We start from the raw sequence: 544368 nt of genomic DNA, 5'->3' as shown, positions 1-544368 counted from the left end.
AGTAGATAGTGCCCTAGAAGGGCAAAAATTAGATCATCCGAGAACGTTGCTCTAATTAGAGACCAAGCACACTGTTACTTTTTCAAGACACTTCTGACCTCCAGTAAGCATCGTATTGGTCTGAGTTCATTGCTTACTCATCCCATACCCAACGCTGAAATTCATCGCAGAGAAAGACATTGTGTTGCCTAATTTTGTCCCTACTGTGGTCTGATACAATTAAAATAGAGCTGATTCAGTAAATTGTAGTAAGAGGTCCTAAATACTAAATTTCATCAAAGCAGTGAAAGAAAGTGTGGAATAATTTTTGTCTTTCTGAATCCGGTTTGCCAAATTTGGCCAATAAGAATAATTCGGTTGAAACCAAAAACTGAGCAGCCTTCAGAAATTTTACTAGTAGATCTCCTATATATTAATATTTTATACTCAACCAATTACAGAACATTTCAATGAAATCAGTCCAACTAGAGACTAGAAATTACGCGTTTCTCAGGCGAAAGGATAAAATGCATGTAATATTCGCTCATTTTGCAAAACGGACCTAATAAGGCACTTACAATAATCGTTTTTTGCTGCAACAAGTATTAAGGCACGTGGGTGATTAAGGTCCAGTTTAATTTAAATGAATATGATTGTCAGAGCTGACGACACAAGCGAAAGTGAATATATCAGTATTGTTTGATACCAGAAATAAATTGTTAATTAAATAGTGAAAAAATTATACTTTTCAAGTTAGTTGTAGACAAGGTTATTAAAATGAAATAAAATTCGCCAACGCCTTTTATTCCCTTTAGGTAAGGCCGTTTAATCCTTATCTAAAAACATCAGAATGAGGGCAGAGTTCAATCTCTAGGTAGCGAATTAGGGACAGCTGACCCAGGATTATTACTAATTATAAATGGAATCCGGCGAAGACGGGACGAAAAAACCCAAGATTCGGGAGGGGGGAGATCAATTGCCCATGCTTGAAGTAGGTTAACTCCGTAACTGGTGAAAAAAAATGGGATAGAAGAAGTTCCTCTTGGAGTTAGATTTACGTAGATTAAATTCTTTTTCCGTATCATAAATCGGTGCTTTAACAGAGTAAAACATCGTAAAGCGAGCTTCATACAGAATACTAATTCTGTTTTAAACATCCGTTAGTTCGAGAAAAGGAATGAAACGGACGGTGGCGCTGCCACTTGCTGTTCAAGGTGCTTCGGAATCTGAATAGCCGTACTACTAGCTTTCCACAAACAGTTTGGTTCTTAGAGGGTTAGGCTGGTCATAAAGTAGGTCATATGACAGGTATCCAGGACAAGGATTGCATAACAATGTTAAAAGAAAGAAAAAAAAAAGTTTTTTAAAAGAAGAAACATTGCTGGCTAAGAACGCATATAGCGAAGGAATAGCAACAGACATTATTTCCACTTCTTCATTCACACTTAAGACCTATTATTTCGCACTTGTATTTCTTCAATAAGTTGGTGAACAAGATGTATCCAGTTATGATAATCTTAATATAAAACATCTGTAATTGTGTTTTCTGATTGTCTCAACGAGTTAACAAACATTCCAAAGTGTCATGTGATCGGAGTCTAGCAGAAGTTACGATAAACACTGGATCTGTTGGTACAGGTAAGAAATCGAATATTTTCACGATCTAGCTTAAAAGCAGATAAAATTAAAAATGTCTTTTACTAGCAGATTCTTCTGCTATTTAAGTTTCATAATTGGGAACAAGGTGGTTTATTTTTTCTTGTTGTTGTTTTGTTTCATGCAATCGCTTTTCTCTGAATTTAGAAAAGATAACATTCATCTTTCAACAGCGTTTAATCGGCAGACGCAATTAAGGCAAAAATGGACAAACCCTTCGAAATTACATATTGAAATAACTTCACTTTAGTTGCATGAAACTGAATGATGTTTGTTATTTCAGATTCACATATAAATATTCAAACACGGATACACACTATTGGACGTAATTTTGTTTTGCCTAATTTTGCCATTAAAATGGGTCAAACTAGAACGAAGTGACATTTTATACAAATCTGAAAGAGAAGTTGTATTAAAATCCATCGAGTGAGAGAGAGAGAGAAATTCTCTATTAAAACATATTGCGCACGATTACTATTTATTAATATTTGAATGGAAGGCAAAATATCTGAAATGGAGGACAATAGAGGGCGTGTTTAGCGCATCACGTAATAAGATATAAAAATCATTTTATGTATTTATTTTAGTAAGCAGATTTCAAACAAGCATATTTAGATTCATATAACTGCTTAACATAACACAGTAGTACAAAAAAGTTAATGAGAAAAGCTATAAGTTATTATACATAAAATAAAATAATAAATAAATAAAAATTTTTATTATCGAAAAAAAATAAATTACGCTTTGCTTTAATGTGTACATATTATGTTTATTGGAGAAGCTATTAATTTTTTATTTTGTAATAAATATTGGTTGATCGTCGAGTATGAATAAAAATCTGCACAGATCATGTATTTTATATTGTGCAGAGTAAGTATTTTACCGTATTGAACTATCAGTTGGTTGCATTCTTTGGTCCACTGAATATCAATGAAAAGAATTCTTTTTTTCACATATTTATTCTGCACAGAAATGATGGATAAAAATACTGAAATTCCGAACAGCTACGTAAAGAAATTCTGCATAAAAAGAATTAAAAATGTTCAAATCTGGAGAACATTTTTTTTAAAGTACATGCACCATCTTATTTGTTGAGTCAGGAAGATAGGTACGAAGGAGATACTGGTGAACACCAGGTTTAAAGGATATTTGGAGCTTATCAGCTGGAACGTTATAAAAGAGTTCATGATCATGTAGTTAATCTGGTGTTTAAATTAATGAATCCGGATTCTGGACAATTAGATTATGGATACCTTGAAGAGACAAATCTCACTGTTCTGTTTTTATCGGATGGATAAAATAAAACAGATTTTAGCATACCAAAGGCTATGAGCATAGTTGCATTGTTCTGACTGAAAACATCATAATCGAAGTGTGATTTTTAAGAATACTATCATTAAAAATGTAGAGATGTACCTCCATGTAATGGAACGCTGTACTTCTTCAATTCTAAGATCAGAGATCGCTTTTTGCGGCAAGACAATACTTCTTGTCATATAGCAATATCTAATATGGCTCGGATCCCATACGAAGATAACAGGATTCTTCCAAACTTCAACTTCAAGAGATTTAGGTGAAGAAGCCAACTCACTTTTTTTTTTTTTTTGTATATTTTGTTGTTCATAGCCATCGGGTATTTGTTAATTATAACAGAAACTAATGGGTGGTTTTTCGATTTTTCATTTCTGTTCACATTTATCAATTATTTTTCCAATTGAATGATTTTTTGTCAATTTTAGCAATACGAAATTTCTAAAGAAAACTTAATAACTGACATTGTTATTTCATTTTTTTTATATGCGTGTTCTGGTCGAATACATTTAGTTACATGAATATTATAAATACCAAAGAACCCCCCCCCACACACACACACACATCTTTCATGAAATTTAGTACTCTCTGATGTTGCAATCTGAACTTGGATTATCAGTGGTGGTAATCAGAGCCGATGGGGAAATCCATTCACGTCGTATTTGGAAGGGCATTGGTGATTAGAGATGATAAATGAATTCTTGGAAAAATGTGAATTGCAACGTGTGCAGAAATAAACTATAATCGAAGTGTTTAGTGTAAAATGGGAAGCTTGACAGATGATCAATTATAAATATCATACATTATCATGAAATACTAGGGCTTGTCTAACATTACGTAACACCTTCTTGGGGCAGAAGTTTAATATTTGTTGCAATAGTGCAGCAGTCCATTATATATCGCACTCTATGAGAGCAGGAATGCCAAAAATGTGAAAAATAGTGTGGCGTAATATATGATGGAGTAGATCTTGCGTAAGAGATTCTAGAATGCATTATTTATTTTTATTTATATATTTTTTTCAAGAAGAGAGTTTTGTGAGCATGCGTAAAAAATAAATCTTCAAACCGGTAGAACACTGAAATCTACAGTGTGATACGCAACCTTGTGTCAATCATTTCAGAATGGTTAATTTCTCCATTTTCACTGAACATTCTGAGTATCAATGAACAAAGTAAAGGGCGATTGTGTTGATTAACATCCGGGACCAGTAGAATAATCAACAGAGATGACATTGGGATTGGTCACTTCAGATGTGCGAATTTATCAAATAAATCGATGAAACGATTTATTCGTAATTTAAAAATGCTTCCATTTGGAAAGTATTAATTTAAATTCGTTGGAACATGTGCTGATTTACAAAGATTGAATTAAAATCGGCGTCCATTTAAGGGGAAAAAATCAACTTATTTTCTGCCTGAGACATTAGATATCGTAGGACTCGTCTTCCTAACAAATAAAACCTATATTTGTATAACATATGCTTCGTCGTAGGTGTCTTAGTACTTTAGAGACAGCAGTGTAAGTTATTGTAGTTTTGATAGATACGCAAGTGAACATTGAAAATATTAAAATAATAATAAAGAATGATGATGACCTGCATGATTTCTTCTTTATTAACTGAATTTTCAGTGTAATAATCCTTAGTTCGATCCGTTATTTAGTTTATTCGCTTTTATGTTATTTCAAAAACATTATCCATATAAGAATCACGTTCAAATGAAAGAAATCAAGAATAGAAAATTAATTGGCATTTTTTCCTTGGTAAAATCGGTAAATTGACCTCTATTCAACTTAGGACTTAATCAAGTTTTTAAGAAAATTTTCGGTGAAGCTAGTTCACAGATAACGACTTGGCATTCCATTTAAAAGATAACATCAACCACCGTTTGTTTTCAAGTGCCTTTAGCAGAAGCCGATTCTTTGAGGTTGCCGTGTAAGATTATTTGTGGATGCAATTCGCGTTTTGCTCCAATTGTCACGTTTCAGAAAAGTCTTTTAAGGTGGTGATGACTCTCTTTATTACTTCCAACGTGTTTGTTTGTGCGAACTTGTTTTCAGAACATTTGACTTGACCTTGGAGATCGAGTAAGCTTGTGCTGCTTGTTCAAAGAGATAAGATACTTTAGTTTTTTTGTATGTGTGTGTGTTTTCTTCATCCCATTGACTATTTATCATTCTCTCAACACAGAACTCATTATAGCAAAGTAGATAGTTTTCAGCTAAACCGTAGTTCATTTGTTAATGCGCGTTTCAAGTAGGATGGATGTCTACGCATGGGAGAGTAGGTATTAAGACAATTGGTAATGCTGTCATCTGTCCTTCCGTTTCGAAATATTTCTTTCCATAATCTTATCCCAACCGTACATAAATCTATTTTCGTGAAAAAATAAAGTTTATGTATATATATTTATGTGTGTGTGTGTGTGTGTGTGTGTGTGTGTGTGTGTGTGTGTGTGTGTGTGTGTGTGTGTGTGTGTGTGTGTGTGTGTGTGTGTGTGTGTGTGTGTGTGTGTGTGTAGAAAGTTTTTTACCTTGGGTATAATATATGTTAAAGATACCAAGTTATTTTAAATATAAACCTGGTTTTTACTCCATTTCCCAAGTAAGCAAACAGACAAGTCAGTCAAGTTTGCGTCTGCAAGTGTTGCAAGTCTAGCTGACCCTGCACGTAGTGCAAGACGAAGGCAACTCGTGGTAAAGGTAGAATAAGCTCTGATCACTATTCTTAATATTTACCCTTAATGCAAAGTCCATCTCCTCCAGGAGATGGGCTTTGCATTAAGCCAGGAGACCAGACCTTACGTAATCTGGAAATGTCCCTCTAGTGACCAAACACGGAACCTTTGCACGTCACCTTAGGTTTCTAATAAGAGGGACAGTTGTTTCACACTGCGATGGTATAGACATCCCATCTAAAGACAATCAGAAATTGCCATCCTCGGCAGTCTGTTGGGAAGAATGGCTACTCGAACAGCTCGGTCAAAAAAAAAAATTAATTAACATTAGATTAAGATGGCGCTGATCAACAATTGGCTAGCAAAACAGCATCGGTATTTTCGAAGAACGTCAAAGTTGTCAGTTGAGACAGTCCTGTGTTGCCGGAACGTTTAATGCAAAGTTGATCATATTTGCTGCAAGTACCTTTAGTATACATAATAATTAGCATACAAAAGTTTGAGATACTACAATAAATGTATCACATTAAAGAGTAAAATATGTTTAGGATTGTAGCAAGTTTTTTTCGCTTGATTACAAAATAAATTACTCCTGATAAGAAATTATCTTCTTATTTTTATCCTTTACTCAAGTAAAGGATAAAACCATATCAAGGAGTGTATTTTACACAAATAAAACAGGCCCGAACAAAAGTCTACGGGTATCATGAACTTCGCGAGTACGTTGCTTTTATATGGACGCAGATAATTCATCCCAAATTGCCCTATATCACATTTTTATGGACGCAGATAATTCACCCCAAATTGCCCTATATCACATTTTTATGGACGCAGATAATTCACCCCAAATTGCCCTGTATCCCATAATACACACCATACTTCCTTGCGGACATGTATAATGGAATCTAGTTTCCCATAATAGAAATATCAGTTTATAAATTGTTAAAAAAAAAAAAAAAGAAACAGCTTAATTATTCATCGACCACAAAATTAGATACAACAAAATGAATATCTTAAAAAAAAAAATTCAAATGCTACTGCCACGGATAACTGAACCACTGCTGTCGGTGATTTTTAACCAGAATTTTGAACCAGGTGATAGTACGGCAGACAACTTCTGCCATTTTGTGATCCTTAACCTTAACTGTGATCGTATAAGTGTAAATAGTGTGAGTTTTATGATGCATTTGGCTGAGCTGTGTCTAAGTAAGCTTTTCTACTGAAAACCTTACTTAGACAGGAACATAGTGGGGGAAAAATGCTTCCAGGAGGAAGGTTGACTACTTACTGATTACCAAAGTTAGTTAAGACTAAAGAATTAGATTTACTCCATTTGAGAGATAACAGGCGATAGACAATTTATTTTATTTTATTTTATTCTTTATTCTGTGCGTGTGTGTGTCTAACTGCATGGGAAATAAAATTTCAATATTTCGATTTTGACATCAAAGACACATCACCTTTATACGACGTGACATACGAGTTTATTAAAATTATAATATTTATATGATAATTTTTCTCTAATAAAAAATAGTAATTGAAGTCATGCAAACTATTTCCCCCCCCCCTTCGCGTTCTTTGAGGTTAATCGGCTTATATAATAGCTTCTGTTCTTCTTGCGAAAGTGTCGGGAGATTACATTGTCCTCAAAACTTGAAACGTCTGGCGGGCATAATAAAATTCTGCTTCCTAATAACAACTAATGACATTGCAAGAGTCAACCGAACGGAGACCATTACAAACAGGAAAGTCCTCTCCTCCTCTTTCATTTAGCCTATCTCTATAGTGTGTAATAACCAAGAAAACACGGATCGTTTATATTAATCGCATTTCCATAAAGGAACTCATTAAGTGATGACGTTGCGACAAAAACGAAAAAAAGAACTGGTTTAATATCGAATAAAATTCTTGAAGAAATCTAAAGTCTATTAAAAGCATTTAATTGAATATCCAGTCGAATTTTTGTAATGTTTTCGTTACGTATCAGAATTTATTTTATGTTGTCGATTTGTTAATAAATTATATAGCCTTGTGTCTGTTGGCAAAATGCCAACTTTAACTGCATGCTATAAACAAAGCTAGAGTAATTATAGTTTAAATACATACTTGCTGTTGCTGGTTATTTATTTTTACGATTTTTATTCTAACATTTAACAGATGTATACTAATACTATTAATAAGAATACTATACTAATACTATTCTTATTAATAATATTAGTATACATCTGTTAACTTAATATTTCTAGATGGTATGCGTATTTAAAAGTTAGTGCTGTTCACTGACATTCGCAGTCTTTTGACGTTTTCAAATGTCTTTTAAATGCTTGCCTACCAACCGTATCTTAAGACAATGACATCTATTTCGGAGAATAAACGTAATAAAATGCAATTTCTTGTCAGGTCGGTCGCTCAAGTGTACACATCACATTCCTGCCTCAAATAATAGCGTAAAACAGCATTAGATTATAAAAAAAAAAAAAAAAAAAAAAACAGAGAGAAGACCATAACTCCCACTGCAATTTACTAACACATACAAACTTATGGCCCGCCTACCACCAATTTGATCCGCAGTCCAAGCCAATCAGGGAGAGCTTTGCTATCGCGCAATCTTTCCACAATATCCATAGATACTTTAAGCGGCTCAGGATAAAATATTCTCATATTACTGCATCTTTCCTCCATGGAAAGACAGGTGTAATACTAAACATGAACTTATCTTTGTGCAATTATGCATGATATGACACTTTTGGAATAAGGATAACCTAATAATCGAAGTAAGTAAATTTTAATTAGTTAGTTGGATTATCTTAGCAGAAATTCCTTACTTCGTATTAACCGTTTCTGCCTTTGCAATTTTAAATCAAGGGTTTAAAAAATAAAATTTAAAAAAAAATTTAAAAAACCATTGTAAAGAGAAACCCTTTAATTAGATGTTTATAAGAGATCATTTATATAAATATATTCCCAGTCCGATTTTTTTTACCACTTGCAAACGTATGTAAACAGAATTTTTGTTTTTAATACAGTCGGAAATGTAATTTATAATAACTCTAATTTCAGTAGAGGAATACATAATTCATCTCAACAAAAGCGAATCTCATTCATAATAAATAACGTAGTTGGTAAGATCATTAATAATCACTAGTAATCAGGTTTTTGTGCATTATTTATTACCTGTTATTTATTATGAAAAATAACTAAAACAAAGACTTGAAAAAATACGAAATCTTTCGTTTTGTAAAATACGATAAACTGGTCTATTTCTCTTAGTTCTTTTCTGTTTTTGTTAGCACTATAATATTCAGCTACTCGGAGTAGCTGAATTAAATCAGTCATATATTAATGTTTGCACGCTTTTCGTAGTGTTAATTACAGTGTAATTAAAAATGAAAAGAAAAATCCAATACTTTATAAAAATAGCCATATAATGATCTTGTTTAATAAAATAAAACAAAACAGATGATGATTAATAAGAAGATGATGGGGGGGGGGGGGAGAATTAAAAAACACTGTCTTTTGAGACATTACTATTCAGAAACGGATAGCTTACAATTGCAAAATAATAGTATTTCATCAACGAGGGCGCTGTTGTATTGTTTTCATAATAACGTGTTGATTTATTGATTGAAGTGGGAAAAAACGATCTTCCAACCACATATGTTTAATTTATTTTTTTATTTCATCAAAGAATTAAACTTTCACCTACAGTTAACTTAAACACTCTCCTCTTTGCAGACGACCAAATAATAATTACAAATTCTGAAGATAACTTACAGAAAGCTATTTTAAATCTAAATGAGATATCCAAAGATTATGGTTTGATAATATCAACGGAAAAATCAAAAACTATGGCCTTTAAAGGACAAGATCCAGCAAGAACTAAAATAGTATTAGATAACAAGATCTTAGAACAGGTGAATTCATTTAACTACCTAGGATGTATGATTACTTATGAAAATGAAAAAGATATAAACATAAAAATTGCAAAATATTTAAAAATAACAGGAGTAATTAACTCTATATTTAAACCAAACCTAGTTCAAAAACAAACCAGGCTAAAAGTATACAATACATTAGCCCTACCGGTCTTAATGTATGGAAGCGAAATCTGGACAATAAAACAAAATGACAAACGAAGATTAATAACAGCAGAAATGAAGTTTATGAGAAAAACTGCAAAGTATACCCTATTTGATCACAAAAGAAACGAAGAAATTATGAAAGAATTAAACCAAGAACCAGCAAGAGAAAAAATTAAAAAATATAAACATAAATGGATGGAACACGTTCAAAGAATGAAAATAGAAAGATTACCAAAACAAGCATTAAAGTACAAGCCATTAGGAAAAAGAAAACCAGGACGTCTTCTTAAACGATTCAACGATGACTTCTAAGGCCGGAACAGGCCATACTAGGCCTAAATCCTTGATACGTATGATGATGATGATGATGATTTTTTTTATTTAATCAGGAAACTGTTACGGATACCCAAAGTGGAACTGTTTCATACAACTTCAGGCCTCCAATATATGCACGGAGTTAGTCTCACATCGTGAGACTAACTCCGTGCATATATTGGAGGCTTACTTACGCAAAAATATATAAATAAATAATAAAAATGAAATAATCTACCACCTAATAACATTCCCCGTGTGGTTGCCGGGATAAGAATAGCACCAATGTAGCTCATGCATATCGTACGAGGCGACTAAAATGGGTACCCTGGGAGGGTAATGGATGGTAGTGCTGTAGCCAATGAAGTTTTAACTGAGGCTCGACTATTGCTGTTACCCTCCTGCCATGACCAGAGCTTTATATAGCCCAATAACACCTTATCCTTTCACTGTCCTCTACAGATAACGGGGAATATGAAAGCATTCTTGCTTCGCCCTTTTAATCCAGTCCTTTTAAGGACTTAAGGACCTAATAACATGATGGATTGGGTCCTCTTGGATTATACATAATGCGTGATTTTTAGAATTTTTTTTCAAGAGTCGGTGAAAATGTATCTAATGTGTAGTTCTGGTTACTCTAGGTAAGTACTTTAGTTCAGAAAACTGTAGTTGCAATGATTTACTAAGCCTATTTTTTGCTTCCGTTACATACTGTCTTTAGAATCGCGATTGTTGGCTTATATAACCGATTATTAACTATTGTAATGCAGTCATCACCATGAGCGAAGAGGATGATGACGCTTATATTGAATCGCTCAACAAAGGGCGGGTGCTCAGCATTCTCAAAAAGATTATTAGAAAAGTCGAACGCGAGTGGCCCGACATCCTTAATTTCTACGCCTTGCCTGGAGAAGCTGAGGAGGACGAAGACACTGCCCAGATGGAGGAGAAGCTGGATTTGGTGGTGTCCACTCCCCCAGAATTTGAAGAGGTCCGTGCGCGCAAGAAGCGCAAGACAACAACCACAGAGCCACCATGAAGATGGCCCCATCACGGATTCCTCTGCCTCTCTCACAGAAAAAGTACTCCGATCATTCTCCGTGAAAAGCGCAGATGGACGTCCGTAAGGTCCACCATGTCCGATCTGCAAATATCATACAAAACAGCCAAAAATATGGACTACGGCATAAAAATCCAGCCTACCACTGTAATGGACTACAGAAGATTGACCAAAGAGTTAGACTCATACGGTGCACAATATCACACCTTCTCCCTCAGGTCGGAGAAAAACCTGAAAGTGGTTCTTCGAGGTGTTTCTGAGGACATATCTACAGATGAAATCGCTGCTGATCTCTGCTATCAAGACCTACCACCCATCAAGGTCAGCAGAATGACAAGAGCTGATAAGAGCCCGATGCCTCTGGTCTTGGTCGAAATCCATCAGACCTACAAAAAACATCTATGACTTGAAATCGATCTGTGGATTTAAGATCAGTCCTGAACCCCTTAGGAAAAGGGCTTCAGCAAGACAGTGCCACATATGCCAGAAATGTGGCCATGTTCAGAAACTGTGCCGAGCAGAGTTCAGATGCCTTAAGTGCGGAGTGAACCATCCCACCAACACCTGCACAAGCCGTAAACCACCCCGGCTAAATGTGCCAACTGCGGTGGCCCTCACCCAGCCAATTATAACGGATGTACTCAACACCCGAAGAACAGACGGTGGAGACAGCTAAACAGTCTCCCTCCTCTAGTACACGAATACCAGAGGCCCCTGCATCACAGTCAGAGGCTCAGCAGCCACAATCAGAGGCCTTCAAGAATAGCGTATACCAACGGCAGACAAGAAGTTATGCAGATGTGACCCACTCAAACAAGTCAACACCAGAACAGAATCAGCCAACAGCACCTACAAACCTGACCGCTGTTATTACTGCTCTCTAGCAAACATGCTACAAGAATTCAACATGTCAAACTCTTCAACAACTTCCACTAAAATATTCCTACGTGAAGCACAAGCCGTCCTCACAGCACTTATAGATGAAGAGAAACAAACTAATTCCAGCCTCTCTTCAGATCATTGCACGGAATGCAAATGGCCTCAGAAACAAATTTTAGAGCTCCAAGACTTTACTCAGAGATATCAGCCAGATGTTGTTCTAATACGTGAGACACATCTAAGACCCTCAGAAACCTTAAAATAAGAGGATATCTCCTACACTGAACACACAGGAGTAAATAAACTATAGAAGCAGCAGCACTGCCATCTTCATTAAAAATTATATCAAACACCATTCTGTAAAAAACCCTCCAACCACTAACCTTGAAGTCACAGGCATGGAAGTATTCACCAGCTCTGCTGGCAGACTGAAAATCTGCTCAGCCTACAACCCACCCTTAAAAACTCTACTGCGTTCTGATCTAAATACCATCTTGGGCGTTAGAGAGTAAGATGGCATTTAGATCAGAACGATATTGCCGGAGACTTAAACTCCAAGCACCCTGCCTGGAATTATAGAACCACCAACAAGAATGGCTGCATCTTTTCCAACTATATAGGATCAAACTATGCTCTTGTGGCAGGGCCCCACCGAACCAACTCATCTCAGTACGTTTGGCACTGCTGACATCCTGGATATAGCTATTCTGCAAAATATTAAACTTCAATACAACTTAAAATCATTGAACGAGTTGTCATCTGATCATAACCTAATTTTGCTACATCTGGGAAAACAAAAATACCTGTCTCCTCCCTCTCACTCATTTATATCGTGGAAAAAATTGTCAAAAGTACTCCGGGATTACATTGGACCTGTTCCTCATATATAAGTTCAAAAGAAGATGTTGAAACCGCAGTCACAAGCCTCACCCAACATATTAACTCCGCTATAATGGCAGCCACCTCCTACAAATCTATCCCCAAGCCTGGTCGTCTGCCAGAAGACATTATGCATTTGATCAGAGAAAAAAAATAGAGCAAGGAAAAGATTTCACAATACCAGCGCGCCACAAGACAAAACAGTTCTTAAAAGACCAAATGGTGGAGTGAGAGATGCAAACAGAGATCAATTACGGGAAGAAAGGTTGGCTTCTATCTCACCTACTGATCACCCTATCTAGGGACTACTGAGGAATATCAGAAATAAAGGCAGATCCTTCTCCCTATACTTTCTGACCAGGGCCTTGTTCACACAGACGTAGAAAAGGCAGAAGCCATAGCAAAAAATTTGGAAGAGCAGTGCAAACCTTCATATGAAAACTTGGACTTCAATCACTTGTATAAAATTCACAGACAGGTCAGACACTCATTAAAATTCCCTAATACCGGTGCTGATCATATTGCACCCATATCACCTGCTGAAATATAGGATATCATAAAAAATTTAAAGCACAAAAAGGTCCTGGTCCAGATGGTATCACAAATAAAGTGATCAAGCTGCTGCCCCGAAAAGCTGTAGTGCACCTGACCATAATAATAATAAATGCAACCTTGAGGTTTCACTATTTTCCTCTCACCTGGAAACAGGCTGATGTAATCCCAATATATAAGCCAGGCAAGGACTCACACTGCCTCAAAATTATCATCCTATCAGTCTGTAAAATTGCAGAGAAAGTTATCCTCTCACGACTTCAAGCTTCAGTAAATGAACTAAACATCCTTCGTAAAGAACAATTTGGTTTTAGGCAAAACCGTAGTACTACCCAACAAATCCTCAGAATAGTTGAATATATTACAACCAGCTGCAACTGGCATCAATACACTGGAGCTGTTTTTCTTGATTTATCCAAAGCATTTGATAAACGTTGGCGCTTTGGATTGCTACATAAACTTATCTAAGCCGGTATCTCACTGAAAATGGTACACCTAGTTAGATCATATCAACAGAATAGAAGCATGTAAGTCAAGATCAATGGTACTACTTCATCCCAGCGCCATATCTTGGCCGGTGTACCTCAGGGATCCCTATTGGCTCCATTACTATATACATGTCAGACATTCCTCAACCCATTGTCATTTATCATGGCCCTATATGCGGATGATACAGCATTATTAGCCAGATCTCTTCGGCCATACCGTGTTACTAAAAAGCTTCAAAAAAACCTTCTAAAGTTAGAGAAATGGTTCTCCAAATGGAGACTACAAGTAAATCCCCAAAAGAGTTCAGCCATTCTCTTCACAAAATGATCGATATCTCCTGCAGGAGACGTCTTTCTATTCAATACTAATATTCCCTGGCAGACAGAAACAAAATACCTTGGTGTCGTGCTCTACAAAAAACTAACTTTTAACCAGCACATGAAGATTACGTGTGCAAAGGCATCTAAAGCCATCGCCTAGATCTACCCCCTAATTAACAGAAACAACAAACTAAACATCCGAATCAAATTGCTTTTATAACAGCTGATCATTCCTCCCATAGTCACTTACGCCTCTCCAGCCTAGAGCCATGCCTTCAATACTAATATTCTCAACCTACAACGTGTACAAAACAAGTGTTTGCGAATGATTCTAAACGCCCCATGGTTCATCAGAAACAATCAACTTCATCGAGATACAAATATTCCTTATATCCTCTCTTTCCTACAACCTTTAGCAACAAAAGTTTTCCTAAAAACGTCCATACACCTCAATGATCTAATTCTGCAAGCTGTAGCCTACGATGCAGCGGATATATTTAAACATAAAAGGCCAAAAGCCATTTTAAATTCCTGTAGCGATGCATAATCTCCATGCCCATTCAGAGCGAGTAAACTGCTCATAAAATTTTTCCCACACTGTAGCCCTAACAGATAGCGGGGAATATGAAAAGCATCTTGCTTCACCCCTAAAGCCATCAATGTCAATAGTCAAAGTCCTAATAACATACCCCGTGTGGTGGCCGGGATAAGAATAGCCCCATTGTAGCCCATGGATGTCGTCCGAGGCGACTAAAATGGGTACTCAGCAGGGGTGTAGTCGGTCCAGGGTGACGCCCTGGTACTTTTTAAAAGTATCAAAATTTTTAAATCATTATAATAAATTATAAGAATTATAATAATGAGACTTATAATCCATTTCCAGCTTTTGGTCAAAAAATAGCAGCTTGCCGCTCTTGTCATTTTCTTTTCAGAAAACAAGGCAATCTCTCTCTCTCTGCAATATGGCCGTCGCAATAATAATAATAATAATAATAATAATAATAATAATAATGCCGCACTTTGTGCTCTGGATTTTTGTTTCCAAGGTAGAGCCCTGACACTATTTCTTTCACGACTACACCCCTGGAACCCAGGGAGGGTAATGGATGGCAGTGCTGTAGCCAATGAAGTTTTAACTGAGGCTTGGCTATTGCTGTTACCGTCCTGCCATGATCATAGCTCATATTACCCCATCCATACATTTTCTTCTACAGATAACGGGGAATATGAAAAGCATTCTTGCTTCGCCCATCTAGCAAAAAAAAAAAAAAAACATTCACAAGCATAGATGTCTATGGAGTATTCAAACCCAAAGCAGACAGCAGCGACACTATATATAAATATACCTTCTAGTCTATTTGTTAACATTATTTCAATATTTTATACTGAATTTTTATATATTTAACTAATAACGTAAGGCAATATCAGTCTAATTTGTGTGTGTGTGGGGGGTTCAGTTGTAATACATGAATAATTCACTGTAAATAGTTCACTTTTTTTAAGTGAGAGATTTTCAACTCTATGGCGGTACCAAATAATATTTTTAAGTAACTGTAAAATTATTATTATTATTATTATTATTATTATTATTATTATTATTATTATTATTATTATTATTATTATTATTATTATTATTATTATTATTATTATTATTATTATTATTAATAAATTATATTAATTATTGTTGTAGCGAAATGAACTGATATTCCACAGTTGACATAAAAGATAATAAGAACGAGAAACACAACAGCTTTCAGAATCTAGTTCTTTTTTTTGTTTTTAATTAATTACTTAATCAATGTGGTATAATTAACATATGAAATGTTTAAAACAACTGCAGAGTTTAGTGGATAGGCGGAAATGAAATGAGATGATAGAGGAGTCTTAAGTTTGCAAAAAAAGCTTTTACAGGATTCATACAGAAGGGTGTAGGGAGACAGAAGAAGAGAGAGGTGGGGGGGAGAATGAGTGGGTCAGGTCACGAAGTGTAAAGGTTTAGTAACGAAGCAGGAAGTGAGGAGTAGATTTTTTTATATAGAGAATGGTGGGTGGATGAGTGGAACAAATCGCCAGAGCGTGTTGTGTATGGGGAGGGGGGGGGACTGTAAATGATTTCAACGTTTAATACGATAGACATGTATCACGCAGAGTAAGATCGCCCACAATGAGTTTGTTATTACTATTAGCTGGTTTTTCGCTGTTATCACTATTTGGAATGGGTGAATACAAAAAGTCGAACTTCAGAGATGCGATTTTCGGAATCTGTGAGTGGTAAATGCAGCAAATGAAGGTAACTGAAGGGGACAAAGAAACCTTAAACCAGAAAGTGTCAAAATCAGTGGATTCTAAATTTTGCATTGTGATATACAATTGTTGCATGGTTGCATTATAATGTATATGAATTGATTTAATTTGCATAACAGTTATTCTACAAATATGCGCTTACGATACGCGTAATTATTAATAAGTTTTCAGTATAACACTAATTATTCAATAAAATTGTCATCTGAATAAAAATATATTCTTCACTGGCTGGAAATGAAACTCGGATTTCTCTGCTGAACCATGGATGGTAATTTTTCTCTGATTATTTTATGTAATGAGAATCTAACAGTAACACCATGTTGAAAGACAATTTAAAAAGCCGATTATTACTATCATTATATAACACCTCCATGGAATCAACGAACTCATTGTGGAAGGTCTCACTTAACAAGCAACATATCAGTCATCGATAGGACCTTCAACTTATTCATATTCTCCGCATTCACAGCACATTCTGCTAATGTATTCCACTCACCCACCATTCTCCTTATAAAAAATCTGCTTCCCACTCTTTATTTCACCACACCTTTACACAACTTCCAGAGATGGCCACTCGTTCTTTCCTCACCTCTCTCTTTTTCCCCATCCACTACGTATATATATATATATATATAATTAAATTTATTCAAAACGCAACATGTTTCATCGGATTGTCCGACTTCTTCAGGCGTGGGAACATAGAAAGCCCATAAAAACTATAAGAAACATCGTATTCCTATACAAACGACTATTATAAAATTCAATTAGTTTTGAACTGTAGTTACAGTCCGTGTTGAAGTTCTGTTGTTAAGCAGCTGCGTGCGTCTGATTTCACGAGTGTGCCAGTTATCGGATAGCAGAGCTGAAAGAGTCCGGTAGATTATAGCTGAGGTTATTATTTATGTGATGAGGGTCCATAACCATTTCCTTAGACTCGACTATGCGGCGCTCCACCTCGTCACGGCATAAATGAAGGTTTGAGGTTGTTGTCCAGTTTATCTCATGTTGACGGCCTTCATCATTTGTGTTTACTGAAAACAGTACATGGCTTGGCAGGGCACTTGCTCTAGTTCTTTTGTAGGCAATGTCCCTCTGGTGTTCTTCCATATATATATATATTACTACGAAAATTTATTAATTATTATGTCATTAAGTGCAATATTTTGCATCATAAGTGTAATGTGAAATGAATAAATACTATTATGCACAAATTAATATGCATTAATATGCTTTAATTTGTGCATTAATATGCACAAATTAAAGTTTCTAAGATCTAAAAGTATTATTTTTACATCTCATAGTATAATGTAATACTTTCAGTTATTATTATTATTATTATTATTATTTGTTAATAATAATCATTTTTATAATATTAATAATCTTAATTGGTCTTTAAAAATAGTTACCAATATTACCAATAATAAAATCAAAGCATTAAGTATAACCATAACAATATTATTTCACAAATGCACATTTTCAAAATGTTCCGTGAAGAGATATTAAAATGAATGGCACATAACATTTGCGTTAATGTCGTTGTATTTTAACATTTCTACCGGAAATGAAATGAAATTTAACATGTTTTAAAAGCAGAATTTCGAGTTTTAATGATTGAAAAGATATTATCATACATTTACAGTATTTAATATATTTACATATATACAATTAACACGTGATATTTTCTGATTAGTAAAAACATACAGTATAAATCAACTTCAAACGAATTTAGGTAAATCTGCTAGCAACAGTAGTTAGTGGTATTAATATCAATAATTTATTATTTATAAAGTGAATAAAGAAAGGGAAATTATATATTTATGAGGTAAGTTGGATGCTAATAATCTGTAACCATTTAGATGGCAGGTTGTTGAGTAGTGTGGGTATGAGATACTCCCTCAAGGACACTCCATAGAAGTTGTTATAGTGTCTAGTTGTGTAATGCGATAGTTATTACATTACAGTTATTGCTTGCTGTGTATTGGGCCTTCAAAGCACAGTGAAAACAATTCTTCGGTGTTGAAGTTTTCCTAAATTTGATAAATGACTCTTTGCTGTATTTGCGCAGGCAATTATACCGCATCTTAATACTGTTTCACAAATTCCATGAAGTTTTTATATGTTAGTTGGCATGTAAAAGTTTTGCAGCAATAGTGCGCAGTCTGTTATCAAGGTATTTGATATGTTTAGTCCATTTCAGGTGGTTATCTATGTGTAGACAGAGATATTTAGCATGTGTAACGGGTTTAATTTCGGAACAGTGGCAGTTGCCTTGGTTAATGCGATGGTATGTGTGACTGAATAGCGACAGTGGTGTAGGGTGCATGATTCTTGGGTTCTTTATAATTAGCATTTGCGTTTAGGTGTTGTTTACTATAACTGAATTGCAATAGAAGTAGCCAGTTATTTTGTTTAGATCATGTTGTGCTTTGGAGAGTTAATATCTGTGGGGAAGTTTAGTAATACTGATCATCTGCGTACTGATAGATTTGACTTTATATGGCCAAGTTTTGAATGTCATTTATGTACAAGCTGAACAGAGTTGAGGATAATATTGTTCCTCGAGGGACTCCGTGCTGCATCTATATTCCCCGGCTATGATGTGCCCCTATTTTCTTTACTTGTGTTCTTTCTGTGAGAAAGTTCCGACTGAGTACAACTTGGTCAGCAGTATAGCAAATTTGTTTTATAACATATTCACAAGTACAGGATTTATTTGTTCGAAATATGTTAAGAGGTCTGTGAGTCTGATTTTATCAATTCCTGGACTGGTCTTTCGCTTGTGAGAGAGAGCATCTTTCAGTTCCAATTTGGATACTGGAAAAAATGCATAGTTTGCTGTTTACTTTGGGTTAATAGTTTTGTCTTAGGCCTAGTTGGAAAAGTATCTTTTATAATTGTTTGATGTTGTTTGTGAAGACATAGTTACTTTTTTATTATTATTATTATTAATGGTTCATTGAGTGTTGACTATGTTTGCACTGTATTCCACGAATTTCTGAAAGTAGTAGCAGTGCCTTTTTTACGTTGCTAATTGTGGTTGTTAGTTGGTTGCTTGTTTTTGTAGTGTTTGCAGGTGAGTATTATTGGGTGACTTTTTTACTCTCTTCCACAGAATGTCTTTTATTGCAATACTCTTAAGAATATCTTGATTTATCCACGGATTATTTAATGCTTTTCTCATGATTATTAACTGTTCTGTTGCCTTTCTGTATATTCCTGTAAAAAGGAATTGGAGGTTGTCGTATAAATTTATTGAATCATTTATGCTAAGTACTCTGGGTTCCAGTTTGTGATTTTTATAAGATTTCAACAACGCTTTTTACTGTGATAGTAGGGTTTTACGGGTTATGCGGTTTTATGGGGGGGGAAGCGTGTGGGGATCTAAAGGTGGTGGGGAATGAAGCTGCGATAAAGTAGTGGTCAGCGATTTTGGTGGTGATTGCAGATGATGCGTTGGTGTTAATAGTTGCCCGTATGTTGACGTGATCGATGCATGACTGTGTCAGTGAATCGGCAAGTATTTCTTCTCTTATTGGGTTCATGTTGTAGTGGCTTAATATGTCTATATATATGTTTTTTTTTTCCCTTTCTTTTGTCCTACAATTCTCCACGTGGAAGTATAGGTAAATTTGGTGACTGGTTCTTGAGACGATTATAAATGAGGTCTTATAGTTTGCAAACACCTGTGCATTCAATAAAATTTGGAAGTTACATGTCTATAAATGATGACTAACCAAACTTATGGGAATTAACACCTTACTAGTGAGGTGTAAATTCGACCTTACACCTTACAAATAGTTCCATAAATCATAAATCAGGATGCTGCTATAATTCTGAAAACGTAGTGTATGTTCTTCTACCCCAAGCACGCGATTTTCTTCTCATTCTTCAATGAGGTCTTGTGCTATCGATTGTCTTACTGCATATGTGGAGAATAAGTGAAGGCAGAGAATAGAAAAGTAATCATATTAACCATTATCCCACCCATACGCAGACACCACTATTCCATCCTTCATTTCAAAGGATTATTTTACACACACTTACATATACTTATCTGTAAACTTTTCCCGATTTCTTAACAAATTTAATCGTCCTAAATTCATTGGGCATATAATTACGTTTAGTTCATAAAACGTTAAACCAAAATATACATCTATTATTCATTACTATTAGTTTTTTTTTTTTTTTTTGGTTTTTAATAATACATATATTTGACTTTTTCCTTTTCGTGAGCTAAACGGAAATATGCCTGGTAAGCGATAAATTCTTGACAGGAGAGGAAGAAAAATTGAAGTATGGCAAGTTACGTTACGGAACAAACCAAAATTAAGAAAACGCAATTTTTTCTCCTTCGACTCTGCTAGGTTAGTGATGAAAAATGTCTTGAGTAGGTGATATGCTACTCTATATTTGGTAGGGTAAAATAAGTATAGGGATGTCCCACACACACACACACACACATCATAGTCTCTAAAATATAATCTTTCCCAAGCACCTTTCTGCAGTGCATCTAACAAGAACTGAAAGTTACTATATCATAACTCCACTTTTCGATCTTCATTCTGAAGTAGGCTGACCATATTTCTTTGAGACAAAAACGGGACATTGGGATGGCAAAAACGGGACGGGGGTTATGTAATATGCTGTATTCATGAAAAAGTAAGACTATATGAAAAATTTTATTACACTATTTTTTCAAAATCTTTTGCAACCACCAGAATTGGCGTTCGTGTTATCTGCACGCAAAGCAACAATTTTGTTTTGTAAGACAAATTTCTCACTTACTTCCTTCAACATAGCACGCTGTATGTCGCATGTTTCATTAGGTAAGGAAAATGAAAATAAAATGAAAAAAGTGAAAATAAAGTCTATAATTTTATCTTGAACACCACAATTTTCCAAAAAGTACAGCACAACAATTGGAAAAGGCTTGTCCTTTTTTGTTTGATGCATCTAAACTGATTGTAATGCTTTTTGTTTTATTCAAATCCTGTATTACTTCGCCCAATATGTATGGCGATAAAACGTTGGTAATTCTTGCTTTTAATTTGGTACGTGCTGAAGAAAATTTTGGTTCTTAAATTTTATTTATCAATGTCGACAAGCAAGGAACCTGTGTAGCTCAGTAGAAGTTGAGTTTGAACTCTACGACGCTTGACCGTATGAAGAAAGACATAAGTTCGATCTAGTCGCAGACTGGAGGAACATTTTCTAGGCCTTTTTTTTCTGGCCGGTTCCCGAGTTAGTCGATCTCTGGCACGGGCAAGCGAGTTTTCTCTCTCGGAAACTCGGGTTTTTGTTCCATAAACCCAAGAAAATCGGCCGTGAACCCGCACTATTTTCAGATATTAAAAATATTGTATTAGGGTTAGAGACCACGAGATGGTAGCACTTATTAGCCATCTTCTTCACTATCTGCGATTGACTACCAGTAGAGATTAAACTGCCCACTCAGTCTCCAAAAGTTAGATAGAACTTAAACAGCCTCGCCTACTCCCTATACGGGAACAAAAAGGTGTTAGCTGATTTTTTTTTTTTTTTTTTATGTTGACAAGCAGTCATTTGCGAGAAAACTTTGTCCCTGACAAAGTCGCTTCTGCTTCCATGAGCAAAGTAAAATAGACATTACAATGTTGGCATACCACTTTTGTCCCATCACTACAAAGCTTGTCCATTTTAATAAATTTGAATTCTTTCTGGAGATCGTCATTAAAACTGCAGTTCAGTTTCGCCTCATTGACATTGCAAGGATAGACTTAAAGCTTTAAAAAATAAGACTTCAAACTTTGAAAAATATGAAATTTAAACCACCGTCATTGAATAACAAAGTCCCCGGTTAGCATACAGGCAAAACACAAACTACCGCTACAGCAGAACATACGCTGCGTCTGAGACGCGCAAGTGTTGCCAACATGTATTTTTTATTTTCTCTGAATGATATTTAGTATCGAACAATACTATTCCAGTTATATAAATTACTGGTATCCATGATATTGATATAGGATTACAGGTTATGAATAATAATTTATGATTGACCAATATTAAAGTATATGTATAGTTTTTATTAAAAACGGGACAAAATTCGCATTTTTATTAAAACGACGGGACGGCCTGGAAATATGAAAAAAAAACGGTTCTGTCCGTTCAAAACGGTACGTCAGCCTATTCTGAAGGTATCATCAGGAATATGTACTAAGCTGAGCTAATTATAATAATAATTACATATAATTTAATAGTTTAGTAGCCAATATTGAATTAGCTGGTGTTTCTGTAAATTGTATATCATATAGAAGGTTGAATTTCAATTCAATCCAATAGTTTCCATATCTCTTAAAATATCTCCTAATAGTTTCCATATCTCAGAGCAGTTTTTTTTTTTAATTTCCATTAAAAACTCATTAATTATCTTGCAAAGTAGCTGATGGTAAATGTTAAATATACATTCAATTAAAAACATAATTTTTAAGTTTAAAAAAATAAATCCTCTAACGCCTTTTATTCCCCAAAGGGAGTAGACAAAACTCCTTTAGCTATTATTAACTTTTTTGAAGACAGTCAGACAGCCAGTTTGCATCCTTCGTTCTTCACTGATAGTGAGTTGAAACTATCATTGAATTAAGACTTTTAGGAGAAAACGGGAGAGTAGACAGTTGCTGCCATCTAGTGGCACTAAACATCAACACTCATATTCTTGTCTGTAATAGTGTCAGATCCGCTGTCATTTTTTTGAGATGTAGGTTAAAATTCCGAATTTCCGTGCAAAAAAAGTTACCAAGCCAAACATCGATTATTCTGTAAATAGCTGAAGAAAGATCAAAGAAAAGTTTTCCTCTAATTTGTGAAAGGAAGTACTGTTTAGACTTCAAACCTTGTGAACTAGAATCGAACCTATAACGGTCAACGGATTGCCCAGCATTATGGAATCAAATGATATTTCCACATGGCTGCATAGACCCTAATTTATAATTTTATAAAATTTCAAATTTTATAAACTATAAATATTGCTATAATATTTTAATTGTGAATAATTTATATGTATTAAATAGGATATTTATTTATTTATATTTAAAAAATAATAAACCCGCTAACAGTAGATATCTTCTGCAATATACTCTCCAGCTAAGATGCCTTTGGATATTGGATAGTCTTGGGACAGATATCAATGACTCTAAGGGTGGAGAATAAGTGGCCATCAATTTCCAAAGTTAGTTGGGGTTAAGGCCAGTTTAATCATACTTCTTTGGGAAATAAAAGACGTTAGCGAATTAAAAGTGTTTATATTTATATTAATTATAATTTTTTATATTTTTAAAGAGAATAGGAATACGAAAATTACTTGCTGCAGAAGTTAATTGTTTGTTTCCTTTTTTGTTAGTTAACACAGTTAATAACCAAAAATGAATTCTTAAACGAGTTACTTTATTTTCAGTGGGTACATTGAGATGGCACTCTGGGAATGCTGCAAGAGTTTGCATCTTCGACAACTTCGCAGATGCGGAAGATGGCCCGTGTTTCTAGTGCTTTGCATATTCGTCATCTTCATCTCTTTACGAAGCATCCGACATCAACTAGCCAGCGTTCTCATCCAAAAGGAGCACGAAAGGCTGGAAAGCACCCTACAGATGAACGAGTTCCGATCGCAATTTCACATCGCTCGTGGACAGATGACACTTCCTCCACATAACGAACTGTTGGACTTGAGACCATTCCGTTTCATCTACAAAGACGCGTGCAGTTCGACTACCCCCTTTTTGTTGCTACTGATCCATTCAGCATCTAACCACTTCCTTCATCGCAGTGTGGTTAGAAAAACGTGGGGATCCGTCAAAAGGTATTTCAACAAAACTCTCAAATTGGTGTTCCTTATGGGCGAAGCGGATCGTCGAATACAGCAACGAATTGATGGAGAAGTGTCGAAGTATGGCGACATCGTTCAGGGTACGTTTTGGGACTCCTATAGAAACCTCACTTACAAACACCTGATGGGCTACATGTGGACAACTCTGTACTGCCCAGGGGTTAGTATTGTCCTGAAAGCAGATGACGATGTATTCGTCGATACCTATCGTGTCTTGCATCTTATCACTGACTCATTCGGATCATCCCCATCAAATATCCTCGCGTGTTCAGTTATATCCGAAGGGTCTTTGCCGCAGAGAGAAAGTAAATGGGCTGTTACTGCAAAGGAGTATCCCTTTCACACCTACCCCGAATACTGTTCGGGAATGGGCTATTTAGTAACTCCAGACATTATCAGAGAGGTGTATATCGCTTCGAAACAAGTGCCATTCTTTTGGATCGATGATATTTATCTGACAGGTTGCGTAGTGGAAGCTTTGCGAATCAAAAGGTTGGGCTTGAATGCTTGGTTTACAAGCCAGCAGGAGAACTTAATGGAATGGTTAAAAGATGGAAGAAAACCTTGTCCTTGGATGGTGGGAGAAGTGAGTCCGCGTGATTGGATGTATACCATGGTTCGCCTGTGGAACAGGACTGAGGAATTATGGAGACAGACCGATGCTGGTTGATTACCCGTTCTGTTGGACACACACACACAATACGGAGAGAGAAATACAAACAAGTATCGATATAATCAGAACAAATAATAAAGAAAATAAGTTTGTGGCTAACTGTGATCTATTTCCAATGCCTCGGCATTCAGAAAGGCCTTAACATAAAATCATCCTGACAGAAAACGTCGCTTCGTGGAAGTACAAGTGACATCATAGAAGTCAAATATAGAAGTCAAATATTAATTGTTAAAGATATTTGATGCATGACGGTGCACAATAGATATCTTAGAGAAGTGAGGAATTATGCGATACTAATGGTGAACTAGTGTTGCTCCACTATCGTATGCAAAGGATGCAAATTACATATTAAAAAATACCAAGTAATTATCGCCATAATCCTACTTTATTTCAATAATGATCAATCAAATAGTTAAATAGCAGATACGAACTATTTTCTTCAGAACAGCGGTTGAGGACATTGAATAATTGGATACTTTGTCAATTGACTGACACAGGACATTATGGTTCCAATATCAACATCCCTCCAACTTAATCACCTATCTCCGTTTTCAGTTACCTTTTCTATATACATTTCATTGATTTTTCACTTTCACCGATTAACACACACGTCAGAGTACAGCGCTGCTGTCTTGCGGAGATATACGGCACTATCCGACAGTTTAACAAGGCAATTATGCCTCCTCTGGTCTTTCATCATAAGGACTAAAAAAATACTCAGTACTAATAAATCCTCCAGCACAGTTAGTATCGTCAGTTTTATTAAGAGCTTGTAATCTAGAACTAAAATTACGTATTATAAATTAATATGATTTTTTCATTTGTCACAAAAAATGTTTGGTTTTACTTAATATACATCTGAATTATTCTGACATGAAAACGTAATTGCGCAGTCGAGGCCAAAATTGCAAGTCGTGGGCCATAAGGATCCTCATGGGTTTACGACCTGCCTAAACTGGCTATCGTTATCATCAGTTTTAGGATAAGGTGTTTAGTCTTATGTTTAAAGAGATATACTTTGAAATCGCATCTATTCTCCTGGCTCGTTTGCCTCTCTACTGGATGAAAAAATCTGAGTTTATGAAGGAGAAATCTACCCACCTTCGCATGAGATCGGCTAACTCACCTTCAGATGAAAAGCCCTCAACAATGTTCTTCATATTCTAGACTGGATTCGAAAACAGATCTTTCCCAACAAAGGGCTTCGAAACCACACAGAAGTTTTTCAAGGTCAAACAAAACCTCACTTAAATTATATTAAAGTCAATATTTATGTAAGTATTCGGTAATGAGCCCATCAAAATATTTAAATAAATACTGTCTGACTTAACCTCTCACTGTTACATTTGAAAGGGAGAAAAAGAGATAGCGAGGTCATATACGAAGCAGAAAAACTCAACTGCTCAGCTCCATAAAGAACAGTTACCCCCCCCCCTCTTTCTGTCTTCTCTTTCATTGGAGAGAAAATGATAAAAAAAAACAGTCATTGGTCATAGTACGTCACTGCCATCAATTTCCAGACCCTATTATTGGATTGGTTCAGTTTGTCATCACTGATGACTGGGTTTCAAGTAGATTTATTACTTATGCTTGTGGTTGCATTTTTTGCCTTGAGTCGGTTGGTCGGTTTCGCAAAAAATGAAATAATAATACGGGTAACTCTCGTTATACACGATTTCGTTACCTCGTTTTCCTATATACGTGGTTTCATTATTGTGGTACATTATCGATGTTTCCTCTCCAAGGTGGAGAAGCTTCCGCGCAGGCGCCTTGTTTCCTACCTCTGTCCACTGTGCTCAGTGTCCACTTGGTGCCCTTACTGTCTTATTGCTCTTTGCACTATTATCGTTATCTGTAAATAACTTCTGTGCCCATTGAGCAAGATGTCTGCCAAGAGATAAACAAAAGAAACTAAGAGTGAAAAGTAGAATGTGAATAAAGACCAAGTGAAGAAACGGTCTTGGAAATTCCATCCTGTGGAGGTGAAATGGAAGTTTTAATTCGGTTTGATAGAAGTAAACGTAGCGTTGATATTCAAAGGGCCACGGGACTGAATCATTCTAAAGTGATAATGCTGATACATTTCGCATGAATTCTCAGTCGTCCACGAATCTCGATGTCACGCAATTGAGCAAATGGAAAGGATGCTGGCTATATGGATCCAGCAACCAGAAGACAATGCCTTTGTCTGGGGCGGTCATACAAGACAGTGCGAAATATTTGAATAAAGATCTCACGAAAGATGAAAGCAATGGACACCTTTTGCTGCAAGTTGTGGGTGGTTCGACTGCTATAAGAGTTGCTATACGTTCCATAATCCCAACAGGACTGAGGAGGCTGAAGCAGCAGATCACGTTACCACTGAAGAATTTCATGAATTTCTCTTCAAAGCAAAGATAGGAGGATATTACACACCTAGAGATTGTAATTAAAAGTGGAAAATTTAGGAGGCTTCAAGCCTTCAACCTCCTACGAGAGCAGCATAGTAAAGCGATACAACCTTGAAAAAATATCGATAAACGAAGTATCGAAAGAATTAAAACAAATAATTATGGTTTAAGCAAAAAAGATTATTCGCTATGAAAGCAGAATAAATCAATACAGGCAAAATATTCAGTTTAGAACTAACCAACAACAGTTTTACCAAAATATTTAAGGAAATGAGAACACAATGTTGAACTCCTAAACGCAGACGTAACACCCAAGTTCTGAAAACAGCTTTGGGATTACCAAAAGAACATAATAAAAACGATTAAAGATGTTGAAAAACAATTGACAAACACTCAGATGGAAGACCTTGTCTTAACCACAGAAATGATCCAAACACAAGCAAAGAAAATGAAGGACTGATGCACCAGGCAAAGATATGGTTGCCCAAATTGCAAATTCCCTTGGGAACATACGGTTCACAGAGTTGTTGAAAATGAAAGTGCCAAGATATTATGGAACTTTAAATATTTCCATCATTTCATTCTAAGATCTAATTTAGTTCTTGAAAGGAAATTCATAAAAATCCGAATTAAATCATAAATGTAAACATTTTAGAGTATCAAATTATAGCACTATTCAGACGTTTTCTTTTTTTTTTTTAAAAAAAAAATCGAGCCCATTGCTAATCTTTCTTGAAAATAATTCGTGGAGCTTCTGTATAAAATATTTTCTTTATATGGTGGAAAATACTGGTCCTATTTGCATAGGCTCTAGATCAGTCCCCAACAGTATCATAGCAAAGTTTTTGTGCACCCTTAAAAAATTCTTAGCTACGCAAGTTTTTTTTTTTTTTTGTGTGTGTGTGTGTGTGTGTGTGTGTGTGTGTGTGTGTGTGTGTGTGTGTGTGTGTGTGTGTGTGTGTGTGTGTGTGTGTGTGTGTGTGTGTGTGTGTGTGACAATCTTAATAATTGATGAAATATCCGGCCACTGACGCCCCTCTCTGACACTGCCACTCTAATGTCATAGCGTTCCTACGCCAATAGTCCTAATTCTTAGTTCACATGCAAGTCATTATGCCAATATTTTAAGTCCATTAATCTAGTTTTTAACATTTTTAGCGAATAGATCAAGTTCCAGATATTTCTTCAGCCTACCAGTCCATGTCACGCTTGAAGCATCAATTAGATCCAAGACTCCCTTCTCCCAGACTACACTTCACCAGCATCCTCGAAGTCTTTTGATCTCGATGTTTCCTCGTTGATTTTCTGACCAATTTGCATAAGAATAACTATATTTATAAATTTTTATCGACTATCTGTCACTGAAATACTGTCCAATTGGCTGAGTACGCAATTGGACAGTATTTCACCCAAGTCATGTTGACATATGTTTACAGTGTTCATTCTTCGTTGACAAATAATACTGCTTGATCATACAACATTGATGGATTTTTTTCCCCTGTAATCTTTTATGCTTTGTGTTATTAAAAAGTAATTTTTCAAGGAGCAGGGGTCAGTCAATCATGAATGCACCTAATAAAGTTATTGCGAAGTATTCATTAGTAATAATTCATGCATAAATGTAGACTTCGAATTCTTAATGAAAGATCTTTCTTAATGTATTATACAAATATCGCAAAGGGAAGACATATTGATCTTAAAAATATATCTAAATTCTGATACGTTCGTTAAATATCTGTTAAGTTTACTGTTTGAATTTAGCAGTATTTCTTCCTAATTTCTTACTCCAACATAAATGTTTACATGAATATTTGAACGTAGGAAGGTATAATAATAACAGACCAAATATCGCCCAGTATCAGGTGCGATCATTATTGCACCAAACATAATCATTGGAATTCCAGTATATCTCCTAAAGGTCGCTGTTGGCTGGAATATGTTGCGCCTCTAAGCGGCTGGCCTAAAATTAAACACGAAAAGCGATAAATTAAACCTGACTCCTTTTGTTGGCAGGTCCTTGACACCTGCCTTAAAATCATCCATCTACCACCTCACCCAAGGATTGTTGAATTCGCACGTGGCTTCGGTGAGAAAATACACCAGTCTTTCCATTCTTAGGTAAAGCAAGTATGCCCTACCTTGTGTGCCAAAAGGGTGGAACTACACAAGGAAAATAAAGTAATGAACACCCATTTACCCGAGGCACTATCTAGGGTCGTCGCCCAGCGGGGTGGAGCTTCTAGTGTGTAAAGAATTGGTCCATGCATAATTCACTATCTTATCACCTGACGTAGTGGGTGTAAGAATGCATTAAAAAATAAAATAAATAAAATAAACTGTTATTGGACATTTTGTTCCAATTTTCTCATTTATTTCTTTGGAAGTTTTCGTTTGGATGTTGGCGAGATTAATCGCCTTTCTTAAATGTTTATTCCCGAGTCAGATGTGCGTGATAACGTTCGCATTTATTGAACAAGCAATTTACTTGTAATCAGCAGATATCTGGAAACTACAAAGCAGTTGTTTGGCCATCACGCTAAGTTCATTCTCTGTACCTTACAGGATAAAATATCTTCGAGAATACTAGATAACTCATACTGTTATTATTATACTTAGAAGGAAATAGCTTGCTCTGCAAGTGCAAAAGTGTGTATAGCCGCTTTGTCAAAAGGTGATAAGCATTAAAGGGACATAACAAAGTGTATCACAGCACCCAGATATTGTGTGTAATACATCTTGGTAAATTGGCACGAGTTTGCTTTTTTAACATAATATAGAGATAGAGAACCACGCAAATCAAATCACGTGATAGCAACATATCGTTACCAATAGTTACATCCTGCTGACGTATTCGTTGTTATGGAAATAAATGCTTACGTAATTGTTCGTTTCACCGTTATCTCCATAGAAACGAATACGTTTGTACAAGTGGTTCGGAAATTTTAACAGCACAAGCAAAACAAAATATTTACACCTACGTCGTTTCTATGCTCCAAACTATCCAAAAGTTATAAGGAAGAATAACAATTTGAAATAGTAATACGTCTTCTTTACTGAGATTTCTGCGACATTCAAGATATTATTTTCTTTCGAAATCATTCAAGTGTGTATATGTTTTGTTTGTTTAAGTTACGCTTTTGTTCTAGGTGTTTAGAAATTTTAATTAAAGCTGAAGATGTTAATCGATGGCAGGAAGCCTCGCGAAGGTCACACTTACAAGAATACAACCTTCAAAGATTTATACGGCAAGGTACGCGAATATTGTCTCGTTTCACATATCAACTTGTCAAATCTCTTTGTTCATTGTGGAATATTTTTTCCCCTGATAATCGTGCGGACAGTAATGCATGGACTGCACGAAAGCTGTAAAACAACCTTGAATGCTTTCGGAGTAATAGAGATTGATTGCCTTGTTTGCCTGTATCAGTAGGATGCGTGTGCATAAAGGAGACCGTAAACAGACACATCGTTCGTGGTTACGCCTGAAGGGCTTTTAAATTTGATACAGATGATAATTTAGCGGCCATTTTTTTTTTATTTTATTCAGCAGATCACTGAACTATATCTCTTGTAATCGCATAGGTCAAGAACACCTATTCTGGGAAGTCCACCTCTTGATATCAAGCATCAATTTTTATTTGTAGTGGGTTGCTGCTGGGGGAAGACTCCGACAGGTGCTATAGCCAGTTTTAAACGAAGTTTTTTTTTTTTTTTTTTCCAAAAAAGTCATATATCAAGATTTTTTTTAAATATTTTTTTAATAAGCCCTGGACTCCCACATGTGTTCTTGATAAATCCAATTACTTCAACCAGACGTTTCAGGAATAATGAATGGAAAAACAAGCTTCAGTAACTTAAAAAAAAAAATAATAAAATTAAAAAATTAAAAAAAAACGGTGCACTGGCAGCGCAGGTTACGTCTATTGGAGGTAACTCATCCCATAGAAAGATGCTAATTAAGAAGACAAAGTCCGTGCGACTGATGACATTCGATAATATACCCATGGGTAAAGACTTATTTGAAAAAAAAAATAAATAAATAAAAACTAATTACTCTATTAACTTTCTTGATGACCGTATGTATAAAGAGATGAAAATATAAACTACTGAAATAAAAATTACGATACATTTAAATAATTCAATTTATATTATTATTATTATTATTATTATTATTATTATTATTATTATTATTATTAAGAGAGACCTCCAAGGGAGTCAGGAATTCATTGAGACCACATACTACACGCACCAGCTATCATACTTATTCTAGAATTCATTCACACTGCTTGCACTCACAACATCCAATGGCAATCCATTCCAATCACGCACCACCCTCTAAAAACATTCATTCTCAGCTTCCAAGGATGCCCTCTTGCCCTTCCCCACCCTCCATAAAATTAAAAATTCCATCAACTGAAATCCTCTGTGACCCTTTCAGAAGTTTGTAAGTCTCAATCATATCTCCCTTCTTTCTCCTGCTTGCTAGTATCTGCAGTCTACAAATTCTCAATTTGTCTTCATAATCAGTATCCACAATCCTGAAATCATTTTAACACTCTCCTTTGTATTTTTTTCTATTATATCAGAATCATAACGGAAACCCGGAGATCAGACTTGTGCAGAATAATCTGGTCTGAAAGAACATATATTATGTATTGAGTTGTATTTGCAATCTTTGCTACGTGGCCTTTGAACTTGCTATCTACTAACATTCCAAGATCCCTAGCTCTACTAACGCTCCAAGAAACTGATGAGATCCCTCATCAGTTTCAAGTATAATCCCACCAACACAATAGGACATTGGATATCTAATCACGCCGAAGTGCATGATTTTCATTTACTGACATCCATTTTCTCATGCCGACAATTCCAGCCTATTCAAATCATTCTGCAAGTTCTGCATATCAGCAGTATTCCTGATAACCCTACCTATATTTGCATCATCAACAAATTGCTGTATATCACCTGTCAAATCTTTCCCAATATCATTAATGTATAGATTGAATAACAGTGGACAGCACTGATCCTTGTGGCACACCACTGGTTATCTCAAATGTTGCAGATTCACATCCTCGGTATACCACTTTTTAATATCTGTCAGTCAGCCATCTTCTTATCAATCTAATATTCTATAATCCAAACCCATATTCTCCAATTTATGCAACAGTCTTCAGTGCTGCATTCTGTCAAAAGCATTAACAAAATCCAAAAGTGTCATGGTATATCCATTCCCCTTGTCTAGTTCAATGGTAACATTGTTATAGAATGTGAGCAAGTTGCTAAAACATGACATTGTCTTAGTAAACCAAAGCCGTTCATTGCAAAGTAGAGATTGACTGTCAAACCATTTCTGAATGCAAACCCTAACCAGAGTTAGGGCTCGCATTCAGAAAAGATACCAGGATTGAAGTAATGCAGGTATCTCTTCTGGGTCTGGTTCCCACTGATGGGACCTCAATGAAGGTCGAAACTGGTCTGAGTAGTGGCCTTTCCATAATGCATTGCACTGTACACATCTGAAACGGTGTGTGCTTTGCAATATGGGATACTAAGGCAATTGATGTGAAGTCATTAGTCTCTATATACAAGTAGCCCAGTCGTGAAGATATTTCACGTGCAAACATTGTTTCTTAATATTTGGATAAAGGTTTAAGTCAAGAATATAATTTCTTGGCATCTTTAATTTATTGTATAACCGTATAGGACAATGTCCTCTGGTAGTTATAGTGCAAGTTATTCTTGATTTTTCACCAAGAAATATGACACATAGTATTATAACATAAACGACCAAAACATTAAAAAAAAAAAAAAATCCTTGATAGAATAAACAACCTTTAAATATGTATATTTTCTTTTCTCTCCTACAGAGGAATAAAATACGCGATAAGATGGATACGAAGTTACATTTTTAAATGAATATAACTTCGTCTGCTCGGCTTGACTAAGGTTGTCACGTAAGTAGAATTAAAATCTCACTGTTTTTAAACAGCAGATTAGATTTCAATGATTTATGTGCATTTTTAACAACCTCTGAACCTTCCGAATTTTTAATAAATATAAAATTTAAAATGTTATATTTGTTGACAGATTACAAATAAGTTTCTAACAACTATTAACACCTTTAATGTCACTTTTAAGCTTAAAATTTACTGACATCAATGGCGAAGGTAGTTACAAAACGTTCGCATGCCTATAAAACCGCGCGTTTTCAAAGTACCGTGACATGATTGATAGTTTCATGGGATTACAAACTCGTATCACCTGAGATACAAATAGATCTTTCATTCTTAACGCGGTTTTAATCTTTCCGTGACAACTTTTAAACGCGCTTTCTTTGTGGTCTGCACGAAATGAGCAACGAAACGCTACTCACGTGTTGAGCAATTATAACTTCTGTTACTAGCGTAATATATCCAAACACGGTTTGCAGTCAAACGTAGTGCCATCTATCGAGAAAATATGAAACATTTTTAATGGCATGAAACTTGTCAATTTAATTTTATGATGAACAAATAAATTAATAACATGAAAACTATATTGCAATTTGCAAACGTATAAAAACACTATTATTACAAAAATATGAAAATATTTTCGTTATATGAATCCGTATAACTTAGAAAAATATAATTAAAAATCTGTAATAATTGCAGGCGTAGACTAATATGTAATAATTATTTATCAAGGTTATAACAAAGGAAAAAAATGTTGCAGTACCTATATGGCAATTATATAGATTTCTAAACTATCTATATTTACATCGATATATTTCTTGGAATTTAACTGAGGAAAGAAGATAATGTACTTTTGTATTTCACTCAGTAAAAATTATTGTAAAAAAGAGCTAACCATTTTAATTAACTTTTTCTATTTATAAATAATCACATTTTATTTTTATTCAAAAAATAGAATTTAAGAAAAAAAATCTTTCAAACGTGTGCTTGATGATTCTGAACGAACTTTGGTGCAAAAATTTGTTACAACTGAAAATGGTTTCCGTTTCCGCATCTGTTGGCTGAATCGTTAGCAAAGAATGGTATAATTTTTACAAGTTTTCTGGGGGGGGGGGGATCCTTGTATTTTTGAATAACACAAATTCTTGTTTCGAATTATAAAATTTAACTGTACGAGCGATAGTAGCTACGATGAAGATTTTTTTTTTCTGTTTCAAAATCTAAGATCGTTTTAGCGGTTCAACAACGTTAAAATATCTCAAAAAGATATTCGAAATCGAGATTTCTACGCTCTTTTACGAGAATTTTCACTTTATGTAACAATTCTTGAGCTGAGTTGCTAAACGTGTTATATGATAGAGGCATAAATGATACAAAACTGGTGATTTGTGATCATAACTGACCATGATGTCCGTACCATTTCCATGCATATTAACATTTAAATAGAGTTCGAAATTGTTAGGAAATTCGTTTTCTTGTATTTCGGTATCATTCTGCAAAATTGTGCCTCCTAGTGGTCAGCGTATCCGCTCTTCAGCCAAAAGGCTGCTGGTTCGAATCCCGCCGTGGGCATGGATGTTTGTGATTTTGTGTGAAAATACTAGTGGTGTGGTGGGACAGCACATGGCATTGATGATGATGATGATGATGATGGTAGTTGCGGTTCGCTGTAGTTGGTAGACGGAGAGTTGTAGAGTAGGTGCCCTCCCTGGATGAGTCTTTGGCCTTCTTGGAGGTGTTACGTATTAATAATAAAAAATAGTGCCATGAAGTGTCTTCATTTATATTTGATGAACGTTTAACGCAAGCGATTCTGAGTTTGTTACTGTCTTGAAAAATTCCCACATTTTTCATTTCTTTGGCATATTTTATTTTATTTTATTTTTTATCTGCTTATCCTTTTGAACTTGATAAATTAAGAAATTTTTCAAAGTTAAACTAATAATAGAAACTCACTATTATAAAAAAGTTAGCAGGTTCACGACCATCCGGTGCACATGTGCTAGCTTCGTTCTAAAACGGGCAGGCTGAAAAAAATAAATATTATAGTAGTGACATTCTCGCAATGCGAACCATGTGACAAGGGATATTATCTTAATAGAAGAGTCCACCGTCGGGCTATATTGGCAGCTTCTAGCGCAGTACCTGATTTGGGAAAGAAAAAAAAAAATCCTTCAAATAAGAATTAGCTGTTCATCGAACTCGTCCAGTTTTAGATCGGATATCGAGTCTGAGTAAAAATTAAAAGCTTAACCGAGTCCAGGTACTCAAATCCGAAAACCGGTCGACATTATTGAATCCTCTATCTTCACATTAGCTTGCCCTAATTTACACCCTATGACATCTACTACGAACTAATATAATTTCTTTTGTTGTTGTTAATTGCTTGAGCTTTTTGTACGATTTGTCTGTATGTAATATGTAGGATGAAACCCGGAAAAGTTTCGAGGAAAAAAGCCCTTCGCATGAACTTTGCTAACTTGCCTTCGGTTGAAAATGCCTCTGCAAAGATTCCTCTCTTCATGACGAGAACCGAAATCAATGATTTCCAGTTGAAGGGCTTAATATCCCATTATTCTATTATATGGGGTGCGGAGTTTTCTTGGCACATTTTCTATATAGATTCGAATAGTTCCAGGTACATTTAGATTATAATGTGGGTTTAGCAGTGGCGTAGCTAGAGCTGTTGCTGCCCGGGGCGATTCTTGAGTTCGCCGCCCCTCTAATACACACCAAAAATACTATAAAAAGTCAAAACGACGTATAGGAAAATAAATTAAAACACTATGTTTATTTTTGAAGTAAAACTTTAATTTCAACATTCTAAAATGTTATTTTTTTTGCTTTTCTCTTAGCAGAATCGTCGATGACATTGGCGAAATCTATTTCATAGTAATGTACGTAATTCTTAATTCAAATGTTATTTAGAAAAATTCCCCTCACAACTAGCAACCCTTACAGCAATTGTGAGGAAAATTCGCAGTAGCACTACAATATTTGGAAATGAGTTCTCGAAACTGTATTTTAGAATTAACTGCAAAAGTTCAAAAAGGTTCAAAGTGCCGCCCGGGATGGTACTTTGAACCTTTTGAGCCAATCTCCACTCCCCATCCCCATCGGCTCTCATTCAGTTTTTGAGATGCGTGGTTAAAAACCTCAGTTTCCAGGAGAGAAAAAATCTACTTACCTTTAAGATCGACTAAAGAAATAGATGGGGGAAAAATATAAAAAATATTGATGGACAGTCTTTTGTTGTTGTTGTTGTTGACTTACAAGAGCATAGCAATCAATGAAGTCTCCTCATCGATCACTGACGTTCGTATCATTTTGGCACATTCGAATCTCGAGCAAATCAACATTCTTCTACGTTCATTTAGGAAAGTAAGACAGTTCGAAGAATATTTGATACACTCTTATTGAATCTAGACACCTATACACAGAGTAATTATGAATAAATATTTAACGACTTAGTATGGGATGGAGAAATTGTCAAGCTGTCGCAAAAATAAATACATAAATAAATAAAAATGAAATCACTAAGTAAAAAAAAACTCTTCTGTACAAAAAAAAAAAAGTTTGACAGTTTTGATTCTGTTAATGCATATCTGTGAAGTTGACTAAATATATATAACAAAGACTAAAATATAATAAAAATAAATTTTAAAAAATTCAGTTTAATTATTGGTAGTTATAGATAATATATTTTCATTATTTCTAATATTTTCTAATAAATTGTTTTGTTAGAAAACTAAGAGTTAAATCACTGTGTACAATTTGCGAGTGAGTTCTTAATCTAGCTGGTCGTCTGGAGTGACTTCTATTTATCTGAGGCCTCCGCGTAGAATCAATAAAAGTGGCATTGACCGAACAAATGTGGACAATCGCATTAGTGCTGAAATGTTCTTTCATAGGCTAACATATAAGTGTTCTCTTCAACTCTACAAAGCACATAATTCTTTTTCTTTTTTTTCTTTTCTTTTTTCATCTTCGTTCATTCAGAATGATGATGCACTTCGCTATCGAAATGTGCAGTGTGTTGTTGTCCAGAAAGCCAGATTTACGAGTAATTTCTGTGAATGAATCAACTGGTTATCCTCCCTCTTTAAATAGGCCACTCATTCAAGATAATTACGATCTTTTTCATTTATTTATGGTCGAAATGTTAGAGATCTGCAAGTTATCTAACTGTATCACGCAGTCTACAGAAAACAGTATACAAAAAGGCATACCGATAATTTATTATGCATGTACAGGAAGGCCGAGAGTGTAAGAAATAACGGGGTAGAGTTTATTGCATTAGTTAATATGTTGGATCTCAGATTATAGGCATTCGTGAGACCTGGCTGTCAGATATACTAACTGGTATCGATTGTAAAGGGTACAGTGTTTTTTAAGAAGGATAGATAGGCTAAGAGAGGAGCGATGTGCTGTTAATGATATTGGATGACTTGAATCCAATCAGAGTTGAGACGTATGACTGCAATATCAGTTAACAAGATCAAATACGGAGTGGGATGTTGCAACAGACCTAGACGATCTGTTGCTAGTCACGAAGAAATGCATCACCAAATAAAGATGATGGGTGAGAAACAAGTAATCATAATGGGAAACTTTAATTATCAGGACATTAATTGGAGTAGCTGTGAAATCTCACGAGAAGATGAAATTGCATTGATTGAGCTGTTGCACGACAACGCTCTCAAGCAGCATGTGACAGAAGAAACTCGAGGTCAAAGAGTGTTAGATCTGATTATAGTATCGAGGGGATTTCAGTTAAAGTTAAATTTTTTTTGGAGTTAAAAAAAGTCATTTCTGGTTGGTGACATGATCATGCCGTACTCACTTGGGAAGTGACTAAGTTTATGAATGTTCCATTCATAAATTTAGTCACTGAGTATGAGAAGGAACTCGATCTCCAAGCTAAAGGCAAAACCAAAGAATTCTATCGTTATGGTCCAAGTAAGAAATCGAATAAATATTAAAGAAAAACTCTATACAATGCAGACGATATGCGTGTTGAACAAACAGATTGTTCAACTAATGCGTACCCATTTTGATAAAATCTTCCATCCTGGTGTATGCAACATTTTGCTTACTGCTACCTCTTAAGTGGACGAAGAAACTCAAGTGTATGAAGATGAAGTACTATAGCTGTTGCATAAACTGAGTAAGAATGCAGCAATATGGACTGATGGGATATCAACACAATACTAAAAGAGTGTTTAGCTGAACTGGCTGTTTCTTTCACCAGGCTTTATAATTTGAGTTCCCCCCAAACAGGGAAGATTCCACAGAAGTGGAAAGAACGTACGACAATTCCATTGCGCAAGGGGGGGGGGGGGGCGAACAAAGTGCGATGTTTCCAACTATCGACCAATCAGTATCTCTGTAGTGGTGGTGAAGAATATGGAAAAATTGGTCAGGGCTCGTATTCAGACATCGGTTGATAGACTTTGCAATGAACTACATGGCTTTACTAAGTGTAGGTCATGCTTGCGCATCTTGCTCACATTCTATAATGCTGCCGTTGAGTTAGACAAGGGGAATGAATACACCAAAATACTTTTGGATTTTGCTAAGGCATTTAAAAAAATACAGTATGTAAGACTGTTCCATAATTGGAGAATATGGGATTGGATTATAAAATATTTGCGTGGACAGCTGACTGACAAATATCAAAAAGTGGTCTACAGGAGATGTGAGTAGCAAGATTTATGGCAACTAGTGACGTACCACAAAAAGTCAGTCCTTGGTTCCTTGTTATTCAATCTATGTATGTACTAATGAGAAGGATTTGACAGGCGACATACAGCTATTTGCTAATGATGCGAAGATAGGCAGTGAAATCAGGAATGCGGTTGAAATGTAGTACTTGTAAAGTATTTGAAAAGGAAGAAATTTTGAGCATATGAAATTGCTAACATTCAATGTTAGTAAACCTAAAGCCATTCACTTTGGCTTGATTAGATGTCGTATTATATTGGTGTGATTATGCTAGAAGAAACTGATTTGGCTAGGAATCTTGGAGTAATAATGGTTTCAGAATCAGTAGAGAATTAGCAGATATGAAGTTAAAATTCAATGGTCATATAGCAAGATTGCAAATACGGCTCAAACAATAATTGCGATCATGAAACGAACTTTGACATACAAAGATAAGGAAGTTACGTTTCCTCTTTACAAGGATTTGCTAAGAACTCACTTGGATCACTGTGCACAAGCCTGGTCTCCTGATTTTGGTGGTTATTCTGATACAGTGCAGAGAGAGAGAGAGAGAGAGAGAGAGAGAGAGAGATGATATCAGAATTGTGATATCATCTGTCTTCATAATCAGTGTGAAACACTGATTATGAAGACAGATTGCGAATTTGTAGACTGCAGACACTAGCAATAGGAGAAAGAGGGGTGATATGATTGAGACTTCTGAAAGTCACACAGGATTTCAATTGATGGAATTTTTCAGTTTATGGAGTGGGGAAAGGACGAGAGGGCATCCTTGGAAGCTGAGAATGAATGCTGCTGAGAAGGGGGTGAGGGCTAGATATTTCTCTGAGAGGGTAGTGAATGATTGGAATGGATTGCCATTGGAGACGTTGCGAGTGCAAGCAGTATGGATGAATTCAAGAATAAGTATGACAGCTGGTGCGTGTAGTATGTGGCCTCCCTCGATGAATCCCTTACTCGCTGGAAACTGGAGGTCTCTTTTAATAATAATAATAATAATAATAATAATAATAATAATAATAATAATAATAATAATAATAATAATAATAATAATATATTTCTTTAAAAAAGAAAAAGAAACAAAGATTGTAATGAGCGTGTATTTTTTTGATCACAGAACTAATGTAAATAACCATTTGGGAACATCGATCAAGTGTAAACAGATAAGTATTTTAATACCGACTAGTTTCATCAAACTTAAGCTGTTGGCATCGTCAGGGTACAAGCCCTGAGGTTAAAACATATCACAAAATAGATCTTAACTGTAAATTCTAAAAATTATAGTTACAAACTAAAATAGCATTGAACGTGAATAATACACGTATCGCGTGTACATGATTTACTAGTTGTTGCTAAGGGACGTTCTATAGTTAGCATTAAAGTTCATTTCTTGTGTGTTTAATGATCTAATTAGGGTTTTCCATGTCTCTGGAAGTGTTAAGGTTATCTGTAGTGCGTGCCGCTGTAGCTGCTTCTTTAAACATTCGAGAGTGGTAGTCTTTTTCTATGTAAGGGGTACAACTTTTGTCCCACTCAATGAGATGGTTTGTTATGGAGAAATGTGATGACAGGCCTGATATGTCTTGTCTGTTATTTTTAACATAACCAATGTGTTCTTTCTGTCTAATCTCGAGGCTTCTCGAAGTCTGGCCGATGTAACTTGAATCACACGAGCGTGGAATATTGTAGACTCCAGCATACTTATAGAACGGATGGGTATCTTTTGGAGATCGTAGTAGTTTACGAATTGTTTCTATGGGTTTGAATGCCACTCTTATTTTGTGTGGTTTGAGGAGATTTGCGAGCTTGTTAGAGATACTGCTCACATAAGGAATGGCGATTGTTGTAATATATTGAGTGTCTTCTCGTTCTCTTTGCGGTGGCTCAGAGAAAAGGATTTTGTTGACAAGTCTCCGTGGGTAGCCATTCAAGGCGAGATTATTAGATATCAATGTTAATTCATCTTGGAGGTCCCTTTTCATCTGTTGTAATGCGGACAGCTCTTTTCTTTAGTATGTGTACTATGCTGAGTTTGTGAGAAAGGTGGTGTGAGGAGCTTGAAATGTAGATAACGTCCTGTATTCGTAGGTTTCCTGTAGACTTATAGGTTCATAAGGCCATTAACTCGCTTCTTAATTAAGATGTCTAAGAACGGTAATTGTTTGTCTTTTTCAAGTTCTAGAGTAAATTTAATAGAATGGTGAAAGGAATTGATTTTATTGAGAAAATCAATTAAGTCATCTTTCTTGTAGTTCCATACAATGAAGATATCATCTACATATCTCCACCAAATTATTGGTTTAAGATTTATTTGAGATAGAATTTTATTTTCGAGATCCTCCATAAAAACGAAGATTGTATTTTGAGCTTTCCATGGGTATTGTCTTGTAGTATGCGAATGTAAAAATTTGTGAATACTCCAACAATTATCCAACAATAGACAGCGGGAACAGAAATGTACCACGAAAACACCTAATATTATGACGTTGCATACGTGGAATTCTACTACACGAAATTTACAAAAAAAAACAAAAACAAAAACAAAAAAAACAGGAAGTTAATTAAGTCTGCATTTACAAGAATGAAAATAAATTACAACACTTTAATTAAAAGAGTGATACGCTTTAAAAGAAATGCAAACAGTCTTTATAGTTGATTACTAAGATGAATTTACTGCACGCCACCTAGAAAAACAGAAATATTTTATGCTAATAGTTCTTTATAGGAGAATAAATAATTAAATACTGATAGACTTGATTGGTGGAAATACTAATGATGATTTTTTTCAAAACACAGAGAACCCGACTATCTGTTATCTTTCCTTATCGTATAAGATGGAAGGAAATCATTTCGTAACTGATTTTTTTTTAGTTTAATTTAAAAAGTATTGGAAACACCGCCAGGAATCGCCGGTGTCGTCATTCCTAAAACGGGGTCGGTTTGTAGCTGACAGCGGAGGTTATGTTGAGCAATGACATTTGTGTTAAGTTCAACACAGAAAAGCCATTCGCTATACAAATTGCTATTACAATTACCTACGACCGTTTCTACATTCATTCATGAAACACTTTTTTATTTTATTTTATTCTTATACCCGAATGCAAACCGACAATAAAGGGGGGGGGGAGGCTTCACCTTCCACATTTCCACTAATTAAAACAAAGGAAAGAACTCGTTTTATCTGCATTTTTATCCAGCAATATTCGGAATGCAAAATACACACATTTTCTTCACTTTCACACTTTATTCGGTTGAAAACAATTGCTCAAATCGACGTACGTTCAGCATGCCGAAGGACTCATGGGAGTTATCACAGAACAATGGGCGAACCTGTTATCGGCTTTGCCATGCATGTAGTAGAAAAACAACAGATGTTGAAATGGAATTGTAAATTCAATTGTTCCTAACACAAACCTCGATATTTATATTTATAATTATTCTTTTATTAAATCTTACTCTCTAAATAGCATGACCACTTTCGTCTTCTTTGAGGACTTCATCAGGTGCATAAAGACAGAAGAGAAATATACTAAACATTACAAGAATATAACTGTCGCTAAATTAAAAATGGATTGCTTTCCTTTGAAGTATTATAATTCCGCATGGAATGGTACTGTTGAGTGCGTGAACGTGATGGTGGTCTCGCGTTTGCCATAGTTGAACAGCAGTATAGTAACAATCTAATAAGTTGTAGCTGAGATTAATATAAAGGTAAACAGGATTGAGAATAAGTTTTGCATATTCCAATCTTTCTCTCAAGATCATCATAATATCTCTGATATATTCCCTTTTTTACTATATCTCTGTCTATTTAGAATCGAATATTTAGAAATCGAAATATCTATAATACATACTATTGTCGTTGGATGCAGCAGGCACACCTTGGTACTGTCGTGTTTTGGTTTTTACTGAAGGACGTAGTTTGGTGAGAAGTTAGAATTTTATGTTGTTAAGAAGTTTTGATAAACTGGTAGAAATGGAGCTAATATATGGCAGAGAAAGATAACTTGACATTTCAATGTTATTCATAACGTGGATTATTGGTGAATTAGACAGACGTTTTGAAACATTTTGTGAGAATCGTTTTTCTGAAAAATTATAAAAGAAAAAAGCAAAGAAAAGAAAAACTTTAGTGCTTTAGTAAAATATATGAATATATCTATTGGTGTGTGTGTGTGTGTGTGTGTGGTCCAGATACACTCGAAGAGTGTGTCTGGACTTATAAGAAAAGGCTTCTGAGTTTTGGAAAGGTATTTGACTTGCCTCACACCAAGTTGTTATCTATGTTGCAACGTAATCTTTTCTATGTCTGGTTAGTGGGGTGAATCGAGAATTGGCTATTTGATATCTTGGGAAAAGCAAAAGAAAGGGAGGGGGGGGGTCATAGGATTCCTTCCCGGAACTATTGTTCTACTCAAGTTTATATCAAAGATACTGTCACCTGGACTGCAGGGAGATACTGAGCTGTTTGCGGATGGAGTGAAGCTAACGATATTATTAGGTGTAATGCTGATGTTCCAGCCTTCAGGAAGTTATCTAAATAGACTGTTTAGAAAGAAGTCAATGTACACCATAGTGTGAGGAACAAACAGCCATGGCGACCACCTTAATAAGATGTAGGAACATTTTATTAAGGTTCTCATTCTTGTAGAACATATCCTATGGGCATATGTTCTACAAGGTTTCGATAGCGATCAAAGGGAATTAATCACTATCAATTCCTGCGTCCACAAACTACGCAGTTTACAGCAGCAGCAGCCTTATGGCACAGCGCATTGTCTTGCTGAAAGAGACAATGGTCAGTTCCGTAGAAACATTAAAAAATAGGAAGCATTGCATTGTCCAGATACCTCTTGAAATTCAATGTTCGTGACCATAAACAGAAGCCCAACCAGGAAAAGCAGGACCATACCATCGCATCGCCACCTCCGAATTTCATAGTTGGGATTACGCACTCTAGTAAGAGACGTTCGCAGGGCATCCACCACACCCGTCTATGTTCCCAGTAGAGGGCGCACCGCGATTCGTCACCCCATAATCTAGCTTTCCAAACTTTCACATTCTACTGTACATGCTCTTCGCACTAATGAAGTCGATGCTGCATGTTGATTTGGGTAATGTGGGGCTTGCATGATGCAGTCCTACCATGGAAATCCATGGTGGGAGGCCTTCGTTCTGATTGTTTTTGTGCAGATTCGTGTTCCAGCCGATACCTGTAACTCCGCATTCAACGTGTCGTTCTACGAATGGCGGTTTTTCCATACTGTCCTTCGTCACTTTCGGTGAATGTGGTGGGTCGTCCACTGCGGATAGCATTTGCAGGTTGACTCCCAGCGCTTCCATTTCAGTATGGTATCACTGATTACTGACCTCGGATGGCTTAATTTGTTAACAATTTGCCGAACAGATAGCCTGCAACATGGCATCCAATCACAACGCTTCTTTCAAATTTCGTCAGTTCCCTTCTCGCAGCCATTTCATCCAGACACAGTTTGGGAGCATCATATTCCTCCAATTTATACCAACTACAAACCCCGACTGGTTATATTGCACGATGACCCTTGCCCATGGAGGCGTCCGTTGTCTTCCTCCCAAGATATGTAAGCTGGAAAGGTGAGTATATAATTGGGGAATACCAGTATAATGTCACAAAGTGTGAAGATTTGAACTTGGTATCCAAAGATAAGAGATCATATACGCTTTGTGAAACCATTCTGGAGAAAGTGGAAGAAATGTGGAATCTTGATGTGATGGTGAAGATTAATTGAAAATTCAAGAGACATATTGCAAAGATAGTAAAAACAAATTAGAAGGATGCTGCAATGCTCAGAGCAGAGATAAAATGGAAGTGATTATATAAGGTCCGGATCAGACCATATCTGGACTATGGTTCTCAGAGCTAACTCGCATCATCTCCTTCAAATCGCTAGGATTTGGAGAGAATGCAAATATGGCTGACAAATCTCATGAGTGTGGTATCTTAACTGTGAGGATAGACAGAAGGCATGCAATTTGCAATTTGGTAGATAGAAAACAAAGGAGTGATATGACTGAGACGTTTAAGAAGGTACAGGTAATTATCGGATGGATATAACCGAAATATTTCAATTGGCAGAACTGAGGAATGGGAGAAGGCTAGGATCATTTGCCGGAATTAAGTAAGCAGAAGAATGGTGAATAAGTGTGACAAGGTTTTATTATTATTATTTCATGTTTATTTTCCGCCATAGCCAAGTTAGCCGGTCTTGGGCGTGGACAGCAGGGTTTTTTTTCCTGCAGTTAATCGTAGAGGTTTTCATCCCGCAAAATAGGCAAACCGGCCTTTAGAACTCCACACTATGGACATAGGATACACCGGGGCGTAGGCTGACCACCTTATCCTGTGAACGGTTTAGGTCCGATGATTAATAAACCCTCGACACCACAAGGAAAAAGAGGGGAAAAGGAAGATGAGATGAGATGAGTTTATTTTTAATTTGATGATGATTGAGTGGGATTCATGTCTGAATATACATTGTGTGAATGAATTTAAAAGCCATTATGACATATGTTGAAAGACGAGTAGAAAAAAATAAATAAATACAATAATAATAATAATAATAATAATAATAATAATTATTATTATTATTATTATTATTATTATTATTATTATTATTATTATTATTATTATTATTATTACAGTAATTGAGTGCTAATTTTGTTCAATATGCATTGAAATCTTTTGACAATTACTGCAATATTTAAAGTTGAAATAATTGTTTTCGAGATTGTGAGATTTTATCTAGCCATAACATAACAGCGTGTTGTTGTTATTTATTTTCGATTTAATAAATTAATAACAAAAATCATCCTCTAAATTAATAACAATAAATACAATAGTTTTGAAGCTTGAAGCAAAATATCATGGATTTAGCGTATCACATTATTTAAGTCATTAAGTACTGTATTCTTATCTCTCGAGATCTAAGATGCATTAATGTTGAAAGATACAATAAGTAACAGTGACGGAAATGATTTATATACACTTGTAAACAATTTATGACAAGTTTGCAAAACTTAACCTTGCTTAAAAGTGTTCTTTCTGCCATCTAGTGGGAATGTAATGAACTGAATGCCAAAAAACGAAACTAGCAACTTCCAGTGACATCACACTTTAGTATATGATAAAAGGTTGTCTTCAGAAATGTAATTTCATTTAAAAAAAAAAAAAAAAGATTAAAGTAATCAAAACATAATGAATCATTTTAAATATTTTTAGATTAAAAGTAAATAATAATAAATAAAGAAATTCAGACTAAAACAGAAAACTAGTTTTTAAATTATATAAAAATAATTAAATATTGCAGTGATTAGAGAAACTGCTTTTTAAATATTATTTATATTTTTATGAATCTGTAGGTTGCATACTCGTCTTCATATTTTATTAATAGCCACAAATAAATGTAAACTTGAAATTGATTTTGATTTCTGGCTCTTTTTTTTTTTTTTTACATTAAAGTGTTATTTATTTCAATTCACTGCGAAAGATGCCTATATCGATTACCGAATTCCATAAACGCACACCCACATACATACATGCAGTTTACCTTGGAGACATGCAGTCTTCAAGATGAATTGCCTCAGCAGTGCCCGGCAACAATCTTTTCTTATAGTTTGACTTCAAATAAATTTCACAATTCCCAGAAGGGTCTGAAGAAAACCAATTCCGGGATTTCAAAAAAAAAAAAAAAAAAAAATTATAACCGCACACCTTTCATGAACTGCATGTAAACAGAAGCTTGCATATATTATATTTATTCGTTTACAAATATAATGTTACTTATTGAAAAATATTATTGTAAATATTGTAGTGTAAAAATCTTTTTTAATATAATTTAATTTTCACTTTTCGAAATTCAGCTCTGACAGTCTTTTTGTTGAGGATTCTTATATATTTCTCCTACTTTTTTTCTTTTTCTTTTTTTTCTTTTTTTTTTTTTTTTTTTTGGTGCAATTTTTACAGTGACTTGAAAGTTAGATGGCGGTGCTGGGCACTGCATGAAGGTGAGAATTGTAAAACAACTTAAAAGGTTGTCACAGCGCTTGTGTCAAAAGAAAGAAGGATGACATATCGATACGGTACGCTGATTTTAGATACGCAGTCTAGAGTTTGTGAACGTATTCACAAATAAACACATCCTTGTCAGACACTGTTATCGACAATAGAAAACTGGAACACGGCCTTTACATGCACATGCAGAAGTTAAATCGTTCAGAACATCCTGTAGATGGCCTACTTCTTTTTATGCATTTTTTTTTTTTTTACCAAAGAAAATTTTTGTAAGAAAATCTCAAACTGATTGGTAGACTCATATTTTGGGTAAGAAACTGTATATCTTTGAAGGAGTTTTATCACGCTTCTACCAAAGCTTTTTCAAGCTTCTTCTTCTTCTTTTTTTTTAACAATATATCAATTTACAAAATTAAGGAAGAAACGTTTCTGTCTTCTCAACCCCTTTCTGAAATGCATTCAGCCAAAGAAAAAGATTCTTTCCTTCGAACGCTGTCTTGAAAGCATTACTTAAAACACTCCCCGCGATGGCACGTATGATCGACATGAAAATTTTATCAGATCACTAAGAACGCTTGAAATTTGATTGGTGTTATATGAAACATGTTGGTTGTCACGCGACTGGGAAGGCAAACGAAATCTTGCACGCACTAGAAACAACTGCGGCGTCTGCAGGGGAAATGAGAACTACCGATACATTACGGATATGGCAAATTATTATCCTTTTTTTTTTCCCTTCCAATTCAATCGGAAACTAACTTTAATCGATATATATGACAGATAGTAGTAGGAACATTTGTAATATTTTAGCGATTTTTATCGTTAATGACATTTAAAAAAAAAAAAAACATGTTTCTGTAATATTTGTTGAATCATGACCAGTTGAATTCTGTGCCAAAAGATAATGCCTGCTATTTTTCAATTTTGGCGCGCTCTTTACTTGGAATTTGTTTTGATTTGAAATTCACTCCCGCGAATGTTCACATAATAAAAATTGCCTGCCTACAAATAGGAAATACTGTATTTTTTCATTAAAAATGAACCTTCTTTTTTTTTTAACGTAATCTCGAAAGAATCTAAGGAAAAAATCTTTTAACGAAATTTGTGTTCTTTTATTAAAATGAATAATTATAATCAGTATTGAATTTTAAAAAATAAATGAATTATTATTATTATTATTATTATTATTAGACTTAACAGGTTACAATGGTTGCAAGATAAAATGGTAAAACTCATCTTCTGGGAACAACCCACACTTATGCAGGAAGCACGGACAAAACACAAAATATTTAAGGTGAAACACTTATGCCACTACACAGTCATGTTAAAACATTACTACAGCCTAACCTATAGAGTAACCAGAACAACATATCAAATAACAAGACCACAGTCAACAAACTGCATAACATATAAGTACAACAATCACTACAGCAAAGCCACCCGAAACTTCTACGTACCTGACATGATAAACAAACTGCCGTTCGACGACAGAAACCTTGGGACATACAGAGAGCTGAAACAGGCGCTATATAAATATTATAGCGAGAATGAAAATTAGAGCAATTCCTGTTTCGCTTTCTCTCTTCCCCGCTCTCTCTCTCTCTCTCTCTCTCTCTCTCACACACACACACACACACGCACGCACGCACACATACGCACATAACCAATGACAAACCCCCTCTCAAAAACCATCACTACAAGAACAAACACACTACAAGAACAAACAAACAAACACACTATGACTAAATCCAACCCTACTTGCAAAAAAAAAAGAAATAAAAAAGAAGTTAAACTGTAATAGCAGTTGAAGTCTTCCAAGCACGTACCAACAAACAGTAAAATCAACACCTGGTTTGCGACCAGTATAGAAACATAACCATGAAACCACCGCCATCTATTATCTTCCTCAGATAAGCTCTGCTAAGCTTCGAGAAAGAAATCAGAAATGCCTCCCAAAGAAAGAATATAATACATTATACAGGAAAAAAAAAAAAAACTGTTGTAAATATGTAATATTATGTGTTGTAAATATGCAATCAGAATATACAATCATAATTTCAATAATAATAATAACAATAATAAATTTTTAAAAAGGATTGAATTTAAAAAAAGTATTATTTTAAAATATTATTACCTTGCAAGTATCTGTTATTCACAATTGTAATGTGTTATAAATATTATATATATATACACACGTGTATATATAATTATTATTGTATCTATGTATGCAATTTATCTAAGATTATTATTATTATTTAAAAATATTATTAACTTGCAAGTATCTATTATTCACAATTGTAATGTATTATATATATATATATATATATATAATTATTATTGTATCTATGTATGTAATTTATCCAAGACATAATAATAAAAAAACAATAAAATAAAATAAATAAAAATGATATTCAGCCCATACATGAGAGGTTGGTAGATCAACCTATAGTACATTAGTATACCGTGTATGGGTTGGGAAAGAAGGTACTTGTTCACACGTTATAGATAGATTAGATTTGAATGACTGTAGATTGTATTTACTAGGGAACACATCAAGGGGAAGACTGTTCCATAATATAGCGGTTGCATGGACAAAGGAGGAGGAGAAGAAACTTGTTCTGTGGGTTTCAAGGTGCACTGTGTAGGGATGTTGAGCAGCAGCTGCACGTGCTCCAATGAGCTTAGTACTAAGCGGGGGAATTATTGATGCTATTTCGGATGAACATTTTCCATGGAAATATTTGTAGAAAACACGCAGTGCAAAGACCGATCGTCTGTATGAAAGTCGGGGAGTGAGTTGGTAAGAGATGGGTCATTAATAAGTCTGATTGCTCTCCTCTGTATGGAGTCAAGCAATTTGAGGGCTTTGGCGGAGCCCCACCCCATATGTGGGAGCAGTATTCGATAGTTGGAGGGATTTGTGATTTGTATAAGGCTAATAGCTGTTCAGGGGTGAAGTAACGTCTGGAGCGAAAGAGAAATCCTAGTTGTTTAGAAGCTGAGGATGCAATGGTTGCTATGTGTTTATGCCAGGAGAGGCATAAAGGGTCAGGGTAATTCCAAGAAGAGAAATCTCAGATTGTCTGGAAATTTGGGTGTTGTCAAAAATAATACTGGGAGAAACTGGTTCTTTTTTTATGAGAAATGAGACAGAACTGGGTTTTATTTGCATGGAAATTGACTAGGTAATCTGAACCTGATTGGAGGATGTCTTGGAGGTCTGAATTGAGGGCAGTGGTAGTTGCTGTTCTGTAGGTTGAGGTGAGTTGTGTGGAGTAAGATTTATCAAAAGAAAGGGAGGAGTGCAATGTGCTGTCGTCTGCAAAACTGTATATTGGATTGGCGGTAAGCTGAAGTAGGTCATTGATATATATAGTAGGAAGAGGGTTGGTGAGAGGACAGAACCTCGAGGAACCCCAGCATTAGTTGAATGGTGAGAGGATAAGGAACAATCCATCACTACCACACATAGTGAGCATCGAGACAGAAAGCTGGCAATCCAACTACAGCGGTCTTGAGATAGACCAAACGATGGCAGCTTGCTTAGTAAGCCCTTGTGCAGACCCGGTCAAACGCCCTGAAAATATCAAGTCCAACCGCTTGAGATTCACCGAACTTCTCCATGGCATTTGACGAGATGGGGGTGGTAATTGGACGGCAGTGACTTGTCGCCTCTTTTTGGGAATGGGTTAAATGTAGGCCAATTTCCAGGCTATGGGACAGATACCAGTGGAGTAAGACAGTATGTATAAGCGACATAGGACAGGAGACAGTCCAGGTGCGCAAACCTTCAGGACAATTGGAGGAACGCCATCAGGGCCAGGATTATTTTGCTGATCTCTTTCTGGCAAAAGGATATGGCAAAATTATAAGCTCGATTATTTTTTTTAAACAAATAAATATAATCAGTATTGAATTTTAAAAGTAAATGAATAATTATAAACTCCATTAATTTTGAAAAGAAATAAATATAATCAGTATTAATTTTTAAACAAAAAAATTAATTAATATAACCACTATTATTTAATTTTTTTCCGAGATTTAACAAATCTGAGTTTCTAGGTATAAAAAGCCTGACACATCCATATGAGAATGAATAACTCACCTTCAGTTGAAAAGTCCTCAAAAAGATTCTCTATATCCTAGACGAAATTCGAAACAGTTAAAAACAGATTTGTTAACATAATTTTTTTTTAAGGCAACGCTGATATTTCATCTGAGTGTCACAGTCATCATCAAAGTGAAAATTAAGGAATGTTCATAGAGAAGGATATTCTTTAACGTAGATTTGTAGATTTCATCCAATTAAGTTTTCTGTAAAACAGCTTTAAGTATTTTTTGATCACCTTCAGGAGAATGATCTGAAAGGATATTAAGATGGGAGATTTGTTCTTGCAATATCGTATATTGTACACAGCCGAAACCACATTTTGGATTTGTTTTGTCTATTCGTATGTAAGTTATACCAATACGTTTGAGGAATAATTTCATTGAAATTCGCACAGAAATTTGTGAAGGTCTCCGAATTGTTTCAGTTGGTTGATTTTCAGGGATACGAAGAGGAAAGGCATGTAGAAATTCAGTCTTGCAAGAATGTAATTTGGTTGGATGAAAGTTAATTTAATTATTGAGAAATGCAAAGAAATATGCAGCGGTTCGATTCGGGTTTTAATCGAATCATTTATTGACAAATTGATCGTAAAGAATATCAATAATTCCGCATAGGGTGGATGAAATTTAATGAATTTGGTATTTAGAATCTGTATTTAAAGTCTTCCCAGTGGAGAAACATCACGCAGGGATGTCCGCTTTCACCATATTTGTTTAACCTGTGCATGGAAGAACTACACATACCGGCCACTGAGTTACAAACCTTTATGAAGATGTACACAAATCACTTACGCAGTGTATATGCAGAATACTTGAACACGTGTATCACCACGTGTTCGAGGACTATCTGAGAATGCTGCTGTTGGTGGTGGTCAGTAATATTGATCACAATGAGAAAAACAAAGGATCTTTTCGGAGTTCGATAAAGGGCTTATGGTAGCGGCTCATCTGGCTGGAGCCACGAGTTTGAAAATAGCAAAGCTGACTGTTGTTTTCAAAAGATGAGATATTCCTGATGTTTAATCAGTTGAAAAATAACCTCAATGTCTAAGAGGCGTAACTGCGGTCCCAAAATGGTCTGTGAGGAGCGAGATCGCCGTCGCCTGAGTAGGATTGTACGGGCGAACAGAATTTCCTGTGTGCAGCAATTGACCGAAGCACTTAATGAAGGCTGTTCCCGACCCACATCTCAACGAAGCATGCATAGAGAATTGAAAAGGATCGATATTGGCAGTCGCATGCCTGTCTGGAAACCGAAAATATACGGACAGTTTCAGTGGCAGGTATGTGTAGTAAAAGAGTCTATTCCAGAAAACATGGGAATAATTGTCGTGTGACGTGAGTAATTTCGATTCCCGTCAGTGACGTGAGTAACCTTTATCTGGTCTCTTTCGACTAAAGGTGACTCGTTATCCGGTCTCATACGGAGGTAGAGGGTTTTCACCCGGAAACTCGGGTTTTTCGTCCCTCAGAACAGGCAAACCGACCCCGTGAACACACCCATCTACAGACATAGGACACTCAGGGAATAAGGATTGATCAACCTATTCCGTAGGATTTCGGCTTTCGAATCGTAACAGGTCACTAGGCCTAATACCTAAAAGGAAGAAGAAGAGGCAATATTATTCACAGATAATAAAGAAAACTTACATGATTGTAAACCTACATAAAAGCAGTAAAGCTTATGCGATGCAGATAAATTTTAGTAAACCCAAACAGTGGCAGAAACGGAGAAGACGTAACTTAGAAGTGGAAGGAAATAAACTGGAACAGGTCCAAAAATTCAATTACTTAGACACATTGATCACAGACAAGCTAAATAATTATGAAAAATTGACAAACACAGAAGACATCTAGGGTAGTCTACTACAACCAAACTTAAAAATATATGAAAAAATACACATATCTCCAAAGAACTTAAAATGAAAGTACATAGTCCGCTGGTGTCCCCTCCCCACAAAAATTGATAGATTTTGAAAACAAGAGTTGGAGAAAAATAAATAAAACATCATGGACTGAAATGAAAACTAATCAGGAAATCAGAGAATAATCAAATTACGATATTTCAAATAATAAGAAGTAGAGAAAAAACAGTTACAGTGGTATGGACATGGGTACGGAATGTGTACTAACAGGTTTTCCCAAATTCTCCAGAATGGAAGAGCAGTAGAAGGAAATAAACCATCAGGAAGACCTAGAAGGAAATGGATAGAAAACATGAAGAGTATAACTTGGTTGCCAGTAGACTGGACACGAAAGTTATTGTTCATGGTGACCTCAACCTGCCTTAGGCAGTGAGGAAGATGATGATTAAAAGTCCTCTACTCATTTCGGTTTTTAGTTTCTATTGAATCTTTTAACATGAAAAATTGGACTTTCTAGGCAAAATAGAAACGACTCTTCATTCAGTTGTGATAACAAATTAATTGATTTCTGAATGCAATTACTAACTGCAACAATTTTCTGTCACTGGAAAATGGTTAGAAAAGTTCGTATCCAAGGCAGAATTTGCTTCCAGGGATCTTTACAGCTGAAAGGAAATGTAGCTTTGTTCTTCCGATTGCATTGCACAATTATCTACCTTTCATACAATGACTGTCGATGTGAAAAAGCCCACAGAAGTACCACCTGGATCCAAGATCAGATTAAATTCCAAGGACAGCGATAGTGATATTCTTACATTCAAAAGTAATAGCATTCCTATCATATACGGATATTTACAAGTTATCATTACTTCGCAATTTTTCTAATGGAAAATGGAATTCAGACTTATGTGACTTCTCATATGACACCTATCGAGTAATATGGCTTCTTTGAAGTAACTTGCAGATAATTTTGTCACATCGAGTACGTTTGTTTATTTAGTGTTCGACATGAAGACGCTTGCGTCTTTAGGTGAACATATCTTTAAGCTATTCTATCCATTCCATAAAACTCTCTCTCTCTCTCTCTCTCTCTCTCTCTCTCTCTCTCTCTCTCTCTCTCTCTCTCTCTCTATATATATATATATATATATATATATATATATATATATATATATATATATATATATATATATATATATATATATATATATATATATATATATATATATATATATATATATATTATTAATCCTGGAATCAGTAAGACCTTCTTAGGGTAGGTAGACACTATTTGTCTCAATTATTTTATGTTACTTTCAGAGTATCCTTTTTTTCTTTTAATTCAGAGAATGAAACCCAGTTTTTATTTATTGCTGAAAATGACACTGTTGGTTTCTAGTCGTATTTTTTTTTAATTTTTATTGATTTACTTTATTGATTATGAATTTCTGATTCGGGATTGATCCTCCTTAGCTCAGTCGGTATAGAGGAAGCCCTTTGGTAGGAAAGACCTGGGTTCGATTCCCGTCCATGAAGTGAAGCACCTTTCTCTGGTCACTTTCGAAGAAATGTTAGCCTGTGTGATACGATGCTAGAGGATTTTTTCACTCGAAAAAACCCTCTACCTGCATATGAGGGACGTAAAATCCCGAAAACTTGGGTTTTTCGTCCCTCAGAACAGGCAAACCGGCCCGTGAACAAACACGGATTTATAGTCAGAAAATACGTACTTAATCACTTACTAAGAGGGCTTAACCTGTTTTATATATATACCAAGTAATTTTATAAACTTGGTTTTTTTTTTTTTTTTTACTACTTCTCCCAAGTAAGCAAAACAGTTAAGTTTGCGCCTGAACGTTGTTCAAGTCTAAAAGGTAGTGCAACACCAGGGCAACGCGTTGTAAAGGTAGGTAAAGTTCTGATCACCATTCTTAGTATTTCCCATAATGTAAAACACATCTCACCAGAAGATGTATACTGTTATACATTATGGGTGGGGGTCACTGCCCAGACCGGTTTATATATATATATATATATATATATATATATTTCTTATATTTCTTTATATATATATATATATAAAGAAATATAAGAAATATAAGAAATAAAGCAAGAAATTTAAAAGATGATAAAAATTTTCGAAGATTTTGCAAAACAAAAAAGCAAGAAAAATTTCTTTATAATTATTCATTTTGTAAAGGTATAATCAATAAATATATTATTAATTTTTAATATTGGTTTAGCATATATTATGGATATCTAGTTATCTTAATTTCGAGGCCCAACAAAATGATCTCAATTTTCTACGGTCAGAACTGTTTATAGTTTTTGCTGAAGGCATTTATAACAAATAAAAATGCTACAGTTGTCTTCTAGAGAACGTGCAGTAGGTTGGAGTTATTGTAGAAGAAATAATGCAATGTAACAGTATATTATATATGTTAACTGCATCTATTCTCTGGTGGTTCACCTCCATATGAGTGAATCGAGCAACTCTCCTTAAATGCAATTCGACACTTCTGCGCATGTTAAAAGAAGGAGAATCCATTCCGATAATAGAGTAATCAATCCATATTGTGCGATGAGTGTTTATTATTACACGTCGGAAAATTAACTTCTCTTTTATGATCATTGTAGTTTTTAAAGTGGTAACTATTTTGCTTGTATAACAGTTGGAAAATTTTACGTATAAAGCCAATGATTTCGCGTGTTGGTGACCACTCGTACATCGTCTTATTTCTTTCTCCCCTTCAACAAGAATTGACTTTTCTTGGCAGTCTGCCAACGACAGCTCTCGCTTATTGTGGTCGGATTTTATCATTGTTGTATAAGTTCCGTTTTGTATCCAATTATATTTTACTTGTTAAACTCACCATGGTAGCGCTGAAAATCTAAAAACTTGGTCAATGAAACTTCGTCGAAAATAATGCTAAAATAAATATTTTATGAGTCACATCAGTCAAAAAATTAAATATCATTAATTTTATCACGCAGTGAACCAAGAGGGCGAATGCCCTTTTGAAGCACAGTGAAATCAGAATCCCATCTTTTTCTTCTTGCTTTAACCAAACTGGAAAATAGCATTAATATATCGATGTTTTAAAACAAAAAGAATAAGATCCTGTTTAATATGATAATTACATCACTTTTTGAAGCCAAATTAATCAATTACACAGCAGCACGCTCTCTTGTACTGTTAGTTCTTAGAACGTAATTTTCTCGTCAATTGCGTGAGCTGTTTAGGGTCTCCGAGTTATTCCATTCCAGTTATTGCTCAACCAATGTGCATATTGCACGCATTTAGATTGTGCGTCATTAATTAGGTTGAGATCACGTTGTTCGCGTAATTTTTATACCAACATTAATTATGCGTCTGTTATCGATTAGTAACTTTCTAAATCAGGTTAGTCTTTCAGCAGGGGAATATCGTGAGCTTTCTTTCATCAAACATTTGATTACGAGTTGCTGGTGAAAGATTTTTCTCCACAGCACATCAAGTGTATTTTGAAGCATGTAAATATGAAATTGCTATGTAAAAAGTGAGGATACAAAAGGTTTCGATTCGCAATGACATCCTTGAGAAGCTGCACCAATCATCATCGTAAACAAGTGAATCGGGGGATGAATTCTGGGCATCGATGTATTTATTCGTGTTTATTTATCCTTTATGATAACCTCCATCGACAAAAGATTGCCAACTCGACCGTGGACTTAGTCCATCCACGATTATAATTACAATCGTGGATGGATTAAGGGTTCACATAATCTGGGAACCCTCCTCTTCAGACCAAATACGATACTTTTTCATTTTACTTCAAGACATTCACAAACATCCTACCACAGTGACGAGTCGAATCCACAGATTGAGGGCTGGAAAAAAGAAACTTCTCTCAACTCTTCAACCACGCTTGTATTATATGTCCTGTTTTGAATTACGAGGCATGTAAATTTATGAAGTCAATGTATCATATCTGTTAATCGCGTGTTCTTTTTTGCCTGTTATGCTGTTTGAAAACCGGCGAACTCACTTTCATTTGAATAGCGTGTAGGTACTGCAAACAGAATTTGGTTTTTGCTTCATTTTTCCATTACAATCTACTGAAACCAGCATTAAAACAATTCCAAATTTCCAGACAAACTATATTATAACGAAATTGCAAAATGTTTAACAGGATGACTCCATACTTGCCTGCATTGACCCCACAATTTGTATAATCATACACTAACAATAAGAACTCCAAATATTAATATAGATTCTAAATATGCAATCTTATCAGTCTTCATGCGAGAGCGAAATTATTATCTTTGCGAATCGTATGGCGAATAAAATCTGGTGTACTTGGTAAACAATGTTAATCAAAGAGTAAATACTACTTCACCACCACGTATGCATATTGATGTTAGGAGTTGAATTTCAACTATCTACTAAAAATGGTCGGGTAAAAAAAAATCGGATTTTTAATAGAGATCCTAAATATAAAATTTTATTAAATTATATTTCTCCAGTGCAGAAACATTAGCAACCGTTTGAATCGATTTGACAATTAAAATAATCACACACACACACACACACACACACACACACACACACACACACACACACACACACACACACACACACACACACACACACACACACACACACACACACACACACACACACACACACACACACACACACCTACCCACCCACCCCCACACACACACCAAATACCAGTTTCGTGTCTTTCTATCAAAAGCTTCATCAGGTGGCTAACCCATTCGATATATATAGTAACTGTCATTGCCATTGTTTGAAACAATTCTGCGCATATTGGCATTGCGGAATTCGTGTGCGTGGGCTCGTCTAAGCTGAATAACAGTCTGAATAAACTGTAGCTAAGATTTATATTCAGTGGGCTAGGGTTGACCATAATTTCTTTGGAATTCTATTGTCCTTATTTAGATCTCGTGACAGCATCGGTGTAAGATCGCCAATGCGTTCCACTTCACTTCTTGCCTTATAGTTATTGGTTATCGTTTGATTTTCAGAAGTTAGTACACGACTAGTAAGTCTGATATCTTCCATATGTAATGTTTCTGCATGTTCTTCTATAGATTTTCTGTTTGTCAGTAATATAATATATTGCAATCGCACCAAAGGAGGTAAAAATACTTCGCGCTGCTGTTTTAGTTTCACTGGTCAAAATGAGATAGCGGAGTTTTGTTTCTGATGTCGTACATCTCCTACAACCATAAATTAAATTCAGCCAGGGTTATCTGGGGCCCGGCAACAGAACTTTTTTATGCACCGGGCCTGAACCCGGGACATTTTTGTGTTGTGACTTTTCTCCCTTTATGGTAATTAAGCTTAACGCGAAACAGAACAGAGATGGCAGGTTATCAAGACGTGCATATGATTCGCTCGGTATTAGCAAAAGATGACACGCCCGAAAGATAAAAACAAGCAGACAATTGAGTTGAAATGCTAACTCTCTTCAACGGAATACCATAATATGTGAAACTGCCATAATAATATTCAATATATATATATATATATATATATATATATATATATTTCTTAGTTTTTGTTTTAATATGTTTACGAATTTTAACACGTTCAGTTGAATTTTATTGCTGCTTTGTGGCAGGCGAACTCACATCTAATTAATAGCAATAGTTTTTAGTTAGATACTGTTTGACAGTGCAGCATATGGTTTTGCTTGAGTCTATACAGCATAGTTTCTGTATGAGGGGACATGTAATTCACTAATTAGTGTCATTTTTATCCCAGTTGTCTCTAATTGCATTATTTGTTGAGAAATTACACAGTGTTGTACTTTATTCACTGACATAATAAAAGTAATTGTTTTTCTTGCCTCTGCAGTATAGTTCTTGGGGAGGGCATGTTGTTTACCCCGGGAGCAAGTTACTATTGCCCCCGACCTGAACGTGTTTAAGCTTTTTTTCATGTGTGAGGTAAATGCGAAACTTTTTAATTTCTTTTTTCGAAAAGTAAAATCAGGGGTGCAAGGTATATGCGAGGGCAAGTTATATTTGAGTAAACACGATATTTCAACTATGGATAAGTACATTGGTACCTTCTTTAAACGGAAAAATAGCTCGGATGACAGTGATAATACAAAACGAGTTTGTAATAACAGTTAGTGTGTAGTTTCTGAAGAGAAAGAGGTCTGTAACGAATCCACAGAAACACAGAATTCCCATCAGTTGCAATGCGATAATATTAATACGTAGAAGGAAACGAAAGATTTGCTGACTTGCTGGACACTCGACCAGTGGATCGCATTCCAAGGTAAATACAATTGGTTAGTTTGTAGGAACATTTTTCTGTTTTGTGACGTTTCTCCCTTTACGGTAATTATGCCTACATTATTGTGTTATTATTCAGCAATTGTTTACGGTTTTAATATGTATATAAATCAATATCAACAGTCGCCTAATTACTAAAGTGTGCTAAAAGGGATGGGGAGGTTTGGAGATTCCCCGGATAGAATCCAAAGATACATACAATTGGTTATTTTGTATAGGGCCCGGAACTTATTCGTTTAGAATTTAACCACTGCCTACAACGAATCTCCTGAAAGTTTGCGAGAATTACGGAAAATGATTCGGTAATTCTTCCAAACTTTCTTGTAAAAATTCTTGCAAAAAAAAAAAAAAACATATTCACAGCTGTAGCTAAATTACAACTGTTGTTTCGGCTAGTGAAACAGAAACCCCGTCTGAAGTATTAAAATACTTTGGTTTGTTTGCAATATACCATATCACAGCCAAATAGAAAAATCCATAAAACAATGTAGAGAAAAACATGTCTTCGTCAATACGGGCAATCCAGATCCTGAGCTCTATCCATTTATGTACCATTTTCTGCAGATCGAAATGATAACCAAGCTACAAAACACGAATGCATCGGAAGAGCAGTCAGCAAAATATTACCATCTTGTCAATAGGTTTCTTCTTTCTCAGCCCCTTATCTGCACCTCACACATGGCACTAATGTGCTATAGGTTCTTGTACCTCTTGTGTGTGGGATAAATGCACTGCTTGGAAAGAGGTCAACAGACCATAGTGTGAGGAACAAACAGCCATGGCGCCTACCTTAATAAGATGTAGGACTTCCTTTCACTACGATGACTTCAGCAATAATACTGGGCATACTTTCCACAAGTGTACAATAGTGATCAGTGAACATTTTGGACCATTCTACTTGTATGCATGTAATGAGGTCCTGGACTGTTGTGCGGTAGACACCCCTTAGCCTCACCCTACGCTCCAGTCCATCTCACAGATGTTCAATAGGGTTGAAATCAAGTTTCTGTAGAGGCCAGTGAAGTATGGTGATGTTCATGTCCCAAACCACGCAGTTACAGTAGCACCCTTATGACATGGTGCATTGTCTTGCTGAAAGAGGCAATGGTCAGTTCCGTAGAAACTCCAGAAAGTAGGAAGCATTGCATTATCTAGAATGTTCAGATACTCTCAGAGTTCAATGTTCGTGGCACCACAAGCAGAGGTCTGAGGCCAAAACTAGGAAAAAAAGGACCATACTATCACATTGCCAGCTCCAAATTTCATAGTTGGGATTACACACTCTGGTAAGAGATCTTCATCAGGCATCCACTACACCCACACCCGTCCATCTGCTTGGTAATGGGTATAGTATGATTTATCGCTAAAGGACACAGTTTTTCAAGATTCCATGTCTTACTCTTTTTTTTCTTTTTTTTTTTTTGTACCACTTTGTAGTTTTTGCACTGAAGACGATGTTGTGTGTGTTGGTTTGGGTAATGTGGGGCTTGTATATTGCAGTTCTACTATGGAAACCCATGTCGTGAGTCTCAGTTCTGAATGTCTTTGTGTATATTTTTGTTTCAGTCGATGCCCGGAACTTCGCATTCAACGATTCAACGTGTTTGTCGAAGAATAGCGATTTTTACATATTTTCCTTCGTAGCAACTTACAGTCAATTTCGGTGATGTGTCATTCACTGCGGGTAGCATTTACAGTTTACTCTCTGCACGTCCATCTCACTACGCTATACTGATTGTTGACCTACGATGGCCCAATTTGTCAACAATTTGCCGAACAGATAGGATATACCTCTGAGCTGTAACTTACCAGAATGTTATTCTGCTATAACTGAACTGCGTAAACGAGTCCATGCACACACACTTAACAGTGCCAATACATAAGAGCAAAAACTTAATGGAGCTTAGTTCTTTTTTTTTTTATTTATTTATTTTTACTGTCATCTAAGCACACGACAAATCTGAAATGTGTTCGCAAGTGATTAGAGAAAAGAAATGGATCTAATGTGTTCATTGAAGAAAACGGTACGGAGAAATTGTTCGAAAGTAAATAAGTATGATGAACGAAGCAAGAGAATGAGAATTTGGTTCGATGAGTATTATATCGAACCGTGTGTAGATGTTGACCAGCAGCTGCCAGTGTTCATACATGATTTGAGGAAAGTGGGCATAGTGTTGTCTAGTTCAGTAAGAAGCGTCCTTGGAAACATCTTTAGAAAAGACACAGAAATACTGGTAATATGGGTAAACAGTTACGAGTCATTAAAATCAGCGTCATCTATTAAGGAATAACTTATTTCTGGATGCAGTCCAGCATTCTGAGAGAGGTTCTTGGAGTTTCACACCAGATGTGATAGCAGTATTCTAAAGTTGGATAGATTTTGGATGTTTGGTCTTAGGGGTTGAGCAGAAGAAAAGCAATATTTAGAACGAAAAATAATACCAAGTTTTTTGGAGATTAAAGAAGATATGGAATGTGATATGTTTTTGCCGGGATAGGACATATGAACGTCTTCCAGAAGAAAAAAAAAACGGATCCACATTGGTGAGCAGAATGTTATGAAAAATGAGAAACAGTCACTAATGTTCTTTCTTCAGGGAAGTAAGACACTCTTGTGTTCTGGTAGCTACATTTCTGCTGTGTTCCTTTTACTTTAGACCACCAGAAGAAATTCCATTACAGGTTCATTTCAACTGTAGTAGCCGACTGGATGAAATTTTTCGGGCCTTACATCATATTCCTCATTTAGTTGTTCTTTGCCATAAGCAAGTACAATTCATCCTTTCGAAACTCCAGTTTTGCAACCCACATCTCAGCGAAATCGACTGATTACTAACGTGTAATGAAAGGAACACTTCGTGTAGAATCACGAAGGTAGCTGTGTGCTATACCTTCGCCCCGATGGTTTAAAAATCATCGTTACCTACGGCCTTAGCTATAAGTAACAGCTAAGGATAGAGTTGGCTACATCCTTCCAAAAGCTAGTTAGGCTTACGGAGTTCCGCTCACTCCCTTTTGGTGAACACGTAGGCCTTAGATAATAAATGATAATAATAAAAATGTAATTATTTATTTTTATGCATGTAATCCCCCCACCCCATTTGAAACGTTTTTCCCCTTTTATGTCTAAAAAAGGATCCCATTGATACAAAAATTATTGAGATTGCTCTACAAATTTTCTAGGACTGGAGAAAAATAATAAACTTCAACATAATTCGTCTCCACCCATAAATTCCTCAATGACTTGTAAGTGGACCAATGAATGAAACGAATCTCTGATACATATTTATGTATTTTACGAAACGTATGTACCTCAACATGACTTTTAAAACAAATATTTTCGTACAAAGTTGATCTCGAAAAATGATTTGCTTGGCTACAAGAACAGGTGCAAATATTTATACCATAGAACACTACAGAATATCGTATTGAAGGAAATGTTCAAGGTAACGCCTGACACTATTGAACAGCTACACATTGTTCAGTCAAAAATCCCGGTAACGTGCCTTTAATTACAAGAAAATAGATGTGATCTCATCATAATTTGCAAATTTTGCGGAAATGATCTGTTAAAGAGATCAACGGTTTCATATCGAAATTTGTGGGAGGAGGTTATTGCACCAGTTGAGTATTGCGGCGTACAATTGACAAAATGCCGTAAAAATGGAAATCTACAAGAGATAAGAGCCCAAGATATGACTAGGTCGGCGTAAAGTGATGACCGGTAGGAGCCGATGTTCCTAGAAAAGGGTGAATTGCTATTGGCCAAGGTACACAGAAGTACGATCAAGCACTGAAATGTGCATTCACGCTACACGATTTCCTAGTCTGAAGGATATATTTGAATATAGAAGATGCCTAGGAAATGTTTTTACTGAAGTGGTGGTCCGGACGAAGTTTGGAGGTGGCAGTATAATTATTTGGAATTAATTCTTGGTGTGGATTAGGTCCAATAGTCGTTTCATGGAATCGCAGATTCAGGATAATGGTGCATGTCTTACATTTCGGCAGTTTTATTGTGCTAGCCTATCTTCCAACAGAAAGTATATAGGCCAGAAGAAAATGACAGAAACATTGAAGCAGACAACATGGATTTCTGGCTTGAACTCAAAACAACATTTGTGAGATGAAGATGAACACTGACTTAGGAGAACGATCAAGATGGCTCTCTTCTTTGGTGGAATTTACTAGTGCTTTTAAAACAGGTTCTCCTTTAAGAAGCAAGGGAATATGACTCAACCAACTTTGCACTAAGAATTAGTTTAGTCTTTCCTGGTATATTAAGTAGTAAATATATACACTTTGGTTAGTGAAGCAGTTGTATATACTCATCCATTTGAGCACTAAAGCAATATGTCACCATACTTCCATCCCCAAAACAGCGTCGATGGATATATACGTTCGTCGATTTTAACTATTGTGATAAAGCAGTAAATTTACTTCGACTTTTGAGTTTTTGCAAAGAAGCAACCTTCCCTTTATGTTTCTTTTCTTTTCTTTCTTTCTTTTTTTTTCCCCTATTTATACGCCATAGAGGGTATTCATTTTTAACTTACCGCTCAAAGGATTAAATTAATTCATTCCAGTGGCAAAGGTAAAAAATGCTTTATTAATTTCTGTCGATAAAGGCATGTTTTGTTTTTATATGCGTACCATGAACTAATAACCTTTTATAACCTATAAAAAAAAAAAAAAAAAAAATCAGCTAACGCCTTTTTATTCCCGTATATACGGGAGTAGGCGAGGCCATTTAGCCCTATCTAACTTTTGGAGACTGAGTGGGCAGTTCAATCTCCACTGGTACCCAATCAGAGACAGATGGCCCAAGGCTATCACTAATTAAGCGGTACGCAGTGAAGAGAGACGGCTCAAATGTGCCGCCATCTCGTGGTCTCTAACCCTAACACAATATATTTAATGTCTGAAATAATGTGGGTTCTACGGTCGATTTTCTTGAGTTTACAGGACGAAAAACCCGAGTTTCCGGGAGGAAAAACCTGCTTGCCCGTGCCAGAGATCGACTAACTCGGGAACCGGTCGAAAAAAGGCTTAGAAAAATTTCCTCTAGTCGCCGACTAGACTCGAAACCAAGACTTCCTTCGTGCGGCCTAGCGCGATGGTGTGCAAACGCCACATCCACTGAGCTACACAGGCTCTATCATAACCTGGTGATTAGAATTCACCAGTATTAAAAGTAACTTTGTCGAAAATGATAATTAAATATAAATACATTTCATTCAGACCGAATTCGAAATCACTTAATTGAACTTCGGCGGATTTTGACAAAGTTCAGATTGTAAGTGTATCCAATCGGCACTGAGGCCTACATCGTTTAAGGAATATTAATCTGTTAATGCATTTGGACTTCTTTACCAATACTTTACCGATCTAGCAGATTGTTTGGAAATAAACTCTCCGTGAAGTCTAGCAATAAGTTTTAAAAGAGGTATACCGTGAGTAGACATATCGATACAAAATAAATAACGGAAAAAACTCACGTAGAAAGATTATTTAATAGTATAATTTTCGCCTGTGTGTCACAGGCATCTTCAGTACATTAAGTTCAAAATTAAACACTAACTGACAATTCCAAAAAGCGCCACCTAAGTAGCTGGTGTAAGATAACTAAAATGGTCAATAACTTTCCTAAAAAAAAAAAATATGAATACAATAAAAAGTTAGGAAAGATTAGCTGATTTGTAAAGTACTATCTCCCATAAAGGGGATAGACGTAAGCCGTCTGATCTGTTTAAGTTAGGAGAATGAAGTAGAGTTTCACATGTTTCTTTATAAAGAATGGCTCTTCTGATGAACTTCAACAATTTCTCACTAAGTTAAACGCATTTCATCCTAGGATCAAGTTTACCCTAGAAGTAGAATCAAATAAGCAGTTAGCCTTTTTAGATCTTCTAATTCTTCGCCACCCAGATGGTAACCTACATTTCTCAGTTTATAGAAAGAAGACTCATACAGGCCATTATATCCATGCGGAATCTCATCACCATCCCAGTCAAAAGGCAGGAACTATTAAAACACTGGTTCATCGGGTCCCACTCCTTTTTTTCTTCAGACGATCTTTTACAGAAAGAACTACAATATATAACTTCTTCCTTTCTATCTAATGGTTATAAGAATTGCTTCATTAAAAGAACTTTGAGTAGTTTTAATATGTCTTCCTCTTCAGACACAGAGGAAATAACGCGCATTACTATCCCTTATGTACAAGGCATCAGTGAACGTATAGCAAAAGTTTTAAAAGCACTGAATATTTTTGTTGCCTTTCGACCGTTTAGAAAAATCTCCACCTCTCTCACTTCTCCTAAGGACAAGCTTCCACATCTTAATCATCCAGGTGTCTACCAGATTCCGTGCTCTTGTGGATTATCTTATTTCGGACAAACGGGAAGATCTGCCTCTATTCGGCTAGAACACCAATCTTATATTGAATACTTTAAACCTGAAAAGTCTGGACTTTCTGAACATGCCATGTTCACTAGACACAGAGTTCACTGGAGCAAGACAAGAGTTCTTCACAAAAGTCAGTTTCTCATGGAACGCCTTTATAAAGAAACATGTGAAACTCTACTTCATTCTCCTAACTTAAACAGATCAGAGCTTACGTCTATCTCCTTTATGGGAGATAGTACTTTGCAAATCAGCTAATCTTTCCTAACTTTTTATTGTATTAATATTTTTTTTTATTTTTAGGAATGTTATCGACCTTTTTAGTTATCTTACACCAGCTACTTAGGTGGCGCTTTTTGGAATTGTCAGTTAGTGTTTAATTTTGAGCTTAATGTACTGAAGATGCCTGTGACACACAGGCGAAAATTATACTAATAAATAATCTTTCTACGTGAGTTTTTTCCGTTATTTATTTTGTATCGATATGTCTACTCACGGTATACCTCTTTTAAAACTCTTCATTAGCTATTTTATCTGTCCATTTGATTTTTTCCATCCTTCTCCAAATCCACATCTCAAAGCTTTCCGAAATCTTAATTTCTTCTTTCTTCAATGTCCAAGTTTCAGATGTATAGAGGGCAACGCTCCACACATAACATTTTATTAGTCTTTTCTTAAGGTTTCTATCCATTTCACTTCTGAATAAATTCCATTTTCTATTAAAGGCATCTCTTCCCATCGCTATTCTTGCTTTTATATCACTTTTACATCTTCCATCACTGCTAATAACACTTCCTAGATATTTAAATGTCTTTACTTGATTCAATTTTCCCCTATTTATTCAGATATCCATATTGGCCTCTTTCCTTGCTATTTTAATCACCTTCGTTTTTCTGGTGTTAATTTTCATTCCGTAATTGATACAGGATTCCAGTAATCTGTTCAACAGATGTGGTAGTTCTGTTTCAGTGTTTGATAGTAATGCCTTGTCATCTGCGTATCTTATTGCAAATATCTGTCTACCTCCAATCTTTATTTCTTCTTCCGAATTCTCCAGTGCTTCTTTAGCATTGCTTCGGAATACGTGTTGAACAAAATTGGTGACAGAGAACAGCCTTGTCTTACTCCTCGTCCAATGATACCTGGTTCTGTTGTACCATATATGTCTCTTACCATGGCAGCTTGTCCCATATATAGTGAGATAATTAGCCTTCTGTCTTTCCAATCTATACCAATCTTTTCCATTATTTTCACCATCTTTCATAATCAAAAGCTTTCTCAAAATCTATATAACAGATGTTAACTTATTTATTCACTTCTTTCACTTACTATTCTTAACAGTTCAATAGCAACTCTTGTTCCCCTACCCTTTCTGAAACCAAACTGATCTTCTCCAAGAAATTCTTCCACTTTAGATGCAATTCTTCGTGTTAAGATTCTCATAAGTATTTCTGATGTATGGGAAATGAAGCTTATTGTTTTAAAATCATTGCAGTTCACTGCATTACCTTTCTTTGGTATAGGTATAAATATAAAGGCTATAAAATCTTTTGGTAGTTCTCCTTCGTTATAAATTAAATTTATTATTTTGGTTATTTCTTCAGTTCCTTTCTTCTGAAGTTGTTTCAGGAATTTTGCAGGTATTTCATCTATTTCTTCTGCCTTTCCACATTTTAGTTCTTTAATGGCCATTTCTACTTCTGTCTTCAAAATCTCTGGGCCTAGATCATCTTAATTTACCTTCTTTATATCTTCTAATGGCAATTCATTGGGTCTATTTTCCTTGTCATATAGATCTTCAATGTATTTCTTCCATCTCATTAAGATTTTATCTTCTTCAGTTATGATTTTCCCATTCTTATTTTCTATGCCTCTAGCTCGAATTCCATTTCTCTTGTGAGAAATGACCATATAATCATTTCTCAGACGATCCTTTCTGGTCACACCGCACATCCACCTAAGCATTCTCATCCCTGCTACCTCCATCCTGCTGATGTATATAAAATTATATATATATATATGTATAATTTTAATTTTAATTAAACCCTAATTTTATCATATAATCTTATAATAACGATAAAAAGAAATAGAACATTACAATAACTACATTTATTTTTTTTGGGGGGGGGGGAATAATAATGTTTTTCTAGCTTTTACAGTTAATTCTGTAATTATGTCATTGAATCATATTTTTCTGAATCATTTTCTTCCAATTAAAACATAAAGCATAAAGACGAGGATTTAACATTGATGATTTAAGATTTTTTTTTTATTCGAGCATAGTTTTTAAAAGTTTTAATTTCATTTGCTCAGTTTCCTAATTTTGTGGCTTTCAACAGCAGAAATCGTGGCATATCTACCATTGGATTTACCCCCCCACACACACACACACTCCTTTGAAAAAGGCAACGCAGTTTGAATAAATGTTGTTCATTTTGTAGGATTTTCCTATTTTCATATTTAAAGTGGGGTTGCTGTTAATGATGAGTCTCCTCCACATCCTCCTGTCTTGGGCTGTCATCACATCCGCATTCTTCATCCTCAAGTCCTCTTCTACCAGCTCCTTCCATCTCTTCTTTGGCCGCCCACGCTTCCTCCTTCCTTGCACATCCATCTGCATGACCTTTCTTCCCACATATTCGTTCTCCCTCCTCATCACATGACCAAACCATCTGAACCTTGCCTCCTGTATCTTCGCTCCTAAGTTCGTAACTTTCACTGTTCCCCCTCACATAGTCATTTCTCAGACGATCCTTTCTGGTAACACCACACATCCACCTAAGCATTCTCATCTCTTCTACCTCCATCCTGCTGATGTTATTTTTCCTCAGGGCCACAGTTTCCATAGCATACGTCATAGCTGGCTTCACTACTGTCCTATAGATTTTGCCTTTCAGATTGATCGGCACCCACTTATCGCAAAGCACTCCACCCATCTCTCTGCAGTTCCTCCAACCCGCTTGTATCTTGCATCCCACTTCCTTCTCAGAGCCTCAATCTTCTTCCACTGTTGAACCTAACTATCTAAAGTCCCATACCTTTCTGATGACATTTTCTGCCAGCTCCCGATCTGTCTCCTGGCCGCCGTCCACTTTACAACACATACACTCTGTCTTACTTCTGCTCAGTCTCATACCTCTCTCTTCCAGTACGTTCCTCCATCTTTCCAGTTTAGCTGCCACTTCTTCTCTTGAATCTGCACACAGCAAGATGTCATCTGCATACAACATTGTCCAAGGCGCATCTTCTCTCACCTACTCCATCACAATAATAAACAGAAACGGACTTAATGCTGACCCTTGATGCAAGCCAACTTTACTTGAAAACTTTCTGTCTCTCCCAGACAGGTCCGACTTCTTGTCTTCACATTTCTGTACATCTCCTGCACCAACCTGACATATTTCTCCAGTACCTTCTTCTCCCTCAGACACCTCGAGACTTATTGCCTTGGCACTCTATCGTATGCCTTCTCCAGATCAATAAACACCAGATGTAGCTCCCGTTGTTTCTCTCGAAACATTTCCATCATATGCCGTAACCCAAAGATACCATCTAACGTTGATCTACCAAGCATGAAGCCAAATTGTTCCTTTGCAATCTCCACCTCCTTCCTCAATCTTCCATCAAGAACCCTTTCTAGGATTTTCATTGTGCGGGACATCAATTTTATTCCTCTGTAATTCTTACAGTCTTATGCGTCCCTTTTACCCTTGTAGATGGGAACAAGAGTACTTTCCCTCCATTCCTCGGGTATATTTTCCTTTGACAAACTTTCATGAACAGGTCCCACAGCAGGTCAATTCCCTCTTCCCCTAGTGCCTTCCATTCCTCCACTGGAATCCTGTCTGGGCTCACTGATTTTCCATTCTTCATCCCACGCATGCTTCCCTCTACTGATGTTCTGCACCATCCCCTCAGAAGGCTGCCCATCTTCTCTGTGAGTCGTCGCATTTTCATCATTCAGAAGTCCCTCAAAGTATATTCTCCATCTCTTTCTTATGTCCGCATCCCTCCATAATACTCTTCCTTTAGCGTCTTTGATCTGCCTCAGATGTAAGATGTCCTTTGCTGCTTTATTTCTACATTTTGCTAGTTGGTAAATTTTTCTCTGTCCTTCCTTTTTTTCTAATTGATCATACAGATCTTGATATGCCATGGCCTTCGCCTGTGCCACAACTCTCTTGGCTTCCTGCTTTCTTTCTCTCTCTCTCTCTCTCTCTCTCTCTCTATGTACACCTCTCTGTCCTCTTCCACTCTTGACTCATACAACTTCTGCTTTGCCTTCCTTTTAACTGTCACTGCTTCCTGTACATTATTATTCCACCACTAACCCTCCTTCTGCTCTCTACTCTTTCCAGATGTCTCACCAAGCACCCCGATTGCACAGCTCAGGATTACATTTGAATTATGTTTCCACCAATCATGTACACATTCCGGTCCATCTGAAATTCCCTCTAACACCCTCTCCCTAAAACGATTCCACACACTCTCTTCTTTTAAGTGAAACCACTTAATTGCCTTCATCCCATGGCTTCCAGAGGTTCTTATCTTCGATCTCATTTTAAAGTCTGTGCACAGCAGTCGGTGTTGCTGTGCCACTTGATCTGTTGGAATTACCTTACAATTTGTCACAACCTTAAGATGTTTTCTTCTAGTCAAAATGTAGTCAATTTGTGAACTGTTGTTACCACTTCTAAATGTTATCAAATGTTCTTCCCTCTTGTAGAAAAACGAGTTCACAATTGCCAGATCAAACGATACGGCAAAATCCACAATCTTCTCTACTTCCTGGTTCATCATTCCCACTCCATGGCCACCATGCACCCTTTCACAGTCTCTATTCTGTCTCCCTATGTGTCCGTTCAAGTCTCCTCCGACAATCACCATCTCGTTTTCTTCCAGTTCCCTCATTTCTTCATCTCACACATTCCAGAACTCATCTTTCTCCTCTGCTGTACAGCCATCTTGTGGGGCGTACACACTTAAGACGACCACTTGCTCTGCTCCAAGACCCCATTTCATTCGCATCATCCTGTCGTTCCTTCTACTCACTTCCAGTATTTCGCCCTCTATTCTGCCACACACCACAATTCCGACATTTCTTCCCTCTTTATTCGCTCCAGAGTAGAACAATTTATATCCATCTCCCAGTTCCTTCGCCTTTATCCTTTCCACCTTGTTTCCTGCACACATAAAATGTCCAACTTCCTCTTCCTCATCATGTTTGCCACCTCTCTTCCCCTTCCAGTCATGCTTCCAACATTCAGTGTTCCCATTCACAACATCATCTCCACCTGCTGGGCTCGCTTCTTTGACCGCACCCGCCCTTCATGCGGTAGCCCTCGTCCACTTCTCGTAGCTGTAAGGCGATGTGGCTGCCCGTCGCTTAATGGGTACGCTCTAGCCCTTATATCACTTTCTCTTTGACTCATTAGATCATAGCTAGAGCTGGCAGTGAAGTTTTACGACAAGATGCCCTTCCTGACGTCAACCCTCGCCATTATTATTCCCAGTAGTATGGGAATAATAATTCTTTAATATATTTTAAATAGGTGTTCTTATAAAACAATGGCTTTCATTTAGAACTCGCCTTTTTTTTTTTTTTATTTTATTTTATTTATTTATTTTTGATCCTATGTCTGAATCCGAAGGAGATAAAAGTGGGCTCAGAGTATATATAAATTGGCTATTGCTGTTTTATATAAATATGCCTCCTTGCTTTTTAACTATTATTATTATTATTATTATTATTATTATTATTATTATTATTATTATTATTATAACTGAAACGATAAAAGTCAGCTTTGTTTGCGAGCCCATATACCTTAAACAGTTGGCAAGCAACTTTAATCAGCACTTCGCGAACTCTGTCCAAAAACTGCAGGAAAACATTCTTTCCTAACACAAAGAAATATTCTCCACTGGACCACGGCAATCTAGTCAATGGGGTTTCTAACAGTGATAAAGGAAAAACTGTCACTTGCAATTCATCAAATTAACCTAAATAAAGGGTCAGATATACACAGAATCAGACCAAAAGACATCAAAAGACACTCAACCACCCTATGTCCAGTTATACCAAAACTATTAAATAAAGCCTTCGAAAAGGGGTACATACCTGAAACATTAAAGACTGCATTAATCATCTCCATACATAAACACGGAAAAAGAAAATTCTAAGTAACTAGACCATCGCCATATTATCGGTAATGAATCAAATTATGAAGGGTGTAATATCTTCCAAAAATATTTTCATTCATAACGACACAAACACACCTTACACAAATATGCAAGAAGACATCAATCTGATCACTAACGGGAAGACATCAATTTATATATATATATATGCAAAGTTTTTTACCTTGAGTATAATTTATGTTAAAGATACCAAGCTATTTAAAATATAAACCTGTTTTTTTTTTACTCCATTTTCCAAGTAAGCAAACAGACAAGTCAGTCAAGTTTACACCTGCAAGTGTTGCAAGTCTAGCTGACCCTTCACGCAGTGCAAGTCAAGGCAACTCGTCGTATAGGTAGCATAAGCTCTGATCACTAATCTTAATATTTACCGTTAATGCAAAGCACATCTCCTGGAGGAGATGTATGATGCTATGTATTAAAGGCAAGAGGCCACTACCCATATCGGTTTCAACCTTTATTGAGGTATCGTCAGTGGGAGCCAGACTAAGAAATACTAAGTTTTAAGTAATACAGAGCTTATAAATATTTTACCAAAACAAGTTACCATAAGGTGCTTTGACCTTATTAAATAAAAATCTCAGGATGAGAGATAGATGTAGAAAGTTTTTTTACCTTGGATATAATATATGTTTAAGATACCAAGCAATTTTAAATATAAACTTTTTTTTTTTTTTTTTTGCAGGCGCAACTTGACTGACTTGTCTGTTTGCTTACTTGGGAAATGGAGTAAAAAAAAAACAACGGTATATATTTAAAATAGCTTGGTATCTTTAACATATATTACACCCAAGGTAAAAAACTTTCTAGATCTATCTCTCATCCTGAGATTTTTATTTAATAAGGTCAAAGCACCTTATGGTAACTTGTTTTGGTAAAATATTTATAAGCTCTGTATTACTTAAAACTGAGTATTTCTTAGTCTGGCTCCCACTGACGATACCCCAATAAAGGTCGAAACCGATATGGGTAGTGGCCTCTTGCCTTTAATACATAGCATCATACATCTCCTCCAGGAAATGTGCTTTGCATTAAGGGTAAATATTAAGAATAGTGATCAGAGCTTATTCTACCTTTATGACGAGTTGCCTTGACTTGCACTGCGTGCAGGGTTAGCTAGACTTGCAACACTTGCAGGCGCAAACTTGACTGACTTGTCTGTTTGCTTAGTTGGGAAATGGAATAAAAAAAAAAAAAAAAAAATTTTTTTATATAAAATAGCTTGGTATCTTTAACATATATATATATATATATATATATATATATATATATATATATATATATATACCGGGTGATTATAAAATAACCTCAAGTGTTCAGAGCCCTCTAGCGAGTAATCTATTGGACGAAACACACCAATATTCGGTAGACGTACACAGTGGAACATGGGGTTTCGATTTAACGAAAAAAAAAAAAGTACAAAAAGTCGCCAACAGGGGAAATTTTGGTGCTGTTTACCGAGTAAAATGCATTAATTTGCATTATCGCGTTTCTTGTGAGCGATCATGCAATAAAAGGAAAACCTGTGAGATTTGTTTTCATTCGTAGACGAACTGCTTTTCGATGCCTCTTACCTTACTTGAGCGTGCTTTGTTAATCAAACTCTATTATCAGCAGAACAATAATGCCAGTGCCTGTCTTCGTGATTTTCGGAGTATGAAAAATTTACGAAAAGGACCGATTAGCGTAACAAACTTACGAAAACTGATTCGGCGATTTCAAACTACTCGAACTCTAGCAGGCAGGTAGGCAGGGGATGCAAACCAATCAATCACCAACAAGTTGAACAAGTTGCAACTGCTATTGTGGAATAGAAGATGACGAATGTGCAGGGTACCAGCAGTGCACGAGAAATATCCTGGCAAACGGATATCGCATACACAACGGTGTGGAAAATCCTACATCAGATGTTGAAGTTTTACCCCTAGAAAATCAGTCATGTTCAAGAATTGCGTCCTGGTGATGCGACCACACGAATCGACTTATCATAGATTCTTAGGGCGCATGGAAGTGGATGATGCATGGCCCTGGCAGATTTTATGAAGTGATGAAGCGCACTTTCTTCGTAACCGTATGGTCCATACGTTTACGAGGAAAATCGCAATAATGGACCAGCGACCTGTTCCGTCAATGCTAACAGGTATGCCAATATGCTACAGAACTTTGCCGTTCCACAACTGTAGCAAAGAGGATGTCTCGATTCGACCATTTTCATGTAGGATGGTGCACCACCCCACATCTAACTTCAGTTGCTTTTGTGTATCAGGTACACAATGCTTTTGTGTACCTGATACACAAAAGCATTGTGTATCAGGTACAGCGTGTTTTGCGACAACATTTCTCTGACAAAAGAATAATTAGTCGTGCATTTCCCACGGCATGGCCATCGAGATCGCCTGATCTCAATCCTTGTGACTTTTGGCTGAGGGGATTTCTTAAAAGCATTGTGTATCAAGGACATGTACCCGATATTCCAACTTTGAAAGATCGAATAACGTTACACATGAGACAAATCAATTCCGATATGTTGCGAGCCATTGTGGAAAATGTCGTGCACCATATGCAGTTCCTGGAACATCAGAATGGTGGTCATATTGAACCTCATTTGTAATTAACAATAAACGTCATGAAATTGATGTGTGCTGTCTCTCATTTGCCATTTAGTTATTCATTAGTCACACCTACTAAAATTAATTTCGCAGCGCCAACACATCCCCTGTTGGCGACTTTTGGTACTATTTTTTTAAGTTAATTCGTATCCCCATGTTCCACTGTGTACGTCTACCGAATATCGGTGTTTCGTCTAATACATTACTTGCTAGAGGACTCTGAACACTTGACATTATTTTATAATCACCCGTTATATAAACCCTGGGAAAACAAAGCTAATGATATTCAAAAACCCCAAACCCCACACATAGAAACTATATATCTCACTATCCAACATCCATCATACTCTACACAAAGCGCTGATCCTAAAACCACAACTGCCACATAAGTGAAATCAACACGTTATCTTGGACTTTAGTTCGATGCTGATTTAAGTTGAAATAGTCATTCAAAATATTTACACCACAAACTCAGAACAATAGCAAGCAAACTATACCGATTACAAGACATTTCTCCTACATACATAAAAATACTAAGGCATTATGTGAAAACATTTTAAGATATGCAATCATTCTGCACAAACTACTAAATTAACAGATTACAATCATTGCAAAATAAAAATATAAAACTGATATTCTGGGAACAAAGAGAAGATCCCTCATTCATATAGGCCTCAATGACAGAACACAGAATATTTAAGTTAAAACACTTATGCCACTACAAAGTCATGCTACAACATTACTTCAATCCAACCAGAACAATATCAGATAACAAGACCACAGTCAACAAACTACATTGCCTATTAGTATAATAATCACTACTGAAAGTTTGTATGTATGGTTAGCCAAGTGGTTATGCGCTCTGCAACCATATGCCTGGGAAAGGTGTCCTGAGTAGTAGTAGGGGTCCCACTTCTGACCAGATCAAGATCAAGATAAGATAAGGAAAGTGGGCGTGGCTTCCTGACGTCATTGTGAGTGACGTCATGAGTTTGGAATTTCCATGTGAGCAAGTGTGTGAATGGCTTCAGTTCTTGTGTTTTGGTTCGCGTATGGGATTATGGGGGATTTTTTCGGTTCGCCTATGGAATTATGGGTGATGGTAGAGATAAGGATTCGTGTTGTGATTGGTGGGACAGTTTAAACCAAATGCTTCCGGTGTGCGTGGCTTCATGAGTTTGGAATGTTTGGAATTTCCATGTGGGCAAGTGTGGGAATGGCTTCAGTTCTTGTGTTTTGGTTCGCGTATGGAATTATGGGAGATGGTAGAGATAAGGATTCGTGTTGTGGGTGTGTGTTGTTTTCAGATGTAGATACGTGACGTCATTTGTTATTTGTAAATAAATGTCGTCATTTGTTATTTGTAAATAAGTGACGTTGTTGTTTTGAATGGAAAGGATGATATTAGTGGATAAGAAATCGTGTCGTGATTGGTGGGACACTTCTGACCAGATCAAGATCAAGATAAGATAAGGAATCGTGACGCGAATGTTTGTTGTTATTGAGTTTGGAATTTCGCTGGGCCCCCCTTCTGTCAGAAATATCACGTGGTGTGATGATAAGATATCTTTGAATTTTCCCAGGGTGGCACACATCCGTCATTGTCGTCTATGGGAATTCTTAGAGTATGTCGTGATGGCGGGTGTGATTAGATTTTTCTGAATAATTAATTATATACTAGTGTCACTCAAACATACGTTTTTTTTTTTTTTTTTTTTCCATACCTCATCTGTATTTTCTTCTATATACATATTCTAATCAAGTTCATATTTTATTCATAATTCATCCGGATATTTTGATTTGTCTAAAAGTAAGATAAGGAATCGTGACGCGAATGTTTGTTATGAGATGTAGATAAGGGACGTCATTTGTTAGTTGTAAATAAGTGACGTTATTGTTTTGAATGGAAAGGGAAATATATTAGTGTATAAGAAATCGTGACAAACATACAGTTTTTTTTTTTTCTTCTCTAGATGGTTGTACTAATTTTCCAATACATTTTGGTTATTTCTTTCCTATTAAAGTGTGGGAATTCTTAGAGAAAGTCGTGATGGCTCTCGTGTTTCGATCTTTTCTGAATAATTAATTATATACTTAAAGTACCTGTCCTTAAACACACACACACACACACACATACACATTAGACATAAAAAATCGCTAATGTGTCCATGTTGATACTCTAATATATAACCTATGATTATTCTTATGGAAAAAAAAAAAAAACTATTCAGTATTAGAATTACGCTTACCAAACAACATGCGATCAGTTATGTTTAAGTTAAAAAGTACTTACAGCTTTCCAGATGACTCTTCGAAATTCGATTATTCCAAAATAGTTCAATTTTATATCCACAACACAACACGAACACAAAAACCAGAAAGAATGAAATTTCTGTAAATACTGTAACCTGAAATAGTTACTTCGTCCTTTAGATTACGGAACGTATATGGTGAGGTTTCGTCATTGCCATATCCCCCAGCGAGCGTTTTTCTTCAAAGGGGATGACATGAGTCACAACCGTAAATTGTGAATTTATTTTCCAACACTGAATATTTCTCATTAAGTCTTTTACAGTATCAAGTTCATATTTTATTCATAATTCATCCGGATATTTTGATTTGTCTAAAAGTAAGATCTTAAAGTTCAATAAATAAATAAATAAATATTACTTTCCCACACTGTTAATTTTCATTAAGCTAGTTTGTAGATAACTGAGTGACTCATTTCCGGTCAGCCAGTCATCGTTCTTTTCATAGCCGTATATAGCGCATACTTCAAAGGTAAAATATTTCCAGGGTAGTGTATTAGTCAAGCTTTCATGTGAGTAATGTTTACAATAGTGTTAGGTAGCAAAGATTTGTAAATGACCTCATGTGATCTTTGAGACCCAACTTGTTCGCATCCCTTCCTATCCTACACATATTGCACTCAAGCTTAATGTTGTGACTAAGAGTTTTCGAGGTGTTACTCTACTGATGGGTAGCAAAGGTTCGTAATTTGACCTTGTCTGATCGATGAGAACTAAATTATTCATTGTCACATGTTGTGATTATTGGTTTTCCATTGGTTCTGATTTTTCCCACACTGTTAGTTTTCATTCATTAACTTTGTTTCTAGATAACGAACAAATAAGACTTTTACTTCAATGAATCAAAAAAAAAAAAATTCTCTGGTTACTTTGTGGCATGAAATTTCACAAGAAAAAAAAAAAAAAAAAAAAAAAATGTTATCTTCTTTCTTAATTTGTATAACACATCTACGACACCCAATTTGTTCATTTAATTTACACATTTTATTGAATGAAATATTATTTACAAATTGTATTTACTGAATCTAACAATACAGAAAATAAATAAATTGAAAAATACATCAAAGGTTCTTCCATGGTTGTGGAATTACCATCGTATGGTTTTGACAATGTGATTCTCATCTGAAAGTTAATTTTCATTTGGTGGTTGTTTGTTGGGAATTTATTACTGTAGTAGTAAAATTAAGGGTTGCATATTTATATTTTCGAATCCAATACGCATACTTCAGAGAATTATTAAAAGCACAGAATCTTTCGTTATGTTTCCAAAAGCATTTATAAGTACACATTATGTTTTCACGTTTTGGGCATCCAATTTCATTTAAATCAAGAACAGGCCTCCCTATTAACTTCGTTAATGTTTTTGATTTTTCTCTTCCTTTGGCAAGTAATATATGATATTTGCATGTTGATTCTATCATCCAATCTCTTAGTTTGTCCAAAGCTAGTGAACCAATTTCCCACTTCAGCTGATGATTATATTTTATTAACCAAGAATTCTGTTTTTTAACTCTTTCAGGTAATTCTTTCCAACTACAAGGTGATTTTGTCACTGCATATCTTACACTAAATCCATCAGAAATACAAATTTCTTTAGGAAATAAATTTGAACTGCTATTCAACAAAAATTGTACATCAATTATCCCAATGATAAGTGAAAATTCGTATTTTTCACCCACTGTCGATTTTTCATAATCGTTTTCCTTCATTCTTCTTCTTCGATTACTTCATATGGCACCACAAATAAATAGTTATTTATTATTATTTCACTGATTATTAGCTCTGATCGTATACTTTATGGTAACTTTCGTTTACAAAATTCTAAACAATTAGAACTTTTCACAAAGAAACTTTCAATGAATTTGTGGCTCACCCATTATTTTTGCATTACCAAACACAAATCACAAAACAGCAGCTGCAGTGGATGAACGATTACCTTAAGTCTAAACTCACTCGACTCTCTGGTATTTCCTTATAGTACTGTTTACACTTACCATCCCCTACCCTGACCGTTCCTTCAAAAATGAACCTTTGCGCAGATGACTCAACGACATGTTTTCACATGCTGTTGGATATACTGTTGGTGTGTTTTTATCTTACTTTGTGTAGGGAAATGTAAAATTTTGTATATGTGTTATCTGTAGAGTACTAACATTTTCTCTATGCCAAACTTTAAAGAAGTGTTAAAGTCACGTTTTGTTGGTTTAATTAGATGCTTCTCTCTTTCTCTCTCTGTAAAATAACCAAATTCTAACAGTTTGGATTTTCGATTATGTGAACGATTTGTTTTCAGATAACTCAAATAATGTCAATAGATAGCATTAGACAATTTCTAAAATAATCAATACATGGATTTTCGTTTTCAACACTTTTTTTTTTCCTGTCCTGGCATTAATTTCACAGTTGTGATTTTTTAAAATAATTAAACAGAATTGCATTAAGATATAAAGTTGTGGATTTAAATATCAAGATCTAATCAGAATAACTGAGTAAAAATTCACTGTGGAAAAACACAACAACAAAAACACATCTTTGTTCATTTAAGTTTACAAATGCACATTTTATTTTGCTGAAATACTATTTACAAGTATATTCACTGAGAAAAATTCGAAACATGTAATTACCTAAAATATTTCACAATATTTAGTTAGACTCTTAACATTTTCCAAAGAGTTCAATGAATAAAAGTTTTGTTACTCACTGTTTCTTGGTTACATTACATCAAAATAGCTGGTCACGCAAAAGAATTTTTAAATCAGATACCATGGTAACCACACTTCCATACGTTTGATATTGTGTCAGTCTGGAAATGACACCATGCCTCGCTAAACATTCTGTGTATTCTTTTGTCAGCAAATATACACAAACAGTTTTTGTAAAATGTTCGTAAATGTCCCAAAATAAAGAATCTTTATCGAATTGGATAAAATCTTGAAAATCTAATTTTACCATTGATGAATTTAAATGTTGAGCGATAATTTTTCCCATTAATCTGATAGATGGTAATTCAGTTTCCAAAAATAGTAAATGATTATCAATGTCGTACATTTTTGTTGAAAATCTCTCAGCTTCTTCACAACTAATAGAAAAAACCTTACTTCCATCAGCTCCTGTATCATCAAGTATTAGTTCCCCATCTTGGCATTTCAGAATATAACAATCACCGAGGTCCATTTCGTAGTCAACTCTTCTTTGCAAGTAGCCGAGGATATCAGACCACTTCCTGCGTAATTTTTCCCAAGTGGTCCGGGATAAATACATCACAATGTACGTGTCTTCTAAAATAATAATCGGTTTCCATCCTTTTAGAGCTAGGTGAAGAGTTTTGTCTCGTGCTATTTTCCTGAAGAAAGAAAATTTCAATGACTTTTGTGGCTCACCCATTATTTTACTTTACTTTACTTTCCTGGATACCAATCACCACAACACAATACGATAACTTCACAGGATGAACGAATTGTCGTAACTGCAAAGACACTTGACTCGTTTATTTTTCCTTATAGTACTGTTTACCTGACCCTTAACCCTGACTGTTCCTTCCAAAATGAAACTTTTGCGCAGATGATTCACGGACATGTTTCTACATGGTGTTGGATAAACCATGACGACAATGACGGATGTGTGTCACCCTGGGAAAATTCCAAGATATCTTATCTCAAAAACATCACCCACAATTCCATAGCCAAACAAAACATGACAACAATGTCGTTATGTGTTTGGATATTTCTGGGGAACATATGTCTCTCATACTGTGATATCACAGAGGGTGACAGATGTCTTCCCTGCAAAGCTCCCCCAACCTAACCCCATCAACCTAGTCTCACACCATCCCCTCTCCTCCAGAAGATGTCTGCTCAGCCTAGTGGAGATGAGTGAGCTCATCGTTTGCAGATATCTTTTAGTGATGTCACCTCTAATTGATACTGATAACTTTTTTGGGAAAAAAAAAATTAAAAAACTGGTTTTTTATGATAACTTTTTAGGAAAAAAACTTTTTTGGAAAAAAAATAAAAAAACGCGTTTTTTAAATTTTTTTTTTTTCCCAAAAAAGTTATCAGTTTATTTTAGAAATTGTCTAATGCTATCTATTGACATTATTTGAGTTATCTGAAAACAAATCGTTCACATAATCGAAAATCCAAACTGTTAGAATTTGGTTATTTTACAGAGAGAGAAAGAGAGAAGCATCTAATTAAACCAACAAAACGTGACTTTAACACTTCTTTAAAGTTTGGCATAGAGAAAATGTTAGTACTCTACAGATAACACATATACAAAATTTTACATTTCCCTACACAAAGTAAGATAAAAACACACCAACAGTATATCCAACAGCATGTGAAAACATGTCGTTGAGTCATCTGCGCAAAGGTTCATTTTTGAAGGAACGGTCAGGGTAGGGGATGGTAAGTGTAAACAGTACTATAAGGAAATACCAGAGAGTCGAGTGAGTTTAGACTTAAGGTAATCGTTCATCCACTGCAGCTGCTGTTTTGTGATTTGTGTTTGGTAATGCAAAAATAATGGGTGAGCCACAAATTCATTGAAAGTTTCTTTGTGAAAAGTTCTAATTGTTTAGAATTTTGTAAACGAAAGTTACCATAAAGTATACGATCAGAGCTAATAATCAGTGAAATAATAATAAATAACTATTTATTTGTGGTGCCATATGAAGTAATCGAAGAAGAAGAATGAAGGAAAACGATTATGAAAAATCGACAGTGGGTGAAAAATACGAATTTTCACTTATCATTGGGATAATTGATGTACAATTTTTGTTGAATAGCAGTTCAAATTTATTTCCTAAAGAAATTTGTATTTCTGATGGATTTAGTGTAAGATATGCAGTGACAAAATCACCTTGTAGTTGGAAAGAATTACCTGAAAGAGTTAAAAAACAGAATTCTTGGTTAATAAAATATAATCATCAGCTGAAGTGGGAAATTGGTTCACTAGCTTTGGACAAACTAAGAGATTGGATGATAGAATCAACATGCAAATATCATATATTACTTGCCAAAGGAAGAGAAAAATCAAAAACATTAACGAAGTTAATAGGGAGGCCTGTTCTTGATTTAAATGAAATTGGATGCCCAAAACGTGAAAACATAATGTGTACTTATAAATGCTTTTGGAAACATAACGAAAGATTCTGTGCTTTTAATAATTCTCTGAAGTATGCGTATTGGATTCGAAAATATAAATATGCAACCCTTAATTTTACTACTACAGTAATAAATTCCCAACAAACAACCACCAAATGAAAATTAACTTTCAGATGAGAATCACATTGTCAAAACCATACGATGGTAATTCCACAACCATGGAAGAACCTTTGATGTATTTTTCAATTTATTTATTTTCTGTATTGTTAGATTCAGTAAATACAATTTGTAAATAATATTTCATTCAATAAAATGTGTAAATTAAATGAACAAATTGGGTGTCGTAGATGTGTTATACAAATTAAGAAAGAAGATAACATTTTTTTTTTTTTTTTTTTTTTTTCTTGTGAAATTTCATGCCACAAAGTAACCAGAGAATTTTTTTTTTTTGATTCATTGAAGTAAAAGTCTTATTTGTTCGTTATCTAGAAACAAAGTTAATGAATGAAAACTAACAGTGTGGGAAAAATCAGAACCAATGGAAAACCAATAATCACAACATGTGACAATGAATAATTTAGTTCTCATCGATCAGACAAGGTCAAATTACGAACCTTTGCTACCCATCAGTAGAGTAACACCTCGAAAACTCTTAGTCACAACATTAAGCTTGAGTGCAATATGTGTAGGATAGGAAGGGATGCGAACAAGTTGGGTCTCAAAGATCACATGAGGTCATTTACAAATCTTTGCTACCTAACACTATTGTAAACATTACTCACATGAAAGCTTGACTAATACACTACCCTGGAAATATTTTACCTTTGAAGTATGCGCTATATACGGCTATGAAAAGAACGATGACTGGCTGACCGGAAATGAGTCACTCAGTTATCTACAAACTAGCTTAATGAAAATTAACAGTGTGGGAAAGTAATATTTATTTATTTATTTATTGAACTTTAAGATCTTACTTTTAGACAAATCAAAATATCCGGATGAATTATGAATAAAATATGAACTTGATACTGTAAAAGACTTAATGAGAAATATTCAGTGTTGGAAAATAAATTCACAATTTACGGTTGTGACTCATGTCATCCCCTTTGAAGAAAAACGCTCGCTGGGGGATATGGCAATGACGAAACCTCACCATATACGTTCCGTAATCTAAAGGACGAAGTAACTATTTCAGGTTACAGTATTTACAGAAATTTCATTCTTTCTGGTTTTTGTGTTCGTGTTGTGTTGTGGATATAAAATTGAACTATTTTGGAATAATCGAATTTCGAAGAGTCATCTGGAAAGCTGTAAGTACTTTTTAACTTAAACATAACTGATCGCATGTTGTTTGGTAAGCGTAATTCTAATACTGAATAGTTTTTTTTTTCCATAAGAATAATCATAGGTTATATATTAGAGTATCAACATGGACACATTAGCGATTTTTTATGTCTAATGTGTATGTGTGTGTGTGTGTGTGTGTTTAAGGACAGGTACTTTAAGTATATAATTAATTATTCAGAAAAGATCGAAACACGAGAGCCATCACGACTTTCTCTAAGAATTCCCACACTTTAATAGGAAAGAAATAACCAAAATGTATTGGAAAATTAGTACAACCATCTAGAGAAGAAAAAAAAAAAACTGTATGTTTGTCACGATTTCTTATACACTAATATATTTCCCTTTCCATTCAAAACAATAACGTCACTTATTTACAACTAACAAATGACGTCCCTTATCTACATCTCATAACAAACATTCGCGTCACGATTCCTTATCTTACTTTTAGACAAATCAAAATATCCGGATGAATTATGAATAAAATATGAACTTGATTAGAATATGTATATAGAAGAAAATACAGATGAGGTATGGAAAAAAAAAAAAAAAAAACGTATGTTTGAGTGACACTAGTATATAATTAATTATTCAGAAAAATCTAATCACACCCGCCATCACGACATACTCTAAGAATTCCCATAGACGACAATGACGGATGTGTGCCACCCTGGGAAAATTCAAAGATGTCTTATCATCACACCACGTGATATTTCTGACAGAAGGGGGGCCCAGCGAAATTCCAAACTCAATAACAACAAACATTCGCGTCACGATTCCTTATCTTATCTTGATCTTGATCTGGTCAGAAGTGTCCCACCAATCACGACACGATTTCTTATCCACTAATATCATCCTTTCCATTCAAAACAACAACGTCACTTATTTACAAATAACAAATGACGACATTTATTTACAAATAACAAATGACGTCACGTATCTACATCTGAAAACAACACACACCCACAACACGAATCCTTATCTCTACCATCTCCCATAATTCCATACGCGAACCAAAACACAAGAACTGAAGCCATTCCCACACTTGCCCACATGGAAATTCCAAACATTCCAAACTCATGAAGCCACGCACACCGGAAGCATTTGGTTTAAACTGTCCCACCAATCACAACACGAATCCTTATCTCTACCATCACCCATAATTCCATAGGCGAACCGAAAAAATCCCCCATAATCCCATACGCGAACCAAAACACAAGAACTGAAGCCATTCACACACTTGCTCACATGGAAATTCCAAACTCATGACGTCACTCACAATGACGTCAGGAAGCCACGCCCACTTTCCTTATCTTATCTTGATCTTGATCTGGTCAGAAGTGGGACCCCTACTACTGTCCTGCATTCGATTCTCGTCGCTGACGTGAGGAGCTAAGGATCTTTCTCAGATAGCCAAGATAGCCGTTCTTGGGCGTGGACGGCAGGGTTTTTCTCCACAGTTCATCTGGGGTTTTTCCTCCTGAAAAAGCAGGCAAACCAGTCTTAAGAACACAACGTCTCACAGAGAAGTGGGAATCCAAGGCCCTACATGAGACTGTAGTAGCAAAGAAGAAGAAGAAGAACCACTATAGAAAGAAACCTGGAGCTTCTACATACTTGACATGGTCAACAAACTGCCATGAGGTGTCCTTCCTCGATGAGTCTTTGGTTTGATGAGTCTTGGAGGTGTCACGAAATAATAATAATAATAATAATAATAGGAACCTTGGGACCTACAAAGAGCTGAAACTGGTGCTATATACATATTATAGGGAGATGTAAAATTAGAGGGAAATTACTCAAAAAAACCTAGCGAATTCCTCTCAAACACCAATAGGAGTTTGAGAGGAATTTGAAGAGGAAAACACCAATATATATGTGTGTGTGTGTGTGTGTGTGTGTGTGTGTGTGTGTGTGTGTGTGTGTGTGTGTGTGTGTGTGTGTGTGTGTGTGTGTGTGTGTGTGTGTGTGTGTGTGTGTGTGTGTGTGTGTAAAAAGTATTTTACCTTGGGTATAATAAAAGTTAAAGATGCCAAGCTATTTTAAACTTGGTTTTACTCCATTTCCCAAGTAAGCAAACAGACAAATAAGTCAAGTTTGCGCCTGCACCTATTGCGAGTCTAGCTGACCCTCAAGGTAGTGCAAGTCAAGGCAACACATGGTAAAAGTAGAATAAGCTTTGATCACTATTCTTAATATTTACCCTTAATGCACAGCCCATCTCCTTGAAGAGATGTATGCTGCTATGTATTAAAGGCAAGGGGCCACTACCCAGACTAGTTTCGACCTTTATTGAGATCTCATCAGTGGGAGCCAGGCTAGAAATACCAAGATTTTAGTAATACAGAGCTTATAAGTATTTTACCAGAATAAGTTACCATAAGGTGTTTTAACCTTATTAAATAAAAATCTCAGGATGAGATATAAATGTAGAAAGTATAAGTTTAAAATAGCTTGGCATCTTTAACATTTATTATACCCAAGGTAAAATACTTTCTACATTTATATCTCATCCTGAGATTTTTATTTAATAAGGTTAAAACACCTTATGGTAACTTATTCTGGTAAAAATACTTATAAGCTCTGTATTACTAAAATCTTGGTATTTCTAGCCTGGCTCCCACTGATGAGATCTCAATAAAGGTCGAAACTGGTCTGGGTAGTGACCCCTTGCCTTTAATACATAGCATCATGCATCTCCTCAAGGAGAATGGGCTGTGGATTAAGGGTAAATATTAAGAACAGTGATCAAAACTTATTCTACTTTTACCATGAGTTGCCTTGACTTACACTACTTTGAGGGTCAGTTAGACTCGCAATACGTGCAGGTGCAAACTTGACTTATTTGTCTGTTTGCTTACTTGGGAAATGGAGTAAAACAAGTTTAAAATAGCTTGGCATCTTTAACATTTATTATACCCAAGGTAAAATACTTTATATATATATATATATATATATATATATATAAAATGATAAATAAAATGATAAATGACTCACTGAAACAAAGCCACGAAACAAAACCACGAAGACACCACCATCTAATACCTGCCAGAGATAAGCTCAGCATCAACTTCGAGGAAGACAGCAGAAATGCCACCGAACAAACAAACAAGCAAAAAAATTTCTCAATATTTTAAATGCTCAATTTTATAGTGATAAAAATGTAATAATAATATTTTAATTGTATATAAAGTATGTGAATACGCTGTATGATAATAAACTATGATACTGTTATTGAAAAACAAATGATGTATATTTATATTTTAAAAAAATAATGTACTCTACATTTTATACTGAATCTTTGTACTGAACAAGAAAATATAATAATGTTTGAATTGTACATACAGTATGTAAATACTCTGTATGATAAAAAAAATTAAAAGAATTAATCCTTCTGCTTCTTTAAGCCTTTTCACATTCGTATTTTGCAGCTGATCTTGGTTCGATTTCATAATCTGTACTTTGTTGAAGGTCGTCCTATCTCTGATATCCTACCTCAATAAAGATGCTATTCGCTGACATCGATCACACAACATTTTTAAATGATTATCAAAGAGAGAAAAAGGAATATCTCAGAAAACGAAGATTCATTGCGTGCATTTTCGATTAATAATAAAAACAATAAAACAACAACAAATAAAATAACAAAAAAAAAAATGAGAGAGCACGATCTCCAATAACATCAGAACATTTTGCGATAGAGTATATAACCTTTCTTGGATGGGATTATCATAATATAAGTGTAAGTGTAAGAACGATATCACTATTCTTATATTACATTACACGCAAATTGAATTTCAAGTGTTCGATGAAAGCGCTGTTTAGATAAATTATAGATTATCTTCTTTGCCAGTAAAGCTTCGAATTAAAGTAGCAGAGCGTTTAGCTAAACGTCGATATCATCAGCTTCTGCAATCAGAACTTAATACGAGAGCGGTAAAGGAAATTTTATCTTATCAGAAAAAAACTGGGCCATTCATCGGATAAATCAGCAACGCTAACGAACAACTCAAGATAAGACAAAAACTAACCATAACAACAGTGTTGTTGTTAGCAATATTTTCGACTATTTAGATACGATTTCAGTATTTTATCCTTTATTATTATTATTATAATCACCACATTACGCAGATAATTATGCAATTTTCGAAATGGAAAACAATAATAAAGTTTTTATTTATTTTTTATGCATATTGTGTTATCGGTTACGTCATAACACTTCAGTAGCAGAAGTGATAAGCAAAATTAACCTTCTGTTGGCGCCACCTGTACAACGTGTCCAGTACACAAATTAAATATCAAACGCGTGATAAACTTCTGTTACGAATTCGTTTGCTAGCACATACGTAGTATGATGGAATTATTTATATTTATTACGTTATCATAGCAGTAAGTACATTGATAGATTAACGGAGTTTAACTTGCAGTTTTATCTGCCTACATCGCTGAATAGATATTTGATCATAATTATTTGGATAAGTCGTAATGTTAAACAATTTTTATCAGGTATATGGGTTTAATGTACTTTATTAAAATAGTGTATGATTTAAAAATACGGCAACATTTTTGCATTTAAAAAAACCAAGTATCTAAAAATAGGTCAGTATCTGTTCTCAGAAATCCAGTGAGAGATAAAAATGCCCCTCATTCTTAGGAGAAAAAAAATGCATGACGTCTACCGCTTTCCTGGTTACCGATGTCTGTCATTTTGTTTTTCTCGCCATCATTGAAGGAAATTACTACATGCAGAGTACGGAAAGCGTGCCGATTGTTAACATCGCTGACACGCAAAGTGGACACGATCGATATCGGCGGTGACAAGTAGCGGGATTGATATTTTAAAAAGCTAACAGTCCGAAGTCACTGGCGATAGAAATGAAACAACTTGCAGTTCGTGCTCGAAGGCATAACAGTTATGTGTTGGTGCTCGAGATTGCGGAAAAGAACATTCTTCTTAAGTACAGAATGGATGTGTGTTAGAAGCCAGGGACATTGTCAGTTCCTTTTTTTGTTTTTAAATGAAGAAAAAATTTAGTCGATTCTCTTTTATATTGGGGCCTTTTGTTTTGGTGCACAGCAAATAAGAAAATAAATAAAGTATAGACGTATAGGAGTATATATGGCTTATTTATTTATTTTAGGAAACGACATGTATATAAAAATTTTCGTTATTATTTGCATTTAGTAAATTGTAGCACCCATTGTATTTTTTTCAATTTGTCCATCTGTACGCATATTCACAAGTCTTTGAGAAGTGACAGCTCGTTCTAGAGAGAGAGAGAAAGAAAAAAAAAGTCCACTTATGAAGATATAAAAAAAAGACTCTCACATACACCTGAACATTGTTTCGGCTTAATATTAATTAAATATATTGGAAAATATTTGTGAGGTTTGCGACAATTCGAAAAAACTCGCAGACGAACCGCGTAGCTTGGAAATATATATATATATATAAATTCCAAGCTACGTTCCAAATAATCGTATCGATCGCACATTCTTTAATTAATTTTTAAAGCAATCATATTGCTCCTTCTTCCTTATCAATGCATGAATCGTTATACCTGTAAATAAATATGAATAATTTCTTTTTCACATTATCTTTTCATTCTTGATATCTAGTATTTGTAATACGTATAACATCTGCAGTGTTTTGTATCATATAATACAATATTGATGTGAGTACTGAGAGAAATACGATTCATCATGTAAACAGACGACGTAAACTTACGGTATCGATAAATACAGCACAGTACTGTAAATGTATTTTCACTTCCTTATGATTTTTTTTTAAATAACATTCTCTTTTACTAGCTTACTTTATTGTAAGAATACAGTGCATAATACATATAACATACAAAATATGTGTTAATCGATTGTTTATGTTATCGGTAAGGCTTCCGGTCAACAGTAGGCTATTAGTAATTAATTTTTTGGGGAGTCAAAAGTTATACGCGGATTTTCGAACAACGCTGAGGATCGATGCCCGCAACTCCCGCGTTGTTCAAGGGTCAACTGTATTAAATGTTGAGGGTAATAACACCTGCACGCAGTAAATATAAATAGTTTGTATTGAAATTAATAGCATATATTTCTTACTAAAAATTACAGTACATCAGTACTGTTAAAACACAAGCAATTCTAATACAAGGCAAAATGCAACAATCAGTTGACAGATAAAAGCATGTCGCGCGCCTTTTGTTCAATGTCAACATCATGTTATGTGACTCCCGGCTTGCGTGATATACGTTAGTGGGTATAACACTGATGTTCACTGAATGTAATACAGATAACATTCTCATGAAATCTATGATAATCGCCAACTAAACAGAGGGGAAGAGAAATTTTATCCTCAGTGGTGTGTAGGAAGCCAGATTTGTTGGCAGGAATAAATGTTAGTTTACGGTGATACTTCAAACTTTGATAGAGTATGGATTCATCTGAAGTGATAGGTTATGGATTCATCTGAAGTGATAGGTTATGGATTCATCTAAAATGTAAGAGGTAGGAACTCTACAGTTTATCGTTGTAAGCTGAAGTACAATACCACAAGAATCAAGGATCAATACTGAATTTTTAGAGAATTATAATCATTTGTCTGCGGATCAAATTCGCTAGTAAAACCGCATTTTTTTCAAAAAATTCACTGATGATGCTCTGTTACTTTCAGTGAACTATATGTTACTTAATTTCAGTAAATCTATTTACACTTACTCTCTTGACAATGTCACAGATCCGTTTAAAAGTGTAAACATTAAATATTTTAATGTTTTCGACTTAAGTAACAAGTTAGTTATTTATCAATTACGTTATATCATTTATTATCTTTTCCTCGGTTAGAAAGCTTTGTCTTTGAAATGCGTGCGAATTTTTGCGACTCATCGAAACTCTGAGTTTGATTACCTCACTTGCTTATATATGAGGTCAGAAGTGAAGGAGTAGGGGAAAAGAGTAATAGGTATAGTAATTAATTCAGTGAGTCAGCAGGTCAGCCCCGCCGGTGTCGTAAAGAGAACTCGCTTATGCAATTTCATGTATATCGTTGTGCCATATTTGTAACTGTGAAAGCAGGGAGATGAACAACTTCAACGTGTATGCTTTCCAAATATTGGTTGCCTTTCTCGGGAAGATATTAATGACCGGAAGCTTTCTTTAAAGAACTCAAATTAAATGTTCAGATACGAAACGAAAATCTGAATATGAAACATTAATTTTTTTAATTGAGTATGCAATGTGCTAGTAAGAAATAAATTCTGAACTAATTTTAGCATACTTCTTTTAGAGAAACAACAACAACAAAAAAAATATAACAATAAAAATTGAGGACACGTGATAAGGCTAAAGCATATGTACTACAAATAATGTGTGTGATTTTTCTATTCAGTTAGGATTTCAGCCTTGATCACTGCAGTTCTGCATTGCACACAATTTGAGTTTTTTTTTTTTTTTTTTTGGAATGGCATGAATACTGATATTTTCCAATCTCTAGGTCAGTATACTTTCTTCCAGACCTGTTCAAATTTCAGTTAACATGTTCACCGTTTCTGATAATTCCACTGACACTCCATCAACTCTAGAAGCTTTTCCTTTTGGCGGCTGTTTTATTTGTTCTTCTCTTCCGTCTAAGACGGGTTGAGTCTTCTCTTGAGCAGGATCTTCCAGTCCTCTCTATTCCTTGCTGTTCGAAAAAGTTCCTTATATGTTCTGCATCCTGAGATGTTCTTTATTAATTTCAGCCAGGTAATTCTTGGTCTTCCAGGTCTTCTTTTTTCAGTTGGAAAAGTATTGATTAGGACGTCAGGAAGTCTGTCTGCATCCATGCGTACAGTGTGTCCAAACCATCTCAGTTGTTGTTTTCTAATTTTTTTTATTATTGTCTTTTTATACCATAGTTCTTGTCTGACTGTGATATTTGTTTTTGTTTCTATCCAACTTGTTCTATTTATTTTTCTTAAGCATTTCATTTCAAATGCCAGCAGTTTTTTCTCCTCTCTTTTTTTAACTGTCCACGCTTCTGCTCCATAGATGACTGTTGGTATAATTATTGCTTCATATAATTTGATTTTGGCTTGTTTAGATATCTTGTTTGTTTTCCAGATTTCATGTAATTTTCCCATGGTGGTCCATCCTATCGCTATTCTGTGTTTGATTGTTTTGAGTTCATCTATTGTTTCTGTTAGTTTTGATCCAAGGTATATGAAGTTGTCTACTTGTTCTATTTGTTCTCCGTTTAGGGTGGCTGAGATGGTAGTTTTGTTCCTCCCTATTTTCATCACTTTTGTCTTTTGTATATTTATTGTCATGTCATATGTTTTACAGGTTTCGTTTAGCTTGTTGATCGGCTTTTCATTTGGGGTTCTTGCAAGAAGGACGAGATCATCTGCATATTTGATATTATGTATGTTTAAACCATTGACATTGATTCCAGGCTCATTGTCTATTGCTTTCTTTACAACTTCTTCTAGATATATGTTGAATAGGCATGGAGATAATGGGCATCCTTGCATTACTCCTTTTTGGATCTCTATGGGTTCTGTTGTGTGTCCTTTTTAATTATTGCATTCGTCTTAGAGAAATATTTTATCAGAAACTGTATTATATATTTGTCTATTGCTTTTTCTAGTAGAATTTTAAGAAGGATTTCTCTGTTGATGTTATCGAAAGCTTGTTTAAAGTCCACAAAACAACAATATAGTTCTTTATGGTCTTCCCAGCTGAGCTCTGCTAGTTGGTGCAATGTGAAAATTTGGTCTATTGTTGAATAGTTTCCTCGGAAACCAGCTTGTTCTATGCCTATCATGTCTTCGTAGGTGTTTTTTAATCTATTTTGTATAATTCTTATGAATATTTTATAAGTGTGAGAGAGTAAATTGATTGGTCTGTAATTTCTGCAGTCTCTTTTGTCTCCTTTCCTGTATATTGGGATGATCTTTCCAGTTCTCCAGTCATCTGGGATCTCTCCTGTTTGTAGTATTTTATTGAATAGGGTTGTTAACTATTCTATTGATGTACTGTCTCCATATGACCACAGTTCAGTAGGGATAGTATCAATGCCTGGTGCTTTATTGTTTTTCATCTGTTTTATTGCGTATCTAACTTCTTGTAAAATTTTTGGGTGATCATTATTTTCTTCTATTGTTGGCATTGTAGTTTTGTTTCCTTGGTGGAAGATAGTCTTAAAATGGTTTGACCAGATTTTTCTTATATGTTCAATATTCCCGGTTTCAGTCATCTTGTTGTTTATCATTGTTACTGCTTTTGCTGAGAATTCCTTTGTAATTTCTCTTACAGTATCATGGAAGACTTTTAGTTGTTTTGTTGGCATGCTTCTTGGCATTTCTTAGCTTTTTCTTCTAACCATTTTTCTTTGGCTTTTTTGCATAGGTCGTCAACTTTATTTTTTAGTGCTCTGTATTTTTCTCTATTCTCTTCATTGTTTTGTTGGTTTACAAGTATCTTGGCCTCTTTTTTCTCTTCTATGGTAACTATGATTTCTTGGGTTATCCACTGTTTCTTTATTTTGGGTTTGGAACCTAGAGTGTCTTTTGCGATTGATAACACTGTTTCTTTTCCTTCTTCCCAGTATTTTCCGCTGTTCTGTAAGATGGAGGGTTTTAATTTCAAGCACATCTATTCTAAAAATCGACTTCTGATTAAGCTATCTTTTAGTTTTGATAGGTTGATGATTTCTTCTTTTCTGATATTATTTTTCCTGTTGAATTTTATATTTAATTTACTTTAGATATCTTGTTTGTTTTCCAGATTTTCTGTAATTTTCCCATGGTGGTCCATCCTATCGCTATTCTGTGTTTGATTGTTTTGAGTTCATCTATTGTTTCTGTTAGTTTTGATCCAAGGTATATGAATTTGTTCTTCACATTTCATTATTAGATTCTTCAACAAATTCTCGTTTTGCAAATTGCTCAATATTAATAATGCATTTCTTGTACAAATCCCCTACATATTTTTCCATCTTCCCCCTCCCCGCTTCTTCCATCAACTTTTCCCGAATTACTTTTTTACTACTCCTAATCTAGGAATAAACTTCCCTGTAACTCCATTTCTGTTTCTAAACAGATCTCTTTTTCAACATGCAATATTGCTTTCTTCAGTTTCCCTGCACCTTTTCTTTAGATTTCCTTCTTAATCTTTCCTAGTACGTCTCTGAAAATCGGCATTCAACTGTCTAATCCTTGGTTTCACTGAGGTTTCATTTTTCTCTTTTCTTCTGCTGTTTCAATAGCCTCTTCTGCTAGCTATTTACAATCTTTCTTTCTTGTTGATTTGATAAGATACTTCTTAGCTTCTATTAATGCACGGTTATAGCTCTTTATTAATTCAAACGTAAATTAAATTGTTCAGTATTATAGCGACTGGGTCGATTCTACTTGCGGATTAGAGAAACTTTAGTTACGCCTTTTTTCATCCGGTTCCAGAAAAACCAAACATAGGATTCATGCTATTTCGGACATTAATAGTAGTTAGAGTTTATAGAATGTGAAATAGTGGCAGTTTTCTGTCGTATTCACCCGAAGTCTTGAAATCTTCGATATCCTCTACTTGAATACAGTGATGACAAGATAGTGGTGAGTATGTTGCATACTGTTTCTAAAAGTGAGCTAGGGCTAAACGAAATCTGCCTTCTTCCTTTAGGAACTAAAAGACATTGGAGAATTTTTAACGTTTATTTATTTTATTTTAATATAATTTTAATTTCATTAAGTATTTTTAATCCTTTACTTGGATATTTAATTTTATTTATTTTAATATGATTTATTTTTCAGATATATTTTTTATGATGACGTATAAGCATCTAATTTAATTTGGGCCATCCATCCATGTACACTGTTCTTGTTGGTGATGGAAGTTAATGATATTTATTGTATAAGATTCTACTAAAAGTTGTGAAGTTATCAAGTTTGGTTTTAATTAGACCATTTTTAGTGGAAAAGAAAAAAAAAATCCTAAATGGAATAAAAATACAAATATTACAAATGACAAATTTGACAAAAACAGCTTTGGACTCAATTCTTCTGATAATTAATGATGTTACTTGCATGAAATAAGAATATTTATTTCATTATACCGCCACATACATTGCTGGATTATAGGAATTTTCACTGCACGTAAAAGGATATGTTAATCTAGAAATCAATATTATTTGAACTAATTTTGGTTTAGTCTATGCCTAGTATTATTACTGATCGACAACGGCTAGGTAATTTTTAAGATGATCCCTAATACAAAAAGGCTATTGTGTCCAGCAGATTGAAATTTGGAAGATCAATGCTCATAGGAATATTCTATTTAAGGGCATACAAAAGGAGAAACTGGGTGTGGTTAGTCGCATTATTCGAAAAACAAATAGATTTTCAGTGGTTGCCTTGGATTACCAAAGCAATTACGAGTATTACCTGCATAAGTTCCGCCTAAAGTGTTTGGGTGTAGCAAGAATGAAGAGTTAACTAATATCAATTTGAAAGAAGCTTAAAAATACTTCCTGACGTCCTTGACTCATCGTAACTTAGTTTTTTCTCAGGTCAGAGGTATGCATCCTATCTCCCACTCAACAGTTATTAACTGGAAAGGATTCATTCATAAACATGAGTACTCTCTTCACAAAATTGAGAAATTTCAGTGAATAAGCATTTCCTTATTGGAAGGATTTGAAATATGTGTGGAATAAAGGATTATTGATTGTTCTTTAGTAACACAGCACTTGGAGTTTGAAAGTCAAAGACAAAAACTCAGTAGCATTATTGTGTATAGAGAGCGAAGTATTATCAAAGAGAGTAAGAGAAAAGAATATTTGCTACAAAGAAAAGAGGACTAATTTTTATTAGGCAATAAAACTTAATATACTTCTCATTGGGTCGGAATACCAACATAAAGAGTTGAAGGTATGTTGTAGTTGAAATTTTATTGATATAATTTAGTTTTCAGACTTCATTTATATGTGTTCTCCTAACGTCGAGAAATACTAAGTACTTCCCCTGATTATGAATAATTTTCCAAACAATGATGCTATGCAGTTTATAGACAAAATATTATGCAACAGGACTTACCATTTTACCCAACTAAATTAAGGTGGAAGTTAAGGGTACCTGGCCGGCTATGGGCCTTAAAAGCCCGGAAAGGACTGAAGAAGACTCCATATTTGTTCAGGAGTTTATTCATCTATGAAGAAGTACTGAAAAACCAATTATGTTGGGGGGAGGGGGACGGTACGCAACTGTATGGCGTACCGGCACCTCTATTAAACAGTGACGTGTGACATACTGATGTGTTATATTTAGAAATTTGTAATATTCGGTAATTTTTTCACGCATTTATCTAAAATTTAAATAAGTTTAGTTATTTAATAAAATTTGCGTTTTTACTACGCCTATTGTTAAGATTTGCCATACCTATTTTTAGAATTGTAAATTACTTTCATTCTTATATTATTAACACGTTTATGATAGATTTTGTCTCGCGCCAGTTCTGCCCCAAGCGGAACTGTACTGTACTGTATGTTATTGCTACAATAAAACTTTTACTTTAGCTTGCGACTACGGCTGTATGGAGTTCGTTCAAGTTGTTTCAAACTACACTAAATACCTCTAATTACCCGAGTTTTCGCTAAATACAGTATAATTAACTATGTCTGTGTGCATTTTCAGACTTTTGTTTTTCTTGCATCTGTGTATTATGGTGCTTTCATGTGTGTTTGTGGGTGGGGGGGTGTTCACGATATACGGTCATTTTCTTTCTAGTACTAAACTACCAGTACAGTATATACCGGATACGTAAATAGAAAGCACTGAACAAATTCTGGTGTCCCTCCTGAAGGTCAAGTACGACAGAAGTCGATTTATCTCCTCGCCTCGCGAACGTGTTAAGTAAATAATTGTACTAGGTTTTATCCGACTTGAGAAAATGTCCTGTTCCTAGTTTCTTTTCACCTTCCACAGTTAACAAATTAAAAACAAGTGAGAAAATTAGTGAAGAGTTAACTACAGAGACTGTCAAAGACTATTTTTGCTTTTGAATGCTATCGGCGTCCAACAGCAAGGAATGCCTGGCCAAGTTGCTGGACTGTTGATAAAAAAAAGGGAAAAAAATGACTTCTTTGCGAAGTATAACTGACTAAATTACCAAACTAAGAAACTTGGATACAGGACCGTTAGGGTACATGCTGCCCATGAATTAAAAAAAAAAATGTACATTTTTGAGCGTTGAGATACAATTTTGCCCCCTTAAAAGCCTTCTCCTAAGTATTGCCTTAATTGATCAGTGGCTTTCAACGATCCTGCTTGGATGTGCATAATGTAAACAAATGGAAAGAACTCTTAGATTGGAGAAGAAGATGGCATGAAGATTTCTAAGGAATGCACAAACAATGAATTTGTCTATTTTAGCGATAGTTGACAGTAACTGCTACTATATTTTAAAAAGACAACATTATCACACTATATAACAATGTAGGTAAATGTTTTTTTTAAGTTTTCTTTTCATATCCTTTAAATCTTTGATTTTTTCCTGCTAGCAAAGAATGAGTACCAGCACCTAAAAACAGTTGAATATATTAAGTGGGACCATAAAACAAATGAAGAAATTTTACAATCCCTGAATATAAAACAAGCTAACTAAAATGACAAATATAAGTAAATACAAACAAAAATGGTCTGCGCATCTAAATTGGATGCACAATAGCAGACGGCTAAAAATACTATACGGATATCAAATAAATAGAAAAAGTGGAAGACCAAAAAAAAGCGATGGCATGTGACAGGTAACTTGGCTTAAAATCCATGATGGGAAGAAGAAGAAGACACAATAATTTATCGAGATAATCTCCTCTGCACCATCCCTTTACGCTCGACGTAGATGCACGAGTCCATCAAAGCTGGTAAAACTGCAATCATTTCTTTACCTACGTAAAGCTTCTCTGACAGGACAAAGTCTTCGTATTCGTGACTTCATTTGCTATGCTTCAATGTAACCTTTAATGGTGATGCTGGCATCAGTTGGTATGCCTTCTGAATGTTCTACAACATTCAAGTTCCAGAGAGCAATGATAAGTTTACATCGCTCATTCTACAGCCCACAGTTTATATGTATTGACGTCGTCTAAACACTCATTCTCAATAAATAACGTTCAGTCCAGAAACCTTTTTTGGCATTCAGAAACTCAATTCTGCGATGTAATTTATTATTATTATTATTATTATTCCTGATACCTCCAAGGAGTCCGAAGACTCATCGCGGGAGGACATCTACAACTGTCTCTACACCTAACCGCTACTACGAATCATCTCCATCAACGCCATCTACCGCCCACCTCCAACACCACCACAACTAGTAATTTTTGTCTGTAAATTGCGTGTGTTCTGAAGGGCCGATTTGTATGTATGCGGGATGAAAAACCCGAGTTTCCGGGAGAAAAAACCCTGCTACTGTCGTCTCTTTGGATAATTTTGCTATTATAATACTGAAGTTTCAAGTGACAGAAATGTGAAACAAAAGTAGAAACCACAAACCAACTAATACAGGTCATCGATTAAATATTGAACACCAAACCGCGTGTTTAAACTTAATCATCTATTTTCTGAAATGCAAACAATGGTACCCTATTAACTAGACGCCATTTGTAATAATCACTTTAAAAAATTAAACCGATATTCAGCTATTCAGCTTCAGAATCACAGAAATAAATTTGGAAAACAGGCTGAACTGCCCACTGATTATTCGAGTTGTTTAAAGAGCCAGGAATAATAAAAAAATATTAAAAAAAATCGAAAAGGAAATGCTACTTACATGCTTGAAAAACATTATATTCTAATTTGCCATAACAGCAGCGCTACCTGCCATCAATATTTTAATACTTTGCTATTATACTCTGATATGCATTTATTTGTCTATAATTTAATCAAATTGTAGGGAGTACTGAATTACATTGGTGATTACTTTGGAACGTTCCTACAGCACAAAATATATTATAAAGAAGTTAAAAGATGAAAAAAAAAAAAAGAGTTTTATATATAATTTGATTTGTTATTTGATATATTAAACACTGATGTGTTACTGTTACAAAATTATACAACTGTATCGCAAAATATGTTTTCTTAATCCACTAATCATACCAAGTACATAACCTACCGATATTTAGCTAACAGTTTAACGTTACCTTGGAGACGAGACAATGTATTGGCAGAGTCTTTTCTACAACACTCACTGTCTAGTGAAGCTGAAATATATCAAAGTGGTCAGAATGATTACCATCAATTGGCTATGCCGAATTAATTTAAAAGTAGTTGAATGCTTCTAAAAAGTAGAATCATGACCACTAGTGTTTATTCCAGTTTTTTATTCGCGAAAATAAGAGTATTAAAATATGTTTCACTTAGAGAAAACATAACATGATATTTTTAGAACCTGTATAGCCAAAACTATGTTCACAGAAACCACTCTATTAGAACTAGGAAAAATAAATAAAATAAAATAATAATAATAATTGGGTTTCCTGGACTTTTATAGCTCCTTTCTTATGTACGTAATTTAAATAATGATCGTTTCACTGGTGGATAACTGGCAGTTTCAATTGTTAATGCGTTTGCTAAACAGCGTTCATGTTTGCAATGCTATGAGCTGTTGAGTGTATTGAGGGGGGGGGGAACTCTTTTCTAAATCAGTGATTCTCAAAGTATGATCCGCGAACCCTTCAGGGTCCCCGATGCCCTTTCAGGAGTGTTCCGCGAGGTTAAAACTACTTTTATAATAATGCTAAAACCTTATTTGCCTAACCAAAACAAACGCGCAGACTGGATGCAGAAACAGATATGAGAATACAGATGTCTTCTGACATTAAAGACATTTGCAAAAATGTAAAACAATGCTACCCTTCTCACAATCTTATTTTTTTTGTTTGGAAAATATAGTTATTTTTCATTAAAAAATGGTGAGAAAGTTGGCAATTTTTTAAGATATGACCCACATAAACAAATGCTTTTTAGGGCCCAAAGAGTTTTTGTTTATGTGACACTTTTATACGTCCCATTGTAGACTTAGTTAACTACGAGTTAAGTAAGCCTACAATATTTCAATTAGTTTTTTTTTTTTTTTTAATTTTCACTCGGTGCAGCTAATAAGTGAAGAAATTACACAATTTTAATTCTGTTCCTTTCTTTAAAGAAAAAAAAAATAATATTTCCATAGAAGTAAAACACATTTCCAGATATAATTTTTGCAATCCACATAGAAGTACAATAAACGAATGACACAGATGACGCACCCATGACACATATTCTATAACAGCGACACCCTTTGTTCATAAACATAAAATTCAAATTATTATTAGTACTACAGGCAAATGTTATAAAAATAAAAAAATAAAAATAAATAAAAGAAAGAAGTTATACCTGACTTTGGTAATTAGACATTATTTCACTTAATTTAGTTCATTTATTTTTCATTTCTTTTTTTTTATATATATTTCGAAGCTCATCGAAGCTTTTACTTCTTTAAAAGTACGGAAGGTAGTCTTTGAATGGAGCACAATTTCGTAGTTAACAAATTTATGGATTTATTTACCTAAATTAAAAACACAAGATTTGAAAAATAAATAAATAAATCTGATAACTTTATTTAAATCCCCATAGGAAATAAGAGGTCATTTAGCTGCAAATAACTTTCGAAGATAAATAGTTAATAATATATGTTCAAAGCCATTATAGACAGCTGGCTCAATTCTGTTAATGGTTTTAGCAGAAATCCAAGAAGGATAATATGTTGGACAACTTCCGCTATCTCGCGGGTCTTAATGTTATACATTAATGTCTGATATAGTATGATGTCAGACATTAATATACTCGTATAGTATTAAAATTTTTCAAATATTCTCCCAGCGTAACGAAGTGTAAATTTTTAATTGAGCTAAAATTTTAATTAGCTGGATTAAACCTACGGTTTTAAGAAGCTTTACAATGGCTTTTCATTTGAAAGTGTGCTGGTCTCATGTGGATGGTAGTAGAACAGTTTTTCTTCTGGGAAACTCTTGTAAAGCATTGCACTGTCCAGAACTGCTGTATATTCGTCTAAGTTCATCACTCTAAGCATTATAAGGCAAGTCTGAGTCCATACCAGAGGGAATATCTCCAATATTTCGTTGTATGGTCTTACATTCGCGCAATCACTGTCGTCCATCCGATTGGGAGAGGGTTTAATATGATTCGGCACTCCATATCACAAACCTGCAATGCTTTACAAACCAATACCGATGTTGTTACAGTCGTGTAGTGTGGACTATTAATTTTCTTGTTGACATTTGTCTTACATGCAGCTGTGCTTCTATAAGATTGTAACTCTTCACGTAGTATTTAACTGCTGACATGAACTGCTCTAAACATCGAACTTCTAGGTGATTATTTCCTCATCATACAGCAGCAGAGATTTCTATACCTCTCTACCGAGCATCTTAGATCTTGGTGTTAAGCTTCCTGAAGATTCCTATGTATGTGTTGCAAAATGGGAACCCTTCTCTTTCAACAGGCTTCTAATGTTGCTAACTTTTCATTAGCAGTAAATGAAAATGTGACATCCCCATGATAACACCTCCAATACACTTACCGGTCACATTAGAAACGTTTATGTAATTCCATCTTGGACCTCATTTAGTTTGAATTACAACACAAACGGGATTTCGTATAGATTCTGCAAGTGGTTGAATTGCATTTATGTCTACAACATACCAGCCGTTGACCAGACAGTCCTTTAACTGGCTCAGATTTGACGGAAGAGGATTTTGCTCTAGGTTCTGTTTTTGTAACATATCCAATCTTCTCAAAGGGGTTCAGATCCGGGCTTCGTGGTGGAAGTTGCTGTCATGTTCGCTGAACCATTGCTGAATGGTTCTTGAGAGGTAGACGTAGCATTATCGTCCATGAAACAATCGTCACCTGCTGGATAAAAAGGAATATTGCAGGATGGACTTAATTGGCAACAATTTTCAGATATTTTTATAGAGCAACCGACCTTTCAGGATTATCATGGGTCTGTTCTGTACCAACAGAATATTCCCTACACCATGACACCACCTTCAGACTTTTGAGTTGTGTTTACAAGGCAAGCTGCGTTCATTGCTTCATGGGGCTCCTGATAAACTCTGTGTCCTACAGTCGGTACCGAACAAGTTGTAGCGTGACTCGTTGAACATATGACTTTTTTCAAGTCTAGTCACAGTGTTCATGACACCACTGTAGACTAAGTTTCCAGTTCTTCGCAGAAACCAGAGGTTTCCGTATAGGTATGCGACTGATCCTCTTCAATTCCTTGTTCATAATTCGGTGAGATTTAGGTCTGACACAGCCTTCATTAAATGGTTCAGTTAATTGGTGCACACTGGAAGTTGTGTTGTCCATCTCAGACGACGGCGATCTCGTTCCTAACAAACTATCTTAGGACCACAGTTGTGCCTCTTAGACAAGCAAATGAGTTATTTTTACACTGATTAAACACCCAGGATATCTCACATTTTGAGAAACCAGTCAGCGCTGCTGTTTTCAAAATCGTGGCTCCAACCAGACGAGCATCTGCAATAAACTCTTTATTGAAGTCCGAAAAGATCCTTTGTTATTCCCATTGCGATCAACGCTATTGACGATTACTGATCAGCAGCATTCGTAAATAGTTGTCTAGAACATGTGATGACGCACGTGACCAAGTATTTGATCACGTGCGTTTCTAATTAATTGGCAAGTATTTGTATAACACCACTAATATGACATCCTATGATAACTTGTCTTGTGAAGTTTGTATATTTTTTCCAAATACCATTGCCAGCACAGATATACAGTACCATATACGAGAGTATTTATTTGTCTTATATAGCGTTATAAGCTACATGTGATGACAGGATTTATATATTTGTATATTTCATTCTAAAAATGAGAGATTTCCCAGTGTTTCTCTCAATGGACTGTCATTATCGAAATTAGATTTTCAGGTTATTAATGATATAGATAAGCGTTCATCTGATCGTAGGAAATTTCGGCCCTTTTGCACAGTATAATGTTAATTACCAGAGAGATGTCAAGGAAACACACGCGCTCGCGCGCGCTTGTCTAGGTACCTAATGATGAAGACTATCTTGGATGTCAAAGGCAATACTCTTAACTCCAGGGAAGAAAGGGTCTAATTTTCCAGGAACTTGAATTTTTTACTATATCACTCAGTTTAAAATTATAGCAATCACACTATTTCAGACATTAATATGAAGTATGGTTAAGGATCACAAAATGGTATACCTTGCCAGACTCATGTTCACCACAATGTCAACAACATCATCATAAATCAAAAGTTCATCTATCGTTGATGACTGAGCATGGAGATGAGCTGCCCATTGATTTTCAAAAATTCGTTAGGACTAAAAGTGTTTTGCCGCATATTCCTTTTGGAAAATAAAAAGCATTAGAAGATTAAATGCAAAGCCAATACAAAATAAATAAATAAAATAACACCTCATTTTACCTGCCCTTTCCTGTTAAGTTCCGATCATTGCCAAGTCACTTACCCTCTTAGGAAACCTGATACTGCTATTGATAGGGCCGTTAATGCGGTTTGTATTGTGACAATTCCGATTACTTTTCATTCTGTCGGCTGTAAAAAAAAATCATTTTATTTAACATATTAAAAGACAGACAAATATCAAATAATATTCTGAAAGCTATCATAAGCATATATGAAAATAATCAAATACAAATAAGATTGAATCATAAGCTATCATATACGAGAGAGATAAATCAAGGAGTCCTACAAGGATGCCCCCTTTCAGCAACTCTTTTTAATATTTATCTAAATGAAATAATAATAATAACATGGAATAAAAATTTCCATCAAGGTATTAAACTTTCTCCTACAGTTAACTTAAACACTCTCCTTTTTGCTGATGACCAAATAATAATTACAAATTCTGAAGATAACAAGATCCAGGAAGAACTAAAATAGTAATAGATAACAAGATTTTAGAATAGGTGAATTCATTTAACTACCTAAGATGTATGATTACATATGAAAATGAAAAAAGATATAAAACCTAAAAATTTCAAAATATTTAAAAATAACAGGTATAATTAACTCTATATGTAAACCAAACCTACTACAAAAACAAACCAGACTAAAAGTATACAATACATTAGCCCTATCAGTCCTATTGTATGGAAGCAAAATCTGGACAATAAAACAAAAAGACAAACAAAGCTTAATAACAGCTGAAATGAAGTTTATGAGAAAAACTGCAAAGCATACACTATTTGATCACAAAAGAAAAAGAAACGAAGAAATTATGAAAGAATTAAACCAGGAATAAGTAATAGAAAACATTAAAAACATTAAAAACATACAATCATATCCACCTAAGCCATCACAGATAGCTGGTCCAACGCTATAGCACACAGCAGACTGCAGCCTTATTATAATAGCCCTAAGACTCTAAAACCGTCTGAAACAGAAAACTGACCACAGAATTCATAGTTTCAAATAATAATATAAAAATAGTCTGATATCAGAAAAATTACAATATTTCTTTAAATCGAGCTTTCTTTATTCTTTATATCTTGAGCTCACTAATGGCTTAAGGATGTAATAATGCTGGCCATCCATCATCAAAAAGGTTGGTCAAGGCTCAAGTTGCTCTGTTAACTCTCTTTTGTAATAATGACTTTAGAGGATTTACTTATTTTATTTTATTTAATATTGTTCTTCTTTCTTCTTTTCATTTCTCTCTCTCTCTCTCTCTCTCTCGTCTCTCCCTTTCCCTTAAACTAGAGATAATAGCTTTTGTTCAACCCTGCAGTTTTCCATCCTTACTTATAGGGAAAGCTTATCTTTCCGCTTTTTGTCTTTACTTTTTCTTTGTTAGTTGCATTGATCATTTGATGCATATCCTACAGTTATTCTCAACACAGATGAGAATTTTTTTTGCGAAGGTTCTATTGAGTGACCAAATTTTGGTCACTCAGTAGAACATTTCTCTCCAAACTCAAAGAATCAAAGGAATGCTGAAATCGAAAGGAAAGTTTCGATTGAGTGAAACTCTTACATATGGTAGAATTGGAGACTTTCAACACGAAGAGTTGCCACCATATGCACTACTATAATTAAGAGATACAATTCTTGCTTATTGTCATTCACTACATATAGTCATTTTCATTTCCCACCTGACTCCCATCGTTTAGTATTGACAATGAACAATGACTGTCATAGCCGTTTCTATTATAACGAAATATTTAATATTATTATTATTTATTTATGTAATTCTTTTAACTCACACATAAGAGCCCACAAAACTTATAACACATTAATGCTCTTTGCGTGTGCAAAAAGTTAAAGCAAAAAAGATGGAATCCATTGACAAGCTTAATGATTTTAGGGACTGTATTCATTGTTACCAAATAGTATGGGAAAGACTGTTCAAAGAACACAGCTAAGCAGAATGAAGTAAGAAAATGAGAAACTAGTTCATTATGCTTGGTATTGAACTGTGTATGGATGTTGACCAGTGGCTATTCATGTTCCTAGATGATCAGAAGAAAACATTCTCCAGTTTGGTGAAGCTGCGCCCATGAAAGTACTTAATAAAGGAACAAAAGCTGCGTTTATATAAATAGGATTGGTGTAATTCCGCGAGAGAAGGTTCACTTATTACGAGGGTTATCATCTTCACTATGTTACCAATTATTCGGTACGCTTAGTTTTACTAGCCCAATTATGAGAAAAATATCCTAAGTTGGTCGAATTTAGGATTTAGAAAGTAGCAGGAGTTGAATAGAAGAAAGAATTGGTCTGAATGAAAAGACAAGTACATTTTTGAAGCCTAGGAAGCCACGAAAGTGACTCGTTAAGACCACGACAAGAGACATTTCAAATTAAGCCCAAGAAGAGAAAACTAATCCTTGACTAGAAATGTGAATATTACAAAAATTAAGGAGTGAAGTAGGAGTAATTGTTACTTGTAAAGAGCCAGGTCTGTTTGTTGATAGCATTAAAATTCTCTGGATCATTTAAACTATCTTCAGCGCAGTTGAGAATTTTGAGGATATCAGTGTTTAAGACAGTTATGGAAGATACGGCTTGAATCATTTGAGTCCTATAAGGTTTCCATTAAGAAGTGGACCTGGGATATCAATGACCTTCTTCTCTTTCCCCCTCGAAACTTCCAAACTGTGGACGATTTGGAGCTAGAGAGAGAGAGAGAGAGAGAGAGAGAGAGAACTACGGGATATTCCAGCAGTGATAAAAGAAATATGAGAAGAAGAAGCATTTGATATGATGCACCATAAACAGCCAAAGAGGGAAATGGCAATCCAGCCACACGTAGCAAGTGAGAAACCATAGGACTGAGCTATGTAAGAAATTCTGAATTCAGGATATGAGGAAATGCCTTAGAAATATCAAAAGACCACATGGATTTTTTTGAAGATTTCCATGGCCTGTTGTGCAAAGGTATGTAAGGTTAAGCAGGATGCCTGTTGTAGAATGAGAATAGCAAAACCCAGATTGGTGATCAGCAGTCAACTACTGGTGAATCCAGGGAGTGAAAAAGCTGTTTATTGATGACCTTCTCGATTACTTCTGAGAGTATGGGAATGAGAGAAATTAGATGATGGTTTGAATAGCTGAGTTTTGTCTACTTTTTTCTAGGAAGTAGGATAAAGAGGCATGCTTCCATACTCTTAGGTAGATGCAGTATATATTCTATTGATTAAACAGGATGGATGCTAATTCTGGATCACAAGCTTCAGCAAAACTGGAGGGGTACTATTTGGACCAAGAGTCTTCTTATTGTTATCAAGATAGATGAGGATTTTTCTAATTTCCTTTTGGTGAAAGATCGGAGGAGTGATTCTGTGAGCACTTTTTAGTTTTGTAGAAGGTGATTTCCCTTTGTCATGTGCAAAAAAAAAAAATGCTAATAGGTCTGGTAAGGTTACTATGGTACAATCAGGATGTCACCAAGGGAGGTGGGAACAAGGCATGACAGAAATTATGGCGAGCAGCAGGAAGCCAAAAAAAAATTAGACTACCATTTCACACAAAGACCAATGTTTGCATTTGACCTTTACGAAGTCAGTTTTGGATTTGTTGATTTTTTACACTTGTTATGGGCTACTGGGTAAGCTGAGTGAAAAGTTCAGTTTTATCTAAGCTGAATTTAAGTCTAAGGCTATTTTGGCACATTTATTGGAGAACCACTAGTTGAATAGAGTCTGAGTCTTGAGTGTAGTGGAATATAACGCATAATTTCAGATATTTGATCACACACACACTTGAAGGAGTTGAAATAATAATCAAGCCAATAATTGAAAGAGTCTGTGTAGCTCAGTGGATATGGCGTTTGCACACCACACTGCATGAAGGAAGACTTGTTTTCGAATCTAGTCGGCGACTAGAGGAAATTTTTTTTGGCCCGGTTCTCGAGTTAGTCAATCTCTGGCACTGGCAAGCAGGTTTTTTCCTCCCAAAAACTCGGGTTTTTCGTCCCGTAAATGCAAGAAAATCGACCGCAGAATCCACATTATTTCAGACATTAAATATGGTGTTAGGGACCACGAGATGGCAGAACTTGTTGAGCCGTCTGTCATCACTGCGTGCTGCTTAATTAGTGATAGCCTTGGGCCAGATATCTCTGACTGGGTACCAGTGGAGATTGAAAGTTAGATAGGGCTCAAACAGCCTTGCCTACTCCCTATACGGGAATAAAAAATAATTAAAAAAGGGCGTTAGCTGATTTTAGCTTAGCCAATAATTGAATAAATAAATAATAATGGAAACGAAACATGGAAATTCTGAAGATCATTCCACTTCACACCGTTTATTGGAAAAAATCATAAGGATTATATGGCATTCTGGTAGGTTTGTGAACAATTTGTTATACCATTAGTGACAGCATGCGATTTCACTTTTCTTCCAATTTGGTCTACGAATTTAGAAAAGGAATTTTTAAAAAAGCAAGTGGAAATTATGGATGTAGAAATGTCCAAGGAAGATTATTCAAAATAATCTTACTCCTACAATAACTTAACTGAATATGATCATTTTTCATACATAAATGCATAATCAGAATTAGAAGAATCGTAAAAGCAGCGAATGAAAGCAAAAAAAAAAAAAACAGGCAACAAAATCTACCCAAAGCAAATCATACAAAGGTGATTGACTCTAGGACCGATATAAACATGTGATGATATAAACATGGGTGGAACATGTGATATAAAAATATCACATGTTCCACCCTTCCTACTTGGATGAGGTATCAAAGAAAGTTGAGGTGAGCTAACTGAAGTCATATAAGATGCAGCTGAGGATCAGTGTGTTGAATAACAGATCGGGTTTGGATGCGTGTAAATGGTGCAAGTCAATGATGTTAGCAAAGTCGAAATGAAAGTTGTTCCTTTTTACATGAAATTTTTGTTAGATTATTTTACGTATATTTTTGTTTTGTTTTGCAATTTTTGGTTTATTTTTTGATATTCTTTTGAATGTTTTAGTTGACTGAGTGGGCAGTTCAATCTCCTGGCCTCGCCTACTCCCCGTTTATGGGAATAAAAAGGCGTTAGTTGATCTTTTTTTCTTTTAGTTGATTCTATTATGTATATGCATATGTATGAATTCATTTTAACCACAGAGACTATAAGTTTTATGCTACTTTTCATGGTAAGATAATATTGGGGAAATTTTTACTTTTCTAAATTTCTGTTTAGGAAGTCTCCAGAAGTGTTACCAGAGGATTTCGTTCTTCTGTTGTTTAGCCTAAGGAAACGTTTATTTTGTACCCTCTAATGGAATAGATGGTTCCCTAGTTAATTAATTAGAGCGTGAAAAGCATGTCCAACATGGTCACACACACACGCACGCACGCACGCACGCACGCACACACACACACACACACACACACACACACACACACACACACACACACACACACACACACACACACACACACACACACACACACACACACACACACACACACACACACACACACACACACACACTATCTCATATATGAAGAAAATGTGGGATAAGAAACAGAAACAGTAAACAGAAATGCCAACTGCACATTCATGTGCAGTTGGCATTATATCACAGAGTAACAATTAACATGAAAACTTTGACTAGCAAATGAGTTCGATTCGGACCATTATCCAAAGGCCTGGGAATTGACTAGATATCGTTGTAGAATGTGAGATGCCCCTAAAAGTGCCGTTTTCTGGAATTGAGATTATGTTTTATCCTGGAAGCTCAACTGTTCCTTCTTGGTATTGCTCTTAGCGCTCCTATGACAATTGAACTCTTGTTGCTTTCTTGCTCCAAAGTCGTTGAAATTCAATTTGCAGATCCCTATACTTGGTCAGTTTTTTATGCATTTTTCCCCGGCTGTACTATCCCTGGCATTGTCACATCATCAGCAAACCGCGTACAAGTTGTTGCTCGACAAAATAATGTCTGGCATGTTATGTTCAAGATATCTATCTGTCTGAATTTTAAAGTTCCATGATATTTTTGCATTTTTATTTTCAATATCTTTATTAACTGTGTTTCCAGGGATTTTGCAAGTTGGGAACCGATATTTTTTACACAAGTTCCAGCTTTTGCAAGCTCAAGCACAAGCCTTTGCAACTTAATGAGGTCTTTCTTTATAGTCTGTATGAGCAATATTGCTGCAAAAATTAGTTAGTAGTCTACTGTCTCATATTTATCTCTCTCTGCACGGTCGACGCTTGCTGTCGTTACGGATCTTTCTAATCTTCGCCTTGATTGCATTCGTTTATAGTGCTTCTTCTTGAACATGAAGTCATTGCCAAATTAAGCGACTGTCAACTCCCTTCAGTATTCTTCAAATATTGACCTTGGAGTGCTTTATTGTTCCAACCTTCTGATCTTTTTGTCATTTCTTTCTCCTTGCATTCCTTTTTTTTTTTTGAAACTGCTACATTCACAACTTTTTCTTTGTAAGCTCAATTAGCCGCCTTCAGTGCTCGACCTTATTATTATTATTATTATTATTATTATTATTATTATTATTATTATTATTATTATTATTATTATTGGAATAGAGCATTTATTTATTTTGTTTATATTTGCGAAAAATCCAAGAGAAAAAAAAATAGATTCCACTTTTTTCCTCCATATCTCTCTCTCTCTCTCTCTTTTACATTTGATTTAAATTACGTGGTCTCACACCGGGCGATTAATTTCATCGCCCGGTGTGAGATCACCCTCCGCTTATTGGAGGCCTGAAGTGGCTTGAAAATGTTTTCGTTTGATCTCTAGAGCACGGTTTCCGGAATATGCAAAGATAAATAAAAAAATTACAAAAATATAAATAAAATTGATAAAAATGAAAATCCTTAGCCCATCCATGGTACAAATGTACTATATATAGGTTTACTAATAACCTTTCGTGACAGGAACCACATAAAAAAAATGATTCACTTATTTTCAATAAGTGAATAACAAAGCCAGCTACCACCAAAAATATAATACGACATATCTTTTTAGAGTATTATACATCTCCCTGTTTTTATTACTCTTCATTATGAACATTTTACAATTCAGTTCTAACGATGAGAAAACTGCTGTTTCTCTTGCAGAACAGTTTTTTTTTTTCATTATTATTATATCGTGTAAGGTAAGATTTAAAAAAAAAAAAAAAGAAAAGAAAAAGAATACGATGCATGCAATAATTTCGTCTCTTTCGGACTTTCCAACTACAAACAGAATTGTTCAGTCCTTCCAAGACAATATACATGTTTCTACCAAATCGGATTACATTTTGCATTAATCTTAAGTTTTCAATTCTAGCTTCCAGAGGATCTTAATTAAATGTTTATTTCTGCAATTTTAATAATGCTGTCAATAATTAATTTTAATTTTAATGGGATGGGAAGGTCTTTTTCCTCGTATAATTATTCAGCACATGATACACACACACACACCGCAATGATCACTGGGAACTTTTAAAAAGTTTGTTGTTCACATTCCTCTACGGATGTAGCGTACATCGGCGCAACTTTGAGTATGACGTTCATCCGGGCTGTTAGCGTCATCGCTAACATTCTTTTGGAAGTTACTTACGAAAAGTAATGCCGAAAATAGCAGCATTCACTTTTTTTATATTTCTTAAAAAAATTAATATGAGATTTGTGTATTTATTGGGCATATAAAAGTTTCGAAAGATATTGGAAACACTTTTCAGAAAAACAGTGTAACTAATGTAACAGCCAAGGCTGCTACGTATACACGATACTTTCCTCTCGTGTCCACGCGATGGAGTACCTCGTGCAATAACAGTAAACCACTGGACACGGCATTTTTAAGCCACTGTAAGTTCACGAATCCTAATTTAGTACGTAATTATGTAAATTTGATATTTTAATGCCGTCTTATCTTGTTCAATTTGTGTGTTTTGCTATAATCCCTATCTTATACTGTTTTCCCGATTCGGGACGAGGTTCCATGATGAGCCACACTACTTCCCTTGTACTGTTGCTTCCATTACTGAAAATCAGGGTTAACAGAAATACTTGCTTATGAATTTTCCGGCAGAGTGGAAATTTAAAAGGATTGTTGTAGTAATATTTAATGAGCAATGAACTTTGCGATGTTTGGTAGTGTTTGTTGCATGGGTAGTGTATGTGAAAGCGGCGTCCACAAAAAATGTGCTGATTAGTTAAAGAACTCGGTATAAAATATGAAATTTACGGATTATTATTAGTAGAATGTTTGTTTATACTTACAACCAGATGACATTGTTATCCAATTGTTAAGGTTGTTTCCTTAAATTTGAAGACGTTTGTAATAGGTAAATCTAATAATGCAGATTTGGAAAGTATACAGTAATACAAGACTGGAAGACTATTGCAAGTTTCTTGGGTAGGTTTCAAGTACTGTATTAAGGGCATTCATCTAATTCTTAAATATGTTTTTCAACTGAGTTTGATAACCTTGTGTTGGGGTCAAGCACTTTTTTTTTTGTTGTTACTTTGATATTAACAGGGTTGTTATGTTCATGAGGTCATGTGACGACCCACAAGTGATATTATTAAATGTATAGTGCACTGTTCGTTGGCTTTTTTTTCTTTTCTATTTCTACGACTTTTTCCCGCATACATCGTTTTTATTTTAACTGTAATGCACTGATGTGCTCTTCATACATCAGTTAAAAAAGAGAGAAATCTTTTCAGTATGTTATTTAATATTTTTGATATGCCCTAATCTGTGAGGATTAGAATGAAAAAAAAAAAAAAAAACCCTTCATACATTTAATTTACTGAAAAGGTTTTATTGGATTGATGCAGGAGAAATATTTCAGTTTACTAGTGATGCAAGAACAAGAGGTCATCCCCGGAAAATAAGTAAGAGTGTGGTTAACAAGGACTAGATTTTTTTTTTTTAAATTAAAATTTTTTTTTTTTTAGTTTGGTGAATGAGGAGAATGCATTGCCTGACTCAGTTGTGAGTGCTTGGTTTGTCAGTGAGTTCAAGGAGAGGTATGATATATATTGTGTGGATAGTTTGGATCTTTTGCAATGAGCCTTCATACACCATGGAGATGTCTCTATAATAATAATATGTTATTGCCATGTTAATAACAAACAAAACCCCTGTCACGGCAGTGTTTTCTTTTCTTTTCTCAACATTATTGTAATTCATAAAATTATTATTTTACTGTAAAATTTTTAATCTTTTGGATTTGAAAAACTTGTGTTATTATTATCATCATCATCAGCAGTAGCCCTCCATGGAGTCAACAGATGAGTGTTGAAAATATATATATATATATATATATATATATATATATATTTTTTTTTTTTTGAACTGGTTAGTATTTATTTAAATTAGGAACTTAACATTAAACTTTCAAGAATGACTGGCATTTAAAAATTGTCATCAGCAGCAGTAGCCCTCCATGGAGTCAACAGATGAGTGTGTTTGACTACATGGAGAACTCATCATGGGAATTCCTGAGATAGTAACTCATCAGGTCTATTCTGAAATCATGAATTACTAATTAGGCAGCTCTGTATATATATATTTTTTATTTTTTTTAAACTGGTTAGTATTTATTTAAATTAGGTACTTAACATTAAACTTTCAAGAATGACTGGCATTTAAAAATTGTCATTAGTCATTTGACACTTAATACAGATTGAGAAGATGTGAAGTGCAGATGGGAGAAATAGGTGTAATATGAGTTTTAATTATCATTTATTATTATTATTATTATTATTATTATTTTATGTTTTAATTACTGAATTACAGGACTCAAGCTATTGAGTTTCACAAAGAGTGGATTCTCCTAAACATAATAAGTTTCGAAAGATATTGGATGACTATTTGGTGGGGAGAGATGATATTCATGGGAGTTGAAAATGAATGCAGTCAAGAAAGGAGTAGAAGCTGGAATTTTCTCTCATAGAGTAGGGAATGATTGGAATGGCTTGCCTTTGGAGATGGTGAGTGTAAGTAGCGTGAATAATTCAAGAAAAGGTATGACATCTGGTGTGGGTGATATGCAGCCTCTGTCGATGAGTTCATTACTCTCTGGAGGTCTATATAATGTTGCTCCTTAATGACTGATTATTATACAAATTGTACTCATTAATTGGATGATAACTTATAAATCATTTTACTGTCCAATAAAAAAATATATAGTAATGTAGCTAACTTCATTCTATTTTGAACTTATTCTCTAAGAACAAGTGTGATGGAAGTATCACACAATAATTCCTCATTTAATTATTCAAAAAAATAAATCATCACGGGTGCTCATGATCTATTCATTGCCTCAACTAAGATGTAGAATACTAATGTTAATAATCATTGAAAGTAATGAAAGATAATGCCGGCCTGGTTGGCCAAGTGACTAGCGTATCCGCTCTCCAGCCAAAAGGCTGTAAGTTTGAATCCCGCCATGGGCATGGATGTTTGTGATTGTCTGTGGAAATATTAGTGGTGGTGGGTAGTAGATGGCGTTGGTGTAGTTGCAGTTTGTTGTAGTTGGTGGATATGAGTGGTGGAGACCAAGTCTCCACCACTCATATATCTTTGGACTCCCTGGAGGTGTCACATAATAATAATGAATAACATTACAGTATCTAGTTTGTTTGGTTTTTCTTGAGCATTTTGCTTAAAAACAGGATAAACAAAAATGAAATAGTTCTGCTTTCTACAACTTTTTATAAGACTCATATACAGAATATACTATAATGTTCCACAGTTCTGGTTGCCTTGGTTTTGGAAGTTGGGGAATAAAGAAACAGTGAAAAATATTCTAAGATAGGTAAGCAAGATAATATCAGAATTGTTGAATGACTTGAGGTTCTGAATCTTGGTTGTCAATGTAAAAATGGAGAGGAAGGAATGTGACAGTGATATGCAATATGAGAGGATTGTATACAGTAGAAAGTTTTAAAACATAGCAGGAAGAGGTGGAGAAAAAGCAACAGGTAGGCTCTGTAAGTGACTTAATAATGTTATGAGCAATGATTTAAAGAATAAATTTTTCTCCTGTAAATGTACTGAGTAAATAAAATGTACCAATAAGAAGGGCAGTGAATATCTTTTTATACCAAATGAATTTAGAAAGAGAGATAATAGCTAGGATGGACCTACTTGATAAGATTTGTACATTGCATAAGTGCAGTAATGTTAATAATGGTGAAATGCCTGTAGCAAAATGGATGTTGAAATACAGAAAAGACAGAATAATTCTTATTAGAAAATGAAATATGTGCTTAAAGTCCTCTGAATTAGTGCATTTATCAAGGGCATTGGTCTCCAAATGGAGGTCAGTGTGCTGACTAGTATGTGCACACTAGAATGTTGTACCAGTCTACTGGGTATTTGAGCATGGTTTAAATGTTTGTCATAATATTGCTTTTTTTGTTTTATTTCATTTTTTGCTAGTCTTCTAGACAGAACAGTTTGAAGTTGCTACAACATTCTAGAAGATTCTAGATAACCTTCTAGGAGGAATTCCAGAAATGTTTAAATGTTTCTGTTAGCAATCATTCTCTGAAGAAATGCCTCTGTGTTGAACTCTACAGTTAGTCTTTGACTGGGTTCTGTTCTGATGATCCCATCATAATTCAGAAATTGCTATGTGAGCCATAGGGATATGTTAACTGTTAACTTGCCTGAATGCTAAAATGTATAAATCTGTTTTTGTTTTATTTTAAGTATTTTGTGTAAAATGAAATAACATGATTTAGAGATCATAATATAAAATTACTCAATATGGTACTGCACTGATAAATAATGAAACATGAGTGTACAGTGTCTATGCCTACCAGAAAGGAAAAAAAAATCAGCTGGAAATGTGGAACAAGAGTGCTTCTATAAAGTTGCTTGAATGCTTTTGGAGAAGACAGGAGACTAGGTCATCAACAGCCAACTCTTGAAATTCAGGAATTGTAACAAACCAATCTGATTTCTAGTTCACCATATGTGTAACTTATGAAAGTTTAGGCTCGTATGTGGGGTTCTTTATAAGTATGCACATTACATCTAACTTACTTTGGACATTTTTAATTTCTGCATAAATTTCTCTGCAGGGAACAGTTGCAGCTTACATTCTGATTACTTTACTAAATCTCTCCATGTTGGGATCCATTTCATCAAACAGCAGAAATGCCTTATTAACAGAGGCAAATATCTCTGGTGTTTGAAGAATTGGACTCCAACGTGGAGAGATTTAGCAAAGTAATCAGAACTTTCTCTACTTCTTTTAGCTCTGTATCATTTGAGAACTCTTCTTTCACAGCTTCCATTTAATTGCTCTACTTGTCTATCTCTAACTCCAACTCTTTAGCTACCAGTATTATCTTGTCACCAACCTGTTGTAAGGGTTTATCTTTATCAAATCCAGTGAGTGTATGAATATCTATTTTCAGTAGCTTCTTCCAAGCACAATTCATACTCTTTGCTGCGATTTCGCTCCATCCTGAATCTACATTCTTTGTACAATGAAATATATTGTATTCCTCCCAAAACTCCTGAACTGAGGATTTCTCATTTCAGTACAGGCAATAATAGCTGGAGCAAAAGTATTTCTTAAATAATGCCTTAAAGGTAGTATTAATACCCTGTTCCATGTGTTGTTGCAAGAACAAAGTGGTATTTGGTGAATGTCTTAATGAATGGCTGTCAAGGACCGATGCTATTGTTATTATTAAGAGTGAGACCTCCAGGGAGTCAGGGACTCATCGAGGGAGGCCACATACTACACGCATCATACTTATTCTCGAATTCATTCACACTGCTTGCATTCACGACATCCAATGACAATCCATTCCAATCATGTACCCCCCCCCCATGAGAGAAAAATCTAGCCCTCACCCCTTTCTTAGCAGCATTCATTCTCCGATTCCAAGGATGCCCTATTTTCTCTCCTTCTTTGGAAAGGGGAGAAACAATTCCAAAGGAACCTAGACATTATTGTATTCCTGATAAGGGGTGTACAGGGGTGCTTAAGGGTCAAATGTGTATCACTGGGAGGAGACCTTCACATAGCCTTTTAAGAAAACCGACTGGGACTTATGACCTAATGCCCCATCCTCGCCTTCTTGTGGTGCATCCTGTTAGGGATCTACCTGGATACTGAACGAACGAGGTTGGAGTTATGGCAATTAGGGATTTAGTCAGCTAAATCCCAATAATTATATTAAGGAATGTGGAGAACCGACTGAGGCTTATGACCTAATGTCCCATTCTCACCTTTTCGTGGTGCACCCTGTTAGGGATCTAGCTGGATACTGAACGAATGAGGATGGATTTATGGCAATTTGGGATTTAGCTGACTAAATTATATTATTTTTAGCTTAAATTAAAATGTAAAATGATGAACAAAATGGCAGAATTTCATGCTGGCTGGAACGTTGCTCAGTTGAACAAGGACCTCATTGTTCTTCAGGGAATCAGGGTGAACAGCAAAAAGTCAGCTACTGGAACAAATCCCAGAACACATCCCAACTCAAAATCAACAAAGTTCAAGATTGGTACTATGAACATAAGAATCATCAATGGAAAAGAAATGAAACTAGCAGAAGAATTGGATGAGTAGCAGATTGACATAAATAGGTGTGCCGGAAACAAAGAAGACAAAAACAGGTGAGCTCTTTCTAAGTGACAAATACAAAATGTTATATTCAAGCAATAACAATCAGAGTAATGAGGGAATATTCATATTATTATTATTATTTGACAACTCCAGGGAGTCCAAAGACTCATTGAGGGAGGGCACCTGCTCTACAGCTTCTCCACAGCTCAATCTACCAACTGACCACAACTACACCAATGCCATCTACCACCAACCACCACTAGTATTTCCAAGGACAATCACAAACATCCATGTCCCCGGCAGGATTCGAACCACAGCCTTTTGGCTAGAGAGCGGATACGCTATCCACTCGGCCAAACAGGCTGGATATTCAACACTAAATATGAGGATAATCTTGAATGGCAGGCAATATTATTATTATTATTACGGGCGACTCCAGGGAGTCCTTAGACTCATCAAGGGAGGCCCTAAACATCATGTCCACACAACTATTCGGCATTCTCACAGTATCTATCATATCTTGCCTTGAACTCATTCACTGTCATAGCACCCACAACAAACTCTGGCAGCTTAATACCCTTGCTAACCACACTCTTGCCCAGCTTCCATAGATATTCTCTAGTTCTCCCACCACCAGTCCTGATCTCAAAAATATCCTCTGAATTAATCCTATAGAAACCCTTCAGCAATTTGAATGTGTCAATCATATCTCCCCTCTTCTGCCTATCAACCAGTTTCTGCAACCCTCAAATCTTCAACCTGTTCTCATGAGGTTCATGCCATAGACCTGTTATCATCTTGGTCACTCCTCTCTGGATCCTCACCACCTCCTCCCCATCAAGAAGGAACCGAGGTGACCAAATCTGGGCACAGTAGTCTAGATGAGGTCTTATCAAGGTTCGGTACAGAGTAACAATAACTTGCTTGTCTCTGCTCGTCAAAGTATTTTTCAACAACCAAGTGATTTGATGAGCTGATTTAGCCACTTTTGCTATGTGTCCTCTAAACTTCATCTCCCTATCCACCAACACTCCCAAGTCCCTGGCCTCATCAATCTCCTGGAGTACAATTCCACCAATGTGGTATACTGCTGCTAATCTTTTCACCCCAAAATGCATAACAACGTTACATTTTGTCACATTAAATTGACATCCATTCTCCTTAGCCCAAAACTCCAATCTACCCAAATCATCCTGCAAGATTTTGATATCTTCTGCATTCACTATTGCCCTACCCAACTTTGCATCATCAGCGAACAAATGAACTGTTCCTCTTAGATCCTTCCCTATACCATTAATGAACAAATTGAACAGCAGTGGTCCAAGAACAGAACAGAACCCTGTGGCACACCACTAGTCACAGGCCATCTTTTGGACTCTACTCCTATAAACTACTCCCTGATATCTCTCCATCAACCACCCACCTATCCATCTCACCAATCCTATATCCATTCCATATGTTTCAGTTTACGGATTAGAATTCCATGTGGTATCCTGTCAAAGGCCTTAGCCAGGTCCAATAGTATCACTGTAAACCCGTTACCCTTCTCCAGTTCAGCCGTCACTGTGTTATAAAACTTGAGCAAGTTACTGAGGCATGATCTACCCTTCACAAAGCCATGCTGTCCCCCATACAGTATCTCATTTTCATCAATCCATTCCTGTATTTTTCCCTTGACTACTTTCTCCAGGACCTTGACGACGACTCCTGATATGCTGATTGGTCGGTAATTTGCAACAGTAGTCTTGGTTCCTCCTTTATGCAGCGGAAGTATTTTCCACATCTTCAGGACTAAAACAGACCCGAGACTCAGATTCAACAACATGGTCAAGGGCACTGATAATTCTTTAGCCGCTTCATGTAAGACTCGTGCCGGTATACATCCAATCCCACAGATGTATTCACATTAAGGTTCTGTAATAGACTATTCACCTCCACTTCATTCATCACAATTCCCGTATAAACTAATGGTTCCTTCATTCTTTCAATGTCACTACCTGGATGATATACTCTTGCAAAGTGCTCACTCAGTAATTCCACTATATCGACTGATTCAGTAATCTCCTTACCATCGGCATTCTTTAAAATCATTCTGCCATGTGCAGTTTTTTTTTTTTTTTTTTTTTTGCTTGCAGCATATTGAAAGAACTGTTTGGGATTCTCTTTAGCTTGCATAGCTAGTTTCCTTTCATTATCCGCTTTTGCTTTTCTTACCACACTCATTACCCTTCTGGCCTCCGCTTTATACCATTCGTGTGCCTGCAGGTCATCTTTCTCTTTAAATTCCCTCCACAGTTGTTTCTTTTTTTGCAGCTTAAGCTTAATGGAGTTATTCATCCATTTAACCTGTTTTACTATTCGGACCCTAGGTATACAATCAGCCATAACCTCCTGTAAATGCTCCTTGACCACTTCCCATGCTCTGTCGACATCCAGCCCTTGCAGTTTTACATGCCATAGCACTGAACCAAGCAATCTCCTAAGCTTGTCATACTTGCCAGCACGGTAATTTCACATATACCCTGTCTTAATCGAAAATTCCACACCTTTAGCCACCTCCCAGGTCATAAGTGACCGTATGATCACTCTCACTAATAGGTGGCAAGATGGTCATATTCATTACAGTCAAATTCTCGGATGCTATTACCAGGTCAAGCACTCTCAAACCCCTAGTATTTTCAATTACATGCTGTCTCAGATAGTTATCCCTTAATAATTGAATAAAATCCATTTCCTTCCTCACATGTATCCTCTCCTCCTTCCAATCAATGTTACCATAGTTGAAATCCCCCATAATAATTACCCTCCTTCCACTCATTTCATCAATTTGTTTATGCATACTAAATACTATCCCCACCATTTATTCCATCACCTGGTCTGTAGCAGCACCCAACTGTTATATTTTGTTCTGCCAGTCTCAATCTCACACCAAATATCCTCAAATGAGCTCTTTTCACTATCATGCAATACTACTTCAATTCTCCTTGGCTGCAGTTCATCAGCTATCACTAATAACACTCCTCCCCCCATTTTATTATCTCTGTCTCTCCTAAACACACTATAACCTACACATTCTATCCCACTAACTATATCATCTTCCATCAGCTAGTGATGTAATGTGCCATTCTGCTATTTTCCCACATCAAGTGATGTGGACAAATATCGGAATGTGAGGAACTGGACATTGAGATTTATTTGTGCTTATGGACCCACAGAAGATTCTACCAAGGAAGAAATGGAGGAATTTCTTGAGACATTAAAGAAGGCAGCTGGCTCAATGAAAAAGAAAAAGTTGGTTCTTGTTGGAGATCTAAACAGCAGAGTATCAGCCATATTATGGCTGATAATATTTTTTTTTTTCATAAATGTTATGGAGAAATTTAAAGAAAAGTGCAAAGCTAATAATAATGGTAAATGCCTGCTGGATTTCTGTTCAGGACATGGATTAATTATACTAACACAATGTTCCAACATAAAAATGTGCACAAATTCACATGGAGAGAAGATGTAATAAGTCACAAGAAATAAGTCTCATTGACTATGTTATAGTTGATAGCAATGTTTTTTCAGTGCCTCTTAGAGAATCTCTTAGTCTAAGTCTCTTAGAGAATACAGAGAAACATGTAAGAAAGTGAAGCACTGCGTAAAAGACTTAGATAAGAACATAGAAAATAAATATCAAGAAGATGGCAAAATATTCTGGAAGGTATTGAAAATGCTTAGAAATTGATGAATTAGAAATGGGGGAACTATAAAAGCAATCAGAAATAAAGGTGACATGAAAACTGAAGATAAAGATATTCTAAAAGTCTGGAGTAATTAATTTAAAAGACTGCTAAATGAACCAAGCACTGTCAGCACATTGGTTGAAAGCTCCCAACAGAAGTCAGGAATATCCATACTTGAAATAGAAAAAGGTCATCAAAAACCTGAAATGTTGAAATTTAACTGTAGTAGATGAAATTTGGCCAGGAATGCTCAAATATGGAAGTATAAAAGTTTTACAGTGGCTGCATTGTTTAATTCTGAATTGAATTCCAGATGACTGGAACAGAACTCTCATTGTACCCATCTATAAAAAGGGAAATAAAAAAACTGTTAGAATTACAGAGGTACAGGTATACCTTGCTTAACGCAGCAGAATTAATTGCGGCAATCCCTTGATATACACGGCAAGCATTTTGATTAACGTGCCTTTAACCTTGTGGAGCTCGCAGCTGATCTAAGAACATAAAATGCACTGATTGTGTAAGAATAAAAATATTCTTACACAATTCAGTGTATAGCTTGGAGATCATGAGTAGATGTGCATTCATATGTTATGAGTGATATTCCGCACTGTTTTTTTGCTGTCAGTTTGGTTTAACACATGTTATGCAAAGGTTTGTGATGTTTGTTTATTGTATCTGAGAGATATCGCTACCTCCGATGTCAGTATAGTTTAGTTGTTGTTGTTTTTTTTATTCTTTGTTCAATAATTTCTAGATTGTAACTGAGAATAAATAAATCATCATGTATTACTAAAATAGAAAGCCAAAGGCTTATTTATCATACATATCCTCTAGGAGATGTGCTTTACATTATGGAAAATACTAAGGAAAATGATCTGGAGCTTACTCCACCTTTACTATGAATTGCCCATAAGGTTGATTATGCTTGCATCTGCCGAAACTTTCAGTTTCTATATATTCAGCACTAAACCCTTGTAGTTTCTATATTCGGCTATGAAATAATGTTGGATTTAATATCCACTTAATTTGTACCATCATGTATTATATTTGCAGTGTTTTTCCTTCGTTTTATTGCTTGTTTGCCGAAGTCTTGAGAGTCATTTTGCTTGTTATCATAGAATTTATGCCAATAAGAAAAAAAGTAAAACTGTTCAAACGACTCTTGATAACTTCTTTTGATAAAAAAAATTGCAGTAAATAATGTAGGTACAAGTATTTATTAAACATTTACTTTGCATTCATTTTTATCTTTCCTAAAAGAGTACCATATAATACGAACTATTAATACAGTAATCGATCATGGGCGAATTGTAATTTTTACCATTGATTATTAGATTTGATTAACGCGATTTTGATATACATGGTAACATCGAGGGATTAATTAACCGTGTTAATCGAGGGATACCTGTATTTCCCTACTTAGTGTTCCTGGTAAGATTTATGCAAGTGTACTTGAGAAATGCTAAGAACAATTGTGAAGTTTTGTTGATCTGGAAAATGCATATGACGAAGTGCAAAGAGGAAAGCTCTTCAAAATGCTACAGTTATATGGTAAAGGGACTTTATATTAAGTAATGCATGGTCTGTAAGATTCCCTGATTAAACTGAATAACTGTTTAATAAATTTGGTATGAAAATCAGCAATAAAAACACAAGACAATGAAAATAAGCAGAATCATTGAAAACATCAGCTGTATACTGAATGTGAACCTATAGAAATAAAACATTTCAGCTATTTAGGCACAATTTTTAGTGAAGATGGTAAATTAAATATGGAAATAAGACAGCAGAATTAGTAAAATTGGTATGGTGGGAAGTCAGCTGAATAAATTTATATGGAATAGGAAAGAAATTAGTCTTCTTCTTCCTTTTATGTATTAGGCCTTAGTGGTCTGTTACAGAGCTGTCCTTAGCCCTTCCAAACCGTACCCGTCCTGAGGATAGGGTGGTTAGCCCCTTGTCTCCTTGTGTTCACAGGGCTGGTTTTCCTGTTCTTGGGAATCAAAAACTCGAGTTTGTGGGTGAAGAAAATACCCTACCTCCATATGAGACAGGCTAATTCACCTTTCGTCGAAAGAGACCAGCTAAAGGTTTCTCACATCACTGATGGGAATCGAACCCACGCCTTTCCGACCAAAGGGTTTTGTGTATACGACTGAACTATGGAGGCTCAAAGAAATTAGAAAGCACTAACTATATACAAGACTATGTTCAGACCAATTTTAATTTATGGATCTGAGAGCTAGGTTACAAATAAAACACTTGATCAAAGACTGGAGACCTCTGATATGAGAGTTCTGGGTAAGATTAGTGGAGTGAACAGATGGCATCATTGACATTATCAGATTAAAAATGAAGATATTAGGAAAGAACTTGCCATTGTTAGCATTCAGGAATGTGTTAGCAGAGCTAATCTCAGATGGTATGGTATGGTCACTTAGACAGAATGAGAAAGGAAAGATTAGCAAAACACGTGTTCTTTGCCAGGTTGGCAGGGAAAAGACCCAGAATAAGACCAAGTTGTAGATGGATTGATACAGTAAAAAGTACCTTAAGAGATGGAAATATAAGATCTGATAATATTGGAATCTTAACAGATTAATTTGGGGAAAAATTGTTGATTGAAAGTTAGTAATGATGTAACTTTTCATAGTACTATCATAAGATCCTGTACATCCCTGAGGATATATGTCAGGAATTTGATAATGATGCTGAATAGAGTTCACAACTGAAATTGAAAGTCAGAACACAGTTTCATTTCTTGATACATTTGTCACAAATCTTCCTTCTATCAATGTTTCTTTCACTGTTTACCATAAGCCTATACTAAGACTGCAGTAGCAAATTATAGACCAGTCATTATCTCACTCATGGTGAAGTACTCAAGTACTAGAAAAATTAGTAAGAAAGAGAATTCAAGAATGGGTAGATAAAAATATGATACTGTATGAGGATCAACATGGCTTTGTGAAGGGTCAGTCATGCCTTAATAATTTACTGACTTTTTATAATAGAATAACAGTGGGTTGGATAGAGGAAATGGCTACACTATGATTTTCCTGTATTTTGCAAAGACATTTGACCAAATACCACATGGAGCTCTGTTACACAAGTTAGAACAAATGGGGATGGATATGACATTGGTTAAGTGGATTAGAGGGTGGCTGCTGGACAGATATCAAACAGTGGTATATGGAGGGGCAGAATCAAGGCAAAAGCAGGTGACTAGTAGTGTGTTGCAAGGTTCAGTGCTGTTTAATTTGTACATCAGTGATATAGGAAATAACCTGAAAGGAAATATTCAGTTGTTTGCTGATGATGCAAAATTAGGTAGAGTAATAGTTAATTAAGGTGATGTGGAGTGCTTGCAGGACGATTTGAATAAACTGTCAGTATGGGCAAAAGTTAATGGTTGCCAGTTTAATGTCGAGAAATGTAAAGTTATGCACTTTGGGATAAACAGATTGCAAGCTGTTTATCACATTGATGGCACTGTACTCCAGGGAATAGATGAAGCTAGGATTAATAGGGTGGTGGTAGATAGAGTTAAAGTTTAGAGGAGATAGTGCTAAGGTAGCCAATAAGATTACTTGGCTATTGAAGAACACATTAACAAGTAGAGTTAAGGAAGTTGTTATTCCCCTTTATGCCTTGATATGTCCACATCTGCATTAATGTGCTGAAATCCGGTCCCTTGGTTTTCTTGGGAATGAAGAAGTGGTGACGAAGATCCAGAGGTGAGTGGCCTGTGTGAATGTTCCCTATGAGGATAGATTGAAGGTGTGTGGATTGCAGAAGTTAGTTGATAGGAGAAAGAGAGAGGATATGATAGAAACATTGAAGTTGCTTAAAGAGTTTTTATAGAATAGATGCAGGGAAATGTTTGAGCACTTGGCTAGAGGGACCAGAACAAGGGGGGGGGTCATCCCTGGAAGTTGATAAAGGTGTGGTTAGTAGGGGGCGTGAGAACTAGATTTTGTGCTTGTGGAATTGTGAATGAGTGGAATGGGTTGCCAGAGTCCGTTGTGAGTGCTTTGTCTCTTAATGGGTTTAAGGAGAGGTATGGATAGATTGTATGTATTGGAGGCCTGAATAATAATAATAATCTTTGTTTTAATATGGTTATAATGACTTGTCTATCCTGAACAGAAATCCAGCAGATACTTATTATTGTTATTAATTTTGTTCTTTTCTCCAAACATTTCTGTTCTACATGTTATATTCATTTCACACTCTGCTGTTTAAATCTCCAAGGACTAGCTTTTAATTTTCTTTGTCTACTGCATTCTCTGATTTGAAAAATTTCTCTTCCTTCATTAGTAGAACTTTCTGTGGAACCATAGACACAAATAAGTTGCGTTGGCCATCTCTCCATTTTGCTGGAGAATTGAACCTTTTGCCTGCATCATTACTTGAAATTGTCTACCAGTGTTTAGTGCTGATGCTGAATGTATCATCTTGTGGTTATTTCAAAGAATCTTGCCTGTTTTTGTTCTTCTTTGTTTTGATACCTCAATTATTCTGAAATGGTATTTTTCTGATACCTGGTAGTTTCTCTTTCCATTGATGCTGTTTGTGTTGATGTTGTTGCCTATCTTGAATTCTGCTGATATTGAGTTTGTTATAAAATAGCTGATTTTTTATTATAAATTAAAGATGCCAAGAAATTATATTCTTGGTTTACTCTTTTATTCAGTTTACTCTTTTATTCAAATAAGCAAACAAGGTTCACATGTGAAGTAACTTCACAACCGGGAAACTCGTATATAACGGCTAATGACTTCGCATTGCTTGCCTTAGTATGCTATGCATTATGGGAAGGGTCACTACCCAGACCAGTTTTGACCTTTACTGAGGTGTCATTAGTGGGAGCCAGACCCAGAAGTGATGTACAAGTTATTATTCGTGACACCTCCAAGGAGTCCGAAGACTCATCGCATGAGAACATCTACTGTAGAACTCTCAGTCTTCACCACTACACCGAACCTCTACTGCCCACCACCACCACAACTAGTATTTTTTGTCTGTAAATTGCGTGTGTTCTGAAGAGCCAATTTGTCTGTATGCAGGATGAAAAACCTGAGTTTCTGGGAGAAAAAAACCCTTCTACTTCCATATGAGATCGGCTAACTCGCCTTCGATTGAAAAAAAAGTCCATATAAAGATTCCTCCCGTCACGACAAGAATCGAACCCAGGTCTTTTCTAATTGAAGGGCGCAATTTACCATCATTTTTCCAATTGGAAGAATGATCATACGTTGTGCTATGGAGATGCTTATATTTCTTTAGTTATATTTCTATATACTTGCTATATTGCATGGGTGTTCAACCTGTCGATCGCAGAGCGATTTTTGGTTGATCTCTTGTGTATTTTATTTATCATCATTTTGTATTATTTTTAATTCGCTTTAAGTGTATTGATATTGTCTATTTATTTTTCGTTAAAATTGTTAAATCAGTAATTTTCTTATAAGTCTGGGTAAATGAATTGATTTGGATCAGTGGAAGTCAAACAGCGAGCCGAGTGAATATGATTATAAGCAAAGTGTATAAACTCGATTGTAGCTTAAATATTAAATATTCCAAAGCACATTACATTAATTTTTACTTAGTTTAAGTCCCATGTGAATATTGTAAAAAAACAAACTTTGTTTGTCTCAGTATAGTTTGTATTAGATGTTTTTGTAATAAATAACTCTTTTGAAGCTAACTGTATATACTGCTTTAATAAGAATTTGTTAGAGTGTTAAAAACAAAGGCAATGTTTTTGTCACCGAAGTACATGGCGGCATTAGAAAGATTGTTATTGAAATGTGTATTATTATTATTATTATTATTATTGTTGTTGTTGTTCCGGGCAACTCCAAGGAGTCGACAGACTCATCTAGGGAGGCCCTAACATCATGTCAAGAACAACTATTCGACATTGACGCAGTATCTATCATACCTTGCCTTGAACTCATTCACGGTCATAGCACCCACAACAGACTCTGGAAGCTTATTCCACTCATTCACCACTCTCCAAGTAAAAAACCTAGCTCTAACGCCCTTGTCAACCACGCTCTTGCCCAGCTTTCATCCATGGCCCCTAGTCCTCCCACCACCAGTCATATTTTCAAAAATATCTTCTGGATCAATCTTATAGAAACCCTTCAGTAATTTGAATGTCTCAATCGTATCACCCCTCCTTCGCCTATCATCCAATCTCTGCAACCCACAAATCTTCAACCTATTCTCATAAGGTTCATTCCACAGACCTACTATCATCTTGGTCACTCGTCTCTCAATCCTCTCCACTTCCTCCCCATCACGAAGAAACCCTGGTGCCCATAACTGGGCACAGAAGTCCAGATGGGGTCTTATCAAGGCTCGATACAGAGGAACAACAACTGGTTTGTCTCTGCATGTTAAAGTACTTTTCAGAAGCCAAGTGATTTGATGAGCTGATTTAGTCACTTTTGCAATGTGCCCCTTAAACTTCAATTCCCTATCCACCAACACTCCCAAATCCCTGGCCTCATCAATCTCCTGGAGTACAGTTCCATCAATGTGATATACTGCTGCTATTCTTTTCACCCCAAAGTGCATAACCTTACACTTTGCCACATTAAATTGACATCCATTTTTCCTAGCACAGTCCTCCAAACTATCCAAACCATCCTGTAAAATTTTGACATCCTGTGCACTCACAATTGCTCTACCCAACTTTGCACCATCAGCAAACAAGTGAACACTTCCTCTCAAATCCTTTCCTATATCATTGATGAACAACTTGAAAAGCAGTGGTCCAAGAACAGAGCCCTGCTGCAGACCACTAGTCACAAGCCGTCTTTTAGATTCCTCTCCTGAATAAACCACTCTCTGGTATCTCTCCTTCAACCACCCTCCTATCCATCTCACCAACCCTATATCTATCCCCCATCTGCTCCAGTTTACTGATTAGGGTTCCATGTGGAATCCCTAATCAGTAAACAAAGGCCTTGGCAAGGTCCAGTAGTATCACTGTAAACCCATTACCCCTATCCAGTTCAGCCGTCACTGTGTTATAAAACGTGAGCAAGTTACTGAGGCACGATCTACCCTTCACAAAACCATGTTGTCCCCCATACAATATCCCATTTTCATCTATCCAATTCTGTATTCTTTTCTTAACTAATTTCTCTAAGACCTTGACAATGATTCCTGATAAGCTAATCGGTCGGTAATTTACAACAGCAGTCTTGGAACCACCTTTATGCAGTGGAACTATTTTCCCCTCTTTCCACCCTCTCAGGACTAACCCAAACCGAGACTCAAATTAAACAAAATGGTCAAGGTTACTGACAATTCTTTAGCTGCTTCTCGTACGACACGAGCTGGTATACCATTCAATCCCACGGATGTATTGATATTGAGGTTATGCAATAGACTACTCACCTCCACTTCATTCACCACAATTCCCGTATAATCTACTGGTTTATTCGTTTCTGCAATGTCACCACCTGGTTGATATATATACTTGCAAAGTGCTCACTCAGTAACTCAACTATATCAACTGATTCAGTTACCTCCCTACCATCGGCATTCTTTAAAATTATTCTGCCATGTACATTTTTCCTTTTACTTGCTGCATATCTAAAAAACTGTTTAGGATTCTCTTTAGCATGCATGGCCAATGTTCTTTTGTAATCCTTTTTTGCTTTTCTTACCAAACTTGTTACCCTTCTGGCCTGCGCTTTATACCGTCCATGTGCCTGCCGGTCACCTTTCTCCTTAAATTCCCTCCATAGTTGTTTCATTTTTTGCAGCTCAAGCTTAATGGTGTTATTCATCCATTTAACCCCTACTTGATTTATTATTCGGACTCTAGGTATACAGTCAGCCATTGCTTCATGCAAACACTTCTTAACTGCCTCCCATGCACTATCAACTTCTAGTCCTTGCAGTTGTACGAGAAAAGCTTGCAGGCTCTAAGTGTAAACTTTCTCCGAAGTCAGTCAGAAAGAGTTCAAACAACTTTTCGATGGCCGGCAACTTACAATTAAAAGAAAGCTGAGGAGAACAAAAGGTGTGCCAAACTTGAAACTTAAGATGAAAGACTCATGCCGATTCTTTGGGGGTTGCCATACTTCATGCGAGGTCTCAGAGGATGCCTAATAAAAAGAGACTGAAGCAAGCAGAAGGGGTCCCAGTTCCAGAATTGCTGTCAGAGAGGAGGCCGCCCGGTCCAGAGTCACCGTCAGAGAGACTGCCCGGATCCACGTTGCTTGAGAGAGGAGTTTCCTGCTTCCAGAAAGGAGCTTCTCGGTTTGAGACGTCGCTAGAGAGAGATTGCTTCTAGGCCGCAGACAAGGTTTCAAATTGCCGAAAGGAAGAGTTCCAATTGCAGGAGAAAAGTTTCCAGGCCAAGTTAATGTCAGACATTCACCAGTGTGTTGCGTTTTCATTACAATTTGATGAATCAAACGACTACACTGATATTGCTCAGTTAATGGTATTTATTCGCATGGTATTTCAAGATTATTCAAGTAAAGAACTTTTGAAAATTATACCATTATTGGGAATGACTAGGGGAGAAGACATTTTTTCGGCATTTGATGAATTTTTGAAACAACACAAACTTCTGCTTTTTAAACTTGTGTCTAATACTACTGATGGTGCTCCTGCAATGATAGGTAATAAATCTGGCTTCATTTCATTATGTAAAAACGATGACGAATATCCATATTGTTTAACGTACCAGTGTATTATTCACCAACAAGTACTGTGTAGTAAAAGATTGAACACAAAAGATGTTTTGAATATTACATTTAAAATTGTAAATTCTGTTCGAGGAAAAGCCCTGCAACGGTGGTTATTTAAATTACAGGCAGATGATGATAGGGAACTTCTGTTGTACAATAATGTTCGCTGACTCAGCAGAAGTCAATTTTTAGAAAGATTTCTTGTATTAATTAACGATATAAAAAATTATCTTGATGAAAAATGAGATATTTATCTACAATTGAGTGATTAAAGATGGTTGTTACACTTATCATTTTTAGTAGATTTCTATACCAAATTAAGCAATTTAAATTTAGAGTTACAAGGTAGAGATAAAAATTTAATCGACTTGTTAAGTTCAATAAAAACTTTCCAATAATACTTACTTTTGTTAAAGAAAAATATAAATGACTGCAAATTTAGACATCTCCCATATTTATTAAAATTTTTTGAACAAAATCAAGAAATGCTCCGCTATGATTTAAAATAATTCATTCGTGAAATAGAATTAGTTGAGGAAGAAATAAATTCAAGATTTAAAGATTTTAATAAAACTGAAATGATTGTATCTTTTATCAATAATCCATTTCAAGAAAACTTGAACATCACAGTAATTTCAAATAAAATTAGTGGGCTGTTTGATATAAACCAAGCTGAAGTAGAACTTGAGATAATAAACATTCAGAATAGTTTACATTTAAAATCAATAAACAATGAAGTCATTTGGAAGTATGCAAATGAAAAATTCCCAATATTAACTGATATTACTATTACTATTATTACCACCCCAAGACCTCATAGAGTCAAAGACTCATCTGGGAGGTCCTTTTATCACACACACAGTTCATCATACCGTGTTTTAAACACATTCAAACTCTTTGCCGACACCACATTCTCAGTCAAGACATTCCAATCCTTCACAACTCTGCACGAAAAAAACCTGCCTCTCACTCCCCTACTCGCATCCTCTTTATACAGTTTCCAGGGTTGACCTCTGGTTCTCCTCTGATCTCCCACTATTCTCTGTAAAACTTCTCCAGCATTGATCCTATAACAACCCCTTACCAACTTGTATAGGTCTCTATCATATCTCCCCTCTTCTTCCTGTCCACCAGACTCTGCAAATTACATCTTCTCAATCTTTCCTCATACTCGACATTCCAGAGTCAGAAACTACCTTAGTCAGTCTCCTTTGGACTCTTTCCAACATCTCTTCATCCTTCTGAAAACCAGGTAACCAAATATGGGCACAATAGTCCATGTGTGGCCTAATCAAAGCCTTATACAACAGAATAAGAATCTTCCTACTTCTACACGTCGGTGTTCTCCGCATCATTCCCAGAAGCCTTTGTGTTGTCTTCACAATATTGCACGAAAAATTCTGTCGTGCTTCGGATCGACATACTTGTCAGACATTTTTGTAATAGATTTCACGGTTTGATATGAACACAGATGATTAAGAAAATAACTATTTATTAACTTAAAAGCTAATATTTCGCTAATATTAGCTTAAAAGCTAATATGCACTCCTTTATCACATCCAGGAGTCTATGAAGTGCCCTATTCTTGCCATCAAGCCTACTACGGACAGACAGGAAGAACTGTGGACATCAGTGGCGCACCCAGGGGGGGAAGGAGCCCGGGCACCACCACCCCCCCAAAAGAAAAGGAAAAAACACTAGAAAAATTTCCAAAATTCTTTTCCTAATTAAAATTCATTTTTTTTATTTATGTTGTGTGCTACTTATGAATTAGCGATCACTGCAGATGCTCAGTTATAGGTCGTATGCGATGTGTAGTGTGTATTCGCAAAACGTCTACTCAACTCGGCCCCCTCCAAGATTAAATTCTGAGTGCGCTACTGGTGGACATCCATCTCAGTGAACACAAAAATATATCTGACACTTTCGCTATGGCAAGTCGCATCTGGCAGACCATGCTTTGGATACCCCTGCACACAGGATCAGTTGGAAAGAAACAAAAGTAATGCACAGAAGCTTCTACAAGTCAGAGAGGTTGTTCCTGGAATCAACAGAAGCCTTAAAACATACTTCAAACCGTAACAAGTATGACTGTATAAATCTACCAAAGATTTGGGAGACAGTCATCGTAAGACCAAATTAATATTTATTACTTTTATTTTATTTCATTTTTTCAAACTTTCTAAGACTATCATTTGGACTATTATTTCAAAACTTTGATTTTTTTTTTTTTTTTTTTTTTTTTTTTTTTTTATAACCTATATGGCACCATATTAGGACTTTAGTCTTGTGTTGCACTCTGCAATTACTATTATTAGCCTCACTGTTACACCGGATTGTGGTTGTTTTGCATTTGTAACAAACTTTGTGTTGTGTGCTCTGAAGATGCTGGATATAATACCAGCAAAATATAAGCTTTTAAGTTAATAAATAGTTATTTTCTTAATCATCTGTGTTCATATCAAACCGTGAAATCTATTACAAAAATGTCTGATTAACACAAGCCTATCCACGTGTATACTTGTCAGAATCCGCTTTTTCAAATATGACCATCATAAAAAATCAATTAAGAAACCAAATTACAAATGATCATTTGGATGATTGTTTGCAATTGGCCACTTCTTCATATCAACTTGACTATGAAAATATTGCGAGGTCCAAACAATGCCAAATTTCACATTAACTTTTTTTTTTAAATCAACAGCATTTCCTGTAACTTTTAAGTTTGTAATCAATCTGTTGTTTTTTTCTAACTTTGGTTTTCCAGAATAGAGAAATAAATATTTTATTCCAATATATCATCATCATCAAATTCCTGCCATGTACCCTCAAGGGGGTGTACAGGATATGATAGTACTACATGAAAAAAAAATTACATCATTACTAACTTCCTAACTACAATTTTCCTCCAAATCAGTCTGTTATTTGTCAAGAACTCCAACATTATCAGATCTTATATTTCTATCGTCTAAGGCACTTTGTACCGTATCAATCCACCTATATCTTGGTCTTCCTCTGGGTCATTTTGCTGCCAACCTGGCAGAGAACACTTGTTTTGCTAATCTTTCTTCGCCTATTCTGTTTAAGTGACCATACCACCTGAGATTAGCTCTACTAATGCATTCTTGGATGTTGACAATGTCAAGTTCTTTCCTAATATCCTCCTTTTCAATATGATATTGCCTTTGATGCCATCTGTTCACGCCTGTAATCTTTCTCAGGACTATCATGTCTGCGGTCTCTAGTCTTTGTCAAGTGTTTTACTTCTGACCCAGCTCTCAGATCCATAAGTTAAAACTGGTTTGAACACTGTCTTGTATATAGCTAATGTAGTGTTGTGACTAATTTCTCTCTTATTCCATATGAATTTATTCAATTGACCACCATACCAGCTTTTCTGATTCTGTTGTCTATTTCTATATTTAATTTACCATCTTCACTAAAAATCGTGCCTAAGTAGCTGAAATGTTTTACTTGTTCCACAGGTTCTCCATTCATAACACAGTTGACATTTTCAATGATTCTACCTATTTTCATTGTCTTTGTCTTTTTATTGCTGACCTTCATACCATATCTATTACAACAGCTATTCAATTTAGTCAGAGAATCTTGCAGACTTGTAGTGGATTTATTTAGAAGTATAACATCATCTGCATAAAGCAAAGAGCTGACATTAACATCTCCAATTTTGATATCATGTTTAATATACCACTTTCATTCATAATGTGATCCATATAGATAATGAATAACGGAGGGGATAATATACATCCTTGTCTCACACCAGATTTAACATTAAACCATCTTCCTGTACTTCCTTCAATTCTAACTGCTGACTTACAACTCAAATAAAGACTAAGTATTGCTTGATATAATGCCCCCATTGATACCATATAACTGCAGCGTATTGAATAGCTTCTCTCTTGGCACCTTATCATATGCCTTTTCCAAATCGACAAAACTTAAATACAGATCTTTATTATATTCCATTACTTTCTCGACTATTTGTCATAAAGTGAAAATCTGATCCTGACAGCCTCTATTTGGCCTGAATCCAGCTTGTTCTTCACCAAGCTTTTCTTCTACAATTCTTCTCAACCGTTTCTCAAGTATACTTGCATAGATCTTGCCAGGAACACTCAGTAGGTAAATGCCTCTGTAATTCTCACATTCAGTTTTATTTCCCTTTTTATATATGGGTACTATGAGAGCTCTACTCCAATCATTAGGAATTTGTCCCTCTGTCCAGGCTTTCTGAACTATGCAGTACAGCCACTAAGACTTTTATACCACCATACTTCAGCATTTCTGGTCGAATATCATCTACTCCTGCTGCCTTTCCGCATTTCAAGCCTTTGATGACTTTTTCTACTTCAAGTATGGATATGTATTTCTGACCGCATGCCTGGTCAGTGTTTTTTACCACTGTGCTGTCATCACTGCTTGTTTCATTTAGCAATTTTTCAAAGTAATTACTCCATTCTTCAAGGATATCTTTTTCTCCCGTTTTTCATGTCACCTTTATCATCTCTAAATCCTTTTACAGCACTCTTTCCCCCATTCCTAAGCTTCTTCAACAACCTCCAGAATATTTTGCCACCTTCTTGATATATCTTTTCTTTATTCTTGCCAAAGTCCTCACATGACTTTTGTTTAGCTAGTTTTACACAGTGTTTAGCATTCTTGCATTTGTCTCTGTATTCTCTAAGAGCACAAGCTGACTTATTTGACAGGAACTTTTGATATGCTTTCTTCTTTTCCTTCACTGCCTCTTTAACTTCCTTTGTCCACCACGGAGTTCTGATTTTTTTTTATCCTTGCAGACAACCTCACCGCATGCCTCTCTGGCAGAATCGATCAATATTTTCTTCAGAGTGTGCCACTGAATCTCCAAGGTTTGGTTCCTGTTCTCAAACTCTTTCATTTTTTCTTCAATAATTTTTGTGTATTTTAATCTACAGTTCACATTTGAGAGCTGCTCAACTTTTATTCACTTTAAAACTTTCTTACATGTTATTCTTTTCAATATGAAATTCAATTTTATCCTGCTCAAGACTAAATAGTGATCACTTCCAATTTCAAATCCTCTGTACACTCTGGTGTCCTGCACCAGGGAGAAAAAATCACTGTCAACAATAACATAGTCAATGAGAATTTTCTTATTCCTTGCCTCTTCTCTCCATGTGAATTTGTGCACATTTTATGTGGGAACATGGTGTTAGTAATAACCAGTCCATGTCCTGAGCAGAAATCCAACAGGTATTTGCCATTATTATTAGCTTTGCTCTTTTCTCCAAATTTTCCCAAAATATTTTTGTATGTCTCACAATCATTTCCTATTCTGCTATTTAGATCCCCAACAAGGACCAACTTTTCCTTTTTCATTGTATCAGTTGCTTTTTCCAAAGCCTCAAAAAAATTCCTCTACTTCTACCTTAGTAGAACCTTCTGTGGGACCATAGACACAAATAAGTCTCATTGTCCAGTTCCCCATTCTCATATTTTGCGGTCCGCATCACTCTACTTGAGACTGCCTGCCATTCAAGAAGATTAGCCTCATATATAGTGTTGAATATTATGGCTACTCCTTCTTTTCCTTGATTGTCATTGTCTGAATATAACATTTTGTATTTATTGCTCAGAAAGATCTCGCCAGTTTTTGTCTTTTTTGTTTCAGTCATCCCTATTATGTCGATCTGGTACTTATCTAATTCCTCAGCTAGCTCCATTTCTTTGCCATCCAGGCTTCTTATGTTGATAGTACCGATCTTTAACTCTGGTGATGTTGAGTTGGGGTTTGTTTTCAGATTTGTTACAGTAGCTGACTTTTCGCTGTTCACTCTGGTTCCCTGGCGAAAACAACGGGGGCCTTGTTTAACTGGGCGACGTCCCAGCCGGCATGAAATTTTGTCATGTCGTACCATCATTTTTTTATTTTGGTTTAACCAATAAGAATACAATTTGGTCAGCTAAATCCCAAATTGCCAGCTCATCATCATTCGTTCAGTATCTAAGTAGATACCCAACAGGGTGCACCACGAGAAGGTGAGGATTGGACATTAGGTCAGAAGCCCTGGTCGGTTCTCTGCATTCCTTTAAAGGCTATGTGGAGGTATCCTCTCAGTTATACAGCTTTGACCCTTAAGCACCCCTATTCCAATATATATATATATATATATATATATATATATATATATATTTGTTTTTTTGTATTAAAATAATTAAAAATGATAAATAAATTTTTAAATACACAAATAAAGTTTTTAGTTTTGTATTTTTTTTTAGTTGTTTATTTGTGCGTAATCAGATAGGTTGGGGGAACATGATCTATATAAGAGAGTAGATCGCCGAATAACTTATATATACAGAGTAAATCGCCAAATAACTTTTTATAGTAAAGTAGCTCACATAGTAAAAACAGTTGAACACCACTGCTATATTGTATAAGTTATATTTCTATATACCAGTAGTCAAAAGGTGTTATACCTTATTACTGAAATACCCTAGATTAGAGATGTTGCAAGTTTTTAACTGTATACAAGTAGCCCAGTCATGAAGCAACTTCTTGTGCAAATTTTGTTTGCTTACACTTGTATAATGGATTAAACCAAGAATATAATTTCTTGCCATCTTTAATTTATAGTATAACCAAGTGGAAAGACTTTCAACATCTATCTTTAATCCAGAGTATTTCAGTAATAAGGTGAGACACCTTTTGGCTGCTTGTATGTGGAATATGACTTCTGCATTACTTCAACTTTGGTATCACATATAAATCTGCTCCCCATAAAGGTTGAAACTGTTCTGGGTGGTACATTTTCCATAATACATAGTATTATACACGTCTGTAAGAATATGTGCTTTGCATTATGGGATACTAAAGCAAGTGATGCGAAGTCATTAACCTCTATATATAAGTAGCCCAGTTGTGCAGTTACCTCACATGAAAATTTGTTTGTTTATACTTAGATAAAGGATTAAACCAAGAATATAATTTCTTGGCATCTTTAATTTATAGTGTAATCAAGTGGAAAGAATTTTCATTATTTGTCTTGCCCTGAATGAAACAGTGGGCTTGTGTAATTGCAATTCCCATAGCGAGCTTGACATTTCATTACCTACCATCATTGTGTTTTGGTTTAAGCCATAGCAATATGTTATTCAGTATTTAAGTAGATACTTTTCTAAAGAAGTGCACCACAAGAAGATAAGATTTGGATGTTTGATCAGATCCCTGGTTAGTTCTCATCATTCCTTCTCCCAGTTATCTAGCTTTAATCTTTTTTATATTACAAGATTTAAGAAGAAGAATAAAATAGATCCTCTACTCTTGTTCAGCATTGAGCTGTGAATAAAAGTCTTCATAAATGGATTTTATAATAAAACGTATTAATCCAACGATTGGCTTGTATTTGAACAATGAGGCTTAAATATCTGTGTGCTGGTAGAACTATTAATGAAGAGGATAAAAGTTGAAAATTTTCAGCCAGACAGGCAAACTAATGTTTGTGAGAAATCTTGGTTTCCAGAAGTGATGATGATGCTGTTGCTTCCACATGTTTGACCTTTGATATGAATTACTAGGAAGTTCATATCTACTTAAAATGTAATACCTAAGAAACCTGTAATTTGCATTTTATTAGTATTTGTTATTTTTTCCCAGGTTTATCACTGATCTGATGCACTGCTTACACTTATTCTTAGAGGTGAGGTAAAAACCTAGAATACCTCTACTGGTTTCTTTTGAAAGTTTTATATAATTTGTATGTTTGTTATTGATAAATTAAAATTTGAAGAATGAAAGACTTCATATATATCTAGAAATTCTTATAAGTGCAAATGTTGGTTTGCATGCTTTTCTGGAAAGTATGTTTTTTTTTAACCCTGTTTGTTCACAATTTCTTCTCATTGAACTCCGCTTTTGTTTACATTATTCATAGTAAGTGTAATCTATTGAAAATTTTCAAATATGGCAATGAACATGTAATAATTGTCAAATATATGTATCTTTTTCTTCCCACCTATGAAAATTTGTAAACCCATCATATATTTTAGTACTCTGGGTTGACTAAGGATTCTATAATTCAGAAAAACTTCCTTGTATGGACCAACTTTTTTTTAGCCCACTACTGGCCTCCAATTAGCAGTGATATATTGATAATCATCTGCACTTAAATACATCCACAGTGGTATTTTGGCCTGTGAAGATACCATCTATTCAAACAAGTAGGCCAGCATTTAAGATCAGGAAACCTCATGCTGAAAAGCACACACACAGCTTGCAAAGAAGTCAACAGACCCCCCCATGGACAAGGTGCATCATGCCATGTAACGTCATGTGTTTGTAGCTGGTATAAATTGGAGGAATATGATGCTCCCAAGTCACTGCAACTGTGTACAGGTTAAATGGCTGAGAGAAAGGAACTGATGGAGTTTGAAAGAGGCAATTATGATAGGATGCCCTGTTGCAGGCCTATCTGTCTGACAAATTGTTGATAAATTGGACCATCCCAGGTCAGTTGTTAACAGTCAGTGATGCAATACTGAAATGGCAGCCCAGGGAGTCAACTGCAAATGCTACCCACAGTGGACGACCCACCACACTCACCATATGTGACTAGGGTGCTATGAAGGATAATATGCAAAAAAACTGCTATTGAATGCAGAGTTCCAGGCATCGACTGGAACATGAATCTGCACCAAAACATTCAGAATTGAAGGTCACAACATGGGTTTCCATGGTAAAACTGTAATATGCAAGCTGCACATTACCTGACCCAACATGCAGCATCATCTTCAGTGATGTTAAGAGTGTACAGTGAGATGTGGAAGCTTGGAAAGCTGGGTTATGAGACAACAAATCATGATGCACTGTCTATTGAGCAGATGGACGGGTAGCCCGGTGAAAGTCTCTTACTAGTGTGCCTAACCACAACTATGAAATTTGGAGGTGTGATGATATGGTACTGTTTTCCTGTTTTGGCCTGGACCTCTATTTGTGGTGCCACTAACATTGAACTCCAGAAGGTATCTGAACATTCTGGACAATGTAATGCTTCCTACTTTGTGGCATTTCTATGCAACTGACCATTGTTTCTTTCAGAAAAACTGAATGATCTCGACTTGAATGTCACCACACTTGACTGACCTCTCCACAGCTCTGATCTAGACTATTGAACACTTGTTGAATGAATTATAACGTCGGGCGAGGTCAGTTCACCCCACAACAGTCCAAGACCTCATTACATGCCTACAGGCAGAATGGTCCAAAATTCCCATTGATCGCTATCGTATGCTTGTGAAAAGTATGCCCTGTATAATTACTGCAGTCATCACAGTGAAAGTAGGTCCTACATCTTATTAAGATGGGCACCATGGCTGTTTGTTCTTCACACTATGTTGTCTGTTGACTTCTTTCCAAGCTTTGTATATATATATATATACTCATCTAAATGAAATTATAAAGATCTTGTATATAGATTTCTAGCAGAAAATAACTTTTTTTTTTTTATCCTGGATGTAATTTTTAAAAAACTGTATTCAAGATTAAAAAGTTGTTTAAATCTTTAGAAACTGATGGTCAACTTAGGCCTCAGAGGGGCTGCTTAGGAAAAGGCAGTCAGGAATAAATAGATTATGAATATCCTAAGAACTATTACATATCCTTAATGAAAGCCTTGGTGATAAAGGATTTGTTGTTTTCATCATTTAAGACTGAAAGTCTCACATTAGAGATAATTTATAAATAAGTGGAAAAAGCTTCTTTCTGTATTTTAGTAGGGAAGTTAGTAGTTTTCACATGTTACATAAACCTATCATGTCAGTTTTCTCATGGTATAAATGTATCACATCTTTAACTGCATTGGTATCTAAAATGCTGAGTCGAGACTCTGACATTTAACAAAGTGCAATCAGATCGATTAATGATCCTCTCTCACTAATATATTCTGAGCTAAGCTGTAATTCTTAATATAATTTTACTTTTCTTAAAATCTGTAAAAAATCACGGCAGTCATTCAACATTTGTTAAAGACACAAACATTCTTTATTTACAGAGCTATAAAAAACAGTTGGATATTTATTATCAGTTTGCAAAATAATTTTGATGTCATTGTGTGAAGCCATTTAGGCTCCTTTTCTAAGTTTTTTTATATTGGCTTTTTCTATAAAAGAATGTTTACATCTTAAAAGATTGCATTTATTGACATTAATTTTTAAAATTATTTAATATATATTTGAAAATTATTTTGTATTTATTTACTACTAATTTAGTATTAATACTAATAATATTAATTCTAAATATATTACATTAATACATAGTAGATTCTAGTTAATTGGTCCATCAGTTAATCATGACACTGTTCCCCCCCCCCCCTTTTCCGGACAGCCTGTAACCTAGACCACATGGATTTAGAAAAATTAACTTAATTTTGCTTCAAAAAAAAATTAGTGCTAATTTAGTGCTACAGTGCTGATAAAACAAGCTATTTTTATCTTGCCACACAGGACGGTTTCCTGTATTATAAACATGCTACACTGTTTGGACTCAAGAAAGCAGTGGATCATGTAACAGTGTTATGCTTTTCAGATATATCAGGATATCTGAAACAACTGATAAACAAATGCTGTCAATTAATATGCCATTAGAATGGAGAGTTTACCAGTTCAATACCATGCCAACAAAAACGTGTGAATGACATCTGAAATGTTCAAGAATTGGCTCATGAGTGGGACATAAAAAAGAAATTAGTGATTTTGGAAAATTGCAGCACACTCTCACTTAGGTTCATTGAAAAATATTCACTTGGAATTTTTATTTCATCCATGCTACAGCCAATGGAACATAGGAATCATAAAAAAAATCTGAAGACTTTCTATCGTGAAAATTTATTCTCGTTTTTTACATAAATTACACATTTGAAATAATTGAAAATATACTGGCATCATCTTTTGCAAGCAGTACAGTTTATGGCTGGTAGTTGGCAACGAATTAGCAACAAAATCATTCAAAATGGTTTGCTTATGGTGATTTTAAGCATTCATTCATGCATATGCCAGATGTGGCCAAATGAAAATTACATCCCATTAGATGTGAACCATGTCAGAAACTGATGAATTTGCATCCATTAATGTTAGTCTTCGATGCTGTAATGAAAATTTTAGAAAATTTCAGCAAAACATCATGTTCTTGTAATGTTAGTGGACATTACAAGAACATGAAAATGATGAGGATGATGCTCCCAAACTTTAATAGTTATCCATTTGGTATTGTGTCAGATACATTTGCAAAGTCCAGCAGTATCATGATGAAAAAAATTTTTGCTAGATTACAATTGTGTCATGCAGGAAGGCAATGAAGGCAGTACTGTATCTCCACTAATTTTAATTTGTGGGTTAGTAATTTTGCTACTCATTAAACAGAAAACTTGGCAAAATTCTGTATTATGTACATACGCTTTTTTTTAACTCTATGTGCAACTTTATATAACTGGAACAGCTACTTAATTGAACTAAATTACAACATTCCTTATGTGGTCCAGTTAACTGGAATCTACTATATATATATATTTGATGTATAAATTTTATTTTGTGACAAATAGTTAAAAAATCACTGGAATATACAAAGATCTTTAGTTAAGTTTTGTAGGCATGGAAAAGACAAAGTGCAAAAAAGTAAAGCTGTTTAGAAATCTGCAATTTTATTAGTGCAAATGGGACATCACTGCAGAGAAGTGTAACTTAGACCACATGGATTTAGAATCAGGCATATGCCTCCATTATATTCAGAATCTGTATGATTCATACAAAAAGGAAGGTGACATGAAATATAATAGCAGAATCTGAAATATTAAATCCGTCTTTTTTTATTCAGATGATATGTGCTTTAATAAATCCAGTGCAACTCTTCTGGTATTCTTTAATTAACTTGAATAACTGCTATAATAAATTTGGTTTGAAAATTAAACATAAAAAGACAAACAGTGAAATCGGGTAGGAATAGCGACAACAGGAACTTTATTCTCAATGAAAAGCTTATGGAATAAGCAAAACAGTTCAGCTATGTAAGCACAATATTTAGTGAAGATGGCAAAGTAAAGATAAAATATCAGTAATAGAATAAGTAGAACTGATACAGTATGAGTCAGTTGAATAATGTAGCCAGAATACTAAACTAGCATTATACAGGACTGTTCAAGCTAATTTTAACCTATGGATCTGAGAGGTGGGTTACAAAACAATTTAAAAACTACAGCCACAGATATGAATTTTGGGGAAAATTACAAGAGTGACAAGATGGCATTAGCAGAATCATATACCATTATCCTGGATTTCACCAACAAAACTTCAGGGAATGGATTTCAAGAAAGGAGTCAACATATTCATTGTGGGAAGTCTTATTCTCATGCACACAGCTCATCATACCTTGATTTAATGCATTTAGTGATTTTGTCATACTTTCAGGCAGTGCATTCTAATCATCCACCACTCTCTGTGCAAAAAATCTATTCCTCACTTTCTTCTTATACAATTTCCAGGGATGGCCTCTTGTTGTCCCCTGTCTTCAGCTATTCTATGAAAAATCTCATCTACATTAATCTGGTAATTACCCCTTACCAGCCTATTTCTTGATCATGTCCCACTTCCTCCTCCAATCCACTAGGCTCTGCAGTTTGCATTCTTTCAATCTGTCCTCACCATCCACATTCCAGACACCAGAAACTGACTTATCAATTCCTCCCCAACAATTCATCTCTTAGAAAACCAGCAACCAAATGTGTGCACAGTAATCCATACGCAGTCTGATCAAAACCTTGTACAGTGGAATCATAACATCCTTATATCTACATGTCAGTGTTCTCTGCATCATTACCATAATCTACTGTGCTGTCCTCACAATTTTAGCAAAATGTACCCAAAATTTCACACCATCACGCCCTGCATCTTTCATCTCCTTTACCTCCTGTAAGATCCCCCACAATCTTATATTCTGCATCCTACCTTTGCTTCCCGAATTTTAAAACCTTACACTTTGTTACATTAAACTGATATTCCAACACACTCGCCCATTCATCCGGTCTGTTCAAGTCTTCTTGCAAAGCTGCAACATCTGTTGTACTTCTCATAGCTCTTCCCAACTTTGCATCATCTGCAAACAGCTGTACATTACTGATCAAGCCTTTCCAATGTCATCTGGAAATGTGCCCCAGGGATCTGGTTTCCCTAAACCAGATCCCTGGGGCACACCACTAGTGACTTTTGTTTTCCTGGATATCACTCTCCTATACAGAACCTACTGATACCTATCAGACAGCCAATCTCCAATCCAACACAGTAATCTACCATCCAACCCCATTTGTTCCAATTTAATTACCAGCTTGTTATGTGGCAGTCGATATCAAAAGTCTTTGCAAAATCTAAATATACTACTGGTTATGCATCCCCCTTGTCCAATGTATTTGTAATCTTGTTATAATAAGTATAAGCAATAAGTAAACAGATTGCTAAAACAATTTTCCTTTAGCAAACCCCATTTTGTCCATCGGAGAAAATTCTGCTGTCAAACCAATTCTCTAACATCTTAACCACAACTCCAGACAAGCAGATTGACCTATAATTTGAATCTTTACTCTTATCTCCTTCATGAAGCAAAACAGTTTTGACCGGTATCCCAGAAAATTTACAGAAAAGCAATTTATCAAAATAACAATTAATCAAATGTAGCTCACTAGAAGTGGCATTTGCACTCTATGGTGCTTGACCTCACAATGAAAGATTTTGGTTTGAATCTAGTCACTGACTAGAGGAACATTTTCTAAGCCTTTTCTCAACTGGTTCCCGTGTTAGTCTATCTCTGGCATGGCAAGCGGGTTTTTCGTCCCATAAACTCAAGATAATCGGCCATCGAACCCACACTGTTTTCAGACATTAAAAATATTGTGTTAGGGTTAGGAACCACAAGATGGTGGCACGTGTTAGTTGCCTTCTTCACTGCATACCATATAATTAGTGATAGCCTTAGGCCAGCTATCTCTGATTGACTACCAGTGGAGATTGAACTGCCCACTCCGTCTCCAAAATTTAGATAGGGCTAAAACAGTTTTGCCTACTCTCTATGCAGGTACGAAAAAGGCATTAGATTGATTTTTTTCTTTTTTTTTAACAACTAATAGAAAGTTCCTCAAAAAAACAATTTATCGATTAGCAATTAATCGAAAACACAATTTATCAAAAGGTGGTTCATTGAAACTGCCTTTGGATAAATTGCTAAAAATCATTGAATGAATAATTCGCTGAAAAATGAATTATCAGGCATGTGCAGTCTATTTATCCAAAACTGAAGTTTTTTTTTTATTGGATTGAATTGTGATGCTCTTGAAGCTTAGCATGCTATTCCACTTATACACTACTTGAACAAGAAGTCAACAGACACCACAGTCTAAGGAACAAATAGCCATGGCACCCACCTTAATAATATTTAGGACCTCTTTTTGCTGTGATGACTACAGCAATCCTACTGGGCACACTTTCCACAAGTGTAAAAGCGACAGTATGCACATATAATGTACAGAAGTTACCCATAGGAAACTAATATGGAAAAGAATTTATTGCAAAAAACAGCACCCTTTTTTGTTTTGTAGTACCGTGCAAGTGTTCCCAAAACATCGTGTTATTATTATTATTATTAAACAACACCTCATGGAGTCAAAGACTCATCTAGGAGGTCCTTTTATCTCACACACATCTCATCATACCGGGTCTTAAACACATTCAAACTCCCTGCAGACACCACACTCTCAGGCAAGGCATTCCAATCATTCACAACTCTGCACGAAAAAAACCTGCCTCTCACTCCCCTACTCACACCCTCTTTATACAGTTTCCAGGGATGACCTCTGGTTCTCCCCTGATCTCCCACTATTCTCTGTAGAACTTCTCCACCATTGATCCTATAACAACCCCTTACCAACTTGTAGGTCTCTATCATATCTCCCCTCTTCCTTCTCTCCACTAGACTCTGCAAATTACATCTTTTCAATCTTTCCTCATACTCGACATTCCAGAGGTCAGAAACTACCTTAGTCAGTCTCCTTTGGACCCTTTCCAACATCTCTTCATCCTTCTGAAAACCAGGTGACCAAATCTGGGCACAATAGTCCATGTGTGGCCTAATCAAAGCCTTATACAATGGAACAAGAATCTCCCTACTTCTACATTCAATGTCCTCCTCATCATTCCCAGAAGTCTTTGTGTTGTCTTCACAATTTTGGCGATGTGTCCCCTAAATTTTAGATCCTTATCCACTATCACTCCCAGATCTCTTATTTCCTCTACTTCCAACAATATATTCTCACCAAGCATAAATTCTGCATCCCATCTTTGTTTTCCAAATTTTAAAACCTTACATTTTGCAACATTGAACTCACATCCCCATTTGCTTGCCCAATCACTCAATTTATTCAAGTCTTCTTGCAAGGCCACAACATCTTCACTACTCTTTATGGTTCGTCCCAACTTTGCATCATCTGCAAACAACTGAATATCTCCATCCAAATCTTCGCCAATATCATTAATATACAAGTTAAATAGTAATGGCCCTAAAACAGATCCCTGAGGCACTCCACTAGTGACTTTCCTTTTCCTGGATATTGCACCCCCATACACAACTTGTTGATACCTATCAGATAGCCAGTCTCCAATCCAATGCACTAATCTAATATCCAACCCCATCTGCTCTAGTTTGACTGTCAACTTATCATGAGGTACTCTATCAAAAGCTTTTGCGAAATCAAGTATATTACTGTGTATCCTTCTCCTCTGTCCAAAGAAGTAGTCACTTTATTGTAATAAGTAAGTAGATTACTAAAACACGAAAAAAACTTAAAACACAAAAAAAATTTTTTGTGTTCATGAAATTCACAAGGGATTATCATCATTGCATGTTTATCGAATTTATATTTTTATCCTTTGCATCAGCATATCAGCAAATTGCAGTGCAATGCATTAATAATGATCAATCTGGATGTATTTTCATTGACAAAAGTATATCGACATGGATAATTCATCACATGGAATCCTTGCATTCCTAATTAAAGGCACCTATTACTACTACTAACTGTTGTTATTGTTATTAATAATAGTAGGTGCATTATTAGAATTAGTAATGATGATTAATGTTATTCCCCTCATTTTTCCCTCTCCTCAACCCAATGATTGGTGGGAAAGCAATGTTACTTTTTAGGTAATAATTATAGAACAATATGGTTTCCTGTTGTCTTTCTTGTATGATAATTGTTTCTTGTTTGTAGATATGTATATTCATAGACTGATTTGCCTGTTTCTCATAGAAAAAACTCTATCATCTTTGTATTAGGGCCAGCTAACTCACCTTCAGTTGAAGAGAACTGATAAAAATTATATGTGTCGTAGATAGAATTCGAACCCAGGTCTTCCTAATTAAAGGGCTTTGTACCGACTGAATTACAGAGGCTCTTAGTATTATTGCTAGTAGTATTATGTGATGTCAGTACAACAATTATTTGGGTATTGTCAAGGTATCAGCAGAGATTTGGGTATTGTCAAGGGTAAGAATGTTTTGAAGATCAGAATTTAATGCAGTAGAGGTTAAAGTTCTACAAGTTGTGGTGATTTTTGCTTTACAAGGTTTGCCAAATAAAAAGTTGGATAGATAGAAGATAAGAAGCCATCCACATCACTTGAAGTGAGCACCCAGTCAAAAAGCTAGTTACTCAGCAGAAGTCAGGGGATAGATCAAACAGTGGGAGTTTATTTATATAATAGACCTTTGTGCCAGACTTTGTCAGAAACGTTGGAGATATCAAGGGCAACCACTGGAGGTTCTCCAAACCTGGTGTTTGTCTAGAGATATGTGATACAGTTTAATAGATCCCCTGTTGATTGGCAGGGATAAAATGCATACTGTGGTCATTTATTAAATGAGACTCTTCAAGGTGGTGTTGATGGTTCTTCTATTACATTAGAAAGAATTGAGATGAGAGAAATTGGAAAATAGTTTAAAGGTAACGATTTGTCACCCTTCTTAGAAATAGGTTGTATATGGGCTAATTTCCAGACCAAGATAGATACCAATGGAATAAGGCAATGTAAATAGGTAACATAGAGTGGGAGTCAACTCTGGAGCACAATATTTAAAACAATTGGAGGAATGCCATTAGGACCAGAATACTTTGTTGTATCCAATTTGAGCAGAAGTTTTATAATCTCTTAGAAAATTTCTAGAGCTTAGAATGCATGGCTGCCATTTGGGTAGGATGCAAATTTCCTACTTTTAGCTCTCTCTCAAAGTCAGTTTTCAATATGGTAATAATTTTCTTGCAGCTATTCCAGGCTTTGGTCTAAGCAGTATAATAAGATAGTTTTGGATGCAAACCAATATGCTTGATTCTTCTTTTGTACAGCTTTGGCACACCTGTGGAAGAACCAGAGCTTAGATAGGAGATGGAAAATTAGGATGGAGCAGGGAATAAATGTTTCCATGTTAATGAGAATTATTTCAGTGATTTTTTTCTGCATATAGATTTGGCTGGAAACAGTAATCTGACCAAGGGATTAGGTGTAGAAGTTGCGAAGATTGTCCCACTAGGCTTTCTTGTAATGCCATACAATGCTTGGATGTGAGTAATTGTGTATGTGTTGCTCTGTGGAGGAAGAGATCTGTACTAGATTGTGGTGTGATCTGTCTAGAGGACAGACAACATTCACAGCATACTTAGATTGGGTCACTAGTGAGGAAGAGATTCAGGATGTTTGGAGAGTGGTTGCTATTGTCTGGTATTCTGGTGGACAAGTAAACAATTTGTGAGAGATCATTTGTGATTGCAAATTTCTCAGCTTCTCTGCCTGCTTGTTTTGTGTTGTTAGAGAGCAGCCAGCTGTTTTTGTGAACATTGAAATCTCCAAGGAATGATGACCTCACTGTTGGAAAAGTTGGACAGAAGAAAATCAATATTTAGGGAAAGTTAATTTGAAGTTCAGAGTGTTTATTGGCATTAGGAAAGTGGTAGAGACAGTATATGAATTCTTAACAATGTTGAAGTGACATCCTCATTCTTCAGCTCAAAGAAAAGAAAAAATAAAATGCTTCAGTCCCACTGGCTTGAAATTCTAAACACTTCACACTCCTTAACTGCTAGATTTCTGTCCAACTTCCTATTGTTGATGAAATCTACTTTCAACACCCCCCCCCCCATCCTTGCATGAAATATACTAACAGAATACAGCAACTGAAGTCAGTCAGTTTACCTTTTCTTCTGATAGTCTGGATTACCATAACTGTAGCTTGTTTTACTGCTTCAGCCAGTCTTATGTTAATTTTTCTTCCTTACTACACTAGTCACCTTCTTAGCCTGTGCCTTGCACTCCTCATGCTTCTGAAGAATATCTTGTTCTTTATATCTCCTCCATAATATCCTCTTTCTTTTGCAGCTCTGTATAATTTAATTCTTACCTTATTTATCATGCTAACACCTTAGAAATACAATGTAATGTAACTGATTTTGGACCAAGTCTTAGACACTTCTGGTTTATCTCCCCTTCATTTGATCCAGCCACAGTTTATCACCATTTTTTTTTAATTCCACACGTCTCTTTAGTTCAGCAAAGTTTGCACCTACCATATCAAGCTTGCACTTCAAAAATGTGTGATTACTCTCGCCAGTTGGTGGCATCATAGTGGCATGTTCTATCACTGCATGAGATGGTATTATTAAATTCAACACTCATGCCCCACCTGTTGCTTCAGCAACAGGCATGAGGTAATTCTCTTAAGTTGCTCAAGTTGATACATCCATGCTAATCACCCATTATTAGTTTCCTGTCGTTCTCCATCTTCATCTGCCTCAGCATTTCAGAAACATCTACATTTCCTGGCCTGTAGCTGCACCCCCACTAAATAAAAAAAAATTCTCGTGTAGCTCAACCTATGACACTGAAGTGAACAAGAATGGTCTCATTACCATTATCACTAATGCTTTCTTGAAGTTCTACATGGAGGGGGGGGGGAGGATGCGGCTTCTGAGATCATCAGTAATACTCTGCTTCCTCTTTTAACCTTTGTCTTTTTTTGAAAATCTCTATAACCCCTGTATTCCTGGAAATATTTCATCCTCTGTTAGCCATTTTTCACTGAAACCAAGGATTTGACAACCAACTAATTTTGTCATCAGCAAATTCCTGACATATACCTTCATGGGGTTTACAGGATATTATAACAGTGCTACATGAAAACGTTACATCATTACTAACTTCCTATTGACAGTTTTCCTCCAAATTAATCTTATCTGTCAAGGTCTTAGGCACTTTTTACTGTATCAGTCCACACAGATCTTGGTCTTCCTATGGTCTTTTTCCTGCCATCTGGCAAAGAACACTTATTTTGATATCCTCTCTTCTCCAATTCTGTTTAAGTAACCATACCACCTGAGATTAGCTCTGCTAACACATTCCTGAATGCTGACAGCTTTAGCTGTCAGATTCTTTCCTAATATCTTCGTTTTTAATATGATACCATCTGTTCACTTTCCTGATCTTTCTCAGAACTGTCATCTGTGGTCTACAGTCATTGATCAAGTGTTTTACCTCAATCCATAAGTTAAAATTGGTGTGAACACTTTCTTGTATACAGGTAGTTTAGGAGGGTGTTTGACTAATTTCTCATTTATTCCATATAAATTTATTCTGTTGATTTCCTACTATACCAGCTTTGCTAATTCTGATTTCTGTTTCCATATTTAATGCCATCTTCACTAAAAATTGTGCTTAATAGGCTGAAATGTTTTACTTGTTCTATAGGTTCATCATCCAGAATGCAGTTGATTTTTTCAATATTTCTACCTACATTTTATTGCTGATTTTCAGATCAAATTTATAACAGCATTTATTCAATTTAGTTGTAAAATCCTGCAGACTTGTACTGGATTCATTTAGAAGTATAACACTTTCATAACAGAAAGAGCTGAAGTTTTGATATCAGGTTTGATACTGCTTTCCTTCATATAGTGTCTCATTTACACCATTATAATTGTAGCATTTTGAACAGCTTTTCTCTTTGCACCTTGTCATATGCCTTTTCCAAACCTATAAAACTTAAATAAAGAGCCTTGTTATATTCCCATGACTTCTTCACTATTTGTCATAAAGTGAAAATTTGATTCTTGCAACCTTTGTTTAGCCTGAATCCAGCTTGTTCATCTCTACAATTTTACTTCAGTTTCTCAAGTATACTTGTATAAATCTTATCAAGAACACTTAGTAGGGAAGTTCCTCTGTAATTCTCACATTGTTTTATTACCTTTTTTTAAAATATAAATTGGTACTATGAGAGCTCTACTCCAATCATCTAGAATTTGACTTTCTGATCCATTTTTTCTGAATTATTATGTGATGCCTCCAGGGAGCCCAAAGACTTGTCGAGGGAGGATGTGCCAACAGCATCGAACGATTGTCCTCTTCCAACTACTTACCACGCTCAAACTTGCTTAATTTTTTTTGTGAGCCATTAGTTACAGAAGGCTCTACCAATCGACCAACCTTTGCTGCAGTGTAGTTGCATTTAAACTTTTATATTGTGCAAAACTAGCTAAACAAAAGTCTTGGAAAAGTTTTAGGAACTTAAAATTGTGGTGAGAGATTGCAGGAGAACAAGAGATTATCCCTGGAAGCTGTATAAGGAGGGTGTGAGCAATGGAGTGAAAAGGAGTTGTTGTTTTTTTGCATGGAGAATTGTGAATGATTGGAATGTATTGTCTAAGAGCATGGTATCTGTAGAGAATTTCAGTGTATTTGAGGCACAGTATTAGGAGCTGTGTATATGACAAAAGGGACTTCTTAGATGAGTCTGTGACTCTATGGGGTCTTAGGATAGTAATAATAATATCTCTATATGGGAGCATTTCTGGTTGAATATCATCTATTCCAACTGCCTTTCCACATTTCAGGTTTTTGGTGGCTTTTCCTACTTCACGTATTGATATGTATTCTTAACTGAATTCCTGCTGAGTGTTTTCTACCATCATGCTGTCACTGCTTGTTCATCATCAAATTCCTGCAATGTACCTTCAAGGGGTGTACAGGATATGATAGTACTACATGAAAAATTTACATCATTACTAACTTTCTATCTACAATTTTCCTCCAAATCAGTGAAGACTCCAACATTATCAGATCTTATAGTTCTATCTTCTAAGGCACTTTTTACCATATCAGTCCACCTATATGTGGCTTCTTGGTTGCAGGAACACTTATTTTGCTAATCTCTCCTCTCCCATTCTGTTTAAATGACCATACCACCCGAGATTAATGCTGTTAACACATTCTTGAATGCTAACAATGTCAAGTTATTTCCTAATATCCTTGTTTTTAATATGATATTGCCGCTGATGCCATTTGTTCACACCTCTAATCTTTCTCAGGACTTTCATATCTGTGATCTCTAGTCTTTGGTCAAGTGTTTTATTTCTAATCCAGCTCTCAGATCCATAGGTTAAAATTGGCTTGAACACTGTCTTGTATACAGCTAATTTAGTGTTTTGACTAATTTCTCTCTTATTCCATATAAATTGATTCAATTGACTTCCTACCATACCAGCTTTGATGATTCTGGTGTCTATTTCCATATTTAATTTACCATCTTCACTAAAAATCGTGCCAAAGTAGCTGAAATGTTTTACTTGTTCTATTTTCATTGTCTTTGTCTTATTATTGCTAACCTTCATACCATTATTACAACAGTTATTCATTTTAGTCAGGGAATCTTGCAGACTTATAGCAGATTTGTCACTGCTTGTTTCATATAGCATCTTTCAAAGTAATTACTCCACACATCTAGAATATCTTTATCTTCATTTTTCATGTCATCTTTTTCATCTCTGATTTCCTTTTACAGTATTCTTTGCTCCATTTCTAAGCTTATCCAATAGCCTCCAGAATATTTTGCCACCTTCCTCATATTTATTTTCTGTATTCTTAAGTCTTTTTGATGACATTTAACAATGGGATTAACAATGTGAGGGAAAATGGCACAAAGCTCCCAGATGTGACTTTCTAAGAACTTCTATTCTCCTTGGCTGGAGCTCATCAGCTATCATCAACAATACTCCTCCCCCCATTTTATTCTCTCTGTCATTCCTGAACACACTATACCCATCACATTCAATCCCACTAGTTATATCATCTACAGTCAGCCATGTTTCACTAATACCTATAACCTGTGGTCTGGAAGTGCCAACCATGGCCAAAAACTCTTCCTTCTTGTTCCTAATACTCCTAGTATTAGTGTACATGAATTTAAGACCCCCATTAGCCCCAACCCTACCTTGATGCCTTATATTAACTATCCCACTCTGATTTGTTGTCCTTATTTGCTCTGGCATATTATATTCATTCTTACATTCAATTGCCTCCATAAGGACTGTATCTCTACCCACCCCCCCTAACAAATCTAGTTTCCCTGAATTTGCATATCCACTACATTCAGCAACACTTTCTCAAGTCTTCTTACACCGTAACCATTCAAATGCAAGCCATCCATCTTATATAGATCCTTTCGCCCATCAAACTCACTCCACACATCCACAAATTCCACACCACTCGTCATACATAACCCACGCATAAAGTCATTTGCAATTATAGCCCTCCTTTTAAACATTTCACTGTCATACCGTGGCAAAAGACTAATCATTCTAACTCTCTCACTCTTTTCTTTTGCTACCTCAAACAATTCATTCAGGTCTTCTATCATTTCCATTTTATCTCCTTTCAAATCATTCGTACCTGCCACACAGTGGCTAGCAGAACTAAATATACAATTGGGTGCTGCTATAGACCAGGTGATGGAAAAGATGGTGGTGACAGTATGCACAAGCAAATAGAAGAAATGGGTGGAAGGAGGGTGATTATTATGGGAGATTTCAACTATGGTCACATTGATTGGAGTGAGGAGACGGGAGGAAGGAAAACTGGATTTTATGCGGTTATTAAGGGATAACTATCTGCGACAGCATGTAATGGAAAATACTAGGGGTCAGAGAGTGCTTGACCTAGTAATTACATCTGAGGATTTGGCTGTAACAAATATGACCACATTGCCACCAATCGGTGAGAGTGATCATAGGGTCTTAACTTGGGAGGTGGCTAAAGGTGTAGAATTTTCAATTAAGACAGGGTACATGTGGAATTATCGGGCGGGAAAGTATGACAAGCTTAGGAGTTTGATTGGTTCAGTGCCATGGCATGTACAACTGCAAGGACTAGAAGTTGATAGTGCATGGGAGGTAGTTAAGAAGTGCTTGCATGAAGCAATGGCTGACTGTGTACCTGGAGTCCGAATAATAAATCAAGTAGGGGTTAAATGGATGAATAACACCATTAAGCTTGAGTTGCAAAAAAAGAAACAACTATGGAGAGAATTTAAGGAGAAGGGTGACCGGCAGGCACATGAGCGGTATAAAGCGCAGGCCAGAAGGGTGACGAGTGTGGTAAGAAAAGCAAAAAAGGATTACGAAAGAACATTGGCCATGCAGGCTAAAGAGAATCCTAAACAGTTTTTTAGATATGTAGCAAGTAAAAGGAAAAATGTACATGGCAGATTGATTTTAAAGAATGCCGATGGTAGGGAGGTAACTGAATCAGATGAGATAGTTGAGTTACTGAGTGAGCACTTTGCAAAAGTATATCATCCAGGTGGTGACATTGCAGAAACGAATAAACCAGTAGATTATACGGGAATTGTGGTTAATGAAGTGGAGGTGAGTAGTCTATTGCATAACCTCAATGTCAATACATCTGTGGGATTGGATGGTATACCAGCTCGTGTTGTACAAGAAGCAGCTAAAGAATTGTCAGTACCCTTGACCATTTTGTTTAATTTGAGTCTCGGGTCTGGGTTAGTCCCGAGCGGGTGGAAAGAGGGGAAAATAGTTCCACTGCATAAAGGTGGTTCCAAGACTGCTGTTGTAAATTACCGACCGATTAGCATATCAGGAATCATTGTCAAGGTCTTAGAGAAAATAGTCAAGAGGAAAATACAAGATTGGATAGAAGAAAATGGGATACTGTATCGGGGACAGCATGGTTTTGTGAAGGGTAGGTCATGCCTCAGTAACTTGCTCACTTATTATAACACAGTGACGGCTGAACTAGATAAGGGTAATGGGTTTACGGTGATTCTACTGGACCTTGCCAAGGCCTTTGACAGGATTCCACATGGAATTCTAATCAGTAAATTGCAGCATATGGGAATGGACATAGGGTTGGTGAGATGGATAGGAGGGTGGTTGACGGAGAGATATCAGAGAGTGGTTTACTCGGGAGTAGAGTCCACAAGACGGCCTGTGACTAGTGGTGTGCCACAAGGATCTGTTCTTGGACCACTGCTGTTTAATTTGTTCATAAATGATATAGAAAATGATCTGAGAGGAACAGTTCATTTGTTTGCGGATGATGCGAAGTTGGGTAGGGCAATAGTGAATGCAGATGACGTCAAAATTTTGCAGGATGTTTTGGATAGATTGGAGGTCTGGGCTAAGGAGAATGGATGTCAGTTTAATGTGGCAAAATGTAAGGTTATGCATTTTGGGGTGAAAAGATTGGCGGCAGTTTACTGCATTGGTGGAACCCTGCTCCAGGAAATTGATGAGGCACGAGATTTAGGAGTGTTGGTGGATAAGGAATTGAAATTTAGGGGACACATTGCAAAAGTGACCAAAACAGCTCATCAAATCACTTGGTTGCTGAAGAATACGTTGACAAGCAGGTTATTGTTCCTCTCTATCGAGCCTTGATAAGACCCCATCTAGACTACTGTGCTCAGATTTGGTCACCTAGGTTTCTTCTTGATGGGGAGGAGGTGGAGAGGATCCAGAGGCGAGTGACCAAGATGATAGCAGGTCTGTGGAATGAACCGTATGAGAACAGGTTGAGGATTTGTGGGTTGCAAAAATTGGTTGATAGGCAGAAGAGGGGAGATATGATTGAGACATTCAAATTACTGAAGGGTTTCTATAAAATTAATTCAGAAGATATTTTTGAGAACAGGGCTGGTTGTGGGAGGACTAGGGGACATCCATGGAAACTGGGCAAAAGTGTGGTTAATAAAGGTGTTAGAGCTGGGTTCTTTACTTTTAGAGTAGTGAATGAGTGGAATGCTCCCTGAGTCTGTAGTGGATGCTGTGACAGTGAATGAGTTTAAGGCGAGGTATGATAGATACTGTATGAATGTCAGATAGTTGTGATGAATATGATTTGGGGCCTCCCTCGATGAGTCTAATGACTCCCTGGAGTTGCCCGTAATAATAGTAATAGTAATAAGAATGCAAGGGCTGCAATCATCACCAACCAAATACATAAATGAATGAGCTATTTCTTCTAGCATAATCCCACCAATATGACACGACATTGGATCTTTAATCATGCCAAAAGTGCGTGATTTTACATTTACTGACATGCAGTTTCCCAGGGGGCCCACAATTCCAGCCTATTCAAATCATTCTGCAAGTACTGCATATCAGCTGCATTCCTGATCATCCTGCCTATCTTTGAATCATCATCACCTGTCATATCCTTCGTAATGTCGTTAATGTACAAATTGAATAACAGTGGACCAAGGACTGATTCTTATTTACACCACTGGTTACCTTAAATCTTGTATACTCACATTTTCCATATATCACTTTTTGATATGTCGTTCAGCCATCCCCTTATTCATACTAATATTTTATAATCCTATCCCATATTCTCCAATTTATGCAACAGTCTTCCATGCTGTATTCTATCAAAAGCCTTAGCAAAATCCAAAAGTATGATAGTGTATCCATTCCCCTTGTCTAGCTGAATGATGATGATATAGAATGTGAGTTAGTTCTCAGTTATGACCTTCCCTTACATAGTATACCTGCTGTTGATTACAAAGTGGAGATTCTTTGTCAAACCATGTCTGAATGCGATCCCATTTCCAAAGTTTTCAACACCACTCCTGAGATATTGATTGGTTGATAGTTGGATACATTGGTCTTTGCACCACCCTTGTGCGATGGGATTATCATACATTCTTCCACTCCTGCAGAATCTTTCCTGAGGCTCAAATTATATAGTCTGTGAAACTTTTAGCATCCATGCTGATATCCCATCATTCCATATTGCTGAATTCTTATTAATTTTGTGCAACAGCTCTAATAACCCCCTGTTCATACACCTGAATTTTTTCATCCACTGAAGAGGTGGCAATGAGAGCTGAATGTTGCATATACCAGTTTGATAGCATTTAGCAAAATGGGCACTCATTAGTTCAACAACCTCTTCTGCATCTGTCACCCTTACATATGCATTCAGTAGAGTTACTCTTTTATATTCATTCTTTCTTTTACTTGTAGCATAACTAGAGAATTCTGTGGGATTGTTTTTAGTTTGCAGAGCCAGTTTCTTTTTATACTCCCACTTTGCTTTCCATACAACAGTTGACTCTCTGGCTGGCTGCATTTTACTCCTACTTTATTTGTTCTTCAAACTCTTGGGACACGTTCTGATATTGCATCATTTAAGTATTTTTAAGTGCTTCCCATGCATTGTTGGTATTCTTCCATCCAGCAACTGTTACCATTGCACTGAACCCAGTATATTCCTCAGTGTCATTATTTCCTGCTTTGTAGTTCGGCATGTAACTTTTTCTGAATCGAAACATTCATAAACTTACTTCCTAAGCGACTGTATGATCACTGTCACAAAAGGGAGGCAGAATAGTTATACCTTTAACTGAATTGCCCTCTGACACTGTAATCAAATCTAACACTCTTTGACATTGAGTTTCTTCTGTCACATGCTGCTTGAGGAAGTTGTCTCATAACAGCTCAATAAATTCAGTTTCATTCTTCTTATGAGATTGTCCTCCACCCAATCAATGTTTGGATAATTAAAGTCTCCCATTATGCTTACTCCTGGTAAGCATAATGTTACAGATACACCTGGGAAGCAAGAAACACAAGAAGCATTATTGATTACATAATCAGCAATATCAAAATGTCAGAAATGATCATAGATACAAGAGTATACCAAGGATCTGAAATAGAATCAGATCATTACCGTTTAATTGGAAAAATAAAATGGGAACCAAGATGGAAAACAACAACAACAACAAAAAAAAAAGCATAAGGAAAATAGAAATTTTGAATCTTTCAAAGTTAGACTTTTGGACAACTGTAGTATTAAAGACTTGTACCAAAAAAGAATAAAGAACTGGATGACAAGTATAAAACAGAATCAGAATATAGAAGAAGAATGGTCAAACCTAAAAACCATAATGACAAAAGCTGCAAAAGAAAGTTTAGGAACAAAGAAAAAGAGGCCTTAGGGACTGGGATGATGAAATTAAATGCATTATTGAAGAAAAGAAAAAAGAGCATATAAAAACTGTCTCAACCTAAAAACAATAGAATCAAAAATCAAATATAGCAGAAAAAAAGCAAAAGCAGCATGCAGGAGAATAAACAGAATCAGATGGAACAATTTTGTAACAAAATTAGAGACTGTATGCTCAAAAGACCTAATGCATATAAAATCCTCAAAGATCTAAGCAATGAAACTAGAGAAAAAGCAGATATTAATACCATTAAAATAGGAACATGGCAAAATTACTACCAAGATCTATGGTATGATGAAAACATTCAAAAAAGAAAATTACCCTTTGTAAACATCTCTGATAACTTGGAAAACATCACTCTAGAAGAATTAACAGAAACATTAACCCAAAGCAAAACAGGAAAGGCTCCAGGAGAAGACAATATAAACTTGGAACTTATCAAATATGCAGGACTTGAATTCTCACTCAGGTTACTTACCTTTTATAATATGATCTGGAAAAAAGGAAAATGCCCACAAGATTGGACCAAAGCAATAGTTATTCCCATCTACAAAAAAGGACACAAATCTGATTGTAACAATTATCGTGGAATCAGCTAGTACCTGTTATAAAGTATATGCAAAAATCTTATCATATAAACTGAAACGTTTAGTAGACCCCAAATTAATAGAAGAACAAAATGGATTCAGAAAAGGCAGGTCTTGCATAGACTCTGCATTTACGTTAAAATTATTGATTGAAAAACACAGAGAAATGAACATAGAAACACACACGTAGCTTTTTTAGATTTACACCAAAGCATTTGATAAAATTATCAGAGAAAAACTATGGGAAATCCTAGAAGAATATGAAATACCAAACCAACTCTTTAGAGCCTTATATAATATATATCAAGATAATAAAATATCTGTGAAGTACAATAATTCAACATCAAGCTGTAAACCAATAAATCGAGGAGTACGTCAGGGTTGCCCTCTCTCACCAATTTTATTTAATATATACATAGATAAAATCATAAAAGAATGGAAGATAACTAATGAAGGAGGATTCAAGATAAACCATAACACCAGATTAGCTACTCTTCTTTTTGCTGATGACCAAATAATCCTTGGAAATAATGAAGATGAACTACAAAAATCATGGAGTCTAAATAATCTGATAAAAACATATGGTATGGAAATATCAACCGACAAAAGTCATGGCCTTCAAAGGTGCTAATCCAATAAGAAGCAAAATAGTAATAAACAACAAAATAATAGAGCAAGTAAATACATTCAAATATTTAGGTTGCACAATGTCATATGAAAATGAAGTTGATATAGAACCAAAGATATCAAACTTTTTAAAAGTAACAGGTATTATAAATAAAATTTTTAAACCCAATTATGTACAAAAACACACACAAATAGGAATCTACAATACAATAGCTAAACCAACCCTTACTTTATGGCAGTGAGATATGGACAATAAAAAAAGCAGATGAAAGAAGAATTGAATCATCTGAAATGAAATTTCTGCGCAGAACTGAAGGAGTCACAATGATGAACGAAATGAAAAGCTGCGAAATCAGAAAAAAACTTGGAATTACAACCTCCCTAAATGAAACAGTTATTTGCTATAGAGAAAAATGGAAAGAATACCTAAACAAATTCTAAATTACCACCCAAAAGGTACTCGATGCAGAGGAAGACCCTTGAAAAGATGGAATTGAGTCCGGAACAGGCCACTTGGCCTATAAGCCTGGAAAGGAAAAAGAAGATTATACTTACTATTTTTGCACCCATCATCTTTATTTGGTGATGCATTTCTTTGTCACTAGCAACCTATCCACCAAGTCTGTAACAACACCCCACTATGTATTTGATCTTGTTAGATTCCAACTCACACCAGATGACTTCAAGCTCAGTACCACATGAAAAACTGTTGCTAGTATTACAATCATAGGTCTCAGCATTAACTGTATTCAAGTCATCCAATATTTATGTATATATAATTTGGGAGTTTGATTGTTCTGTTTGTTCACTAATGCCACAAGAGGGTGTGCTGAAAAGTTGTGATAATCACCATGACGGAATTGAGGTGGAACCACGTAACTTATACATTATTCTACATATTCCCCACAAAGAGTGTTATATACTTGTTACAATGCTGCTGCATCATTTGCAATCCTCTGAGAAAAAAGTCCTTCCCTTGTTGCAGATGTGACTTCTTCATCTGTGGTAATTTTTGTTTGTTTCAAGCGTTTCTTTACATTTGGGAATAAGAAATAATCAGATGGGGCCAGGTGGGTGAGGCAGACAACGAAAGCCAAGTTACAGTCTGTTTTTGTTTTCACGAACAGTGTGAGCGGGTGCATTGTCCTGCAAAAGCAGCACACCTCTGCTCAGTTTCCTGTGGCATTTTTCCTTCAGTACCTCCTTCAGAGCTATTGAATAAGCTGTTGTGGTAACAGTTTCACCTTTTTTGAGGTAATTGGTAAGGATTACATCATCCATATCCCAAAAGACAATGTCAAGAACCTTCTCTGCTGACTTTACTGGGTCACAATACTAGGCAAAAAATTTACACCTGATTTCTCAAAATGACCCAAAATTCCTTGTGATGACTGCACATGTTCTCTTTTGGTTGGTATTCAAACACTTCAGGTTGAAAAGGTTGCATACGGTGTATCATATTGATGGTACTGGATTACAGGAAATTGATGAGGCTAGAGTCTTGGGGGACAGGATAATTGAAGTTTAGAGGGTATATTGCAAAAAGAAAATGTTTGGTCTATAGAGCAGGGTTTCTGGACTGCAAAATATATAAAAAAAAAATCATTAGTCCACCCATAGTATGAATGTAGTATAGATTTACAAAAACCTCGTGTGGGTGGTAGCCACATAAAAAAAAAAAAAAAAAAAATATAGATGGACCAGACTTTCCTCTTGGTAACCCAGTCATAATTTTTCCCCATTTTATTTTCTATGCAATGTTGTTCACCCAGTCATTCTCAGCCTCATGTCCTTTGCATCATTGGTTACTAATGAGATAAGCCCTCCCAATCCTTCTCCACTCCCTTTTCCTCTACTACCACCAAAGATTTTTGGGTAAAATTTCTGTCCAATTCATTGCATCCACAGTTTTCACATCTAGATGCTATCAATGTAACATTATCAAAAAATAAGGCTGATTCTTCTTTTTGCATCATATGGCATCAGTTCTTACTGTGTCAAAAACAGCTCTCTGCATGCCTCATCTGATCAGGAAGACCAGCATATCACCCAATTATATTCCAGAAACATCCATCCTATATCATCTGCAGGCTGCTTATAGCTAACTTTCCATTCACATGCTTGCTACTGTCACTCTCTCAGATTTTATTTTTTAACTTATGCATTTTCCTTGGATGGTGCTTCACTGAAATGGCCATTACTTTTCCATTTCCTTGTAAACCAATGATCTCTAGCTTTGCAAGAAACACATCAGTTTTGATTCTTTTTATTTTCTTAATCACTTTCTCACTCACGGTACTGTTGTTTTGGCTTTTGCAACATCTTGGGTTGATATTGAAACAGTATCCATTGCATTAAGGAAACCAACACATTGAATAATATACAGATTATCATATTAGCTCTCCTCAGTTATTATATAATATAGTATAGTTATAAAAAAAATACTAAATTTGTCACTAACAATTTTTAATTGCATACTACTCATAAGCCAATTGCTGTTATTTAATGTACCTTCCATCCATAACATTGGTTTGTTTTTAAATTGATTTAAGTTGTCAGCATCTACAACTCTATGATGGTTATTCCATACATTGTTTATCCTGACTAAAAAAATGAACCGCTTTATGAGCTGTATTTTTCCTTCACCACCTTCTTATCATGCTCTCTCTCTAGTGGGACCTGGCTTGGCTGAGTGCAGCCAAATCCCACTATTTATGTTATAAAATTTATACTATCCACATTACTAAAATTTGATGATTTTGCTATCTAGTTTAAATTTAAGATAATTCATTAGAAACTGTCTTTCTCTCCTTTTTATCTCTCTCTCTCTCTCTCTCTTTTATCTTTCATTACATTAGCTAAAATATTTAAATTGCATGCAGTTATACAAGGTCATGTTTATATGCATTACAGTTTTTCACTATCAAGTACACATTCATTCTGACCTTGAGAAAAGGATGCGTAGATAGGAAGGATAGTTGCTTGTTTAGACAATGTAATTGAAGTATTTTCAAGTTATTTATGGGCAAAAGTTTCTGAATAAAAATTCACATATTAATAAATAACAAACATGTTAGTTTAATGGTACAATTGGTTCTGATTAAAATTTATTGAAAAACATGAAATTAGTATTACAGCTTTCATGTTTTTCAGACTCCAAAAGCTGTTATTCTTTAGATCTTGTTATTCTTTTGATCATTAGTAGCCAGACACTGCTCTGAAATACAAAAGTTCTGCAAATTTGTTTCATGTTGTTCTATTGTTACATTTTAACTGTGTAAAAACACCACACAAAAATCTTTTATGCTAGTAAGCATTGCAATAATTAAAATGAGATATTTTAAGATTTTACAAATAATTTTTAAAATAAGATTAATTTCATTATAAATTGTATGAAAAATTTTCAGTCTTAAACAAACTTGGTTTGCAATTTTTGTACTATGGATAGGCCTACCATACTCAGATATAAAACTTATATCAGAATAAATTTAGTTTAATCCTTTATCCAAGTGTGTGCAAACAAAGTTTGCGCCTGAAAGTTTGTTCAGGCTATATCAAAATCTTGTGATTTCCCCATGAAAGGCTGTGGTATGATAGTACCATAGGTGAACCAAGAGTTAAAAATGTTAAAAATAAATAAATATAACTGTTCATGTGCTGCATATATGTACTTTTTCATCTGTGAAAATTTCATTTGAAAAAATTCCATTTTGTGATTTTTTTTTTCTCTCTTAGCTAATTGAATGCTTTTTTTATATAATCTGCCTTAACTGTATTTCTTGACTTTGTATTCTCCCACCATTAGAAAGTTTTGACTTGGTTACAAAGAAAATTATATTGAAAGTTTATTTTTCACTTGGTTAGAGTATAATAAATTTAGTTTAATCCTTTATCCAAGCGTGAGCAAACAAAGTTTGTGCCTGAAAGTATCTTCAGGACTGGGGTAAGGTGGTACAACACCGTTGTACCACCAAACTTTGTTTGCTCACGCTTGGATAAAGGATTAAACTAAATTTATTATACTCTAACCAAGTGAAAAATAAACTTTCAACATCTTTCTCTAAATCCAGAGTAATTTATTAAAAAAGGGTGGCACACCATTTGGCAACTCCTATAGGTAGAGATGACCTGCTAATGCTTCTGCCTGGTATCTCAACTTGGGCCTGGCTCCCACTGAAGAGACCTCAATAAAGGTCGAAACTAGTCTGGGTAGTGACCCTTCCCTTAATGCATAACATTAGACATATCCGCAAGGAGATGTGTTTTGCATTATAGGAGATACTGAGACAGGAGTGTTGGTAGCTTGCTCCACCTTTGCAACGAGTTACCTTGGTGTTGTACCACCTTACCCCAGTCCCGAAGATACTTTCAGGTGCAAACTTTGTTTGCTCACACTTGGATAAAGGATTAAACTAAATTTATTATAAAGTAAATTATAGTTGACAAGAAATTATATTCTTATTTAATCCTTTATTCCAATAAACAAAGTTTGCATGAACAAAGAAGTATCTTCATGACTAGACTTACTTGTATGTAGAGGCTGTTGACTTCACACTATTTGGTTTAGAATATTTCTTATCAAGTACAATTTTCTTTGTAACCGGGGGGGGGGGGGATTCTACAACTATCTCTAATCCAGAATATTTTTAATAATAAGCTATGGAAAACATGACCTTGGTTAAAAGCACTTATTATAACAGATTGGACTCACCCAACTTGACTACACAGAGATCAGTCTAGTCAAGGCTAATCCAAGTCTTACTGATGTTTTAATGTTTGTTAGCTAGTATTGTAGAAATTTTTTTTTTCACTTGGTTACAAAATAAATTACAACAAATTAACAGATTACAGCAAACATTTGATGATTTTGTTAAAAATCCCATCTGGGCCTGGTGCTTTCCTATTCTTAAGTTTGGTGATGATTTCATGTACTTAAGCAGGTGATGTTAGTTGGATCAGATATGCTGAGATTGGATTAATGCAGAAGTAATATATTTCTCATATACAAGATAAAAGGTGTATCACCTTAATAAAATTCTCTGGATTAGAAATAGATGTAGAAAGTTTTTTCACTTGGTTGGCAATTAAAGTTTCCAAGTCAAATTATATTCTTGTTTTATCCTTTATCTAAATGTAAGCAAACAGAGCTTACACGTGCAATATATACATAGACTATACCAGCAATGGCTGAATTCTGGCTCGTGGGATTACAGTTGCTGCTGCTCTAGCAATTTTGGTTTTTATTGTGTTTATCATAAAAGACAAAAATTCATGATATATATATATTTTTCACAGACATATAAATACATATATTTATTTTGTTTATATTTAATTGTATATTCGTGTGGTGAAGCTTGAGTGTTGTGAGGAGGAGGACATCATGTTGGAGGCTTAATGGAATATATACACCACTCGGAAAGAATTAAAACTGATTTTTCCCACCTTTCTTCATAGGCCACCTACAAACACTCATAGATAGTGACTTTAGAGTCACTCACGTTTCACTTAGTATTGTGTCATGTTTGAGTGTTTGTTACAATAGTTTTTGTTGTAATCCCTTAATGATAATGAAGATGTGAGAAATTTGCTTCATTCCCATTCAGAACAGTTAAGCAAGAATGATCTCCTTCAACTAGAAGAACAGTGTGCATATGAAGAAGATTATGATAAGGAGTGTTAACAAGAAGAGAATGTTATGACTAAGAAGCTAACTGCAAAAGAACTTGAACTAGTTTTCAATCATATTGAGTATGCTAATGAAATTTTGTTTAATACTGATCCTGATATGGAACGAAGCTTCGAGGTCCACCGAATTCTTGATGCAGCAATCGCCAACTTTAGCAAATTGCATGACAAAATGAAAAAGTATAGCACGATTCAAACATCTTTGCTTAATGTTTTTGTAAAAAAGTAGCTCAATGAAATGTTTAGACATTAAATAAAAATTCAAATAATTGATTTTTATTAACGATGATGATTTTATCCTCTAATATAGCTTATACTGTAATTTTTTTCCCCAAATTTATGCTAACTGATGGATGAATTATAATTATTCCTATTGTTTATTGTATTTGCTTAACGCGATTTTGCTTAGCACACATTAATTGATGGATTAATTAATAGTGTTAAATGAGGTTTTCCTGTATATCTCTTCTGGGTCTGGCTCCTACTAATGAAACCTCAATGAAGATCGAAACCAGTCTGAGTAGGGACTTTCTCATAATGCATGGCAATATACATGCCTTAAAGGAAGTGTGTGTTGCATTATGGGATACTAAGGCAATTGATGTGAAGTCAACAGCTTCTATAGAAAATTAGCCTAGTCATGAAGCTACTTCACTTGCAGTCTTTGTGCTTACATTTGAATAAAGGGTTAAACAAGAATATATTTCTTGTCAAGTGTAATTTACTTTATACTTTGTAGAAAATGTTTCACTTAGTTATAAACTTTCTGTGATACAGAGTATTTTAATAATAGGTGATGCTGTATTACCAATTGTATATGGAAAATATGTGACTTCTGCATTGATTCAACTTTAGTGTTATCTTGGGTCTGGCTCTCTCACTGATGAAATCAATAAAGGTTGAAACCATTCTCTGGATAGGGATCTTTCTCATAATGCACAGCAATATATATGCCTTAAAGGAAGTGTGCTTTGCATTATGGGATACTAAGGCAGTTAATGTGAAGTCAACAGCCTCTATATACAAGTAGACTAGTTGTGAAGATTTCTTGCACAAATTTTGCTTACACTTGGGTAAGAATTAAAACAGGAATATAATTTCTTTTCAAGTATAATGTTTCTTTATTATCAAAAAAAAATTTATAAAAAGGCAGTTCAGTGATGTACAATTACATAAGCAAAGTGGATATGGATCCATATTATTTCCAAGCTGAACGTAGAAACCATGAAAGTTTCGTAAGTTAACCAGAGAGCTTGTAGGAATATCGCCAAACTGAAGCCTTTTGGCTCTTTATTTTAGTAATTACTTTTATGCACCAACTGAGAGTTCGCTTATGAAAAATACATTTCTCTGATGTTTCAAGTTCCTTAGTATTGAACAGTAGTTTTTGCTCTCTTAAGGTTTCTACTTGTCTCTGAAGAGAATCAACCAGTTCAAAACAGCTGTCATACAGAAATCTCAAAAATGGACTGATAAATGGTGAATATATAGATGGACAGCACCTATGTCTTTTAAGTAGTCCACACTAAGGCAACTCAGGGATGCTGAGGAATGTATTCTTTGATCTGTTCTTATGATCAGTATTTCTGTATCCTTAGCAGTCTTAGTGATTTGCTGCTGGAGTCTTTAGCATTTCTTTATTACTCTGAATTTAGGTGTCTTCATAAATGCTTTTACAGTGGCATTGTTCTGACATTTTCCCTACTTGTCAGCATCTTTCACATTAAGACAGTAATTTTTTTGAGTAACTTTTGTAATCTTCACAGTACGAGAACTGTTTGATAAGTCCGTGCAAAGTCTAAGAGATTGCTCCACCAGTATGTATTGAGGTTATTTTTAGTTGCTGGCAACTGTTGGAGGATCACACATTAAGTTTCAGTAAGGTAGATCTATTACTCTGTCTTTGGTGTTCATTTGAATCGATCAAGTACCGTGATTTGTGAAAAATGGATGAGAAAGAATTTCGTGTAGTGATTAAACATTACTTTTTGAAAGGCAAAACGGCTCAGAAAACCAAAGCTAAGCAGTCTGCACCTTCGATTATAAGTGGTTTAGTAACTTTCGAAGTGACCATATGAGCACAAGTGACGCCGAACATTCTGGAGTAGTGACCTCAAGAGGATGGGCTCTTGAGGTCACTACTCCAGAAATTATTGAAAAAATCCATGATATAGTGATGAATGTTAGAAGAGTGAAGGTGCGTGAAATTGCTAAGGCTGTGGGCATCTCAAATGACTGCATACATAATATTTTACATGAACATTTACATATGAGAAAACTATCTGCAAGATTGGTGCCAGGTTTGCTCTCATTGGATCAAAAGCATCAACATGTGAACTGTTGCAAGGACAGCTTGAAGCTGTTTTAACGAAATCCAGAGGAATTTTTGCATCGTTTCGTAACAGTGGACGAAACATGGATTCATCACTACCAGCCTAAGACCAAGGAACAGTCAAAACAATGGGTTGTAAGTAGGGAATCTGCACTAAAGAAAGCGAAAACCATTCCTTCAGCGGGAAAGATTATGGCCCACCTTCTTCTGCGATGCTCGTGGCATAATCTTCATAGACTTCTTGGAAAAGGGCAAAACAATTACCGGAGTGTATTATGCTTCTTTGCTGGATCGTTTAAATAATGGAAAAATGACCACACTTGGTGAAAAAGAATCTTCTTTTTCACCACAACAACGTACCTGCTCACTCTTCTGCACTTGTGACCACAAAATTGTTTTCAATTCCGCTACAAAGTCCTTTCTCATCTCCCCCCCACCACCACTCTCCAGATTTGGCTCCCTCAGACTACTATCTGTTTCCAAACATGAGAAAATGGCTGGCAGGAAAGATTTCATCAAACAATGAGGTGATGAAAATCTGAATGAAAAAAGGTGATGAACAACTGCCTATTTTGAAGAGTTAAATCATACTGTATGGGGATGGGATCAAAAACTCTAGCATCGTTGGACTAAGTGTATAGACCTCAAAAAAATTGTTTTCTTCATTTTTGTTTGGACTTATCGAACAACCCTCATATATCTTCTGAACTTTAATTTTTATCTGCAATCACCTCCCAAATCCATAGTTGCCTCTACCATGTGCAGCAAAGATCTGCGAATACATTGATGTGGCCTGGTGTTTGGTGTTTCACCAAATGGTAGTCTAGTGAGGTGAGTATTGCTGCCTTATATATGTAGTTGGAGGAAATGCCAACTAGACCTCGAGATAGATGACTTTCTTTTCTCCATGAGATATCACTGTCTTGCATATTGGAGGTGTGAAGTGGCTATTTTCATGCATTGTTTTCAGAATAGTGTCATTATTTTCTTTTCCCTTCCCTTCTTATAACCATGCCTGACATGTTTAACACACTGTATTTAACCAATTATAGTGCCACTACCATCTCTTTTTCAGAGTACAATAGTAAAATGGTTTTCACAACAAGAGTGGTTGGATTGTACACAGGACCCAACCCAGTGGTAATGCATCTGGAGGCTTCCCAGTCAACTGGCATAGAATCTTGCTGCTGCTTATTGCAGGTCATGCCTGGAGGAGGAGGAGGGGGGGGGGGGGAAGGCCACACTTAGATTGGAGTCTGGGAATTCTCTGTCTCTCTCTCTCTCTCTCTGTGCATGCACAAGTCCTTCATTTCTGCTGCATACTCCTGTTCTGAAAGTTTGGTGCACTAACTCAACAATGACAGCTAACAATACAGATACTAGTGTCACTGTAGGTATAAAGACATCCACAAAAAATATGAAAAATACAATCAAAAATTGTATAAAATAAACTCCCCAAAAGAACCAAAGTAATACTAAAATTTAATAATAAACACTTTCACATCCATTTAGCCAATATCTGGAGCATAAGTACAAACATTAGATGTACATCACTTCTTTCTTTAAGTGCTATTTCTTAACGGAGTTCAGCAACTACCTTTGCATATTTACTTCTGGCTTTAGTGGCTCTGATTAAGAGCTCTGTTCGGTTTAGTCCAGTTTTTTTTTAATTTGTCTAGCCATGATATTTTTCTTCTTCCAGGTTTTCTCTTTCCATTGATTTAACCTTCTAATATTATCTGGAGAATGTTATTTATGGTTTCTCATTAGATGTGTTAAGTAGGTAGTTTTTCTTTTTTTCACAATATTGATTAATTGTTGATTTTTATTTATTCTTCTCAGTACCTCTTCACCTTCTGGCCATGGGATCTTGAGCATCCTTCTAAATATCCACATTTCAAAGGCTTCCATTTTTTTTTTTTTATTGTATTTGCCTTTAACATCTATGTTTCAACTCCATATAATAAACTTGACCATACGTAGCACCTCATCATTCGTACTCGAATTTCAATGTATAAGACGTTGTTACATAATGGATTTCATGTTGATAAAGGACTGTCTTGCAATTTCAATTCTTGATCGTATATTCATTTCACAGTCCGAACTTTCATTTATCCAGGATCCCAGGTATTTGAAATAGTTCACTTGTTCAATTTTTGTTTCCATTTAGAATTAAGTCAGCTGCTATCAAAGGATTGTCACTTATCACAAATTTTTTTTGTGTTAATTTTTAGGCTCATTTCTGTGCTTTCTTTGTTGACACATTCTAGTAGTTGAAGATCTTGAATAATTAGAGCCAGTGCCATAGCTATGGGGGGGGGGGATGGAGAAGCCCCCGGACAGCACTTTGAACCTTCCCCTATATGTTTCGACTTCTTGTATTTTTAGTGTGTATTGAGAGGGGCGGAAAAAGCTATAGCAACACCGCTGATTAGAGCAATATCATCTGCATAGTGTAAGTTATTTATTAATTGGCTGTTTATAATTACTCCTTCCTTTCTAGGGCCTTGAGAAATAAGACTTCTGAGTAGATGTTAAACAGAAGTGGAGATGGTACACATCTTTATCTCATTCCTCTTTCAGTTTTGATATTGCTGTTCTAATGTTGTCTGTCCCCAGTAGAAGCTTTTAATGATCCTAATATCCTTATCATCTAGCAATTTGTTCTAAGATGTTTGAGTTTATTATGCTGGACCTTTATCAAAAGCCTTTTTAAAATCAATAAAACATATAAATGTCAGTTTACTGTTCTCTGCTACATCTTTGTTCTAAGATATTTGAGCAAAAAAGTGCTTCTCTTGTTCCTTGGCCATTTCTGAAACCAAACTGAGATCACCACATTTTTGGTATATTCTGTTATGAATAGTATTTAGGAATATTTTGAGAGTCTGTCTCATTGGGCTAATCAATCTAAAATCATCACAAGTTTTTGTATTAGGTTTTTTAGGCAATGCAATGAAGATTCAGTTCATCCAGTCAGAGGGTAGTTACCAGCATCATAAATTCTGTTGAATAATTTTAGTTTTATCAATATAACTGTCATTGATTAGTTTAATCATTTCTCCTGGTAGTTCATCAGGTCCACATGCCTTTCCATTTCTTGATAATTTGATCATCTTTACTACTTCAGACTTCAAAATAGGTGGGCCAGGGACTATATTCCTTGAATTTGTTAAGTCTTGTCTATTATCAGAAAATAGTGCCTTATTCAGTCCAAACTTGTTCTTTTTTAGATGTTTCTAGGGATTATCTTTCCTTCATTAGTCCTAAGTAACATAGAATGTTGGTTTTTTTCATCAATCCCAAGAATTCTTTTTTTTTTTTTTTGGCTTCTTTCATTTGAGATTTTATCTTGACCTGTATCTCTTTATATTTTGTAGCATCTTTTATCTTTATGCAGCCTGTGTTGATCCATAAGAGATAAGATCTCAGCAGACATCCAGTCCTTTTTTGTGAGATGTACTATAACCCATGATTTCTGTATCTATTTTTAATAATTCTTCTTTTAGTTCTTTCCATAATTCATTCACTTCTAGCTCATCATCATTGGAGATCCAATTTGTTTTCTGGATTTTCTTTAGTGTCAATTTGAGTTCTGCTACTTGCAGATTATGGTCTGAACCTATATCGGCACTAGGGTAGGTCTTTACACTCCTTGCACTACTTCTAAAATGTTGATTGACTAGGATGTAATCAATTTGGTTTCTGACTATACTGTTACTATTGTCTTGTGAAGATTTCCATGTGTAGAGTCTTCTGTTTGGAAGCTCAAACCACGTATTTGGTAATGACACGAAAAGAATAATCATAATTGGAGACTTTAATTATCCAAATATTGATTGGGTTAGCAGTAAAATTTCATGAGAAGAATGAAATGGAATTTATTGGGCTGTTGCGAGACATCTTCCTAAAGCAGCATGTGACAGAAGGAACCCAAGGTCAAAGAGTGTTAGATTTAATTATAGTGCCGCAGGGTGTTTCAGTTAAAGACTTAACTATTCTGCCTCCAGTTGGTGACAGTGATCATGCAGTACTCACTTGGGAAGTGACTAAGTTTATGAATGTTCCATTCAGAAAAGGTTACATGCTGAACTATAAAGCAGGAAATTATGACCAACTGAGGAGTATACTGAGTTCAGTGGAATCGTATCAGTTGCTGAATGGAAAGAAAATCAACAGTGCATGGGAAGCATTTAACATCAGAATGTGTCCTGAGAGCTCAAAGTATAAATCGGGTAGGAGTTAAAAGTATGTGTCATCTTATTAAGTTAGAGATTCATAAGAAATGGATGATGTGGAAGGAATGCTGTTTGCATAAGGATGATGTCCATTATGATAATTATAATGGACATCATCCTTATGCAAACGGTATTCCTTCCACATCATCCATTTCTTGCAAATTGGATAGTCACAAGTGCTAGAATAGTTGCAACTGTTGTATGCAAAGCTAATTCTGAGTATGAAAAGGAACTGGCTCTGCAAGCTAAAGACAACCCACAAGAATTCTATTTATATGCTTGCAAGTAAAAGAAAGAATGAACATGAAAGAATAACTTCTGAATGCAGATGGTGTGAGGGTACAGATGCAGAAGTGATTGTTCAATTAACGAGTGCCCATTTTGCTAAATTGCTACATCTTCACTGAATGAAGAAACTCAGGTGTATGAAGAGGAGGTATTAGAGCTGTTGCACATGCTGAATAACAATTCAGCAATAGGGGCTGATGAGATATCAGCATGAGTGCTAAAAGAGTGTTAGTTGAACTGTTCTTCCTTTGGCAGACTATATAAAAATTGAGTCTCAGACAGGAAAGATTCCACAGGTATAGAATGAATGTATGATAATCCCATTGCACAAGGGTGGTGCAAAGGCCAATGAATCCAACTATTGACCAATGAGTAACTCAGGAGTAGTGCTGAAGATTTTGTTGAAAATCTTCAATTTAGTTGGATTAGGGCTCACATTCATAAATGAGTTGACAGCGAATCTCTACTTTGCAACGAACAGCATGGGTTTACTAAGGGAAGGTCATGTTTTAGCAACTTGCTCACATTTTATAATAATGTTACCATTGAACTAGACAAGGGGAATGGATACACTATGATACTTTTGGATTTTGCTAAGGTTTTTGACAGAATACAGCATGGTAGACTTCATAAATTGGAGCATATGAGTTTGGATTATAGAATATTAGTGTGGATAAGAGGATGGCTGACTGACAGATATCAAAAAGTTGTATATTGTGGATGTTAGTTTGCAAGATTTAAGGTAACCAGTGGTGTACTACAAGGATCAGTGCTTGTGTTATTTAATCTGCACATCAATGATATTGGGAAGGATTTGACATGCGACATACAGCTATTTGCTAATGATGCAAAGATAGGTAGGGTAATCAGGAATGTTGCTGAGACGCAGTACTTGCAGAATGATTTGAATAGGCTGGAATTGTGGATATGGGAAAATGGATGTCATTTCAATGTCAATAAATGCAAAGTCATGCATTTTGGTGTGATTAGATCAGTGTCGTATTATGTTGGTGGGATTATGCTAGAAGAAACTGATCAGGCTAGGAATCTTGGAGTGTTAGTAGATAGGAAGTTGAAGTTCAGGGATGATGTAGCAAAGATTGCAGTGCAGAACTTTCACATGTAAGGATGTCATTTTATTTCTTTACATGGCCTCGATTAGACCTCACTTGGGCTATTATGCTCAGATCTGGTCTCCATTGTGATTCTTATACAGTGGGGAGAGAGTGTGCAAAGGAGTGTGTTAAAAAATGACATACCCACAATAAAACACACACAGCATGGTCAGTGATATGAACTTAATAAACTCTAAAAATAAAATTACATGAAAGTATAATACTACCAACAGCTGTCTATGTAGCAGAAATGTGAACTTTAAAAAAAGAAACTGAGAGGAAACTGTTGGCTTTTGAAATGAAATGCTTCAGTAAAATAAACAGAGGTCATTGGACAGAACATAAAACTAATGCACAAGTGCTGCAAGATTTGAATATCCCTAACTCAACCATTCTTAATACACTTAAAATGCATCAGCTCAGCTGGTTTGGTCACATTATGCGAATGGAAATAGACAGACTTCCTTGCTGGGTATTTGAGAGCACTATGGAAGTTAGAAGACCCAGGGGGAGACCAAAATTAACATTGCATAAAGTCCTTAGAACTGCATTTGACTTTTAAAGCTATTGGCATATGAATGTGCTTCCACCAGAGAATGGTGGAAGGTTCTTATCCACGTGGGACTCAACCCATCTTAGGGTGGAAGAGAAGAAGAACAAGCCTAACCTTTTGAAAATGAAGAAAACAGCATTTTTTTGTTTTTGTTTTTATTTTTGATGTATTTAGCACATCCATCTATCAAGTTGATTCTTTTTAGGATCATGAGTGATGTGACAATAGCAAATGGGAGAGTAACACACATGAATGAATGTTTAAAAAGACGACAAAATTAAGTACAGATTCATAAAGCATCAAATGTCTAATTGGAAGTACTCTAATTTGTATGTAATTTTGTTTCTGCAATCTCTCTCTCTCTCACTCATGTATCTGCCAGTGTTTACAGGATGTCCAAATTTTACTCAATAGTAATCTCTCCTTTTCAGTATATATGAAGCCCACCCACACAGACAGATCCATTTTACAAACTCTCCCATGTCTTCTTAACAATTGCTGTTCATTATAACTGTAACCAATAGGGCCCACAACCTTTGTTGTAATGAGTCCTCACTCACAGCAGAACTTAATCACATACATCCAGCCTTCATATCTAATGGCTACAGTTGTCACAGTATCAAAAAAAAATAATCAATCTCATCTATCCCCCCCCCCTCAATTCTTGACCTTCTCTGTAGAAAGATTTTAGTAATGCCATCTTCATCCTTTGAGGCACTTCAGAAAAAATAGTCAGTGTCTTAAAGGAATACAATCTCTCCGCAGCTTTCAAGCCCCACCGAAAACTTGTTACCTTTATACATTTCTACTAAAGATCGGCTCCTTTCCATGCCTAGAATATATAAAGTGTCCTGTTCCTGCAAGTTGGCTTACTATGGACAGACAGGAAGATCAGCCAGTATCAACGTATCATGACTGGTCACTCAGGCTTGCAGACCATGAATTAGATACAGCTCATAGAATCAGTTGGAAAAAAACTACCATGCTCCATCATAGTAAATTTAGAAGAAAAAGAAGAATTTAACATTTTACCAGAACAAGTTACCTTATGGTAACTTGTTCCGGTAAAATACTTATAAGCTCTGTATTACTAAAATCTTGGTATTTCTAGCCTGGCTCCCACTGATGAGACCTCAATAAAGGTCGAAACCAGTCTGGGTAGTGGCCCCTTGCCTTTAATACAAAACATCATACATCTCCTCCAAGAGATGTGCTTTGCATTAAGGGTAAATATTAAGATTAGTGATCAGAGCTTATTCTACTTTTACCAAGAGTTGGCTTGGTCTTGCACTACTTTGAGGGTCAGCTAGACTTCCAATACGTGCAGGCATAAACTTGACTTGTTTGTCTGTTTGCTTACTTGGGAAGTGGAGTAAAACCAGGTTCAAAATAGCTGGTATTTATAACATTTATTATACCCAAGGTAAAATACTTTCTACTTCAAGATCCTAGTTTACATCCTAGGCCACCACTGTGTGTGCGCGTGTGTGTTACAATTCTCATATTGTACTCCTTGGAAGAATTAAATAATATTTTTACTGCTTTCTCAGTGCTGTTTCACTCCATTAAGCCTCTAACATGGAATGATGATAATAATGCTGTTACTATTCCTTATATCCAGGGAACCTCCGAAAAAAAAGAAAAAAAAATAACCAAAACTTTAAACCTATCAGACTTATGTAGAATGACTATTCTGGTCATAATAAGAAAGGCCAAGGCCACATGAGCATGGAATTCTATAAACTCCAAGACAAGAAAGTGGAGAATATTTTTCTTTTGGAGAGTGTTGGAATGAGTTTAATTTCCAAACTGGTTGAAAAGAAACATGAAGGTTAATCCAGTGAAGTAGTCATTCTAGTCTTTCCAATACATACTTGACATGCAGAATGGAAATTCTAGAAACTTCTAAAGTAGGATTTGGATGATAGCCATAATTATTAATTACTTTGTTGATTAGTTTGGTGTTGTAGACATTGAAGATGAAATGAAGAAGAGTTCATAACTTGAAATAAATTCAGTGGAACATAAAATGTGTGCCTAATGTAATTAAAGTTTTAATACTGTATTTACTCGAATATAACTCACTTTTTTCCAAAAAATTAAAGTTAAAAAATCATGGTGCGAGATATTATTACACGACATCAAAGACTCATCAAGCACCTGCTCTACAGTTCTCTGTCTCCACCACTCAATCCCAACTACAACAAACTGCAACTACACCAGCGGCATCTACCGCCACTAGTATTTTCACAGACAATCGCAAACATCCATGCCCACGGTGGGATTCAAACCCCCAGCCTTTTGGCTGGAGAACGGATACACTAACCATTCGGCCAACCAGACTGGCAAAACTTTCCTCTAGTCACTCACTAGATTTGAAACCAAGTCTTCCTTCATGCGGTCAAGTGCCGTGGAATGCAAACGCCACATCCACTGAGCTACACAGGCTCCATATATGTGGGGATTTTCAGAAAGTAAAGTTTTTTTAAGCAAAAACTAAATTGACGTTTATAATTACATCCTCGGTATTCATTATAATTTATAATTGCTTACATTATAAAATGAATGCATTTAAATTTTAATTAGCGAAGTCATTTATGCGATCGACTACTCACCTTCATCATGCGATATATCTGAATCTTTAGTGACAATCCATCTGTAATTAACTTAAAACACACAGTTTCATTCTTGTTTGTCCATTTATCATTTCAGAATCATAAATCTTTGAGTTTAAAACCAGCACTGTAACTTGAACGTTTCTCCATATTTCAAGCAGAAATTACCAGTCATTTACAAGACTTGAGATAAATAATGAACAGTCCTTCATGAATGACTAATGAGAAGTGAAAGCAGACAGTGAAACGGACACCAATGGTAGGCTGGCAGACATACAGCAGCTATGAAGAAGTGCCTATGATTGGTGCGGTATTAACAAAAATTGCATGACTCAACGACAAAGGCAAGCCAACAATTGTTGAGCTTAAATGCTGATTCTCTTCAACCAAATTCCAAAATATCTGAAACTGCCATAACATTTACTATATTTTTCTTAGTTTTAACACGTTCACTTTGGGGTGGTAGTTCGCCCATTTATCGTTCCAACAGGACTTCTCGTTCCTGTTTGTGTACTACTTCTGTGTCGCATGGGCAGGTTCAACTGACACAAAGTTTCAACCCTTCGGTTGAATTTTATTGCTACGTGTTTGTGTGCTGCTTCTGTGTTGGGTTAATGGTGTACTCGCACATACACACATTATCGGCATGTTAGTTACAATTTGTGGTACAAGTTTATTTGAAGTTAGCCTTTATGATTTGTCTTAATGACATTGAAAATTTCAAATGCAATCGAAGAAACACTTATTTCTTGTAACTGAAAATTTGGACAAATGTTTGGACAATAGTTTTTAGTTAGATACTATGTCTCGGGGTAAAATGGCACTGACTGATGAATCCCATATCCCCTTCAGAGGGGGACATGAGATCCATTAATCAGTGCCATTTTTATCCCATTTGTCTCTAATTGCATTATTTGTTGAGAAATATATTACAGGCTGCAAATGTCTCTGTACCTTATTCAGAGATACAATAAAACTACTTATTTTTCTTGCATCTGCAGTATAGTGGCTATTGAAGAGGGCATGTTGTTTACTGCGGCGAGCGAGTTACTGTGTCACTGACGTGAATGTGTTTAAACTTTTTTCGTGTGCGAGGTATATGTGAACCTTTTTAGTTTTATTTTTTTCGAAAAGTAAAAATGGGTGCGAGTTATATTTGAGTAAATATGGTAATATTTGATTTTTGAGATGGATGATGATGTGAAACAGCATCAAAGTACTTTCCCAGAATGTGTTACTTTTTTGTATGCAGAAAATTGGTCTACCATTAAATATGTTGCAAGATAAGAACATCTAGAAATATGATGGGCATTTGTTTTCTTTTGTTTTCTACATCCATGGTAATTTTAATTCTAGGATGGACTGAATTAATTTTCTCCAAAAATTCATAAAGCTCAGACAGTGAAGAGTTCCAGACATCAATACATTATCAACATATCAAATTCAAATAGATAGCTTAGGAGAAAATAAGTTAAGAGAATGTCATTTGAAATGTTCCATGTAATAGTTGGCCAGTATTTGAGAAATAGGAGATTCCTATTGCATTTCCTTTGGTCTGTTTGTAAAACTTATTTTGGCAAGACAAATAACCTGTATTTATAACATAGTCTAATAATTTTATAATGTTAAGAAGAAAATCATTGCATAATACTTCCTAACAAATCAGTAAGGGAGATATTTGTGAACATTGGAACAAAGTCAGAACTAATTATAAGTATCTATAGGCAGTGAGAATGTTCCTGAAACTTTATTCTTAAAATTTTCTGAATTTTTAACAAAGGAATGAGGAGAGAACTTTAGATGTTTTGAAATTTTATAAGTTGGACAGCCAATGCAATTCATAATAGGTCTCAATGGAAAATTCTTTTTATGTATTGGATTCAGGATTGGCTGTCCAATAGGTATCAGAGAGTTGTGTATGGTGGGACAGTTTCAAGGAGGCAAAAGGTTACAAGCAGGGTCCCACAGGGCTCAGTACTGGGACCTATATTGTTTAACCTTTATATCCATGACATTGTCAGTGGATTGCAGGGGTGATATTCAGTTGTTTGTGGATGATGTGAAGCTAGGAAGGGTTATTAGTAATGGTGCAGATGTAGTAACCCTGCAAGAGGATTTGATTAAGTTAGACAGATGGGCAAATGAAAGGGGGTGTCGGTTTAATGCAGCAAAATGTAATATCTTGAGGTTTGATTGATAGAAACCTGAAATTCAGGGCACATATTGCAAAGGTGGTGAAGATGAAAGGTGCACAGAGGATTGCTGCAATACTGAGAAGGATGCTGATCTACAGAGATAAAGTTATGATTCTGTTGTATAAGACCCTGATCAGACAACACTTAGACTATTGTTCTCAGATTTGGTCCCCAGGATTTGAAGGGACTAAATTAACTGCAGAAAGGGTACAGAGGTGGATAACAAAGATGGTTTCAGGACTTTACAGTGTTAGTTATGAGGATCAGCTGAGGGAATGTGGACTGCAGAGTTTGAGGAGAGGTGATATGATTGAGACTCTTTTAAACTGTTGAGAGGTGGTTGGGTTACAGGGTTGACACTAGGGAATTCTTTCACTTGGTTGAACAGTGGGAAGGAATGAGGACAAGGGGCCATCCCTGGGAGTTACGAAAGGAAGCTGTGAGCAAGAGGGTGAGGAGTACTTTTTTGCATGGAGGGTGGTTGAACCATGGAATGCATTGCCTGATAGAGTGGTGAGAGCGAGAACAGTCAATGAGTTTAATGAGTGATAGACTTTGGGATTCCTAGGAGGGATCTCCCGCGATGAGCCTTTTGACTCCATGGAGGCCTGAATAATAATAATATCTTAAGAAGACCATAAAGTTGGGCTTTTAGCATGAGTTCAAATCTTTTTTTTTTTTTTTTTTTGATTGCACCTTCATTCCACGACTGCACTTTGTTCATATGACTATTTAGTTTATTAATTTGTGACTGAGTAGTATCTCTGGAGATGCATCTATATGTGGAATGATCATGAAATAAAAGAAGTTTTGTAAAATAGTTTTTATCATGAATTTTCCATAATTTAATTTTTACATTGTCTTCTGCTTATGTGTTACTTTTTCACAATATGAAGAAAATACCAGAATATTACCAATTTTTCTTTTTAGCCACCTATCATGTTGCATAAAATTTTCAAAATTTTATTTGTTCCCCCACAACTTTTTCACTTTCAGTCAGACATTTAAAATTTTTAGCAAAATTTCAGTAGTAGTATTTATTTTATTTATTTTTTCTTCAGAAGAAACACTTAATTCAAGGTGATTTTATATATTCCACTACATATATAGATAAAACAGGGATTAACACCCTCCCCAACATGTATAATAGGTTAAATCAGACATGTGTTTAACCTAGAGCCTGCAAAATAAGTACAAAATGGAAAAAAGAACACTCAGCACCTAGAGCAAAAATTTTGTCCAATTTAAAATGAAATTTCACAAATTATATTCTTGCTTAACCTCCCTGCCGGCCGAGGTAGATGAAATAGTGAGACCAAATTGCACTTCTTATCCATGTTATTCGATAGGTGTTACAGAATCGTATCCAGATTTAGCTGGATGCTTATAGACATCATGGCTAGTTGAGTGTGTGTGTGTGGGGGGGGGGGGGTAATCCTTATTTTAGTGTAAGCAAACAAAGTTTGCATGGCATGTGCAAACTTTCATACAACAAATCCCATTAAATAAAATTCATACTGTGAATTTTAGTTAATGGGAGAGTATTATGATTTTTCTGGATTTAGTAATCTAAATACTGTAGAGTAGCAGTTACCAACCTTTTAGTTGACTGACATTTTAACTGAAATAAATAATTCAAGATTAGTTTATGGTATTTTTTTTTATATTGGCTACTGGCATTTCATAGAATGACATCTAAAGAATCACAAAGAGTGATATATGCTAAAACACCAAACAAAGTTTTGTTACATCCACATCTGAGGTGTTAAAATTTTGAATTTATATAGCTTTCCCCACAAATTGTAAGTCCATGCAGAATTTGTAAGTGGTAGGTCATCTACCCATAATTTCATTGGACATTGGCAGATGCCATATGTCACTCCAAATCTTGGTGTGGAGTGACATACATCATCAAGATATAGGTTGTATTAAAACACTGCATTTTATATTATTACCAGAGATCATCAGGGAGTCAGAAAATTGTTGAGGGAGGCCACATATTACCTACACCAGCTATCATACCATTTCTTGAATTGTCATACCATATACAGTGTCACCAGGTGGCCCTTTTGTGGGCTTTTCTTGAGGCTTCAACTCTCTAAAAATGAATTGTTAAATACACACCATTCACGTCAGTAAGTCTACCACTTCCTCTTTTTCTGGGAACTTTATCCTGTATTATTGTTTTGAGAAGTCCTCCTCCCATTTTTTCTGTGTCCGTAGTATTTCAGCTTTCTTCTGTGATTGCTCTTAAGGACAATGTAAGAGCAATGAAAAAAGCAGCCATCCTTTTGCCTTAAAAGTACCATAAGTACTTACTAAAGAAGACAGCTGCTACCAGAATCCTCAGCTTTATCATATATATATTTCCTAGTCATTTATAATCTTCTGAACAGCAATTCTCATATTGATAATGCATTCCAGATACTCAAATTTGTTGACCATCTCAATTATTTCTCCATTAAGGTACACTTGTTTCTCAAAACCGTCTCTGTCTATACTTCTTTCAGAAAACATTATCTTCATCTTACTAGAGTTAATTTTAAGTCCTCTCCTTAACTCTGTCAAGGATTCATCCTAGGTCTTCTCTGTTATTACAGAGAAGTACTGGATCATCATCATATTTCTTATTGCTGACATATCTGAGAATTGGTAGTACCAGCAATTATAAATTTATATATTAGACAATATATTTAGAATATATACCTGTGTACATGTTATTCCTTTTAATATATGTTGTATTAAAACACTGCATTTTATATTATTACCAGAGATCATCAGGGAGTCAGAAAATTGTTGAGGGAGGCCACATATTACCTACACCAACTGTCATACCATTTCTTGAATTCATTCACATTACCTGCACTCACTACTTCCAAAGGCAAGCCATTCCAATCCCATACTGCTGTGCAAGAGAAAAATCTAGCTACCACACTGCTGTATGAGAGAAAATATTTAGCTAGCTCCCTCGATGAGTCTTTGGACTCCCTGGAGGTGTCACATAATAATAATACATACATGTCAGTTGCATTCTTACTGATTACCTTGCCTATCTGTGCATCATGATGGACAGCCTGTTTTTTCTACCCACCGCAGGGTGGATAGAAAAGGCCTCTCCCATTGAGGGAGGGATGAGGGAGGTTTTGGGTCTACTACCCCCATGGTGACCCAGTCCATATTGGGAGAGTGTATCTATACTTGGATATATGAAGGTGGAAGACACTCACAAACATCCATGCCTACACGGGATTCGAACTCGCAGCCTCTTGGCTGGAGAGTGGATACACAAACCACTTGGCCAACCAGGCCGGCGCATATATATATATATAGTTATTTAAAGGAGTTGATTGTTGGCTTTCATCTAGCCTTGCATCATAGCCCAAAAGGCACTATTAAAATTTTAATTACATCCACAGGTATTTCACAAGCAGTGATGTGGTAAAAAACACTGATCAGGCATGCATTCAGAAATACACATCCATACTTGAAGTAGAAAAAGCCATCAGAGGCTTGAAATGTGGAAAGGCAGCAGGAGTAGATGATATTCGACCAGAAATGCTGAAGTATGGTGGTATAAAAGTCTTATCTTACAGTGGCAGTACTGCATAGTTCAGAAAGCCTAGACAGAGGGACGAATTCCCGATGATTGGAGTAGAGCTCTCATAGTACCCATATATAAAAAGGGAAATAAAACTGAATGTGAGAATTACAGAGGTATTTCCCTACTGAGTATTCCTGGCAAGATCTATGCAAGTATACTTGAGAAACTGTTGAGAAGAATTGTGGAAGAAAAGCTGGATTCAGGCCAAATAGAGGCTGTCAGGATCAGATCTTCACTTTACGACAAATAGTCGAGAAAGCATGGGAATATAATAAAGATCTGTATTTAAGTTTTGTCGATTTGGAAAAGGCATACGATAAGGTGCCAAGAGAGAAGCTATTCAATACGATGCAGTTATATGGTGTCAATGGTGCATTATATCAAGCAATACTTTAGTCTTTATTTGAGTTGTAAGTCAGCAGTTAGAATTGAAGAAAGTACAGGAAGATGGTTTAATGTTAAATCTGGTGTGAGACAAGGATGTACATTATCCCCTCCGTTATTCATTATCTATATGGATCACATTATGAAGGAAAGTCGTATTAAACATGATATCAGAATTGGAGATGTTAATGTCAGCTCTTTGCTTTATGCAGACGATCTTATACTTCTAAATAAATCCGCTACAAGTCTGCAAGATTCTCTGACTAAATTGAATAACTGTTGTAATAGATATGGTATGAAGGTCAGCAATAAAAAGACAAAGACAATGAAAATAGGCAGAATCATTGAAAATGTCAACTGTGTTGTGAATGGAGAACCTGTGGAACAAGTAAAACATTTCAGCTACTTAGGCACGATTTTTAGTGAAGATGGTAAATTAAATATAGAAATAGACAACAGAATCAGCAAAGCTGGTATGGTGGGAAGTCAATTGAATAAATTCATATGGAACAAGAGAGAAATTAGCTGTATACAAGACAGTGTTCAAACCTGTTTTAACTTATGGATCTGAGAGCTGGGTCAGAAGTAAAACACTTGACCAAAGACTAGAGACTGCAGATATGAGAGTCCTCCTGAGAAAGATTATAGGCCTGAACAGATGTCATCAATGGCAATATCATATTAAAAAACGAGGATATTAGGAAAGAACTTGACATTGTCAGCATCCAGTAATGCCTTTGCAGAGCTAATCTCAGGTGGTATGGTCACTTAAACAGAATGGGCGAAGAAAGATTAGCAAAACAAGTGTTCTCTGCCAGGTTGGCAGCTAAACGACCCAGAGGAAGACCAAGATATAGGTGGATTGATACGGTACAAAGTGCCTTAGACGACAGAAATATAAGATCTGATAATGTTGGAGTCTTGACAAGTAACAGACTGATTTCGAGGAAAATTGTGGATAGGAAGTTAGTCATGATGTAATTTTTTTTTTTTTTTCATGTAGTACTATCATATCCTGTACACTCCTTGAGGGTACATGGCAGGTATTTGATAATGATGATGATGAGGTATTTCACTGGATGCATGATTTTGCTACTGTACAATATAAGATTCTTTCAGCATTGCATTATGACTGGTATCAGCTTTGGCTTGGAATTGAAATCATCAGACGTGACTTAATCTCTTGCTAGTAATTAGGATTACTAGCAAGTGTCTCGAGGAAATATTTTATTGTTGTCCTAAAACTCATTATGAGAACCTATTTTACACCGCATAGTGTGTGATTTCCCAGTCCCTCCCATTCTATCAGTGCATCATATAGTATTTTAGGGTCTGAAAATGAGGTCTGTATCTTTGTCAGTGTTGTAACTAGGCAGATGGCACTAGTATAACAAAATCAAGGTCCAATGATTTATACAAAAATAAAGGGAGAAAAAGTTTTTGTTTTAATTATTTTTTAAAGAGTAAAATAAAATTAAAACCAAGAGGCATTGTATTATTCAGCTTGAAAGAGGAGTTTATAATTAGTAGTTTGCCTCAAACCATGGAAATAGTTATGGCACTTTGTGTGTATAAAGAAGTCAGTTTTTGCTGGGAGCAGCATGTATATATGTATGTATGTAGATACACACAAACACTTGTCTGTGGGTGTTGGTTTGAGTTCTCATAGTATATTTAGCAGCATGATTAGTCTTATTTATTTTGTTCTTGTGGTGTTGTGCGTATACCATTAATTTGCAAGTTATACCTTACTCATTTACACCACATTCTGGCAACATATTCTATGCATCTCTGCTCTCTACATACATAATCTACTGCTTTGCTGCTCATCATGTTTTTATTATAAACAATTCTGCAGATTGCCTCTTGTTGGTATAGTCTCTTTCCTTCTACTCTACATGATGCACTATTTAAGTTTCATAACATTATACATTTTCTATTTGTTAAGCTCTACAGTTTATATTTTTTCGACATCCCTCCATTACTAGTATTTTATTTCTTAAAATCACCCCTGGTAACTCATCTCTGAATAAAATACTGCCATACTTCCAGCATGGCAATATTTTAAGATATTATTATTACGTGACACCTCCAGGGAGTACAAAGACTCGTCAAGGAATGGCAGCTACTCTACAGCTCTCTGTCTCTGCCACTCAATCCACCAACTACAACAAACCACAACTACCATCATTATCTACACCAATGGCATCTACTGCCCACCACCACTAGTATTTTCAGACAATCACAAACATCCATGCCCACAGTGGGATTTGAACCCACAGCCTTTTGGCTGGAGAGCAGATATGCTAACCACTTGGCCAACCAAGCTGGCCAAGATATATTACCATAAATATTACATATGAAATAATTAATTTGCAAGTTTTCCATATCCTTCTGACTCGATTATTGGTTTTCTGGTTTTTTTAGGTGCCTGGTTGTGATTGATGTGAATTGGATGTTGAGTAACACACGATAGTCTTGAAAACCAATGCTAAGAAACAGTTTTATAACCACCTTTAATAATGCCATCTATAGACAATGTCCAGATGGCATTATTAAAGGTGGTTAATAATGCCATCTAGACATCTAATAGTGTGTGATGCCTGAAACATGAAAGGCTTTTTGACATTCTAGAAAATACTGATATTGACTCTTATGATTTGGAAATTTTAAAGAGATTATATTGGTCACAAATAGCGTCAGTGTTTGTAAATGGAGAGAGGAGTCAGACAAGGATGCAAGTTATCACCATTATTGTTTAACTTTTATAGTGAACAAATGTTTAGAGAGGCACTTGAGGATGTAGAAGAAGGAATAAAAATAAATGGAAGAATCATTAATAACTTAAGATATGCGAATGATGTAGTAGTGATGGCAGAAAGTGAAAATGGGTTACAACAAATTATTCAAAGAATTGAAAACTCTTGTAAAGAGTATGGACTAAGAATTAACACAAAAAAGACCAAGATAATGATAATGGGTAGAAAAATAGGAGATAATGTAAAAATAAGATGTGGAGGAAAGATTTTAGAAGTGGAAAGATTTCAATATTTAGGTAGCTGGATCTCAGAGAAAGTAACTTCAGAGTTGGACATTAGGGCAAAGCTAAATCGGCATTTATGGAAATGAAGAGAATTTTAATAAACAAGAACACTAAAATAGGCGTTAGAATTGGAATAGTTAAAGCAACAGTTTGGAGTATTGCAAGTTATGGAAGTGAGTCATGGACACTAAGAAAGAGAGATATGGAAAGAATTAATGCATTGTAAATGTGGTGTTATAGAAAGATGGAAAAGATTAGCTATACAGAAAGAATATCAAATCAAGAAGTTTTAAGACGAGTTGGGATGGAAAGAACACTGTTAAAGAATATTATGCAAAGAAAGACTAGATTTGCAGGACATCTTCTGAGAGGTTCTTCGGGACACCTGACAAGAACTATATTACAAGGGAAAGTTGAGGGGAAGAGAAGACGCGGAAGACCAACTAGAGAGTGCTTTAATGACATCGTGGAATGGATTGGTTTAAGAATGATGGAAGCAACAGACAGAGAGAAATGGAGAAGAGCTGCTCATCTGCTTCAACCCTCTTGCTAGAGGATGCTACCGGATGACGACGATGCCTAGGCAGTGGTACATCTAAAGAGCAATGTTTCTGACAATTGTGGTTGTTAAATATGAGAAATTAAATATAGGTCAGAATAAGAAAAGAAAAACATAGAATAATAAATCTAAATCTCCCTGTGAAACTCAAACTGAAATATTTAATATACATATTCGGTATTCATAATGAGCGTTCTGATCTTTGGTCGCTACATGTCAGAAACAAATCAGATAGTTGTGACTTCCCTATTCTCTGCTATTATTTTTATTTTGCTAGCTTTACACTTAATTTCAAGTTGTTTCAGTCTGAAATTATTTCCAAAATGAATATACTGGGTGACCATAATTAAAGAGGTGTTCACAGCCCTGTAGCAAAAAATCTGTTGGACAAAATTCAACCAAACTTGGTGTAAGTACACTCGGGAATATGGGGAGTTTGATTTACAGAAGATAAAAAAAAAAGTACACAATCTGCCACCAGGAGACATTTGACATAAGTGCATGGTTTTGGATTAATTGAACAGTAATGGCTAGAAGAGACACAACAAATAAATTTTTGTATTCATATAACATAGCTATGGTTCAATATATCCTCCTTTCAGATGTTCTAAGAACTGCATTCTGTGAATGACATTTTCTACAGCAGAGCACAACGATCTGCACTCATTTGTCTCACATGCTGCCTTATTCTGTCTTTCGAGGTTAATAATCAGAACATGTCCTTCATACACCACGTGTGTTAGATGGTCCCACAAACAAAAGTCACGGGTTCAGATCAGGCGAACGAATAAAAACATTTGCTGTACCAACAATCCAGCGTGAGGTGGTGCTCCATCCTGCATGAATATGGTAGAGTCGAAGCATCTTTGCTGCTTCAGTTGTTGAACAACAAAGTTGCATAGCATCTCTCGATACATAACAGCAGAGATGGTAAAAGGCACTGGTCCTGTCAGGCAAAGTTCTTCGAAAAAGTACATACCGATAATAAATAATGCAGTGAAACCACACCATACTGACTTTTGATGAGTGAAAAGGGGTCTGATGGAACACATGAGGGCTGTTTGTAGTCCAAATGCAGCAATTGTGCAAGTTAAAACTACCATTCAGATAAAAATGTGCTTTGTCACTTCACAAGATCGTCCATCTCCATTCGAGCTAAGAACATCATGGTGAACTGCAATCAAGTTTCTGCATCACCATGAAGCAGAGCTTGAGTATGGGAGATCTTGTAGGAGAAAAACCCCAGCATTTCATGCAGAATTTTCTGCACATTTGAATATGGCACGTCCAGTTGCCTTGATATTGCCTGAGCACTGCTGGACCGTTGTGTATTCATTTCATGTTCACAGTGGCATTTGTAACTTTGTCAACTTGTTGAGGAATAATCTATTTTCATCCTCATCCTGGCCTCGCTGCTAAAGATCCACTATTTTCAAATCATAAAATCATTTTTACAAGATTTGTTATAGTCATTGGACCTTTTCTCCTATCCTTTAAACGCTGGAATTCTCTATGCGAGCTATAGCATTACTGTGTTGTTGATAGTGAAGTTTGACTAGCAACACACTTTCCAGTAAGGTGAGATCCATAGCACTTCAGTCTTTATCAGAATGACACAAATCCATTTTGGTCTTCCTTATGTCCACCAATTCGTCAGTAGAAACAGTGAGATTATGCAAATATCATGCGATTGTAGTGTGCCAATTTTCCGCTGGTGGCAGAATTTTTTTTTTTTTCTGTAAATTAACCCCATGTTCCAGAGTGTACTTACACCATGTCTGGTTAAATTTCATCCTATACATTTTTTGCTACAGGGCCCTGAACGCCTCTTTAATTTTATTATTTAATTATGGCCATCCTATGATATAACACTGGGTGGCCATAATTAAATAATAACACAACTGTATCATTATCACTATAATCTAGTGATAACAATATAGTTGTGTTGTTATTCAGTTTCATCAATTTGTTTTTTAATGTGTATGCAAATTTTAATATCAGATCAGAAAAGTATTAAGACTGCCCACCCCCCATTTTGTTATATGTAACGAGTCATCACTGCATATAACAAGTTTATATACCAGATGATTATAAAATAACGTCAAGTGTTCAGAGCCCTCTAGCAAGTAATGTATTAGACGAAACACACCGATATTCGGTAGACGTACACAGTGGAACATGGGGATACGAATTAACTTAAAAAATAGTACCAAAAGTCGCCAACAGGGGAAATGTTGGCGCTGCCAAATTAATTTTAGTAGGTGTGACTAATGAATGACTAAATGGCAAATGAGAGACAGCACACATCAATTTCATGACGTTTATTGTTAATTACAAATGAGGTTCAATATGACCACCATTCTGATGTTCCAGGAACTGCATACGGTGCACGACGTTTTCCACAGTGGCTCGCAACATATCGGAATTGATTTGTCTCATGTGTAACGTTATTCGATCTTTCAAAGTTGGAATATCAGGTGCATATCCTTGATAAACAATGCTTTTAAGAAATCCCCACAGCCAAAAGTCACAAGGATTGAGATCAGGCGATCTCGATGGCCATGGCGTGGGAAATGCATGACTAATGATTCTTCTGTCAGAAAAATGACACAAAACGTGCTGTACCTGAAGTCCGATGTGGGGTGGTGCACCATCCTGCATGAAGATGGTCGAATCGTGACATCCTCTTTGCTGCAGTTGTGGAACCACGAAGTTCTGTAGCATATTGGCATACCTGTTATGATTGACGGAACAGGTCACTGGTCCATTTTGGAGATTTTTCTCGTAAAAGTATGGATCGATGATAAAAGATGCCGTAAATTCGCACCACTCTGTGACTTTGGGCGAGTGGATAGGTATCTGCAGACACACGTGCGGATTAGTTGTAGCCCAAATGCGACAGTTGCGTGTGTTAATACCGCCGTTCAAATAAAAGTGCTCTTCGTCACTCCATAAAATCTGCCACAGCCATGCATCATCCACTTCCATGCGCCCTAAGAATTTCAAAGATAAGGCGATTCGTGTGGTCGCATCACCATGCCGCAATTCTTGAACATGACTGATTTCATAGGGGTAAAACTTCAACATCTGATGTAGGATTTTCCACAACGTTGTGTATGTGATGTCCGTTTGCCGGGGTATTGCTCTTGCACTGCTGGTACCCTGCACATTCGTCATCTCCTGTTCCACAATAGCAGTTTGCAACTTGTTCAACTTGGTGATTGATTGGTTTGCGTTCCCTACCTACCTGCACTGCTAGAGTTCCAGTAGTTTCAAATCGCCGAATCAGTTTTCGTAAGTTTGTTACGCTAATTGGTCCTTTTCGTAAATTTTTCATACGGTGAAAATCATAGAGACATGCACTGGCATTATCGTTCCGCCGATAATGGAGTTTGACTAACAAAGCACGCTCACGTAAGGTAAGAGGCATCGAAAAGCAGTTCATCTACGAATAATAAGAAATCTCACAGGTTTTCCTTTTATTGCATGATTGCTCACAAGAAAAAACGCGACAATGCAAATTAATGCATTTTACTTGGTAAACAGTGCCAAAATTTCCCCTGTTGGCGACTTTTGGTACTATTTTTTTTTCCGTTAAATCGAATCCCCATGTTCCACTGTGTATGTCTACCAAATATTCGTGTGTTTCGTCCAATACATTACTCGCTAGAGGGCTCTGAACACTTGCTGTTATTTTATAATCACTCTGTATATAGTCGTGTATTTAGAACAAATTACTGGTTTTGTAGGTAAGATCTCATTTCCTTGCTTCAGACATTTAATATAATAAAATATATAAATTTTCATATTTCTTTCAGAAGTTCCATGGGATTGGAATTATCATACTTGGGAGTGAGGGTAGATAGCTCATTGTCTTGGTGACTTACAAGCATAGTGGAGCTTGTATGCTTCACCCAAGGTAAGCTTTTGTCTTTCTTTTATTAAATCTGTTTAGCTCAAATAACTGGAAAATGATTTTATACATTTTATAGAAGTATATAATTTTCCTTAAAAATATTTTCTTAGTAATATGCTTTCTCATTTTTAACACTTAATGATAATATTTCCAAACATTGAACTGTGTACTAAAATTTGTGAAGTGTTATGTCTTGATATGAGGTTTTTAGATGGCAAGGAATCAAGCTGTTATTTTCTGATTTAAATTTTTAGATTTCGTTTTACATTTGGTTTCAGATATGACAATTGTTTTTGACTACCCGCTTAAAGATTTTACATGCTACAAATATTATACACTACCTATTTCTCTCATTAGTTTTGCTTTCCATTTAATTTGGCTGATTTTATGCATTAATTTTTCCAACCCCATGCAGCTGCATGCCCACAAATGGTTGTTGAATTGAGCACTATTACTGCTACTGACACTACTACCACCACCCAATCATTAAATATTGAATAATTCATAAGATAAGTTGTGTTAGATAAGTTGTCTATATTTTAATAAAATAATTATTTTATAAACCAGCTATTAACAGAAAGAAGTACGAACTGATGATTTTGCATATAAAGTTGATATTCATCGTCAGTTTCCTGATATGTACCCTCAAGGGGTGTTCAGGCTACTATGACAGCACTGCATGATTAAGTTTACATTATTATTAATCTCAGATCCACAATTTTCCTCCAAATTAGTCTGTAACTTGTCAGCACTCCAATATTGTTATATCTAACATTTTATGCTTCTAAAGCACTTCTGACTGAATCAATCCACCTAGACCTTCGTCTTCCTCTGGGTCTCTTTTTTGCCATCTTGTCATCAAACACCTTAGATCAACTCTTCTTACACATTCTTGAATGTTAACAATGTCAAGTTCCCTTTTTAATATCTTCAATTTTAATATGATTCTACCACGGATGCCATCTGTTCATTCTAATTTTTCTCAGAACCCTCATATCCGTGGTCTCTAGTCTTTGATCAAGTGCTTTATTTCTAACCACGCTCAGATTCATAATTTAAAACTGGTTTGAACACTGTCTTGTATACTGCTAATTTGGTGTTTTGGCTAATTTCTCTCTTATTTCATATAAATTTATTCAACTGGCTTTGCTGATTCTGTTGGCTTTTTTCCAGATTTCACTTGCCATCTTCACTAAAAACTGTCTAAATAGTTGAATACTTCACTTGTTCTATAGGCTCTCCATATAGAATGCAGTTGACAAATTCAGTGTTTCTGCTTATTTTCATAGTTTGGTCTTTTTATTGCTGATTTTCATGCCAAATTTGTTATTCAAGTTAGTTAGAGAATCCTAGAGACTTGTACTAGATATGTTTAGGAGTACAACATCATCTGCATAAAGCAAAGAGCTAAGTTTTGCATCTCTAATTCTAATATCAGATCTAATGCCATATTGTGATCCATATAGATGATGAATAAGAGTGGAGATAATTTGTCCTTATCTTATCCCTGATTTTACATCAAACTATCTTCCTGTAGTTCAATTGTAATTACCTTCTTACAACTTAAATATAGATTGTATTGCTCAGTATAATGTTCCATTTACCCCATATAATTGTAGTGTTTTGAAAAGCTTTTCTCTGGGCACCTTGTTATGTCTTTTTTTGATCTACAAAAAGTGTTCTTGACAACCTCTAATTGGCTTGAACCCAGCTTGTTCTTCTCCAAGTTTCTCTTCCACAGTCTTGGTCTACCTCTTTTCAAGTATGTTTGTAAATAATGCAAATAGATATGTAAATAAATAAATAATTGTGAATAATGCAAGTAGACTTCAAGTAAAATTGACATATGATATATAACAGGAGTGGCCAAACTTGTTTAACATAGGAGCCACATACAATAACCTTCAGACATTTGAGAGTCACAAGATATGAACTATATTGATTTAAGTTGTAAGACATGAACACATATTACACACATTTTTATTGTTACATGCTCATTTTGTTATAAAAATTTTATATAAATATTAAGAAATACACATATTCATGTACAGTGGTATCTCGCTAATCCGAACTGCGGTTTGAAAGAAAAAAAGTTTTATTCATTACGTATTATTATTTTGTGTACTATTAATACTACTATAGTTAAAATAATAATTATTATTATTATTTTAACTATTATTATTTATTTTATTATTATTACAGTACTGTATTTTTTCATACTGTCGATTGTACGTTTATACTGGAGGCCTATTTTGATTTATTGTGTGTTCATGTTTGCTTTTTTATAATGTACAGTACGTACTGTTGTCAGCATGAATCACAAATATACACAAAAAGAGGAAATTCAAAACGTGCGTAATTTGGTTAAAAAATATAAATCCAGATGTTGAAATTTCACAAACAGACGTTACGGAATGGATTATAGGTAGAACCGAAAGTGAATTAGAAATTAAATTGGATGCTGAAATTATAAATATGACGCTATAGAATGAATTAGAAGATGATGATGACAATGAAGAACTAGAAGCAAAAAAAGAGTAAAACATGAAGAGGCAGCTGACAGTTTTAATATATGTATAGAATGTGTTAAGTAGAATGATACACCATTCCACAAAATTTTGTTGCTAATGCAGCTCCGAGAAGAAGAAGCATTTGAGAAAAGTTTACTTTCCAAGAAGCAAAAGAAAATCGGATCGGTAACTTTTTTACAAAGAAATAAAAAAAAATTATTTTGTGTTATTTTGTGAAACTTTTTTTGTGTTGTGTACAAGAAAGTGATATTTTTTACGCAAATTTAGTTACGTACTGAACTATGCAATTTTATTAAATCAAAATCCTCAACAATACAGGTACATACAAACTAAATTTTTTACTAAAATAAACTTGTGTACTGTATTATTATTTTTTTTTTTCAAGTTTTACATTACAGTACAGTAGCTTTTCTTCTATCAGTTACTTCAATTATTTACAGAAATAAATTGATGTACCATTAAAATCTGATTATGTTTGTCGTAAATGCTAGTTATTGTTGTCTCTTGGGGGACAATTTGCTAAGCCGAACTTTACACTAATCCAAACAAGCACGGTTTTTATTAGTTCGAATTAGCGAGATACCACTGTAAATAGGTTTTAAATTTGTAAATTGTTTCAAAAATCACAAAGCACACATATACTGAACCTGGCAGATCATTGTTTTAACTATTTTGAGCATATTTAATACAGTAATGAACTACAGAAACATCTATGAAATAATATACAAATTTGCATTTCATTAACATTAAATGAGATGCCAAAAATAAAAATAAAAGGGATAAAAACAGTTATTTTTAATTATATTTATATGTGTTAGTAAATATCTGATCTAAACATGGAAAAGTAAGTAAACTGATAAAATTAGAGGTATTTTAATCAGATGCTCCTTACAAAATTATCTTATCATAATATCTTTGACACAAACAAACGTTGCTATGATTATCAGGCTATTTACTGCTAGTAGAGGTCTTGTGAGTCTCCACCTCACCTGTAAGTCATTGAAATCTGGTTGATATGTTGTCAAGGCTGTATGAATTAGCTCTATGATATGTAAGGATTGCATAATGCTTTGACTTCACAAACTTCATTACAGAGTATAGTGATTCACAGTGAGCAGATGATGTGCTGAAAATTGATGTGTTGCACACTTGTTTTCTTCATTTGAGGCTATTTTATTTCTGGAACTTGCTTCCTGAACTCAATTGTAGACTTGGATTTATTGATCATCTTTAGACCCAAGTCCTTCTGTAATTCTATTATTTCTATTTCAACAGTAGATGATTCTATAACCAGAGATTCAAGAACTGGATAGCCATCATTGATCACATCAATCATGAATGGATTTACGAGAAGGGTGAAGCAGGGCTTCATCTTCTGCAAGTCCTCAAGCCTGTCTAGGAAATTATCAGCAGTCCTTGTAATTTATCTTTGTATTCTTCCAGTTTGTGGGTCTTTTATTTCAATATCAGGAAATGTATTTACTCTCCTTTTGAGATTGGAAAAATTACTGAAGTGTCTTGACAATATGTTCTTTTAAAACTTATTTTGTTTTATTTTATTTTGAAAACTGAAAATTGTCTGAGTAAGATCAGAAACAATCTTATCCTTCCCCTGGGGTGCCAAGTTGACAGCTTGTAGATAATTGATTATATCAGTAAGGAACATTAGATCTTTCATCCATTCATCATTTTCCAGTTGAGGATAGAATCATTTCTTTTCTTCAAGAAAAATAATGACTCCAACAGTCATTATTACCTCCTTTAGTGGTGAATATGAATACAAACCTACTTAAGACATTGCTAGTTGGCAGCCACCTGACAATGCAGTAGAAAGGGACATCAATAGGTTCATCTTCAAGCTCCATTCTTCATTAAAATTTTTGAACTGTTGGTGGGTCTTCCCATTTAAGCATATGAAATTGAAAATTTGAAGAACAGATTTCATAACATCTTCACACTTCTAGCTGCCAGGTGTTCATGATGAGTCATGCAATGAATAGGGAGAAATTCTGGAAAGCTAGGAGGTTCACTTTTCATAAGTGCAATTAATCCTGCATTTTTCCTCACCATGGCAGGTGCTCCATCTGCTGCAACACTGACTAGTTTATCCAACAGAATATCAACATTTGTTAGGACTCTGTGAAGCACATTTTTAATGTCAATACCACGAGCTGTTTTTCAGTGTCACCAATTCCATCATCTCTTCTTTCACAGACAGTTACTTCAGAGGAAACATAATGCCAGTTGTGGATTGTCTTGTGTAAGTAGATTTGTCAAGAGTAAGCTGAATGCAAGAGAATTCTTTAAATCATTTTGCCTGCAACATCAGCACTGATCTGGGAGATATTCCTCTTTGTAGTGTAATGTGAAGCTGGTGTTTGTGCTATTTGTCACTGAAGTGTTGTTATATCGATCACTGCAACAATTTCAACTATATTTTTCTTAATAAATTTGCCATCAAAATATAGGCGTTTAGCACCCACAATATTCAATGATATAACAAAACTAGCTTCAGTTGTTGTATCAGCTTCCTTACTAAACATTGTCGGCATTGTCTGCTGGCTATTTATTGGTGATTTTAACACAGTTAACTTGTTTTTCTGTAATTCTGATTTAGGCAGATTATTAGGTGAAAAGTTTTTGTGATTTGTTTCATAATGCCGTTTCAAGTTACTGGCTTTGTAATGACTGAGTGACACATTGCAAATAAGAAACATAAGTTTCCTTTAGTGGTAAATACAAAATCTTCCTCCTACTCTTAGGTAAAATTTCTGTTTTCATCTTTATACTTTCTCTTTTTACAATTTGATAATGCCATCTTCCTTCACAAAATTTTCAAAGACCCTGCTAAAAAAATTAAAGAGAAAAGAAACAATAAGCTCTAACACAAGACAACCAAACTCTACAGTGCCAAGTATCACACTAACGCTCTGCTAATTTCACTGCCCACAACACAGCCACACATGCCACTATCACACAGTCGCAAGCCACTCCCATTGAAACTAGTATTGTCAGCACTGGCTTGTATGATTACTTGATTCTCCAGCACAGTTTGTCTGTAATCCTTACTGATCTGAAATTTCTTTCATCCCTGGCTTAAAGCATTAAAATTACCATTTAAATTCTTTAATGTATTTACTCACCATGAACATGAAACTTGAGTTTTTAATCCAGTGGATTATCAGTTTATGGCCGATAAATAATTATAAAGCTTGAATATTATTTATTTACCTGTTATATTAATTATGATGTAAAAAAAGAGCTCAGCCAACATGTTTCCATCTCAAAGAGCTGCATGTGGCTTATGATGTCAAATGATTATTTATAAAACAGGGGCTTTATAAATAATCATTTGACAACTTTTTTTTTACAATTTGATAATGCCATATTCCTTCACAAAATTTCCAAGACCCTTCTAAAAAAAAAAAAATTAAAGAGAAAAGAAACAATAAGCTCTAACACAATACAACCGAACTCTACAATGCCAAACTGCATTAGATCTTCCATGATATATTGCATGTGTAGAGAAATTGTACTATCTACAAAAGTACAACATTGATGGAAGTTATATGTATTGATAATCTAATAAGAAAACAGTACTTAAAGTTTATTCCATGGATAGAAAGAATGTTTGATCTTTCATGCTTTATTCATTACTCTTTATAAGCTCTTGTTTTAGCTGTCTTCTGGAATTGTCATTTTTTTAAACCTGATCTTATTTCAGTTAAGGTTGATGCAGTTTTTCAGGTGTTATTGGTAAGAGTTGATCAAATAACTAGACCAATTTTGAAGAAATTTGTTGATTTGAGTATTAAATACTGGAGTGTAGTCAGGGGTCTCTGATTTTTACTAGTTAGGAAATAATTGGAATACAATACGGATTTGCTTTTTTTAATATATATATATATATATATATATATATATATATATATATTACTGTATACTTAATTTGTAAGGCAGCATTTAGAATTGAAGGAGGTGTACAGTATTGGGTAAGAGTGTGGTTAGCAAGGGTGTGAGGACTAGATTTTATGCTTGGAGAGTGGTGAATGAATGGAATGGTTGCCTGAGTCAGTTGTGAATGCGTTGTCTGTTAATGGTTTCAAAGAAAGGTATGATAGATATTGTGTTAAATTGGATCTCCCATGATAAGTCTTAGCACTCCATGGAGGTGCCTGTATATTAATAATAAGAGGAGGAGGAGGAGGATTTGGTGTAAAATTACATGTAAAACAAAGGTAAACTATCTCCACTGTTTTCTCATAATCTATATGGATCACGTTATGAAGAAACGTGGTGGTCAACTAGATATCGAAACCGTAAATATCGAACCTAGCCCTTCACTTAATACAGTTGATTTTATGCTCGTACATAAATCTTCAATATAAAGATTTAGAGGAAGATTAAGATCTATGTGCATTAATATGGTTAATATAGTATTCAGGCCTCTGACTAATTGGAATAAGTGCTATAATAAATTTAGTATTGAACATCAGCAATAAAAAGACATTCTATGAAAATAGGGTGCCAACATAGAAAACATCATTTGGATTCTCAATAGAGAACAGGTAAAATATTTCACTTGTTTAGGTACTGTTTTTCCTAAATTTAAATGCAAATTAAATTTGGAAATAAATAACAGAATAAGCAAAGCTGATTTGATGGTGAGTCTATAGAATACATTTATTCTTCATAAGAGAGAATTAGCCAACACAAGACCAGTGGTTCCCAACCTTTTCCACTTGTGTACCCCTTTTAAACCCATTTCTATAAATTGTGCCCCTTGTTTTTAAAATAGCTGTTTTTAAATACTGACATTCATTGTTCTATAACTAACATTTTGCATTTTGTTTACTTTATTTGTTCCACCATTACTAATTATTTTTCATGCCCCTGAATAGCCGCACATACTCCCGGGGGTGCGCATACCACTGGTTGGAAACCAATGCACTAGACTAATAATATACTGATTATTAGTCTAGTATATAGTTAACACTGACTTTTAACTCATGCATCTAAGAGTTAGGTTAAGATTAAAACATTTGATCAAAGATTAGAGACTATAGGTGAGAGGTCCGAGAAAAATTAGAGGAGTGAATGGGTAGCATTAATGATCTAAGATAATATAGTCACTCAGAATATAAGTGATTAGCAAAAAACAAGTGTTTAATGCCAGAAAGGCAGTAGTAAGATTCAGAGGAAGACCAAACTATATTAATACACCTATGTGTATTTAATGCTCGTGGACAGTGCTTCCCAAACTTATGGATGTCAAAGCCCCCTTTGGAAAAATTAAAATATTTCACGGCCCCCATCGAAAAAAAAATCATAACACAGACATATATTATTATAATATTTAGTGTATTTATATTCAATACAATTTATATTCAAGATATTTCATTTGTAATCTTTTTTGTGCTTCTTATCAATACTTTTTGAAATGAAACTTATATGAATAAGCATATATTTACTAATATTCATTAAGCGCAAGATATCCATTAATACGCAAGAAGCAAAATTTGTGAACCAACACCAATGTGTAATTTTTTCCATTAAAATATAAAAAAGAACAAAAAAGAAATAATAAAAATTAAATACATTTCTTTTAAGATTAAAAAAAATCTACTTAGTTTTAAAACATCTTAAATTTACAAAACTTACAGCCCCCAAGGGGGCTGCGGCCCACAGTTTGGGAAGCGCTGCTCTAGGAGACTGAATTGCAAGATCTGACAGTATTGTTCTGATAAATAAGATTCATTTGGAGGATGGTAATGTTTGATAGTAATGCAGACTTAATCATAAATTTCTTGAGGGCACATTGCAGGAATTTGATAAATACTGAAGAGAAGCATGTATGCGTGTAAAATGCACTGTGCATTTGCAGTGTATGGGATTATGATAGTTCAACACAATTAAGATTTCATTACTAAATTTCTATAAACAAGTTTCTTCTAAATTGCTTATTTGTCCAGATGCAAGTTATTTGAAGATTTTATTGAAATTTTAGTACTTGGTATTTGGAATTGTTACACAGATTTGCATAGCACCTTTAACAGCATCAAATTTTAAGAAAGAAAACATAGTGAAATTTTATATTGCAATAATTCTGTCTCTAACTTGATGGAATTCAATAAAATATACAATTTAGAGTGTAATATGTGGAAAAAAAGAAACCTTCCAGGTTAGAAATTACACTAAATATAGTTTTATTTCTAACCTCACTTTCATTTCCATTTTGCCAAAAAAATTCATTTTTCCTAATTACATAGCCTTATACTTTTTTCATCTCAAAGTTGGTATTTGTATATGATTTCATATCCTATGACAAAGTGTGAAAGTTCCTTTTTCTTTTATCTTCTTTGACTAAAAATTTCATCTGTTTTTTATGAGGTTTGTTTTTCTGTTGTTCTCCTGATGCTACCAGCCATTCTTAAAAGTTTTGAATACCTTTCTTTAAATGTTGATTTTTATTCATTCCAGTAGCAGTCATCATCTTCAGGGATTTTAATGTTCCCTTTTCCACTGATCAGACTAGTAGAGATCCTGTTACACCTGATATCTTAGGAATATAGTATTCTCAGCTATCATGGTGTAACATGAAGAATAAATATCATAAATTAAAACCCCTGCATAAAAAAATGAATTATTTAATGGAAAATTTCTTGCATCCAGTAATATGTATAAAACGTAAGGGTTGTTGTTAAAGTAGCTGATAAAGGAAGGAATGTATTAATATTGTAATATGACTTAAAATAAGGAATTCTAACTAAATAAGTAGCTAACAAAGGAAAGTATAGATTAATATTGTAATACGATTAAAAATGAGAGAGTTAAGTAAATAAGTAGAAATGGGTGAGTCATAAAATACATTATGTGAGAGATTAAGTTATTAAGTAGAATTCATAGAAAAAGTTTGAAAGGGGATTAAGTCAGGCTAGCACAAGAAAAGCAAAGCTATCGCTTAAGGCCGATCCCTGGATTGAAACATTGAGAACGGGCTTGCCGATCAAATGACGTTTGGCGAGAAAACGCCACCCTAATTGGTCGATGATTAAAAAAACGAGTAGAAGGAGAAGAAAGGAAGTAAGAAAAGGTGCCGTTAGGGAAGAAGCTATAAAAGGGTTGGTAACCCCCTGGAGAACCCTTACTCCTTTTTGGATAGTCGCTTTTGGCCTTGGAGTTTGGTTTTGGTTCCGGTGGAGTTCACGGGGTTTCGATTCCCGTTTTCCCGAGTAGGAAGCAAAGAAAAAATTGCCATAGAGTCCTAGAAAAGGAGGGATCTTCTTCGCTTCGACGCTAGTGATAACTACGCAAAGCAGAAAGCTGTAAAGAGATCGATGTCCTCGTTGCTGATAGTAGAGCAAATATATGTGTGTTAAAGTATTCCAGAGTTACGAGAAGTTATACCAGAGGTTCGTTTGGAAAAGAATAAAGGCCCATACGAAAAGCTCAAGAAAGGTACTGTAAATCATAACATATGTTAGCTATAAATTTGTCTGTGAAAAGTATCGTGATTCCAATACAGAACTGTTGAAGTTAAACTAGGACTTTAGTATATGATAGAATGTGTTGTGTAGATTGATTAGTGTTAAAGATTTGTGAATGATTAAGAGTTCTAAGGTATTTTTGCATGTCTATTATATTGCACAAGATATTTAAATGACATAGTGTTAGTGCAAATAAATGTATAACGGAATAGTGTGAATTAAGTAATTACGTATCCTAAGAATTGAATGCCTAATGTAATGTATAAAATAATTGAAACGTCACAAGTATGTGTTAGCAGTGAATGATTTGTTAATCTACTTCAGTATGAATAATCAGATAGTGTGAATTGATCTAATTTGTTCACATCAGGTGAATTTATGAATTAATGTGCATGGCGGCATAATCACAAATAGCCATATTGCTTGTAATGATTTAATGTTAGTCTATAAGTATTTTAGTTTAGTATTTGAATTGTACCATGTTTAGAAACTTAATAAACCTTTTGTTCAATGATAAAAGAGTTGTCTGATAATGTTGCTAATCCAATGCACCGCTTAAAATCATCTTACCTAATCACGCGGGAAAATTTAATGTTGAGGAAAGAGATTAAGAGTCACGACTGCAATAATATTTAAATACTAAGAGATATATTCGAGATTGACTTTCTCCCTATTTATGACAACATAAATGGTGCAGTTGATAACCACTTGAAAATATGGTACTTAGTCACGCAGAAAATTTAAGTTGAGAATCGAGTTAAGTGTCACGACTGCAATAGTTACACTTTCAGATATATTTGAGTTCTTTCTCCTTGTTTATGTATGTAATATCCTAAACTAAATATCCCAAAAGGTGCAGTATAAATACAAATATTAGGGGTACTACGGGGAGCAATAACTTAGATATTGGTTTAAGTTTTGGTAAAATCTCGGGCATAGAAGTCAGAAGAAAATAGATAAAAGGAATTTGTAAGATGAGAGTAGAAATCGTAAATTGGGACACAACAATCCTGTGGTGTTTGATGTAATCAGCTATTTTACAGAAATTATTCACATAGTTACCAGATAATCCTACCATTCTTCCTCACTAATGATTCTTGTACAATATATACTATGTACCTATAATGTAAGTATATAGTTGACGTTTGTCCACTAAGCAAATCAGATTACAACATAGTGTTAATTACTACTTTCTCTCACGAAGCAGTACTCATACTCCACTCTCATTTACATATTTTGTCTGCCATTATTAGAATATTGAGTGGAACGATCTTTGTGATATATGCTTTATGTTATATGTTCTTAGTTGGATTATTTCTTTTTGTCTTCTGATACAAACAGTTGTATGAACACATTCAATAAAACCACTAATTCTTATAAGTATGGAAACATGTTCCTCATTCCACTTTAAATTTTCATGCCTTATCCTTGCTTTCTTAAAGCAGCGCTCCAGAAATACCATTTAAATCTACTGATCACACAACAAAATTTCACTTGCCACAGTATAAATTGTGGTAAAATGTATATGTATATTTGCACACGCACACACACACACCACTGTCTCATGTCAGCAACCAAAGAGTACATTTTTAATGGAATTCTAAACACCAAATTCAAATGTGCAATAACTGTAAGATCTGGCATGCTTCTCTTTAATTTTGCTACTAGTCTTTTTTTCTTTTTTTTAACCTGCATGTTACATACTGCTTCTGTTCCAATGCGTGCTAACCAATTATCAATCTTCTGGCAAGAAAACTATCGAAGTACACTGCATACCTGAGTTTTGGAAAGAAATTATATAGAAATATGACTCTTCCAATTTTTGTTTAGCATCTCATGGATGAATTTCTTCTCATTTGAAATATCTGTAGAAGTATCTAGAAGAAAACTCACTACAGAAGTCTTTGATTTCCTTAACTAATTTTTATTTACAAACATCAGTGATAACTGACACAAATTTTTTACATATCATGTCATTTTGATACTGTTCTGCTATTGAGCCTATGAAATTTTTTAAGTCAGTAAATAGTTTATTGAATTTATCTTTATAAAGGCTGTATTAAAAAACATACGTCAAGTGTTCAAATATTTTAGAATCAAATATTTATTTTTTTTTATTTTTTTGGAAAGCAGCTAGAGATGCTACTTGGATGCAAAGTCTATGTCACAGCATTTTTTGAGAAAATTGAGTTTCTCATGAAAACTAATTGTCTCCACTTTGAAAAGGCCTCAAAAATCTTATAGTAATCCAGGATTTCTGTCAGCAGCCACATGATATTTTTATATATTACAAAATGCAGGAAGGTCTTTGCAGCACATCCTACTTGAATTTCTTGAGTGGTTGCTCTTAATCGTTCTTAGTTAATGACACGACAGAACTCTTTTCTCAAGTGTTTTTACAAAATTAAAAAATGTCCTTTGCATTTTCTTACATTTATTGTCCATAATTGAAGGGTGAATGTAAATTAATCATAAAAATAATTCAATAGGACAAGTAATAAAGTTTACAAAAACTACAGAAAATGATGAACACTAGCAATGTAGTCAGAAAAGGTTCATGTATTAATGTCAATAACGTGATCCGGTCTCTGACTCATCTTTGCAAGATAATTGTTTTTTTTTTTGATCAACACTGTTAAAAAGCTTTTTCATCATGTAAAATGGAAAAGTACACATTACACTAAGCTAATATATTGTGAACAGTTAAAATAAGCTTATGTTAATAGTACATTATAATTGCATGGGTTAAAGAGAGTGTTAGGAGATTTACATTTGGCAGTGAAACAAATGAAAAATCTGTCTTGTTAAATTAATTCTTTTGTTTGATGGTATTTCTGATTTCTATAAGAATGGAGGTGGCTTGCAAGTTATGCAAAATATGCTTGAGAATACTTGACTATTTATTTCAAAAGTAGTCCATGGACGCAGGGTAGGCGTAAGTTTATAATAGAGGGTGAGAGATGCTACCTGTTGTCTTAGATTGGAATTACTTCATATTTCAGAAACAGCAGCGAGGCCTGTTTTTGGGAGTATCTGCACAAACTAACTTTTGGCAACTTATTGAATTAATTACATGGGATACTGTCTCCTGGTTGAAAATATAAAACTTCTTTAGTTCATTCATACACAACTTCAGTCACTGGAGACTGTCATGATAGAATATCTTGATAGTGAATGAGATGACATTTTAAAATGAAAAAAAATGTATTCTAAAAAAATATTTAGAACGAGGATGAAAATTCACTTGCCACTTGTCTTTGATAACTCACCTGTGCTGAGTAGGCAAAGGGATTTCTGGAGTTTTGCCTTAACCTTTAATTAGTCACATGGAGTCTATTTGATCCCAGCAGTCATTCAAGTTCAATTTCTGACAAAACCAATGACGAATTTTTGTTGCAATTTTGAGTAGCTGAGTTTCTTGTAGTCCCTGCACCAAATCAGCTGCATGCCGGCCATTGGTGCAACCAGTTGTGAAGTAAGGCGTGATTTCTGACGTTCTGATCCCATGCGACTAATTAAGGCTTAAAGTGTGCCACAGCGATTGAAGAGAATATGTTGGCGAAGAGACAACTGTGAACAATTTGTTTAAAAATGAAAACACACTCAACTACAGTAAAGATATTTTAATAACATTAAACTGTTAATACAGATATTTGTTTGTGTATCACAAGCCATCTTCAGTAGAATAAACAGTGGAAAATTTAAATACAAGAAATGGAAGCTGTGCTATGAATAATGGTTATATTCATAGCTATTAGGATCCCTCATACGTGAGGGATCCTAATAGCTTAAGACTGCGATGTAAACTCTTAAGCTATTAGGATCCCTCACAAAAAAAAAAATACAGTTATTAATAATAGTCCCATATTTTAGGCATATCCCATTTTAGTGGTTGCTCTCTTGTGTATTGTAAGTTTTTAAAAGTTCGCTTATGAGAGTCAGTTGAAAACATGCAAGTGTTATGGGTTTTTTTTTCTTCTGCTTTTACAGTGCAAAGTGCCTGAGAGTTTAGAAGTACATGAGATGAAAAATAAACTCTGTGCACTATATCAGAATCTTAAAAATAACTTAATGATGTTTCTGACCTGTCATCTGCCCTTGCATTCTATTATTGCAATGATGCTTCATTATTGGCTGAGTAATCTACTGACTAGTGCCTTGTAAAATTCAATCTTACAAAAAAAAAGTATTTTGAAAATGGGGAAAAAAACTGTTTGTTTGGATGAGATGAGATTTTTTTACGTTGGGATAACTCTCATCTTGGCACAAACATATTACAGGTATATTGTCCTCTCATCATCCTAGAAATCATCACCACCATCATCCTAATGTACACCACTACTTACGGTATTTGAGTGCAAATTCAATCTGCAGTTTTGCTGACTCCACTTTCTTAGTTTGAGAAAAGTTGCACCAATACAAACCTCCCAGAATATCTACTTTTATACAACCATAAATGCTAATCATCAATCCATTCTTTATTACAATACTGATGACCTTGTTAGCCTTTTACAGTCCTCTATTTCTCATGAATGTGTCTTTTTCATTTCCACTTTTGATAATACCTAAATCTGCAAAATACCCCAAGAAAAGATGTATTTTCTTTGGATAATTCTTGCCCTCAACATTCCTTACCACAAATGCATCGCAATTATCACATCCAAGAAAGTTCAATTTCTTTCATGGCAAGTGGTACTTTACTTTTGAACCTTGTAATTCTATACATACCACTGGTCTATCTTATCATCATCAAATACACTGATTTCATATTTGAGTAGTCTCCATAAGAGCTCCCTAAAAATCAGCTCAGAACAGATCATTTAGGATGATCCATTTTTCATTGATTCAGTCCATTTTCTTTTACACAGATATTCAGTTTCTGTTGTATATATTTTCAGCAGCTATTTCCATAACCACTGTCATCAGAATTGTCAGTGATAATTCCCTATGCCCGTTTAGGTCATGTTAAGATACATGTAAGCTAGTCACCACCCTTTTACAGTTATATATCAACAGAACAAATTTAGTATTCATATTGTTTCTAGACCTTCATGAAGTCACTCATCATAGAAGTCAGATCTCTAGTGTATAACGTGTATCATACTTTGCTTCCTTAGTCATTTGATCCTTAAAAACAGTTTTAAGTTTGGTTCTCTCACAACCTCTTACCTTATAGAATATTTCCCATATGCATATAATCTATCTAATAGCCCCCCCCCCTCACCAACTTATATAACTTAATCATATCACCTCATCTCTTCCTATTTGCCAAGCTATGCACAGCACATTCTCTTAATCTGTCCTTGTACTCAACATTCCAGAAACTTCACGCAGTACTTGGTCAGTTCCTTCTTTCCTCTTTTCAAGTTTGCTAATTGACCAGGTCTGTTTACAGAAATCTAGATGTGGCTTGATTAATGCCGTACATTGGAACCATCACCTGCATATCCTTATTTGTTAATGTCTGTTGCATTATGGCAGCAATACCCTGAGTAACCTTATCAACTTTTGCATTGTGTCTCCTGAAGTTCAGTCCATTATCCACCAATATCTCGTCTTCTCCACTCCTATACAACTTATTTCATCTTCTCGGACTAAAATGCGTGGTTTTACACTTAGTACCATTGAACTGATATTTTTCATTCATCTGTCCAAAGCACTAACCTTCTCAATTCCTCTTGTAGTGACATCTCAACTTCCTGGTATTCTCCCCAGTTTAGCATCATTGGCAATCAATGAAGATCTCCTCCCAAACCCTAATCTATGTCATGAATCTATATGAAGTGCAGATGGTAGAGAGGGAACAGAGGCATGTGAAATTGTTGAGTTACTGAGTGGCCACTTTGTGAGGGTATATCATTCAAGTGAAGATATTATGACAGAGATGACAGACTATTATCACGTAAGACCCCATGGAGTCAAATACTCATCTAGGAGGTCCATTTATCATACATGCAGCTCATTATACCGTGCTTTAAACACACTGAAATTTTCTGCATACATTACACTCTCAGGCAAGGCATGCTAATCATTCACAACACTGCATGCAAAAAACCTGCTTCTCACTCCCCTGCTCACACCCTCTTTATACAGTTTCCTGGGATGACCTCTGGTTCTCCCCTGATCTCCTACTGTTTTCTGTAGAACCTCTCCAACATTGATCCTATAGCAACCCCTTACTAACTTGTAGGTCTCTATCATATCTCCCAGACTGATTGTGAGCACAGTGGTTGATGAATTGGAGATACTTAAGATATTGCAGAATCTGAATACAAATAGAGCTGTGGGAATGGATGAGTTATCGGCTCGCATTTTAAGAGAATGTGCAGGGGATCTACAGTCCCTTTGACTAGGCTGTTTAATTTAAGTCTTAGCTGTAGCAAAGTCCCAAGAGATTGGAAGGAGGAAAACATAATTCCTTTGCATAAAGGAGGATCTAAGTCTGTGGCAGCAATTATAAACCAATCAGTATCTCAGGAGTGGTAAAAGGAATGGAAAAGTTGGTCAAAAAGAGAATTCAGAAATTGGTGGATATGATACTCTAAGGGAGAGCACAGCTTTGTGAAAAGTCACTCATGCCTTAGTAATCTACTTTTTATAATAGATGTCAATTTAATGTGGAAAGGTATGCATTTTGAGATACAAAGATTACAAGAGTGACAGCTGAGTTGTATAAAGGGAGTTATTACATGATGATACTGCTGGATTTTGCAAAGGCATTTGACAGGATACCATTTGGAACTCTTATGCAATCTGCGATAAATGAGGACAGATATGAAACTGGTGATAAGATAAAAGGATGGCTGATGGACAGATACCAAAATGTAGTATATGGAGGAGCCAAATCCAGGAGAAGGCAGGTGACTAGTAACGTGTTGCAGGGCTCTGTGCTTGGGCTACTGCTGTTTAATTTTCACTCCATATAGATCATGATATAGAAATAATTTGAAAGGAGGTATTCAGTTATTTGCTGATGATGCAAGGTTAGGTAATAGTTAATCGAGGTGATGTAGAGTCTGCAGGATGATTCAGATAGGTGGATAGTATTGGCTAAAAATAATGGATGTCAATTTAATATGGAAAGTTATGCATTTTGAGATACAAAGATTACAAGCCGTGTGTACCACATTAAGGGAACTGTACTCCAGAAAATTGATTAATATAGATAACTAAAGTTTAGGGGTGCTTAAAGGTCAAAGCTGTATAACTGAGAGGAGACCTCCATATAGCCTTTAAAGGAATGCGGAGAACCGACCAGGGTTTCTGACCTAATGTCCAATTCCCACCTTCTCATGGTACACCCTGTTGGGTATCTACCTGGATACTGAACAAACGAGGATGGGCTGACAATTTGGGATTTAGCCAACTAAATTATAATTCTTATTGGCTTAATACAAAATGATGGTACAGCATGACAAAATTTCATGCTGGCTGGGGCATCGCCCGGTTAAACAAGGCCCCCGTTGTTTTCACCAGGGAACCAGGGTGAACAGCAAAAAGTCAGCTACTGGAATAAATATGAAAAAACCCCCAACTCAACATCACCAGAATTAAAGATTGGTACTATAACATAAGAAGCCTGAATGGCAAAGAAATGGAGCAAGTTGAAGAATTAGATAAGTACCAGATCGACAAAATAGGGGTGATTGAAACAAAAAAGACAAAAACTGGTGAGATTTTTCTGAGCAATAAATACAAAATGTTATGTTCAGGAAATGACAGTCAAGGAAAAGAAGGAGTAGCCATAGTATTCAACACTATATATGAGGCTAATCTTCTTGAATGGCAGGCAGTCTCAAGTAGAGTGATGCGGACCGCAAAATATGAGAATGGGGAACTGGACAATGAGACATTTGTGCCTATGGTCCCACAGAAGGTTCTACTAAGGTAGAAGTGGAGGAATTTTTTGAGGCTTTAGAGAAAGCAACTGACACAATGAAAAAGGAAAAGTTGGTCCTTATTGGGGATCTAAATAGCAGAGTAGGAAATGATTGTCAGACATACAAAAATATTTTGAGAAAATTTGGGGAAAAGAGCAAAGCTAATAATAATGGCAAATACCTGTTGGATCTCTGCTCAGTACATGGACTGGTTATTACTAACACCATGTTCCAACATAAAAATGTGCACAAATTCACATGGAGAGAAGAGGCAAGGAATAAGAAAAGTCTCATTGACTATGTTATTGTTGATAGTGATGTTTTCTCCCTGGTGCAGGACACCAGAGTGTACAGAGGATTTGAAATTGGAAGTGATAACTATTTAGTCTTGAGCAGGAATTTCATATTGAAATGAATTACATGTAAGAAAGTTTTAAAGAGAATAAAAGTTGAGCAGCTCTCAGATGTGAACTGTAGACTAAAATACACAAAGATTATTGAAGAAAAAATGAAAGGGTTTGGGAACAAGAACCAAACCTTGGAGATTCAGTGGCAAGCCTTGAAGAAAACCATGATTGATTCAGCCAGAGAGGTATGTGGTGAGGTTGTCTGCAAGAATAGAAAAATCAGAACTCCGTGGTGGACACAGGAAGTTAAAGAGGCAGTGAAGCATATCAAAAATTCCTGGCAAATAAGTCAGCTTTTGCTCTTAGAGAATACAGAGACAAATGTAAGAAAGCGAAACACTGTGTAAAACTAGCTAAACAAAAGTCATAGAAAATAAATATCACCTTCTTGATATTTATTTTCTATGTTCTTTGGCAAGAACATAGAAAATAAATATCAAGAAGGTGGTAAGATATTCTGAAGGTTGTTGAAGAAGCTTAGGAATGGAGGAAAGAGTGCTGTAAAAGAAGTTAGAGATGATAAAGGTGACATGAAAACATGATTGATTCAGCCAGAGAGGCATGTGGTGAGGTTGTCTGCAAGAATAGAAAAATCAGAACTCTGTGGTGGACACAGGAAGTTAAAGAGGCAGTGAAGCATATCAAAAATTCCTGGCAAATAAGTCAGCTTTTGCTCTTAGAGAATACAGAGACAAATGTAAGAAAGCGAAACACTGTGTAAAACTAGCTAAACAAAAGTCATGGGAGGACTTTGGCAAGAACATAGAAAATAAATATCAAGAAGGTGGTAAGATATTCTGGAGGTTGTTGAAGAAGCTTAGGAATGGAGGAAAGAGTGCTGTAAAAGAAGTTAGAGATGATAAAGGTGACATGAAAACTAGAGAAAAAGATATCCTTGAAGTATGGAGTAATTACTTCGAAAAATTGCTAAATGAAACAAGCAGTGATAGCACAATGGTAAAAAAACACTGAACAGGCATACAGTCAGGAATAGATATCCATACTTGAAGTAGAAAAAGCCATTAAAGATATGAAATGTGGAAAGGCAGCAGGAGTAGATGATATTCGACCAGAAATGCTGAAGTATGGTGGTATAAAAGTCTTACAGCAGCTGCACTGCATCGTTCAGTAAGTCTGGACAGAGGGACGAATTCCTGATGATTGGAGTAGAGCTCTAATAGTACCCATATATTAAAAGGGAACTAAAACTGAATGTGAGAATTACAGAGGTATTTCCCTACTGATTGTTCTTGGTGAGATTTATGCAAGTATACTTGAGAAACGGTTGAGAAGAATTGTGGAAGAAAAGCTTGGTGAAGAATAAGCTGGATTCAGGCCAAATAGAGGCTGTCAGGATCAGATCTTCACTTTACGACAAATAGTTGAGAAATCATGAGAATATAACAAAGATCTGTATTTAAGTTTTGTAGATCTGGAAAAGGCATATGACAAGGTGCAAAGAGAGAGAAGCTATTCAATACGCTACAGTTATATGGTGTGGCATTATATCAAGTAATAGTTAGTCTTTATTTGAGTTGTAAGTCAACAGATCCTGTACACCCCTGAGGGTACATGGCAGGAATTTGATGATGAAGTTTAGGAGTATTGCTAAAGTAGCCAGGGTAGCTCACGGGATTACTTGGTTATTGAAGAACACACTAACAAGTGGAGATAACGGAATTATCATTCCTCTTTATAAATCCTTGATATGACCACGCCCAGATTACTGTGCTCAGGTCTGGTCACTTGGTTTTCTTGGAGACGATGTGGTGGGGAGGATTCAGAAGCGAGTGACCAAGGTGGTGAGTTTTTCTGTGGAATGCTTCCTGTGAGGATTGATTAAGAGTTTGTGGATTTCAAAAGTTGGTTGATAGGTGAAAAAAAGATATGGGGGGATATGACAAACATTTAAGTCACTTAAAGGATTTTATAGGATTGATTCAGGGGAACTGTTTCAGCACCTGGCTAGAAGGGATAGAACAAGAGTTCACCCCTGGAAGTTGGGTAAGAGTGTGTGTGATTAGCAAGGGTGTGAGGACTAGATTTTTCACTTGGAGAGTGGTGAATGAATGGAATGGAATGGATTGCCTGTGTCAGTTTTGAGTGCTTTGTCTGTTAATAGTTTCAAGGGAAAGTCCAATAGATATTGTGTTGATAGTTTGGTTCTCTCACAATGAGTCTTAGGACTCTATGGAGGTGCCATAGATACTAATCTGCTCTCTTAAGGATAAATTTCATCTTTTAGCTTATTCTAGAGTGTATGAACAGATCTTCCTGTCCGTCCACATCTATTTTGTAAAACATTAGAAATACATTTGCTACCATTATTATTATTATGGCAAGTATAGACTGGAAGATCACTCTTTGGATACCCTTCCCACAGGATTAGATGGAAGAAAATCAATGTGCTATATAAAGTCATTGCAGGTGAAAAATTTTTTTTAGGATCAGCATTGAAAAAGTGGCAGCTTGGTACTCTACATCACATATCCTGAAAGACCCAGTAATGGTATCTTGGTACAGATGGTTTATGTCTGTTTTGTGTATCAGAATATATATGTGCAAAATCACTCTGACTAAAGCATTTCTTCAGATAAAAAAAATTGAAGTTTTTATGAGAAATGTGCTTGATAGGTGGCTGTAAAGCAAAAGTAGCTCCATTTCGGAGCTACTTTTGCTTTAATAACACTATAATCACAGTAACCAACTGTTTAATGGGCCTTCCCCTCAGCACCACCATGTGATCAACAAATAAACCAAAAGTTATCTTTACGATTAGCCAGGTTAACAAAATTCTATTCTGATACTAAGCAGATTGGGTCATCACTAATTTTTTTTTTTCTCCCAAAGCAGGAAACTGCTTTCAATTGGTTTATTAAAATTCTTTGAAAAGCATGAACTGCTACTTTCTTGTGTTGTAGTCAGTTACTGATAATACAATGTGTTTTAGACTTTAATCAATAATTTTCTTTTTAAATATATCACAGATGGATGCAGTGTAGGTCATGCTTTTATCCAGTGAAATGCCTGCACTTTTTCTTGAATAACAAAGGTGTATTTTCTGAAAAATCCCCTAAAACTAGCACACAGAAGTGGTGTCTTCTTTTTTTTTTCCTTTTTTTTTTTTTTTTAATTCAAACTGACTTTTTTTTTTTTTAGTGAAATAACAAACTTTTAATTTAATCACAGAAAAGATAATAAACTTGAAATCATATAAAAATTTCTCCATGGTCTTTTTCATAGTGTGAATTTAACACATTTAATTCCAGTCAAAATTTTCATCCTCATCAAATTTCTCCATAACATCAATCCCCAAGGATTTCTTGGCCTGAAAGCACACAATTTTCTTTGGAGTCATCACAATCAGTCATTTTAATAAATGATTTGTGAGACACGATTATTGATAGTTGTCAACGTTAGTTTCACATTGTGATGTATTGGACACAAGCATACAGAATGGGTACTACTAGCACCAGCTGACACAGTGTTTTGCTTTCAATGCATCGTATTCAGACATATTTTTGTTAGATTTCAGTGATTTTTTAGACCTTCAACTATACCTCTTTCAAATCGAAGTGTATCAGGTGATTTTGCTCCTTTGATTCTATTCTGCTTGGAGATCTTACATTGATGCAATCTTTGGCAGTAGGCATAACTCTACTTATTTCATCACTCAAGTAGATGTCTACTATCATCTTAATTATATCATCACGTAACCTAATCCCTTGTCTGTTTTTTTTTTAATCCAACACTGGATAACATTCCATGTTTCTTTCTTAATGTTCTAGATCTTCTGATTAAAAGTATGCTACATTTAGTATGCATGGAAAGGTTTAGACATTATTATTGATAATAATGCTTCACAATATAAACAACACCAAGAGGGGGGGTATACATTTAATAAACTTACCAATATTTTTAACTGGTTTTCTCCCCAGCATCGTCAGAACATATACATGACTGTGACAGGCATACAACACTGAATTAAGTAATTGTGGAAAACAATTCAAATTTTAAACTGGAAACAGAACTATTGTCCTTATAGCACCCTTTATGGGCTGGTTAAAGTTAATTTAGAGAAGTCAGGCTATCAGGAAGATGATAGTCTCCCAGATCTTTTTGGGATCTGGGAGATCCCAAATTATTGCAACCATACTTGTTGAAGTTTAGGTGAGTGCTTCATAGCTGATTCTAAAAATAATCTCTCAGACCTATAATGACTTCTGTGGGCCAGAGAACCACATACTTGTTTATTACCACATCTTTGTGACCTGCACTCATGGAGAAATCCTGAGTGAAACACGGGTCCATATCTGTTTACCTTGATGGATCCGTGTTTCACTCAGGATTTCTCCACGAGTGCAGGTCACAAAGATGCCTCCAACAATCTCAATCTTAAGCCTCTCTCTTCCATGTTATACCCGTAGATTTCACTAGTGGATCTTCCCATCTTGTAGGTGGTCTTCCTGGTTTTCTCTTTATTCGTGGTTGCCAGTTGAGTATTTTATATGTCCATCTGTTATCCCTGAGTCTGGCTAATTTTAATGCCCTCTAAAATTGTAAACAGTCTATGGATTCACCAAATAAAAGTGGCTGCCATAATTAATAGAATGTCAGGAAAAATCTTAAAAAATAGTAACCAAATAAACCCACTTTCATCAGTATACAAAATTATGCAGCTTCAGTTTAATTTGAGTTCACATAGAATGATTAATACATCTAAGAAGAATGTTGAAGATAAATACCATTTATATTTGTGGACAACCAGTCAAAGAAGAGTTTTTTTGTACTTCATGCAAATACAAAGTGTATCACACAGGGGACTGATAATAACTTTTGTAATTCCAAGATATAATTTTTAGGATTTTTTTTTTTTTCAACTAGTCTACCAATTCTTGTTTATCTTGTCTCTCTCTCTCTCACACACACATATAATATGGAATTGCTTACTCCTGTAATCAGTACAGAGCCATCTTAGCCATTACAATGGTGGAACATTCAGTTTTGTGTTTCTCTGACTCTGTATTTTCTTTTATTACAAGTTGCCAATACAAAATTAAAAAAAAAAAAAAAAAAAATAGCCACAAAGAAAACAAAAAACAGTTCTGCACTTTCAACATGATTTTTGTCCTAGTTATGAAGTTCGATATAGAATATTGTCATCATTACTTTCAGTATCTAGTTATGTGAGATTAGTATTCTTTTAAATATAATACATTTTGCTGGGACAATAAACTATTAATTTTAGCCTATAAGTTGTACAGGGGAGGCTACTCCATTACCATAAAAAAGCCTTGCTATTTTTATGTAATTATTTCTGTAGTTTCATTTGGGAAATGAAATGTTTAATTTTTCACATCTGTTCTTGATGTTTTTTACTGTAAAAAAAAAACGAAATTCCTCTTCATATATGCTTAGCTAAAACACTGAGCTTTTAGGAATAGATATACCTCTTCTTAAATTATGATCGTTTACTTTTTGGTATAAATGCAACACAATGGTACCGTAGCCTCCTTGGATACCGAGACACATTTAGGGAATGTACTTAAAAATCCTTTATACATCCATTGGTTTTGATAAAGCCCTTTGGTTGGAAAGATGTAGGTTTGAATCCTGTCTCGACATGAAGAATCTTTATGAGAACTTTTCAAATTGAAGATGAATTAGCTGGTACACTGGGGTCTCTTTTTATGCGGTGCACGCCCACAGATACGAGACCTTTCGATAATTCTGCGCATGTCAACAGAAGGAGAATCCATTCCGATAATAGGGTAATCCAGCGTTTCCCAAACTTTTCCTACAACGGAAACACTTCACAAATCCTGAAATTTTCATGGAACACCTTGGTTATTTTGTAATGTATTGATTAATAATTAATTGTTAATTTAGCTGATTTCTTATTAATTGATAATTGATTATTAATTAATAATTAATTAAATTTGGCCTAGTGGAGAAAAATACCAAAGAAAAGCAATTTCTTTGGAAATGAAAATTTGCAATTTTAGATCGCTTAGCAAAAGGAGAGGGATCTACGGCGATTGGTAAACATTTTAATTTAGGCGACTACTATAAGAGCAATTAAAAAGAATGAAGTCGCAATCAGAAAATCTGTCATTTCTGGCACAAAACTAAGTGCCAAATTATCATCGTACTCAAGAGGTGCTTTATTAGAAAACACGGAACGAGCGCTCGTAATTTGGATTGAAGAATTAACTCAAAGAAGAATTCCTATAAGTGGTTATTTAATTAAACAAAAAACTCTTCAGTTTTATGAACAGATGAAGCAATTGGAGCCGTTTACTTCCGCTTCCCAGGCTGATAAAGGATTTTCGGCTAGCAAAGGATGGTAAACCAGGTTTTTAAAAAGGAATGCACTTCATAACGTGAAGATTACAGGCGAGGTTGCAGAAGCAGCCAAAAATTTTCAAGAGAAGTTAGCCAAAATTATTGAAGATGGTGGATGTTGTCCCGATCAAGTGTTTAACGCTGACGAAACAGGATTGTCTTGGAAGAAAATGCCTAGTCGAACTTACATCGCAAATTCTGAGAAAAAAGCAAGTTTAAAGCAAGCAAAGATCGAGTAACATTGTTACTTTGTAACAATGCATCAGGTGATCGAATGTTGAAACCCCTCCTAGTAAATCGATTTTTAAGACCACGTGCTCTAATAGGGGAAGATCTAAAACAGCTGCCAGTACATTGATGGCTAATAACTGCTGTATTTACTGAATGATTCAATAATTGTTTTGTACCAGAAGTGGAAACATATATGAAGCAAGAAGCTCTCGATTTTAAAGTTTTATTAATTGTTGACAATGCAGCAAGTCATCCGCATTTAGAACATCCAAATGTGCAGGTAATGTTTTTTCCACCCAATACAACAAGCATTATTCAGCCATTAGATCAATGCATGATTGCTACTTTTAAAAAATATTACGTTAAGCACACTTTTCAATTTATATTGGATAAACTAGAAAATGAATCATTAACAGTAACTGACGTTTGGAAAAAAATTTTCTATCTTGGATTGCTTAAATCACGTTGCATCTGCTATCGCTGAAATAAGACCACAAACTTTAAATGCTTGCTGGAAAGCAGCTTGGCCTGGATGTATTGCAAACAGTGCAACCATGCAAACATCTACATTATCAGCTGAAATCATTACATTGGCACATGAAATTTGTGGAGAAGGTTTTGATACATTTAGCCAGAAATGTAGACGAATTGCTTGCGATAATGCCTCCTTAAGGCTTAAGACGATGATATTATTCGATATCGATTAACTTTAGATATCCTCGAAGATCCAGAAAACGATAGTGAAGCGGAAGAAAAACCTGTCCTCCTCCCTGTAAATATAATTCGAGAAGGTCTTGAACTGTCTTGTTAATGACACAAATTCTGAACGAGCCTTTAAATTCCAACCTGAGCTGAAGGGCTGGATATCGCGAGCTGTATAAAAAATTAGTGAAATCATCATCGCAAAGTTTAATCACTGATTACATTGTCAGAAGAAAAAAATCAGCACAGAACGAGGGTGAAGCTGATTCTGTTTGTGAAGAACCATTGCCTTTACCATACAGATCTGATGCGCTGACTATCTCTTCTGGTGATGAAAGTGGTTTTGCAAACGTTGCCGAATATTGTCTAAAAGCGATGATAATTCTGATGACAAAATGTTAAAAAAAAAAAAAAAATGTTACTGTACTTTTCAATAAACTTAAATGAATAAAGCTTTAAATCACACTTAGGCATCCTGATTTTCCTGAATTTTCAAATTTTTTCATGCGATTTTAGGTTTATTTTAATTCATTGCTTCGGTTTTATGTGGTTTTAGAAAATTATGGCACATATCCCTGATTTTTCAACGTAAGTTAGGCCTTTTTTTGTGCGATTATTTTTTTGCGGTTTTTTGTGGAACGTATCTACCACATAAAAAGAGACCCGACTGTATCATGTTTTTTCTCTCCCAGAAACTCGGGTTTTATATCCTACAATTATACAGCCAGCCAGGAGATGACATGCACTTTACACACACAAGAATATATATTTAGGAGTACCTTGGCCCAAAAATTATGATTATGAAAACCACACTGGATCTGTAAGCACCACAAATTATTATTAAAGATGCTTAATTATGTTCAAAATATTGCAGTGGAGCTGAGAGAAATTTCTCTTTCACACAGATTTCTCTTTTGTACCATGACTTTTCTATTCAGCTGAAATTGCATCCATAATTCCTCTACTTTCTATACAAATCTGTAAAAAATACAAGCAACCAATGTAGCTTTATCTTTCATTATTTCTCAGTTAATCTAAACTAAATGTCAGTACGTTCCCATTTCTTTTCTCGGTGATATTGTATAGTACTAATGAAAGCAGCATCCAACACTTGTGATGGTATTAAGTAGTATCACAAATAGTTTCTTTGCCTGTAGTGGCCATATTACTTGACTTCTAATTATTATAAATTAATAGCTGCCCAGGTCTTATTTCTTAAATTTTTCACTTATGGAATAATCGTGTGTGTGTGAATAATTTGTTACTGATTATCTGAGATAACATGGCTTTTGGCCACCTACGTTAGCCATCACTTTGTGTTGTTAATGAACTTTATCTCTGACATATCTGATAATAACATTACAGAGGGGAGCTAGGGACTTTATCTTATCAGTGTTTTCTGTAGTTAATTGATTTTGTAAAAGATTGAACGAAACAGTCCAATAATGTGCAAGCACTTCATAGCTAAACAGTGAAAACGATTACACTAATAATAAAGCATATCATTTGTAATATAATGACAGGAGCTGATATATTTTGTTCTCAAACTAATGCTTTTTTTACAACAGAGATTAGATTGGTATCTTAATAAAATGATAGTCCTGTAAATATATTATTCTTAACTTATATGAATTTTGTATTTATCCATAGGCATTGAAAGGTCTGGACTTCGGGTTTTTTTTTTTTTTTTTTTTTTGAATGGTGGTGCATTATAAAGATCATTAGCTACTCTTATTAAGAAATATGTGTATCTTAGTCCAGTAAGAGGATACGTATGTGTGCGGCATATAGCTTCAAGTGTGTTTCTCACAACCTCAAGTTTTACTTGAGATTGTGAGAAAATTAAATTTATACAAAATATTTTCATGGAAGTTAATTGTTTTGGGTATATAGGGTAAGGGAAACTTATCCCCCTCCATACAACTAGTTTCCTCTCCTCTCACTTGTCAGTATAATGGTAACTACAAAACAAGAACATAAAGCGTTTTCTTCGAAACGTTTTGAATTTTTAGATATTAGAAATGCAACATCTTGACATGACAAATTGTTTGTTTTTTAATTGTTAATACTAAGATTGTTGATTATCATATCAGTCAGGGAATACTAAGAGTATTCCCTGATTGATTATGATTTCAAATATCATAGACATGGATATTATCTGTAATTACTGAAGTTATGAAAATTCCAAAACAGGCAAGTGCCTGTGTAGCTCTGTATTTGCTTCCATAGCCCAATTCTGGTTGCCGACTAGAGGAACTTTTTCTAGACCCATTTTCTGCTGGTTTTCAAGTTATTCAAACGTTTTAGCACAAGCAAATAGGTTTTTAACCTCTACTGAATCTATCGTAGAACTTTTAATTCGGACAACAATATGTACTATTTGGGTTGAGAACTGACAGCAATGTCTGCCATTCTCTCTCCCTCTGTGTTGGTATAAATCACTGATAGCATTGGATCAGCTGTCAGTGACAGTTAAAGGTGGAGATTGGCTGCCCACTAGTCTTTAGTTAGGGCTAAACTACCCTGCGCACTCTCTGCGGGGAATAAAAGGTGTTAGCTGATTTATTTCATGAAAATAGCAGATCATAATAACCATATATACCATATTTTGAAACCATACAATTAAGTGATTATTGTGTAATTTCAAAATATGGTAAATTCACATTAATCAGTATGTGACTGAATTGTAACATTTCAAAATCTCTTACATAACATTCAGAACTTAAAAGGGGAGGAGAACCGTTTGAAATCCTGTCACTTTCCGACGATCTAAAAGCGGGAGGAGTATCAACAGCCTTGTAGAAAAAAACGCAACTTTGAAGGATTATCGTTTATTGTATTATTGATCTGAATTGTGTTCCGTAATTTGATGTCTTCCCCTTGCCTCCTGACCTGCTCTTAATCGTTTAATAATTCAGTTATAATTGAATGTGGTATGCCTGAAATAATTCAAAATTGAATTAATTATACGTGTGCATGGTTTCAGCTATTCCGATTTTGTTGAGTAAGTAATGTTGATTTTCTTTTCTTTTTATAAATAAAACCTGCAGGGTAAAATAGCAAACTGATACAGCTTTTAGTGACTTTTCTGTCATTTAGCTGTTTCCTATAACTTGTTGCCAATGTGCAAGGTCGGACTTAAGTGCTGCCCTGAACTCTATTTATCTGAGTGTTCGTTAATTTCTCCATTCCATTAGTTCTAGGTGGAGTCCGCTCTTTTACGTATTCCTGACGGGTAGCTTTGTGTGATAGAACTGGTCATTATCAGGTTTGAAGCCATGGTGATATTGATTGCTGACATACACACATAGCGGAGAGTTCCGACCCGCCACACCATTGAGCCTACCTGTTCTTAAAAGAACAAAGTATATTCGCACGATAAATGGCGGTTACTAGAATTGATCGTTTGGTTGTAACTGTTCATCTGCAGTACTCCCTTCGTTCCCGGGTTTTTTTATTTTTTATTTTTTTTTTAAGCTCTACAATCACGGTGAAGTACTATTATGTCAAAGTGAAATCTACTTTGCTATTCTCACTACGTGACAAATCACGACATTGTCATGTCATGTACTATCTTTGCACGTGACTTGTTGCAATTTCTCAGACGTTTTGCATTGGTTTTATACGTGAAAGAAATCAAGGAATAGAAATAAAAATATATTATCATAACCATTTTTATTATCGTTATTTGTTACCAAAATTTTTTTCTTTTTGCACATATTTAGGAATATGTGTATTTTTTTTTTTTTTGTTTGTTTGCGTGTTCTATTTTGCAGGGTTTTTTAAATTAGGAACATAATTTTCCAGTAAAGTTTAACTGAGTTCGATTTCTCGTAGCTTTTTAAAATATCTTTTCACGGCTTCAGGAAAATAATTACAACGAAATGCCAAATCTCCATAGTGTTCAGACACAGACATCGAATATCTTTTAGTTGTTGGTTCCTTTATTCTAGGATGATGCGAATATCGATAGGATATATATATATATATTCGTCTTTCACGATCAACATAAATACTTAAATATAGCTATTTCGAGAATTTGCCTTCTCAGTCTAAGGCCCTCCGATATAGAGAAATAGTGGATTTAAAACGGAAGTAATTCCCTATAACTTTGTGGATATTAAAGTTTGTATTGATCGCGGAAAAATGTGTTTTCGCTCAATACCAGAATATCGGTCACCACTGCTGTAAGCGCAATAATGATTGCAACGCGTAGAGATGTAATAAAGATTGAGAAGGTATGCTTGCATTGAAGGATAAAAAATAGGTACACAATACAACCGAGGAAGTTTAATTGAGATTTTACGGTGAAGCACATCCAAGATATGAGTGACAAGAGAAGAGAATCAGAAAGGAGTTTTTGTCTAATTATACTGCACTGAATGTCAAATTTTTGAAAGGAATAAAATCGTATTGTTTGTCTGCTCTTTAGCGTTTGTCCCTAACAGTTCCGGTGATCGCACTACTGAAAAAGTAAAATTAAATAAATAAGGGATCTTTAAGTCGCTGATCGCGATCAAGTAAGTATGCGCCCGTATTAATAATTGATTTTTGCTACGTACCTCCGTCGATTTGTATATTCTTTTCCTACTGCCTGGCATGCGTATCGCACGAATTTGTGCGATGTGCATGTCAGTTCGTCGGACCAAGGTCATCTCCAGGTTGACGTGTGTGGTAAGGTTGTCGCCACTAAAAAGGATGTGGCGTCATTCTCGTGTGCACGTGGCTGCATAATATAAGTGGTTTGCGTGACCGTTGTCACCGACGTCAAGTAGACTGTCACGCATATGACCGGTTATATTATGTTCATTATTTGTACTGCTTATCAGTTTGCTCTACGAAAACCATCGCAATGAAATTGTTATTTGATTGTGAATACCTGTTGATTCGATTACTCAATTTTAGGCACGTTTGGAATGAAATTAGCAGCAGTACATATCTGTATTCTTAGTAGTTGGGATACGCTTAAATTTGTGGAGTTAAATAAATCCTAAGTACAGTAATCCCTCGATTAGTGCGTCATTTTTTTTTCGATACCCAAATTCGATTAGTGCGCCTATATACATCTTAAAAATAAATGTTACGGATTTTAAAATTTTTTTCCATCTATACATTTTTATGGCTAACTATTTTAAAAAATCACTCACCAGAATGAAATAATTTACTTACCGATTTAAAACATTTTACAAAGTTATTTTTAATGGCATACTATACTACTTCCATGTACACTTCCATGTTCCAAATTTTTACTGCCAAAATTTATGTAGTCTGCTATAGCACGCTCACAGATTCGAGACCTTTCGACACTTCTGGCATGTCACAAAAAGGGGAATCCATTCCAATAATAGGGTAATCAATCAATCCGTCTTCTGGGATGAGTTGCTTATTATTACATCGGAAAATTAACTTCTCTTTTATGATCCTTGTAATTTTTAAAGTGGTAACTATTTTGCTTGTATAAGGAAATTTTATCTATAAAGCACGTGATTTCGCGTGTTGGCGACCAATTCTTACGTCCTTCATTTCTTTCTCCCCTTCAATGATAACGTCCAAGAGTTAATTAAATCTCATTATGAAGAATTGAGTAATCCCGACCTGCTAAATGTAGATGCATAGCGGGAAGATCCCGAAGAATATGAAGAAAATTTAACCACTGATAGTCAGCCAAAAGAGGTTTCACAGAAACAATTTGAAAATATTTTTCGTACAATCGAAGTTTTTAAGCAGCAATGCTTAGAGGCTGACCCTGATGAAGAGAGAAGCCGTAAAATTTGCAGAAGAGTAGAAGAGGCAATAGGGCCATACCGTCGGTTGTATGAAAAAAAAGAAACAAAATGTCCGCAAAACTACGTTAGCTCAATTCTTTGTTCAGAAGTAGAATAATAAATTTATATTCTGAATATGTTGTATTGTCTTTCAGCTTCATGGTTTTCCTTTAACTAGACCCTGAGACATATCCTAATTCTTTTATAAAAAAAAAAAATTAAGAATCAAAAAAGAAATCTGAGGAACGAATTATATATTTTCCTATAGGTATTATATTCGATTAGTGCGTTATCGATTAATGCGCCTGTTTTAAACACTAATCGAGGATTGCTGTATATCAAGAGTGTTAAAATTATGTGGCTCACAAATTGGTGACGTTAAAGCGTTTCTGAGATTTTATGTTTTAATGTTTTCAATTTATGTATGACGTTTGTGGCAGCATAGAACCACGCAAATCAGATCCGCTTGAAATGGGAAGAATTTTGATAAAGCGTGCCATTTTAGGGGGATTACTAAATTTTGTCAAGCTACTTTCAATTTTAGTTTAAATTAGACACAAATTAGAAATATATTTCTAATTTATGTATAATTTATTATACATATAAATTATACATAAATGTATATATGTGTAATTTATTATACTAACTGCATATGTTTTTCAAAGCTGTCTGTGGTAATTATTACCACAGGCAACTTTTGTTCAATTTTGGTTTAAATTAGACACAAATTAGAAATATATTTCTAATTTATGTATAATTTATTATACATATAAATTATACATAAATTTATATATGTGTAATTTATTATACCAATTGCATATGCAGAACCTTTATCCGCCTTTCATCCAAAAGGCTGCGGGTTCGAATCCCGCCGTGGGCATGGATGTTTGTGATCGTCTTTGAAAATACCAGTGGTGGTGGTCGGCGGTAGATGGCGTTGGTGTAGTTGCGGTCAGTTGGTGGATAAGTGGCAAAGACAGAGTTGTAGAGCAGGTACCCTCCCTCGATGAGTCTTTGGACTCCCTGGAGGTGTCATGTAGTAATAATAATAATATGTATATATAAATCTTGTAAGCTTTCACATAATTGCTATAGACGCATCAAATAATGCTTTGTACTGTGGTCAGTAAAAAATATAGCGTTCTGATTATTATTTCCAAGTGATCAAAAAAATATTTAAAACAAGAAAAAAAAATCGTTTTTCTTGAATTTTTAACCTAGTGTCATGATATTCAACATTCTACAGAACCTTTTGGTTCCATGGAATGCTTTCAGAGGTTCTGCAGAAGTATTTTTAATAAAAATCTAATTATTGTTTTTTTATTATATATTAATGTAATATACATATATATATAAAATTTGAAAAATTATTGAAAAAAGAAACTTTATTAGAGAAAAAACGTATCTGTTGCAATAGCATTTTTAAATATCCATACAAGCTCTTCTCTCCCTGGGAATTACTTTTGAGTGCCAAACCAAATCATGACCATAGACAAGTTTAAGTGCCTCTGAATATACATTACAACAAATTTTGATTCACTTTTATACCTAAAATTAAGCATTAAAGTAGGCTATACTGAATAGAATTCCATAGATGATGGAAGTTTGAGGATCACTGCTTAGAGAACCTTTTCAAGGCATATCTGGGATTATTTGCAAAGTAGCAGTTTTCTGCACCTTTACTAATCGAGTCGTTTTCAGGAGTTGACTTATAACCATCATCTTTACTAAGAGAATTACTCATGTTGATACATAAAAAAAAACATACGTTGTTTTTTACTGTTTGTTTATTATTTTTTAATGGGAAACCTGTCCACAAGAGATTAGTCAGTGTATAGTACACTAGTACTGTGGATGAGCAAGTTTATGTCACAGATACAGTGAAGAATGATCTCATCTGCTTAGGTGCCAGTCAAATCTAAAACAAATCTTTTGGTTTGGATTTGATGGTCAGTGAGTGCTAGGAATTTCTCGCCACGTAAATTAGAATTTATAAAAGGCAAAAAATCCATGATGAATCCACAGATTGAGTTATAGATCTTGTGATATTTCATGTTTAGGGTCATTATAAAAAAATAATAACCTGTAAAAATGGGAGTCTACTGTTCATCAGAATTGGCATTGGTAATTTCTTCTGTTCTCCTGCAGGGCTACTCAACACCTTTTCACAGCTCAATTTCATACTCACATAAACTTTGTTTCTGCCTTCATTCCCTCTACTGCTATCTATGGAATATGAATGTCACTCCAATGTTAGCACTTTTTTTTTTTTTTTCACTTCACTTTCAATTTTGGTACCACTTTCTTTCCATCTGTGGTACTAATGTACTATTGTTGGAAACTCATGCCTGAGATTACCATTAGAAGTAAAAAAAAAAAACCAAATATATATATTATTATTATTATTATTCAGGCCTCTATGGAGTCAAAAGACTCATCGCTGCCATAATGTATCAAAATGGTAGGCTACGTTTTAACACAATAAGTTTAAATTACCAAAAAAACAAGGTAGTCATGAAATTATATTTTATATATTAAAAGGAGTGTGAAGTTTTAGACATACCTATATTTTTCTGCAGATGCCGAAAAGTGGTATTAAATTTGGAATAACATAAAAATATAGCACCGATGACTAAGATGAAATACCAAGAATAAAACTCAAGTAAATGAACATGATCGACTGACTTAGGAATTCAATTTAAAAAAAAAAAAAATCGTAAGACTGCATGGCGGTGTGCTGGCCGTTTCAAAGAAGTCCTCGGATAGAGAATGTGAAAACTTGCTCTGAGCTTGTCATGCGATTAACGGATTCTGTTAACCACGTGACATTCAGAATTGGTGCAGATTATTATTTCAGCCTTTTGCCAGAAGACATTACTCCAACTAGGGTGGCAGCGATTTAAACACTACAAATAAAGAAACGGTATGAACTCTGTTGGTTATCCGGTTAACTGTGTGACAAGTATAATGCTATGTAGATGTGCCCGAGAACTTTGAGGGGAGAAATCAAATCTCCAGACTGCATCCTTTGACCACCTAATTCAGTGTTGGAGATTTTAAAAAAAGCATGCAGTATACCGATTTATCTCCACTGGGTTCTGAGGAAACCATTTTCGATTTGGAACTTCTCTATTTGAATAATGAACCTTATTTATATACATTTTTTTTTTTAGAATTTCGATGCTTAAAAAACAGATTTTTACAAACAACATTAAATAATTAAAATAACATTATTTCTTGAAAATAGACCAGTTTGAAAGTATATAAAATATTTGTTAACAAGTATACAGTTAAAAATTATTCTTGACAGCACTGATGGCATTTATTTATTATTGATTTCAACATTTATGGATCAAGTTTGTTATACTCATGTTCGGGAAAGAAAAGCTACTTAGGCGATCTGCAGAGATCAACTGTATGCTCATTAAATATTTGTAAATAAAACTTCGAAAATTGTTCCATTTAATGGTGTAAATTTCACACACACATATATATTGCAGTATTTCAAATTGCGATTATTATTGGTAATAATCTTGTATTCAGAGAGGTTTGATTTGTCATTAAAGACCAACATTATAAAAATGAGGGTTGCATGTTCAATATCGTACAGTGTGTATTATTGAATTTTGGAGTAAAAAACAAAAAAAAAAAGCAGGGGGGGAGGCATAGTTAAACTGCGCTAACAGAGGAGATACCTAATGTCTTCGCGTTTGCAACTTTTATTGCCCGTTTTTGGCAATGACATCCTGATTCAGACGCGCGCGCACACAAAAATAATGCAACCATCCTTATAACGAACAATTAAGCCAAAAGACAGCATAAATACTGCAAATTGAACTGTTCCTTTATATATGTATATAATATTCAAATTGGAGAAGTATGAAATTCTTAAAGCTGCTGAGTTTTCACAACCCGAAATTAGCATTTAACATATCACCATAGTTGCCTGAAACCAATACACGTTTTAATTCTTGGCACATCTTTTAGCTAAGTCGATACGTTATCTGTTTATACAGTATTCCGTGCACGTACTATCTTGGGAGCATCTGTATTATGTAACATGGGTGCAACCCTAACACACTCCCTCTTACTAATTGTCGAAGACAACTGTTCGTTTCCATAGATACCAGATAGCTTTCGTAGCCAGGCATACCTCTGTATTGTACGTCATCTCGAACTCAAAGGCTGATGTATTGTCCGGAATAAATGGCACTAACTTAGAGCACGTTGTTGGCTGAGAACAGTTTGAGAATGAATGTTGTATGGGAGAGGGATACGAGCTTTCTGTTAAGGGTGGTTGTGTTCCAAGTTTGAAATGTTCCAAAAAAAGTGAAGTAAAAAAAAAAAAAAAGTCTTCTGATGTTTACAAACTGCGAAATCGGACTAGTCAGCAAATGTTGAGAGATTATTACTTATACATACGATAATCGATCCTTCCGACATCGGCAGTTTTTTTTTTTTTTTTAGTCTAATTGCTAGCTAGCTTGTTGCTGTCATTCCTAGAGGACGCTGCTCTCGGCATCCACCAGCATGTGATCTTCTATTGTGTTTCGAGATGTAAACTTGGTGGCAAATGCGATGTTGTGTCAAAGCGAACTTCGCTTTGACACTGTTCGCGCAGCATTCTCTTGCAGTGCTACCACACTGGTTGAATTATGCATCGTTTATCGCCGCAGCTAACGGAGTGCTTGTATGTGTTTTGTGTCCGTAATTCATAGTTTATTACCGCACATTGAAACTGAGGAAACCCGACTGCAGCACCTGTGTTATCTGTCGATCGAACCAGAATGTCTGCATGCGTGCGTTGTCGTTCTCGTTATTTCCCCCCTCCCCCCTTGTCCGATACCAAACTGTCCAGACCGCTTAACCTCTCGATGCGACATCGTTAAAGGTGTATGTACAGTGTCCTTACCGTGAGCGGAGTGATTTCCAATGGCCAAATAAATTTCCTTGGCACAGCTCAAGTTCCTTTGTTGTGCACCTAATTTCGATGCTACCCATTGGTTGACCACAAGTTTTGCCAAGCGGTGTTACGTGGTAGTCTGGAAATGCATCACAATTAGGTTTCACTTGCCTTAGAATTTAAGACGGCGTCCCCAAACTCTGATTGGAAGTTCGACTTTTAGTCCGCTAGAAATGCCAAAATTGTCAGTTTCTGTCGACACCGAAAGCTGTAGCATCTCGTCTATAACAATCTATTATTAGGAGATGAAAATGACCCAGTAATAAAATGCAGTCCAGTCCAGTATGAATTTTCCTAAGCGATAGCCAGGGCTATAAGCGAGATTCTTTCATTTGTTTGAGGAACTATGCTTGTTGTCGACATAAAGAGTAATTGTTTCCGTGTCAAAACAAAACAGTAGTATGGCCTCACTTTGAATACTGTATTTAAGTTTGGAGTTCCTATCTTTAAAAAAAAGATACAGGTCAATAGCCGGAAAAGGTTGCAAACTGTAGACAAGGGGAATAACAGAGATTTGATTGCGTTATATAAAGTGTTACAGGAATGAACAAATTAAATTATGGAGATATTATTACATTTTCAGTGGAATCCGGGTTTATTGGTTTAAAATCCATAATTTTAAACCAATAAACGAGTTCATCAAGGTTATTTTTAAGAAAATATTATTTTAGTAAGAGTAGTTAACCACTGGAATAAATTCCTGAAAGTATTGCAGTAGCAGATACTACAAAAATATTTGGAAAAAATTACTTTAATGTAACTGATATGTACAGGGTGTTCGGGATAAATTTGACATATTTATAATTAATTATATTTTTCCGTAAGTTACATGTATTAACACACACTTCTCTTCATTTAAAAGTTTGGACCCTTCTTCATTCATATACAAGATGTCAGAAAGGATGGATAGCTGGAACCCACCTGAATCATGGAAGAGAATAACTTGTATCATGATGATTCGTGCCCGCCATCAAAATAAGGATATTACGACTGCTGCCCAATGCTCCCTGAATACAGTAAAAACAATCAGGCATGAACTAGAGACTTGCAATGGTGACTACGAGGATGTAGCAAGAAGAAAGATCCCTAGCAGACGATCTGATTGCGTTCGTACAGCAGAATTCCTCGCAAATCTGCAGGAACAGGTGTTGAAGAACCCTGGCATTGGAATTCGGGCTTTGTTCGTGGAGTTGCTAACTGTAGTCAAGCCCTGGATAACAAGGGTAGCCAATGGTAGGCCGTATGTATGGCAGCAGGATTCGGCCCCTTGCCACACCTCTGGGAAAAGTCAAAAATGGTTGTCTGAAAATTTCTACGACTTCACCAGTCCAAATGTTTGGCCTCCAAACTCCCCAGACCTTAACCCCATGGATTATTTTGTATGGGGCGCAGTTGAAAAAGACACCAATCGCACTTCCAGTAATACAAAAGCCCAGTTAATGGATAAAATTAAAACAGTTTTTGCGGCCCTTCCCAGGGAGACTGTAGCATCAGCTTGTTCGAGGTTCCGAAGCAGAATTGAAGCTGTGATCGATGCTAATGGTGGTTATTTTGAGTAAATCTTGTTGATAGTATTGTAATTAACTCTGCCTGTAATGTTTTTTTGTCAATTCATTAAATTTAATAGATACAAAGAAGATTTTCTTTTTCCTTACGAAACTGTCAAATTTATCCCTAACACCCTGTACATATATTTATCCCAGATATTACTTGTTCTTAGGTACAGTTAGTTGGAAACGATTTACAAATGGTTTTGTTTGCATAGACGCAATAGCTTTCTGGGAAAAGTTGCTGTTAATTGTTCTGATGTCGATGCTATATAAGTTTTGCTTCGGATTTCGTATCATACTAAGTTTATGTAAAGCCCATTCGAAAGTTTGGTTGAAAGAGTGATTTTTTATGACGATGAAGAAGGATCAAAAATGTTATGTATCAGGAAAAAATGTATTTAAAAAATTCACGTTTTCTCTCCAGCTAATACACCAATGACACTTGAATACGCATGGGAACAATAGCCACACTATACTCTAACACTGGATCTATATTCTATTCCCCCCCTCCCAACCCTTTTTTTTTTAAATTGCCTTCGGGAGTTTTTAAATTAGGCTCTTGGCAATCTAATAATTTAATATGTCATGAAAGTTGCAACACACTGCTTTCAGATAGTTTAAAGTTGGGAGTTAGTAAGTTTATTCATAATGAAACTCATACCGATACCACATAAAAATTGGAATATTAATAATTAATGACGAAAGCCTAAAAGACTTCAACTTTGGCAGTAAAAATTAAAAGGATAATAGAAATCCATCATTCATATCTACCCTATATATAAAAATGATAAGCCTTTTTATGTCACGTTTTTTGAAACATTTTGAAACTTAGGGGCTACCCTGAGTGTCGAGTCATCAGAATTCAAGGCCTACCAGTCCGGAACTCGGGGGGGGGGGAGTCAGGGGACGGGAACCCCCCTTTTCGAGTCATCAGAATTCAAGAAGAACCGGCCTACCAGCCCGGAACTCGGGTGGTTGGGCGCCAGGGGGAGGCTGAGCAATCCCTTTTGAAGACGCGACACTGACACGGACCATCAGAATTCAAGAACACAGGGGGCGCCATATCCCCCCTAGTATAATATAAAGGAATAATGGATGGTTCATGCCAGGAAGATGTTTCCATCATGAACTCTTCTCAGAACTCATAATTCGCCTTTTAATTACTGCTTGTAATTAAGGATTTCATTGGCCTGGCAGCTATTTAGAACAGTTGATTTCAATTAATTGCAAATTACACGGCTTGAGGATTTGCTTGCAAAAAATGCTCCAAGAATTAGCCATTGTAGTTCTGGGGTTCTACCAGCTGATGAGAATCAGCTGTTCAACAGCTATCAGGTCAATGAAATTCTTAATTAAAAGCGGCCATAGAAGATACGGGATCCTGACCAGAGTTGGTTTATTAAGTGATCGAGAACTTCAGACAGTATAAATTTGTGTACCGTTTAAAGTTGCGTCGGAAATTCTAACCTTACCAAAACTCTGAAGAGACTGAAGAAAACTTTGCACGTCTCCTGACTTTTGGACGCTATACAGACCGTGGTGGGGCTATTAAGAATAGCTCCACCACGAGAATAAATCCATCGTTGATATACATCTTTCCTTAATCCTCACCGAAACTCTTCTTTTTTTTTTTTTTTTCGTAAAACAGACTGGCTAGAACAATATTACTGGCTTCATCGACTTAGCCCGCCACAAATCCAAATAACCCCCTACTCTTAAAGACATCGGTGAGTTACACTAATGAAGACTAAACAGTCTTTGTTAGTGACTGGTACTGACTGTTGCACTATTCTGATATTATCTTCAAGCAGTTACTAGTGCTGTTCAGTCGTTACTTTGTGGAACATATTACGTTAGAAGGCGTAAAGGCGCTGCCATACAATTGTCACAAAGTAGGACATGCACAGTTATCGAGAATAACATCAGTTATTGGTCCCAGCAGTTTCATGATTTCATGTACTATGATCACCTGACCTTATCCGTGCCATGAAAGCCAACTTATTACGATTACATTGCCATCTCTGAACATCACCATTGCGACAACACACAAACATAGGATGAAAGCATTTTCCAGAAACATCCTGTAGTCAAAATAAGTCCATCCGAATGGCTTCTCTTAGCATGGTCACTCCGCAGTTCACCCAATGCTAATCGATGTGTATGTTTGTTGTTTTTAACAGAGGCTTAAGCCGCAATCTATAGCTTTTTACGCATAGAAGAACATGGGATTGCTTCTGGACGCTTGCATCACCAGAAAGATTCTCTAGGATGTGACGTCGAAATAAAGTACCTCCTCAAGAACACTGGCTTCTTTTAGCCAGTATACCGATCAGTTATATCTTGGGTTCATTTTCAGCCGTAGGCTTAAAAGTGCTTAATTGCTTCGCAGTAGATATGTACATATATTTATCCCAAATGACACCCTTTTTGTCCGTGTGTCACGACGCTTTTCAATGACCGGTCCCCATTTATACGACGCCGCATTCACTCATTCGACAGTTTCACCGACTTGACACTGCCGTGAATCAACCGATGTACAGTATTCTCACTCAACTTATTTACGTCGTTGCTGGTTACATCTCTCTCTCTCTCTCTGTTTTTCGTTGTGAATTATAAATTCTTTATAACAATTACATCATTTCATCGTTCTTAATACTGACATGAAATTCAAAGTAATATCCAGTAGAGATAATATCATAACTGTAGGCCAATCAGTTTACTATCACAATGGTACAAAATTGTTTATCCATTATATTAAATAGTCAAGATTTTTTGGATGATGCACGACCATGAACGAGCAGGATTCAGAGTAAGATTCTCTACAATAGATCATATTCCCACTATTAACCAAATGATGGAAAAAGCAAATGAATATGATCTTTCTGCATGTTTAGTGTTTGTAAATTTTTGAAAAAGCCTTTGATTCTCTACATCAGTCAGAAATATATAAACAGCTTAAATCAACAAGCCATCCCAGCAAAATATATCAGATTATTAAAAACTGTATAAAGTTAGAACATCAGAGAAAAGTATTGTGAGAGGAGTAAGGCGGGCCTACATCACCCAAATTGTTTTCTGCTACGTCAGGAATCTTTAATGTCTTATGGGAAAAAAAAAAAAAATCAGTCGCTTCCGTTTTGCTTATGTCATTGTTCTTTTAGCAAAAGATAAAGTTCAGATAAAGCAGGAAAAAAAATTAAATATTAATATAACTAAAACAAAACTGATGTTAAATTCATATCAAATCGAATTAAAATTATAGGTAGAAGAATCACATAAATAAAGCATTTTGGCTATATAAAGATTATCTGTAGGAGGTGTGCCTGTAGGTTTAAAAAGAAAGCTATTTAATATGTGCAACGACTAAAAAAAAACAGGAAGACTGGTTGCGTGTGGCCCAAAAGAGCCTTCGAGAGAATAATGCCATAACCAAAAGGAATAGAATAAGAACTACTAGAATTAAAGAGATGACTTGAGTAGCAGATATTGTAAGGCATGTAAATGGAGGTGGTCTGGCCATATTAGTAGATTGCCAGACGAAAGGTGGACAAAATTAGGCATTGAGTGGAAACCAGAAGAAGGAAAGTTCGCGAAGAACAAGATGGAGGGGGTCTACAAAGAGAATAAGATGTGAAGTGAATTGATTGTTGTGGACTGAGAAGTGGATTTGCCTTTCCGAATATGCAGTTACGAATGATTGACATGAGTGTAGGTAATGTCTATTGCACTGCGACTTGCTGTTTTTTCTTACCAAATCGTTCTTCATCATCGCAATTTTTGAAATATACCTTTAAGGGTAGAGAAGATACTATGATAGTACTAAATGATTCACTTTACATTATTACTAGCTTCATATCAACACTTTTTTTTTTTCAAGTTAATGTGTTATGTGTCAGATCCCCAATATTTTCAGGTGTTACGTTTATTTTCTAAGACACAGCTAATTGCGTCTTGGTCGTGCTCGGGATCTTTTCCCTGCCATTTCGGTATTAAACACTTGCTTTTTTTAACCATATCACCTTAGACCATCTCTGCTTACACATTCTTGAATGACAATGTCGTTCCTTTCTAATATTTTAATTTTTAATGACTACAATTTGTGCAAACGGTTCACTTCCAGTCTTTGATTGCCTGTTTTATTTCTATCCCTACTTTCAGATCCAGTAGTTGGAAATTGGTTTGAATTTTTATACTGTTAGTTTCGCGCTTTGGCTAGTTTCTTTCTTATCCCATGTGTAAGTTTATTCACCTGCTTCTCAGCATCCCAACCTTGCTTATTCTCTTAGGAAGGAATGTGACATTTAAGACTATCTGCATGTCACCTGCATAAAGAGCCAAGTTGAATATCTCGAATTTTGAAGTCCGGTTTAATGACACCTTCCTTCACCCATGTAGGTGATGATGAGACAGCGTGTACTTTTTTTAATTTAATTTTACACAAAACCTACCTGTAGCTCTCAATTCCACCTGCTGACTTACATCTTAAGTATAGATCAGATGCCTTTAAAGTGAGGAATCTCTTGGGGACATGAGTGTTTTTTTTTTTTTAGAAAGGAGAGTGCGTGTTGAAACATTGTAACTTATGGAGGTTTATTTTGGAGAAAATCAGTCCTCACTTGTTGAGATTATTGCCTGTAAAATTCAAACTCAGAGATCTTCCGCGATTTTAAAAAGTAAGCTCTTTGGACACTTCACGTGTATTTTTAAAATTTATATTTATCGAAAATATATGAGAGGCCAAAGCTTTAAGGCAATTCTTTATTTGAAAAGTTTATAATTAGCTTTATATTATTAAAAAAAATGTGTATACTCATAGCTATTCGTGTTACATTTTTTTTCACATGTCCTAGAGGAGACATGAAAAATTTTATACGGGGTATAATTGTATTTTTTTGAATAGTTTTCTTTTGACATCCTAGTGTATATTTCTTTTCGAGATCTATGAAATAACTTAAATACATATACTTTTTATATTCTGATGATTTCACAACTTTTTTTTTCAAGTCAAGGAAATTTACACAAATTTTCTTGAACGCTCAGTAGCGATCTCTCTCTCTCTCTCTCTCTCTCTCTCTCTATATATATATATATATATATATGGGGGGGGGGGGGATAACTGTAAGATCCGTATGGTTCAGTCATCCGAAATTCTGCACCATAAAACTTTTATAACTCCGTATTTGAGCATTTTTGATCGAATATCATATACTCCAGCCGCCTTTTCACATTTCTGATTTCATTTCTTTTGAATATTTTCCATCGTTGTTTTATTACTGCTTATCACATTTAGCTGCTATCCCGTTATCTTCGGTTCTTACCGTCTTAATTATTTGATTTTTTTGTGCTTTCTATTTCTAAGCATTTTTCAAATGCATAACATTTTGCTACATTGGTGATATTTATCTTTCGTATTTTTACAGAAGTGTTCCCTCAACAACTCTCTATTCACTTTTTTTTTCTCTCTCTCTCTCATGGCCCCTTCACTTCACTTGACAAAAATGTTCGATATTTCTTTCCCAGGAAATTGCTTTTTTGCCTCTGCTCGAGTCTATTTTTCATTTCTGATTTTCCTATAATTGCAAACAAATCTTTCTGTATAAAAATTATCAGAAAATTTCCACTGATTGATTTAAAAAAAAAAAAATCTCTCAGCATCACAAATCGGCTGCATTGTAATTTCTTAGTTCATTTATGCCGGGTTTTTAATACAGTTCGGAAACATCTTAAACAATTATAAAAGTTGTATAAGTTGTAACAATTGGGACAAACTTGGTGAGATATATTCCTTTAACTTAACCAAAATATATTATTTTACATTATTTAATAATCACAGTGCGTACTATGATCACCCCAATCACTCCAGAATTACGAAACCATATTTCATACATATTATACTCTAATGGGAATAATGGTAGTATTGGATATCCCTGATGGTGAGAGAGTGATCGTCGGAGCAGACTTGAATGGGCATGTAGGAAGGTGAAGAAAGGGGACTGGAGTAGTGGTGAAATAAATGAAGGTAAAAAAATCGTAGAGCATGCTGTGGCCTTCGACCTGGCTATAGCTAACACGTGGTTTAAGAAGAGAGTTGGACACCTGATATCTTATAAGAGCTGGAATAGGATGAGTCAATCTGACTATATTATGTGCAGAAGGAAACATCTGAAGGAGGTGAAAAACTGTAAAGTGATTAATGGAGAAAGTGTAGCGGCACAGCACAGGTTGGTTGTGGTAAACTGATATAAAAGGGGAAAAGAAGAATAGACGGAAGCGGCGGTAAGATAAGAAAATAAAGTGGTGGAAATTGGAAGAGGAAGGTCCAAGGAATGAGTTTAAAGAAAAGGTATTGGGAGGAATGAAGTTACCAGAGGATGTGGAAGAATGGTGGGACGTAAATAGTCTTAATATTAGAAAAATTGGGGAAGAGGACAAAGAATGACAGGATAAGGAATGACTACATCAGAGGGACGATAAAGGTGGGCCCGATTGGTGAGAAGGTACAAGAAAGCAGGCTGAGGTGGTTCGGTCATGTAGAGAGGAGGAGTGAGGAGTATGTTGGTAAACCAGTGGAGCGTTTGGAGGTAGAGGGAAGGAGGAAAAGAAGCAGGCCCAAACTCAGATGGAGTCGGGAAGATGTCCTGGACCGGAGAATCTGGAAGAAGAAGATTAAAGATGGGAACGCCGACCCCGTTTAACACGGGATAAGGCATAGCGAAAGAAGAAGATATTGTTCTCAGCAAACTGTCTTCCAACACACAAAATTACGAAAGAAGAAGATACTCTATGGTTTCGTAATTTTGTGTGTTGGAAGACAGTTTCAAGTAGTTATGTGGACAAACTTAAAAAATGGAGAAATGGGCTATGGAACTGAGATGAAATGAAAAAAGAGTCTTCTATGTGGCAATGGTCCCAAAGAAGGATCTCATAACGAAGAAATAGAGGAATTTTTCGAGTCACTAGCAGGAAGCTCACATAAAGAAAATGGAAAAAAGTGGTACTTGTTTGCGATCTAAATAGAGTGGCAAGTGAATCTCACCAATCATATAGAAAATGATATAATCACGTAATCACAAGAAAGATATTTATTTAACCAAATATTTCGGTCTGGAAATAGCAGACCATCGTCGGTGGTATTACAAGAACAGTTTAAAAAAAAAAAAATATATACAAGCTAGAATACTAACAATAGATCGTTGAAATTAGAACATGCCGCGTGATGTTATATCACTAAGTATGAAACGAAATATTTTGAAGTAGAAACATGATTGAATTTGCTATAAAAAAAAAAAAAAAAAAAAAAAAAAAAAAAAAAAAATTAATGAGTAATCTTGATTAGGCTTTCCCAGATTTTTGATATAGATATGCAGTCATTACGATTCAGGTTGGGATGATGGAGCAAGGCCTCCACGCTTTCCTTGAACAAACGTTCGAACCTATAACGGGATCTATGTAAGAGGCGAGTTTTGGACCAAAGGATGCTGTGGTCAGTTTCAATCCCGTGTTGAGCCAAACCAGACTTTTCAGGTTTATTGTGAAGAATGGATGATTGATGTTCTTGGATTCTTTTTTCAAGAGAACGTCCAGTCTGTCCAAAGTAAGAGAGATCACAGTTGCAAGGAATTTGATAAACTCCAGGAAGAGATAAAGTTGAGCGTTTGTCTTTAGGAGAAGGAAAATGAGAAGACAATTTGTTAATAGGAGAATACGTAGCTGTTAAATCATATTTCTTCAAAATTCTTGCGATAGGTTCTGAAATACCGGAGATATAAGGAATAGGTACTCGACGTATTGAATCTTTGTTGTTTTGTGGAGGATTATAAGATGTAAGAAGACGTTGAATACTTTTTTCAGAAAAGCCATTGAGTTTCATGTGTTGCTGGATAGTAGAAAGTTCTTTCTGTAGATAATCAAAAGTAGAACAATTAGTTTTGGCTCTTTTGATGAGACATTTTATAATTCCTGTTTTTTGACATGGATGATGGGCTGATTCTTTCAGAATATAACGACCTGTGAATGTTGGTTTCCTGTATACTGTAGTTGTAAGAATATTTGAAGATGATCGGATGAGGAGAACGTCTAAAAAAGATAACTGGTTGTTTTCTTCTAATTCCATAGTAAACTTTATGTAAACAATAGATCGTTGAAATTAGAACATGCCGCGTGATGTTATATCACTAAGTATGAAACGAAATATTTTGAAGTAGAAACATGATTGAATTTGCTATTAAAAAAAAAAAAAAAAAAAAAAAAAAAAAAAAAAAAAAAAAAAAAATTAATGAGTAATCTTGATTAGGCTTTCCCAGATTTTTGATATAGATATGCAGTTTAAACTTTAAACTTTAAACTTTAAACAGCCATGGGAAGTCCTCTTTCTCCAGCTTTAGCCAACTTTTATTTAGAACATTTAGAAAAAGTCCTCTTCACATCTAGTTTCCCTCTACCATCTTTTTGGGTAAGATATATAGATGACATATTTGCTATTTGGCCTCACAGTAAAAACACTTTATCTTCCTTTTTAAACAGTATTAATTCCTTACATCATCGCATAAAGTTTACTATGGAATTAGAAGAAAACAACCAGTTATCTTTTTTAGACGTTCTCCTCATCCGATCATCTTCAAATATTCTTACAACTACAGTATACAGGAAACCAACATTCACAGGTCGTTATATTCTGAAAGAATCAGCCCATCATCCATGTCAAAAAACAGGAATTATAAAATGTCTCATCAAAAGAGCCAAAACTAATTGTTCTACTTTTGATTATCTACAGAAAGAACTTTCTACTATCCAGCAACACATGAAACTCAATGGCTTTTCTGAAAAAAGTATTCAACGTCTTCTTACATCTTATAATCCGCCACAAAACAACAAAGATTCAATACGTCGAGTACCTATTCCTTATATCTCCGGTATTTCAGAACCTATCGCAAGAATTTTGAAGAAATATGATTTAACAGCTACGTATTCTCCTATTAACAAATTGTCTTCTCATTTTCCTTCTCCTAAAGACAAACGCTCAACTTTATCTCTTCCTGGAGTTTATCAAATTCCTTGCAACTGTGATCTCTCTTACTTTGGACAGACTGGACGTTCTCTTGAAAAAAGAATCCAAGAACATCAATCATCCATTCTTCACAATAAACCTGAAAAGTCTGGTTTGGCTCAACACTGGATTGAAACTGACCACAGCATCCTTTGGTCCAAAACTCGCCTCTTACATAGATCCCGTTATAGGTTCGAACGTTTGTTCAAGGAAAGCGTGGAGGCCTTGCTCCATCATCCCAACCTGAATCGTAATGACTGCATATCTATATCAAAAATCTGGGAAAGCCTAATCAAGATTACTCATTAATTTTTTTTTTTTTTTTTTTTTATAGCAAATTCAATCATGTTTCTACTTCAAAATATTTCGTTTCATACTTAGTGATATAACATCACGCGGCATGTTCTAATTTCAACGATCTATTGTTAGTATTCTAGCTTGTATATATTTTTTTTTTTTAAACTGTTCTTGTAATACCACCGACGATGGTCTGCTATTTCCAGACCGAAATATTTGGTTAAATAAATATCTTTCTTGTGATTACGTGATTATATCATTCAGTCTTATGTCGCAAGTATCCTTAAAACAACAAATCATATAGAAATGTTGTGGGAAAATTTGGAGAAAAGGACAAGGCTAGTAATAATGGTAAATACCGGCTGGATTTCTGCTCAGCATATCGACTAGTCATTAACTACATTCTAACATAAAGATGTCTACATGTTCACGTGAAGAGAAGACTCAAGAAATAAGAAAAACTTTGACTGTTTTATTGTTGATAGTGATATCTTCATGCTGATTCCGAATACAACTCGACACAGAATGTGAAATTAAAAGTAGCCATCGCCTAGTTTTAAGTAGGATAAAACTGAATAGCACATTAAAAAAAAAAAGACGCTATGTAAAAAGTTTTTTTAAAAAATTAAAGTTGAACAGCGTAAACTGTAAACTCAACTCTACGTACATTATTGGAGAAAGTATGAAACAGTTCGAAAACAAGAACTAAACCTTGTAGTGTCAGTGGCAAACACTGAAGAAAACATTGATTTCTTCAGCTAGCGAGGCACATGGTAAAGTTGCCTGCAAGGATAGAAAAATAGAACAACATGGTGGACACAAGTTAAAGAACAGTCCTGGTTATCAAGTAAGTCGGCAGATGCCCTAAAATAATACAAAGAAAAATGTGAGAGAGCTAAGCTATGTGTGAAAGTAGTTAAAAGTTATGGGAAGACTTCTTATCGAAGTCTTCCCATGAAACAGGAGTACATATCAATACTTGAGGTAGAAAAAGCCATCAAAAACTTGAAATGTGGAAAGGCAGCTGGAATACATGGTGTTCGACACCAGAAATGCTCAAATATGGAGGTATAAAAGTTTTGCAGTCGCTATATTCTGTAATTCAGAAGATCGAATTTCAGATTTATTGAGGTAGTTCTCATAGTTCCCGTCTATTAAAAAAAAAAAAAAAAAGAGGGGGGGGGGAATAAAGCTGAATGTAAGAATTAGAGGAATTTCTCTACTAACTGTTCCAGATAAGATTTATGCAAGCATACTTGAAAACAGGTTGCGAAAAATTGTGGAACAGAAACTGGGATAATAGTAAACTGGATTCAGACCAAACATAGGTTGTCAGGATCAGATTTTCACTTTACAACAAATAGTTGAGAAATCATGGGAATATGACAAGGATGGATCTGTACTTAAGTGTTATTGATCTGGAAAAGGTATATGACAAGGTGCCCAGAGAAAAGCTTTCCAAAACATTACAGTTATATGGTGTAAATGAAACACTGTAGGGTGGGGGAAGTTCATAGTCATTGTTTAAGTTGTAAAAAGGCAATTACAATTGAAACTACAGGAAGATAGTTTGTAATATTAGGTGTAAGACAGGGATGTACATTATTTCCACTCGTATTCATCTATATGGATCACCTTATGAAAGAAAGTGGCATCAAACCTGATATTACAATTGGAGATGTCAATGTGTTTGTTTTATGCAGATGCTGTCGTACTCAAATACATCCAGTGCAAGTCTCCAGGATACTCAAATTAAATTAAATGAAAATAGGCAGAAACATTGAACACGTCAACTGCATTCTGAATGGAGAGCCTACAGAATAGATAAAATATTTCAGCTATTTAGCACAGTTTTAAGTGAAGATGGCAAGTTAAAACAGGAAAAAGACAACAGAATAAGCAAAACTGGTATGATGGGGAGCCAGTTGAATAAATTTATATGGAATTAGAGAGAAATTAACCAAACCATCAAACTAGCAGTATATAAGACAGTGTTCAAACCAGTTTTAAATTATGGATCTGAGTTGGGTTAGAAATAAGTTACTTGATGAAAGACTAGGGACCACAGGTATGAGGATTCTGAGAAAAATTAGGAGAATGAACAGATGGCATCAGTGGCAGAATCATCTCAAAATCGAAGATATTAAAAAGGGAACTTGACATTGTTAACATTCAAGAATGTGTAAGAAGAGCTGATCTAAGGTGGTATGGAAACTTAAATAGAATGGGTGATGAACAATATGCCAGGAAAAAGATACCATGGAAGACCGAAGTCCGGGTGGATTGATTCAGTCAAAAGTGCCTTAGAAGAATAAAATGTTAGTTATGACTTGTCAGCACTCGTGTTGGAGTGCTGACAAGCAATGAAACTAATTTGGAGGAAAATTATGTATAGGAGATTAATAATGTAAACTTTATCATGCTGTGCTGCCATAATACTCTGAATACCCCTTGAGGGTACATATCAGGAAATTGATGATGATTAATGTGGGAGGTAAAATGCGGAAAAAAATAGATATGTCGCTATATAATTTTAACCGATCTTCTGAGCGGTTGTTGGAGAACTGATATGAAGAACAATTAACCTTTGAAATATGATTATAAGAAGAAATCGTCAAAGCTGCAGAACCCAGAACTAATAATTTCTCTACGTGGCGGATGTAAAAGCAGAGTTCCTTGTTTAATTTTCTTGCATATGAGAGATTTCTTCATGTAGGAATAATTAAAAAAAAAAAAAACGCTTTGCATTTTCTAAAATTCCATTTCGTAATACCACTGCATTCAATGAAGAGAGAAACGCTAGAATAAAATGCATTAACTTAACCAAACGTTATTTTCCACTGGGGAAACAACTTTAAAGTTCGCTTTGCAATTGCGTTTATTTTCGTTCACTTATACAGTGCTTCTGACCACATTTCATTCAACTGATGTCTCGTTTTTGCGGCCCGTTTTGCATTAAGAAGTATTCTAGTAATTAGGGAATCACTCCACTCCTTGGTCACAGTCAGCATCGTAACACGCTAATGTGCACGCGCTAGTCGAGGTGGAGCGGTGATCAGCACTTTCTTTCCCCTTGCCCACTGTTCTAGTCGCCGAAGCACCTTCAACGCCTACGTATGAGCAAAACGAGTGAAAAAGCCAGTTACCATGGTAACATGGTAGCGGCAACGAAGTGAGTGAGTTGCCGTCACTTACTCGTAATGTTGATCCACCCCCCCCCCCCTCCCCTTCCATGATTATTCGCATTGTTTTCTCAGTGTTGGACCGTTTGTTTACATCTGTTTCTTTGTGGATTTTTAGCTTGTTTGATGCCTTCACTTGACATCGCTGGGCCTCTTTTTTTTCAGTAAGTTATACTGAAAAGGGGTTCTGGAGTGGTTAGGCCTCGCTGCTTTGCAAGTCCTCTGATAGTGAGTGAAATAATTGCCTGTTTCATATATGGGAAAGCTCTCGGCGAACATTGTCGAAAGCTACTCGGACAATGTAGGATATATACGCAAAGCAGGAAAATAAATAGCGGGGGCGGTGAGTTAATTCTATTTTTCAGGCATTGCTTCTGTTCCTCATCTTTCGATTTGCAGATGTAATCTTACTTTGCATTATAAAGGAGCTGAAGATGATGAATTCTTGCAAAAATTTATGTTAAAGACGATTTAAAATAGTTATTAATAATTAAGAAGAGCTGAGCATAATTTTACACACTTTTTAGTAAATAATATTTGAAATATTAATCTGTGTTCTCGATCCCCATTTTCCTGAAATATACGATATGCAAATTCTTCTCTATCTTTCTTTCTTTCGTATTTTGGTTTTGTGTGTATTCTCTAAACTATGAATTACTTGATCCCAATCGTGAAACTTGGCAATTATTGATGCAATCTCCTGAAACTGTAAATATATTTTGTCAGCTCTTCGACTATCTTTCTTTTTATTTCTCATATTGTTAACTTTTTTAAGCTGTTTTAATGTCTTTAAAAAGTGTGCACAGAGATAGCAATGAACTGTTATTTTCTATGATGTTCAAATAAAAACTGTACCACCTGAAGCTGATCAAGAAAGGATGTGTAAACTTAGGGAAAAAACAAAACAAAAAAACTTTAAACTTATATATATAAATCCCCCCCCCCTCCCAGTATTTTACAAATTTCAGACTAAAATATTTTTTCAGTTACATCATTTTGCAAAGTCCATTTTTAGGTGCATTTCGCGTAGCCTGATTCGTCTAACGTCTCTCCTTGTGCATATAATTAGCTCTACTTTAGTTGTGTGTGGATTTGATTGAAATTTTGTACAGTCGACTCTTGTTATATGGACTTCCGATATTGGTTTCTTTTGTATACCAATAATAGCATTCGTTAGGATTAAAGCAGTCATTATCTTCGAGCCTTTACTTGCTTCATTTTTGTACATGTAAACAATCCGATTCAGTAATCATATTATTGATCTTAGTCTTTTCATGTTAGGTTAACATCAAGATTCGTAAATGATGTTTTATTTACGATGTGTGGAATGAAGTCACTTCATAGTATATGATTGGCATGAGAAATAAAGTGTAGCATGACGCTAAAATAAATAAATTTAAAATTAAATTTAGGCTCTTTAAAATCTATTGAGTCCATTCAGGATTAATTTCAGTGCAGCCACTTTTAGCTGAAATATTATGTAAAGCGCTACAAAATTCTGTGAACTGTTTGAAGCACATAAACCAACTGGCTTTTATCGTTTCGGTTGTGATGATAAATGATGTAGTTAATAGTCACTTTTGTTTTATACCACTCCCACGCACTATAGACCGCAGGGTCTGTAACAGATGAGTGTCGTGTGTAGGCAGGAAGTAATTTGTTTATATTGACTGCCTGCGAGAGGGGCGACGTCCAGAATTTTAGATCTTAAGTGCGAGAGTAGTATTCCAAATGTTGGACTGACTAGTGCAGAGTTAGTAGCTGAACAGATGAAAAGTAATGTCTTGAGCAGAAAAGGATGCGAAGTTTTTTGGAAACCTAGGATACTGCAGAAATTGTGTTTATGCCAGGAGTGGATCTCAGCCCTAGAAGCATGATCTGGACAATGTTAAGCTGAGCATTATCAAAGGTGTGTGTGTGTGTGTGTGTGTGTGTGTGTGTGTGTGTGTGTGTGTGTGTGTGTGTGTGTGTGTGTGTGTGTGTTGGGGGGGGGGCGCTAAGGTTCGTTTTGCAAGTTCGTTTTGAGTTTTAAAAGCACTAGATGGTTATCATCCCATCGATGAATAGTTCGTAAATCACTGTTTATTGCACTGATGGTAAATTAACAAAGTTAACGAGTATCAGCAGCAGTCAAACTGTGAATGAAACTTAAGGTCAGAGAGAGCAGATCGTTTAAGTATATGAGGAAGAGCGCAATAACCGATTCCCGAGGTATACATTGTATTAATGGGAAAATCTAAAGAAAGGACACCTACCAGGTTAGGTGGAAGTACACAATCAACGACCCGAGAGAAAACGAGCAATCCGATTATAAAGGGTGAAAGCAGACCACAAGATGTCAGTTTTGCTTAACTGGCGACGTCAAACAATATCATATGCTTTGAAAATTTCGAGTGAAACAGCACAAGTATATCCAAAACCTTTCCACTACACGTATCGAGAGGTGGATGATGTAGGCGAGATCTGTGTATCTTGATCTGCATAATCCATATATATTGGAGATCATTGATTAGTTGGCAGGTTTCCAGGTGTTTATGAAGTTGAGAAGTGAGAGTATTAACTCGATAATTTAATGGTAGACACTTTTCTCTCAAAATGAGTGGATGCGATCTGAGTATAATACCGCTTGGAGATGATAAATGACAGGCGTTGGTTCATGGACATCGCTTGAGCACAGTTGGTGGGATACATCAGGACTAGAAGCGTTTTTTGGTATCCAGGTTATTCAAGATTCTTGTGATGACGTTGATGAAGGCAAAAGGATGAAGGAGGCATGTGATGCATTATTCTAGGTAAGACTTTATCTAGAAGAATGATGCTAAGTGGTCAGCTTTCTTTTTAGGACGTTGCAGTACTGCCATCTCGGTGTGTGTGAGTGTGAGAGAGAAGCACAGATGGCTGAAATTGCGCCCAACAACTTTCAAGGGTCCAGAAGACACGTCTGCAGTTTGCACAGGCGGTGAGTTTTCTACAGTTAGCCCTTTCAGAGCCAGTACGATTGTTTTGAAAGGTTTTCGGGTTTCATTGTAAGCTGTGTATGAAGCTGGGATTTTTTTTTTTTTTTATAGTTCGGAATCGCTTTACAGTATGCTGCTTTTTAGTTGGACCACCTCTTTGAAATCCATGGCCTGGATACCTGACGAGAATTTTGTTCAAAATTCCCTTTAGGCAAATGAAGGCTCTTATTCCAGTATGGATAATTTCTGTAGCTTTCACAGTATCTGGATTTGGGGAACGGAAGTCTGACCACGAAAATGTTAGTAAACGTTTGAAGATCATTCTACTTGGTGTTGTGAATTAGCTGTGTGTGGGGAGCTTCCACTATAGATAAAACATGTATGAGGTCATTATCTGAATTGCTAAGAGGAGAGCTCACATCATCAGTGTATGTGGAACGGGTTAAGAGAGGTTCCAAGTATTGGGTGGATAAGATTGGTATGCTGGTTGGTTTTGCTTTTAAGTGCTTTAGGTTATTGCCTATAGCAGGGGTGTTCAACCCGTCGATCGCGATTTTTGGTCGATCTCTTCTTTATTCCTCCTTACTTACAAATTTAATTAAAACTGAAAACATAATATTTTATTTATCATTTTGTATTATTTTTAATTCGCTTTAAGTGTATTGCTATTGTCTGTTTATTTTTCGTCAAAATTGTCAAATCAGTAATTTTCTTATAAGTCCGGGTAAATGAATTAATTTGGATCAGTGAAAGTCGAGCCGAGTGAATACGATTATAAGCAAAGTGTAAAAACTCGATTGTAGCTTAAATATTAAATATTCCAAAGCACATTACATTGATTTTTTACTTAGGTAAGTCCCATGTGAATATTGTAAAAAAATAAACTTTGTCTCGGTATAGTTTGTATTAGATGTTTTTGTAAATAACTCTTTTGAAGCTAACTGTATATACTGCTTTAATAAGAATATGTTATTAGAGTGTTAAAAACAAAGACAATGTTTTTGTCGCCGAAGCTGTACATGGCGGCATTAGAAAGATTGTTATTGAAACTTGTATGAGAAAGGCTTGCAGGCTCTAAGTGTAAACATTTCCGAAGTCAGGCAGAAAGAGTTCACACAACTTTCCGATGGCCGGCTACTTACAATCAAAAGAAAGCTGAGGAGAACAAAAGGTGTGCCAAACTTGAAACTTAAGATGAAAGACTCATACCGATTCTTTGGGGGTTGCCGAACTTCATGCGAGGTCTCAGAGGATGCCTAATAAAAAGGGACTGAAGCAAGCAGAAGGGATCCCAGTTCCAGAATTGCTGTCAGAGAGGAGGCCGCCCGGTTCAGAGTCGCCGTCAGAAAGACTGCTCGGATCCACGTTGCTTGAGAGAGGAGTTTCCCGCTTCCAGAAAGGAGCTTCACGGTTCGAGACGTCGCTAGAGAGAGGCTACTTCTAGGCCGCAGACAAGGTTTCAAATTGCCGAAAGGAAGAGTTCCAATTGCCGGAGAAAAGTTTCCAGGCCAGGTTAATTCAGACATTCACCAGTGTGCTGCGTTTTCATTACAATTTGATGAATCAAACGACTTCACTGATATTGCTCAGTTAATGGTATTTATTCGCATGGTATTTCAAGATTATTCAAGTAAAGAAGAATTTTTGAAAATTATAACATTATTGGGAAGGACTAGGGAAGAAGACATTTTTTCGGCATTTGATGAATTTGTGAAACAACACAAACTTCCGCTTTTTAAACTTGTGTCTATTACTACTGATGGTGCTCCTGCAATGATAGGTAAAAAATCAGGCTTCATTTCCTTATGTAAAAACGATGGCAAACATCCAGATTTTTTAACGTACCACTGTATTAGTTGAGGAAGAAATAAATTCAAGATTTAAAGATTTTAATAAAACTGAAATGATTGTATCTTTCATCAATAATCCATTTCAAGAAAACTTGAACATCGCAGAAATTTCAAACAAAATTAGTGGGTTGTTTGATAAAAACCAAGCTGAAGTAGAACTTGAGATGATAAACATTTAGAATAGTTTACTTTTAAAATAATAAACAATGAAGTCATTTGGAAATATGCACGTGAAAATTTCCCAATATTGACTGATATTGCGCGAAAAATTCTGTCGTGTTTCGGATCGACATACTTGTCAGAATCCGCTTTTTCAAATATGACCGTCATAAGAAATCAATTAAGAAACCAAATTACAAATGATCATTTGGATGATTGTCTGCGATTGGCCACTTCTTCATATCAACTTGCTATGAAAATATTGCGAGGTCCAAACAATGCCGAATTTCACATTAACTTTTTTTTTTTAATCAACCAGCATTTCCTGTAAGTTGTGAGTTTGTAATCCATCTGTTGATTTTTCTGACTTTGGTTTTCCAAAATAGAGAAATATTTTATTCCAATATATTTGCTTTTTTTGTTGTATTAAAATAATTAAAAGTGATTATAAATTTTTAAATACACAAAGTTTTTAGTTGTTTATTTGTGCGTAATCAGATATCAGGTTGGGGGAACGTGATCTATATACGAGAGTAGATAGCCGAATAACTTTTTATTGAAAAATAGCTCGCGTAGTAAAAAAAGGTTGAACACCACTGGCCAAATAGTTTAGCGTCTCGTTTCCAGATTGGTCTATACCGGAAAAAAGGAGTTAGGTGGAGTTGGGGACATTGAAATCATCAAGGAAGATTATCTCAGAATTATACTTCCCCAGAATGGTATTGAGTGTCTAATACACATGTGGGTCTGTAGATTTTGCGCTCTCGGACTGTTCCAAAAACTAGTTGTGGAGATTGTTGGCGAGGGGATGGGAATGCTTTGTCTAAAACGGTTAACCAACGAAACATATTGTAATCGCATCCCTTGAAATATTGCCTGATGTTCAGTTACACTTATCTGTAAAGATACAGAAACTGTCCGCGCTGTAAAGTAAATGCCGAAGGATGTAGTGACACATTGGAGTTTCTGTTACTGCTATTTAGAAGGAAGAACGTCAATATTGTCTCTGTTGTTTCCTGATACAAACTGAGATCACTAGGATGATGATATTCTTTATCGCTTTCCTTATATACGAACATCTGCCCTTAAATGTTGCCGGTGTCCGTGGACACCCGCCAGGAGTGATACCTTGTTGGGAATGTCGTAATAGCCCGTGAAGTATCGTTTATTGGGGAGGTTGAAGGAATATGAAAAACATGAGAGAATTTTTCTTCAGTTTAATATAATTTGAAATTGTTGACCTGCTGGCTAGTGTTTCTCTCTTCTTTTCAACCTAACGTGTTTGTTGAAATACCCTGTAGCATAAATGTTTTAATACTTTACCACCAAAATTGAAAAATTTCGGTACCACTTATTAAAATGTATTTTATTGAAATATATATAATACAAAATAAACTATAAAATACTGTATTAACATGGCGACTTAATTGTAATCAATAACAATTATTGTTTTGACAATAAATTAGTTTTTATATCTAGTTTTATTTTACTTAATTTCAAAACGTAAATTTGACTCTGAAGTGAGTCGTTCTCCATTTTTTATACAACATGAAAGAAATCCTTTTATATAATTATTTTCTTTTATTTAAGAAAACAATTTCGTAGATTTAAAATAACATTGAACTTTTCGTTATTCACATACTACCACTTAAACATCTAAAACGCTGTTTTAGGTGTTTAAGTGGTAGATGATTTTCATTACCTAGTGTGAAAGCACCATCACCGCTTATTGGAGACGTTTTTAAACGGCAATAAGTCACTTCTCAACTTCATTGGCTAAAACATGTGAACCCATCACTCTTCAGTGTGAGAGTGATGGATTCACATAAAAACTGTTTGGCACAAAAAACATTACAAGATTTAAAGATCAAAACGACAATTTCATTTATTCTCGATGTTAAAAAAATTGAACTAAAACCCTAGCTTGTTAGGAGAGTGTTAAAAAAGAGTTTCCTGATTTTGGGGGGAGGGGAAATTGATACTTTTCTAGTTGCATACTTTATATAAGAACTGAGTTCTTGCGTTTTATTCTTGTACATCCAAGGCAGGAGTGCAGACGCATTATCACCAGTAGACCAAATGTGACTTTCTTCACCCACCTCTCTTCGAGGTTTATCTGTGTGACATGTAACGCGACATAATAAAGAATAGATTTGGACGCTCACCGTGTTTTGAATTCTGTCCAGTCAGATCAGCTAACACAAGTTTACTATCTCAGTTGAACTTTTGGCTAGTGGAAACTCCCGACCGAACTTGTAAATTACATACAATAAAATGTTCAATGGCTACTCATATTGCTGTCTTACATAATTTTTTTTTTTGCCATTAATCAGATATTTTCCATTTTTAATATTTTTTGGGATGATTATAAAAAAAAAATGTATCAGTCGTTTGAACCATCCAGCATTAGCTTTAAATGTACTTTCCGCGTCCGTGATGTTGGCCTGCTCTTTTAAATCCTTATATTAGGATATAGCCTTCTCCTGGATAATCAGTAAACTTAACGGAATCCGCTTCTGTGTCAGATCATCGCTCTGACACAGAAGCGGATTTGAGACAATTTCTCCATCTCTGATATCGGGCCCAGCCTCTTGGTAATAATTGTGCCCTTCAACGTTACCGCACCTTTCGTGCTTTTAACAATGCTAACTTTATCCTTCACTATTGTATTCACTGTCGAAATAGGTCGATTTGTTTCCGAGCTATTGATAGAATTTTCCCGCCTTCATACATACGAATTATTTTCAACTTTTCTTCTAAATTAATTGCAGACCTTTGTGTTTTTAGATTTATTACCAGCGCATTCGGTTTTGCGTTTGTATTCCATTTTAAGGGTAAAAAAAGAAAGCCGCAAACATGTTCATACGCGCTAGTAGATTTATTACGTAACTGCGAATTTACTTAAGTCGGGATGTAACTGTATTTCTATTGTGATTAATATGCCCCGTATTTGGTTTATCACTTGACGTGATTATTTTTATTTCATTTATACGTCAATGCGTATTGGCTTTGTTTGGAAAGTCTGTTCCATTTTTAACAAACTTAAAACACGTTGTTTTAAATTTGTTAAAAATGGAACAAATATTCCTAACTCATCTCATTCGCCATTTCCAAATTTATTAATAAAGTTGTATAAAAATACATTCTTTTTACGTATTCTTAATCTCCAGAACTATTAATTTTGAATATAGGCAGTTTACATATATTTTGAAAGAGCAAGGTAAAGATTTTGTCATGAAAATTGTCGCCTAAGCGTTAATAATTCCTTGTAGTTTTTAACTTATATTGTCGTAGAAAATAGTCCCATGACAGGTCATAATTATTCTTGCGAGCTGTTCAGAGTATACTTCAGAAATCTTGTCTTTGGTTGTTGTGATCCAGTTTTATGTCTCATAACAGCAAGATCCAGTTTTTATTAACGCTCCATTCCAGCAATATTCTTTCTGAACATCTTTTGCGTGCTTTCATTTTGCACGTTTGGTTCCGATGGCTTCAGACGTACTTTTCTTAATTAAGCGATTGTGGCCATCTCTCTTGTAGGGTAAGTGATATGTCGAAGCGAGCAATGTGACATGAGAAACTTCCCACACCGTAGTTCGTATTAATGAAATCATTCTGCTAATTGTCAACGAGTTTTGCTATTTTGCTTAGTGATACATTGTAAAACCTGTCTTTCACACACACACAACTACTTTTTAGTTCATGCACCTTTCGCAGTAACTTATTTGGCACAGGGATTAAGACACACTCCTGTTAACTGTATGACCGTGGTACGAATCCGGTTATGGGTGTGTGAAGAGGTTTTTATATACTTTTGCAGTTCAGTCAATATTTGTTATGATTAACCAACCGCAGTCTTATTAGTGTTTTGGCATATAATTCCACACAGGACAGCTCTGCCCGGTCATCGAATACAGAATGCGGTGAACGTCGCAGTTCGATTTCCTTGCACTACTAGTTACTCATAACTGTAGTGGACTTTGTTGAAAAAAATACGCACACTACTGAATGTACCTTAAAAAGATGTTCATTGTTTGTTTTATTATTATTTTTTGTGACATAATGTGCCTATACCCGTATCGCCAAGTTTGAATAATTGCATTTTGTGGACTTCAGGATATATAATATCGTTACCATGAACAACTCTAGCCAGCTAAAACGTCTCGATGCCGGGTCTGCGCTGCTACATTTTTTCCTTTAGTCCTCGAAATGAAGAATAGCTTTCTCTGTGATTATTTCGTTAATTGGTTTAAGAAAAATCTTGAAGACGCATGTACATTCTTACATGAGTCCAGAAATAACCTTCTTGTTAATGCAGACTTCACAAGAATTATTTTCTATAATTTTTTACGACTCGTTTTTCCTTGAATATGTTTAAGAAAGAGAAAAGAATTCTTGTTCTAAGTACGTGTTGAGTCCACACGACTAATTCAAATTAAGTGTTTGAATCTTCTTTTATTCACGAAGCCGCTTCCTCACTGAAATCACGTGGGATTGTAAATAGTGTGCAAATTCTAAATAGTTGCATCGAAATAGAAATGTCCAATGTGCATGAATTGCAACTAGGGTGTTTTCACAAATAGTTACTGGAGATGATAATGTTTCCTTTGATTTGCTAATTGCCAAGACATATTGGTTTAAAAGATCTGGAAATATTCGCGCTTTACAAATAATTTGTGATCCTTTGATCTAATTGCTTAGGAGTCACTCCAGCTGATCACAAATATGCCGAGTGGTTAGCGTATCCGCTCTCCAACCAAAATGCTGCGGGTTCGAATTCCGCTGTGGGCATGGATGTTTGTGATTGTCTGTGAAAATACTAGTGGTGGTAGCGGACGGTAGATGATGGTAGTTGCAGTTCATTGTGGTTGGTGGACTGAGTGGTGGAAACAGAGTTGTAGAGTGGGTGCCCTCCCTCGATGAGTCTTTGGACTCCCTGGAGGTGTCAGTTAATAATAATACATGAGACCAGTGATTCTCAATCGGTTTAAGTTCAACTTTCTCTCTTTTTCTAAGTGTTATTTTCTGACTCTTCCTTTATTGATATCCCAACTTCAGATGGAGAACATCATCTGTAACTGAAAAAATAAAATAAAACTTACGTATCACGAGCTTTTTTTATTGCTTACTTAACAGCAATCATCCTTATCGTGTAAGGATGGCATTGATAATCTTTTTAATCGAATGAAAAGCGATAATAAACTTGCTGAATAAAGCAGTGTGTTTTATTTCATTAACAGGCTACATTTCACTGTCACAGTGAAATATAACTTGTTAATGTATTAAAATGTTACATTATGATCTGTAGTTGGCGCCATACTATATAACACCCGGAATAAGCTGAGGTCACGAACAATATTAATTTGATTTCATGTAATAAATGAGAGAAAATTCTTATCAGAGGCTTGATGATATTTGCTGACGCTCATTATAACGGGAAATGTTTTAAAGTGTTTTAATTTATCTGTTTAATATTATATTGTTTCGGTTTTCTGAGACTGATATTTTTCCAAAGTTTAGTGCCCACCCTTATAAATGTTTCAAGTCATATCAAATGTTTTCCCACACCCAGCTTGTTGGACAATATGAGATATTTTGGAAATTTGATATCCGTTGTCTACAATAAGTGCTAAATTCTATTCATATATGAACAGGCCTGGTTTAGCCGAGTGGCTAGTCTACCCGCTTTCCAACCAAGCTTCGGGTTTGAATCCTGCCACGAGCATGGATGCTTGTTCAAGTCTTGAGACGGTAGACGATTTTCGTTGCCAGGTGTGAGACCGCTACTTTTCTTATAAGAGGTCTGAAGGGGGGTTGAAAAAGTTTGTTTGGTCTCAAGAGCAATTTCCGGATCATGTAACACACCCATGGTACTGGTATACTATAAGTTTTACAACCTTTCATGGATCGGAATCATATAGAAATATCAATTGGAAAACTGTAATGAGTCCAAAGTTTTCCTAACTACATATCAGTTGAGTAGCCGTTTATTAGGTTCACCTACCGAATAGCATTCCCCTTTAGACCAGCCTCTTCGTTGGAGCATGGACTCGGACAAGAGTATTTTCCGTGCTAGCTTACATTCTGTAATTTCCTCAGATTGAACTTAACAAAACCTTCTCTAAAATAGCTCATTCCATCCTATTCCACACATGCAGTCCATTTGAAATCCGATGACAGCAAGCTATGGAATTATTGCCACTGATGCCTGTTGAACCATTGGGGAGAAGCTTGAAAGTATATTCTTGATGAGCAGTTGTAGGTTGCTGCATTCAGACACCACCAGTCTGCAGTGTTGCTACCAAACACGATCGCTTCACTGATTCATGTTATTATAGCTATCCCTTTCCTTCAACGGCTGGAACCTGGATTCTTCTTCAGATTACATTTTTTTTCACTCCCCAGGTAGGTACCCCTTTGTTTTTAACTGACATGAGTGGAACAAGTGAGGTAGGTTCTGACATTGCGGGTTCCGTTATGCAAAGGAACCCACCATTTGATTTTTCATGTCCCTTCTGTTAAATTGCGTGGTTTTTGTGACCCTTTTCGCGTCTGCATGTCAAGACCTGTCAAATTTTACAGGAATCCTGTGCATGAACATCTCAACACGGCAGTTGTTTCCACGATAATTGCATCACGTATTGGTACCGAGTATTATACTGTACTGCTCTGTCACTAAGGCATCGGTGTTATCCCATCGTTGATTTGCGTGCGCGCTTAATCTCTCATTCAATTTCTGCCTACTTGCTTTATACAACTTAGAACGGATACGGGACACTTCGACGAAGCGTTAAATTATTTGATGGGGGTGATGTAACAGTAATCTGCTCACGCGGTTGTTATAGCGAACATTATCTTATCTTGCCTACTGTTTTGTTTGTCCTTGTTTTAGCTTGACCAACCGAGGCTGTGCCATTGTTTTGGCTGCTTGCCTGAGATATTCAAAGAAACTCTTAAAAGCCCTTTAAAATTCGGTGTTCTTATCGAAAAGTGAAATAAGCACAAAAATCATCAATTGTGACGAATATCTCAAGCGATCTTTTTATCACTCTGTGATACACAAAGTATTTAGATTAATGGCATTTTGCACAAGACACACAGGTTGATCTACCAATTTACATACAATATACCAAACAGATAATGATTGCATTTTCCATTATTGCCTATAGCAGGGCTTTTCAAACTTTTATGGGTCGAGACCCACTTTCGAAAACTGCAATTTTTTGTGACCCACTAGCTTGTAATGCATATTTTAAAAGGAAATGGGTGTGGGTGAATAAAAAATATGGCTTTACTACTTTTAAATTTTTTATTGAGTACACTTTATATAAATTTATTAATCAGATACATAATGATGAGGTGTACGTGAAGAATGGTTGTTTTCTACTTTTGATGATGACGTCTTTGACGTCCACATTGATATGTGTTATTTTCAGACGCAAGGTGTTTGATAATTGAAGTTTATTTCGAAATTTGTTTTTAATTCCTATCTTTGCCGAAAATCCAACTTCACCCATGTACAAGGGAGCAGCATTCTTAAAGCTGCGGTAGAAAGAGACCCATCCAAAATCAGCTCGCGACCCACACTTTGGAAATCTCTAGTCTATACAAGTAGAAATTAGCGAGCAGTAATATGGCTAAAGAATTATATTAGTTATATTATTCTGCAATTGGATACTCTGGGTTTGTTTCGTATGGCTTTGATATTTATTTAGCTATGTTGCATTTTATGTTATTGGGGACTCTTCATTTTACAAATGAAACGATTATTATATAAAGAATTCTTTGTACATCTGAAAAGATGGATCATCTGAACAGAAACAATCACCATCAGTGGAATACATTTGCTTGTCATGGTTGGCCGGTTGGTTAATCTCATAACATATTTGCCCGATTATATTCAGGTAATGCCCGTAATACGCACACAAATCTTCCGAGTTTACCCGTGTGTTATATTTTTTCCTAATTTTAAGAATTTAAATGAAAATATCGGAACTTATCTAGCCAAAAGAAATTAATTTCATCTCTTGTATGAGACCACTCCTGCTTATTTGGAGGGTGAAGTGGCTTGGAAAAAAAGTTCTATGTTTGATCCCTAGAGTTGGCAGATTATGTAAATAAATAAATGAAAAACATTTTAAAAATCTTAGACCATCTGTTGTACTAATACCACTTCATAAACTGCTTAAACTTTCGAATGAAATGCTTCTGATTTGCTTTTAATTCGATGGCGAAGAGAATTTCCTAGTGCAAGTCGAGGACGTATTTCACTGACAAAAAATTTTAACTGCTATAAAAGTTCGTTCAGTTCATTGGAAAAGTTCTCCCAATCAGACGAAATGGCATTCTAAAATATATCGATAAAGAATAGTAAAAATTCAGCTAATGTCACCACTCCTTTTACCTAGTATGGTGGTATACCAAAGGGTCGGATTATTTTCGAATTTTATGAAATGGAAAGTGAGCAGTAGTGTGTCTTCACAAAATATATTCTCGTACTATTTTCTTTCTTCGTTCGTCCTGGGGTATTACTTGCAGGCCTTCGAGTTGTAATGGGATATTCCGTGTTGAGTCTCGATAATCTGTGTTCATTTTTGCGCTCTTGGCATAATTTCGAGGTGTGATTCAGTTGCTATTTAGATATTTCAGTTATTTAAAAAAGAAGAAAAAAATCGGTTGACACAGTGCGGTGTTTCCCGATACGTTAGCATTCCCTTTGGCGTAGCGTGGGATCGATTAACACCACCAGCTCTCTTTAGGTAGGTAGGTGCAAGTGAATTGGGGTTACCTCGGGATATTTGAAGCGAAGTAAGTAATATTCTCCTTTGGTTAAGATCTATTTTTCTTCTGCCCCTTCTCCCGATTCACTTCATGTTTGCTAATAAGTTCCTTTAAATCGACCCTCCTACTTTTTCCCGTCCGTTTTTTTTCTTCCGTTAATTTTTTCCCTCCGCTCACAAGCTGCATTCTCCATTCCAAATCCACGAGTCCTCTCCGTTGCTACATCTGGTCTCCATGGTAACCACTATGGCGCTTGTGACGCCTTAATGACCGTTTCTGTGAATTCGTCGGTTCGTTCAGTGGCTAGGTATGGGAAGATGAGCACAAGAAATGGTTTCCGGTTCTTCTAATTAATTGCGCACTCGGTGTGGTATGAGGTCACGTGTTATGTCGAAAGGACATCACTTGGCCGCCACTTCGCTGCTTACCGTAGTTACAGTTGTGACTTCGCCCTGACATTTCTTGCCTCCCGAACTCCAGGCCCACGATCTAACTAACGGATGTAGGTTGTGCTGACGGACATCTTTAATAGGGAATGTCTTCATTGCACACCTCCGCTGCCGTCTACCGAACTTCTGTCGTTCGCAACGCCGGTGTAGGAGAGTTGGGATTTTGATGAATCGGCATATAGGTGACTCTGTCGTCCTTCTTTCCACCTTCATGTGTCTTTTTCCCGGTTGCCAGATGTATGAGTATCGCCTGTGAGACAATTTCCCGTCAACAAAGCTCCACCTCGGGAAGGCAGCTGCTTTTTCTGGCCACCGCCTGTTTGCCTGCCTGCCATTGTTTGGTTGTTATAGCAGCGTGCCTCCCTCACCATGGTGATGTGACGCATCACCGTCCCATCTGACTGTGTTCCTTGGTGTCGCCACGCAGACAGCGGCTCGGGGTAAAAGGCAACGAAAGGCCACGTGAAATGCGAGGTAGCAAGTTCTTGCCGAAGAACGATAAGGTGTTCTTTTAACGAGATGACCGTCGAGGATAATGATCTTTGACCCTTTCTCTCGGAAACCGCCGTAAATTGGTTAATAAGTGTTAGTGTGGACGGTTCGCTTAGCGACCGTTACTTGTGTTTAACCTTCGATTTCTCTGACCTTCGTGGAAGTGGTCTCCGCTTCTTCGTCCGCAGATTTTCTCCCCCTTGGATGTAGGTAAGTGATGAGGAGTACGAATACCACATCGTCTTCCATCGTCTTTTGATGCAAATGAATGGTAAGAAGTGGGAGTAGTACATCATTCATAGTATGTAATATGGAGCGGGGATATTGTCTGCATCTTCCGGGAACGCAGGTAAGTGATGTAACGATTTTTATTTTGTCCGAACGTGTTATCCCTCTGTTGACAAATCATTTTACACTTCTCTAAATAGCGCTGTTTGTCATGTAACGTGATTAACCCTTAGCGCTGTAGTGTTTTGCGCATTGATTTATCTATTTTTTTTTTTTTAACGGTTCCTCATGGTTCCTCCAGCACCCCGATCGCTATCACAACATCACCAAGCAGCCGGCAGTAGCCGTTGCTACGGAAACCGTGTAGTGCCCGAGTCTAAAATCCTGCAGCATTGATCGACGCTGTTGTGTCGGTCGACTGGGAGTAAAATGCACGTGGCCGATGTGCCAATAGGGACAAGCGAAAGGGGAGAGCGGCGGAGATAAAGTGTCGGTGAGAACCCAAAGATTTAGCCCAAGTACGGAGTCCAAGGAAGACAATAAAAAAAAAAAAAACGTCTCCTTGTTGAGATAACGTAAAATTAAACTGTATTTGAGAAAGCAACACTATTTTTCTCTTGGATATCTTGTCTCTGGGCATGCGCGCTAGCAAACTTATTCTATAATCAAGATGGCGCCACTTCATCACTTAATGCAGTAGTGTTATAAATAGCTGGTCGAAGGTTTCAAGAGTAGTTCATATTTAAGAATAAGGGTCGGTCGAAGTGTGCACGGACCAACTCCTGACCTACGCCACTATTGTTTGATAAGAAAATGAATCGCGCGCTAGAGATGGCATGCTATCAATGATGTCACCAAGTATTCTTGGCTCTTCCATGGGAAATGCCTCTTTATATAGTCATCCCGTATGGTATTCGTAGGGGATGGAGCTAAATATTGATTTTGCAAACATACCTTATGTGGTCATCTCTCAAGAACTTGGGGAAGTAGAGCGACTCGAACGTTTTCTAAGACCCGACCTCATTTGAAGTGTTTTTACAAGAGCACTTGCAAGTTTTTGTTGGCTTCAGTGATTCAATCATTAATTTACCTTATACTAATTTAATTCATTGTAATATTTTTATTTGATCTCATCCTTCCGACTACCACGTTGGTAATTAATTTTCTCACTACAACCAGCTTGTACCAAGGATTTAGGTAATCGGAACCAAACATGTTTGTAATGGCAATTCAGTGTGTGCGCGCGCTTTTCGATTTGAATCCTGTCTAGGATACGAGAATCTTTTATAAGAACTCTGAAATGAATATGAGTTAGCTTCATGGAAACTTGGGATTTACCTTCTCGACAAAACGATCGCAAAGTACACACGCAATTGAAGACATCATATACTCGTCTAACCACCTTAGATGCCTCTTCATAATTCCAACCACACTGAACTAAATATCATTTCAGATCTTATTTAATCAAGGTGTTGCACTAAACGATAAAAATCCGTTTTTGGACCGGTCGTAATAACTTTTGAAATTTGGATAGAGTTTTACAAATTACCACAGTCGTATTCTTATCAGTCAGGTGATATTAAATGATACCAGCAGTTCTTGACCATGTTTGCATGTAGGTTCTGTCGGTTAGCATAGTTTGATTGGCCTCATTAAGTGTATTCGCGAAAAATGGCTGGGAGAAGGGACAATACTTTCAGAAAAGACATTTTCATGGTTTTTCACGTCCGTCTTTGTTTACAATTCCCCTCATTGTTACTTCCTGCACTTCAGGTGCGTTAACAGAATCGAAGTTTTGAGTGCCAAATTCTATACGTTTTTAAGAAAGAGAGTAAGCAGATTGTATGGTCGGGATCCGTTTCCTCTCGCCTCATGGACATTTTTTCAGTGTTGTGCTGTTTCTTTTAAAATTTTCTGCAAGTCATTGTCAGGAACTTGAAAATGGTGACATAGTTGTTTAGATGCCTTTAAACCGGTCTTTGTACCCGCGTGCTGCTTTAGTTCTAAGGACATGACTTTATCTTAAGATGGTGCTGCTCTGTTTCGTTGCTTTTTTTTTTTTCTTTTTCTTCTTTCCTCCTCGCTAGTTCACTGACTTGAAATTTCTGCTTCAGTGAATTGACATTATGGTAGTTTGCTTGAGTGAATTCCCGCTTAGATTTTTTTGAAAAGTAATGGAAAAAGTGTGTACCAAGAAGCGTTGACGAAATGAACGTGTCCTCTGCGAATTTTGCAAACGTGCCCCATGAGTTTGTACTGCAGCATTTCGCTCCACTGTGCCGTTGCCATGGACACAAGAATTGGGGCTATCGAGTTTGACCACCGGAACTCTTTACCCTTGTCACATCGATGGGATTGGTTACTTTGAAGTGCTCTGTGCGCAGTTTAAGACGCGTTTCACCTCGGTATTTTACTACGGCCTGACCCCGATGGAATGTTTTTGACTAGGCCTGTTCAGAAAAACCTGGCATTTGCTTTGTTCTTCCACACACACTTCTCTATATGCCAAATCGCTCATCAGTCACTTGTGTATGCTTTTGATAGTTGAGCATAAAAGACGTGTGGGCTAAACCACATAATTAATTATATTTCAAAATCAGTTATAAACGACTAAGCAAATTGTGGTTTAATGATAATTTATGAATGAGATTTTCTGACCATAACGAATTAACACTACAAACTTGTTCTTTGTTTTTCATCTCATACTGATTGAATCTTTGGAAAAAATGTTCCCTATTTTTGCGAGGGAGAACAGTTCTGTTATTCTTTAACTGTTTGTGATTCTCTTCCTGTCACGTCTACGCCGAAATGAATTTGTTTCGTGATATTCTAGCAAGGCACCATAGAATATTAAAAGTGTGGAAATATACATATAAACATGGCTCGACAAATACGCACGCCCTTGGCGAGTGGTTTCAGACCGGACCGGGGAATAAAAAAAAAAAAAAGAAGAAAACTTTCTCAACAATTTTTTTTAACTTTAAGAAAACACAGAAGACTGTGAGTAATATAAAGGTCATTCTAGTAACAAATATTTTTCAAAAAAATCATTTTTATTTTTACTGTTTTTTCCCCCTATTATTCTCCTTGGAATTAATCTCACACAAAGGAAGTGCTCTCCAACCGACGATACTTTTTTTTTTTCCCCGTAGCGAGTAGGATTTCGAGCCCTGCATATATAAACATTGAATACAGAGAATATTAGATATATTTAGTGTCTTCTATAAATCAGTATTATACGGATTTTTGAGCTGCCTTGCCATGAATTATGACTTGTACTTATATCAGTGGGTACATATCGACGCAAAGATGACTCAAGTTTCTCCCGAAAACGTTGGGTTTTCTTTAGTCGGTTTCAAAATGTGGATATTTATTATTTTTACCGTACATGATACCTCACGTATCATGCGTGCTTTCTTATCAAGTGGGACTAACATTTGCTCAGTAACAAATTTGTTTCTGAAAATCAGTAATAGATCTCCTTTGTTCCATAAAACACGTTGCTTTGTCTTCTTTCAGCCCCTAAGTAGTCCGTAGGTTTGAAATGCACGTAATTCGCCTCTACAGCGAGACATAATTTTTAATAACGAGTAGTTGAACGAGATAGCCTTTACCCGCAGTTTTGGACTAACGGTATTTTAATATTCTAAGCTATCTTTGCTGCAGACAGCAAAACAAATCAGTATTAGCATTTTCAGGTTTTGAAATTAGTCGCATTAAAAAAAAAAAAAAAAGTGCGTGCATTTTAGCAGAAGCCGTAATTCCACTGAATAGACTAACAGTCTGGTCATAGCGCGTCTTTAATTTTATTTATTTATTTATTTATTTATTTATTTATTTTTTTTTTTTGCCCCTCATCAGTTATGTGAGAAAAACAAGCCGTGGCGTGTTGTCGAGTTTAAAGAGGGGAAAATGTCGATTTTTTTTAAACTGTTGATTTCGGTGCTTAAATGTTCGCGCTGATTGTCATTATCTGTTTTCACATTTTGCATTGCTTGTAATCACGTGGTATAAGTAGGAAAGTTCATACATTGTATTTCGTCTGCACCCATTTAACAACATCTGCCACGTTGTTCAATTTAACGCTCGTGAAGGCTGTTTTTCACTAGGGCAGAGAGCTGGCAGACGGGAGTGACGCGCAAACGTCGAACACAGACGTAGTCCCTACTTAACGTAAACACGAAATATTATACCCTTTGGATCACTAAGAGTTAATTCTCTGTAGACACTCACATTTACTTGGCAATTTTTTTTAAAGCGTAAACGCAGATTATTCAATTTGTTAGTTTCATTTTCAGTAATAATTGTTTTTTGGAGATCCGTTGAAGGTAGGTAACTTTAGCCAGATACATTTTTATCGTTTGTTCTTCGTCGAGATCGTATTATCGAAATGAATACTTTTGTTTGTGTGCCATCTTAATAAAGCTACTTTGGTTGAAATAGTGAGCCGTTTTATCCTTAATAAATGTTACGAATACAACCTCGACGAGGCCGATTTAAAATCTATTTTTTCATGGTTGAAGTAGAATACATTCTCGGGGTAGTGAGGCTGTCACTATGTTAGCTGGGCGCAATTTTCCCATCTATCAGCTTCTCTTTCTGTCTTTCGCCTGCCATTCACACATTAACCTGGAAATGACAACAGAAATCGTGAAGGGCATTGAAAATCCGAATTTTATACGCCGTTGACGGAGTTTTGGCATTGTGCACTAGCGGAAAACTGTTTTCAAATTGCCTACTTTCCCTTGGTGGCAGTGTGTTCACGACTGAAAGAGAGCTTCGCAATGTTCGCAGAGCGAAACTGATATTAAGGTTTGACTGTCTCAGGAGGCAGTTTGTAATTACAGTTTGCGCGATCTCCTAATTTTTAATTAATAGCGAGCTGCGGTATAAAGTGACGTAAAATACGTCTCTTCTTAAATGGATTTTTGGTAATTACGGTTGCGAAAGCTGTTTCGATTTATCGCCAAGTAATAGAAATTCTTTTTGATGGGATAATTGGAATTTTTATTCGAAATGATTGCTGCGAATTACTGATATGAACTATCTTACAGCTCGTTTGTGGCTGATACTCCTCCCTTTGTAAAATAGGAATGGCCTTTTATTGAGATTGTAATATATATTTTACTTGTTCCCAAAAATTGAATCTGTGGGACAACTCAGACGTTGCCAGTGATGGCAGTTGGAAAATCTGATTTTAACTCTAACCCTTGTCTCGTGGTTGCATATTACATGCCTGTAATGTTTAGGTTTTCTGTTTGCAAAGAGGCAGGCTCGATACGTATTCAGGGAACTTAACTAATTAACTGTTTTGACACACACACACACAAGCAAATAATTTGGACTTAATCTACTTGTAAACATTGTATAGAGATGGTGCCTGATTCACCTGCGAATTTTCTTAGCGAGTATCCTAATAATGTGCGATCAAAAAGTGATTGCATTCAATCCTCTCCATAATGATCTCGCAGACGTTCTGTTTCTGCATTACCTCTTTTCTGTAGGTATTTTCATGGGTGCTGCTCTACCAAACTGTCCGCTACCATTTTTGCGGTTTTCTTCTAAGCATGTGAATACACAAGCAGTTGCTTGTACGCTTCCAGACACAGTTCAACTTTCTGTTACAAACTCATCTTCTCATACTTCTTTTCTATTCCATATTCCTCTGCACTACCTTCAGCTGTTCAAGAAACTCATGAACGGGTTTCATCTTTCTACTAAACTGGTGTCTACACACAGCAATCTTGTTATAGGTTTTGCAACCTTTCATGTGTGAACGAATCATTGTCGGCGGACGAATGACGGTTTTTACGTATTATTCTTCATAGCACCCTATTGTCACGTTCGGGGTGAGTGTGGTGAGTCTCCACTGCGGGTAGCATTTGCAGTTGACTCCTGCATTTCCATCTCAGTACGGTATTACTGACTGTTGACCTGTGATTGCCAAATTTGTCAACAATTTCCCGAAAGATAGGCCTACAACACAGCATCCTATCAGGACGCCTCTTTCAAATTCTGTCAGTTGTACTGATTTGCGAGCATCATATTCCTCCAATATGTCCTCTACAAACGTCTGACTCGTTACATGGCACATTGCACCTTGCCCATGGAGGTATCCGTTGACTTCTTTTCAAGCAATGTAGAATTCGAAGGAGGAGATAGTTTACGAAAAGGAGAGTGAATTCGTTGAATTTCTGAGCGATAAAGGAACTAGAGACTAGTTTTTGGATTTGGTTCTAACTTCAACATGTCGTTCATGAGGTATTGACACTGCCACCAGTTGGTGAGACTGGTCATGAGGTGTTTGTTTAGAAAGTGGTGAAACAAGCAAATATTACTGCAAAAAGGGATATTTATATATATATATGGAATTATAAGGTTGGCGATTATGATAAGCTCTGTAGCTTAGCAAAGCAGAAAAGATGTTGACAGTGCACGGAAATTCATAAGACAGTGTCTTACAAAAGCGATATATAACTGCATGCCAAGGGCTAAGCGAGTGAGTAGGAGCTAAGTAGATGAACAGTGAAATCAAGCAAGCCGTGTTGGAAAATAAAATGTTATGGAGGAGGAGCTATAAGACAGTTGGTGATCCCTTAAAAGAAAAGGTGCAGTATTAGAGAAGATTGGCTGGTCAGGGCAAGATTAATTCAAGGAAATTCTTCCGCTATATGGCAAGGAACAGCAATATTATGGCAGGTTGACACTAGTGTATAGTCATGGCAGAAGAATGACCGTTGCAAAGGATATAATGGAGTTACTGAACGAGCACTTTATCAGCATATATCATTCTGGCGTAAATGATTTTGTGCAATATGTAGACGGGTGGCAAATATTAGGAAGGAAATAAGAGTCAAGCGTGTATCACCTATTGACTGAGTTATAAATAAGTCTCTGGGAATGGACCACATATCACCACATATTCTTAAGGAATGTGCACAACATTATGCCTTTTGACTGGTTATTTAATGAAGTTACTGAACGAGTTTGCACAAACATGGTTCTAGGAAAGAAGTATCCAATTATAGACCAGTCTGTATAACTGCAGTCGTAGTCAAGCTGTTGGAGAGATTGGTGAGGAATAGAATACAATATTGGGTTTTTGGTTATCGTATTCTTTGATGGGCAGCATGGATTTGTAAAGGGTAGGTCTAGTTTTAGTAATTTTCTTGCATTTTATAAGGTAATAAGTGTGTTAGATAACGGAGAATCATATAGTTATATTCTTGGATTTTGCAAAAGCGTTTCATAGATTACCACAATTGGTAATCTATCAAACGTCGTTTTCCTGCAAACGATGGGAATATATAGCATATTGGTTAGATGGATTGGCTCTCTGAACGATACCAGATGCTGGAGCAGTGTCTTAAAAAAAAAAAAAAAGGAGGGTAACCAGTAGCGTGTCCCAGGATTCTGATCTTGGTCCCTGCTCTTTATCTTGTTTGTAAATGATATATCATGCAGACTTGACTGGGGATCTTCAGTTGTTTGCTGATGGTGCAAAGTTAGGAAGAATTATAAATAGCACTGCTGATGTTAATTCCCTTCAGGAGGATTTGAATAGACTTTTTACTTGGATAGAAAAGTTGTAGGAATATAAGGCTGTGTACTATTGATAGTGCTGTACTGCAAGAAGCGGATAGAGATTCGAGAGCGATGTTTGACAGCAGACTGAAGTTTAGATGATATATTGCAAGTGTTGCAAAGGACATCGTAGTGCTATGTTACGAAGAACTCTAACATCTAGGGATAAGGAAGTGGTTATGCCACTGTATAAAGTGCTGGTCAGACTACACTTGCTCTATTGTGCTAAGATTTGGTCACTTAGTTTTCTGTGTGATGTAGATACATTGGAGAGGGTCCAGAGAAGAGTGATCAAGACAATATCAGGACTATGGAATGTTGGCTAAGGAGAGAGATTGAAGAAATGTGGATTGCAGAGTTTGGTGGATAGGAGGAAAAGAGGTGATATTATAGAGACGTTGAAGTTAGTGAGGGGAGTTTATCGGATTAATCCAGAGGAGATTATAAAAAGAGTAGAAGGCGAGAGGGGAAGAACCGGAGTCCCTACCTGGAAGCGAATGTGATGATGAGGGATATGACGAGTAGATTTTTTTTTTTTTTTTACATGGAGAATTGTCAGTGAATGGAACGCATTACCCGAATATGTTGTTAATGGATTTTAACAGATTTTAAGATTCGGCATGCTAAATATGTTGTCAGTTGAATGAATCCTCCACAATGAGTCTGCTGATTCCTTGGAGGGTGTAATAATAATAATAACTGTTACTGGAGTGTTTTTAGACACGATGCTTTTTAAAAAAAGTTTTTTTATATAATAAAACAACTTAATGGTCGCCTGAGACCATCAGGGTATTTTTGTTCTTGAGCATTGTGTTCCGATGTTGTATAAGCTCTGTTTCATTCCTCAGATTATTAAAACCAAGTGGTTTTGTCATTTAGATACAACTCTTTATGGAGGAGCCTTTGACTTGACTCCGGTCCTTGTGTTGGCCGTAAGTTTGAATTTAAAGCCCTCTTGTGATATAACTATACTGCTTTTTGGCACGCTATCATATACGCGCCTTACATGTAATAAAATTAGCTGTTCTTAACGGTCATTCACATTGTGTTGGGTATATGTGCCCTAATTACATATATCGAAACGATTTCGCTGAGCTCTGAAACTGGGCTAAAGTTTTGCTGCAGATTCTTTGGACCACTAATCCTGGAAGTAAATTTCATTTATGTTCTGTATCACCGGAATACTAAAGCTCGATGGCGTTCGGTTTTGCATTTCGAAGCTTTCAGTCTGGATTCTGCAGTCATTTACAGTGCTTTGATGATGTGTAATTATTCTCCTGGAAAATTAAGAATATCAGACTTTTCAAGTTGCGCTCGTTTTTAATTTCTGTATTTCACGTCAGTCTTCACATTGGTTTTGGTTGCGTCGCTCAGTTTTGCCAATCTTTAGTTGTTGTTTTTTTTAACTAGGATGTTCCAGAAAAATGATACAGTAAATCTCATTTCACGTCCCATATTCTCGTACCTTCAGCTCTTCTTTCGGGTTGGGTATTTTGTAATTTAGATATTCCTGTTTTAAGGACATCTTTAGTCTTAATTGAGTCGGAATAGGTGCAATAAATGAAAAAAAAAAAATGCTTACTAACCCTAAGCAGTTATAACCATCTTCTGGTCGTGTGATCGTCACCGTTTCATATGGCAAGTAAATTTAAGATTATCATGAAACCTACTTTCCATTTTTCTGTATTAGTATTTTTCTAGATAGCATTTCCTTGTTTTTATTTTTCATTTGAATACTTAATATCTGATCCACGTCCTCTCGCAATGCCTAAAATGAAGCTGGACATTCAGCTTCACCAATATTACTTTTCAAGTAATAGAATATAGCGTTGTGTGGATATCAATGCTGATGTCCACACAAAATTTCATGAATAGGCCGATTTTCTTCTTTAAAAAAGGAACACATTTTCTGAACTTTTTGCAGGTTCTCAGTTTTATAAAAAAAAAAAAAAAAAAAAAACTAACAGCATGTTCATTAGACCTGCTTTCGCAGGATATTGTAACCTTTGCGTTTGGGGTGGAGGAGATGATATATTCAGATGAGATCGTAGGGTGTCAAATGTTCCTGTTTATTCCATCACGAGGATGTAATGCATATTTTGTCTAACACAGATGCTTATCACTTTCGATATGCAGCGCGGTCATATAGTATCATGTTTTCTTGGGTGGCAGGGTTCTTTTAGTTTGTAAATACATTTCATCGTTCGCTGTGAGTTCACTACCCTGCTTATTGCAGCCCTGAATTAGCTTGAAAAATGTTCTGTGTTTATTTCCTTAGCGCTATGTGCTATAGGTTTGTACATTTTTTGTGGGTCGGATGGGGAGTGAGTCCAGCTTCTAGCCTACCGAATCAACTCTCGTCTTCTTTTTATTCCATAGTCTCTGTAATTTATTCGGTATCGACAATGCACATGGTTGAAAAGACCTGGATTGTTTGAATCCTCGAAAATCAAATTAGCCGTTCTCTCTCCCACGCATAGGCGGAAGGGATTTCCGCCCAGAAAGTTAGATTTTTTTTTTTTTCATCCTGCAAAACAGGCAATTGCCATTAATTGCCACTGGAATTAACAACAGCCCTTAATTCTATTTATCCTTGTTCTCTGAAACATTCTTCATTGTAATAGTTTAACTAAGGACTGAAGCCGTTAAACACATTAGTTTTGTTCTTTTCTTCTTTTTACTCACAAAATATTGATTTTATATTTGCATTCAATTTTAGCATATATGAGCGATCACATGTGCCCATTTTCCAAAAAAAAAAAAAAAAAAAAAAAAAACGAATCCAGTATTTACCATTATTTTGGACACGATATTAGTGACCACATTTTGCGTTTCATAATAGTAGATTTTGAGATTTCACTGATAAATTTTAGTGTTTTTAGCATGTCGGGTGTTGGCGAAAGTGAATTTTTACTTGCAGAAGCTCTAACAGAATTCTTTAAAATCACAACATATTCGTGACCTCCAAAATGTAATATTTTCCGATTTGGTCATGATGTCGAACCATTCCTATCTTCTCTCTTTCTCTGCCAGTTTTATACTTAAGCGTTATCAACCTTCTTTTACATAAACATAATCCTTAAGTGTCGCCTTTTAACCCGAGGTTTCGCCTTATCTTCTGTCCGTTTTCGTGATAAAACAGGCGTCTGTATTGCCGTTCTGTTTTCGTAAATGTTCTGCAGCTGTACAGAGATTTCAAGATTACGTAATAAATATATTCGATTAGGTCAGGTAATATTAAGCAATCGAGCGCGCGCACACAATATTTGATTAGTATATAATGCAATTTTATTCTTATGGTACTTCTTTTTGTTGTGTAGTTAATTATTCTTAATTTTAAATACATTTTGTCACTGTATTGTTGAAAATGCAGCCTTAAAGCCTCCATTGCTTATTTATCGCAATTTTCATGTAACCTGCTCCGGTTTTGTCTCATTAGTTTGTTTAGCTATACACTGCGCTGAATGTTAATACCGCAGTGCTCCACTTAAAGTAGATTCGCATTGTTGGCATAAATCAGAATATTTTTAAAGAGGTAAAAAAAAATCATTAGAACAATGATAATAAGTGGTTGGTATTGGCTTGGAGATCAAAAATTAATACCTTTGTTGCCGTAAACAACATTCATGTTGTTTACATCAGAAGTGTTCTTTATTTTGTGATTGATCAGTACAAAGTATTTTTTTTTAATAATAATCTTTAAGATTATTCACCTTGGATTGGATTTTTTTAATGAAATAAAACGAATTTAATAACATGGGTACTAATTGGAAATATATTTTAAGTCTTGAATGATATAATTGTCAAGTAGATAGATTTAAGACTGAAAGTGGCATACTTCAGTTTAAAAAAACAAAAAACGCTTCTAAAGTTTTCACCGGATAATGATTTCACTGCACTCTTATAACTGAACAAGATTGTTTATAAGCATAGTTTTATGTTTTGTTTTCACAAACTTATTTTAATCTTTTCCTGAATTCCGTTCTTGGTTTTCTATCATCTCAGAAAAGCAGCATGCTTTTAGCTTTCTCCTTTTCTTTGCAATTTAGCTTGTAGTTCAGATTTTCGGTATCGATAATGAACTTATTCCTGAAACCATGGGAGAATTGTTTACATCTTCCTGGCTTATACCCGCAGCGATTTTATCGCCATTCATCTCTCCTTTGCCCGTCTAATATCTCTTAGTAATCCCACTAATTTGCTGTCGGCTGTGTGAAGTTACCCTTTCTTTACTTAAAATCCCCTAAAGTCATGGGCATTGATTTGTGCCGTGGTTTAAACGCCGACATTGTTTTCGCTGCTTTCTTCTCCGGATATTAGAAAGTGCTTCGCAAGATCGTCTGCATTTTTAATAACTGATGTCACTTTTAATGTACTTTTTCTGTTGTGTATAATCAGCTATCAGGTTTGTGTCCTAATGGAATCAAAGCCCACAGATTCCTTTCGCATTTTATGGATCGACTGCAAAAGCAAGTTTGTTACCTGCGACACCATGCATCATTGACTTTTCCAACATTGATTTGCATGTTTCCTGTAAGATGTAGCCGAAACCCCAAGATAGGAATGTTTCCTTGGAAAGCTAGCACGCTTTGCTTCAACTTTAGTAAGAGAAAGAGTTTTGTTATTGAACGCTATATAGTTCTGACTTCTCCATACGAGCCCCGTTCACTGCTTAGGTGCTTCCTTTTTTTTTTTTTATTATTATTATTTCGCTCGGAACAGAAGTCTGTATGAAAGTTGAATTCCCGCGGCAGTCGTTATGGGTTGGCTTTGGCAGAGATAGTTTAGGAGTCACGTGATTTATTCTCGATGCCGCTAACTTGCATAGATACTTAGAATACATTCCCGTCGATATCCTACCTCTTTCCTCCCCCCCCCCCCCCTCGTCTGCGTTAAACTTCAGTGTGTTCTGGTGTCTGCTATTATTTATCTTCTGCACCAGTTGTCTTCGGTAACTCCACCTATTTTTACAGCCGCTTTTATGACCCATAATAGGGCGGATATTTCGCATCGTTGCTACGTTTGATAATAGTACTGTTGGAAGAAATGCTACATGGAGCTTGCTGCAACATAATCCGGTTAAAATGACACTCTTCTGTACTAGATCAAGTCATATTTGAAAGATGTTTCGATGATGCGATGTTCGTATGTGTGCTCTACATAAGATATGTGTTGTGGGGGGGGGGGGATATATTAGAATACCTTTATGAAACATATTGTAGAAGCTGTGGTTTGATTACCTAAAGCATAGAATATTTATTGAATTAGAAATGTGTAGGATATGTTGATGTTTTTAAGGGTTGTCCACTCCTTTAATTGGTTATAAATAGAATAAAATTAACTCCTGATTAATTAGCAGTTAGCACTGATAATTAATTTAATAATAGTCAATAAAATGTTAAGGTTGAGCATATAACTTACACTGAATTTGTTGCTATTGATATTGATGTGGATTATTGGCGTCTTAATATCGTGACCCCCCGAAAATCTGTCTCTACCTGATGACATTAATTTGAATACTGATTTATCATCTTTATCACTGATTCCACTGTCTTGTTATTGCTACATTCTTTTTTTTTTTAAAAAAATGTCGAACGAGAAATATTATTAGTTTGCACTGATGATGCCGATATTGTATTGTGTTGTAAATTTCGCGAATTGCAAAAGTCATGGAGAATTTATTTTCAATTTTTGAAAAATCACATTTAGGATCAATTAGCCGTACACATTTTGTTAGTTGTTGATACTCTCCGTTTCTGCAGCAAAAGTCGAGGAATAGTTTTAAATTGAGTACTCTTATCTGAATTCGCTTCTTTTGATATGAGTATCATTGTAGGAAAGAGAACTGGAATATCTCCTTGGGCATCGACGCGGGAGTGTTGCTTCTCCTCTTATGATTGACATGATGACTTGTGTAGTGTTAAATCAGAAGGCGAATGTGCAATTTTTAGTCTTACTAGGATTGGGAAGTTTTCCCGTCCTCCCAACAAACTGGTTTAACACATAAATCTGACAGAAAGTTAGAGGTTTAAGTCTTGATTATTTCAGCAATAAATTTTAAAAAAAAAACATTCGTTAAACTCGGTTTGTTCTGATATTGTTTCCGAATCTTCTTATATGTGATGATAGAATAAGGGCATCTTCTACCACCATCCCTTCAAATGGACATCTCTCACGGAAGAAAACTTACTTCCTGTAATAAATTCTGTTTACGTCACATAATATCGCTTATGTCATACCTATACAACCAATGTAGTAGACATGCTATCCAGTTTAAATCACCTTGAAACACGCTAGCTGATATGCTTCATAACTCGGATAATTGGACGCGTACATAATCAAGTAGGAAGTCGAGACTAGACTAGTTGATAGTAAATACCACAAAAGAAAGAACGACGTGACACCCAGCTCGTGTTGTAAGTGCGCGTAATGATTCTCACCCCTTCTTCCTCCCAGATCAATGACGTTTAAGATGTTCTGAATGAGTAATATCCAGAGAACAGTACATGTCTAGTCTTGGAGGGTCAAGAAAACGTCCTGTTGAGGCGGAGTCGCACCTTCAGGGCCAGAAGTGGTTCCGCTTTGAAATTATAAGTTGTCAGTGAGCTCTAGTCATTGTTCAGAGACAACACGGAATCGTAGAATATGTTTTTTGTGCATCTTTAAAGAAGCATTGGCATGCTAGTACGAGCAGTGCAGATCTCCGCATTGTCTTCTCAGGAAACTTCCAAAATACACAGCAGCCATCCAATCGATTGCGTATGTACGATGACCTTCCAACAAACCTGTTCTTCGGTATGTTTTCTCCTAAGTGTGACGTCATCGCACGTAACACACGCCGAAGGCTGAGTGCGCCTACGTATTTAGCGGAGGACAAGCCAAGAGATTTTCAAAGGTGAAACGAGGAAACACGCTAAGCGTCCTCTTGGTATGTTTACAAGTGTAGACACTTGTAAACATACCAGAAGGGAAGATCGCTAGTTTCTTTGGCTTCAATGTTTTTTTTTTTTTTTTTTTTTTGGGAAAGGGGGGGAGAATCCGGTGGCGCCGTTGTAGGCGCTCTAAAAGAATAGCGTGATTTCACAGGTGGCCTACATTGTGGCTGTGTTTCTGGACGTCTTTTTACTTTTACAATGTAGCCAGGAATCTAACCGCTGAATTTTTGGGGACTCAAGGTGTGTGTGGTGGTGGGGATTGGTGGATTGTTTATTCTTTGTGTCTGTCGGTCTCCCTTCTCTCTATATCACTCTTAAAATTGGTCTTGTTTCTTCTTTTTAAGAGATCAGAAATTTTCCTTTTGTTTTCTGATTCTTATACAACTAAGTAATTTTTTTTTTGTTTTGATGCATGATGTAACTAATCACGCTATTCTGCTTGGTGTCCTGATTAAATTTGGTAGAATTGACAACCTGCAAAAATTATTCATTCCATTTATTGCGTTTATATATAATATATATATAAACGCAATATATAATAATATATATACATTAAATAAGTAGAATTTTAAATATTTTATGTATTATTTAGATAATAAGTTGTTTATAATTTCTTTGAAAAACAACTTCAAAATAATACAGCTTTGAGGGAAATCGACCGTGCAGTCTGAAATTAAAATACTTCAGTATTTACCATTTCAAAATAGACAGGGCCATTGCAGAACACACGCGTATCTTTTATTTCATGTATTTTAAGTTATTTACTTGGAAGTGAAAAATAAACTTCCAACATCTTTCTCTAAATCCAGAGTAATTCAATAATAAGGTGGTACACCTGTTGGCAACTCGTATAGGTAAATATGACCTCTCCTATTGCTTCTGCCTTAGTATCTCCACGTTAGGGTCTGCCTCCCACTGACGAGACCTCAATAAAGGTCGAAACCGGTCTGGGTAGTGGCCCTTCCCTTAATGCATAGCAGTATACATGTCCGCAAGGAGATGTACTTTGCATTATGGGAGATACTGAGACAAGGAGTGATGAGAGCTTGGTCCACCTTTGCTCGGAGTTTCCTGGTGTTGCACCACCTTACCTCAGTCCTGAAGATATTTTCAGGTGCAAACTTTGTTTGCTTACACTTGGATAAAGGATTAAACTAAATTTATTATTAAGTCATTTACAGCAGTATTTAAAAAACAATAAATCAATATATCCTATAATAAAAAAAATTTTAAATGTAAGGTGAATAACAATCAATCGTTCTTATCTGGGTTTCTCCGCGTGAAACCTCTTTTAAGTATTGTCATTTGTAAGAGTTTCTGTAATTAAAAAAAATAATAAAAACAAAAATATGGAAATGATCCAGAAAAATCAAACTATGACTGAGTGTGGTACTCCAACAGATCTTTCAAAGCTGTTCTTTTGTTCTCTGCAAGTTATAGGTTTTAATTTATCTTCAAGATCTTAAGAGTGTCTTCGCGACAGACACTTTTAAGTCACACACAATAATAATTGCTGATTGGAGACTAAACTGTTGTTATTTTATTATTATTATATACAGGTACCTCCACGGAGTTCGTAGACTCATTCTGGGAGTCCATTTCAAAAACATTAAATATCGACTATGAATACCTGTCACATTTTGCCTTGATATCATTCACTGGCAGAGCACACACACGACTGACTGGCAATCTATTCCACAATTCACCACTCTCGAAGCAAAAAAAAATCGAGTCCTCACCCCCTTGCTAACCACACTATTACTCAATTTCCCTCGATGACCTCTAGTTTTTCTCCCATTATTCATGTAATGAAATATTTCGTCCATATCAATCCTATAAACCCCCCCCCTCCAAAAAAAAGAACCTTATGTGTGTCTGTCATATCCACTCTTATCTGCCAATCAACCAGCTTCTGTAATACACGAATCTTCAAATTCTCCTCGTATGGCATCCCACAGTTCTGCCACCATCTTAGTTACTCGCCTCTGAATCCGCTCCACCTCATCCACATCTCCAAGACACCCCGAAGATCAGATCTGTGCGCAGTAATCCAGATGAGGCTTCATTAAAGCCTCATAAAAAATAACCTTATCTCTGCATGTCAGGATGTTCTTCAGTTTCTGAATTTACCCTTTTTATTTGAATCAGTGAATGAAATATTTCCATACACTGGAGGTATGGTATTTAATTATTTCGATACAATAATTAAATATAAATGATTTTGGAATGCATTTACAGCAATCCCATTTATTTTTGTATGTTACTATTTGACTTGTTGTTGGCAAACTTTCGCCACGAATACTACTATTACTTTCTTGGTTACCACTTTTGCCAGGCCTGACATTTCTATATTTTACACATCATGTATTGTTGTGCAGTAAACCATTTATCCGAAAGCTTGTGTTCAGAGAATAACCAGACGGCATGAGGTACATGCTAACATGAACATGTTACGCATGGTTTACAGTAAACAACATTTTGTATTTGGCCATTTCACAAACTTAAAATTATGTGAAGTAGATCATATTGTTCTTGTGGATTTATGTTTTTGGAAGGATCCATCTAGTAAAATTCTTCAAACATCGTCAGACAGTTGAAGAGGGACAATTCGCTTTTTCATACAGCGGACAATCACGGTTCAGCCATAAGATGCCCTTGTTTCTTCCAGCATTCTCGTGTAATGAATGCATGAAAGGTGTTTCCTGTCTGAGAATAGTCTCTTCTCCTCCTTCCCTCTCTTTTTTCCCCTCTCTTCACACGGAAGAGAGGGAAAAAAAGGAATAAGCCCCGTGGCCTACTAATGCGACTAACCACAACTAGCTTCTTTATATGATGCTGAATTAATCTGATATCAGTTTAATGGACATTAATGCAATAGCATTTGTGCAGAGTGATGCTGTTCATTATCATAATACTGACTCTGGTCATTATGTAATTTTGTATAATTGGATGGATGCGCGTTTTGCAAATAGCGCAAAACTGTTTGCCAGACTCGATTTATTTTGTCTTAACCCAGTCTGTTTGCATATATCAACTCCAGGCTCGCTAGACCTTGGACTCTTACTAAAATTTGTCAGGTTGGCCATCTTGGTAGTGCTTTATATTGTACTATTTTTCCGGGTCGATTCGACATAATCCAAATTAATAATTCCTAATTCGAAGAAGTTAACAATGGGGGGGGGGAATAAAACAGAGTGTCGTACATGTTCAAAACGGTGTTACTGTAAGAATGCGATTACAGACGCACTTTTAAAGATTGTCTACGATTATTTCTCTACTTGTTTTTGAATTTGTCGATTTAAGCCAACATTTAATGGCTTGGTTAGTAAAGATCCTGGTTAATATTATACACGGACAGTCATGATCCCAACAGACGCTTCAATATTACTACAAATCCTCCCTTAAAAATGGAAAAAAACAAACAAAAAAAAACACCATTATATAACAATAGTTGTTATACTATTTGTCGGCATTTTTCGCAACTAAGAGCATTTGCCTCTGTTGTATGCTTCTTTTACAAGCTATCTCTGAACTTCTAAGACTTAATAACAACTTTATATATATTTAAATCAAACTTTAATAGTGAAAGGCAGAAATGATTTGAGTGTTTGCCGAGAATTGCAAAGTTCGTGTGAAACGACGCTAATTTTTTTCATTTGAATAGGGACCATTTTTCAACAAGCTAGAGAGTGTATATAAAGGGATGTTGATAATGAAAATCTTCCATTATTCTAAATGTATTTTATTCATGGACCATTCTTATATAAGTAACTGTCCAATGTAGGAGAATTAATTTCTTTACAAGTCCGGAAGGAAGGTGTATCGGTCTTGGAGCAAATTAGCAAGGATTCCGCTCTCCTTGGCTCGCTGGAATATTCCTTTTAATCCACCACCCCACCTAAATAAAAAAAATAAAAATAAAAATAGGGCCGAACTTTAGTGCACTCTCGCACATGTAGGGTAAAGGCAATTCCGGAAAGCTTCAATAAAGATTTAGATTTTCAGTGATCTAACTCTCCCACCTTTGCCCTCCCAGAATTTCCAGATTCCATCGTTCCATGATCAGTTATCCGTGCCTTGGATGTATTGCGCCGTGGTGAATGTTGTCAGGTTTAGTGCTTAGAATATTTTGCGTGTGAGAATTTCCATTCCGTACGCTTTCTCCCAATCGACTGATCATTCCAAAATTCCTTTCCTCTTCATATTGACGTCTCCTATCCGATAGTGGATGCGGAAAATTTTTCTTGCTACACGTTTCAGCGTACGGTTTAAGTGAAAGCAAGTGATTTTCGCTCTATCATGCCCTATATATATAGAGAGAGAGAGAGAGAGAATGCTGGTAATATTTAGGAAGTATTTGCGTCTGTGCGCAGACGCGCCGAATTTAAACTCCGAATCATTTTAACGGTAACATGATTCGAACGCGTTCAACTTTTGTTATTCACTGAAACAGTGAACCACCGATTCATTTTGACACCAATTTTACTGTCTCCATTAATTTCGAAGTAAAAAAAAAATGAAGCAATATCTCATTCTGTAACTTCTACCAATTTTACTTGAGTAGAAATTGGATTATTAGAAAACGATTAAGCCAATACATAGAAAATTTTCTTTAATTCACTCAGTACTCCTTTTCTTGAACCAAGACTCTTGAGATTAGCAACTGAACTATTTTCCCTTCAAAACAGTTTACAGATGGCAGATAGGAGTAAGGTATGGTTTTTCCCATTTCTTTCGATAGTTTCATTGTTTTCACCCTGTCTGCTGCAGTTTGAAAAACCTATAAGACATTGATGCTTCGTGGAAATAGCCAAGAAGGAAAATGTTTCAAACAATAGAGATAGATGAAATAGTAAGATGTGAAATGGCTTAGTTTGAAGCTGGTCGCGTTCTTACAGTCTCGATTTGAGGAATAATAGCCAGTTCATTAGAATATTACCCGTGAAAATATCCATAAAAGAGATGCAAGGCTGAATGTCATTTTCTACAAACTAGAAATATGATTAGAAACGGCTACATATTACAGACCATGCAGCCTCAAGGTCTTTTCTGCGAAAGGCGCTAATTTAGCCGGTTTTGAAGTAAGGTGCATATTCTAGGATACATGATTAGTCAACGTATTCTACTATATGCACCTTGCAATGTAGAATCTATGATTAATCATAGATTGCTTGATTGTTTAACATTGTCCCATAGAGGAAACTTTATAGAACCTCTATATATAAATTAATGCAGAGCCTTCTTAGTTGAGTTCGAATCCTGTCTAGGACGCTAAGAACTTTTTATAAGAGCTTTTTAACTGAAGGGAAGTTAAAAAGTTAGCTGATCTAATACCGAGGTGGCAAGATGTTTTTCTCCTGGAAACTCAAGATTTTCATTCCGTAAGACAGGCAAACCAAATCACAAGAACACATCTGACTTATTGCAGTATCATAAAACCGACACTTGTCTTCCTTTTCAAGGATATTAAAACTTTATTAACTCGGCTAAAACACACGCATTTAATCAAGATGATATTAGTTAGCTACTTGTTTGGAAGCAGTATGGTTAATGCTACTTATAAATGCTATTTGCATTATGGGAACTGCTATATAAGGTCTTTTCAGCGAAAGGCACAATTAGCCGGTTTTTATACAAATTGTGGAAAGATTTTTCTTTCCAAAACTCCTTCCTCGGACAAAATTACTGAGGAACACATATCGTTACCATTTAACTGATTAGCCTCATGGTCTGAAGTCCTTCCGTAATTCCGACCCATTTTGAAAGCTTTGAATTATAAGTCGGTTATAAATGCTGCAATTACTTCGTACAATATTGTATCAAGCAGTTCTCTGTTTACAAGAATATATCGACAAGATTATTTGGGTATTAATGTATATATATGATTGTGTTAATATTACGAGCAATTGTATATGGATTGCGGGAACTTTCCTACTGAAATAGGCGAGATTTGGCACATTTACAGTGCATTTAAATTTCCTAGTTTTAATGTCGTGTTATTTAATGAGGGAGGGGAATACAATTGCTTACCAAGTAGGGTAATCACCGTATGACTTCTGGTTAGCTTCTATATTATGTGTGCACTGTGTTAAGGTTTGGTGTTCTATTTTTTGAATAGGGCATATCGGTAGGACTGTAGTCCTACCGATATGCTCTCAAATAGGTTAAATCTATATGATAGTAGCGCCAAAGGCTTAGGGCGTGGTCCTTCCTCGGAAACGCTGATATTTGGGTTGTCGAAAACCTGTACAGTTTGTCCTTTACATAAGTTCTTTAAACACGAGCCATAGATTCGTTTCTGTGGAGGGGGGGGGGGAATATTTTCCAAGTTTTTTTAAGAAGTTGATTAATAGTTTTCATGCATGTATTTTATTTTATTTTTCTCTACAAAAGATGAGCGCAGAATACTTTCATGTGAGCAGTAAACTTACGGTAACTTTGAACTCGCTTTTCAAGCCATGAAACTTTGCCACTAGTTCAGTTTATGTCGAAAAGAATTTTTCATTATTCAAGAGATGGAAGAATCATCAACAGCTGAAACTGGGAATTCCAGTGGGCTACTATACTTTCACTATACAAATGTCAGAATCTACAGGATTCCTTGACGAAAATGGAAACCATTAAGCAAACTGTTGTCACAGATTTCGCATGAAAAATCAACAAAAACATTGAAAATAGGCAGGAACTGAAAACATCAGCTACATTCTAAATGGAGAAATTATAGAACAAGTAAAATATTCAGGCACAATTTTAGCGAAGATGGAAAAATTAAATGTGGAAGTAGTTAACAGAATAAGCAAAGTTGGTATGGTAGGGAGTCAAATTTGTATGTAATAAGAGAAATTAGTTAAAACACTAAGCTAGCGGTACACAAAATAGTGTTCAAATCAATTTTAAGTTGTAGAGAACTTTCTGAGAACAGAATTTTTATTCATCTAAATTAAATATTTAGCTTAAATCTTAAGTTCAGAATACATATTGGAGTAGCTTGTGTGCTGGACTGTTAAACTCGATTTAACACCCTGCAATATCTGTAATATGCCACTTATGTCACATAAGTGGCATATTACATATGCCACTTATGTGATAATTAATTGCCACTTATGTCACAATATTTACTACTGCTTTTTCTAATGCATTCTTACCATATCGATAAAAAGACGACGCGACATTTGTCCATTTTGTTGGAAAGACATGGATTCCAAACCTGTCCAGGATCGTCTATCCCAATTAACAGACATTAACTTCATAGTTTTAATTGGTTCAGCTGTAAATCAGATGTAATTAATCAAATCCAAATTGCTGGCAAAACTTGTCATACTTATCACCAGCGGCGTCAACATTGTTGTAGAACAGCATAGCCATCATTTCCTCTCCTGTTTTTGTAGTTTGTTATAGGTGTAAATATAACTTACATTAAAATTAGCATATTTCACGAAACAATTTAAAATTTAAATTGATGTTAAACTGCACAAAATTATTAAATAGCAAAAATATTACGGTGATTTAAAACACGTCAGTATTTCTATGTTTAGTTTGTGCATACAATTATAATAATAATGAACTCATACTTTTCTGCTTATTATATTCAGAAAGAAATCGTTTTATATAGAGTAGTATCTTATTAATTGGTCCTTGAACATTTTTTCTCTGTCTGTCGTACATTTTTTAAAAATATAAGTTTTTTGTAGCTTTACTCGCTATCACACTGGAGGAAATTTGGGGCAAATTATAGTGCATATTACGTACAGTGTGTCCAGAATTACATAATTCAAAAGGAATGTGGAGGGGGGAGACGATGTCTTTCAAACTTTTATTGACAAGATCAGTACAGTTGTGTGTGAGCGCACCATCCAGAAGTTAATCGATCTCCACTCAGATTTGATTCATATCCCTAATATTGGTAACTCATTTTCGGAACAGTCCCCATCATATAACTCCAACAAATGGAAATATAGAGAACAATGGGGGGGGGGGATTCTGGAGGAACGTGATGATTACAAAATCCGCACGGTGCGTTTTTCCTCGTGGGATGCCTCTATTTGTAATAAATGACGTCACTCATCGAAAGGGAAATTTGAACAGGTTCAGTGATGTATTTAGTACCTTCCCCTCACGCATGCAGCAAATAATTTTATCTCTTTTTACTACGCCTTTTGCAGTTTGCTGAGCTAAACTGCGGGTTCGTTCCCTCTTGTTATTTATAGAACAGATAATTTGAGTTCAATGCCCGCTCGTGAAATTGCCGCTTCTGTGATTTCAGTGGCTATCATGAACAGTTTCACTTTCTTCACCTTTCACTTCTGCGTTAGTGTAGCATTGTCAGAGCCCAACAGCATACTCTCTTAATCCGAGTCAGATATTGATTTCCACGCTGTGGGTCAGAACTTCCTGCTTGCATCATTTATACGTCAGCCTATTAAAGGTATGGGAATTGTCTGGGATGAGCCACTATCTTTAAGGTGGGCAGGTCAAGCTTGACATTGATCAGCAATATATTTGCGAAGTCGAGCGTGTTATGTATGTAGCTCTGCGGCTTTAGCCATTTACTTTAGCGGCGACATCTTAAATGCAGCTCCCATAATTGGATCAGTTGTTTAGCACATTACTGCATATTCTAGAATGATCATATTTATATCACTTCAAGGTTACCCGCTTGTGCTGATCAGGGCTCCGGTACCAGTTGTGGATGACATTCTGGTGTTATAGAAGCCATTTGGCTTCTACAACGTTCTCTGTAGCATAATTTCTATTCGATGATGGTCGGTCCTGCAGCATTTTTTTATAACTCTTAGGGTATCTTTACTTCTCATATATTTTGGTTTATTTTTTATTTGTTCCCTATCATAGGTATTATTTCACATTCCACCAGGAGAGGAGAAAGGTTGGTCTAGAATGACAACGGTATTAACTGTCGTAATAAAAAATAAAAAAAATCCTGTTGTACTGTTGAGGTAAACATTGATACTGGGGGAAAAAAAAAGTACCCGGCTTGATGTTTTTTTTTTTTTTTTTTTTTTTTTTTAGGAGGTGGGGACATCCGTACAAAAACTAACCCCAAAGACGCATTTCCGAGGCTGGCTAACTCAGTGCACTAACCGTATACCAGACTTTCCCACCGCGATTTGACAAAAGTAACACACAATCAGAGATTCTCATCACATCCCCTCTCTTTCTCTCTCCCCACCACGTGTATTGTGCTAGCATTAATAGTCACAGCCCCTCCCTCACTTTTTTTAACGGTATTTCCAGAACAATACTAACATATCATTACATATTAACCTAATTAATCTCTTATCATTTATCAGCGATAAATGACTCGTTTTAAACTATTCAACAGCACGCGTTCCATGTTAATTTTTAATTAATAATAAATACAGCTTTATAAGTTCAGTACAAGTTTACCTTTAATCATCTAAATTAATCGACTGTCGTGTGAAATTTACATTAATCAGTGATGACAATAGCAAACATAATTAAATAGTACACGAATTACTTATATCAGCCATTCTTAGTTACTACATTATCATTAGCTATGAATATACCAAAATATCAATATTATTAAGTTGTATTTCAAACTTGCTCCGAAGTTCTGAATTTAATTGCCTTTTATATTCAGTAAATACTTTATTTCATGCGATTAAAAGGTGGGGGGGGGGGGGGTAGAAAGAAAAAAGTCTTCCTCTTTTTTAGCTCTGAACGTCAATATTCAAATACTTGAAAAAAAAAAGCGATGGGTTGAAGCATTAAATTGCCTGTGCAAATTTTAGAAAAATTCCTGTTCCTTTTTTTTTTAGATGTGTTTCCAGAGTTATGTGAATCCCACCACCGAAAGGTCAAGATACATGTAATATAAGTACTATGGGATTAGATAGTAAGGGGATATTTATATTCAACTGGAAATAAGCGTTGAGCATTGCAGATTGGTAGTTATTCAGTTTATATATTGCCAAATATATTTCTGAAGCTAAACTGGTAGATTTTGATGAAATTTAGCGTGCAGAATATGAATTATCATGGATCACGTGTTATCTACCTTGTTAGCAGTGTAGCTACTTCAGTCTCTAGTCTCCGCACAACGTTGGAATAGTGCAACAGAAGCGTTTTTACAGGGGCAGTTTGTTTCTTGACAAGGAGATGTTTCATTGAATTTGTCAAGCTCATTTTCTCCCTAACTTTATTTTCCAGAAATCGAATAATAGAAACTTGAAGGCCTGCGGTTATTATTATTGTGCAACATTTGTGCAGTTGCTATTTATCAATTGTACATTTGAAGCAAGCAAATACTCAGTTTACAGGTTCTGATAAGTGCAATGTTTTTCAGATTTTCCAGTAATTATTGGTTTGTAATTGGTGTCCTAGATTCAATTTGTAAAACATTGAAAGGACTGTACTTGATTTTGAATAATCAGAAACAGACTACATTTGCATGACAATTCCCTGACAGGGATATTAAAAATACGATGTGGGGGGACATCCACCCACCCTATATAGTGACCATTAAACCGAAGTAAGTTTCATCGAACATGATTACAGAAGGAAGCTCTCATGAGAACTAACGTCAGAATTACAATAAAAAAAAGTGACGTACTGAGCTGTTTTCCATTCATCTAGATAGCGTGATTAGGACTCGCAACTCTTAGTTGAAAAGACGTTGGTTCGAATCTTAGAGGGGTTCCCCAGAAAATTCTATACCCCATGAAATTCACGGTTCAAGTATTTTGACCTACATTAGAGTTTATTTGTTTGCCTCCGAATACGGACTAAGTTTAATCCAATACTGTCATACTAATGCTGTCACTTTGTTTGCGAAATGAATTCATTAGCAGTGACTGGCATTCCAAGTTTGCTATGATCTGTTTTAGCCTATTACTCTCTACTGCTGCTATGGAAACAGTAAATCTCGTAATGAGGAAACAAGTATAAAATTACTGAGAAATATTTATTACGTAAAATAAATAGTAATGTTGATGATTTGATTGAATTTTAGCGTATTTTTTCGTTTTAGTTTTTCTCAACGCATGTAGTTAACGGCACTGGACAGCAAAATTCTGCGGGTTGCTACTCTGTAATCCACCACACGAAATATTAATGTATCATATTATCTTCAGATTTTTATTTTCAAGTGCTTGCACGCATGTCATTTAAGAGGACTGAACTTTACTGGCTTGTTTTCTGAAGCCTGTCATTTTCTTTGTGATCCGTATTAATATATTTCATATGTTTATTATAGTTTGAAAAATGAATGCCTAAGAGTGAAATTAGTAAGACTCAACAATTTCCCAATTTTTCGTTTCGAGAGCAGGTGTACAAACCGAGATACACGAAATTGACGGATATAAATCAAGGTCACCTTCATGGACTGTAGCTGTCTTTATATTTTATGAACTATTTTGAAGCTTTGAAATTAAGATTGTCAGTAACATGCAGTCTGATTCGGATACAAGTTGTACTTGAATAGGCGAAAGTCCACTAAATGTTTTGAGGCCTCATATAAAATGTCTTGTTTGTATAGTTGAAGAGTTGCATGATTGCTGGGGAAATGAACAAATATATTTTCTGTTGGATATTTGCAGGTGATAAAATATAAATTGTGTATTTATTTCAATCCTATGAAATGGTACGTGTCTGTTTAGTCTGATTCTCAGGTTTCATCATTGCAATGCACCACGTGGCGGCATTATTCCCTTATCCTAGCTACTTGCCTTCTGGTATTGGAAGACAAGCTTGTTGCATTTCACTACTGGAAATCCAAAGTTAAAGATATCAAAATTTGAATTTTTTTAAGCCCTCTAACCTGGTTGAATACCTCGTTGAGTGATGTAGAATGCCGTTTGAACAATAAAAAAAAAGTATGGAAATAAGTTGAGATACTCGTAAACGACGGTTTTACAGTTACATTCGTATATAGCGATGCTATTTGTTTGTCACAACAGTTGAACGCTTTTGAATTATGCACTGTAGGTATTTATTTATCGTAATTTGTAATATAATTTTGCATCATTTTCCTTAATTTTGTTGCATAAAGTGGACCAATTGAAACCGAAATTTGTCAAAATTACCGTCAAGCTATCAGAGATAAAATCCGAATACCCAGAGCATTGTTGTTAGTGTACTGAACAGTATCGTTTCGCTCACACACCTAATGAGAAAGGGGGGGGGGGAGGACGCGTCAATTTTTGTACGTTTTTTGGATATACCTACAATTTATTTGTGTCGTTGGTGACTCTTAATTCGCTAAACCGAATACTCGAACTCAATTTATCTTGAAATTGGGACTGATTTTCTCCGAGTCGTTTTATTTGAACGCCGTTGTCATCGAAATTACCCAGGGCGGCTGCGAAAGACGACCATTAATCCGCACATAACTGTCTGCCGTTGTCGTTTTTTTTTTTTAAACCCTTGTCCAGCTATAATGGAAGTGAATGGAAATTGGTCGTGTTGCTTGTCTTTAAAGACAGTTCACCGAAAAATCTTTTGTTATCGCAATCGAGTTTGCTTATCGCCGAACACATCTCTGGAGAATCGCAAATATTCCGTCAATTCCAGCTTTCCTTGTTACGCTGGTTAGATAAGATGACTACGTGATCTAGCTACGTGAGTTCGTGTCGAACCAACCTACTTAAAAAAGGAGAGAGGGGAGGGAAAGCAAAGTTGCAGCGTAAGCCTTTTTATGTCGATTTTGGTAAGAATGAGGTCAGACAGTGGTTGAAAAGCCCGTTCACGTAATGCTCTAACAAAAGATTCTACATAAGAATTTTTTGAGGAAATCCAGTTAGAGAATATTGTTAAGATCGGCTGAACATTCAACACGCATGGCGAGCTTAATGTAAGTTATAACAGCTCGTGTAACAGCTATTTACGGCTTACGATTAGCGGCATATTTTACAGCTTTTAATCGAGGGATATTCCAGAGACCTCGTTCTGAAGTTTTTTTTTTTTTACTAATAGCTTACTATATAATTCTTCTTGTAAGGGAGGAATTTGTGATATTAACTGTTAATGCAGATTGTCTAAAGTGTGTGTTTTTTGGAATTAAGGAGAGGAGAGAACTTGGATGAATTAATGAATATGATATATTACCGTGCTATTTTATTTAAATTACATAAAGATTATTACAATCCCTTCGAGAACTCTGGAAAATTACAATATTATAGAAACCGCACATATTTTTTTAGAACTGGTGAATTGGATTATCTAACCTTCGGTACTAAATATGCGATAGGTTTAATCCTTTCGTGTGTTGCATTCATAGAAAATTTATACTTGAAAAGATGTGTGGCTGCACAGTACCATTAACTCTCTGCAGCCATGCCGGCGATGACCAGATTTTAGCCACATCTCTAATTATTTTTTTGCATTTATGTAAAACTTCACACTCTATGTTCAACAATTATTTCACCCCCCCCCGCCATTATCAGATTTATACTATCCTGAAAGTCTAGGAAATATGTAGTGTGTGTGTGTGTATACGCTGGGGAAGTTCCCCAACTTACACTGCATGTGACATTCGTCGAATAATCGTCACTTCTACTGTTATTGACTTATTACGTTAATTTTCACCTTACGTTTGGATTATTTTTTGCTCTTTTGTTGATATTGCCTCCCCCACCCCCGATATTTATTTTTTCTCTTAATTTATACACATTAATCGCGTCTTGTTCATTAATGTGCGTAGTCGTTTTCATGATTTCTGAAGTTAGAATAAAGCGCCTCATCCTTAGAACGTTTTCTGTCTAAATCCATTGTTACCAAATAAGCGTTACACAGAAAATGCGTAATCTTCAAAACTGATTAATCAGCGACACTTTTACTCAGATGAATTCGAAATTGTCCATAAGTATTTCACCATCTAAATTCGTCTACTCATATTGACAAGTGGCTTGACGGACAACAACGACTACGGCTTCGTTAAAGTTAGTTATTCGATTATAGTTTTTTATACCTCTTATGGACGCTTGAAGGGGGCTTGAAAAAGTTCCATGTTTGGTCTCTAGAGAGAGGAGTTTCTGGATTGTGTTTAAAAAAAGGAATGAAATTAATAATAATGGAAAAATTCCTTCCCCCACCCATGGTATTAATGTAGGACAGGTTTACAACTTTATGCAGGTGGGAGTCGCATTCAAAGAAAAAAAAACCTCTAGGGATAAACTCTTAAAAAAAAAAACACTCCATTGCTTAATGATATAATCACGTAATCACAAGAAAGATATTAGATATTTAACCAAATATTTCTCGGTCTGGAAATAGCAGACCATCGTCGGTGGTATTACAAGAACAGTTTAAAAAAAAATATACAAGCTAGAATACTAACAATAGATCGTTGAAATTAGAACATGCCGCGTGATGTTATATCACTTAGTGATATAACATCACGTTGAAATTAGAACATGCCGCGTGATGTTATATCACTTAGTGATATAACATCACGCGGCATGTTCTAATTTCAACGATCTATTGTTAGTATTCTAGCTTGTATATTTTTTTTTAAACTGTTCTTGTAATACCACCGACGATGGTCTGCTATTTCCAGACCGAAATATTTGGTTAAATAAATATCTTTCTTGTGATTACGTGATTATATCATTCAGTCTTATGTCGCAAGTATCCTTAAAACAACAAACTCCATTGCTTAATTTCGAATAATGATGCATTGATGGTTAAGTAAAGCCAATGGTATTAAAATAAAAGTTATGTTTTATGTACGGATTTTTGATGATCTTTATGATCCTTTTGGTTAAAGTATGATATCAGATTTAGTGCTTAAAGTATGCAAAGCGGTAGAAATTATGCACCATCGTCTTAGTTATTTCGAAGATAACACCTGAAATGTCCAGCGATAATTTATTCCGACGCCACTGACTCAAGGTCAGATTAATCCCAAGTGGCTTAACGATCACGGCATATGAGTTTGTACACTGGTCCAAAACCTGAGGACGAACACTATTTATGAAGATTACAACAACAAATTCACACGAATCAGCTTGTACCAATTTGTGTAGCTGGTTATTTTGAGTAGAAACTGGGTACACATTCATATTTTTTAATCTCGCCCAAAGGGATCACGTGGTGATACTGAATAGGATAAAAGGCTGCGCTAAGCGAATTGTGCTTGAAGGAAGCTCTTTTCGTGAAGAAATAAAGTTGCAAACTTCGATGTCTTGTAATGTCTCAGAGACCTCAGCTTGATGATTTCAAGGAGGAAGAATTATTGGAAATCTTGAAGAACGCCTCAGAATTACTGATCTTGCCAGAGAGTTTGGAATCTCACATAGCATTGTATCCAGGCTCTGGTCAGCATTTCAAACCAATGGAATGTGCCCCACACGCTTGTTAAAAGGCCGCCCTTGCTTTACCACAGAGCATTGGTTTTAACAGCAAAACGTAATCGACGCACCACGGCAGGTCAGCTTGCAAGTCGGCTCCATCCAAGCACAAATACGCAGATATCTCGACAAACTGTGGCTTGACGTCTGCGACAAGTACTATACGCCCGTAGGCCTGTTATCTGTGTCTCTTTATCCACAGCTCATCATAGATCATGTTTTCAATGGTGTTGTATCCATAAAAATTGTACGGACACCAATGGGCTAATGTACTTGTTGCAGATGAGAGTCGTTTTAGTCGTTCCTCCGATTCTAGACGACACTCGATCTGGCGTGAAAGTGGCACTGCTTACCATCGCGAGCATGTTCTGGAAAGGGATAGATACTGTAGTGCTGGGGTCATGGTGTGGGGGAGGCATTATGCTTAAGACGCACCGAGCTGCATGACTGGCGAATGATATTGCAATGAAGTTTTTCGACGTACTGTTCGATTGTTCCATGGTCACGTAGGCGAAGAATTCATTTTTATGGATGACAATGCCACACCACATCGTACATGAGTAGTGGAGATACTTTTGGAGATCGAAGATATTAATCGAATCGCATGGCCAGCACGCTCTCCAGATCTCAACCCCAGGTTTAGGACACAATATGGAGACACATTGTTGCTCGAAATTCCCCTTCAGTAAACAAACAAGGTCTTATCCTTGCTCTGAAGGAGGAGTGGGCCACTTTGCCTCAATAACTCATGAATCACTTGGTGCTAAGCATAGCACGACGTTGTGAGCTGCATCGCAGTTCCTAGTGGAGATGTTCCACACTGAAATGTCTTTCCGCATAGTTTTCTGTAAGCACTGTACATTAATTCATTAACTACAATTTGTAATTTTTGCCAAAAACGTATTGCAGCTTAATTTGTACGAAATTTATAACAAAATTTTGTGTAATATAATTTATTAGTATACTGGCAATAAATTTATGGCCACATTTGGCTGTAATCACGAACATTTTTTCTTATACAGATAAAAATATAGTCTGCCTTAGTTTTTGAACACCAGTATAGTTGTGCCGATTTGCAGGAGGGGGCGGAAGTATTTCATTTTTTTATAAGTGTTCTTTATTATATTTGTGTGTGTGTGTGTGTGTGTGTGTGTGTGTGTGTGTGTGTGTGTGTGTGGTGTGTGTGTGTGTGTGTGTGTGTGTGTGTGTGTGTGTGTGTGTGTGTGTGTGTGTGATTTATATTGCAATCGTAGTTAGTTTAAAATAATTTACTGCAAATATAAATAAAGATAACCAGAATGTGAACTCTCCCCCACCCCCCTTGAAGAATGGTCATGTGAGAACAACACGAACCGAATACGTTAAACTAAATAAAGGAATGTGGTGTTGAACGATAAATAGGACATGCGATTTCTTCGAGTTTAGGCAATAAAAAAAATGTCTGTCTAGTCTTGTTTTAGGTATTTTTTCGGGACGGGGGAGAAGGTGCATTGTCTCAGCATGTACCTTTTATGTCCAAGCACATTGGGTCAACGAACTGTTAAACTCGGCCTTCTCCTGTTTCGATTCCTGAATTCTGTAAATTAGGTCAAGAGCCTTCGAAACTAGTTTAAATGATATTCTCGAGTGTTGTGTTTTTAAGTAAAACCTTACAACTGTGATCGATCTTAATTAAAGAAGAAAAAAAAAGAAGAATTTTCTATAAATAGTCTTAATTTTTCTGCGAATTAAAATTTATACAGATATGGCTGTGGATTATATTCAGTGAGTCCATTTACTTGTTAATACCTTTATGATAATATAAATAGTATCTCTCGGTTCTTGACGTTGTCACACTTAATGTAAAAGAAAGAAAGCTGCTCTCTCTCTCTCTCTGTGGATGATAACGTTGTAGCTTACACCAACCTCATTTTAAAGAAATCGTCCACTTTTAAGGTGGCCGTTCTCAAAGTGTACAGCATTCCGTTCATAGCTTGCGAACGCTTAAATATGGAGTCGCAAACTCCCTAAGATACACTTAAAATGTTTAGAAACTTCAGTTTCTTAGCGCAACATTCGTTTGTATGAAATAAATGAATTATTAATTAGCGGTATTATTTTTTTGAATTTATTAACGCATAGTACAATGCAGTACATATAGCACAAGACAAGATGAGAGATACAGATAAGAATTGCAATATAATATGGTATGCCTTAGTGAATGGGAATGAGAACAGAATACAATAAAAATTTACAATATGGAACAATATGTGACATTAACAATATAGGATGATGAAATATACAAGTTGTAATTATATTTATTATCGTAAATTCTATGTATGTAACCAAGAGTGATTACCGTACTGGTTACTAGAAGAATATGTACGCCTGGGGGGTAGGTATTACTTATATATCTATGATTATTAGATTACATAGATATATACTTTTTATTATGTTTTTTGTATATAATTGTTTCATCTGCTGACAGAACATTTCTTATGCTATCTCTCCATTATCACGAGATAATCCGATATAGTACCAATATGCTCGAAGGATATATTATTCTGTGATATTTCTCCTTTCATTATAAGCGAAGTTTGATAATGAAAAAAAAAAAAAGAGCATTTTTTTCTTCTTTATACTGCTAGCCCGTAGTAATTTAGGGTTTCGAATCTAGCGAACGCGAGCTGTGCGAATCCTGCCGTGGGCATGGATATTTTGTGAATATCTTGAGGTAGTAGACAAATTTCATTGTTTGATGTGAGACCGCGTATTAAAGGACCCCTGAAACAGCTTGGGGAAAAAAAAAAAAAAAAAAGTTGCGTGTTTGGTCTCCAGAGAAGGGTTTCCAGATTATCAAACCATCATTCCACCCCACCCCACGACGTAAGCTGCTTTCTTTCATGGATGGGATTTATGTTAAAAAATAAAGCGAAAACTAAATTAAAAATAGGATGTATTTCCTGTAGGAAACAATAGAGAAAAAAAGTGAGTTTAATAAATACTTTTTCTCCGTCATTGTTGCTTGTTACACGGAAGAGTAGCCTATGTGTTTGTGTGTGGCCCTAGCATCTCTTTTGCAGTTCCTGGTTATAATTCTCTGAGCACGATTTCTACCGTCAAGCTCCGGATTTCAGCTCTTCAATCTAATCAGTCCGTAGAACTCGGGCCAGTTTTCAGTCCTTTTGTATTTTCCAATATTTAGGATAGTTTAACTGTATTTTCTCAAGCTGATTAACGAGTGAAAAGTTTGTAGGAGAAAGACCTGTAATTTCTTAGGAATGTTCTAACGTTATTGGCGAAAATCGAAAACTTGTCTATCCAAATCAAAGGGCGCACTCGACTTGGTCGACATTATTACTCAAAAAGATCTTATTTTGTGCAGATATAGAGAAATCTGTGAATGTAACCGATTGTAACTCCAACTGCACTCTCATCGTACAAACGAAAGAATGTTACGTCAGTTAATTATGAACGCACTCAGTAATAATAATATAAAACATTGCACAGAATTTGAATTCCCGTGTAAAGCATAGGTGTTTAAAACCTGCCATAAATAATCGAGTAACTTGCTTATGGTAGATCGTTTGAAGTTTGTCGAGTTGGTTTATTTATAAAATAAAAAGATATTCCGGAATTCAAATTTCACTGTATAGATCACAACTGATATGGATGTGTTAACGCATTCCCATGCTGAAAACAGACAAAAACGAGTCTGTTGCTTTGGCGCAATCCACCTAATCAACTATCTGCAGCCACAGAATTCATTAATGTCAAGATCATTCCGAGCGATCCATGAAAGGGCGGTGTCTGACAGGACACTGCCTCTCATCGTGGGTGAACTGAGAGTTGGATAATCCGAGTATGGATTTTTTTTTTTTTTTTTTTCCCATCGCCTGGTGTGGTGGGTCTTGCAGCAAGCGGTAAATCATCTATCACCTAATGATTTTCACTACAGTGGAATTCGAACCCACAGCCTGTTGGTTGGAGAGCAAAGATGCATCTGCTTAGTCCATAGAATCAGAAATACGTAGAAATTGTGAAAAAAAAGATGTTATCAGTATAAGCCTATTTTCCACTTTTTGAAACAACGTGACGAAATGACAATTTTAGGCGCCTATCATGTTGTGGAAGATAATGGAAGGTTTTACATAATCGCCTAGACCTTTCCTCTACAAGTGTTGCTTCTTCAAGACACTCAGGATAACGGTTTTCCTCACTGGAGGAGGAAGAGGAGAGGATTAATAGAGGGACATCCTTCCCAATAGTATCGAAGAATGGATAAGAACTGGCTCAAGTGCCAGAGGAGGAAAATGTGGACGAACAAAAAGTTCGTCCGCTAATTTACTTTATTCAAGGAAAAAGGTTAAACTTATTACTAAACAATATTAAAATAGTGAAATGCTTAAATGTATATTTCATGTTTAGTCTCCCTTTTAATCTTTTCTTTTGTGATACATTTCCTATGAATTCCGGCTCGGTGTGCTTTATTTCGGCGTTTTTATACTTCTTGCTGGTAAATTTAATTGTCTGATTGTTTCAAATGATGCTGTGCTTTAGGCTATGACAATGCAGTGCACACAGTTAGATAATCAGAGATGACTTGCAACACTTTCAGAACGTTCTTCGTCTTTGGACATGTTTTCTCGACATTTGTGATTGGGGAATGACGTCGTGATGTTTTTAGCTGTTTAATCACTCAGCCTACGATAATTTCAAACGAATATAATTCACCATGCACCTTGCCTGGGGGAAAGAGGGACGAAAGAAAGGAAAAACGTTTTTATGCACAATCCAACCTATCTTATAAAGATTGTGAAAGTGGTGACGCTACTTTTTGAATAATCTAGTCTTACCAGCATATTTGTCTCATTGTTTTGTGATCAGGTTCTAGTGACGCGGGGGCGGTGTATTTTATCATAACTGCATATATATTTTGCAATATACCTGATACATCCACGAAGTATAAGTGCTACATAATCGCATTAGAAAACATACTCAGAATGTGTGCATTTCTAATACGGCAGATTATACAACTCAGGAAAGGTTAAGTTCATCTGTTTTGCGAACAGTTCATGCTGTGCTTCAGCTAATACAAAGTATGCAGATTATTTCGGTATGCCAGAGAAATTGCTAGTGTTGTGATTGATCTCATTTATTTTCTTGTTGAGAAATTTCGTGGGCTCCATTACTGTTTTGTGAGAGGGCGTACCCTACTCCAACTTTTCTTAATCCAAAAGGTTTTCTAAATTTTATGAGATAATTCTTGCTATTGACTGCTATCCAAAGGATTTTGCTTGAGAGTGAGATCACGTGATAAATTCTATATAGTCTATTTGCATTAGCAATTACAAATGTCCGCATGGTTCTTAAATGGGTCAGAAAAACTTTGGCCGTTTCTTAGTAATTCAAGTACGTTTTAGAATTCGAATGTCACGTGATTTCCCCCCCCCCCCCCCCCCCCCCCCCCAATATAGTTTTCTTTAGTTTTCACTTACACAGCGATTACATTCAGTACTAGATTCATGCGCTCAATGTTCAACACCAGCTACATTAACCGATGGGTTTTTAGTTTGTTTGTTCTTCATGCTTTCCTCTCCCCAAAGTACGTAAAAGAGACCATCGGTTAATTTCATACCGAATACGTGATTTAAGTGTTATAAGTTTGTTATGGCGCAGTTGGATGCTAATTTAAAAACTTATTGCATGTCTAAATTTAGTCACTTTGTAGACAGGGTATAATATGCATTTCCCCTTCCCCTTCGGTAAAGGAAAAAGTGTGAAAATTTTAATCTTTAAATTTATTAATACTCTATATCATTGCATGAACAAATCACTGTAGTCGTATATGGAAGAGATTTGCACTACCAGCATTTGTATCTTTCGTTTATTTTACTTTGGTAAATTGCAATGCAATTAAGTATTTGCATATTATGTTCATGGGAATTGTATTATATGATATAGCCTTTCGTATGAATTGTTATGAGGTATTTAAACCCTTATGGTATTTAGCATGTAAACTATAGAACAGTAGACCCAACGAAAAGTGAAAGCGGTAGTCCTGCGACGTGTGTTTGTTAGGTCGGCTGTTTTGTTTGCCTCAGTAGCTTCTTTGGTAAAAACTGAGCTTGTTATATCTGTGGGATATATAAAAGAGGCTGTAGAACATTAGAGAATTTGTCAGAAATAAGTTTTGTATGGAAGTTTATTAAAAAAAAAAAAAAAAAAAAAAAAAAAAAAAAAAAAAAAAAACCTTTCATCAAACATTCCTTATCGTATATTTTTCCTGCATTTAGTTACGGTTTTAGCGATAGCTTTAAATTTTATTTCAATTTAATAAAATGCGTCATTAATTGTATTTGTATGTAGATGTGCGTGTATCCTTGATTGCTAACAACTTGAAAGGAAGACCTGTACTAAACTTTTTATATGTACTGTTTCCAATCGTTGACTTACCATGTGAAGTTCTAACAAGCCGTCGTTGTGTTTGTTAGTCGTTTCATTTGTATTTATTTCCCGCTTTCTGTAATTAAGAATGCTTTCGTGTTCGTTTCGCAAGGCTGTAAATCACTGTTTAGCCTAACGAGTTTCTGATTGCGTGATTTGAAATTCATAAACAGTTCAACGTGGCCAAGTTTGCGTGTTGTTGTTGATTGTCATAACAACAGGTTTACGTAATATAAGAAATTTATTTCATTATATTTCATTACTGGTAATCGTAGTTTGAGCGCTTGTCGGGTTTCTATTATAAACAAGGCGGAACTCCGGCTAACAGAACTACCGTTTGGCTAATTTTACCAGCTCGTTGCGAAATACCAAAATCGATGTTCGCGAATAGAGAAAGTCGTGAAAATTCCGCTGTCAGACACGCGATTAGTCGATGCAGCGGTAACACGTCGTCGGACATCAAAATTGACATTACCGAGAAACGAAAAGGCAGGTCGGTGCACACGAATAATGCACACGAATTCAGCCATGGTAGGATTCTATACGAAAAGGTTACAGACACCTATCCGTGTATCAACAGTCACCGCATTGCAAACTCGTGCAGGTTATGGCTGTCTGTTGCTAACGTAACCGCCAATCGGAAACATAACAGATGTGTGTCAGCCTTGTCACCGAACCAAGCACGAACGAGGTATCTGGCCCAGAACTGCGAGCACATCCGTGTTGCTGATGAGGTCCAATTAGCAGCCATTACATTTGGATTATCGCGTCCGTAAGGTGGCGCTTTATACTCCACGATAGAAATCTGCGTTTTTTTTTTTTTTTTTTTTTTTTTTTTTTTTTTTTTTTTTTTTTTTTTAAGGTGAGGTAATTTTTTCAATTTTTTGTGAAATAATTATTCTGTTTGTAGAATTGTGAACATCTTAATGAAGAAAGCTTATGTCTTCTTTGGATAGATTTTTTTTGTTTTGTTTTTTTCATACTCATATTTCTGATTCACGTATTTAAAGATCTGTTGCTGGATTATCCTTTGGCATAATTTTAACAGTTACGTAATTTCGTATTTAAAAACATTGTGCCTTTTCATCAGTTTCATCGCGGTGTAACGATTCAACATCCATTCCATAAATACAGTTTGGCATTTCAATAATTTCGACACTTTTTCCCCAGCGAGTTTGATTTTAATTTTAAATTGGTGCTTTGTTCTAAATATTTATCTCATTTCTGCGACGAATGTCATTTCCCATGCAGAATACTATTCAGTAACTTTTTCCACTGGCCGTTCCAAAGCCACTGTTCCCACATAGTTAAATCGGTTAAGTTATTTTATTTGTCGGACATTTCATGGTAGTCTTCACGTCTTGCTTGAAGGTTAAAAACAGCACTGGAAATATATTTATTTATTTAGACTCTTCGGGAAATGGAGAAAAATGTAGCTTCAATTACTTAGATATCACTGTGATAGTTGTGTAGGAGGAAAATACACAAAAATTTCATAGATTATGTCGTACATTTTAATAAACGATGGGGTAGGGTCTAATAAACGTTCAGGGCTTTTTTTAATTGAAGGCGAGTTAGCTGATCTTATACGGAAGTAACAGGATTTTTCTCTCCCGGAAACTTGGATTTTTTCATCCTGCATACGGTGGGTTGTGTGAAGAGAAGTACCATCCCGCGATGAGACCTTGGAGGTCACGTAATATAATATACTAATTTCTACTTGGAACTCTTACAGGAGAATGGCTAGCGAAAGTGAAAAGTGAAGATTGAGCTGTTGAAATGGTTGATTTACGTGTGCCTTTGAAAGCTTGCATTCCACTCCGTGTACACTATAAAAGAGTTTTAGGAATGCGTGCATAATAACGGAATTCTCTATTTAGACACAGAAAACAAACAAAAGGGATAAGCATATGTAGAGCGAATGGATTCCAGAGAATCTGATTGATATTTGGAAGGTGGTAGAAAGAACCGCTGCAGAAGGTTGAGCTCGGAACTGAAAATGAACTTGTTGATCATCCTCCCATAAAATAACTTGTAATGTTTATCCGTCCGCGATAGCTTTTTAGTTAAGAAACAACCTGCACGTTCATTCATACGTACTTAGTCTCTTTTAGAGGCTTGGAAGCATCATGGTAACACTCTTTTGGGAGGAGAGGCACATGTAGTCTTCAAGTTCTAGTATTCGCGGTTCAGGTGTCGAGATGTTCGTCACTGGTTTCACTTTTGCGTTGGTGTTAAAAAGATTTAATGGAAAAGTTGCGTTAAATTGGCGAGTTTGCGTTAATATGAGGGAATGATGGGATTTCGCTTCTTCCTTTAGCGGAACGATTTTAACCGAGCGGCAAACGGATCCTGGTCATTTTTGACTTCTTTGCTAAAGTGCAGAAAAGCGACACACACACAGGACGTCTTGCACGCTATGAATAAAACCCTGGATATTCAGAAACTGCACTGCGCAAATGGAATTCATCTGTTCCCACGGATGTGGTAAAATATTATCCGAATAGCTGATAATTATTTTAAAAGAACACAGTCTGCCAACACATGAATATAGCTCCTTTATTCCTTCACATTATGCTTGTCGATTATCCTCCAGTTGGCTTGTCTTTCTGGAGGAAAAATTACCATCTTTCAATGCCAGTTTTTCTTTCAGAGGAAAATAAACCTGTCAATATGTGTTATCTTTATTATCAAAGAACTATCCATTTTCACTTTTGGAAAGGCCTGGGTTCGATTCATATCTTAGTATTGGGGAGGGTGAACATTTAGAAAGGTTTTAACTGCAGTGACTTAATCTGATACGGAGGTAGAAATGTTATCCCTTTCGTAATCTTTGTGTTTTTCTTCTCATTTTTCAGTTTAACATGTCAACTGATCAGAGAAATTTGGCTGTAGTTGCTTTGACATCGTATCCTAAACATTGAGCAAACCAATCATCCATTTTTCATTGATTATTCAGAAAGAACTGAAAACACTGATCGATCCGTAGTCTGTATTTAAATGTTCCTTTCCCAATAACTTTTTTTTTTCTTTTTTGCATTACCTTTCGTCGCCTTCACTATATTTCTTTACTTGTTTTGCTCGTCATTTTTCGTTTCTTCATATTTTTCTGCCTGCATCAAATCAGAGACGTTCCTCCCTGCAGGTAATTAATATCCGGCTTTAGTAATGCAGAGAGTTCCGATAGCGTATGCTTTTAAAAACCATTCGAAGCTCATAATTTTCCCGCAAGAGCTGCAATCATTCGATACGAGAGAGCAAGAGGGGGAAAAAAAAATCGGCAACATAAATAATTCTTTGTGTAGTGTTTTACATATTCTAGCAGCGATTGAAGTAAGCCATTAACTGTGTCGAAAAGTAATTATCTTGGAGCTAATTAATCAAGTTATTACGCCAAAAAACAAAACAATGATATGACTGTGAAGAGCACCGATAATTTGCCGTCTGTAATCAAATTTAATAAACAAAAAAAAACAAGCCACCCATTTTTCAGTGCGAAATCCCAGCACATGACTTATTCGTCTGCCTTCGCGTTCAAGCGTGTAAAGTGTGCCTCCCCTTTTCAGAACGGAATACTTTGGTTGAGAGAGGTTTTAATTTGGGCGTGTTGCACCTGTTGTGCGGATTCTTATGTTCTCGTTGGAAGGGGGGGGGGGTAAAACAGCCGCGAGTGGTAATTAGATCTTTAGCGCAGTAAGCGATCGTTAACAGCCAAGTGTGACCAGATTAGCATTGGTAACCTTTAATTAACAACTTCACGTTTCGACTCCAGTATTGGATATCAGACTGTGTGGAATTTATCTAGTAACAGATACTGAATTGTGTATAGCCTTGAATTGTTTATGCGTATGGAATTCGGGAAGAAGATAATACGAGAACTGTATATCCCGTTCGTCACATAACGGAATGAAAGCATTTATAACTAATTTTTTAAAAATGCTAGCATTGCCTGGCGTTAAAAGTTGTCTGCCCACTATATTGACAAACTTTTTAACATCACGCAGACGAGTGCTTCTGTAGTTCTATAGCGTGTTTCTCAGCCATTGATCTTAGCTAGATTTAAGGTGGGTTCCCTAAAACTCAGGACTTTTTTTTTTGGGCGGGGGAATATCATAAATATTGATTTCCTTTGTTGTTCATTTCTTTATTTATATTTGATTTTTTTTCTTCTCACAAGATCCTTTCTGCAAAGGGCACTTAAACTTTTGATGTTTTACTAATTATTTATTATTAATCATTATTTAAAGCGAAATGTTTTAAAAAAATAAGAATGAATTCTTGCTCGTTCAAATTTTGAAACTGCAACCAAAATGAACGGCGACAAACAGTAGTTGCTGGCAATTATTATTGAAGGTATAGGATAATCTTTCGTATAAATGTCCTGAATAAGCGTAACATTTAAGTTGTTCTATAATTTGGTTTTCTACTTTGATTTTTGAACTTTGGAATATATATTTTCTCTGCTTATCATCATGATTACTTTTTGTTTAAAAAAGACCATATTTTATTTTATTCTGCATTTATCATCTCTATTAACTTTTGCAAGTCGTTCTCGGCAATCAATAGCATCGGCATAACAAAGATTATTATATTTCTTCCATACTTTCAAAATCTTCACTATAGAGATTGGACTGAAAATGAGAGAGCCCGCGCTCCTGCCTTTTGGTATTTGGAAAGTTTCTGATTTTATCGTTGATTGTTATGTTTACAGTTTGGTTCCTGTATATCAGGGTTTCCCAAACTGTGTTCCGCGAGAAGTTCATGGAATTTGTCATTTTAGTTTTCTAAGCATTTTTCATGAATAAATATTTTATAGTGGAAATATTCTGAGGAGAATAATATTCGTGAATATGTCAAAAAGCTCACACCCAGAACGCCTAATAACATCTGTACATCGTTAAAATTTTCTGGCATCGAAACTTTTCAACATTTGGGAAAGAGAATACCACTGTTTATGACCGGTTATAAAAATTGCCCGCAAGCCGATTATAACAATGGGCGGCGTATCCTCTGTTCTCAAAACTGAAGGAAATGACATCTGTGTAGCAAATGTCAGTGACCAAGCGTATATTTTTAAAAATGGAAATATTCATGAATTATCGTTAATTTTCACACATCGAAATCTTTCAACAATCGGAAAGAGAATATCGCTGTTTTTATGACCGATCATAAAAATTGCCTGCAAGCCGATTACAACAATAGGCGGCGTATCCTCTGTTCTCAAAACTGAAAGAAATAACATCTGTGTTGTAAATGTTAGTGACCAATCAGATAGGAAATATAAAGAAAATTTTTCCACTAAAATTGAAGATCAAGGTAGTTTGTATCCGGTTCTCAAATCTAGTACTACCGAATACTTTCTTCGCAAGTTCGTATTGTAGGGTGAAAGTTTCGGAACCGTGATTTTTTAAACGTAATAGGCGTGCAGATTTAAATTTTAATATGAATAAGAGGCCACGGACTTTGTGTTTAATTTTGGTATTAAGAAATCTCTTATTGAAGGTGTTTGTGGCGCAACAGATAGTGAGTCATCCAACACCAGCATACAGGAGAAAAAGTCTGCATTCACTCTTAAGTACTTATAATAATATTGTGCATTTTTGGTGATCAGAATGGGATATGTCAATGAAAATCAGCACAAATTAATTTAATGATATTTATGTTTAATCGATGTTTAATTAATTAATAATTAATGATCAATTATTAATTGATAATAAAGATCAATTGATAATAAAAAATCAGCTAAATTAACAATACATTACAAAAAAACCAAGGTGTTCCGTGAAAAATTCAGGATTTGTGAAGTGTTCCGTCGTCGGAAAAGTGGGAAATCCTGCTGTGTGTGTGTGTGTGTGTGTGTGTGTGTGTGTGTGTGTGTGTGTGTGTGTGTGTGTGTGTGTGTGTGTGTATAAGGATATAGTCTTATGTAATTCCTGTCTGTTCTTTTCTTTATTTATGTTTTTATTAATTCAAAAATCCAACCCCCTCACCTCTCTTGTTCCTTTTTTTTTTTCCATAAATCCACTTTGTACCCAAACAGTCTCTAAGAGACCAGGAGTGCGCAGAATTTTTCGTGCGTGCGTTTGCTATGTCGAACAGACGGGACGATCTGGAGAGATATCTGTGTGAAAATAATGATGTAGAAAGTCAAAGAAATCGAAGACTTGGCAAAACAGCGAGCGCAAAAATCGACATCGGCATTTCATACCACCAAAGAAAATTATGGAGCAGTTCATAGGAATGCCATATATTGAATTCAGCAACCATTACATAGGATTCAAAGAAGCCACTGAAATGTTACGTCGTTCAATCCAGTGTAAAAAGGGCTCGTTTTAAACCGAACTTTGGTCTGCCCTGCATAGCTGTGAATTAGGATACGATAGTCGTTATACAACAAAATGCAACATTGCGTCTTACATCTCAATGTTATGTTCACTATCTAAGTTCATTGTGTATATTGACAATTATTACTTTAGAAATTAATGATAATAAATGCGTTTTTTCAAATTTATAATTTATCCTGAGGATATACGCGATAAATCATATCGCGTATATCTTCAGGATAAATTATACCGCCCGATTAAACAATTTCTTTCGTTCCTGATGTTTATTATTCGTGGTCCATACCATATATGTATTTTTTAAATGAAGCATTTTTTTGATACCTACTGGAAATATCTTCATCAAAATATGTTGGAAATATCTTCACCAAAAGAAAAGCACGAAAAGGTCACGATAAAATAAAATAAAAATAAATAAAATAAAAAAACTTAATCCCGTAACTTCATTATCAGTAGCTGAAATTAGAGCCCTTCTTTTCTTTTTGGGTACCGTAGCCAGTTTGTTTATTGTTCTGTGTTTCTCTGCACTAGAAAATCTTAGAGGATGACGCACGCGGTGGCGATGCAGAAAAATTGAAGCTGGGGAAGACAATGCAAAGCGTATTAAAGCTCCAAACACTCACGTAGAGTGGTTGGCGAATATATATATAGAGAGAGAGATAGAGGCAGATTATGCCGTAATAGCATATCAATTTTGTATTTTTGGAATATTTTGTCAATGGGATACGATTTTAACCAAAATCGAAAAGATTCGACAAATTTTAGTAAATATCCCGAATGCCAAATTTAAGTAAAAAAACTTTACCACCAATGGCAGAGATGTTTTATTCGAATGAACGAAACAACTCATGCTTATCTCACTTAAAATACTTTGAAAACCTAGTGTTTCAAAGTATAGATGGATACAGTTACTTTGCAAAAACCTGAAAGCCAAAAAAGAAGTTGCAGTTGTGCAAACACGTTCACTGACGGTTTTTTTTTTTTTCCCTTCATGCAACGGCATCATCCCTTAACAAAATTGGAAGAACAGCACAAATCCTTTGCTTTGAAGGACCAGCTTCGAATCCCACCTAAGGATGCAATCATTCTAAAACCGTCTGTCATACTGATAGTTGTTTATTCACAGCTGGTTTTCTTCAGTGAAGGCAACTTGCCGATTAAGTATTGTTTGACTACAAAATGTTCGGTCCTTGAAACCTTAAAATCATCATATCAATGCGACTCGTAGAGAATTAAGACCACCGAATATAGGATTACCTTTTTCAACTTTTCTTTGGGAAATTCGAGCTTGTCTTTCGCCATGTATAAACTAGTTAATCTCCTTGCTGATAGTTTAGTTTCATTACCGTAGTCGTTCAAATCTGAAGTGTTCTCGAGATAGGGTTAGTTTAAATGCTGGTGTTCATATAGAACTCGCATCGTCGCTATAACCACGACAGTTACACGATATGTAATGGTTAATGACCATTATTATACGTTGGCTGTATATACTGGTCATCCGAGTGTATGTTCCTATAAATGCTACCCCAGTTTGAAATGCAAGGTTCGCTTCCATTTCTCAAGTGTCAAGGCATTGCTCGAACTTGACTGGCGGAGTTAGGTTGACGCGCGATTCCATTGTTTGCTAGCTGAATAATAATCTATTCATGCTCGGCAAAGTTGAGAATCGCACCTCTATTCTCACGGACTTCCGTGGAATTATTGCGTTACGTGTGAGCAGCCGTAAGGATGGAATGTTGCCGTAATTGAGATAGGACACTCGGAATTCTAATGATGTCAAAGAAACTGGCCGAACTCTTCGTATAAATTTGAACTCGTAACCGACAGTCTTCTGTTTTCACACGAGAAACGGCTTCGTGATGCTTCATTCAGTTATAGCGACTTCCCCATACCTTTCATTTTCTCGACTGCAGCATCAAAAGGTTTCTATTTTAAGTCGTATCTCAGTTTTGAATTCATTCATGCTTTTCATTACTTTTTATGATAATTCTGTTGGGGCTAAACGTTTCGAAATATTTACAATACAGGTGACCCTCGTATAACGCGGATATTAGGGTCCATAGAAATGCTGTGTTATATAAATCGCGTTATGCGAGACTCAATCACATAGAAAAAGTATAGGGTTATGTTCCGAAATAGTTTTTTTTTAATAAAAAAATTATATAAACAACGACATACCCAAGAAAAATATTTTTTTTATTTAATTCAGGTAATTCATGTAAGTTAAGAAAACAATAAACTATGAAACAAATACATAGTATAAACTTATAAAATTACAAAATTTATGTAAACTTCATTACACATAATGCATAAATGTTTTAGGCAAAATAAAATAAAATGCATATTTTAATCGTCATCACTGTCTTCAAAACGAACATTTCGTAGATGTTTTTTATTTACGAGTGGCCGGATATCATCACTTGAAATCTCTTGGACATCATTTCTATAATTCTCATTGCATACTTCGGCTGGTTTAGTTATCAAGAAGTCAGCAATAAGACCTTGCTGACCACTATGCTGCAATTTTTTATTAAGTTCATAATACGGAGCTAAACAAATACCCAATTGTCTCGTGAATTATTCGGAGCGCTCCATTAAGGGATCATTATCCATAAAATAACTTCCCAACTTTCTCGCCAAGTCCAATCCTTCTGCTAATTTCTTTAAACTGAATTCTTTCACAGATTCATCGCAATCAGAATCTTCGGCAGAACTTTTCCTGCCGTTTGGTTCGACGTCATCAATTAATTCACTAATTTCGTTTTCAACCATATCGCAAAAGCCCTCTAAGTGGCCATTACTATAAAAATGAATTTTTCACATAAAAAAAGTATTACATATTGTATGTAACTCGCCAAAAAATAAAGTGCTCAGCTTGCGATTACCAGACTTATGATTTTTAATGCACTTTCCTGGCAAAAAACGAAGACAATTTTCAAAAAAAAAAAAAAAAATAAAAATACTTTATACGGTAAACAATTGACGTACATGTTTGCTAAAGGGTATTTTCCCTAATATAAATTCGCTACTTATAACTTCTGCCCGTATCCGGGATGTAGTTTATTGTTTATTTTACGCAAATTTAAAGAAGATAAAATTTGAGTCGCACGGTGAAAAATATATGAAAAGATAAAGGGTTACTACAATTTGTAAACGGTGTTATATCGAAACCGCGTTGTATAAATACCGCGTTGAACAAGGATTACTATAATTTCTAGACCGCGTTATACGAGGGTTACCTGTATTTACTAATATTGAGGATTTAGAATGCACTCAAAATATGTCCATGTGGCTGTTTTTGTTTTCATTCGAATTGTTGTTATAGCTAGGTGAAACTTTGCATTTAGGAACTCTCAAATTTTGTTAAGTAATATCAATTTCGATTTCACTTCGACCATTTTAATTGGCTGTATTTATACGCTACCTCTAGGTTCGGTTGCTTTGCAATGCATGGTGTCGCTACACAAGAATTACTGCTACTTATGAAATATCATTCATCATAAAAAAATGACGAATACTTGGCGGAATTTTTGGGATTTTGATTAAAAAATTATAATAAACAAGATCGATAGTACAAATTTTTCCAGTATATTTATAAAAGGCCATGCGTAATAATAAAAATAAAATGAATTAATTTTTTATTCGATGACCATACAGGAAAACCTATGCACCGTAGCTGGGCTAAGGATTTTTTTTATTAAGTTTATATATTTTATTTATTTAATTTACATAATCCTGAAGCCCTGTTCTAGAGACCAAACATGGAACTTTTTCAACCAACACCAGATGCTTAAATTCATCTCCCAATAGTCGCATACATCCATGCCCACTGCTGAATTTGAACCTGTTGGTTGGAAGAGTGGATACGCTTATCAATTCTCCAGCTTCGCTGGAGAATTTGACTTCACAAAGTATTAACATTAACCCTAAATGTTGACAGATACCTTAAGAGCTCGGTTAATAGACAGCTCTACCCCCCCCTACACACACACACTGTTACTTTTTTCCCACACGCGTCAGTCAATTTGATTTTTTTTTTCCCCAAAGACAAGAAAAATATTTTATTATGATTCATCAGTGATTAACAGAGTATATGATAATCGCAGCTCCATGTTGCGTTGTACATTTGAGGTTTCCTTAAATTTAGATACTGTATATATAAAGAAAGTATTTTACCTTGGGTTTGGGTATAATAAATGTTAAAGACATATATACAGTATATATAATATATATGTGGGTGGTCTGAAAAGTTCTCGGTAAAAATGAATTTATAATTTCAAAATTATTTTTATTTTTCAACATAATCTCCCTTAAGACTAATACATTTATTCCAGCGCCATTATCCCGTCCCTGTAGTGATTCTCAGTAAGATCTGCAAAAATATCCCTCTACAGCTGCAATCATCTCTTGATTCGAAGAAAAACGCTGACCAGCGAGGAAGAGTTTTAGTTTTGGGAAGAGATAGAAATCAGAGGGAGCCAAATCTGGGGAACAGGGTGGATGTTCCAGCAATTCATAGTGCAGATATCCTAATTTTCCCATTGCCAAAACACCTCTGTGGGCAGGTGCATTGTCCTGATGAAAGATGGTTTTTTCTTCTGCAAACCGGATCTTTTCTCGCGAATTTTTTCGTCTAGTGTGGTTAAAAGATCGGAATAATACTCCCCGGTTATTGTTTTACCCTTTTCAAGATAATAAACAAAACGCCTTTTAGCATCCCAAAACACCAATGCCATGACCTTGTCTTTGGCGTTGAACAACCGGCTTCTGTCCACTGTTTCTGGTGTGTAATGGTGAATCCAAATCTCATCCATAGTAATAAATGGATGCACAAAACAAATCCGTTTTATTCTTGTTAAAACTCTCCAAGCACTGTTCAGAGATTTTCATGCGAGTGCGTTTTTGATCTGCGCGGCACCCATCTTGCGGAAAGTTCCACTTCATTCCAGTCATCCAATACCATATCGTGCACTTGATCAATGATTTCTGGTGGTGTTACACTTTTTTGACGTCCGTCACATAGATCATCTTCAAGGCTTGTATAGCCACGTTTAAACTCGGCAGCCCATTTCTTTTGGCGTTAAACTCTCTTTTACAAAGAATTTTATAACCGCACGATACTCAATTTTATCCATTTCAAGGGATACAGACAACACTTTTGCTTCAGACAGCTGTATAAAACAAACTGCTTGATAGAATGACTTGCAATTTCACATCAATGCTTATGACAGATGTAGCAACTTTGAAAAAAAATCTTGCGGATAGTGTTGCCATTTATGGTCGATGCCGAGAACGTGTTTCAGACCACCCACGTGTGTGTGTGGGGGGGGTGAAGAGCATCCATTTTGATCAAGCTCAGTCGGTATAGACGAAGACCTTTGTTCGGAAGGACCTGGATTCTTTTGAGGACCTTTTGGGGAACCTTTAAATGGTTTCTTTCTACTAAAGGTGAGTTAACCAGTCTCATACATTGGTGGAGGATCCCCAATTCCTCCTCGGTAACTCGGGTTTTTTCATCCCTCAAAACAGGCAAACCGGTCCCGTGAACGCAGTCATAAAATATACTATGGCGAGGAAGGCAATGGGAAACCATCTTGCTCATAATCATCTCCCTAGTATGGTAGCATATCGCTATCCCCACCAACCGTATGGCTGAGGAAATTGTATGTGTAAGGTAATAAAAAAAAAAAAAGGGCGCTAATGTAAATTGTAAACAATTGTCATCTACTAAGTAAATGACTTATCCTTAAAACATATATCATCATCATCAAATTCCTGACATGTACCCTCAAGGATATCATATGCACAGGATATGATAGTACTACATGAAAAATATACATCTTTACTAACTTCCTATCTAGAATTTCCCCCCAAATCAGTCTGTTACTTGTCAAGACTCCAATATTATCACTATCAGATCTTATATTTCTATCGTCTAAGGCACATTGTACCATATTAATCCACCTATATCTTGGTCTTCCTCTGGGTCGTTTTTCTGCCAACCTGGCAGAAAACACTTGTTTTGCTAATCTTTCCTCGCCCATTCTGTTTTAGTGACCATACCACCGGAGATTAGCTCTCCTAATGCATTCCTGGATGCCGACAATGTCAAGTTCTTTCCTAATATCCTCGTTTTTAATATGATATTGCCACTGATACCATCTGTTCAGGCCTCTAATCTTTCTCAAGACTCTCATATCTGTGGTCTCTAGTCTTTGGTCAAGTGTTTTACTTCTGACCCAGCTCTCAGATCCATAAGTCAAAATTGGTTTGAACACAGTCTTGTATACAGCTAATTTAGTGTTCCGACTAATTTCTCTCTTATTCCATACGAATTTATTCAATTGACTTCCTACCATACCAGCTTTGTTGATTTTGTTGTCTCTTTCCATATTTAATTTCCCATCTTCAGTAAAAATCGTGCCTAAGTAGCTGAAATGTTTTACTTATTCCACAGGTTCTCCATTCACAACATAGTTGACATTTTCAACAATTCTCAATATTTTCTTTCTCTTTGTCTGTTTAATGCTGACCTTCATACCATATCTATTACAACAGTTATTCAATTTAGTCAGGGACTCTTGCGAACTTGTAGCGGATTTATTTAGAAGTATAACATCGTCTGCATAAAGCAAAGAGCTGACATTAACATCTCAAATTCTAATATCATGTTTAATACCAGTTTCCTTCATAATGTGATCCATATAGATAATGAATAACAGAGGGGATAATGTACATCCTTGTCTCACTCCAGAATTAACATTAAACCATGTTCCTGTACTTCCTTCAATTCTAACTGCCGACTTACAACTCGAATACAGACTAAGTATTGCTTGATATAATGTCCCATTGACACCATATAACTGTAGCGTATTGAATAGCTTCTCTCTTGGCAGCTTGTCATATGCCTTTTCCAAATCGACAAAACTTAAATACAGATCTTCGTTATATTCCCATGCTTTCTCAACTTTTTGTCGTAATGTGAAAATCTGATACTGATAGCCTCTATTTGGCCTGAATCCAGCTTGTTCTTCACCAAGCTTTTCTTCCACAATTCTTCTCAACCGTTTCTCAAGTATACTTGCATAAATCTTACCAAGAACAATCAGTAGGGAAATACCTCTGTAATTCTCACATTCAGTTTTATTTCCCTTTTTATATATATGGGTACTATGAGAGCTCTACTCCAATCATCAGGAATTCCTCCCTCTGTCCAGGCTTTCTGAACTATGCAGTATAGCCACTGGAAGACTTTTATACCACCATACTTCAGCATTTCTGGTCGAATATTCTACTCCTGCTGACTTTTCATAGTTCAAGCCTTTGATGGCTTTTTCTACTTCAAGTATGGAAATGTATTCCTGACTACATGTCTGGTTAGTGTTTTTTACCACTGTGTTATCACTGCTTGTTTCATTTAGCAATTTTTCGAAGTAATTACTCCATACTTCAAGGATATCTTTTTCTCCCGTTTTCATGTCACCTTTATGATCTCTAACTCTTTTACAGCACTCTTTCCTCCATTTCTAAGCTTCTTCAACAACCTCCAGAATATCTTACCACCTTCTTGATATTTATTTTCTATGTTCTTGCCAAAGTCCTCCCATGACTTTTGTTTAGCTAGTTTAATACAGTGTTTAGCTTTCTTACATTTGTCTCTGTATTCTCTAGGAGCACAAGCTGACTTATTTGCCAAGAACTTTTGATATCCTTTCTTCTTTTCCTTCACTACCTCTTTAACTTTCTGTGTCCACCATGGAGTTCTGATTTTTCTATCCTTGCAGACAATCTCACCATGCCTCTCTGGCTGAATCAATCAGGGTTTCCTTCAAGGCTTGCCACTGAATCTCCAAGGTTTGATTCCTGTTCTCAAATTCTTTCATTTTTCCCTCAATAATCTTTGTGAATTTTAGTCTACAGTTCACATCTGAGAGCTGCTCAACTTTTATTCGCGTTAAAACTTTCGTACATGTCATTCTTTTCAATACGAAATTCAATTTTATCCTGCTCAAGACTAAATAGTGATCGCTTTCAATTTCAAATCCTCTGTACACTCTGGTGTCCTCCACCAGGGAGAAAACATCACCGTCAACAATAACATAGTCAATGAGACTTTTCTTATTCCTTGCATCTTCTCTCCATGTGAATTTGTGCACATTTTTATGTTGGAACATGGTGTTAGTAATAACCAGTCCATGTCCTGAGCAGAAATCCAACAGATATTTGCCATTATTATTAGCTTTGCTCTTTTCTCCAAATTTTCCCAAAATATTTTTGTATGTCTGACAGTCATTTCCTACTCTGCTATTTAGATCCCCAACAAGGACCAACTTTTCCTTTTTTATTGTGTCAGTTGCTTTTTCTAAAGCATCAAAAAATTCCTTCACTTCTACCTTAGTAGAACTTTCTGTTGGACCATAGGCACAAATAAGTCTCATTGTCCAGTTTCCCTTTCTCATATTTGCCCATATTACTCTACTCGAGACCTCCTGCCATTCAAGAAGATTAACCTCATATTTAGTGTTGAATACTATGGCTACTCCTTCTTTTCCTTGATTGTCATTTCCTGAATATAACATTTTGTATTTATTGCTCAGAAAGATTCACCAGTTTTTTTTTTTTGTTTGTTTGTTTGTTTGTTTGTCACCCCTATTATGTTGATCTGGTAATTATCTAATTCCTCAGCTAGCTCTATTTCTTTGCCATTCAAGCTTCTTATGTTGATAGTATCGATCTTTAACTCTGGTGGTGTTCTGGTTCCCTGGCGAAAACAACGGGGGCCTTGTTTAACCGGGCGACGCCCCAGCCGGCATGAAATTTTGTCATGTTGTACCATCATTTTGTATATTGGTTTAAGCCAATAAGAATACAAATTGGTCGGCTAAATCCCAAATTGGCAGCCCATCCCCGTTCGTTCAGTATCCAGGTAATTACCCAACAGGGTGCACCACGAGAAGGTGAGAATTGGTCATTAGGTCAGAAGCCCTGGTCGGTTCTCCGCATTCCTTTAAAGGTTATGTGGAGGTCTCCTCTCAGCTATACAGCTTTGACCCTTAAACACCCCAACATATATTATAGCCTTCCTTTATGCTTACGCGTAAATCCTCGCCAGCAGCCTTATAGCTAGGAATTTGCATTCAAGTTACGAAAATCATACATGCCTGCTTTGGTGGGGGAAATTTCGCTCTGCAAAACTGTGAATTCGAATCATACTGTGTAATTATTGTTAGTTAAACTTTTACAGCATATTCAAATATATTAGATCTGGCAACAAAAAAAAAAAAAAATCCCAATTGTTGGTTTGCCGCTTTGCTTAATTCACTGAAACAGCATAAAACATATTTGATTTCTACTGTATCTTACTCGAGCTCGATTCTCTCACGGTACTAATTTCCTGTAAGTGGTGGAAATTTCATAATATTCGTGGATGTATTGACCTCACAAGTATGATGTGAAGGTGTGAGAAGCTTTGTATTTTTTCATTGTTAGATATGACTTTTGAGTTGTGGAGTGATACTACTTGGTTTAGATTCTAAAGTCAGGAATGCCTAACTGAACATTATTATTACATCACACCTCCAGGGAGTCCAAAGACTCATCTAGGGAAGGCATCTTTACAACTCCTCGTCTCACTACTCCACCAACCGTCGTCATCTAACACCAACGCCATCTACCGCCGACCACCACCACCACCACCACCACTACTAGTACTTTCACAGGCAATCGCAACCATTCAAAGCTACCCAAGCAATACGGAACGATTTTTTTATTTTTTTTTAAGTCTCCCACCATGTCAGTGTCCTGTGTGGGAAATTTAATTAAATCGATTAATCAAAAACAGTTTATAAAATAAATGCAGGAAAACAAAGCGAGACTTTTTTTTTATTATTTGGAAGATGTGGTGGATAAACGTTTTTACTTCTATTTATGAAACATGGGATTATTATTTTTTTATGAATCAATTTTTACTTGCTGTTTCAAATGACTGCTCTAAAGCAAATGTAGCAATTCAAGTTCTTTATTGTGTCGCCATCTATCGGATATTTTATAAAGTAACCAGCTGAAAGAAAGTTTTAAGTAGAGAATGACGTTAAACGGTAGTTTACTGCATACAGTTATTAAAATCCGCAAAAGTGACATTTACTTGTATACAAAACATTGTTTAGCAGTTGTTTGTCCCTGGATATCCTTTTGGGAATCATAAGACTTTCGAAAGTTCATGTGCAATTCAGTTTCAGCTTGATGTAAAGCAGTTGATTAATCCGCTGAATTAGTCGTGTAAATTCCGACTGTAACACGTGACTGGATTTTAGCAGTGACGTTACTCGAAGAATATTTTTCTTTAATAGCACGTCATCGGTAGACTGCGAACAGAAATCCTCGAACTATGAGCGTGAATTTGCCGTCTTTATCAGATTTATCGATTTTTGAGGGAGCTGCTGCTCATTTGATAGCGCGAAAAGATTTTATTATTAATGTTTTATCCCCGAGATTTGAATTTAGCAAGTCGATGTAACATAGTTGAAGTTGGTTTTCATTTGCATGCCTTTTTACAATGATGTTTGCACTGCATACAACTAAAAATTTGTTTTATCGGAAATATATTCCTTTTTGATTCATACACGGATTATAATAAAAGATGAACCAATTTCCTTTAAATATATATATACTGGTATAGATGCGTGTTTTGTTTTGTTTTTTTTTCAAGTGATTAACAATGTTATCCCTTTGTTAATAAAAATAAAGTGAATTAATTTTTTATGCAATGACCATCACGAAAAGTATGGTTATCGCAAATAAGTTCGGCACTAAATATGCCAAATATTAGCAGGTGTTTCATAAATTTACCGCGCTTTGATTTTTGACGCACTCGTTGGTTTTACACGCACACACTCATGTTCATAGAATCCGTATCACTTGCTGTAGCCATGTTTTTTTGATAATTAAATTTGAATGCCTATTAGGAAAGGGATAACACAATAATTGTTACAAATAATGAAGAAGGCAGTATATCATCATTTTTTTTTTAAATTTAATATTTGACTCTTTTTAGTACAAGATGTAACATAATTAGGAAATGACAAATTTGCAAATATTCAAAATGAAGTGGACCGTGATATTTTCATGGAAAGACTAATACGAGTGTCAAAATTTAGTCCAACTACACAGTTTTACCAACTTTTATTAATATATATAATCAGCATGTAGACTCTGTTGGTTCATAAGGCATCCTTGCACAGGATTTCTTCAGGTGTCATGTTTACACCTGAAGTTGACAACTATTATGCATTGATATCAAAAGGTGACAACTGTTATGCATTGATAGAAGAGAAATATTTTTAAATATTTCTAATTGTATATTGCATTTTCGGTACGTTGTACGTGTTTGGCCAATGAAGGCTAGGATGTATTCAGACAAGTTGATGTTTAGGATCTAATGCCATTTCCAAAGACCCAGATTTTTCTCTCCTTTGTAACATAGCAACGATGTGATATGCAGTTCCGATTTCCCCCAAGGTCTCATTTGCGAATCGCCTCGTGGGTCATTTGAAGAGAACACATGTGATGACAAAGCACCAATGATCTCGGATTGGTACTTTCATCAAATTCCATTCAGACAGGACACCAGTGGTGTCCTGTCTGAATGGAATTTGATGAAATCTAGTTAACAGCTGAATTATTTTAATGGCAAATTTGTCATACCAAATTACCTACAGTACAATTGCTGCGATAATGAATGTTGGTTAAGTGCAGAAGAACGTTCCTTCACACCACACCATTTTATGATTGTTGCAATCGTATTCTCAGCGACCATCACTGATATGATAGTCAGTGTAATGCACACAAACTCTAGTGATGATCCTATCTCTTGTCACTACAAAGTACTCTTTTAAGTTACCGAGTAAAATCCCTTGAGTTGGTTAAACCCCCCCCCCCGTGTGATTTTGTTTTTTTACTGCTACTTCTCTTCCATGTAAACTATCATTTTAGTTATTCATCTATTTTAAATGTGAATCCCGCTCAAGAAAAGCTGTGAAATTGTAGCACATGAGTACCCTGAGCGTTAGGGGCGATGAAATGCCACAATAAGTCTGAATTTGAAGAAAATTAAAATACTTATTCTTGATCCCCGTTTGGTGTTTTCTATTTCTTCTTTGTTAGAAGAACAAGGATGACTGTCGCATTCCCCCCCCCCCCCATCTATTAATGAAATTCGGTGAAAATGCGTTTTTTTTTTTTTTTTTAAGTAAAATTTTCGGGAGAGGATGGCAGAAAGAGAACTAGCGTACACGGGAAGACCTATTTTGTGGCATTATTACTGTCCTCTCAGCATTGTCGAATGTTGTACATGGGTACCATGCTCATGACCCTACTACGATCACTAACAATTTAGGCATGCGTTATGTTTGCATCCTACCGTAAACGTCAGAGATTGCGACTGTATATTCAGCAGATAATGCTGATAGTTTATGGTTACTCATCCTTTGTTAGTGGTTTAGTTCAAGTGTTTTCGAAAACTTAGTATTGTTTCAAGGCATAAACATCCTATCTGTTATCACCTTCGGATCTATTCCGGTCTTCAAAACGTCTAAACCGCTTGAAAAACAAGTCCGCAGGCGGAATGACATCGCTCTAAACCCCAAGGCAACACTTGCTAGCCAGTAATAAACTTAAGAAGGGCCCTAAAATCCACCTATATTTTCCAGTTGCACAGGAAAGTTTGTCTGTTAAACATCAAGTAATCTGAATCGACAAAGAACATGAATTGTTTGACATTAAAGAAACACTTTTAAAGAATAGTAAGCAAAATAATTATTTTTCGATGTTGTTGCAATTCCGAATTGGCTTTTCAAAATGCAATTTTGCATTACAAAAATTCACGAAATAAGAATGTTAAAAAATGTTACGAAAAACGCTTTTATGACACAGAAGCTATTGTCCGCAAGGCTCTGGGAATGATCATCATTCCCAACATTTACGTCGAGTTACCCGAACTCATACGGAGATAGGGTTTTTTCCCTTCCGTAAAACAGGCAAACTAGCTAGAATACACGCAATTAAGACATAATACACTGACCTCATCTGTTGCTAAATGTTTACATACATTAGGATTACTGGGAGTTATTTGTGGGGGGGGGGGGGCGTGAGCAGCTTTCAAGCTTGTTTCGAGTTAAACGGAAGTAGTAATTTGAATTTTTCCACCCTCAAAAATAAATAACAGTTTATAGTATAGAAAAAAAAAACTTTTTTTAGAGGCTATTTTGATAAATGTTTGCCCTTTTCTGGGTCATGGTGTGTGATTTGCGACATCGCAGATTTTTGTTCGTTTTCTTTTGCTTGTGCGATGTTTTATTAAGTTTATTTTTCACGGGTAGCCGCGATTTTTGAAAGGTTTCCAATGATTGGAGTGTTTCTGTTATTAGGCCGTGCGACGTTAATCACGCCGAAGAAACAGTTTTCGTTGGCGGCCCAACTTCGAGAAGCAATGCCGAAACTGTTATCTGTACACTTGGCTTATTCGAACGCATTTAGTTTCTTTTAGAAGGCGCCGCGATCGAAACCCATCACTGTCGATTTTGCGTTTTCATTGTTGCCAGTCGTTACAGCCCTGCAGCGCTACGGGCTATCTTCCTTTCGTACGCGCTGAATATTGATGTCTGAACTGCTTTATTTTCCCCCCGGTAAGATAAGGATGTGCTTCAATCTTCTACATAACCAGTTTCTTGGACGATCGTGCTCCGTGGATGCTACTTTTACTGCCTGCTGGGAGTCCAATGGATTTGTTCAGTAGCTTTATTTAACCTTAACCACAGAAGTGCTGCTTAGGATTTCTTCTGGTGTCAGTGCATCTCAAATTTCACCAGTCAAACTCTTTCGCTGGCCCCCTCCCCCCCCTCTCTTCCGTGTTTGCTGAGTCCAGTCTGTCCTCATCTTTCAAGATTTGTAAATTCTCCCTGACAATTATTATTTTTTTTATTATAAATACCTTCTGAAGTGAGACTTCTGTTAATTTAAAAAGAACCTGTTGATAAGTTAAGGGGATAAAAATCCCTCATTGTTTTTCAGCCAGTAAGCGAAACTAAGATCGAAAACTACGATCTGAACGTTTCATGCCGACGAACTGTCGGCGGATCCAAGCGTACATGACCGCTTGGTAGTGCCACTGATGAGACCTCAAAAAAGGTTGAAACCGGTCTGGGTAGTGACCTCTCCTCATAATGTAAAACAGTACTACATCTCTTAGGAGCTGTGTGTTTTCACATTATGAGAAAATATCAAGAATAGTAAGGGATCTTGCTCCACCTTTGCAACGAGTTGCCTTGGTGTGGCACTACGAAGCGGTCACGTACGCTTGGATCCGCCGACAGTTCGTCGGCATGAAACGTTCAGATCGTAGTTTTCGATCTTAGTTTCGCTTACTGGCTGAAAAACAATGAGGGATTTTTATCCCCTTAACTTATCAACCTCGCCAGAAAAAATAGCCGTTTTGGCTTTTCTTCTTAGAACCTGTTGATGTTAACTCGCGCAACTCAAAATCCGTACAACGCTAGATCAGATCGTTTAAGGACGCAAATGACAGATGATAAATTATACAATACATGACTATTGACAGAAAAAAAAATAAAACTGAGTTTACAGTTACAATTTTCCAGAGTTTTGATAAGTGAGAAATTCATTATGTTAGCATTGTGACGACAGTGGAAGTCTTCGCAGCTTTCTTTGAAGCTGTTTTTAATTCCACGGTGTTTCTGATGTTTCCCGTCTGGAGTCGTGATTCGGAAGAGAATCGGCTGTGAGCGCTCTGTAGCGAAGTTGTTACGCCAAACTCCCGTGAAAAATGATATGCAAAGTTGTGGTAAAAATATCTCCACTGAAGGTTGTTCCCTCCTGATAAAAATGCAAAGGATAAGAAACCACTGGAATTACATTTAATAAACAGAATCAGCAGGCTCGGTTTCTCCATCTTGAATTTAAGTCTGATGGAAGCTTTTAGTTTTCTATATTTAAAAAAAAAAACAATCAAATTATCGTGACTTGATTTTAGAGAGAGACATTATTTTGAACACCTTTCTAGATATTCAGTATACGTTCGTGGGAGGAAAAAGGAAAGCACCTGTCGCTGTCTTCTTGATTCGTTTTGTGGGTCTTATTCCACAAAGTGAAATATTCGACATGAACGGCAAACTTGAAAATTAGGCGGTTAAATTATCCTCTGGCTTCAGATAGAAGCTGTCATTCAAAAGCACGTTCCTGATTATTTAGGAACGTGCTTTTGGATGACAGCTGCGTCAAACATTAGAACACATTGTAACAACAGGCAAGATTTTACAACACATTGTAAAATCTTGCCACGTTGCCTTTTGATGCATTTTTATTTTTGCGAAGGGAGTAAGGAAATGGCCTGCCTGCATTTTAGGAATCTTTTGGCTTCGCAGCAAGTTTGAGTACACTCTGGAAAATCAGCTTCGAAAAAAGTTCTAGTCCATGACAGTAACTGGGGTCTTCAACTTGTATGGATAGAATTTCAGTACTTTTTTTGATATCATCATATAAATTATATCTAATATATAGATTATGTATTGTACGGACATATTTCTAAAATATGCATTCTCTAAATCTCTCCACATATTTTATAAGTCGTGATTTTCATATTCAATACTTTTTACGTGATGTAAAACTAAAATTTGCCATTATCTAGTGCGATTTACTACGGTGGAAAGACTTTTCGACTCTTAAAAAAAAAAAAAGTTGCATGTCTCGAGGTCGATAACGTCTTATGTCTCCAGTTTGTAAGTTGTTTTTCGTGATTCGTACTAAAGAATTCTTGCTTCAGAATGGAGGCTAAGCATTTTTACATTTATTAGACTGAATGACAGCGCACAGCTAGTTGTGCAGAAGTCGTTGGGACAATTTATACACTGTTCGTCTGCGTCTTTCGTGAATGTCGTTACTGTATAAGTGAATTTATTCTCTTTAAGCAGGAAGAGATATTCGTAACTGTGATGATTTCTGTAAATCGTGTTTTAATTTTTCTTATCTAAAGTTTCCCCCTCCCTCTCCTACTACTACTGAAGTGATATTTAAAGATACATTCAGCGAATTAAGAAACATAAAGGGCATACATAGAAAATTTATTTTCAGTGTGTGGGATTTTAAATTACAATAATCATAGCCATTGGAAATTATTTTAATTTTGGGTTTACAATAAACGGCAAAAATAAAATCCAGTACCCCTTGGTTTGCGAAATGGGAAAATGAACATGGGGGGGGGGTGCATTTGATACTTGTAATAAGCTGTGCATCGTGCAGGATCGCAACTAAATAATCAAGTCTCTACAATCTCCATGCTCGGAGTTGTCTAAATAGCATTTAAAAGCGAAAGCGAATCAGTCAGCGCTGTTGTGCCAACTTCCGAGCAAATTTTGTTAAAAATTTAAATATTTAAGACGTTAAGTATTATATGTAGTACCTCGAAGCTTACAAGTAGCTAATCTGGATTTTTTTATTATTATTATTTTATTTATTTATTTTGTATGATGATACAACGGCCGTGAGCCTTTTATGGGGAGTACGGTACGGCACCGTCTCAATCATGTTGTTATTATTAATAACCATCTTGTTATTATTATTAAGCTGCATGCATGTGTTGTTGATATACGAAATTAGGTATTTGTAACCATTTAAAATAACTTCGTGGCAAGAACTAGAATTTACAGACCAGTAAGAAAAAGAAAGCAAAGTAACTGGGAATAGGGAAAGAAGTATATCTGAAACTGGTTTTGGAATTTCAGAGGTATATTCTATCTTCCGCATTGGAATAAATATGGAATGAAGTTCGGCTCAGCTCTCAAAATCATATTTTCATTAGTAGCTAGTTTTAGATTGGCTGATTATCTCATACGGTTGAACTCATTTGTAAATTCTAGATTGCAGAAAGATAATAAGGCTTATTAATTCCGAAACCAAAACACGAGAGGTCTCAAGACCTGAAGCAACAGTGCCGTACGCGAACAAGTAATCAGAAAGAAGAAAATAATCTGTTAATGTGTTTCTTGAGAAGTTCCAGGTTGTATGCGTTGGGGAAGATTGTTTTCAAGGACTGGGGATATGGTGGAATGAAGGAAAGAGGTCAGAAGTTGGTTCGGGGAATTTGGAGTTGTTTACGTATAAGCATAAACAAGAAAATGAGAAGCAACTGAAATAACAATACATGCCGCTGACAGATACCGAGATCGGCCCTGCGATCTCTAAAATATTCCCTTGATCTTATAAACAGCTCTAATATAGTCAAAGGCTTTACTTTTGTGTGTGCCTTAAATTTTATAATGTTACCTGATTTTTACAATTGCATCCAAATAAAAACAACCCGATGGCCATATTTTAAGAGCACGATTGTTTTTTTTTTTTTTTTTTTTGGATCTGTTAAGGTTATTTTTGGAAGTCCCGTGAAACTTGATTCAATAATACGTTCTCCCATTGCTTTTCACGGCTCTATTACTAAGATGACTCGATTGTCTTTAAGAAGTTTTTTCCCTACTGTGTGATCATTTGAATCTATGATAATTAAATGCATCTGTAAATTGTTTTAATGTTACCGTTTGTTTTTGCATTGGCTTTGCTAAAGTGGGTTGCTGACGAACAGGTATCAGAAAGTGGTATATGGTGGGATGTGAATCTAGATTTAAGGTGACCAGTTATGTGCCCGAGGAATCAGTCCGTGGGCCATTGTTCTTTACTCTGTACCTTAATGATATTGGGAAGGGGTTGACAGTTGATCTTCAGTTGTTAGCTGATGCAAAGATGGGCAGAGCAATCTGAGATTAATTAATATTATAATCAATGATTAGTAATTAAATAATTATTTTATTGCTATGCTCAAAATTATAATTTTAAGCCTAGCAAAAAAATAATATATGTGATTTTTGCTGTTGGTAATTTATATATTTTGATTTGCAGTTTTCTTTTCTCTTGTGTAGTTTTACTGTTACGTTCGGTAAACGTACTCAACTTGATACCGGTGCCTTTAATTACGTTTCGTGAGTGCTCTATCAACTAGGACAGTGCTTCCCAAACTTCAGGATGTCAGGGCCCCCTTTGCAAAAATTAAAATATTTCACGGCCCCCCTTCTAAAAAAATCGTAATAGAGAGATATATTATTATAATATTTATTGTATTTATATTCAATACAAAACATACACAGCGAATATTGCAAAAATCAAATGCACATATTAATTTTTTGCCTCTTACCGTTTGGTTCTGAAGACGATGCGGGCTGTTCTGGTAAAATATGAAATACTGTCTTTTTTTTTTTTTTTAAGTCTGTTTCTGCTTCTTCTGATTGTTCGCGGGATTTTTATTTTTAATCAGCCACTTATCCATCTCAGGGTTAAATTTTTTAACGTAGAATACATCAAATAATATCACCACTTACCGATACTGGCACACCACAGACTGATAACATGAAATTAGTGAATATTACCTGAATAAAGGAATCCCCAGACCAGGAACATTTTTCTCTTTTGTGACTTTTCTTCCTTTACGGTAATTAAGTCTAATGCGAAACAGACAGCAAAGGCAAGTTATTAAAACGTGCATATGATTGGTGCGGTATTAACAAAAAATCGCGCAACCGAAAGATAAAAGCATAGCTGACAATTGAGTTGAAATGCTAACTCTCTTCAACCGAATTCCATATGTGAAGCTGCCATAACATTCATTATATATATTACTTAGTTTTAACACTTTTACGAATTTTAACACGTTCGGTTGAATTTTATTGCTGCCTTGGGAAATCGAACTCGCACACATCTGATTAATAACAATAGTTTTTAGTTAGATACTGTGTTTGCCCATACAATGGTTTGTTTCAGTCTATACAGCATTTGTGTATGAGGGGACATGTGATTCGTTAATTAGTGTGTTTTTATCCCAGTTGTCTCTAATTGCACTATTTGTTGAGAAATATATTACACAGACTCCTCATACCTTATTCACCGGCATAATAAAAGTACTTGTTTTTATTGCCTCTGCAGTATAGTGGCTGTTAGGGAGGGCATGTTGTTTACCACTGCAAGGGAGTTACTATCTCCCCACATGAACTTGTTTAAGCTTTTTTTCATGTGTGAAGTATATGCGAAACTTTTATTGGTAACAGAAAACTAGCTCGGATGACAGTGATAATATAAAACGAGTTTTGATATGTATATAAAGTCAATATCAACAGTCCCTGATTATCAACGCCGCGTGATGAAAGGAACAGGAAGATTTGGAGCTTCCATAGAGAGCATTCGAAGTCAATACAATTAAGCACTGCTTTGAAATGAAACATGAATATGCAAATATTTACTAATATTGATTAAGTGGCGAAATACGCAGGAAGCAAAGTTTGTGAACCAACATCAATGTGTGAATTTTTCCATTAAAATATAAAAAATAACAAAAAAGAAATAATAAATAATAAAAGTTCAATACGTTTCTTTTAAAATAAAAAAATCTACTTAGTCTTAAAACATTTTAAATTTGTTTTCATTATTTCACGCCCCCCCCCCCCCTCAACAAAACCTATGGTCCCCAAGGGGGCCGCGGCCCACTGTTTGGGAAGCGCTGAACTAGGAGGCATAAATGTATTTGCTTATCACGGAAATGTGTTCATCGAATGCAATGAATTTTAGATTTCGCCTAGTATTATGACTGGATTCTCATTCTGGTTTTATTATCTTGGATCCGATAGATGATACGTAAAATGCGATGTTCAGTAGGCTAGTTTTATCATTCACGTTGTCCGTTTGTTTTATTTTTATTTATTATTATTGTTTGTTTTTTACTAAGCATTGTTGGTATTACATTTTAGGTGATTTTACATACCGTGGTATTAAGCGGACATTTACGGCCTTTTCCGGATATTATCATCCGATCTGTATGTAATAATCAAACCTATCACGAGAAAAATTAGGGTTGCCAACTTTAGACACAAACGGACATTATTTTCTTACATTCCCTAAATATATAGTTTTGCCATAAATACTCTTGCAACTTTCGCAAACCCCCGCGCTACCCACAAAATTGCCCGAGTTAGGTTCCGTTAGTGGCGCAGCCAACATTCGTATGTTTATCAGTAGAGGGTTGTCTAGCTGTACGGGTTAACATGCAGTGGGGGAGGGGGATCATGAGAACCATGTAGCTGTAATAGAACTTCACAAGGTTGGAATGGAGCTACATGTTATTTTTAACACGATAAAAACACTCGGGATCAGCAGGCTGTTTGTGTTATTGGACTATTAACTTATAACGATACAAAAGATGTATCTGACCGCCAAAGAACAGGTAGATCATGCTGCGTTAGGATGTGAGGGCTGTGAAGGCACGCCTCTGCCATAATCCTGTGAGAACACATAACGTGATGTTGCAAGGGATGAATGTTTCACAGAGAATGATGTCACGTGTACTAACTGATGACCTGGGAGGTGAGAGCCTATCATCATTCTACTGGATACTTAACACCACAACTTATGCAGCAGAAGGTGATAAAATCAAAGGCACTTCTCTGGTGATATGTGAATGGACACAGAAATATCCTCTTCACAGATGAGATTTTCATTGAAGAGTCATTTAACTGCCAAAGCGATTGAGTATATTCCCTGGATGGTCACACAGCACGTGCCATAGCACCCAGGATTCAGACAGGTCATCACCATGTCAGTGATTGTTTAGTTGTAGGGGGGGGGGTTATATATTGGAGGTATCCAAGTTTAATTTCTGCAAGAACAAGAAAGGGGTCAAAACCTTTGCCAAAGTGTATCAAGACACCATGCTGGAACCTGTGGTATGGTCCCTGAACAACTTGTTTCACTGTAGGCAGTGGACCTTCTGACAGGACTCAGTCCCCTGCACACAAGGTGAGGACCACACAGCAGTAGTCAGAGGCAAACATGCCCGACTGCATATCACCATCTGATTGGCTGTCTGGAAGTCCTGATCTGAATCCGTTGGACTTCAAATTGTGGTTGGAGCTTGAGAGATAGCAGACTGTAAGAAATGACACCCCATTATCAGCAGCCTTGAAAGTAGATTTGGAGCAAGCAGTTGTAGCATTTCTTGGATGTTGTACATGCTGCCATCAATATGACCTCACAGACTTTGCATGAAGGCAAAAGGCGGGACATTTGAACATTGAGTGCTGCTGTGCACATTATACATGTAGTTTGTATATAAATGATTTACTGATAGCTTAAAGATTTATGCCATGTCCAAGTTGTAACAGTATTTATGGCTAAATTAGGTGTGTGTAATCTGTGGAAAGGCATGGCTATTCGTCATAATCTCACTGGAATCGTCATTCTGTAATGTGTGATAATTTATAATAATAGAAGTCCCATCTCACAGTTGTTTTCTTTATCATTTCTTCTAGCATATATGATTATTTAATTAATAATACTGTTAATAATTATAATTACAGTCCTATTACATTCTGATGGAGAATAGTTTAACTTAAGAATATCTGATTGTGACTCACTTGATTGACCTGTAAAACTCTTGAACCTAAAATGAATGAATGAATTGGTCACTCATGCTTTCATACAATTGTAGAAATCTAACACTCAAAATCAGAACTATGGCAATGGCTAAAACTAGAAATTAATACTTCATTCACAGCTTTATTACAGGTTCCAGTTTACAAAATTCATTTTTCGTTCTGAAGCCTGTTGGCTCTTATTTCAGTAATTCATTTTCTTATTTATTATTTTTTTAATCCTAATGCTCAGTGAAATTTAGGAGTGTGCGACAAAGGATAGGCATTCCAGAATGGTTAGCCACCATAGGAAGAAAAAAAAAGAGTTGTGAAAAATAATGGAAACACTAGGATATTTAGGAATAGATATTGTTTGTGTTGGCTACATTGAAACAATATGTGGTAGCAGCACTGAATGTTTTTGTTTTGTTTACACTCTGTAGTTCTCATACAAAATACATTAGTGATTGTACTGAGTAACAATTTGTGTTAAAAATAAATAAATAATTGGAAAATGGAACACTTGTCTGACTTTGAAAGAGGACAGATCGTTGGTGTGCATTTTGCTGGAGCATCAGTGAAAAAAATGGGAATATTACTAGGTGTATCAAGATCAACAGTTTCTAAAATCGGCATACACAGATCATGGCAAGACAATGTCATTGAAGAGAAATAGTGACCGAAAATGAAAAATGACAGAGATCGTCAGACATTGAAAAGGGTTTTTTCAAAAAACCACAGAACCATTGCAGAACCCATTCCCACAAAAACTGTCCAACATGAGCTTCATAAATCCAGTATTCATGGTAAAGCTGCAATTGCAAAACTTCTTATTACTGAAAAGAATGCTGATGTGTAAATGATGGTCTCATGACCATCAATCCTGGACATTAGAAAACTGGAAATGTGATATGGTCAGATGAGTTAACTTTCATGCTGTTTCCTACATCAGAACGAGTTTACATTTGGAGAACATCCAAGGAAGCCAACAATCCAGAATGTGTGGTTCCAACTGTAAAGCAGGGGGACAGTTCTGTGATGGTTTGGACAGCAATATCATGGTATTCTGTAGATCCCATTATTATTCTTCATGACAGAATTGCTGCAAATGATTACTTGTACATTTTGGATAATCATGTGCATTCCATGATCCAAATGCTATTCCCAAACAACAATGCAGTATTCCAAGATGACAATTCCCTCATTCACACATCTTGGAATGTACAGTTATGGTTTGAAGAGCATGAAGATGAACTTAAGCATCTTCTCTGGCCAGCACAATCACCAGATTCGAATGTTATTAAACCAATCTCTGCTAACTATCACTGCTTATATAAAAACTGTAATGCTAAATTGTATAGCAACTTTTTACAAAGTGAAAAAAGCTATTATTGCAGGGGTGGGGAACATCCAGGCTGCAGGCCGTATAAGGCCTGCAAAATCATTTGGTCTACCTTGCCATGGCAACTGCAGGCAGGAAAAATTCAATAAATCTAGGAGCTTTTTTTATAGCAACATAAATTTATATTAAGTGAATCATAATATGATTAAATTTTGAGGGACAATCAAGGAGTGTCCATTACAGGATAGACAGGACACATATGAGTACATGACGGGACAGACACGTATGCTTCTCGTTGGCTGCCGGAGCAGCCGAAGACCTTGAGAGTTGAGGGTACTAACATTGGATATGTTCCAAATCCAAGATGCAGGATTAGAACAGCGATCAAAGCAAAATAATCATGTCGCTGGCGATACACACACACTGGATAGTTATTAAAACTTAAGTGGTGTGACATCCTACATATGGCGACTACAAAGAAATGTTGATGCAGAGTGTTGATCTTTCCAAGAGAAATGGACAAATGATTATTTTTTTGTTGAAGTCAAAGGCAAACCTGTGTGCTTAGTTTGTGGCAATGCGTTAGCAGTAATGAAAGAAAGCCAATCTGGGGCGTCATTACAGCTCAAAACATGCTAAACTCAGTGAATTGGGAGGCCAAATGCGTCTGGATAAAATCGATGCTCTTCAGCGAAGGTTTGAATTGCAACAAGCTGCTTTCACTAGGCCTTGTTGTGACAGAGACAACGTTATTCAGACGAGTTATGTAGTGAGCGAGATGATTGTAAAGAAGCTGAGGCCTCATGTAGAGGGAGAGTTTGTGAAAGAGTGCATGGTAGCTGCTGTGGAATTGTTGGCACCAGACAAAGTAAAATTGTTTCAGAGTGTTAGTTTGTCTTGGAAAACTATCTCAGATCGGATTACTGACTTAGCATAAGATATTAAAAAAACATTGAAGGATTCTGCAGGAGATTTCCAATTTTTCTCTCTAACTTGTGATGAGACAACGGACATAACAAATACTGCTCAACTGGCTGTTTTCGTTCATGGGATAACTGCAGAGTTTGACACGCGAAAGGAACTGCTTCACTGGAAGCCATGCGTGGCACTACAAGAGGTGAGGACATTGTTTTTATCAGTGTATAAACTTGAGCTGACATTTGAAAAGTTAAGTGGCCTTACTACAGATGGAGCTCCAGCCATGGTTGGCTTGCAAAAAGGGTTAATTGCATTTGTCAAGAAAGAAATGAATCGTCTCAGTCTTGATCCAAGTGATTTAATTATATGCCACTGCATCATACACCAAGAAAGTCTCCATGCACAGTCATTGTGGCTCAACAATGTGATGTCAACAGTAGTGTCATGCATAAATTTTGTCAAAAGCAGAGAGTTTAACAGCTGCCAATTTAAGGAGTTACTGAATGATCTTGAGTCTGAGTACGGTGATCTTGTTTATCACTGTGAAGTGTGGCGGTTGAGTTGCAGGAACATGCTCATGAGGTTTTAGTAACTGCAGGATGAAGTCAAGCAGTTCATGGAGATGAAGGGGAAAAACCTGTCAGGGAACTCAAAAGATAACAAGTGGCTGTGTGATCTAGCGTTCATGGCGGAAATTACCAAGCACCTCTCAGAGCTGAACGTCAAGCTGCAAGGCCCCAAGCAGCTTCTCAGCTCCCCGCTTTCAAACATGAAATCATTTGAAGCTAAATTAAGGCTATGGAAAGTGCAACTTGAAAGGAATAACACGGTGCATTTCCCCACTCTGGAAGGACAAAAGCTTTTTACGATACTTCAATATGCTGGTGAATGTGCAAAACTAATTGAGGCATTTAATGAAATAATTCAAGGACGTGAAAAGTAAACAAATGGAATTGAACATCTTTGCTACACTGTTCAATGTGGAACCAACTGATGTGCCTGATAACCTACAACACGAAATCATTCAGCTGCAGAGTGATGATGATGAGCTGAAAGCTAGTTACAACAACCTCCCACTGCTTGAGTTCTATAGACGTTACATAAGCAATGATGAATTTCCCACTTTGAGGAGACATGCATTAAAATATGCATCTGTATTTGGAACAACTTACTGCTGCAAGCAGTTCTTTTCAAAACTTACCATCACAAAGAGTTAACTGCGCTCCAGACTGACCTACGCAAACCTGGAAAAGCAGTTGTGAGTAGCAACATCATCATTACCAGTGAAAATCACATGCCTCACCAAAGAGAAGCACTTCCAACTATCACATATCACATTAAAGGTGAGTTAATTAAATGTTTGACCAAATATAGCAGGCTAATTTATAAGTTGATAATTTGTATAGCCTGCATATGATGTTATAAATATCCAAATGGCCCTTGGCAGAAAAAAGTTCCCCATCCCTGTATTATTGGATAGAACTTATAGGATTACTGGCTGGAAATTGCAGTGACACTAAAGATACATGGCAATATGTATATCTTCTGTTTGTTTATTAAATTTATTAACATATCATTATATAAAGGCATGGTTTGTATCTTTTTCTTTCTTGAAGAAAGAAGCACACAAAAACACCTTACAAAATACTTTTACAGTTAACTACAGTATAAGTAAACCCATTTGTGGCACTTGCAATTGTAATATTCCATACTTTGCTATTTCATTGTATTATTTATGTGACACTTCCAAGAACTTTTAACCTCCATAGCGGAACATTGCGTCCTTCGATTGGAAAAGGCCTTAGTTCGATTCTCGTCATAACGAGGGAAATCCTTATATGTGCTTTTTCAGTTGAAGGTGAGTTAGCTGATCTCACGGTGGTAGCAGGGTTTTTTCTCTCAGGCACTGAGGTTTTTAACCTTTACACAGAATAACCAGTTCTTTACCAAAAACTGGTTATTGAAAACCAAGTAGACAGTAGTAAGTTGGGACAGTGAGATAACAAGATGTTATGGATTTTTTGTGGCGGAGAGATGCAAAAGATGCAGCTAAATGGAAGAAGCATGGAGAGATATTTTGCCAGCAGTGGACTGAAGAAAATTGTTGATGAAATGTTAGGTCTGTATATGTGCTTAGTTTGCAAAATTTGGAAGTCCTTCCTGCATGCTTTGGAAGAAACCTGTTTTAGAAACTAAATTTTGTTTATGGTGGTTAGATCTGGTAGTTCTGCTTACTGGAGGCTTGAAGGGGCTTCAAGCTTCCAGTAAACAAAGTGGTGGTGTCACACTATATGAACTTCATCTACCACAAAAAAAAAAAAAAAAAAAAAAAAAAAGAGGAAAAGTTGATATGTGAAGTTTTGTAAATATTTTTGTGGAATTTTAATCAGCAGTTCTGATTTTTAAAGGTTTAAATTTTTAGATTCCCTCTTTGCTAACAAATTATTTTTCAAAAGGGAATTAATTATGAAGATGCTAACTATAGCTTGTGATTATCATAAACCTGTTTAATAGTGGTTAAATTATTACTTTAGTCTTGAGTCTTAACTCATGATACGAATACTAATATATTATAGATTTACAAACTTTCATAAGCGGGATTCACATAAAAGAGGTGGGTGTGTTATGTCCTGCCTTATTTATTGATTGATATGAATTCCCAGAGAGGTTCCTTATATCAGCCAAGCGTTTTTTTAATAGCGATGTTGCAAATGAATGTTTGTTATTTGAACCTTACCTAAATTCACTTACCTGTATAGTATTATCGGTTTTTTCTTATTATTTTTAAGGATTTAAAATATTAAAAGGTTAAAAAAAAAAAGTACATTTCCATTTATTTTTGTTATAACATGTCATTTTAATTTAAAAAAAAGTTATATCAAAAGAATTGCAATAACAACTAAAAACAAAAGTTACATGAAATTGACATTAGCATTTTCAGTTAATAAACTTCCAGTTGCATTGAAAGTTGCAAAGAAAAGATTTTAATTTTCTTAACTATTATAAAAAATCATATACTCAGTGCCGGCTCTAGGCTTAGGCACAAGAGGTTCTGGCCTAGGGGTGCAATGGTTTTGGGATGCCAACATTGTGAAAAAAAAAAGAAAAAAAAAAGTCTTCTTCCCTTCACATATTTAGGCCTAGTGACCTATTACGGAGCTATTCTTAGCTCTTCTAAGCCGCACCCGTCCTGAGGATAAGGTGGCTAGCCCTATGCCTCCCGGTGTGTCCAATGATTGTTGCCTGTGTGTTCATGGGGCCGGTTTGCCTGCTTGTGGGATGAAAAACCCCAGATAAACTGAGGAGAAAAACCCTGCTGTCCACACCCAAGACCGGCTAACTTGGCTATGGCTGAGAAAGATCCTTAAGCTCCTCGCGTCGGTGATGGGGATCGAACCTAGGACACTCCTTTCCCAGGCATATGGTTGCAAAGTGCATAGCTACTCGGCTAACCACGGACCAAAAAAAAAGTTATAGTATTAAAGAGGACCAGAGAGCTGAAGCATTGGTGGTACGAGCAGTGCCCCCAAAATGCTCTGTATGCACTTTTTTTTTGGCAATAACTATAAACTGCTTTCGACAATAAAGAATTTTATGATGCCTGTCTTGTCTTGTGATGCGTTAATAAAACTGGCCTAAGGGCGCCACATACCCTCAAGCCGGCACTGCATATGCTACTTACTTCATGAAATGTAACAGATAAGCTTAGGTATTGACTTATTCATGACAAATTCAAGCTATTTTATAAACAGATGTTTTGTTAACTGTTTATATTTGACTGAATTTCAAATCAGCATCATCAGAGCACAACACAACAATATGTGACAGTGAAACAATACAGTCATAATGGACAAAAGATCTAAGTCCTATTTTGGCATCCTCTAATGTTGTAGAAAAAAAAGTACAGCTATGTGGGAGTTGCTCTTAGGATTTTTAGCAAATTAATGCAACCATATTTGTTCAGATTAGGAGAATTCTTCATAGTCATGGCTTGACTCAAAACAAGGAGTGAAGTTTATTCTTAAGTGAGCAGATCAGAGTTGCTAATTTTACATGAGGCTTGAATGTGGTGCAAAGGCCATGTTTCAGTACTTTGGCTATCTTTGCTCTGTGTGTAAGTGTTTTTAGAATGCCATACTGTTGGACTGGATAATGAGATGATTGTATATATCTTCCTGTATGTGTTGGCTTTCTGAAAGTGGAAAAAAATAATGATCCATCTGAAAGGCAGGTGACTAATGTGTCAGGAAAAGGTAAACAGTTATTGGATTATTTTTCTACTGTGAAGTGGATTTTGAGGTTTAAAAGCAGTTATACACAGAGCCAGAGTCATTTATTCTAATGATACAGCTCTGTCTACAGAACTCAAATATGAGTTCTGTCTACACTCATATCTGTGCCATACTTTCTTGACCTATGGCTACAATTCCTACAAAATAAATAAAATACTACATAGCCAGATTACTCCTCTAATACACAGGAATATAAGATTGCCATTTCTATTTCCTATGTCATCAGAAAAGATAGCCAAAGTATACTAATGAAACATGGCCTTTGCACCACATTCAAACCTCGTGTAAAATTAGCAACTCTGATTGCTCACCTAAGGATAAATTTCACCCTCTAGTACACCCAGCAGTGTATGAAGTTCCTTCTGACTGTGACTTGGATTACTGTGGACAGATAGAAAGATCTGTTAACACCTGTCTGTTGGAACATAAAAAATACATTCATTACCATTTATTATGGCAAGTCAGGACTGGCAGACCATGCTTTGGACACCCTTTTACACAGGATTAGATGGAAGAAACTAATGTGCTATTTACAAGTTGTTACAGATCTTCGAAATTCTAACCAAATTCTTTCATGGATCAACGCAGATCATATAAAAAGCATAGTCCAACAAAAGAGATTCAGAAAATTATTAAAGGTATGATCAAAGAAGCAAAAGAAATATGTGTGAATGAAAAATTTAAAGAAATAGAAATTCCACAGGAAAAGCATGACAGTTTTAAGCTACATAAAAAGCTGAAAGAGACCTTGGGTATATTTAAGAAAAAACAACTATGTATCCTTCAAAACAAAAAGGGAGAAATAATATCCTAAACGGATGACAAAATACAAGAATCGGTGAAAATGTTGAAAAACTCTTTGCTGATAACAGACAAAACCCAGAAAATTCTTATGAATAGATGGAAGGTCCCTTCATTCTAAGATCAGAGGAAGAACATGCACTGAACTCAGCTAAAAATGGTAAAGCCTTAGGCCCTGCTAGAATATCAGCAGAAATAGTAAAGCTATTAGAAGGCAGCAATATTATAATATTAGTGAAGTTATTTAATAAGATGTATGATACAAGCATTTCTCTCAAGACTGGTTACAGTCGACCTTCATCATGCTACCTAAAAAATATGTGAAAGAAATGCAAAAACCTGTAATGACTATAGAATGATCAGTCTAAAGTCATGTTCTCAAAATGTTTCTGGAAATAATTCAAAAAAGAATATACATAAAATGTGAAGACACCATCCGTGATACCCAATTTGGCTTTAGAAAATGTTTGGGAATGAGAGAGGGTCTTTTCTGTTCTCAAATCTTATTCCAAAAATGTTGTGACTAAAACAAGGAAGTGTTCATTGACTAAAAGAAAGCATTTGACAAAGTCCAACATACTAAAACAATAATTGAATTATTAAAAAGAATTGCATTTAGATAGTAAAGACACCAGGATCATTGAAAACTTATATTGGAACCAAAAGGCATCTGTTCAAGCTGATGACATCTTTACAGACTCGTTTGATGTTAATCAAATGAGCAATAAGGCAAGGATGCATGCTGTCGCCTCTTCTTTTTAATATATATATACTCAGAAGCCATATTTCAAAAAATCTTAAAAAGAAGAGAGGAAGGGATTAATGTAAATGCTGAAATCGTCTGATGATGACACAGCTCTCCTGGCTGACAATATTCAAGATCTTCCAAATCTTCTGGAACTAGTGAATGAAGAGAGTGAAAAAATGGGATTAAGAATAAATATCACCAAAACTAAATTCATGGTCATAAACAAGAAACCAATTCTTAATTCAGCACTTTCTTTAAACAGGAAACAAATAGAAAGAGTGACAAAGTTTAATATCTCGGATGCTGGTTAAATGAAGAATGCAATTCAGAAATGGAAATAAAACTTAGAATTGAAATGGCAAGAAAAAAATGTTCTCCTGATGAAATCAACACTTTACACAGGTGGGTTTAATTCCTTTGTCTCTGCATCTTTTAAGGAAGGCTAGCCAATTAAGTTTCCTAGATGAATGGAATTTTCACTTTCTGTACTGTTCAGCTATGTGTGCTATGCTTACTCCAAGAATAATTAGCAAAGATGTATTAAGGCATAGATGCTGGTTTAAGTGCATAGTTAAATTTAATGGAAAGAAAACAACACAAAAGAAATAATTAAATACAGGTTTAATGGTTCCACTATTTTGTATAGCTGACCAGCTTTGCATGCATTGCACAGAATCAAATGGGAAAAATCTTAGCTTCCCTGCAAATTTGTGTTTTTTGGTGAGTGAAGCAGTAGCAGGTTAAAAAAATCCGACCAAAGAAATGTGGTTGTGTTAAACTTCCCAAGATTTGGGAAACATTAACTAATAGAACTCCTGCCCAACAGCCAAGGCTAGCTGCTGGCACCCATAGTGGGTGTCCCTCTTAAGACTTCAGGCTTTTGGTTCTTACATCTTCCACTTATTGTGTGTTTTTCTGTGTGGGAATTCATAGGGAATAAGAGAGAAATTAGCCAGAACACTAAATTAGCTGTATACAAGACAGTGTTCAAACCAGTTTTAACTTATGGATCTGAGAGCTGGGTCAGAAGTAAAACACTTGACCAAAGACTAGAAACTGCAGATATGAGAGTCCTGAGAAAGATTAGAGGCATGAACAAATGGTATCAGTGGCAATATCATATTAAAAACGAGGATATTAGGAAAGACATTGTTGGCATCCAGGAATGCATTAGCAGAGCTAATCTCAGGTGGTATGGTCACTTAAACAGAATGGGCGAGGAAAGATTAGCAAAACAAGTGTTCGCTGCCAGGTTGGCAGGAAAACGACCCAGAGGAAGATCCGCCTATGTCTTAAACGATAGAAATATAAGATCTGATAATGATAATATTGGAGTCTTGACAACTAATAGACTGATTTGGAGGAAAATTGTAGATAGGAAGTTAGAAATGATGTAAATTTTTCATGTAGTACTATCATATCCTGTACACCCCTTGAGGGTACATGTCAGGAATTTGATGATGATGATGATGATGACGACCTGTCTATCAAATTGTTTTGGACATGTTCTCAAAAAAAAAAAAAAAATCACATTAATTTTTTTTTAACCCATTGATTTTCATTATTCAGCAGTGAGGGACATATTTATAAATCACAGATATTTAACTATTTATAATACAGCTTATCAAGAAATACAATAGTGCTTAAATTACTAATTTAAGCACTATTGTATTTCTTGTCATAATAGTAATTAAAATTACTTTTAATTTCTATTATGACAAGAAACCTTGACATTGTTGGTTTTAATAATAATTAATAATTTCTCCAGAATTAGCTGTGATTAAGATAATCCTTAATAATTTTTCTTCATTGTAGCAATCTTGTTCTAATAGGCATTTTTTTTTTCTCCTCTTCCTTAGACAAATCACCTTGTTTCTTCATGGCCGTGGAAGAACAACCCACGGGAGAAGACAAGGAGTCTGTAGTTGTTGCTATGGCAACAAACCATGAGGTTTGTCAGAATGGAGTGCTATCTGTGGGAAGACTAACTGTCACCAATGGGCCATCAGATGCTCTTGTTTCTGCTGCAACCAGCAAGGAAGCCAATGGACTGGAAGATGATGAGCTCACTAGTCTGAGCTGGCTCCAAGACACCAATCTATTGAAAAACATTCGGATGGGGACATATGGCACAGAGCGGGAAGACCTGCTTAGTGACAGCCCATCCAGTGACTTTCTTGATGAGTCAGTGGAAAACGTCACACTAGATGCCAATCATCAGGATCGAGGAGTAGGACCTTTGTCGTATCCAGGACATATGCCTTATAACCCTGCTGTCCATGTGAATGCCAAGCCCCCTTATTCATTTAGTTGTCTCATATTCATGGCCATTGAGGACTCATCTGCTAAAGCACTGCCAGTCAAGGACATATATACATGGATTCTTAACCACTTTCCTTACTTCCAGAATGCTCCAACAGGGTGGAAAAATTCAGTTAGGCACAATCTTTCGCTGAGCAAATTTTTTCGGAAAGTGAAAAAAGAAAAGGGACAGGTTAGTTTTATAATTGTTTATTTTGGTAACATTTAAGAATTCAGACTGTATTATGTTTTCCTCTGAGATCCTTGTTTTATATACTACAATTTTTTTTTTTTTTTTAATTTAGTGCTTATTGAAAACCTAATAATTCTCTTAGACATTGTTGAAAATTACTGCATTTAACAGTTTGCCTTACATCTGCTATTAGACAGTTTTTTAATGCATTAAGAAATTGTACAGATCATTTATTGATAACTCAGTTATCTATTGGTCTAACAATATAATTGGTATTAAAAAATATTAAGCTACAAAGATTTTGCTGTATTTGTTAATAGCTAAATTATTTCAGTTAACCACTCATAATGTGCTATTATCTGTTTAAGAAAAAGAGAAAAAAAATTCTTCCAAAGGTATTACTTCTTAAACATTTCTAGTCGCTATGAATTTTTTTTTAATATCCTTAAATTAACAAATAGATCCCTTTGAATCTTTCTTTATCTTGTTCCCTGCTTTTTTCACTGTTCAATTAAGATAGCTTAGGATATCAATAGTAAGAATTGTTCTAACAGTTTATCTGGTGACTTTTTTAACTTGGTGAGGTATTTCAGTAAAGAAGAAACTTATCACAGAAATAGGGATATTAAAGATAGTAATTAATAATTGAGACTCCATAGTTTATTCTGTTAAGTATATTAATTTGCTGGCCAGATTGGTTAAATGGATAGCACTCCATTTTCCAGCATGGTTGTGGTTCAAATCCTACTGTGGACATGGATGTTTGTGAATGTCTTCAGGCGGGAGATAAATTTCATTGCTCAGTGTGAGACCATCACCTCACTTACTTAAAGACCTGAAGTGGCTTGAAAAATTTCCACATTTGGTCTTCAGAGAAGGGTTTCCAGGTTATTTTTAAAAAAATAATTAATTAATTAAAAATAATCAATCACCTGTCATAAAATTATCAACTTAGCTGTCTCTTCTTCTCCCGTAGTCCGAAATGAACCGTTGGGTCATTCATGGCTGGTAGGTGATACTCTTTGCTAGCCTCCTCCAGTCATCTCGGTCTCTTATTCTTGATGTCAGTTGAGAAAGGGAGGAATTTGTCCATTTTTTGATGTTATCGAGGTCGGCCCCTCGCCCTAGATCCCGGAATGATTCTAGTGCTTGCTTTGGAATGCCATTAGCCCTCTCCACATTGTCTGAACCATTTCATCTGTCTTCTTCTGATGACTGTCAGAATATTTTCCCTTTTTCTCCCATCTATTGAATCAATCAGTTTTCAGACATTTTTATAGTTTCGTGAGCGGTATAGGGAATTCTCAAAAGTCTTCTGTAAGTTTTCATTTTGAAAGACAGGAGTCTCCTCTCATCTTCTTTCAATAAGGTACAGGCCTCACAACCATACAAGAGGACAGAATTCACCAAGGTGTCAATTAGTCTTAGTCTGGTTGTGATTGCTATTCTGTTATCTCCCCACAATGGTTTTAACTTCTGTAGGGCCACGGTTGCCTTAGCAATTCAGTATTTAATGTTGGTTTTTGAACGACCATCTTGACTCAACGATAAGTTGCTTCCTAGATAAGTGAACTTCTTTGCATTCTCCATTTGCTTATTGCCAATTTGTATCTCTAAGAATTCAATGTCTGATTTTGGGGTTATCATTGTTTTTGTTTTTTGTAAGTTTATGTATAATCCATATTTTTTTAATGTTCCGAAAACACGGCTAGTTATCTCTTGTAATTCTTCTTCACTTTCTGCCAGAAGATCGATATTGTCAGCAAAACGTAAGTTATTTATTCTTAGTCTACCAACTACTATTCCAGTGTCATATTCATAAAGAGCTTCATCTATGACATATTCCAGAAAAGAATTAAAAAGAAGAGGGGACAAGACGCATCCCTGTCTTATCCCCTGTTCTGCCCGGAACGGTTCGCTGCTGTAATTTTAATTTCAATTCTCATATCAGATGAGGAATAAAGAGATTTAATAATCCTAATGATTTTGTTGTCAATGCCATAATGTTCTAAAATTTTCCATAATACCTCATGCCATATTGAGTCAAAAGCTTATCTGTCACTGTGTTATAAAAAGTTAGCAAATTACTAATGCATGACCTGCCCTTCACAAAGCCATGCCTCCACTAGAAAATATCATGTTTTTATCCATCCATTTCTGACTTCTGTCTTTGACCAACTTTTTAAATACCTTTGCCACCATTCTTGAGATACTTATTTGTTTGTTATTTGCAACCTGTCTTGGAGCCTCCTTTATGCAACAGAGCAATTTTGTCCTCTACGTGTGTGTGAACAGCTGGAGGGAATTAGCTTTGGCATATATATATGTTGCTTCCATGTCAAGCAGTTGTATTTTCACAAAGCTTATAGGCATGTTAGTTGCAACTTGTTTGGTAGAATTTCATTTGCAAAATTAGCATTTGTGAAATGCCTGGATGATGTCGAACATCTCAAATGTAATTCAAACTGATTCCAAGTTATATATTCTCATATTGATCTTTTTGGTTTACATTAATTTTGCACTTTCTGTATCCATTGACTGTATTATAAACAATTGTTGTACATATTTTCTGGAACTGAAAACTTGAAAGAGGATGTTAGGACAGATGTGTTTAGTTAGCTGCTATGTTTAGTATTACACTAAATTTGTTTTGCTTGCAATATAGTCTGTGGGATAGGGAGTGTTTTTTGATTATGAGTGTCATTGCAGTTGTCTCTAATTACACTAATTGTTGCTACATATAGTACATAGATTGTAAATGTCTCTGTACTGTATTTATTAATAAACAAATCTACTTGTTTTTCTTGCTTTCTTCAGTATAGCATCTATTGAAGCTATTCCAGTCTTCAGAAACAACAGAAGTAGTAAAAATGTATCTATTCCTGAATAAAAAGTAATGCTTGTATATTGTATTATAAGAAGTGGTTGATCTACAACACAAAACCGTCATATGTGAGATATCTATTAATAATAAGACAGAAGAATAGCTGTGGATGGGGGAGTAATGAATATAGGATTCACAAAATGCATCCTATTACAGCATAAAATATATATACTGATCCTTAATAAACAAACCCCAACTCAACATCACCAGAGTTAAAGATCGGTACTATCAACGTAAGAAGCCTGAATGGCAAAGAAATGGAGCTAGCTGAGGAATTAGATAAGTACCAGATCGACATAATAGGGGTGACTGAAACAAAAAAGACAAAAACTGGTGAGATCTTTCTGAGCAATAAATACAAAATGTTATATTCAGGCAATGACAATCAAGGAAAAGGAGTAGCCATAGTATTCAACACAAAATACGAGGCTAATCTTCTTGAATGGCAGTCAGTCTCAAGTAGAGTAATGTGGGCAAATATGAGAATGGGGAACTGGACAATGAGACTTATTTGTGCCTATGGTCCCACAGAAGGTTCTACTAAGGTAGAAGTGGAGGAATTTTTTGAGGCTTTAGAAAAAGCAACTGACACAACGAAAAAGGAAAAGTTGGTCCTTGTTGGGGATCTAAATAGTAGAGTAGGAAATGATTGTGAGACATACAAAAATATTATGGGAAAATTTGGAGAAAAGAGCAAAGCTAATAATAATGGCAAATATCTGTTGGATTTCTGCTCAGGACATGGACTGGTTATTACTAACACCATGTTCCAACATAAAAATGTGCACAAATTCACATGGAGAGAAGAGGCTAGGAATAAGAAAAGTCTCATTGACTATGTTATTGTTGATAGTGATGTTTTCTCCCTGGTGCAGGACACCAGAGTGTACAGAGGATTTGAAATTGGAAGTGATCACTATTTAGTCTTGAGCAGGATAAAATTGAATTTCATATTGAAAAGAATAACATGTAAGAAAGTTTTAAAGCGAATAAAAGTTGAGCAGCTCTCAGATGTGAACTGTAGACTAAAATACAGAAATATTATTGAAAAGAAAATGAAAGAGTTTGAGAACAGGAATCAAACCTTGGAGATTCAGTGGCAAACTCTGAAGGAAACATTGATTGATTCTGCCAGAGAGGCATGTGGTGAGGTTGTGTGCAAGGATAAAAAAATCAGAACTCCCTGGTGGACACAGGAAGTTAAAGAGGCAGTGAAGGAAAAGAAGAAAGCATATCAAAAGTTCCTGGCAAATAAGTCAGCTTTTACTCTTACAGAATACAGAGACAAATGTAAGAAAGCTAAACAGTGTGTAAAACTAGCTAAACAAAAGTCATGGGAGGACTTTGGCAAGAATATAGAAAATAAATATCAAGAAGGTGGCAAAATATTCTGGAGGTTGTTGAAGAAGCTTAGGAATGGAGGAAAGAGTGCTGTAAAAGGAATTAGAGATGATAAAGGTGAAATGAAAACAGGAGAAAAAGATATCCTTGAAGTATGGAGTAATTACTTTGAAAAACTGCTAAATGAAACGAGCAGTGATGACAGCACAGTGATAAAAAACACTGACCAGACATGCAGTCAGGAATACATATCCATACTTGAAGTAGAAAAAGCCATCAAAGGCTTGAAATGTGGAAAGGCAGCAGGAGTAGATGATATTCGACCAGAAATGCTGAAGTATGGTGGTATAAGAGTCTTACAGTGGCTGCACTGCATAGTTCAGAAAGCCTGGACAGAGGGACGAATTCCCGATGATTGGAGTAGAGCTCTCATAGTACCCATATATAAAAAGGGAAATAAAACTGAATGTGAGAATTACAGAGGTATTTCCCTACTGAGTGTTCCTGGCAAGATCTATGCAAGTATACTTGAGAAACGGTTGAGAAGAATTGTGGAAGAAAAGCTTGGTGAAGAACAAGCTAGATTCAGGCCAAATAGAGGCTGTCAGGATCAGATCTTCACATTACGACAAATAGTCGAGAAAGCATGGGAATATAACAAAGATCTGTATTTAAGTTTTGTCGATTTGGAAAAGGCATACATATGACAAGGTGCCAAGAGAGAAGCTATTCAATACGCTGCAGTTATATGGTGTCAATGGGGCATTATATAAAGCAATACTTAGTCTTTATTTGAGTTGTGAGTCAGCAGTTAGAATTGAAGGAAGTACAGGAAGATGGTTTAATGTTAAATCTGGTGTGAGACAAGGATGTACATTATCCCCTCTGTTATTCATTATCTATATGGATCACATTATGAAGGAATGTGGTATTAAACCTGATATCAAAATTGCAGATGTTAATGTCAGCTCTTTGCTTTATGCGGATGATGTTATACTTCTAAATAAATCCGCTACTAGTCTGCAAGATTCTCTGACTAAATTGAATAGCTGTTGTAATAGATATGGTATGAAGGTCAGCAATAAAAAGACAAAGACAATGAAAATAGGCAGAATCATTGAAAATGTCAATTGTGTTGTGAATGGAGAACCTGTGGAACAAGTAAAACATTTCAGCTACTTAGGCACAATTTTTACTGAAGATGGTAAACTAAATATAGAAATAGACAACAGAATCAGCAAAGCTGGTATCGTGGGAAGTCAATTGAATAAATTCATATGGAATAAGAAAGAAATTAGTCGGAACACTAAATTAGCTGTATACAAGACTGTGTTCAAACCAATTTTGACTTATGGATCTGAGAGCTGGGTCAGAAGTAAAACACTTGACCAAAGACTAGAGACCGCAGATATGAGAGTCCTGAGAAAGATTAGAGGCGTGAACAGATGGCATCAATGGCAATATTATATTAAAAATGAGGATATTAGGAAAGAACTTGACATTGTCAGCATCCAGGAATGCATTAGCAGAGCTAATCTCAGATGGTATGGTCACTTAAATAGAATGGGAGAGGAAAGATTAGCAAAACAAGTGTTCTCTGCCAGTTTGGCAGGAAAACGACCCAGAGGAAGACCAAGATATAGGTGGATTGATACGGTACAAAGTGCCTTAGACGATAGAAATGTAAGATCTGATAATGTTGGAGTCTTGACAAGTAACAGACTGATTTGGAGGAAAATTGTAGATAGGAAGTTAGTAATGATGTAATTTTTTCATGTAGTACTGTCATATCCTGTACACCCCTTGAGGGTACATGGCAGGAATCTGATGATGATGATGACTTCCATGGACTCATCATGAAAGATGAAAAAAAGATAATCAAACTGTTCCTTAAACCCATTCAGTTTCCACACTCTCAGGCAATGCATTCACTCACCAATCACTCTCTATTCAAAGAGCTTGCTTCTCACTCACCTGTTCACATCCTCCTTATACAGCTTTCACAGATGGCCTCTTGTTCTACCATTTTCTCCTTCTAGTCTATGAAAAATCACCTACACATTAATCTGGTAACAACCCCTCACCAACTTATATGTCTCAATCATATCCCCTCTCCTTCTATCCACAAGGTTCTGCAATTTACATTCTCTAAATCTCTCCTCATATCTGACATTCCATAGACCTGACATTGACTTAGCAAATCTTCTCTGGACCCTCTCCAATTCTTGAAAACCAGGCACCGAAATCTGTGCACAGTAGTCCATATGTGTGGCCTAGTCAGAACCTTACACAGTAAACCTTCGATTTAACGGACTAATAGGTGCTAAGAGGTGTCCGTTAAATTGAAAGTCCATTAAATCGCGAATTTTTTAAAATAAAAACATCTGTAACATTATACTGCAATTTTATCAATATTAGCACTCTAATAACAAAAAAATTGTTTTACACTTTTAGATAAGTTAATGTGAAGTTAATGTTCGATGTTGAGGTGCTTGGTTTAGGTAATCCTGCTCTTTGAAAAAACTATGAAGTTTTTTTTTGAACTTTTGAATTCTGCTGTTTTTTTATAATTAACTCCCTAAAAATTTAAGCAAATCTTGGTTAAAAGCATTTTAAAATTAACAGGGTGTTAATTTTCACGTGGCATAGTCTCTGTTCACCATCACTCCCAGACCTCTCACCTCCTTCAAAATTTCTCCATTAATTGTATCCTCAGCATACCAACCTTGTCTACCATATTTCAAGACCTCTAACTTTGCAAAATTAAACTGATAGTTCCCACTCACATATTCTATCGAAATCCTCTTGCAAGGCCACAACATCTGCTCTACTTCTCATAATTCTTCCCAACTTTGCATCATCAGCAAACAGCTGCACATCTCCAGATAAGCCAGTCCCAATGTTATTAACATACAAGTTAATAATGGTCACAAATACTGATATCTATCTGACAGCCAATCAACTAATTCACTAGTTTGTTATCTAATCCCATATGTTTCAGTTTAGCTACTAGTTTGTCATGTGGCAGTCTATCAAAGGGCTTTGAGAAATCCACAGACACCAAGTACACAACTATATATGCATCTCCTTTATGCAGTGAATTTGTCACCTTGTTGTAATATGTCAGTAGATTGCTAAAGCATGACCTTTCCCCCTAATAAATCCCATGCTGACCATCATAAAGAATATTTCTATTATCCACCCATTTCTGAATCCTAGGCCTCACCAACACCTTAACAACAACTTCAGACATGCAGATTGGCTTATAATTGTAGCCTTGATTTATTTCCCCTCCCCCTCATTTTGTGAAGTGGAACAATTTTCCCTACATTCCATTCTTTTGGGACTTGCCCTGTTGCAAGCCTATAAAATTGTTATTGAAAATGCTCATTTTTTTATGATTTTTAATAATTTCCTTACTTGCTAAAATAAAGAGCCAAAAGTCTTCAGTTCAACGATGCAAAATTATATAAGCAAAATTGATATTAGATCCAGCATTATTTCAAAGCAGAACGTAGAAACTCTGAAAGTTTCGTAAGGTGGGTTGACCAGAGAGCTTACGGGAAGACACTCCCCAGCATTCAAATGACTAATAAAAGGCAAATATATAGATGCTTGGGCAGTGCCTATGTCTTCTAAGTAGTCCGCACTAAGAAATTCATGAATTCCCGGGAGTGTATTTCCGTGGGCTCTCTGGTCAACTTGCCTTACAAAACTTTCATAGTTTTGTAAGGTAAGTCTGCATTCAGCTTTGAAATAATGCTGGATATTAGATCCAGCATTTGATTATATAATTTTCTTTCTTGTTTTTTCATTAAAAGAATAACATGTAAGAAAGTTTTAAAGCGAATAAAAGTTGAGCAGCTCTCAGATGTGAACTGTAGACTAAAATACACAAAGATTATTGAAGGAAAAATGAAAGAGTTTGAGAACAGGAATCAAACCTTGGAGATTCAGTGGCAAACTCTGAAGAAAACATTGATTGATTCTGCCAGAGAGGCATATGGTGGGGTTGTCTGTAAGGATAAAAAAATCAGAACTCCCTGGTGGACACAGGAAGTTAAAGAGGCAGTGAAGGAAAAGAAGAAAGCATATCAAAAGTTCCTGTCAAATAAGTCAGCTTGTGCTCTTAGAGAATATAGAGACAAATGCAAGAATGCTAAACACTGTGTAAAACTAGCTAAACAAAAGTCATGGGAGGACTTTGGCAAGAATATAGAAAATAAATATCAAGAAGGTGGCAAAATATTCTGGAGGTTGTTGAAGATGCTTAGGAATGGAGGAAAGTGTGCTGTAAAAGGAGTTAGAGATGATAAAGGTGACATGAAAACGGGAGGAAAAGATATCCTTGAAGTATGGAGTAATTACTTTGAAAAACTTCTAAATGAAACAAGCAGTGATGACAGCACAGTGCTAACAAACACTGACCAGGCATGCAGTCAGGAATACATATCCATACTTGAAGTAGAAAAAGCCATCAAAGGCTTGAAATGCGGAAAGGCAGCAGGAGTAGATGATATTCGACCAGAAATGCTGAAGTATGGTGGTATAAGAGTCTTACAGTGGCTCCACTGCATAGTTCAGAAGGCCTGGACAGAGGGACGAATTCCCGATGATTGGAGTAGAGCTCTCATAGTACCCATATATAAAAAGGGAAATAAAACTGCATGTGAGAATTACACAGGTATTTCCCTACTGAGTGTTCCTGGCAAGATCTATGCAAGTAAATGCGTTAGCAGATCTAATCTCAGGTGGTATGGTCACTTAAACAGAATGGGCGAGGAAAGATTAGCAAAACAAGTGGTCTCTGCCAGGTTGGCAGTAAAACTACCCAGAGGAAGACCAAGATATAGGTGGATTGATACGGTACAAAGTGCCTTAGACGATAGGAATAGAAGATCTGATAATGTTGGAGTCTTGACAAGTAACAGACTGATTTGGAGGAAAATTGTAGATAGGAAATTAATAATGATGTAAATTTTTCATGTAGTACTATCATATCCTGTACACCCCTTGAGGGTGCATAGCAGGAATTTGATGATGATGATGATAAACAAAAGAAAATTAGAAAACAAAGCAAAATGTAAATAAAACAGAAAGAGATAAATAAATATATCATCATCAAATTCCTGCCATGTACCCTCAAGGGGTGTACAGGATATGATAGTACTACATGAAACACTTACATCATTACTAACTTCCTATCTACAATTTTCCTCCAAATCAGTCTGTTATTTGTCAAGCCAACATTACCAGATCTTATATTTCTATCATCTAAGGCACTTTGTACCGTATCAATCCATCTATATCTTGTTCTTCCTCTGGGTCGTTTTCCTGCCAACTTGGCAGAGAACACTTGTTTTGCTAATCTTTTCTTGCCCATTCTGTTTACGTGACCATACCACCTGAGATTAGCTCTGCTAACGCATTCCTGGATGCTGACAATAACAAGCATAGCAAATTTTACAAGATGATTTTACAAGCAATTAGTGTAATTGCTGCTCCGTCAACCCACACTTATTCTTTCCATGGCTAAATTAATTGCCTGATCAACATTATTGGTTCATTGGATTAGCCCCTCCCTATAGTTATTTATTGAACTGCCAAATGTGTACAGTGGCTGTTTATTATTTCTTAGTTATTTAATTTATGCTCTGCAAACAGATCACTTACCCTCCTCCTCATAAGTTTTTTTTTTTTTAATTATGTCATCATAAGTGCACTTATGCATGTCAAGAATTTATAGGATCATATGCTATTTACTACACCAAGCAACTTACAGGACACATATAATATTACAAATATTAATAATTTGTTTGCCAGTAATGAAAGTATTTCTACTCGCACTTGTTCTTTCCTTCACATTTCCCATTATCACGTGGTTTATTAAAATTAATGATGGTTCACATATTTACACTTTTGAGTATTTATAATATATCTACAATCACCCTGATATGAAAAGGTCAAAATAAAATTATAATAAGAAACTATTGATATTGAAAACATAACTGTGTTGGACTATCATATCTTTTCTCCTCTCGGGTGTCACAATAATGATACTTAATTATACTAGTTAATATTATTATTATATGGGCACCTCCATGGAGTCTGAAGACTCATTGCGGGAGACCCAATCTATCCACACAATCTATAATAACTCTCCTTGAACCCATTAACAAAAAAAGCACTTACAACTGACTCTGGCAACCCATTCCAGTCATTCACCCCTCCCCTAGCAAAAAATCTTGTCCTCACACCCCTACTGACCACACCTTTATTCAACTTCCAGGGAATCAACTTCCCTTGTTCTTGTCCCTCTAGCTAAATGCTGAACCATTTCATGTTGGAGCAGAAACATTTCCCCTGCATCTATCCTATAAAATCCTTTAAGCAACTTAAAGGTTTCTATCATATTCTCTCTTTTTCTTTTATTAACCAACTTATGATTCCACACACACCTTCAGTCTGTTCTCATAGGGCACAGGCCACTCGGTCACTCGCATCTGAATCCTCTCCACATCTTCCACATCCCCAAGAAACCCAGGCTCGAGCACAGCAATTCAGATATGGGCGTATCAAGGCCTTATAAAGAGGAATTACAACTTCCTTTTCTTTACATGTTACTGTGTTCTTCACTAGCCAAGTAATCTTATGTGCAGCCTTAGCAATATGTCCTCTAAACTTCAACTCTCTGTCTACCACCACCCCTAAATCTCTAGGTTCATCTATTTCCTGGAGTATAGTGCCATCAGTGTGATAAACGGCTTGTAATCTATTTATCCCAAAGTGCATAACTTTACATTTCTCAACATTAAACTGACACCCATTAACTTTTGCCCATGCCGACAGCCTATTTAAATTATCCTGCAAGCTCTCCACATCGCCTTGATTAACTATTACTCTATTTATTTTGCATCATCAGGAAACAACTGAATATTTCCTCTATCATTTATGTATAAATTAAACAGCAATGGTCCTAGCACTGAACCTTGTGGCACACCACTAGTCACCTGCTTTTGCCTCGATTCTGCCACTCCATATACCACTTTTTTGATATCTGTACAGCAGCCACCCTCATATCCACTTAACCAGTGTCATATCCATCCCCATTTGTTCTAATTTGCATAACAGTGTTTCGTGTGGTATTCTGCCAGATGCCTTTGCAAAATCAACTGTTATTCTGTATAAAAAGTTAGGAAATTACTAAGGGATGACTAACCCTTCACAAAGCCATGTTGACCTTTGTACAGTATCATATTTTTATCTACCCATTCTTGAATTCTTTTTTTACGAATTTTTCTAATACTTTTTCCACCATGCCTGAGATACTGATTGGTCTATAATTTGCTACTGTAGTCTTAGAACCTCCCTTATGCAAAAGAATAATTTTGCCCTTTTTCTACTCCCTTGGAACTCTACCAGAGCTGAATCTTAAATTAAACAGTTTAGTCAAAGGCATATCCCATCTAATCCCACAGCTGTATTTACATTGAGATTCTGCAATATCATAAGGACTGTCAGTTCATCCACCTCTATTCCCACATTAGTCTGTCACATAAGTTAAAGCAGTAACTTCACTATGAAGATATGCTTGCAAAGTGGTCACTCAGTAACTCAACTATTTTATCTGCTTCTGTCTCCTTGTGACCATCATCACTCATTAAGGTTAATCTTCCATAGGTTCTTCCTCTTACTTGCCACATAACAAAAGAACTCTTTGGGATTTTCTTTGGCCTGCTTGGCTAAATTCTTCTCATGATCTGATTTTGCCTTCCTTGCCATGCTGGTCACCTTTCTCTTGCATGAGCCTTATGCTGTTCATGAGTTTGCTGGTTACCTTTCTCTTTATGCCTTCCACAGCATTTTCTTCTTCTGCAGCTTGTGCTTAATGATATTATTCATTTATCTAACTCCTACCCGATTAACCCTCCTTACCCGAGGTATGCAATTTAATACTGCTTCCTCTAGATGACCCTTAACTATATCCCATGAACTACTAACATCCTTACCCTGCAGTGTTTTATGCTGTGGTATACAGATTTAAGCCTCTTCCTAAGCATGTCATAATCACATGCCTTGTAGTTTCACAAATACCCCTTCTTGTTAGAATATTCCTCATGTTTTACAATTTCCCAACTCAAGACCACATGGTCACTTTCACCAATTTGGAGACAATGTTGTCACCTTGGTTATGGATAGCTCTTCTGATCCTATGACCAGGTTCAATACTCTCCCAGCCCTAGTCCCCTCCATCACATGCTGCCTTAAGTAATTATCTCTTAGCAGGTGTATATTCTATTTCCTTTCTGCCATGTGATCTTTCTACCTTCCAGTCTATATCTCCATAGTTGAAGTCCCCCATAATAATCACTCGACCTGTATTCATTGTACTAATTTGCGATGCATGTCTTCCAGATCATCTGCAATTAATCCCTGGCCTATAGCAGCAATCAACTGTATTAATGGTTTTAATCTCACACCAGATAGCTTCAAATGAACAGCTACCCTCCTGCCTGTCTTCTATTCTCTTTGATTGCAATTCATCTGCTATCATCAACAGTACTCCCCCCACCCCGCATCCTATCTCTCTGAAAATACTAAACTCTTCACATTCAGTCCCTGTAACTACATTGTTTGCTAACAGCAAATGATGGAGGTTGCAAATCGATGCTAAAAACTTGTTCCTCTTGTTCCTGATACTTCTGGCATTAGTATATAAAACGGCAATATGCCTTTATTCACTGAATTGACTAACCTATTCAATATTTTTGCTTGAGAGACTAGATTCCTCATTTGGTCATTCCCACATTCACTCGCTTCCTGGTTGCCTTCACACAAACTCACTTGCTTTCACCCTAATTGCTTAAGTTTCCCTGAATTTGCACGTCAGCATGCTCAGTGAACAAAGCTTTCTCCAGACATCTGACACCACTACCATTCAGATGTGGTCCATTCGCATTGTACAAATCCTTTTTTCCATCAAACAGGGAAAAAAGGATTTGTACAATTCACCACCTTCTTGCTCTTCAGTTTTGCCTCTTCTAACAACTCCTTTACATCCTCCCTCGTAGAATACTTTTTGCCTCTTAAATCATTGGTACCAACCAAGACAATCATTTCCCTTGACTTACCTTTTTGCATCCAGATGGCGTGACTAATATCGTGAATTTTTGTACCCGGGAAACACGATTTTGAAATACTTTCGTTAAGCATTTCAAACTCCTGCTGATTATTGAGTCAACATACATAATTTTCTGTTGAAAGTTTTTCACTTGGTCATATTATAAATTAAAGATACCAAGAAATTATATACTTGATTTAATCCATTATCCAAGTGTAAGCAAACAAAATTTGTCCCTGAAGTATCTTTCAGGACTGGGGCAACTCGTGGCAAAGGTGGTATGACTTCACATCACTTGCCTTAGTATCCCGTATGATGCAGAGCACATCCCCTTGCAGACATGTATAATGCTATGCGTTATGGGAAGGCTCATTACCCCAGACCAGTTTCGACCTGTATTGAGGTGTCATCAGTGGGAGCCAGACCAGGAGGTGAGATACCAAGGTTGAAGTAATGCAGAAGCCATTCATATTTTCCTATATGACTATATTGGTCTGGCTCCCACTGATGAGACCTCAATGAAGGTCTAAACCGGTCTGGGTAGTGACCCTTCCCATAATGTATAGTATTATTTATACATGTCTGCAAGGAGATGTGCTTTGCATTATGGGATACTAAGGCAAGCGAAGTGAAGTCATATACCACCTTTGCTACGAGTTGCCCCAGTCCTGAAAGATACTTCAGGCACAAACTTTGTTTGCTTATACATGGATAATGGATTAAACCAAGTATATAATTTCTTGGTATCTTTAATTTATACATAACTTTCTCCTTTTCTTGTTTGTTTGTTTGTTCGGTTGGTGTTTATTATTCTTTTGGATCACCTGCTTCTGTCTTTTATTTCATTCTCATCTATTTCTACAGCCACATGTTCAATATTATTAACATCATTTTCCATCTTATCATCGGTATTTGTTGCGTTCTCGTCACCTAACAGACACTCACTTTTAAAATGCTTGATTATTCTCTATATAAAACACTTAAATATTCTCTCTCCAGTTTCAATTTCTTTCCACATATTCTTTAATATTCTCGACACATACACTGCTGCACTGAGTAATATCATGCAAATTCAAATCACTGGACAATGTGGTATTTGGTGCCATGCCGAAAATATCACAATAAAAATGTTATAATACTCTAAATCACGAAAATCTACACTAATACACTATAATACTCTAATTTTCTGATGAAAAAACACAACAAAACAGAAAAAAATCGCTAATTTCACACAACCACTTGCAATATAATCTTGAACCCCATATATAATATAACTAATGTGATAACTTCATATAATTGGTACTAATGAGCAGAGAAGGCATTGTGCATGTACACACACACACACATTTTTCCTATACTTTTCATCTAGGTGATGTTACTGTTACTTATAATATTTTCATGCATTCCTTTATAAATGATATTAACAAATTTCTCTGTATACAGTGATGGTCATTTAAATTTTATATTTCTCCAGGGTATCAGTTTTCTATTATCTAGAAAAATATCCTCACTCCCAATACAACGAAATTTTTCGTTGTATTGGGAGTGAGGAGAAGACAAGAAGGCATCTCAAATTGAGAATGAATGCAATCACGAAAGGGGTGAGATCTAGATTTTTTGTTCATTGAGTAGTGTATGACTTGAATGGTTTGCCTTTGGAAGAGTGTGTGTGTGTGTGAGAGAGAGAGAGTGAGTGATGTGCCTTGATGAGACCCTGACTCCCTGGAGATTTTTTTGTAATAATAATATTCTAGATTAAGTTTTTTTTTTATGACAATTATTTTCATTAAATTTGCTCAAATTAAACTGGAAATATTTTTTAAAACATTGATTTGAGATTTTGCAATATTGCTTAGAAAAATTTCTTAGTTTTTCAAGGTAAAGTAAAATCAAATCACTTTTTTGCAAATTGGTGTTCATTTTACATAATGTAATGTATTTTGTAATTGCTTGATAATTTTCCATAAGATCCTTGTTTCAGTTTAGTTTTATAATGAACTGCTCTTAAAATTCTTATCTAAATTTTAATACATTCATAAATAGTTTGAGTTGGGTGCAGAATTTTGTTTCAACATTAGTAAAAAAAAAAATCTTTTGAATAATATGTTCATTCTTCATTTATTATTATTATTAATATTATTCAGGCCTGCATGGAGTCAAAAGACTCATCATGGGAGGTCCTTTATAAGAAACAAAGTCTATCGAGACTCATCGAGGGGAGGGTTCCCCCCCCCCCCAAGAAACACAGTCTATCGTACAACTCATTGACCATTCTCGCTCTCACCACTCCATCAGGCAATGCATTCCATGATTTGTTATCCATCTTTGTACCCTTTCCACAGTTAATTTATCCCCTTCAAATCCTGTGAACCAAATCTGAGAACAATAGTCCAAGCGTGGTCTGATCAGGGTCTTATACAACGGAATGATAACTGTTTTATCTCTGCAGGTCAGTGTCCTTCTCATTATTACAGCAATCCTGTGTGGTATCTTCACCACCTTTGCAATATGTCCCCTAAATTTCAGGTTTCTATCAATCATCAATCTCAGATCTCTTGTCTCCCCTACTTCCTCTAGTATAACTCCTCCCATAGAGTATGCAGTGTCCCATCGATGTTTCCCAAACCTCAAGACCTTACATTTTGCTGCATTAAACCGACACCCCCATTCATTTGCCCATCTATCTAGCTTATTCAAATCCTCTTGCAGGGCTGCCGCATCTGCACTATTACTAATAATCCTTCCCAGCTTTGCATCATCTGCAAACAACTGAGCATCCCCCTGCAATCCACTGACAATGTCATTGATATAAAAGTTAAACAATATAGGTCCCAGCACTGAGCCCTGTGGGACCCCACTTGTAACCCTCTGTGCTTCCTTGAAACTTCCCCACCATACACAACTCTCTGATACCTATCGGACAGCCAATCCTGAATCCAGTTGACCAATCTGACATCCAGACCCACGTGCTGCAGCTTATCATGTGGCACCATGTCAAATGCCTTTGCTAAGTCTAAGAAAAATGGCAGTATATGCCTTTCCCTCATCTAATGCTCTTGTAACTTGATCATAAAAGGCTAGCATATTGCTAAAACAAGAACGCCCCTTCACAAATCCATGTTGACTCTCACAGATAACATTACCCTCATGTGCCCAATGCTGTATACAGTCCTTCACTACTTTCTCCAAGATCTTACTAACTACTGATGACACACAAACTGGTCTATAATTAGACACTTCCAGTCTGCTACCGCCCTTATGCAATGGCACTATCTTCCCTTCCTTCCATTCCATGGGCACCTTTCCAGTAGCCAGACTTTCATTGAAAAGCCAGGTCAAAGGCACTGTCAGTTCCCTAGCACATTCTCTCAAAACTCATGGTGAAATACCATCCAGTCCCACAGCTTTACTGACATCCAGAGTACTCAGTATGTGGAACACACTTGCCTCCTGTACCTCTAAATCCTGAACCTGCCCTATCCCTCTAGTATTAAAACTGACTCCTCCAGGATGAAATACTCCAATAAAGTGGTCGTTGAACAATTCTTCTATGTCCTCTGCATCGGCCACTCTATTCCCATTTTTATCCCACAATATCATTCTTCCACAGTCATTTCTCCTCCTACTGGCCGCATATCTAAAAAATTCCCTAGGATTTTCTTTGGATCTTAGGGTTAATCTCCTCTCATATTCCAGTTTCATCTTCCTTACCATACTAGCCACTCTTCTGGCCTGTGTCTTATACTCTTCATGCATCTTCTCCTGTCTCTTTATATCTCTTCCACAGCCTCTTTTTCGCATGCAATTCCTGTTTAATATTGTTTGTCATCCACTTTACTGCAAATTGTGTCCTCTTACCATTGCTGCTAACAAATATTCTTTCATAATTTCCCACGCACTAATGATATCCAGCCTTCCAATTCCTCCCTCCATGAAACTTCCCCAAGTTGATGTCTTAGACTATTATAATCACCTGCCTTATAATTCCACATACGTTCCCATCTCTTTGAGACTCCTGCATGTCTATTCATTTTCCAAGTCAAAACCATATGGTCACTCTCTCCATCAGAAGAGTTGATAATATAACCAAATCCAAAACTCTTGAACCTCTTGTTCTCTCTATTACATGTTGTCTAAGACATTTGTCCCTTTAGAATTCTAGAAATTCTCTTCCCTTATTGCTACATGCATCTTCCTCTCCCCAATTTATACTACTGTAGTTAAAATCTCCCATAACAATCATTCTTCTTACACTTGCCAAACTCAACTGTCTAAACATTTCCTGGTCCCCACCCTCTGTACTCCTGAGTCTATAGCAACACCCCCACTAAATATCCTGTCTTGCCCACCTCTACCTCACATTGATAAGCTTTCAAAATCATTAGTGTCACTGCCTTCCAAAGTCTCCACTCTTAGAGGACATAGGTCATCACTTGTCATAAGCAGTACTCCACCACCACACTTTCCCTTCCTATCCTGCCGAAAAATGCTGTACCCAGCAACTTCTATTCCTGTTATTATATCCTCTTCTGTCAACCACGTCTCAGTGATCCCAATAATATTTGGCTAGGCTAATGCTATCTGCGCCACCAATTCCTCTCCTTTATTCCGGATACTTCTGGCATTAGTATATAGCATATAAATGCCGTTGTTTCTATACCCAGCATTATCCCCTCTAGACTCCACTGAGCTCAGTGTTACCTGATGTCGTTCCCCCTTCTCCCAAATACCCTTCCCACAAGAGGCCACCCCTGCTACCATCCTCCCTGAGACATACTGACTTTTTCAGAACAGCAATCTCTCCAGATGCCTACGTCCTTCCTCATTCAAATGTAAGTTGTCTCTTGCATACAATTCTTCTCTGTCCTCAAGCACACTCCAAGCATCCACATATTCCAGTCCTCTCTTATCACACATTCTAGCTATTATGTCATTCGATATTACCGCTCTTCTGCTCAGTTCATCATTATCATACCTAGGCAACACACACACACTATCTCTTGCCTCTCTGTGTCTTCTTTCGTATCACCTCAAGCAAGAATCTCATATCTCTCGCTGCCCTATTTACACCACCACTCAAGTCATTTGTTCCTGCCATCACAATCATCTCATCCACCCTTTCACCTCTCTTAACTGTCAAAGCCACCCTTTCTATCGTTCCTCCTGGCAAACACTCCTCACACATCCTATCTTGAACACCACGATCATTGAGTCCCCATACATTATATCTCTTACCATTCCCTCTCTCCTACTGTTTTCATTTTCTCCTCTTCTAGCACTCCCATACCTCTCTCTAATTTTTTTAATAATACTTTTAATATAAAATGTATTTTAAAATATGAAATGGAAACAAATAAATACAGATTCTCTTATAAAATGTACAGCTGAAATAATTAACTTTGAAGAACTGTTTAGTGATAAATATGTTGAGGACATCAAAAATAAATCAAGGATACATTGAAAAAAATTCTTTATACCTCATGTATTTTCAGTGGACTACCTTAATTTTAACTAATCTGAATATTACTAATTTGCAACAGAAATAGAGAATAAGTTTTGAGAAAGATTTAGTTTACACTCAGTTATCATTGTACTCAAAAAATACATGTTATATCAAAACAAAAAAGTAACATACTTGAATTACAATTCACAATGAGCAATTTTTGCTCATTACAAGATACAAGAGCTTAATCTTCAGTTTGATTTCAAATACGTTTCTGGCAATTACAAATTCCTGTTTTGTTGCTTATCACTGGTCGTATTCCATTACAACAAAATCAGTGAGAGGATAAGATTCACATATATTGTTTTATCTTTAGAAATTGCTCAGTCATGCTGCGAAGTAACCAGTTAATTGCAACACAGCTACCTAAAATAGATATGCAGTGGACAGTGGTAATTACCGTATTTGCCGGTGCATAAGACGCACTCCCTTTTTTTGTGCACATTTTTTAGAAAAAAACTTTATCACTGAATGTTATAACGAATTTACAGTATTTGAAATATAAAGTAATAAGTAGGTCTACTTTCAACAAATACCTAATATGCAATCACACTTAGCTTGTATGCAATATTGTAGCAATGCTGACGTTTTTCAGCCATAATTTGTCAAGAAATTTAGAGAAAATTTAATTGCAGAAATTTATCACTGTTCAAACCAACCGCAACAACAATTGGAAAGTTTAAATGAACAGGAACACAGTTGTGATCGTCGATGACAGATCATGTACATCCCCTGAACTATACGTAATTGGAATGCTCTCACACACCGCTAAGGCTCTAAATAGCTATTTAGAGCCTTATACACTGCAAGGAAGCAAGAATGAAATCGCTTAACTCGGAACAGAGAAAATTTCCAGAAATGAAAGTAATAAAAAACTGAGTATCAGCGTATAAGACGCACTCTGTTTTCAAAGGAAAAAAGTATGTCTTATATGCCAGCAAATACGGTACTTTTATTACCCATTGATAGAGTATGTAGAATTTGACCATTAATGGTGAATATTAAAACTTGAAATGATAAGCAAGAAATATCCATTTTTTAAAAAAATATTTCTTTATACTGATTCGAACCTAAATGTTTTTATTCCTCCCCCTCTGATACTTTTGTGTCATATATCACTGGTCATGTCCATCCAGCAATGTTTCGAAACCAATCAGAATTCAGAAACACCCTAATGTATTTAAGGTGTTTTTGGTAAAAGACTCATAATGTTTACTCTTATTGTATTTATTGCTAGTTAAATTATTTGTACTTATGAGAGCTACTCTTTTTCCTTTTCTCAGTTGCATTTGTTACAATGAAATTGAGTTTTTATGTTATTATAAAGATACTCTTTTGTACTCTTTATGATACTATAAAGAGTACAAAAACCTATCCTAGTGGATAGGTTTTTTCTAAGTTGTAACTCTGCCACCAGTAGGTTACAGAGTTACAACTTAGACTGAAAGCTATGCTTAAGAAACATCAACAAAAAAGGTTTGATTTGGGAAAATTAAAAAACACAGAGATAAGAAGCAAATTGAGTCAAGATCTGAATCAAGAGCTAGCACTTATCAAGAATGATGACATCATGAGGGTTGATGAATCGTGGGACAAATTGAAATCTGTCTTCATAGAGAAATGTACCAATACCTTATGTCCTAATAGAGCAGTAAAAAAGAAAGATTGGATGACTGATGAAATTCTTTCTCTCATGGATCAACGCAGATCATATAAAAATCATAATCCAACAAAATATACAGAGGTTCAGAAAATTATTAAACACAAGATCAAAAAAGCAAAAGAAATCTGGATGAATGAAAAATATAAAGAAATAGAAATTCTACAGGAAAAACATGACAATTTTAATCTACACAAAAAGATGAAAGAGACCTCAGGTATATATAAGAAAAAACAATTCTGTATCCTTCGAAACAAAAAGGGAGAAATTATATCCAAAAAGGATGACAAAATACAAGAATGGGTGAAATATATAGAAGAACTCTTTACTGATAACAGACAGAACCCAGAAAATACTTATGAACATATGGAAGGTCCATGCATTCTAAAATCAGAAGTAGAATGTGCATTAAACTCAGCTAAAAATGGTAAAGTCCTAGGACCAGATAGAATACCAGCAGAAATAGTAAAGTTATTAGAAAGTGATAACATTAACATATTAGTAAAGCTATTTAATAAGATCTGTGATACAGGCATAATTCCTCAAGACTGGTTACAGTCGACCTTCATCATGCTACCTAAAAAAGTAAATGTGAAAACTTGTAATGACTATAGAATGATCAGCCTAATAAATCACGTTCTCAAAATGTTTCTGAAAATAATTCAAAAAAGAATATACAGAAAATGTGAAGACACCATCAGTGATACCCAATTCGGCTTGGGAACAAGAGAGACCCTTTTCTGTTCTCAGATCTTATTTCAAAAATGTATATTCATTTGCTTCATCGACTTCGAGAAAGCATTTGACAAAGTCCAACATTCTAAAATGATTGTACTATTAAAAAGAATTGGATTAGATGGTAAAGACATCAGGATCATTGAAAACTTATATTGGAACGAAATGGCATCTGTTCAAGTTGATGACATTATTACAGACTCCATTAACATCAAACAAGGAGTAAGGCAAGGATGTGTGCTGTCACCTCTTCTTTTTAACATCTACTCAGAAGCCATATTTCAAAAAGTCTTGGAAGGAAGAAAGGAAGAGATTAGTGTAAATGGTGAAATCATCAGTAACATCCGATATGCCGATGATACAGCTCTTCTGGCTGACAATATTCAGGATCTTCAAAATCTTTTGGAACTAATAAATGCAGAGAGTGAAAAAATGGGATTAAAAATAAATATCACCAAAACTAAATTCATGGTCATAAGTAAGAAACCAATTCTTAATTTAGCACTTTCTTTAAATAGGAAACAAATAGAAAGAGTGGCAAAGTTTAAATATCTCGGATGCTGGTTAAATGAAGATTGCAATCCAGAAATGGAAATAAAAGTTAGAATTGAAATGGCAAGAAAAAAATTTTCTCTTGATGAAATCAACACTGTGTAACTGCAGTTTAAACTTAGAACTTAGAGTATGCATGGTTAAATGCTATGTATGGTCTGTACTGCTGTACGGTGCAGAAACTTGGACCTTGAAGCCTTTGAGATGTGGTTATACAGACGAATGTTAAAAATCCCATGGACAGCAAAAACGTCCAATCAGGAAGTACTGGAACATATGGGGAAATCACGTGAACTTTTAGATACCATAAAAAGAAGGAAAACTGCATATCTTGGTCACCTACTTCGTAATGAAAAATATAAGATACTTCAATTGATTATAAAAGGGAAGATAAATGGAAGAAGAGGACAAGGAAAACGAAGAAAATCTTGGCTGGCAGATATCAGACAGTGGACTGGTATGAACTCCTCATCAAGCAATATATGCAATATATGAGAAGTGGTGCGTTTTCAGGGGCACGTTTATCTTGCCTAGTTATATATATAAAAAATATGCAGAGTAAAAAGCAAATCAAGGTAATGTGAATCTTTTGAATGCAGTGATGAACTTATACCATAGCTGAATGTACTTATGCCATAGCTAATTTATATTATATAAATTATCTATGGTATAAGTACAAGCTTTTTTTTAATTTTTTTTTTTTTTCCTCCTCTCCTATATCATTCACCATCTACTTTTATGTTACTCTTACTGAAACTTGCCCTTCTTTTATGGTTTCCTCAACACTACACTAAATATTGAACAGAACTATCACTGGAACTATGCTAAACATAGTATTGCTCTTTTATTTGTGCAATCCAAATTACTCCAAGTGTATGACTGCATTTTAGATTCATTTGCTAATCTCATAATGCAACTCCTTCACATCCTCCTAAACATGAACCAAGTTTATGAGTGTATACCTGGCATCGGTTAGCCAGTAATACTGTCATACATAGATACTTGCTATATATGATCTAGTAACTAAAATGTCTGGTCATGTTTCTATACCTTTTTTATTAATCATAGTCACAACTTATGAATCATTTTAATTAATCAAAACAAGAATTTTATAAATCCTTATGTCAAGGCCTTTTTAAAGTAGAGTCGTTTAGGTTTCATGAGACATTCAATTTTCACAAAAAATGCTTCAACATGGACTTAGCCAGAAATTGCTCGGGCACTATACCTCTAGCTGCTTTCCAAAAATCGATTCTAAAATGTTCAAACATCTGGAGTGTCTTTTTAAATCAGTATTATAAACCCAAATTCAGTAAGCCATTTACTGACTTCAAAAACTGCATAGGCTGAGTAGTTGAACAAGTATCAAAATGACATGAAATGTAAAGAAATTTCTTACTGCTGATGTCATGAAAGAAAAACTAGTTAAGGAAATCAAAGACTCCAGTAGTGAGTCTCTTCTAGATATTTCTACAGATATTTTAGAAAAGGGCAAACTCATTCATTTATTTGAGATGCTAGATACAAATTGGAAGAGGCATTTGTTTATGCAATTCTTCTCCAAAACTCAGCTGCAATGTACTTTAATAGATGAGAGAGCGAAATGAAGAAATTCTTGTAATGGAAGACTGGTAATTGGTTTGCAGGCAGTGGAGAAGTAACATATAATGCTGGGATAAAAACAGTGCACTAGTTGCAAAATTACTGAGACATGTCAAATATTACACATTATTGCACATAATTTAAATTTGGCTCTGTTTTTCTATTAAAGGTGTTAACGGTGATATATGTATATATATACCTTTTACTACAAGTCATACTATGGGGCGAGTAGTGTGACCAGTAGATTTTTGTCCTGGTGTTTAGGCTTATACTTTGATTCCCTAGCATCATCTTGTTTAAGGAAATTAACAATGTAGAGTAGATAATAATTAAAAATATTTAAGTATTACTTCCTATATTAACAACTGTATTTCCTATATGAACAGTCAACATCCTAAGATTCAATTCACAACAGAAATATAGAAAATAACAACAATTGCCCTTCCTGGATACTCTACTTACAAGACAACCAGCTGGATCTCTGACTTTCACAGTCTACAGAAAACCCACGCACAGGTAAATACCTCCATTAAGAGTTCCTCCCCTGCCTCTCAACAATTTGTACTACAGAAACTTTAGTCCACTGGACAAAATTAATTTCTCAGATAACACTGCATTCAACACATAAAAATATAAAAAACATCTTTTGGCCAATGAATGGCTACACCTCTCACCAAATAAAAAGAATTTTAACACTATGCAAACCCCCACCTCCAAATACTTGTGGCATCTCAGAAAAGGTGCCCAAGATCTTAAAAAAGCACAATCTTGTGACCACTTATAAACCTCACAACAAGCTAACAACTGTTATCTGCCCCCCCCCCCCCAAAAGATCAGTTACAATCTTTGGATTTACCAGAGTGTACTAGGTACCCTGCAGCTGTAACCTTTCATATTATGGAGAAACAGGTGGGACAGCAAATATCCATATATCGGAGCACCAGGATTACATCCATTTCCACCATACAAATCGTGAGGATTAGCAGACCATGCCCTGGATCCCTGGCACAGGATCCATTGGGAAAAAAAGTCACCTTACTCCACTGAAGCAAACTGAAATTCGAGAGTCCTTTCCTCAAATCTGCCTGCAGCTCTTACCAACTATCCCAACCTCAACAGATATGGTTATATCAAACTACCTCTCATATGGGAAACCCTTATCGGCAGCCAGTCAACCCAAAAGCCAAGAACACCCAACCAAAGCCAATAGGTGGCATAATTATAGAACTTTAGGCAGGCATCTGTATCTCTCCTATTCCATCTTTGTTACTGAAGTATGCTTGCATGCACGTGTTTAATATCGTTGCATTAATCCCTGAAGATACTAATTTAGTTTCGGCAAAATATAGGAAGTAATAATTAAATAATTTTAGTTATTATCTGACCTGCATTATTAAATTCCTTAAACAGCAACATGATGCCAGTAGATTTAAGTGTTATTTCTGGAGCTAGCATACATCCTTGCAGATGAGATTTCTTAGCTTATAGAATTTACTTTTGGCAGCATTACAATATACCTGAATCCATCTATCTGACAGCATATTATTTACAAGAGTAGGAATTTCAAGATTAGGCTTTTTTGCCAAACAATGTCATACATAAGCTCTGAAAGATCCTAAAAAATAGGTTGTGTTGATGCATTTAACAAAAACATTTTCAGTATAGGCGGCCAATCACAGCAACTCTGTTAGGCTTAAATAGTTGAAACATTGTAATTTTTGTATGAAAACTGTATAATTTCATGTGTACTTATTTAATAATAAACTGAAGATATTAAAATTTAACATGTGCCAACTCTCACATGTTAAGTAAAATTAAAATTGATTATGGAAATTTGAAAACAGGTATAAATTGAAGTATAGATTATCATAAATACATATCTAAAATAAACAATTTGTTTTCCAGAACATAGGTAAAGGATCATTGTGGTGCATTGACTCAGAGTTCCGTCCCAACCTTATTCAAGCCTTACAAAAAGCACCTAGTATGGCAAACATGGAGTTCAATCAACTGACAAGACTAAACTCCCCATACAAGTCATCAGACAGGTTTTTACTTTTGAAGTTTATTTAAACATTAAAAATTAACATTGTGTGCTGTTAGTAACAGTATAGATTTTCAGTCTCCCATCCTCAAATGCTCATCTATCTGTCCTTAAGAATTTCAGAAACAACTGATCTGTTTGGATTTTTTTTATGGTTTTGTTTTTAGAATATCTCCAGATGAGTTTTTAATTTGCAAGCCTAGCTAAGAAACAATTTATATAAAACAGTATACAGGGAGAGGGAAACAAGTTTGGGAATACAGTAATCTACCATTTATTGAACTCTTCAATTATCAAAATGGTGAGTTAGGATAATTGAAGTAATATTACATGGTGCCCTATAGAGAAGTCGATTGGCAACTAAGGGTTATTGTTTTGAAGGTCAGATAAGCAGTACATTAATGCAGTTTGAGAAAATCTTAATATGGGTACATTTCACTTCTGAAAAAGAAATGCTTATAATTTACTTAGCATTAGAAAGACTTAGATTTGATATCCTTGTAGTGAAAAAGGATGAGTCCTCATGAAATAGATGAACTTGCCAAAAAATACATGCAATTATCAGACCTAATATTACCTGTATTGCCCTCATGGAATTAGGTGCGTCAGCTATAATTCCAGCTAGTAACAAAGTTGATTAATATGAAACACAGATGTTAAAATAATGATGTTCATTGAACTCAAAATCATTTTTGTTGTGTACTATAAATTTGATTTATTTATTATCATTTGTGACATATGGTTCTAAATTTTGGGACTTCAAATGGTCTGATTTAAACCAAACTTGACAAATTTTAAATACCCTAAAGCCAAATTTCATTAAAATCCATATATCCAGAGCACAGTTAAGCATACAGGCATATAGATAAAACAGGTCTGATAATAACTCATACCAGTTTGCAAACAGAATCCTAAAAAGAGCTTAAATCGAAGTTAGAAATTAACTTATTGTAATATCAATGAAGATTTTTCATTACAAATATTAAATTTTATGGTTTGACTGCACTTCTAGAGAAGGAAAATTTATATCTCCTTTTCATTTTGTCCATAACACAAATATAGTTTAACAATAGACAATGCTGGAAATGTCTACCATTCTTCTGAAATCAAACAGTCACTTGTTTAACCATATTCTGTGCAAGTTGAAGAGTTCTTTGATTTTTACTTGTAATGAAGGCTGAGATATCCATTTTAAGGTCTTTTTATGGTAAGGATTATTGCCATATATGTGTGTGTGTGCTTTGAGATGCCCCCCCCCCTCCCAAAAAAAGAAATTGGAAATAGAAGATGTAAGGACCACAAACCATATCTGTTGCCTGAAAATTCTTGCAATAATGCTGTTGCCATTCACATGATATAGTAGGTGGCTCTGTCTTGCTGAATTCATGAATTTCTCTCATTAACTTCTAGAAAAGTGATGACTGCATTAAAATGTCTTGATAACATTATTATTTCACAGTGTCTGTAAAGAATATCAGATATAATTTGCCACCATGAATCTGTGAATAAAGCAGTGCAGAAGACTTGCATAATCATTATCGCTTTCCTGATATGTATCCTCAAGGAGTGTCAGGCTATTATAACAGCACTACATGATTAAGTTTACATTATTATTAATCTCCCATTAACAGTTTTTTTCCAAATTAGTCTCTTACTACTCACACATTCTTGAATGCAAACAATGTCAAGTTCCTTCTTAATGTCTTAAGTTTTAATTCTGCCATTGATGCCATCTGTTCAGACCCCTAATTTTTCTCAGCACTCATATCTGTGGTCTGTAGTCTTTAATCAAGTGCTTTATTTCAAAACCAACACTCAGATCCATAACTTAAACTGCTTTGAATGCTGTCTTTGTATACCACTAGTTTGGTAGTTTGGCTCATTTCTCTCTTATTCCATATAACTTTATTGAATTGGCTCCCCATCATACAAGCTTTCCTTATTATGTTGTCTATTTCCAAATTTAATTTGCCATCTTCACTAAAAACTGTCTAAATAGTTGAAATATTTTACATGTTCTATAGGTTCTCTGTTGAGATGCATCTGTGAAGATTTCTATTTTCCTGCCTATTTTCATAGTTTTGGATTTTTTATTGCTGTTTTTCATGCCAAATTCGTTACATTTGTTATTCAACTTAGACAATCCTGGATGCTTGCATTGGATGTATTTAGGAGTATGCCATCATCTACCTAAAGAAAAGAGATTAAGTTTGATATCTCCATTTCTAATATCAGGTTTGATGCCACCTTCTTTCATAATGCAATCCATATAGATGAGAACACTGGAGATAGTGTGTTGTCTTACACCTGATTTTGTATCAAATAATCTTTTTGTATTTCCTTCATTTCTAACTGCCTTCTTAAAATTTGAACTGACTGTATAACATTCCATTTACTGTATGTAATCATAGTGTTTTGCAAAGCTTTTCTGTGGGCTCCTTATCTTATTCCCATGATTTGTCAACTGTTTGTCATAAAGTGAAAATCTGATCTTGATAACCTGTATTTGGCCTGTATTTGTTCTTCTCCAAGTTTCTCCTCCAAAATTTTTTTCAGCCTTATTTCAAGTACACTTGCGTAAATCTTACCTGGCACTTTGAGAGAGAGATTCCTCTGTAATTCTCATTCAGCTTTATTATTATTATTAAGAGTTCCTGACTCCAGGAAGTCAAGAACTCATCAAGGATGGCCATACTATTTGCACCAGCTGTCATACCTTTTTTTGAATTCATTCATGTTACTTGCACACACAACATCCAATGACAATCCATTCCATTGGATTGCCATTGATTCCCATCTTTCTATGAGAGAAAAATCTAGCCCTAACCCCTTCTTGACATTCATTCTTAACTTCCATGGATGCCCTTGTGTCCTTTCTCCACAACATGAAAAATTCTATCTACTGAAATTCTGTATAACCCTTTCAGAAGTTCGTAAGTCTTAATCATATCACTCCTCTTTTTCCTGTTTGCTAGTGTCTGCGGCCTACAAATTCTCAATCTGTCTTCATAATTTGCCGACCTGGTTAGCGTATCCACCTCCAGCCAAAAGGCTGCAGGTTTAAATCTCACTGTGGGCATGGATCTTTGTGATTGTCTGTGAAAATAGTACGCCAACACACTAGATGCCATTGATGTAGATGATGCAGTTTGCTGTAGTTGGTGGATTGAGAGGTGGAGACGGAGAGTTGTAGAGTGGGTGCCCTCCCTCGGTGAGTCTTTGGACTCCTTGGAGGTGTCACATAATAATAATCTGTATTCCACAATCCTGATATCATTTTTGATGCCATCCTTTGCACTCTCTCCACTATATCAGAATCAAAATCACGGAAACCAGACCTGCACGCAGTAGTCCAAGGGAGGTTTTATCAAGGCCTTGTAAAAGAGGCAAAATGACTTCCTTATCTTTACGTGTCAAGGTTCTTTTCAGGATTGATATTATTCTCTGAGTTGTACTTAGAATTTTTATGATATGATCCTTGTACTTCAATTTCCTATATATTAAAACTTCAAGCTCCGTAGCCTGATCAGTTTCTTCTAGCATAATCCCACCAATATAATACGACATTGGATATCTAATCACATCAAAGTGCATGACCTTACATTTATTAACATTGAAATGACATCCATTTTCCCATGTCCACAATTCCAGCCTATTCAAATTATTCTGCAAGTTCATATCTGCTGCGTTCTTGATTACCCCACCTATCTTTGCATCATTGGCAAATAGCTAGGTTGCATGTCAAATCCTTCCCAATGTCATTACTGAATGAATAACAGTGGAGCAAGAACTGATCCTTTAGGCACACCACTGTTATACTGAATCTTGCAGATTTGTCTCCCCCCCCCATATACAACCTTTTGGTATCTGTCAGTCAGCTATCCTCTTATCCATGCCAACAGTTTATAATTGAATCTCATATTCTTCAATTTATGCAACAGTCTTCCATGCTATATTCTGTCAAAAAATGTCAAAAAGCCTTAGCAAAATCCAAACGTATCATAGCGTATCCCTTCCCCTTGTCTATCTCAGTGGTAACATTATTATAAAATGTAAGTTGCTAACACATGACTTTCCCTTAGAAACTTAGTAAACTCATGCTGTTTGTTGCAAAGTAGAGATTCTCTGTCAACCCGCTTCTGAATGTGAGCCCTAACCAACTTTTTCAGAATCTTCACCACCACTCTTGAGCAATGCGGTTACCATACATTCTTTCCACTCATGTGAAATCTTCCCTGTTCTGAGACTCAAATTATATAGCCTGGTCAAGGGAATAGGCAGCTGAGCTGAACACTCTTTTAGCATCTGTGTTGCTATCCCATCAGTTCCTATTGCAGAATTCTTATTCAGTTTTTGCAACAGCTGTAGTACTTCCTCCTCATCCACATGAGTTTTCTCATATGGTGAAGAGAAAGCAGTGAGTTCAATCTTGCATATACTAAGTTGATAGCTTTTAGTAAAATGGCTGTTATTAGTTGAACAATCACTTTCATCAGTCACCTGCATACCATCTGCATTCAGTAGAGTTATTCTTTCATATTCATTCTTTCTGTTATTTGCAGCATAACAATAGAATTCTTTTGGGTTGTCTTTAACTTGCAGAGTCTGTTTCTTTTCCTATCCAGACTTAGCTTTCCATACAACACTTGTGACTCTTCTGGCCTGCTATTTAAAATTATCATAACTGATATCATTCTTATGCACACAATATAACTTCCACATCATCTTTTTCTTACAAATCTGCTGCTTGATTAGATTACACATCCATTTTACTTGAAGCAACATCCTTTGAGAAGGTTTTCACCATATTCCTATAAATTCATTTTTTCAATCAGTTGCAGACTGTATATTGTGGTGTACTACACAATGTTCACAATAGATTGCAGCTTAGTTTACAAGATTTGTGTGGTACAGAAAGTACAAGCAAAGGTAAAAACCTAATTAGAAAGCATTTTGCACTGGAAATATTATCATGGATAGATGATGACAGTATGTTTCTTGACCATGTTGCATTTTCTGATAGTCACTTTCATGTTGAGGTTCACTGACCACGTTGTGGAATATGAGGAATTTCAAATCTGCAATGAAACATGACCATGACAATTTCAAATTAAATGTATATTGTGTGTGTGTGTGGGGGGGGACTTGATTTGAATATGCTCAAAATTATGCAATCCCATGTAAAGGCTGTCTCTTGTAATGTATGAAGAAGCACTCTCACATTTTTACAATAGTGACACTTCTTGAAGCAGTTTCCATTCTAATGGATTAGGTGAGCATTTCCCACCACAAAACTGTCTAGATTACGTAAACTGGTGCAAGATTCAGTATTGTCTTCAAGTTTGGCAGCCCGTTCTTGATGGGCTGCCAAACAGGTAGAAATCCTGAAACCCACTAAATTTTCGATTTCTTCATCTGAGTGAAAAGTGTGATTCATTTTTTTATTATTAGTAATTTTGCTAGCTATCATGTGTAATAGTTCACATAATTTTCCTTATTTACATACTGTAATTATCCTTCAGAAATTTTTGTGATTCAACAAATTTATCAGGAGGGTAGTTTATTAAGGATAATGAAAGTTCTTCAATATGACTCATTCCATTTTCATGATGACAATGAAGTGTTTTGAAGTATTTCTGTATATATATGTGGATGCACAGAAAAATGCTCTTATTTTCAAATTGAAAATATAAATTTTGTACTTTCAGTTCAACTGTGTAAGAAAACAAAAATGATTCTTTGTATTTTTTTTTTTTTTAACTTTGTTCTGAAGTTGCAGAAATATAAGTAATTGGTATGTATATTACTTTAACAGGGATAAGTCATACCCCATTGCACCAGCACATACTGGCCTGAATATACCCTCTCCTGGTAAGTAATTCATCTCATAGCTAAGCATGCATCATTTCTTTTTTCTGGCTTTTGTTTCTTTATATCTTGACTTAATAATTTTATTCCATTTTCCAGAGCTCTTTCCTTATTTGTCCAGGCGTCTTGCTTCCAGCATGAAAGGTATGGGTTCTTAGTTTCAGTTCAAGTTGGATAAGGAAATTGAATTATTTGCATAAGTTAGAAAAACAAATGTTAGATTGCATCATCAATGTGTTTATCCTTAATCTGTTTAAAAGTTTATGCATGTGAGCAGTCACATCTAATCCAATGGAAAAGTGAATATTACAGGCATATAACATTGTACATAAAAAGATTTAAAGGCAGCATGCTGAAAATGCATTTTAAAATTTGTTAGATGATTCAGAAGCAGTTTGTTTTTGTTCTAATGCATTTTTTCTCTGTTACTTTACTGATGATGCATTGATATATTGTAGCATCTGGTGGAATGGAATATCTTTCCAAAATTCATATCTGTTTGCTACTGAAAGTAGCCTTCTCAATAGTTGTCCACTGCTCACTATCTGTTTGTTCATCTCCATATGGTTTTCTATATAAGTTATATTTCCTGGTCTTGATTGGCTTAATGGATCTGCTCTCCAGCCAACAAGCTGTGGGTTCAGATTTCACCATGGTATGGATGTTTATGTACTTAGGTAGTAGAACAATTTATCACTCATTGTGCAACCACTATCCTCCTATTAGAGACTTGCACTGGCTTGAAAAAATTCTATGTTTGGTCTCTAGAGCAGGGTTTCCAGATTATCCAAACCTTATCTAATCCATAGTCCATCTATGGTACTAATGTACTTTATGTTAACATGTGGGAATTCACATTAAAACATGCGTGCACACACACACACACACACCAAATAAATCATGGCCAACCTGGTTGTTTGAGCAGTTGGAATATCTGCTCTCTAACCACAACTAATTGTGGGTTCAAATCCTGCTGTGGATGTTTGTGATTATTTTTAGGTGGGAGATGAATTTCATCACCTAGTATGAGACCACCATCTTGCTTGTTGGAGGCCTGAAGTAGCTCAAAAAAAGTTCTATGTTTGGTCTCTAGAGCAGGATTTCTGGACTATGCAAAATCAATAAAAATACAATAATTATAAAATTGATTTTCCTTAGCCCAATCATGCTACTAATGTACTATAAGCTTTCTTGGGTGAGAGTCACATGAAAAAAATCCTATTGAATTATATGCTCTGTTTTCTACTTCATTAAGCTTGACATGTCTTAATATATCTTTGATTCATTTTTTTAGATCTTCTGGAGTTATTTTCTTTGTTTTTCCTCCCATCCATGAAATGACTATTGGGGAAGAATGCTTAAATCCAGAATATTAATCTTCGAACTAAGCATTATTTTAAATGCACTGTATAGTTTGCCACAAGGTCCAGTCTGTTTGAATTATGTATTTCATTTTATTTTCTATCTGAATATTCATGTAAACTTTGCAACCTAAATAATGAGTTGACTATTCATCTTCCAAATAATATAAGTAGGTATAATACACCTTTAGTTTTTATTGCTTATTCATAGAGCAAAATTTTGGATAGTTTTTTGACACATCAGCCAGCCATTAATGTATGTGTGATAATTTCCTATATTGTTTGCAAACCTAAAATGATTCAAAAATGTTTCATTAATTCCAATTCACTTTATTATCTTAATATAAATGTTTATGAAATTATTTCAAGAGTGACCATTAAACATTTTTGCAAAATCATCCTCGTTTCTGATTTCTCTTCAAACAAATATTCATCATCATCATCATCATCAAATTCCTGCCATGTACCCTCAAGGGGTGTACAGGATATGACAGTACTACATGAAAAAATTACACCATTACTAACTTCCTATCTACTATTTTCCTCCAAATCAGTCTGTTACTTGTCAAGACTCCAACATTATCAGATCTTATATTTCTATCGTCTGAGGCACTTTGTACCGTATCAATCCACCTATATCTTGGTCTTCCTCTGGGTCGTTTTCCTGCCAACCTGGCAGAGAACACTTGTTTTGCTAATCTTTCCTCTCCCATTCTATTTAAGTGACCATACCATCTGAGATTAGCTCTGCTAACGCATTCCTGGATGTTGACAATGTCAAGTTCTTTCCTAATATCCTCATTTTTAATATGATATTGCCATTGATGCCATCTGTTCACGCCTCTAATCTTTCTCAGGACTCTCATATCTGCGGTCTCTAGTCTTTGGTCAAGTGTTTTACTTCTGACCCAGCTCTCAGATCCATAAGTTAAAATTGGTTTGAACACAGTCTTGTATACAGCTAATTTAGTGTTCCGACTAATTTCTTTCTTATTCCATATGAATTTATTCAATTGGCTTCCCACGATACCAGCTTTGCTGATTCTGTTGTCGATTTCTATATTTAGTTTACCATCTTCAGTAAAAATTGTGCCTAAGTAGCTGAAATGTTTTACTTGTTCCACAGGTTCTCCATTCACAACACAGTTGACATTTTCAATGATTCTGCCTATTTTCATTGTCTTTGTCTTTTTATTGCTGACCTTCATACCATATCTATTACAACAGCTATTCAATTTAGTCAGAGAATCTTGCAGACTTGTAGCGGATTTATTTAGAAGTATAACATCATCCGCATAAAGCAAAGAGCTGACATTAACATCTCCAATTTTGATATCAGGTTTAATACCACATTCCTTCATAATGTGATCCATATAGATAATGAATAACAGAGGGGATAATGTACATCCTTGTCTCACACCAGATTTAACATTAAACCATCTTCCTGTACTTCCTTCAATTCTAACTGCTGACTCACAACTCAAATAAAGACTAAGTATTGCTTGATATAATGCCCCATTGACACCATATAACTGCAGCGTATTGAATAGCTTCTCTCTTGGCACCTTGTCATATGCCTTTTCCAAATCAACAAAACTTAAATACAGATTATTATAATACAGCTATAATGCCTGCTTCAGTTTAGGAGTGCCCCTGTTTAAATGTCATTGGCTATTTACTCATGGGTTCTTAGGGCATTATGAGTGTAGATGTACTAAAAAGTATATGTAGCTTAAGGAATAGAAATTGCACATACCTTTTTCTGGGTGTTGTGGCTTTTCCTCTGTCTGCGATGTCGAGAACTGCAGAGTGTGTGTGTGTGGTGTGTGTGTGGGGGGGTAGGCAGTTTGGTAGAATAAGTTAGAAAAACCCGGGTTTTTTTTTTTTCGTAATATATAGAAACATATACTTTTATATAGGGTGGGGAAAAAAGTGAAAGGGTTAATTTTTTAAAATAAGGAGGGGGAAGGGGAAAGGCCTACCCCCCCACACACACCACACACACACTCTGCAGTTCTCGACATCGCAGACAGAGGAAAAGCCACAACACCCAGAAAAAGGTATGTGCAATTTCTATTCCTTAAGCTACATATACTTTTTAGTACATCTACACTCATAATGCCCTAAGAACCCATGAGTAAATAGCCAATGACATTTAAACAGGGGCACTCCTAAACTGAAGCAGGCATTATAGCTGTATTATAATAGTTTATAATGAGGAGTAACATGGGAGTTTTCCCAGAAATAATATACTTAAATACAGATCTTTGTTATAATCCCATGCTTTCTCGAATATTTGTCGTAAAGTGAAGATCTGATCCTGACAGCCTCTATTTGGCCTGAATCCAGCTTGTTCTTCACCAAGCTTTCCTTCCACAATTCTTCTCAACCGTTTCTCAAGTATACTTGCATAGATCTTGCCAGGAACACTCAGTAGGGAAATACCTCTGTAATTCTCACATTCAGTTTTATTTCCCTTTTTATATATGGGTACTATGAGAGCTCTACTCCAATCATCGGGAATTCGTCCCTCTGTCCAGGCTTTCTGAACTATGCAGTGCAGCCACTGTAAGACTCTTATACCACCATACTTCAGCATTTCTGGTCGAATATCATCTACTCCTGCTGCCTTTCCACATTTCAAGCCTTTGATGGCTTTTTCTACTTCAAGTATGGATATGTATTCCTGACTGCATGCCTGGTCAGTGTTTTTTATCACTGTGCTGTCATCACTGCTTGTTTCATTTAGCAGTTTTTCAAAGTAATTACTCCATACTTCAAGGATATCTTTTTCTCCTGTTTTCATTTCACCTTTATCATCTCTAATTCCTTTTACAGCACTCTTTCCTCCATTCCTAAGCTTCTTCAACAACCTCCAGAATATTTTGCCACCTTCTTGATATTTATTTTCTTTATTCTTGCCAAAGTCCTCCCATGACTTTTGTTTAGCTAGTTTTACACACTGTTTAGCTTTCTTACATTTGTCTCTGTATTCTGTAAGAGTAAAAGCTGACTTATTTGCCAGGAACTTTTGATATGCTTTCTTCTTTTCCATCACTGCCTCTTTAACTTCCTGTGTCCACCAGGGAGTTCTGATTTTTTAATCTTTGCACACAACCTCACCACATGCCTCTCTGGCAGAATCAATCAATGTTTCCTTCAGAGTTTGCCACTGAATCTCCAAGGTTTGATTCCTGTTCTCAAACTCTTTCATTTTCTTTTCAATAATATTTCTGTATTTTAGTCTACAGTTCACATCTGAGAGCTGCTCAACTTTTATTCGCTTTAAAACTTTCTTACATGTTATTCTTTTCAATATGAAATTCAATTTTATCCTGCTCAAGACTAAATAGTGATCACTTCCAATTTCAAATCCTCTGTACACTCTGGTGTCCTGCACCAGGGAGAAAACATCACTATCAACAATAACATAGTCAATGAGACTTTTCTTATTCCTAGCCTCTTCTCTCCATGTGAATTTGTGCACATTTTTATGTTGGAACATGGTGTTAGTAATAACCAGTCCATGTCCTGAGCAGAAATCCAACAAATATTTTATATTGGTAATCTCCATGTAGACAAATCGTTGATGTTCATTTTCGTCGACATTAGCGTTTTTATGAATGGATCCTCTTCACTGTTAAAGATCTAATCATTGCAATTGTTTCATTAAGTTTAAAGCTTCTTGAAAGTCCATAAATATCAAATGAGAATTTCTGAAACATACTTGAATGTCTGTTATTTGTTTCAATATATGGATTGATTGAAATCTAATATTTTAGTTGCAGTCGTTGATACATTTAACCCACTCTGTAGCAAACACCATTATAATAGACTTGCTCATTATAACAAATTGCTGAAAAGTCCTATGTGCATAATTTTTTATAAAGAAAATTCATTGTAATAAACTATTCACTATAAGGAACTATTCTTGTGGTTCCTATGTGTCTCTAATGAGAACTGAATGTAACTGACTTTGAAGCATTTTTTAATGCCCATAAATGTTCTCTCTCTTTCTGTGACACTTTTTTGTGTCAGTTAAATTAGTACTACAGTAATGTTGTGATAAAATGTTTTCATATTTATGTAAAATACTTGTATTTAATTTGTAGCTTTTAGTATTTAAATATAAGACAGTGCAGAGCACATTTATCACATTTTATATGAGGAATGCTTATTCAACGACCTTGCATACTTCAGTGCGGCCATACCCAGTCATATGATACATTAAATTCCAGACTACTGTCGTATTGAATCACTGCTTTTTTTCTCCCACACTTGTAGATGCATGGTGATCATTTAATAACATTTTTAAGTAGTTATATATGTGCATCAATGACATAAAATAAAACAGATGTTTACATGAGATATGTAAATGAAAACTTTAAAATAATTTTTGCAAACAAAATCTGAATAGCTTGGCTTAAGGGAACACACCAACCAATTTGGTCATCAATCTATTCCATTAAAAGTTTTTGCATTTGGGCAATAAGATTGTCACTTTTACTGATAGCTGTATTATTAAATATGTATGAAGTATTAACCGATGTAGTACTTTTCACTTCACTTAGAACTTTATTTTTGTCTTTAACAATTGAAACAACAATAGTGTGAGATAAGTTCAATCTGTGACCTATCTCAGTGTCCAATTCACCATCATCACTAAATTTAATAATTTTAATCCTAGCATATAATATTAATAGGTTTGTGCATCTTCTTTTCGGTGAAAGTAACAGCATCCTTACTTTGAATTTTATGTGCCATTATTAACAACAATAAAATAAAGTAATAGTTAGAGACGGTTTATAATTCACAGCAAAACAGAGATGTAATAATCAGTGATGTCATAATAAACTGAGTTCATGAATGAATGCTGTGCATCAGTTAATTCATGAAGCCATGAAGTGATTACTAAGTGATTGAGGGATGTATAAATGGTCATTAGTCACAATTGAAAAGCATCATACAAGCAGATCATCGTAAAGTGAAGGGTCATAAGGCAGGGTATTACTGTACTAGTTTTCTCATAGAAATAAATGTAAAGTTAAGGGGCTGGATATCAGAGTACATAAATTTACGACCATTGTAACATTTTTTTTTCTTTTAAACATAATTTTATTAATTAATGTCATCTTCATTTTTAGTAAGTTGTTTTATAATCATAGTCTGATGGCACTGAAAGAACAGGAGATACAACAAGTGCCAAATTGGAATGCTACTCAAAGTCAAGAACTTGACTTAGAGCACATTACATTGTCATTGCTCACTGACCATCGAAAAACAGAGTTTTGGGAAGAGATAGTAGTCAGAGGGAGCTAAATCTGGGGAATAGGGCAGATGTTACAACAATTCATAGTACAGATCCCTTAATTTTTCCATTGCCAATACACCTTTGTGGGCAGGCGCATTGTCCTGATGAAAGATTATTTTTTTTCTTCTGCAAACCGGGTATTTTCTCACGAATTTTTTTTGTCTGGTCTGGTTAAAACATCGGAATAATATTCCCCGGATATTGTTTTACCCTCTTTCTAGATAATTATGAACAAAATGCCTTTAGCATCCCAAAACACTGATGCCATGACCTTTCCTGCTGACTGATGGAACCGACTTTGTCTTCTTTGGCGCTGATCAATGCTTCTGTCCATTGTTTTGACTGCTGTTTGGATTCTGGTGTGTAATGATGAATCCAAGTCTCATCCATAGTAATAAATTGATGCACAAAATCAGTTTTATTCTTGTTAAAACCCTTCAAGTACTGTTCAGAGATTTTCATGTGAGTGTGTTTTTGATCTGCTGTGAGCAAGTGCAGCACTTGTGCAAAGCTTTTTCATTTGCAATTCTTCATGCAAAATATATCCTACACGTTCTTTTGAAATGCCTATAACCTCAGCAATTTCATGCACTTTGACTCGCCGGTCATCCAATACCATATCGTGCACTTCATCAATGATTTCTGGTGTTGTTACACTTTTTGGACCTCCATCATGTGGATCATCTTCAAGGCTAGTATGGCCACATTTAAACTCGGCAGTCCATTTCTTAATTGCCGAATCAAGTGCTCATAATCTTTTGAGCTTTGAATGAATTTCTTTTGGCGTTAAACCTTCTTTTACAAAGAATTTTATATCCTCATGACGCTCAATTTCATCCATTTCAAGGGATACAGCAACAATTTTGCTTCAGACAGCTGTATAAAAGAAACTATTTGATAGAATGACTTGCAATTTCACATGGATGCTTATGACAGATGTACCAACTTGGGGAAATAAAATTCTTGCTGATAGTGTTACCATCTATGGTTGAGGCCAAGGATGTCAAGAAATTGCATTTTTGTTTAATCCTTTACCCAAGTGTAAGCGAAGTTTGCAAGTGAAATATCTTCACACCTATGCAACTTGTTTATAGAGGCTGATGACTTTACATCAGTTGTCTCAGTATTACATAATAAAAGCACACAGGAAGTGTGCTTTACATTATGGATGTTTACCATGCATTATGTGAGAATGGTCACTACCCGGAGATGTTTAGACTTTTATTGAGGTCTTATCAATGGAAACCAGATACAAGAAGATACCAAGGTTGAATTAATGGAAAAGCTATATATTTTCCATGTACAAGTAATAAAAAGGTGTAATCTATACACATGTAGCATAGTCATGAAGATACTTTGTGCAAACTTTATTTACTTACATTTGGGTAAAGGATTAAACCAGAATAATTTCTTCATAAGACAAGTATAATTTATATGACCAAACAAAAAACACTTTCTGCAACTATCGCTGATCCAGGGTATTTTAATAATAAGGTGATACACCTTTTTACTACTTGTATATGGAAAATATGACTTCTGCATTAATTCAACCTTATGTCTTCTTGGCCTGGCTCCCACTGTTGGTGGTTGATTCCTGGGGAGTAGTGATTCTGCTCAGTGGCAGGTTTTTGCTTGTCATTAAGTGGAGCCACTACTGAGTTTCCTGTCCTGGAGGCATTCAGGTCAGGAGTGATGAGTTTGTTAGTAATCCTTTAGGATCACACAGTGAAATTTAGTGATCTTGTAGATCATTCAGTTTTTGGAGAGAGAGAGAAGTATCCCCTACTTGTTTGCTTACACTTTGGTAAAGGATTAAACCAAAATATAATTCCCAAATATGATCAGCTTGCTCTATAGCAACTACTGAAAAGTCCTGACCACGCCTCTATAAGCATGATCCTGTTGTAAAGAGAATTTATTATAGTAAATTATCTACTATCAAAAAATTGTTCTTGTGGATTCATATGAGCATGCTGTAATAAAAAGTGACACTATTAGCCATTTGTGATTTTGAAGAATACTAGTTTAATAATGACAGATTTCTTTGTCCTGGGTTGCAATTCTCTTCAGGAGTTGGCAACATGTGGCTTGTGACCTACATATAGCTCTTTAGCCTATGTGTATATGACAAGCACATACCACAAACACTTCTGAGTTTAATTTAGCTGTGCATTGCGAGAAGAGTGAATGTAATGCAAGTGCAAGGTGTCAAAGGTTAATTGTTTTGAGTATGAAATAGTTAAAAGGAACAAAAAGTGTCCATGTTTACATAGCATTTGTGATAGGTTCGTGAATTCATATTACAAAATATTTGACGTATTAAATAAGTGATGTAGTATTATTAATCAAGTTGAAATAAGAGGATATTAAAATTGCTGTCATTTTTAAAACTCAAAAAGAGAAAGATTGTGGAAGAAAATGTTTAAGATATAGTGAAAAACTTTTAAACAATAAAACACACATTTTAGAAAGACTTTTTTTTTTTTTTTTTTTTTTTTTACTAAACATCATACATTCACCAAAACATATCCAGCTGGTGAGCCAAGAAAAAAAGGACTGTGAACAAGTTGCAACTGAAAATGGCATTAACAAAGAATTATTGTCAAAGTGGATTAAATCATCAAGCAATACAAATATTGCTAGTTTTGTAGTTACATGTGAAATTGGAACATAGGGGAACTGTTTACAGATGGTGAATACATAAAAGACTGTTTTATTAATGTTGGAAAATCTTTTCAAAATATTTTAAAGTATATATTTTTAAATATAAAACATGTTCCAACTCTATTTCATTACTGAACCCCCCCTCCCCCTCCATAGCTTGAGCTGAGTTCCGGCTTTTCTTCTTGTTTTTATTTTTAAGATCAAAAATGCTCTTTACTCAAAAAAAAAAGGTTGATGACCCTTCCAGTAGTGCATCTCCATCATATCTAAAAAATTCCACTATCATTAAACTGGAACTTGATAATAATAAAATTCATGCACCCATCCATGATAAAAAAAAGAACAGGACCGAGGTTATTGTTCTCAGTAAATATCAGCAGTTGGTGTAATTTCCATTTTATTTCATTTTATTTTTCTAATTTTTGTCCCATCAGTCAGTGGTCATGCTAGAATTAGTGGTTTGAAAAACCAGTTTATGTAGTGAATCATATACATATAAAGTTATAAGCTGGCGCAAAAACTGATGTGTCTAACTACCGACCTATCAGTATCTAAGGTATGGTAGTGAAGATTTTAGAAAAAAGTAGGTATACTCTGCAAGGAGCAACGTGGGTTTACTAAAGGAAGGTCGTGTTTTAGCAATTTGCTCATATTTTATAACAATATTATAGCCGAGTTGGATAAAGGGAATGAACACACTGTGATATTGTTGGATTTTTCTAAGGCATTTGATAGGATAACACATGAAAGGCTGTTGCATTACTGGATAATATGGGATTGGAACATAAAACTCTTGACTTGGATCAGTGGATGGTTGACAGACAGATATCAAAAAGTGGTATATGGTGGGTGTGAATCTGCCAAATTTAAGGTTACCAGTGAAGTACTGTACCTTAGGGTTCAGTCCTTGGGCCATTGTTGCTCAATCTATATATTAATGAAATTAGGAAAGGTCTTAACAGAAAATGTGCAATTGTTTGCTGACGATGTGAAGATAGGCAGTGCAATCAGGGATGCTACTGATATCCAGCACTTTCAGAATTATTTGAAAAGGCTGGAAATTTGGGAAAATGAAAATGGGTATCAGTTCAATGTTAGTAAGTGTAAATGTATGCACTTTGGCATGATGAGATTTCCAGCCACATATTATATTATTGGGGTTATGCTACAAGAAACTGATGAAGCTAGGGATCTTGGCATAATGGTGGATAGGAGTTGGAAGTTCAAAGATCACATAACAAAAGTTGCAAGTACTACTCAGAGCATAATTGCGATGTTGAAGCAAGCCTTGACACGTAAGGATAAGGGAGTAATTTTGCCTCTTTATAAGGCTTGATAAGACTGTACCTGGAAGCAGTGGAAACGATAGAAGGATACAAAGAAGAGTTACAAAAATTATGGGATTTAGATTATGAGAATAGATTGCAAGCATGTGGATTACAGACTCTGGTTAACAGGAGAAAGATGGGCGGTGTGATAGAGGTCTATAGACTTCTGAATGGGTGTTATAGGATATCGCCTGATGAAATTTTTCATTATATGGAAGGTGATGAGAGAACATGGGGTCATCCATAAAAGTTAAGTTTGTTCAGTCAAGAAAGGGGTAAGAGCTAGGTTTTTCTCCCAGAGAGCAGCAAGTGAATGGCATAGTTTGCCTTTAGGGGTAGTGAGTGCATCTCATGTGAATGATTTTAAGGGAAGGTATGACAGCTGGTTTGGGTGATTTATTTATAGCATCTCTTGATGAGTCCTTAATTCTCTGGAGGTCTCAGATAGTAATAATAAAATAGACAGGTGTTATTATTAAAAAAAAAACAGTATCACATATCATTAAGTTACAAGATAAGTGACCATTGAACTCTCACTAACAATATGCTTGATGCTCAAGCTGACTTACCATACACAATATGAAGAGTTAATCATTTATAGAGGATCTGTTTGCAGGTCTTATCTTGGGCTGGTTAAGCATAGACCATAGATATCTCTTGAAAGTCAGAGCTTTTTGGACCATGGTCCAAAATGCTCTGACTTTGGTTGAATCAAAGAAAAGTAACATCTGGGTCAAAGGTGTATTCCAATCAGCAATGTTAGGATCTGATTACAGGTCTTTTCCTAATCCGGTTAAGTGTAGACCATAAATGTTTTGAAAGATTAAAGCCTTTTGAACCTTGTGGTTGAATCAGAGAAAAGTAACATCAAGGTCAAAGGTGTATTCCAGCCAGTAATCTTTCTAATGTCAGACACCTCATCTGATATTAGCACAGCAATTCATAGCTTTAATTCTATACCTATACAACTCTATAGCTTTAAGTCTGTATAGCTGCACAAAAGATGTTCTCATGTATAAGCAAATCACTGTTCTCACAAATTTTATCCCACAGGTTGCTTTAGGGCACTTTTTCTCCTTGATAAAGGTGGGATGGTATTACTAAAAAGTTAGACTCCTTTAAGTTTCTCTTGCAGCTTCAAAACTAAATTTCATAGCTTGCTTGTGGACTGTTAAATAATACTGAGACAATACAGTGTTTTGGCATCTGTTTCCAATGAAAAGAACCTGTTAGTTTCTGTAAGATGTTATTGCAAGTTTTTAGCATACCAGTTTTGTTTGATGAGTCTTTGAAGGTTAAGTATTTTTAGAGTCAATCATAGATGCTTTACTATGCTGTTGTATTTCACTATTCTATTTCTAAAATAATTTAAGAGCATAATATTATAGAAAGTTTGTCTGCTTAGTTGCAAAGTATAAATTAAAGTTGCCAAGAAATTATATTCTTGGTTTAACCCTTTATCCAAGTGTAAGCAAACAAAGTTTGCCAGTGAAGTAATTTCACAATTACTTCAACTGGGCAACTCATATATAGAGGCTAATGACGTCACATCACTTGCCTTAGTATTCCATGATGCAAAGCACATATCCATACAGACATGTATAATGCATTATGGGAAGGGTCACTACCCAGACCGGTTTCAACCTTTATCGAGATCTCATCAGTGAGAACCAGACCCAGAAGTGATACAAGGTTGAAATAATGCAGAGGTCATATTTTCATATGCAAGTAGCCAAAAGGTTTAGTTCGACCTTAGTATCACTTCTGGTTCTGGTTTATCATAATGCATAGCATTATACATGTCTGTGAGGATATGTGCTTTGCATTATGGGATACTAAGGCAAGTGATGTGAAGCCTCTGTATGTGAGTTTATCCAAGTGGAAAGTTTTTCCACTTGGATAAAGGATTTAACCAAGAATATAATTTCTTGGCATCTTTAATTTATAGTATAACCAAGTGGAAAAACTTTCAACATCTATTTCTTATTCAGAGTATTTTGGTTACAAAGTAAATTATACAAATTATATTCATGTGAAGCCTTCACAACTAGGCTTTTTGTATATAGAAGCTGTTAAGTTCACATCAGTTGTCTGAGTTCCCATAATGCACTGTAGGTTCAGACATGCTGTTTCAGAAGTGTATATTGCTATTCTGGGTAGTGACCCTTGTCACTACCCAGACCTGTTTTTACCTTTATTTGAGGTCTCATCAATGCAGAACCATGTATGTTCCATATACAACAAATAAAATGATGTGTCACCATATTATTAAAATGCTCTGCATCAGTAATAATTAGAGAAAGTTTTTCATACTTGTTTACAAAGTAAATTTTACTTGGCAAGAAATTGTGTTGTTTTAATCATTTTTTGAAGTATAAGTTAATATGAGGTAAAGGATTAATATGAGAATATAATTTCTTGTCTAGTATAATTTACTTTGGAGTAAATTACTAAATTGGCTTATTAGATGAAAAGCAATGACTCCACTTTTATACAGATTGAGTTGCAAGTGCCATTGTCTAAAGTAGTTATCAGTTTTTGGTAAGTCTTCTTAATGTATTCTTGCAAATTTGAAAAGAGGTGCTTGTTCTAAGTTGCTGCTATGATGTTATCTGCATACATAAATTTCTGTGAAACTAGCATTAGATGATGTATTAAGTGTATAGCTGGAAAAGCAGTGGAAATAATGAAGATCCTTAAAAAAAGCATTTCTTAATTTATGAAATTTACTTTTGAAATTATTGTTGTCTGCCAGCCCATTCCATCTGTCTATCAATCAGTGTAATGCTGCAGTATTCTGTGGTGAAATGTAGTTCAGCTTTGTGGCCCATGTGTGCATACAGTGTTTGGAGAGAAGTCAATGGACACCATAGTGTGAAGAACAAACAGCCGTGGTACCCACCTTAATAAGATGTAGGTCCTTCTTTTGCTGCAATGACTGCAGCAATCCTGCAGTACATACTTTCCACAAGCTTTTGATAGTGATCAATAGGAATTTTGGGCCATTCTTCCTGCAGGCATTTGGTGAGGTCCTGAACCGTTGTGGGGTGAACATCCTTTGACCTCACACAATGTTCCAGTTCATTCCACAACTATTCAGTAGGGTTGAGATCAGGGCTCTGTGGTAACATTCATGTCTACAGAGCACACAGTTACAACAGCAGCTCTTATGACACATTGCATTGTCTTGCTGAAAGAGACAGTGGTCAGTTCTGTACCCAGATCTGTTTTTACCTTTATTGAGGTCTCATCACTGAGAACTAGATCCAAGAGAATAACATGAAGTAGGAAGCATTGCATTGTCCAGAATATTCAGATACCTCTTGGAGTTCAGTGTTCGTGGTACTGCTGAGGCCAAACTAGGAAAAACAGGATTATACCACCTCCGAATTTCATAGTTGAGATTATTCTCTCTGGTAAGAGATGTTCATCAGGCATTCATCACACCTATCCGTCTGCTCAGTAGAGAGTATACCGTGATTCATCACGGTACACTCTAATAAGATATACTGAGAGCTAGATCCAAGAAAATAACATGAAGTAGGAAGCATTGCATTGTCCAGAATGTTCAGATACCTCTTGGAGTTCAGTGTTCGTGGTACTGCTGAGGCCAAACTAGGAAAAACAGGATTATACCATCACTCTGCCACCTCCAAATTTCATAGTTGAGATTATAATTTCTGGTAAGAGATGTTCATCAGGCATTCATCACACCTATCCATCTGCTCAATAGAGAGTGTACCACGATTCATCGCTCCATAACACAGCTTCCACATCCCACTATATGTTGTTCTTTGCACCACATGAAGAAGGTGCTGCATGTTGTTTTTGGTAATGTGGGGCTGAGCTTGGTTCTGAATTTTTTGTGCAGATTTGTGCTGTAGTTGATGCCAGGAACTCCACATTCAGTGTGTCAGCAAACAAATCGCAGTTTTTACATATTATCCTTCATAGCACTCCATAGTCATGTTTGGTGAGTGTAGTTACACTTGCAGTTGACTCCCTGTGCTTCCATCTCAGTATTGTATCACTGATTATTGACTTGGGATGGCCCAATTTTTCAACAATTTACCAAACAAATAGGCCCGCAACATGGCATCCTATCACAACACCTCTTTCAAACTCTGTCAGTTCCCTTCTCTCAGCCATTTCATCTGGATACAGCTGCACTTACTTGTGCATCATATTTCTCCAATTTATACTGGCTAAAACATGACTCATTACATAGCACAATGCACGTTGCTCATGGGGGATGTCCATTTATGTCTTTCTAAGCAGTGTATATCTGTGTATTCTCTAAATGATGACTTTAATGAGAAGAACAAAATATTGAGTAATTAAGTTTATTTTATCCTATCTTTAGCTTTAGTAGTCTCCATAATTTTTCTATAATGTATACTGAAGTCTATATAGCAATGAAGGAAAGGATGTGTCTATGTACAGTATATCTTATTTCCTATTTGCTTTATTTAGTACCAGTTTTTATGAAAAAACATCTCTTTCTTATTTTATGTAGCAATATTTTGAAATTCCTGCCACAAGTTGCTGATAAATGTTGGAGAGAGAGCTTATTTCCTCAGATTTTAGTTTATCATAGCATAGATATTATACTTTGATTAATTCCAGTTATAATTAAGTAATAGTTTACTAAATTATTTTTCGTTGATTATCATATTTTTTAAATAGATTCTGAAGTTGATGCAGCAGCAACAATGCTTACCCTGAAAAATGGGCCCAGTGCAAGATTACAAAGTAAGTTTTGTGATATTAATAGTATCTCCTGTCTATTGCTGTTTTAGTGATGGTCATTTTAAAATTCTCTCTCTATGTGTGTGTGTGTGTGTGTGTGTGTGAGATTGATTTAAGATGACAGATTGAGATATTAGACAAATGTCCATCATATTGATCTAAAAGTAAAGCCATGCTTCCATGAAATAATATTCATAATATCCGATGTCTATTACTATATTTTAAGATTCTCTTAAAATATAACATTTTAAGGTTCTTTCCACGTGCATATTTTTAAAAGACGTGATTTATGATGCTAAGTTTAGATATTAGAGAAATATTACATCACATTTATTTAAAATAAAATATGCAAGTAAATACTACAGTTAAAATTGAAATAAGGAAACTATGCTTGATGTATCTTGCTGACTTTATCTTAATGGTTATGGTTTGGGGAGATAACACAAGGAGAAGGGATAAACTTATGCATTCTTTAGCTGACTGACATCTTTATATTAGTTTGGAGGTAGCACATGCTTATGTGGTTAATATTATGCATCTTTTGTAAAGCTTTTAGACCTGTCCATTTCAAGTCATAAGTTATCTCTCTTTCAAGTGATTTTAAGATGCCTTTAAATTCAATCACTTCCAATTGTTTTCAGATCTTGCATTTTGCAGTTCTATAGCTTATTTTGTCTAATCAATAGAACAAAGGAGTTTTTGATACTTGGTGCTCTTAAAAATAAACTCAAAAGTTTTCCCTCCCTGGTTGGCTAATTTTGCAAGGTGTTCTGTAGAGAATAAAATGATCACATCATTTTCAATAGTACTGTCTTCTGATCATTTTCAGATGTTTTAAGAGTTGTTTAAAACTGTACTTAAAAAAATTATGACAGCTGGAATATATATATGACTGATAAAATAAATTGTGTTTTTGGATTCTGTGCTTATTACTTTGACCCACAAAAATTTTTCTTACATCATTCAGAAATTATAGCCCATTGAATTTTTGCATTTGATGCACAAATTGCACATTGGTGGCCTTTTGCCATAATAGTCATTGGGTAAATTGTGGGAATGCACTTGAATTTTTGTATTCTAGGTCAGTTCGCTAACCTTGTCATTTCTATGAATGGGTGGTTGCCTGTGGCATGTTTAGTAGTTTTGGTAGGTTTAAGGTTAAATAATCTAGGAATTCCCCTCTAAATACCAAACACTGAACTTTTTCAAGCTTTAGCCTTCAGTAAGCAGAATGCAGGTCTCAGATTGGCAATACAAAATCATCTAAAGACTTTTATAAATATCAATTTTACAGTAGGTTTCAAACCTACAACCGATTGGTTAGAGAGCAGAGATACTATCCACCCAAATAACTATATCAAGTCAGACAGGCTCCATATTTACATACATCAGTATGTTAATACTTTAAGCAAACTTTGATTCTGTTGTTTTTTTTAGTGCATCCTGCCTCTTCTGAAAAGGTAGCTGATGTTAATTGTTTGTTTTAGTAGTAAGTAGAGAGTAGCATCAGTGAGCAAACAAAAACCAGTTTCCTTTTAATTTTAATATGATAAAAATTTCTATTTATTACTTGTTTTTTTTCTAATATTAAATACTGGAAGTCCTGTTGCAACATTGTTTGTAGGAAATTCTTGGAAGGAAATTTAGCAATGAAATTGTATTGGCTGACTTGAAATGTAATGTTTAATTGGCATTGCAAACATACAAGTTCATGCAAATAAATAAGCTGGTATGATGAAGAATCAACTGAATATATGAGATAAGAGAAAACTTTGTCAAAACATTAAACTAACTGTATACATGACATTTTCAAGCCAGTTTTGACTCGTGGATCTGAGAAAGCTCAGAAGTTAAAATTAATCTCTGGGCTTCGATCAAATGTTTTACTTTTAACTGAGACTACAGATGTGTGAGTGTTAAGAAAAATTAGAGGAGTGAATATATGGCATCAATGGCAAAATATAATCAAAATGAAGGCATTAGGGAGGAACTTGACGTTGTTAGCACTTGGGAATGTGCAAGAAGTACTAAATTTTATTTTGACACTTTTTATGAATTTCAAGGATTGTTTGGCACTCTAGTACAGTATTTGTTTTGCCTGTACTCTTAAGTGTTTTGTAAGATAGCTATTACAATTACATTCCTGAAGCTTAATGATAGTTTATTTTATTTAGGATAAAAATTCATCTTTTCAAACTTAGAAAAAACATTAAAATGTTTATTGTGAAACTAATATTTTGCTATGAGAATAACTTTGGGAATAAGTAGATAAATAAATTGATTAATTATTACTTTAGTGAATACTTGCTACATTTCATACTTCTATCTGTAGTTGGAATGTATATATATATATATATAGTTGATAGTGAAGTATCTGCAGCTTTCATTTGACAAAGAGAATTCTTAGAGCACTAATACCGAGAAATGTGTCATTCACCTATGATATTATATAGTCAACAAAAGAGGCCAGATTTATACATCATAATTTTAATTTAGCAAACGTCTACTTTATACAGTAGATGCTTGCTATATCAAACCCCTGGAGACCAAAGAAATAGTTTGTTGTAGTGCAAGGCTCACTATATATAGTGAATTTGGCAGAAAAAAAGATTAATTCCTCTACTTCATTCCCATGAAACAAAGAAGACAGTGGAAATTGTAGTTAACAACAGAACAATGTTCATCTATAGTAGGAGATACAACAAAGGAAACCATGGGGAAATAAAGCAAAGGAAATGACAAGAAAACATACATTGTTAACAAAAAAGGATTGACAGTAAGTACACATAATGCACTAAAATGACGTGAAAAATACAAAAGCAAACAGTAGTGAATTAAAGATGCCAAGAAATTATATTCTTGTTTAATCCTTTAAGCAATTATAAATTAAAGATGCCAAGAAATTATATACTTGGTTTAATCCTTTATCCAGGTGTAAGCAAACAAAGTTTGTACCTGAAGTATTTTCAGGACAGGGGCAACCCATGGTAAAGGTGGTTGACTTCACATGACTTGCCTTAGTATCCCATAATGTAAAACTCATCTCCTTGCAGACATGTATAATGCTATGCATTATGGGAAGAGTCACTATCCAGACCGGTTTAGACCTTTATTGAGGTCTCTTCAGTGGGAACCAGACCCAGAGGTGATACTAAGGTTGAAGTAATGCAGAAGTCATGTTTTCCTGTGCCAGTTACTAAAAGGTGTCACACCTTTTTATTAAATTACTCTGGATTAGAGAAAGGTTGTTGGAAGTTTTTTCCTTTGGTTATACTATAAATTAAAGATACCAAGAAATTATATACTTGGTTTAATCCTTTATCCAAGTGTAAGCAAACAAAGTTTGTGCCTGAAGTATTTTCAAGACTGTGACAACTCATGGTAAAGGTGGTATGACTTCACATGACTTGCCTTAGTATCCTATGATGCAAAGCACATCTCCTTGCGGACATGTATAATGCTATGCATTATGGGAAGGTTCACTACCCGGACCTTTATCACGAGTTGCCCCAGTCCTGAAAATACTTCAGGCGCAAACTTTCTTTGCTTACACTTGGATAAAGGATTAAACCACCTATATAATTTCTTAGTATCTTTAATTTATAGTATAACCAAGGGAAAAACTTCCAACAACCTTTCTCTAATTCAGAGTAATTTAATAAGTTCAGACAGCTTTTGGCAGCTGTTATAGGAAAATATGACTTCTGCATTACTTCAACCTTAGTATCACCTCTAGGTCTGGCTCCTGCTGATCAGACCTCAGTCCACCTTTGCCATGAGTTGCCCCAGTCCTGTGGATACTTCACGTGCAAACTTTCTTTGCTTACACTTGGATAAAGGATTAAACAAAATATATAATTTATAGTGTAACAAAGTGAAAAAATTTCAACATATTTCTCTAATCCAGAGTAATTTAATAATAGGATGTTGATACCTTTTGGCAGTGGCATATGAATCCCACCATGGGCATGGATGTTTGTAAAGGCCTTTTCTGTACAGATTTTTATACCTCCTTGAGTTTATAAGGCTTGCCTTAGTATCTGTAGCCACTGTAGTGTGTAGTGACACTATGATTTGTAGCTATTGTACACATATCAACCACATGTTATTATTATTATTATTTGACACCTCCAGGCAGGGAGTCCAAAGACTCATCGAGGGAGAGTGTGCCAACAGCATCAAATGATTGGTCCCCCTTCCAACTGCTAACCGCGCTCAAACTTATTTAACTGAGCCATTAGTATCAGAGGCTCTACCAATCGACTAACCTCTCTCTCTCTCTCTCTCTCTCTCTCGGAGGTATAAAAATCTGTACAGAGAAGGCCTTTGCAAACATCCATGCCCATGGTGGGATTCATATGCCATTGCCAAAAGGTATCACATCCTATTATTAAATTACTCTAGATTAGAGAAATATGTTGAAATTTTTTCACTTTGTTAGACTATAAATTATATATTTTGTGTTTAATCCTTTATCCAAGTGTAAGCAAAGAAAGTTTGCGTGTGAAGTATCCACAAGACTGGGGCAACTCATGGCAAAGGTGGACTGAGGTCTGATCAGTGGGAGCCAGACCTAGAGGTGATACTAAGGTTGAAGTAATGCAGAAGTCATATTTTCCTCTGCTACTAATGGCTCAGTTAAGTAAGTTTGAGCGCGGTTAGTAGTTGGAAGGGGACCAATCGTTCAATGCTGTTGGCACACTCTCCCTCGATGAGTCTTTGGACTCCCTGGAGGTGTCAAATAATAATAATAATAACATGTGGTTGATATGTGTACAATAGCTACAAATCATAGTGTCACTACACACTACAGTGGCACTATAATGAATTATGGAAAGGTTCTAGTTGAAGTCTCATAGAACCAGTGTTATTTTATTTTTATTTATTTATTTTTAAAGACAAGCCTTATAAACTTAAGGAGGATAGGCAAGTAAGGAAAAGAATCTGTTGATGTTTCTTGAAACAGCTAGGGTTCATAGCCCATATGTTTAGAGGAGAGTAGAGGAATTGTTTTGGCCAGTTCTTGTAGTAATGTGCATGTAAATACACAGAAAAAGCATAGCATAATATAGAAACAAAGCATCTGTGAACATGAACTAGAGTTAATCTGTGTGAGAGAGAGTAAGGGGTGGTGTCATATATTAAGTGAAATGTCTTCTAGATAGCATTAAATATTTTAGGGAGGTTTTGGATGTGTTGTTCCAAATGTGAGAACAGTATTCTAAGATTGGATAGGAATTTTAGATTTATATAATGTTAGTAGTTACATGAAAAGTGGTAATGAAAGAGGACAGTAAGTTTTTTTAGAACCTGAGAAAGCTATGGATATGATGTTTTCTTGGGTTTCTAACCAGGAATGATTAAAAGTCCCAAGAAGAGAGATATGAGATCTTTCTTTGAGAATGAAACAGAACTGTGTTTTGATAGCATCGGTGTTCAGTAGATTATCTTCACTTCATTGGAGAATGGTTAGGGATCACTAGTTGAGACATTGGTTGCAAAAGAACTTGAGATTTGAATCATTTCAGCACTTCAAGGTTTGTCAGTTGAAGAAGAAGAATTAAGGATTATGTTTTTGCATTTGGGATATGGTTTTCAGAGAATGACCCTCAGAATTCCATCAATAAAATCGGCAGCATCAAATTTACTTTATAACTTAAAAATAATTCTTTACCTTATGTAGCCTGCCTGATATGTCATCTTCCTGATGGATCCTTAAATTTTCTATTTATAGTAAACCTGCTTTTAATGGAAGCTGTATTCATGTAGACACCCATCATCCTTCTAGTCAGAAGTCTGGCATCATTAAAATCCTTGCTAACCAATCCATGTTATTTGCTCTAATGAGGATATATTAACAAATGAATATTGACCACATACAAACTGATTTCTGTTTGAATTGTGATAAAATATCTACTATTAATGAAATACTTACATAATCATGATGCTTACATAAACTTGCACAATTTCAACCACAAAAGGTCAAGTACATTCCTGGTCTCTTCCTGGAACATACCACATTCTTGCTCATGTGACCTCAATTACTATAGTTAGCTTGGTCATTCTTCTGTGGTTAGATGCAAGGAATATATAAATATCTGTTTCTTCCACCTTGGAAATGCGATGGTCATGTATATTCACCATATCAAACCAGATATGACACCACTTTATTGCAGTTCTTGTAAATTTGTGAGATTATTCAAAGACACCTGTGAAGACTTGCTACATAAACCAAATCTTAACAAGTCTGACACCTTGTCAGTCTTTCACATTTGGGAAATCATTATTTGAAAATTGACATTGTAAAATTGTTGTCCTTCATATCTTTCTGCTGTAATTTTTTTTTTTTAGAAACGGAGATGTCACCTTTCATTTTTAAATGTGGTTATTTGACTCAATTTGGTAGATTGTTTGCCTTGTAGTTTTTTTTTTTTTTTTTCCTCTTATAAAGTTAGTATTACACTAGAGAAATATAAGTTAATTTTTAATATATGTTTTATAATGTCATCTTCCATGTTTTTATCCATTAAAATTTGTAGACAAGTGATTAAGGAAAAGAATCTCGATGTTTCTTGAACAGCTAGGGTTCATAGCCCTTGGAGAAAATAGTATGAGGAAGGCTGTTCCAAAGATCAGAAGAGAATGAGAAGCCGGTTTGAAATTATTTAGTTGAATTGAGCTTGGGAAATTTGCAATTTACTGAATTTTCCTCATAGACTGCTTTGGCACTTTTGTTGGGTAACATCTGGTACTCATTTGGTACTGTTGAAGTACCAAATAACATAGGGCTGAAATTGACTGAGTGAAGATTGATCTGTAGAAAAAGAAATATGAACCCAGCTATGGTTAGTGTTTTTTGAAGAGGAGACCATATAGCTGCTGTATATTTGGAGTGAGAGCTGCTAAGAAAAGGTCAAGTATTGGGAAATGTTTAGGATTATCTAGTACTCTGGTAAGTGGACACTTTGTATTAGATATTTACTGATGGAAAATACTTTCTCTTCTAATCTGATCTCTGAAGTTAGAAAAGAGAAGCCAGATTGAATTATTGAACATTAAGGTCTCCAAGAAAGATGATTTCACAGCGTAGATAATTAGATTGTATAAAATCAGTCTTCATAAATAAATAAGAGATCAGAGTGATAATCAGAATTAGGAGAGTGATAAAGCAACAAATGAATGTAGCATGGCATGAGAAGGAACTGTTGAGTCAGAACAGATCATGGAGGTAATTCTGGGTTTAGTAATATTTTGCAATCTCTGGGAGAATGTCAGATCTGAGAGATGCACATGTACCGCCATTCTTATGGAAGGAATTATGCAGAGTGTAGTTTGGATCGTTGATGTGGACAGTAGTTGAGGCTATCAGTTGCTTATATAGAAATAGTGGATATTAAAGATTGACATTATTTCAAAGGTGAGTGTATATAAAAACTATGAAAGTTTCATCATTTTTACCAGAGTGCTTATGAGAATACAATCCTTGGCATTGGAATTGCCCAAGCATCTGTAATATTTGCCTTTTATTAGTGCATTTGATAAAGGTTTCACTGGCCTGACTGCTGTTTTGAACTGGTTGGTTCTCTTCAGAGACCAGGCAGAAACCATAAAAGAGCAAAATCTCTCACTCAATGCTGAAGCAATCCATTGTTAATGAGCTGCATTTTTTATAAGCGAACTCTCAGTTGGAGTGTAAAAGTAAGTAATAAAGAAAGAACCACACGGCCTCATTTTCAGCAATCTAAATTATATGGAAATAAATTAAGGATCCATCATTATTTCAAAGCTAAATGTATGTAGAAACTTTTATAGTTTTTATGTACATTTGGCTTTGAAATAATGTTGGATCCTTAATATCCACTTTTTCTATATAATTTATGTTGCCTAAATGAAGCTGTATTGCTGTCAGTTGAATTTATAGGAGAAATGATAATCAGGTTTTGATACATATAAGTAGTGGTGGTACACACTATTTCAGTTTGAATTGAAGCCAAAATATTAGTGAATTGGTTGGGAAAGTGTTTTTGTATAAATTTTTTCTGTTGTGGTATTTTTATGATTTTTGTGGGAGTTTTTATTATTTGCATCATCACTGTTATTTTTGATATAGTTCTTTCACAATTGGTGATGTTGGAAACTTAGAAAAGAAGTATTCATTATGAGGATGAAAGACTCATCAACATAGCTCCCCACACAAGGTGGAGTGAGAGCTATATTGATGAATATCCAATAATCTTGAGCATGTTCCTGCATATTGCCATATTAGGACTCCCACCATCATATTCTGACAGAATAAGTGGCAACATTGCTAGTCAGTCAGAGCTACTGGATGCATTGCCATTAGATTTGGCCCTATTTGCTATATAGCAGCCAGGAGGTGATACTCGTTCCCTGCTAAAATGTACCATGTTGAACATGTTAAAGAAGAGCATCACTAGCAATGCTGTGCTACCAAACATGGATGTAGCTATTTCTACCCTCAAATAAATAGAGCAGTATTGTTTCAGCATGTGATAAATCATCTATCACATAGCGTTGTAGTCAGCATTTCCTTCAGCTAGGGCAGCTGTTTCTTTTTTGTGAAATAGTATTATACTGGTCATAATTTTCTATATGTTTAAGAATTATGTATTCGGATACAATTTGCTTTCATATACACCCTCTGTCCAAAATGAAACCAAACTTTTCTTAGAAAATAAAACGCAGGCCAATTATAATTATTCAAATCATTTATTTCAATCAATACACTCTCCCTCAGCTTCGATATAGTGTTTGGCACGGTCATTTACTTTGTTAAATTAGTTTTTTTATATCGGTTTTTGGGATACTGCTGAGGATCGTGGTTATTGCCACCTGAACATTTTCAATGGTGTCGTATCGCTTTCCTTTCATCGTCAAATGAAGTCGGGGGAAGAGAAAGAAGTCAGACAGATCACTAAATCAGGTTAATATGGCGAGTGATCCAATGCACAAACTTAGTTTTTGCTCAAAAACTGTCTCATAATGTTCGAATGATGAGATGGTGCATTATCGTGCAAAAGTGACCAGATGCCTGCATCACGATATTCATGCCGTACGTGACGAATTCTCGCTGTCAATCACTTCAGAACTTTGAGATAAAACTTGCCATTGACTGTTTGGCCAGGCAGAACGAATTCTTTGTGGATAATGCCCTTGGAATCGTAGAAACAAATCAGCATTGTCTTTACTTTTGACTTCTCAAAGTGAATTTTTTTCGGATGCCCCTCTTCTGGTGGTCTCCACTCAGCACTCTGGTGCTTTGTTTTGGGCTCATACTCAAAACCACATTTCGTCACCAGTAATGATCGTTTCAAGGAAGTTTGAAACGATCTTTATGAGTGGTTTTAATGAGCTCATTGCAGTGTTCGATTTGATACATTTTTTGGTCATCAGTTAACGTGTGGAACAAATCGTGAATTCAATTTATGAAGGCCCAAACTCTCGGTCAAAATGTTGTGCACAGTTGATTTTGGAATCCCCAATTCATCTTCTTTAAATTCATTTGAAATTCCCCATTTCATGGACGATTTTGGGTTTACTTTGATGAAATCATGCACTTTTTGGATGTTAACTTCGCTCAGTCCAATTTTTGGACAGCCTGGCTTTTCGTTGTCAAGCATCTCGTGACCAATTTGAAATCGCTTAAACCACTCGAAAACTTGAGTATGGGATAAGCATTCATCACCATATGCTTTTTGAAGCATTTGATGTGTTTCGGTAAAAACTTTTGCCAAGTTTAACACAAAATTCAATCGCAGCTCTCTGTTTGAAACTCATTTTCTGGCCATTCGTCAAAACACACTGTCACTCTTGGCACTATAACTCAGCTTATAGTGCCAAGTGTCATAAAGAGTTGACACAACACTAATGAAGGTTGCAGCTTTTGACAACAAAAAGATACAACAGGTTGAGCCACTAGTTTCTATTTTCTCAAAGTTCGGTTTCTTTTTGGACAGAGGGTGTACTACAGTAATAGGTATTTTTTTGTGTGTGCGCATGTGCACGTTTTGACAGATATGACTGTTTTGTAAACAATAAAAACTGATTATTTTGTTCATATGGTGTTTTTTGGTAGCAACTAAATTTAACTATACTGAATTTATTGCTGAACAGCAAGTCAGACACTGAGAGATGAGAGGGCCTGTGATTTGTTGTATTTGGGATCAGTAAAAATAAGAGTTGTCAGAATAGCTGGAAAGTACATAATGAGATGTGCCTGCATGATAAATATCTCATGATTACTTATGATAGGAAATGGTTTTTATTTGTATCTGTTGGATGGAATTTATGATTTTAAGTGATACCAATATGACTGTTTTAAAAGCAAAATGTATTTGTTATCTTGCTTTTGGCAACAATTGATTTTGACTATAATGAATGTGAACACCTACTTTACATTTTAGAAAATTCTGGTATAATCATATGTATTTATCAGTATGATAAAACATTTTATCATTGGGTTACTGTTTTGCCACTAATTCTAACGAAAATAATCATCTCCCATGACCATTATATGTAGAGCCTTCAACTGTGGAATATTGTAAAATTTTCGCAGGGGTGTTTCAAATTAACAAACTTAATTTTGCTACTGAACTTTAAACACATTAAAATAGCACAGTTTTGGCTGTTTTTATGTTATAGAATGAAAGCAGTTAAGAGTGAAGAAAGATAATAATATAAAAAAGCTTGATGTGAAAGTTGAAAGTAGTATATATCACCTACTAACATATAAAATAATATCAGAATTGGAATAAAACGAGTAAAATTGAGGCAATTGTATGCAAAATTAAGACTCAAAAAGAAATTTGAAATATTTAGAAATAAAAATTCACTTAACATTAAAAATTATATCCCTCTTCTGGTATTTTATGTAATTGGCATATAAATGTCTTTAGCATTAAAGTAAAAAGGATTCCTATTAACAATATATTTTTTTTTAATCTGTCTGTACCTTTCAACTCCTTCATAAAATGGACTGTGAACTATCCATAACTTTTTATGTAAAAAAAACTTTGAGACTAGCACTAGATTTCATGTACAGTGAAGTTTTCAGAATCTCATTCTTCTTCCAGCTCTTAAAGCATATTAAATTTTATTTTTAAATATTTACAAATATTCTTAAAATGGATTGGTTACTTTATATTTTTTGTATTTTCAGCTTTTTTTTTATATCCACTATAGTTTACTCTCATGATATCAGACTTGTATGATGAATTTCCTTTCCCATTGTACCTGACACAGTTTAGTTGGACATTTATTATAACAAAAGTGGGTTGAAATGGTATTTTTTTTCCTATGGTGAGAGTTTGTGTCTGTGTGTGATGTGTGTGTTTATTTCTTTGAGTACTGTCATATAAGAGACTGACTTATGTGATGTTGTTGGATATTGCAATGAGACTGACTAAGAAGCAAGCAAAACTTAATAACCGTTCTTTCTTTGGGCAAAGTTATGAGAATTAAATTAGTCCTGAAAGTGAACAAAATCTCCCATTTTTAGCTGCATTCTGCTAAAAATCCTGCACTGTAATGTTTATTAAAGTTATCCATCCATAATTATGATTTCTTCCTTTGCCACTCATCCATTTAATCTGCTTTATCCTCCCAACCCTAGATATGCAATCAGATACTGCTTTCTGTAACCCTTGATCATTTCTCATGCATTACTAACATCCTTCCCTTGCAGTTTCTTAACCCATGATGTATACTCTCCTCAGATGGAAGTAAAGTGATTACTTTGGTTATGGAAAAATTTTCTGATGCTGTCAAACAGGTCCAACATTCTCAAACCCCAGGTACCTTTCCATAATATGCTGGGTTAATTATATAGTTTATATTCCTGTGGCTGGTATTTATCCATATTTTTAAATTAATACTGGCAAAGAAACCAGGTTAAAAAGCAAACAGTTTAATAAATTAATGACTAGTTTCGTACACCGCTATTGTGTACTTCAGATTAATAATACTAGAAACACAAATATAAAGAGGTATTAACAAGAAAATTTCCTAAATAACAACCATCGTTTTTTTTTTTTTTAATTCATTCAACACGTGACAGATTGAATGTAGGAATGAGAGACCATGAGTGTGAATCACTGTTACAAGATAGAGCATACTTTGTGTCATTGCCTAATTCATCAGTATGTAGATGTATACCACCCAGAGTTGATTAAATATCAAGCCTTAGTGTTTATTAGACTGGGTCAGACATCTTATCATCTCACTGGCCTCCTTAAATTTACGTGCATAAGTGTTAAATTCTCTATGTTGTATTTTTGTGAGTTGCCAATTAACTTGATGGTTTTTGTTAGTAGCATGAATGGCTAATCTAGATTTATATGATCTTTTTTTTTTTCTCCACATCTCAGACATGTTCTTTTTGATGGCTTTTTCCAGAACATTCCATCTGTCCAATGTAACAAACACTGCAATAGATTTTATAAACTCATGGTCTCTTCACAGGTTGATGGGGTTGGTTTGGTGATCTTAACAATTTGGATACTATTCAAGATCATAGCAGTCTTACTTTTCAAGTATACAGAAAAAAAAAATTTTATATAGGTCATGCCAGGTCATTATCACCACCTGGCACGTTCTTCAAAAAAAAAATGGTTACATCAGAACTATTAATAAAATCTTGCATAAGCCATCACAGGCTCTACAAAGGTGATGCAGTTTCTTTATCTTATATCAAAATGTCACAGACAAAATAGCAAAAGTACTACAATTTAAAAGTTGCCTTTAGACTTCTACTAAAAGTCTCCGTGATGTTAAGGTCATCAAAACACCCCATCAAGCTATGAGACCAATAGTTTATGAAATCTATTCAATTGTGGTATTTGTTACGTTGGACAGTGAGCGATGGGATGCTGTGTCACATCTCTCATTGTCGATAACTGCATAACTTCCATTTCCACTGCATGAATTCCCCTCCCTTATTTGCCCTTTTCGCTTTCCAGGATATGTTCCATAGTTGAAGGTTCCCACAATGATTACTCATCCTCTGCTTATTTAACTAAATTGTTGATGCATGCTATTCACATGTGGATTTCATTATGCTCTTCAATCTTCTAGGACAGGGTTTCCAAAACTGTGAGGTGTACTTCCCTTGGGGGGAGGTGCAGAGAGAGTCCAGGAAAGGTGTGAAGAACCTTTTTATTTGTACATTGTTACAATAAATTCACCATTCCAAAATACAGTACATCCCCTGTATCCATGGTTAAAAAAAAGTGCACGAATCGGTCGAACGCTACCGCCAGTTGAAACATGCATATGCGAAGGCTGATAACTTGTCGAAACACGCTTGTTTTGCTAGGCGCGCGGACTTAAGCGTGTGTGTTTGTTCATGTTTAGTTACTCGAATTGTCAAAGAAAGCAGTCAATTATCTGTCATTGCAATTAAAAATTGCGTTTAAATTGAAGCAAATAAATTGTGAAACTTTTAAAAATGGCTTCAAAACCGAAGAAAAGACATAAGTTTCAGTATTGGTGAAAAATCAAAGATTATCAATATGATTGAAGTAGAAAAAAAGTCGATTGCAACAGTTGCCAAGATCTATAATAAAAACGAATCTTCGATATGTAAAGTGTTGAAGAACAAAGAAAAAATTCATGCCAGTCTTTCCATTGCTCCCAAATCTGCAAAAGTTATGGGTACAGTGCATGATAAGGCATTACTCAAGGTAGAGAAAGCTTTAAATTTGTGAGTGGAAGACATGACAAGAAAAAGGATTCCTATTGACAGCAACACATTATGACAAAAAGCATTGATCCTATATGAAGACATACAGCCTCAAGACGAAACAGAAGAGGAAGAAAAGTCATTTATAGCAAGCAAGGGCTGGTTGCATAGATTCAAAAAAAACTAGGTTTAATCTAAAAAAACATAAAAATTATGGGAGGATCTGCATCAGTTGATGAGAAAGCTGCTGCATTGTTTCCAGCAGAATTTTAACAAAATTATTGCAGAGAAAGGTTATCATCCTAAGCAAGTTTTTAATTGTGATGAAACCGGCCTCATTTGGAAGAAAATGCCCCAACAGCCCTAACATCCATAAAACTGTGAAGTAAGCACCAGACTTTAAAGCATTTAAGGACAGATTGACGCTGGTACTTTATGGCAATGCAACTGGTCATATAATTAAACCTGGCCTTGGTTACCTAGCACAGAATCCACGTGCCCTTAAAAACAAAAACAAAAGTTGTCTGCCTGTTTTTTGGTAATCATATCCGAAAGCGTGAGTCACGGCCGTGTTATTTACGGAATGGTTCCATCGATGTTTTATTCCAGAGGTGAAAAAATACTTGGAGAGGGAAGGATTATGATTTCAAGTTTTATTAATAATATGGTGCCCTGAGTCACTAGTCACTGAAGATGAAAATATTCAAGTGGTTTTCTTCCCACCTAATACAACCTCATTGCTTCAGCCACTAGATGAAGGTGTCATTAGATGCTTCAAAGCCTCATATGCTTGGCAGCAATGGTTGAGGATTCTGCTGATGTTGGAGTCATGGAATGCTGGAAATCATTCACATTTGCAGATGCAATTGTATTCATCAAGGGAGCAATGGATGAATTGAAATTAGAAATGGTAACTGCATGCTGGAAGAATTTGTAGAGTGATGCCATTCATAGTTCCCAAGATGCCCCTGATATTAACTCACAGATAATGATAACACAGCACGGAAAAAAGGTGGAGAGGGATTTGATGATATGACAGAAGAAGGATTGAATGATTACATAGATGGACATCGTGAGGTGCTCACTAATGAGGAGGTGGAAGATCTTGCCAAATCTTCTACAGAAGAAGATGACAATGAGGATGAAAGTGAACAAGAACCACCAGCACGGACACTCGAAAAATTTGCCACGATATTTTGAACGGCTCAAACATTAAAGGAGCAGATAATGGACTTTACACCCGTGTTATAAATAACTATTTTAATTTCCCAACATTTCGACCTTCATATTAAGGTCATCATCTGGAGTATATACAAATATACAAGGGCAAGCCGAGTTTCATTTCACACAGTAAGCTAAAGAAACAATGATTTGATCACCAGTTATTCTACTGGCATGACCTCTAGTGGAAAAAAAAAATACAGATAAAATTACAAATTAATTATTTAGAAACTACATCAAAGCTAAATTCTATTTAAGATAACATGAGAGAAACATTCTTTCTTATAATAATAATAAGAAACGTTTTCTTACAGTAACAGTGATGTCCTATTTTAAGCTTTGGAATCTTTGCAGAACTTGTTTACTGAATTGAAGAGAAAAATAGGACATCATTGTTACTGTAAGAAAACTATGAGAAAGAATGTTTCTGTCATGTTATCTTAAATAGAATTTAGCTTTGATGTAGTTTCTAAATAATTAATTAATTTGCAATTTATCTTTTTTTTTTCTTTTTTTTTTCACTAGAGGTCATGTCATTCCAATGATCAGATCATTGCTTCTTTAGCTTCCTGTGTGAAATATAACTCAGCTTGTCCTTGTATATTTATATATGCTCTAGATCAGGGGTCGGCAAACTTTTGAGACTGAAGAGCCAAACTGTCCCTCACAACAATTTAAAAATCATTCAAGAGCCATAAATATATTTTTACATATGAGGAAAATTTAAAGTTATAATATTAATTATATCTTTATTTAAAAGAAGAAAAAATCACACAAAAAATTGCTCTCATTGGTTTTAATCAGTGTGAGCAATGAGCTTGCATTTGCTTACAAAGTTTCTGTATGTCCGGTTTGTAACTAGTTGTTTTTAATTTAAGGCACGATTCCAAGTTGGCATCAGTAAATTGGCTCCTCAATTTACATTTAATGAAATTCATGTTAGAAAACAATTTCTCACATAAATATGTAGACCCGAAGATACTGAGAACACCAAATGCAAATTTTTTCAACTCATGATAGTAATATTCTGGAAGACTATTCCAAGAATTGAAAATCATTGAATCTGCCTTCTGTAGTTCTTTTGTAGCAGTCTGCTTGTGCTGTGAAATCAGACTGCATTTTTCTTTTTTCCAGTTCTTCTAGTTCAGTACCAAGATGTACAAATTTGGAGCTCCATAAGTCTTTGCTTGTCAAGTCCAGCAATTGTATTTCAAAATTAGCCATGATAATATCAAACGGAGAAAATTTTAATTCCTTCACATTGGCATTAAGAGGATTTGTAATAAAAGTTAGAGTCACTTTATTATTTCTGAATTCCTGAAATCTTTGAAGAAAAGATTCTCTCATGTTTAAAACTGCTGTCTTGAAATAATCTTTGTTAATGAGGGCATTGTTTTCTCGGCAGTATTGAGACAAGTTTGGGAAATGAACTAAAGTTCCCCTCTAAATCTTCAGCAAATAGAATCGATTTCTTTTCAAACGAAATAACTTCCTCTAGCATTGAAAAAGCAGTATTTCCCTTGCCTTGTAATTTACGATTAAGCTGATTCAGTTGCGATGTAACGTCCATCATAAAGTACAATTTTTGCAACCACTGATCTTCTGTTAATTCTGGATATTGAACATCCTTGTTGTCGAGGAATAGTTTGATTTCGATGCAAAATGCTTTAACATGTCGCCTCTGGAAAGCCATTGAACCTTGTTGTACTGGAGAAGATCTGAATACTCGCTCTCCATTTCACTTAACAACTCCTTAAATTGTCGATGGTAAAGTCTCCTTGCTATAATGATATTGGTAATAATCTTAATCACCAATTCCATAATTTTACTAATTTCTTCTGTAAATGTTTGTGCACAAAGTGCTTCCTTGTGAAGTATATAATGGAAAGTACCGTATTTTTCGGACCATAAGACGCACCTTTTTACATAGAAAAATCGACTTAAAATTGGGGTGCATCTTATGGTCCAAAGGTAACATTAAAATACGAATCTTTACACTGTACTGAAGCTATTAGCGAAGTTCAATTACTTGCACAATATGTTAATAAAATTAGTAAGTACGCCACTTGAAGGTAGGCACCCAAGTTATCTCGCTGTATGTGGGTGGATCACCGATTTAGAACGTCAGTAGTCATTAATGTGTAAACATATGTGCTTTTGTACGGTTCATTTCAATTATTTTTTATAAGTCGTTAAAATTTTTATCTTAAAATTGGAAAAAATGAGTAAAAAAAAAGACTTTCATATAACGTGAGTTATAAATTAAATGTGATAAATTATGCAAAACAATATGGAAACAGAGCAGCAGAAAGAATTTTGGTCCATCACCAACAGAAAAAATGTTCACGAGTGGAGAAAACAAGAGGAACAATTAAAACTGCTATGTAAACACAAGAAAACATTCCGTTCGCACCTAGAAAAATGACCAGAATTAGAAGTACAAATGAAAAATTGGGTAACAAATCATCGAAACATGGGAATATCTGTTTCTACGAAAATTATAATTTTTGAAGCGAAACGATGGGCATCTGCTAATGGAATTTTAGATTTTACCATATCACTATCTTGGTGCTTTAGATTTATGAAAAGACACGGGTTATGCATGTGTGCAAAAACCACTCTAGCCCAAAAAATGCCAGCTGACTATGAAGCTAAAATTATAGAATTCTATAGATTTCTCATATCAGCGAGAAGGAAATTTAACTTTGAGCTTGATCAAATTGCGAACATGGATGAAGTGCCTCTAACTTTTGATGTTCCTTCAAATCGGACAGTAGATTCAAAAGGCACCAAATCAATAGTGATCAAAACAACAGGTCATGAAAAAACTCACTACACTGTAGTTTTAGCTTGTTGCGCGGACGGAACAAAACTATCCCCCCCCATGTTAATCTTCAAGAGAAAAACGTTACTGAGAGATGAAATTCCTCGTGGCATTATTATCCACGTTCAAGATAAAGGCTGGATGGACGAAACAGGAATGAAATTATGGATACAAAAGATATGGGCAAAACATCCAGGTATGTTATTTAAAAAGCCTGCGATGTTAGTGTGGAATCAATTCAGAGCGCATAAAACAGAATCAACCAAGAAGCTTCTAAAAGAAATGAATACAGAATTAGCTGTCATTCCTGGAGGCCTTACATGTCAATTACAACCCTTGGATGGATCTATTAATAAACCATTCAAAAATTTTATGCGGGAAGAGTGGAACAAATGGATGGCAAAGCGAAATCATGATGTTACAGCAACAGGACGTATGAAATGGCCAACAATTTCAGAAGTATGTACCTGGGTGAAAAATTCATGGGAAGCTGTGAAAGAAGAGACAATTATAAAGTCATTTAAGAAATGCAGGATAAGTAATGCAATGGATGGTACCGAAGATGATGCAGTTTTTGAAGGGAGTGACAACAACAGTTCAGACGAAAGTAATACGAATGGTGACATTAACGAGACCAGTGATAGTACCGAGAGTGAAGATGAACTGAATATTGCTAATACAAATGATTGTAACAATAAATAAAAATTAAATAAGAATTTGTAAATATCTTTATATAATAAAATATTTTTTTCTGGAAATCGTCTCATAAATTTGGGGTGAGTCTTATCGTCCGAAAAATACGGTAATCACTTCATGATTAATTTTTCCTTTTAAAATTGAAACAAAACCCTTTTTTGCTCTCGTCATACTTTTTGCACCATCGGTTTCAATTGACACAATTTTATTGAGTGGGATGTGATTTTTTTTCCATGCATTCAAGGACGGTATTTGCTATGTCTTCTCCATGCGTTTGGCCCTTGAGTGGCAATAATCCCAGAAGTTCTTCTCTCGTACACTCAGATGATACCGCACAAAAAGGGAAACTTGAGCTGTGTCCTTGATGTCGCAAAACTCATCTACCACAATTGATAAAGCTGAAGCTATTTAACGTCTTTGACTTGTTAGTTGGTCACATTTGAGGACATTGTAACTGTCCTATCTGCTACTGTTTTGGCAGATAACGATATGTTTTTAATTTTATTTAAAATCTCTGCTTTGTTTTTGAAATCCCGAAAAAGTTCTTCAGATGCATTAACAAAACATTTTATGTATTCACCATCTATGAATGGTTTTCCTCTCTTAGCAATCTCCTGACTCACTATGAAGCTTGCAATATTAACATCATTGGCAGACTCTCTCCAATAATTAAATACAGAACTTGATTTTTCAACATTTTTCTTTAGTGCTTCAACTGCTCTCTTTCTCTTGTCACCGACAGGATATTTTCTGGCAAAAATTCACGATGCTCATCTGTTGTTTTTGTTCGTAGCCATGTTAAAAAGAACCCCAAACAATATATTTTATTTCACACTTTTTGTAAATACATATAAAAAGAACTAAGTGATTATTCAAAATAATAAATGACAATAATTCGAAAATATAATAAAAATAAATCTCACCAGTAACACGTTTTATTGTAACAGTTGCACGTGAAATAAAACACGGTGTGGTAAATTGCGACCGTCAACGTATCTAAATATAATAAAACCAATATTATTTTTATACATATTTATTTAAAATAATTGCCTTTATCGCTTTAATGCAGTTTCTGGATGCATCCAGCCAAAAGAGAATAATAAGTTGCAGAAACAGCGAATCGACACGGACTCCGCGTTCATATTTCACCATTGCCAACGTTGCCTTGCCCAGTAGAGGGTGCCTATGCACTCACTTATTAGTCACTTTGTTGCTCTGCAAATGACCTCAGATGTCGAGGCACCCTAAAACCTAATCCTAATTAGTCGCTTTGTCCCCTCCTTTCTCACTTTCCCCCTCCCTGACATCATGCATCTTAGTACCACGAAGTTTTGCAAGACCTATAAAACAAATGAAATCACCATTATATGAATAAAATCCTTTTAAAATTTTATAAATCAAACTATGATAGTTTCATTTTCAATTTTACTTCAGAGCCGCAGTGTGCCGGCCCCTGCTCTAGATGATGACCTTGATATGAAGGTCGAAATGTTAGGAAATTAAAATAGTTATTTATAACACTAGTGTAAAGTCCATAATTTCTAAAATGAATGCTGATCACCGTGCAACACTAAAAGAAAGGAACAGATGATGGAGCGCAGCATAAAAATTACTCGTGCAATAACAGAAGCTTTGCAACCTTTGCAGAACTTGTTTACTGAATTAAAGAGAGAAAAACAGCAGCTTCCAGTAACAATGTTTTTTAAAAAAGTCACAAAGCTTCTCCTATCGATGATCCTCAGCTGTCTACATCATCTCAGTAGTGTTAAGTTCTGAATGAAACTGAAACTGTATTAATTTATATTTTCTTCAGAGCTTAACATGCATCTTACATTTTGGCATATACTGATCTATCGGGCAGATAAAATTGCTTGTAAATTAGTAGAAACATTAATAATTTAAGAATCCTTTTATTTATCCGTAGTGTTGTAATGTATTTACTCTGAATAGTCCATTGTTTAAACTTTGCTGAATTTGTATAAATACTTGTGTGTTACTGAGAGAAGGCTAATTGGATTAAGTACCGATAGCCAGAAGCAAAACACATACGCCAGAGTACACGTGCAGTGCGGAAGGAGAGCACGCAATACCCCCCTCCCTCCCTCCCACCACCACCACACACACACCACCACCACCATCGTAGAATATGCTAGGGAGATTGTGATGCTAGGTGCTGGGAGTTGTACGGTGACGTGAGCAAAGAGGGAGAAATTTGATGATGTAGTAAGAAGTGTTGGCGCCAAATTTAAAAAGCGAAGCAGCAACAGCTCGGGGCTATTTGCGGGTCCTTTTCTTGAGTCATCCTCTTCGCTTGCCGATGTTCGTCCCCGTTCTTTGGAGGGATCCTTGAAGCAGAGATCGTAGGAGAATGCCGAGGAATCCTTGGGAAATCGCTGGTTAAGGATTTGCCCAGCAAAACTGAGTTCCTGTGTACCGCAGAGACAGCTAAGTATTGCCAAGCCTGATGAACAGTGAATGGCGAGCATGTGTCTTTGTCGCCAGAGATGTATCCAGTCCGGGTCATTCAGTGGAGTAATGCAGACCAAGCAGAACGAAAAGTGGACCTGGAGGTGATGTTATATCGTGATATGTATGATGTTCTAATAATTCCCCGGCAATTTAGAAACTTTAATCTGTTTAGTGAATGTATAAAGGAAGGAAGATTGTAAATTTTAGTTGCACATTAAGTTGTGAATTTTATGCAAGGACCTTAGAGATACAGTTTAAGAGGGCAGCGTAACTCTGAGACATGAATGAAGAAATAAGCATTAAATTAATGTCTATGAATGAATAACCTGTAGTATTGTGAAGTTTAGCTTATGATTTACCTTTGATAGAATGTTTTAACTGTACTGATGTTTATATATACTAAGACAGAGTAAGAGGGTTAGATAATTATGTTTTACATTAAAATTGATATTGAAGCTAGCATGTGCAAAGTTTATTCATGATATGTAATCTGTCTAGAGTGTAAATAAATGTTTTCTTTACAATAGCTGACTTGCCTGATATCATTTTCCATTGCACCTCATAAATAATTGAACCACGGCAGGAGGTAATTTGTAAGGGAGGCTACGACTGCAAACTGAGTTAGAGATAGATGAGATTTGAACTACTTTATATAGTTTTAAGAAATTAGGGATAGTGTGCTATGCTAAGTTCTGGTTCTTTGATTTTTCATTGTTCAGAAATCTAGGATTCAGGGTGGTGCAGTATAATATCAATTTTCCCTGAATCCGAAGAAAGAACCAGCACTGAAACAAAGGAATTGCCATTGCTTATTGGGAATCTCTGTCATCTACCGACGTGCAATATCCTTAAAGTAGATGATGGCCCAAGGTAAATGTAGAGACTGCATAAGTTAAAGAGTTAATGAGGTATAATTAAGGTTATAACAGAAAGTGTTTAATTAAGGAATTATTAATGATATAGACATGAGGTTAATATTATAAGACAAGAAAGGGGAAATATAAGAAAGTGACGACGTAACAGTGCTGCAGTCGCCACATCACAGATTTGATAACATATTTAAACTTCACATATTTTACAATGGTGCAGCAGTCGACAGGATTTGATTTATAGACTAAATTAAAGAAATCAAAGTGAGCAGGTTATAGAAAAGATCAGGTAAGCTAAATATTAAGAACTTTGAAACTTAAATATTGTGAAAATTGTAACTGATATATCACTATGGCACGATCATCAAGTACAGGCATGGACGATAATGAATTCTTTAGAACCATAAATCTGCAATAGGTGTTTCTGCAATTCTTTGGGGAGGAGACAGATGATGTTCATTCATTTTTATGCTACGTCGAAGAACTAAGAAAAATTGGAAGATGGACAGACTCTCAGCTCCTTATATTACTTCGCAGTAAGCTGGTAGGAAAGGCAAAACGTTTTAGAATATGCAAATTTCACCATCACCATCATCAAATTCCTGGCATTTACCCTCAAGGGATGTACAGGATATGATAGTACTACATGAAAAATTTACATCACTACTACCATCCTATCTACAATTTTCCTCCAAATCAGTCTCTTACTTGTCAAGACTCCAACATTATCAGATCTTATATTTCTATCATCTAAGGCACTTTATACCGTATCAATCCACCTATATCTTGGTCTTCCTCTGGGTCGTTTTCCTGCCATCCTGGCAGACAACACTTGTTTTGCTAATCTTTCCTTGCCCATTCTGTTTAAGTGACCATACCACCTGAGATTAGCTCTGCTAATGCATTCCTAGATGCCGACAATGTCAAGTTCTTTCCTAATATCATCGTTTTTAATACGATATTGCCATTGATACCATCTGTTCACGCCTCTGATCTTTCTCAGGGCTCTCATATCTGCAGTTTCTAGTCTTTGGTCAAGTGTTTTACTTCTGACCCAACTCTCAGATCCATAAGTTAAACCTGGTTTGAACACTGTCTTGTATACAGCTAATTTAGTGTTCCGACTAATTTCTCTCTTATCCCATATGAATTTATTCATTTGACTTCCTACCATACCAGTTTTGTTGATTCTGTTGTCTATTTCCATATTTAATTTACCATCTTCACTAAAAATCGTGCCTAAGTAGCTGAAATGTTTTATCTGTTCCACAGGTTCCCCGTTCACAACACAGTTGACATTTTCAACAATTCTACCTATTTTCGTTCTCTTTATTTTTTTAATGCTGACCTTCACACCATATCTATTACAACAGTTATTCAATTTAGTCAGGGAATCTTGCAAACTTGAAGAGGATTTATTTAGAAGTATAACATCGTTCACATAAAGCAAAGAGCTGACATCAACATCTCCAATTCTGATATCTTGTTTAATACCACTTTCCTTCATAATGTGATCCATATAGATAATGAATAACAGAGGGGATAATGTATATCCTTGTCTCACACCAGATTTAACATTAAACCAGGCTTTCTCAACTATTTGTCGTAAAGTGAAGATCTGATCCTGACAGCATCTATTTGGCCTGAATCTAGCTTGTTCTTCACAAGCTTTTCTTTCACAATTCTTCTCAACCGTTTCTCAAGTATACTTGCATAGATCTTGCCAGGAACACTCAGTAGGGAAATACCTCTGTAATTCTTACATTCAGTTTTATTTCCCTTTTTATATATATGGGTACTATTAGAGCTCTACTCCAATCATCGGGAATGGTCCCTCTGTTCAGGCTTTCTGAACTATGCAGTGCAGCCACTGTAAGACTTTTATACCCCCATACTTCAGCATTTCTGGTCGAATATCATCTACTCCTGCTGCCTTTCCACATTTCAAGCCTTTGATGGCTTTTTCTACTTCGAGTATATATATGTATTCTGACTGTATGCCTGTTGAGTGTTTTTTACCACTGTGCTATCACTGCTTGTTTCATTTAGCAATTTTTCGAAGTAATTACTCCATACTTCAAGGATATATTTTTCTCCCGTTTTTCATGTCACCTTTGTCATCTTTAACTCTTTTTTTAGCACTCTTTCCTTCATTTCTAAGCTTCTTCAACAACCTCCAGAATATCTTACCACTTCTTGATATTTATTTTCTATGTTCTTGCCAAAGTCCTCCCATGACTTTTGTTTAGCTAGTTTTACACAGTGTTTCGCTTTCTTACATTTGTCTCTGTATTCTCTAAGAGCAAAAGCTGACTTATTTGCCAGGAACTTTTGATATGCTTTCTTCTTTTCCTTCACTGCCTCTTTAACTTCCTATGTCCACAATGGAGTTCTGATTTTTCTATCTTTGCAGACAATCTCACCATGCCTCTCTGGCTGAATCAATCAGGGTTTTCTTCAAGGCTTGCCACTGAATCTCCAAGGTTTGGTTCCTGTTCTCAAACTCTTTCATTTTTCCTTCAACAATCTTTGTGAATTTTAGTCTACAGTTCACATCTGAGAGCTGCTCAACTTTTATTCGCTTTAAAACTTTCTTACATGTTATTCTTTTCAATACGAAATTCAATTTTATCCTACTTAAGACTAAATAGTTATCACTTCCAATTTCAAATCCACTGTACACTCTGGTGTCCTGCACCAGGGAGAAAACATCACTATCAACAATAACATAGTCAATGAGACTTTTCTTGCTCCATGTGAATTTGTGCATATTTTTATGTTGGAACATGGTGTTAGTAATAACCAGTCCATGTCCTGAGCAGAAATCCAACAGGTATTTGTCATTATTATTAGCTTTGCTCTTTTCTCCAAATTTTCACAAAATATTTTTGTGTCTGACAGTCATTTCCTACTCTGCTATTTAGATTCCCAACAAGGACCAACTTTTCCTTTTTCATTGTGTCAGTTGCTTTTTCTAAAGCATCAAAAAATTCCTCCACTTCTACCTTAGTAGAACCTTCTGTGGGACCATAGGCACAAATATGATCTCATTGTCCAATTCCCCATTCTGATATTAGCCCACATCACTCTACTTTAGACTGCCTGTCATTCACAAAGATTACCCTCGTATTTTGTGTTGAATACTATGGCTACTCCTTCTTTTCCTTGATTGTCATTTCCTGAATATAACATTTTGTATTTATTGCTCAAAAAGGTCTCACCAGTTTTTGTCTTTTTTGTTTCAGTCACCCCTATTATGTTGATCTGGTACTTATCTAATTCCTGAGCTAGCTACATTTCTTTCCCATTTAAGCTTCTTATGTTGATAGTACTGATCTTTAACTCTGGTGATGTTGAGTTGGGGTGTGTATTCAGATTTGTTCCAGTAGCTGACTTTTTGCTGTTTGCCCTGGTTCCCTGGCGAAAACAACGGGACCCTTGTTTAACTGGGTGACGTACCAGCCGGCATGATATTTTGTCATGTTGTACCATCATTTTGTATATTGGTTTATGCCAATAAGAATACAATTTGTTCAGCTAAATCCCAAATTGTCAGCCCATCCTCGTTCGTTCAGTATCCAGGTAGATACCCAACAGGGTACACCACGAGAAGGTGAGGATTGGACATTAGGTCATAAGCCCTGGTCTCTTCTCTGCATTCCTTTAAAGTCTATGTGGAGGTCTCCTGTCAGTTATATAGCTTTGACCCTTATGCACCCCTATGCATATTTCAAGGAAGCACTAATTGCAGAATTTTCCCAAAAAGGGGGGCACTTTCCAGACTTTCTGGGAACTTTACAGGTGTATACAAAACAAAGGAAAAAGTGTGACCAAAATTTTTAATAGATTGCTCTCCATCACACAATCAATGAGAGTGTCCATGGAGGAGCAGTCCCAACTTGAATGGATACCCTTCCAATAGTTCAGGGTATGGCTATGTGATGATTTACGTGAAATAATATACAAGAAGCGAGCTGACAATTTAGATGAGTGTTACAGACTGGTGAAGGAAAGGGAAAAGGTTTTGGAGGACATGTCCAATGCAAATTGTCTGAGGAAGTTATTATTGGAAAAACCAAGCGTGTAATGTCCCCCCTCTCCCCCCTGCTCAGGAAACGAAGGCAAATTCAACACAAATGGAAAAGCTGAGCCTCCGAAGTCACTAGGAAAAGAACGCGAGATAAGACACAAACAAATTAGTAGACATTTAGGGGAAATCTCCATAGTACAAGAGGTCCAATCGTGCGAGCAATGTATTGTGTAACCAATTTTGAAGGAACGAGAAGTCTGCCCCCCCCCCCTCCCCCTTGAATCAGCCAGTGAGCATGAATCATTGGTTTTCAAATGCTATAAGATGCAAAGTGTGGTGACTGCAGAGATTGGTGGACGAATACCTTTGTCCCTCGTTGAAGGATTTGTGGAGGGTATTCCCTGTAAATTCTTATTAGACACCGGGGCACACATATCAGTAATACCTATGCCCCTGGTCGAGAAAATTTGTAGAGTTTCTCCAAATGGACTCATAGAACTGTGTAAGCCAGTTAAGATTACTGGAGTTGCCAGAGTTGAACTCTTCTCAGAGATGAAAATGAATGTGAAGCTCACAATACCTTGTTTCCCAGTCACACTCTCTCATGAAGTATTGATTCTGAGGTTTTAGATATTAAATTGGGAGACCGTAAAGAGACATCAAATGAATGGAAAAGGAGAATAGTGGAAGGCACTATCAATTCATTAGATTCAGAATTTGAAAGACCCGAGATTGAGAGTTTCTTCAAACTGGTATTTCATTGCTTTCCTAGCATGTTTACCGAAGAGGTTAGTTCCCTATCTTGCATGAACAAGATCGAACATACTGTGCAAATCACATCCAACTTCCCCGTACATGTTAGGCAGTATCAAATGCCTCTCAAACACATGGAGAAACTATAAAAATTGCTAGAAGACTATGAGAAGGCTGGGATCAAGGAAGGTCTTTTGTTGTCCAGACACGATGTGACTAGAAGGTGGAAGGACAAGATTCTGGTCCCAAAGATCATGATTCCGTGGGTACTCCACACATTCCATGACTCGGATTTAGCGGGTCATCAGGGGTTCCACAAGACTTGGAAGAGAGTGAGAGACAGATACTTGTGGAGGGCTATGAGAGAGGACATTGAATCCTACATATCCTCGTGTCACCTTTGCCAGCAAAAGTCTAGCATTGTGGGAAAGGATCCTCTTCAACCATTTCCCATCCCTATGCGTCCCTTTCAAGCTGTGGCCATGGATATAATTGGACTCCTTTCCACCACCACGAAGGGCAACAAGTATCACCTGGTAATAATAGATATGTTCTCTACATCTGCCCCACATACACACCCACCCCACCACCATCGAAGAGTATGCTAGGGAAGATTTAAAAAGTGAAGCAGCGCCAGCTCAGAGCCTTTTGCTGGTCCTTTTCTTGAGTCGTCCTCTTCGCTTGCCGATGTTCGTCCCCGTTCTTTGAAGGGATCAGTGAAGCAGAGATCGTAAGAGAATGCCACGGAATCCTTGGGAAATCACCGGTTAAGGATTTGCTCAGCGAAACTGAATTCCTGCAGCGACAACTAAGCCTTGCCGACCCTGATGAACAGTGAACGGCGAGCATGTGTCTTTGTCGCCAGAGATGTATCCACTCCGAGTCATTCAGTGGAGTAATGCAGACCAAGCAGAACAAAAAGTGGACCTGGAGGTGATGTTATATCGTGATATGTATGATGTTCTAATAATCCCCGGCAATTTAGAAACTTTAATCTGTTTAGCGAATGTATAAAGGAAGAAAGATTGTAAATTTTAGTTGCACATTAAGTTGTGAATTTTAAGCAAGGACCTTAGAGATACAGTTTAAGAGGGCAGCATAACTCTGAGACATGAGTGAAGAAATAGACATTAAATTAATGTCTATGAATGAATAACCTGTAGTATTGTGAAGTTTAGCTTATGATTTACCTTTGATAGAATGTTTTAACTGTACTGATGTTTATATATGCTAAGACAGAGTCAGAAGGGTTAGATAATTATGTTTTTCATTAAAATTGATATTGAAGCTAGCATGTGCCAAAGCTTATTCATATGTAATTTGTCTAGAGTGTTAATAAATGTTTTCTTTAGATTCAATAGCTGACTTGCCTGATATCATTTCCCATTGCACTGCTCATAAATAATTGAACCACGTGGGAGGTAATTTGTAAGGGAGGCTACGACCGTAAACTAAGTTAGAGATAGATGAGATTTGAACTACTTTATATAGTTTAAGAAATTAGGGATAGTGTGCTATGCTAAGTTCTGGTTCTTTGATTTTTCATTGTTCAGAAATCTAGGATTCAGGGTGGCGCAGTATAATATAAATTTTCTCTGAATCCGAAGAAAGAACCAGCACTGAAACAAAGGAATTGCCATTGCCTATTGGGAATCTCTTTGTCTTCTATCGACGTGCAATATCCTTAAAGTTGATGACGGCCCAAGGTAAATTTAGAGACTGCATAAGTTAAAGAGTTAATGAGGTATAATTAAGGTTATAACAAAGTGTTTTATTAAGGAATTATTAACAATATAGACACGAAGTTAATATTATAAGACAAGTAAGAGCAAATATAAGGAAGTGACGACGTAACAATGGTGCGGTTGCCACATAACAGATTTGATAACATATTTAACAGTAGGCAAGCAAGCAGCCAACTGCCAAAGATTCAGAAGATGAATAAACATGTAGCTGAACACAAGGTGTTCGGATCTCAGTTGATTCCTCCTGATAAGAATAAAAATGTTAAGATTTTATTAACAATTACAATTTCATTAGAATATTTTCTCATTTCATTCTACATAATTATTATGTGGGTTAAATTTTATTTGTCTAAAGACGAAGTTTTATTGAATGAGGCAATTTTTTTTGGTTTGCTACTTCACCTGTACTACTCAGGTGCTTTCTACTGCATTTGGGCACACATTCCATTGCTCCTCATAGATTCTAAAGATGTAAAAATTGTTTCATGATAATTGTAAATAAATATGTAATATTATTATCGAGGAGCTATGGAATGTGTGCCCAAATGCAGTAGATAACATCCCTGGATAGTACAGGTGAAGTGATAGTCTAGAAATTACCTCATTTAATAAAAAAAAAACCTCTTTTATTATTATTTATTGAGCCATACAATTTTGTTTATACATTTATATTAACAACATAACATATTCACTGAAAAACCCTACATTCCTAGCGCATGAGACTAAGTCAATTTACTAGTGATTTCCTGCTTCAATTTTGCTATATATGTGCAAAAATCTGGGTCTCAGTGGAGGTTCTACTATCCGCGGTTTCAAGTATCCTCTGAAGACGGTGGAACCAAACCCAGCGGATACGGGGGGGGCTACTATACTCATTTCAAGTGATTGCTAATGGAGGAGGCACAAACATTGCTTTCATTTATGGTCTGCTTGTGAAAGTTGTACATGTACAAATCAAACCAATTTGAATTTGATGGATGATCCTGATAAGGAGGATGATCTCATCATACTACAGAGCAAATCCTTGCTAAGACAAAATTTCATTAATCAAAATCTTGATCATGTTGGAGGCTTAATGGATTTTTTACAACACTCAAAAAGAATAAAAATAGAATTTAATACTTCCTATATTTCGTCCTAGTCACTAGGACATCTACGGGGATTACAAAAACAATTAATGTAACATATCCACAAATAACAAACAATACTAAGCCCAACCACGTGGGTGACACTAAAGTCCTAGAAACTAAAAATCTTACTCAGAAAAGTATCTTCCTGGCCCCCTGACGTCACGAAAAAACTTAAACCTTTCAGCTCCCATCCCCCCCCCCCCCCCCCCCCCCCCCGAATATACGGTTTACCAAAAATCCACAAACCCAATTCCCCACTCAGGCCTATAGTAGATGCCAACAATGCACCTTGCTATAGACTATCTAAACAGCTGGCCAACTCTCTGATCCCCCTCACCAGAAGGTCCCCTTCCTATATAAAAAACTCGACCCACTTTAAAGCCCTCACAGAAAATTTAACCGTGAATAAGACAGACATATTGGTAAGCTTTGATATCTCCTCTTTGTTTACCAATATTCCCTTAATTGACACCTTATCTCTCTTAGAAAACGTTTTTCCCTCTGACATCTTAGATCTCTTTTCCTTTGCCATTAACTCTGGGTATTTCTCTTGGAACAAAAAAATCTACAAGCAGATAGAGGGAACTGCCATAGGTTCCCCCCTCTCACTCCCCCCCTTGCCAATTTCTATATGGAAGATTTCGAAAAACGAGCCATAGACTCAGCCCCACTCAAACCTTCTATCTGGCTAAGATATGTAGATGATGTGTTCTCTATTTGGCCTCATGGCCCAGACACGTTAGACTCCTTCCTCAGTCATCTCAATAGTCTACATCCAAGAATCCAGTTCACTATGGAAAAGGAAAAGAGCAATTGTTTACCCTTCCTAGACACCTTAGTCACACACCTGCCTTATGATACACTTACCTTCACTGTATACAGAAAACCCATACACACAGGCAGATACATTCACAAACTCTCCCACCACCACCCCTCTCAACAATATGGCATTATTAAAACTCTTACCAAGAGAGCCCACACTCTTTGTTCCAGTGGAGCTGCCCTCACTACTGAGCTTAACCACATACACAGCACTTTCCTCTCCAATGGCTACAGCGATCACAGTATCAAAAAAATAATCAACTCCTTCCCCATTCCCCGTCCTTCTCGTCAACAAGATTTTAAAAATGCCATCACCATACCCTACATCCGTGGCACATCCGAAAAAATAGCCAAGATACTAAAACAGTACAACCTACACACAGCATATAAGCCCCACCGCAAACTTGCTACCCTTATCCGTTCTACAAAAGATCAGCTCCCTCCTCTCTCTTGGGGGGGGGGGGGGGTGGGGGGGGGGGGGGGTGGGGGGGGGGGGGGGTGGGGGGGGGGGGGGGTGGGGGGGGGGGGGGGTGGGGGGGGGGGGGGGTGGGGGGGGGGGGGGGTGGGGGGGGGGGGGGGTGGGGGGGGGGGGGGGTGGGGGGGGGGGGGGGTGGGGGGGGGGGGGGGTGGGGGGGGGGGGGGGTGGGGGGGGGGGGGGGTGGGGGGGGGGGGGGGTGGGGGGGGGGGGGGGTGGGGGGGGGGGGGGGTGGGGGGGGGGGGGGGTGGGGGGGGGGGGGGGTGGGGGGGGGGGGGGGTGGGGGGGGGGGGGGGTGGGGGGGGGGGGGGGTGGGGGGGGGGGGGGGTGGGGGGGGGGGGGGGTGGGGGGGGGGGGGGGTGGGGGGGGGGGGGGGTGGGGGGGGGGGGGGGTGGGGGGGGGGGGGGGTGGGGGGGGGGGGGGGTGGGGGGGGGGGGGGGTGGGGGGGGGGGGGGGTGGGGGGGGGGGGGGGTGGGATATGTTGTCAAGGCCAGCCAGGTTACTGGTTACTACAACTTCTTCCCGGCCTGAAGCCAGCTTGTTCAATCGGGAATGCTCCTTCAATGAGTGGTGAAATTCTCTTAAGGAGAATTCTTTCAAAGAGCTTAAAAGTGGAGCAAAGCAAGGATATAGGTCGTAGATTTTTGACATCATTTGGATCTTTCCCTGGTTTAGGCATGGCAGTTATTTTGGCTTCCCGCCACAGATTTGGTAGTTAAAAGCCTATGTTAAGATAATACAAACATATCTTGGTTATAACAAGCTGTTAAGCCCAAAACATTAATAGGGATATGAGATGAAATTAGATGTAATTAATTATACCCAATAGTCAATTAAATTTTCTCTAGAAACAAATGATTTTGCATGAAGAATACACGTTGATCGCTTGTTTATCAGCTGAACCTATATAAATCTGAGTGGTATTTGATATTTTGCTGCTAGTCATTGATTATTACTGTGATGTGGCTAGCTCAGTACTCTGTCTCAGGGAATCATAGCATGCTCATAATTTCCTTAAGATGGAGTTGTCAGCATCTTCCCACAGTACTTTTGGTGGTAACAACACTCTAGTCGAGAAGGCTTTCATATGCATCCTGTCTGGAATGCTAGGTCATCTCTCTCTGAAAATCACTTATAAGAGCTTTTCAGCTGACTATCCATACAGAGTTAGTAGACATAATCTACTGGTTCGTGACTTCAACCAGCTAAGGCCATAATTTGTCCAGTTGTCAGCTTCCTAAAACAGGCCACATTTTCTACTTGTATTAGAAGAGTCTTACTGCTGATCTTATCAGGTTTTTAAATCTCAGTGGTGATGGTAATTGGAGTTTGAAATTTTCAGGTAGGTATACTCTGTACTCTGGATAAATTTTTCTTCCTAATTTGCATATCTTAAGAACAGATACCATTAGATACTAACTACAGCGAGGGGAGAGAACATTGAATGGTCATCCATATGCAATCAAAAATTTATTCTAAGTAGTTCATAAATCGAACTGCTTGGAATCGTAAATGTTAGATGAGCCACCTTCTACTTTAAGAGCTTCTTTGTACTTCTCTTGACTATTATGCTCCCAACTTTGTAAGTAAATGTCTGCATTCAACATCTAAGCAGCTTTCAGGTGTGAATTTTAATGTTTTTCAGTAGCAATTTTAGAATAGCACTGCTGTTAGGTGACTGATTGGGATACTGTGGAAGTTTTAAGTAGCAAAAATCTTAAATCATTTGTAAGCTGCAGCTGAAATTATTCACAGAAACATTTTCTTGATAATAAAAGATTTGGAAATTGCAGCATATAAAAGCTAGTGTAAGGCTGTAGTGTAATGTAACCTGTTTACTTGAAAGTTTGAGAAGTCTACCTCATAGTCTAAAATAAATCAAACCCTGTGCCATTTTATATTACCTGTAGTAATCAAATATTTCTCTAGTAATAACATAAATTTATTCAGATTCCCTTTCCACTTTGAGTGCAAAAGATTATATGAGCATGTGATGATCGAACTTGTACTCTGTAACAAGTAGCTATAGGTTTCTTGTTTACATTGATAAAATCCATTCCTTATAAATTTTCATTTTCAATTTGATACTTGAAATTGTAATAGCTGCAGCTAATAGCAGTGAAATTGTTTATTGTATAGGTTGCAGTGAAGAGTCAGAAAATGATTCACTTTCCTCAGAAAGTAGTAGAAGGTTTCAACGGAAGCGATTAAGGTTGAGGTAATATTTGATATTTTATTTCTTAATTATCAAAAATTGTTTGAAATTTAAACTTGGTTAAAAAAATTACTTTATCATCTAGAATTGATTAAGAATCATATTTTAAAAAAAAAAACGTCAAAATGAACATGAGACACTTTCCAGTGTCTTGTTGGATGATTTTCACCATAACAAACATATAGGGACTATAGGAACAGTTTGCTATAGTGAATTTATTTTGTATATCGTTATACCGTAGTCCCCCCCCCCATCCGCGGTCAACCTCCTCTGCATGGAGAGTGGTTGAACGGTGGAATGCATTGCCTGATAGAGTGGGGAGAGCAAGAATGGCCAGCGAGTTCGAGGAGTGGTATGATAGACTTCGTGTTTCCTGAGAAGGACCTCGCATGATGAGTCTCTTGACTCCATGGAGGCCTGAATAATAATAATAATCCCAGTACGAAAATATTAAATGGAAAATTCCAGTAATAAACAATTTATAATTATATCGGCAAAGTGGATATTAGATCCAACTTTATTTCAAAGCCAAATGTGGAAACTATGAAAGTTTCATAGGTTGACCTGCCAGCTTACGAGAATACAGTCATGGTCATCCCCCGAGTTGCTTTAGCTACTTAACTCAAGTAGGTAGTGCAAGCTAAGGCAACTCAAGGATGCTGATTGTATTCTCGTAAGCTCCCAGGTCATCCTGCAAAATTTTCATAATTTCTACAAACATTTGGCTTTGAAATAATGTGGGATCTAATACCAACTTTGCCTATGTAATTTTACATTGACAACATGAAGCTGTATGGCTCTTTCTTCAGTAATAGACAATTCAGCTGATCCCAGAGGTAGTCCAACACCAGGCACGATGCAAAGGTGGAGAAAGCTACACGCAACTTTCAGATATCAGGAATTGTGCGCTGTTCTGAGTAGTTTTTGGTTATCAGATCGAACGTCGCAGTGCTTGTGTTCAAGTGACCTTTATTTTACTTAATAGTGGCCCCAAAGTGCAAGAGTAGTGATGCGGCAATTCATATATGTCAAAGTGAAACCGTAAAGTGTTTCCTTTTAAGTAAAAACGGTGAAAGTTCTCAACTTCATAAAATATATGTGTGTATATATATATATATATATATATATACACACACATAAAGTGTGCTGAGGTTGCTAAGATTCCATTCGCATTCGTATAACTTTATTACAGTATGTTGTCATAATTATTCTATTTTATTATTAGTTATTGTTGTTAATCTCTTACTATGCCTAATTTACACCCTCTGTCTAAAAAGAAACCGAACTTTTCGAAAATAGAAGAAACTAGTGGCGCCACCTGTTTTATCTTTTTGTTGTCCAAAGCAGCAACCTTCATTAGTGTTGTGTCAACTGTTTATGACATTTATTTCATTAGAAGGCGGAGTTATAGTGCCAAGAGTGACAGTGTTTTGACGAACGGTCGGAAAATGAGTTTCAAACAGAGAGCTATGATTGACTTTTATGTTAAACTTGGTAAAAGTTTTACCGAAATGCATGAAATGCTTCAAAAAGCATACGGTGATGAATGCTTAACCCATACTCAAGTTTACAAGTGGTTTAAGCGATTTCAAAGTGGTCTTGAGACTTGAGGATAACGAAAACCCGGGCCATCCAAAATCTGGACTGAGTGAAATTAACATCCAAAGATTGCATGATTTCTTTCATCAAAGAAATCCCAAAATCATCATTAAGATTGATTGAAGATGAATTGGGGATTCCAAAATCAACAGTGCACAACATTTTGACCGAGAGTTTGGGCCCCTGTAAATTGAATTTGCGATTTGTTCTCCACAAGTTGACCGATGACCAAAAATTATCGAATTGAACACTGCAAGGACCTCATTAAATTAAAACCGATCTTAAGAACTCAAACTTCCTTGAAACGATCATTACTGGTGATGAAACATGGTGTTTAGAGTATGAGCCTGAAACAAAGTGCCAGTACTGAGTGGAGACCAGAAGAGGGGCAGCTGAAAAAAAAGTCACTTGGAGAAGTCAAAAGTAAAGGCAATGCTGATTTGTTTCTATGATTCCAAGGGCATTATCCACAAAGATTTCGTTCTGTCTAGCCAAATGGTCAATGGTGAGTTTTTATCTTGAAGTTTTGAAGCAATTGATAGTGAGAATTCATTGCATACGGCATAAATATCATGATGCAAGCAGCTGATCACTTTTGCAGAATAATGCACCATCTCATTGTTCAAACATTGTGAGACAGTTTTTGAAAAAAAACCAAGTTTGTGTGTTGGATCACTCGCCGTATTCACCTGATTTAGCACCCTGTGACCTCTTTCTCTTCCCCCGACTTCATTTGCCGATGAAAGGAAAGCAATATGTGGTTACTGCCGCTTGAAAACGTTCAAGCGGCAGTAACCACAACCCTCAACAGTATCCCAAAAACTGATGCAAAAAAAAACTCAATTAATTAATTGACCATGCCAAACGCTGTATTGAAGCTGAGGGAGAGTATATTGATTGAAATAAATAATTTGAATAATTATAATTGGCCTGTGTTTTATTTTCTATCAAAAGTTCGGTTTCTTTTTGGACAGAGGGTGTATAAATTAAACTTTATCATAGGTATGTACGTATGGGAAAAAACATAGCAATATATGAGAGTTGTTTGATAAGTCCGTATAAAAATGAAGAAAACATTTTTTGGGACAAACATTTTTTTATTTTTCAACATAGTCTCCTTTGAGGTCTATACACTTAGTCTAACGATGATAGAGTTTTTTGATCCCATCTATATATATTATGATTTATCCAACTCTTCAAAATAGTAGTTGTTTCGCAAATCGCCTCATCATTTGATGAAAATCTCTTTCCTGCCAGCCATTTTTTCGTTTGGAAACAGATAGTAGTCCGAGGGAGCTAAATCTGGAGAGTAGGGTGGATGCGGAAGGACTTTATAGCATAAATTGAACAATTTTGCAGTCACAGTTGCAGAAGAGTGAGCGGGTGTGCTATCGTAGGAAAGAATCTTCTTTTTCACCAAGTGTGGTCGTTTTTCTTTTATTTCATTATTTAAACGATCCAGCAAAGATGCATAATATACTCCAGTAATTGTTTTTCCCTTTTCCAAGAAGTCTATGAAGATTATGCTATGAGCATAATCTTAATCCAGTCTAAACTGACGCTGAACATTCAGGTGTCCAGAATGTTCAGCGTCACTTGTGCTCATATGGCCACTTCGAGAGTTACTAAACCACTTATAAATTTATAACTGTTCTAATCGAAGGTGCAGACTCACCATAGTGTTTATCAAGCTTAGCTTTAGTTTCCTCATCCATTTTTCACAAATCATGGTACTTGATCAATTCAGATGAACTCCAAACACAGAGTAATATATCTATCTGACTGAAACTTAGTGTGTGATCCTCCAACAGTTGTCAGCAACTAAAAATAACCTCGATATGTACTGGTGGCGTCATCTCTTAGACTTTCTTGAAACATTCTCTTAGACTTATTGAACATCCCTTGTATAGGGTTCGGTACTATCTGCAGTTTCAAGTGTGTCTTGTTTCAGGGTATCTTGAAACGTATCCCCCTGCGGGTAATGGGGGGGGGCTACTGTACCTCTAAACTGTGGTTGGGGCTTTTCAGTAGTTGCTATAGTAAGCAAGTTTGTTATAATGGTGTTTGCTATAGTGAGAGTGAACTGTAAATGGTTAGTAAAATCTACTTGCAATAGTTTTATCTTAAATTGTGATATGATTAGTTGAATAAAACTACCCCTAAACTGTGGTTGGGGCTTTTCAGTAGTTGCTATAGTAAGCAAGTTTGTTATAATGGTGTTTGCTATAGTGAGAGTGAACTGTAAATGGTTAGTAAAATCTACTTGCAATAGTTTTCTCTTAAATTGTGATATGATTAGTTGAATAAAACTGCCCCAGTCATTCAGCCAAGAAGAGAAATATATAAACATAAATATCATCACACTTTAATGGTATTTAATTGTTAATGTCAAGCTAATCTAGCTGTAATAAGAATGATATAAAGTATATAAAATTAATCAAAAAAAAAATCAGCTAACGCCTTTTTATTCCCGTATACGGGAGTAGGCGAGGCCATTTAGCCCTATCTAACTTTTGGAGACTGAGTGGGCAGTTCAATCTCCACTGGTACCCAATCAGAGACAGATGGCCCAAGGCTATCACTAATTAAGCGGTACGCAGTGAAGAGAGATGGCTCAAATGTGCCGCCATCTCGTGGTCCCTAACCCTAACACAATATATTTAATGTCTGAAAAATAATGTGGGTTCTACGGTCGATTTTCTTGAGTTTACAGGACGAAAAACCCAAGTTTCTGGGAGGAAAAACCTGCTCGCCCGTGCCAGAGATCGACTAACTCGGGAACCGGTCGAAAAAAGGCTTAGTAAAATTTCCTCTAGTCGCTGACTAGACTCGAAACCAAGCCTTCCTTCATGCGGCCAAGCACGGTGGTGTGCAAACACCACATCCACTGAGCTACACAGGCTCTATAAAATTAATAAAATTGGATATTTCATATTTATGGTTTTAAGAATGAATGAATTAATGAATATCATATTTACTCGAATATAACTCACACTCCTGATTCTACTTTACGAAAAAAGAAATTAAAAAGTTTTGCATATACCTCGCACACGAAAAAGAAGTTTAAGCACGTTCACTTCGGGGCGATAGAAACTCACTCCCCATGATAAACAACACACCCTCCCCAACAGCCACTATACTGCAGATGCAAGAAAAACAAGTAGTTTTATTCTATCGCTGAATAAGGTACAGAGACATTTGCAATCTGTGTAATATATTTCTCAACAAATAGTGCAATTTGAGACAACTGGAATAAAAACAGCGCTAACTAATGAATCTCATTTCCCCTCCCACAGAAACTATGCTGTATAGACTCAAGCATAAACCATTTGTTGCACTGGCAAATACAGTATATAACTAGAAACTATTGTCCAATTTTTCAATTGTAAGAAATAAGTGTTTGTTTGATTGCATTTGAAATTTTCAATGTCATTAAAGCAGATCAAAAAGGCTAACTTCAAATAAAATTCTACCAGGAATTGAAACATGCCATATAGTGTGTGCACGTGAGTTCCCCACCAGCTTGACGCAGAAGCGGTACACAAATGGTTATGAGAAGTTCACTTGGAACTCGAACAATAAACGGGCAAAACACCACCCCATCGTGAATGTGTTAAAACTAAGAATGTCTCAAATATTATGGAATTGGGTTGAAGAAAATTAGTATTTCAACTCAACAATTGTCGGCTTCCCTTTGTTGTTGAGTCGCGTGATCTTTTGTTAATATCGCACCAATCATATGCACATCTTCATAGCTGCTCTATCTCTACTGGCCAACCATTACTATCTGTTTTGAACTCTGCTTTCACTTCTCTTTAGTTGTTCATTACGTATCTCAAGTTTTGTAAATTACCGGTAATTTTTGCTTGAAATAATGGGAAAGAAGACGATGTTACTTGGGTAGATGACTTTGGCAATGCACAAAGGAAACCACTCTTGAGGCTGGAAGTAGCGATAGCGAATAGGAGATTCTTCGCTATCACTACCCATTTTAAGTTTTTTCCTGAAAACTTTAGTTTCTGAAAATTCCTGCATATATCTGGCACCATGATGTTTTATCAATACAAAATTAATAACGGAAAACTCACGTACAAAGATTATTTAATAGTATAATTTTCGCCTGTGTGTCACAGACATCTTCAGTACATTTTAAGCTCAAAAATAAACAATAACTGATAATTCAAAAAGCACCACCTAAGTAGTTGGTGTAAGATAACTAAAAAAGTCAATAAATTTCCTAACAAAAAAAAAAATGTATACAATAAAAAGTTAGGAAAGATTAGCTGATTTATAAAGTACTATCTCTCATAAAGGGGATAGACGTAAGCCGTTGGATCTGTTTAAGTTAGGAGAATGAAGTAAAGTTTTGCATGTTTCTTTATAAAGGTGTTCCATGAGGAACTGACTTTTGTGAAGGACTCGTGTCTTTCTGCAATGAACTCTATGTCTAGTAAGGATGGCATGTTCTGCAAGTCCAGACTTTTCAGGTTTAAAGTAGTCAATATAAGATTGGTGTTCTTCTAGCCGAATAGAGGCAGATCTTCCTGTTTGTCCAAAATAAGATAATCCACAAGAGCATGGAATCTGGTATACACCTGGATAATTAAGATGTGGAAGCTTGTCCTCAGGAGAAGTGAGAAAGGTGGAGATTTTTCTAAACGGTCGAAAGGGAACAAAAATATTCAGTGGTTTTAAAACTTTTGCTATACATTCACTAATGCCCTGCCATAATAAGGGATAGGAATGCATGTTATTTCTTCTGTATTTGAAGAGGAAGACATATTAAAATTACTCAAAGCTCTTTTAATGAAGCAATTCTTATAACCATTAGGTAGAAAGGAAGAAGTTATATATTGCAGTTCTTTCTGTAAAAGATAGTCTGAAGAACAAAAGGAGTGGGCCCGATGAACCAGTGTTTTAATAGTTCCTGCCTTTTGACTGGGATGATGATGAGATTCAGCATGGATATAATGGCCTGTATGAGTCTTCTTTCTATAGACTGAGAAATGTAGGTTACCATCTGGTTGACGAAGAATTAGAAGATATAAAAAGGCTAACTGCTTATTTGATTCTACTTCTAGAGTAAACTGGATCCTAGGATGAAGTGTGTTTAACTTAGTGAGAAACTGTTGAAGTTCATCAAGAGCCATTCCATGCAGCAAAAATGTCATTGACATATCTGAACCAATGAGTAAGTCTGGGAGAAATGTTGTCAAAGATACGTTGTTCAAAATGTTCCATAAAGAAATTGGAGATAGCAGGAGAAAGAGGATTGCCCATTGCTGTTCCTTCAATTTGTTGATACAACTTATTTTTAAAGGAAAAATAACCAGAATGTATTACAAAATCAAATAATTTTACAATGTCTGAAGGAAATTCCTGTTGCAGTAATTCAATGCTTTCTGAAAGAGGCACATTTGTAAATAAAGAAACGTCTAAACTGATCATAATATCAGAAACATCCAAATGAAGATCTGAAATTCTAGTTTTGAAATCCGAAGTATTTTTTATATAAGTATCAGTTCTTCTAGTTGAAGAGGAGAGTAAATTTGATAAAAATTTTGAGATTTTGTAAGTGGGGGCAACCTATACAATCTACAACTGGTCTCAACGGAATGCCTGGTTTACGAACTTTCGGAAGACCATACAATCTAGGTGGACGACCGAAGAAGGTTTTAAGTTTTTTCTTTTGATCTTCATTCCATGTAGATGTCTCATCTCATCTACCTTATAACCCTCTTTTACCTTGCGGTGTTGAGGGTCCATTGATCATCGGACCTCACTCCATTTACAGGATAAGGTGGTCAGCCTTATGCCCCGGTGTATCCTATGGCCTGTAGTGTTGAGTTCTCAAGGCCAGTTTGCCTGCTTTGCGGGATGAAAAACCCCAGAAAAAAAACTGAGGTAAAAACCCTGCTGTCCACACCCAAGACTGGCTAACTTGGCTATGGCTGAGGAAGATCCTTCAGCTCCTCACGTCACCGACGGGAATCGAACCTAGGACACTCCTTCCCCAGGCATATGGTTGCGAAGCATCTATAAGAGAATTAAGTGTCTTCAATTGACTCCCAGTAGGATCCGATGTAAGAGGCCTATAAGTTGAATAGTCGCAAAGTAATAGAGACATTTTTCTCTCATATTCCTTCCTATCTTGAATCACTACAGCCTTCCCTTTATCAGCTTTCGTAATAATTAAATTATGGTTGTTCTTCAGTGATTTCAATGCTTTAAACTCAGAGTAAGAAAGATTAGGACGAGGAGGCTTGGTATTAAAAAGAATTTTTGCATATTCAAAACGTAACCTGTTGGCTGTTTTTTGGGATAAGGATCGAATACCTCTGTCTATGTTATGAAAAAAATCCATCAGGGGCACCTTATTCGACGCAACGGCGAAACATGTCCTTTTAATAAAACAAAACGTTCACTGTCTGTTAGTGGACGTCTGGAAACATTTATAACTACTTTATCTGTATCGATAGCATCATTACTGGATCTACGTAGGCTGACCAGTGATTCAAATTTGCGTTTTAGCTTGTCACGAGAATCATTAAAGACCTTTAGGTAAGAATTCGAAGATATGCGCACTATAGTATTAAAAGCTTCAACCGTTAAAACAGATTCTAGAGCGTTTTTGATGTCCATAATTTCTCTGTAAGAGGGCAAGAGATTTTTTAGCTTCTTGTAACTGATTATTTAAAAGAGACTTACTAGCTTTTAAGTAGATCTGATGAGCTTTTGGGGGCCTAAAAACTTATTTTATTTTACAGCAGGTAGGAATAACCTAAGCCATCTTACATCGTTTAAGGAATATTAATCTGTTAATGCATTTGGCCTTCTTTACCTCCTTTACCGTATCTAGCAGATTGTTTGGAAATAGATTCTCCGTGAAGTCTAGCAATAAGTTTTAAAAGAGGTATACCATGAATAGACATATCAATACAAAATTAATAATGGAAAACTGTACATTTTCCGTTATTAATTTTGTATCGATATGTCTACTCACGGTATACCTCTTTTAAAAGTTATGATGTTTTAGCTTTAATTTTTGGGGAAAAAGTGCCAGTTATATTCAAGTAAATACGGTAGGCTGTTCTCATCTGGGTTACGCGATATTTCATGAACTATGGTTTATTCATGAGTAACAACTGTTACATCTTCAGTACATTTTGAGCTTAAAATGTACTGAAGATGCCTGTGATACACACACACACACACAGGCGAAAATTATACTATTAAATAATCTTTGTACGTGAGTTTTCTGTTTTTAATTTTGTATCGATATGTCTACTCACGGTATACCTCTTTTAAAACTTATGATATTTTAGCTTTAATTTTGGAAAAAAAAGTGCGAGTTATATTCGAGTAAATACGGTAGGCTGTTCTCATCTGCCTTGGGTTATGGGATTTCTCTCATTCAGGAGATCGCACCACCCAACGTATATAGAAATATGTACCACTGGGGCGAGGTGCTTAGGCAGGCTACTCTTAGGCTGTATAAATATAAACATTTCTCATTATTTGAAGCCTTAAAGTATGTGTATACAAACAGCAAATTACTTGATTCTGTTATATAATAAATGGCCACTATAATAACAAACCACTAAAGACTAGAGAAATAGTTTGCAAGGTTTGCTATAGTGAATAGCAAACTTGATCAAACTATATATATATATATATATATATATATATATATATATATATATATATATATATATATATATATATATATACAGTAAAATCCCTTTTTTACATTTTCCAGGGGACTGATGGAAAAAAGTGTAAATAGCAGGAAATGTAAAAAACAATTAAAAAAAGGCTAAAAGTGGATGAACCATGTTACTAACATGGATCGTCCTCCACCACCACAACTTGAAAGCAACTTTCACATGCTAAATTACATAGCAGAAATTCTGTAATATACCACCTCCTTCTGAATTGCGACTAAGAATACCACCACTGCAAGCTAGTGGAGCGACGATATTTCACGACCTATGGTTTATTCACTGATATTCACGAGTAACAACTGTTACCTGGTAAGTCGTGGATGACTCAAAAATTGTTTGCAAATGACTTAATCAACTGTTATGCAAGTGAAATGAAAAGCTATCATCTGAAAGGAAATGTAGAATTTAAAATTTTATTAATTCTAGATAATGCTCCAGGTCATCCTGGATGTGTGAATGTGATTTCACAATTTGTGTATGATCCTTGTTCACGATCTTCAACAGTTCCTCTGTTGATTTTGTTTGAGAAATAGGTTACTTGTGTTCCTTTCTTTTAGGGTTACACGGTGATCAACATTCATTTTAAAAATTGTATGGAATTTACAACCGTGTTAAAAACTTTTTTATTATCCCGACGTTTCGATCTTCACATCAAGATCATCATCTGGAGCATACATAAATATACAGGACAAGCTGAGTTACATCATTAACTGTAAGCTAGAGAAACTGATTTGATCAATAAATAAAAATAAATTTTTACATCAAGCTGGTGAAAAAAAGCTTGATGTAAAAATTTATTTTTATTTATTTATTTATTTTATTTATTTTATTTTTTTTTTCACCAGAGGTCACGCCAGTAGAATAACGTGATCAAATCATTGTTTCTCTAGCTTACAGTTAATGATGTAACTCAGCTTGTCCTGTATATTTATGTATGCTCCAGATGATGATCTTGATGTGAAGATCAAAACGTCAGGATAATAAAAAAAGTTTTTTAACACGGTTGTAAATTCCATAAAATTTTTAAAATGAAGGTTACTTGTGTATTTATTGTTAAATATTTCCGGATATTTTGTGCAACATGGCCCCTACATGCCCATTAAAAACCTGGTGAAGAATCACAGAAAAAGAGGTGAGCAATTGATCTTGAAACTTGCAACTTCGCAAATTATAAAGCAACGTGAAGCTGGTAAGCCTGTCAATGTGATCGCACATTACTTCGGATGGTCTCGTTCTACAGTGATGACCATTTTGAAAAATAAGGACAAAATCATAGAGGATGTGAAAGGATCTACTTCCATTAAATCGACGATAGTGACGAAACAACGACAAGGTCCTATCGGTGCTATGGAAAAGCTACTTGAATCACGGATAGAGGACCATAACTGCTAACTCACCAAGTCTCTTCACTATGTTGAAGGAGAAAGCAAGACCCAATTACCACTACGAATTCAATGCTGCTTCCAGTTGGTTCATGAGATTTGAGCAGCATTTTGCACTGAATCTGCAGCTGCCAAGGAGTTTGTGGAGAAATTGGATAAAATTATTACGGAAGAAAATTATTTTCTATAGCAAATATTTAATATGGATGAGACCTCCTTGTCTCGGAAAAAAATGCTTCAGCAGACATTCATCCACCAAAAGCTAAAATCTATGCCTGGTTTCAAAGCTCTTAAAGACCATATTACGATTCTGTTGGGGTGTAATGTGGCTGGATATAAACTGAAACCATTTGTGATATGGCACAGTGAGAATCCACAAGTCTTCAAAAATATTATTCCAGTTCATTAGCGGAGATGGAGATATAAGAAGTCATGGATGACTCAAAAATTGTTTGCAGATGACTTAATCAACTGTTATGCAAGTGAAATGAAAAGCTATCATCTGAAAGGAAATGTAGAATTTAAAATTTTATTAATTCTAGATAATGCTCCAGGTCATCCTGGAGCATTATCTATATTGGCTTCACCAAGTTCATGTTTCTCCCTCCAAACACTTACATTGATCCAACCGTTGGATCAGGGAGTTTTCAATATTTATCATGCTATTAAAATTATTGCTGTGGCTTGGGATGAAATGACCTCTCAGTGTATGAGTGGCATATGGATAAAGACATTAAAAAGATTTGTGCACGATTCTGGAAGTTTTGAAAAGAAAAAAAAATTGACCCTTGAATTGAATGAAGAAATAGTGGGCCTAGCAAACAATCTGAATCTCAAAGTGAATGATGACGACATAGTTCAAATCGTAGAAAGTGCCCCTGAAGAGTTGACCAACGAAGAATTGTTCGAACTGAGGAAATGATGTGATGCAGAAGAGAAAGAATGAGAAATGGAAGAGGAGAAAAGAGAAACAAGAAGAGGTTAAACAATTCGGATGGTCTCATTCTACACTGATGACCATTTTGAAAAATAAAGACAAAATCATAGAGGCTGTGAAAGGATCTACTTCCATTAAATCGACGATACTGAAGAGTCTTGCAGAAATGTTCTCAAAATGGCTGAAGACATGGACTCCAATGCTGAATGCTACTTATTAGTAGAAACAAAAGTAAATGATGCATTTGTTTGCTATAAACAAATTTATGATGAAAAGAAGAGGAGGAATAAGCAAAGCACGTTGGACATTTTCATCAAAAAAAAAAAAAACAAAGGTTACACCAGAAGAGCTGCAGCCTGGTCCTTCACATAGGGAAGGTAATGAAGATGTGATTGTGGAGGAAGATTTGAGTGATTATTCTACTGTTTTATAGTGGCAGTAACGCACAGTACAGTTTTATAACAAGGTTTAAAAATTAAAATGAGAGTATGCTTATTACGGTTAGTCCCTAAACCCTATAACTCGGTTCATTTAATGTATCGACTTGCGTCCAACCGACTTACGTCCTGCCGGATGGAACGGAACCCCAACATAAGTCAAGGGATGACTGTTGTCAAAAGGTGTGACACCTTATTACTAAAATACTCTGGATTAGAAATAGATGTTGAAAGATTTTTCACTTGGTTATACTATAAATTAAATATGCCGAGATATTTATATTCTTGGTTTCATTCTACTTCTACAAGTGTGTGTTGCGGTGGGTAGATTTGTTATACAACAAAATTTGCTATACGATGGTGGTGGTCTGAAATCTAACATGATGTATGACTTGGGTATGGGTTATGCCTGCATTTTTGATTTTAATGGTACAGACTACACATGTTTACTTCATTATGATTTCAGGTAAGTGACATTAATTTAAGCCAATTCGGATTTTCACTTATATAATTTTGTACTCTTTTATTTTTTCTTATGTCTCCCATTATTGTTTGGTTACTTTTTCATATTTTAATTTTGTGAGCTTTATTGTATAATTCCTGCCATTTTGTTCTTTTCTTGCTGTTTCTTTTCTCTTTTCTCACCATTTACAAATCTGGTAAGTATTTGAGAAAATTTAAGAAATGAGCAGATGACGTCAGTTGCAGAACTACAATAAAAATTCAGATACAGTTATGTGACGTGTTAGGTTCCAGGCCACCATCATATAGCATAACACTACTTTTTTTTTCCACTTCTGGATGCATGTAATACATCTACAAGTGAATATTGCATCAGGTATGCAATTGCGTACCTGATGTAAATAAAGCATTAATTTACATCAGGTATGCAAATCTTAGCATGTAATATAATAGCTTTTTTACATGCTCTTCTTTTTGCTGTAGCAAGAGTGCGCACTTTGACTTTTGTCTGCCATTGTTAACAACAGTAAAATAAAATAGTTAATAACAATTCATAATTCACAGTGAAACACAATTTAAATTTTTTTTTCAAAACAAAATTTTGTTTTGGAGTAGCAAACAATGTCAATAAACTGAGTTCACAAATTATGTTCATCCACTGATTCACAGCAGCGTCATTGTGCTAAAAACCATCGTATGAGCAGATCTTCATAAAGCTGGGTATTGTTTTATTAGGAAGACTGAAATGATTAACCACATGAACTTTTTAATAGTATTGTCTCATACACCATGAGAACAAAATAAATATTTATCTAGCTGCATTTCAAACTAGTATCTGACAAGCATAAAGAATACTTGTTACTGAACATAAGGCACTGATAATCAAGTAAGTAATTAATTAATAAAGAAATACGTAAAAACCACAGTAATATCTTTAATTTGTAAAAGGACAAATATTTTGTATACTAAAATTAATAGTACATCTTCAGTGTCTGTTACAGTAATAGGAATGGAATACAAGCAAAACGTTCGGTGGATCACCTATTAAAATACAATTGTTACCGTTGCTAGGAAATAGTAGAAAAATAACAAATTTAATCTGTTAAGATAAATGGTTTTTTACATAAGATAAAAGTCTCCCAGATCTTTGAGAGTGACAGACAGTCATTTCTATTTAAATTCGGTCGGTGTAAGATAGTTTCACAACTTTCTTTGAATAAGCGTTCATATTTGAATCTGCATTTATGGGGGAGAACAGCTTTATCAAACTGGACACTATGCGTAGAGTCAATACTGTGCTGTGCCAGACCAGACTTCAGAGGTTTGTTATAATCAATATAATATTGATGTTCTTTTATTCTTTTTTTCCAAAGAACAGCCAGTTTGTCCAAAATAAGAGACATCACATTCGCAAGTTATTTGGTAAACGCCAGCCAAAGATAGAGAAGACAGTTTATCCTTTGTAGAAGGTAATAAAGAAGAAATTTTGTTGATAGGAATATATGTTGGAATCAATTGATACTTTTTCAGAATTCTACCTATAGGTTCTGAGATTCCTGGAATGTACTGAATAGAAACTCTGCGGACTGTTGAAGAAGCTGTAGATATTGGAACATAAAAGTCAAGTATCTGTTGGATTTGATTGGAGTTGTAATCATTTGATTCCATTAACTTTTTAATGATGGAAAGTTCTTGTTCTAAGATTATTGGGGAAGAGCAAACTTTATATGCTCTATGAATTAGAGATTTAAGAATGCCAAATTTTTGAGACGTGTGGTGCGCAGACTATTTGTGAATGTATCTGCCAGTAAATGTGGGTTTTCGAAAGACGCTTGTAGATAAGGTACTAGAAGACGTTCTAGTAAGGAGGATGTCCAAAAATGGTCCGCAAAGTTCCTAGTTCTCATACCCCCCCCCCCTACTAACCACACCTTTATTCAACTTCCAGGGATATGACCCCTTGTTCTGGTTCTTCTAGCCAGATGCTGAAACATTTCCCCTGCATCAATTATATAAAACCCTTTGAGTAACTTAAAGGTTTCTATCATATCCTCTCTTTTTCTCCTATCCACCAACTTCTGCAATACACACACCCTCAATCTTTCCTCATAGGGAACATGCCACAGTCCACTCATCATCTTGGTCACTTGCCTCTGAATCCTCTCCACTGCTTCCTCATCCCCAAGAAACCCAAGGGACCAGAATTGAGCACAGTAATCCAGATGTGGGCATATCGAGGCCTTATAAAGAGGAATAACAACTAAACTTCCTTATCTCTACATGTTAATATGTTCTTCAATAGCCAAGTAATCTTATCTTATGGGTTTTATCTACCACCACCCCTAAATCTCTAGCTTCATCTATTTCCTGGAGTACAGTGCGATCAATATGATACACAGTTTGTAATCTATTTTTCACAAAATACATAACTTTACATTTCTCCACATTAAACTAACCCATTAACTTTTGCACATACTGACAGCCTATTTAAATTGCCCTGCAAGCTCTCCACATCACCTTGATTAACTATTACTCTACCTAATTTTGCATCATCAGCAAACAACTGGATATTTCCTTTCAGGTTATTTCCTATATCATTTATGTAAAAATTAAACAGCAATGGTTCCAGCACTGAACCTTGCGACACACCACTAGTCATCTGTTTTCACCTCGATTCTGTCCTTCCACATACCACTTTTTGATATCTGTCCAGCAGCCATCCTCTTTTACACTTAACCAATGTCATATCCATCTCTATTTGTTCTATTTTGCATAACAGAGTTTCATGCAATATTCTGTCAAATGCCTTTTGCAAAATCATCGTGTACCATTTCCTTTATCCAACTCAGCTGTTACCCTATTGTAAAAGTTCGTGAATTACTTTTACAAAGCCACATTGACCCTCATACAGTATCATATTTTTATCTACCCATTCTTGAATTCTATTTTTGACCAATTTTTCTAGTACTTTTACCGCCATGCCTGAGATACTGATTGGTCTATAATTGCTACTGTAGTCTTAGAACCTCCCTTATGCAAAGGAATTATTTTGCCCTCTTTCCACTGCCTTGGAACTCTACCAGAGCTGAGAACTTAAATTAAAGAGCCTAGTCAGAGGCATTTCCAGTTCCCTTGCACATTCTTGCAAAACCCTAGCTGATATCTTATTTAATCCCACAGCTGTATTTACATTGAGATTCTGCAATATACTAAGAACCTCCAATTCATCCACCTCTGTTCCCACATTAGTGTCTGTCACATAGGTTAAGCAATATCCTCACTAGGATGATATACCCTTGCATACTGGTCACTCAGTAACTCAACTATTTTATCTGCTTCTGCCTCCTCGTGACCATCACTCATTAAAGTTAATCTTCCATAGTCATTCTTCTTCACACTTGCCACATAATGAAAAAACTCTTTGGGATTTCCTATGGCCAGCTCGGCTAGATTCTTCTCATAATCTGATTTTTGCCTTCCTTGCCATGCTGGTCACCTTTCTTGCCTGAGCCTTGTACTGTTTGTGAGCAGGTTACCTTTCTCTTTATACCTTCCAATGTGGAAGCAATGTGGTCACCAATATTGCCTCCAATTGTGTGCCAAAACATTTTCCCTGCATCAATCCTATAAAACCATTTAAGCAACGTAAAGGTTTCTATCATATCCTTGTATTCTCAAGAAGAGATTACATAATGACCAAATACCATGTATATTCATAGTACACTTTATTCATAGAGAATACTATGATAGTACTATATAAATAAATTTACTTTATAATACTATATATCTTATTATTAATTTTCTTCCAAATTAATCTGTTATTTGTCAGGTCTCAAGTAATGTCTAGTCTTACCTTTTCTTTTGTTTCTTTTAAAACACTACATACTACATCAGTCCACCTTTCTGTTGACCTTCCTGTAGGTCTCAGGATCAAACACCTGTTTTACTAGGTTGTCACATCTCCCATTGATTTTATAGCCCATATCACCATAGATTATCTCTTCTTGTGATTCTTTTACCAATGGCACAATCTCTTTACTCCCCTAATATTTCTCAGCACTCACATATCTGTGAGTTCTGAGGAATGTTAGGGGAGTGATCTCTAATCTTGATTGGTTTATTTTTAGTTTATTACTAAATGTAATAAACTAAAATATTACATTTAGTATATTACATTAAATAATAATCCACTTTTCATATGCATCAGTTAAAAGTGGTTCTGAATGCTGTCTGGTATAGCTAGTGTTTTAACTAATTTCTCTTATTCTCCAGTAAATTTATTTGACTGGCTCCCATCCATATTAGCATTGCTTATTCTATTCTAAAATTTGTTCTTAAATAGCCAAAATATTTTTGGTGCATCTACCTGTTTTCATAGGTTTTGCATTTTTATTACTGATGTTCATACCAAATTTGTTACAGTAGTTATTCAATTTAGTTAGTCTCCGACTTGTACTGGATTTATTTAGGAATATGACTTCATTTGCATGAAGTAAAGAGCCAAGTTGAATATCTCCAATTTTGATACGAGCTTTATTTCAACATTTTCTTCAAAATGTGATCCATATAGATGATGAACAGTAAGGATGGTCTGCATCATTGAGTTGCACCTGATTTTACATCAAACCATCTTTGTATATATCTGTTAATTCTAACTGCTGACTTACACCTTACTTATATATATATTGCTCTATATAATGTCCTATTTACTCCATATAGCTGTGCTGTTTGAAGAACATTGGCATTATGTGCTGCTTTTTTCGGGTCTACAGAACTTTGATAATTAAATCATCATTGTCTGCACTAACTTCCTTTTGATATTTTCCAGTATTGTTAAATCTTATATTTTGATCTTCTAAGGTGCTACTAATAGCATCAGTCCAGTTCTGGCTGAATCAATCCACCTATATCTTGAACTAACTCTGGGTTGTTTTTGTGCTATCCTGGCATGAAACACATGCTTTGCTAACCTTTTCTCTCCCATTCTCTTTAAATGACCATAACACCTGAGATTAGCTCTGCTGACACATTCCCAAATGGTAAAATGTCAAGGTCTTTCCTAATAGCTTAATTTTTAATGATTCTTCTGGTGGCATTGACACTGGAAGTGTGGTAAATAAGATAGTCTGCATGTTTTGCCCAGATATGATAGTGATGAATAAGACAGGTGAATTTATTATTATTATTATTATTATGTAACACTTCCGGGGAATCCAAAGACTCATTGAGGGAGGGCACCTACTCTACAACTTCCATCTCCACCAAACCACTCACTAACAGCAACTACCTTCTTCATCTACACCAGCACCACTGACCACCACCACTAGTATTTTCACAGACAATCACAAACATCCATGCCCACGGCAGCATTCGAACCTGCAGCCTTTTGGCTGGAGAGCAGATACGCTAAACACTTGGCCAACCAGGCTGAATTTAGGTGAGCAATGATTATGAATGGTATGCTAGCAGAGTTGTGTGAGAAAGGAGTTCATTTTGTGAGCATGTGGGATCAGTAGACAGTGAGAGCTGTATAAAATAATTAAGTTACATTTAAATGGATTTGGTATATGAGTCAGTTAGAGAAACTGTTGCTGCAGGAGAAGATAATGGAAGACCTGAGGAAGCAAAAGGTATTGTGGAAGAGCAGGATAGTAAGGTAAGAGAGTTTACAAATGGAGAGAGAGAGAGAGGAGCAAAGAGAAAGAACACAAGACAGATAAGGAAACGGTGGAGGTCAGGGTGGCTTCGGGTGAGGGTGTGCAAGAAAGGATTAAGATAGTCAAAGATGTGGGGGTAACATTTAGGCTCAGGGTTGGAGTAGATGTGTAGGAGTCATGTCCAAGAAGTGGGGGCAGTGAGACTTGTTACAGAAATAGAAATGAGCTAGTGTGTATGTTTATGAATGCTAGAAGTATTCAAAATAAGGGAAATGAAATTGTAGCATTAATAAAATTCACTCACCAAAAAATTGTTGGAATGAGTGAGACATAGTTGGACATGGATGACATTTTGATCGTGCCTAAGTAGCTGAAATGTTTTACTTGTTCCACAGGTTCTCCGTTCAAAACGCACTTGACATTTTCAACTATTTTGCCTATTTTCATTGTTTTTGTCTTTTTATGGCTGTCCTTCATACCATATCTATTACAGCAGTTATTCAATTTAGCCAAGGAATCTTGCAGACTTGTAGCAGATTTATTTAGAAGTATAACATCGTCTGCTTAAAGCAAAGAGCTGACATTAACATCTCCAATTTTGATATCATGTTTAATATCACTCTCCTTCATAATGTGATCCATATAGATAATGAATAACAGAGGGGATAATAATGTACAACCTTGTCTCACACCAGATTTAACATCAAACCATCTTCCTGTACTTCCTTCAATTCTAACTGCTGACTTACAACTCAAATACAGACTAAGTATTGCTTGATATAATGCCCCATTGACACCATATAACTATAACGTATTGAATAGCTTCTCTCTTGGCACCTTATCATATGCCTTTTCCAGATCTACAAAACTCAAATAGAGATCTTTGTTATATTCCCATGATTTCTCCACTATTTGTCGTAAAGTGAAAATCTGATCCTGACGGCCTCTATTTGGCCTGAATCCAGCTTGTTCTTCACCAACCTTTCCTTCCACAATCCTTCTGAGCGAGCTGTCTATCAAGTATACTTGCATAAATCTTATCAGGAACACTCAGTAATACTTTTATATGTCTCTGTATTCTCTAAGAGCACGAGCTGACTTATTTGCCAGGAACTTGATATGCTTTCTTTTTTTCCTTCACTGCCTCTTTAACTTCCTGTGTCTGCTATGGAGTTTGATTTTCCATTCTTGCAGACAACCTCACCACAGCCTCTCTGGCTGAATCTATCAATGTTTTCTTCAGGATTTGCCACCAACTCTCCGAGGTTTGGTTCCTGTTCTCAAACTCTCTCATTTTTTCTTGAATAATCTTTGTGTATTTCAGTCTACAGTTTACATCTGAGAGCTGTTCAACTTTTATTCGCTTTAAAACTTTCTTACATGTTCTTCTTTTCGGTATGAAATTCAGTTTTTTTATCCTGCTCAAGACTAAATGACGATCACTTCCAACAGGAAGTAAAAATAAATAAAAGTACAAAAATAATAATGATAAAAAATCCTTGCATGGGCATGGATGCTTGTGATTGTCTTTATGTGGAAATAAATTTCATTACCTGGTGCGAAACCACTTCTCCATTAATATATTATTATTATTATTGTTGTTGTTCCAGGCAACTCCAAGGAGTCGACAGACTCATCGAGGGAGGCCCTAACATCATGTCAAGAACAACTATTCGACATTCACACAGTATCTATCATACCTTGCCTTGAACTCATTCACAGTCGTAGCACCCACAACAGACTCTGGAAGCTTATTCCACTCATTCACTACTCTCCAAATAATATTGGAGAACTGAAGTGGCGTGAAAATATTCCACATGACAAGGTGCTCAGAGAAAAGCTTTTCAAAACACTACAAGTATGTGGGGTAAATGGAACAGTATAAAGAGCAATACATAGTCTATATTTAAGTTGCAAGTCAGCAGTCAGAATTGAAGGAAATACAGTAAGATTGTTTGATGTAAAGTCAGGAGTAAGGCAAGAATGCGCATTATCTCCACTTTTACTCATCATCCATATGGATCACATTATGAAAGAAAGTGACATTAGACCTGATATTAGAATTGAGATGTCAAACTTAACTCTTTGCTTTATGCAGATGACATACTCCTAAACACATCTTGTGCAAGTCTCCAGGATTCTCTAACTAAATTGAATAACAGCTGTAACAAATTTAGCATGAAAATCGGTAATAAAAAAAACAAAACTATGAAAATAATCAGAAATTGAATACATCAACTGCATTCTGAATGGAGAGCCTATAGAACAAGTAAAATATTTCAGCTACTTGGACACAGTTTTTAATAAAGATGACAAGTTAAATTTAGAAATAGACAAGAAAATAAGCAAAGGTAGTATGGTGGATAGCCAGCTAAATAAATCCGTATGGAATAAGAGAGAAATTAGCCAAAACACCAAACTAGCAGTACATAAGACTGTGTTCAAACCAGTTATGGAGCTGAGAATGTTGTGTTGGTAGGACCTACCTCCTTCCAACACAAAAACTAGGTGTCATTAACACACCAAAAAACATGGCTTTGAAGAATTGCTTTAGTGAACAAGCACTTAAACATGAATTAAAAGTTATCAGAAATACCTTCCTGAAAAATGGCTACAGCCAAAATATTGTCAACAAAATTCTTCGCAAGACTTCACTTAAAAATAAACTAGATTACGATAAAACTGTAGCCATATTAAAGGAATATCAGGTAAAATAAACAGAATACTATAGAAATGTAACCTTAATGCACCTTTAAACCTCCTGCAAAAGTAAAAAAACTAATTCATTAAGGATCCACTTCTTCCACTGGCCCACCCTGGAGTATACCATATTCGTTGTACCTGTAATTTGCCCTATATAGGTGAAAGAGAATGCACAATTTTCATAAGAAAAAAAAAGGAAGATAAATAGAATGTTAAATTTAATAATTACTGGTAAATCTGGCCTTTCTGATCATGTCGTGAATACTCTACATAGAATTGACTGGAAAGGACTTGTTGTTTACATCACACCAAATTGTGGTATGAGCATAAATATTAACAGACCTGTGAAATTCTTATCAATCACCCTAATCTTAATAATAATGGTGGTCTAAAAATCTCAAGAATATGGATGACACATATTCTACACACTTAACCTTTTGGTCTAAGAGTTAATTATAATTGGAACTGTAAGTAATCCAGGATCATAACTCTAACATAACTCTTGTTAAATTATGGATTAGGCCACTACTTTGTTGTATTAAAACTATCTATATGAATTTGTTTTCTCTGATGATATAAATAGAATATCGCTTTGATGTAGTTCCCCCCACCCCCACTGGGGGCAGGGGAAGTACCTCAAACTTTCCCGTTGGCTTTCTGTTAGAAATGTAATGTGGCTTGTCTTTGTGTGTATATATATATATATATATATATATATACTCCAGATGATCTTCATATGAAGGTTGAAATGTGTCAGGAAATTAAAATAATTATTCCTAACATAGTTGTTGTAGTCTCCATAATTTTACTAAAATGAATGCTGATCATCAAAGAAAAGAATCATATTAAAAATGAAGATATTAGAATGGAACTTGATATTGTGAGCATTCAGGAGTGTGTAAGCAGAACTAATCTAAGTGATATGGCTACTTAAATAGAATAAGTGAGGAAAGGTTAGCATCCTGTCCTCAAAACAGGTACTTGATGCCAAGATGACAAGAAAGAGACCTAGACCAAGGTCTAGGTGGATTAATTCATTAAGAAGTTCCTTAGAAGCATGAAATGTTAGATATGACAATATTGGAGTGCTGACAAGTAATAGACTGATTTGGTGGTAAATAGGAAAATTATGGATAGGAGGTTAATAATGTAAACTTAATCATTTGCTGTCAGAGTAGCCCTCTGAGGGTACATATGAGGATATTAATGGTGGTGATGATATATATATAAAATATAGATTTAATGACTTAAAAACTGAGGTAACTTATAAAGTTTTTTATGAGAATAATACAAACTAGTTTCAGCTTATAACAGCCTTCATCAGGTATTCATTAAAGGAAGAGAATAGTAATAAACATTGAAGTATCTAAAAAACTGAAAATTACAGGTAAAAAATTGCAACACATAATTGAAACAAAAAACGTATTTTTTTTAAGTTGTTCTAACTGGCTCGCTATTGTTTATTGCGTGTGTGCATGCAGGCTCTTGTGAACGGCAACATTGAATAACTGGTATGGCTATCTCGGATGTTATAACTCAAATTGCTGTTTAAGTGTTCAGGATGATTTCCCTGGATTCCACGATTTTTCTTTCGAACTCATCACCACAGCGAAAAATATTTTCTGATTTATCCCAGCAAACGGAGTGACTTTGGAGATTATCATTAGGATTGTTTGAGAAAAGAACATGACTTGACAACACAGTTGCACGTGATCTTTTATAGGAGGTGTCTCTCTTATGCTCCTCGATACGTTGTTCAATAGATTTGTTGGTTTGTCCAAAATAAGGGATATTGCCATCACACCATAATTTATATACACCAGGATATTTTAGGTTGTGATGAATAGGTTTTGGATGGCTGATAAGAGAATGGATTTTTGGAAGTGTGATGAAGAACGTCTGATGTTGTATTTTTTAAGGACCTTAGCTAATCTGTTAGAGACTGTGCTAATGTATGGGATGAAGATGCTATCTTTAAAATTATTATTAGTTTCTGTGGTGCACTGTCTAGGAGGATCCAGAAGAAATTTCTTAATTGTTTTTTCGAAGTATCCATTTTGTTTAAAGATAAGAGATAGGTGATTTATTTCTTTTTGGAGTTCATCCGGTTCATTCAAAAGAGAGCGTGCTCTGTCCTAAGGTAGATATAGTTCCACGTTTCTGTGGTGGGAAATGATGAGAATGACTATGCAGATATCTATTGGTATGAGTAGGTTTCCTGTATATAGAGATTTTTAATCTTTCAGAGCATCGTGTAATCATTACATCCAGGAAGGATAAGGAGTTATTTATTACTATTATTACGGGCAACTCCAGGGAGTCATTAGACTCATCGAGGGAGGCCCCAAATCATATTCATCACAACTATTCAACATTCGTACAGTATCTATCATACCTTGCCTTAAACTCATTCACTGTCACAGCATCCACCACAGACTCAGGGAGCGCAGTCCACTCATTCACTACTCTAAAAGTAAAGAACCCAGCTCTAACACCTTTACTAACCACACTTTTGCCCAGTTTCCATGGATGTCCCCTAGTCCTCCCACAACCAGCCCTGTTCTCAAAAATATCTTCTGAATTAATTTTATAGAAACCCTTCAGTAATTTGAATGTCTCAATCATATCTCCCCTCCTCCGCCTATCAACCAGTTATTGCAACCCACAAATCCTCAACCTGTTCTCATAAGGTTCATTCCACAGACCTGCTATCATCTTGGTCACTCACCTCTGGATCCTCTCCACCTCCTCCCCATCAAGAAGAAACCTAGGTGACCAAATTTTGGCGCAGTAGTCGAGATGGGGTCTTATCAAGGCTCGATACAGAGGAACAATAACCTGCTTGTCTCTGCTTGTCAACGTATTCTTCAGCAACCAAGTGATTTGATGAGCTGATTTGGCCACTTTTGCAATGTGTTCCCTAAATTTCAATTCCTTATCCACCAACACTCCTAAATCTCGTGCTTCATCAATTTCCTGGAGCACAGTTCCACCAATGCAGTAAACTGCTGCCAATCTTTTCACTGCAAAATGCATAACCTTACATTTTGCCACATTAAATTGACATCCATTCTCCTTAGCCCAGACCTTTAATCTATCCAAATCATCCTGCAAAATTTTGACGTCATCTGCATTCACTATTGCCCTACCCAACTTCGCATCATCCGCAAACAAATGAACTGTTCCTCTCAGATCCTTTCCTATATCATTAATGAACAAATTAAACAGCAGTGGTCCAAGAACAGATCCTTGTGGCACACCACTAGTCACAGGCCGTCTTGTGGACTCTACTCCTGAGTAAACCACTCTCTGATATCTCTCCGTCAACCACTCTCCTATCCATCTCACCAACCCTATGTCCATCCCCATATGCTGCAATTTAATGATTAGAATTCCATGTGGTATCCTGTCAAAGGCCTTAGCAAGGTCCAGTAGAATCACTGTAAACCCATTACCCTTATCCAGTTCAGCCGTCACTGTGTTATAATACGTGAGCAAGTTACTGAGGCATGACCTACCCTTCACAAAACCATACTGTCCCCGATACAGTATCCCATTTTCTTCTATCCAATCTTGTATTTTCCTCTTGACTATTTTCTCTAAGACCTTGATAATGATTTCTGTTATGCTGATTGGCTGGTAATTTTCAACAGCAGCCTTGGAACCACCTTTGTACAGCGGAACTATTTTCCCCTCTTTCCACCCCCTTGGGACTGACCCAGACCCGAGGCTCAAATTAAACAAAATGGTCAAGGGCACTGACAATTCTTTAGCCACTTCACGTACAACACGAGCTGGTATACCATCCAATCCCACAAATGTATTGACATTGAGGTTCTGTAATAGACTAGTTACTTCTACTTCATTCATCACAATTCCAGTATAAGCTGTTGGTTCTTCCATTCCTGCAAAGTCACCACCTGGATGATATACTCTTGCAAAGTGCTCGCTCAGTAATTCCACAATATCGACTGATTCGGTTACCTCCCTGCCCTCAGCATTTTTTAAGATCATTCTACCATGAGCATTTTCCCTTTTACTTGCAACATATTGAAAAAACTGTTTGGGATTCTCTTTAGCCTGCATGGCCAATTTTCTTTCGTAATCTGCTTTTGATTTTCTTACCACCCTTGTTACCCTTCTGGCCTGCGTTTTATATTGTTCATGTGCCTGCCGGTCACCTTTCTCCTTAAATTCCCTCCACAATTGTTTCTTTTTTTGCAGCTCAAGCTTAATAGTGTTATTCATCCATTTAACCCCTACTTGATTTATTATTCGGACTCTTGGTATACAGTCAACCATTGCCTCCTGCAAACAGTTCTTAACCACCTCTCATGCACTATCAACATCCAGCCCTTGCAGTTTTACATGCCATGTCGCTGAGCCAAGCACACACCTAAGCTTGTCATACTTACCAGCCCGGTAATTCCACATGTACCCTGTCTTAATTGTAAATTTTACTCCTTTAGCCACCTCCCAAGTCATGACCTTATGGTCACTCTCACCAGTTGGCGGCAACATGGTCATGTTCGTTACAGCCACATTCTCAGTTGCATTTACAAGGTCCAGCACTCTCTGCCCCCTGGTATTTTCCACTACATGTTGCCGTAGATAGTTGTCCCTTAATAACCACATAAAATCCAATTCCTTCCTCCCATGTGCCCTCTCCTCTTTCCAGTCAATGTTACCATAATTGAAATCACCCATAATAATTCCCTCCTTCCACTCATTTCTTCTATTTGCCTATGCATACTATCCCCACCATCTATTCCAGCATATGTTGTTCTAGATCAGTAAATTTTATATTAGGATGTTTGTTGTTAAGATGATGAAGAGAATCTATGAGAGATGTGCATCCGTGACTCCATATAATGAAAATATCATCAAAATAATGTTTCCAAAGTTTTGGTTTAAATGAGAAGGAAGATATAGCTTTCGTTTCAAAATCTTCTAGGAAAATGTTTACTAGAACTGGGGACAATGGGTTGCCCATTGCCAGGCCTTGTTTTTGTTGGTAAATGGAGTCCCGATATCTAAAGTAACCAGAATGAATGCAATGTTTTTATAAAGCAGCAAACAATTTTTTGGATAATTTTTCCTTTAGTAATGTAAGTACTTCGTCTGTAGGAACATTAGTAAATAAAGAGACAATGTCAAAACTTGCTATAATGTCATTTTCATTAATGGAAATATCTTTGATATGAGGAACAAAGTCTGTGGTGTTTTTGATGAATGATGAGAATTTATTGGAGAAACATTTGAGGTGCTTTGCTAGATATTTTGAAAGATTGTAAGTAGGTGAATCAATTCCTTCCACGATTGGGCAAAGAGGTGTGTTTTCCTTATGTATCTTAGGAACTCCATAGATGCGTGGTATAAGAGGATGTAGTGAGCGTAAAGAAAGGCGAACATTATGAGAAAGTTCACTCATAGTCTTTAACAAGTTGTTTGTACGGTTTTGTAATTCTCTTGTAGGATCTTCCTGAAGAATTGAATAAGTAATGTTGTCTTCAAGTAATTGAAGACAACATCACAGAAGCATTTTTCTGTGATAATCTTCAAAGTTGAGGACGACCGTGGAATTGCCTTTATCTGCATGTAAAATAACAATGTTGTTATTCTTTTTAAGTTTTTTTAGGGCTTGTCTCTCAGCAGGAGAAATATTATTTGTTGGAGGTTTACCATTATTGATAATGAAAATCGATTCAATAGGGAGAAGTTTTGCTAAATGATTAGGAATAAGTGAACGTGCTTTTTCTATTTTTGTAAGAAGAGATTCTTTAGGGATAAATTTTGGTAAGGGAATGAAATGGAGACCTTTGCTTAAAATATCTTTTTCCGCATCTGTTAAAATATGAGAAGATTTGTTCATAACAACTTTGTCTGGATTAATACGGGTTGTAGTACAACCAGATATATTTTGTAATCTTTTCAGAGTATCAAATTTCTTGATTAGGGATTAATTATTGTTTTGTATTCGAGTATCTTGTGCTTCACTGTTAATGATAAAATCATATAAGCTTTCATTATCCATAATTTCTTCAAGTTTTTGAGTTAAAGATCTTTTTATGTTGAACAAAGAGGCTAAACAACGTTTTGCATTTGAGATTCTTTCGCTGAGGAGATCCATTTCAGCTTTACGGCAAATTCTTTTTGCGCGTTCTGTTATCTTTTCTTGAAAAGAGATGAAATTAGGAAAAACTGTATTGAACTTACAACGTTTGAGGAAGACTAACCTGTTTATTTTCATTCCTATTTTCTTCGTTTTTTTTTAAATTCCTTTTGATGTTAATTAGAGACGCCTCGTCATTTAGGCTATAGATGTAATTATGGACTTCTACTTGGTTGTTGTGATACATTTTTAAAAAATTTTAAAATTAAAAAAAAAAAAAAATATATATATATATATATATATATTAGTATGACAATAGTAATATATTAATGTGTAAAAACCAATAGAATATTAGTGCTGTGATTGGACCAACAGCCTTTTCCACTTCAGGCTCTTTTAAGTAAGTTTAACATTAGCATCCACTATGAAAACTGACAAACCTTTCATTGCATAACAGATGTAAATTTGCTTCCTGTTGGAACAAAGTGGATATTTCGGCCTGGTTGGCTGAGTAGTTAGTGTATCCACTCCCCAGCCAAAAGGCTGTGGGTTCAAATCTCACCGTGGGCATGGGTGTTGGTGTAGATGATACGGTTCGTTGTGTGAGTGGTGGAGATGGAGAGTTGTAGAGTAGAAGCCCTCCCTCAATTAGTCTTTGGACTCCTTGAAGGTGTCACATAATAATAATAATTTCTGTCCTTTGGTTATGTAAGCTGGCAATTTCTGAATAACTTCATTTTCAACAAAAAATTCCACCTTAGATATTATCTCTCTCTATGTTCACTGGGCATCTACAGTTGCCGTATGGTCACTCTGATGCTTGATAATGCTCCACACCAGGCCTCACCATGTAGTCCTGTTGTTTGCTTTTCTGGCAGCCTCAACTCTGAAGATCAGTCACTCCACATATGCCATGCCTCTTTTTCCAGGAACTTTACCTTCTATTACTGTTCTGAGAAGACCTCCTTCCATCCTTTCTATGTTGTGTCCAAAATATTTTAACTTTCTTCTGTCAATATCCTTAAGGAGCCTTAAAGTTCTACTAATCTTTTCTAACACCCATTCATTTGTACGCCTTTCAGTATATGATATCCTCAACAGCCTTCTGTAACACCACATCTGAAAAGCAGATATCCGTTTCTTATCTGATTCCTTTAGGTTCCAAGTCTCACATCCATAAGTCGCTGTTGGAAAAACAGCTGCATCTAAAATCCTCAACTTTGTTCCCATGGAGATAGATCCATCCTTCCAGATTGTAGACAGGTCTCTGACTGTTGTTTTAGCCATTCCTAACCTTTTTCTGACATCTTCTGAACAGCAATTCTTCACATTAATAATGGATCCCAGGTACTCAAACTTGCTGACTTCCTCAATTCTTTCTCCATTAAGATACACTTGTTTCTCAAGCACTTCTCTGTTTGTTTTTCCTTTGAGAACCATGATCTTTGTCTTGCTAGAATTGAGTTGAAGTCCTCTGCTATTTCTGATCTTGTTAACTTTGTCAAGAATTAGTCCTAGTTCTTCCATGTCATTACGAAGGAGTACTGTATCATCAGCGTACCTCAGATTACTGATCAATCTACCTCCTATTGTAATTCCTATCCTGAGCTCATCCAATGCTTCACGCATGATGTCCTCTGCATATATACCAAACAAGTGAGGAGAAAGTAAACATCCTTGTCTGACTCCTTTTCCAACTTGAAGCCAGTCAGTCAATCCAACACCTGTTCTTACTGTGGCTTCTTGCTCCTTATACAAGTTGGCTATCAACCTGATAGTGTGTTGAGGAAAACCCATTCTTTTCATTACTTCCCACCGGGGGTTCCCAACCTTTTTGTTTCCTAGAGCACATTCTAAAATACCGATAGGGTGGCGGGCACCATCTATTTTTTCAAGCTAATTTTTTGAATTCGTTTGTTAAATGAATACATACAAAGTTTACATTATATAAAAATTTAAATATATATATATGTAAGTTAGTGTGATCTTCGGCATGGCATTTCATTGGCCAGTGCTTCATAATTAGGAGAATATGATGATATTCCAGTTCTTAAACTGGAATGAACAACTTTGAATGTGCATCTACTTTACATTGTATGCGTTTAATACTCGCCATGTGTCATTAACGCATGCGTCATATAGCATGCCATGAATTGTTGCATGATTATTTCAAACTATACGGCACACAGTTGAACAGCGGCAGGCACACACAAATTGGTCGACGGGTGCCATGGTGCCCGCGGGCATAGGGTTGGGAACCCCTGCTTCCCACAGTTTCACATGCTCAACACAGTCAAAAGCTTTAGAGTAGTCTAAGAAACACATTACCAGAGGGAGTCTGAATTCTTTATATTTTTCTATGATCTGTCTAAGGCAAAGGATCTGATCTCTGGTGCCCCTACCTTTCCTGAAACCTGCTTGTTCCTCAAATAGGTTTTAGGAAATCTCTGCCTCAACTTTGGCCTCAATCCTATTTAGCATGATCTTTAATAAAATTTTGCTTGCATGAGATACAAACTAATAGTTCTATAATTCTTGCATACCTTCTTATCACCTTTCTTGTGTAGTGGTATGAAAACTGACTTCTTCCAGTCTCTAGGCCATGATCCTGTCTCCCATATCCTTGTAATCAATCTATGAAACACTCTTATCCCTCCATCCCCTGTGGTCTTAATTAACTCTGCTGGGATTTCATCTGCACCTGGGGCCTTATTGCTGTTGAGCTGCTTAACTGCTCTTTCAACTTCATGCCTAAGTGGAGGAGGTTCCAAATCAAAATTTTCTTGATAATTTTATTAGATATTATCAAAGCAGGCTTTTTCACATTAAGTTTTTTTTTCAAACAAAAATTGATATATTTTCTCTCTGTTTTGAAATAAAGATAAAATATGTATATTAATATTAATAAGAATATTTTGAAACTTTTTGTGTAGGACTGACAGCCCAACCTGGCTTTCTAAGCAAAGTCAGACCACAACGCCAGTCATCACTAGTAGCCCAAGTGAAGACCACACCTATAGTGCCTGTGTCAGTCAGCAGGAAGCTAAGAGTCCTTCTTTGAGTCCTTGCCCTAGTGAGGTATGGGAGTGTAGTGATGGAAATGAAAGTAGCGTAAGTGCTCTAGAGATGGACACTTCTACAAAGGAGGAAGAGCAAGAGGAATTGGTAGAAGCTAAAGAAGAAGAAGAAGAAATTTTGCATTCAAAAAGGCTGAGGAGTAGCAAAAGCAAAGATGAAGAGGAAGAAAGGAAAAAACTCACTGAAGGTGCACGAGCTCTTTTGAAGTTAGCTAAAATTGCTACAAAAAGGAGAAAAATGTGGGTTTTAGAGCAGAGTTCCTGAACATCGAAGTTTAATAGGTTGTTGAGGGCAAGCTGTTTTGCTCAAAGTGCATCATCAAAACCATCATGCAATCTTTCATGCAAGGTATAAAAAAAAAAACTTTTTTAAAAAATAAAAAGGATTGTATAGAAGTACAAAAACTTATAGTGAATGTTTGTGTTGTTAACATCCTGAGTTTCTACTTCATCCTTGGTTTATTAAGCAAGTAAGAAGAAAGAACTAAAGCCTTTTGGTGGCAAGTTCTTATGTTTATATTTTTTATTGTATTAGTTATATTTTGAAGAGTATAACATGTTACTGAGTCCCAGCTATACTTACAGTGAAGTTGAAACCATTTTATTTTGACTGCATAGCAATAATTGCTTGTGATTTAAAAAAAGAAAAAAGAAAAAAAAAACATTGGCTGTCAATTTTGCTTGTTCTCATCTGTGTTGTAATAAGCAGTTGTGTTTTTGAGTATTTGTTAGAGCATGATCTCTTCAATCTCCCCTCCCACTCATTTCCGTTTTAGATTTCTGTGAAGTGGGAAGATTACTAAGTGAGATTGGAAAAGAACTAATTGCTCAGCAGGAGAAGCATTGTAGTTTTTGAATCGACTTGCAATTCCTGCATAATCTTGAGAGTGTGGCAATAATATTTCATTATTACAATTGTTGACTGTTTCAGTAATTAGCATTAATAATTTTACTAAAATTCATTTTTTGTGTGTTTATACAATGGAAAGGAAAGTTTGAGCACTTGCTACCGTGGATCACACTTTTTTTTATTACTTGTTAGATTGGTAAGCAAGTGGCCTATTGTAATCAACTGGTTCAGAAAAACAGATTGTAAATTTAGTTGTTAATAGATGTTGCTACTTAACACTGTACAATGTTGTAAAGATAAAAAGTTGGTTATCTTGTAAAGTTTTAGAAGCTGCCAAGGTTTTGCATCTTTATATGTAGATCTAAAAAAAAAAAAAAAAAAAGAGGGGGAAAAAAAGAGAAGAAAACTGAAAGTGATTGCTTCATATTATTGTGAAGCATTGCAATATTTGGATTATTTTTTTACCAGAAAAAAAAAAATCAGTAGTGTATCATATGTACCATTTTAGAGAATAATAATATGCTTCATCCCTTTATGTGTAATATATTAGATATGGAATTTGAAATTCTCTTCCTGTTGTGTATAGGAAAAATATATGGTGAGGAATTTTTTGGCATGATATTAAATGATTTACTGAGTCCAAAAAACTTCAGTCTGCCACTGTAATAATACAAACTAATGGAATATCAGTCCTACTTCCTCTGTGGCCACAGTGAGCTGAATACAAAAGTTTGCAAGTTGAAAGTTCCTTCAGATAGTAAGAAAATTTACTAATTTGTAATTTATATGTATGTAAACATCTTAGCATCTTTTGATCCTTATATTTAAATCTAAAATATATTATTGCTTTAAACTATGTTATCTATATAATCCCAGTCATAATTAACAGTATCTTTCTGTTATCTGCCATCATTGGTTGATGCAGGAAACTGATTTCTATTTTTGTGAGTATTTTTGTATATATTAAAATACATACTCTGTTAAAGATAAAAACTAAACCTATAGCACACTTTTGTAAATTAGTCTGTCTTCCATGCTTTTAACTTTTCTTTCTTTCTTTCTTTTTTACAGTAGGGAATTTGAGGAAAAGAATATTTTTAAAAGTCATATATTCTGTTCTATGATGTGCATGAATTATTATATCAGACTGCAGGCTATTCCACCCATCTCCTTTCAGCCATATACATATTCGGCAGCATAACGAATGCTATATCTGGAATACACGTGGGAAATATTACATTTTGGACACCATTATGTCCAAAAAAAAAAAAAGAAATGGAAACATGGAATGAACCTACCTCTACTCATTCATTGCCCTTCCACTAGTTGAATTTTTTCTGTCCTAGTAAAATGAGACAGTAGTTAGCAGTTTTATAAAATAGGTTTCAAAGATTCGTCGATCCTACCTCTCCCATATTTAGGTGTTATTATTTTTATTTTTTGCACAGATTTACTAGTTGTAGTCTGAGATGTTTTTTTTTTTTTTTTCAAATACTCAGAATATGCAGTACTGTATAACAGTAATAAATAGAAAATGTTATGTTTCTAAAAGAAAAGTTATCAGTATAGTATTATTCATATTGTTTGCAGAGCTCAACTCCTTTTTAAGAATCTCAGATTTCAAAAGTCTGTCGTTCTCATCTAAAAATGTGAGAACAAAAATAACTCAAATTGTTATGTTTATTCTAAAGTTCTGGACATAAATGAACATTCTCTCATAATTCATTTCAGGTATCTGTATTTGTGTTTAAGAAAGTTTCATTTAATAATGCTTCTTAAAAGTGCCTGTTTCTAGGTCGTAAGTAATTTTTTTCTCTCTTTTTTAATAGTTTTAGGGTTTTGTTTCAGGAAATCAGACTTTATAATCAGTCACTTCACTTCCTTAGATTGACTTTAACTGCAGTTTTTTCAGTGTAGATGAAGAAATATTATTACAAATTTTCCTTTTTGAGGATTTTAATTTTTTTTTAAAAGAAAGCATCTTTATCAACAGAGAAGGAAAGGAAATTGTATTCCCATAGATAACAGATCAGATTTAATTGTATGCTTTTTTAGAGAATATATTATTTGTACTTTTAAAATTTGTAATATTTATCTGTAATAAATACAGTGCCTCTATATGATGCTAAAAGTATTATTAATATTAGAATCATTACTGAAAATATTAAATTTTAGTATTAAGTATTAATTTACATAATGAACATCACAGATCATGTTTAATGATGTATAATGGAAAAGCTTTTAATTATCATTTTGTCATTTTTCTAGCAATTTAAGAGCATTATACACCAAAAAATAGTGTTAGCAGCAAGAAATGAATTTTTATAAGTGACTATATAAGTAATCAGTGAGTGATTTATTTTTCTTTTAAACCTAATCTGATGTTGGGAATCTGTCAGTAATATCTTTCAGTAAAATTTTGCATTCATAATGGAGATGCAATATATATATATATAAAAAATATTCAAATCAGCAAGGAAAACACTTCTTTGAAAATTGTAACTTCCATGTTTTCTGCTTGTTGCATCTTAAATAATTATGTAGATTTGCCTTCCTTGTGTGCCAAGATAAAAGAAGTTGAGAAACCAGTTTTGTTATATAATAGTAATTTCTAGACTAAATGAAAATTTATTCATTATTAAAGAGAATAATTTTTTCTTTAAAATGAAGATAATAATAAAAAAAAATAAAAAAAATAAAAAACTGGCTCAAGATTGCACAAATTATGCTCAGCAGGACAAGTTGAATGGTTTACACTCAGATCAGTAGATAGCATTAAATATAGTGAATGAATCAAGTTTAGATAATGTTATTGGTGCTAATTTTTTTTAGATTGTATATGAAATATATTGTATATAAGAAAGCTAATCGGTCCTACTATACTTTCAGATTTATTTCACCTTTTTTTAAATATATAATTATTATGCCAGTTACCTAAAACATGGGAGTAATTAAGCAGCTTCTGAAGAATTTCTCATAGTAAAATTATCATTGCTTTATTAATATTTCAGATAGTGTCTGAAGGTAAACAAACAGGAAAAAAAGTTATGGTAGAATGAAAGTGTAGGGCTCAGTCTAGAACCTGCAGAAATTATGGGGGAGGGAGGAAGCCTCATGGTTTTATAAAATATTCAAATATTTAAAATCATTTTATGTATGGTGTGACTTTCTGTTTGTATTAATTTCTGCTGTGTCTGACGTCCATTCCTATTCTTATTTTAGACACTTAAAATTGTACAGAATTTTTAGTAACTATGTATACTAGACATAGTAAACAGATATTATCGCTTAATACATATTCAGTAATTAGTTTAAAAAATGCAGTACCTAATTTTATTTGCCTTTATCTTTCACACACACATACACACAACATTTTTGACTTACATCTAAAATATTGTTAGTTTTTTTTTTAACTTTTTTTTTTCTTTTGTAATTATCCTGATGTTTATATATTTATGTATAATTCAGTGTACTATATTGTTTTCCCAGTAGCTTTTTTTTTATTACTTTCCTTTTTGTGAGTAGTTTGTAATAAATTAAGACATGCTATCAAGTTTTGACTTAAAGAATCTTTAGCAAATGAATGCATTTATTATATTTTGTCTGATTGAATCAAGTGATTGCTTGACTGTAATGTGACAGATTGAGAAAAGAGATTATGGGGAAAAAATGATACTATATAAATGTTTTTGACCTTTCATTGAACTTGCAAAATTTAATATGATCTCTTGGTTTTTCTGATTGTGAAATCTTTGCATTTTTGATTAATCTGTTTTGGAAAACATTAATACACAATGATAATAAAAAGGCAATTTTTATTTTGATATTGTTTATAGAAAAGAGTGGACGATGTGATGCATATGTCTTAATTTTTAAAGAATGTCTTACCGAAAACCTATGCCTGTGAGTTGAGCAAAAAAAAAAAAGCCTTACTTAGTAAGAGGCAGGGGGAAATGCTAATTATTCTGTTAACAGTGTTTATAAATGATACCAAATAGTCTGTAAAATATTGACTAGTGATGAGAAAATTCTTTTCCTTGAAAAGTGTAATATTGTGCCTGAAACTGAGAGTTTTATAGAGGCATTATGGAAAAAAAAAAATTGTACCTGTCATTGAAACTGGTGTACTGTAGAGAAGGTGTTATTTATTGATTGAACTAGACTATGGGTATGGCTCTTTTCTTTAGAATGCAATTTGTTAACAAGGCTAATGTTAGGGGAAAAAAGTCAATCATTTTGAAGCACAGTTTCTCCTGTTTCTCTTAATTTGAAGCTGTCTCTCAAATCCATATTTTTTCTCCCTTGTCTTCCATACTGAACAAGCATCTTGTGCCAAAGTTCGGAGTACAATAGTGTGAAGAAATGATAATTCTTCACCTACCATTTGCTTTATAATCAGTATATACTGGGTTGCATGTATAAATCAGGAATATTGACTCGATGTGATGCAACCTAACTTCCAGAGTTTTATCAAAGTAGGATGCTTTTATTAAAAAAATATTTCCTTTGATGCTTGTCATTTAAAACTTAGCATTGGCCTTGAATGTAGATCAGCAGATTCTAACTAAAGTATTTTTACATGCTCTTCTAAAATGTACATATCAAAGCATTATCAATAAATACAATTTTTGGTGTTAAAAGGTTGTTTTCTTAATTTTATTAAGTAATGACATGGAAAACACATTTGTCTTTGGACGGAGTAAATACTGCAAATTTTCTCTATGGAGCAAAAACATTCTACTAAAGTAATGATTAACTCATGGAACATCTCCCTCAATAAGTCTAAGGACTCCTTGGAGCTGCCCGTAATAATAATAAATAATGAATATTAATATAATTTCACATTACAAAATGTAAGAATACCTCCATGTGCATGTGTTATCATGCATCACTTGCAATATTTTTCTTTCTGAAAAAAAAACCAGCTTAAGAACAGACATGCACACCTGGTTGCATTGCATGGCCAATAACTCTAAATTACCAACCATTCTAACAAGCTTTGTAAAATGAACACACACACACACACTATTCAACCAACGGGCTGTGGGTTCAAATCCCATTGTGGAATAGATGTTTCTGAAAGAAAGTCCTTAGGTAGGTAGGTGTTTTTATTGCCTAGTTTAAGACCATTCATGATAATAAAATGTATAATAGGCTTTTGCAACCTGTTGTTGGTGGAATTCACATGATATATATATATATATATATTATGTGAAGTTAATTTGGCCTGACTGAAAAATCCATTGAGTTATGTATTGAAGAACATAAGAGAGATATCAAATATGGCAGCACCTGAAAATTAAATTTACTTTAAAATTAGAGATTGATGGCTCTCTCTCATTCCTGGATGTCAAGCTCACTCATGTATCTGGAAAATTGAAAATATCCATTTATAAAAAAAAACCACTCACACCAATAGATATCTCCATGCACAGTCTCATCACTGCCTACAAAACTTGGCATTATTATCTCAAAGCTAGGCAAACATTCTCGCTCCCTCCTCTATGAAGAAGAGGATATCAGCAAGTAGCAACTTCAGTTTCTTCTTACAATCTTTCAGCAAAATGGTTATTCAAAACAAACAGAAAACTACTATTTAATCCACCTTCTCACCATATTGAAGATAGAAATAATGGAAAAAGTCTACATATCTCTACAATATATTAGTTCTTTTTCATCTGAGTTGGCTAAAGTTATCAAAAAATTTAATATTCGGACTTCTTTTACCCAAGCTCCGTTCCTTATTCAGTATGCCTAAACAAAAACATAACTTAAAATATCCCGATGTTTACCGTGTTTGGTGCAACTGCAACATGCCTTATTTTGGCCAGACTGAAAAATCCATCGAGTTATGTATAGAAAAACATAAGAAAGATATCAAGTATGGCAGAACAGAGCCAGCGTCTCTCTAATCACATCCTCAATTCTGCTGTCATTAATGACGAAAAGTCTATCACTCACCCAGTCATATGGAATAAATTGGAAAACATCTTTCAATGCTATGACGAACTGGAAAGAAAAATTGTGGAATCTAAAGAAATTGTCCTTAATCCAGTACATCTCAACACTAACCTCGGTTATAACTTTTGGATTGTCACTGCACTGCTATCCAACTTCAGCATTCACGAGATCATGAACACAAACATGAGCCCAACAATGAAGCAATACACAGAATGCCTTCAAATATCAATAAGTTGCTGTTTTAATGTTTAGATAAAACTAGTTGTGTGGTTTATTTAAAATAAAATATAGTATTTCTATTTTATCTCTTGGTTTCTAGTCATTTAATCTACTTCGAAAATATGTCTCTCAGCTGAGTCACTCAGTTTTTATATACACACACACATTCTGCTTGGAAAGAAGTTAATGGACATCCCCATGGGCAAAGTACACCATGCCAAAACACGTCGCATTTTTATAGCTGGTATAAATTGGAGGAATATGATGCTCCTAAGTCAGTGCAACTGTGTTTGGGTGAAATGCTGTGAGAAGTGAACTGATGGAATTTGAAAGAGGTATTGTGATGGGGGTGTCATGTTGCAGGCCTATCTGTTTGGCAAATTGGGCCATTTCAGGTCAGCAATCAATGATACTGTACTGAGTATTGTGCATAGTGGATGACCCACCACACTCACCAGGCATGATTGTAGGATGCTATGAAGGATTATACATAAAATCCGCCATTCATCAGCTGACACGAATCTACACAAAAACATTCAGAACTGAGGTTCACACATGTTTTTCATGGTAGGACTGCAATATAGAAGCCCCACATTACCTGAACCAACATGCAGCGTCATCTTCAGTGGTGCAAAGAGTACAGTGGTATGTGGAAGCTTGGCAAGCTGATTTTATGGGGGTAACAAATCACACTACACTCTCTCTCTCTTCCAAGCAGATATGTAACGGTGTGGGTGTGGTGGATGCTGGCGGGATCTCTTATCAGAGTGCATAACTAACTATTTGGAGGCGGCAATATGATAGTATGGTCGTGTTTTTCCTGGTTTGACCTCGGATCTCTGTTTGTGGTGCTATGAACATTGAACTCAGAGAGGTATCTGAACATTCTGGAAATGCAATGCTTCCTACTTTGTGGAGTTTCTACGGAACTGACCATTGTCTCTTTCTGCAAGACAATGCACCATGTCATACGGCTGTTGCTGTAACTGCATGGTGTGTGGACATGAATGTTACCACACTTGACTGGCCACCACAGAGCCCTGATCTCAACCCTATTGATCATCTGCCACAACAGTCCAGGACCTCATTACATGCCTACAGGAAGAATAGTCCAAAATTCTCATTGATTGCTATTGTGTGCTTGTGGAAACTGTGCCGTATTAGTGCTGCAATCATCACAGCGAAAGGAAGTCCTACATCATATTAAGGTGGGTGACACGGCTGTTTGTTCATCATACTATGGTGTCCGTTGACTTTCTTTCCAAGCAGTGTATATTTTATATATAAATGAACACTTATTCAGCATGGTTTTGTCCACAGGGAGATATGTTATTGAGAGGATCCAAAAAAAATTATAAATTACACCATAAATAGAAAGCTACTACATTATGGTTTTTTAAAGGAACAATGAATTAAAAGAATGAACAAAATTACAAATTAAAATTATTCCACGAAATCATTTAAATGTATAATATTAATGTTACATTTTAAAGAATACAATCATCTAGTTGCAGAGTTGCAATAGAAGAATACATATTTTAGGTCATTAATGCTTGGCTTTTAGGCACAAATGAGCTTTTTATCATTGAAAGCAGTATTATTAAAAAATTGTGTTTCATAATGAAAAATGTAATATAAACTATATAAAAAAAAACAGCTCCCAAAATATAAGATTAAGAATATTCAGTGTTTTACCTAAATCTGTTATATGGAAGTGAAACATAGATGATGGAAAATAATAACAACATCAATTGACTTACCAGGAAATGAATTTTTTAAGAACAGTAGCAGGATACACTAAACTAAAAACAGAAAATTTACAACTACAAAAATCAACTTTAAAAATAATAGATGACTATACAAATAAATAGATTCAGCATATGAATAAAATGTTACTGAATAGGCTGCAAAAAAAAAAAAAAAAAAAAATACTAAAATGTAAAGCGAAAAAAGAAACAAAAGATTTAGAGATGGTAACATTGGAAGTGGACCAGGCCTAATACCACGCACGAAGGGAAGAAGACTGAAAAGTTCATGTGCATGTGTACAATATGCATCTCTAGTATTGGCTTTGAGTGTTTAGTGTATATTATACATAAAACACTTCAATAATTATATCACTTCTCCTGATTTACGCTCACGCGTAGACCTACACATTTTACCATGTAGGCATTTGGAACCGAAATCCTACAGAATAGGTTGGTTACTCCTTATTCATGGAAGTATCCTATGTCTGTAGAAGCATATGTTTGCGGGAGGAAAAACACCACGGTCTGCATCCAAGACTAGCTAACTTGGCCATGTCTGAGAAAGACCCTAAGCTCCTCATGTCAGCGACGGGAATTGAACGCAGGACACTCCTTTCCCAGGTATATGGTTGTGAAGAGCATAACCACTTGGACATATCACTTCTATTTAGAAAAAATTTGCAAACACATAATGCTGCGGATTGGCATTGCAGCAGCTAATGTGGATGCCTATAAATCATCAATATAGTATTTATTATCAAATAAAAGATATTATTCACCTCTTTCTTTTACAAAGATTGTACAAAGGAGACTCAACCCTTCACTAGACGGATGAGATGAAGAAGAAGAAAACATTAGAAAATGTTTACAGATATAGCTCATCAATAATTCTCTTTGGTTGGAAAGACTAACTCAAATCCAGTGTGGGATTTAAAACCTTCAGAAGAGCTTTTCAACTGAAGGTTAGTAGATCTTATGTAGTAGCATGATCTTTCATCTTACCAAACAGATTGGCCAGAGAATATACAACTGACATAGTAAACAATGTATAGGAAAACTGCCTTATCGTAACATTAAGTTTATATGAATCCAAGTTACTTGGCTGTGACAGGTCATTGAGTCTTTTCATTTAAAGGAAAGGTGCGATTATTGCAAAATAATTAATTTGCACATCTTTCTAAGTTAGGGTATTGAAGAGCTCAATTGTGGTTCACTTTCACTGGCATGTTGAAGATAACTTACATAGTCAACTTTTAAAATCCATGCCAAGAAATAATTTTGATTAAACTAGTCTGTATTGCTGTCTATAGAGCAACCATTCAAAATAGATGCTTCAAATGTACTGACTGTCTAAACCATGATGTCTACAAATGCCTTTGGCCATTGATGACGTTATGTTAAAGCCAAGGTTTCTCATTTAAAGTGATCTTTGAAAAGTGTATGCTTTATGGCCAATCTTATGGTAGGCCTTTTAAAATGAATTTTGTTATTGGCCACGAGATTTGATTAAACAGTGTCGTTCTTGCTTGCTAAAGACTAAACTTTCATTTTGCTATTATTCAGAATGCCAGTACTTGGCATTTCATTATTGTTTCCTCTTAGCTGATTTCATCTTCATTTCAATTGCTATTTTTTGCATGTTGTGTGTGTGACTACACCATAATTATATCACTGATAAAACAGAAGCAACATTGTGGTTTCTTAATTTATTCAGGGCAGACAGAATTTTCCAAAAAAAGATTTACAACTCCTAGAGATTTCCCTCCACTACATCACCAATCTATTTGTTTATAAATTTTTTCATAGCAGATACAGATGCACTTTTAACAATTGCGGACAGAAAAGATTGGTTCACATTGAGAACTATATGAATATTTAATTTAGCTTTACAGTATCAGTCATTTGAAAAAGTCACTTAGAGGTGAAACATGTTTTAACCATGTACTGGCCTTGATGTGTTAACACATCAATAATTACATTGATGTGAAGTGAGTATTGGTAATGAAATAACTTTTGGATACTACTGAAAGAACATGGATACAAAGCAGAATTTAATTGATATATTTCATCCATATGGGATACGTGGGTGAATAATAGTTTGAATTATAGATTCTGTAAGACCAGACACCCTCCTGTTGAAATTTTTGTCTTCAAGTTTTTATAGAAACTTGAGAAAATATCACATTTGATCTCTATATCAGAGTTTTCAAATAACTATCATATCTCTCCTTGAAACTAACAGACAAAGCACTCACAACTGACTCAGGCAATCCATTCCATTCATTCACCATTCTGTAAGTGAAAAATCTAGTCCTCACACCCTTGCCAACCACACTCTCTTACCAAACTTCCAGGGGGGGGGATGACCTCTTGTTCTTTTCCCTGCATTAGTCCTATAGAATCCTCTAAGTGACTTAAATGTTTCTACCATATCCCCCCCCCCTTTTGCCTATCAACCATCTTTTGCAATCCACAAACTCCCAATCTAACCTCATAGGCAGCACTCTACAGACCATTCACATTTTGATTACTCTCCCCCTGGATCCTCTCCACCACTTTGTCATCCCCAAGAAACCCAGTTGACTAGACACAGTAATCCAGATATGGTCACATCAAGGATTTATAGAGAATGCTAACTCCCTTTTCTCTGCTTGTTAGTGTGTTCTTCAATAACCAGGTAATCCTGTGAACTACCCTGGCCACTTTAGCAATATTCCCTCTAAACTTCAACTCTCCACTATTACTACCCCCAAAACCCTGGTTTCATTAATTTCCTGAAGTACAGTTCCATCACTGGGACATATAGCTTGTAATATTTGTATCCCAAAATGCATAACTTGACACTTTACCACATTAAATTGCCATCCATTGTTTTGCCTATGCTGTCAGCTATTTAAATCATCCTGCAAGGGCCGTACATCACCTTGATTAACAATCACCCCCACCTAATTTTGCATCAGCAAACAACTGAATATCTCTCTTCAAATCATTTCCTATAACATTTATATACAAATTAAACATTGGCATCCATTATGTTTTGCTCAATCTGTCAGCCTATTTAAATTATCCTGCAAGCTCTTTACATTACCTTGATTAACAATTACATTTTGCATCATCAGCAAACAACTGACTAGTTCTCTTAAAATCATTTTGTATAACATTTATATACAAATTAAACAGCAGTGGTCCAAGCACAGAGCTCTGCAGCACACCACTAGTCACTTGCATTCTTCTAGATTCTGCTCCTTCATATACTACTATTTAATATCTATCTGTCAGCCACCCTTTTATCCAAATCACTAGTTTCATATCCAGCAGATTTCCATGTGGTATCCTGCATTTAGCAGTATCATCATGTAGCCATTCCCTTTATCCCAATTCAAAGTGACAGTTGAATTCTTCAATTGTCACTATTATAAAAAGTTAGTAGAAGTAGATTTCTAAGGCATGAAGACTCTTCACAAAGCCATGCTGCCCCTCGTGGAGTAAATATATTCTTATCCACGTATTCCTGAATTCCCTTTTTGACCAAGTTTTCCAGTATTTTTACCATCACTCCTGAGATAGTGATTAGTCTATAATTTGCAGCCATCAATCAACTTAGATCCTTCTTTGTGCAGAGGAACTATTTTGCCCTCCTTCCACTCTCTTCAGACTTTGCAAGAGCTGAGACTTAAATTAAACAGCATAGTCAGAGGTGTCGCCAGTTCCCCTGCACATATTCTTAAAACACAAGCTGATATCCCATCCAATTCCACAACTGGATTTGCATTCAGATTCTGCAATGTCCTAAGTGCCTCTATTTCATCAACCTCTGTTCTCATATTAGTTCCTGTCACTTCTACCATAGCAATATCTTCACTTGAATGATATACCTTTTCCAAAATGGTCACTCTATAACTCAACAATTTCGCCTGCTTGTATTACATCTCTACCATCTAGGCTCATTAAAATTATCTTTCCATAGTCATTCTTCTTCTTACTTGCCACATAATGAAAAAAAACTTTGGGATTTCCTTTCACCTGCTTGGCTAATTTCTTTTCATAATCTGATTTTGCCTTCTTTACCATGTTGGTCACCTTTCTCTTATGTATACCCTTCACATTTTCTTTTTTGCAGTTCTTGCTTGAGACTACTTGTCCATCACCTGATTTACCCTCTTGCCGTTGGACATACAGTACAATATTGCTTCCTCCATTTATCTCCTATCTCCCATGCACTGTGAACATCCCTTGCTGATCTTTATGCCATGATACTGCTTCAAATAGCTTCTTATCATTATCCTCTGCCCTGTATTCCACATATACTCCTTCTTAACTGCAATCGTTTCACTTCCATATTGTGGTCGAATATTTTTCTCTTAAGGCAATTGGGATGTTTCCTTCGAGTGCTTCATTGTGTTTTTTCAAAGGCTATCCAACTAAGTTGAATTCTGTGTATAATTTCTTCTTCACAGCTCTCTAGTTTGATATTTTGTCTTAAGTCAACAGGAGGATACTTATGTATACAGGGAAACAAGTTACATTACAAACAGCATGCTAAAGCATCACTAATTTGGTCAACCATTAACCTGACCTCTGGTGGTGGGGGGAAACCAAACCTAGTCGCAAAAAATACTTTTTTTTTTAAGGTAAGAGATCAAGTTTGGTCACATTATCATTGGTGGCCTAATCAGCATTGTGTTTAAAATAAAGGCTGAGATTTGTTATTGCCCGTTATGCCTGGAGTAAGGATTTGCTGGAAAACTAGTCATAATTATTACGACCTGTTAGAACAAAAGTTACATGGACTGAATGTGTGCCACCCACATTCTTGAGATTTTTAAACTATCATTATTGTTGAGATTAGGTTGAATAGAATTTCACAGACTCCTTTAAATTTGCACTCATACCAAGTTTCAGTATCATGTAAGAAACAATCTTTCCACTATCTAGGGCATGGTCAGAAAGATACTTTCCATAGTTATTAAATTTAATGTCATTTATGGTCTTTTCTCCAAATAAGAATCCTGTATCATCTATATATTGAAAATTTATAGATCCACTGAATTTCTTACACTCCATGGTAAGCCAGGGGACCCTTGGATTGAATAAGTTCTTTCATTTAGTATGGGGGGGGGGGGTAAGGTAGCATTAAGGTTGTATTTGTGTAGTATTATATATATATATATATTGAATGTATGAATGGTTATGTTTGTACTGTAAGGTAGCTATTTTTATTTTTTGGTACAGTATTCTGAGGAATTTTGTTGATAGTATTTTTTTACTATTGCCATTGTTTATAAAATTACATTGTCCCCTTTGGTTGAAAAGATGTGAAAGTTTTATAAGGATGTATCAACTAATAAGGTAAGTTAGTCAGTCTCATGAAGGAAGAAGGGTTTTCCTGCTGGAAACTCAGGTTTTTTTTTATCCCTCAAAACAGACAAACTAGCCAGAGAATACATGCAATTCATAGACAGAAATTACATTGCAACAAATAAAGCAATATACTCGTTTAATAAGATGCTGTACATACTGTATGAGCATCATGGCTGTTGTATTATCATACACAAAATAAATACTGGTTATTTAATAAAAGGCTTGCAGTGCATAAGGTTACAACTGTAACAAATATGGTATAAAAATCAGCAATAAAAACACAAACTATGAAAATAAGCAGGAACATAGAAACATCAATTCATTTAATGGTATTAGTATGGACTATTAGCATTGACATGAACTGCCCAACACAAGCCTTTCTATTTGTTTAGGAACATAAAAAACTTCAACTGCATTCTCAATGGAGAACTCATAGATCAAGTAAAATATTTCAGCTATTTAGGCACAGTTTTTTGTAAAGGTGGCAAAAGTAAATATGGAAACAGACAACAGAATAAGCAAAGCTGGTATGGAATAAGAGAGAAATCAGCCTAAACGCTAAACTAGCAGTATTGACCGCGTTCAAGCCAGTTTTTACTTATGGAGCTGAAAATTGGGTTAAAAATAAAGCACTTGATGAAAGATTAGAGACCACAGATATGAGAGGTTTTGAGAAAAATTAGCAGACCTGAACAGATGACTTCAATGGCAGAATCATAAAATCATAGAAAAGTAACAAGCTAATTTGGAGGGAAATTGTTGACAGGAGACTAGTAATGATGTAAACTGGATAAATAAATATAATACTGTCATAGTACCCTGTACAGGGTACATATCAGGAAATTGATGATGAAATTAACAGGCCTAACAGCAAGTGTGGAGTAATGATGTTTGCCACTTCACTGGAGCAGACCATGGAGGTACTTGTAGAAGAGATACAGAGCTGAAACATTGCATCTGTGAGATTAAAGATTGAAGTGAGCCTGTGAGGGAAAGGTCATCTATGAGCCGAATTGCTCTCCTTTAGACAGACCCATCGCATCAAGAATTTTGATGCGATGGGTTTGTGCCAAGAGAGAAGTAAATGCCAGTCCAGAGAGAGAGTTCATTCTGCCTAGTGATGTGTGTGTATTACTGAGGATGAGAGAAGGTGAGCTGAAATCCCGTTTGCAAGAGAAAAGGCAGAACTGTGTTTTGGTAGAATTGAAGATGACTAGGTTATCTTTGTCCCACTGAAGGATGATATGGAGATCAGTGTTTAAGGCACTGGTTGTAGATGATCTTATAAGAGATGTCTGGAAGCTACATGGTTTGTCAAAGGAGTAGGATGAATGGAGAGGGTTATCATTGGTAAAGCTATGGATAGGATTTGCAGTGATTGAGAGTAAGTCATTTATGCATAAGAGAAAAAAGGTAGCTGAAAGAACCGAGCCCTGAGGTACCCCTATACTGTTGGGAAAACTCGATCAGAGAGAAAGCTGGCTATCCAGGTTTTCTTCACAGGTGGCAAACAAACTGAAGGAAGGCAGTTTTCAAAGCAGGCCTTGATACCAAACACAATTGAAAGCCTTGGAAATGTCAAGGCTATTGCCCTTGACATTTCTCCAAACCTTTCCATGACAAGTGTTCCGTGGTGTAGCTGTGGATCTGGATTGGTGGAATCCATACTGGTGGTCGCTGATTAACTGGTGAGCTTCTAGGTTGACCACTGATAACTTTCTCCATTATTTTGGAGAGAATTAAGGTGATGCAATTGGTCAACAGGCTTTTGCTTTTGTTTCCCTTTTTCTGGGTTGAATATATGTTAGTTTCCATGAAATGGGATAGGTGCCAGCTGAGTATAGAAGGTTGAAGAGACAATAGAGGAGAGGTGTTAGCTCTGGAGCACAATGTTTGAGTACAACAGGAGAGATGTCATCAAGACCAGATGACTATGTAGCTTTCAGGTTGTCTAATATTCTTATGCCTTTCTACTGGAAGCATATGGTGCTCAGTTGCTGGTATGGAAGGAAGTGATTTACCTTCAGCTATACAGGAGTATTTTTTGTGGGGGGGTGAGCCACACGTGAACAGAAGTTGTTTCTGATGGCTTTTGCGAGGGACAAGAAGGTATGACTACTGTTTGGACAGATGAGTTTTCTTCTATTGGTCTTTACGAAGTTGGATTTGCTGATGGTTGATTTACATTTATTGCATACTTCTGCTGCGTATGAAGCTTGGGCTTTTGATGCAAGCCACCTGCGGTAAGCTGAGTTTTTTCTTCAACTGCTTTCATACATCTACTGAACCAGAGCTTGGGAATTTTGGATGGAATGAGGAATGATTGCATTCATGAAGAACATATATCTGATCTTCATGAATACAAGTGAAGTACATTGAGTTAGCTTTGCATTAGGAACACCCACCTAATAACGCATTGTTCCACCTCTCTGTGCAATCATGGCTCGTAGATGCCTAGGAACAGATTCCATAAAGTGTTGAACATCTTCCATGCATATATCGACCCATGTCTGCTGCAGCAGCTCCATCAGTTCACACTCATTCTGTGGAGGAGGATCAGCAGTTCTCACATCCCATTCTAGCATATCCCACACATCTACAATTGGGTTACAGTCAGGAGATTTTGGGGGACAAGGCAATGTGGTGAATTCGTTGTTGTGTTTCTCTAACCATTCAGTAGTTGTATAAGCCCAATGACAAGGTACATGTTCCTGTTGAAAGATGGCACTTTGGTCTGGGTAACCTGGATGGAGATGGTCGGCTAACAGGTTCCTGTAGCATTCAATGTTTGTGGGATGATAACCAATGGACCTAGGCCATACTAGGAAAAAGCTCCTCAAACCATAACACCTCCATCGGCCTGTTGAACTTTTGTGCAACCAGGGTATAAGGCTTCATACTGTTTACGACAAATGTGAATCTGGCCATCAGCATGGCACAGCAGGAAACGAAAGTGGTATGGACTCGTCACTCCATACCACTTTCTTCCATCTGTCGAGGGTCCATTGTCGACATTCCTTGACCCATGCAAGGCATTGTTTGCTATGCCTGGCCATCATCATGGATATCCTTGTTGGTTTTCGGTTTTGTGGAACCCCAGGCGAAGCAAGTAAAAATGGGTCGAACTGCCCCACTATTGTACTGGGTGAGCTGTGTGACTGTTGCAAGCCATTGCTGAGATACCAGTTGTGACATCCAATGTTCACCTCAGGGATCAACTACATGTGACTGAATAATATGAGCCCTTCTGTTGTATATGTCTGTTCATGGTTAATCCAGTCCTGGTACACCCTTGATACAGTAGTATGGGAGCAATCAACAAGTGCAGCTGTTTCCGAAATACTGGCACCTGCCTTCCTAGTTCCAACTATCTGTCAGTCTGCCTGCAGTCAAATTGGCTTACATTATCATTATCACATTTATCCATTACTGGCAAACACTTACTGAACATATTCAGATATACTGAATATGTTTATACATATTCTAATATATTTATATAATACTAGGAATAACATACAGTTAGGGCGCATGGTTACAATGGAATCCCAAAATGAGTGCAGTAGCGTGTTATAGAATTAAATTAAAATATATCTGGAAGGAAAAAAAAAGATTACATTAAAATAAGATAATCTATTAAATTCAGGTATGACACCCATGAAATATGCTGACTGTATTCATTGCAGATGTCGTCTCTCCGATAAGTTCCATCACATTTTCACAAGGGAGTGTGGACAATTTTCCTGGTGTCAGATCCATTATCTGGTTCATCCCCCCCCCACCAATTCAATCCCAGAAGATTTTTTAAAGGGTATTATGAATCCTGAAGTTTCGACTCATATTCAGTATGAGTTGAAACTTCAACTCTGTGTTGTGCGAGGCCAGATTTCTATGGTTTGATAAGACGGATATGGTCTTGATGTTCTGAAATGCATTTATGAACAGATCTATCTGTCTGTCTATAGTAAGACAATTTACAGGAGCATGGAACCTCGTACATGCCAGGTAGCATCAGAGGTGAGAGTTTGTCTTTAGGAGAAGGTAACAAGTTATAGATCTGGGTGATTGGTTTGTAGGTAGTAGCAAGTTTGTATTTCTTCATAATTTTTGAAAGACGTTCGGAGATGCCTTTGACATAAGGTATGGGAATCCTATGGGCTTGTTCTTGTCTAGGTTGATGTGTGGGGAAATGACTGATGATTTTTTTGAGTTGGTTTAAGATTGTATCCATTTTGTATGGCTGTATTTTTGATTATTTCCAATTCTTGTTTTAGAGATTCTTCAGAGGAGCAGAATCTGTGTGCTCTGGTTACTAATGATTTAATGATGCCAAATTTTTGAGATGGATAATGAGCAGAAGAATTGTGAATGTAGCGACCTGAAATGTTGCGATGGACAGAAGTGGAGATGGAACCATCTTCTTTTCTTTGGATGTGCAAATCCAGAAAGGAGATACCCTGTGGAGATTCTTTTTCTAGCGTAAATTTGATGCGAGAATGAAGAAGGTTTATTTTATCTAGAAACAGGTAGTTCTTGTTCGGAATGACCCCAGACAGCAAAGACATCATCGACATGATAGCCAAATTTTTGGTTTGGGTTTATTTCGAATTCTGCATTAGAGAAACATTTATCGGGATCATCAGTATTACACGACATAATTCCTTATATTTAGAAGAGGTGGTATTAAAATTAGAAGAATTACCTTTGGCAGAGAGCAAAGTTATGATAACGCTGCCAATATGAAAGATGTCTATATGGTATTATAAATTTAATTTAATCCATTATCCAAGTGTAAGTAAACAAATTTGCGCCTGAAAATATCTTCAGGACTGAGATAAGGTAGTGCAACTCCGAGCAAAGGTGGACCAAACTCTCATCACTGCTTGTCTCAGTATCTCCCATAATGCAAAGCACATCTCCTTGAGGACATGTATACTGCTATGTATTAAGGGAAGGGCCACTACCCAGACCTTACACTTGGATAAAGGATTAAACTAAATTTATTATATCATAGTCTAACCAAGTGCAAAATAAACTTCCAATTTATTTATTCGTATGGAGTTTCCTCCCCCATCCCTATTGGGGGGTTAAGTATTTATGGCTGTAGATCCGTTTGTGTTCACGGGGCCGGTTTGCCTGCTTGCGGGATGAAAAATGCCAGATAAACTGGCAGGGAAAAACCCTACTGCCCATGCCCAAGACCAGCTAACTTGGCTATGGATGAGGAAGATCCTCAAATTCCTCACGTCTTCGACGGGAATTGAACCTGAGACACTCCTTCCCCAGTCATATGGTTGCAAAGCACACAGCTACTAGGCTAACCGCACAGACAACTAGGCTGAAAAAACATAGTCCCTCTGCACATTATATAGCATGCTCTAGTCATTCCTTAAATTTAATTAGCAACTATGCTGCGGAATCTTGTCCAGAAGTAGCGCAATATTTTTGTTTTATTCAAAATGTATATATATAATTACTTTTCATCCTCAACAAGAAAATTGGGGTATACTCGTACACCTTAAACATTAAGAAAAAAATCTAGCAGTTAAAAAACTAAGCGAAACGAGGTAGTCTGCAACAGCTGACGCTATATTGGCTTTAAAACATGAATATAAAGAAATTAAAGAAGCATTACTTGAATTATCCATTTCTCCTCATGAAAAACCTATTTTTAAATTAGAGAGCTCATCATTGGCTGAACATTTTGACAATTCAGAAACAGCAATTTTAACAGTTGTGTGGGACAAAATTTTACAACGAATAAATGCTACTAGTAAATCTCTACAAGATCCCCATATCGATTTGTTGTTAGCTAATAATTTGTTACAGCTTTAGTTGGTTTTATTTTAGATATCAGAAATAGTTTTGCTACTTTAAATGAAGAAGCGAATTTATTAACAGATGAGACATAATTTAAAGATGAGAAGGAAAGAGTGAAAAAATGAAAAAACGTGTGACGAAGTTTCACATTTTAACGATGAGTTTATATTACATGGGAAACAAAATTTCATCGTTAATACTTTTAATGTCTTTTTTCGATAAGTTAATTTTGGAAATTAATGAAACAGCAAAAAAAGCTGTTTAGACATATGTTTGAAATTTTTTTTTTGAAGAAAGGTATAGCTCAAGACAAATACAAGACTAGTATTAACTTACTTTTACAAACTTATGTGACTGATACTCATCATCATCATCATCATACGTATCAAGGATTTAGGCCTAGTATGGCCTGTTCCGGCCTTAGAAGTCATCATTGAATCGTTTAAGAGGACTCCTGGTTTTCTTTTTCCCTAATGGCTTGTACTTTAAGGCTTGTTTTGGTAATCTTTCTGTTTTCATTCTTTGAATGTGTTCCATCCATTTATGTTTATATTTTTTAATTTTTTCAATTACTGGTTCTTGGTTTAATTCTTTCATAATATCTTCGTTTCTTTTAGGATCAAATAGGGTATACTTTGCAGTTTTTCTCATAAACTTCATTTCTGCTGTTGTTAATCTTTGTTTGTCTTTTTGTTTTATTGTCCAGATTTCGCTTCCATACATTAAGACCGGTAGGGCTAATGTATTGTATACTTTTAGCCTGGTTTGTTTTTGAACTAGGTTTGGTTTAAATATAGAGTTAATTACTCCCGTTATTTTTAATTTTCTGAGTGACTAATACTGACTCAGCAAAATTTATTGATGAAGTTAATCACTTTTTAATAATAAAGAAAGAAAATTCTTCAATTAAAAATATGTACAAATTTATAAACGATGGGTTAAGATCTCTTCCAAATGCAGAAACAATTTTAAAAATATTTTTGATGATGCCTATTTCAAATGAAAATGCTGAACACTCATTTTCAGGTTGAAACAAATAAAAAATTATTTAAGAAGCAGCTTATGCCAAAATAAAACAAGTGACCTGTCTTTATTATGCATTGAATCAGATGTAATGGACTCAATTAATTAGGATGACATTTTAGATATATTTGCTAAAACCAAAGCCAGAAAAAAAAAACTTTTAGTTATTTTTTTTAGGATTTCAATTTGTACTGTAGCGTTGGCACACCACGGCGCTTGACTGCACAAAGGAAGACTTTGTTTCAAATCTAGTCGTCGACTAGAGGAAATTTTTCTAAGCCTTTTTTCAACCGGTTCCCAAGTTAGTTGATCTCTGGCACAGGCAAGCGAGTTTTTCTCTCGGAAACTCAAGAAAATCGACCGTAGAACATTATTTCAGACATTAAATATATTGTGTTAGGGTTATGGACAACGAGATGGTGGCAGTTGTTGAGCAGTCTCTCTTCACTGCGTGCTGCTTAATTAGTGATAGCCTTGGGACAGCTATCTCTGATTGGCTGCCAGTGGAGATTGAACTGCCCACTCAATCTGCAAAAGTTAGATAGGGCTAAACGGCCTCGCCTACTCCCTATATGGGAATAAAAAGGCGTTAGCTGGTTTTTTTAAAAAAATGTACTGATTTATTTTTACTTTTTTTTAAAAATGCAAATACAGGTATCCCTTGCTTAACGCGCCGTAATCCCTTGATATACGCGTCAAGAGTTTTGATTAACGCACCTTTAAATTTACCAAAATTCCATCAAATACGACATCATTGCCACAAACCATGCGCATGGGTGTCATTGCAACTTTTAAAGCCTATTTTAAAAGACATTCTCAAAGGCAGTAGAAACAACAATTGGAGAAAATGCAATTAGGCTGCAAGAAGTTTGTAAAAAGTTTAATATTAAACACGCAATTGAAAACATTCATGATTCGTGGGAGCAATTGTCTTCTAGCTGCATGAAAGCTGTTCGGAAAATCTTTTGCCAGAATGAGTGCGCTAATGACTTAAGGTGGTTTTCAAAATCCTATGAACAATGTGGTTGAGGAAATCGTTGCAATTGGCGAAGACCTTGTTTTAATATGTTGATGCAGAAGATGTTAAAGAATTATTGGATTCAAATTCAAAAGATTTCAGTGACAATTACTTGAAATTGAACAACAATGCACATATGAAAACAACCAACAAATGGAATGTAAAGATGAGGTTCCAAAGGAGATAACAATCGAAAATTGCATGGAATATTTTGCAGTTTAGAATCGCTTAAGCAATAAGTAATGGATATGGATCCAGATGTTAATCGAAGAATGCTCGTTTGCCAAGGTCTAGAGAGTCATTTTGCTTATCATCATAGAATTTATGCTGATAAGAAAAAAAAAATTAAAACTGTTCAAACGACTCTTGATAACTATTTTTTTTGATACAAATTGCTGTAACTGATGTTGGTACAAGCATTTCTTAAACATTCATTTTGCATTCATTATTTTATCTTTCCTAAAAGAGTACCATATAAAATGAATTACTAATACTGTAATCGATCATGGACGAATTCCAATTTTTACCATTGATTATTATATTTGATTAACGTGATTTTGATATACACCGTGCGGTAACATCGGGGGATTAATTAATCGCGTTAATCAAGGGATACCTGTATATGTATACCAGGTTGTATTATTTTTATTTTATTGAAATTAAAATTAGTTATTATGGAAATGTCGACTTTTATTTTCAATAAACTAAAAATAAAAATGGGTATGAAATTGATTAACTGAAATAGACTTGTTCTTTTGAGGCCTCATACTGATGTTGCGGCTAGGGCCTCCAAAAGTATAAATGCGGCCCTGAGTACTTCAATGTTTATTATTTGTTTAAATATAATATCAAAATATTCTGCTATTCTCAAACCAATAACCCAAACAGTACAAGCCATTGATGTAGATTTACTAGCAGCTCAAAACATACTGAGGACTTACTTGAAATATTTGCATTTCATAGAGAAAAATTTGAAGAGTTTTATAAACTTTCACTAGATATGGCTGAAAAATTAACAATAAAAATAGAAATACCTAGACGATGTTCCATACAGAAATATAGATGCAGTTATACTGGAATCATACCTGAAGACTTTTGTCAGCAATCAATGTTTATCCCATACTTAGATTCTTTAATTTCATCCTTAAAATCAAGATTTTCTTCGGATAATGAAATAGCATTTTCAGTATTTCAGTTTTATCCCAAGAATATTCTAAAAATAGATAAAATAAAGTTCCAAAACAACGTCAAAAGAGTAAGCAAAAAAAATACAATTTACAATATTTAGAAATAGAGGCAACAACATGGTATGAAAAATGGACAAATTTTCCTTCGACTGATATCCCACAAATTTTACCAGAAGTTTTGGAACATTGTGACTATTTTCCTTCTATTAATTCAGCAATAACTACTAGTATGACATTACCTGTTACAACCTGTACCATTAAAAGAAGTTTCAGCACCTTGAGACGTCTTGACATCAATGGGTTTGCAAGCCATAGACAGAGAATTCAATTCTTATATGATACGTGTTTATTGAAATTATTATCTATCAATCAATATATATATATATATTAATTCTTGTTTCCTTTATATTGTAAATTTATATACATTATGTATGTATTTTTGTATTGATGCAATACTGTATTCTATAAATCTACTTGTGAAAAAAAAAAATTTTTTTTAATTTATTGATGTAATTATTTGTCTCCAAGCTTTGTCCCCACCCCCTGCAAAATTTTCTGCGGACGCCCATGCTCCGTATATAGAAAACCCACTCTCACGGGCAGATACATTCACAAACTCTCCCACCACTATTCCTCTCAACAATATGGCATTATTAAAACTCTGACCAACAGAGCCCACAATCTTTGTTCCAGTGGAACCTCCCTTTCAACCACATACACAACACCTTCCTTTCCAATGATTACAGAATTAAAAAAATAATCAGTTCCTCCTCCATTCCCTGGCCATCTCTTTAGAAGGATTTCAGAAATGCCATCACCATTCCTTACATCCATGGCAATCAGAAAAAAATAGCCAGGTCCTTAAAAAAAAGTACAACCTCTACACAGCTTTTAAGCCCCACAGTAAACTGCTAATGTTATCCTTAATGTTCTACCAAAGATCAGCTCCCTCCTCTCTCAGCTGGAATATATATATAGTTCCTGCAAGCCAGCTTACTTTGGACAGATAGATCAGGACTATGATCAATCAGGCCTTGCAGACCATGTTTTGCATACAACCCATAGGATCTCCTGGAGAAAAACCACCAAGCTCCAATATAGTAAATTCAAAAAAGAAAGACTATTTTAAGACTATTTTAGGTTGGGTAATTTCTGAGTGCAGCAGCACTCAGAAATTACCCAGCTTTAAATAAATATGGTTGCGTAAAACTTCCCAAAATTTGGGAAAAACATTATCAGAGGTCCCACTTTACATCCCAGGTCACCTACAAACGCCCATAGAGGGCGCACCACCTAGATAAAAGTTTAGTCACCCACATATTTCACTTAGTATTGTGTTGTATTTGAGTGTGTGTTACAAGAGTTATTTGTAATTCCTGAAGATGTCTCAGTGACTGAGATGAAATATTGGAAGCATTAAAATCAGTTTTTAAGCCTTTCCTAGGGCTGTAAATATTCCATTAAACCTCCAACATGATGTCCTCCCAGAATATAAGCATCAACATATGGACTGTTTCCATTATAAATATGGGCAAAAAAGTTATAAATTATTTATAGAAAATTTCTTGTCTATATTGGTGTCCTTAACATGTCAGTTCACACTTCATGCATGCAAAACAGATGAAACTCAGAAAACAAAAAACAACAACTCGTCAAATTACAATGTTCAGTTGGATTGGTTCACACAATAATCAATCACAGACACTGTTTTCTGGGTGCTATTGTCTCAGTACACACCATGCCTTGACTTCAGCATGGTTTAAAATGGTTTAAAACCACTGGAATGCTAAGAATTTGACCCACTGCACCATCTACATTTGTTGAAAGGACTCAGATGTGTTCATATTTGTGATTACACCCAGGCTATTAATGCAAATGTGATGAAATGTTTATGTGTCAAAAAGTGTCCTCTTCATGAATAATTAGCAGGGCCATTGCCAGATTAGATCACACCCTGAGGCAAACAATTAAATATCGCCCCTAATGGATTATAAGACAAAAATATAAGAAAATCTCCAATTGCTATTTTGTTTTTATTATAGGAGAAACATTAATGCAAAACAATTACATAATAATATTAATTAAATGTTTGCTCTACGGGGATATCGCACAATAACAATGTTTATAAGCTCTTCTAAATTTAAATTATAAGCTGTGTCTGCCTCTATCGATATAGTTGCCAGACCAAGCAATCTTTCTTGGGTCATTGCTGTTCGTAAATAATTTTTAATCAGTTTAAGCTTGGAAAAACTTCTTTCCACGCTTGCTATGACAAGATGAATTGTTATTGTAGCAACGGCACCTACCGCAATATGGCTGAACAAGCGCCCTTATTAAGCTGCACCGTGAGGCAGGCTGCCTCTATGCCACACCCTGTTGATGGTACTGATGATTAGTATATTGTGTTTAATTTTAGGAATCACACGAAGCCAGGAAATAATTAAGAGAATCTTTAACAGGAATAAATGCAAAAATATAATATTGGTGATGTTGCTGTTCTGTGAGTGTGCACAGAATACCTAGCACACTCTGAATATTTGCCCCCTCAGATACACACATTTTTAGTTAGTTAAAAAAGCCAGGAAACAATTAGGGGAATCTCTAACAGTAATAAATGCAAAAATATAATATCGGTGATGTTTCTATTCTGTGGGTGTGCACAGAATACCTAGCACACCCTGAATATATTACCCCGAGATACACATGCACATTTTTAGTTAGGAAAATGTCAACTGTTTTTGTTACCTTAACACAACTACCATGGTGTATCTAGAATGTTTCTGTTATTTGTATAATTTGCTGTTTCATGTCTGTACTGACAAGTTTACAATTAATATCAATATTTGCCAGCAAAGGTTGGACGTTTGGTAGAGCCTCTGCTACTAATGGCTCACAAAAAGTGAAGGAAGTTTGAGCACGGTTAGTAGTTGGAAGGGGACAATCGTTCGATGCTGTTGGCACACTTTTCTCAATGAGTCTTTGGACTCCCTGGAGGCGTCACATATTAATAATATTTTTTTTACATGTATTCTCAGTCTTAATTATTAGTATGCCAACTCATGCATTCCAATTTCAAAACATTTTCAAATGAGGTTAGATATAAACAGTTAAATTTACTGGATCCTCTTAAGAAAATTGAAAGAACTCCATTCCACTTTAACTACTAATGTAGAATCATAATTATTCAAATTCACGCAGTCTGGTATTTCATAAATGTAATTAGTGTACTACTGTTGTTAATAACTTATGTAACCATTTTTCTACTATTGAAAGGAAAATATTACACACACATCAATAAATAATGACTGCATTTTTTTAAGGAAAAAAAATATTCTTACTACAAACATAGAAAGTTGAAATTCATTCAGTCTTGTCTACAAAGAATTCACCAAGAACTCTCTGTCCATTCTCTTTAAAAAAACAATCAAAATATTCTGTTGTAGGTACTTGCGTAACCAAAAAGTTCACATTTTGATTACTTCAGATTTCTTTGTATACCCACAGTATAATCAAATATTTTTGGCTGCAAAAATGTGCCTTTTTTGTCTATTAGAAAAAACAACCATTTGCCTTTGATTTTCAAGGAAATCTGTGATGAGTTACTTTCCCGGAAGTGTTGACAGCTTATGTAATTTAGAGGCACTTTCAACGTGCGGCTTTTGTGGAATGGTGCATAAGTCTCTACACTGACTAGTTTGCCTCCTTTGTGAAGAATTAGTGAACGTACTGAACGTAATGGATAGAAAAAGGCAGCCAAGGCTACAACATACCCTAAAAAAGAGAAAAAAAATAGTTATCTCTGTTATATTAGGATTGTTTATACATTGATTAAATTTATTTAATAAATTATAAACGATTTCATTACTAAAACTCTTCCAAAAATTAACAAATGTGAAATGAAAAATGATAACATAAAAATAGCAGAACCTCAAATGGTTCTGCTATTTTAAAAGCATCCATCCATTGATCTCTCATATTTTAGTAATGTTTTGCTTTCTTACAATGTACGCTAAATATAAGGCAAGCTCTGACTTATGGTTCACCTTTTTTTTTTTTTTCCAGGATACTTTAGTGTGTGTACTGAAGGTAATATATCATATATTGTTTATTTTGAATTTTAATTTTTATACTTTTCTTTGCTCCTGGTACCAATTCAAGTATTTTGTCCAAACAAACAGAGTTCCTTTATCCTATTAATGCATTTTCCATTACAAAAAAAAAAAAAAAAAAAATTTGGAAGAATAAAAATTGATCTTTTGCCAAGAAAAAAGGTAAACCAGCATTTTTAATATGAAATTAAAGTTTCAATAACAGAGCATACTAAATTTTAATAAAAATGTTGAAAAATTGTTAATTATTATTATTATTTGACGGGGTGCTTAAGGGTCAAAGCTGTATAACTGAGAGGAGACCTCCACATAGCCATTGAAGGAATGCAGAGAACCGACCAGGGCTTCTGACCTAATGTCCAATCCTCACCTTCTCTTGGTGTACCTTGTTGGGTATCTACCTGGATACTGAACGAACGAGGATGGACTGGCAATTTGGAACTTAGTTGACCAAATTATAATTCTTATTGACTTCAACCAAATTACAAAATGATGGTACAACATGACAAAATTTCATGCTGGCTGGGGCATCGCCCGGTTAAACAAGGCCCCCATTGTTTTCACCAGGGAACCAGGATAAACAGCGAAAAGTCAGCTACTGGAATAAATCTGAAAAAACTCAACATCACCAGAGTTAAAGATCGGTACTATCAACATAAGAAGCTTGAATGGCAAAGAAATGGAGCAAGCTGAGGAATTAGATAAGTACTAGATTGACATAATAGGGGTGACTGAAATAAAAAAGACAAAAACTGGTGAGATCTCTCTCTGAGCAATAAATACAAAATGTTATATTCAGGCAATGACAATCAAGAAATAGGAGTAGCCATTGTATTCAACACTAAATACGAGGCTAATCTTCTTCAATGGCAGGCAGTCTCAATGAGACTGCCTGCCATTGAAGAAGATTAGCCTTGTATTTATTTGTGCCTATGGTGACTTATTTGTGCCTATGGTCCCACAGAAGGTTCTACTAAGGTAGAAGTGGAGGAATTTTTTGAGGATTTAGAGAAAGCATCTGATACAATGAAAAAGGAAAAGTTGGTTCTTGTTGGGGATCAAAATAGCACGGTAGGAAATGACTGTCAGACATACAAAAGTATATTGGGAAAATTTGGAGAAAAGAGCAAAGCTAATAATAATGGCAAATATTTGTTGGATTTCTGCTCAGAACATGGACTCGTGATTACTAACACCATGTTCCAACATAAAAATGTGCACAAATTCACATGGAGAGAAGAGGCAAGAAATAAGAAAACTCTTGCTGATTATGTTATTGTTGATAGTGATGTTTTCTCCCTTGTGCAGGATACCAGAGTGTACAGAGGATTTGAAATTGGAAGTGATCACTATTTAGTTTTGAGTAGGATAAAATTGAATTTCATATTGAAAAGAATAACATGTAAGAAAGTTTTAAATCTAATAAAAGTTGAGGAGCTCTCTGATGTGAACTGTAGACTAAAATACAGAAATATTATTGAAAAGAAAATGAAAGAGTTTGAGAACAGGAACCAAACTTTACAGATTCAGTGGTAAGACCTGAAGAAAACCTTGATTGATTCACCCAGAGAGGCTTGGGTGAATCAATTCTTGCAGACAACCTCACCCAGAGGTGAGGTTGTCTGCAAGAATAGAAAAATCAGAACTCCATGGTGGACAAAGAAAGTTAAAGAGGCAGTGAAGGAAAAGAAGAAAGCATATCATAAGTCAGCTTGTGCTCTTAGAGAATACAGAGACAAATGTAAGAAAGCTAAACACTGTGTAAAACTAGCTAAACAAAAGTCACGGGAGGACTTTGGAAAGAACATAGAAAATAAATATCAAGAAGGTGGCAAAATATTTTGGAGGTTCAAGAAGCTTAGAAATGGAGGAAAGAGTGGTGTAAAAGAAGTTAGAGATGATAAAGGTGACATGAAAACGGGGGAAAACAATATCCTTGAAGTATGGAATAATTACTTCGAGAAATTGCTAAATGAAACAAGCAGTGATAGCACAGTGGTAAAAAACACTCAACAGGCATACAGTCAGGAATACATATCCACACTTGAAGTAGAAAAAACCATCAAAGGCTTGAAATGTGGAAAGGCAGCAGGAGTAGATGATATTCGACCAGAAATGCTGAAGTATGGTGGTATAAAAGTCTTACAGTGGCTGCACTGCATAGTTCAGAAAGCCTGTACAGAGGGACAAATCCCAATGATTGGAATAGAGCTCTAATAGTACCCATATATAAAAAAGGGAAATAAAACTGAATGTGAGAATTACAGAGGAATTTCCCTACTGAGTGTTCCTGGTAAGATATATGCAAGTATACTTGAGAAAAATGGTTGAGAAGAATTGTAAAAGAAAAGCTTGGTGAAGAACAAGCTGGATTCAGGCCAAATATCTTCACTTTATGACAAATAGTGGAGAAATCATGGGAATATAACAAAGATCTCTATCTGAGTTTTGTAGATCTGGAAAAGGCATATGATAAGATGCAAAGAGAGAAGCTATTCAATAAGCTACAGTTATATGGTGTCAATGGGGCATTATATCAAGCAATATTTAGTTTTTATTTGAGTTGCAAGTCAGCAGTTAGAATTGATGGAAGTACAGGAAGATGGTTTAATGTTAAATCTGGTGTGAGATAAGGATGTACATTATCCCCTCTGTTATTCATTATCTATATAGATTACATTATGAAGGAAAGTGGTATTAAACATGATATCAAAATTGGATATGTTAATGTCAGCTCTTTGCTTTAAGCAGATGATGTTAAACTTCTGAATAAATCCGCTACAAGTCTGCAAGATTCCAAGACTAAATTGAATAACTGTTGTAATAGATAAGGTATGGACAGCCATAAAAAGACAAAAACAATGAAAATAGGCAGAATTGTTGAAAATATCAACTGCATTGTGAACGCAGAACCTGTGGAACAAGTAAAACATTTCACCTACTTAGGCATTATTTTTAGTGAAGATGGTAAATTAAATATGGAAATAGAAAACAGAATCAATAAAGCTGGTATAGTAGGAAGTCAACTGAATAAATTCATATGGAATAAGAGAGAAATTAGTCGGAACACTAAATTAGCTGTATACAAGACAGTGTTCAAACCAGTTTTAACTTATGGATCTGAGAGCTGGAACAGAAGTAAAACACTTGACCACAAAGACTAGAGACCACAGATATGAGAATCCTGAGAAAGATTAGAAGCATGAACAGATGCCATCAATATCATATTAAAAACGAGGATATTAGGAAAGAACTTGACATTGTCAGCATCCAAGAATGCATTAGCAAGCTAATCTCAGGTGGTATGGTCATTTAAACAGAATGGGTGAAAAAAGATTGGCAAAGCAAGCATTCTCTGCCAGGTTGGCAGGAAAGTGACCCAGAGGAAGATCAAGATATAGGTTGATTGATACGGTACAAAGTGCCTTAAAATGACAAAAATATAACATCTGATAATATTGGAGTCTTGACAACAGACTGATCTGGAGGAAAATTGTAGATAGGAAGTTAGTAATGATGTAAATTTTTCATGTAGTACTATCATATCCTGTACACCCCTTGAAGGTACATGGCAGGAATTTGATGATGATTATTATTATTATTATTTGACACCTCCAGGGAGTCCAAAGACTCATCGAGGGAGAGTGTGCCAACAGCATTGAACGATTAGTCGCCTTCCAACTACTAACAGCGCTCAAGCTTGCTCAACTTTTAGCATGCGTCATTAGTAGCAGAGGCTCTACCAATCGACCAACCTTTGGGAACCAGCATTTTGCTCATGATGTTTTTGAAATGGGTATTTTAGCATCAAAAACCTGTTATTCAGATCATCTTTTTTTTTTTCAGAAGCTAGTTCATTAATTTGAAAAGGGGAGGGGATCCATATCTAGGACCAATGGAGAGTTAGATTCAAGCTTTTACAAAAGGGACAGCTGAGAAGTTCTGATAAACACCTAGAACAAAAAATATTTTCTGATGAGACTTTTTTCTCAGAGGATTGCAAATGATGCAGCAGCGCTGTAATGAGTGTAAACCACTTTGTGTGGAATATGTAGAATAATGTGCATGGTTTTTCCTCAGTTGCTTCATGGTGGTTATCACAACTTCTCAGCCCCTCCCCTCGTATATTTGTGTTCATTTGATTTTGAGTTATATGTGAATCCTGAAAAATTATTTCTTCCCTCCCCTTTTTATTTTTGAGTGCATTTCAAATGCTAGATGCTAGATGAATATACAATTCCTCTAGTATCAGTCTGACTATTTATCCATCTAGTTGCACATAAGGGATACAAGTGAATGAAGTATCAAATATATGAAACATCTATGATACCATATATTCCTGGCATTATTTTTTACAAAATCAAATAAAAATTTGAATGGACAGCTTATTCATGATTTTCACTTTTTTTGTTCCTCATGCACAGTAATAATAACAATTTCCTCTCACATACCTACACATTGCTGTAGTAGAAAAGTGAACATGTGGTAAAATCATTCAGGAGCTCTGCTAAAACTACATCAAAAATTGAACATATCATCCATAAGCTGGAGACACTATATACCTGACCTATTTGTTGAAAGGTTTATTTACTTGGTTATACTATAAATTAATGATGCGAAGAAATTACATTCTTGGTTTCGTCCTTTATCCAAATGTAAACAAAGTTTGTATGTGAAGTCACTTCACGACTGGGCTACTTGTATATAGAGGCTAATGACTTTACATCAACTGCCTTAGTTGTAATTAACTGCCTTAGTTCACATCAACTGCTTTATTTTAAGTATAAGCAAACTTTATTTGCTTACACTTAAATAAGGGATACAAGTTTAAAAAAAAAAAACGAGGAATGTAATTTCCTGGCATCTTTAATTTATACCTGGCCTAGTTTGCCAGTTGGATATTGAGCTGCCTTGAAACAACAGTATATGCAGTGGATGGCATGGAAGGGGAGCATAATTTATACCAATCGAGTACTCGAAAACTATGTAAATTTATACGTGAATTAAAAACACATGGGCAAAAAAACATCCAAAAGTGCAGCACAGCAAACAAGCCTTGCTTTTCATCAAAAAACACACAGAATAGCTATTTGTGGGATAGTGATCATAAAATAATGCAAAGTTAGCTGACAATGACTATGAAAGTAGTGAAGAAGAAGAATATCTGAAAATATATTGGAAGTAAAATATTTTGTTTGTTGATCTTGCATAATTTTGTCTGATTAAAACTACAAGGCTTTAGCTGCAATCAACAAAGAATATCTCCAAAAATTCAGTATAAATTATGTGGTTCCCTTTTAAACAGTTAATGAACCTCCTTGTCCCCAGATGAATACAACTAAATAAACATAAAAGAAATTTATGAATGCAGGTGCTCATTCTTTAACCTCATTCCCTCCCATGGAATACATTTCTTAGTGTATATACTTTTCTGCGGAGTTGGGAAAAGGGACAAATGTAATTATTATAATAAAATGATTTATTAAACTTTTTTTTTTTTTTTGAAACAGAAAAGTAGCCATCATACATCAAACATTTATTTTCACTCAGATGGTGCCATAATTTTTTTTTTATACGGTGTATACGAAAGTCAATAATCTTCCTGAAAACTGTCTATGACAACATACCTTATATAAAGCACTTGTATTATTCATTACATGATTCTTCTTACCACTGGGCATTATCTGGCATCCTCTTTTAAAACTTTCTTTACATACATCTCATAAATCATTTATCACCCATCATTTCTTATTTCATAACATGCTCTATACTTCAGTACTTCTATCAGTAACTTTTTTTTCTCTTCCTGGGAATTTTCCAAGTCAGAATCAAGGATGCATTCCTCAAAGACAAAACTTAATAGTTTTTCACTACTTTTCTAACATAAGAATCATATTAACATTTCGTCACTGTTTAGTAAATGAAAAGTTTCAGCTTTAAAATATATAGTAATATAAACTACAATATACATTTAATATCATTTCTTCCCCCAATCTTATTAATAATTTTTGCATATACTGTTCTCTCAACCTAGAACACTTTCCAAAAGTAGGACACTCACTTCTGATAGAGAGATGAAGAGAGAGAGAGAGAGAGACTGCTAAAAATAAATAAATATATACACATTTTGTCATTACCTATATTAGTTTCATCTATTATTTGTATCTGCTGTTCTGGTGGAAGCCAATACTTAATTTAATTAACATTAATCCTTAATTGTATTAATAATTACAAAAATTAATGCTTAAACTAAAAACACTATGAATTATTATTATCATTACATATTCAGAACCTTTTCCAGCTAATACATTCCATTTACCAATCACTTGCAACAAAAAATCTGCTTCTTGCTCCCCAGACTCTCATAAAATTTCCAGGGATAGTCTATGGTTCTCTCTCTATGAATATTCCTTTCCATATTAATCTGGTAAAAGCACTTTGTTAACATTTCTGTCATATCATTTCTTTAAATGTTAAGTTTCTTGCAAGAGGGTAAGTTGCATTAACCATTTTGCGTGAGGTTAGTGTTAACTTAACCCATCATACTTTCACTTTGCTTATAGCTGAAAACTGAAGATCAGAATATAAAGAATCATTATTAGCAAATAAAAAGTATTTCTCATTGATATTTAAGTGGGAGATGAATTTCATCGCCCAGTGTGAACCACTGCCCTGCTTATGGGAGACCTGAAGTAGCTTAAAAAAAGTTCCATGTTTGTTCTCTAGAGCAGAATTCCAGGACTATGCAAAAATAAATATAAAACCGATAAAAATTAAAAATTTAAAAAAAAAAAAATCCTTAGCCCACTCATGGTACAAATATAATATAGGTTTACTAATAATCTTTTGTGGGTGGGAACCACATAAAAAAATTAAACCATAATAAATAAATAAAAAACTGCATTTACTAATCTAAGACAAACTGCAAAATGATGAATCAAATATTCTAACTATTCCAGACTAATGTAGATTACCTACTAGTGTTAAAAAAAGTGAGTGGGAGATGACTGAATTATACTGAAATTTCAATTCTAAATCTTCCTTCATATGAATATTAAAAATATTTATCATTAAAAAAAAAAGTTATCATTATAATCCTTGATTTAAATGTAGTCAATTCTTTGTAAACTACATTTCAATCCAAAAATAAGGTATATTAGTGCAGTATGGAGTGGTGGCCACTCCATACAACGAAGATTAATGTAATGTGAAATTGTGTGTGCAGAGTGGCTTCTCATAAGTCCTGGAATACCATAGAAACAAATCATAATAAAACATTATGAAACAATAGTCTTTTTATTTTATTTTATTTTATTGATCTCATACACAAGAGGTTGAAGAACCTATAAGCACATCAGTGTAATATTCGGGAGGAAGAAAAAAGGAAATTTGACATTTTTCTTGAAGAGTTGCAGGTTGTAGTTGTTTGGGAATATTACAGGAGGTAGATAGAATGAAGAGGAGAAGAAGGTTTGGTGTGTTTGCAGTTACACTGAAAAGGCATGGTGAGTAGCTGCAGCTCTTGTTTTAACAGGTCCAGAAAGTGAAGGATTGACGACTACCAGTTCAGTGGAGCAGTGATCATGGAAATACCTGTAGAACACAATGCTGAAACACTGCATCTGTGAGACAGAGGTTGAAGTGAGTCTGTAAAGGTAGGAATCACCTCTGTGCAAGAGCCTCCAATGCTCAGTTGGTTTTGACGATGCCCTTTGGTTGGAAAGACTTGGGTTCAAATAACGTCTAGAACACGGAGACCCCTTTATCAGGGCTTTTCACTTAAAAAGCCCCCTGATAAAGCTGGTCTCATATGGAGGTAGACGATTTTTTTCTCCCGAAAACTCAGATCTTTCGTCCTTTAGAACAGGCAAACTGGCCATTAGAACACATGCAATTAACATACATAATACAATGGCCTCATAGCCCGTGAGTTGCTTCGGCTGTAAAGTTAAATAAACCAAACCAAACCTCTGAGCAAAGTACTCTCTCTGGACAGCATCAAGAATTTTTAGGGATGCTTTAGATGTGCCATCCAAAACATGTGAGCAGTATTCTAAGAATGAGTGGATTCAGGATTTGTATAGTATTAGTAGCTGGGTGGGTTTAAAATAACATGCTGAGCAGAAGAGAATAGCTAGGTTTTATATGCTGAGGAAGCTATTGATGTGATGTGTTCATGCCAGGAGATGCTGAAGGTTAATGTTAGCCCAAGCAGAGAGATCTGATCCTGTCTAGTGAATGGTGCATTGCTGACAGTAAGGATAGATAAGCTGAGATTACTTTTTAAGACAGTAAAGGGAAGACTGCATTTTTGTGGCATCAAAGACAACCAGTTTGTCCTTACCCACTGAAAAATAGTAAGGAGATCAAGGCACAATTAAAGAAAATCTTGAAGCTTAAGATGTCTGAGCACTCCATGGTTGGTCAAATGAGTAGAATAAATGGAGAGTACTATCATCAGAAATTTGTGAATAGGATTAGTGGTGATTGAGAGTAGGTCTGGTCTGGCTGGCTAAGTGATGATGAATGTCATTTATGTTGGTGTTTATGCCATGGATATTATTATTATTACATGACTCCTTATAGGTGTCATGAGGGAGGTCACCAACTTCTACAACTCTCTGCTTCCATCACGATTACCAACCATACTGAACTGCTACTACCATTATTATCTACTGCCCACCACCACCACTAGTACTTTTTTTTTGTCTGTAAATTGCAGGAATTTACAGACAAAAAAATTTATCCGACATACAGACAAATTGTTCTTAAGCCCAATTTGTCTGTATGTGGGATGAAAAACCCTGAGTTTCTGGGAAGAAAAAACTCTGCTACTTCCGTATGAGATCGGCTAACTCACCTTCAAGTGATAATGTCCATATAAAGATTCCTCTCGTCACGACGAGAATCGAACTCAGGCCGTTTCCAATCGAAGGATGCAATGTACTTTCATTATTGTTTCATTTAAAGTTAGATGGAAAGACAGAGACATGTCCAAGAGTCTCTCCATGCAGTGAGAGACTCTTCGACATGACACTCATCTAGAGAGTGACTAGCTTCCATGCCATAATTGGCCTTGATAGAGTCTCCCACATACCACTATGTAGATTCCCTCTGGACATAACCTGTCAGAATATATAGCTGTGAGATTATGCACCAGCTGTCCAGTAAGCTTACTGATAGGTTTGAGCCATGTACGATCTGGTGGCTAGCCTGTGACACCATCATTTTTAACTTATGTACCCTCGAAATGGAGGAGGTTTCAGTCTCTAAGTATGTTTGGCATGTCCTTGAAGGTTATCACTCACACAGCATGGAGAAAGAAGGGGAAAGAAACCAGAACCCAAACATGGAATTTTCCACTTCAGGTCTCCAATAAGCCAAATGGTGCAGGTCATCTGCCACCTAATGGATTTAGTTGACATTTCCTACAACTAGGAAGGTATCCTGTTGCAGTAGGTGAACCCCTTTTGTGGAAACAGGCCACACCACAGAAGGCAAGGTTGACTTGAGAGGGAGAAGCTGTACCTTGCACATCACCTACCCATTAGTGGCTCATCTACCAAAAGCAGCTCGAGAATTCTAATTTTCTAGGCATAACTGGCATATATGCTAAATTAAAAACACCATTATTAATAGCTTTGGAGTTTTGAAAATCAGATGCTTCATTCCACCCCTTTAATCTGAAGATCCTAAAGATGCACCTCCAGAGATCAACAATGAAAGTCATCAAAAACCTAAAGGCATTCACAAACATTCATGCCTATAATGAGATTGAACTGACTTTTAAGGAATGTTTTGATTTAGCACTTACAAGCACATCTTTAAAGTAGGTTAAATCTCACTATAGGCATGAATGTTTGTGAATGCCTTTAGGTTTTTGATGACTTTCATTGTTGATCTCTGGAGGTGCATCTTTAGGATCTTCAGATTATTAACACTTAAGCCCAATCATTTCTATACTACTTATGAATTAGTGATCATTTGCAATGATCACTAATTCATAAGTAGTATAGAAATAGAAGACATGACACAACATAAATAAAAAAAATGAATTTTATTAATTAGGATACTAATGTATAACAGATTATACATTATACTAAATGTATAATCTTTTGTGTGTGAATAAGTGAGAATCACATAAATTTTTTTTTAAATCATCTATCAGCTAAGTTCTTGTCCAAAAATCTTCCAATATTTGTTATATCATTGTAGTGTAGTTTCTAATTCTAATTTGGTTTCTAATTCATTTCTTTTTCCTTTTTTTTTTAGTCCCAGTAATGTCAATATGGTAGAGTGCATATGGTACTGGGAAGTAGTAATATTTGTTGTTAAAATAATCCTGTATTCAAAACTAAATAATGAAATTCCAGCACCTCTTTAGCGAGATGAGAGATGGACATGATGATGCCAGAATCCTAAATGAATGTGGAAAAATCAGTCTTATAAAAAGCTAGCAGGATTTTTTCCTCCTACAAAACAGGAACAACAGCCAGCAAACACATGTAATTAACAGACAAACTGTACAACAGCATGTGTATGTGTGTAGTAAACTGAAGTGCAGACAGTGGATTGTGTGTAATGTATTGTACTGTATAGTAACATCCCATGCAGTAGCGCACTTAGGGTTTAATCTTGGGGGGGCCTTCGAGTTGAGTAGACGATTTGAAAATACACACTACGCATCACATACAACCTATGACTGAGCATTTGCAATGATCACTAATTCATAAGTAGTATAGAAATAGAAGACATGACACAACATAAATAAAAAAAATGAATTTTATTAATTAGGAAAAGCTTTTTGGAAAATTTTCTAGTGTTTTTTCCCTTTTTCTTTGGGGGAGGGCCAGGGTCCCTTCCCCCCCTCTGGATGCACCACTTATCCCATGCATCATGAAGTCCTGAGGCTCCATGGAGGTATAACATGATTAATAATATCTATTAATCATCTTCTTCTAAGCCCTTTTTATAACCATTTTTGATTATAGGCTTCCTCCATTTGTGTACATCTTTCTCTGTTGATGGCATCCTGATGCCAAGATTCTCAAACCATCTTCTCTCTGGTAGGCCAGGGACATTCATCTTCCTCTACATTAATGCCACTGGGTGATTGTCTTTGTCCATCTAATGTTTTTCATATACGTTTTTGTGTTTCTTATATCTTTATTCCTTATTTTGTCTTGCAATTTGATGTTTAGCATGGCTCTCTCCATTCTGCAATCGGTTTTCTTCTTTTCCTTGCCAGTATTTGTTTGGTTATTGATCATTTCTCTGATCCATATGTCATTGCTGATTAATAGATCCATTTATAGATCAAGTTATGACATACGGATCTATTAATCTTCTAAAATGGAAATACGAAATTAGGCAATTACAAATCATACTTATGACATCTCAAAATTATTTCCAAAATACAAAGACAATGCTGTATAAAGTCTATGATTGCTGAAATCTTCATTCAAATGCTACTTGTATTGTGAATACTCACCCATACTCAGACACAGGGTACTAATTCCGTAACGATATTTATTTTCTCCGAGATTGATTCTCCTCCAAAAGGGCTTAAGATCCCCATGTTCATTAGTCGGTTCGCCTGGATCCACATCCCGCAAGGTGGTATAGGAAAAACGGGCAAGGTATAACCAAAACAGCAACTGTACAATACCAAATGCCGTTAGCAGTTTAAAGAATTCACGATTCTCGTTAGAATAAAGCTTCGTGTCTTTTGGAACGTTCTCATATTCTTCAAATGGTAAGTTATCTGGTAAAGTTCGGTACGGGTGAATCACGTATGCAAAAATATTTGATGCCATCACCGTATGCTTTTTATAGTATAACTTATTAGATATTACAGCGTACATATTTTGGTTTAAAGAATAACTTCTACAGTTCGATGAATATGTGAAAGATGAGCCAGTGAAGAAATTTCGATATGACCGTATAGATTTAAAAATGAGCTTTGATAAATTTGTACTCCGAACTTTACTTAAATACATCTTAACAGAGAGCATTATAAGTTAACTTAAAAACACAAAAATGAACACTGTCATTAAACATACTCCTTTGCTAATAATATATGTATATAAAGATTTTAGATTATCACACTAAGTCGCCAACAAACATGCACTGCAACAATGATGAACAATTGTGCTGCCAGCTATCTTCGATGGATTTAGACGAATAAATATTCTGTGAGGATACCTTCCGGCTCTGTAGAAATAGTGTTTGGATCACCGCAAGAAAGTTGAGTTTAGTTATAGTCACCCACTAGAAGAACTTTATCTACGTTTTTCTTCAGCCGGTTCCCGAGTTAATCCATCTTAGGTGCGGGCATTCATTTTCTATCCCCCCTCCACCGCGCCGAAAAAAAACTGCGGGTTTTTAACCATGCATTTTAAATATATATATATATATATATAGCATTCACGATTTTAGCAATATATTAAGGGCCCCTTAGCACAATTGGAAGGACTGGTTGAGCCTTTCTATTAAAAAAAACTATTAGGAAATTAGAAAAGACAGGAGTTCGCTTCGCGCTATGACAAGATAAGTTTTCATATGAACTTCTTCAATTTAGGGTTAGTTAGCACATCTCATACGAAGTTTGCAGAGTATTTCCTCTAGGAACCGAAAGGATTTCATCCGCATGCAGGCGGATCAGCCGTGTCAGTAGATTGAGGATTCATTAGTGGGTGGTGGGTGGGTTAGAATAGTGATGCCCTCCCGCAGTGAGTCGTGGATTCCTTGGATGCACCATGTAAAAATAACATTAAGTATACCAGTTAGGATTTAGAACTACGAAACGGAATGCCTGCCATAATTGATGAGTCCCAAGTTGAGCAGTTGGTATCCATAGAAGTGTCACCTTAATAATAATAATAATTGATTATTTGAACTCACTATCAGTGTTGGCTGAAGGATGGAGACCAATTCCCAAACAAGCTTCAAAAAGTTAGTTAGGGCTAATGGAGCAACGTCTGCTTCCTTTTGGATTAAAGGGCGTTAAAGGATGCATTTATTTCTATAAATGCATCCTGAAAATTATATACTTCAGTCTTTCAGTTACCAACTAAGACTGCATTTTCCAATTTAGAAAATAAAGAAGCTAATATTCTTTAGTAAAGAGAACCAGTTACCAGGAAATAATGTTTATAATGAATCTAATATAGAAAAGAAAAGTACACATCTCCTGAAAATCCGCTATCAAAATATAACATCATCAAATTCAAAACTCCTCCAAACGTTGTCTGCTAGTTTGCCAATGTTGTCAGATTTAATATTTCCATCTTCTAAGGCATGTCTAACCGCTTCAGTCAACTTCTTGGGAGTCGTCCTGGTATTTTTCCTGGATGGTGGTCCTTTTCCCTGCTGTGTTGGTAGGCTTTGCTAACATATGCTCTCCCATTTTGTTTAAGTGACCATACCACCTAAGATTAGCTCTACAGACATTCTCGAATCGTAACAATGCCAAGTTAGGATTATTCTGCCAGATGCCATCAGTTAACTTCCCGGATTGTTCAGAGATATCAGTAGTCTCCAGATCTTAGATCCATAATTTAAAATTTGTTTGAATACTGTCTTCTATACCACTAGCTTAGTATTTTCACTAATTTCTACTTCATTGCATACAGATTTATTCACTGGACACTCCACCACACTAGCTTTGTTTATTCGATTACCTATTTCTGGAATTCAAGCTTCTGATAATGGCCTCTGAATTATGCAGTAAAGGGAATATAACTCCAGGCCCGAACATTTTGGTCACATACCATTTATTCCAGTTGTCTATTAATATATCAGGGTTTTGTTTGTTTGTTTGTTTGTTTGTTTGGCTCTTTTCTGCTTCAAGTAACGAAATGTACTCTTGATTGCATTTCATTGAATATTTCTACCACCATTCTGTCACTACCAGTAGCATTTAACCATCTTTCAAACTAATTACTCCGAACAACTAGGAAAACTGGATCTTCAGTTTGAATCTCCATATCCTTTTATAGCATTCTTTCAACTTCTAAGAGTTTTCAATTCCTTCCAAGGTGCTAGACTAACCGACTAGAGGAAGTTTTTCTAAGCCTTTTTTTTTTTTTGACCGGTTCTTTCCCGACTTAGTCCATCTTCGGCAAGGATGTTTTTCTTCAGCAGACGCGAGATTTTCATTCCTTGAACTCAAGAAAATCGAATGTAGAACCTAAGATATTTCAGACAATCAAAATATAGTTAGAATTACGGACCACAAAACGGCAGCACTTGTCAGACGTCGCTCTTCACCAGGCGCCGTATATAATTAGTGACAGTCTTGGAACAGCTATTTCTGATTGCCTATTGGTGGAGACTGACCTTTTCACTCAGACTCCAGTTATGTACTTTGGCTTGAGATTTCCAGTAGCATATTGTATTAGCAGGGTTATGCCACATGAAACTTGTGAAGCAGGGATCTTGGCGTAATGGTGGATAGGAATTTGAAGTTCAAGGGTCACATAGCAAAAATTGCGAATACAACTCAGAGGATAATTGCGATGTTGAAGTGAACGAACCCTGACATATAAGGATAAGGAAGTCATTTTTCCCCTTTATAAGGCCTTGATAAGATCGCACCTGGAGACTGTTGTGCGCAAATTTAGTCTCCTAGGTTCCAAGGGGGAGAAAAAAGCTCTGGAAAGCATACAAAGAAGAGTTACAAATATATCGGGACTATGTGATTTAGATTATGAGAACAGATTGTGAGTAGGTGGATTACAGACTCTGGTTAAGAGTGGAAAAACGGGTGATATGATAGAGGTCTGTAAACTTCTGAATGGATCTTATAGGACATCTAATGAAACTTTTAATTATAAGGAAGGTGGGTAGAAACCATGGAGGCTTGTCTTCCATGAAAATTAAGTTCGTGGTCTAGAAAGGTGTAAGAGCCAGGTTTTTTCTCACAGAAGAGTAAGTCAGTGGAACAGTTTCCTTTTAAATGTAGTGACTGCATCTAGTAAGAATGAGTTTAAGGATAGGTAGGACAGCTGGTATGGGTAATGGCTTGGCTACCAGTGGAGATTGAACTGCCCACTCAGTCTCCAAAACTTAGATAGCGTGAAAACGGCTTCGCCTACTGTCTATAAAGGAATAAAAGGCGATAGCTGATTTTTAATAATAATAATGGTGTAGGCCTTCCTCGATAAGTCCTTGATTCCTGGAGGTCTCAGATAATAATAATATTTCAGACCATAAGAATATTGCGTTAGGGACCACGAGATAGTAGCACTTGTTGAGCTGTCTCTGCAGGCTGTTTAAATTAGTGAGAACCTTGGGTGAGCTATCTGAGATTGGCTACCAGTGGAGATTGAACTGCCCATTCAGTCTCCAAAGCTTAGATAGCTCAGTGAAAGTGACCCTCACATCCTCTGTGTAGGCTGCCCGAAGTAGACTTAAGTTCAAGTCTAGTCGCCTACTAGAGGAACTTTTCTAAGCCTTTCTTTGACCAGTTCCCGAGTTAGTCGATCTCTGCACGGGCAAGTGGATTTTTTCTCCTGGAAACTCGGGTTTTTCGTCCCGTAAACTCAAGAAAATCGACTGTAGACCCTACACTATTTCAGACATTAAATATATTGTTAGAGTTACTGACCACGAGATGGTGGCACTTGTTGAGCCATTCACTTCACTGCGTGCTGCTTAATTAGCGATAGCCTTGGGCTAGCTATCTCTGATTGGGTACCAGTAGATTGAACTGCCCACTCAGTCTCCAAAAGTTACATAGGGCTAAAACCCTCGCCTACTTCCGATAGGGAATAAAAAGGCGTTAGCTGATAAATTTTTTATCTGTACATGATAGTGTGTTCTTCAATAACCAAGTAGTCCTATGATCTATCTTGTGCACCTTAGCAATATACCCTATAACCATCAACTCTCTCTCCACCAACACCAAAAAAGTCCCTAGTCGCATCAATATCCTGGAGTACAGTTCCATCAATCTAGTTCACAGCTTGTAATCTTTTAATAACTGAACACTCTTCCACATTGAACTGAGATCCATTATATTTCGCCCATACTGCCAGCTAATTTAAATCATCCTGCAACCTCTCTACATCAGCTTGATTAATTATTAAGCTACCCAACTGTGCCTCATCAGAAAACAACTGAGTATCTACCTTCAAGCCATTTCCTATATCATTTATGTAAATTAAACAGCAGTGGTCTAAGCACACCGTTGGTCGCCTGCTTCATCCTGGACTCTGCTCCTCCACTACGTTTTGATATCTCTTAACTAGTCAACGTATACACATCACCAGTTAATAACCATCCACATTTGTTCTAATTTGAGTAACAGTATTCCATGGGGGTATCATGCCAAAGCCTTAGGTGTGTTGTAAGCCTGTATGCTTACACCACTGCTATTTAATTTATATAAATGATATACGAAATGGTTTGAATGGAGATATTTAGATGTTTTTCTGATGATGCACAGTTTGTAGCGATTCCCCTTGTCCAACTGAACTGTCACTCTATTATTAAAAGTTAATAACTTCCTGAGACAAAGCCGATCTTTAAAAAAAAAAACATGTTGTTCCCATAGAGGATCATATTCTTATCTACTCTTTCCTGGATTCTGTTTTTAACCAACCAATAGTTTTACCATCACTCCGGAGATGGTGATTGGTCTGTTATTTTCTATCGAGGTCTTACGGCTTCCTTTATGCAAATGAACTATTTTACTTCCTTCAATTCCAAGGGACCTTACCATAGCTCAGACTTAACTTACAGCCATTGACAATTCATTTGCACATTCCATAATACCCGAGCTGATATCCCTGCTTGGTATTAGCATTTCAATTCTGCAATATTCTAAGTACCTCTGCATTAATTTCAAATCTCATAGTTATTTTTACATAGACACAGAAATATTCTCACTCCGGTGATAGACTAGACCAAGGGTAGGCAACCTTTTTGGAGTGAAGAGCCATTTTTAAAATTATATCTGTTTAAAAAAAAATTAGGGAGCCGCACGTTTTTTTTTTTTTTTTTACAGTAACACGTTATCATACTTGTAAAACACAGGGGTAATATGTCACATAAAATTATATGATATTTTAAAATATTAAATAATAAAACAAAGATTTCCTTCTCCTTACAAAAGCATATGTATGAAATCTAATAACATACCTATTTCTTTAATATTTTTAATTTAAAATATCTTAGTGCGACTTTTGCTGTTAAACTTCTTCAGATAGTTTCTTAATATGCGGCGAATACGCCGTAATTTTCATTTTCAAACATGACGAAAGACTCACGTTGTTTAGTTGATTTCTCAACTTACTTTTAATAAAATTCATAGAATCGATAGAAGTCCAAATGCGTATGTTTTAAACTGAATGTAAGTGTCCGGTAAACAATTCCACGTGTCAAATGCAATCTGATCTTGCTTTTTAAGATCTATTTAAGAACCATTTGTGTTGTATTGCAAGGGTAGATTTTTGGCTTTCCAACTCCTCCAGGTCAGCTTTAAGATTTCTAAATTTTGAATTCCACAAATCCTTGGTTTTCAGGTCTTCTAACTCAAGTTGAAATGCAGCCTCATCAATTCCAGCAAAAGGTGAAAATTTTAATTCGGCATGATTAATTTCAAGTGGTCGCAATAAAAATGACATAGTTGCCATGTTCTTTCTAAACTCATCAAATCTCCCATTAAATTCAGATCGCATATTTACCACAATTTCTTTGAAAAATGTTAAATTTATGGAATTATCAGCTTGTTCTTGTTGATATTTCTTTAACCTAGGAAAATGTAATAATGTGCCTTTCTCTAAGTCTGTCGCAAACAAATATATTGTTGTCCAAACTAAATCACTTCTAAAAGCAAAACTGCTGTAATTCCCTTTCCCTGTAGTTAATTATTTGGTGGGTTTAAATGGGAAGTGATATCCACCATAAAGTAGAATTTTTGTAACCAGTGAATATCTTCTAACTGTGCATATTCAAGGTCCTTTTGTCTTAGAAACAACTTAACCTCTCCAAGGCAGGTAGAAAATCGCATCAACCCCGCACCTCTGGAAAGCCATCTTATTTTGTTATGCAAAAGAAGATTGGAATAGTCTCAATTGATTTCTTTAAGAAGTTCACAAACCGATGATGTAGCGGTATCTCCATTATTTTGTTAACAATTTCCACAACCAAATCCATCACTACTGTTATCTCTTTTGGAAACGTTTGTGCACAAAGTATCTCTTGATGGATTATGCAGTGAAATGAAAACACGTCATGCAAAATTTGTTTTTTAAATAAAGACACAAAACCTTTTTTTGTACCTTTCATGCTCGGCGCCCCATCGGTCGCAATAGATATTATTTTGTTAATATTAATCCCCTTACTTTTCAAGCAAGTGGTAACAGCAGATTCAATGTGTTCTCCACGAGTTTGTCCTGTAAGTGGCAGAATATCGAGTAATCCTTCCTGAGGTCCTTGAGAGTTTATGTATCTACAAATAAGTACAATCTGTGCAATGTCAACCACATCACATGATTCTTCACAGGAAATGGAGAATCCCGGTGTTGAATTTAGATCTGTAACTGCTGATTTGTTATATCTTCTGCCATTCGTATAGTTCTGTCCCTTATAATCTTAGCAGATAATGACATGACATTTATTTTTGTAATTATTTCCGCTTTGTTTTTAAAATCGCAGAAAAGATATTCGGACATTTTAATAAAACATTCTTTCATATATTCGCCGTCCGTAAAAGGTTTTCCTCGTTTATCAACTTCTTGAACAGCCACAAAACTAGCAATAGATAGTTGTATTTCTTGATGCTTTTATCCATTTGGAAATTGAACATTTAGTTAGGTTTACTTTGCATTGCAGCTCTTCTACTGCCTTTTTCCTTTCATCTCCCCGTGGATATGCTTTGTCAAATGTATCGTGTTTATTTAAAAAATGTCTTTGTATATTTGATTTTTTATTGTTTCAAAGCTTTTCATGGCATATTAAACACATTGGAAATCCTTCTGTATTTGCTACAAATGCGTAGGTTTCGGTCCATTCACTTTTAAACTCCCGATTTTCTTGTTCTATCTTTCTCTTCTTTGCTGACATTTTAAATACTATAAAAATTTTTTTATTTTGTTAATATTTAATTTAATGTTACAATATTCACTTCACTTAACACAATCACCAGTAAATGAAAGCACTGCAACGTCCACTACAAAACTTTTACTTGTTTTAACAAAGTGAGCAGATTTACTTAACACTTAACATTTGTGGCTGGATGGACCTCAATTCCATGGATTATAATCCCTTCATCTCTATGAAAAATGGCTTAACACTTTCATTGCCAAGCTGAAAATTGGAATTTCCTGTGGTGGCCAATTTTTTTTTGTTTTATTTAGTTAGCGACGTCCACGCGATAACGCGTGATCGACCGTTTGGTGAGAACTCGCATCACGCGTATCGTTCATTGCCAAGCTGAAAATTGGAATTTCGTGTGGTGGCCAATTTTTTTTTATTTTTTTATTTAGTTAGCGACGTCAACGCGATAACGCGTGATCGGCCGTTTGGTGAGAACTCGCATCGCGCGATATCGCGTGATTGGCAATGAACATGTTAAATTAATGAGGATTTATCGAGCACCTGGCTCACCCATTTTAGGGCGGTGTGGGAGCGTCTGTACCGATGAGCAGAGCCGCTTTCGGACGCTTGTGTTTCCATCTATCGTTTTCATCATAGATGACTCTCGAATGAATTGATTGGGATGACTAGCTGCTTTGGTGAAATATGTAGTGGCAGTATCGCGGAGAAGCATGTGAATATCAGGAATATCAGCATATCGGCGGAGGAGAGCATTACTGACAAACCACGAAGCATTGAATATCATACGGAGACATTTGTTCTGGATGACCTGTAGCTTTTTGATGTTGCCAGGAGAGGTGTAAACCCCAAACCGGTGATCCTTAATTTAATGTGGGTCTAATGATGGTTTTGTAAATCCTTAATTTGTTTTCGGTGCTGATTCGGCTTCTTCGGTTGAGAAGAGAGTAAAGTTCCATAATTGCGGAGTTTGCCTTGCTGCAGGCATAGTCTATGTGAGAGTTAAAGGTGAGGCGGTTGTCCAGTTGAATACCTAAGTATTTGGTGCTGGATTTCCATGGAATAGTTGTGTTGAAAAGTTTCACTTCTCCGTAGTGCGCTGTGTAGCTAAGTTCGGCCTGAGAGACCTACTCAAAATTGCCATGTCATCCGCATAGCAAGCTGTGGTGGTTGATGTCGTGTTAGGGGCGTCAGCAACGAAGATGTTAAAAAGCAGTGGAGAGAGCAATGAGCCTTGAGGGAACACCTGCAGTGATTCTTTACAAAGAGGATTTGAGTCCTCTCAACTTGATCTGAAATTTCCGGTCTTTTAGAAAGGAGTCGATAAGTTTGATATGGTAGAGCAGAACTTTGGCCATAAATAATTTATAGATGAGGCCTTTGTGCCAAACCTTATCAAAGGCTTTTGCTACATCCAGAAAAACAGCTCCTGTATGTTGTCGCCAATTGAATCCAGTAGTGATAACTTCAACCAGTCTGTGAACATGTTGTATAGTACTGTGCCCGCTTCGAAACCCAAACTGTTCTCTCGGTATTGTGTTGTTGTTGTTGTTCACCACAACTTGAAGGAAGTCAATTGAGGATGATTTTTATGCAATATTTCCCAAGTATGAAAGGAGACTGATGGGTCTGTAACTTTGTGGTAACTGAGGCGCTTTTTCTGGCTTATGAACGAGGATTATATCTGCTTGTTTCCATCGGGTTGGAAAATAGTTTAGTCTGAGTATTGCATTTATGATTGCTACCAAATGCATGACAGCTTTGTGCGGAATGGCCTTGATTGTTTTGTTGTTAATTTCATCAGGGGCTTTTTTGTTGTTAAGCTTCATAATGATTGAGTAGACCTCTTTAGGCGAGGTAGAACAGATATTTTCATGGCTGCTAGGCTGCCGGAGCGCAGTACGGACTCGACGGTGAATTTTTTCTATGAAGACCAAATCCGCATGCGCATAATTAGGACTGCACTGAAGTTGAAGAGCTTCAGCGAGGGCTCCTGTCTTTTCATCAACCCTATAAATTATACCTCTTTCTCCGTGAATGGCGTGGATATTGGAACGGTCCGTACGGATAGCCTTTGCCAACTTCCACAAGGAGTTATCTTCAGTTTTCAGGGAACAAAGTTTTCTTTCCCATTGTTGATTTCTGTGATCTTTTAGTGCATAGCGAAGCAAGTTTGATGCTCTGTTCAGCTCTTGGCGAACTTGAGGAGATAACGAGTTATGAAAGCGACGTCTGATTTTATTTTTGTTTTTGATTACAGCAAGGATTTCTTCTATAAGTAGAATTACTTCAGCTGGTGTGGAAATAGAAGAGGCTGCAGTTAAGCTAGTTTGAATTTTGCTTTCCAGGTTGTTGACTGCTGCGTCAATTTCTTTACAGGTGGAGATATTCGTCACTGAATCCATGATAGTGTTGATTGTATTTTGTGAATTTATTGAATTTATTGAATTTTGTGAATTTAGTAAATGACTGACTGGGAATAAGTTCCGGATCCTCTCCCAGTTTTAGAACTACTGGGTTGTGGTCCGAACTGAGGTCGTTAACTACTTGCAGCTGGAATTGATGAGATGTGTTTTTGAATATGGCTATATCTAATACATCGGGCCTACCACGTGTTCCACAGTATGTTGGTTCAATCGGGCCTGTGATGATAATATTTCTTAACTTAGCAAAATTTGTAAGGATTCTTCCGTTGTAATTGTTACACCTGCTATTCCATAAGGGATGTTTTGAGTTTAGATCACCTGCTACTATTGTTGCTTCCGTAGTGTCAAGCAGCTGAGAAAGATCAGAGGATAGCAGAGTTCTGCCTGGATGGTTATAAACAGAATATATTTTTAAGTTGCCTGCATTAATGGTGTAAATTTCTATGCCAGTTTATTCCAGATTAGTTGTAGGAATCTTTTTTATCTCATTATAATGTTTTTCTTTATAAATATTGCAGTACCTCCACCTCTGGCATGAGGTCTATCATTTCTAATTAACGAGTAATTTCTTAGCTTGGGATTATCACAGGGCCGCAAATGGGCCTCGTTAACTAACAGGATATCAATTTTGTAGTGGGTAGCAAATTCTAGAATGTTGTTGCTGAGTCCATTAGCATTCCAGAATGCAACCTGTTTAGAATTTATTGTGATTGCCGAATTATCCATTAATCAACTAGAATATGACTTGGGTATTTTTGAGAAATATGTTTGTGTCAACCTGGTTTGGATTTGATTTGCTAAAAGCTGATAGCATTTCTCCCAAAGTGGCAGCAAACATTGCAGCAGAGTTTTGGCTGCTTGGTGTGGTTTCTGCCGATTTGTTGCATGAGGAACCTACAGAGGCATATGATTTATCAGGTGTAATAGTACGCACTTTAATTTCCGATTCGAGGTGTGTGACTCTCGCTTCTCAGTGGATGGGGTTACTGCCTCCCTAGTCCTTGTCAGGTTAGATGAGTGGAGTGAGCAGCCCTTGTAATTAGCTGGATGTGGGCCGCCACAGTTGGCACACTTAGCAGGAGTGGTTCTTGGTTTGGCACATGTGTGCGAGGGATGATTATTTCTGCACTTCACACATATGTATTCTGCCCTACAAAGTTTCTGCCCACGACCATACTTTTTGCAGCGATGGCATTGTCCGGCGGATGTCTTCCTTCTGAGGGGTTCAGTCTTGGTAATCAAATTGCAGACAGTTTTAAGGACATAAATCTCTTGTTGATCTTTACTGATCTCCACCAAGACCAGAGGCATAGGCCGCTTATCCGCTCTGTACATGAGTGGTATTTTTATTGGTGTTAATCCTTGCGATTTGAGATCAGTGGCTATTTCTTCGGATGGTATGGTTTCCATCAAACCTCTGATTACCACCTTGAGGTTTTTTCACTTTTAAGTCGAAAAGTGTGATATAGGACTTTCAATTCATCTAAATGTCTGGTGAGCAGACGGTAGTCCGATGCACCTTCAGGCTGAATCCGGACTCCTTCATCGGTGTTCTTTGCTAAGTTGAATTTAATGATCTTGTTTTTCATCAACTCAGTGATTGATGACCATTTTTCTTTGGATCGTAAGATCACTGGTGGAATTCTCTCTTTAGACCGAGTTACTGCATCCGCCTCTACCACTCTTTCAGTTTGTGCTGTAGTATCCATTGGTGTTGCTCTCTCTCTTAGGTCTGAGGCAGCATTTCAGGTTCTAGAGACTCCTTCTTTCGCTTCTTCCTACTAACTACTTGGAAGTCGTCATTGTCCTCAAGTGTGTGAATATCAGCTGATGTGGCATTTTCTTTGCTGGAATCTTGAAGAGGGTCAGAGGATTGGCAGTCCTCTGATTCAACCTCTTCTATTTGGTGAATTGCTACATTTCTTAGCCATTTCCTTTGCAGCAGGCCTCCTACATGTTTAAAAATTGCCAATAGCTGCTTAAAATCGAGCTCGTCGTATGGAGAGTCCATTATCTGGCTTCAGAGAAAATAGCAGTTGCTCGGGTTTCCCGAGTGGTTTGTAAGTGATCCTGTAGACTTTGAGAGTCCACTAGCAAATCCCGTAGACAGCTTAAAGTAAGCTTCTACCAGCAAAAAGTTAATTTATTATAGGTGATTATCTTAAAAAACGAGGGAAAAGGAGTTTCGGGAACTTACTTGGACACAGTGCAAAGACCTACCTCCCTGAAATACCATTCGTCCACCACTGGTCCTCATTGCGGGTGGGCCTGCCGGCCATCAGACCTCTGCATATTTCTTACAGAGGGGGAGATAGTAGGTCTCGAACTGTGTTAGTTCCAGTGCAATGCGAGCTTCCCGGAAAACCTTATATAAAATTCAACTAGGCAAAGTCTAAAGGAATACGTCCTATCACAACGATATCAAAAACCATTTTTTCACTTGAGCAGATTTACAGACCACACCTCCACTATATGGAAGACAATGGGCGCGTTCAGACAGGCATGTAGCGCTACCGTAGCGCTAGCCTAGCGTGACGTCATAAATGTGTCCGAGCCAACTGCTCGATCGTAGCGCTACCGTTTCGATAGCCATCCGCTACAAATTAATTTAATTTGTAGCGATTAATTTTCGCTACAAAGTAGCGCTTTGCCTTGCTGATTGCGCCCAATGTAAACTGACGTTTTTTGAGTATCGACATATGTTTAGGGGTCATTTGACTTACAAAAAAATTTCTTTTTACGACTATGTTTAGATAGATCGTATAATAACGAAAAGAGCCGCAATTATTCATTGAAAGAGCCGTATGCGGCTTTGGAGCTGCAGGTTGCCGACTCCTGGACTCGACTATTGAAAATGGTCACTCAATAACTCTACTATTATGTCTGACTCAGTCACCTCAGCGCCCAGTAAAGTTATCCTCCTAAAGTCATATCTTTCACTTACCACCTAACGAAAGAATTCTTTCGAATTTGTTTTGACCTGCTAGGCTAAGGTCTTCTCATAATGCGATTCGGCCTTCATTACTGGTAATCTTTCTTGCCCGAGTTTTGTACCTGCTTGTGAGTGTGCTGTTTCTCCTAGCAAATCCACTGTAAAAGTTTCTCTTCTTTTTTTTTTTCAGATCACACTTAATACTACAGCTGATCCATCTAAGTTATTTATTTTCCCGACCATTAAAAAAAAATAAAAATTCAGCGAACGCCTTTTTGTTCCCATATAGGGAGTAGGCAAGGCCGTTTCTAAACCCTATCTAACTTTTGGAGAATGAGTGGTCAGTTCAAACTCCACTGGTAGCCAATCAGAGATAGCTGGCCCAAGGCTATCACTAATTAATCGACACACAGTGAAGAAGGCCACTAGTAAGTACCGCCTGGTATGGGTTAGTGTAGTGGGTTCGACGGCCGATTTCCTTGAGTTTACGGGACGAAAAACCCGAGTTTCTGGGAGAAAAAATCCGCTTGCCCGTGCCAGAGATCGATTAACTCCGGAACCGGTCGAAAAAAGAAAAAAGTTCCTCTTGTCGTCGACTAGATTCGAACGCCTTTCGTCGTGCGGTCTAGCGCTGTAGAGTGCAAATGCCACTTCTACTGAGCTAAACAGGCTCTCTTTCCTGACCATGGGATTACATTTCGATATTGTTACCTTTAGATAACCGTTTATCCCATGCGTCGCTAACATCTTTCACCTGCAATTTCTATGCCATGGGACGGCTGTAAGCTGCCTTCGAAGCTTGTTGTAATTATTAACCCCGTAGTTCCGTATAAACCCATTCTTAAGAGAAAAATCCACAAATTTTGCAACCTCCTAAGTCAATACCACATGACGACTCTCACCAATCAGAAGTAACCTGGACACCTTATTTATGCATAGGTCTTCTATACCTATGACCAGATCCAACACTTACACCACAAGTCCATTCAGTTATATTCTGCTTCAAGTTTTTCTCTTTCTCTTAGAAGGTGTATGAATTCTATATCCTCTTTACCACATAATCTTTCCTCATTTTATTTGATATCACTGTTAAAATCTTTCATAATAATTATTCGACCTGTGGCTAATTTGCTGATCCATGTCTTCTACATCACCCCTTCTACTCCCTAGACTATAGCAACAACCAACTGTATATTTTGTTGTTGGTCACTATTTCACACCAAATTGCCTTAATGAACTGCAGTTCACATTCCTGTCTTCTTGATATCCTAAAAGCTTATCTCCTTGATAACTTTTTTTAGGCAGTAGTCTTCAGTAATCAATCAGCATTACTCTTCTCCCCTGTTCAATCTGCTCTATCATCCCTGAAAATACTACAGCCCATCATATTCAATTCCAATAACCACATCTTCGGCTGTCAGTCAAGTTTAACTAATGCTTATAATTTTTGGCAAGATTGCAGTGACTAATGTGAAAACTCTTCCATCTTATTTCGAATGCTTCTTGCATTAGTAAACAAAAACTGTATGTTCCCTTTAGTTCTTATGCCACCTTTACAACTAATATACATTCTACTAGTTCCAGTGTTCGCAACAGCCACATACCGATATCCGCACTGTTCTCCAAATTATTTCTATATAAACGATTGCCTAAAACACATTCCTTTCATCTACTCTCAACCTTGCCAATTCTAATTTCCCTGCACAAATACTTCAACTTGCTCAGAAAACAACAACCACTTCAATGATCTCTTGCATGCAGCTCTCTTCTGCTTTCAAACACATTCCGAACATTAATATATTTCAGACCTCTTTTCTACACTTTCTTGCAATCACATCGTTCATTATTATCCTCTTTTACTTAACTCATTGTTATCAAAATGAGGCACCACACTATCACACTATCTTTCCTTTGACACTTTTATTCTTCACGATATCTATCATTGTTCTTAAATCCTCCACTCGCTTATTACTACCTCTCAGGTTATTTGTGTCCATTACGATCATCTCTTCTACATCTAGCCCTCTCTTTATATATAAAAAAAACAATCAGCGAACGCCTTTTTATTTCCATATAGGGAATAGATAAACCAATCCGATTTCACCATGCAGGAGTTCACAATGGCTCTTCAACAACAAAAAGCAGGAAAATCACCCAGTAGCAGATGGTACACAGTTGAGGCTTTGCATTGCTCTCTAGACATCAAAGAACACCTCTTACACATATATAACTTTGCACATTCTTCGGGGAAAGTTCTTGAACAATGGAAAGGACTTTCTAATAATCCCAATTTTAAAAAAGGATAACCTGAATACTACAGGGGAATCACACTCCTTTCTACTCCACTAAAAATCTACAATAGAATGATATTAAATAGAATTGAACCACATATAACTCCATTATTTTGTACAAACCAGGCAGGATTTCTCAAAACACATAGTATTCTAGAACACATTCTCTGCATCAGAAGATTAATAGAGGCTTCTAAGGACAAGATCTTACCATTGCTTTTGAACTTTATTGAATTTATTAAAGCATTTGAATCTGTTGACAGGGAACGACTATGAGAAACACTCAAACTTTATGGCATTCCACCTGAAATTATCAGGACAATCAAGGCACCCTACTAGCGATATCAAGCCACAGTACTAGTTAATAGAGACAGTTTTCCCATCACCACAGGAGTCCTACAGGGAGATACTCTGGCCCTATATCTATCAACATAGTAATTGACTATATTATTAAATTGATTCAAGTTAAATCTGGAATCATCATCAAACATCCATATATATATATATATATATATATATATATATATATATATAGTGCTCATTGACTCCAACATTACAGATGACCAAAACCATTCAACACCCTTAGGACAACTGCAGAAATATTTGGACTAAATTAACTCTTAAAAAACAAGATATTTAAAATTCAGATAGCGGGGGACATCTGTATAAATCAAAATGATCACCTTGATGAAATAGAGGACTTTGTATACTTTCAGATTCTTTAACAGACATTAAGACAAGAAAACGGAAAGCACTCCAGTTCCAAAGAAGTCTTAATAAAGTATGGAAGTCGAGCCTCATCTCAAAGGAGTCGAAGATACGTCATTACAAGTCCACCAGCTAGTCTATCTTTGTGTATGGCTTCTAGAACTGGAACATCTCAACAAAAGAAGCAATCAATATTATAAATTGCTTTGAAACTACTTGTCTAAGAAATATCCTGGATTACTCCTGGCAAAACCACATTCCCAACTCTACTATATTAGATGAAACCCAGTAAGATCCTCTAGCCAGCACTGTTCAAAGAAACCAAATAAAATAGCTCGGCTACCAACTCAGACACCCACCCTCTCCACCTTTTGATGCTCTGGTCCTCAACGTCCCTACAGAAGGGATAAGAAAAAGAGGCAGACACCAAACTCAATATTGGAAATATATCAGCCATGCTCTCCCCGTTTTCCTCAACTCTCCGCATCAGAGATCCATCAATTAGCATATGACAGAGAAGCCTGGTTTTCCTTCACGTCATAAGAACCTCCAAGTCCTATCTTAGTTTACACAGACTACTTTTGTTTTCATTGGTTTCCCCCTTTATAATTCTAAAATTATAAATTAACGATGACGATGATGATGATAGGGAGTAGGCGAGGCAGTTTTAGTTATATCTAACTTTTGGTAGCCAATAAGAGAAAGCTGGCCCAAGGCTGTCACTAATTAAGCAGCCTGCAGTGAAGATACGGCTCAACAACTGCAGCCGTCTCGTGGTCCCTAACCCTAACACAATGTTTTTAATGTCTGAAAATAGTATGAGTCCGATTTTCTTAAGTTTACGGACAAAAAACCCTAGTTTCTACAGAAAAATTCCGTTTCGCGTGGTTCTTCGGGCAGTTTAGCGCTGAGGAGTGCAGTGCAAACACCGCTTTCATCGGGTACAAAACATGAAAAGAAAAATACAAAGATATGCATTACACTGTATAAATTAATTTGCAAGTAAGTTAATTTATTATTATTATTATTATTATTTGGAGGTGTTCTGGATGCCATAGTATTGTATGACGCGTTCAAACGTCAGAAATACGTTTGCAAGTTAATTTATAGCTGCCTGTTGAAATGCATATTTTTGTATTTCTCTTTTCATGTTATGCACCATGAAATTTTCTAATAAAACGAAACTATTTGTTTGTTCAAACAATAAATAGTATTTTTTTTTCTATTTTGGTATCTCTCGGCTTCTATCGTTTAATTTATATCATCATCATCATTAGTGTTCTGTCTCTTGACAGGTCAAAGGTATAACTCAGCAGGTTCTCTTCCCCCAATTTCCTCAGTCTCTTACTTCTCCCTTCATTTCTTGATATCCTCTTCTGCCCATTATATCATCAAGCATCGTTAGTCGTCTTCTTCCTCTTGGTCGCTTTCTTTCAATTTTCCCTTCTATCATTCTTTTCAGTAGGCTGTCTCCTCTTAATACATGTCCTATCCAGTTATGCTTTCTTCTTCGTATGGTCTTTAGTAAATTCCTTTCTTCTTCAACTCTTTGTAATACTTCTTCATTGGTGATTTTTTCAGTCCACTTTATTTTCTCCATTCTGCTCCATAACCACATTTCAAATGCCTCCAACATTTTAGCTTCTTTCTTCTTAATTGTCCATGTTTCTGATCTATATAAGGTCATACTCCAAATATAGCACTTAATAAGCCTTTTCGTTAGATTTTTATTCATTTTATTAATGAACAAATTTTTCTTGCTATAAAAGGCGTATTTTTCTTTGTTAATTTTTTCTTTTATTTCCATGTTACGTTTTCCATTTTCTTGTATTATACTACCAAAGTATTTGTATTGTCTCACTTGCTGTACACTTTCTCCATTCATCATCACCTTGATACTTCCTGGATTCCTGGAGACTCTCGTCACTTTTGTTTTCTTTGCATTAATTTTCATACCACATTTCGTGCATATATTTTCAAATTTTTGCATTAGGTGCTGTAGTTCATCTTTGGTATTAGCTAATATTGATTGATCATCTGCAAATCTAATATTTTGTATTGTTCTTCCTACAATAGTGATTCCTCTTTCCGCTTCATAAAATAATTCTTTTATCATTTCTTCTGGAAACATATTGAAGAGCGTCAGTGACAGGCAGCATCCCTCTCTTACACCTCTGCCAATCACACATTTTTTAGTTTTTCTTACTTTTGTCTTTATTATGGCCGTCTGTTTCATATATAATTCAGCTATTAACCTTCGGTCTCTCCAATCTAAACCTATTTTTCGTAATATTTCCACCAGATTTTCCCATTTAACCATGACAAATCCCCAGAAAATACTCCAGTCTATTATACAATCTTTGATTTAATATTCTTAGCAGCACTTTGGAGGAATGTCAGAGTATGCTTATAGTTCTGTAGTCACTGCACTTAGCAGGATTGCTTTTCTTTTCAATTGGTATAAGAATACTCTCTGTGAAATCTTCAGGCCATACTCCTGTTTTGTAAATTTATATAATCATGTCATTTAGCCAAGTAAATCCGTTGAATCAAATATATATACACACACACATTATTTTGAGTAGACAGTGGCTTTTCATGAGAATTATTTAATTTAGTGTAGCTCAGTGGATGTGGCGTTTGCATACCACAGCGCTTGGTCACACGAATGAAGACGTTTCGAATCTAGTCGACGACTAGAAGAAATTTTTCAAAGTCTATTTTCGACCGGTTCCCGATTTAGTCGATCTCTGGCACCGAAAAGCGGGTTTTTTCTCCCAGAAACTCGGGTTTTTCGTCCCGTAAACTCAAGAAAATCGACCGTAGAACCCACATTATTTCAGACATTAAATACGAGTGTTAGGGACCACGAGATGGCGACACTGTTAAGCCGTCTCCCTTAACTGCGTGCTGCTTAATTAGTGAGAGCCTTGGGCATTCTATCTCTGATAGGGTACCAGTGGAGATTGAACTGCCCACTCAGTCTCCAAAAGTTTGATAGGGATAAGCGGCCTCACCTACACCCTATATATATGGGAATAAAAAGGCGTTTGCTGATTTTTTTTCCAATTTAATGATAAAAAGCCAAATGATTATCATGCCCTATAAAACGATATATCTTTTTAGTAAATGAGAGTTATTTAAAAAAAAAATAATAATAATAATAATAATAATAAATATTTAACTGCATTTACGATTTTATAGCCTGCTGCACTAGTGATATCCTCCCTGAAATTTTGATATTCATTTTTATTTCCCTTTTGTTATACCAGAATGTTTATCTATTCTTTTCATTCTGCGGGTATCGGCTCTTTTCCCACGTTAAATTTACCAAGTTTATACATGGTAACCATAATTAAACTTCTCCTATTCAGAGGAGCCTTATGTAGATCGAACCAACAACCGGAATGATATCAAATTCGTTAGGAAAGCTAATCGATTTACTCAGGAGCTCACTTTAGTGAGTATCGCCGTGGCAAACCCGACGTACCTGATGCTGGACCATGCCTTACTTCATGTAATATCTCATCTATCCGAATGGCTTTAACAGGCCTTTAAGGCCCACAACCTTCCAAGCATACTTGGATTTCGTAACCGAAATACGAGGATAGAATGGTGACTCCTATGCCCCAAGGTATTCTTGGCTGTATCCCTGTGTGTTCACAGGGACGGTTTGCCTGCTTGCGGGATGAAAAACACCAGGTAAACTGGCGGAAAAATCCTACTGCCCGCGCCCAAGACCGGATAACTTGGCTATGGCTGAGGAAGATCCTTCAGCTCCTCACGACTCCAACGGGAATCGAACCTAGGACACTCCTTCCCCAGGCATATGGTTGCGAAGCTTCATATAATATACACCTGTTATATTATCTGTAGACTGGTCACTCCTCTTCCTTCCTTGCTCCTTCCCTCGAATGCTATTAGAGTATTCGAGGGGGAATCTTTCCTATTTTGCTGTGTCATTTCGTCTTGTGCTAACAAGACATTACCAAACACTGTAATATTGTCAGGTCATCCAAAAATGGTCATACCGCATCGTCCGTCGCGCTAGTTACCAAGGAACGCGTTCGGGTTTTAGGCAGAGGGACCCGTTCGAAAAATATGTTAAAGTCTCCCTTAGACACACTAAGCTAGAGGAATCTCCATCAATGGGCATGCTACCTGTTTGGGAAGGTGTTTAGGGGCTGCACAAAGAAATGTTTCTGCAAGGGAATGGATATGGCAACTGCACCAGACTATGGCTTTAGGCAACTGGAACATCTCTCTGACAGGGAAGGAGGTGGAACTGGTAGAGGAAGCCAAGAGCTACACTTAGTCAGGCTTTCTTCGACCAAGAGGAGAGGATCTGGAGCTAACGACCTGAATGAGGGGTGGAAGCTCTACTACTCTGGTGTGAGCCCCACAATGTCTGCTCAGGTGGGTGTGGGGATACTCACAAGCTCCTGGATGTTAGACTGTGTTGTTGAGTGGATCCCATTGGGGGGAAGGGTATGTGGGTTAAGGCTCCAGATGAAAAACCATTACTTGGCTGTGGTACAAGCCTATGCACCTAATCTGGATTCAGAATACTCTGCCTTCTTAGAGGAAGTGGATGCTACTTTTGACAGGGTGGCAGACATGGAATTAGTCCTGCTAATGGGTGAATTCAGTGCACATATTGGAACAGATGACCAGACGTGGAGGGATGTGGTTGAGAGGAATGGCGACCCGGACCTTACCGCGAATCGGTTGAAATTATTGGACCTGTGCTGTACTAACAGCTTGTCCATAATGAATACCTTCTTTCAGCAGTGTTGGACGTTCGTGTGAGTAGAGGGGTAAAACTGTGAACTGACCACCACCTTGTTATCTGCACTCTACGGCTTCAGATACCAAATGCTACCATCAACGCTGGTAAGCCTAAGCAGCTATACTACGTGAAATGGGAGGCACTGGAAAATGAGGCTGTGAGGAAGAATTTTGCAGATGATATTTTCTCCAGTTTCGAAGAGATTCCCAAGCATACTGCAGATGTTAAGGAGTAGTGGGAGCTGTTCAGAACAGCTGTCACTGCCTCTGCACTCTCATGCTGTAGCAGACAGCAGCTCGACGTGGCGACGGGCAGTGAGAAAGCGACACCTTGGTGGAACCAAAAAGTCCAACAAGCTATCCGGGCAAAAATGGAGGCCCACCTTACATGGCTTAGGGTCAGGTCACCTGAGATGCTTTTCTGGTATGCTAAGGTATGAAAAGCTGCTGCTGATGCAGTAAAGCAGAAGGCTTGGGAATATTTTGGATAAAGATTAGACTCATCCTATGCAAATACAAACAAAGTATTCTGGCAGACCATCCACCCCCTTCGAGGAGGGAAATCGTGCACAGCAAGGGCAATTAAGGCCATGATGTTGCACTTTTAACAACCGAGAAGGATATCCTCCACAGATGGATGGAATACTTTGAGAGCCTTCTTAACATAGGTGGACCAGCGGTTGTGGACATCCAAGAGGTGCAGATCGGGGCGATGACTATTCACACAGCAGAAGAGGTCCATTTAGCAATAAACTCGCTAAAATCGGGAAAGCCTGTTCGCGATGATGAAATTCGGCCCGAAATGCTAAAAGCCTTAAATCGAGACGGTGTTCTCTGGCTGACTCGAGTGTGTCAGGCTGCTTGGAGATCTGGGAGAGCACCAAAGCAATCGCAGACAGGCATAATAATACCAGTCTTCAAGAAGGGAGACCAGAAGGATTGCAGTAACTATCGTGGCATCTCTCTGCTCAGCCTGCCTGGGAAAGTGTATGCTAGGTGCTTGGAAAGAAAGTGCAGGAGCATAGATGAGTCAAAGTTCCAGGAAGAATAATGTAGCTTTCATCCTGGTAGAAGCACAACTGACCAAATCTTCACAAGTCTTTGGGAAATCTTGGGAATATGCCAAGAATGTCTACACATGTTTGTGGACTTGGAAAAGGCATATGACCGGGTTCCTCGGGATAAGCTTTGGCAAGTAGTATGGAGTAGATGGCCAACTATTAGCTGCCATCAAGTCCCTGCATGATAGCCCAGAGTTTTGTGTCAGGATAAACAGTGCAATGTCTGAACCTTTCATAGTCTCCATTGGCCTCTGCCAAGGGTGTGTTCTGTCATCCCTCCTTTTCATAATATGTATGGACTGGATTGATAGGCACAGCCGAGGCAGTGAGTGTGTCAGAATTGGAAGATGTATCATTGGACGTCTGCTTTTTGCAGATGACCTAGTTCTGCTTAGCACTTCCACAGATGACCTCCATCGGACCCTGGATGGGTTTGTAGCTGTTTGTGCAGACGCTGGAATGAAGATCAGTGTGGCAAAAACTGAAACACTTGTGGTCTCAAGACAACCATTCCAGTGCACTCTACATGTAAGTGGAGTCCCAATGAGGCAGGTGGAGAAGTTTAAATACCTTGGGTCCATATTTACGAATGATGGAAAATGGGACGTAGAGCTAGATACTCGAATTGGCTTGGCAAGCTCAATACTGTGGGAGCTTGGCAGTTCGGTAGTATTGAAGCGGGAGTTAAGCCAGAAGGCAAAGCTGGCTGTCTTCTGGCTTAACTTCAATACAGTCTATGTCCCCATCCTCGCCTATGGTCATGAGAGTTGGGTAATGACCGAAAGAATGCGGACACGAATCCAAGCAGCTGAATGAGGTTCCTTCGAGGGGGTTGCAGGGCTGTCAAGACTCGACACAGTCAGTAGCTCTACAATTCGGGAAACCATCAATACTCAACCGCTGTTTCTCCAAGTAGTTGAGAGATCAGATTTATGTTGATACGGGCACCTGGTCAGAATGCTACAAGAGAGGCTCCCTCAGCAGCCTCTCTTTGCCAAGCCAGAGGATGGCAGGCCAAGAACTCGCTGGATAGATTATACTCAAAACCTTGGGTGCACACGTTTGGGAATCCCACCAGAACACCTGAGTTTGGTGGTGGAGGATCGTGACCATTGGAAGTTCCTCTTGCAGCTGCTTCCCCCCACAACCCAATTAGGTAAGGTAGGCCTTAAAGGTATATGTATGTATGTAGCTAATCTACACATCGGAAAAAGATTCCGCGAAAAATTATTTTAATTCGAATTTTCGCCAATAGGGGATTATGATGCTGTAAAATGCAAAAAAGGCATTGAACAGACAAATGAATATCACTGACTAAACCGAAATGAAAGACTACCTTTATGTGTTGCCCTTATGATAAAACAGCAATACAACATTTCATATCAACTTAATTTAGCACAGAAATTACGGTATTACAGTTACTGGAGCATAAGAGTTGTCACAAACTTTTACACTACTCGAGCACATTAAGTTACACCATTCGAAAGAAAACCTGGTGCAATGTGGCCACTGAAAGAATGTCCGATACAGTCAGTGATATGTTGACCTTTAAGGCTACTAAGTTGGAGACACCGCCACGATAGACGTTGACCTTCAGGTAACTCCGCAACTAAAAATAACAACCCCAGTTTCCTGCAGAAAGAACTTAATTGCCTGTGCCAGAGATCGACTAACTCGGATGACGGTCGAAAAAGGCTTAGTGAGAAATCCTCTATTGTGCAACTAGAATTGGAATTAAGACGCATTTTCTTCAGATGGTCTAGCACCATAGACGGCACAAGCCCCTTCCAGTACATAGACGCCGTGTGCCTTACTGTAATAAATACCCTAAAAATAAATACTCACAGCTTATCCAAAATGTCAGTAGGTTCTATTCTGTTAGCCTTAAATTTCGAACATCGGTAAGTAGCCTGCTCTATCTATATTCATTGCTGGAGATTAAATGCACTTGCCTTACATGCTGGATAAAGAAAAGAGAATTGTAGAATGAAAAATTGGACTTTATCCTGTATCCAATTGCTACTTGCCTTTAGCAATAAGGGATTAAGTTTGGTAACTGCTGAAAAAAGGCTTAAATATGTTTCTCTATTCTGTAACTGGAATCTAGCCTATAATGATCTCTTTCTTCAATCGAATCTAAATTTCTCCTTGGCAATTAGCATAAGTTCAAAGAGAATCTAACAAAGCGTTCTCACTATTTCTGTATTAATATTTGTATTAGGATCATTGTGATTTAAACTGTGTTCACCAGAACCCTAGAATTATAGAAAAACATATGGGTTTCCAGGGCATAGTCGTTTTTAACTTATAGGTAGTATACTAATGTTTTTGGACTTATTTCCAGAACAGTTCTAAGTAAATATTATTTGTAACATTAAAATTTCTGGATAATATTTTACTGTAAATAAAGAACAATAAAAAGTATTTTAATCAAAATAAAACGATTTTTATTCTGATTTATAGCTATTTTTATTTTAGACTAAACCCTTAGCCCATCAAAGATACTTGGACTAAACTATAAATGAATTTAAAAAGCATACGGTAAAGAAATAGGGTTAACAGTACCTCGATCAGATGGTCCCTAGTCTTAAGGCAATATACTGTAAAATTTATACAGTACCCTTATTGTTGCCTGTACCCCTGGGCCGCTATTAGTGCATTGCCCACGTGTGCAAAACTCGATAGACAAAGGAAATGCCTCTGGCTAGAGCCAATTTCTTTGTTAGAATACTAGTGTGACCCTGTTTCAAATTTCGGAATATTTATTTGTTTACGCTGCGCCACCAAAATTCTATAGATAAGAGAAATTTCTTTATCTAAGAGCAAACACCTAGTATGTTACACGATCCTGTATCCATTCCTTTTCTATTTCCAAACATAATAATCTAATTATTATTATTATTACGGCTATTTTGCCTGCTCCAGTTTAGGAGTGCCCCTGTTTAAATTTCATTGGCTATTTACTCACGGATTCTTAGGGCATTGTAGATGTAGGTTTACCAAAGTATATGTACCTTTTTCTGGGTGTTGCGGCTTTTCTTCTTTATGCGATGTCCGAAAACTACTGAGTCTGTGGAGGGGGGAGTAGGCAATTTGGGAGAATTAAATTAGAAAAACACGGGTTTTTTTCCGTAATATATATATAAACATATATATTATATTACTATATTATATAGGGTGGGGGAAAGGTGAAAGGGTTGATTATATATATAGTGGGGAAAGGGGGTCGACGGGGTGCGGTCCGTTTCGACTATTCTTGGTCGTCATCTGAACACATTGGGAAAGTGGATGCTATGTCAGGTCGGGTAGGTGCTTCTGTTTTTGAAGTGTTTGTGTTATCGCCTATTGATTGGGGTTGTGACCTCAATTTTATGTTGTGAAGCTTCCAAACTTCGGAAATTATGTAGGGCCTGTGTACGTTGATAGAGTTCGCGTCACATTTTATGGCTATTGTTTCCGATATTCTTAGCATTGTTTCATTGTCTTGTCTGTCTACTATGATGGCCTTGTCGATCTGCGGGGTATGTTTTTGTTCAAGGGCATGAACAGCTATTTCGTTTTTCTTGTGCTTTGTATTGGATTTTTCTTTTTGATGTTACGTTTTTTAGTGTTTAGATGTTCTGGAATAGGGATGTTACAATCACGGTAGTGTTTTTGTAGTCTTGCCCAAGACCTGATGGTGGAACCTGTGTAGGTAATATCACAGTCTTTTTGGCAGGGAAATTTATAGACTACATTGTGATGTTCAAATATTTCTTTCTGTGTGTGAGGTTTGGTGGATTTTACTTGCAACTCTCCTAAAATCCACCAAACCTCAAACACAGAAAAAAATATTTGAACATCACAATGTAGTGTATAAATTTCCCTGCCAAAATGACTGTGATATTACCTACACAGGTTCCACCTCTTTATGGGCAAGACTACAAGAACACTACCGTGATTGTAACATCCCTATTCCAGACATCACACTAAAAAACGTAACATCAAAAAGAAAAATCGAGTACAAAGCACAGGAAAAACGGAAATAGCTGTTCACGCCCTTGAACCAAAACATACCCCGCAGATCGACAAGGCCATCATAGTAGACAGACAAGACAATGAAACAATGCTAAGAATATCGGAAACAATAGCCATAAAATGTGACGCGAACTCTATCAACGTACACAGGCCCTACATAATCTCCGAGGTTTGGAAGCTTCGCAACATAAAATTTAGGTCACAATCCCGACCAATAGGCGATAACACAAACACTTCAAAAACAGAAGCACCTACCCGACCTGACATGGAATCCACTTTCCCAATACGTTCAGATGACGACCGAGAATAGTCGACACTGACCGCACCCCGTCAATCCCCTTCCCCCACTATATAAATAATCAACCCTTTCACCTTTCCCCAGCCCTATATAATATAGTAATATAATATATATGTTTATATATATATATATATATATATATATATATATATTACGGAAAAAAACCCGGGTTTTTCTAATTTAATTCTTCCAAATTGCCTATTCCCTCTCCACACATACTCCGTAGTTTTCGGACATCGCATAAAGAAGAAAAGCCGCAACACCCAGAAAAAGGTATGTGTAAATATCTCTTCCTAATGCTACATATACTTTGGTAAACCTACATCTACAATGCCCTAAGAATCCGTGAGTAAATAGCCAATGACACTTAAACAGGGGCACTCCTAAACTGAAGCAGGCAAAATAGCCGTAATTATAATAGTTTATTAAGAGGAGTAACATGGGAGTTTTCCCAGAAATAATATACATAATAATCTAATATATTCTTATTTCGCACTGCAGTCGTGACTATCCCCAATAATTTTACGCATAGGTTCTCTTTATAAGTGGTGCATTGAGATTAGTGATCAGGCAAGTTATTTGGCTGACAAGAAAAAAATTATTCATTACTAATAAAGCAAGTTACAAATATCTTCATAGAGACTAACTTAACTAATGTTGGTATGAATGGAAAAATAAGGTAACTCGACGTAACATGGACATTCTAGTTCCCTTACAACATAAAATGTTATCTAATACTATTAAAATGGGTTGTTCTTCTAATTACTTAACACCCCTAGATTAATTACACACAATGAATGCAAGAACTATCCGACAATGACAAACTAAAACATTTTCACACAGCACTTTTCCATGTTTTCTGACTCAGATCAATCATTCCCTATTCATAGTTCAACTCCTCAAGTCCTACAACACTTCATATATCACAATTCTAATTAGTCCCTTTTACCGTCACAATCTAACTTTCTTTGTATACAGGAATTGAAAAGTTTTTACTTTAACGAGGTGTCGCAATCTCACTGGCCAATATTTGCGATCATCAACTGGAATTATACGGCTCGCATCTTCTTCATCTGGTCCCTTTTCGACGAGGTTACCTGGCTGATAGGTTCCTTAGGTTCTTGCTCCTGGAAGGCAGATATGCGAATACAATCACGATTCGTTGCCGACGATGTTTAGGCAGCACTGCTGCTGCTGCCGATGTTGGTCCACGAGGTTCCCAATTTCCTTCTCGGCATACGCTGACCTGCTATGCCTAGACCTGTACGCACGTTGGCATTCTACTTGGCCGCATAGTCGCTCTCATTAACCTCAACCCGACCTCACTGGAGCTTCCTTTCTCCGGGAACGATGAAACAGATCCGAGGCAAAAGCCTCTTTTTTTGTCGCAAAAAACTATATACTCTCTCGATGACCTTCATATGGCACCTCAATTCCTCTGCACTCAGTTCCGACGCTTCTCGTTCTCGTCCACAGGAGACCCCTCCCCGTGCAACGTAAACCCATGCGTACGTGATGGCCTCAGGTCATGATTTAATCTTCTTATCTTGTCTGGGATTTTAGCTTAATGCTCGCATTCTAACACATATTTCACCCATTCCTAAATTGCTCCCCCCCCTTTTTTTTTAAATAAGACACTTGACAATACAATATTCAGCAAATTTCAAATCAAGGATATTATTATCATTTAATTTACATTCAATTTCCTTTTATTAATATGCAAGTATTACATCGAGAATTTAGATACTTGTTAAATCTGAATGAAACATTAAAAATTCTCTTTTATTCAAGATTTAACAATACTATTTTTTAAAATAGTGTAGGTTTTACAGTCGATTTTCTTGAGTTGTGGGATTAGAAACAGTAAACAGACTTACTCGGGAACCGATCAGAGAAAGGCTTAGAAAAAGTTCCTGTAATCGAAACTAGAATTAGTGTGCTCTTTCTTCAAGCCAATCTAACACTTTGGATGCAAACACCAGTTCTTTAAGGCTACACAAGACTTGAATATTTTACTAATATTGAATAAAATCTTTTGTTAAAACGGTTCATTGTCGTAATTCTTTTGGGATAATTTTCATGAATATGTTCATTCATAGAGTTTCCATGAAAAGATACCTTTTACATAAGGTTATGCAGTCTCAAAACGTTTCCAACACACATGTTTAGAGAATTTGACAAATGTGCCCATAACAGTTTCCTATTTAAAGTCCATGGATCATGGAAGAAATCGAGCATTATTAGAATTAAAACATATTATCTTCATGAAAACTCAATATCATAACAACAAAAATAAACCTCTTTTATTCCTGAAGGGAGTATATAACTTTATACAGTTCAGTGTGCAACTTCCACTCTTAGCTATCAGTAGCTGGCCCAGGGCTGTTAGTGGTTTCATATATAAGCTGATTTTTAGCTTTTTCGATTCATTGAATCTTCTCTAAAGTAAAGTTTTTCTCGGAAAGTCGAATTTTAATTCTGCAACTCAACCGTCGAACTTACAGTATTTTATACAGCAATGTATGATATTAAGGTCAAGAACTGAAAGGCAGTTCTTGACCTTAATATCATATTGCAGCGTGATAAACATATCATATGTGTTTATCACGCTGCACTTCATATGAAAACTCTACTACTTTTTTTAGCATTTTATGCTGACTAACTATAGTTTTAAAAATAACTTTTTTTCTTCCTATTCGGAATATATGCACTTGCTAATACCATGAGTATTATATCTTGGCTAAATGCATGATTTTTTCAGTCAGTTCAATAGTGCTCCATTTATTAATGTAGCATATTCTTCGAGAATGTTATTTATTTTTATTTATTTATTTTCATTTTGAACCAACAGACGTGTGAATTGTATTTTTTTTTTTTTTTTTTTTGATATCCTTATATTTCTTTCTGCAAGATGGCACTATATATCAAAACTTACTGGGCTGTGATTGGCGGTTCTCTAATACAACTGTGTTTATGCGATCAAAGCATATACTGTTGTCATGCGAAGATCCATAATGTGTGATGTTCCTGTTATTCCATTTTGGAGTGTTAATAAACACAGATATATTTGCTATTATCGTGAGAAAGTTCGAACAGTATTAGTATCGTGAATTGTAAATTATTACTGAAAGACAACGCCAGGATGATAGCCGGTAAGAATATTAAAAATGTTGCGCATTTGCGAGTTGCGTTGCTAGTGGTGAGCATTGACAAATGCAACAGTGTAAACATTAGATATGTACTCACATGTAATGAAATCGCATGTTCACTTCGTTCGTTTTATGACTGCTGATGGAATAGGGGATATTAAAATTTTAGCTTTGTGCTTAAGTTGGTACAGTACTGTGCAGTTTCAATGTATTTCGTCATGTTGCCATGCTGCGCTTGAAGATGAAAAATATTAGACACTTTGTCCATATGTAATTGGGCCCATTATTAGTTCGACGGGAAGAATTTTTTGATTTCATTCATCTGATAATGCTTACCGAAGTGCAGTCAAAACTGATTTTCTTAACCTCCCAAACACAACACTTAACATATTTGTTATTAGGTTGTTTTGAATTTCGATTTTTGAATACCAGTTTATAACGAGTAGCGACTTATAAAATTATGCATCATATGTAAAGTGATTCCGTAAGAATCTAAGAACACGCTGGAATCACATGGATGCAAATTCAGTTTTGCTTGATTTTGTATTAGGAAAAGACGCATTTAGTTTTCTTTATTTATTTTTTAAAATAACCATTTACACCCATATAGTATATTAATACCGGGGTTGGAGTAGCTATGGAAAGTTTGTTTACCTTCGAGTTAACAGATGTAATTTCTGAGAAATACTGACGGAGTAAGATTGTTTTTGAGAGGAAGAGGATGAATGAAGAAGTGACCTTCGCACGCCGAGTTCGAAGTCGGAGTGAATGGATGGCGATTAGTTGCTATCTGTATATCGGGGTTTTGAGGAGAGGGAAGTAAAGATAACCTCTGATGAACAGTGTTTCAATTCGATAGCAGCCAGATTTCCATTTAGGTGTATGCTTTATTATTGGAGGAAATTTTGACTGAATATCATATATAAAAATAATTTTTTTGTACACACAAAGTATGTACATATTTTTTTAAAGCCAATACAGAATACAGTTTGTTCGGCTAAGTCCCAAATTGCCAGCCCACCTTCGTTCGTTTATCCACTAACGGGGTATAGCATGTGAAGGTGAGTATTGAACATTGGATCGGAAGCTTAGGTCCGTTCTCCACATTTCTTTCCTTGCTAAGTTGAAGTCCCTCTCAATGTCTAGCTTTAATCCTCAGAGATAATCAGGAATGTGATGATGATATTTTATGGTATTTTAGAAATCATATGGAGATGATTAAGAACCCGGTAATTATCTCCATATCTTAATTCCATTATCACACACAAGATTCTGCGTAATTTTTTTTTTTTAACAGAAAGATTTCATTTATTGCAGCGATAATTCTCTGCCCCTAATCGCGACTGTGTTTTTATAAAGTCTTGGAACGATTTTGTATTTTAAATATTTCGTTTAAATTATTCTCTTTCAACTTTCCTTTCCTGCGTGACTTATTATGCTCATCTGACATTTTTATGAGCTTTCTTGCAAACGAATATAGTGGAAATTCTTAAATTTTAGTTTTTAAATTAAATTAAATAAAAACTAAAATTCTTAAATTTTAGTTTTTATCTGGATTTTGCATAATTCAGTTTTATGAATATATTCCTTCAAGTTTTATTTTATTAACTTTTTTCTGCTGTTCTGTTATTTCATCATTCTGATGTAGTGACTTTAAATACGATTATACCTTGTATTTCTCATACTGAAATTCACTGCAACTTTCACTTTTACTTTTAACAACATATTGTTAGCATGCTGTTTAAGTCTTTGATGTTCTCAGTAAGGAAAATATTCAGAACATGTTGGGAATTCAGTATGCTCTCAATATTCTAAAATTTTTGCTTTTAAGTTGACCAACTTCTCCAAGGACATTGCATTTGACTGATGGAGTGACACAAGAGAATAACAACATGTGGTTTCTTATAGCTCTTCAACTTCATTACATCTTTTTATTAATGCAAGGAGTATCAGAAATAAAGATAATGAGTTTGTCCAAGGTTAATAGTATATATATGAAATTTCACTAATTGGAGATAATATAAAATGTAAATAAAAATCCATATAGACCTCTCATGATAAGTATTTTGACTACATGGAGGTCAGATAATAGTATGAAATATGGAATCTTTTATGAAAATAGGTAATTAAAAAAATGCCTGCTCAATCTGGAGGCAAAAGCAGATACATCTAATGGTTTTAAAGCTGTTTGGTGTGAGGCTGTGGTAAGCAGGACAGGATATCTTGGACTGCCATTTAGTAAGCAGATTAGTTGAGCAAGTAAAAGGATGGGTCTTGAAAAGGAGATTTTAATCATGGGCATACAGATTAGAAAGTGGGGATAGTATATCTATGCAAACATGAATTTCATGTATTCCTTTTAATGAATTCAAGAATTTTGAATCCCATGCCAGTGTGGTTGGCCAAGTGGTCAGTGTATCCACTCTCCAGCCAAAAGGCTGCAGGTTTGAATGCTGTTGTGGGCATGAATGTTTGTAATTGTGTGTGAAAATACTAGGGTGGTGGGCAGTAGATGGATGCAGTGGAGATGGAGAGTTGTAGAGTAGATGCCCTCTCTCGATGAGTATTTGGACTCCCTGGAGGTGTCACATAATAATAATAATAATAATTATTATTTCACAATGGTTCCAGAGGATGAAATTATTAATGAAGTATCAATACTAACACTGTTTGGTAAGACTGATCATGAGATATTGATCTGGAAGGTAGCTAGGGTAGGGTGGATTTCATTAAAAATGGATATATATATATATGTTAAAGATACCAAGCTATTTTAAACCTGGTTTTACTCCATTTCCCAAGTAAGCAAAAAGACAAACAAGTCAAGTTTGCACCTGCAAGTGTTGCAAGTAGTAGTCAGCTTATATCTATATAATGGAATGATTAAACTGAAAAAAAAAAGTGACAAATAATGCATAGGAATTGGTTAAAACATATCCAAACAAGCAGTGCAAAAGTCAGCAGATGAATAAAACAGGAGCACAATAGATTAACGTAGAGATTGCTGGCCTGGCTGGCTAAGTGGTCATTGTATCCACTCTCCAACCAACAAGCTGCAGGTTTGAATCCTGCCATGGACTTGGATGCATGCGATTGTCTTTCGATGTGAGATGAATTTTATTGCCTGGTGTGAGACCACGGCCCCCATTTATTTGGGGCCTGAAGTTGCTTGGAATAGCCCAACCAATACTAATGTACTGTAGGTTACAGCCTTTTGTGGGTGGGAGTCACAAAAAAAAAAATTAAGCAGATTCCTTGTAATAGAAGATGCATTAGATAATAGATGATTAGATCCATTTCTTGTAATGGAGGATATAATAGTTGATTAGATCCATGAGGAGTATAAAATGCAATCAAGTGAAAAGAAAAAAAAAATATATATGATTTGAGCAGAGATTAAGCCCAAGGAAATCTTTCACTGTATGGCATGTGGTAGTTGATTTTAATCACCAGCATGATGCCACCTCGCACTTATTGAAGTCTAAAGTGGATTGAAAAAGTGTCATATTTGCTTTCTGTAGCAAAATTTTTGGCTATCTTAACATACTTACTCTACAATGTGTGTTTTTATTTACCAATCTTTCATGTATGGGTTTGATATAGATGTTGAAAGTTTAGGAGTTTTGGTAGCTTGCTCCACCTTTGCTACGAGTTGCCTTGGTGTTGTACTACTTACCCAGGTAAGATAGTACAACACTATATTCAGTCCTGAAGATATTTTCAGGTGCAAACTTTGTTTGCTCTCACTGGGATAAAGGATTAAACTAAATTTATTATAGGGTTTGATATAATTAAAAGAGAGAAGGAGTGACAACAAAAGAGCAATACAGATGGCATTGCACCTCTTAAGTAGTGAGCATTGGTTTAAAGATAGTATAAAAATCAGTGATCCAGATATGGAGGCTGAGAAAATATCAGGATCCTGATTTAGTTGCTACAAATATCAGGAACCTGGATTTAGATTTATCATGTAAAATATAAGAATTTTGAATAGGAGGTGACAAAGTGAACGGGAAGTTATTCTAAGTGTTGCACATTTGGACCATTGCCCATTCTCTAATAATCATTCAGCTAACCACACATCTAATGAAACTTGCTAGAATGATGATGATGATCATCATCATTGTCCTGATATGTACTTCATGGAGTGTTCAGACTACTCTGACAGCACTACATGATAAAGTCATCATCATCATCAAAGGTGGGGGAGTGCTATTGATGATAGAGAAAGAGTTATGTCCACACAAGGTAGAGATGCAAGAGGAAAATAGTGGCAGTATGGTGTGAGATAGAGAGTGAACAGATTGAGATACTTGGTCAGATGTTGTTATAGACCTGATAATGTCGATGGTAGTGACCATGAAATGCATAATCAAATTAACCAAGCAAATAAGAAAAGGGTGATCATTATGGGCAATTTTAATTATGGCAATATAGACTGAGATGATGAGATAGCAACGGGAAGCAAAGAAAATGAGTTTCTTGAGTTTTTGAGGGACATCTACCTCAAGCAGTATGTAACAGAGGGCACATGAGGATTGAATGTTTTAGATTTAATCATCTCATCAGGGGATGTGTTATAAATCAGGTATGAAATCAACCTCTAGTTGGTGAGAGTGACCATGAAGTGATTACCTAGGTCAGTGGTTTTCAACCTTTTTTACTACGCGAGCTACTTTTCTATAAAAAGTTATTCGGCGATCTACTCTCTTATATAGATCACGTTCCCCCAACCTGATATCTGATTATGCACAAATAAACAACTAAAAAAAATACACAACTAAAAACTTTATTTGCATATTTAAAAATTTATTTATCACTTTTAATTACTTTAATACAAAATACTTTAATACAACAACAACAAAAAAAAAAAATATATATATATATATATATATATTGTAATAAAATATTTATTTCTCTATTTTGGAAAACCTAAGTTAGAAAAAACAACACATTGATTACAAACTCACAAGTTACAGGAAATGCTGGTTTTTTTAAAAAAAAGAAAAAAAGTTAATGTGAAATTTGGCATCGTTTGGACCTTGCAATATTTTCATTGATATGAAGAAGTGGCCAATCACAGACAATATCATCCAAATAATCATTTGTAATTTGGTTTCTTAATTGATTTTTTATGACAGCCATATAAAAGTGGATTCTGACAAGTATGTCAATCCGAAACACGACAGAATTTTTGCAATATCAGTTAATATTGGGAATTTTTCATGTGCATACTTCCAAATGATTTCATTGTTTATTGATTTTAAATGTAAACTATTCTGAATGTTTATTATCTCAAGTTCTACTTGAGCTGGGTTTATATCAAACAGCCCACTAATTTTATTTGAAATTTCTGTGATGTTCAAGTTTTCTTGAAATGGATTATTGATAAAAGATACAATCATTTCAGTTTTATTAAAATCTTTAAATCTTGAATTTATTTCTTCCTCAACTAATTCTATTTCACGAATAAATGAGCAAAGCATTTCTTGATTTTGTTCAAAAAAGTTTAATAAATATGGGAGATTCTAAATTTGCTGTCATTTATATGTTTGTTTAATAAAAGTAAGTATTGTTGGAAAGTTTTTATTGAACTTAACATATCAATTAAATTTTTATCTCTACCTTGTAACTCTAAATTTAAATTGCTTAATTTCGTACAGAAATCTACTAAAAATGATAAGTGTAACAACCATCTTTTATCACTCAATTGTGGATAAATATCTCCTTTTTCATCAAGAAAATTTTTTATATCGTTAATTAATACAAGAAATCTTTCAAAAAATTGACTTCTGCTGAGCCAGCGAACATTATTGTACAACAGAAGTTCCCTATCATCATCTGCCTGTAATTTAAATAATCACCATTGCAGGGCTTTTCCTCAAACAGAATTTATAATTTTAAATGTAATATCCAAAACATCTTTTGTGTTTAATCTTTTACTACACAGTACTTGCGTGAATAATACAGTGGTACGTTAAAAAAATATGGATATTTGTCTTCGTTTTTACATAATGAAATGAAGCCTGATTTATTACCTATCATTGCAGGAGCACCACCAGTAGTAATAGACACAAGTTTAAAAAGCTGAAGTTTGTGTTGTTTCACAAATTCATCAAATGCTGAAAAAATGTCTTCTCCCCTAATCCTTCCCAATAATGGTATAATTTTCAAAAGTTCTTCTTTACTTGAATAATCTTGAAATACCATGTGAATAAATACCATTAACCGAGCAATATCAGTGAAGTTGTTTGATTCATCAAATTGTAATGAAAACGCAGCACACTGGTGAATTTCTGACATTAACCTGGCCTGGAAACTTTTCTCCGGCAATTGGAACTCTTCCTTTCCCCAATTTGAAACCTTGTATGCAGCCTAGAAGTAGTCTCTCTCTAGCGGCGTCTCAAACCGTGAAGCTTCCTTTCTGGAAGCGTTTGAAGACAGAAGGGAACTGTATGCTAGAGACTGCTTGCATTTGAATGAGGAAGGACGAAGGCATCTGGAAAGATTGTTGTTTTCTGAACGAGTCAGTGTGTCAATACAGGGAAACTAGAATTCCCAGGGTGGATGATAGCAGGGATGGCCTCTTGTGAGAATGGGTGCTTGGGGGGAAGGGGGACGATGTCAGGAAACATTGAGCCCAGGGGGGGGGGGGTTGAGAGGGGACAATTATAGGTATAGAAGCAGTGACATTTTTATGCTCTATACTAATGCCAGGAGTATCCGAAATAAAGGAAATGAATTGGTGGTGCTGATAGCATCAACCTGGCCAAAGATTATTGGGATCTCTGAGACATGGTTGCCGGAGGATGATATAATAACCGGAAGAATATTCCCCAGTTATTGTTTTACCCTTTTCAAGATAATTAATAAACAAAATGCCTTTAACATCCCAAAACACCAATGTCATGTCTCCTTTCCTGCTGATGGAATCGATTTTGTCTTCTTTGGCGCTGAACAACCGGCTTCTGTCCACTGTTTTGACTGCTGTTTGGATTCTGGTGTGTAATGGTGAATCTAGGTCTCATCCATAGTAATAAATCAATGCACAAAATCAGTTTTATTCTTGTTAAAATACTCCGAGCAATGTTCAGAGATTTTCATGAGAGTGCGTTTTTGATCTGCTGTGAGCAAGTGTGGCACCCATCTTGTGCAAAGCTTTTTCATTTGCAATTCTTCATGCAAAATATATCGTACATGTTCTTTTGAAATGCCTATAGTCTCAGCAATTTCATGCACTTTGACTTGCCGGTCATCCAATACCATATCATGCACTTGATCTATGATTTCTAGGCAGCCCATTTCTTAATTGTCGAAAACGAAGGAGAAGACTACCCATAAACTTTTATGAACTTCAAATGAATTTCTTTTGGCGTTAAACCTTCTTTTACAAAGAATTTTATAACCACACGATAATCAGTTTTATGGACACTCTTCTGTTGCTTCAGATGGCTGTATAAAACAAATTACTTGATAATTACTTGAATTGCAATTTCACATGGATGCTTATGGCAGATGTACCAACTTGGCAAAAAAAAATCTCTTACCGATAGTGTTGCCATCTATGGTCTATGCCGAGAACTTTTCAGACCACTCTCATATGTGTGCTCTACTCCTATAATCTGGAGTTTGACCTTCTGACCAGGCCTTCTGAATTATACAGTATAGCCACTGCAAAACTTTTATACTTCAATACTTAAGCATTTCTGGTTGAATATCATCTACTCCAGCTGCCTTTATTCATTTCAAGCTTTTGATGGCATACCTCAAGTATTGATATGTAGTCCTCTTTTCATTCCTCTTGAAAATGTTCTAATATGGTTCTATTCTCCATACTATAACATTCTCCAGGTAATACTAGAAAGTAAAATCAACAGAAAGAGAAAACCTAGAGGAAGAAGAAAAATATCATGGTTAGACAGTATAAAAAATTGGACTAAGCTGAACACAGAGCTCTTAATCAGAGCCACAAAAGACCGAAGTAAATTTGCAAAGGTGATCGCTCAACTCTGTTAGGAAATAGCAATTAAAGAAGAAGAATGTTTGTTTCGTTTAACAGTCTTTCAAAATTTCTACATAACTACTCCAGACATATCGATATCCATATCTTTAGTTTTTATGTCACTTTTATCATTGATTCCTTTCACAGTACTTTTCTCCATTTCTAAGCATTTTCAGTAGCCTCCAGCACATTTTTCCACCTTCCTTATATTTACCTTCTATATTCTTACCGAAGCCTTCCCATGACTTATTTGCAGACAAAATCCTTCTCCTTGTAGACACTTCATTATATGCCTCCCTTGCTGAATCAATCAATGTTTTCTTTAGAGCTTCTCACTGTGAACTCCAAGATTGGGTTCTTGTTATTGAACTGTTTCATTTTTTCTTCGGTAATGTTTGTATATTTGAGTCCACAGTTTACTTGTAAAAGTTACTCAACTTTAATTATTTAAAAATTTTCTTGCCTATTACTGTGCACAGATTTCTTACTACTGTGAACTAATCTGCACAGACTTGGTCTCCTAGTTTTCAAGGGGATGAGGATGTATTAGAGAGTGTCCAGAGAAGGTTTACTAATTGAGTGTCAGGTATATGGAATGTCAGATATGAGGAGAGATTGAGGGAATGGAACTTACAGAGCCTTGTGAATAGAACATTGGAGGGGATATGATTGAGACATGTAAGATATTTCATAGAGTAGAGGATGGCAAGGATAGAATTAGAGGCTATTCATGGAAGTTGTATAAGGAGGGTGTGAGCAGTGGAGTGAGAAGCTGGTTCTTCACATGAAGAGTGATTGGCATGTGGGATGCATTGCCTGAAAGTATGGTGAGTGTGGATTTTGTGAATGATTTTAAGGCTCAATTTGATGATCTTTTAATTATAGAATATAGACCTCCTCCGATGAGTCCTTTGACTCCATGGAGTCAGATATTAGTAATAATAATAACCATAATAATAATATTGTTCTTTTCAATGTAATGTTCATTTTTATCCTACTTAACTCTTATTATAAGTCAGATATTAGTAATAATAATAATAATAACCACAATAATTATACTGTTCTTTTCAATGTGATGTTCATTTTTTATCCTACATAACTCTTAAGTGATGGTCAACTTTCAATTTCAAATCCTCTACACTCTTTTAACCTGAATAAGCAAGATCTCACTATCCACAATGATATAGTCAATGAAGCTTTTCGTATTTCCTATGTGAACTTGGAACACTTTGTTGGTAATGATGGGTCCATATTTTGAGCAGAAATTCAGCATATACTTAGCATTATTTTTTGCACTGCTCTTTTCTCTAAATTTTCCCAAAATATTTCTATATACTTGGTGTGATTCATTCACTACTATGCTGTTTAGATATCCAACAAGGATGACTTTTGCTATTTTCTTCATGCCAGCTGCCTGTTTTGTCTGAGAACTTTCTGTGGGACCATAGGCAAAAATAAGTTTCATTGTCCATTTCTCCATTTTGAAGTTTGCCCTCATAATATTTTATTTGAGACTGCCTTCCAGTCTAGAAGTATATCGTCATGTTTGGTGTTGAATGCTGCTGCTACTACTCCTGTTCTGTGATTGTTATTGCCTGAATATAATATTTTATGCATTAATCAATTCTCACCAGTTTGCTTGAGAGTGAGGAAGTGCAAAGTCAAGAAAACTAAATCAGTTAAAGTGGATTCAGGTTAGTGCACACAGACTTCGTTGAGGTGAGTGAAAAAATGACCAAAAAAAACTTGAAGTCTAGTCTCTCAAGCAACAAATTATTTCCTATATCATTTATGTAAAAATTAAACGGTAGTGTTACAAGCACAGAGCCTTTCTGCATACCACTAAACACTTGCTTTCTCCTTGATTCTGCTCTGCTCTGTTATGTACTACTTTTTGGTATCTGTCCATCAGAATTATAAATTTTATATCCATTCCCATCTGTCCATCAGACATGTACATGTCTGATGGAGAGATGGGAATGGATATAAAACTAGTAATATTATTATTATTATTATCATCAACAGACCTCCACAGAGTCGAGACTCATCGTGGGAGGTCCCACTCTCAAATGCACAGCTCATCGTACTTCGACTTAAATGCATTCATTGTCCCTGCACTCTCAGGTAGTACATTCCAATCACCCACCACTTTCCATGAAAAAATCTACTCCTCCCCCCCCTACTGCTCACACTCACCTTATACAGCTTCCAGGAATGGCCTCTCATTCTTCCCATCTCCAGATATTCTATGAAAAATATCATCCATGCTAATCTGGTAATTACTCTTGCTAACTTATACATCTTGATCATGTCCTCCCACTTCTTTCTATCCACTAGACCAGCGCTTCACAAAGTGTGGGCCATGGCCCCCTTGGGGGCTGTGAAATATAATGAAAACAAATTTAAAATGTTTTAAGACTAAGTGTGCCATGTCAAATGTGTATGTAAGATGCTAAAAATGTAATATTTGCATTTGATTTTCGCAATATTCGCTATGTAGGTTTTGTATTGAATATAAATACAATAAATATTATAATAATATATGTCTATATTATGATTTTTTTTTCAATGGGGGCGGTGAAATATTTTAATTTTTCCAAGGGGGGGGGACCTTTACATTCATAAGTTTGGGAAGCACTGCACTAGACTCTGTAATTTGCATTCTCTCAATCTATCCTCATATCCACATTCCAGAGACCCGAACTCAACTTAGTCAATCATCTCGGACCCTCTCCAACATCGTATCATCCTTTTGAAAACCTGGCAACCAAATCTGTGCAGAGTAATCCATATGTGACCTGATTCCACTGTACAATGTCTTGTACAGTGGAATCAGAATATCCTTACTTCTACGTGTCAGCATTCTCTGCATCATTCTCATAATCTGCTGTGTCGTCCTCACAATTTTAGCAAAATATCCATGAATTTCAAGTCTCTGTCTGCCACAACCTCCAAATCCTTCATTTCCTTTGCCTCCTCCAAAATATACCCAGCAATCCTATACTCTACATCTCTCATCTTTGCTTCCCAAATTTTAAAACCTTACATTTTGTAACATTAAACTAACCCCCACACACACACACACACTCGCCCATTCCGACAGTTTCTTTAGGTCCTCTCGAAAAGCTACAACATCTGCTCTACTTCTCATAACTCTCTCCAATTTTGCATCATCTGCATATCACCATTTAAGCCATTTCCAATGTTATTTATATACAAATTAAACAACAGTGGCCACAAAACAGACCCTAGGGCATGCTATTTCCTTTTCTAGGATATCACTCTCCCATACACAACCTGTTGATACCTATCATTTCTGGTGGCATGAGATAGGTTAAAGGATTTCTCTATTACATAAGCAATTGCAATTTGATGCTAAAGATTTGCTCTCTTAGGAATATAGTGAATACAGGCCAATTTCCAGGCTGAAGGATCGATACCAATAGAATAGAGAATAAAAGTCCATTAGATCTATTGGAAAAATGTCATCAAATCCACAAGACTTTTTATTTATCTAGTTTGGACAAGATTTTTCTCTTTCTTGAGAGGGGGGGGGGATGAATGGGGTATATTGAATGTTATGAATTTAGAATGGTAAGGGGATGTTTTACTGGGAGGGGGGTCATTAATACTAGAATCAGAAGCTTGGTAAGAAACTTGCTGGATTGAGTCTGTGAATAAAATGCAATACAGTCATCAAACCTTATGAAGGGAAGTGGCATTAGGACTTAAATATTCATCTCAGTTCTTTATTTTGTGTAGATTGTATTATACTCTTAAATAAATCCATTACAAGTCTGCAGGATTCCCTAACTATTATGTGACACCCCCAAGGAGTCCAAAGACTCATCAAGGGAGGGCACCTACTCTACAACTCTCTGTCTCCACCACTCTATCCACCAACTACAGTGAACTGCAACTACCATCATCATCTACACCAATGCCATCTACTGCCCAATATTTTCACAGACAACTACTAATATTTTCACAGACAATCGATCACAAACATTCATTCCCACTGCAGGATTCGAACCCGTAGCCTTTTGGCTGGAGAGTGGATATGCTAACTACTCGGCCAACCAGGCCAGCAAATTGAATAACTGCCGTAATAAATTTGGTATGAAGATGAGCAGTAAAAAGAATAGGCAGAATGTGAAAATAGGCAGTAATATGGAAAAAACTGCATCCCATAGAAAAAGTATAATTTGGACATAATTTTTAGTAAAGATGACAAATTAAATATGTAAATAGACAACAAAATAAGCAGAGATATTAGGAAGTAACCTGACATTATTAGCATTAAAGAATGTGTGAGAAGAGCTAATCTCAGGTGGCATAGACACCTAAACAGAATGTATCCTGCCAGCATGAAAATAAATATTTGTTTTTCTTGAAATTACTTTACTTCCGTATTTTTTTCTGCAGCTAATACTGGAAAAAGTAAAGAAGATCAAGATCTAGGTGGATTGATTAAAAAAAAAAGAAAACTAGAGGTCTAGTCTCTCAACTAACAAATTATTTCCTGTATCATTTATTAAAAATTAAACAGTAGTGTACATATAAGATCTGATAATATTGGAATTTCCTGATAATTGACTTTGGAGGAAAATTATCAGTAGGAAGTTAGGCATAAACTTTTCATCTGGTACTGTTATATAATATCCAGTACTTCTCACCTCAAAGTTATGTATCAGGAATTTGAGCAAGAGGAGGAAGTGGATGATAACAATTTTTAATGTTGTTATTATGCATCGTAATTTCAAAATTATGACTGATGACTATGTAACATATGTGGACATTAGCTGCTTCAAAAATACACCATGTAGATACATAATCAGTTGTGCAGAAATACTGGCTAGGTATTATCTGAATTCATTAATGGTCATCTGATATATTTAGTACATGCAAGATTGAATAGAATTCCTCATTTTTTTGATCTTGCATATGAGTCAAGAACATTCTTAATGTTATATTTAGTTAGTATTTTTCAGTTTTAAGTTATGGTCAACAAATAGATTAAATTAACTTTCCATGTGCTTTTGATTTCAGCAGAAGTTATTATTTTTCCTTACCTCCGTGGAAGTCAGGAAAAAACACAGTCTATTATATCACTTCTTAAAGTTCTCCACCATTTGCACTTTTCCTGCTCTCTCATTGGGCAGTGCATTCCATTCTCCTACCACTCTCCATGCAAAAAAACTTATTTCTTATCCATTACTTTCTCTCACAACTTTCAGGGTTGTCCCTTAACCTTCTTCTTCCTCTTGTTTTGCCACATGAAAAATCTCCTCAGTGTCAGTCCAATAATAACCTTTTCAACAGATTAAATGTCTACTTCCTCCCCTTCATATCCCCCCCCCCCCCAATCTCTGTAGTTTGCATGCTTTCAGTCTTTCTTCATAACCAAGTCCATACTCATTCTGACTCTGTATCCTCTCCAAGATTATTTCATTCCTTTCAAATTCTGGTGGCCAGATCTGAGTACAGAAATCCAGATGTGATCTGATTAGAACTTTATATAGTTTGATAGTCTAACAACAAAATTATATAGGATTTGTTCTTGTATTTATTTTGTAAGGGGGGATTTTTACTCAGAATGAATTCCCATTCATGGTTATTTTTTTTAATAAAAATATTAAATTTTTAAATTAAATTATTATTCCAGTTATTGCCACTGATTATATTTAATTAGCAAGTTATCATTTTTTTCAGTAAAGCATGTCACAGTAGATTTCTTCCTGGCTAATATTTTTATACTTTCAGCAATAATTAGTGTTATGTTTCTTGGTTTTGAGTTTTTGATTTATTCATATCTCTGGCATCATTAGATTCAGGGATAATGAAATGGTTGAGTTAGTAAATTATCTAATTCTAAAGGCTCTTCAGTGTGTTATCATTTTAAATTATCTATTAGCTGTAAGTAGCCTTGGGAGTTTCCTGACAGAAGAGCAGCATATATAAGTACTCCAAGTATCATTAAGTAATTAGTGTAATTTGTGTATATACAAATAAATAAGGATATGTATAAATATATAATTAGATATGTGCATGCAGAAAAATGGTAAATATGTTGAGAATTTAAGCACACATGTACATGAACATAGATACTTTCCATTTGTTTTGATATGTTGTTCAGTGAAGAGTAGTTTGAAATTGCATGATTTCCAAGAATAGGGAAATTCTGATTCTCTGCAGTCAGAAAATGTGTACCGATGCAAAACATAGTGACCATTTTACATTAGGAAGCATCTGTATTCATGTATCATTTTAGATTCGACTCAGTTATTACCATTGTTAGATGTTATAACTTCAGTCAGTAGCTAATAATAGTAACTGATTCTATATTGCTATATTATGGCCCTTACTCAGGCCCAAGTTTGTGTTTAAATTGGTAATAAAGAACTTCTTACCAACTTAAACAGACTTAAAAAGACTGAGTTTTATGTTTCTGCTTTAATGTTTTTAGTGTTTTCATTCAGTAGAATCCAATGTTTGAACGAGAACATTGGAGGTTTTTCCATTTAGTTATACTCTAAATTAAAGATAACAAGAAATTATATACTTGGTTTAATCCTTTATCCAAGTCTAAGCAAATAAGTTTGCACCTGAACTATTTTTAGGACTGGGACAACTCGTATATAGAAGCTTATGACTTCACATCACTTACCTTAGTATCCCACAATGCAAAGCACATATCCTTATGGGTATGTATAATGCTATGCATTATGAGAAGAGTCACTACCCAGACCGGTTTCGATCTTTATTGAGGTCTCTTCAGTGGAAGCTAGATCCAGAGGTGATGCCAAAGTTGAAGTAAAGCAGAAGTCATATTTCCATTTATTTCATTCAACCTTGGTTGAAGAAATTATATACAGCATTCCCTCGATTGATGCGCCTAATGCGTTCTTTAAAACACGCATTAATCAAATATAATAACCTATGGGAAAAAGTATAATTCGTTCCTCAGATTTCTTTTTGGACCCTTAATTTTTTTTATAAAAGAATTAGGGTATGTCTCATGGCCTAGTTAAAGGAAAACCATGAAGCTGAAAGACAATAAAACATATTCAGAATATAAATTTATTATTCTGCTTCTTAACAAAGAATTGAGCTAACGTAGCTTGGCGGGGATTCTGTTTCTTTTTTTCATACAACTGAAGGTATGGTCCTATTGCCTCTTCTGCAAATTTTACTGGTTCTCTCTTCACCAGTCTCTAAGCATTGCTGCTTAAAAACTTCGATTGTACGAAAACTATTTTCAAATTGTTTCTGTGAAACCTCTTTGGTGATTAAATTTTCTTCACATGAGATTTAATTAACTTAGATTCATTTGAAAAGCCTCTAAAATCATTTGTACAATGTGGAAGAATATGCTTCCAAACGGCTCACATATTGCTAGCAGTAATTTCATTCAATTTTGTGACTTTATAACCAGGCTGAGATTTCTCTGATTTGGCCAGAAAAGTCTTGGAAGGCATTCGCTTCCAAAAAAAGGCCGGTTTCATCAACATTAAATATTTGTTGATCACAATAGTCCCCTTCTTACACAATTTTCTTCAAAATCTCTGGATATCTCCTTATCTGCACTTGCAGCTTCGCCTGTGATTAGAACATTATGTAGGCTATATCTCTTTTGAAACGCTCAAATCACCCAGCACCAGCGTGGAATTCTTTTTCTTTTCCATCATTGATAGCTCTTTCTTTCAAGGTCGCAAAGAGGTTTAATGCTTTTGATTTAATAAGGCCAGTGTTTAGCTAGATCCATTTTTGGTTACAGTCTTCGATCCACATAAAAAGAGGTCTCTCTAATTCAATCATTATAATACTTTGATTTCGAGTGCATGCATGATGAACTTGAAGCAGCCTTACCTTTCTCTTTGTATTCAGCAGCTGATTCACCCATTTTTGTGTTCTTGTCCTATCTTTGCTCTGGACTCGTCTTGTTCATTTTTCTTTATTATTTCAAGTTTTTCTTCCAATCAGATTACTTTTCGAATCATTTTCACACTTCTATTTTTTGCTTACCAATTCTTTTACTCATGATTAAAGTTTAGGAAAATAATTTAAGATAAAAAAGTAAGGAAAACAATTGTATGAGATATGATCAGCAAAATGCTATGTAAAGCAGACGACATAAGTTTTGGCCATAAATTTGGAACATAGTGTACATGGAAATAGTGTAGTATGTCATTAAAAAAAAATGTTTCAAATCGGTAACTAAATTAATTTTTCCTGGTGAGTGATTTTTTAAAATAGTTAGTCATATAGATCAAAAATTTTTTAAATCTGTAACATTTATTTTTAAGATGTATATAGGCACACTAATAAAATTTTAGAGGCGCACTAATTGAATTTGAGTATCGACAAAAAATGAAGCACTAATTGAAAACGCACTAATTGGGGGTGAATTAATCAAATGATTGCTGTACTTCGCTTAATACTTTATTATTATTATTATTATTACAGGCAACTCCAGGGAGTCATTAGACTCATCGAGGGAGGCCCCAAATCATATTCATCACAGCGATTCTACATTTATACAGTATCCATCATACCTCACCTTAAACTCATTCACTGTCACAGCATCCACCACAGACTCTGGGAGCGCATTCCACTCATTCACCACTCTACAAGTAAAGAACCCAGCTCTAACACTTTTACTAACCACACTTTTGCCCAGTTTCCATGGATGTCCCCTAGTCCTCCCACAACCAGCCCTGTTCTCAAAAATATCTTCTGAATTAATTTTATAGAAACCCTTCAGTAATTTGAATGTCTCAATCATATCTCCCCTCCTCCGCCTATCAACCAGTTTTTGCAACCCACAAATCCTCAACCTGTTCTCATAAGGTTCATTCCACAGACCTGCTATCATCTTGGTCACTCGCCTCTGGATCCTCTCCACTTCCTGTGTAATCCAAGTGTAAGCAAACAAAGTTTGCGCCTGAAGTATTTTCAGGACTGGGACAACTCCTATAAAGAAGCTAAGACTTCACATCACTTGCTTTAGTATCCCATAAGGCAAAGCACATCTCCTTGTGGACATGCATAATGCTATTATGCTGTTTCAACTTTTATTCAGGTCTCTTCAGTGGGAGTCAGAACCAGAGGTGATACAAAGGTTGAAGTAATGCAGAAGTCATATTTTTCTTATATGAGTAGCCAAAAGGTGTCACACCTTATTATTAAAATACTCTGGATTAGAGATAGTTGTTGGAAGTTTTTCCATTTGGTTATACTATGAATTACAGATTCCAAGGAATTATATACTTTGTTTAATCCTTTATCCATGTGTAAGCAAACAAAGTTTGCACCTGAAGTAAAGTTTGGATGAGAATCTTTTCTTTTGATGATATATTTGATTTGCTTTCTCTCTTTAAAAAAATAAAAATAAGCGACAGTAGTTGCAAGATCCAGAGATGGAAACGCGACCTTCAGGTCTTAAACGTAAATTTAATCATTTCATGAAAGCAGTTTTGAACAGACCTTTTAAAACAGTAGTCAAAAGATTATGAAGAAGATCAATTATTATTATAAATATAAAGGAATATATGCATAGTTACAAAATGTTTAGACAAATTGGTTGAACAAGTTAAAGGAGGATGATCCTGCTGGGAGATTTTATAGAAATGTGGATTAGAAAAGTAGAATGGAAACCATGTAAACCAATTTAAGTTTAGTGTTGATTATTCATTTGTTAATTTATTTGCTTTGTGTGTGCCCTCCCCATGAAACATAAACCTGTAGTACACTAGTAATGTCAGTGGGTTTAGGATTATTTTAAAATAATTTTTGAATCAATTAAGAGCCAAGAGGCTATTTTTTTTGACGACTTAAATTAAGTTAAGGGGATGTTAATTTAAAACAGTAATAAATTTAAATTATGAGAATTACGAGAAATAATGTAAAATTATAATTTTACATTATGAGAAAATATTAAGGACAGTGATCGAAGCTTGCTCCACCTTTGCTCTGAGTTGCCCTAGTGTTGTACTACCGGGTGTTGACTTGCGCTTGGACTCGCCGGAAGTTCTTCGGCATGAAACACTTAGATTTCGATCTTCGAGTTTCGTATTTGGCTATCTCCTTAACTTATCTCCTTAACTTAATTTACGTCGTCGAAAAAAATAGCCTCTTGGCTCTTGATTGTAGTAAGAATATATGGGTACACCTTTCTGGCAATTCGTATAGTAAAAGTATGTAAGTTCGGTTCACTTAAACCTTGGTATTATCCAGGTCTACCTACTCACTGATGAGACCTCAATAAAGGTCGAAACCGGTCAGGGTAGTGACCTTACCTCATAATGTAAAACAGTAATACATTTCCTAGGAGCTGCATTTTACATTATGAGAAAATATTAAGGACAGTGATTGAAGCTTGCTCCACCTTTGCTCTGAGTTGCCCTAGTGTTGTACTACCAGGTGTTGACTTATGCTTGGACTCGCCGGAAGTTCTTCGGCATGAAACTCTTAGATTTCGATCTTCGAGTTTTGTATTCGGCTTTGAAATAATGAGGGATTCATTATCCCCTTAACTTAATCATTTTTGAATTTTATTTATTTTTTTACATTGTCTGAAAATCCTGTTCTAGAGTTCACTTAGAACTCCTTTTTTTTCAAGCCACTTCAGGTCAACAACAAGCAGGACAATAGTCTCACATCGCACCATGAAATTCATCTTTTATCTAAAACATTCACAAACATTCATGCCATGGCAGGATTTGATCTAGTTGGAGAGTAGGCATGTTAACCACTAGGTCAACCAGGCTGGCAATTTGGTAATAGCAAGCAGGGGGTGGTCCCAGTAAAGAAGGGATATATAGGGAGATTATTATTATTATTATTAAGAGAGACCTCCAGGGAGTCAGGGACTCATCAAGGGAGGTCACATACTACACCTACTGGCTATCATACTTATTCTTGAATTCATTTACACTGCTTGCACTCATAACATCCAATGGCAATCCATTCCAATCATGCACCATCCTATGAGAGAAAAATCTAGCACACACCCCTTCTTAGTGACATTCATTCTCAGTTTTCAGGGATGCCTTGATGCCTTCTTGTCCTTTCCCCACCTCCATAAATTGAAAAATTCCATCAACTGAAATCCTGTATGATCATTTCAAAAATTCGTAAGTCTCAATCATATCACCCCCTCTTTTTTCCTGTTTGTTAGTGTCTGCCGTCTACAATTCTCAATCTGTCTTCATAATAACCAGTATTTCACAATCCTGATATAATTTTTCTATCTTATATAAACTAGGGAATTTTGACAACCTTATACAGGAAATAAAAAGACTTAAAGTTGATGTGATGGGAATTAGTGAAACAAGATGGCCTAACATGGGAAAACTAGAGAAAGATGGATTTACATTTGTATATTCTGGTGGAGAGAAGTATGAATATGGAGTGGGTTTTATGATTAAGAAAGACATCTTTAAATATGTATTGGGGCTGTGGCCCATAAACGAAAGAATAATACTTATTAAATTAGCCGCAAAGCCTTTTAACATCATTATTAGCCAGGTTTATGCCCCTACGATGAATCACAATGATGAAGAAATAGAAGATTTTTATAATAACTTACAAAAATCTATAGAATATGTAAAATCAAATGAGATACTCATAGTGATGGGTGACTTGAATGCAAAGGTTGGAGAAGGGGAAGAAAATCCAGTTGTTGGAAAATTTGGAGTAGGCGACAGAAATGAAAGAGGTGAGAGATTGATACAATTCTGCATTCAAAACAACTTGCGCATAATGAATACTTTCTTTCAACATCCAAAGCACAGACTGTATACTTGGACAAACCCAGATAACTCTATAAGAAACCAAATAGATTTCATAACGATAAATAATAGATACAAAAATAATATAATCAACATAAAAACATACCCAGGTGCTGATATAGGTTCAGACCATAACCCTGTTGTGTCCACTTTAAAAATTAAACTAAAAAACATTTCTAAAAACAATCATACTGAAAGGTATATTCAGACTTCACAGCTCTGAATATACCTGACAACATAATGGTGTTTAACTCAGAAATTAGGAAGAAATTAGATCATGTAGGATATAAAACAGAAGACAATATACTTTGTAACACAGAGGAAATTGAAAACAGGTGGTCAAATTTTAGAAGTGCAATATATAAGACAGCTAACGAGGTTATCCCAAAAATTAAATACAATAAGAAAAAACCCTGGATGACTGAATCGACGAAAAAAGAAAAGTACACAACAGTATAGAATACTCAGTAAAATTATAAAAAATGAATACAGGAAGGCTAAAGACAAGTGGCTAAATGAAAAATGTAAAAAAAATAGAGGGATTGGACAAGAAATACATAAATCAATCCAAGCCCTGACAAATAAAAAGAAAAATTTCAACTATAATCCTTGTATAAAAGATCAAAATGGAAATATGCTACTAGAGACACAAGATATCATAAAAAGATGGAAAGAATATGGAAAAGAGCTGTTTGACTCTGATCACACAGACGCACCAGATATACAAAATATAGATGGTGAACCAATTACATATGAAGAAATAGAATACGCTCTAAGCCAAATGAAAACAGGTAAAACACCAGCCCCTGATCAGATCCCTATTGAATTGTTAAAGAAAGTAAATGAAAACACACTTAATGACCTAAAGGTTATTTTTAATAACATCTATGATTCAGGATACATCCCTGATGATGTAAGGAAATCCATCTTTGTCACTATTCCCAAAATTCCAAGAACTTTTGAATGTACAGAATATAGACTAATAAGTTTAACAAGCCTTGTTACAAAATTACTACTGAGAATAATCCTAATGAAGATTGCAACATGGAATGTGAGAAGCATTGCACACAAAGAAGAACTTGATAAACAACTAAACCAAGCTAACATAAAGATATGTATAGTAACAGAAACAAAGAAAAAACAAAAAAGGTACAAAAGAAACAAACAACTATATACAAATCTACAGTGGGGTAAAAAAAGAAGAAAGAGCAAAAGCAGGTATAATGATTATGGTACATAAATCCCTAAAGAACAATATTGTATATTACAACTATTTGAATGAAAGACTAATAGAAATTAGACTCAAGACATTAAGAGACCACATAACAATAATTGGTGCATATGCACTAGAAGAGAGAAAAGAAGAAGACAGTAATATATTTTATAAAGAATTACAGAATACCATAGATAAAACAAACAAAACTGACTATTTACTGCTAGCAGGAGATTTAAATGCCAGAATAGGAAACAAAAAATACAAAACAAACATAGGTAAATTTGGCGAAGATACATGTAATCAAAATGGTCGCAGATTGTGCAATTTTGTCATTTATAATAATATGAGAATAATGAATTCAATGTTTAAACACAAGGAAATACATAAATATACTTGGTCAGCCAGAGGATACATATCAGTAATCGACTATGTTATCACAAATTTTAAATTAGCGGAGTTAATTTTAGACGTAAGAGCATATCGAGGCTTTGAATTAAACTCTGATCATTATATGGTATCAGCAAAAATTCGTTTTAAACCAAAGTGGCTAAAAACACACAGAATTGAAAATTCTTACCAGCCAAGCTACAAAATTTCTTCATTACACGATCCTCAAGTTAGACTACAATATCAAAAATGCACAAACTTAAAACAGAAACCACACATGAATCAAGTGACATAGAAGATGAATGGGAAAATTTGAAACAAATTCTCACAAAAGCAGCAACAGAAACCTTAGGAATAAAGCACAAATGGATTAGAAAAAGAGGACTACGAGACTGGAACAAAGAAATAGAAAATATAATAAAAACCAAAAAGGACAGTTACCAGAAATGGCTAAATTCCAAAACAATAGAAGCAGAAATAGAGTATAAAAGAACTAGTGCAATTGCAAAACGAGAAGTAAGGAAAAAACATAGAGAAAGATGGAACAATTTCGTAACAGAACTAGAAAAGGATTTATTTAAGCCACAACCCAAAACCTATAAAGTAATAAAATACACGAATAAAGAAATAAAAGAAAAGATAAAAATACAATCAATAGATATAGAAAAATGGGTGACCTATTTCCAAAATCTGTGGACAGATGAGAACAATGAATTAAAATTTTATAAGACAAAGAATGACCTAATAGAAAATATCACAATGTTAGAACTGAAAAATATAATAAAGAAGATGAAAAATAGGAAAACGCCAGGAGAAGACAATATAAATATAGAACTATACAAAAATGCAGGTGAAAAATTTAATGAAAGACTTGCGAAATTTTTTAATATGGTTTGGATGTCCGGAAAAACCCCTAACTCTTGGAAAAAAGCACAGGTTATCCCAATCTATAAAAAAGGAAATAAAGACAATTGCAATAATTATAGGGGAATTAGCCTGCTGAATACAGGATATAAAATATATGCAGGAATATTAAAAGAGAAACTAAGCAGCATTGTAGAAAACAAATTATTAGAAGAACAAAATGGTTTCCAAAAAGGCCGATCCTGCATAGATCCAATTTTTACTTTAAAATTATTAATAGAAAAGAGAAGAAAATTTCAAAAAGAAACACATGTGGCCTTTATTGATATGAAAAAGCCTTTTGACAAAATTAGTAGACAAAAATTGTTTAAAATATTAACTGATTTAAACATACCAAACCAACTTTTACAATCTATTCAAGAAATATATACAGGAAATAAATTACCAGTTAAATTAGAACACACCTCAGAATGGAAAGATATATCAAGAGGAGTATGACAAGGACTCTCACCTCTGCTTTTCAATATATATATAAATGAAATATTAACAATCTGGAAACAGCATAACCCATTTGGTATACAAATGACCCCGCAAATGAAGATAGATACACTACTATTTGCAGATGATCAAATAGTATTAGCTACATCAGAAGATGACTTACAAAGATCATTAAAATCATTAAATGATATCTCAAAGCAATATAATATGACAATATCCAAAGAAAAAACAAAAATAATGGCATTCAAAGGAGAAAACCCAATAAGAAGTAAAATAGTAATAGATAATAAAATACTAGAACAAGTAAACACTTTCAGATACTTGGGATGTGATCTATCATACGAAGAAGAAAAAGACATAGACACTAAAATATCAAACTTTGTCAAAGTAAATGGCATAATAAATAATATATTTAAGCCATCCCTGGTACAAAAACACACTAGAATCAGACTATATAATGTCTTGTCAAAACCAACTCTACTATACGGAAGCAAAACATGGATCATGAAAAGGAAAGATGAAAAAACGAATTCAAACAGCAGAAATGAAGTTCCTCAGAAAAACAGCTGGATATACCAAGTGGGACCACAAAACAAATGAAGAAATCTTACAATCCCTGAAAATAAAACCAATTAATTACTACATAAGACAATATAAACAAAAATGGCTAGAACATTTAAATCGAATGGACAACAGCAGACTATCAAAAATATTATACAGATACAAAATAAGTGGAAAAAGAAGAATCGGTAGACCAAGAAAGAGATGGCATGAGACCGGAACAGGCCACATGGCCTAAGTTCCATGTTAGGAAGAAGAAGAATCATAGAAAGAATAAAAGGCACTTTGTCAGTAGAAATAGAAGACACTCAATCAGGTTTTCAAAAAGACATGTGACAACCAGAAAAGCATATATCTTTGTTTTATTGATTACACCAAAGCATTTGATTCAATAGATCACAAGAAATTAATACATATCCTACAAAATAATTGGTTAAAAGGAAAAGATATACATATAATTACAAATATATACTGGAATCAAACGGCCTCAATAAGATATAAAAATACATATTCTGGCAACTTTGAAATCAGAAAAGGAGTAAGGCAAGGATGTGTCTTATCACCCTTACTGTACAATATATATAGTGAGCAAGTTTTTAAAAATATTTCACAACTGAAGGGTGTAAAAGTCGGAGGTAGGAACTTCAACAACTTCAGGTATGGTATGCAGATGACACAGTTCTTATAGCTGAATCTGAAGATGATCTTCAAAACTTAATCACAGAAATTTACAACAGAAGCTTTGACATGGGACTAATTATTAACCTAAAGAAAACAAAGTGCATGATTATATCAAAAGAACCAATAAATAAGAAACTGAATATAACTGTTAACAGAAAGAAAATTGAACAAGTTCAGTCTTTTATATATTTGGAAAATATGTTTGCAGACAAAGGAAATTCCCTTAAAGAAATAAAAAGAAGAATAGAGATAGCAAGAAAAGCCTTTACTGATATGAAAACTGTTCTAACATCCAGAGACATTAATATAGACACAAGAAAAAGATTAATAATATAATTTGGAGTAAAGTGGATGACAAACAATATTAAACAGGAATTGCATGCGAAAAAGAGGCTATGGAAGAGATATAAGGAGACAGGTGAAGAGAGGATGGGTGAAGAATATAAGACACAGGCCAGAAGAGTGACTCGTGTGGTAAGGAAAGCGAAACTGGAATATGAGAGGAGATTGGCCCTAAGATCCAAAGAAAATCCTAGGGAATTTTTTAGCTATGTGGCCAGTAGGAGGAGAAATGACTGTGGAAGAATGATATTGTGGGATAAAAATGGGAATAGAGTGACTGATGCAGAGGACATAGTGGAATTGTTCAATGAACACTTTATTGGAGTATTTCATCCTAGAGGAGTCAGTTTTAATGCTAGAGGGATAGGACTGGTACGAGGTCTGGAGGTACAGGAGGAGAGTGTGTTTCAGATACTGAGTACTCTGGATGTCAGTAAAGCTGTGGGACTGGATGGTATTTCGCCACGAGTTTTGAGAGAATGTGCTAGGGAATTGACAATACCTTTAACGTGGCTTTTCAATGAAAGTCTGGCTTTGGCAAAGGTGCCCAGGGAATGGAAGGAAGGTAAGATAGTGCCATTGCATAAGGGTGGTAACAGACTGGAAGTGTCTAATTATAGGCCAGTCTGTGTGTCATCAGTAGTTGTTAAGATCTTGGAGAAAGTAGTGAGGGACCGTGTACAGCATTGGGCAGATGAGGGTAATGTTATCTGTGAAAATCAACATGGATTTGTGAAGGGACGCTCTTGTTTTAGCAATATGCTAGCCTTTTATAATAAAGTTACAAGAGCATTAGATGAGGGAAAGGCATATACTGCAATTTTCTTAGACTTGGCGAAGGCATTTGACAGGGTGCCACATGATAAGCTGATATTTAAGTTGCAGCACATGGGTCTGGATATCAGATTGGTCAACTGGATTCAGGATTGGCTGTCTGATAGGTATCAGAGAGTTGTGTATGGTGGAGCAGTTTCCAGGAGGCAGAGGGTTACAAGTGGGGTCCCACAGGGCTCAGTACTAGGACCTATATTGTTTAACCTTTATATCAATGACATAGCCAGTGGATTGCAGGGGGATATTCAGTTGTTTGTGGATGATGCGAAGCTTGGAAGGATTATTAGTAATAGTGCAGATGTGGTAGCCCTGCAAGAGGATTTAAATAAGTTAGATAGATGGGCAAATGAATGGGGGTGTCAGTTTAATGCAGCAAAATGTAAGGTCTTGAGGTTTGGGAAACATCGATGGGATGCTGCATACTCTATGGGAGGAGTTATACTGGAGGAAGTAGGGGAGACAAGAGATCTGGGGTTGATGATTGATAGAAACCTGAAGTTTAGGGGACATATTGCAAAGGTGGTGAAGGTAACACAGAGGATTGCTGCTATTATGAGAAGGACACTGACCTGCAGAGATAAGAGGGTTATCATTCCGTTGTATAAGTCTCTGATCAGACCACACTTGGACTATTGTTCTCAGATTTGGTCCCCAGGATTTGAAGGGGATAAATTAACTGTGGAAAGGATACAAAGACGGATGACAAAGATGGTTTCAGGACTGTATAATGTTAGTTATGAGGATCGGCTGAGAGAATGTGGACTGCAGAGTTTGGTGGATAGAAGAAGGAGAGGTGATATGATTGAGACTTTTAAACTGTTGAGAGGTGGTTATAGGGTTGACACTGGGGAGTTCTTTCGCTTGGTTGATCAGCGGGAAGGAGTGATGACAAGAGGCCATCCCTGGAAGTTACGAAAGGAAACTGTGAGCAAGAGGGTAAGGAGTGGTTTCTTTGTGTGGAGGGTGGTTGAGCCGTGGAATGCATTGCCTGATGGAGTGGTGGGAGCGAGAACGGTCAGTGGGTTTAAGGAGTGGTATGATAAACTTTGTGTTTCTCAGGGGGGGACCTCCCCTCGATGAGTCTTGACAGACTTTATGTCTTAGAAAGGACCTCCCTCGATGAGTCTTTTGACTCCTTGGAGGCCTGAATAATAATAACAATAATAATAATAATAATAATAATAATAAAATGCTATATCTGGTCAAGCCTTCTCTACAACAGTGAAACTTGGACTCTAAATAAAGAAGCAGAGAAAAAATTAGCTTTCGAAATGTGGACCATCAGAATAATGTTGAAAATACCATGGACAGAGAAAATGAAAAACGAAGATGTTTTAAAGAAAGCAAAAATGAAAAGAACATTAATGAAAATAATTAAAGAGCGAAAACTTAAATATTTTGGACATCTAACCAGACAAGAAGGCTTTCAGAAATTAATATTAGAAGGGAAACTGGATGGAAAAAGAGGGAGAGGTAGACCCAGGAGAATGTGGTTCGAAGACATTAAGGACTGAACTGGCTTGAATTACCAAAAATGTTCCACAGCAGCAAAAGAAAGAAAAAGGTTCCGTGACATGGTTGCCAACCTCCATCTAGGAGATGACACTTGAAGAAGAAGATATCATTTTTAACACTCTCCACTATATCAGAATCACAACGGAAACCAGGTGACCAGACCTGTGCACAATAGTCCAAGTGAGGTCTTATCAAGGACTTGTAAAGAGACAAAACGACATCCTTATCTTTACATGTGAACATTCGTTTCAGCATTGCAATTATCTTTTGAGTTGTATTTGTAATCTTTGCTACATGGCTCCTGAACTTCAACTTCCTATCTACTAACACTCCAAGATCCTTAGCCTGATCAGTTTCTTCTAGCATAATACCACCAATATAATAAGACATTGGATATCTAATCATGCTAAAGCGAATGACTTATATTTACTGACAGTGAAATGACATCCATTTTCCCATATCCTCCAGGCTAATCAAATCATTCTGCTAATGCTGCATATGAGCAGCATTCCTGATTAATCTAACTATCTTTATATGTCGCTTGTCAAATCCTTCCCAGTATCATTAATGCACAGATTAAATAACAGTGGATCAACCACTGATCTTTGTGGTACACTGCTCTTTACCTTAAATCTTGCAGACTTACATTCCCCATAGACCACTTTTTGATATCTGTCAGCCAGCCATCCTCTTATTCACACTAATATTCTATAACCCAAACCCATATTCTCAAAATTATGCAACAATCTACCATGCTGTATTCTGTCAAAATTCCATTGTTATGGAATATGAGCAACTTGCTAAAACGTGACCTTCCCTTAGTAAACCCATGTTGCTCATTGCAAAGTAGAGATTCACTGTCAACTCATTTCTGAATGGGAACCCTAACCAATTTTTCCAAAATCTTCACCACCACTCCTGAGATACTAATTGGTCAATAGTTGGTCAATCAGTCTTTGCACCACCCTTGTGTATGGTAATGGAAATAATGTATGGTAATGAATTACCTTACATTATTTCTATTCCTGCAGAATCTTCCCTGTTCTGTGACTCATATTAAACAACCTGGTCAAACACTCTTTTAGCACACATGCTAATATCCCAGAATTCTTATTCAGTTTGTGCAACAGCTCTAATACCCCGTCCTCATACACCTGAGTTTCTTTATCCAGTGAAGAGGTAGCAGTTAGCTAAATGTTGTGTACACCAGGTTGATAGCTTTTAGCAAAATGGTCACTCATTAGTTGAACAACCTCTTCTGTATCTGTAATCCTCATGGCATCTGCATTTAGAAGACTTATTCTTTCATATATGGGGTGCTTAAGGGTCAAAGCTGTATACCTGAGAGGAGATCTCCACATAGCCTTTAAAGGAATGCAGAGAACCGACCACGGCTTCTAATCTAATGTGGAATCCTCACCTTCTCGTGGTGCACCCTGTTAGGTATCTACCTGGATACTGAACTAACGAGAATGGGCTGTAAATTTGGGATTTAGCTGACCAAATTGTATTCTTATTGGCTTAAACCAAAATACAAAATGATGGTACAACATGACAAAATTTCATGTTGGCTGGGGTTGTCGCCCCGTTAAACAAGGCCCCTGTTGTTTTTGCCAGGGAAGCAGGGTGAACTGCAAAAAGTTAGCTACTGGAACAAATATGAAAACACACCCCAACTCAACATCACCAGAGTTAATAATGTTGGAGTCTTGACAAGTAACAGACTGATTTGGAGGAAAATTGTAGATAAGAAGCTAGTAATGATATAAATTTTTCATGTAGTACTATCATATCCTGCTATGTACCCCTTGAGGGTACATAGCAGGAATTTAATGATGATGATTCTTTCATATTCATTCTTTCTTTTACATGCAGCATATCGATAGAATTCTTATGGGTTGTCTTTAGCATGTAGAGCCAGTTTCTTTTCATACTCATACTTTGCTTTCCATACAACAGTTGTGATTATTCTAGCCTGCTTATAATTTTCATAACGGACATCATCTTTATGCACACAGTATTCCTTCCATGCCATCCTTTTCTTACAAATCTCTTGCTTAATAAGATTACACATCCATTTGACTCCTGCGCTATTTATTCTTTGAATTCTCAGGACACATTCTGATATCGCCTCATTTAAGTATTGTTTAAATGCTTCCCATGCACTGTCGATATTTTTTCCATCCAGTAACTGATTCCATTCCACTGAACTTAGTATATTCCTTTTGTCACATGCTGTTTGAGAAAGTTGTCCTGCAACGGCTCAATAAATTCATTTTCATTCTTCTGATGAGATTCTACCGTTACCCAATCAATATTTGAATAATTAAAGTCTTCCATTATGATTACTCTTTTTGCGCTCATCTTTTCTATTTGGTGATGCATTTCTTCATCACTAGCAACCGATCCACCAGGTCTATAACAACACCCCACCATGTAATTGATTTTGTTAGAATTCCACCTCACACCAGATGGCTTCAAACTCACTGCAACATGAAATACTGTTAGTAGTAGTACTACTAACAGTATTTCATGTACTTGTTTCAGGTACTTGTTTTTAATTGCCGTAACAGATGAGAATGTCTTTTCACACAAATAGGTTGTTGCAAATGGAATCAAAATTTTGATGGCTTTTTCACTCAGCACTGGGTATTCACTTTTTACAGAGAGCCAAAAATCATGTCGTGATGAGGATGAGTGGAATTTAGCTTTGAGACTGTCATTGGATGATAGATCGATTAGGCTTTCTTTTTCTTTCATGCTCAAATTGCTATCTTCAATTTTCGCTGAAAATGGATCCATTATCCACATATTGCCATGTCTGGGGTCCTCTTCCTTTAGGTAATAACAGCCAGAAGATTCTGTGAGCGATCGTAAGTTCTATCGAGACGGTTATTACCTGTTGGTTGACATCCTCTTCTTTCATATACTCATCAAGATTCGGAAACATTTGCAGATCTTCTTCAGCCAACTGTGTTTGCCACAGCAATATTTTCTTTTGAAATGCATCCATATTACCTCGCAATGTGAACACATCCTTAACATCCTTAAGCTGTCCTTGCAAGGACATGTTTAGCTCGTTTAACAGTGAAAAAATATTTGCCAGGTATGCAAGCTTGGCTAGCCAATCATTGTCGGACAAGAGATCTAGGAATTTCAATTTATTTTGTTGCTGGTAAAATAACTTGACTTCTTGGTGCAAGTCGAACAATCGGGTTAGTATTTTGCCTCTCGACAGCCATCTCACCTCAGCATGAAGGAGTGAGTATATTGAGAGCCCATTTCTTCACAAAGTGCCTCAAATATTCGAGAATTGAGCGCTTTGTGTAATTTCATTTACAATTTTAATTACATCAGAGAGTACTTCGTGCAGTTCTGGAGACATTCTTTTCGCCACAAGTTGCTCACAATGTAAAATACAATGAGTAAACAAGATATCTGGATGTCCAACATCTTTCACTTTTGTAACAACTTCTGAAAGATGCCCAGTCATGCTTGCAGTACCATCTGTGCATATCCCAACACATTTCAATACCATGTCTCAGTAAATAGCCATTAAGTGCATCGAAAATCTCAGAGCTGGTTGTTCTACCCGGCAAGTTGAGCAAACAGAGGAGTTCTTCCTTTAGCTTTCCTTGACACTCAAACCTCACAAAACAAAGGAGAATTGCCTTTTTAGTTATGTCTGTTGATTTGTCGAGTTCAATTGAATAAAAACATTGAATTTTTCACCATTTCTATCGCTTGATTTTCAATATTTTCAGCCATGTCTTCGAGTCTGCGCTTCACAGTGTTAGCGGACATAGGAATTACTTTTAGTTTCTGGACAGCCTGTTTCCCCAAATTTTCTTCACAGGCTTGTAACAAGCAAGGCTTAATTAATTCTTCTCCAGTTGTATACAGCTTTTTACTTTTCGCAATTTGAAGTGCTATCAAATGAGAAGCCTTTACTAGGGACTTATCTTCAACAGTCATTTTTGCTAATGAACTGATTTGCTATTGCATACTTTCATACATCCTTTGAAAATATTTAACTGGCTTCTTAACTAAATCTGAGTGTTTTGACTACAAGTGCCTGGCGAGTTTCGAAGGTTTCATGGCATCATTGCATAAACTCTCAGAACACATGACACAAAGTGGCCGTGAATCCAGCTCACTTCCAGGTTCTTGAATAAATCCAAACTTCAAGTGGTCTCCATCATATTTTCTTGAAACCTTGAAGTTTTTCTTCTCTCTGCCTCCAGTTGTAATGTCCTTCCTGATGGTGCCTGGCAGGGGGCTGTGGAGGCTCTGTTTCATTGATCAACTCATGGTTACACGAAGTATTACCAAAGAAATACAAAATGCTTGGTTTCTTTTTCTCACTCATTGTGGGTTTATTTTATTTGAATCTTAAACCAAACAAGAAATGACAGTTATCAAACTCAAGCTCTTCGATGCCATTAAATATCACACTGTGCACAGTTTAAATAAAAACATCACTGATCGCTACCTAAGAAGAGTATCGTGAGGAATAAACACCAGTATAATATTGACAGACGACAATTCGTTTCAGCAAAGTAAAACAATCAGACGAGAATCGGTATTTTCACTGGGGGGTTTGATTGTTGTGACGGTACACATGCACCACTGAAATCTGGTGCATGCGTACTAGCGTTCGCAAGCCGCGTCGACGGTGGCCTGAAAACAAAAGTGTCCCTAGACGAAAATTATCAGTGTCCAAATTTCTCCACAGACCATCAAAATTTTCCTACGGACCACAGATTAGCGACCTCTGACACATACAACTTGTAGATCTCTATTCTTCTCTAGTGCCTTCTTAGGTATTCTTAAGTAATCATCTAATGTATAACATGAGATAATGAGTTGTTTGAAGAAGTTGATTGCGCATGGAAATTAGTTGGACACATCTGACATTGTCTTTAGAAAAGATCCTAAAAGAGCTGCTATGCAAAAGCATGGGATGCCAGCATTATTCGTGGTGTAAGGACAGATGTTCCAGTTATAGACCAGTCTATATACCTGCACTTGTGGTTAAGATATTAGCAAGATTGGTTATTGATTGATTGTGATAGTCATGAATCTCTACGATCGTCAGCATGGTTGCAGGAAGTCTTCCTTTAGTACTTGCATTTTGTGGTAGTGACAAATGTATTGGCTAAGGGATGCCTCATATATTGTGATATTCTTTGACTTCTTAGAGGCATTTGATAGATTACTTTATGACAAGTACTATTTGGTGTACAATCTGGAGAAGGTCGGACTAGATAATTTCTCAGATGGAGAGGACTTTGGCTGGCCAAATGATATCTGCACAATTATGGGTTGTGTGGGAGAACAACAAAAATGACATACTGTAGGTTCTGTTCTTGGGCCACCGTTGTTTAACTTATTTGGGAATGCTTATTATTATCATTACATTATCAGACCTCGTTGAAGTTGAGAGATTCATCACAGGTGGTTCATCTTACACATAGACCTCATCAAAGTGTAATTTAAATGCATTCTTAAATGAGAAGTGGAATCTCTTCATCAAGTGGCATCTTGTAACATTTCCTGTTTATAGAGAGCTTTGAAAACTAAATTGTTTATTTTAGAAAACTAGTAGTTAGAAATTGATATTGTGATGTTAATATCAGACAAGCTAAATTTGACCTTAAATGCACATCACTATGAGCTGCATAAGGTGGCACATAGCACTGATGCAAATCAGAACAATGACATCCAAAGCATCATTATTCAAGATTATCAACCAGAAGGACTTGTTCATTGCAGTGTCTGTGAAATGTAATTGTTACCAAAGCTGAATGGATTTTGGTTCGAAAGCAAGAGATTTGAGAGAGAGAGAGAGAGTTGAAAAGAGTGTGCTATGAAATCAAGTGTCAGAAGTGTGGGTTGGGTCAAGAGATTGAAGCGTTAGACATAACAAGCAATATGTAAAAATATATGTGATAGTGTAGCAGAAGATAGGATTGAGTAAGAGAGGAAAAGTGACATGATTGAAAGAGAGTGAAACTGTCATTCAAAAGGAAAGTACAGCTAATTCTCTTTTTACATGGCTTTTTTTTTTTTTTTACACGATTTTGAAATAACATGGTTTAGAAAACAAAATCAATTCTATTTTTAAGCTGTATGTTTTGATTTAGCATGGTTCAAATGGTGCTTGTTTGAATTTATTTCTGTTAAAAAGGGATATTTCCATTATAAATTATCATTTCCTAGTAGTACATATGTACTTAAACTTGAATTTTGGGGACCCCTCCCTCGATGTTTTAAATGTCAGGGATTACTCTGCGCTACAGAATGTAGAAAAATGCCAAGTAGAACTTATATAGAAAATTCACAAAAAAAGTGTTGTGGCTTTAAAGCAGCTAAGGATCATGTGACTTATTTTGCAGCAGTGCTTCAGGAGATCATATGTTAAAACCATTACTCATTAATCAATCCTTAAGACTCCGGGAAATAAAAGGTGTGGATTTCAACACGTTACCAGTGTTGAAATCCACAGAAAATTTAACCTCATTCCTCCTATATAACTACATATTAACTCATTCACTATTATGATCCTCATTCTCAACTCTGTCATACAGTGGTAACAGACTCGCTATCTTAACTCTCTCACTCTTTTCTTTTGCTACTTTCAGTAACTCAGGAAGGCAAATAAAAAAGGTTGGGTTACAAAAGAAATTTTTAATGAATGGTTCCATCAATGTTTTGTTCCAGAAGTTAAATTGATGAAAAACAATCTGGACTTTAAAGTTTTATTGATTATAGATAATGTGCCTGTCCATCCTGGAAAATGCCTTTTAGAACAGCACTTCCCAAACTGTGGGCCACAGCCCCCTTGGGTACCATTAGTTATGTTGAGGGGGTCTGTGAAATAATGAAAACAAATTTAAAACGTTTTAAGACTAAGTGTGCCATGTCAAATGTGTATGAAAGATGCTAAAAATGTAACATTTGCATTTGATTTTTGCAATATTCGCTGTGTATGTTTTGTATTGAATATAAATGTATGTCTGTAATACAAATTTTTTTTTTTCCGACCGGGGCCGTGAAATATTTTAATTTTTTGAAGGGGACCTTTGCATTCAAAAGTTTGGGAAGCACTATTTTAGAACACCCAAATGTGGAATTTTGTTTTCTGCCACCTAATATAACATCCTTAATACAACCATTAGATCAGTGTGTGATCGCTACCCCTTCAAAACTTACTACATAAGAAGAACATTCCAATACATTATGGATAAACTAGATAAGAATAATTTACTGACAGTTATTGATGTGTGGAAGAAATTTTCTGTTTTGGATTGCATCAAACTTGCTAAGTTGGCATTATCAGAATTGAAACCATCAACTTTAAATGCATGCTGGAGAGCTACTTGGCCAGAATGTTTGTAAAAGAAAAACGCTGTACCTTTTGCATACAACTGAATATCCCAATATCATCAGATTAGCACTTGCAGTTGGCAGAGAAGGATTTGATGATTTTTTCATCAAATTGAAGAACATCAATTCTTCAATTTCTGCAGATATTGAAGAATTGATGGTTGACAAGGCTGTCAGTGATGATGAAATAATAGAACCTGTCCTTGAGAATCTCGATGAAAAAGTGATGATGATGATGATGAAGAGATTCTACTCACTGCAGTATTAATTGAAGAAGGGCTTCAAAATGGATAGTAATATTGCAAAGTCATTTTCTTACGCATGATCCAAATACTGTACGAACTGAAGTCATGTATGGTGTGATATGAAGAATTATACGAAGATCTAGTCAAAACAAAATTTCGACAATTAATTACAGAACGTGTGGACAGACTTATGTGTTCGTCGAACATGTTGTTTATTTTTTAATGGTATATATTAGAACATAGAAACTAAGTAAATAATTAATTTATTAACTTATTGCTGATATTTCCTGGTGTTATAATCAGCATTTTCAGAGCACAAAAACACAGTTTGTCACAATATGCGAGACTATAACAACATGGTGTAATCAATGGACTAGTTAAAAAAATTGTAGCAGCAACACAAAGACTAGAGTCCTGATTTTTGGCGCCCTCTATCTGAAAAAAAATCTTACAACACCTTACCCTAAAAAGCTCAGGCTTAATAGTAAGCTTTGATATCACCTCACTATTCACAAATGGACCACTAATAGAAACCCTCAATCTACTGAAGTCACACTCCCCCCCCCCTGATATATTTGAACTATTCAAATTCACAATACATGCAGGATATTTCACATGAAAAAGGGAAAATATACAAACAAATAGATGGGACAGCCATGGGCTCCCCCTTTTCCCCCCCTCTAGCCAACTTTTACATGGAACACCTGGAAAAACTAGCAATCAATACAGCCACTCTGAAACCAACACTTTGGCTACGCTATGTTGACGATGTGCTTGCTATTTGGCCACATGGCCCAGAGACATTGGAAACATTCTTAGCGCATTTAAATAGCCAACATCCAAAAATCCACTTTACAATGGAACTGGAAGCTAATAACTGTCTGCCCTTTCTGGATACACGTATCACACATCTTCCAGATGGTTCCTTATCATTTACAGTTTTTAGAAAACCCACACATACAGGGAGATACTTATACAAACAATCACACCGTCATCCTTCTCAACAATATGGCATTTTAAAAATGCTAACCCATAGAGCGAGACCAATCTGTTCCAATGACAATGCTCTTGCTGCTGAACTGGCTCACTTATGCCACACGTTCTTGGCCAATGGCTATAATCCACATAAGATAAACAAAATACTAAACGCTCCTAAGAAACCCCTCCCACCATCCACCACAGAGAACTACAACAAAACAGTCACCATCCCATACATTAAAGCACATCCGAATACGATTTCAAGAATTCTTAATAAACATAAACTACTCGCTACATTCAGACCATGCAGCAAATTAGCAACCCTTATCCGCTCACCCAAGGACAGCATTCCCCCCTTATCACATCCAGGAGTCTACCAAGTACCCTGCTCATGTAATCAAGCCTACTATGGTCAAACAGGAAGAACTGTGAACATCCGCATCAGCGAACACAAAAGATACATCCGGAATTATCACTATGGCAAGTCGGGCCTAGCAGACCATGCTCTCGATACCCCCTGCACACAGGATCAACTGGAAAAACACAAAAGTACTACACAGAAGCTCTTATAAGTCGTAGAGATTGTTCTTAGAGGTGACAGAAGCCCTGAAACACACTCCAAATCTCAACAAATATGGCTGTATTAACTTGCCTAAGATCTGGGAGACGGTCATCTTAAGAAAAAACTAGTGTTTTTTTTTTTTTTTTTCCAGATAGAGGGCGCCAAAAATCAGTACTCTAGTCTTTGTGTTGCTGCTACAATTTTGTTTAATTAGTCCGTTGATTACACCATGATGTTATAGTCTCGCGTATTATTATTATTATTATTGTTCCGGGAAACTCCAAGGAGTCAACAGACTCATCGAGGGAGGCCCTAACATCATGTCTGGAACAACTATTCAACATTCACACAGTATCTATCATATCTTGCCTTGAACTCATTCACGGTCGTAGCACCCACAACAAACTCTGGAAGCTTATTCCACTCATTCACCACTCTCCAAGTTAAAAACCCTGCTCTAACACCCTTGTCAACCACGCTCTTGCCCAGCTTCCATGCATGGCCCCTAGTCCTCCCACCACCAGTCATATTTTCAAAAATATCTTCTGGATCAATCTTATAAAAACCCTTCAGTAATTTGAATGTCTCAATCACATCACCCCTCCTTCGCCTATCGTCCAATTTCTGCAACCCACAAATCCTCAACCTATTCTCATAAGGTTCATTCCATAGTCCTGCTATCATCTTGGTCACTCGTCTCTGGACCCTCTCCACTTCCTCCCCATCACGAAGAAACCCTGGTGCCCATAACTGGGCACAGAAGTCCAGATGGGGTCTTATCAAGGCTCGATACAGAGGAACAACAACTTGTTTGTCTCTGCATGTTAAAGTATTTTTCATAAGCCAAGTGATTTGGTGAGCTGTTTTAGTCACTTTTGCAATGTGCCCCCTAAACTTCAACTCCCTATCCACCAGCACTCCCAAATCCCTGGCCTCATCAATCTCCTGGAGTACGAGTACGGTTCCACCAATGCGATATACTGCTGCTATTCTTTTCACCCCAAAGTGCATAACCTTACACTTTGCCACATTAAACTGACATCCATTTTTCCTAGCCCAGTCCTCCAAACTATCCAAATCATCCTGTAAAATTTTGACATCCTGTGCACTCACAATTGCTCTACCCAACTTTGCATCATCAGCAAACAAGTGAACACTTCCTCTCAAATCCTTTCCAATATCATTGATGAACAAATTGAAAAGCAGTGGTCCAAGAACAGAGCCCTGCGGCACTCCACTAGTCACAAGACGTCTTTTTGACTCCACTCCTGAATAAACCACTCTCTGGTATCTCTCCTTCAACCACCCTCCTATCCATCTTACCAACCCTATATCTATCCCCATCTGCTCCAGTTTACTGATTAGGGTTCCATGTGGTATCCTGTCAAAGGCCTTGGCAAGGTCCAGTAGTATCACTGTAAACCCATTACCCCTATCTAGTTCAGCCGTCACTGTGTTATAAAACGTGAGCAAGTTACTGAGGCATGATCTACCCTTCACAAAACCATGTTGTCCCCCATACAATATCCCATTTTCATCTATCCAATCCTGTATTCTTTTCTTGACTAATTTCTCTAAGACCTTGACAATGATTCCTGATATGCTAATCGGTTGGTAATTTACAACAGCAGTCTTGGAACCACCTTTATGCAGTGGAACTATTTTCCCCTCTTTCCACCCGCTCGGGACTAACCCGGACCCGAGGCTCAAATTAAACAAAATGGTCAAGGGCACTGACAATTCTTTAGCTGCTTCTCGTACTACACGAGCTGGTATACCATCCAATCCCACAGATGTATTGACATTGAGGTTATGCAATAGACTACTCACCTCCACTTCATTCACCACAATTCCCGTATAATCTACTGGTTTATTCGTTTCTGCAATGTCACCACCTGGATGATATATTCTTGCAAAGTGCTCACTCAGTAACTCAGCTATCTCAACTGATTCAGTTACCTCCCTACCATCAGCATTCTTTAAAATCATTCTGCCATGTACATTTTTCCTTTTACTTGCTACATATCTAAAAAACTGTTTAGGATTCTCTTTAGCCTGCATGGCCAATGTTCTTTCGTAATCCTTTTTTGCTTTTCTTACCACACTCGTCACCCTTCTGGCCTGCGCTTTATACCGTTCATGTGCCTGCCGGTCACCTTTCTCCTTAAATTCCCTCCATAGTTGTTTCTTTTTTTGCAGCTCAAGCTTAATGGTGTTATTCATCCATTTAACCCCTACTTGATTTATTATTCGGACTCTAGGTATACAGTCAGCCATTGCTTCATGCAAGCACTTCCTAACTACCTCCCATGCACTATCAACTTCTAGTCCTTGCAGTTGTACATGCCATTGCACTGAGCCAATCAAACTCCTAAGTTTGTCATACTTTCCCACCCGATAATTCCACATGTACCCTGCCTTAATTGAAAATTCTACACCTTTAGCCACCTCCCAAGTCAAGACCCCATGATCACTCTCACTGATTGGTGGCAATGTGGTCATATTTGTTACAGCCAAATCCTCAGATGTAATTACTAGGTCAAGCACTCTCTGACCCCTAGTATTTTCCATTACATGCTGTCGCAGATAGTTATCCCTTAATAACCGCATAAAATCCAAT

General features: G+C 35.8%; 3 protein-coding genes across 3 annotated transcripts; 2 read left to right on the top strand and 1 right to left on the bottom strand.

The window, feature by feature from the left end:
• The first annotated feature begins 8316 nt into the window (after positions 1–8316).
• Positions 8317–25758, top strand: LOC150095097 (beta-1,3-galactosyltransferase 5-like). The gene is made up of 2 exons (XM_090411384.1): positions 8317–8398; positions 23931–25758. The coding sequence occupies exon 2, from the start codon at positions 23944–23946 to the stop codon at positions 25027–25029; it is 1086 nt and encodes a 361-aa protein (XP_090267510.1). The 5' UTR covers positions 8317–8398; positions 23931–23943; the 3' UTR covers positions 25030–25758.
• An 84874-nt stretch (positions 25759–110632) lies between these two features.
• Positions 110633–443347, top strand: LOC150095096 (uncharacterized). The gene is made up of 9 exons (XM_090411047.1): positions 110633–110760; positions 187978–188078; positions 327462–328096; positions 353400–353542; positions 359354–359409; positions 359506–359550; positions 374757–374822; positions 407692–407770; positions 437714–443347. The coding sequence occupies exons 3-9, from the start codon at positions 327482–327484 to the stop codon at positions 438120–438122; spliced, it is 1413 nt and encodes a 470-aa protein (XP_090267173.1). The 5' UTR covers positions 110633–110760; positions 187978–188078; positions 327462–327481; the 3' UTR covers positions 438123–443347.
• A 20985-nt stretch (positions 443348–464332) lies between these two features.
• Positions 464333–477455, bottom strand: LOC150095095 (transmembrane protein 223). The gene is made up of 2 exons (XM_090411365.1): positions 476642–477455; positions 464333–464812 (listed from the first exon to the last, which is right to left on the bottom strand). The coding sequence occupies exons 1-2, from the start codon at positions 477162–477164 to the stop codon at positions 464517–464519; spliced, it is 819 nt and encodes a 272-aa protein (XP_090267491.1). The 5' UTR covers positions 477165–477455; the 3' UTR covers positions 464333–464516.
• Positions 477456–544368: the final 66913 nt, after the last annotated feature.

The sequence above is a fragment of the Typopeltis vanoorti genome, chromosome 21, assembly GCF_054136105.1.
Source record: "Typopeltis vanoorti isolate ZY-2024b chromosome 21, IOZ_Tvanoo_1.0, whole genome shotgun sequence".
Taxonomy (NCBI): Eukaryota; Metazoa; Arthropoda; class Arachnida; order Uropygi; family Thelyphonidae; genus Typopeltis; species Typopeltis vanoorti.
Note: the sequence above shows the minus strand (reverse complement) of the source record. Positions and strands in the feature narration are given on the sequence as shown.

Bases quoted from the DNA above. Each gene is read 5' to 3' on its own strand.
- LOC150095097 (XM_090411384.1), top strand. From the start codon at position 23,944: ATGGCACTCTGGGAATGCTGCAAGAGTTTGCATCTTCGACAACTTCGC.
- LOC150095096 (XM_090411047.1), top strand. From the start codon at position 327,482: ATGGCCGTGGAAGAACAACCCACGGGAGAAGACAAGGAGTCTGTAGTT. The intron at 353,543-359,353 runs GTTTTTACTTTT...TTACTTTAACAG, and splicing joins CCATACAAGTCATCAGACAG to GGATAAGTCATACCCCATTG. The intron at 374,823-407,691 runs GTAAGTTTTGTG...TTTATTGTATAG, and splicing joins GCCCAGTGCAAGATTACAAA to GTTGCAGTGAAGAGTCAGAA.
- LOC150095095 (XM_090411365.1), bottom strand. From the start codon at position 477,164: ATGCTCTCTGTTAAGATGTATTTAAGTAAAGTTCGGAGTACAAATTTA. The intron at 464,813-476,641 runs GTGAGTATTCAC...TCTCTTTTTTAG, and splicing joins TACCCTGTGTCTGAGTATGG to GGTATGTTGTAGCCTTGGCT.